This window comes from Haematobia irritans, chromosome 4, assembly GCF_050003625.1.
Source record: "Haematobia irritans isolate KBUSLIRL chromosome 4, ASM5000362v1, whole genome shotgun sequence".
NCBI lineage: Eukaryota > Metazoa > Arthropoda > Insecta > Diptera > Muscidae > Haematobia > Haematobia irritans.
This window is the reverse complement of record NC_134400.1, coordinates 183,353,029-183,929,744: the sequence shown is the minus strand read 5'-3', so window position 1 is coordinate 183,929,744 and position 576,716 is coordinate 183,353,029. Positions and strand designations below refer to the sequence as shown.

Genomic DNA, 576,716 nt, shown 5'->3' with positions numbered 1-576,716 from the left:
TTCAAGTTCCATCCATAGTTAATATGAAAATTGTTTTAGTTAGTAAACAATAGAGATTCTTATGGATTTTTAACCTTTCAACGAGTTTTGTTGGTTTTTTTCATAGAATGTTTGTATAACAATTCTGAAAATCTCTGCACTCCTGTTCATACATACAATGACAATGTTTTTTGCTCGAGATACAATAGCAGTGTATTATGATAGCTACTACAAGAAATATAAATTAATTTAACATTTAAGAATATTGCTAATAAAAATAAGATTTTACTTCCTCACTGTTGCTGCTTGTGGTGAGAATACACAAATTTTAATTTTCATTAATAATTTTTTGCAAAGAAAAACGAAATTTTAGAAAAACAAATATCGTTTACCATCTGCTTTTCGCTGTAAAGAAGTTAGTTCGGAAGGAACATAACGGTTGGCTGATAAGTCCCCGGTCTGACACATAGATGTCGTCGTTAGTATTAAATGCATATTATTTTTATATAGTACCAACCTTCAAATGATTCGTGTCAAAATTTGACATCTGTAAGTCAATTAGTTTGTGACATAGAGCGTCTTTTGTGAAGCAACTTTTGTTATTGGGAAAAAAGGAATTCGTGTTTTGATGAAATACTGTTTTCCGAAGGGAAACAAGTGTATACGGCCGTAAGTTCGGCCAGGCCGAATCTTATGTACCCTCCACCATGAATTGCGTAGAAACTTCTACGAAAGACTGTCATTCACAATCGAATTACTTGGGTTGTGGTATCTTAAAACTTTTTAACATCGTTTTCTAAATTGTGAGTTAGTCTATACGTGGTATATTTTAGACAAAAAAGGTATGTGTAGGTAAGTCTACAAATAATTACGAATCGATATGGACTTTTTGCACGGTACGTAGAGAGCCATAATTGAAATATGGGGGTCGCTTATATGGGGGCTATATACAATTATGAACTTGATATGGACCAATGTTTGTGTGATTGGGGATTTCAACTCACTCGTATGATATTTGCTCCTCCAAGAGACTCCAAAACTAAATCTCCGGATCGGTTTATATGGAGGCTATATATGATTAGTGACTGATATGGACCTCTTTTGGCATGTTTGTTAAATATCATATACTACCACCTCGTACCAAATTTCAACCAGATCGGATGAATATTGTTTCTCCAAAAGGCGCCGGAGGTCAAATCTGGGGATCGGTTTATATGGGACCTATATATAATTATGGACCGATATCGAGCAATCTTTGCATGGGATTTTGAGGCCATATATTAACACCACGTACCAAATTTCAACTGAATCAGATGCATTTTGGTCTTCCCAGAGGCTCCGGAGGTCAAATCTGGTGATCGGTTTATATGGGGGCTACATATAATTATGGACCGATGTGTACCAAGTTTTGCAGGGTTGTTAGAGACCATATACTAACACCAAGTACCAAATTTCAGCCGGATCGGATGAAATTTGTTTCTCGTAGAGGCTCTGAAAGCCAAATCGGAGGATCGGTTTATATGGGGGCTATATATAATTATGCACCGATGTGGACCAATTTTTGTATGGTTGTTAGAGACCATATACCAACATCAAGTACCAAATTTCAGCCGGATCGGATGAAATTTGCTTCTCTTAGAGGCTCCGCAAGCCAAATCGGGGGATCGGTTTATATGGGGGCTATATATAATTATGAACTGATGCCACCCAATTTTGGCATGGTTGTTAGAGACCGTATACTAACACCATGTACTAAATTTCAGCCGGATCGGATGAAATTTGCTTCTCTTAGAGGCCTCGCAAGCCAAATTTGGGTCCGTTTATATGGGGGCTATACGTAAAAGTGGACCGATATGGCCTATTTGCAATACCATCCGACCTACATCAATAACAACCACTTGTGCCAAGTTTCAAGTCGATAGCTTGTTTCGTTCGGAAGTTAGCGTGATTTCAACAGACGGACATGCTCAGATCGACTCAGAATTTCACCACGACCCAGAATATATATATATATATATATATATATATATATATATATATATATATATATATATATATATATATATATATATATATATATATATATATATATATATATATATATATATATATATATATATATATATATATATATATATATATATATATATATATATATATATATATATATATATATATATATATATATATATATATATATATATATATATATATATATAACTTGGCTTGATAATGAGTTTCCCGACTCTGTCCCAGGGAAATCAACAATAATTGATTCGTATGCAAAATGCAAGCGTGGTGAAATGAGCACGGAGGACGGTGAACGCAGTGCACGCCCGAAGAAGGTGGTTACCGACGAAAACATCAAAAAAAATCCACAAAATGATTTTGAATGATCGTAAAATGAAGTTGATCGAGATAGCAGAGGCCTTAAAGATATCAAAGGAACATGTTGGTCATATCATTCATCAATATTTGGATATGCGGAAACTCTGTGCAAAATGGGTGCCGCGCGAGCTCACATTTGACCAAAAACAACAACGTGTTGATGATTCTGAGCGGTGTTTGCAGCTGTTAACTCGTAATACACCCGAGTTTTTCCGTCGGTATGTGACATGTGGATGAAACATGGCTCCATCACTACACTCCTGAGTCCAATCGACAGTCGGCTGAGTGGACAGCGACCGGTGAACCGTCTACGAAGCGTGGAAAGACTCAAAAGTCCGCTGGCAAAGTAATGGCCTCTGTTTTTTGGAATGAGCATGGAATAATTTTTATCGATTATCTTGAGAATGGAAAAACCATCAACAGTGACTATTATATGAAGTTATTGGAGCGTTTGAAGGTCGAAATCGCGGCAAAACGGCCCCATATGAAGAAGAAAAAAGTGTTGTTCCACCAAGACAACGCACCGTGCCACAAGTCATTGAGAACGATGGCAAAAATTCATGAATTGGGCTTCGAATTGCTTTCCCACCCACCGTATTCTCCAGATCTGGCGCCCAGCGACTTTTTCTTGTTCGCAGACCTCAAAAGGATGCTTGCAGGGAAAAAAGTTGCCTGCACTGAGGCCTATTTTGAGGCAAAACCGAAAGAGTACTACCAAATGGTATCAAAAAATTGGAATTGGATAATCGTTGTATCGCTCTTGAAGGGAACTATGTTGAATAATAAAAACGAATTTTGACAAAAAAATGTGTTTTTCTTTGTTAGACCGGGGACTTATCAGCCAACCTGTTATAGACTTTTTGTGATAAATGTTGAATCTTTTACAGAATGTGAAAACTATTTAACAAATATTTGATATTATTATTATTATTTTTTTTTGAAATTTTCTGGCTACTTTACTACTCAGCAATTTTTTCCCCTAATACCATCAATGTAGAAATTATTTATTGGGAGCCAATTTACCAATTTTTCACACTTTGTATCGGTTATTTCAGTGGTTAAATATTCCTCTTTGATGTCATTATATGGATTTGGTCTTATGAAATTATTAACTAGTCGCCAAACTGATTTATAGCTATCTACGAGGGCGGTTCGAAAACTTCTTAGCCTATCAATGAAAGAGAATAGTTAGTTTCTCAAAAATATTTTTATTTATTTCTCCTGAAACTTCAATACACTTAGTCCAACGTATTTCTAGCAATTCTATCCCTTGATTAAAATAGTTTTCCTCAAGGTCATCAAATAATGGTTTACAACTGTAATTGTATCTTCATTTGAGGTAAAACGCTTGCCTTCAAGGATTTTTTATACCCTTCACCACTACTGTGGTACAGGGTATAAGTTTGTGCATTTGTATGTAACACCAAGAAGGAGTAATCATAGACCAACCTTTTAGTATACGGATCGGCTTAGAATTAAATTCTGAGTCGATTTAGCGATGTCCGTCTGTCTGTCTGTTGATGTATTTTTGTGTGCAAAGTACAGCTCGCAGTTTTAGTCCGATTGTCCTAAAATTTGGTATAGGGTCCTGTTTCGGCTCAAAGACGATCCTTATTGATTTTGGAAAAAATCGGTTCAGATTTAGATATAGCTGCCATATATATTTTTCACCGATCTGGTCATAATTGGCGTGTATATCAACCGATCTTCCTCAAATTCCGTACATCCGAAAATTTTAAAAACTTGCAAAATATCAGCCAAATCGGTTCAGATTTAGATATAGCTCCCATATTTAGCTTTCGCCCGATTTACACTCATTTGCCCACAGAGGCCAATTTTTTGCTCCGATTTAGTTGAAATTTTGCATAGGGAGTAGAATTAGCATTGTAACTATGCGTGCCAAATTTGGTTGAAATCGGTTCAGATTTGGATATATCTCCAATATATAGCTTTCGCCCGATTTACACTCATATGACCACAGAGGCCAATTTTTAACTCCGATTTAGTTGAAATTTTGCACAGGGAGTAGAATTAGCATTGTAGCTATGCGTGCCAAATTTGGTTGACATGGGTTCAGATTTAGATATAGCTCCCATATATATGTTTTTCTGATTTCGACAAAAATGGTCAAAATACCAACATTTTCCTTGTTAAATCGCCACTGCTTAGTCGAGAAGTTGTAAAAATGACTCAAATTTTCCTAAACTTCTAACACATATATATCGAGCGATAAATCATAAATAAACTTTTGCGAAGTTTCCTTAAAATTGCTTCATATGTAAATGTTTCCCATATTTATACCCTTCACCACTACTGTGGTACAGGGTATAATAAGTTTGTGCATTTGTATGTAACGCCAAGAAATAATTGTCATAGACCCATCTTTTAATATTCCGATCGGCTTAGAATTAAATTCTGAGTCGATTTAGCGATGTCCGTCTGTCTGTCCGTCCGTCTGTCGGTTCAGATTTAGATATATATGTAATTTTGTGCACAAAGTACAGGTCGCAGTTTAAGTCCGATCGTCCTCAAATTTGACATAACCTGTTTCTTCGGGTAGAAGACAATCGCTACTGACAAAATCGGTTCAGATTTAGATATAGCTGCCATATATAGTTATCACCGATTTGATCATAATTCACTTATTTATGAGCCGACGTTCTTCAAATTTTGTACATCTGAATATTTTGTCAGTCCCGTCAAAACTGCCAAATATCAGCTAAATCGGTTCAGATTTATATATAGCTCCCATATATATCTTTCGTCCGATTTGGACTTATATGGCCCCAAAAGCGAGAGTTTTGCCCTGATTTGCTTCAAATTTTGCACAACGAGTACGTTTAATAGTATCGTTAATTGTGTCAAATTTAGTTGAAATCGGTTCAGATTTAGATATAGCTCCCCTATATATCTTTCATCCTATTTTGACTTATATGGCTTCAAAAGCCAGAGTTTTGCCCTGATTAGATTAAAATTTTGTACAAGGAGTACGTTTAATAATATTGTTAATTGTGCCAAATTTAGTTGAAATCGGTTCAGATTTGGATATAGCTCCCATATATATCTTTCGACCGATTTGGACTTATATAGCCCCAAAAGCCAGAGTTTTGCCCTGATTTGCTTCAAATTTTGCACAACAAGTACGTTTAATAGTATCGTTAAGTGTGCTTAATTTGGTTAAAATCGGTTCCGATTTAAATATAGCTCCCCTATATATCTTTCATCCTATTTTGACTTATATGGCTTCAAAAGCCAGAGTTTTTCCCTGATTTGATTAAAATTTTGTACAAGGAGTACGTTTAATAGTATTGTTAATTGTGCCAAATTTAGTTGAAATCGGTTCAGATTTAGATATAGCTCCCATATATATCTTTCGACCGATTTGGACTTATATAGCCCCAAAAGCCAGAGTTTTGCCCTGATTTGCTTCAAATTTTGCACAACAAGTACGTTTAATAGTATCGTTAAGTGTGCTTAATTTGGTTAAAATCGGTTCCGATTTAAATATAGCTCCCATATATATCTTTCGTCCGATTTGGATTTATATGGCCTCAAAAGCCAGAGTTTTGCCCTGAGTTGCTTAAAATTTTGCACAAGGAGTACGTTTTATAGTATTATTAATTGTGCAAAATTTAGTTGAAGTCGGTTCAGATTTAGATATAGCTCCCATATATATCATTCGCCCGATTTGGACTAATATGCAAAAGTGCTACTCTGATTTACGTGAAATTTTGCAGAGGAAGTAGAATTGAACTTGAAACTTTGCACAGGCAGTAGAATTAAGGTTCTGCATATGCGTGTTTATTTTGGTTGAAATCGGTTCAGATTTTGATATAGCTCCCATATATATCTTTCGCCCAATTTTCCGTCATATGACCACAGAGGTCAAAGTTGTTATCCGATTTACGTGAAATTTTGCACAGGGAGTAGATTCAACATAGTAACTATGCATGTGAAATTTGATTGCAATCGGTTCAGATTTCGATATAGATTCCATATATATGCTTTTCCTATCGACCGATAAATCATAAATACACTTTTGCGAAGTTGCCTCATATTTATTGGTTCATATTTAAATGTTTCCTATATTTTTTTACTAACATTGTGTTCCACCTCAGCGCATTAGCCGACTTAAATGTAAAATCTATAAGTATTGCAGAACTCTGTACAGATCTGCTCAGATATACAGAATATATGTGTATGGATTCATATAGCATCCAACACATTGGACGGATTTGATATGGTATCGAAAATATGGACTTACAAAGTGGTGAAGGGTATAAAATAGTTGGCCCCGCCCGACTTTAGACTTTCCTTACTTGTTTTTTACTAAAATTGTGTTCCACCCTAGTGCATTAGCCAACTTAAATTTTGAGTCTATAGATTTTGTAAAAGTCTATCAAATTCTGTCCAAATCGAGTGATATTTAAATGTATGTATTTGGGACAAACCTTTATATATAGCCCCCAATACATTTGACGGATGTGATATGCTATCGAAAATTTAGATGTACAAAGTGGTGCAGGGTATAATATAGTCGACCCCGCCCGACTTTAGACTTTCCTTACTTGTTTTTAAATTAATTTTTTAAATTGAACAATGGTAAATTTTAAATTGATTAATGGTAAATTTTGTGCACTAAATGAAAAATTACATTTTGTCACTTATTCCAAGTTATTTGCAACTCTTAATTTCTTTTTATTATTTGTATTTTAATGTATCGAACCAAACGCGTAAACGACATATAGGGACCTAGCGCCGTCAATGGTTTGATGTTTTCAGCAACCAATTTCTCATCTTCTTTCCTTTTATTGTCTTTGATATCTATATATGAAACGGTTTGTTGTTTTTGCTTTCATTTTATGAGTGCTCTGCAAAACAAAAACAAAACATCAATACAAGGAACCGTTACATGTGCACAAGGAAAACAGTGCTGCCGCTAGTGAAAAATTGAGTGAAGTAGATTTTGGAAAAAAGTGGAGTAGATTGAATAAAATTGAAGTAGCATACATTTTTGAAAACAAAACAATAGAATTCATTTTATTATACCCTCCACCATAGTATAGGGGTATATTAACTTTGTCATTCCGTTTGTAACACATGGAAATATTGCTCTAAGATCCCATAAAGTATATACAGTATGTCAAGAAAGTCTTTTGACATTGCCAAATATTTCAAATTCTAGAAATAATTGAAATATTAAATATTTTATTAAATTTTTAATTCTGTGTATACTTTGCAAAATACATAATAAAATATTTTTTTAAAATTTCATTATATTTAATTTTGGAACAAAACATAATTTTTATCCCATTGTCAAAACACTTTCTTGACAAACTGTACATTCTGGGTCGTGGTGAAATTCTGAGTCGATCTGAGCATGTCGGTTGAAATCACGCTAACTTCCGATCGAAAGAAGCTATCGACTTGAAACTTGGCACAAGTAGTTGTTATTGATGTAGGTCGGGTATTCCAAATGGGCCATATCGGTCCACTTTTACGTATAGCCCCCATATAAACGGACCCCCAAATTTGGCTTACGGGGACTCTAAGAGAAGCAAATTTCATCCGATCCAGCTGAAATTTGGTACTTGGTTTCAGTATGTGATCTATAACAAACATGCAAAAATTGGTCCACATCGGTCCATAATTATATATAGCCCCCATATAAACTGAGAACCAAATTTCATCCGATCCGGCTGAAATTTGGTACATGGTGTAAGTATATGGTCTCTAACAACTATGCAAAAATTGGTCCACATCGGTTAACAATTCAATGATTAAAACCGCTATGTTCATCGTAATTAAAGGAATAGGAAAAACAACTATGCAAAAATTGGTCCACATCGGTTAACAATTCAATGATTAAAACCGCTATGTTCATCGTAATTAAAGGAATAGGAAAAACAATTAGGTAATATGGGTAAAATTTTTAAAATTTGAAGCAGAACAAAAAGTGAAGCAGATTTTTGGAAGTAGGAGTGACGAAGTAAATTTTGTGAAAATGAAGCAAAATACTTCGATTGAAGTAGTAGCGGCAGCACTGAAGGAAAACCAAAAAACCTCCTGTTTGATGATTTAATTTCAGTTGCTTACTGAAGTTTTAAGCTTATATGTTTTGATTGATATAAGTGTGTATTATTTAACGCTGTATATCACCTTTGCTGGTATCATTAAAACAAAAATATCAACATTTAGTTTTTCTTATTTTTATTTCATTGACTGAATTAAAATTTATTTTGTTGATTTCATTCGTTTTTTAAATGACAATGTTTGAGGAATAGTAGTTTGAGGAATAGAAGATATATTATTTTCCCTTTAAAAGGAATGATAGTTTCGGAATAGTGGTTTGTATATATTTACTAGTGGGTACTACAATTAAACCATGCAGATCAGCCTTGGTCACAGTTTATATGATCTGGTTTTATAACTCTTTGGTTTCCAGTTTCATTTGATAAATTTGAACAACCAGTTTATGAACTGGTCCAAAGCTATCTATATGGGGGTAAATTTACCTTTCTTATGACAATCCTATGTTAAGATCATCAGTTGTTTTACTAATAAAAGAGACAGTTCTATCCCTTTATGATTAATGAAACAACCAGTTTGGGACCGGATCGCCCAACTGAAAAGTATAAATATGTATATTTTTTATATCACACAAAAATCTAAGCTCTTGAACTTTACTCTTAAAACTTAACTAAACTGAAAATCATCAAAAAGTTGTTTTTTGTTTTTTTTTTTTTTTTGAGCACATGTAACGGTTCCTTGTTTTGATGTTTTTTTTTTTGCATAACACTCATCAACTCATCAAATGAAAACAAAAACAACTAGAAAATGCTTCCTATATAGATATGTAACATTTTTTGTAGAAAAACAAATATGAACTCTCCCCGCAACAGATAAAAAATGATCACATAAGTGTGAATTGACATCAAGATGGAGATCTTTGAATCAGTTTGGCGAAGTTGATGCAGTAAGTACACCCAGAAAAAAGTGACCCCTTCTTTAAGTTAAAATGAACTCATTGTGAAGAAAGTTGAACTTCGTATAGCGCCAAAGACATTTTTATTTGTTTGAACGATGTGATTTTCGTAGAAATTAGGAATAATGCATTCCATATATTAGTTAACATTTTCCTATATTTATATACCACTATACTACAGAATGAAAAAATTTAACTAATTTGAATTCATATATGGAATGATTTTATTGAAATTTTTTCATTCATTTCGACAAATCTTACACATTTGTGGTAAAACTTTTACTTCATAATTAGAACTGCTTACCTTCGTTTTTAAATACAATTTTATTTTTTTCTATAAGCAATTTTATCTTCAATAAAAGACATGTTTTATTAATATATTGAATATATTTATTAAGAATCAACAGCATCGAATCTCTTTGAAATATTAATTTATTATTCCACTATTTCCAATTTCCGTGTGATATTATCAACTGTAAAACGCACTTTTCCTTCTTCTTGTACTTTTCACTTTTAATAAGTTGCTGCCTATCGATTTTGTCCTCCTTTTACAATTTCAATACCTACAAATATAAAAAATCATAAAACATTTTTGTTGCAAAAGGTTAGCGTCACTGAATATTACCTGATAATTGAAGATTCCAAAATGAAGACAAATGAAAGGATTGTTATTCTGCTGGTGTTTTCTTTCTTTATACACTATCACGAACATTGATAGATTTATTTAAAAAAACGAAAAATTTTCTCACTAATTTAAAATAACAAATATTTTATATATTTTATTTGTTATTTATTATATTATTTTACCATATTATTTTTTAACAATCTCTCCGTATACCAAAACAACGCGATTCCAACTAAAAAAACAACCGACGCGCAAATATATCGATTACACCCACGCGCAAACACATCGATTACGATGACAGGTATCGATTACAGGTAGACAATAGAAATGTAGGAAAATTTCCTATATTCTAACAAGTGTGTTTCCTTAAGTTTTGAAAGGATTGCATACTTCTTAGTACGAATGAACTAAAATATTTTTCTATGCCAAGTGTTGTTCGTATGTATGAAAAACTTTCTATTATAAAGGAAGTCGCAATTATCATTTTATAAGAAATTTTACTAATTTTGAGGAAACTTGGTTTTAGTTCGGTTTTTGTTTATTTTTACGAATGCTTTGTTATCGGTGAATACAATTTTCTTTTTCAGTAGTAAATTCTTATACCCAGCGAAGAAAATAGTATGAGTAAAATTCCATGCCTTATTCTAGTTAACGAACTAATCCTAACTGCTTACAGTTTAGGATTTTTTTACTGAAACGAGTAAATTTTATTATTTTTCACAAAAATTTACTTTAATGGAAATAAAATGGATAAACTATATTGATGAAAATTTTTTCCTTTAGTTTCGAAGGCACTTTTTTCTGGGTGTAACGGATGTCAGAAAGTCAGAAAAAAACTCAAATTAAAAACATGGTCTATATATAGAACTTTATTTAAAGAAAACAAATCTAACCTAAAGACTATAGAAACTTGCATTAGGCAGCAAAGAAACATGTCTAGTTAGGCTTGTGAGATTGGTATCTGGCGTTTTCTTTTCAATTCCTTAATCTTCATGCCCAAAAAGCTCATATTAAAATTGTAATAATATATGTATAAAGAAAACAAACAACGAAACTCAAAATAATTTTATTATACCCTCCACCATAGGATGGGGGGTATATTAACTTTGTCATTCCGTTTGTAACACATCGAAATATTGCTCTAAGACCCCATAAAGTATATATATTCTGGGTCGTGGTGAAATTCTGAGTCGATCTGAGCATGTCCGTCCGTCTGTTGAAATCACGCTAACTTCCGAACGAAACAAGCTATCGACTTGAAACTTGGCACAAGTAGTTGTTATTGATGTAGGTCGGTTGGTATTGCAAATGGGCCATATCGGTCCACTTTTACGTATAGCCCCCATATAAACCGATCCTCCGATTTGGCTTGCGGAGCCTCTAAGAGAAGCAAATTTCATCCGATCCGGCTGAAATTTGCTATATATGGTGTTAGTATATGGTCTCTAATAACCATGCAAAAATTGGCTCACATCAGTCCATAATTATATATAGCCCCCATATAAACCTATCCCCCGATTTGGCTTGCGGAGCCTCTAAGAGAATCAAATTTCATCCGATCCGGCTGAAATTTCGTACATGGTGTTAGTATATGGTCTCTAACAACCATTCAAAAATTGGTTCATATCGGTCCATAATTATATATAGCCCCCATATAAACCGATCACCAGATTTGACCTCCGGAGCCTCTTAGAAGACCAAAATTCATCTGATTCAGTTGAAATTTGGTACGTGATGTTAATATACGGCTTCAAACACCCATGCAAAAATTGGTCGATATCGGTCCGTAATTATATATAGGCCCATATAAACCGATCCCCAGATTTGACCTCCGGAGCACCTTGGAAGAGCAAAATTCTTCCTATTCGGTTGAAATTTGGTACGTGATGTTAGTATAAGGTATCCAACAACCATGCAGGATATATATAAACCGATCCCCAGATTTGACCTCCGGTGCCTTTTGGAGAAGCAAAATTCATACGATCTGGTTGAAATTTGGTATGTGGTAGTAGCATATGATATTTAACAACCATGTGAGTTGAAATTTGTGGATGACAGTCTTTCGTAGAAGTTTCTACGCAATCCATGGTGGAGGGTACATAAGATTCGGCCTGGCCGACCTTACAGCCGTATATACTTGTTTTTCCATTATTCCTTCTTCAATTCTAAATAAAACAACAAAAAGTAAAGAATTCAGAGAGATAAATAAACATAACAAAAAAAAACTCGGAAGTACTAAATTTTGCACTTTTTGATGTACTCAGCATAAAACCAATATATACCGTTAGTTATTTATTTTTTTTATACCCACCACCATAGGATGGGGGGTATATTAACTTTGTCATTCCGTTTGTAACACATCGAAATATTGCTCTAAGACCCCATAAAGTATATATATTCTGGGTCGTGGTGAAATTCTGAGTCGATCTGAGCATGTCCGTCCGTCCGTCCGTCCGTCCGTCCGTCTGTTGAAATCACGCTAACTTCCGAACGAAACAAGCTATCGACTTGAAACTTGGCACAAGTAGTTGTTATTGATGTAGGTCGGATGGTATTGCAAATGCGCCATATCGGTCCACTTTTACGTATAGCCCCCATATAAACGTACCTCAAAATTTGGCTTACGAGGCCTCTAAGAGAAGCAAATTTCATCCGATCCGGCTGAAATTTGGTACATGGTGTCAGTATATGGTCTCTAACAACCGTGCAAAAACTGGTCCACATCGGTCCATAATTATATATAGCCCCCATATAAACCGATCCCCCGATTTGGCTTGCGAGGCCTCTAAGAGAAGCAAATTTCATCCGATCCGGCTGAAATTTGGTACATGGTGTTAGTATATGGTCTCTAACAACCACGCAAAAATTGGTCCACATCGGTCCATAATTATATATAGCCCCCATATAAACCGATCCCCCGATTTGGTTTGCGAGGCCCCTAAGAGAAGCAAATGTCATCCGATCCGGCTGAAATTTGGTACATGGTGTCAGTATATGGTATCTAACAACCATGCAAAAACTGGTCCACATCGGTCCATAATTATATATAGCCCCCATATAAACCGATCCCCCGATTTGGCTTGCGAGGCCTCTAAGAGAAGCAAATTTCATCCGATCCGGCTGAAATTTGGTACATGGTGTTAGTATATGGTCTCTAACAACCATGCAAAAATTGGTCCACATCGGTCCATAATTATATATAGCCCCCATATAAACCGATCCTCCGATTTGGCTTGCGAGGCCTCTAAGAGAAGCAAATTTCATCCGATCCGGCTGAAATTTGGTACGTAATGTTAGTATATGGTCTCTAACAACCATGCAAAAATTGGTCCACATCGGTTCATAATTATATAGCCCCCATATAAACCGATCACCAGATTTGACCTCCGGAACCCCTTGGAAGACCAAAATTCATCTGATTCAGTTGAAATTTGGTACGTGGTGTTAATATATGGCCTCAAACTCCCATGCAAAAATTGGTCGATATCGGTCCATAATTATATATAGGCCTCATATAAACCGATCCCCAGATTTGACCCCCAGAGCCCCTTGGAAGGGCAAAGTTCTTCCCATTCGGTTGGAATTTGGTACGTGATGTTGGTATATGGTATCCAACAACCATGCAGGAATTGGTTCATATCAGTCCATAATTATATATAGCTCCCATATAAACCGATCCCCAGATTTGACCTGCGGTGCCTTTTGGAGAAGCAAAATTCATCCGATCTGCTTGAAATTTGGTACGTGGTGGTAGTATATGATATTTAACAACCATTCCAAAAATGGTCCATATCAGTCCATAATCGTGCATAGCCCCATATAAACCGATCCCGAGATTTGGTTTTGGAACCTCTTGGAGGAGCAAATTTAATCCGAGTGAGTTGAAATTTGGTACATTGTGCTAGTATATAGTCGTTAACAACCATGCCTAACTAGGTTCATATCGGTCTATAGTTATATATGGCCCTCAGATAAATCGATCCCCAATCACACAAAAAATGGTCCATATCAAGTTCATAATTGTATATAGCCCCCATATAAGCGACCCCCATATTTCAATTCTGGCTCTCTACGTACAAAAAGTCCATATCGATTCGTAATTATTTGTAGACTAAACTATACATAACTTTTTTGTCTAATATATACCATGTATGGACTAAATCACAATTTAGAAAACGATGTTAAGAAGTTTTAAGATACCACAACCCAAGTAATTCGATTGTGGATGATAGTCTTTCGTAGAAGTTTCTACGCAATCCATGGTGGTGGGTACATAAGATTCGGCCTGGCCGAACTTGCGGCCTTATATACTTGTTTTCTTTCATTATGAACAGTAATACAACTTTGTGTTTAGAAACGTGTTTGCTAGTAAGAGTTAAAGCTTTATCCGAAGTGTACTGCAATAATATCAAGTAAAAAATTAAAATGAAAAAGTTATCGCGCGATGTGGAGGACAATATAGTTTCCTTAACTAATAATGGCTATTTTCATCGCGGAAAATAGCCAAGGAACTAAATATAAGTCAGTCTGTGGTCCAAAAAAGACGAAATGCTACTCACAAAGAGCAAACAAGAGGCCACCAGAAACTGTTGGCCAAAGCGGACGCTCGCCTTATGATGGCAGAACAAGACCAAAAAATACTACTGTTGCCAAAAAAAAGGCAAGTTTGTAAATGGACAGAAAGACGAGCGCTCCACAACATTGGTTATGTTTCAGCTGTAAAAAAAATTAACTTGCATTATCCGAAAAGAATCAAAAGGCGCGAATGAAGTTTGCGAGAGAGCATACAAATTGGACGACAGATGACTGGAAACGTGTTATCTGGTCAGATGAATCAACATTTAACCGTTTCCAGTGGGACGGTAAACAATATTGCTGGCGCCGTCCCGGTGATACCCTTCAACGCCACCATGTTAAACAAACTGTGAAGCATGGTGGTGGAAGCATCATGGTTTGGGGCTGATTCACTTGGTGGCACATTGGGCCATTGTAGAAAATTGAAGAAGGAAGGCTACCTTGCCATTTTGCAGACTCATCTTCCCGAGTTTGTTTTTGCTCTTAGTGAGCAAAAATTTCAAGTGATGAATTGGCCAGCACAAAGCCCCGACCTCAACCCGATTGAGAATTTATAGTCAATCGTGGGAAGACGGCTGCGATTGTACAAATCAGCTCCACCTATGGGAACGAGTACAGCTTGAGTGGCAGAATATACCAGATGAAATTCTACAGGAATTGGTTGAAAGTATGCCAAAACGTATAAATATGGTATTAAAAAATAAAGGGTTATGGACCAAGTTCCAGAATATGTTCCAACTAACACCGGAATGCAAAAGTGCAAAATTGAGTACATGCGAGTATTTTTTGTTATATTTATTTATCTCTCTAAATTCTTTACTTTTTGTTTTGAGTTTTTGTTGTTGTTTTATTTAGAATTGAAGAAGGAATAAAGGAAAAATAAAATTATTTTGAGTTTCTTTATTACTGCTTATTTTATTCGTTTAGAAATGAAAAAAAAAAATAATTATATTTTTACCACGGAACCTAAAAATGGGCTATTTAAGCCATTAGGTCAGAAAAGAAGAGAACATAGACTCCACATTGTTTTCCAACTCCGAATTACTTATATCCAACATCCCTTTTCTGCTCCTACGAAAGAACTTTTTATATCCTCGTCCATAGCATTGGGGTATACTAACTTTGTAATTCCCTTTGTAACACATCGGAATATTGGTATCAGACCCCATAAAGTATATATTCTGGGTCGAGGTGAAACTCTGATTCTATCTAGCTGTGTCCATCCGTCTGTTTAAATCATGCTAATTTCCGAGCAAAACAAGCTATCGACTTTAAACTTGGTATAAGCAGTTATTATTGACGTAGGATGGTGTCTCAGATGGTATTGAAAATGGGCCGATCGGATGGGCTATATCGACCCCCAAAGATTTGACTTCTGAAGGCTCATCGAGAAACTAATTTAAACTGTGACAGTTGAAATTTGGACCTCTAATTACAATTGTTTACAAAATAAAATTTTTTTCATGTACATTTGATGAGATGTGACTTTTCTTATATATTTTGATCTGCTGAATTCGAAAAAAATTAATTCTTTATGGAACAGTTTTTGAGATATCCTGTTATTTTTATTTTTTCGCTCCTTTTTCACTAGACAAATTATATCTCGAGTTAGAAATGTCCGATTATATCGTTGTTGATACTTAAATGAAAGGTATTGAGAGGATGAACAACCGTTTATTATTAGATCTGTAATAGGTTAAATGGATCAAAAAATATCGATTGCAAACCTTGTATGCAATCTATGGTGGAGGGTGCATAAAATTCGGCCTGGCCATATCCAAATTTCAGCCGGATCGGATAAATTTTGCTCCTCCAAGAGGCTCCGGAGGACAAATCTGGGGATCGATTTATATGGGGGCTATATATAATTATGGACCGATATGGACCAATTCTTGCATGGTTGTTAAAGACCATATACTAACACCACGTACCAAATTTCAAGCGGATCGGATGAATTTTGCTCCTCTAAGAGGCTCCGGAGGTCAAATCTGGGGATCGGCTTATATGGGGTCTATATATAATTATGGGTCGATGTGGACCAATTTTTGCATGGTCATTAGAGAACATATACCAACACCATGTACCAAATTTCAGCCGGATCGGATGAAATTTGCTTCTCTTAGAGGCCCCGCAAGCCAAATCGGGGGATCGGTTTATATGGGGGCTATATATAATTATAGACCGATGTGGACCAATTTTTGCAGGGTCATTAAAGACTCTATACTAACACCGTGTACCAAATTTCAACCGGATCGGATGAAATTTGCTTCTCTTAGAGGCTCCGCAAGCCAAATCGGGGGATCGTTTTATATGGGGACTATATGTAATTATGGACCGATGTGGATTAATTTTCGCACGGTTGTTAGGGACCATATACTAACACCATGTACCAAATTTCAGCCGGATCGGATGAAACTTGCTTCTCTTAGAGCAATCGCAAGCCAAATTTGGGGGTCCGTTTATATGGGGGCTATACGTAAAAGTGGACCGATATGGACCAATTTTTGCATGGTTGTTAGAGACCATATACTAACACCATGTACCAAATTTCAGCCGGATAGGATGAAATTTGCTTCTCTTAGAGCAATCGCAAGCCAAATTTGGGGGTCCGTTTATATGGGGGCTATACGTAAAAGTGGGCCGATATGGACCAATTTTTGCATGGTTGTTAGGGACTATATACTAACACCATAACAACTACTTGTGCCAAGTTTCAAGTCGATAGCTTGTTTCGTTCGGAAGTTAGCGGACATGCTCAGATCGACTCAACATTTCATCACGACCCAGAATATATATACTTTATGGGGTCTTAGAGCAATATTTCGATGTGTTACAAACGGAATGACAAAGTTAATATATCCCCCATCCTATGGTGGAGGGTATAAAAAAAAGAACAGAGAAATTTCGTTATATGTATGAGTAGCCACCGTATGGCGTGTTCTAAAACTTCTCTAAGAAATTTTATCGCAATGTATATCGATAAACATGGAATCGGATAGTGCTCAGTGATAAGTGAGCCTGAAATTACGGACTGCCACTATGACAAAACCATAGATTGATTATAGACTCAGTTAGATGAGCCATTTCTCTCCGCAAAAAAACTGTCAGTTCCAAAAATTAATTTTCTGACATTTCGTTTTGATTTTTTTGTAAAGCGTTAATCTCCCAAACACTAGTTTTCCAGCATTTGCTTTTGTGTTGTTCGTGAAGAGCAATGCTGCTTTAAATTAAATTTCGTATTTTCAATTCAGACTAAAAGTCACAATTTTTTGTTCAAATATGAACGTTCTAATTTTATGCAAAATTGGGGCAAACTACAAAAAGAAAAACGAAAGAGAATGTAAGCGTGCTCTTATTTTCTTCGTTTATTCTCAATCTTCGAAACTGTCAAACATCGTTTGACACCGATGGATCATCTAACCATATTTTATATCTTATTAAGATTTCGTATATTCGAAAACACGTAAAAATGATCAGGAAAGTGTATATGAAATAAGAATATATATACGTATATGATTGAAAATAGGGTTCTAAATCCATACAATTAAATATTTACCGAAAATTAAGTTATCGGACAAAAACTTCTTTTGCATTATCCTTATAAAACTAAACGAAGTAGAATTAAGTTTTTATTTCCGGATTCGAAACTAATTCCCATTGTAGGTTTTATTATTAATGTCATCCTTTGATAATGTTCAATACATCACATTCAGCTGAATGTGTTCTTAATACGTCGGTTTGATTTCGAGACGAGTAAAATGTTTTGAAAAAACAATACTCTACTACGTAGTATTAACGGGTCAAGATCATCATAGATGATTGATCTCATATAGAAATCAAAAATATGATAAGGCCTTTACGTACCTATTTTATGGCATATATGGTATGTATCAATGTATATTTAGAATTTAACAAGAATATACCGCTGAGAAAGTTCGGCCAAGCCGAATCTTATGTACCCTTTCCCATGGATTCAATACAAAGTTCAACTAAAGCTTGTCATCCACAATCAAACTACTTGGGGTCAAAGTTCCCGATGACAAGGTACACCCAGAAGAAAAAAGTGACCACTTCTTTAAGTTAAAAAAATGAACTCATTGTGAAGAAAGTTGAACTTCGTATAGCGCCAAAGACATTTGTTTGAACGATGTGTTTTTCGTAGAATTTAGGTAGAATGCATTCCATATATTAGTTAACATTTCCCCATATTTGTGTACCACTATACTACAGAATGAAACAAGTAAGTAAGTAGATCTAAATTTTCGATACCATATCACATCCGTCAAATGTGTTGGGGACTATATATAAAGGTTTGTCCCAAATACATACATTTAAATATCACTCGATCTGGACAGAATTTAATAGACTTCTACAAAATCTATAGACTCAAAATTTAAGTCGGCTAATGCACTAGGGTGGACCACAATGTTAGTAAAAAACAAGTAAGGAAAGTCTAAAGTCGGGCGGGGCCGACTATATTATACCCTGCACCACTTTGTAGATCTAAATTTTCGATACCATATCACATCCGTCACATGTGTTGGGGACTATATATAAAGGTTTATCCCAAATACATACATTTAAATATCACTCGATCTGGACAGAATTTAATAGACTTCTACAAAATCTATACACGCAAAAAAATAATTCTTTCCTCCCAAACGAAATTTTAGACAAACAAAGTTCGTTTCTCATTTGCTTTTCGCTGTAAGGAAGTGTATTTGGAAGAAAAGTATATACTTTTTGTGATAAACGTTTATTCTTTTCCAGGATGTAAAAACAATTTCATAAAGACTAACTCAAAAAAAAATTTTTCTGGCTAATTGCATTTTCCCTCACATCTTTTTCACTTCCACGAAGATTTTTAGTTCTTAACACCTTTTTCTGTAATACAAACAATGTAGAAGAAATTATACGATTTTATAAATTTTTAAAATTTTTTTACCTTTCGCCTGGACGGAGAATCGAACCGCGGACCATGCACTTTGTAAGCCAACACACTAACCACTGAGCTATGTACCTGTTATGGTCATCAATAGATAAATATCCATATAAGTTATATTTATATAGCATAGCTTGCGGCGCCCACGAACCGAATAAACAAAGTTTATTTAACAGAAACAAACATTTAGTTTGGCACCGTGGAGCAGTGGTTGCTACGTCTGACTCTCATGCCAAGGGTCGTGGGTTCGATCCCTGCTTCGACCAAAGTTTTTTTTTTTTTTTTTTTTTACATACATTCTACATATGTTCGGAAGATTCCGAAAAAAATTTTCAACATTACATTGTACTATATTAAATTTTGAACTGTAAAATGTGTTTTATTAAAGACCAAAAGTCAGAAAAGAACAGTGTTTGATATAAACGAAATGGACTCTGTTGTTGTTTCAAAAATAATTTTTTTATTGAAAAAATAAAAACTTTGTAACAAACGAATTTTTTTGGTGATAAAAGTTTAAAATTTTCGAAGCAATTCAAAAAACTCTAACAAAAGAAAAACGTTTTCGGTACACGTTTTCCAAACGTTTTTTTTCTTTGCGTGTAGACTCAAAATTTAATTCGGCTAATGCACTAGGGTGGAACACAATGTTAGTAAAAAAATATGGGAAACATTTAAATCTGAAGCAATTTTAAGGAAACTTTGCAAAAGTTTATTTATGATTTATCGCTCGATATATATGTATTAGAAGTTTAGGAAAATTAGAGTCATTTGTACAACTTTTCGACTAAGCAGTGGCGATTTTACAAGGAAAATGTTGGTATTTTGACCATTTTTGTCGAAATCAGAAAAACATATATATGGGAGCTATATCTAAATCTGAACCGATTTCAATCAAATTTGGCACACATGACTATATTACTAATTGTACTCCTAGTGCAAAATTTCTACCAAATTGGGCCAAAACTCTGGCTTCTGGGGCCATATAAGTCCATATCTTGCGAAAAATATATATGGAAGCTATATCTAAATCTGAACCGATTTCAATCAAATTTGGCACACATGACTATACTACCAATTGTACTCCTTGTCAAGCTAATCGGGATAAAACTCTGGCTTCTGGGTCCATATAAGTGCATATCGGGCGAAAGATATATATGGGAGCTATATCTAAATCTGAATCGATTTCAACCAAATTTGGCACGCATAGCAACAATGCTAATTCTACTCTCTGTGCAAAATTTCAACTAAATCGGAGCAAAATATTAGCCTCTGTGGTCATATGAGTGTAAATCGGGCGAAAGCTATATATGGGAGATATATCTAAATCTGAACCGATTTCAACCAAATTTGGCACGCATAGCTACAATGCTAATTCTACTCTCTGTGCAAAATGTCAACTAAATCGGAGCAAAAAATTGGCCTCTGTGGTCATATGAGTGTAAATCGGCCGAAAACTGTATATTGGAGCTATATCTAAATCTGAACCGATTTCAACCAAATTTGGCACGCATAGCTACAATGCTAGTTCTACTCCCTGTGCAAAATTTCAACCAAATTGGGGTAAAACTCTGGCTTCTGGGACCGTATTAGTCCATATCGGGCGAAAGATATATGTATATGGGAGCTATATCTAAATCTGAACCGATTTCAATAAAATCTGGCACATTGACTGTAGTACTAATTGTTCTTCTTGTGCAAAATTTTAAGCAAATTAGGGTAAAACTCTGGCTTCTGGGGCTATATAAGTCCATATCGGGCGAAATATATATATGGGAGCTATATCTAAATCTGAACCGATTTCTTCCAAAATCAATAGGGATCTATTCTGTGCCAAAAAACATACTTGTGCCAAATTTGAAGTCGATTGGACTAAAACTGCGACCTAGACTTTGATTACAAAAATGTGTTCACGGACAGACGGACATGGCTATATCGACTCAGGAGCCCACCCTGAGTATTTTAGCCAAAGACACCATGTGTCTATCTCGTCTCCTTCTGGGTGTTGCAAACATATGCACTAACTTATAATACCCTGTTCCACAGTGTGGAGCAGGGTATAAAAATTTAACTGAATTGAATTCATATATGGAATGATTTCATTGAACTTTTTTCATTCATTTGGACAAATCTTACATATTTGTGGTAAACCTTTTACTTCAAAATTAGAACTGCTTACCTTCGTTTTTAAATACAATGTTATTTATTTACGTTGGCAATTTTTTCTTCAATAAAAGACATGTTTTATTAATATATTAAAAGTTATTTATTAAGAATCAACAGCATCGACTGGCCTTGAAATATTAGTTTATTCACCCAGAAAAAAGTGCCTTCGAAACTAAAGGAAAAAATGTTAATAAATTTAGTTTAGCCATTTTATTTCCATTAAGTTAAATTTTTGTGTGAAATAATAAAATTTACTTGTTTCAGTAAAAAAAAATCCTAAACTGAAAGCAGTTTGGAATAGTTGTCTTCGCGGTGTATAAAAAATTTTACTAAATTTGAGGAAACTTGGTTTTAGTTCAGTGTTGCCAGGTTGGGGGTTTTCCCTCCAAATTTAGCGGTTTTTTACACGTTTAGGGGGATTTTTAGGGGTAACATTTATTTGGGGGATTTTTGGGGGTAAAAAAAAATATCTTAGATCTTATAAAGTGGAGCAATTCTCAACAAAATTTGGAACAATTCTGGCATGAATTTTGAGAAAAAAAATAATCGAAGTCAACCCAAATTCTTAAATACAAGCAAGTATGCAATGACATTCTTTTTTAAACGCATCTGTTGAAGGGGCATTTTTAATATTTGATACAATTAAAAATAAAGTTAGGTTAGGTGGCAGCCCGATGTATCAGGCTCACTTAGACTCACTTAGGGGCCTCCTTAGACTCACTTAGGGACCTCCTTTTTATAGCCGAGTACGAACGGCGTTCCACATTGCAGTGCAACCACTTAGGGAAGCTTTGAAACCCTCAGAAATGTCACCAGCATTACTGAGGTGTTACTTTTTGGTGTTCTGTCGAAGCAGTAATCGAACCCGAATTTGTGACAAGTGGTGTAATGAATTTATCTAATGATTTTTATTTACTTCAAAAGAACATTTTTATCATAAAAAAACTTATTTTGTCTAAAATTTTGTTCCTCAGAAAAAATATTCTTTCAGTTTATATATTTGTATTAAATTTAATTTTTAAAGTGTATCACTACAGGATTTTTTAACGAAATGGTGGGTCTCTTTTTGTACTATTTACATACTCAAAATTTTTGGGGGTTTTTGAAAAAAGTCTAGACCAATTTAGGGTTTTTTTTCTTAAGATTTGGGGGGGAAGAACCATAAATTACCTGGCAACACTGTTTTAGTTCGGTTTTTGTTTATTTTTACGAATGCCTTGTTATCAGTGAATATAATTTTCTTGTTCAGTAGTAAATTCTTATATCCCGCGAAGAAAACAGTATTAGTAAAATTGCATGCCTCATTCTAGTTAATGAATTCTTAATTCTTAACTGCTTTAAGTTTTTTACTGAAACAAGTAGCTGAAACAATTTTATTATTCCACACAAAAATTTAACTTAATGGAAATAAAATGGCTAAACTAAATTTATGAACATTTTTTCCTTTAGTTTCCAAGGCACTTTTTTCTGGGTATACTAATTCTTGTTGTGTTTTTAACATATTAAAACAAACGGAATTTCAAATTTTTTGTGCAGTGCATATTTTCCAAAACGAGGCCATGTAGTTATTTTTAATGAGAAGTTCAAATTGAAATTCTATTGTAGCGAGAATATCTATATTTTAAAAAATTGCAAATCGCAATGTTGATAACTAAATACAAAACGTCTAAATAATCGATATGTAGAATCATTCAATCATCTACTATCTTTGTATGAATCCGTGTGTTTATTCTCTATATAGTGCTTGTACACAGTGTTTGTGTGTACGAACGTGCGCAAGCATTAACAATCAGTAGCAAGTGTTAGTGTATGCGCTCGCATATTTGCTCAACAACACCAATTAACTATGACCCCTAACTGATAGCACACGTTTTAATAAATATAACAAACAAAATAGCCATCGTCTTATTTGTTTTCCCTTCTAGTTGCTACCACCCTTCGCCTTTTAATTCTGCCTGCTATTCGTTGTTGTTGTTGCTTCGCTGTGGTCTGGTAAATCACATTACTTAGGACAAACTTGATGATGACGATAGCTGGGCGACAAGCTACATACCACCATGAGTTGTTGGTGAGTTTGTTGGGTATATAACAAGTATTTACGTAGCTCCTCAAGAGCAACAGGAATAATGTGTTACTTGTTGTAGTTATATACAAATAACGGACACAAGCAACCGCTAACACAACATGATACCATACATACGCACACAGTGGTTTCAAACAATCAGGACCTATACCAGCAATTACAACGACGAAAAAATTAAGCCCAGGTGAAAGTAAAGAACGAATATATGTATGTATTAATGGGTATACAATAATTGCTTAGGCAATTCATTGGGTTAACACAAGATATTTGTATGTAAACCTATGTAAGACATGTAGACATAGAATAATATTTAATTCAAAGCTTCCGGGACCGGTATTAAGTTCTTTCACTGTGATAGGTTACACAAAAGTATTTCGTCACATATTTGTTTTAACCGGACCACAACAGAAACGAATAGTGGTTTTCGATTATAATACAAAAAGTAATTCATAAAATTCGTATCTTCGAATAAAGAAAATATCATTGGGCTGGGTACACATAAAAATTTTTTTTCTGATTCAATCACGAAATTAATTGATCCAATTAATTTTTAATTGAAATGTCTTCAATCACAGAAATGATAGTATCAATTAAAAAATTAATTGAAGATCAATTAAAAAGTTAATCGATCCAATTAACAAATTAATTGATACTATTATTTTTGTGATTGATTTTTGTTTCAATTACAAAATTTGTTGAATCAATTAAATTTTTAATTGAATATATTTTAAAACTCAATTAAAATTTTCGTGAAATTTTTTTGTGTGTAGGTTAGGTATATTGGCCGCCCTATATTTAAGGCTCACTCAGGCTATTCAGTCCATTGTGATACCACAGTGGCGAACTTCTACCTTATCACTGAGTGCTGCCCGATTCTATGTTAAGGTGGGTATTAAGTTCGAGTTTAGCCGCTAAAATCGCAATTTTTTCACGATTACTTTTCTTAATTAATCCACTTCAAGAAATACAAACTTTGTGAAAATTTGCTTTGGGCTATTCCCCATCAAGTTATAATAAAATTTGCAACAAATATGTATAATTTTATGCCTTTTTATACCCTGCGCTACACTGTAGAACAGGGTATTATAAGTTAGTGCATACACCGAAAGAATTCTCTTCGTTAATTTTACGAAGAATTCTTCATTAACTATTCTTCCTGAATTCTTAATTAAAATAACGAAATTTTCATTCATTTTCGTAAATTTTACGAAGAACATTTTACGAATATACGAAACTTCTACGAAAAATTCTACATAAACTTTTCTTCATACAAAGTTCGTACTTTTAACGAAACTTTCTTCATATTTCATGAATTTTGAGAAGAAGTTTTTACGAATATTTTACGAAACATTCTGCGTTAAAATTTCTTCATAAAAAGTACGAAACATTTTCTTTGAAACAACGAAGAAGTTTCATTGAAGTTGTAAAATTTCCGTTCGCGGCATTAAATTGTCTTTTATAATGTGCTTGAGTGTATTCCTTTATTCTATTTTTTATGCAAGTCTATGCTACTTCTCATTTGGGTGATAGCGCGCTATGAATAAAAGTGAAGCAATAAAACTAAAAATTATTCAAAAACTTAAGATGTAAAGTAGTGATGTCATTTTTCACACTTGCAACTACAACCAAATGCACTTTCGACTATAATTTTTTTTTTCTACAAGTTCGAACATTTTTCGGAAAAAAGTACTAAAGTTTTTCATAAAAAGTATGAACATTTTTCATAAAACCTACGAAAATTTTTCATAAAAAGTACGAAACATTTTCATAAAAAGAACGAAATTGTTTCATAAAAAGTACGAAGATTTTTCATAAAAAGTACGAAGATTCTTCATAAAAAGTACGAATTTTTTTCTTAAAAACTACGAAAATTTTTGGAAGAACTTTTCTTCGTAAAAAGTACGAAATATTTCGTACTTTTAATGAAAAGTTTCTTTGGTTGTAAAACAATGACAAATTTCGTACTTTTAACGAAATTTTTCGTTCTTTTTACGAAGAAAATTCTTTCGGTGTATGTTTGCAAGACCCAGAAGGAGACGAGATAGACACATGGTGTCTTTGGCAATAATGCTCTCTCTTATCACTGAGTGCTGCCCAATTCCATGTTAAGCTCAATGACAAGGGACCTCCTTTTTATAGCCGAGTCCGAACGGCGTTCCACATTGCAGTGAAACCACTTAGAGAAGCTTTGAAACCCTCAGCATTACTGAGTCACCAGCATTACTGAGGTGGGATAATCCACCGCTGAACAACCTTTTGGTGTTCGGTCGAAGCAGGAATCGAACCCACGACCTTGTGTATGCAAGGCGGGCATGCTAACCATTGCACCACGGTGGCTCCCAAAACATCTAGGTCAAGTATAGGTCGCATTTTAAGTCCAATCGCCTTCAAATTTGGCACAAGTTCCTGTTTTGGGTCAGAATAGAACCCTATTGATTTTGGGTTCAGATTTACATATAGCTCCCATATATATCTTTCGCCCGATACGCACTTATATGGACCCAGAAGCCAGAGTTTTAGCCCAATTTGGTTGAAATTTTGCACCAGGAGAACGATAAGTACTATAATCAGGTGTGCCAAATTTGATTGAAATCGGTTCAGATTTAGATATAGCTCCCATATATATCTTTCGTCCGATATTCACTTATATGGACCCAGAAGCCAGAGTTTTACCCTAATTTGCTTGAAATTTTGCACTAGGAGTACAATTAGTAGTGTAGTCAAGTGTGCTAAATTTTATTGAAATAGGTTCAGATTTAGATATAGCTCCCATATATATCTTTCTCCCGATTTTCCGTCATATGACCACAGAGTTCAAATTTGTAGTCCGATTTACGTGAAATTTTGCACAGGGAGTAGAATTAAAATACTAAGTATGCATGTCAAATTTGGTTGAAATCGGTTCAGCTTCCATATATATGCTTTTCCGATTTGGGCAAAAATGACCAAAATACCCACATTTTCCTTATAAAATTGCCACTGCTAAGTCAAAAACTTGTAAATGTGACTCAAATATTCCTTTATTTCTAATACATATCTATCGACCGATAAATCATAAATACACTTTTGCGAAGTTGTCTCAAAATTGGTTCAGATTAAAATAACATAGTGTACCATCCCAGAGCATTAGCTGACTTACATTTTAAGTCTATAGATTATAAATTTTGTTCAGATGGAGTGAGATTTAAATGTATGTATTTGGGACAAAAACCTTTATATATAGGACCCAACACATTTGACGGATTTGATATAGTATCGAAAATGTGGATTTACAAAGTGGTGCAGGGTATAATATAGTCGGTCCCGCCCTACTTTAGACTTTCCTTACTTGTTTTTTACTGATTTAGTTTTCACTTTAGCGATTTTAGCAGCTAAACTCGAACTTAATACTCACCTTTAAGCTCAATGACAAGGGACCTCCTTTTTATAGCCGAGTCCGAACGGCGTTCCACATTGCAGTGAAACCACTTAGAGAAGCTTTGAAACACTCAGAAATGTCACCAGCATTACTGAGTTGGGATAATCCACCACTGAAAAACTTTTTGGTGTTTGGTCGAAACTGGGTTTGAACCCGCGACGCTTTGTATGCAAGGCTGGCATGCTAACCATTGCACCATGGTGGGCTGGGCAAATTTTCTTAATTTTTTTTTAAGTAAACTAAAAGTTTAAACATTGCAATAAACATACCCAGCAAAACCTGGGAAGGTAGTTGAGATGAAAAACTAATTACCAAGATTTGTGTCATATCCTCAGCATTACCGCAAGGTTGACAATAATGACTTACCATCACTGGATAGTTTCGGGTACCATACATCAGATATTTATGAGTACTACAAAATTTCGATTTAATAGTAACTTCTTACCAATTTTGTACTAGGTTACCTCCAGATTATTTGGTAATGAAAGGTTTTGATGGGATAAGTTAATTTTAGCATTTAACTTAGAGGGTTTTTTTCTGTGAATTCAAGCAACTATACCTATATATCTTACCAACTATATATCTTACCATTGGCAACTCTATAACTTACCCAAAAACTGAAAAAAAAAATCCTTGGTTCTTTGTGTAATGTAATTTTTATTAATTTTTTTATTTTCTTCGTCTTAATTTTTTTGCTAGTGGTTGGCTTTTGGTCTATTATACTCAAAATTCTTGTCGGCAATATCCATTTAGTTGATTATCTTAATAGGATTTAAAAACATGTCATATTTGTTTACCATTATCTTCCATATGTATTTATCAATCAGTTTTATTTGATTAGTAAGGTTTTATTTTATTGGAGATACTATTTTTCGTTTCCTTAATAAATATGCGCAAAGTGTAACATTGAAATATTTGGGTTGTATTTTATTTGTAATAAATTTTCTTGATTCCGTTTAATATTGACCTTATATGTATATATTTTAAATTTTAAACCTTTTTTAGTGTTTCTCGTTAAAAATAGAAATAATATGTTAATGAGTCTAGAAGGATTACGAGAGTCGTTCTATTTGTTTTTTGTTTTGTTTCGGTTTTCATAAGATTATAAAACTTTTATTTTTTTTATATTTCAATATGTTGTTTCAAATTTGGTATGGAAATCCTTTTACTGCGTCAATCAATATAGACGCACCACATAAGAAAAATATAAAAGAAAACAATATGTTCTTTTAAATGGGAGTTTTAGAAAATATCATACTTTATGCACAGAAAAAGAGGTTTTTTCTTCAATTACGAATTTAATTGATCCAATAAAATTTTAATTGAAAATTCTTCAATCAAAGAAACGATAGTTTTAATAACCAACGTATATTAAAAATGTTATTAATGCAATTAATTTTTGTGATTGATTTTGATTTTAATTAAAAGTTAATTGAATTAATTAAATTTTGAATATTTTTAAAAATTCAAGTCAAATTTTTATATTCTTTTCTGTGTGTGTACATAAAATAGATTTTGGTGAAATCAAATCCAAACAACTAAGTTATTCAGGTATAACAATATACATGGTTTTTTAATACTCCATAGTTCAAGCAGATCATCTTCATACATTTGAAAAACTGGCATCAGATATTGATATACAAACAAAGATAACACCCGTAAGATCCTATTTGGAAACATGCAAATGGAAAGTCCTACCCCACTCGCCGTATAGCCCACCCACTGATTACCAATGGATCCGATCAATGACGTTAGTCAGCATTTTCGCTCTTATGAGGAAGCCACAAATTAGGACGATTTTCAAACATTTGAAAAAATCCCCAATTATTAAATAATTATTAATATTAATTAAAGCCAAGCATATATTTTTTCTGCATAAGTAGTGTGCAGCATATAACAGGTTGGCTGATAAGTCCCCGGTCTGACACATAGATGGCGTCGCTAGTATTAAATGCTTATTATTTTTATATAGTACCAACCTTCAAATGATTCGTGTCAAAATTTGACGTCTGTAAGTCAATTAGTTTGTGACATAGAGCGTCTTTTGTGAAGCAACTTTTGTTATTGTGAAAAAAATGGAAAAAAAGGAATTTCGTGTTTTGATAAAATACTGTTTTCTGAAGGAAATACGGTGGAAGCAAAAACTTGGCTTGATAATGAGTTTCCGGACTCTGCCGCAGGGAAATCAACAATAATTGATTGGTATGCAAAATTCAAGCGTGGTGAAATGAGCACGGAGGACGGTGAACGCAGTGGACGCCAGAAAGAGGTGGTTACCGACGAAAACATCAAAAAAATTCACAAAATGATTTTCAATGACCATAAAATGAAGTTGATCGAGATAGCAGAGGCCTTAAAGATATAAAAGGAACGTGTTGGTCATATCATTTGACCAAAAACAACAACGTCTTGATGATTCTGAGCGGTGTTTGCAACTGTTAACTCTTAATACACCCGAGTTTTTCCGTCGATATGTGACAATGGATGAAACATGGCTCCATCACTACACTCCTGAGTCCAATCGACAGTCGGCTGAGTGGACAGCGACCGGTGAACCGTCTCCGAAGCGTGGAAAGACTCAAAAGTACGCTGGCAAAGTAATGGCCTCTGTTTTTTGGGATGCGCATGGAATAATTTTTATCGATTATCTTGAGAAGGGAAGAACCATCAACAGTGACTATTATATGGCGTTATTGGAGCGTTTGAATGTCGAAATCGCGGCAAAACGGTCCCATATAAAGAAGAAAAAAGTGTTGTTCCGTTAAGACAACGCATCGTGCCACAAGTCATTGATAACGATGTCAAAAATTCATGAATTGGGCTTCGAATTGCTTCCCCACCCACAGTATTCTCCAGATCTGGTCCCCAGTGACTTTTTCTTGTTCTCAGACCTCAAAAGGATGCTCGAAGGAAAAAAAATTGGCTGCAATGAAGAGGTGATCGCCGAAACTGATGCCTATTTTGAGGCAAAACCGAAGGAGTACTGCCAAAATGGTATCAAAAAGGTCGTTATAATCGTTGTATCGCTCTTGAAACGAATTTATATATATATAATATTTTTATTTGGCGGAGGGATGGATTATTTTATATATATCCACAAATATATATATATATATATATATATATATATATATATATATATATATATATATATATATATATATATATATATATATATATATATATATATATATTATTGTAAAATTATTTTTAAAAACAACTTTAAAAAATAATTATAAAAACAAAAAATAATACATTTTCCTACGATTATTTCAACAAATTCTTTTATAAAATTCATAAATATAAATATTAAACGTTTTATGTTTGTGGGCTCAATTTGTTGGGATCGTTTTTCTATTGCTATTTATTGTATTGAGAATATTGCTTTCTTTGCTGCCATTAATAAACAAATTACAAATTTATTTTTGATTGGAACAAAAATAGAAAACACAACAAATTATTTCTAATTGGTTTGTTTAGTTTAACAGATTCTGCTCTTCTACAAAAAACGAAGACTATTATTTTTAGTTTGTTTTTCTTCCTGTGGAAATGTTTATTTATTGCGTAGTAATTGTATACAATTATACTAATTCGGTAAGACAGAGAATATTTGCCTTTTTGGCTCAGTACTAAAATATAAACATTAGGTATATAGTAGTATTAATAGTGTTTTGTATATTTAGTATATCCGGAGGAGAGTGGTTTTCCAATGTTGGTATATTTAATAATGTACTTACTAAAAAATTATATATGTTATGCAGAAAATCCTAAGTAGACCTTATGTATAGAAATTAAATTATTTATGTCTCAAGAGCAAAATGGTACTTTTTGACGGAAATAACTATGTAACTAAAATAACGCAAAAATATTGTTCAGGTAACCTTCTTCACCTCAAGTTTATCCAATAAACAAGCGAGTTCCCTTCATGGACGTCCATCATCAAAAATTGGTTCATCAATGGCGATTTAAGAAATGGTGGCTTTGGGGAATGTTTAAAATGAAGGCACCTTTTTCACTTTTTTGGGATGCACTAACAAATAGATTTTTCAAAGAGTCAAAATAGATCGAGTTTCACTTTCGATTTTTTTTTTTCTTTTGAAAATTTTAAGTGAAATATTTTATTAAGTGCAACTTGGTACAAATAAATTATATATTTTTCTTTCAAATTAAAGAAATTTTATTAAAAAATTGGAGTTAAAAATTGCTAAAGATAGCGCTTTATGAAATTCCAATACCAATGCTTATGTTTACTAATTCAGTAGGGGTGGTTTAGGGTATGATATAGTCGGCCCCGCCCGACTTTCTACTTTACTTACTTGTTTTTTTTTTCTCATTTTTAGTCGCCGCCATTAAGTAAGTAAAAACGAAAAAGAAATGTTTTCACATTTGGCGAAATTTAACTAAAATCAACTAATTTTCATGAACTAAAATAAACTTAAATTTGCTACAAAAAATTTCTGGTAGTGGAAACCAAATTTAAAAGTGCAAATTAAGAATATACACGCAAAGAAAAAAAACGTTTGGAAAACGTGTACCGAAAACGTTTTTCTTTTGTTAGAGTTTTTTGAATTGCTTCGAAAAGTATACACTTTTATCACCAAAAAAATTCCTTTGTTACAAAATGTTAATTTTTTTAATAAAAAAAGTTATTTTTGAACCAACAACACAGTTCATTTCGTTTATATCAAACACAGTTCTTTTCTGACTTTAGGTCTTTAATAAGACACATTTTACAGTTCAAAATGTAATATACTACAATGTAATGTTGAACATTTTTTCGGAATCTTCCTAACATATCTGGAATATAAGTAAAAAAAACTTTGGTCGAAGCAGGGATCGAACCCACGACCCTTGGCATGCAAGTCAGACGTAGCAACCACTGCTCCATGGTGCCCAATTAAATGTATTTTTCTGTGAAATAAACTTTGTTTAATCGGCTCGTGGGCGCCGCATGCTATGCTATATAAATATAACTTATATGGGTAATTGTCTATTGATGACAATAACGGCTACATAGCTCAGTGGATAGTGTGTTGGCTTACAAATTGCATGGTCCGCGGTTCGATTCTCCGTCCAGGCGAAAGGTAAAAAAAATTTACAAATTTATAAAATCGTATTATTTCTTCTACATTGTTTGTATTACAGAAAAAGGTGCTAAAGAACTAAAAAACTTCGTGGAAGTGAGAAAGATGTGAGGGAAAATGCAATTAGCCACAAAAAATTTTTTTTCAGTTAGTCTTTATGAAATTGTTTTTATATCCTGGAAAAGAATAAACGTTTATCACAAAAAGTATATACTTTTCTTCCAAATACACTTCCTTTCAACGAAAAGCAAATGAGAAACGAACTTTGTTTGTCTAAAATTTCGTTTGGGAGGAAAGAATTATTTTTTTGCGTGTAGTTACGGCTATTCTTTGCAAAACTTGACATAACTTAGAGGGAGTGGTTAAAAACATAATTATACCCTGCGCCACACTGTGGAACAGGGTATTATAAGTTAGTGCATATGTTTGCAATACCCAGAAGGAGACGAGATAGACACATGGTGTCTTTGGCAAAAATGCTCAGGGTGGGCTCCTGAGTCGATGTAGCCATGTCCGTCTGTCCGTGAACATATTTTTGTAATCAAAGTCTAGGTCGCAGTTTAAGTCCAATCGACTTCAAATTTGGCACAAGTGTGTGTTTTTGGGCTCAGAATAGAACCCTATTCATTTTGGAAGAAATCGGTTCAGATTTAGATATAGCTCCCATATATATTTCGCCCGATATGGATGTATATGGCCCCAGAAGCCAGAGTTTTACCCTAATTTGCTTAAAATTTTGCACCAGGAGAACAATTAGTACTATAGTCAAGTGTGCCAAATTTTATTGAAATCGGTTCAGATTTAGATATAGCTCCTATATATATCGTTCGCCTGATTTACACTCATATGGCCACAGTGGCCAATATTTTACTCCGATTTAATTGAAATTTTGAACAGGGAGCAGAATTAGCATTGTAGTTATGCGTGCTAAATTTGGTTGTAATCGGTTCAGATTTAGATATAGCTCCCATATATAGCTTTCGCCCGATTTACACTCATATGACCACAGAGGCCAATTTTTTGCTCCGATTTAGTTGAAATTTTGCACAGGGAGTAGAATTAGCATTGTAAAGGGTGATTTGTTAAGAGCTTGATAACTTTTTTTTTTAAAAAAAACGCATAAAATTTGCAAAATCTCATCGGTTCTTTATTTGAAACGTTAGATTGGTCCATGACATTTACTTTTTGAAGATAATTTCATTTAAATGTTGACCGCGGCTGCGTCTTAGGTGGTCCATTCGGAAAGTCCAATTTTGGGCAACTTTTTCGAGCATTTCGGCCGGAATAGCCCGAATTTCTTCGGAAATGTTGTCTTCCAAAGCTGGAATAGTTGCTGGCTTATTTCTGTAGACTTTAGACTTGACGTAGCCCCACAAAAAATAGTCTAAAGGCGTCAAATCGCATGATCTTGGTGGCCAACTTACCGGTCCATTTCTTGAGATGAATTGTTCTCCGAAGTTTTCCCTCAAAATGGCCGTAGAATCGCGAGCTGTGTGGCATGTAGCGCCATCTTGTTGAAACCACATGTCAACCAAGTTCAGTTCTTCCATTTTTGGCAACAAAAAGTTTGTTAGCATCGAACGATAGCGATCGCCATTCACCGTAACGTTGCGTCCAACAGCATCTTTGAAAAAATACGGTCCAATGATTCCACCAGCGTACAAACCACACCAAACAGTGCATTTTTCGGGATGCATGGGCAGTTCTTGAACGGCTTCTGGTTGCTCTTCACTCCAAATGCGGCAATTTTGCTTATTTACGTAGCCATTCAACCAGAAATGAGCCTCATCGCTGAACAAAATTTGTCGATAAAAAAGCGGATTTTCTGCCAACTTTTCTAGGGCCCATTCACTGAAAATTCGACGTTGTGGCAGATCGTAAGTCTATTCATGATGAAATGTCAAAGCATACTGAGCATCTTTCTCTTTGACACCATGTCTGAAATCCCACGTGATCTGTCAAATACTAATGCATGAAAATCCTAACCTCAAAAGAATCACCCTTTAGCTATGCGTGCCAAATTTGGTTGAAATCGGTTCAGATTTAGATATAGATCCTATATATATGTTTTTTCTGTTTCGACAAAAATGGTCAAAATACCAACATTTTCCTTGTAAAATCGCCACGGCTTAGTCGAACAGTTGTAAAAACGGCTCTAATTTTCCTAAACTTCTAATACGTATATATCGAGCGATAAATCATAAATAAACTTTTGCGTAGTTTCCTTAAAATTGCTTCAGATTTAAATGTTTCCCATATTTTTTTTTACTAACATTGTGTTCCACCCTAGTGCATTAGCCGACAAAATCTATAGACTTGAGTCTATAGATTTTGTAGAAGTCTACCAAATTCTGTCCAGATCGAGTGATATTTAAATGTATGTATTTAGGACAAACCTTTATACACTGAAAAAACAGTGAACCCTTTTCCATTGCAAAATGAACTAAACTGTAGTAATATTGACCATGATTTAGCCCTTAAGATTTTTTTCAACTTGTCTAGTTTATAATTCTCTTAAATTTTAGTTAATCTATAACATTGTATTTTAGTTCATTTTTACAACACCATAAGATTTATATACCCCTACCAAGTTAAAAAGTCACTATTATTTTGGTTTACCTGCTTATTTTTTGGGAAACCCGATAGTAAAAAGTGGTTAACAGTCTCCTTAAAATGTCGACGACTAAACTATTTTTAAATCAATCATTCCACAGTACAGAGAAATTAAATAATTAAAGGAACAACAACCCGTTTTACTATTATGAAAATTTTCATACATTAAAATTCAACTTTCTTTAAGCAAAAGTAATTTATTATAAAAACTTATGATGAGAGTTCTTAATACAATGTTTTTGTGAATAAAAATTATGACCACGTGGAACAAGAAAGTAATTTATTTTAACTCGCTATTTGGACATTTTGAATTTTCCTTAGTTTTTTATTCATCGTATATTCACATATCTTGCTGAAAAAAAATGGAAGGAATAATGAAAATTGTTAAAAATTAACATGTAATAAAATATAATTTTTAATCTCTTTAAATTAGCTTGTAACTTACCATATTTGGGGGCATTTTATTAAATGGTGTAAGGAATTCAACTTTTCTTAGATAAACGTACTTCATAAAGTTTGTACCTGAAACAATTAGAGAAATAATGAATTAAGTAATATATTAACTCATAAAACTGTGTTGTTATCGATGTGAAGGACATAATACAATAAATATTCTTGTCAAAAGAAAGCCAAAGTTTTAATATAAAACTTACCAATTCTCTATTAAATTGTACGCTGAGGTTAAAAAGCTATCGAAATTCATTTGGGGATACTCTGAAATTAAATATTTATTTTTTACATTAAATAGAAAACATAAATTGGTTTCCAAAAAATCTAATTAAAGAAATAATATGCATAAAAAAAACTAAATATTCTGGTTAAAAGAATGTTAAAGAAAGCTTACCAATTCATAAAAATGTTTCCCAATTGATATTCTGAAATTAAATATTTGTTTTTTACAATAAAAATATTAAATTTGTTTCCAAAAATATTTGATTATTGTAATACTAAAATAAGGTATTAAAAACATGTAATTTTGATAATAAAAAGGTCATAAAAATTTAAATATTCTAGTGAAAAGAAAGCCAAATTTTAAAAGAAAACTTACCACTTCTCTATTAAAGTATACGCTGAGGAGGAATATAAAAATATGCCTGAATCCATCTTGGGGTTGCTCTGAAATTAAATATTTTTTTACAACAAAGAAAAACATTAAACTAGTTTCAAAAAAAAAAAAATAATAATAATAATTAGCAAATAATGATATAAATAAAAAATATCCTTTTTAAAAGAAAACCACTTTTTAAAAAGAATACTTACCAATTTATGATTAAACTATATGCTGAGGTGTAATAAAAATTTTCCAAAAATATTTGATTAAAGTAATACTAAAATAAGGTATTAAAACCTGTAATTTTTGACAATAAAAATGTCATTAAAACGTAAATATTCTAGTGAGAACAAAGCCAATTTTTAAAAGAAAACTTACCACTTCTCTATTAAATTATACGCTGAGGAGATAATAAAGAAAAACATGAAACTTGTTAAAAAAAAATAATGATAATTAGCAAATAATAATATACATAAAGAATATTATTTTTTAAAAGAAAGCCACATTGAAAAAGAACTCTTACCTATTTATCATTAAACTATACGCTGAGGTGTAACAAACAATTTTCCAAATTCATCTGGAGTTACTCTGAAATTGAATATTTATTTTTTACATTGAATAATAAAAATTAAATTAGATAAAACAATTTCAATATACTTTCCATTTCAGCATTTTTTCCTAAATATTGAACATTCTTAATAACTTTTTTCTAAGCTACCGATCATCACTTCGCCATCGTACATCTCATCGCTAAAATATTAATAACTTTCATTTCAAAGTTTTAATAAACAAACACCAATATATGTCTAAAAAAACCAAAATATTCCATACCTTTATATTCCCTTGTTACATACTTGCTAAAAAGATGCAACAGCCCACGCCAGCGCCAACTATATAACTGAAGCATGCCAAACAAAACCAAGCAAAACCAGAACATTCCTACAACAACAAAAACACATGTGCCTTCATTGAAAACAACACCTCATCCAGACAAATAAACCATTTGCCAATAATAAACACACACACAAACCACTGAAAGAACAAAAACAACCCCACGCTCAGATATACACAACATCCCCATCACTCGCTACCCTTTCTCATTATTGCATTGCATGCTCTCACTCTCAAAAAAATTCAAGTAGCATCATCTTTACATTAAACATATTCCACTTTGACGAGAAAGATCTCTGTACTATGTATTAGTTCATCGCATCTGTCCACAATTTACTCTAAAAACAATACTCTTAAATGCATATCAGTATAAGAACGATGAAACGTTTAACTTAAAATTAGCAAAAACTTCATGAAATGATATCTACACATTTTTGACGAAAATGTCTATAAATTTAATTACATGTGAACTAAAAATATTTCATTGGGAAATTTTTTACCAACAATTATTAACCATAGGAATTGTCAGTAAGAAATTGCTATCCACTTTCAAGTTCATTTTTCGTAAAAAAATATTTTCTCATACAAAAAAATCTTATGGTAAATTGCACTTATTATTTAGAAAATACTTTACATTTCACAAGTAGTTTTATAGCATGACAAACGAATTTTTAACTACCAGTTAAGAAATTTTTTAAGGAAATTTCCATCGTATTTTGTAGGCCATGAACTAAACGATTGCTACTTAGAATTTGTAAAATGTCCTTTCGAGTAGTTAATTTTCGTTGAAGATACGAAAAATGAACTAAAATTCTGGAAAATTCTTGTAATAAATTATTGTAAAAATCTTCTTAAATTTACGAGACACTTTTTTTTCTGTGTATATAACCCCCAACATGGTATCGAAAATTTAGATCTACAAAGTGGTGCAGGGTATAATATAGTCGGCCCCGCCCGACTTTAGAATTTCCTTACTTGTTCTAATAAGTTTTCATCCTTCAAAAAATATAGTAAAGAAAAGTAACAGTGACAAATTTTTGATTTTCACACGTGAAACCCCAACTTAGTACCGACCTTAAAATAGTAACTGGATGTTTCAAAACAGGGTTGTAGTCTAAAACATTATGTTCTCGAAGAAAATATGTTTCCCGTGTTAAAAGCACTGCCTGAAAATCCTTTTCAAGTAAAACAATTTATAATCATGGAGAAAATAATTATGGTACCGACTGTTATGATCCGATGGAGACAAGTTTTTAAAAACAATTTAAAGAACCGAATATTTGTATACATTCATGCCAAACGTATGTCTGTACATTTTTTTTAAATAAATGGTGTCTGTACATTTTTAAATAAATGGCGACCAACATCAAATATCGATTTACAAAAATATCAAGAGTCGATTATTTGAATACGAAGTCTACTTCGATTTTTTTTTTGACAAAAAGTCGTATACTCGAAAAAACGATTTTCGATTAAAGGGTGATACGGTCAAAATTTGGTCAATATAAACTTGACGTATTTCTTTCAATTTTGAATTTAAAAAAAACCTGAACACCCCCCATTTTGAAGATGTGTGCTAGGTCGAAAACCTTAGTTATTAGTACCTTCATTTTTTTGTATTTATTTTCATAATTTATTATGATTTTAAATAAACTAATAATAATAATAATAATTGAAGATGTGTGTGTGTAGAATGTTGCTCCTATTTTGATTTTGGAATTCACTCTTCAGTTGTCAAAATGCCGTCCAACCAAGAAGAGCAGCGTATCAAAATTTTGCTAGCGCATCGCGAAAATCCGAGCTACTCGCACGCAAAGCTGGCAAAATCGCTAAAAGTTGTCAAATCAACCGTTACAAATGTAATTAAAGTGTTTGGGGAACGTTTGTCGACAGCCAGGAAGTCTGGATCGGGGGAAATCGGAAACCGGAAGCCGCTGAGACGACAAAGAGAGTTGCCGGTAGTTTCAAGCGAAACTCTAACCTCTCTCTCCGAGATGCCGCAAATAAGCTGGGTGTATCGTCTACAACCGTGCATCGAGCCAAAAAACGAGCCGGCCTATCGACTTACAAGACTCCAAATCGCGATGATAAACAAAATACGACGGCCAAAGCGCGATCCCGGAGGCTGTACGCGACGATGCTGACGAAGTTTGACTGCGTGGTAATGGACGACGAAACCTACGTCAAAGCCGACTACAAGCAGCTTCCGGGACAGGAGTTTTATACGGCAAAAGGAAGGGGAAAGGTAGCAGATATTTTCAAGCACATAAAACTGTCAAAGTGGTTTGGCAAGCCATCTGTACCTGTGGCTTGAAAAGCAGCATTTTCATAGCTTCCGGGACTGTCAACCAAGAAATTTACGTGAAAGAGTGTTTGAATAAACGTCTGCTGCCTTTCCTGAAGAAACACGGTTGTTCCGTACTGTTTTGGCCGGATTTGGCATCTTGCCATTACGGTAAAAAGGCCATGGAGTGGTACGCCGCCAACAATGTGCAGGTGGTTCCCAAGGATAAGAACCCTCCCAACACGCCAGAGATCCGCCCAATTGAGAAATACTGGGCTATTGTCAAGCGGAACCTAAAGAAGACCAAAGAAACTGCTAAGGACGAGCAGCAGTTCACGGCAAACTGACTTTCTGCGGCGAAGAAGTTGGACAAGGTGGCTGTACAAAATCTGATGGCAGGTGTCAAGCGTGAGGCCCGGCAATTCGGATTTGGAAAAGCGAAAGCCTAACTGAATATTTTTCCTGAATTTTATACTAATTGAACTTGAAAAAGAAATTTAATTTGATTTTTTAAATAAACGATTGCACCGATTTACACGCGTTTTCCCTTGACCAAATTTTGACCGTATCAACCTTTATTGCATCCTGTTTCTAACACCTTTTATGTCACGTTCGGGTTTTGAACCGAAGGCTAGCATATTATCACAGCTAATTTTTTTATCAAAATATGAAATTTTATGCAATATTTACAATCCATGATTTGGCAAAATTTCGTATAAATATAATCATCGTCATATAGCTTTGTGTTAAATTAGAAATTTAATAAATGAGAAGAAGTCACTTACCATTTAAATTAAGATCCAATTCATATATGTTTAAATCTAAGTAGAGTATAATTTCTTAGAAAAAAATGAACTAATAAGAATCCAATATTTGTAATACATTTACACATGTTTACAATATGATCAATAAAACTATGAGTAGTCGTTAGTAGTTGTAACAATATGATGCAAAAGTTACGTTGCAAGATTGAACTTTGAACGTCTCATTAAAATCAATGATTTGGTATTTCCCTTAGTTTCACAAGATTTAACAAACAAAAGCTAAAATGTTAACAAAAAAAGCTAAGAAGGCATGGTTCCGAGAGATAAGATAGACAATTGTCTTATTATTTTAAATCAAAGCGTATTCTTAATGCAACGATTAAAGACAATGTATATATTGATACGAAATATCGCCGGAGAATCAAGGCAAATAAAACTCATAGCAGTCAATTGTTGCCACATTGAACAAATTATTATATATAAAATTAATTACACAGCATATTTGTTTGTTTTTCACTCTCTGCTGCTATTCTCCCATCTTCCTCTTCAATTGTTATATACAAATTTTCTATCGGTTTTGGAGACACTTTAAAAATTATATCAGTTATTAATATCAGTTAATTTCTCTGGGTCTACATAAGTTTGAGAAAACGTGCTTCCTCTCTCATAAAACCATCTTCACTCAATTTTGGACATAAGCTCATTTTACTTCCACTGAAGTAATTTTCTTCACCAATAGTTAAATGTAACTAACTTGAACTAATCAAAATTATGGAATTTACTCCTATATACGATATGCAATTTTCTCAATGCAGTTTGGCGATAACCTTCAATAATTGAGCCATCGTTCTGAAATTTAACCCATAGTGTGTAAATATAACCATAGCGATAGGCGAACACTTACGTGTATTTCTTAAGGGAAATCCAAAATCCGCCAAATTAAAATCTGTTCTAATTCATTGGTGGAAAATGATATAGTATTGCCAAAATGGCAATACTATCAAATTGTTGAACTCACCACTACACTTATTGAAAAAAGTCTGCTAAAAATAGCAGTCGATGTCTGCTGTTATATTTTGGTACTTCAGGGTCTAACGAAGAACACATTATAAAATTTTTAGGTTATAGATTTTTCCCCAAAGCATATTTAAGAACCAAAAGTAGTTTTTGGCATATTTTTGCACTGTAATATACTTACAAGCTCCTAAATACGATCAGCAAACATTTTGTTTGCTGTTATGTCTCAATTTGAAAAATATTCTGATTTTTGGAAAAAAAAATATAGATATTCATAAAATATTGTTTTCATTGTGTTAGGATAGCACCTAAGTTGACTTTTTTATTTGTTTCAGCTAAACGAAAACATGTTTTAGTGTAATATTTCTGCTGTTTCAGCAGACTTTTCTGCTGTCCCTACACCCAAAGAAATTTGTTAGTAGGGATAGCAGAAAAGTCTGATAAAACAGCAGAAAGTCTGCTGAAAAAGGGACAGCAGTCACTGTTTGCTGAAATAGTAAACATTTCCTGCTATTTTTTAAGCTCGATTACACTAAAATCTCTTTTTTTTGGCTAAAACAAATAAACATGTCAACTTAGGAGCTATTCTAACATAATTAAAACAATATTTTATGAATATCTATAGTATTTGACCAAAAATCTTAATATTTATCGAATTGAGACATAACAGCATACAAAATGTTGATCGTATTTAGGAGCTTGTAAGTATATTACAGTGGAAAAACATACCAAAAACTACTTTTGATTCTTAAATATGCTTTGGGGAAAAATTTATAACCAAAAAATTTTATAAATTGTTGTTCATTAGGCCCTGAAGTACAAAAATATAACAGCAGACATCGACTGCTGTTTTTAGCAGACTTTTTTCTATGAGTGAACCAATAAATTTCTTGGGGTGCAGGATTTGTAGTTGCCTGGCCACGTGGATATTCTTTTATCTTAAAATAACTCAACAAATAGCAAGATATTACATGTTTTTATCCAACTCCAATATTAAATATTGAAAAATTTAAGATACGTGGGTTTACGAATCGAAACATCCAGATTACATATATGCATTAAATATTATCCGACGAAAACTGTAAAAATTTCTATGTATGAAGCTTAACCCTTTCGACCCCGAATTTTTATAGATATCGCTAAAAAATTTTTATGCTCTTAATCATGTTTAAGTCATTTAAGAAGCTTCTAACCAAAATTTCGGGTCGCCATACCCATTCTTTTAGGCGGTAGAGAATGTTGCCTGTGGGCAACTTTGGGCAATTGTGGCTATAAAATGGTGTGTTTTGTAATTATACACGTATTACGTTTTATTGGATTTTTTTTACATATTTTGTTGTTATTATTATAGTAAATATATACTTAGATGTGGGCGTGTGTGAAAACTCACTTACACTCACGCGCATTCACTAAGAAATATTTGTACTTATGACCGCAATGTGGGTAGGAATTCAAGTTCACTCAAATTCACGAAATGAAAAGTTATACTCACGCACGCTCACGCACGAACAAAGTCTTTGCCTCACGTTCCTGCACAGAGAATACAGATTGGTTGTGACAATCGAATTTATTGCCAACTTCCTTTTGGCAGTTGTAGCAACTATTAGTTGGCAGTTGTGTCACCCGACTGATTCGGTCGACACAACTAATACCTCAAATGGTGTTGGTTGGGTCTGCCAACGACATCGGTTGTAGCTTCCTTCATCATTCGGTTGTGCTGCCCAACCTTAATAATACTCATGCCCAAATTAAAAACCAATTCCTTCCCAAATAAATATTATATTTTATTTAAATATATGTATAATGATGCATATAAACCTAAATACAATGTATTTCATATTAATTGATGCAAATTGCACTTTATGATTTTTTTACTACAAACAAAATAAAAATTTATTCATATATATATTCATATTAAAAACAACTAAATATGACAGAAAAGTCGGCCAGGCCGAATATCACATAACATATGACATGAATATATGCACGTATTTAGCTGATATGGACGTAAAATTGTGAAAATCGGTACTATTGGGACTGTAGCAGATTATAAATAATTACGAACCACCCCATTTGTGGACATGTCATGTTGATGCTTACTATAATCTTAACGCAGAAAGGTCGGTTGAAACGGTTTAGAAGTAAATCTGAAATACATTCATCAGAGTATAGAATCTTTTGTATAAACATATATATGAACGTCAATAAATAGTCCAAAATACCTCAAAACATTTTGCCGACTTCGCCAGATATCGAGAAAGTTCATATGGATTTCAGTTATCAACATCTCTGGTCAGTATTTTAAAAATTAAAAGAAACAGATTTTGATTTATTGATCAAATCATAGGCTGGATGCTAGGGATAAATACCTGCTAGGAATAAATCCGTTTTCATCCGTTTTATCATGCAAAGGAATTTAAAAATTAAACATATAGAATTAGAAATTGGAGTGTATCCCAATCCGGTTTGGAGCATATAATGTAATCTGGACCTACCTGGTGTAGAATCATTGAAGTACATTCTGCACAGCTGATGTTTCAATTTGTCATGTTATTTTGACATATAACCTGGCTTCCCTGCATATTTGACTCACTGACCATTGAGGGGGTGTTTTTCTATTTCCTATCTGTTACATATCTCCAGATAATTTGGTACATGCTTAGATGATTAAAAAATTACCTCAGCAGAAAATTCAAATGACATTCGGTTGTGAAAACCATCCGTAAGTGGTGATAACTAAGTGACAGTTACGACAATTAATTTCGGCAGGTCGTGTTATCCGAATTCATGCAAAATTTTTCAAAGTAGAGATATTCAGTTCCTACAACTGTCTTTCGTCTATCACAAACGTAAATCCATTGAAATTGTAGTAACATTATAGTAAAGGCCAACGTATGATTGTAAATATAGTACATAGATTGGGGCAATTGATATTTAATTATAAATGTAGAATTTTCATTACTTCAACCGATTTCCAACCAACCTCTTCTCTGTGCACAGAGAATACAGATAGGTTGTGACAACCGAATTTATTGCCAACCTCTTTTTGGCAGTTACAGCTACTATCAGTTGGCAGTTGTGCCACCCGACTGATTCGGTCGACATAACTAATACGACATATGTGTTGGTTGGGTCTGCCGACGATATCGGTTATGGCTACCTTCATCATTCGGTTGTGTTGCCCAACATTAATTGCCGAATTTAAAATTTCCTTCCCAGTTATATATTATATTTAATTTTATTTAAATATATGTATATTAGTACATGTTATTCTAAGTACAAAATATTTGAGTATTAATTTTTGCTATTGATTAAAATAGGGACTTACATCAAAATCTAGATATTTTCAAAGAAGAATACCAACTAAATGTAAGTACTATGTTCGCTTTTCGAGATGAAATTTTCGCGGTTACTTTACAGTTCCATATAAAGCACATAAATTAACTCAATTGATGTCCTGTGTCTTATTCCTCTAGATTTCGGCCTGACTTTACGGGAATATGTTTGTTTTCATATATAATCTTGATTAATTCAGGAAAAGAATCGCGAAAATAAAGTGATTTTCAACTCGAAAACCGAACATAGTACTCACCTTAATGTTGAAAATGTCTCATATCTTTAAAATTTAAGCACATATATATATATATATATATAATTTTGCGAGGTTTCGATGCGGAAGCATTTACGCATACTCGTAGAATTATTATAAAACTTTTGTTCCTTTTCTTTGGTGGTGCACAATGTTGTATTCCTTATTTATTACGTATGAGTTTTGGGCACATTCCCCGGAACTAGTAAAATAAAGATATATTGAATGACAATATTAAGAAAAATTGTTTGCTCAAACTGTCTTACCATTTGTATTTGTTTTCAATTCAATTTCCTTATTTCCTGACAAATATATCCTGTTCTTCAAAATTAAAATAAAATGTTCAATTTAACTGGTGAATACTTTTGACATTTGATAGATTTTCAAATAATATTCGGGCTTCATAACCGAATGTTGAAAATGTCTTATAAATTCTATTTCCATCATCAATAGTCGGTGCTCATTACCGAATATTGGTTTTAAATAACTACTTCATGCCAGTTGTGATAATCATTGGGGAAATGATTTATTGTAGACCAATAGTGTTGGTTGACACAACCATATACTTTGACTCGGAACTATCTTACCGTACAAAGCACTTTCATTCTTTCTAAGGAAAAGCATACTTATTGCAAATACCGAATATTTAGGGACTCAATTGAAAATGTGTTATAAGAACGAAGATTTTGCAGCTATAATGGAATTTCAACCAAACTGTTTTCTGTGTGTGTGTGCATGATTCACCACAATTCACGTAATTCACAACAAATCTCGTGACTCAGTAAAATATTCGGAACTCGACAAATCTCATGACTCGCTGCAGTTACTGATCAGTAAGTAACATTCATAACTCACGATGGAACCATTAGCAAAATTCAAATATGTTTCACAATCAAACAACGGACGCTATTGAAATCTTATGCGTGATAAAATTCATGAAGGTGATTAAAATCGGTGAGCTTGAATCGTGAACGTGAATTTGTTCGTGAGTGTGATTTTTTTTCTGTCTCTGTCTTAACGTTAATGTGAATTTTATCGTGAACGTCAATTTTAATCATGAGCATGATTACGGAGAAATTTTACTCACGCAAATCACGAACGCAATTTGATTTTTGCTCACGCACGACAAATTTTTGTTTAGTCCCGTTCACGCACATTCACGAGATTTAGTTTAAATTTCATTCACGGCTTCGCGCGAATCATGCGTGATTCACGAAAATGTTTTGTTTTTGTTTTTTTGTTCTGAACCCATACCAGTTTAACTGGCGGTCTAAAAAACCTAAATATAGTAAATCGCCAATATTCGTGCTAATCCACCAGTATGTTGCCACAAGAAGGCTGATATCTATGGATTCTTCCCTGTTTACGATTCCTTTCAAATTCCTCCTCAGCACTGCAGATATCTCTTCCACATCATTGCCGCATTCCTCGTCACTGGGACATGCCAATCGAAGTTCAAAATTTGTTTAATATCATTGTTTTTCAAATCTTTTTTTCTTTAGGTCCCATGTCCAAAAATATGTAATGTTACTACCACAATTGCCCAAAGTTGCCCACAGGCAACTTTTCAATTTTAAAAATTTCTCACTTGTTGTTTTTTTTGCAATTTTAAGATTTGACTTCCACAAATACTTTATTTGATATGTACTACAACAGATTTAATAAAAACTTTCAATACTTTTGTTGTAATTTTTAAAAAAAAAAACTCATATATAAAAACCGTTTTCCAAATTCGCATATATTTCTTCCTTGTGGCGACCTACTAACTAAATGACAACCAAATTAGCGGTTTTTTAATTCAACTTAAGCCTCCGATGAGTGAGAAGGCCCCTAGGGACCTTTTTGCCTTTTCAAACTGAAATTACTCCTACTTCGGCCACTACAACCCACCCCAAAGTTACTCTGTATTCCAAGAGTATTTGTTGCATCTCTTTTGGAAAAAAATCAAGCCGATCGGATCATTACTTTAGGAGTTATTGACGTTTTAGTGAGAATAGTACGCGGACGTGTAAATAGATCCGTATGGACCTTGTACTGAATTTCACTAATAAATGCATGTTTTTGGGCTTTATTATAATTTTTTTGTGTTTCAACACATAATTTACTTGTTCTGAACACAAAGACCTAAACTCAAAGACATTAGGGATGATGATAAAAACAAAAAATTCTAAGAACAAAAATACACATTCGAATTTCGAAGAACAGCTGCATGGAATTTGGCGAATCCCACGAAGAAAAAGGAGTGGAAGCCAGTGGCAGTGAAAGAGTTTGACGCCTTTGTAGCTATTGTTTTGTATGGTGGATTCACAAGATCAAACCATGAACCAGCTATGGAATTATGGGACGCGACGCGTTGTCCAATATACAAAGCTGCGTTGTCATACGATCGCTTCATGTGTATAAAGCAATTTATTCGATTCGATTATTTCGATTCGACTCGACACCAGCGACTCATCAATAGCAAAACTGCGGCTATTGACGGCATTTGGGAAATGCTGCAACATAACTTGGCAGCAGCTTACACTCCTCATGAAGCACTAACAGTTGATGAGCAGTTGTTCCCTTACAGAGGCCGCACCCGCTTCACACAATATATTCCGTCAAAGCCAGCTAAGTATGGTGGTTATGCGACTCACAGAGTTATTATCCTGTGAAGGGAATGATATATTCTGGAAAACTGCCAAACCAACAACGGGAGATAAACCAAGGGCAGAATGTAGTGCTGGATCTTGTGGAAAAATATGTAGATGCTGGCCGTACTATATACGCGGATAACTTCTTTACCACTCTTGACTTGGCGCGTATTTTGTTGAGCAGGAAGACCGCATATGTTGGTACTACAGTGCGATACATTAAAACATTGATTCCACAGGAGTTCAAGAAGAACCCGAAGCGCACCATCAATAGTACATTATTTGGGTTCAACGAGGGGGATATATCGTTATGCTCATACGTGCCGAAAAAAAAAAAATAAAGTGGTGAACGTGCTCTCCACAATGCACTACACCTGCTTCGTTGACGAGCAAACCGAGAAGCGGAAGCCCTATGACATATTAGATTACAACGCCAACAAATGCGGCGTTGATACCATGGATCAAATGCTAGGCACTTACAGCTGCAAAAGAGCAACACAACGATGGCCGTTGGCTATGTTTTATAATATGCTGGATGTCACTGCATTGGCTGCTTTTACGATTTACAACGAAATGAAGCCTATAAAAAGGAGTGACAGACGGCGGTTGTTCTTGTTACTGCTAACGAAACAATTGGCCACACCAAATATCGAAGAACGTGCCCTGAACAATCATATAACCTAATATCCAAGGATACGCAATGCGATGGAAGCATTCGATGTCAGGGTAAGAAAAACATCTTCAAATTCAAGAATAGAATATATATTTATTTGTTATTATACCCTCCACCATAGGATGGGGGGTATATTAACTTTGTCATTCCGTTTGTAACACATCGAAATATTGATCTAAGAACCCATAAAGTAAAGGGTGATTCTTTTGAGGTTAGGATTTTCATGCATTAGTATTTGACAGATCACGTGGGATTTCAGACATGGTGTCAAAGAGAAAGATGCTCAGTATGCTTTGACATTTCATCATGAATAGACTTACGATCTGCCACAACGTCGAATTTTCAGTGAATGGGCCCTAGAAAAGTTGGCAGAAAATCCGCTTTTTTATCGACAAATTTTGTTCAGCGATGAGGCTCATTTCTGGTTGAATGGCTACGTAAATAAGCAAAATTGCCGCATTTGGAGTGAAGAGCAACCAGAAGCCGTTCAAGAACTGCCCATGCATCCCGAAAAATGCACTGTTTGGTGTGGTTTGTACGCTGGTGGAATCATTGGACCGTATTTTTTCAAAGATGCTGTTGGACGCAACGTTACGGTGAATGGCGATCGCTATCGTTCGATGCTAACAAACTTTTTGTTGCCAAAAATGGAAGAACTGAACTTGGTTGACATGTGGTTTCAACAAGATGGCGCTACATGCCACACAGCTCGCGATTCTATGGCCATTTTGAGGGAAAACTTCGGAGAACAATTCATCTCAAGAAATGGACCGGTAAGTTGGCCACCAAGATCATGCGATTTGACGCCTTTAGACTATTTTTTGTGGGGCTACGTCAAGTCTAAAGTCTACAGAAATAAGCCAGCAACTATTCCAGCTTTGGAAGACAACATTTCCGAAGAAATTCGGGCTATTCCGGCCGAAATGCTCGAAAAAGTTGCCCAAAATTGGACTTTCCGAATGGACCACCTAAGACGCAGCCGCGGTCAACATTTAAATGAAATTATCTTCAAAAAGTAAATGTCATGGACCAATCTAACGTTTCAAATAAAGAACCGATGAGATTTTGCAAATTTTATGCGTTTTTTAAAAAAAAAAAGTTATCAAGCTCTTAACAAATCACCCTTTATATATATTCTGGGTCGTGGTGAAATTCTGAGTCGATCTGAGCATGTCCGTCCGTCTGTTGAAATCACGCTAACTTCCGAACGAAACAAGCTATCGACTTGAAACTTGGCACAAGTAGTTGTTATTGATCTAGGTCGGATGGTATTGCAAATGGGCCATATCGGTCTACTTTTACGTATAGCCCCCATATAAACGGACCCCCAAATTTGGCTTGCGAGGCCTCTAATAGAAGCAAATTTCATCCGATCCGATTTGGCTTGCAGAGCCTCTAAGAGAAACAAATTTCATCCGATCCGGCTGAAATTTGGTACATGATGTTAGTATATGGTCTCTAATGACCATGCAAAAATTGGTCCATATCGGTCCATAATTATATATAGCCCCCATATAAACCGATCACCAGATTTGACCTCCGGAGCCTCTTGGAAGACCAAAATTCATCTGATTCAGTTGAAATTTGGTACGTGATGTTAATATATGTCCTCAAACACCCATGCAAAAATTGGTCCATATCGGTCCATCGGTTGAAATTTGGTACGTGGTGGTAGTATATTATATTTAACAACCATGCCAAAAGTGGTCCATATCAGTCCATAATGAATTATAGCCCCCTTATAAACCGATCCCGAGATTTGGTTTTGGAGCCTCTTGGAGGAGCAAATTTCATCCGAGTGAGTTGAAATTTGTGGATGACAGTCTTTCGTAAAAGATTCTACGCAATCCATGGTGGAGGGTACATAAGATTCGGCCTGGCCGAACTTACGGCCGTATATACTTGTTTATTTTTCTTTTCATTTCAGGTATTACCAAGACCGATGGAAGGCAATGTACCGTCGTTTGGGGCTAGGTCAAGTAGACCGTCAAGTAGGCTTTGCCGTTCTGAGTACGGGCGGCAGCGGAAAACGCGGGCACACTGCACACTTTTACATCGCTGCAACACTTGCGCACAGGGCAGGGGACAAGAAATACACGCTCAACAACAATAATTTTTAAATTTTTTTATAATAGTCTTAAGAAAATTCAAGCAAAAAAAATTAAAAAAATTGAAAAAAATATTTTTGTATGTAGAATTTAGTTATAAACATTAAAACCAAAACAAAAATTCAGAAAAAAATGTATATGAAAAAAAAAACATGATTTAGAAAAAAGGTCCGTAGGGACCTTTTCACACGGCCGTGAAATTCAGAACTGTCACTCATCGGAGGATTAAAGAGCCCACTTGTAGCTTTCAAACAAACACAAAAACAACGCTGACAGTTAGTCTCAAAATACAAAAAGTTGCCCACAGGCAACTTTAGGGTCAAAGGGTTAAAGGACATCAGGCGAAATGATTAAAAAATAAAATTATGTCTTCATTTGAAACATGTTTTAGTCTTGTGGTCGGTATTAAGTTAGCTGTATGGGGCGAAAATAGTAATTTGTTATTTTCTAGGAAATCACGTATCGGCATGCGAGAAACAATATTTTTGTGAGAAGAATGTTCCATGATCTCCTCGAAAAAGCAACATTATGTTCTTGAGACATATTTGCACATAAAATATAGACTTTTTAATATTTGTAAAAGCGGAGCGGTGCTTTAAAAAAATCGAAAGTTGCCTTAGTCAAACTTTAAAAAGTCGACTTTGCCAAATTTGGAGACAGGCGACCTTTTTAAAAGTCGATGTTGATATTTGTTTTAGTTAAATTTTGAACTTATTTTGTTCGTTCTTTAATTGGTAATTTTTAAAATTGAAGGGCATAAACCATGGAGGAGGAATTACGTTATTGTTTTTAGGTTGCCTCTAGCACTTAAAGAAAACAGGGCTAATTTAAATTGTTGCAATCTCTAAAATTATATTAACATACTGAAAAAAATGGGGAAAATCCAATATTTTATGATTTGAATGTTTGTTTTATTTATATTTGCAAATACTCACAATTTGTTTAAATAACGATTAAAAAATATAAAACAAAAAAAAAAATATGTTTATCACGACAAGATTTTTTTTAATGAAATCAGCTGCTTTTAATTTGTCTATAGTTTATACAAATATTTATCACTGCTGTTTCTGAGTTTTATTTTCATATGATTAATAACAACAAAGTATAAAATTATAAAACAAAAAAAAAAACAATAATATGTATAGATGTAGTAAATGGTACATTTAATAATTCCGTTTCTTATTTAGATTTTCTTTTGTTTTTATAAATATAAGTACAATATTTAAGTTTTTCATATTTTGTTTAGAGAGCATAGTTGTAGAGTTATAAAGAGAGCGGATTTAATTTATCCTATAAATAGATTTATATATAGCTAATTAGAGTAGATAAAGTAGAGTTTGCGTTTTTTTTTTTCATTTTTGAAGTTTGCTAGAGCTTAGCTTGTGTTAATTTTTTTCTTTCTTTCTTTTGGTTCTTTTAATATTACAAAAAATATAATAAAGTATGCACAATGTATATTTAGATATTTATAAGTAATTTTTTTGTGTAATAATTTAAAACTTATGAGATTTGTAGTTACCATTTTCATCATAGACAGTTTGTTTCAGTAATTGTATTATACTTTTTGTTTGTATATATTTTTTCTTTAGTTTTTTTTTTGGATTTAAGCAGAGTTATAAAAAAGTTTAATTTTATGATTACATATTTCGAAATATCAATATTATATACCGTTTTGTTTTTTCTTGATTACTATTTATTGCAATTGTATATTTTATTATTCTTTTTTTTATAATTCATTTATATAGCGTATATATGTTTTAAGTTCAAGTTTTTCCATGGCAAATGCGTTTAAAGAAATATCGATAATTATATGGTATGTTGCAATGTTTTTGAATTTTTAATATTTTTAATCGTTAGCATTCGAAAATAATCGCATTTGTGTTCTGTATACACGCACAGAAAAAACATGTTTGGACATGGTTGCCGCATCCATTTAATGCTTATTTAGAGTATTTAATTGTCGCGAAAACCATGTATTTTGTCTTTGTAAAAATAATTTTCGAGCGGAGAAAAATATATGTTGGCAATAAGCATTTAAATGGTTCTCAAATGCCGCAAACATGTTCTATTATTTAAATGATAGAATTTGAGACCATTATATGGTCAGGAAAATCATGTACCTGACCATTCAATTTTTTTACTTTTTTGCAAAGAAAAAAGTATTTTTATAGTTTACGTATAGATATGTCTACAAGCATTACATGGCCATAAAGATCATGTACATTGTTTTCGTGACCATTTAATTTTTTAATTTTTTTGCAGCGACAAGAATTTTATAAAAACATTGAGCAGGTACACACGATTTTCATTTTGCGCGTCAGTCGTGTGTTGATTGTTTCTTGGAATGGACGGAGAATACGGAATTATTGTGTTTTGTGTTAATTTATTTATTCAGAAATGGCACGTGGTTTTATGTGAATACAAAAAAGGAAAGTGTAATTGAAACAAATGTACCTGGTTTTTGTTCTGAATTTTGACATATGGTATAATTTATTTTTATTTGCAGTTATATGATGTCTGTGTTTGTACATTTGATGGGCACGAAGTAAATATGGAATGATTTCTTATTGTTGAAATTGAACCAAACTAGAGTGTGTAAAAATATGTGATGTTTGCTTGCACGACATTATAAATACAAATAAACAATGAATTAGTTTATAAATAAATAAAAACAAATAAATAAAGTTGATTTTGTGTTTTCTTTTCTCAAGTGGCGTCCTTTTTCCGACGACGAAAAAAGTTTTTTCATAAAAATCAAAACATTTTAGGTTGTGACCATGTTCTTTTAACTAGAAGAAAAACATTTTTGACGAATAACATAACATTTTAGATCGTGACCATTGTCTTTTAATGGAAACAAAAGTCTTTTTATCAATATAATAACATTTTAGATGAGGACAATTGTATTTTTCTTAGAACCATGTTCACTGAGCCAACATGGTTGCAGGTTAAAATGTTACATGGTCGCCGCAAAAATAGCTGCTATCATATTATTTTGCTCTTCGAATATGATTGTGGCAATCATGTTTCTTCTCTGCGTGTAGACAAGCAGGTGCAAATTATGGTATGAAGTGATTTTATGATTTTTCTTTCTTGTCAATATTTTTTTTTTATTTTCCATGTATCTGCTTCGATTCACGAACTCTCAAATTTGTGAATATTGTTTTTTATTTTTTTTTTTTTGCAATTTTAGAACTATTATTTTTTACGAGTGTATATATATTTGTTTTCTTATATGTTAAATATTTTTTTGCATATTAATTTAGTACTGATCGTTTAAGTTATGTTAGTAATTATTGAAAATCAGGGTTGGAAAAGCCATAACGAACAACATTTTACAAAACAGTCTCTATATATCATAGTAAGGTAAACGTTTTAATATTCAAAAAGCCTAATGATTTTAAGTTATACACTGAGAATATAATATTGACAAATAGCAGGCGATATAGCCATTGTTTTTACACGCAGAGAAGGAATATGATCACCTCAAACATGTTTCAAGAGCAAAATGTTATTTTTGTATGGTGACCATGTAACATGTTTGTCACTAAAATGTTATTTTCTCGTCAAATATAACCTGCTTGCCGAAATCAGATACATGATTTCCGAGAAAATAACATGGTTGCGAAAACCATGTTACATGGTCACCACCCAAAAATAACATTTTGCTCTTAAAACATATTTGAGGTGATCATATTCCTTCTCTGGGTGTATTAAATTACTACCATCAAAATAAAACTATTAATACCTATTTTCATAAAGTTCCGTTAGTCAATTACACGCTCACAAAAAATCGCTTCTGTAACATATACTCCCAAACATATTTTGCTTCAAGCATATACATTTTTGGGTATTGCCCAAACATTTATATGTTTGATCTCTTCCAATGTATAATATGTTTGAAAGCATATTGGTCTAAACAATATATGTTTGGGTAGTCTAAGTTCCAAACATTTTGTATTTTTGTATCCAAATTCAATAATGTTGTCTTCCAAAAAACAATATGTTATTATGTGAACATATAATATGTTTTGAAGCATTTTGCACCCAAAAATATTATATGCTTAAAAAAAATCTCCCAAACAATATTGTGCTCAAAATTTTATTTATTTATTTATATATTTACAATCATAATGAATTATGAAAATAAACAGGTAATATAGGTGCTAACAACATAGGTTTTCGACCTGAATGCTCAAAATTTTGTTTCTGCCCAATTGTATATTCCCCCACATCTTTCTCACTTCCACGAGATTTTTTAGTTCTTAGCACCTTTTTCTGTTATACAAACATTGTAGAAGAAATTATTCAATTGTATGATTTTTTTTATTTTAATTTTACCTTTTGCCGGACGGGGATTCGAACAGCGGACCACACAGTTTGTAAGGATCAAAGAAGTAGCTGATCAATTGCCCAAGGAAAAATAAAATGTTAATTTTGTAATAACAAGCAACAACCACCAACTTAATTCAATATCGCTCCCTGTTAAATAGCGCTCCAAGCTACTAAACACATATATGTTTATAGGCTATTTCTAAATTAATATATGTTTGCATCCAAGCATATTATATTTACAAACATTTTATGTCCCAAACATAATATGTTCTAACATATTAACATATATGTCCCAAACATGTTATGCTAGTTTATGAACATTATATGCTTGCACTCAAAAATATTGTGTTTAAAAATTTGTGTTCCAAACATATAATGTTTGTAGCCAAAAATATGAAAAACAGTCTTTTTCATCCGTGTAAAGTTAACCGGAGAGAAGATATTTGCAATTTACTTTCTGTTAACTGGCAGTTAAATCTTAACGGAGCTACATGAAAATGGTCGTAAGAAAATAAAAGTTCCTTCTTTCTTTATTTGTATTTTTTTTAATTCAATTAGAATTGCAAATGGCAAAACTTTTCCAAATAATTAATTTTGATTTTAATTATTTTTTTAACCCTTAAATGCGCACTGTAACTTTTAAAAAACAACCAAAAAATTACGTCTTAAAATTTTGATCGAATTCTACGAAATTAAGTTTGTTGCAAATAAAATAGCATAACGCAGTTTTAAAAAAATATGTTCTCTCGAGAAATCTATCAAATTTTATCCGAAAAATTAAAAAACCTACAAGTTCGAAGATAAATAATATTTGCCAGAGATTAAAGTAATGTTCCTATCAAAGACAATCCCCCATGTTCCGATATTCGGAATCGCAAAAATTTATTTTTCTTGTAACGACAAAATAGAGATACCCTCGGGCTCTAAAACTATTTTAATTCGTACTTATCATAAAAGATAACAATATTAGAAAGATTTAAGTTTAAAAGTATCAGGGTTAAGAAATTATGGCCAAAAGAAAATGTTGCGATTTTCGATTCCGAATTTCGGAACATGGGGGAATATACTTAGGAAGATGGGAAATTGGCTGCTGAGAACATCAAACCATTGACGGCACTAGGTCCCTACTTGTCGTTTACGCGTTTGATTCGACACATTAAAATGTAAAGAAAAAGAAATTATATTAAGAGTTGGAAATGTTTTGGAACAAACTAAAAATTTAACATTGTTCAATTTAAAAAATTAAGTTTTTCATTTTAAAAAATCCAAATAAAAAAATTACAAACATGTATGCAAAGATTATAGATTTGAGGAAGATAGGAAATTGGCTTGCGTCATACCAAATATTGCATTTACCAGATTAGTTTAATATATGTTTGTAATCTTTTAATTGTTTTTCATTTTTATTTTTTAAATGAAAAATGTAATTTTCTTAATGAAACAATGTTAAATTTTAGGCAACAACAACAAAAAAATTACATTTTCCCCTGTATGTAAAATTTATTTCGTGCTCTTAATTTCTTTTTATTTGCATTTTAATGCTATGTCAATACTTGTCGTATACGCGTTTGGTTCGAGTATTAAACTAATGTGGTAAATGGTTTGATGTGCTCAGTAGCCAATCTCCCATCTTCTGTAATCTATAATCTTTGCATGTATGGACCTAGCGCCGTCAATGCAACATTTGGTATGACGCAAACCAATTTCCAATCTTCTAAAGTATCCCAGCAAAAAAAGCGTCGCCAAAAAAGTAATGAAAATGTTCTTTTTGGATCCGGAAGTGGTGCAAAATTGACGCAGAAGCGATGAATTTAACATGGGCTTGTCATAGGACGGAAGCCCTTCATTTCAACAGCCGTTGCACTGAATTTGCATCACTGCTTTAGGTGTGATCCGAATTCAATGTTTTGGATGTAAATTAAAAAATTTTGTGATATTTTGTCAAGTAAATAATTTTTATAATTTTTTATAATTTTTAATGGATTCCAACGCTTGTCGGAAACGTTTGACCTCAAAAATTGAAAAAATTCACAATTTTTTCAGATTGGATTTAGCATTTTTTGTGACAAAATTTAAATGATTTTAAATCATTTTATGAATTCCTACTCTGTTTTTAACCTATTTGAAGCAAAAAAGTTTAAATTACCCATTCAAATTATTGAAAAACCAAGTTATAAAAAAATTGAATTAAAAGAACTTCCTGGGTAGTTAAAATAAAGAACATAATTGGGAGTGCATCTTCTGGAAGTGCTTTTAAAGTTGTGGCTTTAGAAGAAGTTCCAAATTTTTTTGCTGGGATGTTATATTGCCTTTGGTTTCTATTCTCTACTAAACTCAAATCGTTTATTTGTAAACAAAAACTTATTGACTGTTCGTGGAATTTTTGTTCGCCTCGAGACGAACGAAACACAAAGAAAAAAAAACTTTGGTGGATATCTCGAGAACTAGAGTCTGTCGAATCACAATTATTTCGGTATTCGATAGTAAATCATAAAGGATGAGTTCATGAGCAAAGTTGGGGGTTTTGTAGCGAATATATCTAAAGTTTGGACCATCGAGACGAATTTGGGTACGATTTGGATACAGCCACTATTTTTGCAAAAAAAAAAAAACAACAACAAAAATTTGAAAAAATGGGCTATATCTGCATAGCATAGTTCTTCTTTATCATTTTGCATATTATATATTTTTCGGAAGAATGGTTGTTCATGTGCATTTAAGGCTTAATTTTATTAAAGACAGATACGAATAACTTTAAACTCAATTAGAGACCAAACATTCGAAACAACATATTGAATTATTAAAATTATTTTTTTATTCTTAAAATTTACTCGGATGTGGAAATCTCCAATGCTTGAATACAAAGCATTTAAATTTGGTAATAAACTTAGGTAAACTTCAGTTTATATGAATTTTCTCAGTGTATATCTTATATATAGTATACTAATTTATCTTAATAAATAAGTACAGATGTCATGGCTTTAAATATATCCAGTCCGTTTACTATCATAAAATTGCATATACATCATCAAATAATATTTATCATAATATTTATATAGATATATCGCCTACAATAATCTATTCGAAAGCGGTTATTATACAAATAAATTTTGGAAAATATACAATTATCTAAGTAAGTTTATAGTACGTTTGTGGCAAATTATATGTAAAAAATAATAATAATAATAACATTTAAATAGTTAAGGTAACACCTAATATCAATGAAAAGAAAACAGCAAATTGAAAAAATATTAAAAGAAAGGCAGACATTTAACAATGAACAAAACAGAAAACGATTTAAAATCAATTGTTTTGGTTTTTAATAAAGGCACAAAAGCAAATGTTATAAAATCACGAGCTTAATCTGACTGTTTTAACGTCTCTAGAATTGGAATTTAATTATACTTGTATGCGTCTAGAGTTCGAGGGGAGAGTTAGTTGGAAACGTGTTCGTAAATTCGTAATTAAATTCTTTTGCAAGTTTGTTAAAATGTCTATGCAATAAAAACAACAAAATAAAGTGTTTAAACTAAATTCAAAACACACCACAACAATAAGTAATTGATTATTACATAATAATGACAATAATAATAGTAATATTAATTAGTAACAAAATATATAAATTCATGTTAAAATCTGTTTTTGAATGTCAATAGCAATATATAAATAATGTGTATGTATATATTTAAAATAATAAAACTATCATGTATAAATGATTTTTCCTCTTTTTGTTTTTATTATTTTCATATGTATGTATAACCGATATGGAATCTAATTAAAATTCGATGTTAACAATCCTTGATAATAAATCTTTTTTGTTTTTTTTTTTTGTTTGGTTTTTTGTTCATATACAAAGTGAAAATTTTCTTTAATTCAAACGCTTAGAAAACTAATGGTCCTAAATTTTATTACGAAATAGCCAGACATCGAAAGGCATAAAAAAGCGTACAGCTAAAGCAATTTTGTAGAGAGCTTGTTTTTTTTTTTTTTTTGTTATTTAATGTAATATTTTTTATTATAATATTTATGTTACGGCAAGAAAATAAAAACTGTGTTTTTTTTTAATATATATTGCACATAGTTAAGGAATTGTAAAAGTGTATATACTAATTTATAGTGAAATCTTAAATATTCTTAAAGAACTTTCTATAGTTAGGTAGTAAATACTATAAAATTGCTGGATTCGGAATGATTACACTCGAAAAACTCAGTAGTTTTTTATTTCAGCAAGACGTCTTCTGTGCTGGATTCGGAATGATTACACTCGAAAAACTCAGTAGTTTTTTATTTCAGCAAGACGTCTTCTGTGCTAAATCGAAAAACTCTCTATTAATGTTTCGTATAAAAATTGGGGGATGCTGTATGAAAAATAGATTCATTGGAATGATTTTGCAATCACAACTGCTTCATTAAAAGATTATACTCCCTGCAGAGTTTTTTATGAGTGTATACCCAGAGAAGGAATATGATCACCTCAAACATGTTTTAAGAGCAAAATGTTATTTTTGGGCGGTGACCATGTAGCATGGTTTTCGCAACCATGTTATTTTCTCGGAAATCATGTATCTGATTTCGGCAAGCAGGTTATATTTGACGAGAAAATAACATTTTAGCGACAAACATGTTACATGGTCACCATACAATAATAACATTTTGCTCTTGAAACATGTTTGAGGTGATCATATTCCTTCTCTGCGTGTATATACCCAAAAAGCAAGTTTTCAATCACGAAACTACAAACAAACACTTATAAAATAGAAAATAATAGCAAAGACTCAGGAAGTGCTGAAGATACCTGGAATAAAGGATTCCTAAGATGAATAATTTCTTAAATATTTATTGTGATGTTAGGATAGATTATTTAGACGAGCTATCTGTTGTTACGGACTCACTGAGCAGGGCTGCCAATTTTTGGCATTTTTACGATTTTTGCCTCAAAAAATAGCAGTTTCCGATTTTTGCCTCGAAAATTACGATTTTTACTCCGTTCAAAAATTTGGGAAAATCAAGCGAATTCGCTATCTGAACCGATTTCGATTAAATTTTGCTTAATTACCTTATATAAAATTTGAAGACGATCAGCCAGTAAATAGGCTCAAAACGACCCAATTTTTTTTTTAAATCGGGCGATACATATAAATGGGGGCTATATCTAAATTTGATGCGTTTTTTTTCAAATTTAATAGCGTTCGTCCTTGTGCCGAACAAATTATTATATCAAAACCACTATATGTGTTAGGATATAAAATCTGGATGTATTTATTGTTTTTAATGTTTAGAAGCTGAGATTTAGCATATGCAAATAGTTACTGCACAAAAAAAATTCTGATTCAATCACGAAATTAATTGATCCAATTAATTTTTAATTGAAATGTCTTCAATCACAGAAATGATAGTATCAATTAAAAAATTAATTGAAGGCCAATTAAAAAGTTAATTGATCCAATTAAAAAATTAATTGATACTATTATTTTTGTGATTGATTTTTGTTTCAATTAAAAAATTTGTTGAATCAATTAAATTTTTAATTGAATATTTTTTAAAACTCAATTAAAATTTTAATTGGAAAAATTTTCGTGAAATTTTTTTGTGTGTGGATGGCGTTTGCAAACTTTTCGGCTACGACTTACTCAGAATGCGTAATACAAACATGTACTAATTATAATAGAATTGTGTGTTTTATATGAAATGAATACCTTCGTTTTATTTTTAACCAAAACATGTGTTTTATTAATGGCACGACCGCGAGCCATTTGGTACTTTTTCAATTACGCTATATAGAGCTATTCTGGACTAAATGTGAACGTTTGTCAGATATCAACTTAACTCTAAAAATTATAAATAGTAGACATTGAAGAAATAAAGTTATTCCAAAATGAGGATATTTTAGTTTTTATTATAGGATCTAAACATTTTTGAGAGAAGTATTGTCTATACCACATTCGTGAATGTGAAACGTGAAATGTGATTTTTTTCCGCCACACCGAGGAACAGAGTATTAAAAGATAGTGTATATATTTAAAAGGTCCAGAAGTAGACGAAATACACACATGGTGTCTTTAGCAATAATTCTTAGAGCCGTCCTCTGAGCCGGCTGCCACAGTTGGTAGAATTCTACAAAAAATGGTAAATTTTTAAATGTTTTGTAGATGGGTAGAATTTTTGGTTTTGGTACATTTTTCAGAGCTACTTCTTCATAAATTTTCTATTGAAATAAACTTTTGACAAAATTTTCTATACACTGAAAAAAATATTAAAGATTATGCAACTTAAATTTTAGGACTCGAAATTTACCTAATGTTAAGGACAAAATTCTTTAAAATAATGACATTTTAATTAAAAGAAACTTTATAATCCTTGCTTCAAAAATTTTTTTCATTAAATTTAGGACACAAATCTTGAAATTTTGCCTGACTCTGTTGAAGTTGTAGATCTTCGAAGTAAGGCAAATGTTCCTTAAAATAAAGAAAACCATTTTTAATTTAAAGAAATCGTCTTTAACTCAACTGACATATTGAATTTTTAAATTTAAGATAAAAATGCTTCAAATATAGGCTAAGACTTATTTTAAAGATTTACATCTTTGGTTTAAAGTTTATTTTTTTAGCATTAAGAAAACAATTTTTACTTTGAAGTACTTGGTATAATTTGGATTTTAACCCTTTCACTACCGATGTCCACTTAGAAGGACATTCGAAAAAGACACCAAATTCAATTTTCCCACTTAGTTTCGATTTTTTTTCTCGATGTTATTTTAAAGTAGAGGCTTTAATCTAAATAAGCTATAAATATTTTCCATATTGGTGAGCACTAAAATATATTTTTTATAAACTGTTTTAACAATAAACGAAAAATACGAAAATTTGAGACAATTTTTCTTTTGTATGTTTCTAGTAAATGGACATTTATACAAAAACTATAGATGATACTTTTACGGTTTCTTTTCTGTATTTTTTCTCACACTGTTAAAGATATTATAGGCCAAATAGGGCTTATTTTCGTAAGGCTATTTGGTCACAATTCAAGAATCAAGTTTTCAGAAAAAGCTCATATAGCTCTTGAAGTAATTGAGGTAGGTTCTCAAAATGACAATTTTTGTTCTACATGCTGTTAGTACAAGTAAAAACAGAAGAAAAATTAAAGTTTTTAATATTAGGTTTATTTCGGTAGTGAAAGGGTTAAAACTGGAATTTGTTTGTACATTAATATCTTTATTAATATATCGCAAACAGAGAATAAAAATTCGATGAAAGAGATCTGTATCCAATTTTAATTTTATCGATCCTAGATTTAAAGCCAGGGAGGTCCCTAAAAAATGTCTTTATTTTAAAGAAGCCGCATCTTTGGCTCGGAATCAATACCAAAATCCTTAAAGGAAGGTCAAAATCTTTGGATCCAAGTAAACTTTTTTTGAGCGTATAAAAAAATATTGTGTACAAATGTTCAATAGAAATAATTTTTTGTAAAAATTTTCTATAGAAATAAAATGTTGACCAAATCTTCTATGGGAATAAAATTTTAACAAAATTTCCTATTGAAATAAAATTTTGACAAAATTTTTCTATAGAAATAAAATTTTTACAAAATTTTCTATAGAAATAAAATTTTTATAAAATGTTGAAAAAATTTTTTTTAATACATTTGTAGTACTTTTTCGTTAACATCATTTATCATCCCTGACTCCTACTATTTAAATTTATGTAAATATGTTTTTGTTTCTCTAAATAATGATTTCAGAAAATATGACTTCGACTTGAATAGTAAAGAATTAAATATGTATATCTTATGACTGAAATAGCGGAAGATTTTAAAAGTTTGACTTTTTCAGCCAGTTGCTCTTTCACATAATTTGTTCCGCAAGAAGATAGAATAAAGAATATAAATTAAAGAATATAAATTAATAGCAGCAATAGGAAATATGTCGTAGCATTCAAAGTTATTCTACAATAATAATATAGCCCAATAGAGTGATATTTCTAAATTTTTAGAACGAGAAGTAAGAACTGAAAATAATTAATTAACATGCCATTCTTATTTGGAGTATTTTAATATGGGCAGGGGTTTTCTCTCCGCCATGTTTCGGCATTCGGAATTGTAAAATTTTCAGGATTATTATAAGAAAAATAAATTCTTGCGATTTGCAATTCCGAATATTGAATTATGGGGTATATACGTTTTTCTATTGTCTTCTTAAAGACAAATGATTATTATTAATATTTCTAGCTCCTACAGACAGGTAGACAATTTCGATGTCGCAGGTGAACCTCCTTGATGTCAAAGAAGTCTCCCAGTGTTCTTTTAAGACTCCATTTCTGTTTCACATATTTTCCGAGGAACAAGCTATTTCAAAGGGATCAAAATAATAAAATTACGTTTGCATGATCTGTGTTACCGTTGGGAAATTTGATAAAGTCGCAAAAAGTGGAATTTTCAAAACAAGTCGCATATCGAAAAAAGTCGCTCATATTTGTGAAGTCCTTTTAAAATCTCTTCATTACATAAAACATCCCAGCAAAAACTCCTATTATCAGGTATGAGTACAAGTATGCCTGCGCCAAATTAGGTAACAATTTCTTCGTACATATATCAGCTGTAATACTTTTACACGGGCATGACAGTGGAGGAAAGTACTTCGTCACAAGCATACCAGTCGCATATCGAAAAAAGTCGCTCATATTTGTGAAGTCCTTTTAAAATCTCTTCATTACATAAAACATTCCAGCAAAAACTCCTACTATCAGGTATGAGTACAAGTATGCCTGCGCCAAATTAGGTAACAACTTCTTCGTACATATATCAGCTGTAATACTTTTACACGGGCAAGACGGTGGAGGAAAGTACTTCGTCGCAAGCATACCAGCTCTCCAAAAATAATCGATTTACCATTAATATACTCAAAAAGTGCGAGTGAGTTTACTGCTCTCATATCTATTTATAGATTTTATTCAGTGTTGCCAATTTGGTGCTTTTAGCACCAAATTTAGTGCTTTTTGATTTCTAAAAAGCACCAAATTGCCTTTTTAGTGCCTTTTCAAAAAAAGCACCAACTTGGTGCTTTCTGGCATTTTCATTTAGTGCTTTTGGTGTTTCTTTTATTTTGAACAGTATTAAGTTTAATTGATACAAGAGTTGGTATTGATTATTTTTTAATTAATATTGTTATTTAGGGTATTCTGTAGGAAAGTCGAGCGATGGGTGTCGAATTTTTGAATTTGGTAGAGATGTCAGACTCCTTCCATATATTAATATTTTGAAAGTTGAAAAACATCACTGATCAAAATGTTCGAGTTTTGCCGCTAAAGTGAAAACTATATCAGTAAAAAAGGCATAAAATTATGCATATTTGCTGCAAATTTTATTATAACTTAATGGGGAATAGCCAAAAGCAAATTTTCACAAAGTTTGTATTCCTTAAAATGAATTATTAAAGAAAAGTAATTGTGAAAATATGACTATTTTAGCAGCTAACATCGATCTTAATACCCTCCTAAACTTCTTACAATTCAATTCCCAAAAGTTCTATAATACACCTTCGGAAGTTTTTTTTTTTTTTTAGTAGAGCATTTAATTTTCGATTTTGTGGAGGAAGGTGGTAGAATTTATAATATATGGAATTTATAATATATTTTTGGTGCTTTTTGGCCTTGGGGAGTTGGCAACACTGATTTTATTCTCTCTCTTATTCTCGATCTCTTTCTACCCATTTCTCTCCCTCTGTTTATACAATTTGTACTTTGAAAATCTCTATGACGCCAGGAGGAATCGAACTCAGACCTGTTGTAATCAAACACACTATACTCCACGACATGGATTTATTCAATGATATAATTTTGCAATATAAATGATGTACTTATTGCAATATTAAATTAAAACGTACACCCAAAGAAAAAATACGTTCCCTCCCAACGAAATTCGTTATAAAGTATTTTCTTTAAAAACGAATTTATGATGTAGGATAGGTTAGGTATATAGTGGCAACCCGATATTTCAGGCTCACTTAGACTATTCAGTCCATTGTGATACCACAGTGGTGAACTTCTCTCTAATCACTGAGTGCTGCCCGATTCTATGTTAAGCTCAATGACAAGGGACCTCCTTTTTATAGCCGAGTCCGAACGGCTTTCCACATTGCAGTGAAAACTCGTAGAGAAGTTTTGAAACACTCAGAAATGTCACCAGCATTACTGAGATGAGATAATCCACCGCTGAAAAACTTTTTGGTGTTTGGTCGAAACCGGGTTTGAACCCACGACTCTGTGTAAGCAAGGCGGGAATGCTGATCATTGCTCCACGGTGACACCCAATTTATGATTTACGTTACCACTAGAGCTCGACCGAAGCATCGGCTTCGGTATTCGGCCAAAAGTCGATAATCGGCCACGAATCGGCCTTCGGCGCCAAGAGACCGATTAACCGAAGCCGAAACCTTTTGAATAATTTATTTCATATTGAATTGTCCAAGTGTTGAATTTGTCTAAGTCAAAACACCAGTACAAATAAAACGTAAAAAAATTATAAAAAATCCTTTTTTGTTATAATAATGTCAAACTACTGGACTGAATTTTATTATTGTATTTATGCATTTGTTGAAAAAAAATCTTATATTGAACTAAAACACATCAAATTACTTTAAATACAAATTTGAGGAAAATAATCGGCTTCGCCTTCGCCCGATTATTGCTTTTTTTGATGAACATCGCTTCGGTCGAGCTCTAGTTTCCACGGTGGCATCACATCTTTGTAAAGAAATATTTGTAGTGTTAAAAGAAACATCGTTTGTCTTAAATTTTGTTCCGGTATTTTTTTTTTCTTCGATGTAAACTTACATGTTTCAACTTTCGATCTATTCGTAAATTTCTTTTTCATCAAACCAAATTTGACATTATACCAATTGTGTGTCCGAAACGCTAAACGTTTTAAAGTGAAATGCTTGTATTTGTGGCTGCTTTACTTTTCGGCACACTTTATGCTATTTTAGCAGATTTTTGCTTCAGTATCTTCTGACGAATTTCTTTGAGTGTACTGTAGATCAACAGGGATTGTTTGTTAATAACAGTAGAGTTTTCTTTTTATGAGTATGGTTAATTGAATAAATGAAATAAAACATTAAAAATGTATAAGTTGCAAACATTTGATTTTTTAAGGGCATCTTTTTTTGAGTGTAAATGGAATGGTTGGTGATTAGAAGATTTTTTTTTATTATTTTAGAAAAGACAGGTTGATCTATTCAATAATTGCATGGTATTTGCATCTGCATTTTTGTTTTATAATATCAACCAAATATGACCCATTTCGAAATCGAAAAATAGGTGATTTAATTCCTTAGTTTAAATTGTTTTCCTTTATGCTCCGTCCATCTCAAAATGTATCTATCCAATTTTAAAGACCGTTTTGTTTTTTTTTTTTAATAGCGAACCTAAAATGGGAATTGTAGCGACATGTGCGTAATTTCCCAATCAAGGTAACCTATAAAACAAGCGGGCAGAGGTTTTGATATGCTCCATTTGTTCTACAAAATATATAATGAATTGATTTCTTTTTCAAATATACAGAGGGGGGTTGCCTTGGAAAATAATACAATACATTGCCAATTCCTATCGATTCATCATTTTTTTTTGTAGTGTATAACACTTTAAAAACTAAAAAATAAACACAGAGATAAATTTGTTGCTCTATATTATGTATAGACATATCCTTTTTTATTTGTCTTTTTGATATCTTCTAAACTAGCAATTTACTAACATATGTATTAACTCCCTAGTGATTCAAGAAAAATTAGGTCATTACCATTGCTGATTAGGGATTGTACAAAGTTCTTCAATGTTATAAAAATATATGCGTTGTTTTTTTTTTCTTATCATTTTCTTTGACGTGTTTTTGAATTAAACCCCAATGTCTACGATTTCGTTATTAAAACAAACAAAAAAATAGGACGAATTTAAATAAAATTGCTATTGATAGTGATTTCAATTAAATAATGCAAATTATATACAATGTGATATGATCTTCCATTTTAAGGAATGTAGTAAAGAAAATAGCACGAAATAATGTAATAAAAAGAAAAATGAATATTTAATTATGTTTAACGACACAAGTGTTCAAACAAATGTTTTATGGTCTAAAAACAAAAATGTCTTAAACCAAAATATTGGGAGAAATCCAATAGCTAAATAACACTATTAAATATTGCTTGTCTGTCTAATCCTATAAAAAGAGCTCGGAATAGTCAAAAATAGATTACATTCATAGAAAAAAAATAGATTACATTCAAACCACCAGCCAAATTAGGGTTTGTAATTAGAACTAAAAAGTCGACCTTTGACATTTTTCAAAATTTGGAAGTCGACTTTTTCAAAGTTGGAAAACTCGGTTTTTTAAATAAGTTTACACTTTCTTTTCGACTTTAAGACTTTTTTAACATTTGGAAAACTTTTGGTTAAAACGGATAATTACACATATTATTCTTTGACATTTAAAATATTTTAAAATAAAATATATCGCCTACACCAATGCTATCGTTGTGCAACTTTGTTTTTGTTGTTGTAACAGTTTATTGTGATTTCATCCATGTTTCTGTTGTACGCTTCAGCACTTCAGCTTGTATTCAGATCAGGGAACTCTGCGACTAAGGTGGAATGTGTCCAGAGTGATTTGGTGGTGAGGCGTGTGAGGATTAGCTGGGCAAGAGAAAAGATGATGCATGTCATGTGTCCCCCTTCCTATCTATCAATCATTGATAGATACGAATTGAGGCGTCTGCTCTTGTCTGATCTTAATTGGGCCAAAACTAACCAAGTCTGGGAGGTCTCTTGTTGCCTTTTGCAAACTATCTGGTGCCATGCGACATTTTTTAAAATATCCGAAATGAGCGAATATAGTCGCAAGCATGCGACTAAAGTCGCACACAAGGAAGGTGTACAAAACTGATTATTTTTTTTACAAAATTGACTATCCCCTCTCTGTAATGCTGGTGACATTTCTGAGTATTTCAAAGTGAGTTCAAAATAGCGCAGCACTAATTTATAAGAAAGAAGTTCACCACTTGTAGCTGTACGGGCTGCTAAAATATATGCGATTGGTATGAGACTTGTCTGAGCGACTTTTTTTCTCAAAATTCTCAATGGTTACACTGGCCTACACATACTCTCAGAGTAACCATAGAAATATATGCACCATATTGCCCTTTTAATGCAATATCGACTTTCGAATTTTTCGTTAAAAGCCTATTAATCAATTTTGGCCCACATGAACAGCCTATTTTAGACGATTTTTTTTTTAAATATCAACAGTCGATTTTTAGAAATATCAACAGTTGATTAATCGAATTTGAGATTCGACTTCCACAATTCGACATTTTTTGGCAAAAAGACGAAAAACCGAATTTCGACTCTTGTATACCTAAGTCTAATGTTAAAAATTTGTAATTATTGTTTTAGAGAACAATAATTGATTAAGTTTTTAGACTTTAAAATTAATTAATTTTCCAGGATCAAAAGTAGTTCCAGCGGTCCGATATTCTCTATGTCTAAATTTAAAAAAATACTATTTTTCTTGCAAACCCAACAATGGCAAATTCATAGACTGATAAGGTAAAAAAATATTTCGCGGATTGCTCTGTCTATCGATTCTGTGTTGAACGTTCTGGCTGTTCTTATCATTCTTGGTCTAGCGAAAAAGAATGTGTAAAATATATAGGTTTTAAAATGTTGTTTCAAAAAACAAAAAAAAAACAATATTTTTTTTTGAGAAAAATTCATAAAAATTAGATAAAAATTCAGATCTTTCAGAGAAGTGAGTTTAGAATCGTTGTCTTGTTGAAACACCCACCCTAAATGTATGTTTTCTTCTGCGTACAATAGCATTGTTTTCTCCAATATATTTGTATATTCGAACAGGGTCATTTTATAAGTAATGCGATAAATTCGACATAGGTCATACCAGAAAAAACAGCCCCATACCACTATGTTCCCGCTCCCATGCTTGACCTCGTTTTTATGAAGCGCATATGAAATTCTTTCCCTTGGGGTCGACGAACATTACGACTACAATCATTTCGGAATATTGTTTTTTTAGTGTCATCGCTCCACAGGATATTGCGCCGTTTTCTCTCACCTACCGTGTTTTCTGATAAGGCATAGTCTCATCTTACAAATTTTTTTCCGTAGTATAGGAACTTTTCTGATTGTTCGGCCGGGTAATTTGGCATGTACTAATCGCTGCCAAATAGATCGTGCAGATATCACATTGCCTATTTCAGCAGAAACTTGTCTGGATGATTTGAAAGGGTCTTTTTTTGGAAGAGTGACAAAAAGATTATCTGTTTTTCGAAGTGTCTTGCTTGGTTTTCCACGTATTTTCGCAGAACTTCTTTTCTGTAGGGCTTTTTGAACACAAAGTAACGATCTCTTAAAAGATTTTACGGTCGTTCAAAGAGATTATCCCTCAATTCTTAGAGCTAAAACCAGTCTTTTCTTTTCTACTACAATGACTTTTTCGGTGGTTTATCTAGCAACTAATTTTTATTATTTTTTATTATTTGCATTCAATTCATCGCCACTAAAAACACAATAACAAACTTTTTGCAAAATTTAAACATTTTCATATAACGCATAATGTACTTATTTTTTTGACCAACCAAATAAAGCGCTTCATCACAAAGATAACACAGGAAACAAAAATAATGAAATTTTTGCGTTTTTTTTTCTTATTGAATCAGTGCTGCCAATATTGAACTTTACTTACTTACAACACCAAATTAAAAAATATGTTAGAGTTACGACAAAAAAGAAAAAATGCCGACGTGTACTTATTATTTTGACCACATGTGTATATCTTGTATTTGCTGCAATATTCAAGAAATATATTTTCGTTTCTTGAAAAAATTTTGGGATACAATTGCAAAGCTAAAACATTTACTAACTGTTATCCACTAGACGAGTACAACAGACACCGATGGCTGTTTTTAGAAGAATTTGTTCTATGTATGTCCCATTATCTGGATAGAGTTCTCATTACCCCAATGATAAACTACATCAACCAAGTAGTTAGTAATTACACTATTCGAATTGTGCAATATTAAAATCAAAGGCCAATGAACATTTTACTACCTACGTGAGATTCCTTAGATTGAACCATCCAAAGATGGTTCCTCTTCAACAACAAAATGAATAAAGTTAACTTTTGTAATTTACACCATAATTGTATACTTCCAAACCGCAACAATGAAACTCCTTTTAAGTAAATGTAATGCGAAATCTCCTCGGGCCAAGATAAAAGGGTACATTTGATACGACTTAAGTCGAAGGCAAAACAACGAAAAAAACTGCGTACGACCATGCAATAAATAATATTTGTTGTAGCATTGAAAATATACGCCACCAATCAACACAGTCAGTAATAAAGTATAATGGGCCACTGGCACCATAAGTACGACAGCAGAAAATTACTCTCGTTATAATCATCGTTTTCTATTTCGATGAATAAAATGAACGCTCAAAAAAAGAAAATAAACAAACACGGCAACTACACTGATGAGGTAGACTCCTCTTGGTAGAAAATATAACTGTTGGATTTACTTCTATGGATAAATCAATAGTGTAGCAGAAGATACTACACCACTCATGCTTCCATTTGGTTTTTAAAGTTTGATTTCTACCACTTCAAAGTTTTGTCAGTTGACTTGACAGTATGTACCGCCGGCAAACAGTCAGGCCATGCCACAACAAACAACAAGTGCCCAAAAGGCGTTTAGTGTTATTGTCTAAGCATTTTTTCACATTAGCTTTGCAAAACTACCATTGCCATTACAACAAGTACAACAAAACATCCCATACCATACCAATATTGAACATTATTTTCACATGACTTCATACTTTATTGTTTCATTTGATGATTTGAGACACATAAAATACACCACCTCGAGAGGCGTCATTCAGCTTTGCCAGAAAAACAGAAGACTACCGCCAATCGACCGGCTTAATTTTCAAACCATTCATTTGAAAGTGAAGGGGTAGTACCTATTTGATTGACTTTTGTTGGTTGGTTGGTGGTATTGTTGGTCTTGGTGGTTCTATTACTACAACTGGTTGTGTGTTTGGCTTTATATCAAAAGAAGTTTTTTTTTTTTGAATATCCAACACGTGGAAATTTTATGGACAAGCACTTTGAAAAGTATTTATTAAGGCTCAAAGGATGGATTTTTTCCGTTTAGCAAAATTTCCGTTGCAATGGTGGACATTACTGGCATTACGTTGTAATAAAATGTGACAGTGCCATTTTTGAATCCCAGCCAATTTGAGTTTAATTCCGTTGGACATTTGGTCTCCATTTAGAATTTCAGTGAAAGTGGTCATGCAATACGTTATAATGAATGCTTCTGCCAACTCAAGTTGTAATGATTTTACACGAGGTTGGAATTTGCTAGATAGTCAAATTTTGGCAAATATTTTTGGATTTTTTTTTGTCTTCGACTTGCATTCAACTTGCTATCAAATATGGGGGGAATTTTTTTCTTCTGAAGAATTCTAATGGAAATTTAAGACGATAAAACAAAAGGTTTTTAAGTTTTAATTTATTCATTATTACCATGGTCTCTTTGGAAACCTTAAGCTATTTAAGATTTAAGGGGCCGTAAATAAAAATGAACCCAAAGCGGTTTATTTTTGTTCAAAAATAAGATATTAAAAATCGATGTAGACTTTCTCTCGTTTTTGTTTATTTGTTAAACAATTTTAAGGTCCCCAGTTGAAGACTGACGAAATTGTATAAACGATTTGTTATTGAAAAGGACCTCAAGCCTAAATAAGAAGAAAATAAATTAGAACAATAGGTAGACTAAGATAAGGTCATGGTAAGGAAAACCTTCTTCGATGGAGTTTTTTTTTCATCTAACATAAGAATTTTCTTTCCTGTAAATATGCAGATATTCAATTATTATTTTTTACCTGTGTGTCTACATTTTTATTACGAGTATCACTTGATGATGTTCAGATCTAATTTGACAAGACCGTATCTGACTAGATCCGATACGGTTTGGATCTGATTGGATATGAGACATATATAATGATATAGCAACATACTCGTATATCATCAGATATTATTGCCCATGTTCCCAAATCCACTTCCAGGTGAATTTGAATCAATTCCACGATTTTTGTGTCCTACAATCCACTTTCACCGGAATTTTCGTGAAATCAATTCACTTGCAAAAGTCGTGGTGAAAGTTGAATTATGTCCAAGATGGGTGTATTTCCGGTTAAAAAACGTACTCGCGTAAAAAATTTGAAATGTTTTATATTTAATACATGATTTTTATTAAAACTGCGTCATTTTTAGTTAAAAAAATAATCAATTATAATAAGTCTATTGATTCCACTTATTTTGATTTCCGCCTTAGTGAATTTTTGGGTGATTTGTGCAACCCAGCTGGTTACAGAAAAGTTAAAAAAAAAACGTGGAATTAAGAATTTTCACGTTCGTGGATTTGACGTGAATAGGGGAAGTGGAATTGAAGTGGATATCGGAACATGGGTGTATATATGTATTTTCATATTTAGCGTCATGCTCAATATTTTTTTACAAAATTTTTCGAATCGAGAATAATATACATATATGAAAAAAAATATTACTGAAAAAGCTAAGGTAAACGTTTTTTTTACACTTTCATATCAAGGTTGTCTTCATACAAAAATAATGTCTCATTTTTGAGATTGTAACAAATCTAATCCTTCATTTTTTACTCGGGGATAAAATTATGATGACTATATCCGAAACATGAAAAGATCTAATCATATCTAATTACTATTACTATCATTCCGAATATTGGTGAGATATGATTATATCTAATTTCTGGAGTAGGTCTAGGTCTAATGCCTTAGATATAATTATATATAGCGTAAGTTCTGATTAGAGTGATCAAAACCGAAGGATAAAACCCTTAAGGTTGAGTTACCATACCATGCGTTAATGCGTCCGTTGATTGAAGAGTAGCATTTTCTCTTTGAAAGCAACAGTTTTGTGCTTCAAACTGAAAAATATCAACCCTTGCATAAACAACCTTTGCAACCTTTACACCGATTGTCGGTTTTGGTGAAAATTGCATTTTCGAAGTTCCTTTCGGTTTCCATATTTTAATATTGTCAATGTAATGCTAAATTTGGTTATGTCAAAAAAAACTGCAATGCAAACTCATCATAATAAGTGCATTTTTTACAATGAAATTAGTTTTTCCTTGCAAAATTATTTTTTAAGAAATCCGGCTGTACCGGTTATGCCGGTTATTTGTTTTAAAAGAGACAGTGTAACGGTTTTGGAAAAAGCCCGTTTTTTAGATCCGAGAAAACCCGAGTTTCAAAAAACACCAGTTTTTTAACCCTTTCACTACCGAATTAAATCTAATGTTAAAAACTTTCATTTTTCCTATGTTTCTACTTGTACTAACATCATGTAGAAAAAATATTGCAATTTGGATGAACTACCTCAATTATTTATAAAGTTATGTGTGTTTGTTCTGAAAACTTAGTTCTTGAATTGTGACTAAATGGTCATACGAAACTAAACGCTCTTTGACTTGTAATATCTGTTGAAGTGTTGGGAAAAAAAATCAAAAGAGAATCTGGAATAATATAGGCTATAAATCAATGTTTCTTCAAGCTCGAGGTCTTTTTAAATATTTTATTTATTGTTCCCAATATTTCGCGATTACGATATTGAGTCGCTTCCTCAGGTGTATGTATAGTATCGACAACACAAAAATACTTAAAGCTACTGTAGATTCACTACACTCGTCAGCTGTCTGTAATGAGGAAGCGATTCAATATCATAATCGCGAAATATTGGGAACAATAAATAAAATATTTAAAAAGACCTCGAGCTTGAAGAAACATTAATTTATAATTGTAACAAAAAGTCGACCAAAAATCAAATAAAAAACGAATAATATAGGCTATAGTTTTTATATGAATATCCATTTACGTACTCGTACAGTAGAAAAATTGTCTCAAAATTTTGTATTTTTCGTTTATTGTCAAGAAATATTATGAAAATACATTTTAGTGCCCAGCAATAATGAATATATTTATAGCTTATTTAGATAAGCTATCAACGAGAAAATATCAACGAGAAATATATAGAAAGTAAATGGGGAGTTAGAGTTTGGAGTCGTTTTCGAATGTCCTCTGTATTGGACATCGGTAGTGAAAGGGTTAACACTCGAATTGTGTTGATAGAGCTTGCAATATATGACATTATATCTAATTATATTTCATCCCAGTCAGAAAACCAAACAATCGGTAACGCGTTTTAAAAGCATTGTGACCGGTTCACACATAATGGGAAAAGCGTTCTTACAAACCCAAAATAATAACATCATTCTTGGGTGTATCGATTGTACTTAACAGCGTTTCCAATGTGGTATGGAAACAATATTTTATACACTTTTCCGATTGTTTAACGAACGTGTTGACAATCCCAACATGAAATAACCCTTATACAATATTGTTTTTTCAGCTTTTGAATTAAATCAACAAAAGCTGCAAGTATTTCACAACGATAATCTTCCTAGCCATATGTCTTTATTATTTCGTATAAGTAGTAGTTCAAAATTCATTCTTGGAAAAGTTTTAAAATATTATGGCAACAATGTACAGTTTTAACATAAAACGTCATCTGTAATGTATGCCTTCTAATAAAAAGGAAACTATCCGAACACGCATGGAAAAATGTATTTTTTAAAGGCAATGATATGCAGAATTTCTTTAATTATCCAACTGCTTCAAGTACCCAGCAAAAACTAGGTAACCACATCTCATTACAATTGGCATTACCAGGAGTACCAGGAGCTGTCATTACACGTTGCATTACATTGCGTTGAGTTATAATGACTAACTTGTAATGACAAAAATAAATACTTCTCGGTAATTTTCGAATTGTTATTCTCAATTTTTTATGCAGTTGGTTGTTAATGACTTAATAAAATAGAATAAATGTTGGTACCATTACACTTCCAATATGCACTTAAACTAGATTTCAAATGCCATTTGCCTTATAAAAAGGGACTTAAAATCTACTTTTAGTAGATTTCGAACCTAATGTGAATTGACTATTGGATATATTATAACGTAATTCACGAATCCAACTCCCTTAAACAACCTACATTTATTTCTATTTTAAGTGTGAAATTAATTTGCGTGTAATCTTATTTCGATGATTTATTAATTTTTTTGTTTATTTATACAATATTCGTTTCTATTCAAGTAGTGCTCCTATTATAGCATTGCTCGCCATATTTTGATCCATTGTAATCGGCGATAGAAACCAATATTTTCGAGATTTGGTTGTCTGAGACAATAAATGGCTATTTTGCAAACTTTGGTGTATATACGAATAAGTGATTACATATTAGGTGATTATATGCTCTAAAAGCACTACTTATTTCATGGCCGAAAGTATGCCTGGGGAGAAGTACTTTCCTCCTAGGACATGCGTATGTAAATGTAATCCGGAGCGATGCCAATTAATGAGTGGTTATTAATTTTTAAATAGGCTTACATACAAGATTACCGGGTAATGAGCGTTTTTGCTGGGTAATATTGTCGTAAAATTTAAACCCCCGCGAAAAAATGTAAACACCTTAGTAAAAATTGATAGATCTCATTTGATACAATTAGATATGAGTAGATCCGAAAAATGATAAGGTCTTATCATCTCTAATTACTATGGAAATATATCTGATCAGATCGCAACATTGGCCCAGATCTAACGTCTTAGATATAATTATATATACCCACATACGATGAGATATAATTAGATATAAATGTGTATAATTCCCTATATGACCAGATCTAGCATCAGATCCAATTATATATAGGGATATAATTGGATCTGATGCTAGATCTGGTCATATAGGGAATTATACACATTTATATCTAATTCTATGTCATCATATGTGGGTATATCTGTTTATATCTAAAGGGATCAATTTTGAGATCTAATCATATCAAATCCTTTTTTGTCACCATTATCCTTAGATTATCCAGCCAAAAACGTAATGAAAATGTTCTTTTTGGATCCGGAAGTGGTGCAAAATTGACGCAGAAGCGATGAATTTAACCCTCTAATGCCCCAATTTTTTTGCCAGCTGATTACATTTTCAATGTTAACGACACGAAAGTAAGAAAAGTAAATAAGAAAAATTTATACGGTAAAATGCAGTATATGCTCCAACGCCTCTTGAACAGTTTCAACAAAGTTTTCTTTTTATTATACCCATTTTTGTTGTCTTAAGGTGTGTTTTACTAAAAGCTTCCTTATCAAATGAATCCCGCCTAAAGGCGGGCTTGGGCATTAGAGGGTTAACATGGGCTTGTCATTGGACGGAAGTCCTCCAACAGCCGGTGCACCGTATTCAATGTTTTGGATGTAAATTAAAAAATTCTGTGATATTTTGGTAAATAAATAATTTTTATAATTTTTAAAGGATTCTAACTCTTGCCTTAAATGTTTGAACTCAAATAAAGGTTAAATTGTAAGGGCCGATGTTGAATGTGAACCACACCTAAACGCCTACTTTTTTTACGAATTTTATTTGACATTTCTCTATTTCAGACTTACTCTATTTGAATCATGGACGTCGTGAATGGGCAGAATGGTTCCAAGAAATGGCAACAGACTGAGTCTGGCAACGTCTAATTCAATTGAAAGCAGATCAGATTTTAAAAATTTTCGGATCTGTCTAGACATATATAATCAGATATTGTGCTAGATCTAACGATATCTGGTGAGATGCACAAAGTTTTGAACGGGATGGTAGATCAAAAAGGATAAATAGAAATGGCTTAGAAAGCTATATAGAATGCCCAAGATCTAACAATATCTACGATAGTACGAGGAATACCATAGATGTAATGAAAATGAGAAAATACTTCTCATGACTTATTTTTCTCTAGAAGATAATAAGCTAAAGTTTATGGAATATGCAATACCGTATTCAAAATCAATTATTTCTATAATGGAATTTTTAATTAATTTATTCTGAATCCAGCAGATAAGTACTATAAATAAAATATAAAACAATTTAGAGAATAGATTTAATAATAATTCTAACGAAGAAACTAGACGGAATTGAAGTATTTTTAAAATCATTTACGCTAGAATTTAAACTTAAATATAATTGTTTAGAAAAATGCAATAATAATAAATCCTCACCCTGATTTTCAATGCAATATGTTTTTTATGGAATTCATTCTTTTTTTTTTGTTCTTTTCAATAAAGTTGAATTTCTGATTTTTAGCCCTTAATATAAGAATTTGATTTTTGTTTTTGTAGTTGTTAAAAAATTAGATGTTTCTTTAGAATTCCAAAATATTTAAGTATGCATGTGTGTGTATATAAGTGCAGTTACGAATTCGATTTCACTTTTTTTTCTATTCCTAAAATAATAATAATAGTAATTATAGTAGTTGGCTATAGTATGTATGTACGCATGTTTGTTTGGTAAGTATGTATGTGTTTATATATATCATGTAATATAATTTTTCTTTTTTTGTTTTGTTTTAGTTTTTTTTTTTTTTGTTGACATCACCTTTTAGTTTTACTTAAATTGGTTTCTTAAATGTGCTTGTAGTTTAACGGCTTAATATGGGATTGGTTTTGCTTCAATTTTATGAATGAGATTTACTTGTTTGATTGTTTATTGCCATTGTGGCAAGAGATGGCTGCATTTGACGATGAGGACGACGATGAGATTCTTTGGTTTTGAAAATCCACATTCGATGACAGTGTTGTATTGGGGGGTGGTGTCTTGCCTAGAAGACTCCCGGAACTACTTGCATTATGAGACATTTCAACATCACTGCTGCTGCTTGCTTCTCCACCTCCACCACTACCGCCACTTAGTCCCAAATTGTCTTGTGACAATTTTGTATCCTTCAGTAAATTTGATTTACTTTCGCCGGAACTGCTGTTTAAGGCCATACGTTGCATTTGCCGTATAACTGTGGCCGCCAAATAGGCTTGCTTCCATCGTGATTTGGCAAAATTCTTTTTGAGTTGTTCTGAAACCGTGGCATGAATATTCTTATTGCCTTGAGAACTGCCCGAAATCCAGGGATGGGCCAAGGCTTGTTTGCAGGTGAAACGTTTCTCAACTGACACACACATAAGATGACGTATGAAATCTTTGGCAGATTCGCTGATGTCATCCCAATAGGGTGAATCAAATTCAAATTCACCCTTTAATATTTGGGCAAAGAGATTGGCATCATTCTCATCATAGAATGGAGGATATCCACACAAGAGGATGTATGAGATTACACCTATACTCCAAATATCCACAGCTTTGCCATACGGCCGTTGGGCCAATACCTCAGGCGCCACATAGCCTGGTGTTCCACATGCGGTGGCCATTATTCCTGAATCTTCCATTTTGGAAAGGCCAAAATCACTTATCATTATTTTGGCATCATCATCGGGACTATAGAAGAGTAAATTCTCAGGCTTCAGATCTCGATGCACTACTCCTTGTTCATGCATATAATCGACAGCCTCCAATATCTGTCTGATCAAATCTGAAGCATCCTTTTCTGTGTATGAACCTTTTTCGACAATGCGATCAAAGAGCTCACCACCTGTTACCAATTCCATGACCAAATAGATTTTTGATTTATCCTCATAGGTCTCATATAACTGGACAATATTGGGATGTGTCAAACGTTCGCCCGTACGTGATTCGGCCGCTGTATCATTGTTATGATGATTGGCACTGAAACGCCTTAGTACACGGATTTCATTTTCCAATGACTCTTCTTTGCCCTTCAGGGCCTTTTTATCGATAATCTTCACTGCGTAATGTTGACCCGGATTATCCTTGCTCTCGGCAAGGCGAACCTCTGAAAAGGCCCCAGTACCCAAGAGGCCATGGAGATTATATTTGTCCTCTATGGGCACTGTTTTATTTAGTTCCTTGCAGAAATCCTTGGATTTGGGTTTCTTAGCCGAATCCTTTTTGCCAAACAATGGCATTTTGACCGTGTATCTGTTTGCTTCTATTAGCCCGTTTTGCCCCTTTGGCTATATCCCTTCTTCAATAGTCGTCTTGACAGACGATACAATATTGTAGTTAGTTAAGAAATCACTTTACGCGTACAATCTTATTAGATATTCCTTAATTCCCACTGGTCCGTTGCTGCTATGGTGTTTGATGTATGTTGGCCTTTTATATTGTGCAGCCACCAACTAACCCACTACCATTGATGTTGAAGCGACAATAATTGTGTATGTTTTATTGTTTTTGCTGCTGCTGCTGTTGTTGTAGTTTTGCTTCAGAATTTTCCTTCCTATTTAGCCTTTTTAACACTTTTCGCATTTTTTTCTCTTGTGTATTTCGCGTTTACGTCTTTTTTTATCGATTTAATTTACATTCGTGCTCCCCCGTTACTTCATTTACCCATTTCTGGGATATATTTTTTTGTATTCGTTGCGATACTTTAATGGATTTATTTTTAACTTTTCTTCTCACGGAAACCCACTTTGATGTTATATTCGAGTTATTGGTTTCTATTAAATGTAACAGTAATTTTTCATATGACCATTCGCTTTTTCTTATTGGAAGATGGATTTTTCTTCCTTTTTTTACACCGAGGACGCGATTTCACACTTTACCGTCACGGAATCTAAACTTCAACTGTTAGAGGAGGGTGGGTTGTAGTGTTGGGAAAGTAACGAGTATTTGATTGCAAGTACTCGTTACTGACTAATCTTTTGAGTACTCGTTACAGTTAAATGAGTACTCAATATCTACAATACAATCCCAATAAACACAAACGTTTGAAAAATGCTAAAATTCAACTGTTTTTCAAACAATTAGGGAATATTTATAATATTCGATCATTACAGAACTTACTGGAATTTTCGTTCGCCTCGAGACGAACGAAACGTCAAAAATCACTCGTTGATATCTCGAGAACTAGAGTCTGTTGAATCACAATTGTTTCGGTGGTCGATAGTAAATCATAAAGGATGAGTCCATGGCAAAGTTGGAGGATTTGTAGCAAATATATATGAAGTTACGATAACCAATGCCGATAAATTTGGTTTTATGTCGTATAAAATTGTTGAGCTAACCACCAGCATGGGAATCAACAAATGGTTGGTACAACCAAAAGTTGAGTAAACTAATAGAATCTTAGTCAAATTATGGGACGCGCTTAAGGCAGTTGTTGCAAACAAATAACTATTAATATCAACATCGACATGTTAGATGATATGACGCTACATAATTTTCAAAACGGGGAAAAGCGTCACTAAATGTACTTAATAATAGTCCGCAATAAATTGAATAGTTTATCCCATAGAATAGAATTTGGCTTAAGGTAAGTATCGCACCGATTTATAAAAAAGGAATATTACAAAAGTTTCCATAAAGTTTGCAGGCTTCATACACCAACCAACACAAATACTTTTATTGTATTAAGCACATAAAATTCTAGAACTACTTCAGAGATCTGTATTTATATCTAGAGACTTAAGGAGGACATTTCTGGTAAGTATAAGTCTATTGGCCAGTTTCTTATCCTCCGATTAATTTTAACCGGTGGATAGACCTCCGGTTAGTAAATTTTTTGTATGGGATCAGATGTTTTATCGACACGATAAATAATAACAAGACATTGAGAAACTGGCCCTATGAATTATAATTTTATATTTATAAAAACTGTAATATGTACGTACATGCATAATATATGAAAATTGAATTATATAATCTCAATATAATCTGCCCTTTTCATTTAATATTGGAATTTGGTAAGTATATCTAACAATTGGTCAGGGTAACAATAAATAACATCGTGGGAGGTTGCACCAACAAACCATATAAATAACAACCAATTTCTCATATCCGAAACGAATGCTTTCGTTCGACTAGGATTCCCAAAACAGCTGAATAATAATAAAATAATTATCCCAAAACAGCTGGCAAATAATTCGGTTGAGGCAACGAATTTGTTTTCTAGGTGTAGTTAGTAGATATGGAAAAGGATAGATCATCCATCCATTGGTTGGTTGCACTTTGAAAGATTTGTGGAAAATTTCACTTGTCGATGAGACACCATATTTTCTCATCGATCAGCTTCTGAATGCTTCCAAAAATGTGTCATCCAAAGATATTAGTTTTCTGCAAATAAATATGCGTTTAGAGACTTCTTTAACTTTTCATTCCATTTTAACTTACCAAATAATTTCAAATAATTTCCAAACAATTTCCGTATTTTTATATTTCTACGCGGCATAAAGATGTTTTGAAAACCACAAAATTCGAGTCGTAGCCATCAAATTGTGATCGAAATGAAGGATCAGTGTTTGCCCTACCTATAGCGTCGTCGAATGGTTCCATAACATAGATCAGCAAATAAAATGGGATAAATGCCGTAAGTTTAAATGTTACCGCTTTCAAGGTACCACATTTAGGATTTATACAGGATCATATATCCGTTCAGATTTAGAAATAGTTTCTAAGTTTCTTCCTGCCACAAATGATGAATGATGATAAAAACAAAGACGATGATGATCAATTCAATGATGTTATTTCCGCTCTGAAAAGATGTTCCACATCCAGATATTTTTAATTTGATATTTATATTTAAGCCATTTACGCCCATTTTCATGAAGCTCCGTTAACTAACGAACTTTTAAACCGTATTATGGGCATATCTGCCATCTTGCGTATATATTCCATATGCCAGTTAGAAACTTAACTGCTGAAAATTTTTCAGTTAAAGTTAACCGGAAAAAAGATTTTTCCATTTTTCTTTCTGTTAACTGGCAGTTAAAGCCTAACGGAGCTACATGAAAATGGCCGTTAAAATTGTTCATTAATATGCAGGCAATTTGAAATAAAATACTCTGAGAAAATACTCATTTTACTCATACATATAAAATAGATACACATACATAATACATGTAAGTAAACAAAAATGGAAATGTCAAGATATTAACGCCGTTGGATACTTTTGACTTTGGAATGTACTTTGTTGAATTCAGTGATGACAATACACTTGAATAAAACGACATAATCGAGATGACGGTATCAAAAATTTGTAAAAAAAAATGTGAATATAGTGCGATGTAGGATTAATGCGTTTTACAGACTATAAGTTATTCCGGACGGAATGTCGGTGTTTGTAAAGAATCTTATGCGCTTTACAGACTATCAGTTATTCCGGACGGAATGTCGGTGTTTGTAAAGAATTTTACAGTGTGTCGGATAGATACGACTTGTCGGCGATGACTAAATAATCGGTAAATGTGTTATCGATCCCATAAACATGCAGCCGTATCGATTATACATTCGGACTTAACTTCTAAAGGTAAGTACTATGTTCGCTTTTCGCGTTGAAATTTTCGCGGTTACTTTATTAAAACAGTTCAATATAAAGCAGATAAATTAACTAAATTGATGTGCAATTTCTTGTTCCTCTAGATTTCGGATAGACTTTACAGAAATATGTCTGTTTTCATTTATAATTTTGATTATTTCAGGAAAAGTAATCGCGAAAATAAAGTGATTTTCAACTCGAAAACCGAACATAGTACACACCTTAATGTGCACAATGTATGGGATATGTTCGACTCGAGCACTGTCATCCGGAATAACTGATAGTCTGTAAAGCGCATTACAGTGTGTCGGATCGATACGACTTGTCGGCGATGACTAAATAATCGGTAAATGTGTTATCGATCCCATAAACATGCAGCAGTATCGATTATGCCTTCGGACTTAACTTATAATGTGCACAATATATGGGATATGTTCGACACGAGCACTGTCGTCCGGAATAACTGATAGTCTGTAAAGCGCATAACAGCCTGTTTCTGTATGTCGAACGAGCTCTTTGTTGAATCGAATTTTGTCGTTAATGAATATAAACTTGGTGGTGTTCAAAGTAAATATGAACGTCATTTGTATATCATCAAAGTCATAAATGTTTTTAATTTTAAAGGTCGCGTATTTTTTTGCAGGTTATATTTTACGAAAGCTAATGATAACTACAACCAGAAAACAAATTCGTTGCATCAGCAGAGAATGAAGCCGCCGAGTTGCGCCGCTAACCATTTTTTGCCAGTCGACGCCGCCGCCGGATATGTCGACTCATCTCGACTCAAATTTAGCAGCCAATTAATAGAAAATATCGATTTAAATCAGAAAAATGTAGTAATTACCGTCATATTTTGTGCTAAAAATTTTGAACCTTCCACCCGAAATCTACCAATTTCAAGCTGCTATTATAATTTCGCAAAAGTTTAGCTCAGAAAATTTTAACAAAATGTAAATTTGATTGTAAGATTGGTTGTACAACTAATCTCATTACCATTCGAATAACTTTTCATCGATTTTATAATGAATAATTGTCCGCCGCCGAATTGACAAATTTATATCGGCTTACTATCAAAGAGTTCTGTTGGCACAACTAACATTTAGCAGTTGTAACCGCATGGTAGTATGTTGAACATACCTTGCATTGGTTGTCGTAATCGAATCTTTATTTGGTTTGTTGTTGCAACCGCCCATGATGTTATTTATTGTTACCCTGACCAATTGTTAGATATACTTACCAAATTCCAATATTAAACGAAAATGGCAGATTATATTGAGATTATATAATTCAATTTTCATATATTATGCATGTACGTACATATTACAGTTTTTATGAACATAAAAGTATAATTCATAGACATTTGTAGAAATATGTATATTATAACAAATTATCTCCAGAAGGGGATACAGAAATTTTTAAACATGAATATATTGTAATTGTATTCAACTCAAGTACATTTATTTCTTTATTTATCCACAAAGTAATACAAAAGCCCTATGGCCAAAAAACGTATTACATAGCAAAACAAAACTTAAAATATTCCTGCCAGCATTTCAAAGTTCCATTTCAACCTCATCGTTACCACAGACTAGTAAATGTCACTTCAACCATCATGAAAAGGTACATCAAAAAGTACATGCAAGTAATTTGCCATCCCTACTGTTAAAAAAGCCATTTTTTTTGTGAAACGCCAAGCGCAACCAGCTTGTTATACTTTAATTAAATAAAAACGAAAATAATGTTCTGAAAACATAGATTATACGCTTAAAATTGTGAAAGGTATATTGGTGAACAATTTGGTGATTTTCCAAATGGAATAAAGTGATTGTTTTTCAGATATTTTACAGACACGCTGCCTCCATGGAATAAAAACACTGGTTGATAGATGCAGCAACATGTAACTCGCTACTTGTAACTCAACATCATCATTAATGCCAAAAATTATGTTAAATGTAATGTGATAGTGGTATAAACGTTATATTTTTAAGAATTTGTAAATGTTTAATCAAATTAATAAATATCTAAACAAACGTGTTTTACTCGACCACAATGATTCTTATACAACTATCTTAAAATGCACTTTTTCTGATTGTTTGGAGGGTCCCTTATTGGCGTCGTTCTAAATTGATCTATAAAGGCACCTAATAATTGCACTCATGCGAAACATTTTTGTAGTAACTTGGCGTGGTACAACTTCTCAATAGTGACGGCGCTTTTCCGACGAGTTTTTGATGTCGTATATGATTGTTTTCGACGTAGTGGGGATTCTCAAAAGAGTCCCCAAATTCAAAAAATGTTGGCAGGGATATATTACCTAAATTACAAAAAATTTACTTAACCATAGTATATTTGGCTCCCCAGCCATTTATAAATACATTTAAAAAATTATCACTAAAATATGCCCAATTATCCAAGTTAAAGCAACACAAAAACAGACAATCATTCAGTATCATCCGAAAAATGTTCCAAAAGCATACGCCTAAAAGCATGATTAGAGTGTGAAAAAAGTCTGTAATTCAACAGACAAACAATTCCAACAACAAGCCACACGGATCAGAAAAGATCTATCAAAGGTACTACACCTACTCAGAGGAATATCAATATGATTAACGCTTGCAGACCGAATAAAAGAAAACGCATTACACAGCGTCCTATAGAAAAGATACACTGTACGAATCTTAACGAAATCTCTGAAAGAACATCCTAACAATTCTCTAACATAACCCGATATATGCTCTCTTCTCCTAACGCCAAAGACAAATCATGCCACAGAATTAACAATACGTCCAAGTAAGTCAATATTGTTAGATGTAGTGCCCGAATAGACCACGAGTCCATGTAGTACCTGCGGCATGAGTAGCGAGCAGAGAATGAAGCCGCCGAGTCGCGCCGCCGATTTTAGCCGTCGCCGACCCGTTTTTAGCAGTCGACGCCGCCGCCGAATATGTCGACTCATCTCGACTCAAATTTAGCCGCCAATTAATCTAAAATATTGATTTATATCAGAAAAATTTAATAATATTTGTTATAGTTTTTGCCAAAATTTTGAACTTTCCACTTTCAATCAATTAGTATCAAGTTGCTATAATAGTTTTACAAAAATGTAGCTCAAAAAATTTGAATGAAATGTAAATTTGATTGTAAGATTGGTTGTACAACTAATCTCATTACAATTCGGAAAACTTAAAATTGATTTTATAATAGATAATTTTGCGCCGCCGAACAGACAATTTTTTATCGGCTTAGCCGTCAAGCCGCCGCCGCCGTAGGCAAAAATTTAGTGTTAGCCGCCGCCGACAAAAATGGGTCGGCTTCATTCTCTGGTAGCGAGACCAAGCTATACGATACTTAGTACCAAGTGGCAAACAAATGTTAGTAGAATAAATCCTTCGTAGAATACTCAAGACCTTAAGCTGGACAGATTCTATGTGGGACAAAAAGCGTAGCTGCTCATGTAGAATAACTCCAAGACAATTAAATTGACTAACAAATTCGATAGCGTGCCATCAATAAATAATTCATAATTGAAATAACGACTCGAAGAGCAAAATGCGATAGCTTTGGATTTGACCGGATTAATGGCTAACGTATTCACTGCCGACCATTGGGAAATCCGATCGGGGCAAAATTGTATATTATCACGCAATAAATCATTGTAGATCTTTATACCCTTCACCACTACTGTGGTACAGGGTATAATAAGTTTGTGCATTTGTATGTAACGCCAAGAAGAAGTAATCATAGACCAACCTTTTAGTATACGGATCGGCTTAGAATTAAATTCTGAGTCGATTTAGCGATGTCCGTCTGTCTGTCTGTCTGTCTGTTGATGTATTTTTGTGTGCAAAGTACAGCTCGCAGTTTTAGTCCGATTGTCCTAAAATTTGGTATAGGGTCCTGTTTCGGCTCAAAGACGATCCCTATTGATTTTGGAAAAAATCGGTTCAGATTGAGATATAGCTGCCATATATATTTTTCACCGATCTGGTCATAATTGGCGTGTATATCAACCGATCTTCCTCAAATTCCGTACATCCGAATATTTTATGAGTCTCGATAAACTTGCATAATATCAGCAAAATCGGTTCAGATTTAGATATAGCTCCCATATATAGCTTTCGCCCGATTTACACTCATATGACCACAGAGGCCAATTTTTAACTCCGATTTAGTTGAAATTTTGCACAGGGAGTAGAATTAGCATTGTTGCTATGCGTGCCAAATTTGGTTGAAATCGGTTCAGATTTAGATATATCTCCCATATATAGCTTTCGCCCGATTTACACTCATATGTCCACAGAGGCCAATTTTTAACTCCGATTTAGTTGAAATTTTGTACAGGGAGTAGAATTAGCATTGTTGCTATGCGTGCCAAATTTGGTTGAAATCGGTTCAGATTTAGATATATCTCCCATATATAGCTTTCGCCCGATTTACACTCATTTGCCCACAGAGGCCAATTTTTTGCTCCGATTTAGTTGAAATTTTGCATAGGGAGTAGAATTAGCGTTGTAACTATGCGTGCCAAATTTGCTTGAAATCGGTTCAGATTTGGATATATCTCCCATATAAAGCTTTCGCCCGATTTACACTCATATGACCACAGAGGCCAATTTTTAACTCCGATTTAGTTGAAATTTTGCACAGGGAGTAGAATTAGCATTGTAGCTATGCGTGAAATCGGTTTAGATTTAGATATAGCTCCCATATATATATGTTTTTCTGATTTCGACAAAAATGGTCAAAATACCAACATTTTCCTTGTAAAATCGCCACTGCTTAGTCGAAAAGTTGTAAAAATGACTCTAATTTTTCTAAACTTCTAATGCATGTATATCGAGCGATAAATCATAAATAAATTTTTCGAAGTTTCCTTAAAATTGCTTCAGATTTAAACGTTTCCCATATTTTTTTTTTACTAACATTGTGTTCCACCCTAGTGCATTAGCCGACTTAAATTTTGAGTTTATAGATTTGTAGAAGTCTATCAAATTCTTCCAGATCGAGTGATATTTAAATGTATGTATTTGGGACAAAACTTTATATATAGCCCCCAACACATTTGACGGATGTGATATGGTATCGAAAATTTAGATCTACAAAGTGGTGCAGGGTATAATATAGTCGGCCCCGCCCGACTTTAGCCTTTCCTTACTGGTTTTTATTTGAATCGATTCTATATGCCTAGTAATGGTTGTCAAAATATATATTTTTAGTTTTATATATAGTAAAATCTTGATATCGTGGTAAAATTGTTTAAGTTAGGAAAACCTTCCCTTTATGATGTTTATTAATGTGTATATCTCTATGTCACTAATGATTAAAGAAATAACAAACTATATGCTTTGATAAGAAACAAGCAAACAATATGTTAAGTTTTTCATTTAAGTTGAGTCCTATGATCGGGCTTCGAACCATCTTTATTAATGCATATATTTTTAACTATGGTAAACAGATTCCACTACAATTACGATAAATAAGTACGACTGCAATAAAAATTAACAAAGTACAAATTTGTTCATAATACTGGAGTAGCTTAAATATTTTCTATGATATTTATCTCATTGAAAATCACTTACTGGCTTTGTAAATAGCATAGCGTCAGGCTCAAAGCTCCGCATTTTATTGGAACGATGTCCTTCTTGTTTTTGTATAAGACGTTTACGAACACCGCCATTTCAATTATTTTCCAAAAATATTATGGTAAAAAATAAGTAGTTAAACCATCTTTGAACTTTCCGGCTTAACCAATATTTTTAAATTATATGGAAATTGTTGAAAATAATCACTGTATTTTTCAGCTATACGCGCCAAACTAAAGGTTGAATTACACACCATGTGTCAATCTGTGCTTTGATGGAAGGGTTGATTTGTTTCTGTTTGTGGCAGACTATTCGAGCTTTTGATTTCAAAAGGCCGGTACTATGTTCATTCTTGCGAAAAATTTTTATGGAAACCATTATTTCGCACATAGAAAGCGGCGTTTTTTTAGGTAGCTTGGAGCGCTATTTTAGAGGGAGCGATATTGGATTAAGTTGGTGGTGTTGCTTGTTTTTACAAAATAACATTTTATTTTTCCTTGGGCAATTGATCTGCTATTCCTTTGATCCTTTGTATAGTTTCGGAACAAAAATATGATCCGTGTTTGATTTATAAACCCGCACAAACAGTTTTTAATAAATAAATTATTTCTTAATTCACATTGCAAATGGCGCCGTGCTATAAACGTCAGTTTTTCAACACGAAAAAACAAAGTATCACAAATGGAAAAAATTTCGCAAATTTTTCGCATTTTTTGGTTTTGTATGGAGTTTCAACGCGAAAACCGAACAGAGTACCGGCCTAAAAGAGAAATTTCAACTCTTAAATCATCGGACGCATTGAACACATCGTATGTAATTCTACCTTAAAGTTTGAGTTATATACCATGCGTTAATGCGTCCGTTGATTGAAGAGTTGAATTTTATTTTTGAAAGCAACAGTTTTGTTATAGTGCTTCAAACTGAAAAATATCAACCCTCCCATCAACGCACGGATTAACGCATGATATTTAACTCAACCTTAAAAGAAAACGATCAGATGTTTATATAAGCCGTAAATGTTTACCAATTTTAAAAGCGTGTGGTGCTAGTGAAACAAAGTGAAAATAGTCTTATACCAGTCAGTTCTAAATCTAATAAATTGTTCGTTGTAATGTTTGTACTTTCGTCGTTTTTCTTATTCTCCTATTAATACTAAACCGGTGGATAGATTACCGGTTAAGGCCGGTATGCACCTCTAGCGAAATTTTCGGTAGCAAAAATTTATTTAAGTCTACAACAAAAAAACAGGGCTGTGTACACAAATTTTAAACCAGCTAATCGCTTTAAAAATTGTTAATATATGTTCCAAATATTCCTCAAATAAATTGTTTATTATTTACAGACCTTTTAAAACTTTTACGCACACAATGATTGTAATAAATTAAATGTTTGCTGCCAAAATATGCTTTTGACAACCCTGTTATTTTCATTAGAGGTGCGTACCAGCTTACGAAATTGAACGCTACCGAAAATTTCGTTAGCATAAATAGCAATGCATTTCTTATGGGAATGAAATTTTTCGCTAGAGGTGCATACCGGCCTTAAAGTAGCTGATCTCATCCAAAATTTGTACTAAAGGCCGGTATGCACCTCTAGCGAAAAATTTCATTCCCATAAGAAATGCATTGCTATTTATGCTAACGAAATTTTCGGTAGCGTTCAATTTCATAAGCTGGTACGCACTTCTAATGAAAATAACAGGGTTGTCAAAAGCATATTTTGGCAGCAAACATTTGATTTATTACAATCATTGTGTGCGTAAAAGTTTTAAAAAGTCTGTAAATAATAAACAATTTATTTGAGGAATATTTGGAACATATATTAACAATTTTTAAAAGCAATTAGCTGGTTTAAAATTTGTGTACACAGCCCTGTTTTTTTTTGTTGTAGACTTAAATAAATTTTTGCTACCGAAAATTTCGCTAGAGGTGCATACCGGCCTTTACCGACACGATAAAGAATAACAATTCATTGGGAAACCCCATTAAGAACCGACCAATATTATTCGAAAATACTAGATTTGAGAAATGTGTTTGATTCCATATGTTTTCAAACACGAATTATTCAAACTTATATTAACACGCTTTTCAATAATGTTGTGCTTAATGACGATCCTGTATTTTATGTGAATCTCATTCTTGACATGTAAACAAACATTCCACAATAATAACAAATTGTGCAAATCAGAACTCCTTTACGTCGGAAGCATATAGAAAATGAGATACTTTCATAAATTAATATCTTAATAATGCTGCAAAAAAGCGTCGCCAAAAAAGAAGTGAAAATGTTTTTTTTTTTTGGGGTCTGGAAGTGGTACAAAATTGGCGGAGAAGCGATGAATGTAATATGAACTTGTCATAGAACGAATGTCCACGGTTTCAACCACCGTTGCAATGAATTTGCATCACTTCTTAAGGTGTGATCCGAATTCAGTGTTTTGAATGTGAATTACAAATTTTGTGATATTTTCCCAAATAAATAATTTTTATACTTTTTATAATTTTTAATGCATTCTAACGCTTGTTTGAAACGTTTTTACAAATATTATCGATTTTTCTATAATGGATTTAGCATTTTTGTGGCAAAATTTGAATAATTTGTACCATTTTATTTATTCTTACTCTTTTTTTAAACTATTTAAAAAAAGAAAACAAAAAATTACGCATTAAAATATAAAAAAAATAATTAAAAAAACTTCCTGTGTAGTTAAAATAGTTAACTTCTTTGTAAAGACATTTTTGGAAGTGCTTTTAAAGTTGTGCCTTTGTGCCCTGGTGTGTAAGGACCAGTCCCAGTTCTGATCAAAACGTATGGAAGGGACCGTCCACTTTAACATGGGTTTGTCATTGACGGAGTAAACTTACATTTTAGGACGCGTCTTGGACTCATCCCAAAGGACACGTATTGGGACAATTTAGCAGCAGCAACCCATAAACAGGTCCTCAGGAACCAGTCTCGGACAAACTCTTAGAAATCTCTTTCAATTTGGGCTCCTAATCGAACCCGAAATGAAAATAAAACTTGAAATATGTCGAACAATAGGTTATTCTGATAATTTTATTTCACTAAATGTGAAAATTGCAACTGTGATTTATTATAAATTGATTGTCGAGCTATTTTGATGTCTATTTTTTTATTCAATTTTATGAAATAAAACATTAGTTGAACCTATAAGTTCAGTCTATAAAGTTTTAGCTAGGGGGGCTATAGCCCCCCCTAGGAAATTGTCTAGCTCCGCTAATGCGTGTGGGGGGTGTAATGCGCTATACAGACTATCAGTTTTATTCCGGACGGAATGTCGGTGTTTGTAAAGAATCTTAAGGGCACCTTATACGGTCTTCATGTTGTTAACATAATTGTTCGTGCAGTGTGAGGGTAAATAAAACTTGAACGAACACACAACAAATAGGCGAACCCCTGTCGTAGTGTTTATCCGACCGTCTAAGGTCCGCTTTACAGTATGTCGGATCGATACGACATGTCGGCGATGACTAAATAATCGGTAAATGTGTTATCGATCCCATAAACATTCAGCAGTATCGATTATGCCTTCGGACTTTACTTATATTGTGCACAATATATGGGATATGTTCGACACGAGCGCTGTTGTCCGCAATAACTGATATTCTGTAAAGCGCATAAGTTGTGTGATTGGAGCGCTTTTATTGTACCGGCGTTTCTTTTTCGAGCAAAAGGACGACGTCAAATTTGCTCGGCCTCGACCTCTGCATTTATCAGCTGATAGTGTGGCCAATCTCAACAAAAAATATAACAAAACATCAACTATCTCAAGAGCCTTCAGGAAAGGAAGACATTGTTCAAGAGTTTAATGCAATCAGTAACTTATTAACTCAAACAGTACACGTTTAGCAGGGCAAAGGTCATTGCCAAACTATTTTATCCATACTAGTCTCAATAGTTAAGGTATACTAACCGAGTAGCATTTGTTGTACATATTCATCTAAATTTCACGGAATCATGTTATTAGTCACAGCAATAAACTAATCTTGTAAGATATGGATGGTAATGATGTGTGAAAAGTGATTGTATGGCTATTGAGAAGACAAGATTAGTGGTGTTAGTTAACTACTGATATCATCATAATATAGTTTTAGTCATCGTGGGTGAATAGATGGATTATTCTCGATTCACTACAATTAAGGGGATGTAAAAACTCAATAACTAATGGTTTAAAGGGATGTCGTAATAAACATCGATGCATCTTTTCTCAAGTGTAACATAAGTACTTATCATGCTCGTGCCTCTTGCAAAAATGCATCTAAATTCCCTTTTCTATCAGCAAACTTTAAAGCCTTTGACATTCCAAAATCTGCTGGTTTTAACCAATTTATTTTTATCTATCGCTTTAAATTGAAAGTTCAGTTAGATGATACTAACTTTTATGTTTCACACTTGTGGGAGCGAGTTTTTCGCTACGGACCACCATTCTAAGTAACCCCGAAAATATCTGAAGCTGGAATTTAACATTATGTCCTTAAGGGATATCTGGTCATTTCTAAGTCACCTGTACCTTATGAAGTGAAGTGATTAAACCCCCGATTCAATAGTGAAGAACTGTTACATGAACCACAATCTACCAAATAGTATATTTTTTATTTTATCATGTCTTCGTACAAGCTTAGAATTTAAGTGTTGGTTCTTGTTCGAAATCTGTAATGGCACATTACAATGTGCCTGTGCCAATCTGATTCCGATTAAACCTTTCATTTAATAAACACTATTCTTTTTTTTTGTAGTTTAAATGGCTGTATTTCACCGGACGAAATTTCAATTTCTTATAAAATCGTTTAATAAGCAATTACGAAGAAATTCCTTTATATCCATGAACAATGAACCCAGAAAAATCCAATACGCCAAAAGAGATGTAAGTAAATAATTCAATAACATTTCTATGCAATGTTTTACCAAAATCCTTTTTGCTATTACAGTATGAAGAAATACAAATTCCTGTTCCTTGGGGACACATAGCGGGCAAATGGTATGGTCCCAAACATGAAAGACCTCTAGTCGGTTTACATGGCTGGCAAGATAATGCCGGCACATTTGATACATTGGCCCCTCTACTTAATCGCGATATGTCATTTTTGGCTCTTGATATGCCGGGGCATGGTTTATCGTCCTGGCTACCGGATGGTTTGCTCTATCACTCCCTGGATTATGTGGCATTAATAAATCGCATAATGGATGAATTTAAATGGGATACAATTTCTATTATAGGCCATTCGATGAGCTCTATAAATAGCTTTGTGTACGCAGCCTTATTTCCTGCCAAAGTGGATTTATTGATTGGACTTGACGTTCTAAAACCATTGACGAGATCAGCTGATAAGATTATAGATAACTATAGTGAACGCTTGGAGAATGCTTCAAAAATAGATAGAAGAATGCGTAATAAGAGTGAACCTCCAGCATACGAATGGGATCAATTGGTGGAAAGATTACATGTGGGAACTAGTAAATCTGTTGATATAGAAGCCTGCAAGTTCCTGTTGAAACGTAATATAAAACCATCAATACATGAGCCTCATAAATACTACTTTTCACGTGATAGTCGCCTGAAGGCATCCCTGTTCTATGCCTTTTCCCAAGAGGTTCCAGTCGCAATGGCTCGAAGAATTACTTGTCCACATTTATTCATCAAAGCCTTACAAGCTCCTTATTATGAAAACAAGGAATATTATGATGAAGTAATGTCAATATTACAACAGAAATCTAATTTCGAATATCATGAAGTGGAGGGGACCCATCATGTACACTTGAATGAACCTGAAAAAGTTGCCAGATTAGTGAATCCATTTTTAGAAAAGTGGAAAAGCAGATAAATGTTAAACTTCGAACTTACAAAAGGAGCGGAATGAGGCAGGGACTCTTTGTTATTTTTAATATAAAGTCAAGTGATACTATCGATCTGTCTATCTGTCTCTAGTATAGCGAATATTTAAATGTTACGCATGCGTTGTTGGTACAAACTATTATTTGAATAATATCTTAAGAAATTAGACGAAAATATTTAATATAAAAAGAAGCCAAATCAATTTGGTTAAAGTTTCATTTCAAATATCTTGGCTAAATCTGACTAAAAAGGCCAGACTAAAAAAATCTTATTGTGAATTTGAGTTAAAAAAAAAAAACGTAGACAATGTTTGCTATTTCAGCTAACAGCGGTGCCCTTTTCAGCAGACTTATTTTTGTTTTAGCAGATTCTTTTACTAAAAAATTTCTTTGGATGTAGTTTATTGACTTGGATCCGGCAGGGAAAGATATATATACAATCATTCATTTTTAATCTGAAATCTCTTGCCTAGGCATAATGAAATGAAATATTTTCGTTAAATTTAAAAATTCAATTTTATTAGATTGTGTTTTTTGTTATTGTTTAACATACATTTACAAATAATGTATTTTATATTTTCTTATTTCTCTTTATAATATCCTTGTTATTCTTGCATAGCTTCTGGTTGGCCACCGTTCTTCTTCTCTGTGTCCTCGCAACTTATCAAACAATCGTCATATGTCCATTTAGGATATACGCGCTTGAATAGATACATAAAGGCAGTGTCATATGATTTAAGCTGGCCATCAAAGTAGCATTTCATATGGCCATGAGTACCCAAAGATTCTTTGATATGACCCAAACGACCGCATTTGGTACGTAGTTTGACGGGTTTAAAGTATTCAACATCTTCCTTATTGAAGAACATGTAACGAATTGTAGCCGATTTGCGATTGATCCGCATGGGATGTCCACTGAGAACAACACGCTTCAAGATAATACGATCGGGATTGCAGGATAGTAAACAACCACGGGCCACCAAAGCCAATGTTGAATCAGGATTTGTTTTGAAAGCCAAAATGGGTGCAGGAGGGAATTGTATGGGAGCATAAAATGTGGCACACACCGTTGTGTGGGGTCTAAAATAACGTTCAAACTAAAAATACGCAAAAACGCATTAATCAAAGTCTTGTCGGAAATACAAAAATAAATGACCATTACCTTATGTTTGTCTCCATTGGTGTGTTGACTGAATATTGGATTCACCACAAACCTGCGGTAGCCGCATTGTATTATAAGTCTTTCCTTAGACTTTATGGGGACCTCGGAGTCGGGCAATCTCTTCAGTACAACATTCATAACTGACATTTGGTGTTCATGAGGCAATAAACCATAGAGGACAACATTGTCCGTTGATTGCGCCGATTTATAGGCATTCCATTTTGTAGCAGGTACATTTGCAACATATACGGTTATATACCAACCAGGCTGTAAAAAAAACATGGGTGATATAATATGAGAAAATCGCTTTGAGAAGAGCATATTTACCACAGCTCCATCGACTTCTTTAGCTTCATTGATGATGCGTCTTTTAGTACGATCGAAATTCTGGAATTGATATATACGAGCATAGTCACTAGGAAGGTTTTCTTTCGGATCCCAAGGAGATGTTCTGAAATATAAAGTGAGAATATAAGTTGTTATGGACTAGAGGTAATAATAGCTATTTAAGGATGGACGGTAAGAAAGACAGAAAACACGGCAATTCTCGTGGGCAATACCAGGCAATAAATAATTTCTGTGGACTTATACCACCAACCATATTGCTAATCAATGGCCGAATTTGTCGAGGTTAAATCGATAATCGAAATTAATTGCAACATACTCACAGAAAAGGGGCGATATTATTGAATTTTTTATAAATCGGAAAGGAGTCTATGTCGGGACAATGAAGGAATCCAATGCAGGAAGGAAAGCAATCTCTGCAACCATGAATTCCGCAAATGACACTAAATTTCCCATTAGAAGTAAAGGAATCCCCGGACCTGATTGGTGAAATTTGTCGAATTAATCATGCCGATGACGGAAACAAGGAACGTAACCTACAGATAGTCTATTGGAATGCTTGGTTGGAAGATTTAAGTATTTTAACCTTCCTCACTGCAAAAACCCTCTATCACCCAAAGATGTGCGCAAAGTTCCTCAAGAAGAAAATATGATAAGAATTCGTCGTTTAAGAGTGCAGTGTCTGGAGTTAGGTATTTGTCCCTGGACATCTTCATGATAACCAATATTGGGAAAATGGGTAGAGTGATTTAGCTGCAGTAGCCAAGACACTTGAGGCACTACTCCTACTGAGTTTAATGGAACATTTTCTGTTGGCTGTTGACATCAACATGACTACTGCAAAACAAACAAAAAAAATAGGCGGATTTTGAATGTAACTCTGAATAATAATTTAGTGTACATCCGAAGAAGCTGCGAACTTGTGTTTGCCGCATTATGAAAATAGGAAAAAAATAGCATAGCCTCTTTCAACGAGATATTTTTCTGTCTTTCAATATGGCCTTACAATATCTCACCTGAAAGATTCTAAACCTCGGAATTTTTGGAATCTTGTGCGTGCTGGCACATCCAGAGGCGTGTCGATTTCATCAGGCCACATTTCATCTACGCGTGCCTCCTTAATTTTCTTCATTGTTTCACGTTCTTCATGGAAGTCCATTTGTTGATCATATTTTTCATCATTTATGGCAGAATCGGATACAGAAGCTGAATCCTCATATTCTTCAGTATCCGATTCAGGACGTTCACATTCGCCATCAAATGATTTATTTTCACAGGACATAAATTCATCATCATCATCTGCTTCTCCATCGCTTCCTTCACTCTCATCATCATCATCATTGTCGTCAGCATCCATATCTTCATCATTTTCATCGGCTTCCACTTCTTCAATGTCGGGAATCCAGGCTGCCTGGTAGGCACTATAACCTTTGGGCACGCGTTTAATTAATTTCATTTTCTTTGTTTCTTTTTGAGACTCGACAATTTCTTCTTCGGTCGGCCATGTTTGCTCAGCATCCATGGGGTCAGGTATATTTTCGGTTTGCAATGAAGTTTGACGTGTTGGTTCTGCCTTAGCAACTAATCGTATATCGGGTAACATGTTTGGATTATTATTACGAGATTTATCAAGGCGATATGGATCCTGAGGGGCATGGATTTCTGACATTTGAAAATCTCCTAAGCCCGTTATATGAACCAGACCATTAACATCTAAGGGTGTGCCGCGCAGAAACCCAGTTACTTTTAGGGTTCCCTCATCTTCTGAAGGATTTGGATTGGGTATAAATTCAACGTGATCACCAAAGATATGGGGGCGATTGTTACGATTCAAGATGACATTTTTCTTTTGACCACCAATACGACGCATAACATTAAGGCCTGCAAACAGGAAATTATACAAATGAATAAAATGGTTATAAGGGTAAATTTTAAAGATTCATTATTTGGATTTAAATGTATTAAGATTCCGACTGAGTGTTAAAAATAGGCTATTATTTAAATGTATCTACCTTCTGGGTTTGTATCCAACTGCATAACTTTTTCCTTGGGTAAAAGTTTTGAAATAAATTTCTGTACAGCTGCCTTGGCGCCACTCCTTCTCTTAGGATTCAGCGACTCCAAATCCATAAGTGCTACTATGGGTGTAGGTATACCTTGGGCAGAGATCATATTGAAGATGCGATGGCCCCATTTATCGAAGACATCATCCTCGCCCATGGCAGCCGATGTCACCATCAATGTTGTATCACACACTTTAAGGTAATCTAAAACAGCTACCTCATTTCCCCGGCCCACAGGCGGTATAATAAAGGCAAACCTTTGCTTGAAACGTGGTATATTGATGTATGTTACCCCGGACGGTGTCCGCTCCACAATAGCTTCTTCATCACAGCTTTCCAAAATAGCTAAAGCAGACCGGGGATCAACTTGTAAATGCATGGGAAGGATACACACTAAAAAGGGTGCTGAATTTTGGCCTCCCAATTGCCTTTTCAAAGTTAAGGCTTCTTCACGTTTATTTTTACGAATCTAGAAAAGAAAAAAACAAGCAATGATCATACAACACATGCATTAAAGTGCCATCAAAATTACCTGATTCATTTGATTTCGCCTTTGCTCCCTTCGTTGAATTTGCTTATGCTTGTGGGAGATGACCGTGTTGGAAACCTTTCCTGTAAATTATTAAAATAATGGTATATTTGTTTTTATATTCTTGGTTTGTTGTTCTCACCTTTCAAGGCATTATCAATAGCTCCTTTACTTCGATGTCTACCAGTTTTATGACTTTTATTGGCTTGTTTTAAAGGCCCTGGCCTATGAAATACATGGTCCGCCATTTTTTATTGCAATTTAACTTTAGAGCTTTACAAAATTTAAAATTCTTTTAATTTTAATAGAATAATTCCGTATCAGCAATGGAAGCACATGTTATTTTTTCAATCAAAACTTAAGAAGAACAAGAAAGGACAAGTTGTTGACAGCAAAGTACATGGAGCGGATTTGTTATCAGCTGTTGAAACAGGGTGATTCATAAAGCTTTTATTTAGTCAGTTCGTTAGCGCCGACATAATTTTGTCACCCGGCCTTTATTTTCGTGTTAAACGCCGTCATTAAATAACGGTACTATAATGCGCTTTACAGACTATCAGTTATTCCGAACGACAGTGCTCGTGTCGAATATATCCCATATATTGTGCACATTATAAGTTAAGTCCGAAGGCATAATCGATACTGCTGCATGTTTATGGGATCGATAACACATTTACCGATTATTTAGTCATCGCGGACAAGTCGTATCGATCCGACACACTGTAAGATTCTTTACAAACACCGACATTCCGTCCGGAATAACTGATAGTCTGTAAAGCGCATAAAGCGCTCCAATCGTACAACTTACACCCCTCCCCAACCAGCGGTGCCAATTCTGACGATTTTTCGTCAATTTGACGATTATTGATGGTACATTTTGCCTTTGACGATTTGACGACGATTTTAAATAACGTAGGTATGAGTTGACGATTTTTAAAATGCTCAACACAAGTGTTTCTTTTTAACGTTTTTTATGACGATTTTTCAAAGTGATGTAGTTATAAGTTGACGTATTTCATAAGGTGTAATGTAAACAAGCTTTTTTAATTTCAAAATATAAAATTTATATGTAGCTTGCTCCCAACCGTCTCCAATGTAGAAAGAAATTTCAAAGCAATCAATATAAATAAACCTAAATTGCGGAATTCCTTTGAAACTTAAACATTGCAAGGTATTATTTTGTCTTGGTTTAGTTAAATTCACTTTACCGGTAATAGAAATAATAAAAAATATACACGAGCCAGTAATAAGGATTTAAATTCGCTTGGAGAATAGGACATTTTTCTGTCAAGAAAATTTTGTTAAACAATGTAGTTCATGTAGTCACAATCAGAAATATTACTTTTACGGCCATTTTCATGTAGCTCCGTTAGGCTTTAACTGCCAGTTAACAGAAAATAAATTGCAATTATCTTCTCTCCGGTTAACTTTAACTGAAAAATGTTCGTCAGTTAAGTTCCTAACTGGCCTATGGAATATAAAGGCAAGATGACAGCTTCGTCCTTAATACGGTTTAAAAGTTGGTTAGTTAACGGAACACTAACGGAGCTTTATGAAAATAGGGGTTAATTAATTAAAAATTTAATTTAATTAATCTTCTTTGAAAAAACTGGAAACTAGATGACTTAATTAGAGGGTTAAACGGAATTATTAATGTTTTTTTAATAAAACTTTTAATTTGTTCCTTTTTCAGCTATTTTATGGGTGACGATTTTTTGACGATTTTTTTGGGACAAATTGACGATTTTGACGAAAAATATTTTAAAAATTGACGATTTTCAGCCCAAAACAGTTGGCACCACTGTCCCCAACATGTCTTACTAAAGACAATCATCGGCCCTTGGCTGACGATGATCTTTGCCTTGGCCAGACGTATTCGTGATTGTTGATGGGGCCGATGGAACGCTTTTGAATTAGGATAATCTAATTTTAACCGTTGACTACAAGCGCTGTTAAATAATAAATAATCCAAACCTTACGTCGTAGATAAAGAAATACATTAAAAATAAAACTCTATCCCAGGTTTATTTCCCAGGTTTATTATTTAATCACTTTAAATGTTCCAAATAAAGATCATGGATTTTGCGTTTCATTTAATTCATTTAATTAAATGAAACGCATGATTTTTCATTTAATTAAATGAAAAAAATCATGGAAGTGGTGTGTAAAAGGTGTGTGCAAGCTAAAAATAAAAACCAAAATAAAGTGAGAATTAGAGAACAACATTGAGGAAGTTATGTTCAATCTACGATCAAACTACGCCCTTACCAATAGTGTCCAAAGGTAAGTGATGTCAATAATAACTTCTGGACTTCTTATGGCTAACATTCTTTAGATAGGATTCAGATTTCTTGGTTTTAGTATCCATTTTTGGACAAAAACAACAGATAAGAAAATAATATCTGATCCACAATGTACATTGAAACCTCTCAAACTTGGAAACTCTCAAAAGCGGACATCTCAAAACGTTTGCTATATTATAACATTAAAAGTAACCTCTGATAAGTGGACACCACCCAAATATGGACAAAATTTAAGTGACCGTGGGTGTCCTCTTTTGGGAGGTTTCACTATAAATGGTTTCAGTCTAACTTTATAGAAATTTTCGTCCGACTTAATTTGTGCCTTATGGTTGAGTTACATATCATGCGTTAATCCGTGCGTTGATGGAAGGGTTGTTTTTTTTTTCAGTTTGAAGCACTCTAACAAAGCTGTTGCTTTCAAAGAGAAAATTCAACTCTTCAATCAACTGACGCATTATGTAACTCAACCTTTATACACTCCAATAAGAAAGTTGTAACCGATTTGTCTGTTGAAGCCCTTTAATAAATCGATCTTGATATCTCAAACTTTTAGGCGGCTTTGTTTAACCAATTTCACTAGAAATGTAGCAGACACATTTTGTGTAAGCTAAAGAAATATCAGGTTCCGCCCGATTGACATCGATCAACAACTTTTTGAGGGAGATATTAAAAATACTTAAACACGTCTTGTGGTGGCTGATTTATTGAATATTTAATATGAATATGGAGGTTGGTCTTATTGTGGAGCCACCGTGGGGCAATGGTTAGCATGCCCGCCTTGCATACACAAGGTCATGGGTTCGATTCCTGCTACGACCGAACACCAAAAAGTTTTTCAGCGGTGGATTATCACACCTCAGTAATGCTGGTGACATTTCTGAGGGTTTCAAAGCTTCTCTAAGTGGTTTCACTGGAATGTGGAACGCCGTTCGGACTCTGGTATAAAAAGGAGGCCCCTTGTCATTGAGCTTAACATGAAATCGGGCAGCACTCAGTGATAAGAGAGAAGTTCACCACTATGGTATCACAATGGACTGAATAGCCTAAGTGAGCCTGATACATCGGGCTGCCACATAACCTAACCTATTGTGGAAACTGGGTGGCTCTTTAAAGGGCGGACGGTATATGCGCCGCGCCTTCCATTTTTTTAATTAGCGTAACTAAACCCCTTGATATTTTGAAGGTGAAGAGAGCATTCCATGTGTATTTTTTTAGGTTAGCGGATTTACTATTTTAATGGGATTTCCCTGACTCTGAGATCTGGAAATTCGAATAGCGAAAAGATTACCTAATCACTGTAGTGTTTTTCAGGCTGAAATATTAGCAATAAGAGAGGTGGTGAATTGGCTGAGAAGTAATGTTCCAATAAATATTGGCATTAATATATACTCAGACAGTCAACCTGCAATAAAATCCTTGGACTCTGTGTTTCTTAACTCGAAAACGACTGCCGCAAATTCAAACATCACCTGGAAACACTGCCACAATGTCGCATTTCTCCTGGCATTGTGTGCATTTCTCCATCAACTTGTGGTCCAATTGTACCGATTTGCAAATAGAAACATATTAAAAAACAAAGAGCAAATTTTTCTAAAAAGCTTGTCTTTTTTAGGGCTACATATATGTCGGACACCCAGAAAAAAGTGTCTTCGAAACTAAAGGCAAAAAAAGTTCATCGATTTAGTTCAGTCATTTTATTTCCATTAAGTTACATTTTTGTGTGAAATAATGAAATTTACTTGTTTCAGTAAAAAACTAAAAAAATTAAACTGAAAGCAGTTAGGAATAGTTCATTAACTAGAATAAGGCACGGTATTTTACTAATACTGTTTTCTTCGCGAAATATAAGAATTTACTACTGAACAAGAAAATTTTATTCACTGAAAACGAAGCATTCGTAAAAGTAAACAAAACCCGAACTAAGACCAAGTTTCCTCAAATTTAGTAAAATTTCTTATAAAATGATAATTCTGAATAACACTTAGCATAGAAAAATATTTGAGTGCATTCGAACTAAGAAGTATTCGATCCTTTCAAAACTTAAGGAAACACACTTGTTAGAATATAGGAAATTTTCCTATATTTCTTTTATCTACCTATAATAGTCATCGATGTAATCGATATGTTAGCGCGTGGGTTATTTTTATACCCTGCGCCACACTGTGGAACAGGGTATTATAAGTTAGTGCATATGTTTGTAACACCCAGAAGGAGACGAGATAGACACATGGTGTCTTTGGCAATAATGCTCAGGGTGGGTCCCTGAGTCGATATAACCATGTCCGTCTGTCCATCCATCTGTCCATCCGTCCATCCGTCCATCCGTCCGTCTGTCTGTGAACACATTTTTGTGATCAAAGTCTAGGTCGCAATTTAAGTCCAATCGCCTTCAAATTTGGCACATGTTCCTAATTTGGGTCAGAATAGAACCCTATTGATTTTGGAAGAAATCGGTTCAGATTTAGATATAGCTCCCATATATATCTTTCGCCCGATATGCACTTATATGGACCCAGAAGCCAGAGTTTTATCCCGATTAGCTTGAAATTTTGCACAAGGAGTACAATTGGTAGTATAGTCATGTGTGCCAAATTTGATTGAAATCGGTTCAGATTTAGATATAGCTTCCATATATATTTTTCGCCCGATTTACACTCATATGACCACAGTGGCCAATCTTTTACTCCGATTTAATTGAAATTTTGCACACACACTTATTAAAAGTGAAAGGTACAAGAAGAAGGAAAAATGCGTTTTACAGTTGATGACATTACATGGAAATTGGAAATAGTGGAATAATAAACTAATATTTCAAGGCCAGTCGATGCTGTTGATTCTTAATAAATATATTTAATATATTAATAAACCGTGTATTTTATTGAAGAACAAATTGCCTATATAAATAAATAAAATTGTATTTAAAAATGAAGGTAAGCAGTTCTAAGATTGAAGTAAAAAGGTTTACAACAAATATGTAAGATTTGTCCCAATGAATGAAACAAGTTCAATAAAATCATTCCATATATGAATTCAATTCAGTTAATTTTTTTCATTCTGTAGTATAGTGGTACATATATATAGGAAAATGTTAACTAATATATGGAATGCATTCTACCTAATTTCGAAAATCACATTGTTCAAACAAATAAAAATGTCTTTGGCGCTATACGAAGTTCAACTTTCTTCACAATGAGTTCATTTTTTTAACTTAAGGAAGGGGTCACTTTTTTCTGGGTGTATAATCAACTTTAACGGATAACGGATTTTCCTCAATTAATTGAAATGTCTACGTCGAACATTACCCCTTCTAACAATATTCATTAAAAAAAAAGATATTCATTGTTCGTTTCTTTGTTCAGAAATATATTTCTTGGAATTTAATTCCATGATGAATTTCATTTCAATTCAAAAATAAATAGCAACTTAAATTAAAAAATTATAAAGAAACTGAAATTTGCATAATTGGCAAACATATTTACACTAATGTATTATTTAATTTAAAATAGTGTAAGTATAAATATACCACAAGCCATGAAGGCTCTACATTGAACCATCTTAAAATCAAAAGAAGAAAAACTCATATGCGTAAATAATAAACTTAATTCACATGCCTAGGAGATGAATTGCTTCGATTTATTATGTTCTTAAATGGTATTAAGTAATTACGGAAGTCTTAGATAAAAAAATTCTTTTAATAAGATTTCATGCATCAGGTCACTTTTAAGGCTATCATGTTTGGGGAAATAGGTATATTTTCCATAAGTTTATTCCAAAAGTGTTTTCAATATCGTGATATAATACCAAGTGGAATTGTGTACGAGCAAATGTTACTTCCTCAATGGAAGAAGTATACGCATGCGTATATAGATAATATCTAAGCAACAATAGAATTATTTAGTTTTTATTAATGGAGATTTTCATGTCATTCACTATTATGGTAATGTTAAGGTTCACTACAACATAATTAAACGCTTAATGTGCATTAAACATGCGGTAGAGATAAATAAATAACTAAGTTTTTTTGTTATTCTAAATCTTGTTGGTTTAATGATTTACGTTACGATTCGATTTTTTTCTCTCAAAGTTCTTAGTGTCGCGCCACGATCATTCAGATGCTGAGAAGGCCTGAAGCAATATTTCAAATAGTTAAGATTTGAATTATTTATTATGCTTGCGAAATAAATAAATAAACAGAAGTGCGAAATGCTATTGCTACTGTTCTAGTATTTTGCAGTATCATTCATTCAGTTATTCAGAAATTATACGCTCGTTTGCCTGTAAAGGCGTGAATAACTAAAAAATAAATAAATTATTTGTTTGCAACCTTTTTTCTCTTGATTCTCATCGTCACTATGAATCAGAATTTATGCAATGGAATCAATCGTTGTTGTGAGTCATAAGATGCGTTTTGGGGAATGGAAGATGGTTTCCAATTTCAGAGAAGTTTTATTGAGTTGTTAACTCAAATTTGTTTGTGTCTTAAGTCTTTTGTTTTTGTAGTAGTCATCTTAACGTAGATTAACAGCCTGTTTCTGTATGTCGAACGATCTCTATCGATCGACTGAAATGCATAGAAACAGCTGATTTTTATACCCTCCACCATAGGATGGGGGTATATTAACTTTGCCATTCCGTTTGTAACACATCGAAAAATTGCTCTAAGACCCCATAAAGTACATATATATTCTGGGTCGTGGTAAAATTCTGAGCCGATCTAAGCATGTCCGTCCGTCTGTTGCAATCACGCTAACTTTCGAACGAAACAAGCTATCGACTTGAATCTTGGCACAAGTAGTTGTTATTGATGTAGGTCGGATGGTATTGCAAATGGGACATATCGGTCCACTTTTACGTATAGCCCCCATATAAACGGACCCCCAAATTTGGCTTGCGAATCCTCTAAGAGAAGCAAATTTCATTCGATCCTGGTGAAATTTTGTACATGGTGTTAGTATACGGTCTCTAACAACCATGCAAAAATTGGTCCAGATCGGTCCATAATTATATATAGCCCCCATATAAACCGTTCTCCTGATTTGACCTCGGGATCCTAATGGAAGAGCAAAATTCATCCGATTCGGTTGAAATTTGGTACGTGGTGTTAGCATATGGTCTCTAACAACCATGCAAAAATTGGTCCACATCGGTCTATAATTATATATAAGCCCCCATATAAACCAATCCCCAGATTTGACCTCCGGAGCCTCATGGAAGAGCAAAATTCATCCGATTCGGTTGAAATATGGTACGTGGTGTTAGTATATGGCCTCTAACAACCATGCAGGAATTGGTCTATATCGGTCTATAGTTATATGTAGCCGCCATATAAATCGATCCCCAGATTTTACCTCCGGAGCCCTTGGAAGAGCAAAATTCATCCGATCCGGCTGAAATTTGGTACATGGTGAAATTTGGTATATTGCACTAGTATATGGCCGCTAACAACCATGTCAAAATTGGTCAGTATCGGTCTATAGTTATATATAGCCGATCCCCAAAAATAATCTTCTAAAATGTTATTCCTATAGAAAATGTTGTCAAAATTTTACTGCTATAAAAAATTTTGTCAAAATTTTATTACATAGAAAATGTTGTCAACTTTTTATTACTATACAAAATTTTGTCAACATTTTATTTCTATAGAAAATTTTGTCAAAATTTTATTTGTATAGAAAATTTTGTCAAAATTGTATTACTATAAAACATTTTGTCAAGATTTTATTTCTATAGAACATTTTTTCAATTTTTTCTATAGAAAATTTTGTCAAACTGAATTATATACGTATTTAATCGGCCTTTTTTATCCTCCACCATAGGATGGGGGGTATATTAACTTTGTCATTCAGTTTGTAACACATCGATTGCTCTAAGACCCCATAAAGTATATATATTCTGGGTAGTGATGAAATTCTGAGTCGATCTGTACATGTCTGTCCGTCCGTCCGTCTGTTGAAATCACGCTAACTTCCGAACGAAACAAGCTATTGACTTGAAACTTGGCACAAGTAGTTGTTATTGATGTAGGTCGGATGGTATTGCAAATGAGCCATATCGGTCCACTTTTACGTATAGCCCCCATATAAACGGACCCCCAAATTTGGCTTGCTAGGCCTCTAAGAGAAGCAAATTTCATCCGAACCGGCTGAAAATTGGTACATGGTGTTAGTATATGGTCTCTAACAACCATGCAAAAATTGGTTCACATCGGTCCAATTATATATAGCCCCCATATAAACCGATCCCCCGATTTGACCTCCGGAGCCTCTAAGAGAAGCAAATTTCATCCGATCCGGCTGCAATTTGGTACATGATGTTAGTATATGGTCTCTAATGACCATGCAAAAATTGGTCCATATCGGACCATAATTATATATAGCCCCCATATAAACCGATCACCAGATTTGACCTCCGGTGCCTTTTGGAGAAGCAAAATTCATCCGATCTGGTTGAAATTTTGTACGTGGTGGTATTATATGATATTTAACAACCATTCCAAAAGTGGTCCATATCAGTCCATAATCATATTTAGCCCCCATATAAACCGATCACGAGATTTGGTTTTGGAGCCTCTTGGAGGAGCAAATTTCATCCGAGTCAGTTGAAATTTGGTACATTGTGCTAGTATATGGCCGTTAACAACCACGCCTAACTAGGTCCATATCTGTATAGTTATATATAGCCCTCAGATAAATCGATCCACAATCACACAAAAATTGGTCCATATCAAGTTCATAATTGTATATAGCCCCCAGATAAGCGACACCCATATTTCTATTCTGGCCCTCTACGTATCGTGCAAAAAGTCCATATCGATTCGTAATTATTTGCAGACTTACCTATTCATAACTTTTAACATAATATATATCACGTATGGACTAACTCACAATTTAGAAAACGATGTTAAGAAGTTTTAAGATACCACAACCCAAGTAATTCGATTGTGGATGACAGTCTTTCGTATAAGTTTCTACACAATCCATGGTGGAGGGTACATAAGATTCGACCTAACCGAACTTACGTCCGTATATACTTGTTTTTATACCCTGCGCCACACTGTGGAACAGGGTATTATAAGTTAGTGCATATGTTTGTAACACCCAGAAGGAGACGAGGTAGACGTATGGTGTCTTTTGCAATAATGTTCAGGGTGGATCCCTGAGTCGATATAACCATGTCCGTATTTCCATCCGTCCGTCCGTCTGTCTGTGAACACATTTTTGTGATCAAAGTCTAGGTCGCAATATAAGTCCAATCGCAAATTTGGCACGAGTTCCGTTTTTGGGTAAGAATAGAACCCTATTGATTGTGGAAGAAATCAGTTCAGATTTAGATATAGCTCCTACATATATATATATATATATATATATATATATATATATATATATATATATATATATATATATATATATATATATATATATATATATATATATATATATATATATATATATATATATATATATATATATATATATATATATATATATATATATATATATATATATATATATATATATATATATATATATATATATATATATATATATATATATATATATATATATATATATATATATATATATATATATATATATATATATATATATATCGAGCGATAAATCTTAAATACAATTTGGTGAAGTTTCCCTACAATTGCTTCCGATTTAAATCTTTCCCATATTTTTATACACACCACCATAGAATGGTGACGGAGGTATAAGTTTGTCATTCCGTTTGTAACACATCGAAATATCGATTTCCGACTATATAAAGTATATATATTCTTGATCAGGGAGAAATTCTAAGACGATATAACGATGTCCGTCTGTTTGTCTGTCTGTCTGTTGTAATCACGCTACAGTCTTCACTAATGAAGCAATCGTGCTGAAATTGTGAACAAACTCGTCTTTTGTCTGCAGGTCAAGTTCAAAGATGGGCTATATCGGTCCAGGTTTCTATATAGTCCCCATATAAACCGACCTCCCGATTTGGGGTCTTGGGCTTATAGAAATCGTAGTTTTTATCCAAGGTATTTTATGACAATAAAGAGGTGTGCCAAAAATGGTGAGTATCGGTCCATGTTTTGGTATAGCCCCCTTATAGACCGATCTCCCGATTTTACTTCTTGGGCTTACAGAAACCGCAGTTTTTATTCAATTTACCTGAAATTGGAAACCTAGAGGTATTGTAGGACCACAAATACGTGTGTCAAAAATTGTGAGTATCGGTCCATTTTTTGGTATAGCCCCCATATAGACCGATCTCCCGATTTTACTTCTTGGGCTTATAGAAACCGAAGTTTTTATTCAATTTACCTGAAATTGGAAATCTAGAGGTATTGTAGGACCACAAATACGTGTGCCAAAAATTGTGAGTATCGGTCCATGTTTTGGTATGGTCCCCATATAAAACGACCTCCCGATTTGGGGTCTTGTGCTTATAGAAACCGTAGTTTTTATCCAATTTGTCTGAAATTGGAAATCTAGAGGTATTTTAGGACCATAAAGAGGTGTGCGGAAAATGGTGAGTATCGGTCCATATTTTGGTATAGCCCCCATATAGACCGATTTCCCGATTTTACTTCTTGGGCTTCTAGAATCCGATGTTTTTATCCTATTTGCCTGAAATTGGAAATCTAGAGGTATTTTCGGGTCATAAAGAGGTGTGCCGAAAACGGTGAGTATCGGTCCATATTTTAGTATAGCCCCCATAAGAACGATCTCCCGATTTAACTCCTTGGGTTTCAAAAAACCGTAGTTTTTATCTGATTCGCCTGAAATTGTAAATATTCTGGTATTTTAGGCTCACGAAAACGTGTATCGGATTAAGTTTTTATCGGTCCATTTGGTAATGCCTCCATATAGACCGATTTCACTTCTTGAGGGTGTAGAAGGCGCACTGATCATGAAAATTGCTTGAAACTCAATGCAAAATTTCGAGATTTTACTTCTACAGATTTAAGATTTCAAATCAAGACGTTATTTTATAATTTTCTTGCACACTTACAAGAGATGTTAACCCTTTCACTACCGATGTCCACTTAGAAGGACATTCGAAAAAGACACCAAATTCTATTTTCCCACTTAGTTTCGATTTTCTTGATGTTATTTTAAAGTAGAGACTTTAATCTAAATTAGCTATAAATATTTTCTATATTGGTGAGGTTTAAAATACATTTTTATAAACTTCTTTAGCAATAAACGAAAAATATGAAAATTTGAGACAATTTTTCTTTTGTATGTTTCTAGTAAATGAACATTTATACAAAAACTATAGCTGATACTTTTTCGGATTCTTTTTTGTATTTTTTCTCATACTTCGAAGAATATTATAGGCCAAATAGCGTTTATTTTCGTAAGGCCATTTGGTCACAATTCAAGAATCAAGTTTTCAGAACAAGCTCATATAGCTCTTGAAGTAATTGAGGTAGGTTTTCAAAGTGGCAGTTTTTGTTCTACGTGCTGTTAGTAGAAGTAAAAACAGAAGAAAAATTAAAGTTTTTAACATTAGGTTTATTTCGGTAGTGAAAGGGTTAATGATTCCTCTAAAACTCAAACAAAAATGGTTCTTATAAATCCAGAATCTGATATAGTCCTCATAGGTGAAATCTTTAAATTTATCTTCGGGAAGTGTCCTCAAGTCCTCAAGCCCTCCTGAAATTTCAAAGGAAATCCTAATATTTGTTTCATGGTGGTGGGTATTTAAGATTCGGCCCGTCCGAATTTAGTGCTGTATATACTTGTTTTTTTTTTTTTTTAGTGTAGGTGAAAAAACATTTCCATTTTTATACCCGCCACTATAGAATGGTGACAGGGGTATAATAAGTTTGTCATTCCGTTTGTAACACATTGAAATATCGATTTCCGACTATATAAAGTATATATATTCTTGATCAGGGAGAAATTCTAAGACGATATAAAAACTATTTAGTGGTGTGTAGAGTGACTTTTTAAAATCTCTGTAACTTTTTTGTTTATGAATATAAGTAAATACTTCAAAAGCAAAAGTTTCATATTTTGTTAAGATCTTTGACGTCCGAGTTAAAAATGCACGAAATATACCACGAACAACGCTATGTGTTTTTTTCGATCGGACTTCAAATGACGACACAGCACAATAAATTGTATTTCGGGGGGTCGTAGGGTGCACGAAAAAAAGTTTTGGTGTTCTGCAATTGTCTTCGGATATGCTACAAAAATGGGGGGTGACCGCATCAACGTTTTTTTCGTGACCCTATCTAATAAGCATGTCCTTCTGTCTGTTGTAATCACGCTACAGCCTTCCATAATGGCGCTATCGTCCTGAAATTTGGCACAGATTCGTCTTTTGTTTGCAGGCAGGTCAAGTTCGAAGATGGGCTATATCGGTCCAGGTTTTGATATAGCCCCCATATAGACCGATCTCCCGATTTTACTTCTTGGGTTTCTAGAATCCGTAGTTTTAATCCAATTTACCTGAAATTTGAAATCTAGAGGTACTCTAGGACCCTAAAGACGTGTGCCGAAAATGGTGAGTACCCGTCCATGTTTTGATATAGCCCCCATATAGACCGATCTCCCGATTTTACTTCTTGGACTTCTAGAATCAGTAGTTTTTATCCATGAAAATGGAAATCTAGAGGTATTCTAGGAAAATAAATTCAGAATCTGATGTAGTCTTCATAGGTAAAATCTTTACATTTATCTGTGGGAAGCGTACTGGTGGAACTGATCTGCTTGGGAAAATATCTGTCATCAAACCCCCCTGAAATTTTCAAAGGAAACTATTATATTTGATTCATGGTGGTGGGTATTTAAGATTCGGCCCGGCCGAAATTACTACTGTATATACTTGTTTATTTTAGATTTTCATCTTAAGAATGTATACGAGTATACATACCTTCTTTGGAGTATTTCTTATGGTATCGAAATTTCTTGCAGTGATATCTTTGTGATTTATATGGTCCATTTAATTGACTACTATCGATTTCGAGATTATCTTTGAACAAAAGAACAAAGCGCGTATGAATGAAATGGAAAATTCCACTTAACGAGATCGAACAATATAATTAACAAATTAACTAAAATTTATTTAATAGCAACACATCGTTATAATGAACAACAACTACTAAAAATAGTCACAATTAGTAGTCGAAATAAAGAAAATCTATATTCCGCATAGAAGCTAACATTTTTGTAGATTTAATCTCAAATTCATGTTCATAATTAATTTATTTTTTTCTTACACTTTGTTTTGTTTTTACACGTGTAGTGTTTGAGCAACTATACTAAATGACCAGATTAAATATTTTTTTAATGAAAATAATTCAGACTTAGACTAGACAATAATAGGAAGTTAGTGTATAGAAAGGACGAAAATGATTCATATTGGTTATGAGATGCATTGTGGCTTTAAATAAATAAGGGAAGTAAGATCTATGATTGCTGTTGTTTGTGCACTGGAAAAAAAGTAAATATTGATATACTTAGAAACATTAAAAAACATTTACTATTGGTTTCAAAGATTTGAACCTTCCCTTAAGGATTTTGGTATTGATTGGATATTTGGATATTTTAGTTAAAATGCATAATGTTAATGTTTTTGGTATTGATTTCGAGCCTAAGAAGCAGAGAATTGAACTAAGGATACTTTTAAGACACAATTCCCTTTTAAATTTGAGCTTAATATTAACTCTTTGTCCTCAAAATTGCCTCAAAAGTAATGCATTTTAAAGGGTGATACGATATTTGGTCAATATAAACTTGACGTATTTCTTTCAATATTGCATTTAAAAAAACCTGAACACCCCTCATTTTGAAGGTGTGTGTGTGTAGAATGTTGCTCCTATTTTGATTTTGGAATTCACTCTTCAGTTGTCAAAATGCCGTCCAAGCAAGAAGAGCAGTGTATCAAAATTTTGCTCGCGCATCGCGAAAATCCGAGCTACTCGCACGCAAAGCTGGCAAAATCGTTGCCAAAGTTGCCAAATCAACCGTTACAAATGTAATTAAAGTGTTTGAGCAACGTTTGTTGACAGCCAGGAAGTCTGGATCGGGAGGAAATCGAAAACCGGAAGCCGCTGATACGACAAAGAGAATTGCCGGTAGTTTCAAGCGAAACCCTAACAAAATACGACGGCCAAAGCGCGATCCCGGAGGCTGTACACGACGATGCTGACGAAGTTTGACTGCGTGGTAATGGACGACGAAACCTACGTCAAAGCCGACAACAAGCAGCTTCCGGGACAGGAGTTTTATACGGCAAAAGGAAGGGGAAAGTAGCAGATATTTTCAATCACATAAAACTGTCAAAGTTCGCAAAGAAATATCTGGTTTGGCAAGCCATCTGTACCTGTGGCTTGAAAAGCAGCATTTTCATAGCTTCCGGGACTGTCAACCAAGAAATTTACGTGAAAGAGTGTTTGAATAAACGTCTGCCGCCTTTCCTAAAGAAACACGGTTGTTCCGTACTGTTTTGGCCGGATTTGGCATCTTGCCATTACGGTAAAAAGGCCATGGAGTGGTACGCCGCCAACAACGTGCAGGTGGTTCCCAAGGACAAGAACCCTCCCAACACGCCAGAGCTCCACCCAATTGAGACATACTGGGCTATTGTCAAGCGGAACCTAAAGACGACCAAAAAAACTGCTAAGGACGAGCAGCAGTTCAAGGCAAACTGGCTTTCTGCGGCGAAGAAGGTGGACAAGGTGGCTGTACAAAATCTGATGGCAGGTGTCAAGCGTGAGTCCCGGCAATTCGGATTTGGAAAAGCGAAAGCCTAACTGAATATTTTTCCTGAATTTTATACTAATTGAACTTGAAAAAGAAATTTAATTTGATTTTTTAAATAAACGATTTCACCGATTACACGCGTTTTCCCTTGACCAAATTTTGACCGTATCACCCTTTACATGGGCTTTAAAGGAAAAACTTAATAAAATATTTTTATACCCTCCACCATAGGATTGGGGGGTATATTAACTTTGTCATTCCGTTTGTAACACATCGAAATATTGCTCTAAGACCCCATAAAGTATATTTTCTGGGTCGTGGTGAAATTCTGAGTCGATTTAAGCATGTCCGTCCGTTGCGGCTGAAATTTTGTACATACTGTTAGTATATGGTCTCTAACAACCAAGCAATAATTGGTCCACATCGGTCCATAATTATATATAGCCCCCATATAAACCGATCCCCAGATTTGACCTCCGGAGCCTCTTGGAGGAACAAATTTCATCTGATCCGGTAGAAATTTGGTACGTGGTGTTAGTATATGGTCTTTAACAACCATGCCATAATTGGTACATATCGGTCCATAATCGTTTATAGCCCCCATATAAACCGATCCCCTGATTTGGTTTTGTTGCAGCAAATTTTATGGGATTCAGTTGAAATTTGGCACATTGTGCTAGTATATGGCCGCTAACAACCATGCCAAACTAGGTCCATATCGGTCTATAGTTATATATAGCACTCAGATAAATCGATGCCCAATCACACAAAAGCCCCCCCCATATCTTAATTCTGGCTCTCTAATAACCGCGCAAAAGTCCATATCGGTTCGTAATTATTTGTAGTTTCACCTATATACCTTGCAATCGGTAAGTATTACCACAACCCAAGTATTCGATTGTGGATGACAGCCTTTAGTAGAAGTTTCTATGTAATCCATGGTGGAGGGTACATTAGATTCGGCCTGGCCGAACTGACGGTCGTATATACTTGTTTGTTTTTTTTTTATTTTGTATACCCTTCACCACTACTGTGGTACAGGGTATAATAAGTTTGTGCATTTGTATGTAACGCCAAGGAGGAGCAATCATAGACCAACCTTTTAGTATACGGATCGGTTTAGAATTAAATTCTGAGTCGATTTAGCGATGTCCGTCTGTCTGTCTGTTGATGTATTTTTGTGTTCAAAGTACAGCTCGCAGTTTTAGACCTATTGTCCTAAAATTTGGTATAGGGTCCTGTTTCGGCTCAAAGACGATCCCTATTGATTTTGGAAAAAATCGGTTCAGATTTAGATATAGCTGCCATATATATTTTTCACCGATCTGGTCATAATTGGCGTGTATATCAACCGATCTTCCTCAAATTCCGTACATTCGAATATTTTATGAGTCTCGAAAAACTTGCAAAATATCAGCAAAATCGGTTCAGATTTAGATATAGCTTTCATATATAGCTTTCGCCCGATTTACACTCATTTGCCCACAGAGGCCAATTTTTTGCTCCGATTTAGTTGAAATTTTGCATAGGGAGTAGAATTAGCGTTGTAACTTTGCGTGCCAAATTTGCTTGAGATCGGTTCAGATTTGGATATATCTCCCATATAAAGCTTTCGCCCGATTTACACTCATATGACCACAGAGGCCAAATTTTAACTCCGATTTAGTTGAAATTTTGCACAGGGAGTAGAATTAGCATTGTAGTTATGCGTGCCAAATTTGGTTGAAATCGGTTTAGATTTAGATATAGCTCCAATATATATGTTTTTCTGATTTCGACAAAAATGGTGAAAATACCAACATTTTCCTTGTTAAATCGCCACTGCTTAGTCGAAAAGTTGTAAAAATTACTCTAATTTTCCTAAAGTTCTAATACATATATATCGAGCGATAAATCATAAATAAACTTTTGCGAAGTTTCCTTAAAATTGTTTAAGATTTAAATGTTTCCCATATTTTTTTACTAAAATTGTGTTCCTCTCTAGTGCATTAGACTTAAATTTTGAGCCTATAGATTTTGTAGAAGTCTATCAAATTCTGTCCAAATCGAGTGATATTTAAATTTATGTATTTGGGACAAACCTTTATATATAGCACCCAACACATTTGACGGATGTGATATGGTATCGAAAATTTAGATCTACAAAGTGGGTAGGGTATAATACAGTCGGCCCCGCCCGACTTTAGACTTTCTTTACTTTTTTAACTTTATCTCTGAATAAAGATGTTTTGAATAATACTAGCAAACATTTTAGCGGAAATTCCGCGTCTGCCACCCCCATATAGTTGAGAATGAAATCAGCCGACTTTATAGAAATTGTTTGGGAATTTTCATTATATTATTTGTGTTTATTTTATTTTATGCAGGCTAAAATTCAGAAAATTTGTATGTGCTGCGAAAACTGCGTAAAACGAAATGTTTTTATTTCACCTTAGAAAAACTTCTTGTGAAGTGAAAATTAGGTCCAACTCTAGATGTACATTCGAAGTAATGACTTAAGAAGAGCTTCCAAATTTTTTTGCTGGGCTATATATGAGGTTTTTTGTTCTAAGATTTAATATTTCTGTTAATTTAAAGATTATTTCTTTAAATCTAAAATGATTTTCATTACTTTAAGGAAAATTTACCATATTTACTTTAACGGAAATTTCTGTTCTAAATTTAATTTAATAAAATTTTTATAAATTTTCATTTAATCTTCCTTATTTTAAAGAAATTATGCTGGATAATCCTACATTATATTCACTGGATAATCCTACATTATATTCACTTTGCTTAATAATTGAAGGTATAATGCGTATGAGCCTCCACCCCGGAAACCGGCTTGAGAAGAGTTTATTATATTCTGAGGGGAGCTTATTATAATCTGGTTAACCCTTGTGTATGTGATAACACTGGAAGCGATACCAGCGTGATGAGGTCCCGTGGGACCTACAATAAAAAAAGGATAGTAGAGAGGTTATCCCTACGATATTTTTCGATCATTTACTGTAGGTGGACTCTTCTATAATGCACAAATTGCATATATAAACATTTGGTTGTAAATATAGAGTTTTATTTAATTTCTAATAGGATACAGATAATGTTAAAATTTTTGATTAGTATACTAGTGGCCCTGATGTTTGACGCAGGCGTGGTACCTATAATTATCCTTATACGTACCAAGCAACAATATATTGTTTTTGTAGTTGAATGTTCTTAACAAACTGGATTTTTGAAGGAAAAACAATACGATTTTTTTTTAGTGGCGTTCGTTTTGCTCGCAGTATTATGTGCACAGTGGTTGTTTCAAACTTGGTCCAAATTGAGGCACATCTTGCCAAATTCCAGGAGCCGATAGGTCTGGAAAATGTATAGAAATATAAAAACTTATTTCGACCACGATTTCCATGAAGTTCAAATAACTTTTTTTGCACTTTTACTCTCACTATATTGGAAGTCATAAACCATCAAGCTGAAATTCATATAAAAGATAAAGTTATGTATGAATAAAAATCAAAAAGGTCCAGCGGGACCTCATCACGCACAGAAGGGTTAAAATTGTCGTAAAATTTGGTTTTGCTAATGTGTCAGTTTTGTAGTGCATATTCCTCCACTTAAGTAAATTGCTGGTGGTGATTTTTTTGTAATTCTAGGCATAATTCTGAATTTCTTCAGGTCAGTGCTATTTGAGTGGAGAATGACAGTAACGACTAAAAGTCTTTTACGTTAACATTTTTGCAGTGTATACTACACTTATATGTTTTATGTATACAACTGGAAATATCATTAATCTTGCAGATGGTTATTATTATAATTATGTATTTAGTTTTAGGGAAAGCAGCCAAAAAAATATATTAATTGTGGTCTAAGCCACAACTTCCGCGTTAATTTGTGAATTCATCATCATAAACACGTCTTTAGTTAGAAAATAAATGTAAAAATGTTTTTTGTTTTTCGAAGATTAACGTGTTAACGCTTTTCAATTAGTGAAAAATACTCATGTGTAATTCATTCAAGTAGATAATATAAATCTTTTGTTATATTCTTTATAGAATTGTTGGACATAAATCATTTTCTTATTAAAATAAGTAAGTGAAGGCGATGGTATGATAGCCTAAATCAATTCTACCACACTCTCACTTGTTTAGTGGGATATTGAAATCACTGTGGCAACATGTTTAGTACATCCGCCCTCTAGTTAAAGGTTCTTAAGTTCATTCCCAGACACTGAGAGATAACATGGGCAATATTAAGGACAAATTTCTTTTAAATAATGATTTTTTAATTAAAACAAAGTTTATAATCTTTACTTCAAACATTTTTTTCATTAAATTTAGGACACAAATTTTGTAAATTTGCGTACCTCCGTTAAAAACGCATGTCTTTGAACTAAGGAAAATCTTCCTTAAAATAAAGAAACACATTTTTTATTTAAAGAAATCGTCCTTAAATTAACTGAAATGTTGAATCTTTATATTTATGATAAAAAAGCTTCAAGCTTATTTTGATAATTGAGCATATTTAGTTTAAGGTTTTTTTTTTGGAATTAAGAAAACATATTCCCTATAATTTGGAACTGACATTTGTTTGTACGTGAATAGTTTTATTAATATACCGCGAAAAGAAAATGCAAATTCGATAAATGAGATCTGAATCCTAATTTTAATTTTATTGATCGTAGGTTTAAGGCAAGTTAGGTCACTAAAAAATGTCTTTATTTTAAAGAAGCAATACCAAAATTCTTAAGGGAAAGTCAAAATTTTTGGATATAAGTAAACTTATTTTTGAGTGTAAGTATAAAAAATTTCATGTCCTTAAAATATGAATGCAATTTTTGCGTAGCATAGAAGATTTCTTTATTTTAAAGAAATGTGTCCTTAATATTGCGTAAATTACGTATCCTAACATTTGCACACTTAAAAAAATATTTACCTAATTTTAATTTTAGGACTCAAAATTTACGCAATGCTAAGGACAAAATTCTTTAAAACAATGACATTTTAATTAAAAAGAATGTTTATAATCCTTGCTTCAAAATTTTTTTTCATTAAATTTAGGACACAAATCTTGAAATTTTGCGTCTCTCTGCTGAAGTTATAGATCTTTGAAGTAAGGCAAAAGAAAAACATTTTAATTGACATATTGAATTTTTAAATTTAAGATAAAAACGCTTCAAATATAGGCTAAGACTTATTTTAAGGATTTGCATCTTTGGTTTAAAGTTTTTTTTTAGCATCAAGAAAATTGTTTTTACTTTGAGTATCTGGCATAATTTGGATTTTGAAATTGGTATTTGTTTGTACATAAATACCTTTATTAATATGTCGCAAAAAGAAAATAAAAACTCGATGAATGAGATCTGTGTCCAATTTTAATTTATTTGATCCTAGATTTAAAGCAAGGAGGTCCGTAAAAAATGTCTTTATTTTAAAGAAGCCGCATCTTTGGCTCGGAATCAATACCAAAATTCTTAAGGGAAGGTCAAAATCTTTGGATTCAAGTAAACTTTTATTTGGAGTGCACTCTCAAAAAATCGTTTCTGTAACATATACTCTCCGTAGTCAAAATTTTTGGATATAGGTAAACTTTTTTTGAGTGTAAGTAAAAAAAATTTCATGTCCTTAAAATATGAATGCAATTTTTGCGTAGCATAGAAGAATTTATATATATATATATATATATATATATATATATATATATATATATATATATATATATATATATATATATATATATATATATATATATATATATATATATATATATATATATATATATATATATATATATATATATATATATATATATATATATATATATATATATATATATATATATATATATATATATATATATATATATATATATATATATATATATATATATATATATATATATATATATATATATATATATATATATATATATATATATATATATATATATATATATATATATATATATATATATATATATATATATATATATATATATATATATATATATATATATATATATATATATATATATATATATATATATATATATATATATAAATATATATATATATATATATATATATATATATATATATATATATATATATATATATATATATATATATATATATATATATATATATATATATATATATATATATATATATATATATATATATATATATATATATATATATATATATATATATATATATATATATATATATATATATATATATATATATATATATATATATATATATATATATATATATATATATATATATATATATATATATATATATATATATATATATATATATATATATATATATATATATATATATATATATATATATATATATATATATATATATATATATATATATATATATATATATATATATATATATATATATATATATATACAACTCTTACAGGTATATATATATGTCCGTCTGTTGAAATCACGCTAACTTCCGAACGGAACAAGCTAGCGACTTCACTTTTACGTATAGCCCCCATATAAACTGATCCCCAGATTTGGCTTGTGGAGCCTCTAAGAGTAGCATATTTCATCCGATCTGGCTGAAATTTGGTACAGGATGTAAATATTTAGTCTCTAGCAACCATGCAAAAATTGGTCCATATCGGTCTATAGTTATATATAGCCGATTTTATTTCTATAGAAAATTTTGTCCAAATTTTATTTCTATAGAAAATTTTGTCAACATTTTATTTCTATAGAAAATTTTGTCAAAATTTTACGACTATAGAAAATTTTGTCAAAATTTTATTTCTACACAGAAAAAAATTTCACAAAAATTTTTCCAATTACAATTTTAATTGAGTTTTAAAAAATATTCAATTAAAAATTTAATTAATTCAACAAATTTTTTAATTGAAACAAAAATCAATCACAAAATTTAATAGTATCAATAAATTTTTTAATTGAATCAATTAATTTTTTAATTGATACTATCATTTCTGTGATTGGAGACATTTCAATTAAAAAGTTAATTGGATCAATTAATTTCGTGATTGAACCAGTAAGAAAAATTTTGCGTATATAGAAAATTTTGTCCAAATTTTATTTCTATAGAAAATTTTGTCCAAATATTACTTCTATAGAAAATGTTGTCAGAATTTTGTTCCTATTATTAATTGATCCAATTATTTTTTTAATTGAAATGTCTTCAATCACGAAAATGATAGTATCAATCACAGTTTTAATTGGGCATAGAAAAAATTCTTGATTAAAAAATTAATTGATTTTTTTTCAGCAAATTTCAATTAATTTGTTAATTGATTCAATTAAAAATTTAATTGATGTTGATTGCAAAACTCAATTAATTTATTAATTAGAAAAGGTAACTATTTTTAATTACTTTCTGAATTGGCTTAGAGTTTTTATTTGGATTAACAAATTATTGTTTGAAATATATTTTTAATTAAAAATTAAAAAAAAAAATCAGCACTTTTTTTAACTGAATTAGTCTTCCGTTTTAGATATAGCTCACATATATATCTTTCGCCCGATATGGTCTCAAAAGCCAGAGTTTTGCCCTGGCTTACTTCAAATTTTGCACAAGCGGTACTTTTAACGATATTATTGTATGTGCCAAATATGGTCAACATCGATTCAGATTTAGATATAGCTCCCATATATCTCTTTCGTCCGATTTGAACTTATATGGCCTCAAAATGCAGGGTTTTGCCGTGATTTGCTTCAAATTTCGCGCAAGGAGTACGTTTAGTAGTATCGGTAATTGTGCCAAATTTGGTTGAAATCGGTTCAGATTTAGATATGGCTCCCATATATATCTTCCGTCCGATTTGCACTCATATGACCAGGGGGTCAAAGTTATACTCCCATTTACGTGAAATTTCGCATAGATAGCAGAATTATTATTGTAACTATACATGCCAAATTTAGTCAAAATCGGTTCTGATTATATATAGCTCCCATATATACGTACACCAGAGTTGGGGAAATATGGTAGACTGTTACACATTTTAGACCCATTTTCAATGGAAGTTTCCTCCAATTAACTGGATAGCGTTAGCCGATTTAAATTTTAATTCTAGAGATTTTGTAGAAGTAAAAAAAAATGTCTCCTTATATAGCTTCCAGCAAATGTGAAGTAGTTGAGATGGTAACACAAATTTTGGCTTGCATAGGGGTGAAGGGTATAATATAGTCGGCCCCGCTTGACTTTAGACTTTACTTACTTGTTCTGTAATACAAACAATGTAGAAGAAATTGTTCGATTTTATAAATTTTTTAAATTTTACCTTTCGCCTGGACGAAGAATCGAACCGCGGACCATGCAATTTGTAAGCCAACACACTATCCACTGGGCTACGTAGCTGTTATTGTCACCAATAGACATAGCTTGCGGCGCCCACGAACCGATTAAACAAACTTTATTTGACAATAACATACATTTAGTTGGGCACCGTGGAGCATTGGGTGCTACGTCCGCCTTGAATACCAAGGGTACTGAGCCCTGCTTCGACCGAACACCAAAAAGGTTTTTTTTTATATTTTTTTACATATTTTCCAGATATGTTCGGAAGATTTCGAAAAGTTGTTCAATATTACATTCTACTATATTAAATTTATTCTATCAAAAACTGTAAAATGTGTCTTATTAAAGACTTAAAGTCAGAAAAAACAGTGCCTGATATAAACGAAATGGATTGTGTTTGAACCAACAACACAATCCATTTCGTTTATATAAATAATTTTTTTTATTGAAAAAATAAAAATTTTGTAACAAACGAATTTTTTGGTGATAAAAGTTTAAAATTTTCCAATAAATTCAAAAAACTCTAACAAAAGAAAAACATTTTCGGTACACGTTTTCCAAACGTTTTTTTTCTTTGCGTGTATGTCCCAAACATGTTATGCTAGTTTATGAACATTATATGCTTGCACTTAAAAATAATGTAAATAAAAAATTTGAGTTCCGAACATATATTTTTTTACACTCAAACATATGAAAAACAGTCTTTTTTGTCCGTGTGGGTTGCATACTATTTCATATTAGGTCAATTATATCATTACAGGCAGCTTTCATCGGTTTGAGAGAATTTTCACCTTGTCCTGATTGACTGCAGCCTTTTTTAATTTGTTTTGTTTTCGATTTGTTTCGATAATAAAATAATTATTGAAGTAGCTAAACCACTTGAAAATTGAATTGAATATTTTGCAAAGCTTCCGATATTGTGAGAATGTTTTTGTCATGCATGACAAATGACTAGTGATTTGACAAAATTGTTTCATATTTTTTTTTGTTTCACATTTTACTTCCTGACTTTTTTGCTTTTCAAAATAGCTTAAAAAGCTTACTGTGCAAAATATCCATTTATTGGGCCCTATATTACAATGCAAATATTTTTGGGTATTGTCAGCTTTTCATAAAAAAAATATGCCACAATCCAGATGTTTTATCTACCTTTATTGAGAGATTTTTTGCTCATTAATTGAATTAAGCACATAAATAACGAATAACACTCACAGATCATGCCTTTGACAATTAAAATTCTTTTTTCTATTGTAGTTTTAGTTTTTTGTGACCACAACTAATGTTTCATTTGGCAAATTCACCCTCAGGGACTATTGGACAACAACACTTGATATGATTAATGACTTTCCTATGGTTTTGAATGATTTAAAAAAATATCACATCCTTCTTATGATAATTAATATTATTTTCTCATATCATTGGTTGCTATTTAGATTCTTATGGCGTTTTCTTTTCTTGACAAAAATGCGCACTTTTTTTGCATTTTGCCCAGAAAATGTACTTTTTAGGGTCTTTTCTAAAAAACAACAGGCAAAAGTGCGAAAAGCCTTCAAATTCTGTTGTGAAAATATCGCCACGCATAGAGGCAAATTGGGGGCATTTTCAGCACTGCCAACAAACGAGAGTGTTGCGGTTGCCCTGTTTCCTTCTTTGAATTCATTTCTGCCAGCTGAAATTATATAATTTTTTAGGGTGCTGGTAACATTTTAAAAATGCGCATTCTGTATTACAGACAAAATGAAGGCAAAGCACTTTTTTCAGAAAAGAAAACACCATTAGTCAATATTTTTTTATATATAGAATATCTCTCTTGTACATGGACCCTGTAGAACATCTCCTGTTCACTGTACACTGAAAAAAATATTGTCGTGAGGTCAAAGATTTCATGTCTTTAAAATACGAATGCAAATTTTGCTTAGCATAAAAGACGCATTTCTTTAGTATAAAGTTTTTTTCCTTGTCTAAAAGTCGATAAACTTTTCAATGAAGTCGTATTGTCCTTATAATTAAGTGACTTCACTTTAAAATGGGTATCATAACATGAAAAAAAAAAATTTTGGTGTAAGGTCATCTTGACTTTAATAATTCAGAAAAAATCTTTAAATTTAATGAAATTGTCTTTAAATTTGTTGTCTTTTTGAATCTTGACTACAAAGCAAAAAATCGTTCAAATATAGGACATGTTTTTCAACACTTTATTTTAAAGGCGTTTTTTACTTGAAACACAGCATAATTTCTACTGGAAGTCGAGTCTTAATTTGGAAAATAAAGTTGTCGTTATTTCGTTTTTAAAGGACTTTGATAGCATATGAAGAAAAAAAGCTGAAAAAGCGAAAAATTAAAATTTGCTTCATAGAAGCAAGTACACAAAACCCGAATTTAAAAGACAATTGTGTCTTAAAAGTATCCTTACTTGTATTCTCCGCTTCTTTGGCTCGGAATCAATACCAAAATTTTTAAAGTAAAGACAAAATCTTTGGAACCGGTTATGCTTTTTTTCAGTGTAGGGATTATAATAAGAATCTAATGGACTTTTCCCTTGCTCTCCCCGTTATAGGTTTTGCTTTATTTTTCATTCTCTCTTTTCCTCTCTCTCTCTCTCCCTGACTAACATTTCTAAATACATTATACATTCCTACGAAATTTCGAAATATAAATATTTTATATTCAAATCTATTTATGTTTAGAAGAATACTCCAAATACAAGGGTTGACTTTTATTTGCCGTGATTGAACAACTCTAGTATTGCAATCTGCCAACTGACAGTATTGTAAAGCTTCACAATTTTGGGGTTATACGTACACAGAACGTTTTGTCTACGAGCGTTAATTGTGTTTTTACAACAACTTTATCTCGCCAAAAATGGAATTATTATTTTTCACAACTTGCGACGTGCATTAACTCAACACCAGTGCATCGATGAACTAAATTCAATTTTTGGCGATGAAGCTCCGTCAGGGGTTAATATGGTAAATTCAACCGAGGTAGTTCACTCCATGTCGAATTTCGTTATTTTTCCAATTTTCCACTGCCCGATCCAATTTTCCTTTTGTTAAGTATGTGTCAAACATTTTATGAACTCAACGTGGGTATAAAGTTCAATAACCGTAACAGGTTGGTTGATAAGTCCCCGGTCTGACACATAGATGGCGTCGCTAGTATTAAATGCATAATATTTTTATATAGTACCAACCTTCAAATGATTCGAGTCAAAATTTGACGTCTGTAAGTCAATTAGTTTTTGAGCTAGAGCGTCTTTTGTGAAACAACTTTTGTTATTGTGAAAAAAAAAATGGAAAAAAGGAAGGAAAATGAGTTTCCGGACTCTGCCCCAGGGAAATCAACAATAATGGATTGGTATGCAAACTTCAAGCGTGGTGAAATGAGCACGGAGGACGGTGAACGCAGTGGACGCCCGAAAGAGGTGGTCACCGAAGAAAACATCAAAAAAATCCACGAAATGATTTTGAATGACCGTTAGGTTAGGTTAGGTGGCAGCCCGAAGTATCAGGCTCACTTAGACTATTCAGTCCATTGTGATACCACATTCGTGAACTTCTCTCTTATCACTGAGTGCTGCCCGATTCGATGTTAAGCTCACTGACAAGGGACCTCCTTTTTATAGCCGAGTCCGAACGGCGTTCCACATTGCAGTGAAACCACTTAGAGAAGCTTTGAAACCCTCAGAAATGTCACCAGCATTACTGAGGTGGGATAATCCACCGCTGAAAAACTTTTTGGTGTTCGGTCGAAGCAGGAATCGAACCCACGACCTTGTGTATGCAAGGCGGGCATGCTAACCATTGCACCACGGTGGCTCCGTAAAATGAAGTTGATCGAGATAGCAGAGGCCTTAAAGATATCAAAGGAATGTGCTGGTCATATCATTCATCAATATTTGGATATGGGGAAGCTCTGTGCAAAATGGGTGCCGCGCGAGCTCACATTTGACCAAAAACAACAACGTATTGATGATTCTGAGCGGTGTTTGTAGCTGTTAACTCGTAATACACCCGAGTTTTTCCGTCGATATGTGACAATGGATGAAACATGGCTCCATCACTACACTCCTGAGTCCAATCGACAGTCGGCTGAGTGGACACCGACCGGTGAACCGTCTCCGAAGCGTGGAAAGACTCAAAAGTCCGCTGGCAAAGTAATGGCCTCTGTTTTTTGGGATGCGCATGGAATAATTTTTATCGATTATCTTGAGAAGGGAAAAACCATCAACAGTGACTATTATATGGCGTTATTGGAGCGTTTGAAGGTCGAAATCGCGGCAAAACGGTCCCATATGAAGAAGAAAAAAGTGTTGTTTCACCAAGACAACGCACCGTGCCACAAGTTATTGAGAACGATGGCAAAAATTCATGAATTGGGCTTCGAATTGCTTCCCCACCCACCGTATTCTCCAGATCTGTCCCCCAGCGACTTTTTCTTGTTCTCAGACCTCAAAATGATGCTCGCAGGGAAAAAATTTGGCTGCAATGAAGAGGTGATCGCCGAAACTGAGGCCTATTTTGTAGACTTACCTATACATAACTTGTTTGTCTAATATATACATACGCGGGTATGGAATAACTCACAATTTAGAAAACGATGTTAAGAAGTTTTAAGATACCACAACCCAAGTAATTCAATTGTGGATGACAGTCTTTCGTAAAAGTTTCTACGCCATCCATGGCGGAGGGTACATAAAATTCGGCCTGGCCGAACTTACGGCCGTATATACTTGTTTTGTTTTCATATTCATATTCTAAACTTCATCGCTGTTGGTGGGTTAACTTTTTTGACGCTAGCGAAAAAGTAAAAACTTATTTCTTCATAGTTTTTAATGGCCTATTGGACTATAGTATGCCAATTTCGAAATTCGCAAAAATTGTTAAGAAGTTATAGCCCTACTCATCATGTGTTTATTGGGAACAGTCAATTCTAAGTGCTATACAAACATTGCTTTGCCTGTTGTGGTCCCAGAAATCAGAAAGACGTGAAATATAAAATGAGAGATGAAAAAACGGACCTCGACAATTGGTTAAAAGCATGCAAAAGTGTGTAGAACTTAATGGGTAATATTTGGAAAAACAATAAGGCGATTTTGGTTTTTTACACCACTATTACTTTTTTACACCATGCGTGGTAATGGACGACGAAACCTACGTCAAAGCCGACTACAAGCAGCTTCCGGGACAGGAGTTTTATACGACAAAAGGAAGGGGAAAAGTAGCAGATATTTTCAAGCACATAAAACTGTCAAAGTTCGCAAAGAAATAACTGGTTTGGCAAGCCATCTGTACCTGTGGCTTGAAAAGCAGCATTTTCATAGCTTCCGGGACTGTCATCCAAGAAATTTACGTGAAAGAGTGTTTGAATAAAGGTCTGCTGCCTTTCCTGAATAAACACGGTTGTCCCGTACTGTTTTGGCCGGATTTGGCATCTTGCAATTACGGTAAAAAGGCCATGGAGTGGTACGCCGCCAACAACGTGCAGGTGGTTCCCAAGGACAAGAACCCTCCCAACTCCCAATTGAGAAATACTGGGCTATTGTCAAGCGGAACCTAAAGAAGACCAAAAAAACTGCTAAGGACGAGCAGCAGTTCAAGGCAAACTGGCTTTCTGCGGCGAAGAAGGTGGACAAGGTGGCTGTACAAAATCTGATGGCAGGTGTCAAGCATGAGGCTCGGCAATTCGGATTTGGAAAATCGAAAGCCTAACTGAATATTTTTCCTGAATTTTATACTAATTGAACTTGAAAAAGAAATTTAATTTGATTTTTTAAATAAACGATTTCGCCGATTTACACGCGTTTTCCCTTGACCAAATTTTGACCGTATCACCCTTTATATACACTTTTTTTCTATTTATCATTCGAGAGTCGGGGTTCTAGTTCAAGTCTTTTCAAAAGTTGGCTGTAATTGAATTAACTATTTGCTGGCTCTTTGGGTTTCTAATAGATCTAAAATAATTTGTGTTGTTAGTAATTGCCGTTGTTTTCGCTGTTTTTTTTCGGTAAATGATGACCTTAACTTTTTGTCGGTAGGTTTGTAGAAAAACACAAACGATTTAAATTAAACAAATTACAAAAGCATTATGTAATAATGATTCTAAATTTTGTTTTATTTTCAAATTACCAGAGGCTATGATGCCTTTACATGAACACAAAATGAAGAAATCGACTGAGCAAAAACAATATGGGCATATGCAAACCCCATCATTAAAGTTTGGCTTATATGAAGGACATCGAAACTGGGGGAACACAGAAACCGAAAGTGATGTAGGAAACATAAAACTGACAGTTATATTTGTTTTTCTAACACGAAAAGACGTTGTGGTGGCATATTCCTCACCTTAGCGCCTTTGTTAATTTGGAATAATTTGACGACCAATGGCCCTTTGAATTGATTGTTAATATATTTTTTTTTATATGTGGAATAAATTACAGAGTAATTTTTGTTAATTATTCTTCTTAATCTTTAGAATGCCCAGTTCTTTTTGTATGGAAAAAATCTTTATTGTATAGGCCTACATCACTATGGCCAAATAATTAATGTTCTCATGGCTTGAGCTTATTCGTATTATTATTGCGTAACATCTGCTTTTATATAATGAAACGCTCACATTAGCATTGTAACCCAATGGCCAATATTGTGACCCTGAGAAGTTTTTACCAAGGCGTTGAAAATCACTGCCAACAGCTGCCAGTTGGCCGCTGTTAAGTCGTCTTTCTATTCCATTTGATTTTTATGGTCATTACATATAATTGCTAGATCTAACCACTTAACTATTAGCCATTTATGTGGTTAGCCTATGCCACTATTCTATTCTAAGTGTTTGTGTGAGCCCTTTTGAAATGGAAAGTGCCAATGTTAGTGGCAGGTTCAATACGAGTATAGTTGCTTATACTGTAGTCGTTGCCATGAAGGTTTCACAAAGTAAGACAAAGGAAATTTACATACCTGTTAAACATGCAACCGCAAATGAATTGTTAATATTATTTGCATATTTTGAATATACGGTTATTTGAATTTAGACTAATATATAACAAGGGATATACAAGTCGACAATCGAATTAGGGAATAATTGATTTTTTTGCAAAAATGGAAAAACCAACATAGATTTTTATGCTGATACTTATATCTTAACAAGTAAGGAAAGTCTAAAGTCGGGCAGGGTCGACTATATTATACCCTGCACCACTTTGTAGATCTAAATATTCGATACCATGTCACATCCGTCAAATGTGTTGGGGGGCTATATATAAAGGTTTGTCCCAAATACATACATTTAAATATCACTCGATCTGGACAGAATTTGATAGACTTCTACAAAATCTGTAGACTCAAAATGTAAGCCGGCTAATACACTAGGGTGGAACACAATGTTAGTAAAAAATATGGGCAACATTTAAATCTGAAGCAATTTTAAGGAAACTTCGCAAAAGTCTCTAAGAGAAGCAAATTTCACCCGATCCGGCTGAAATTTGGTACATGTTGTTAGTATATGGTCTCTAATGACCATGCAAAAATTGGTCCATATCGGTCCATAATTATATATAGCACCCATATAAACCGATCACCAGATTTGACCTCCGGAGCCTCTTGGAAGACCAAAATTCATCTGATTCAGTTGAAATTTGGTACGTGATGTTAATATATGGCCTCAAACACCCATGCAAAAATTGGTCGATATCGGTCCATAATTATATATAGGCCCCATATAAACCGATCCCCAGATTTGACCTCCGGAGCACCTTGGAAGAGCAAAATTCTTCCCATTCGGTTGAAATTTGGTACGTGATGTTAGTACAGGGTATCCAACAACCATGCAGGAATTGGTTCCTATCAGTCCATAAAAATATATAGCTCCCATATAAACCGATCCCCAGATTTGACCTCCGGTGCCTTTTCGAGAAGCAAAATTCATCCGATCTGGTTGAAATTTGGTACGTGGTGGTAGTATATGATATTTAACAACCATGTGAGTTGAAATTTGTGGATGAAAGTCTTTCGTAGAAGTTTCTACGCAATCCATGGTGGAGGGTACATAAGATTCGGCCTGGCCGAACTTACGGCCGTATATACTTGTTTAATTTACACATTTATATTTATACTATATTAAATTTTTATAATGAAACTTCGAAATGTGGGTTATTAAAGATTTATAGTCAGTAACAGTGCTTGACATAAACGAAATTGACTAATTTTTGGATAAAATATTATTTTTTTTATTGCAAAAATAACAATTTTGTAACAAAAAACTGTTACAAAACTTTAAAATTTTCCACAGTGTGGCGCAGGGTATAAAAATCGTCTGTTCATGCACATAAAGAACCTTTAATTGAAATTGAATAAAAATGTTCACTAATAGTATGAAACATTTCGTAATAAAATCAGAAATGCATGATATTTACAACCAAATATTATAAAGCTTTTTCTGCTAAAGGTCAGTACTATGATTATTTAAGGAAATTTTGATTATTTGAGGAGAAGTAATTGCGAAAATAAAGTGATTTTCAACTTGAAAACAGAACATTGTACCTACCTTAATGTATAATCCCACAAAAAGTCAAAGAATAGCGGATGTTGACTTTTCTAAAAGAGTAATAGTCAACTTGCCGATGATGTTTTTCAAAATTGCTGATACTGGTCAAATTCGACTTTTGATATTGACCCATATATTTCAAAAAATCCAATAATGGATGTTTATTTTTCATCCTTATATTTATATCAAAAGTCGAAGAATAGCTTACACCGACTTTTCAAAAATCGCAAAAATCGCACTGAAAAAATATCATGTCCAGCCAAAACAGCGGAGAATTGAAGTAAGGACAAATTTAAGACACAATTCTCTTGTAGATTTAAGTTTTTATTCGTTCTTTTCAACTTTTTTCTTCATGTGCTAACAACAACTTAAATTTCGAAACAGACTCGACTAAAACTAAAATTTTTTGTTCATTTATTGTATTTATATGGCTAATAGCTGCCGAGACATTACAAAATATAACTTTTTATTTCAATTAAATACAATTCTATATTCCAAATGGGCCAGAAGGGATCCTTTAGGTCAGCATATATTCCAAATAGGCCAAAGGGTCGCTATAGGTCAGTAAGGACCACAGCGTGTCAGAAGGGACTCCCAAGCTAGGTATTTGAGATGGGTCAGTAAAGGGTGATACGGTCAAAATTTGGTCAAGGGAAAACGCGTGTAAATCGGTGAAATCGTTCATTTAAAAAATCAAATTAAATTTCGTTTTCAAGTTCAATTAGTATAAAATTCAGGAAAAATATTCAGTTAGGCTTTCGCTTTTCCAAATCCGAATTGCCGGGCCTCACGCTTGACATCTGCCATCAGATTTTGTCCAGCCACCTTGTCCACCTTCGCCGCAGAAAGCCAGATTGCCTTGAACTGCTGCTCGTCCTTAGCAGTTTTTTTGGTCTTCTTTAGGTTCCGCTTGACAATAGCCCAGTATTTCTCAATTGGGCGGAGCTCTGGTGTGTTGGGAGGGTTCTTGTCCTTGGGAACCACCTGCACGTTGTTGGCGGCGTACCACTCCATGGCCTTTTTACCGTAATGGCAAGATGCCAAATCCGGCCAAAACAGTACGGAACAACCGTGTTTCTTCAGGAAAGGCAGCAGACCTTTATTCAAACACTCTTTCACGTAAATTTCTTGGTTGACAGTCCCGGAAGCTATGAAAATGCTGCTTTTCAAGCCACAGGTACAGATGGCTTGCCAAACCAGATATTTCTTTGCGAACTTTGACAGTTTTATGTGCTTGAAAATATGTGCTACATTTCCCCTTCCTTTTGCCGTATAAAACTCCTGTCCCGGAAGCTGCTTGTAGTCGACTTTGACGTAGGTTTCGTCGTCCATTACCACGCAGTCAAACTTCGTCAGCATCGTCGTGTACAGCCTCCGGGATCGCGCTTTGGCCGTTGTATTTTGTTTATCATCGCGATTTGGAGTCACTACCTTCTTGTAAGTCGATAGTTCGGCTCGTTTTTTGGCTCGATGCACGGTTGTAGACGATACACCCAGCTTATTTGCGGCATCTCGGAGAGAGAGGTTAGGGTTTCGCTTGAAACTACCGGCAACTCTCTTTCTCGTCTCAGCGGCTTCCGGTTTTCGATTTCCCCCCGATCCAGACTTCCTGGCTGTCGACAAACGTTCCCCAAACACTTTAATTACATTTGTAACGGTTAATTTGGCAACTTTTAGCGATTTTGCCAGCTTTGCGTGCGAGTAGCTCGGATTTTCGCGATGCGCGAGCAAAATTTTGATACGCTGCTCTTCTTGCTTGGACGGCATTTTGACAACTGAAGAGTGAATTCCAAAATCAAAATAGGAGCAACATTTTACACACACACACACACACCTTCAAAATGAGGGGTATTCAGGTTTTTTAAATGCAAAATTGAAAGAAATACGTCAAGTTTATATTGACCAAATTTTGACCGTATCACCCTTTAGGGACCCCGTTGAGTCAATAAGGGCTCCGCGGTACTCAACAAGGTTCAACATATATAAACAGATGGGTCAGAAGGGACTCCATTGAACCAGACAAAGTTTAAAAAGTTCCATCATAGACGATAAGGGCGAGGAAAACAGGATCATAGAAACAGCAATTGGATGAGCAGGATCAAAACCACCCTTGGCTCAGAACCTCTGCTTATACCCTGCGCCACACTGTGGGATTTTGATGTCAATAAATCAATTTTTCAACTACTGAATTTCAAAAATTTAAAGATGTATAGAACTGTTTAAATATGAAATGTGCATTTACGGTTCTTTTTTTTTCGAAAAATTGTATTCTATTTGTGAAAAATTGAGGGAAAGTCCCTGCAAGAGTGCTAAGCAAGAATTGACTTATATTTTCATGCAATGCAGTGGTCCATATATGTAAAATTTTCTTGATAATACCATTTGACTTTAATATATTTTAAAAATATAGTATTTCTCTATAAATAAAAAAAATCATGGGGATACCATAAACCGTTGGGAAGATATGTCCAAATCTGTAAGCCGCTAAATTTTTTTTTTTGATTTTCAATGGACATAAAAAAATGTAGCTCCACTCTCCTCCAAGCCGTTCTTCTAATAAAACAAGTAAGGAAAGTCTAAAGTCGGGCGGAGCCGACTATATTATACCCTGCACCACTTTGTAGATCTAAATTTTCGATACCATATCACATCCGTCAAATGTGTTTGGGGCTATATATAAAGGTTTGTCCCAAATACATACATTTAAATATCACTCGATTTGGACAGAATTTAATAGACTTTTACAAAATCTATAGACTCAAAATTTAAATTAGCTAATGCACTAGGGTGGAACACAATGACAAAATTTCAACCAAATTGGGCCAAAACTCTGGCTTTTGGGGCCATATAAGTCCATATCGAGCGAAAAATATATATGGAATCTATATCTAAATCTGAACCTATTTCAATTGTACTCCTAGTGCAAAATTTCAACCAAATTCGGCCAAAAATCTGGCTTCTGGGGCCATATAAGTCCATATCGGGAGCTATATCTAAATCTGAACCGATTTCAATCAAATTTTTCACACTTGACTATACGACTAAGTGTTATGTTTGTACAAAATTTCAAGCAAATCGGTATAAAACTCTGGCTGTTGGGTCCATATTAGTGCATATCGGGCGAAAGATATATATGGGAGCTATATCTAAATCTGAACCGATTTCAACCAAATTTGGCACACATAGCAACAATGCTTATTCTACTCCCTGTACAAAATTTCAACTAAATCGGAGTTAAAAATTGGCCTCTGTGATCATATGAGTGTAAATCGGGCGAACGATATATATGGGAGCTATATCTAAATCTGAACCGATTTCAACCAAATTTGACACGCATAGCAATAATGCTAATTCTACTCCCTGTGCAAAATTTCAACTAAATCGGAGTTAAAAATTGGCCTCTGTGGTCATATGAGTGTAAATCGGGCGAAAGCTATATATGGGAGATATATCTAAATCTGAACCGATTTCAACCAAATTTGACACGCATAGCAATAATGCTAATTCTACTCCCAGTGCAAAATTTCAACCAAATTGGGGTAAAACTCTGGCTTCTGGGACCGTATTAGTCCATATCGGGCGAAAGATATATATGGGAGCTATATCCAAATCTGAACCGATTTCAATAAAATTTGGCACACTTGACTACAGTACTAATTGTTCTTCTTGTGAAAAATTTTAAGCAAATTAGGTTAAAACTCTGGCTTCTGTGGTCATATAAGTCCATATCGGGCGAAATATATATATGGGAGCTATATCTAAATCTGAACCGATTTCTTTCAAAATCAATAGGGATCTATTCTGAGCCAAAACACATACTTGTGCCAAATTTGAAGTCGATTGGACTAAAACTGCGACCTAGACTTTGATTACAAAAATGTGTTCACGGACAGACGGACAGACGGACATCGCTATATCGACTCAGGAGCCCACCCTGAGCATTTTTGCCAAAGACACCCTGTGTCTATCTCTTCTCCTTCTGGGTTTTGCAAACATATGCACTAACTTATAATACCCTGTTCCACAGTGTGGAGCAGGGTACAATGAAAGGTGGGAATGTCTTCTTTCGATTAAACCAAAAAATATTTTTAGGAAACTTCCGGAAGTGGAAGAAATTAGAAATTTCTGGTAAAAGTCATGAAAATTTTCATAAAATTTTTGCAAAAAAAAGTATTGCATAATTTTAGGCCAGCTATTTATTGAATATTGTAAAGGGTGATTCTTTTGAGGTTAGGATTTTCATGCATTAGTATTTGACAGATCACGTGGGATTTCAGACATGGTGTCAAAGAGAAAGATGCTCAGTATGCTTTGACATTTCATCATGAATAGACTTACTAACGAGCAACGCTTGCAAATCATTGAATTTTATTACCAAAATCAGTGGCAGAAAATCCGCTTTTTTATCGACAAATTTTGTTCAGCGATGAGGCTCATTTCTGGTTGAATGGCTACGTAAATAAGCAAAATTGCCGCATTTGGAGTGAAGAGCAACCAGAAGCCGTTCAAGAACTGCCCATGCATCCCGAAAAATGCACTGTTTGGTGTGGTTTGTACGCTGGTGGAATCATTGGACCGTATTTTTTCAAAGATGCTGTTGGACGCAACGTTACGGTGAATGGCGATCGCTATCGTTCGATGCTAACAAACTTTTTGTTGCCAAAAATGGAAGAACTGAACTTGGTTGACATGTGGTTTCAACAAGATGGCGCTACATGTCACACAGCTCGCGATTCTATGGCCATTTTGAGGGAAAACTTCGGAGAACAATTCATCTCAAGAAATGGACCGGTAAGTTGGCCACCAAGATCATGCGATTTGACGCCTTTAGACTATTTTTTGTGGGGCTACGTCAAGTCTAAAGTCTACAGAAATAAGCCAGCAACTATTCCAGCTTTGGAAGACAACATTTCCGAAGAAATTCGGCCTATTCCGGCCGAAATGCTCGAAAAAGTTGCCCAAAATTGGACTTTCCGAATGGACCACCTAAGACGCAGCCGCGGTCAACATTTAAATGAAATTATCTTCAAAAAGTAAATGTCATGGACCAATCTAACGTTTCAAATAAAGAACCGATGAGATTTTGCAAATTTTATGCGTTTTTTTTTTAAAAAAAGTTATCAAGCTCTTAACAAATCACCCTAGACAAAAAAACTTGCTGAAAAAACGCAATTAATTATAATATTTTTTTTTTTTGCATTTGGCATTTCAAGTGTTACATTCGATAACAAAAAACTTATGGTTTGGTCTGATTCAATTTTGTCTTAAAAATATAACCAGGTCCATAACATATAACTACATACGAAAAAAATGAAATATTATTTAATATGGCAGAAAATCAATACAACAAAGATTGATTTACTTTGGGTTGTGAGAATGATTGACGCTTACGTGAGCCATAAATTGAAATCGAATTTGAAATCGTGTTAAATTGTTTCGTTTTTTTTCTTGCCTGGAATTTTTTCTATTTGCTATGGCTCCTTAAGAGTGCACAATTGTTAATAATTTATTGGATAATTGAATTAAATCATATATTTTTATATAAGTAATATCAATTAGGTAAGTTTACCGTCATCAATTAATCAGATGTAAGAGCAAAAAATAAATATAAATTTTTTTTTTTGCTAAGTCTAACCAATTGGATGGTTACGGTCCACATAAATATGTAATTTTAATAAAATAATAAAATTGATTTTAATAATGTTTATTAATTGATGTTAATTAATATTTAAAAGAAATTTTAATACAAAAGAAAAAAATAAATGTAATAAAGGAAATGGAACAAATAACATTACATATGTGGACTTAATTATACACTGAAAACAAGTTACCCAGTTTTAAGTTGAATCACTTTACTATAAGAACAAAACTACTTCTAACTACTACTTATCGACGTTTGGAAAAGGAACAAACTTTACATCTATATATATATATATATATATATATATATATATATATATATATATATATATATATATATATACTCAGAAAAAAATCTTAAAATTCTATTAAACTTATTTTTATTGCCAAAAATATTTTTTTTACTTAAATTTTATTTTTATACTCTTCACTACTACTGTATAATAAGTTTGTGCATGTGTATGTAACGCCAAGAAGGAAAAGTCTGAGACCCATCGTTTAGTATATTTACCGATCGGCTTAGAATTTAATTCTCAGTTGATTTTGCGATGTCCGTCTTTCTGTATATGTAATTTTGTGTGCAAAGTACAGATCGCAGTTTAAGTCCGATCGTCCTGAAATTTGGCACAGAGTTTTACATGGGCTCAAAGACAATCGCTATTGATTTTGAACAAAATCAGTTCAGATTTAGATATAGCTGCCATATATATTTATCACCGATCTGGTCATAATTAACGTATTTATCAACGTATTTTCTCAAAATTTCGGGCAGCGAAATATTTTGGGTTTTTCGTAAGATATGCAAAATATCAGGCAAATCGGTTCAGATTTAGATATAGCTCCCATATATATATTTCGATATGGACTTATATGGCCCCAGAAGCCTGAGTTTTACCCTAAAAAAAAATTTGCACAAGAAGAACAATTAGTACTATAGTCAAGTGTGCCAAATTTTATTTGAAATCGGGTCATATTTAGATATAGCTCCCATATATAGCTTTCGCCCGATTTACACTCATATGACCACAGAGGCAAATTTTTTGCTCCGATTTAGTTGAAATTTTGCACAGGGAGTAGAATTAGATATGTGTGCCAAATTTGGTTGAAATCGGTTCTGATTTAGATATATCTCCCATATATAGCTTTCGCCCGATTTACACTCATATGACCACAGAGGCCAATTTTTTGCTCCGATTTAGTTAAAATTTTGCACAGGGAGTCGAATTAGCATTGTAGCTATGCGTGCCAAATTTGGTTGACATCGGTTCAGATTTAGATATAGCTCCCATATATACACGCAAAAAAATTATTCTTTCCTCCCAAACGAATTTTTAGACAAACAAAGTTCGTTTCTCATTTGCTTTTCGCTGTAAGGAAGTGTATTTGGGAGAAAAGTATATACTTTTTGTGATAAACGTTTATTCTTTTCCAGGATGTAAAACAATTTCATAAGGACAAACTCAAAAAAAAAACATTGTTTTCTTGCTAATTGCATTTTCCCTCACATCTTTCTCACATCCACGATGTTTTTTAGTTCTTAACACCTTTTCCTGTAATACCAACAATGTAGAAGAAATTATACGATTTTATAAATTTTTAAAAATTTTTTACCTTTCGTCTGGACGGAGAATCGAACCGCGGACCATGCACTTTGTAAGCCAACACACTAACCACTGAGCTATGTGCCTGTTGTGGTCATCAATAGATAAATATCCATATAAGTTATATTTATATAGCATAGCTTGCGGCGCCCACGAACCGAATAAACAAAGTTTATTTTACAGAAACAAACATTTAGTTTGGCACGGTGGAGCAGTGGTTGCTACGTCCGACTTGCATGCCAAGGGTTGTGGGTTCGATCCCTGCTTCGACCAAAGTTTTTTTTTTACATATATTCCATATATGTTCGGAAGATTCCGAAGATCCTTTTTTTTATTGAAAAAATAAAAATTTTGTAACAAACGAATTTTTTTGGTGATAAAAGTTTAAAATTTTCGAAGCAATTCAAAAAACTCTAACAAAAGAAAAACGTTTTCGGTACACGTTTTCCAAACGTTTTTTTTGCGTGTATGTTTTTCTGATTTCGACAAAAATGGTCAAAATACCAACATTTTCCTTGTAAAATTGCCACTGCTTAGTCGAAAAGTTGTAAAAATTACTGTAATTTTCCTATACTTCTAATACATATATATCCAGCGATAAATCATAAATAAACTTTTGCCAAGTTTCCTTAAAACTTCTTCAGATTTAAATGTTTCCCATATTTATACCCTGCGCCACACTGTGGAACAGGGTATTATAAGTTAGTGCATATGTTTGTAACACCCAGAAGGAGACGAGATAGACACATGGTGTCTTTGGCAATAATGCTCAGGGTGGGTCCCTGAGTCGATATAACCATGTCCGTCCGTCCGTCCGTCCGTCCGTTCGTCTGTCTGTGAACACATTTTTGTGATCAAAGTCTAGGTCGCAATTTAAGTCCAATCGCCTTCAAATTTGGCACATGTTCTTAATTTGGGTCAGAATAGAACCCTATTGATTTTGGAAGAAATCGGTTCAGATTTAGATATAGCTCCCATATATATCTTTCGCCCGATATGGACTAATATGGTCCTAAAAGCCAGATTTGTGGCCCAATTTGGTTGGTATTTTGCACAGGGAGTAGATTTAGCATTGTAGCTATGCGTGCCAAATTTGGTTGAAATCGATTCAGATTTAGATATAGCTCCCATATAAATCTTTCGCCCGATATGCACTTATATGGACCCAGAAGCCAGAGTTTTATCCCGATTAGCTTTTGCACAAGGAGTACAATTGGTAGTATAGTCATGTGTGCCAAATTTGATTGAAATCGGTTCATATTTAAATATAGCTTCCATATATATTTTTCGCCCGATGTGGACTTTAATGGCCCCAGAAGCCAGAGTTTTGGCCTAATTTGGTTGAAATTTTGCACAAGGAGTACAATTAGTAATATTGTCATGTGTGCCAAATTTGATTGAAATCGGTTCAGATTTAGATATAGCTCCCATATATATGTTTTTCTGATTTCGACACAAATGGTCAAAATACCAACATTTTCCTTGTTAAATCGCCACTGCTTAGTCGAAAAGTTGTAAAAATGACTCTAATTTTCCTAAACTTCTAATACATATATATCGAGCGATAAATCATAAATAAACTTTTGCGAAGTTTCCTTAAAACTGCTTCAGATTTAAATGTTTTCCATATTGTATACTAACATTGTGTTCCACCCTAGTGCATTAGCCGACTTAAATTTTGAGTCTATAGATTTTGTAGAAGTCTATCAAATTCTGTCCAGATCGAGTGATATTTAAGTATGTATTTGGGACAAACCTTTATATATAGCTCCCAACACATTTGACGGATGTGATATGGTTTCGAAAATTTAGATCTACGAAGTGATGCAGGGTATAATATAGTCGGCCCGCCCGATTCAGACTTTCCTTACTTCTTCATATTATGTCAATATTTGTTCAATGCATATATGTGTGACAAAATCCTAAACGTACCACCTTGCATTGTCTGATTTATTAGTAATGCTCTAGTTAAAAAAAAAATATATTCTCTTAACATGCACTGAAAAAAAAGCATACTCGAATCCAAAGATTTTGTCTTTACTTTAAAAAATTTGGTATTGATTCCGAGCCAAAGAAGCGGAGAATACAAGTAAGGATACTTTTAAGGCACAATTCTCTTTTAAATTTAGGTTTTGTGTACTTTCTTCTAGGAAGCAAATTTTAATTTTTCGCTTTCTCAGCTCTTTTTCTTCATATGCTATCAAAGTCCTTTAAAAACGAGTTAACGGCAACTTTATTTTCCAAATTAGGACTCGACTTCCAGTAGAAATTATGCTATGTTTGAAGTAAAAAACATCTTTAAAATAGAGTTTTGAAAAACATGTCCTATATTTGAACGATTTTTTGCTTTGTAGTCAAGATGCAAAAAGACAACAAATTTAAAGACAATTTCATTAAATTTAAAGAATTTTTCTGAATTATTAAAGTCAAGTTGACCTTAGCCTATAAATTTTTTCTTTCATGTTAAGATACCCATTTTTAAGTCAAATCACTTAATTATAAGGACAATACGACTTCATTGAAAAGTTTATCGACTTTTGGACAAGGAAAATAACTTTATTTTGGAGAAATGCGTCTTCTATGCTAAGCAAAATTTGTATTCGTATTTCAAAGACATGAAATCTTTGACCTCACGACAATATTTTTTTCAGTGTGCGAACAATTATTGAAAGTGAAAATCCCATTGCGTCATTCATAACCCATCCAACTTCAATATCAGAACAATATGTAAGAAAACAAAACACGCATACTGATTAACAGTTTTATCATCTAGAAGCACATTCCTCCGTATTGCTTCGAAACTCCCTGGAAGTACTAACATAAAACCGAAAATCATATACATACAAATGAAATTTGTGTGGAAGCGTTCAATAAACTTCTCGATGCCAAAAATACATCATTCGAACACTAAAAATATGCTTAGAATATTTAATTATTTATTATGGCTAGTAATAATGAACCGCATTATTGTAGCCGTTGAAGTTTTCACGGTGTTCTTTGGATACAGTGTTAGTTTCGAGATAATGCCGCTGTACAACCAACTGCGATTCTCATAATATGTGGAGATCATGATGTTAAAAAAAAGTAGGAAAAAGTGTAAATAGGGCATCCACAAATTTTTCGTAAAGTCAACAGTACACTTTCTGTTTCAGATTATGGACCTACATAGAAAAAAATATCACGAAAATATTTCCAATTAAAAAATTGTTTGAAAAATTGTTCACTTAATAACCCAGCAAAAAATTTTGGAAGTTCTTCTACAGACACAAGTTTAAAAGCACATCCAAAAATGACACCGCAAAGATGTTCTTTATTTTAACTGCACAGTAAGTTCATTCACCCAGAAAAAAGTGCCTTCGAAACTAAAGGAAAAAATTTTCATCAATATAGTTTATCCATTTTATTTCCATCAAGGTAAATTTTTGTGAAAAATAATAAAATTTACTCGTTTCAGTAAAAAAATCCTAAACTGTAAGCAGTTAGGAATAGTTCATTAACTAGAATAAGGCATGGAATTTTACTCATACTATTTTCTTCGCTGGGTATAAGAATTTACTACTGAAAAAGAAAATTTTATTCACCGATAACAAAGCATTCGTAAAAATAAACAAAAACCGAACTAAAACCAAGTTTCCTCAAAATTAGTAAAATTTCTTATAAAATGATAATTGCGAATTCCTTTATAATAGAAAGTTTTTCATACATACGAACAACACTTGGCATAGAAAAATATTTTAGTTCATTCGTACTAAGAAGTATGCAATCCTTTCAAAACTTAAGGAAACACACTTGTTAGAATATAGGAAATTTTCCTAAATTTCTATTGTCTACCTGTAATCGATACCTGTCATCGTAATCGATGTGTTTGCGCGTGGGTGTAATCGATATGTTTGCGCGTCGGTTGTTTTTTTAGTTGGAATCGCGTTGTTTTGGTATACGGAGAGATTGTTAAAAAATAATATGGTAAAATAATATAATAAATAAATAAAATATATAAAATATTTGTTATTTTAAGTTAGTGAGAAAAATTTTCGTTTTTAAAAATAAATCTATCAATGTTCGTGATAGTGTATAAAGGAAGAAAACACCAGCAGAATAGCAACCCTTTCATTTGTCTTCATTTTGGAATCTTCAATTATCAGGTAATATTCAGTGACGCTAACCTTTTGGAACAAAAATGTTTTATGATTTTTTATATTTTTAGGTATTGAAATTGTAAAAAGAGGACAAAATCGTTAGGCAGCAACTTATTAAAAGTGAAAAGTACAAGAAGAAGAAAAAGTGCGTTTTACAGTTGATAATATCACACGGAAATTGGAAATAGTGGAATAATAAACTAATATTTCAAAGAGATTCGATGCTGTTGATTCTTAATAAATATATTCAATATATTAATAAAACATGTCTTTTATTGAAGATAAAGTTGCTTATAGAAATAAATAAAATTGTATTTAAAAACGAAGGTAAGCAGTTCTAATTATGAAGTAAAAGTTTTACCACAAATGTGTAAGATTTGTCCAAATGAATGAAAAAATTTCAATAAAATCATTCCATATATGAATTCAAATTAGTTAAATTTTTTCATTCTGTAGTATAGTGGTACATAAATATAGGAAAATGTTAACTAATATATGGAATACATTATTCCTAATTTCTACGAAAATCACATCGTTCAAACAAATAAAAATGGCTTTGGCGCTATACGAAGTTCAACTTTCTTCACAATGAGTTCATTTTAACTTAAAGAAGGGGTCACTTTTTTCTGGGTGTTTGATTCAATTTTTTTATAACTCGCTTTTTCCATATTTTTAATGGAAAATTTCTTCATTTCAAATAGGTTAAAAACAGGTTAAAAATTAATAAAAGGGTAAAAATTATTTAAATTTTGCAGATAAGCGTTAGAATGCATTAAAAATCATACAAGTTTGTAAAAATTATTTGTTTGTCAAATTATAACAAAATTTCTTAATTCACATCCAAAACACTGAATTCGCATCACACCTTAAGAAGTGATGCGAATTGAGTGCAACGGTTGTTAAAATGGTGGACATTCTTCCCATGACAAACCCATGTTACATTCATTCTGCACCATTTTCTGTTCTGATCTGAGAACATTTTCACTACTTTTTTGGCGACGCATTTTCTGGTGGGATCAAATGCAATGTAACTGACAGAAAATTTTACCAATTCTAACTATTTGTGTGAAAATAGTTTTTTATCGACTCATATGACAAATATAGTTTACACAAACAAAAAAAAACTGAAGCCACCATGAAAGAAAATGTAGAAATGCACAGAAAAAATTGAGTTTAAAATATTCAATTAAAAATTTAATTAAAAAAAAAAAATTTTAATTGAAAAAAAAAATCAATCTCAAAAATGTATAGTATCAATTAATTTTTTAATTGACTTTCAATTAATGTTTTAATTGATACTATAATTTTTGCGATTGAAGACATTTCAATTAAAACAAGTATATACGGCCGTAAGTTCGGCCAGGCCGAAGCTTATGTACCCTCCACCAAGGATTGTGTAGAAACTTCTACTGAAGCCGATGACAAGGTATCTTAAAATTTCCTAACACCGTAATAAATACAACATAGTCCATACATATATTAAACCAAAAAAGGCCGATTAAATACGTATATAATTAAGTTTAAAGTTTCTATAGAAATAAAATTTTGACAAAATAAAATTTTGACAACATTTTCTATAGACGTAAAATTTTGACAAAATTTTCTATAGAAATAAAATTTTGTCAAAATTTTCTATTGAAATAAAATTTTGTCAAAATTTTCTATAGAAATGAAATTTTGACAAAATTTTCTATAGAAATAAAATTTTGACAAAATTTTCTATAGAAATAACATTTTGACAATGTTTTCTATAAAAAAAAAATTTGGTAGATTACTTTTGGCCACGGTTATGAACCGATATGGACCAATTTTTGTGAGATTGGGGATCGGCTATATATAACTATAGACCGATATGGACCAATTTTGGCCGGATCGGATGAATTTTGCTCCTCCAAGAGGCTCCGGAGATCAAATCTGGGGATCGATTTATATGGGGGCTATATATAATTATGGACCAATGTGGACCAATTTTTGCATGGTTTTTTTTGCATGGACCATATACTAACATCATGTACCAAATTTCATCCGGATCGGATGAAATTTGCTTCTCTTAGAGCAATCGCAAGCCAAATTTGGGGGTCCGTTTATATGGGGGCTATACGTAAAAGTGGACCGATATGGACCAATTTTTGCATGGTTGTTAGAGACCATATACTAACACCATGTACCAAATTTCAGCCGGATCGGACGAAAGTTGCTTCTTTTACAGCAATCGCAAGCCAAATTTGGGGGTCCGTTTATATGGGGGCTATACGTAAAAGTGGACCGATATGGCCCATTTGCAATACCATCCGACCTACATCAATAACAACTACTTGTGCCAAGTTTCAAGTCGATAGCTTGTTTCGTTCGGAAGTTAGCGTGATTTCAACAGACGGACGGACGGACGGACATGCTCAGATCGACTCAGAATTTCACCACGACCCAGAATATATATACTTTATGGGGTCTTAGAGCAATATTTCGATGTGTTACAAACGGAATGACAAAGTTAATATACCCCCATCCTATGGTGGAGGGTATAAAAATTAATTGGATCAATTAAATTCGTGATTGAATAAGAAAACAATTTTTTGTGTGTGTATATCAGACAATTTTATTTAAAATATTTTACCAGTTGCAATTATATTTGAACCTTTTACTTTTGCATATACATTTTAAAAATTAATTTATGATACTTCATGTTATTATTAGCAGGGACAAATTTCTATATCAATTAAACAAAAAATATGCCCACAAAATTTTTTTCTCATAACCTTGCTCGAATGCCAAAAGAATTAATAAAAACTTTCAATGCCATCTACCGGAGTTGTATATGTAGAAATTTTCAGCATATATATTTCGTGTGGTTTGGAAGAGATATCCGCGCGTATTTAAAATTCTAACATTAGACGGGGGTTTCTTTCTGGCTCTTGTGATTGCCGTAATAAGCCTGTGTTGCTACCTCAAATTGTTAATACCTTAAATGAATTTTAATTTTTTCTTTTCACAGTAGTTGATTGTTGGCTCTTTGGTTTCGGTCTAGGTCTTAAACGAAACGATGTATCATTAAATTCTCATTTTTTCCTTTGTAAATATTCTTGATTTTTCCCTCGAAGTTAACCCTGAATAACACACATCACATTGTCACACATAGTACAGTAGTTAGGAGTTGTTTGCATGATTAGAAATTAGCCAACATACTCGTAGTCAACCTGTCCAATGGCCATTGAAACAATTGACATGTGTTATCATTAAATTCATCATCATTGCCATTGGTTGAGGGGGCAGCAAAAGCAGCAGCAATAATTGTGGTGAAGTTATTGCCAGTAATGATGACCATGATCATTACCATCATTTGATTTGTGTAATCATTGCTACATGCTCATCAATGATTTGAGGTTCATATTTAGGTAATATTAATGGAAGGCAACGACCTTCCACACCCAAAGAAACAATATTTTCCTCTGGAAAATTGTTAGATAAACGATGTTTCCCTTTGTTACAAAATATTTTCCTTACGAGCAAATAATATAAATTATTTCTATTGTATTTTTTATTTGTTTTGCAAGATCAGTTTTACGCTAAAAGAAAACATCGTATGTCTAAAATTTCGATAATTATAAGACTTTTCAAAGAAACGATCTTTTATTTTCAATTTCTTAACACAAATTAAAATTTTATTTTTCTCTCTCCCATACATATTTCAAAAGGGTTCCTTTTCTATTTTTCATTTCAAATTTGAATTCTTTAATCTCCAAAGTTTATTTTTCAGCAGTGCTTACAACTCGGCCACGCTCCACTACTCACGTCCTCGTGAGGAATCTGAAAAACAAATGCGATTAGATTTGTACATAATAAGGATTAGTTTATTCAGAGTTGTGATTGTCACATTCAAATAGCTTCATTTTATCTGCGGATGCGACACCTTCGTATGGTTTGCGGGATCTTTTAGATCCAGGCATATCTTTTATAATATATCTGTCGTTACCTAAATATTTGTAAATCTGATATGGCCCAGAGTATTTGGGACTCAACTTACGTTTCCCTCCCGTGGCTTTTGTGTTCCTAATTAACACTAGCTGCCCGGACTTAAACTCTCTGCATTTCTTTTTCTTTTGGTCATATTTATATTTTTGATAGTTCTGGCTTCTTTCAATGGCTGCTTTTGCCTCATTCCTATGTAAAGAAACATCATGTAATTCCCCATTGGAAATTTCGCAACTTAGAAAGGAATCATGTTTTCCTCTTGGAAGATATCCAAATAAAAGTTCGTTAGGTGTCTTTCCAGTTGCCTTGTTAACAGTTGAATTTAAACCCCACTGAATATCAGTAATACACTCATCCCATTTCATCTCGTCAGTAGTAGAAGAACTCAGTGCCGACAGTATCGTTCTGTTATATCTTTCTGCTTGCCCATTTGCTCTGGGCGTTGCAGTAGCATTATGTACAACTTTTATTCCGTACTTATGTGAGAAATTTTTAAATTTGTGACTAGTGAAAGTACTTGCTCTGTCACAAACAATTCTTCGTGGTGTACCAAATATACCCATGAATTCATTTAAAAATGTTATAAATGGATCAACTTTTGTACTTTGGACCGGTCTAAGGAAAACAAATTTGGTAAATCCATCGACTAGCACAATAATATACATATTCCTATGGATACTCCTTGCAAAAGGGCCAATATGGTCGACGTGGACTGTATCAAATGGCACATTTATCTTCTCTATTGGATGTAGTTGCCCTGCTTGTTTTCCTGGTGGAACCTTATTGTAGGCACACGGAAGGCAACATGAAATGTAGCGGTTAACGTAACGCTTCATATCCGGAAACCAGTATTTGCTTTGAATACCGGACAAAGTTTTATCAAGTGAGAAATGGCCGTTTTTATCGTGATGGTTAAACACAATTTCCCGCCTATAACTTTGTGGGACTACCCACTTACATCCCGTATTTGTTCTCCTGTACAATCTTCCCTTCTTCAACTCATACTCCTTGTGAATTTGTTCACTTTCTTTATCCTTTGGAATATTTCCGAGTGTTTCGATTAGAAACTTACAACGATCATCCTTAAGTTGCACAGCCAAAACCCAATCCACATCTGAAATATCTATTTGTAATACCTCTAATGGACTAGACTCGATGGGATTTCTACTCAGTGCGTCTACGTGAGCCATGTGGTTACCAGGACGATATTCGACCGTAAAACTATATTCCTGCAATGTAAGCCACCATCTACCTATTCTTGGTACTAAATCTCGCTTTGAAAATGCAGTTCTTAAAGCAGAGCAGTCCGTTAATATCTTAAATTCAATACCAAGTAAATATATCCTAAAGTGTCTCACCGCATAAACTACAGCTAATGTTTCTAATTCATAAGAATGATAGCGTTGCTCTTCTTTTGATGTGGAATGACTGAAATACGATACGGGTTTTAAATTACCGTCTGTCTGTTTTTGAAGCAATACCGCTCCAACGCCCCATTTACATGCATCGGTGTGCAGCTCGGTATACAACTTACTATCATATAAAACTAATATTGGTCGCTTTGTCAATTTTTGTTTTAGCTCTATAAATGCTTTATTCTGTTCGCTACCCCAAACGAAATCCACCCCTTTTCTAATTAAATTTTGAATTGGCCTTGCAATAAGTGCGAACTGCCCTATGAATTTGCGAAAGTAATTGGCCAACCCCAAAAACTGACGTACTTCATGTACATTTGTAGGCGTAGGAAACTCAGATACCGCCTTTATTTTCTCCAATCCTGGTTTAATCCCACCTGCATTAATATCAAAGCCTAAATATTTGATGGACTCTTGTAAAAAGAAGCACTTCTTCAGTTTAAGTGTCACTCCGTTATCACCCAACCGTTTTAATATAATTTCTAAATTACGAAAACCCGTTTCAATTGTATCAGTTGGAATTAAAATGTCGTCCATATAAACCATTGCTGTTGTAAATCTTAATTCCCCTAAAACCTTATTCATGGTTCTCTGAAAAACAGCCGGCGCATTTACTAAACCAAATGGCATCCTTAGAAATTCATAATGTCCATCTGGTGTAATAAAAGCAGTCTTCTGAGAGGAGTCCTTATCCATCGAGATTTGATAGTAACCACTTGCACAATCTAGGCTAGTGAAATATCTACCACCTCTTAATCTATCAATTTCATCATCCATCCTGGGCATTGGAAACATTTCTTTTATAGTTTTCCGATTCAGAGCTCTGAAATCAATGCACATTCTGTATTCCCCCGTTTTCTTTTTGACTAAAAGAATAGGGCTAGAATACGATGATGATGAGTCCTGAATGAGGTGAGCATCTTTTAACTCTTTGATCATTTCTCGAACGACTTCCCTCTCAGACCAAGACATCCGATATGGTTTATATGATACTGGAGTATCATCAGTTAGTGTTATTTTCATTTCTGAATGTTTTATGTTTCCCAATTCCGATAACTGCTCAGCAAAGCAGTGCCTGTACTTATTTAATAATGACACTAAACGTGTAACATGAGCCTCATCCAAGCCTATTGCCTGTTTAGCTATTTCAGGTTCAGTGAAATTTCTAAATTTTCCAGGTTCGTCTATAATATCCAAAGAATAACAGGGGTACGTCTCCGTGTCGTCCAATTTACAAACATATACTCGGCTGATAAGCGACCCTTTCTTAAGGTGGAGGTCTGTGTTGGATAGATTACACACAAAAATGATCCCTTCTTTACCTAAGACACACCCCATTGCCCAAAACTGTGCATTAGGTTTATCGACAAGTAGATCATCCATATAAAAGCTTGTATTTGCATTTTCTTCCGTTACAACGTCAATAAAATATGAATGATTCTTAGGTATTGTCACATCTTCATTCACAAACAACGAATATTTTATCTTAGGGTATTCGATTTCGGGTAATTCTGGACTAAACCTTGTCGTTATTATCACAACGTTATTTTTCACCGTCATAACAATATTTGGATGATTAATGAAAGCTCTCCCGATTAAAACATCGAAAGTCTGTGCCCAATCTGGAACAATGAATAATTCAACAAAAATAGAGGCCTTGTCTACCTCGACATCACAAGACGTTTTGGATAATATGTGTACCACTGATCCTCCGTAACCAGTAACCTGTACATTACACTCAGTAAGTTCCACGTCTAATAGACGGGCACACGATTTCTTGATTAAGATAAGTGAGCTACCGGTATCAATAAATCCATTAAATTCGATATGATTAATTTTACATTTTACAAAATAACAATTACATGCAGCTGTCCCCTTGCTTTCATTTTGAACAGCGAATATAGAAGACTTACCATTTTTCTTTAAACAATCTCGCGATAAATGGCCCCATTTCTTACATTGATCACATTTCTTCGTTGGAAGTTTGCATTTGCTGGCGTAATGGCCTTTGGTTTTGCAGTTGTAACAGATAATTTCTTTTGCATCACCTACTATTGTGATCGAACGTCCCTCAATTTTGCGAGCCTTTGAAGGGGGTTCGCTAGTGCTTGGAAAAGTCGATAAATAATGTCCAAATAGATCTTCTGGAGAAACGAAACGACCAGCTCTTGCACCAATTTGTAGACTTCCTTTTGGAAGTCCATCGATAATGCAAGAAACAGCATCACTTCCAGAGATCTTGCACACATCTGCTAGCATTTTCTTTTCGAAGTAATAGTTTGCCATAGTTTCATCTGGTTGTTTTACTCGATTTACAAACCGTTTGAGGTTCTCAGCAAAGTCTCGATAATCAGGAAATGATTGAATAACCAAATTTTTCCATTCAGTCCATGTGGATACATATGATTGCAAGTTTTCAAACCAAGATCGAGCTAAACCTTTTAGCTTATTTTGCAATGCAAAGATTTTACTTCTTTCATCCCAACCATTCAATTCCCCAATCTGGTCAATTTTTTGTATCCACATTGTGGCGGACATATTTACCATTCCCGGCTCGAAGTAAGGGATACAATCTATATTCATATGGCTATGATTCGTTGCTCGTGTTGGTGTTCGCTCACTCAATGTTCTAACTAGGCTTTCAAGCGACTGCATCCGCAAAAAGATTTCCGATTGAGATATTCCTGCATCTCCATGATCTGTACTACTTAAATAGCAGCGTTCTCTTTCGTTGTCTTGATCTGCTGTGCTTCGTCCTATTTCGGGACGTTGTGCATTCATATTCGCCCTTCGATTTCTATTGGACATCCCACCGCTGTCACCAATTATAAGACTTTTCAAAGAAACGATCTTTTATTTTCAATTTCTTAACACAAATTAAAATTTTATTTTTCTCTCTCCCATACATATTTCAAAAGGGTTCCTTTTCTATTTTTCATTTCAAATTTGAATTCTTTAATCTCCAAAGTTTATTTTTCAGCAGTGCTTACAATAATATTTTCTGTCAGTGCAATTCAAATTATAATAGATACTTCGAAGTAATAAAAGGTTTTTTAATTAAAAAAAACAAGGATGTAAAATCCTCATAATAAATCTTACCTATATTTTAAGTTTTCTACCTTTAATCCCAAGACTAAAAGATTATTTCTTTAATTCAAAACATGTTTTTCTTATAAAATTTGCCTTACTTCGAAGACATGCGACTTTAACGGAGGGTCGAAAATGTCACGGATTCTTGTCCTACATATAATGAAACAACTTTTAAGATCAATATTATGAACTTTAGTTTAACGAACCTTTCTTTGTTTTATAGAAATGTTTGCTTAATACAGTGTTTTTAAATATTACGTATCCTAAAGTTCAGGTTGCCTAATCTATGAAATTCGGACAATATTTTTTCAGTGTGAGGTTTTTGGTTAAAGAAAAATGAACGCTGTTCATGAAATGGGTCACTGAATGGGTCTGTGGATCAAACCGTGAACATTCTGTTTCGATTATACGTAAACACATTTGTTTCGCTTCGTTACTGTCTGTTCACAATTTTGAAAATTAATTTTTCTATTAGGGAATTTCCCTACATACGACATAAAATTTTACCGATTCAAAAGAAACTATTTTTCTAGACTAAATTTTTTTATTCCATTAATAAAAATGTGTGTAAGTTGAATTAACACAAGTTTGCTCGATATGATCCCTTTTTGCCTTGCCTATAACCCGCAGTGTAGATACTTCCATGTTTGCCGTCTTTATTGCAAAACAAAAAATATTTTTTTTTAGGAAACATTCTCCAGTCTAATGAAATTTTCTTTTTTCAGAGTATGACCCAAAAACGTTATGAACTACACAGAAAAAATTTGATTCAATCGCAAAATTAATTGATCCATCTAATTTTTTGAAATGAAATTGCTTCAATTATGAAAACTCAATTAAATCTTTAATTCATGTAATCAATTATTTAATTCATTATTTAGTAATTAATAAATATTTTAAAATAATTAAATAATTTGTAAAATAATTTTCTTGTAATTTTCATACGATTACAATTATTGTTAAATTTTTCCTTGAATTTGAGCTATAATTTAATGACCGTAGTTTGTATATAGAAACTATTTTTTTCGGACCAAATTTTCTATTATGTTAATTATGTTATGTTAATTGATATTTTTTATTAAAAACCAAATGTACATACAATTTTCTTAACTGACTTTATTTTTTAATTTGATTAAAAAGTTAGTTGTCTCAGTTCAATTTTTAATTGATAATATTTTCAACGTCAATCAAATTTTTAATCGGAAATATCTTTCTGTGTAAGCGTGGATATAAATTTCAATGACTATACAAATGCGTTCAATGCAAATTAAAGCAGCGTGGTTAATATTATAATGATTTGGCGATAATGATTTTTCTTTACTTTTAGTTCATTTTGGTTTTATAAGAATGATGAAGAGATCCGGTAAATTGTCTTTATTTTAGAAACGCATTATGGAAATCTCAAGAAATTAAATGCAATTTAGTTCAAATTCCCCACAATATAGTTAATTTTTCATATTTTTCATTTTGCTTTTTCCGTGTGAATGGATTCTGAAATTTTGGTTACTTCTACTCTTTTTTATACCCTCCATCATAGGATGGGGGTATATTAACTTTGTCATTCCGTTTGTAACACATCGAAATATTGCTTTAAGACTCCATAAAGTATATATATTTTGGGTCGTGGTGGAATTCTGAGTCGATCTGAGCATGTCCGTCCGTCCGTCTGTTGAAATCACGCTAACTTCCGAACGAAACAAGCTATCGACTTGAAACTTGGCACAAATAGTTGTTATTGATGTAGGTCGGATGGTATTGCAAATGGGCCATATCGGTCCACTTTTACGTATAGTCCCCTTATAAACGGACCCCCAAATTTGGCTTGCGATTGCTCTAAGAGAAGCAAATTTCATCCGATCCGGCTGAAATTTGGTTCATGGTGTTAGAATGTGGTCTCTAACAACTATGCAAAAATTGGTCCATATCGGTCTATAAATACATATAGCTCCCATATAAACCGATCCCCCGATTTGGCTTGCGGAGCCTCTAAGAGAACCAAATTTCATCCGATCCGGCTGAAATTTGGTACATGGTGTTAGAATATGGTCTCTAACAACCATGCAAAAATTGGTCCACATCGGTCCATAGCCCCCATATAAACCGTTCCCAGATTTGATCTCCGGAGCCTCTTGGAGGAGCAAAATTCATCCGATCCGGTTGAAATTTGCAACGTGGTGTTAGTATAAGGCCGCTTATATCCATGCCAAAATTGGTCCATATCGGTCTATAGTTATATATAGCCGATCCCCAATCACACAAAAATTGGTCCATATCAGTTCATATTCATGGTTGCCACTCGAGCCAAAAATAATCTACCAAAATTTTATTTTTATAGAAAACATTGTCAAAATGTTATTTCTATAGAAAATTTTGTCAACATTTTATTTCTATAGAAAATTTTTTCCAAATTTTATTTCTATAGAAAATTTTTTCCAAATTTTATTTCTATAGAAAATTTTTTCCAAATTTTACTGCTATAGAAAATGTTGTCAACATTTTATTTCTATAGAAACTTTAAACTTAAATATATACGTATTTAATCGGCCTTTTATAGTTTAATATATACCACGTATGGACTATGTGGTATATATTACGGTGTTAGGAAGTTTTAAGATACCATGCCATCGGCAAGTCTTACCGCAACCCAAGTAATTCGATTGTGGATGACAGTCTTCAGTAGAAGTTTCTACGCAATCCATGGTGGAGGGTACATAAGCTTCGGCCTGGCCGAACTTACGGCCGTATATAATTGTTATTATTTGAAATCTTCCAAATTTTTTGTCAGCCACCCTGCAAATAATTGTTGCATTTTCTATCTGTTGAAACCACAAAAATCTAAAAAAATATAAATATCTACACAAGCAAATCAAATATATTCAATAAACAAGTAAGGAAAGTCTAAAGTCGGGCGGGGCCGACTATATTATACCCTGCAACACTATGTAGATCTAAATTTTCGATACCATATCACATCCGTTAAATGTGTTGGGGGTTATATATAAAGGTTTGTCCCAAATACATACATTTAAATATCACTCGATCTGGACAGTATTTGATAGACTTCTACAAAATCCATAGACTCAAAATTTAAGTCGGCTAATGCACTAGGGTGGAACACAATGTTAGTAAAAAGATATGGGAAACATTTAAATCTAAAGCAATTTTAAGGAAACTTCACAAAAGTTTATTTATGATTTATCGCTCGATATATATGTAAAGGGTGATTCTTTTGAGGTTAGGATTTTCATGCATTAGTATTTGACAGATCACGTGGGATTTCAGACATGGTGTCAAAGAGAAAGATGCTCAGTATGCTTTGACATTTCATCATGAATAGACTTACTAACGAGCAACGCTTGCAAATCATTGAATTTTATTACCAAAATCAGTGTTCGGTTCGAAATGTGTTTCGCGCTTTACGTCCGAGGCTCATTTCTGGTTGAATGGCTACGTAAATAAGCAAAATTGCCGCATTTGGAGTGAAGAGCAACCAGAAGCCGTTCAAGAACTGCCCATGCATCCCGAAAAATGCTCTGTTTGGTGTGGTTTGTACGCTGGTGGAATCATTGGACCGTATTTTTTCAAAGATGCTGTTGGACGCAACGTTACGGTGAATGGCGATCGCTATCGTTCGATGCTAACAAACTTTTTGTTGCCAAAAATGGAAGAACTGAACTTGGTTGACATGTGGTTTCAACAAGATGGCGCTACATGCCACACAGCTCGCGATTCTATGGCCATTTTGAGGGAAAACTTCGGAGAACAATTCATCTCAAGAAATGGACCGGTAAGTTGGCCACCAAGATCATGCGATTTGACGCCTTTAGACTATTTTTTGTGGGGTACGTCAGGTCTAAAGTCTACAGAAATAAGCCAGCAACTATTCCAGCTTTGGAAGACAACATTTCCGAAGAAATTCGGGCTATTCCGGCCGAAATGCTCGAAAAAGTTGCCCAAAATTGGACTTTCCGAATGGACCACCTAAGACGCAGCCGCGGTCAACATTTAAATGAAATTATCTTCAAAAAGTAAATGTCATGGACCAATCTAACGTTTCAAATAAAGAACCGATGAGATTTTGCAAATTTTATGCGTTTTTTTTTTTTAAAAAAGTTATCAAGCTCTTAACAAATCACCCTTTATTAGAAGTTTAGGAAAATTAGAGTCATTTTTACAACTTTTCGACTAATCAGTGGCGATTTTACAATGAAAATGTATTTTGACCATTTTTGTCCAAATCAATAAAACATATATATTGGAGCTATATCTAAATCTGAACCGATTTTAACAAAATTTGGCACGGATAGTTACAATGCTAATTCTACTCCCTGTGCAAAATATCAACTAAATCGGAGTTAAAAATTGGCCTCTGTGGTCATATCAGTGTAACTCGGGCGAAAGCTATATATGGGAGCTATATCTAAATCTGAACCGATTTCAACCAAATTTGGCACACATAGCTACAATGCCAATTCTACTCCCTGTGCAAAATGTCAATTAAATCGGAGTAAAAGATTGACCACTGTGGTCATATGATTGTAAATCGGGCGAACGATATATATGGAAGCTATATCTAAATCTGAACCGATTTCAATCAAATTTGGCACACTTGACTACACTACTAATTGTACTCCTAGTGCAAATTTTCAACCAAATTGGGGTAAAATTCTGGCTTCTGGGACCGTATTAGTCTATGTCGGGCGAAAGATATATATGGGAGCTATATCTAAATCTGAACCGATTTCAATAAAATTTGGAACACTTGACTATAGTACAAATTGTACTTCTTGTGCAAAATTTTAAGCAAATTAGTGTAAAACTCTGGCTTCTGGGGCCATATAAGTCCATATCGGGCGAAATATATATGGGAGCTATATCTAAATCTGGACCGATTTCTTCCAAAATCAATAGGGTTCTATTCTGAGCCAAAACACATACTTGTGCCAAATTTGAAGTTGATTGGACTAAAACTGCGACCTAGACTTTGAACAAAATGTGTTCACGGACAGACGGACATGGCTATATCGACTCAGGAGCCCACCCTGAGCATTTTTGCCAAAGACGCCATGTGTCTATCTCGTCTCCTGCTGGGTGTTGCAAAAATATGCACTAACTTATAATACCCTGTTCCGCAGTGTGGCGCAGGGTATAATAACAAGTAAGGAAAGTCTGAAGTCGGGCTCTGCCGACAATATTATACCCTTCACCACTATGTATACCAACATTTTTGACACCATTTTAACACCATCAAATTTGTTAGGAGCCATATAAAGGTTAATATTCTTATATACAAATATTTAAATATGAACCGATATGGACAAAACTTTTCAAACTTTCACAACTTTTCAAACTTTCAATGTATAAATTGGTTAATGATCGGTCTGACCACAATGTGCCACCCTGTTCCACAGTGTGGCACAGGGTATAAATATTGGAAATATTCATGTTTAATTGCATAAAATTTCGCAAATCTGCATTTATGATTTATAGGTCAATATATACGTATTAGAGTAAAGGTAAATTTGAATCATTTTTCCGCGTTTTTAACTTAACAGTGACGATTTTACAAGGAAAATGTGTGTATTTTGGCCCTATTTGCTAAAATCGGAAAAACAAATATATGGGGTCATTGTCTAATTCTGAGCCGATTTTGATAAAATTGGGCACATATTGCTAAAATTTGCAGTGAAAAACTTCAAAATTTTTGAAATGAAACTTTGGCTTCGTGGTCATATGAATCTAAATCGGGCGAAATATATATGGAAGTTATATCTAAATCTGAACCGATTTTGACCAAATTTGGCATGTGTATGTTAGTCTCACTCTCTTTGCAACACTTTAAGTAAATTGGAGTGAAATTTTGTCCTCTGCAGCTACATTTAAATCTGGACCAATTTCAACTAAATTTGGCATGCATAGTAAAAATGTTATTTCCATTCCCTGTGCACAATTTTAAGTAAATCGGAGGGAAATTTTAATCTAAGGTGGTCATATGACTGCAAATCGGATGACAGATAAATATGGGAGCTATATCTAAATCAGAAACGATTTCAACCAAATTCTTTGGCTTCTGGGGCCTAGGAGTGTAAATCGGGCGTAAAGCTATATATGTGAGCTGAACCGATTTCAACCAAATTCGGTGTACATATTTATAATGTTAATTCTACTCTCTGTGCAAAATTTCACGTAAATCGGAATAAAATATTGGCCTCTTGGGCCATAGGAGTGTAAATCGGGCGATAGCTATATCTAAATCTGAACCGATTTCAACCAAATTCTGTGTTCATATTTATAATGTTTTGTAATGTAAATCGTGCAAAAGCTATATATGAGAGCTATATCTGAATCTGAACCGATTTGATCGATATTCTGCAAAATTTACGAGACTCACAAAATATTCGATTATACGAAATTGAAAGAAGATCGGCTGATAAGTACGTCATTTATAACCAGATCGGTTCTGAACCGATTTTTTCCAAAATCAATAGGGATCGTCTTTGAGCCGAAAAATGGCTCTTTGCCAAATTTGAGGACGATCGGACTTAAACTGCAAGCTGGACTTTGTACACAAAAATACATCAACAGACAGACGGACATCGCTAAATCGACTCAGAAAAATTAAATCTAAGCCGATCGGTATACTAAAAGATGGGTCTTTGACTACTCCTTCTCGGCGTTACATACAAATGCACAAACTTATTTACCCTGTACCACAGTAGTGATAAAGGGTATAAATAGTTGGCATCTACGCATTGAATTCAAATTCATTGAACCCAAAACCGATAATCCAGTTAATCGATACTACTCACTATTATTTTATACTAATGTTCTCATAAAAATATCCCATGAATTTTTGTGAATCATTCAAAAAATCCATAACAAAGTTCAACCTGTTTCAATGTTGTTTTATGCGCGTTCTTTTTATTTTCTTCTACAACCATAATTTGGATACGTGTTTGTTTACTTTAACTTAAAACGCAACCAAATAAGTCATGTATGCCGAACTAACGAATGTCATCAATCCGCATAAATTCACGAATTTTTATTATTCATTCAATATAATATTTTGGCTTCTGGCCGGTAAGCGTGACAAGACCAAGACCAAACACAAAAAAAAAACAAAACACATGATTCTTATCACAAAACAAATAGCCACTGTCGTCAGTGTTGACGATTTGGTTGTTATGTGCTTTAATGTTCTGTCAGCTACTGTTTTTCAAGTTTTTTTTAGTTTTGGCTGAGAAGAGGAAGCTTCTGCCTCCCTCTTGTCACCACTGATCATTTTTGAAATTTTTGAAATTTCTTAAGGCTGCGTTATGTTGTCAACATAGTTTGTCTATGAGCAACTGGTCTGGTACAATTGAATTAGCGGACTTGGTAGTCACACATAGCATGTATATGGCATCGCATTCTATTTTGTTCTTCTTCAACAAAAAAAAAAAAAAACATGATTCAAATTGACAGCTATCAGATGTGTCAATGAACGCATATTAGTTACCCATTCATTTGTTATTTTCTTGGACAAAGAGCGGTTAAATCTATGTCTAATATGGTCTTTAAGTCGTTAGACGATAAAATATTTATCACAAATAGTTAATTGCTGTAGATGTCATATTCCCAAACCCCTGTTCAAAGACATTCAAAGTTTGTTTCTTAAGTCTTTTGTTTTAATGCCTACATTTTGTATTAGCTAGATGTCTACACATCGATAGATCATTCAGTTCTCATATTCAGTCATAAATATTATAAGTTTTCGTGTGCCGATAATTAGCATTGAATTTTTGATGTTCGTTAAATGCAAGTTCCTAATATGCAAGCATCTTTTATTTACTCTGGGCCATAACCTTGTCTTCTGGTCTTTGGCGGGTTCATTTATGAGTTTGCATAAAATTCCTATTGGAAATGTTTGTGATCTGTACGTATATGAATATCTCATTAATTATAGTTATTTGGGTTGGGAATATCAAAAGCGTGATAATTATACTACAGATTTATTGTTTGTTTATTTAAATATATTTTTCTCTAAGCTATGTAAATACTTATGCAAATATTTATATATTTGTATAAAAATGCCCGATGCCATATAAAATATTTATGTTAAAGGTTATAACTGCATGAAATTGTTGACATATTTTGATGTGAGCGCAAATGTGCTTTAATTTTAATATTAGAGCAAATTTGTGAGAAATTCTACAAGGTACACCCAAAAGAAAGGGAACACAAAAACTAATTTAATGATTAAACTGCGAAATGCAGTTAAATCGCAAGTTGATCCATTTCTCAAGCAATTGATGACTTGCGGTGAAAAGTGGATGGCTTAAGACGAGTGAGTCATTGAGTCACTAAAAAGTTTACTTGGATATTTTTTTGGGACCTATCTAGCTTTAAATCTAGGATCACTAAAATTAAAATATCTCATTCATCGAATTTTCATTCTATTTTTGCGTTATATTAATAAAGCTATTCATGTACAAATGCCAGTTTAAAATTTCACATTATTACAGATACTTCAAAGAAAAATGTTTTCTTAATTCCAAACCAAAAAAAAAAAAACTTTATACCAAAGATAAAAAATCCTCAAAATACGTCTTACCCCAATTTTCATGAAGCTACGTTAGTTAAGGAACTTTTGAACTGTACTGTGAACATATCTCTCATCCTGATTAACGGCTGTTAAAATGGTGGACATCCGTCCTATGACAACCCAGCAAAAAAAATTTGGAAGTTCTTCCAAAGACACAACTTTAAAAGTACTTCCAGAAGATGTACTCCCAATGATGTTCTTTATTTTTACTACACAGGAAGTTCTTTTCATTCAATTTTTTATAACATGCTTTTTTCATATTTTTGATGGGTAATTTTAACTTTTTATACCCTCCACCATAGGATGGGGGTATATTATCTTTGTCATTCCGTTTGTAACACATCGAAATATTGCTCTAAGACCCCATAAAGTATATATATTCTGGGTCGTGGTGAAATTCTGAGTCGATCTGAGCATGTCCGTCCGTCCGTCTGTTGAAATCACGCTAACTTCCGAACGAAACAAGCTATCGACTTGAAACTTGGCACAAGTAGTTGTTATTGATATAGGCCGGATGGTATTGCAAATGGGCCATATTGGTCCACTTTTACGTATAGCCCCCATATAAACGGACCCCCAAATTTGGCTTGCAGACCGTCTAAGAGGAGCAAATTTCATCCGATCCGGCTGAAATTTGGTACATGGTGTTAGTATAGGGTCTCTAACAACCATGCAAAAATTGGTCCACATCAATCCATAATTATATATAGCCCCATATAAACCGATCCCACGATTTGGCTTTCGGAGCCTCTAAGAGAAGCAAATTTCATCCGATCCGGCTGAAATTCGGTACATGGTGTTAGTATATGGTCTTTAACATTCATACAAAAATTGGTCCACATCGGTCCATAATTATATATAGCCTCCATATAAACCGTTCCCGCGATTTGGCTTGCGGAGCCTCTAAGAGAAGCAAATTTCATCCGATCCGGCTGAAATTTGGTACATGGTGTTGGTATATGTTCTCTAACAACCATACAAAAATTGGTCCATATCGGTCCACTTTTACGTATAGCCCCCATATAAACGGACCCCTAAATTTGGCTTGCGATTTCTCTAAGAGATGCAAATTTCATCCGATCCGGCTGAAATTTGGTACATGGTGTTAGTATATGTTCTCTAATGACCATGCAAAAATTGGTCCACATCGGCCTATAATTATATATAGCCACCATATAAACCGATCCCCAGATTTGAACTCCGGAGCCTCTTAGAGGAGCAAAATTCACCCGATCCCGTTGAAATTTGGTACGTGGTGTTAGTATATGGTATCCAACAACCATGCAGGAATTGGTCCATATCGGTCCATAATTATATATAGCCCCCATATAAATCGATCCCCAGATTTGGCTTGCGGAGCCTCTAAGAGAAGCAAATTTCATCCGGTTGAAATTTGGTACATGGTGTCAGCATAAGATATCGGTTCATAATCATGGTTGCCACTCGAGCCAAAAATAATCTACCAAAATTTTGTTTTTATAGAAAACATTGTCAAAATGTTATTTCTATAGAAAATGTTGTTAAAATTTTATTTCAAAGAAACTTTTGTCAAAATTTTATTTCTATAGAAAATTTTGTCAAAATTTTATTTCTATAGAAAATTTTGTCAAAATTTTATTTCTATAGAAAATTTTGTCAAAATTTTATTTCTATAGAAAATTTTGTCAAAATTTTATTTCTATAGAAAATTTTGCCAAAATTGTATTTCTATAGAAAATTTTTTCCAAATTTTACTTCTATGGAAAATGTCAAAATTTTATTTTTATTCTACGCAATCCATGGTGGAGGGTACATAAGCTTCGGCCTGGCCGAACTTACGGCCGTATATACTTGTTTTGTTTCAAATAGGTTAAAAACAGAGTAAGATTTCATAAAATGGTACAAATTATTTAAATTTTGTCGAAAAAATGTTAAATCCAATCTGAAAAAATTGTGAATTTTTGAAAATATTTGAGATCAAACGTGTAAAACAAGAGATAGAATCCATTAAAAATTATAAAAATTATTTATTTGCCATAATGTCACAGAATTTTTTAATTTACATCCAAAACATTGAATTCGGATCCCACCTAAAGAAGTGATGCAAATTTAGTGCACCGTCTGTTGAAATGGAGGACTTCCGTCCTATGACAAGCCCATGTTAAATTCTTTGCTTCTGCGTCAGTTTTGCACCACTTCCGGATTCAAAAGGAACATTTTCATTACTTTTTTGGCGACGTTTTTTTTTGCTGGGAAGTTAAGCGCAGAGAAGATATTTGTAATATACTTGGAGATAAAACCTAACGAAGCTACACGCTCACAAAAAATCGCTTCTGTAACATATACTCCCAAACATATTTTGCTTCAAGCATATAAATTTTTGGGTATTGCCCAAACATTTATATGTTTGATCTCTTCCAATATATAATATGTTTGAAAGCATATTGGTCTAAACAATATATGTTTGGGTAGTCTAAGTTCCAAACATTTTGTATTTTTGCATCCAAATTTAATAATGTTGTCTTCCAAAAAACAATATGTTATTATGTGAACATATAATATGTTTGGAAGCATTTTGCACCCAAAAATATTATATGCTTAAAAAAAATTCTCCCAAACAATATTGTGCTCAAAATTTTATTTATTTATATATTTACAATCATAATGAATTATGAAAATAAACAAGTAATATAGGTGCTAACAACATAGGTTTTCGACCTGAATGCTCAAAATTTTGTTTCCGCCCAATTGTATATTCCCCCACATCTTTCTCACTTCCACGAGATTTTTTAGTTCTTAGCACCTTTTTCTGTAATACAAACATTGTAGAAGAAATTATTCAATTGTATGATTTTTTTATTTTAATTTTACCTTTTGCCGGACGGGGATTCGAACAGCGGACCACACAGTTTGTAAGGATCAAAGAAGTAGCTGATCAATTGCCCAAGGAAAAATAAAATGTTAATTTTTTAATAACAAGCAACAACCACCAACTTAATTCAATATCGCTCCCTGTTAAATAGCGCTCCAAGCTACTAAACACATATATGTTTATAGGCTATTTCTAAATTAATATATATTTGCATCCAAGCATATTATATTTACAAACATTTTATGTCCCAAACATAATATGTTCTAACATATTAACATATATGTCCCAAACATGTTATGCTAGTTTATGAACATTATATGCTTGCACTCAAAAATATTGTGTTTAAAAATTTGTGTTCCAAACATATAATGTTTATAGCCAAACATATGAAAAACAGTCTTTTTCAACCGTGTACATGCAAATGGCTGTCAGCCTATATTTGAAGAGTTTTATCTTAAATCTAAAGATATATCAGTTAACTTAACATGCATACGTTCAAAGACAATTTTAATCGAGGGACACCAATTTCTAAAAAAATTAAGCAAAAATTACAAACTTTCTTATATTTAAAATTTCATTATTTTGAAGAAAATTGTCCTGAATGTTGTGTAGATTGCGGGTTCTAAAATGTAGGTTTCATATTAGGTCAATCACAAAACTGACTGGCTGGTACTATCATAATTTTAAATCTAATCGGATTAATTGGTACACTCAAAAAATAGTAAATGCACCAGGAAGGAAATTTTGTTGGGCACACATCATCTTTAGTACATCTTTTTGCTTCATTTGTGTATAATTTTCCCCAATTTTAAATTTCATTGAACTAAAATACACACAAAATTATTAAAGTCAAGAAAACTTTCTCAAAATATAATAATTTCATAAACTACAACATAATTAAATTGGCTTTAGTGCCATAAAGGGTCCACTTCTTTTTAGTGTAATGCTCCGTGTCGTGAAATATGATTTCGAAAAGCAAATATAAAATGACCTTGAATTGCAATGCTATATATATTCATAAAAAATACTTAAATTAATGAACATTGGTTCTCATCAATAGAAAATAATAATAATGAATAAAAAAATATATATTACTAAAACATTGCAAGTATCTGTCATCACTTGTCGTTTGAAGAAATTAAGAAAAAATTATACTCGTACATATACCCAGCTTAGATATAGTAAACAAACAAAAAACATAGGCGACAAACTTAATTAAACGATACCTATTAGAACTAAGACTGCTTACCTCTCTCTCTCTCTCTCTTTTTCTCATCGTCTTCTTCGGTTTCTCTTAGCTTCAGGGCACACTTCCTCTATTTCAAAATTAAAATCCAAAAAATAAACAAATATGGAAGTATTCACAAATTCCTATCTATCATTGCGCTGTTAATAAACCATTTGTCAAAATACAAATTAAAATAATTAACAAAAAAGATCTTGAGTAACTGACACCATACCATATTTATTGTTAAGAACTTAATTGCATATTATCTACTTGTTTTGGGTGACAATCGCCGATGTCGTATTTAGGGAAAGACTTAAAAAAAAACTGACAGTAATAAAACCTGATATTATGGCAATAATCCTGAAAGAAAACAAATTGAACAAAAGTTTAGTGATACATTTTGTTTAGTTTGCACCCAATCTCCTTATAACTTCCATTTTGATATGGCAGGGTATTGATGTTTACTTGGTATAAAGTGTAACATACAATAAGAACGTAGTGAGTCAGACAACCTAATTGACTACAACCTAATTGACATGAAAACGTATACAAATATATAATGAGCTCTTAAATTTATTTTACTTAAAATACATGACCAATTAATTTAAATTTAGAACTAAACCATAAAAGCCAAGGTCCTTAATCTTCTAACTTGGTTGTTTGTAAAATTCTCATTAAAGTAAATGATCATGAGTAGACTCATGCATAATCAAGTATGAATATACACGCAGAGAAGGAATATGATCACCTCAAACATGTTTCAAGAGCAAAATGTTATTTTTGTATGGTGACCATGTAACATGTTTGTCACTAAAATGTTATTTTCTCGTCAAATATAACCTGCTTGCCGAAATCACATACATGATTTCCGAGAAAATAACATGGTTGCGAAAACCATGTTACAGGGTCACCACACAAAAATAACATTTTGTTCTTAAAACATGTTTGACGTGATCATATTCCTTCTCTGGGTGTAGGGAACGAATTATACAAGACTACAGACAGTTTTATAACATCTCTTGTGATGTGAACAAAATCTACTTGTGAAAATTAAGATTAAAATAATTAAAACAAGAATTGACACCATATTTATTGTTAAGAACCTAATTGCATATTTTATATATTTTTCTTTTGGTTGTCGATCACGATGTTGTTTTTAGGGAAATACTGAATGTAAACAAGTATATACGGCCGTAAGTTCGGCCAGGCCGAATCTTATGTACCCTCCACCATGGATTGCGTAGAAACTTCTACGAAAGACTGTCATCCACAAATTTCAACTCACTCCAAGAGGCTCCAAAACCAAATCTCGGGATCGGTTTATATGGGGGCTATAAATGATTATGGACTGATATGGACCACTTTTGACATGGTTGTTAAATATCATATACTACCACCACGTACCAAATTTCAACCAGATCGGATGAATTTTGCTTCTCCAAAAGGCACCTGAGGCCAAATCTGGCGATCGGTTTATATGGAAGCTATATATAATTATGGACTGATAGGAACCAATTCCTGCATGGTTGTTGGATACCATATACTAACATCTCGTACCAAATTTCAACCGAATGGGAAGAATTTTGCTCTTCCAAGATGCTCCGGAGGTCAAATCTGGGCATCGGTTTATATGGGGCCTATATATAATTATGGACCGATATCGACCAATTTATGCATGGGTGTTTGAGGCCATATATTAACATCACGTACCAAATTTCAACTGAATCAAATGAATTTTGGTCTTCCAAGAGGCTCCGGAGGTCAAATCTGGTGATCGGTTTATATGGGGGCTATATATAATTATGGACCGATGTGGACTAATTTTTGCATGGTTGTTAGAGACCATATACTAACACCATGTACCAAATTTCAGCCGGATCGGATGAAATTTGCTTCTCTTAGAGGCCTCGCAAGCCAAATTTGGGGGTCCATTTATATGGGGGCTATACATAAAAGTGGACCGATATGGCCCATTTGCAATACCATCCGACCTACATCAATAATAACTACTTGTGCTAAGTAAGTCGATAGCTTGTTTCGTTCCGAAGTTAGCGTGATTTCAACAGACGGACGGACGGACATGCTCAGATCGACTCAGAATTTCACCACGACCCAGAATATATATACTTTATGGGGTCTTAGATCAATATTTCGATGTGTTACAAACGGAATGACAAAGTTAATATACCCCCTATCCTATGGTGGAGGGTATAACAAATTGGTTTTTGTTTAGTAGTTTTGTGACACATTTTTTTATACCCTAAACCACATAGTGGTCAGGGTATTATAATTTTGTGCATATGTTTGAAACACCCAGAAGGAGACGAGATAGACACATGGTGTCTTTGGCAATAATGCTCAGGGTGGGTCCCTGAGTCGATATAACCATGTCCGGACAGTTAGTCAAGTGTGCAAAATTTGATTTAAATCGGTTCAGATTTAGATATAGCTCCCATATATATCTTTCGCCCGATATGGACTAATATGGTCCTAAAAGCCAGAGTTTTGGCCCAATTTGGTTGAAATTTTGCACAGGGAGTAGATTTAGCATTGTTGCTATGCGTGCCAAATTTGGTTGAAATCGATCCAGATTTAGATATAGCTCCCATATATATCTTTCGCCCGATATGCACTTATATGGACCCAGAAGCCAGAGTTTTATCCCGATTAGCTTGAAATTTTGCACAAGGAGTACAATTGGTAGTATAGTCATGTGTGCCAAATTTGATTGAAATCAGTGCAGATTTAGATATAGCTCCCATATATATATTTTTTTCTGATTTCGACAAAAATGGTCAAAATACCAACATTTTCCTTGTTAAATCACCACTGCGTAGTCGAAAAGTTGTAAAAATGACTCTAATTTTCCTAAACTTCTAATACATATATATCGACCGATAAATCATAAATAAACTTTTGCGAAGTTTCCTTAAAATTGCTTCAGATTTAAATGTTTCCCATATTTTTTTATACCCTTCACCACTACTGTGGTACAGGTTATAATAAGTTTGTGCATTTGTATGTAACGCCAAGAAGGAAAAGTCTGAGACCCATCGTTTAGTATACCGATCGTCTTAGAATTAAATTCTGAGTCGATTTAGCGATGTCCATCTGTCTGTCTGTCTGTCTGTCTGTCTGTCTGTCTGTCTGTCTGTCTGTCTGTCTGTCCGTCTGTCTGTCGATGTATTTTTGTGTGCAAAGTACAGCTCGCAGTTTTAGTCCGATTGTCTTAAAATTTGGTATACGGTCCTGTTTCGGCTCAAAGACAATCCCTATTGATCTGAAAATCGGTTCAGATTTAGATATAGCTCCCATATATATTTTTCACCGTATATATTTTTCCCATATATATTTTTCACCGATCTGGTCATAATTGGCGTGTGTATCAACCGATCTTCCTCAAATTCCGTACATCCGAATATTTTATGAGTCTCGAAAAACTTGCAAAATATCATCCAAATCGGTTCAGATTTAGATATAGCTCCCATATATAGCTTTGGCCCGATTTACACTCATTTGCTCACAGAGGCCAATTTTTTGCTCCGATTTAGTTGATATTTTGCACAGGGAGTAGAATTAGTATTATAGCTAGGCGTGTCAAATTTGGTGGAAATCGGTTCAGATTTAGATATAGCTCCCATATATAGCTTTCGCCCGATTTACACTCAAATGACCACAGAGGCCAATTTTTAACTCCGATTTAGTTGAAATTTTGCACAGGGAGTAGAATTAGCATTGTAGCTGTGTGTGCCAAATTTAGTTGAAATCGGTTCAGATTTAGATATAGCTCCCATATATAGCTTTCGCCCGATTTACACTCATATGACCACAGAGGCCAATCTTTTACTCCGATTTAATTGAAATTTTGCACAGGGAGTAGAATTAGCATTGTAGCTATGCGTGTCAAATTTGGTTGAAATCGGTTCAGATTTAGATATATCTCCCATATATAGCTTTCCCCCGATTTACACTCATATGACCACAGAGGCCAAATTTTTGCTCCGATTTAGTTGAAATTTTGCACATGAAGTAAATTTAGCATTGTTGCTATGCGTGCCAAATTAGGTTGAAATCGGTTCAGATTTAGATATAGCTCCCATATATATGTTTTTCTGATTTGGACAAAAATTGTCAAAATACCAAAATTTTCCTTATAAAATCGCCACTGCTTAGTCGAAAAGTTGTAAAAATGACTCTAATTTTCCTAAACTTCTAATACATATATATCGAGCAATAAATCATAAATAAACTTTTGCGAAGTTTCCTTAAAATTGCTTCAGATTTCAATGTTCCCCATATTTTTTTTTACTAACATTGTGTTCCACCCTAGTCCATTAGCCGACTTAAATTTTGAGTCTATAGATTTTGTAGAAGTCTATCAAATTCTGTCCAGATCGAGTGATATTTAAATGTATGTATTTGGGACAAACCTTTATATATAGCCCCCAACACATTTGACGGATGTGATATGGTATCGAAAATTTAGATCTACAAAGTGGTGCAGGGTATAATATAGTCGGCCCCGCCCGACTTTAGACTTTCCTTACTTGTTTTTACTAAAATTGTGTTCAACCCTAGTGCATTAGCCAACTTAAATTTTGAGTCTATAGATTTTGTAAAAGTCTATCAAATTCTGTCCAAATCGAGTGATATTTAAATGTATGTATTTGGGACAAACCTTTATATATTGCCCCCAACACATTTGACGGATGTGATATGGTATCGAAAATTTAGATCTACAAAGTGGTGCAGGGTATAATATAGTCGGCCCGCCCGACTTTAGACTTTCCTTACTTGTTTTTAGTTCGAAACTATTCTTATGACTTCCATTAATTTAATACCGTATGAATTTAATTATGCAATTGATGTTTCCTTGGAGTATAAAATATTGTGAGTTAGACAACCTCATTGGCAATGATCAAATAAGATTATTAAATCACGTACATACACAAAAATATGTAATGAGTTCTTTAATTTATTTTACTTAAAGTACATGACCATTTAATATAAATTTAGAACTAAACCACAAGAACCAAGGTCCTTATTCTTCCATTTTGTTTGTTTGTAAAATTCTCATTGAATTAAATGATCATGATCATACACTCATATATGTATATACCTTCACGACATGATTTTACACCATGTATTATCAAATGTAAGCGGTGAATGAATTACACAAGACTACAGATTAATAAATCTGTGATATGAACAAAAAGTTTAACATCCATAATGAGTGTCTGGAGACACCATATATTTTCATAAGAAATTCGATTTATTTATAAAGCGTATAAAAGTATTGAAAACAGTTTGGTGTGATTTATGGGCTTGTTTATAATTGGACCGTACTTTTTCCAAAATGATACGAATCGTAACGTAACTGTGATTGGGTATGCAATAGTTCTTGCCCAAAATGCAAGAGCATGACTTACATGTCACGTGCTACACAGCACGCTTAACAATGGAGTTATTGAGAGGTGAGTTCGGTGAAAATTTTATTTTATGTTCGGGATCGATCATTTGGCCGCCTAGATCGTGCAATTTTACGTCTTTATTCTATTTTGTGTGGATCGATGAATGCTTATGCCTATACAGACAAGCTCGCTTCAATTGATGCATTTGAAGACAACATTGAATCATTTATTCGTGAGAAATGCCGAAATGTTGGAAAGAGTATGCCAATGTATTGTTTATTGAAAAATTTGCATATAACTCATAAAAAAAACACCCTTAGAAAGTATCACAGGAGAACTGTCGAAATTTCAGCCAAATAGGATCCGCGTATTTTAGAAAAAAGTAAAAATGACAATATGGATCGGTGATTAGATTTTTTGTTTCGATTTACATGAAATTTTGCTCAGGGAGTAGAATTAACATTATAAATATGCACACCGAATTTGGTTGAAATCGGTCCAGATTTAGATATAGCTCCCATATATAGCTTTCGCCCGATTTACACTCCTAGGCCCCAGAGGCCAAAGAATTTGGTTGAAATCTGTCATCCGATTTACAGTCATATGACCACCTTAGATTAAAATTTCCCTCCGATTTACTTAAAATTGTGCACAGGGAATGGAAATAACATTTTTACTATGCATGCCAAATTTAGTTGTAATTGGTCCAGATTTAAATATAGCTGCAGAGGTCAAAATTTCACTCCGATTTACTCAAAGTGTTGCAAAGAGAGTAAGACTAACATACACATGCCAAATTTGGTCAAAATCAGTTCAGATTTAAATATAACTACCATATATTTTTCGCCCGATTTAGATTCATATGACCCCGAAGCCAAAGTTTCATTTCGAAAATTTTGAAGTTTTGCACTGAGAGTTCAATTAAAATTTTAGCAATGTGTGCTAAATTAGATCAAAATCGGCTCAGAATTAGACAAATTCCCCATATATATGTTCTTCCGATTTTAGCAGATATGGCCAAAATACACACATGTTCCTTGTAAAATCGTCACTGTTAAGTCGAAAACTCGCAAAAATGATTCAAATTTACCTAACAGGTTGGCTGATAAGTCCCGGTCTGACACATAGATGGCGTCGCTAGTATTAAATGCATATTATTTTTATATAGTGCCAACCTTCAAATGATTCGTGTCAAAATTTGACGTCTGTAAGTCAATTAGTTTGTGAGATAGAGCGTCTTTTGTGAAGCAACTTTTGTTATTGTGAAAAAAATGGAAAATGTTTTGATAAAATACTGCTTTCTGAAGGGAAAAATACGGTGGAAGCAAAAACTTGGCTTGATAATGAGTTTCCGAACTCTGCCCCAGGGAAATCAAGAATAATTGATTGGCATGCAAAATTCAAGCGTGGTGAAATGAGCACGGAGGACGGTGAACGTAGTGGACGCCCGAAAGAGGTGGTTACCGACGAAAACATCAAAAAAAATCCACAAAATGATTTTGAATGAAGTTGATCGAGATAGCAGAGGCCTTAAAGATATCAAAGGAACGTGTTGGTCATATCCTTCCTCAAAATTTGGATATGCGGAAGCGCTGTTCAAAATGGGTGCCACGCGAGTTCACCTTTGACCAAAAACAACAACGTGTTGATGATTCTGAGCGGTGCTTGCAGCTGTTAACTAGTAATACACCCGAGTTTTTCCGTCGATATGTGACAATGGATGAAACATGGCTCCATCACTACACTCCTGAGTCCAATCGACAGTCGGCTGAGTGGACAGAGACCGTTGAACCGTCTCCGAAGCGTGGAAAGACTCAAAAGTGAATAATTTTTATCGATTATCTTGAGAAGGGAAAAACCATCAACAGTGACTATTATATGGCGTTATTAGAGCGTTTGAAGGTCGAAATCGCTGCAAAACGGACCCAAATTAAAAAAAGTGTTGTTCCACCAAGACAACGCACCGTGCCACAAGTCATTGAGAACGATGGCAAAAATTCATGAATTGGGCTTCGAATTGCTTCCCCACCCACCGTATTCTCCAGATCTGGCCCCAGCGACTTTTTCTTGTTCTCAGACCTCAAAAGGATGCTCGCAGGGAAAAAATATTTCTGCAATGAAGAGGTGATCGCCGAAACTGAGGCCTATTTTGAGGCAAAACCGAAGGAGTACTACCAAAATGGTATCAAACAAAGTATATACAGCACTTTATCTGAAAAAACGAATAAATTCAAATTTGACTCGGAATCAATACCAAAATCATTAGTGTACAAAGTCTTTGGAACCGAACATAGAAATAATTAAGGAAATAAAGTTTTGAATGTGGTCTTATTTTTTTTAATAATCGAAAAATGCAATAAAAAAATTCGTAGTGATAGGATTAGATTTGTTCGGGAAATTTTCGAATAAAAGTTATTCAGTATAAACTTGCAAGAATGTTAGAATGAGTTTTATTCTCTTGGGTAATATTAGGAGAAGTGTACACGTTCACGTTCATTAATTCAGTTAAAACGAAATATATTGATATTTTCTAATGCAGTTATATGTGACATTGTGCAATATATCGCACATTGGACTTGTTGATGATTAACCTGCTGATAATTGCAAGTTTATTGGGAAAAATATTTTTACTAGGAAATATAAACGAAGGACTTCCAGTAAAAATTTGTGATAGTAAACAAAATGTATCGAGTTAGCAAACAGAGCTAATATGACTTAGATTTTCTTACAGTCTCACAGAAATGGAATTAAAATGAATACAATTAAAATTATATGCATTTTAAGTGAAATAAAGCCTTTAAGTTTGTTAAATTTCAATCAAAAATGTGACTTTTGATACAAAAAAATTTAGCTTTTTTTCTAGCTATTTTTTTATTTTTTTTAGCTTTTTTTGGCTCGTTTTTTTGACAAATCTAGCGGTTTTTGGTGAAACAATTCTGGCAACGCTGACCACCATGAACCAAATATTAGGGTTTCCTTTGAAATTTCAGGAGGGCTTGAGAACACTTCCCGAAGATAAATTTAAAGATTTCACCTATGAGGACTATATCAGATTCTGGATTTATAAGAACCATTTTTGTTTGAGTTTTAGAGGAATCATTAACATCTATTGTAAGTGTGCAAGAAAATTATAAAATAACGTCTTGATTTGAAATCTTAAATCTGTAGAAGTAAAATCTGGAAATTTTACATTGAGTTTCAAGCAATTTTCATGATCAGTGCGCCTTCTACACCCTCAAGAAGTGAAGTCGGTCTATATGGAGGCATTACCAAATGGACCGATAAAAACTTAATCCGAAACACGATTTTGTGAGCCTAATACCAGAATATTTACAATTTCAGGCAAATCAGATAAAAACTACGGTTTCTAGAAACCCAAGGAGTTAAATCGGGAGATCGTTTTTATGGGGGCTATACCAAAACATGGACCGATACTCACCATTTTTGGCACACCTCTTTATGGTCATAAAATACCTCTAGATTTCAAATTTCAGGCAAATTGGATAAAAACTACGATTTGTATAAGCCCAAGACCCCAAATCGGGAGGTCGGTTTATATGGGGACTATATCAAAACCTGGACCGATATAGCCCATCTTCGAACTTGACCTGCCTGCGGACAAAATACGAGTTTGTGCAAAATTTCAGCACGATTGCTTCATTATTGAAGACTGTAGCGTGATTACAACAGACAGACAGACAGACAGACGGGCAGACGGACATCGTTATATCCGCTTAGAATTTTTCCCTGATCAAGAATATATATACTTTATATAGTCGGAAATCGATATTTCGATGTGTTACAAACGGAATGACAAACTTATTATACCCCCGTCACCATTCTGTGGTGGTGGGTATAAAAATTGGAAGGTCGTTATAATCGTTGTATCGCTCTTGAAGGGAACTATGTTGAATAATAATTTTGACAAAATATGTGTTTTTATTTGTTAACCGGGGACTTATCAGCCAACTTGTTATACTTATAAATCATAAATGCAGAATTGCGAAATTTTATGCAATTTAAATATTTTTAATATTTATTGTGGTCCGTCACGGTTATTAACCAATTTAAATTTTGAGTCTAGACATTTTGTGAAAGTTTAAAAAGTTTTGTCCATATCGTTTCATATTTAAATATTTGTATATGAGAATATTAACCTTTATATGGCTCCTATCAAATTTGAAGTTGTTCAAATGGTATTAAAAATGTTGGTATACATATTGGTGAAGCGTATAATATAGTCGGCCACGCTCGAACAGCAACGTATACTTTTAAAATGTTTTTATAAAACAGAAGAAAGGAAGAATCAAGCCACCACTAAAAGATTATGGAGACGATGATGTATCAGTTCGGCCTTAACATCGTCAAAATGTCAGACAGTTTTGAACCCTTTAATAAAGGTTTGCTACCAAAAGAAGCTCGAAAGTAGTTGAAGGCTGAATAGAAATACGATAAGAATTTTTCGACTGCGCAATAGTTTCCCTAAAATGTTATGGTATAGTAGTGTAGTGATGACTAGTGTTCTTTAGAAAGGATTACAAAAACCATACAATTTTCTTCAAATCAGGTTTGGGATATTTTCATGTACTTTGATTGTATTTTTCTGAAATTTAATGGGAATTTCATTAATGTTAATTTGATATGGTCTTGCATACAAATATCATCCAGTAACAAACTCAAGGCATTTGAAGGCATTTATGATGGACATATCTACGAAGAGTGGGGGTGACTTCACATGACACTACTAACACATTAAACAAACGGCGGCAAAATATACAATGATAGTGGAGATACTTATACAGTTCACAAAAAACAAAAGAATTTGGATATTTTTTAACAGATTGAACATGTAGTTCTAGCTTCGATCATTGCTGCTCGTCTTATAGGTAGTTAACTATCATATTTCGATTAGAATAATAGGGGTGTTTTTTTTTTTAAGTTAAATAAGCAATATGATCACCCCAACCATGTTCTAAGAGCAAAATCTTACTTTTTCACGGAAAACATGTAGCATGTTTGTCGAAACGATGTTCTTTTCTCGGAAATTATGTATCTGATTTCTGAAAACATGTTATGTTTGACGAGAAAAGAATACTTTTGCGACAAAGTTGCTACATGGTCGCTGTGAAAAAATAACATGGTGCTCTTGAAACATGTTTGAGGTGATCATATTCCTTCTCTGGGTGCAAATGTAACAAATAGGCAATTTGCTAATAAGTTCATTATTATACCCTTCACCACTACTGTGGTACAGGGTATAATAAGTTTGTGCATTTGTATGTAACGCCAAGAAGGAGTAATCATAGACCGACCTTTTAGTATCGGATCGGCTCAGAATTAAATTCTGAGTCGATTTAGCGATGTCCGTCTGTCTGTCTGTCTGTCCGTCTGTCTGTTGATGTATTTTTGTGTGCAAAGTACAGCTCGCAGTTTTAGTCCGATTGTCCTAAAACTTGGTATAGGGTCCTGTTTCGGCTCAAAGACGATCCCTATTGATTTTGGAAAAAATCGGTTCAGATTTAGATATAGCTGCCATATATATTTTTCACCGATTTGGTCATAATTGGCGTGTTTATCAACCGATCTTCCTCAAATTCCGTACATCCGAATATTTTATGGGTCTCGAAAAACTTGCAAAATATCAGCCAAATCGGTTCAGATTTAGATATAGCTCCCATATATAGCTTTCGCCCGATTTACACTCATTTGCCCACAGAGGCCAATTTTTTGCTCCGATTTAGTTGAAATTTTGCATAGGGAGTAGAATTAGCATTGTAACTATGCGTGCCAAATTTGGTTGAAATCGGTTCAGATTTAGATATAGCTCCCATATATAGCTTTCGCCCGATTTACACTCATATGACCACAGAGGCCAATTTTTAACTCCGATTTAGTTGAAATTTTGCACAGGAAATTTTAGATATAGCTCCCATATATATGTTTTTCTGATTTCGACAAAAATGGTCAAAATACCAACATTTTCCTTGTAAAATCGCCACTGCTTAGTCGAAAAGTTGTAAAAATGACTCTAATTTTCCTAAACTTCTAATACATATATATCGAGTGATAAATCATAAATAAACTTTTGCGAAGTTTCCTTAAAATTGATTAAGATTTAAATGTTTCCCATATTTTTTTACAAAAATTGTGTTCCACCCTAGTGCATTAGCCGACATAAATTTTGAGTCTATAGATTTTGTAGAAGTCTATCAAATTCTGTCCAGATCGAGTGATATTTAAATGTATTTGGGACAAACCTTTATATAGCCCCCAACACGTTTGACGAATGTGATATAGTATCGAAAATTTAGATCTACAAAGTGGTGCAGGGTATAATATAGTCGGCCCCGCCCGACTTTAGACTTTCCTTACTTGGTTTTTTTACTAATATTGTGTTCCACCCTAATGCATTAGCCGACTTAAATTTTGAGTCTATAGATTTGTAGAAGTCTATCAAATTCTGTCCAGATCGAGTGATATTTAAATGTATGTATATGGGACAAACCGTTATATATAGCCCCAATACATTTGACGGGTGTGATATGGTATCGAAAATTTAGATCTGCAAAGTGGTGCAGGGTATAATATAGTCGGCCCCGCCCGACTTTAGACTTTCCTTACTTGTTTTTTAAATGATGACATATATTTTAAATAATTAAACATTTAATGAAATTTGATAAAACATTCAATTGAACACTTAATTAATGTCATAATAAAATTGAATAGTTTTCGACATTGGATTCATGACAAACAAAAAAACAAATTTTCATTTATCTATGACAATATCACAAACTGACATTTTACGATTTGGAAAAAAAAAAAACACATCTAATATTTGTTTTTTATTTGTATGTAAAACTATGTGATGCATGTCTTCAAGTCCAAAGTCATTAATTGTTTTTATTTGTAGATGGTATGGGTTTGGGCTTCAGTAATGTTTTGTCCAATTTTTGTGTAAATATTCGACCATCTGTCAACTCAGTTGCTCATCGTTGTTACGCGCGCAATGTTCACAAAGGCTGGAATTCCTTGCCATTGACCAGATTTCTTTTATTTGGCTTCAATTCAATTTATATCTATTCGTCCATTGCAACTAAAACAATAGTTGAAAAAAAAAAAAACAAATATATAAAATCAAAAAAAAAAAAAAAAAAAAACGATATTATCTAAAACGGTCAAGTGCATGAAATTATCCAACTTTTGCAGTTGCTTGGTCAAGTTTGATGCCAAAATTGTTTTTTGTTTAAAAATCAAAATTGAAAAAAGTGAATTATGAATGATAAAGTGTAAATTTGATATAACCAATTAAGGAAAATTTTATTCTTTTGCACAAACAATTGATAATTGTGATAGTAAAGGTGTATAAACATATTTACGATTGATCCAAAACAAGTTAGAACACTCCAAAAAGAAGTTCATTTTAAAATTGGTTTCATTAAATCCTTTTACTACTTTCTCTAGGATTTCAAAAATTAAAGGTAAGTGGGAACATGATTAAAAAACACAAATAATGTATATTATAATACTTGTGTAGCACGCCTGTCTTCTGTCTTCCTTTAGAGAAAAAATTTTTTTTGGATTTAATCGCGAGATTCATAGATTGTAATAATTATAATTATACCCTGCGCCGCACTGTGGAACAGGGTATTATAAGTTAGTGCATATGTTTGCAACACCCAGAAGGAGATGAGATAGACACATGGTGTCTTTGGCAAAAAAAAAAATTAAACCAAATTGCTGTAAAACTCTGGCTTCTGGGACCGTATTAGTCCATATCGGGCGAAAGATATATATGGGAGCTATATCTAAATCTGAACCGATTTCAATTTTTAGCACACTTGACTATAATACTAATTATTCTTCTTGTGCAAAATTTTAAGCAAATTAGGGTAAAACTCTGGCTTCTGGGGCCTTATAAGTCGATATTGGGCGAAATATATATATATATATATATATATATATATATATATATATATATATATATATATATATATATATATATATATATATATATATATATATATATATATATATATATATATATATATATATATATATATATATATATATATATATATATATATATATATATATATATATATATATATATATATATATATATATATATATTTATATATATATATATTGCACAAGAAGAATAATTAGTCTATAGTCAAGTGTGCCAAAAATTGAAATCGGTTCAGATTTAGATATAGCTTCCATATATATCTTTCGCCCGATATGGACTAATACGGTCCCAGAAGCCAGAGTTTTACCCCAATTTGGTTGAAATTTTGCACTAGGAGTACAAATAGTAGTGTAGCCAAGTGTGGCAAATTTTATGAAATCGCTCCATATTTATCGTTCGCCCGATTTACACTCATATGACCACAGTGGCCAATCTTTTACTCCGATTTAATTGACATTTTGTACAAGGAGTACAATTAGCATTGTAGCTATGCGTCCCAAATTTGGTTTAAATCGGTTCAGATTTAGATATAGCTCCCATATATATCGTTCACCCGATTTACACTCATATGACCACAGTGACCAATCTTTTACTCAGGTTTAATTGAAATTTTGCACAGGGAGTAGAATTAGCATTGTAGCTATGCGTGCCAAATTTGGTTGAAATCGGTTCAGATTTAGATATATCTCCCATATATAGCTTTCGCCCGATTTACACTCATATGACCACAGAGGCCAATTTTTTGTTCAGATTTAGTAGAAATTTTGCACAGGGAGTAGAATTAGCATTGTAGCTATGCGTGACAAATTTGGTTTGAATCGGTTCAGATTTAGATATAGCTCCCATATATAGCTTTCGCCCGATTTACACTCATATGCCCATAGAGGCCAATCTTTTACTCCGATTTAATTGTCATTGAGCTTAACATGGAATCGGGCAGCACTCAGTGATAAGAGAGAAGTTCACCAATGTGGTATCACAATGGACTGAATAGTCTAAGTGAGCCTGATACTTCGGGCTGCCACCTAACCTAACCTAACCTAACCTCCGATTTAATTGAAATTTTGCACAGGGAGTAGAATTAGCATTGTAGCTATGCGTGCCTAATTTGGTTGATGTCGGTTAAGATTTAGATATAGCTCCCATATATAGCTTTCGCCCGATATAGCTTTCACCACAGAGGCCAATTTTTAACTCCGATTTAGTTGAAATTTTGCACAGGGAGTAGAATTAGCATTTTAGCTATGCATGCCAAATTTGGTTGAAATCGATTCAGATTTAGATATAGCTCCCATATATATGTTTTTCTGATTTCGACAAAAATGGTCAAAATACCAAAATTTTCCTTGTAAAATCGCCACTGCTTAGTCGAAAAGTTGTAAAAATGACTCTAATTTTCCTAAACTTTTAATACATATATATCGAGCGATAAATCATAAATAAACTTTTGCGAAGTTTCCTTAAAATTGCTTCAGATTTAAATGTTTCCCATATTTTTAAACCCTGCGCCACACTGTGGAACAGGGTATTATAAGTTAGTGCATATGTTTGTAACACCCAGAAGGAGACGAGATAGACACATGGTGTCTGTGGCAATAATGCTCAGGGTGGGTCTCTGAGTCGATACAACCATGTCCGTCTGTCCGTCCGTCCGTCCGTCTGTGAACACATTTTTGTGATCAAAGACTAGGTCGCAATTTAAGTCCAATCGCCTTCAAATTTGGCACATGTTCTTAATTTGATTCAGAATAGAACCCTATTTTGGAAGAAATCGGTTCAGATTTAGATATAGCTCCTATATATATCTTTCGCCCGATATGCACTAATATGGACCCAGAAGCCAGAGTTTTATACCGATTTGCTTGAAATTTTGTACAAACATAACACATAGTCGTATAGTCAAGTGTGCAAAATTCAATTGAAATCGGTTCAGATTTAGATATAGCTCCCATATATATCTTTCGCCCGATATGGACTTATATGGCCCCAGAAGCCAGATTTTTGGCCGAATTTGGTTGAAATTTTGCACTATGAGTACAATTAGTAGTATAGTCAAGTGTGCAAAATTTGATTGAAATCGGTTGAGATTTAGATATAGCTCCCATATATATCTTTCGCCCGATATGGACTAATATGGTTCTAAAAGCCAGAGTTTTGGCCCAATTTGGTTGAAATTTTGCACAGGCAGTAGATTAGCATTGTAGCTATGCGTGCCAAATTTGGTTGAAATCAATTCAGATTTAGATATAGCTCCCATATATATCTTTCGCCCCATATGCGCTTATATGGACCCAGAAGCCAGAGTTTTATCCCGATTAGCTTGAAAGTTTGCACAAGCAGTACAATTGGTAGTATAGTCATGTGTGCCAAATTTGATTGAAATCGGTTCAGATTTAGATATAGCTTCCATATATATTTTTCGCCCGATATGGACATATATGGCCCCAGAAGCCAGAGTTTTGGCCCAATATGATTGAAATTTTGCACTAGGAGTACAATTAGTAATATAGTCATGTGTGCCAAATTTGATTGAAATCGGTTCAGATTTAGATATAGCTCCCATATATATGTTTTTCTGATTTCGACAAAAATGGTCAAAATACCAACATTTTCCTTGTTAAATCGCCACTGCTTAGTCGAAAAGTTATAAAAATGTCTCTAATTTTCCTAAACTTCTAATACATATATATCGAGCGATAAATCATAAATAAACTTTTGCGAAGTTTCCTTAAAATTGCTTCAGATTTAAATATTTCCTATATTTTTTTACTAACATTGTGTTCCACGCTAGTGCCTTAGCCGGCTTAAATTTTTAGTCTACAGATTTTGTAAAAGTCTATCAAATTCTGTCCAGATCGAGTGATATTTAAATGTATGTGTTTGGGACAAACCTTTATATATAGCCCCCATCACATTTGACGGATGTGATATGGTATCGAAAATTTAGATAATATAGTCGGCCCCGCCCGACTTTAGACTTTCCTTACTTGTTTTTACTAACATTGTGTTCCACCCTAGTGCATTAGCCGACTTAAATTGTGAGTCTATAGATTTTGTAGAAGTCTATCAAATTCTGCCCAGATCCTTACTTGTTTTTAATTGACAATGCTTCAATTATTTATTGTATCAATCACAGCCTTCAATCGAATATTTAATTTTTTGTTCTGATTATGAAATTAAGTTTTTAATGGAATGTAATTCAATTGAAAATTTAATTGAAAATATATTCGTGATATTTTTTCTAAGTAAATTATTAAATTTACCTAAGGAATTAATCAAAATACAAAAATTCTTCGCTATTTAAATATGGTTAAACATTTTTCTCTTCTGATTTGTTTTCATTTTTATGGAATAAAAGTAAAAATTTGTGCGCACCTCTTTATCGGATCGTGGCAGTATAAATAGCGTAGATTATGTCATGTTACAAGTATGTAAATTAAATACTTCTAGTTTTGAATACGTTTTAACCTTATGCTCAAAACCCCAAAAAAGTATCGAATTTAGAGTCGATCTCAATTATTTTGAAGATTTGTTTCCGAATTTTTAGGAGAAATTAATTTCAGTTCAAATTAATTTCCTTTAATATAAAAATACTCACTTTAATGTCTAATTCCCGGACTCTGTGGATGAAAAGCTTTCATTGAAAATTTGTTTGACTTATGTGTCAGAGATATGTATCTTTTATTTTAAACAAAATTAGCATTCAGCTTAGGACATAAGCATCCCATTGCCAAGGCCGATCAATGTGGAGCATATTTGATTCAATAATGTGCAATATAAAAACAACAAGAAGGATTGAAGTTTGATATGAAATACGAAGAGACTTTTCGAATACCTAACATTATTCATGTATGTCCGTTACGAGGTGGGGTATTCAAGTAAATTTTTTTGTATGAGTCCCTTTTTAATTGTTTCTTGTTTTTTTTTGCAAAATGCAACTTATAATGACTTGTGCTCCATACTAATAAATTAAAATTGCATTTTCGAATAATCACACGATGCTTTCATTTAAATGATGCAATTAATTAAAATTAGCATACCTATAAAAAATTGAGGGTAACTGCTTATACAGAATTAATAAACGGAAAATTAAATGTAAACTATTTGTGGTTGTTCTCACTTCTAGCGGTAATTGCACGATTTTTGTGTCATCCATCTGGTCGAGGTGTTAACGAGACATTCAAATGCAGCTCATGCTTTTGAATGTTCATGACAATCGCTAAGTTAAGGGTCAGTCACTTGATATATTTGATATATGCTATAACATCAACTATTATAAGTTAAATGAAAAATATTTGCTATATCAGATATGATGCGATATAAGTCATTCATGTCATTTTCTGGTTTTATTGTGTAATGGAAAAATATATCGTTCTTTATGAGTTATCCATAAATAATTGCAAAGAGTTCAAGTCCAATGACTTTCTTGGACATAAAAACACTTAAATATTCACAAATACAACAAAAATTTTTGTGGGTTACTAATGTTATAAAAGAACCAGAAACTGATATTTTGTTTTATTTTTATGTGCAAAATTTTCGAAAATATGTCACATCATTCATTTCGTAAAACATGAGCTGTTTAATAAATTTCATGATTAATAAATGTTTATGAATAAGTTTTGTTTTGTAATATCACGACAATTTTGTATTTTACATTTCACAAAAACGAATTCTAGAATTCTACTTAAAAATTCTCTCTTAGCAAATTAAACTAATAAATAATACATTCATGTGTGTTTTCTCAATCATATGAGCATATAGAATTTTGCAACAGAAGTTTGTTGCTTAAGTCTTTCGTTTTTATGTCAAACGAGATATTTGCATGTCACGTACTCATAATTCATACCATCTGTTTTGAATCTCAGAACTTCAGATTGATGCAAAAAGGGCAAGAAAAATCGGGACATCTTCAATCGGATCGACTCATTCGATGACTAATTTTAACTTAAACATAAAAAAATGTTTTTGACGTGAAATGTCGATAATGTATAAGAAATTCCTTTGGTCTGTACGGGGAAGTGGACATGGCATTTACCGTTGACTTCTTCTTGACTTATTTCAAATTTTGAGGGAACCAAAATGTAGTTCTAGAGGTAATATTGGGTATTTCATGTTTCAATGTATGTATTTATACCCTGCGCCACACTGTGGAACAGGGTATTATAAGTTAGTGCATATGTTTGCAACACCCAGAAGGAGACGATATAGACACATGGTGTCTTTGGCAAAAATGCTCAGGGTGGGCTCCTTAGTCGATATAGCCATGTCCGTCTGTCCGTGAACACATTTTTGTAATCAAAGTCTAGGTCGCAGTTTTAGTTTTAGTCCACTCAACTTCAAATTTGGCACAAGTATGTGTTTTGGCTCAGAATAGAACCCTATTTTGGAAGAAATCGGTTCAGATTTAGATATAGCTCTCATATATATATTTCGCCCGATATGGACTTATATGTCCCCAGAAGCCAGAGTTTTACCCTAATTTGCTTAACATTTTGCACAAGAAAAACAATTAGTACTATAGTTAAGTGTGCCAATTTTTATTGAAATCGGCTCAGATTTAGATATAGCTCTCATATATGTATTTCGCCCGATATGGACTAGTACGGTCCCAGAAGCCAGAGTTTTACCCCAATTTGGTTGAAATTTTGCACTAGGAGTACAAATAGTAGTGTAGTCAAGAGTGCCAAATTTGATTGAAATCGGTTCAGATTTAGATATAGCTCCCAAAATATATCGTTCGCCCGATTTACACTCATATGACAACAGAGGCCAATCTTTTACTCCGATTTAATTGTCATTGAGCTTAACATGGAATCGGGCAGCACTCAGTGATAAGAGAGAAGTTCACCAATGTGGTATCACAATGGACTGAATAGTCTAAGTGAGCCTGATACTTCGGGCTGCCACCTAACCTAACCTCCGATTTAATTGAAATTTTGCACATGGAGTAGAATTAGCATTGTAGTTATGCGTGCCAAATTTGGTTGAAATCGGTTCAGATTTAGATATAGCTCCCATATATAGCTTTCGCCCGATTTACACTCATATGACCACACTGTTAGAAAAATATGTTTTTCATATGTTCCGATATAAACAAAATGTGTTTCGGGCACGATTTTAAACCACAATATATTTAAGTGCGAACATGTAATTTTCCTAAACTAACACTAAATGTTTGGGACATCTATGTTAATATGTTAGAATATATTATGTTTGGGGCATGAATGTTTCATAAAAATCATATGTGTGAATACAAACATATATAAATTTACAAATTTCAACTAAACATACATATGTTGTGATATTTTATTCAAAGCGACAGAGAGAGTATAGAGAGAAATAGAGATGGAAACCGGGAGAGTTGACGAAAGATATCAATATAACACAGCAAAAGAGTCAAAAGAGAACAATTTCTGTGAAACCGCTTGTATGTTGTTTCGGAAAACTGTTTTATGATAAGGCCAAAAATTTGATATGTTTAAGTCTAAATATTATTTAATTTGAATAAAGAGAATATACATTCTGAACCAAGAGAATAGACATTTGAAAAACAAACAGCTTATGTTTTCGCCTTGAGAGCAGCATTTTATGTATGTGTGGACATGTGTTTTGTTTATCATTTTGGCATTATTTTTTTCTTGGTTCGTTGAAAGAAATCAGGGGTCTTCATAAAAATAACGAAAGGGCACTATACTCTTTTTAGAGTTGGGACGGTAAAATGAAATAAGGAGGAAATAGTGAAAAATTACACAGTAAAATGTAAAAAAACAAAGTTTAGTTTCTCTTTATTAAAAAGTAGTCCACGAGGAGTTGACGGACACCATCAAATATAAAAGCGGGCATTAAGTTCGACTTTTACAGCTAAAACAATTTAAAAAGTTTATTTTCTTTAAAATGAATTATTAAAGAAAAATAAAAGGAATTTTAGAGCGATGGTGTTAAATGCTAGTAAAAAACTGTTCACTCCTAAATAAATTTATGTTTATATTATAAAATTATGTATGTATGTTTATACTCGACTCCACGTTCTTCTTTTGTTAGTTTTTGAATTCCTTCCAAATTTTAAAGTTTTGTACGAAAACAGTTTTTTATTACAAGATTGTTATTTTTGCAATAAAAAATAATATTTTATCCAAAAATCATTCAATTTCGTTTATATCAAGCACTGTTACTGACTATAAATCTTTAATAACGCACATTTCGATGTTTCATTTAAAAAAAATAATATAGTATAAATATAAATGTGTAAATTAAAAAAAAAAAAAAAAAACAAAAAAAAATGTTCGGTCGGAGCAGGGATTGAACCCACGACCCTTTGCATGCAAGGCAGACATGCTAACCACTGCTCCACGTGGCAAACAAATGTATGTTTCTGTTAAATAATGTTATGTTTGCATGGGCTCGTGGGCGCTGCAAACTATGCTATATAAATGTAACTTAAAACGATAATTATCTACTGGTGACTATAACAGCTACGTAGCCCAGTGGATAGTGTGTTGGCTTACAAACTGTATGGTCCTCGGTTCGATTCTCCGTGCAGGCGAAAGGTAAAATTTAAAAAATTTATAAAAGTGAATAATTTCTTCAACATTATTTGTATTACAGAGAAAGGTGCCAATAACTAAAAAATTTCGTGGAAGTGAAAATTACGAGTATGTTAGGGAATGAGCACAATCGTGTTTGGGAAAAATTCTTCCAAGCATATAATATTTTTGGCTCAAAATGCTTCCAAACATATAATATGTTCACATAAAACAAACATATTAATGTTTCGGCAGTATGCAATAATATATGTGCTTCCTGCAAAATATGTTTGGAACATATGTTAAAGAAGCGATTTTTTTTGAGGGTGCATAGAGGCCAATTTTTAACTCCGACTTAGTTGAAATTTTGCACAGGGAGTAGAATTAGCATTTTAGCTATGCGTGCTAAATTTGGTTGAAATCGGTTCAGATTTAGATATAGCTCCCATATATATGTTTTTGTGATTTCGACAAAAATGGTCAAAATACCAAAATTTTCCTTGTAAAATCGCCACTGCTTAGTCGAAAAGTTGTAAAAATGACTCTAATTTTCCTAAATTTCTAATACATATATATCGAGCGATAAATCATAAATAAACTTTTATGAAGTTTCCTTAAATTGGCTTCAGATTTAAATGTTTCCCATATTTATACCCACCACCATAAAATGGTGACGGGGGTATAATAAGTTTGTCATTCCGTTTGTAACACATCGAAATATCGATTTCCGACTATATAAAGTATATATATTCTTGATCAGTGAGAAATTCTAAGACGATATAAGCATGTCCGTCTGTCCGTCTGTCTGTCTGTCTGTCTGTCTGTCTGTCTGTCTGTCTGTTGTAATCACGCTACAGCCTTCAATAATGGCGCTATCGTCCCCAAATTTGGCACAGATTAGTTTTTTGTTTGCAGGCAGGTCAAGTTCGAAGATGGGCTATATCGGTCCAAGTTTTGATATAGTCCCCATATAAAACGACCTCCCGATTTGGGGTCTTGGGCCTATAAAAACCGTAGTTTTTATCAGATTTGCCTGAAATTGGAAATCCAGAGGTATTTTTGGACCATGAAGAGGTGTGTCGAAAATGGTCCGTATCGGTCCATGTTTTGGTATAGCCCCCATATAGACCGATCTCCCGATTTTGCTTCTTAGGCGTCTAGAAACAGTATTTTCTATCCGATTTGTCTGAAATTGAAAATCTAGAGGTATTTTAGGACCATAAGAAGGTGTGTCGAAAATGGTCCGTATCGGTCCATGTTTTGATATAGCCCCCATATAAACCGATCTCCCGATTTTGCTTCTTGGGCGTCTAGAAACTATATTTACCATCCCATTTACCTCAAATTGGAAATCTAGAGGTATTTTGGGACCATGGAGAGGTGTGTCGAAAATGGTCCGTATCGGTCCATGTTTTGGTATAGCCCCAATATAGACCGATCTCCCGATTTTGCTTCTTAGGGGTCTAGAAACAGTATTTTCTAGCCGATTTGTCTGAAATTGAAAATCTAGAGGTATTTTAGGACCATAAGGAGGTGTGTTGAAGATGGTCCGTATCGGTCCATGTTTTGGTATAGCCCCCATATAGACCAACCTTCCGATTTGGAGTCTTGGGCCTATAAAAACCGTAGTTTTTATCCAATTTGCCTGAAATTGGAAATATAGAGGTATTTGAGGACCATAAAAAGGTGTGCCGAAAATGGTGCCCATCGGTCCATGTTTTGGTATAGCCCCCATATAGACCGATATCCCGATTTTGCTTCTAGGGCTTCTAGAAACTATATTTACCATCCGATTTGCCTGAAATTGGAAATCTAGAGGTATTTGAGGACCATAAAAAGGTGTGCCGAAAATGGTGCTCATCGGTCCATGTTTTAATATAGCCCCCATAGAGACTGATCTCCCGATTTTGCTTCTTGGGCTTCTAGAAACTATATTTTCTATCCTATTTTCCTGAAATTGAAAATCTACAGTTCTTTTGGGACCATAAAAAGGTGTGCCGAAAATGGTGCCCATTGGTCAATTTTTTGGTATAGCCCCCATATAGACCGATCTCCCGATTTTGCTTCTCGGGCTTCTAGAAACTATATTTACCATCCGCTTTGCCTGAATTTCTTGAGCTTCTATAAACTGTATTTATTACCCGATTTGCCTGAAATTCGAAATTTAGGTATATCGGTCCATTTTTTGGTATAACCCTCATATAAACTGATCTCTCGATTTTTACTTCTTGGGCGTCTAGAGACTATGTTTTCTAGCCGATTTGTTGGAAATTCTGGAGGTATTTTAAGATAACAAATACGTGAGTAGCAAATGGTACCCACTACGACGAAGAGTTTTCAAAGAAAACTATCATATTTGATTCATGGTGGTGGGTATTTAAAATTCGGCCCGGCCGAATTTACTGCTGTATATACTTGTTTTTTACTAACGTTGTGTTCCACCCTAGTGCATTAGCCGACTTAAATTTTGAGTCTATAGATTTTGTAGAAGTCTATCAAATTCTGTCCAGATCGAGTGATATTTAAATATATGTATTTGGGACAAACCTTTATATATAGTCCCCAACACATTTGACGGATGTGATATGGTATGGAAAATTTAGTTCTACAAAGTGGTGTAGAGTATAATATAGTTGGACCCGCCCGACTTAAGCCTTTCCTTACTTGTTTCCTCTATTTTAGTTATTTTAACTAATGTATGCAAAAATTTATTATAGTCATGGAAACTTTATTAAAATGTAATAATTCCATGAACTAAAATATAATTAAATCAGCTTTAGTGAAATATAGGGTTAATTTTTTTTTTTGAGTGTAAGTCCAGTTTTGATGTCGTGATAGGAAAGCTCCCCATTCACGATACTAGCAAAGAATCTTAAGGTTAACCGAAATACTGTTTCAAAAGACATTAATGAATGTCGGAAAAACCTGACCATAAATAGAAAAGCTGCGTCTGAGAAGGCAAAGCAAATTCTGGAACTGTTGGGAAGATCTCCTGCCTGAAATGCAAAATTTTCTCTTTGGTGAGCAGTGCGAAGTTTAGTGGCAAACGAATAAATTAAGATAGTATGAATGAAGTACGCAATAGTAAGAAAGTTGATTTGCTCGAAATTGTTGAACTGTAGACTATAGATATAGTGATCACGTTGATATAGCCATTGGTGTGCGTCCGTCTGTCCATCTTTTTGGTGGTCACAAGATATACAGTATGGATGATATGTATTGCAACTAACTTCAGGTTGCTATCATTTCTAAACCGTTCATCTGATAGGTGACATATTTATTCCAGTGGCCGTTCATTTTATTATTTTGATCTATTGCATTTTGATCTATTGTATTGAGGAACAAAGTTATTCGTGATGGAATTCAAGCGTGATAGTGTGGACGATAAAAAAAGGCAACAACACCAACAATGTTCCGAAAATGAAGGCCAGATTTGTTCGAAATCCACGCCGCAGTGGTACAAAACTAATCATTGATCACATATTTAAAATGAGTTTGGACTAAAGCCATTGCGCTTCCAAAAAGTACAAGAGCTCCACAATGTATAACAAAATTAGCGTGGAAAGAGCCAAGGATATGCCAGTTTTCGCCGATGAAAAGCCATTCCAAAGTGAGCAGTTTGTGAACAAACAAAATGATTGGGTTTACTTGCCAAAAAAGGCAGCTGAAAAATTACTTTTTTGATTGACCACCGAACTCAAGCGCCGCCGATGGTAATGATGTGGTCTGCCAGAAATTCCAACAGGAGTCAGCATCATTGCTCTCAGCAGGCAAGATTGGCATAATTTATACAGCACAAAAATCTCGATCATCTTAAGATGGTACTTAGCGGGAATCTCTATGTCGAACGAGCTCTATCGATCGACTGAAATGTACACAAACAACTGATTTTTGGTAATAAATTCAGCTGTTTGTTTCCATTTCAGTCGATCGATAAAGCCCGTTCGACATACAGAAACAAGCTGTTACTTTATTGCACATCAACCATCTTATACCGGTTTTAAGTGATTGACGCCCCTGATTTAGTATCCTGTCACAATGAAAAAGTGACCCTGAATGGTATGCCTAAATCGACATACATTTTGTACCGTCCGAGGCAAATACCCAAAACTTTCCAGAACAGCGATCGAAGAAAAGGTATTGATCTATGAATAAAATATGAAGAATATAGGGTTAAGTGGATGCCTATGCTCCAGGAAGATCACGGAAACAAAAATGAAAACCTTATTGGACGGAATCTTGGAAAGAAGTCAAAAGTTCATATAGTGATGTTTCAAAATGGGAAACATCGAGGTAAAATGGTTAGCATGCCTGTCTTGTATACAAAGGTGTGGTCGACTTTCGATCGACCACAAAAAAATTGTTCAGCGGAGGTTTATCCCCTCTCCTCAAAGCGGTTTCACCTTAATGTGAAATGCTCGGTTATAAGAAGGAGGTACATTGTCAGTGAGCTGAATATAGAATCGGGCAGCACTTATTGATAAGAGAGAAGTTAACCATCTGTGTTATAACAATAGACTGAATACATAGAAAAAATTCCGTGGTTAAACTACCGCTAAATTGAACTTATTTATATTAAAAACAAATATTTGCTAGTACACTCAAAAAAAGTGAACTCTATATTACACTAAAGCCAATATAACTTTATTTTAGTTCATGGAATTATTATGTTTGGAGAAAGTTTCCTTTACTCTAATAATTTTTTGCGTACGTTAGTTAAATTAACTAAAAAACGGGAAAAATTATACATAAACAAGTAAGGAAAGTCTAAAGTCGGGCGGGGCCGACTATATTATACCCTGCACCACTATAGATCTCAATTTTCGATGCCATATCACATCCGTCAAATGTGTTGGGTGCTATATATAAAGGTTTGTCCCAAATACATACATTTAAATATCACTCGATTTGGACATAATTTGATAGGCTTTTACAAAATCTATAGACTCAAAATTTAAGTTGGCTAATGCACTGGGGTGGAACACAATTTTAGTAAAAAATATGGGAAACATTTAAATCTGAAGCAATTTTAAGGAAACTTCGCAAAAGTTTATTTATGATTTGTCGCTCGATATATATGTATTAGAAGTTTAAGAAAATTTTAACCAAATTGGGCCAAAATTCTGGCTTCTGGGGCCATATAAGTCCATATCGGGCGAAAAATATCTATGGAAGCTATATCTAAATCTGAACCGATTTCAATCAAATTTGGCACACATGACTATACTACCAATTATACTCCTTGTGCAAAATTTCAAGCTAATCGGGATAAAACTCTGGCTTCTGGGTCCATATAAGTGCATATCGGGCGAAAGATATATGTGGGAGCTATATCTAAATCTGAATCGATTTCAACCAAATTTATCACGCATAGCTACAATGCTAAATTTACTCCCTGTGCAAAACTTCAACCAAATTGGGCTAAAACTCTGGCTTTTAGGACCATATTAGTCCATATCGGGCGAAAGATATATATGGGAGCTATATCTAAATCTGAACCGATTTCAACCAAATTTTGCACACTATACGACTAAGTGTTATGTTTGTACAAAATTTCAAGCAAATCGGTATAAAACTCTGGCTGCTGGATCCATATTAGTGCATATCGGGCGAAAGATATATATGGAGCTATATCTAAATATGAACCGATTTCTTCTAAAATCAATAGGGTTCTATTCTGACCCAAATTAGGAACATGTGCCAAATTTGAAGGCGATTGGACTTAAATTGCGACCTAGACTTTGATCACAAAAATGTGTTCACAGACAGACGGACGGACGGACGGACAGACGGACATGGTTATATCGACTCAGGAACCCACCCTGAGCATTATTGCCAAAGACACCATGTGTCTATCTCGTCTCCTTCTGGGTGTTACAAACATATGCACTAACTTATAATACCCTGTTCCACAGTGCGGCGCAGGGTATAACAAGTATATACGGCCGTAAGTTCGGCCAGGCCGAATCTTATGTACCCTCCACCATGGATTGCGTAGAAACTTCTACGAAATACTGTCATCCACAAATTTCAACTCACTCGGATGAAATTTGCTCCTCCAAGAGGCTCCAAAGCCAAATATCGGGATCGGTTTATATGGGTCTATAAGTGATTATGGACTGATATGGACCACTTTTGGCATGGTTGTTAAATATCATATACTACCACCACGTACCAAATTCCAACCAGATCGGATGAATTTTGCTTCTCCAAAAGGCACCGGAGGTCAAATCTGGCGATCGGTTTATATGGGAACTATATATAATTATGGATTGATAGGAACCAATTCCTGCATGGTAGTTGGATACTACCTTGGATATACTAACATCACGTACCAAATTTCAACCGAATAGGAAGAATTTTGCTCTTCCAAGGTGCTCCTGAGGTCAAATCTGGGGATCGGTTTATATGGGGCCTATATATAATTATGAACCGATATCGACCCATTTTTGCATGGGTGTTTGAGGACATATATTAACATCACGTACCAAATTTCAACTGAATCAGATGAATTTTGGTCTTCCAAGAGGCTCCGGAGGTAAAAGTGGACCGATATGGCGGAGGTAAAAGTGGACCGATATGGCCCATTTGCAATACCATCCGACCTACATCAATAACAACTACTTGTGCCAAGTTTCAAGTCGATACCTTATTTCGTTCGGAAGTTAGCGTGATTTCAACAGACGGACAGACATGCTCAGGTCGACTCAGAATTTCACCACGACCCAGAATATATATACTTTGTGGGGTCTTAGATCAATATTTCGATATGTTACAAACGGAATGACAATGTTAATATACCCCCCATCCTATGGTGGAGGGTATAATTAAGCATAATGATTTACTAAATTCGTATTTCTCACAGATCTTTAACCAGTGAAAAAACTTAATTATGTCTAATAAATTTTCTTGAATTTGTCGAAAAATATTTACATATTTTTATGATATTGGCGTGATGCCAGCGTTTGTAATAGTGTTTAGTTAAAATTTTCTAAAAATATTCAAAATTTTCCAAAATAAACCGAAAGTTTTCTCCCTGGTTGATTCACTGTTTTTTCAGTGTAGTTAAATTTTATTATTTTTTTCGAAATTTTCCAAAATTTAATGAAACCTTACTTTTTAAAGTATGTCTCATGCATTTTATGAACTAAACGTGGGTATAAAGTTTAGTGACCGTACACATAACATAAGTTCAATATGAACTAAAGCAAAAGAAATTTTTCCTAAAATAGTAAGAATGAACTACTGTATGGTTAAAATGGTCATGATATGGCGATAATGATTTTCTTCTTTAATTTTAGTTAATTTTTTCTTCTATGAGTGTGTGTAATTTCGTGAACTGCAGTTAAAAAGTACAATTGAATGCCCTCAATTTTCCTGGTTTTGACAACGATTTGTGAAAATCGTAAAATGTAGAGTACTATTTAGTTCAATTTTCGCGCGAGGTAGTTCATTCTTCCTATAAAACAGTTCACTTTTTTCGGTTTAGTCTAATTGAGCCTGAAATATGCCTTCATTTGAGTCTTCAAATGTTGCTGGTATATTGTTCGGCATAATATTTAAATATATTTGCAAAGTTCTTATAATTTTAAATCTATCCAATTCTTAATTTTTTTAATAGACGAGGGAGACAATAATTGGTGACGCTTTGCCTCGTCCCTTGCCAAACTTTCCATGGAACATTAGTTTTAGTTGGATTATTAATCCATAGTTATTGGCTCTAGAATATTCCCTTTTTACCTATTCGGTAATGAAGGGTATACGTGATTCGTCTCTGCTGAACTCATGCCCCTTCATTAATCACCAACCATATTTTACATATTTTTGTATTTATGTTAATTTTAGTGACTGAGTGAGTGATTGACTTACTGACCATTTACACGTATGACATATACCCAATGAAAATCATTGTGAGCCATCTAGCATGGGACTGTTCCGATGACATTGAAAAATATTCAAGAGGAAGCAAAATAAAAATGCCGGTTTTGAATGTCACTTGATGTTTTGCAATATTTTCACATTTTCTGGTTATCTTACGAAATTCGTTAATCGGAAGATTTTTTTTGGATGGTTGGAAAACGAAAGATGTTATTTGATGATAAAGTACCCACTTTTTTGCAGCCCAAAACATGTGGCTACCCTGCTACTATGGTATCATAAACTGGCTTTATTTCTTTTTAAACGAGCCCATTATTGATTTTCATTTCACAGCTTCATCACAAGAGGGAAGGGGTTGTGTTATTTGGTCTTTTCTGTTTTTTTTTTTTGTAATATGGAAGTCACGTGAATTTGGGCGCATACATGAGGTCTGTGGTCTATGTCAAGTCAATGAATCAAATCGTGCTCTTTTTCAGACAAGTTAAAAGTAGTAACGAATGGCCATTGATGAATTTGTGCGTTTGCCTTGTGCTTTGGCGTAAAAGTCGCTACAGTTCATGACTGATGAAAAAATAAGGAAAATTATGAAATTCCAATTTTAACACTATAATCAATAAACTGTGACTCGATACAACCTTCCTCTATCTATTGAATTTTTTCACTTGCATTTAATAACAATTATTTCAAATTATTATTAATACAGAACAACGAAGTAATTTTTAATGAAAAAAATCCACATTCCACTTTATTTTTCTCAATATAATTTTCTTTTAATATCGCCTGAGATAAAAAGGAAGCCGTAATTTAAGTGTTAACACTTCATAATATCAAAGTAAATTGCATTCATGTCGTTTTCCTCCCGATAAAGTTCAACTTCTTTTAACTTTCGTTGCCAGCTACCGTATTTGAAGTGTCATTTTATGTTATTGTTTTTTTCAAATTCGTTGTGGTTTTTTCACTTCTAACAATAAATTATTATCGACAAGTGGTTATTTTGAGGTTTTGATTTTTACTACTTTCTGCCTTATTGAAGGGTTAATTAATCGTTAATAGTTGTTAGTTTAATTTTAATGATCGAAATCAATCATATAAATAATAGCATGCACCGACCATAACATAATTGTTTGTATGAGTATTTAAATGGACAGAATGTTAGACAATGCGAAATTTGACAGTGGTTTGGACAGAAAAAACAAAAACGAAAACAATAAAATTTGTTTCCTAGAATCAAGTACGCAAAACTCAAATTTAAAAGAGAAGACAAAGAAATGAATGGATCGCCTGTAGTGGTTTGTTATCGTTAAAGGAAATTTCTTTAAATCAGCTTTTGTGCGTCAAACTATCTGGTCTATAAATAGAACTGCTTCATACATTGCTTGTGTGTTACTAATATACATGGCATAGTGGATATATACACGCAAAAAAATAATTCTTTCCTCCCTAACGAAATTTTAGACAAACAAAGTTCGTTTCTCATTTGCTTTTCGCTGAAAGGAAGTGTATTTGGAAGAAAAGTATATACTTTTTGTGATAAACGTTTATTCTTTTCCAGGATGTAAAAACAATTTCATAAAGACTAACTAAAAAAATTTAATTCTGTAATACAAACAATGTAGAAGAAATTATACGATTTTATAATTTTTAAAATTTTTTTTAACTTTCGCCTGGACGGAGAATCGAACCACGGACCATGCAATTTGTAAGCCAACACACTATCCACTGAGCTATGTAGCCGTTATTGTCATCAATAGACAATTACCCATATAAGTTATATTTATATAGCATAGCTTGCGGCGCCCACGAGCCGATTAAACAAACTTTATTTAACAGAAAAATATATTTAGTTGGGCATCGTGGAGCAGTGGTTGCTACGTCCGACTCGCATGCCAAGGGTCGTGGGTTCGATCCCTGCTTCGACCAAAGTTTTTTTTTTTTTACATATATTCCAAATAGGGTCGGAAGATTCCGAAAAAATGTTCAACATTACATTCTACTATATTAAATTTTTACTATGAACTGTAAAATGTGTCTTATTAAAGACCTAAAGTCAGAAAAGCACAGTGTTTGATATAAACGAAATGGACTATGTTGTTGGTTCAAAAATAACTTTTTTATTGAAAAAATAAAAATTTTGTAACAAACGAATTTTTTTTTGGTGATAAAAGTGTATAATTTTCGAAGCAACTTAAAAAACTCTAACAAAAGAAAAACGTTTTCGGTACACGTTTTCCAAACGTTTTTTTTTCTTTGCGTGTAGTGTGTTTTCTTACAAACTGTATGATTTATGGTTCGATTCTCCATCTGGACGAAAGTAAAATTTAAAAAAATTTTGTGAAATCGAATTTTTGCTTCTACATGTGATAATAATGACAATAACTCAAAAAATTAATACCAAAAATTAAAACAAAATCTGAACTATTTTGTGGGAGATACGAATTTTAAATCTTTAGCATCATTTGTGTATATTTTTATACCCTCCACGTCAAAATATTGCTCTAAGACCCCACAAAGTATATATATATTCTAGATCGTGATGAAATTCTGACTCGATCTAAGCATGTCCGCCCGTCCGTCTTTTGAAATCACGCTAACTTCCGAACGAAACAAGCTATCGACTTGAATCTTGGCACAAGTAGTTGTTATTGATGTAGGTCGGATGGTATTGCAATTGGTCCATATCGGTCCATTATTATATGTAGCCCCCATATAAACCGATCCCCAGAATTGGTTTTGCGGATCCTCTATGTTAAGAGAAGCAAATTTCATCCGATCCGGATGATATTTAGTACATGGTATTAGTATACGATCTCTAACAACCATGCAAAAATTGGTCCATATCGGTCCATAATTATATATAGCCCCCATATAAATCGATGCCCAGATTTGATCTCCGGAGCCTCTTAGAGGAGCAAAATTCATCCTATCCGGATGATATTTAGTACATGGTATTAGTATACGGTCTGTAACAACCATGCAAAAATTGGTCCATATCGGTCCATAATTATATATAGCCCCCATATACACCGATCCCCAGATTTGACCTCCGGAGCCTCTTAGAGGAGCAAAATTCATCCGATCCGGATGATATTTAGTACGTGGTGTTAGAATGTGGTCTCTAACAACCATTCAAAAATTGGTCCATATCGGTCCATAATTATATATAGCCCCCATTAGAATGTTGTCTCTAACAACCATGCCATAATTAGTCCATATCGGTCTATAGTTATATATAGCCGATCCCCAATCACACCAAAAATTGGTCCGTATCGGTTCATAATCATGGTTGTAACCAGGGCTGTGGAGTCGAGCCAATTTTGCTCTACTCCGACTCCAGCATTTTTCATCAGCTCGACTCCGACTTCGACTCCGGAATTTGTGGTTCTATTGTGGGGGTACCGTAAGTGGATCGATATAAAGTGTCGTATTTATTTATGTGTGCAAAAAAAAGGTCTTAATTTCACATTAGATGCCAATTAAACTCTATATTTCAAATTTAGGGCAATGTTTAATAAATAAAATAATGTTATAAATACACATCATAATATGAGAAGATACCAACAGCATATGTATTTGTGGACCAAAATTATTGATTCTATCTCAAATCCTTTAAATTTGTTGCGAGCTATATAAAGGTTTATATTCCCATATGCATGAATTTGAATCTGAATCGATTTAGACAAAATTGTATATACTTCTACAAAATCTATGTACTTCAAATTTAAATCTGACGTTGTGGGACGTAACACAATTTTAACAAAAAATAAAAATGCAAGGAAAGTCTAAAGTCGGGCGGGCCGATTATAATATACTCTGCACAACTTTGTATTTAGATCTACATTTTGATAAAATCTCAAATCAGAATTCTACAAAATCTCGTGCAATATTTGGGAAATATTTATTATTGTTTAGACAATTTCGCAAAAATGCGTTTATGATTCATTCATTGAAAAATTTGAAAATTTGAGTCATTTCTACAAGTTTTCGACTTAGCAGTGAGTATCAGTGAGCATATAATTTTGGAAAAATTTGTGTCTAGTAAATAAAATTTTGCAGAATTTTATATAGAAATAAAATTTTGCAAAATTTTCAACAGAAACAAAATTTTGACTAAATTTTCTATAGAAATAAAATTTTGGCAAAATTTTTTATAGAAATCAAATTTTGACCAAATATATAGAAATAAAATTTTGAATAAAATTTTTATAGAAATAAAATTTGGCAAAAATTTTTATAGAAATAAAAGTTTGAAAAAGTTATCAATAGAAATACAATTAAAAAAAATGTGTAGCAAACAAAATTTTGCAAAATTTTCTATAGAAATAAAATTTTGCAAAATAACATATTCTATAGAAACAAAATTTTGAATAAATTTTCTATAGAAATAAAATATTAACTAAATTTTATGTAGAAAAAAAATATTTCTATAGTAATAAAATTTCGAATACATTTTTTATAGCAGTGAGCATCAGTAAGAAGAAGAATTTTGAGAAAATTTGCTATAGAAATAAAATTTGACAATTTTTTCTTATAGAAATAAAATTTTGAAACAATTTTCAATAAAAATACAATTTTAGAAAAATTTTTGTGTAGTAAATAAAATTCTACAAAATATTCTACAGAAACAAAATTTTGACTAAATTTTCTATAGAAATTAAATTTTGACAAAATTTTCTAATAAAAAATCTATTACTATAAAATTTTGGCAAAATTTTCTATAGATATTAAATTTTGACTTAAATTTTTATAGAAATAAAATTAAAAAAAAAATTTTGTAACAAACAAACTTTTGCAAAATTTTCTATAGAAATAAAATTTTGCAAAATATTCTATAGAAACAAAATTTTGACTCAATTTTCTATAGAAATAAAATTTTGACTAAATTTTCTATAGAAAAAAATATTTCTATAGTAATAAAATTTTGATTAAATTTTTTATAGAAATAAAATTTTGACAAAATTTGCTATAGAAATAAAATGTTGACCAAACTTTTTATAGAAATAACATTTTGACAAAATTTTCTATAAAAAACAACTTTGAAACATTTTTCTGTCAATATTCCACATATGTATATGGCCTTAAAATAAAATTAAAAAAAAAAATTATTTCGGGTATTAAAATGGATCGATCCAGCCCATCTGCTAGTCTAACATTCTAGGAAACATCAAAAGATAGCCGTAATTGGAAGTTGATTTTCATTTACAATCATGCTGTACATTGATCGAATGAATAACGCAATGAAAAATAATTTGCGTAAAAACTTGCTTAGTTACAAAAATGTGAAGTGTTTTAAAAAATTTGGTTTAGCCGGAGCCGGAGTCGAGCAAAATTTTTACGACTCCGACTCCAAGACTCCGACTCCGGCTCCACAGCCCTGGTTGTAACTCGAGCCAAAAATAATCTACCAAAATTTTATTTCTATAGAAAATAGTGTATTGAACTTAAACTGCAGCCTAGACGTTGACCATTAAAATATGTCTGCAGACAGATCTATATTGTTAAGTCGACTCAGGACATCGCCTTGAGTATTTTTGCAAAGAACACCAGACACATGGTTACTTGCTTCCTTTATATAAAATATATGCATTAAATAAAAATACTACAATAATATTTAACCATTTTACTACAGTACTATAATTTATAAGATATTATATTGTTGTACTGGAAATACTATTGAATAAATAAATAAAATAAGCAAATAAATACCATATTCCACAGTATTAGTACAAGGTATAACAATAAAAAAAAAACTACTAATAAAACATAATATTCTTTGTATGCTATATAGCTACCACTGTTTGAAAAGTGGCTACAAAATAGCAACAGAGTTCTTTTGTTTTGTATCTTCACATAAAATAAACTTCAAAATTAACTTAAATTAATATTTATTTAAAATCATTTAGTAGCAATTTATTAATAATAAATAATTTTATTTGTTTTTCATCAGCTGTTTTGTATGATGATGATATGTATGATCGCGTTTTACTGGTATGCTCTTTTTCTAACTCTTGTAGTCTAGACAATACGTCCATTTATTCGACTGGTCAATGACCGATAACTATGAATGACATTGATTTTTACCATTGGGGTGTTTTGTTTTTCGCAGACTATCCAGGCGGCTGGTTAACTTTAACATCAAAAATACCATGAAATACTGGTGGTAAATTAAAGAATCTTTGTATGTGAAGAATTGATAAATCGTTCAATCGATTGTATGATAGTTAAATAAATTAGTGATTTATGATAGTTTAATTGATAAATCATCAAAAACAAGTTAAGTTTTAGTATTAAACTATATTAAAAACAAAATAGCTACTAATATGGTAAGAAAAAAGGGGGCTTATGGAGTTTTGAGAGATCCTAAAGTATATGATCAAACAAAAATACATTTTTCCCACAAGAGATTCCATTAAAATGAAGAAAAATAAAATATATACATTTGCTTCTTTTCACAGAATTAAAAAATATTTTTATTAAGTTACATTAAATTTAACCTTGGACAGAAATTATGACTTGCCTTCATTATCATCATCAGAGTCGATTATTTGGGAATTGTTTTCTCATATAAAACAATTATGGTCAATATATTTTTGTTTTTTTTTTTCTTTTTTTTATTTGATAATAGTCGTGGTCGTGGTGGTGGTCCCTCTTCTCTAAATTCTGTTTTTTTTTTGTGCTTTGCAATTTCGATGTGGCGCTGTTACCATTAAATTTGATTTTCATCATTAATTCAGCCCACGTTAACTATGCGGAATTGAATTTGTTAAGTGTATTCGTATTAGAATTGTTAATTGTTCGAAATAACACAACAACACTTGTCGATTATTACAAAAAAAAAATTGACAAAAAATCCATTAACGATTAATTGATTCGATCATTTTTTCTTTCTTTTCTTTTATAAATATTTTTTCTATTCGAAATGATTTCGAAATGCTATAAAAAAATCAAAACTTCTGTTACATTTTAATGTTAAAATTCACTTGTTCAAGCAATATGAACATTTGAATACTTTTGGTTTTAATACAAATTCACCTATTCGATTTATTTTCTAAATGATTATGGGTTAATTTCAAGTTAACAGTCATTCATTTTCGCTCTTGCTTTTATGTTCTGACAGTATTACATAGAGTAGGAAGTAAAAATGTATATTTTTTGTTATAGATTTAGGTTTACATTGTTTTCGTTCTTAATTATTGGTGTTTAATTAATGTAACAACGACTCATTAAATTAATGTGTTTTTCAGTTGATTCTGTTTTTGTTTTTATAAGAATCGCAAAAACTTGCTCCAAAAAATGTGGTTTTTAGTCTCAATTCCTTTGTGTTAGGGTGAAAAAGTAAGAAAATGTACGCATTTGAAAATAAAAGAGTTAGGACGCAAACATTTTTCAATGAATACGATAACAATCAACTGAGCGCTGGAGAAGAATGATAAAATTGATATGATAACAGGTTGGTTGATAAGTCCCCGGTCTAACAAAGAAAAACACAATTTTTTGTCAAAATTCGTTGTTATTATTCAACATAGTTCCCTTCAAGAGCGATACAACGATTATAACGACCTTCCAATTTTTTGATATCATTTTGGTAGTACTCCTTCGGTTTTGCCTCAAAATAGGCCTCAGTTTCGGCAATCACCTCTTAATTGCAGCCAAATTTTTCCCTGCGAGCATCCTTTTGAGGTCTGAGAACAAGAAAAAGTCGCTGGGGGCCAGATCTGGAGAATACGGTGGGTGGGGAAGCAATTCGAAGCCCAATTCATGAATTTTTGCCATCGTTCTCAATGACTTGTGGCACGGTGCGTTGTCTTGGTGGAACAACACTTTTTTCTTCTTCATATGGGGCCGTTTTGCAGCGATTTCGACCTTCAAACGCTCCAATAACGCCATATATTAATCACTGTTGATGGTTTTTCCCTTCTCAAGATAATCGATAAAAATTATTCCATGCACATCCCAAAAAACAGAGGCCATTACTTTGCCAGCGGACTTTTGAGTCTTTCCACGCTTCGGAGACGGTTCACCGGTGGCTTCCACTCAGCCGACTGTCGATTGGACTCAGGAGTGTAGTGATGGAGCCATGTTTCACCCATTGTCACATATCGACGGAAAAACTCGGGTGTATTACGAGTTAACAGCTGCAAACACCGCTCAGAATCATCAACACGTTGTTGTTTTTGGTCAAATATGAGCTCGCGCGGCACTCATTTTGCATAGAGCTTCCGCATATCCAAATATTGATTAATGATATGACCAACACGTTCCTTTCATATCTTTAAGGCCTCTGCTATTTCGATCAACTTCATTTTACGGTCATTCAAAATCATTTCGTGGATTTTTTCGTCGGTAACCACCTCTTTCGGGCGTCCACTGCGTTCACCGTCCTCCGTGCTCATTTCACCACGCTTGAAGTTTGCATACCAATCAATTATTGTTGATTTCCCTGGGACAGAGTCCGGAAACTCATTATTAGAGGTCTGCATCGAATAACTTTTCACTACATGTATGCAATTCGCTGTCGAATATAGTACATACACTGTCTTTCTCTCAGAGCGCAAGTAGTGAAGTGAAGAGAACACTTGCTTGTCAAATACCACCAAGTACTTATCCGAAACAATATGTGTTCCGAAAAAAAGGAACAATAAAAATGTAAGTACTTGAGAAAAAGTACAACATGGATTCTCTTCACTTCACGTGGTACCACAAGTATTTCTCAGTTATGTGCGAAGCAAAACTTTCCATTATTATTATTAATCATAGATATGTATGTATATCGCATATTTCATATATTTATGTATGTCACACACTTACCATAACGTTTGCCGTTCCTTATAACAAACCAAAACATATGTTATGGAGAGTAACTGTTTTTTTTGTATTTCTGAAACTGCACGTGGTACATGGAGTACTCTATGAAGTTTTGTTCTCGCAGCATACTCGACGTGATCACTCTGAGTACACTTCTATAAGAGAGAAAGAGGAATATGTGTTTGTTGGTAGTGACGACATCAGAGTAGCAACAAGAAGTTGCTCGTGGCTTTTGGTGTTCATCAAAATGTGTACCAAAAGTTTTGCGACTCTCTCAAAATTTACAAATGGAATTGTGCAGACCTCTACTCATTATCAAGCCAAGTTTTTGCTTCCACCGTATTTTTTCCCTTCAGAAAACTGTATTTTATCAAAACACGAAATTCCTTTTTTCCATTTTTTCACAATAACAAAAGTTGCTTCACAAAAGACGCTCTATCTCACAAACTAATTGACTTAATATGTTATGATATGATATGATATATGATATGATATGATATGATATGATATGATATGATATGATATGATATGATATGATATGATATGATATGATATGATATGATATGATATGATATGATATGATATGATATGATATGATATGATATGATATGATATGATATGATATGATATGATATGATATGATATGATATGATATGATATGATATGATATGATATGATATGATATGATATGATATGATATGATATGATATGATATGATATGATATGATATGATATGATATGATATGATATGATATGATATGATATGATATGATATGATATGATATGATATGATATGATATGATATGATATGATATGATATGATATGATATGATATGATATGATATGATATGATATGATATGATATGATATGATATGATATGATATGATATGATATGATATGATATGATATGATATGATATGATATGATATGATATGATATGATATGATATGATATGATATGATATGATATGATATGATATGATATGATATGATATGATATGATATGATATGATATGATATGATATGATATGATATGATATGATATGATATGATATGATATGATATGATATGATATGATATGATATGATATGATATGATATGATATGATATGATATGATATGATATGATATGATATGATATGATATGATATGATATGATATGATATGATATGATATGATATATGATATGATATGATATATGATATGATATGATATATGATATGATATGATATGATATATGATATGATATGATATATGATATGATATGATATATGATATGATATGATATATGATATGATATGATATGATATGATATGATATGATATGATATGATATGATATGATATGATATGATATGATATGATATGATATGATATGATATGATATGATATGATATGATATGATATGATATGATATGATATGATATGATATGATATGATATGATATGATATGATATGATATGATATGATATGATATGATATGATATGATATGATATGATATGATATGATATGATATGATATGATATGATATGATATGATATGATATGATATGATATGATATGATATGATATGATATGATATGATATGATATGATATGATATGATATGATATGATATGATATGATATGATATGATATGATATGATATGATATGATATGATATGATATGATATGATATGATATGATATGATATGATATGATAATATGATATGATATGATATGATATGATATGATATGATATGATATGATATGATATGATATGATATGATATGATATGATATGATATGATATGATATGATATGATATGATATGATATGATATGATATGATATGATATGATATGATATGATATGATATGATATGATATGATATGATATGATATGATATGATATGATATGATATGATATGATATGATATGATATGATATGATATGATATGATATGATATGATATGATATGATATGATATGATATGATATGATATGATATGATATGATATGATATGATATGATATGATATGATATGATATGATATGATATGATATGATATGATATGATATATTTTATTTAGTCCTTTCGGGTAATGTCACGTGCACATCTCTACTCCCCATGACCTAACATCAAAAAAAAAAAAAAAAAAACAATTTTATAAGGCTATTATTTGTACCATGTCCCTTTAATTCTTATTACTGTCTCATCCACTGGCGCCTATGTATTCATAAACGTTTAGAGAAACGCTTGAAATTCTTTAATTAAAATTTTGAAATAAACATTTTATAAATGTTGCTTTAAGAAAAATTGCATGACACCTATTCCTTGACAATGACTGGCTCTTAAATATTATCGCAATCACAACCATAGCGTCATATTGTTGTCGCGAGCGTTAATTACAAATAACACCAATCGAATTTCATTATGTTAAAGATGGATGCGATACGCGATATTCAACACTTGGCGTTTGGTAATTGCTAGTGGCTTTTGAAAATGAGCTGAATAATCCCCCAATTAAATCCTCTTCAAGCATAATCGCATCATCGCCTCAAAAAAGACAATAGGATGTTGTTATGTGACACCTTAAATCACTTGGAAATAGAGGGCTCTTCAAGTGAGCCCGATGGTAAGTGACTATGACAATCAGTGTAACCCCACTCCCCCCTTATGTTGGTATGTTGTTAAGTAAATCCACTAGATCCCTCATAGAAAACGTCGGTCACCAAAAAAACGCTCGAGCAAGTAATAAATAATACAAAAATATTAATTGCACAATTTCAATTGTGGAAATAATAAATATTTAAAAAAATAAATTTTCTATATCGGTGCTCGTATAGTGTAAGTACACAGAGAGAAATCATTAATATGAAGTTATATCAAGGGTTTGATTTTATGTGGGCAACATAAAAAAAGAACGAAAATAAACTGTCTTCCGGAAATGTTAAAATTTTATATTTGAGAATTACTTTAGATCAACCCTAGCAAATACATAAGCTCGACTTAATCTAGACTATGCTTCCTATCAGAAGGAGGATCTTTAAGGCAACACTTGAAGTCTTAGGTTAGAATATTTAGTGCATTGTGGTACCACATGTGGTGGTGTGGTGAAAATCTCTCCTTTCTATGGTTTGCGCAATGATAATGGACCCCTTTTTATAGCCGAGTCCGAACGGCATTTCACATTACGTTGAAACCGCTTTGGATCTCATACTTACTGAGAGCGGGGATAATGCACCATTGAGAATCTTGTTGGTGTGTGATCAAACCTGGGACATCCCTTAAAGATGTTGGTATTGATTCCGTGCCAAAGATGTGTCTTCTTTAAAATAAAGAAATTTTCTGGGGACTTATTTCGCTTTAACTGTATGATGAATAAAATTAAAATTAAGATATTTTAATAAAACTATTCACGTACAAACAAGTGCCAGTTTAATAATCCAAATTATTACTGATACTCAAAAGTAAAAATATTTTCTTAATTAAAAAAAAAATCTTTAAACCAAAGATAAAAAATCAAAATAAGTATTAAATTATAATTGAAGCGTTTTTGTCTTAAATCTAAAGATTCAATGTATCAGTTTATTTAAAGACAATTTCTTTAAATCAAAAAGGGTTTTCTTTACTTAAAGGAAATTTTGCCTTAGTTCAAATACATACGACTTTACAGAGCGATGCAAATTTCCAAGATTCGTGTACTAAATTTCAATGAAAAAAATTTTTGAAGTAAAGATTATAAAATTTCTTTTTATAAAAATTTCATTTATTTAAAGAAATTTGCCCTGGCTTCAACGATTTTGACCAGCATCAAAAATCTATTAGTCGATTTGATTCGATTTTCAAAGTTTTCAAAATACACACTCAAAAAACAGTTTACATATATCCGAAGATTTTGACCTTCGCTTAAGAATTTTGATATTGCGGCTTGGTTAAAATAAAGACATTTGTAGGGAATTAACATATATAGCTTTAAATATAGGCTCTACGACATTTAAATTAGTATACAAATCTCATTTACCTAATGTTCATACTCTTTTTGCGATATATTGACAAAGCAATTCACGTACACTGAAAAAATATCACCAAAATATTTCCAATTAAAAAGTTAATTAAAGTTAAAACTTGTTTCAATTATTTGATAAATTAACTTTTAATTAAGATAGAACCATTAAGTTAATGAAGTCAATGAGTGAAAATTTTTAAATTTTTAATTACAAAATTAATTGTTACAATTAACTTTTTAATTAAGCTCGGAAGACTAAGTGAGTTAAAAAAGTAATGGATTTTTTTTTTAAATATTAGTCAAACTAAAAACACTATGCCAGTTAAAAAAGTAATTAAAAATAGGTTCGTTTTTAATTAAAAGATTAATTGAGTTGTGTAATCAACCTCAATTAAATTTTTAATAGAATCAATTACAAAATTTGAAATTTGCTAATGAAATCAATTAATTTTTTTAATCAAGTATTTTTTGTGCCCAATTAAAACTGTGATGGATAGATGCTATCATTTTCTTGATTGAAGATATTGTAATTAAGAAATTAATTGGATCAATTAATTTCGTGATTGAATCAGTTTTTTTTTACAAATATGTGCCAGTTTAAAAGTTCAAAGTATAACAGATACTTCAATGTAGAGATGTGTATGTGAGTAATGTTTTACTCACGTTCACGCACACTCACGACGGAAAATCCTAATCACGCAAGATATTGTTTGGTAGGACTCACGCACACTCACGAAAGGAAAATTTGTATTCACACACACTCACGTACGAAAATACCGTGACTCACGAAAATATCGTGACTCACGAATATTTTTATGAGTAATTTACTTTAGAGACGTGTCTGAAAACATGAGCATGATTAAAATCGAGAGCATTATTAAACTCTTACCATCCCAGATTCCACTAAACTTGTAAATGAATTCAACTCATAAGCGTTTTATGTCCGTGGGCGGGATTATTTTCGTGAGCGTATTTTTCCGAAATTGCTTACTCACGCACACTCGCGAAGAAATTATTTTCGTGACTCACGCTCACGCACGACATTTGGTTTGTTAATCACGCTCATGCACACTCACGCCGTTGCCATCAGCGTGACTCAATAATCACGCGTGAGTCACGACAATTTCGTGTCACGTGCACATCTATACTTTAATGTAAACAAGATTTTCTTAATTTAAAAAATACTTTAAACCAAAGATGCAATTTCTTCAAATTATGTCTATGAAGCCTATATTTATACCCTGCGCCGAAGTTCCCTTAAAATTGGTACAGATTAAAATGTTTCCCATATTTTTTTTTACTAACATAGTGCACCATCTTAGGGCATTAGCCGACTTAAATTTTAAGTCTATAGATTATAAATTTTGTTCAGATGGAGTCAGATTTAAATGTATGTATTTGGGACAAAAACCTCTATGTGGATTTACAAAGTGGTGCAGGGTATAATATAGTCGGCCCCGCCCCACTTTAGACTTCCCTTACTTGTTGAAACTTTAATTCAAAGATTGAATATCATAGTCAATTTAAAAATTATTTCTCAAAAATAACTCAAAACTGTGGTTTTTAACTTTAAGGAAAATTTGCTTTGTTGTGATGATATACAATTTTATCGACGCAAATTTCAAAGAATTTATGAAGAATATGTTAATGTAAATATTATGAACTTCCTTTTAATTAAGATCTCTTTACCTTGAAGAAATGTGTCTTTAATTTACACAACAATTGCATATTGTAAAATATGGGTTGTATAATCTTTCATATTAGGTCTATACTGGTTTCAGTGCGAATATTGAGAAAAATTGTCATATTGGCAATTTAGTTTTTCCCTGTGTACATGTCTCATTGCTTTTCATATGTTTGATGAACTTATGTTCGTCATCGACAAACACCAGCTAGATCATGATCATGGCAGATGTAATCACGGCAAGCACATGTCTGTTGTAAGATTTAAATTCCTTTTTTTTCTCAAATAAAAATTAAAAATATTTCAAGGTTGCTGCAATTAGCACTAATAATTGTAAAAAAACACGTGCATCAGCCATATTAAAAACTGACTTTTTAGCTGATATTCTAGGTTGATATTTTGCAAATAAAAAACTAAAATCATCTAAATTTGTAATATCCGTCTGTCAGCAAAACGGATGAACGAACGTATCTTAGTTCTGATTTTCTTAAAATAAAAAAGACCCACATTGATGATTTACAATCTCTGGGGGTAGATAACCTGTCAGTTACATCACAAAACAATTAGAAACATTTCCTGTATAACTACTAACCATGGCAACTGATCACTGCCATTGAAATATGACGAAGAGCGACCCAATGACATGGCATTGCTTTTTTTGCAATACTACAAAGAGACAATTAAGCTAAAGTGCTGGTGATATAGAACGAATGGTAGAACAAATTATATAAAGCCGGATAATGACATCTATGAATGTAACATTACGAGCTGAATATGTTGTGTAATGAGATTATTATGGCCTACTAAGGATATTGAAGATCTATGGTTATATGACTTGCAATGAGAGATTGATTTGTTCATCTAATGAATTCTCATGCAGGTTTTTATGTAATTTAATAGATCTTAGTTTAGTTCAATTCAATTTGATTGAAATTATACACTGAAAAAAAGCTTGTCTGTTTCCAAAGATTTAGTCTTTAATGATTTTGGTATTGATTGGGAGCCAAGGAAGCGGAAAATTGAAGTAAGGATACTTTAGGGACACAATTTTGTAAATTTGAGTTTTGCTTACTTGATTCTGGGAAACAATTTTTAACTTATTCATTTTTTTAGGGTTTTTCCTTATGTGCTATTAAAATTTTTGAAATTCAGACTATAAAAAATATGCTATGTTTCAGGTAAAAAAAGTTTTTAAACTAACGTATTGCAAAACATCTCATATTTTTAAACGTTTCTTTGTTATATGTTATCAAGATAAAAAACAACAATTTTAAAACGATTTCTTTAACTGCGAAGAAATTTTCAGAATTATTAAAGTTAACCCTCTAATGCCCCAATTTTTTGCCAGCTGATTAAATTTTCAATGTTAACGACAAAAAAGCAAGAGAACTAAGCAAGAAAAATTTATACCGTAAAATGCAGCATATGCTGCAAAGCCTCTTGAATAGTTTCAAATAAGTTTTCTTTTTATTTCGCCCATTTTTGTTGTCTTAAGGTGTGTTGTACTGAAAGTTTCCTTATTAAATGAAGACCGCCTAAAGGCGGGCTTGGGCATTAGAGGGTTAAGTTGACCTATGTCAAACAAAATTTTCTGTCATTTAAAGATACCCATTTTTAATTCGAATCACCTAACTATAAGGACAAGGCAAATTTATTGAAAAGTTTATCGACTTTGAACAAGGAAAAAACTTTATATCATAGAAATGTGTCTTCTATGCTAAGCCAAACTCGTATTCGTATTTTAACGTCATGAAATCTTTGGCCTCATTACAATATTTTTTCAGTGTAACTAGGTTAGGTTAGGTTAGGTGGCAGCCCGATGTATTAGGCTCACTTAGACTATTCAATCCATTGTGATACCACATTGGTGAACTTCTCTCTTATCACTGAGTGCTGCCCGATTCCACGTTAAGCTCAATGACAAGGGACCTCCTTTTTATAGCCGAGTCCGAACGGCGTTCCACAGTGCAGTGAAACCACTTATAAAGGGTGATTCTTTTGAGGTTAGGATTTTCATGCATTAGTATTTGACAGATCACGTGGGATTTCAGACATGGTGTCAAAGAGAAAGATGCTCAGTATGCTTTGACATTTCATCATGAATAGACTTACTAACGAGCCACAACGTCGAATTTTCAGTGAATGGGCCCTAGAAAAGTTGGCAGAAAATCCGCTTTTTTATCGACAAATTTTGTTCAGCGATGAGGCTCATTTCTGGTTGAATGGCTACGTAAATAAGCAAAATTGCCGCATTTGGAGTGAAGAGCAACCAGAAGCCGTTCAAGAATTGCCCATGCATCCCGAAAAATGCACTGTTTGGTGTGGTTTGTACGCTGGTGGAATCATTGGACCGTATTTTTTCAAAGATGCTGTTGGACGCAACGTTACGGTGAATGGCGATCGCTATCGTTCGATGCTAACAAACTTTTTGTTGCCAAAAATGGAAGAACTGAACTTGGTTGACATGTGGTTTCAACAAGATGGCGCTACATTCCACACAGCTCGCGATTCTATGGCCATTTTGAGGGAAAACTTCGGAGAACAATTCATCTCAAGAAATGGACCGGTAAGTTGGCCACCAAGATCATGCGATTTGACGCCTTTAGACTATTTTTTGTGGGGCTACGTAAAGTCTAAAGTCTACAGAAATAAGCCAGCAACTATTCCAGCTTTGGAAGACAACATTTCCGAAGAAATTCGGGCTATTCCGGCCGAAATGCTCGAAAAAGTTGCCCAAAATTGGACTTTCCGAATGGACCACCTAAGACGCAGCCGCGGTCAACATTTAAATGAAATTATCTTCAAAAAGTAAATGTCATGGACCAATCTAACGTTTCAAATAAAGAACCGATGAGATTTTGCAAATTTTATGCGTTTTTTTTTTTTTAAAAAGTTATCAAGCTCTTAACAAATCACCCTTTAGAAGCTTTGAAACCATCAGAAATGTCACCAGCATTACTGGGGTGGGATAATCCACCGCTGAAAAACTTTTTGGTGTTCGGTCGAAGCAGGAATCGAACCCACGACCTTGTGTATGCAAGGCGGGTATGCTAGCCATTGCACCACCAAATAAATTTATATATTTTGTTAAAGCCACAATAAAGATTCTTTCTATATACGATTTAACTTCCTTTTAGTTCATGAAAAGTAGTAGAAGAATTTGCTAGAGTTTTGTCAAATGTGAGAATTCTTATTCTAATTTTTTTAATGACATGAACTACAAATGAGAACAAGTATATATGGCCGTAAGTTCGGCCAGGCCGAATCTTATGTACCCTCCACCATGGATTACGTAGACACTTCTACGAAAGACTGTCATCCACAATCGAATTACTTGGGTTGTGGTATCTTAAATCGTTTTCATTTAGCTGATAGCCTTTGTAGCTAATGCTATTTCTTCTTTTCTTTATACTTGCCTTATATTTATATAAGCTAAGTTAAATTTAATAAATAATAAATAAATCGTTTTCTAAATTGTGAGTTAGTCCATACGTGGTATATATTAGACAAAAAAGTTATGTATATGTAAGTCTGCAAATAATTACGAATCGATATGGACTTTTGCACGGTACGTAGGGAGACAGAGTTGAAATATGGGGGACGCTTATATGGGGGCTATATACAATTATGAACTTAATATGGACCAATTTTTGTGTGATTGGGGATCGATTTATCTGATGGCTATATATAACTATAGACCGATATGGATCTAGTTAGACTTGGTTGTTAACTGCCATATACTAGCACAATGTACCAAATTTCAACAGACTCGGATGAAATTTGCTCCTCCACACGCAGAGAAGAAACATGATTGCCACAATCATATTCGAAGAGCAAAATAATATGATAGCAGCTATTTTTGCGGCGACCATGTAACATTTTAACCTGCAACCATGTTGGCTCAGTGGACATGGTTGTAAGAAAAATACAATTGTCCTCATCTAAAATGTTATTATATTGATAAAAAGAATTTTGTTTCCATTAAAAGACAATGGTCACGATCTAAAATGTTATGTTATTCGTCAAAAATATTTTTCTTCTAGTTAAAAGAACATGGTCACAACCTAAAATGTTTTGATTTTTATGAAAAAACTTTTTTCGTCGTCGAAAAAAGGACGCCACTTGAGAAAAGAAAACACAAAATCAACTTTATTTATTTGTTTTTATTTATTTATAAACTAGTTCATTGTTTATTTGTATTTATAATGTCGTGCAAGCAAACTTCACATATTTTTACACACTCTAGTTTGGTTCAATTTCAACAATAAGTAATCATTCCATATTTACTTCGTGCCCATCAAATGTACAAACGCAGACATCATGTAACTGCAAATAAAAATAAATTATACCATATATCAAAATGCAGAACAAAAACCAGGTATATTTTTTTCAATTACACTTTCCTTTTTTGTATTCACATAAAACCACGTGCCATTTCTGAATAAATAAATTAACACAAAACACAATAATTCCGTATTCTCCGTCCATTCCAAGAAACAATCAACACACGACTGACGCGCAAAATGAAAATCGTGTGTACCTGCTCAATGTTTTTATAAAATTCTTGTCGCTGCAAAAAAATTAAAAAATTAAATGGTCACGAAAACAATGTACATGGTCTTTATGGCCATGTAATGGTTGTAGACATGTCTATACGTAAACTATAAAAATATTTTTTTCTCTGCAAAAAAGTAAAAAAATTGAATGGTCAGATACATGATTTTCCTGACCATATAATGGTCTCAAATTCTATCATTTAAATAATAGAACATGTTTGCGGCATTTGAGAACCATTTAAATGCTTATTGCCAACATATATTTTTCTCCGCTCGAAAATTATTTTTACAAAGACAAAATACATGGTTTTCACGACAATTACATACTCTAAATAAGCATTAAATGGATGTGGCAACCATGTCCAAACATGTTTTTTCTGTGCGTGCAAGAGGCTCCAAAACCAAATCTTGGGATCGGTTTATATGGAGGCTATATATGATTATGGACTGATATGGACCACTTTTGGCATGGTTGTTAAATATCATATACTACCGCCACGTACCAAATTTCAACCGAATCGGATGAATTTTGCTCTTCCAAGGGGCTCCGGAGGTCAAATCTGGGGATCGGTTTATATGGGGGCTATATATAATTATGGACCGATTTCGACCAATGTTTGCAAGGGTGTTTGAGGCCATATATTAACACCTCGTACCAAATATCAACTGAATCAGATGAATTTTGGTCTTCCAAGAGGCTCCGGAGGTCAAATCTGGTGATCGGTTTATATGGGGGCTATATATAATTATGGACCGATGTAGAATAATTTTTGCATGGTTGTTAAAGACCATATACTAACACCATGCACCAAATTTCAGCCGGATCGGATGAAATTTGCTTCACTAAGAGGGTCAAATTTGGGTCACCGATATGACCCATTTGCAAAACCATCCGACCTACATCAATAACAACTACTTGTGCCAAGTTTCAAGTCGATAGCTTGTTTCGTTCGGAAGTTAGCGTGATTTCAGCAGATGGACGGACGACGGACGGACATGCTCAGATCGACTCAGAATTTCACCACGACCCAGAATATATATACTTTATGAGGTCTTAGAGCAATATTTCGATGTGTTACAAACGGAATGCCAAAGTTAATATACCCCCCATCCTATGGTGGAGGGTATAAAAAAAAGTTGTATACAAATTAAGTACACCATTTTTCAAACTTTGAAATTCGCATCACCACTCACAAAAAAAACAGTTTACTTGGATCCAAAGATTTTGACCTTCCCTTAAGGATTTTGGTATTGATTCCGAGCCAAAGATGCGGCTTCTTTAAAATAACGACATTTTTAGCGACCTATGTTGCTTTAAATCTAGGATCAATAAAATTACAATTAGGATACAGATCTCATTTATCGAATTTTCATTCTCTTTTTGCGGTATATTCATAAACCCAGCAAAAAAAGCGTCGCCAAAAAAGTAGTGAAAATATTCTTTTTGGATTCAGAAGTGGTGCCAAATTGACGCAGAAGCGATGAATTTAACAAGGATGGATGTCCATCATTTCAACAGCAGCTGCACTGAATTTACATCACTGTGAATTAAGAAATTTTGTGATATTTTGACAAATAAATAATTTTTAAAATTTTTTATTTTTTTTAATGCATTATAAAGCTTGTCTGGAACTTTTGTGATCAAATTTTTTGAAAAATTTGAAATTTTTCTACAAAGCATTTAGCATTTTTTTTTCGTCTAAATTTAAATAATTTGTATCATTTTATTAAATCTTAATCTGCTTTTAAGCTATTTAAACACAAAAAAAAAAAAAAAAATTCCCATTAAAAATATGAAAAAAGTGAGTTATAAAGAAATTGACTCAAATGAACTTTCTGTGCAGTTAAAATAAAGAACATCTTTGGGAGAGCATGTTTGGAAGTTCTTTTAAAGTTGAGCCTTGAGAAGAACTTCCGAATTTTTTTGCTGGGAAGCTATTCACATACAAACAAATGTCTTTAAATATCCAAATTATAACGGATACATCAACAAAATGTTTTCTTAATTCCAAAAAAAAATTTTAAACCAAAGATGCAAAATCTTCAAAATAAGTCTTAACCTATATTTGAAGCGCTTTTATCTTAAATTTAAAAATGAAATATTATTATGAATATGAATATTATGAATATATGAAATACTAAATTTAAAAATGAAATAAGAACGATTTCTTTAAATACAAAATGTGTTTCTTTTCTTTAAGGAAAATTGATCTTAGTTCAAAGACATACGATTTTAACCGAGGGACGAAAATTTCCAAAATTTGTGTCCTAAATATAATAAATTTTTTTTTAACTTTATCTTAATTAAAACTTTATCTTAATTAAAATTTCATTATTTTAAAGAAATTTGTCCTTAATTTATTTTTAAATGGCACATCCTAAAATTAGGTTGCGTAATCTTTAATATAACGTAAATATTTTTTTCTGTGAAATAGTTCATATTTTTCTAAAATGAGTAAATTTTACCTAAATTGTGTTTTTTTATTTTCTAAAATTAGTAATTTTAGTTCAATTATATTTGTCTTGAGCTTTATATAGCGACAAAAACATTTTAACTGGATTTTTTTTTCAATAAGAAGTTTTTTTAAACAACAGAAAAAAATGGTAATTTTTTTAAATTTGACAAAAAGTATTAATTTATTTGAAAGATGGTTCGTGCAATTAGTAAAATATTTTAGTTCAAAGTTAGTAAAAAATTTGTGAGCACAATTCTTATGCTTATTCTAAATACTCATCTACACACCAGATGAACTTCTTCATATCAAATTATGCTGACCTATTCAGTTTATAGGTGAAGTTCGAACGATATGCTGCTGTGTATATATACTACAACTTGGTGATGTTGTCGGTTATTTATAAATGTCATAAGATTCACTTGGTCCCTATGTCCCCCTTACATTGTAGTTACATTAACTAAAGGTGACTACTCCTTAAGTAAATCAACCAGCATTTTTACGAATTGAATCATCATCTTCATAGGCCATTACCCATGACCAATGGATGCATTTACACCACAAGCTATATGTCAACAACATTGGAATAGCATTTTTTATGCTAAATTATGCCAAGAGAAATCAATTATGAACACAATTCAATTTTGCTATCGAACAGGCGTTCCATTTGGGTGATAGAATGATGCCGTTGCTTCTGGTCTTGCTAGTAGCTGTGAACATTGATGGACAATCTCATTAAGCCACTTTGGCTAATTGCATTTGTGTTCTATGGCTACTATATAGGTAAGCAGGCAATTCATTGGAAATGCATTGTCTCACCGGTTAATTTATGTTACGCCAAACCATAGCCATTAAACAAGAATTTATAATTTATTTAAATTCAATGGAATAAAAAAACAGCAAATTCAAACTGAGTATGCCCACTAGCCAGCAGCAGCCATCATGGATGAATTGCTAGAACAAATCACTTAAGTTAGTTTGTCAGTTTGAAGTGACTAACTAGTACGTCCATCTGTGGCATATAGACGACTATCACTAGAACATCTGGCACAATTTGGAGATTGAATTAAAATCCTCGCATTAGTCGATCGATCAATTGACAGATAAGTAGGTAGTAGTTATCTATATGGATACCACCATCGTTTTCCATGATTAACTAATGGGAATTGTCATCTCTTGTTTTTATAACCTCCACCATAGGATGGAGGTATACTAACCTTGTCGTTCTTTGTGTAACGTATCGAAGTAATGGTCGCAGACGCGGAGATATTCTGTGTCGATGTAACCTATTGAAATCAAAGCTATCGGCTTGAAAACTAGTTCTAAGACGGATAATATTGCAATTGGGTCACTTTCAGGTATAGCCCTCATACACAGAAAAAATTTTCACGAAAATTTTTCCAATTAAAATCTTAATTGAGTTTTAAAAAATATTCAATTAAAAATTTAATTGATTCAACAAATTTTTTAATTGAAATAAAAATCAATCACACAAATTAATAGTATCAATTAAATATTTAATTGGATCAATTAATTTTTTAATTGACTGTCAATTAATTTTTTAATTGATACTATCATTTCTGTGATTGAAGACATTTCAATTAAAAAATTAATTGGATCAATTAATTTCGTGATTGAATCAAAAAAAAAATTTTTTTTGTGTGTATCAACCGATTGGATGTGATATTAGTGTATGTCCTCTAACTACACTCAAAAAAAATTTACTTGGTTTTTTATTTTTAAACCTTGTTTTTTCCTTTCTTGATTATTTATACCCTCCACCATAGTATGGGGGGTATATTAACTTTGTCATTCCGTTCGTAACACATCGAAATATTGCTCTAAGACCCCATAAAGTATATATATTCTGGGTCGTGGTGAAATTCTGTGTCGATCTAAACATGCCCGTCCGTCTGTTGAAATCACGCTAACTTCCGAACGAGACAAGCTATCGACTTGAAACTTGACACAAGTAGTTGTTATTGATGTAGGCCGGATGGTGTTGCAAATGGGTTATATCGGTCCATTTTTACGTATAGCCCCCATATAAACGAACCCCCAGATTTGACTTGCGGATCCTCTAAGATAAGCAAATTTCATCCGATCCGGCTGAAATTTTGGTATATGGTATCTAACAACCATGCAAAAATTTGTCCACATCGGTCCATAATTATATATAGCCCCCATAGGAACTAATCCCCAGATTTGGCTTGCGGAGTCTCTAAGAGAAGCAAATTTCATCCGATCCGGCTGAAATTTGGTACATGGTGGTAGTATATTGTCTCTAAAGCCCCTTGGCAGAGCAAAATTCATCCGATTCGGTTGAAATTTGGTACGTGATGTTAGTATATGGTCTCTAACAACCATGTAGGAATTGGTCCATACCGGTCCATAAGTATATATAGCCCCGATCCGGCTGAAATTTGGTACATAGTTTCAGCATATGATCTCTAACAACCATGCACAAAATTGGTCCACATCGGTTCATAATTATATATAGCCCCCATATAAACCGATCCCCCGATTTGGCTTGCGGAGCCTCTAAGAGAAGCAAATTTCATCCGATCTGGCTGAAATTTGGTACACGGTATTAGTATATGGTCTCTACTGAAGAAATTGGTCCACATCGGTCCATAATTATATATAGCCCCCATATAAACCGATCACAAGATTTGACCTCCGGAGCCTCTTGGAAGACCAAAATTCATCTGATTCAGTTGAAATTTGGTACGTGGTGTTAGTATATAGTATTCAACAACCTTGCAGGAATTGGTTCATATCAGTCCATAATTATATATAGCCCCCATATAAACCGATCCCCTGATTTGACCTCCGGTGCCTTTTAGAGAAGCAAAATTCATCCGATCTGGTTGAAATTTGGTACGTGGTGGTAGTATATGATATTTAACAACTATGCCAAAAGTGGTCCATATCAGTCCATAATCATATATAGCCCCCATATAAACCGATCCCGAGATTTGGTTTTGGAGCCTCTTGGAGGAGCAAATTTCATCCGAGTCAGTTGTGGTAGTATATGGCCGTTAGCAACCATGTCTAACTAGATCCATATCGGTATAGTTATATATAGCCCCCAGATAAATCGATCCCAAATCACACAAAAATTTGTCCATATCAAGTTCATAATTGTATATAGCCCCCATATAAGCGACCCCCATATTTCAATTCTGGCTCTCTATGTACCGTGCAAAAGTCCATATCGTCCATATACCTTTTTTTGTGTAATATAATATAATAATTTTGTTTAACGTGTGGACTAACTCACAATTTAGAAAACGATGTTAAGAAGTTTTAAGATACCTTGCCATCGGTAAGTATTACCACAACCCAAGTAATTCGATTGTGGATGACAGTCTTTCGTAGAAGTTTCTACGCAATCCATGGAGGAGGGTACATAAGATTCGGCCCGGCCGAACTTTCGGCCGTATATACTTGTTTTTACACTACTTTTTTGCTCATTTGAATTGTAATACCAGATAACCTCAAACAAAGCCTAAAGGGCGCTGAGATACAAAATATTGTAATATTTCATAACTAATGTTAACTACTAAATAACTAAAAAAAGACTTTGACCTTCTTTATATCTAGGATCTGTAAAATTAGGATACAGATATATAGTCGAAGCTCTGTTTAACGAATACCCCATTTAGCGAAAATCAATTTAACGAACGACCAAATTTTTGACATTGAGTATTCTAAATAACGAACGGTTGAACAAAATTTACGTTCGATTTAACGAAAATGCTTCTAATCTTAAGAAAATAAACAACAAAAAATCAGCAATTTTGACGACTGTGAGAATGGTTTAAGTCCTTCGGAAACGTCCACAAAATACGGCATTCCTAAGATGTTTAGATCGAATCAGCTCCGCTACGGGAAATCGATCTACCCCAGATCCGGCACAGGACTACTGTGTGAATGGACCAGAACCAGAAGGGAACGACCACTGTAACACAGTTTGCCATTGACGAGGTAAATTTACACTGCAAGATACGGCTTGAACTCATTTCGAAGAAGATGACCTAAATTTAGTAGCCCAATTCCAATCGCATCAGAAAGGAAAAACTTTTTGAATGTGTTGATCTAACATAATAAAATTTTAAAATCAGGAGAGTATAGAAATCAATAAATAATATTAAATTTTAAAAATTTGCCACAAACTGGAGTACTGTTACTAGTCCTGTGACAGGTCCGTCAGAGACAGTATGCACCAAGTTTCCTTTGGATCGCTGTTTGGATCCTAAGTAAGGAGCTACTCAGTCTGTTGTGATACCACAGGTGGTGAACTTCTCTCTTATTAATGAGAGCTACGCGATTCTATATTTAGCTCAATGACATGGAACCTCGTTCTCTTAGCAGAAGAGAAACTATGAAATACACAGGAATGTCAGTATCATTACTGAGAGGGATAAACTACCGTTGAAAGCCTTTTTTAGTGCTCGATCGAAACGGGAATCTAGCGTTGAGAGTACATATATGCCGAACAGGAATCAGTGAACAATGGTGTATGTAGGACGTGTTAGGATGTTACTATGAACTCTAGATATGCTTGGCCTAGCTTGAAACCGGGCACACATCAAGGCGAATATTGACATGGGTGTATATAGCCCCTTATGAGACAGCGAAACTTGCATCGTATTTTCAACCTATCCTAGACATATCAAATTCAACATTCTATTTTTTGAGTGCCTCTGTAGTACTTTAATTTTGCCAAATACTTATGCATTTTTTTCTCATATGGTAAAAAACTACGATTTTCAATGAAAGGTAACATTTTAAATTCCCGTTCGATTTAACGAATTTTTCTAAATAACGAAAGGGCCTGACAATATATCGTTCGTAAAATCGAGCTTCGACTGTATTAATAAAGCTATTCACGTACAAACAAATGCCAGTTTAAAAATCCAAATTATGACGGATACTTCGAAGTAAAAAATATTTTCTTGATTCCAAAAAAATTGTAAACCAAAGATACTAAATCCTCAAAATATGTCTTAGCCTATATTTGAAGCGTATTTATCTTAAATCTAAAGATGCAATATTTCAGTTCATTTAAGCACGATTTCTTTAAATCAAAAATGTGTTTCTTTACTTTAAGGACAATTTGCCTTAGTTTAAAGACATTCAACTTTGACGAAGGGATGCATATTTTCAAAATGTGTGTCTTAAATTTAAAGAAAAAAAAATTTGAAGCAAAGATTATAAACTTTCTTTTAATTAAAGTGTCATTATTTTAAAGAAATTTGTCCTTAAAAGTGTGTAAATTGCGAATCCTACAATTGAAGTTGCGTAATCTTTAATATCACGTAAATATTTTTTTTTTTCAATGTAGCATGCAAAACCTGGTCCATATTGACTAATAATTATATACATGTCCCACATAAACGATACCCAGATTTCATTTGGCCCGGTTGAAATTTGGCACGTGAAGTATATTCCCTCTAATAACCATGTAAAAATTGGTTCATATTCATCCATAATTATATACAGTGTAGCTGATATGTTTTGCAACCAACTTTAGGTTGCTATCATTTCTAAAATATTTGCTTACAAAAGCATTCAGTATATTGCAGTCAGAAATAAAGTTATTCGTGTTGGAATTCAAGCGTAGTAGTGTAATTGATTTATATTTAGCTGGAAAACCACAAGTGATTATCATTAGAGGCATCTAGGAATGTACATAAATAATTTGTTTGTAGTAAAATTTACAAATTTAAAGAAATAATGAACTATTTTGTGAGATGTACGAGTTTAGTATATCTTTATGCTTCATTTGTGTTTAATTTTTTCCGATTATTAGTTCATTTAACTAACAAACGCAAAAAATTTTTAGAGTAAAGGAAGCTTTCTCCAAACTTCATAATTCCATGAACTAAAATAAAATTAAATTGGCTTTAGTGAAATAGAGGGTTCACTTTTTTTGTGTGCAAAGGTGGGGGAAAAAACCACCAGTAAAGGGCAGATTTGGTCGATATCCACGCTGCAGTGTTAGGTTAGGTGGCAGCCCGATGTATCAGGCTCACTTAGACTATTCAGTCCATTGTGATACCACATTGGTGAACTTCTCTCTTATCACTGAGTGCTGCCCGAGTCCATGTTAAGCTCAATGACAAGGGACCTCCTTTTTATAGCCGAGTCCGAACGGCGTTCCACATTGCACTGAAACCACTTAGAGAAGCTTTGAAACCCTCAGAAATGTCACCAGCATTACTGAGGTGGGATAATCCACCGCTGAAAAACTTTTTTTTTTTGGTGTTCGGTCGAAGCAGGAATTGAACCCACGACCTTGTGTATGCAAGGCGGGCATGCTAAACATTGCACCACGGTGGCTCCCACGCCGCAGTGGTAGAAAACTTGCTCGTGAGCTGAACATAACGCCAGCACAAAAAGTTAGATTGGAAATAGTCGAGGAGTTGCTGCGCGTGCACGGAAGGTTCCAGTTACTGATTCTGATTTTCTCCGATGAGAAGATATTCCCAATTGCGTAGTTCGTGCACAAATAAAACGATCAAGTTTATTTGCCAAAGAGGTGAGCTGAAAATGTTTACCTTCAATTCGCCACCATAATCCATGCGCTACCGATGGAAATGGTGTGGCTGCCGTTACGACCGATGGTCATTGACCGTGGGGTCAAAGTAAATGTTGACTAATATCAGGCAAAATATTGAAGCCCTAAAGATTCTACATTCTTTGTATTACAGAAGAGAAAGTGGTGAGAGCTAAAAAACACCATGTGAGAGAGACGTAGGGAAGATAAAAACATTTTTAAACTAGTATTTATTGAATTCTTCTTACATTTTGTAAAAGACGTCCATGTTTATCACAAAACTAATATATTATTCCTCCAAACAAACTTTTTACCGTGATAAGAATTTTTTAAATCTATGTTCATTGGTCTGAAATTTCGTTTGGAAGGAATGTATTTTTTGCGTGTATCACTTAAGTGCAACTGTCATCCAAATAAGCCTTATTTTAAAATTGTTAATTGCAAATTTTTAATAATAATATGTCCCGTATTATTCCCACCACTTCTCATACAATTAAACCCATGATAGTCACTGAGACTAAATGCCATTTCCCTCACAAAACAGATAATAATTTATTCGCCCATAGTAAAATGATAAAACATCAATATAAACTCTTAATTTGAATGTGACATATATAGTCAGTGTAAATGGGTTATATTTAAATAACTAGTTGAGATTAACAGCTGATTTGTTAAAATATTTTTTACATTAATTCCAATTTAATAGTTGTGTTTAAAATTTATATGAAAACTGATCTGGTCACCGGGACGGTTTTATTTATTAGCCCACAACAGAAAGGCAAATACTACCATGGCCTTAATAATTGATGTATTCGACAGGTGTCATAGCAACCAATATTGAAGAAAAATTATAATGCCTGATTTACTTACATGAAACAGAAGTAAGCAAAAGAATAAAAAAGTAATATAATTGCAACTAATGGAACCAATATAATGAAATGCAAATTTTTATACCCTGCGCCACACTGTGGAACAGTGTATTATAAGTTAGTGCATATGTTTGCAACACCCAGAAGGAGACGAGATAGACACATGGTGTCTTTGACAAAAATGCTCAGGGTGGGCTCCTGAGTCTGTATAGCCATGTCCGTCTGTCCGTGAACACATTTTTGTAATCAAAGTCTAGGTCGCATTTTTAGTCCAATCGACTTCCAATTTGGCACAAGTAAGTGTTTTGGCTCAGAATAGAACCCTATTGATTTTGGAAGAAATCGGTTCAGATTTAGATATAGCTCCCATATATATATTTCGCCCGATATGGATTAATACAGTCCCAGAAGCCAGAGTTTTACCCCAATTTGCTTAAAATTTTTAGATATAGCTCCCATATATATATTTCGCCCGATATGGATTAATACAGTCCCAGAAGCCAGAGTTTTACCCCAATTTGCTTAAAATTTTGCACAAGAAAAACAATTAGTACTATAGTGAAGTGTGCTAAATTTTATTGAAATCGGTTCAGATTTAGATATAGCTCCCATATATATCGTTCGCCCGATTTACACTCATATGCCCACAGAGGCCAATTTTTTGCTCTGATTTAATTGAAATTATGCACAGGGAGTAGAATTAGCATTGTAGCTATGCGTGCCAAATTTGGTTGGAATCGGTTCAGATTTAGATATAGCTCCCATATATAGCTTTCGTCCGATTTACACTCATATAACCACAGAGGCCAATTTTTTGCTCCGATTTAAGTGAAATTTTGCACAGGGAGTAGAATTAGCATTTTAGCTATGCGTGCCAAATTTGGTTGAAATCAGTTCCGATTTAGATATAGCTCCCATATATAGCTTTCGCCCGATTTACACTCATATGACCACTGAGGCCAATTTTTAACTCCGATTTAGTTGAAATTTTGCACAGGGAGTAGAATTAGCATTATAGCTATGCGTGCCAAATTTGGTTGAAATCGGTTCAGATTTAGATATATTTCCCATATATAGCATTCGCCCGATATGGACTTATATGGCCCCAGAAACCAGATTTTTGGCCGAATTTGGTTGAAATTTTGCACTAGGAGTACAATTAGTAGTATAGTCAAGTGTGCAAAATTTGATTGAAATCGGTTCAGATTTAGATATAGCTCCCATATATATCTTTCGCCCGATATGGACTAATATGGTCCTAAAAGCCAGAGTTTTGGCCCAATTTGGCTGAAATTTTGCACAGGGAGTAGATTTAGCATTGTAGCTATGCGTGCCAAATTTGGTTGAAATCGATTCAGATTTAGATATAGCTCCCATATATATCTTTCGCCCGACATGCACTTATATGGACCCAGAAGCCAGAGTTTTATCCCGATTAGCTTGAAATTTTGCACAAGGAGTACAATTGATAGTATGGTCATGTGCGCCAAATTTGATTGAAATCGGTTTAGATTTAGATATAGCTTCCATATATATTTTTCGCCCGATATGGACTTATATGGCCCCAGAAGCCAGAGTTTTGGCCCAATTTGGTTGAAATTTTGCACTAGGAGTACAATTAGTACTATAGTCATGTGTGCCAAATTTGATTGAAATCGGTTCAGATTTAGATATAGCTCCCATATATATGTTTTTCTGATTTCGACAAAAATGGTCAAAATGCCAACATTTTCCTTGTTAAATCGCCACTGCTTAGTCGAAAAGTTGTAAAAATGACTCTAATTTTCCTAAACTTCTAATACATATATATCGAGCGATAAATCATAAATAAACTTTTGCGAAGTTTCCTTAAAATTGCTTCAGATTTAAATGTTTCCCATATTTTTTACTAAAATTGTGTTCCACTCCAGTGATTAGCCAACTTAAATTTTGAGTCTATAGATTTTGTAAAAGTCTATCACATTCTGTCCAAATCGAGTGATATTTAAATGTATGTATTTGGGACAACCCTTTTTTTATAGTCCCCAACACATTTGACGGATGTGATATGGTATCGAAAATTTAGATCTACAAAGTGGTGTAGGGTATAATATAGTCGGCCCCGCCCGACTTTAGACTTTCCTTACTTGTTTTTCATTAAATTTAGGACAAATATTTTGTAAATTTGCGTCCCTCCTTAAAGGTGCATGGCTTTGCACTAAAGCTAATTTTCCTTAAAGTAAAGAAACACATTTTTGATTTACATAAATTGTCTTTACAATAACTGAAATATTGAAACTTTAGATTTAAGATAAAAACGCTTCAAATATTGGCTGAGATTTATTTTGAGGATTTAGCGTTTTTGGTTTAAGTTTTTTTTTCAGAATGAAAAAAAAACATTTTTTACTTTGAAGTATCCGTTATAATTTGGATTTTTAAACTAGTATTTGTTTGTACGCGAGTAACTTTATTAATAAACCGCGAAAAGAGAATGAAAATTTGATAAATGAGATCTGTATCCTAATTTTAATTGTATTGGTCCTAGATTTAAAGCCAGATAGATCGCTATAAAATTTCTTTATTTTAAAGAAGCCGCATCTTTGGCTCGGAATTAATACCAAAATCCTTAAGTGAAGGTCAAAATCTTTGGATCCAAGTAAACTTTGTTTTGAGTGTAGGGTTCACTTTTTTTTGAGTGCATTAACAATTTCCCAATTTTTCTATCATTTTCAATTACCATAATTCTTATTTAGGAATCTAATGGCTTCTAGCATTCATAGCCAATGAATTAGAATCTATTAACAAATACTTTAGTCAATTCTATTCATCTTTTCAGTTCTATACAAATGTCTGAGGCGTTTTCGGTGTAGACATTCAATGATGAAGATTTATTGATAGACATCCAAAACAATCATCAATTTTTCTATGGTTTTAAGGGCATCTAGATGAAGTCTTTGGCGAAAAAAATGTTTTAATCACAAGCCTTTTATTTAAACCAAGCAAATGAAGTATTTAGAATAGATTTTTTTCGGGGCTTTTCCATTGTCGGGATTTGTGTCTTAAGTCTTTTGTTTAAAGTTTCTTGTTCGGTACTCTCCCATAACGTGATATTTAGTTAAAAGATCAAACAGTAGGTAAAATACTACATAGGAAAATTTGTATTCAAGCAACACAAATTGCCTTGGCAAAAAAGTCATAGAGATAAATGTTTAGTAAAACCTCCGTTAAAACCATGAACTATAGGTAATCCTCTGTTAAGCTTGGAAAGACCAGAGGCCTTAAGCTATTCAGGCGCATCGAAATAAATGAGATATTTGCCTATTGAAATAAAGTTTAAAATTTAAAGGCAAAAACCAAAGGTAGATGGATCTTCCTAACTTTACTAATGGTTATATACACAGAAAAAAATGGTTGCAATCTTCGAATGATTCCATGATTCCGAGCCAAAGAAGGGCGAAATTGGAGTAAGGATTCATTTAAGAAACAATTCTTAATTTAAAGCATAAAGTATGCAATCTTTCAAGTTAAAACGTTCTTAAAAAGTCAATAAATTTGAAGACAAAATTTTCAATTTGAAAATTTTGTTGGTTCAGAACTACTAAAGCCAAGTTGACCTTAGTCTAACACAATTTTCTTTTAAGTCGAATAATATAACTAACAGGTTGGCTGATAAGTCCCCGGTCTAACAAAGAAAAACACATTTTTTGTCAAAATTCGTTTTTATTATTCAACATAGTTCCCTTCAAGAGTGATACAACGATTATAACGACCTTCCAATTTTTTGATACCATTTTGGTAGTACTCCTTCGGTTTTGCCTCAAAATAGGCCTCAGTTTCGGCGATCACCTCTTCATTGCAGCCAAATTTTTTCCCTGCGAGCATCCTTTTGAGGTCTGAGAACAAGAAAAAGTCGCTAGGGGCCAGATCTGGAGAATACGGTGGGTGGGGAAGCAATTCGAAGCCCAATTCATGAATTTTTGCCATCGTTCTCAATGACTTGTGGCACGGTGCGTTGTCTTGGTGGAACAACACTTTTTTCTAACTTCATATGGGGCGGTTTTGCCGCGATTTCGACCATCAAACGCGCCAATAAGACCATATAATAGTCACTGTTGATGGTTGTTCCCTTCTCAAGATAATCGATAAAAATTATTCCATGCGCATCCCAAAAAATTGAGGCCATCACTTTGCCAAATGTGAGCTCGTGCGGCACCCATTTTGTACAGAGCTTCCGCATATCCAAATATTGATGAATGATATGACCAACACGTTCCTTTGATATCTTTAAGGCCTCTGCTATCTCGATCAACTTCATTTTACGGTCATTCAAAATCATTTTGTGGATTTTTTTGATGTTTTCGTCGGTAACCACCTCTTTCGGGCGTCCACTGCGTTCACCGTCCTCCCTGCTGATTTCTCCACGCTTGAATTTTGCATACCAATCAATTATTGTTGATTTCCCTGGGGCAGAGTCCGGAAACTCATTATCAAGCCAAGTTTTTGCTTCCACCGTATTTTTTCCCTTCAGAAAACAGTATTTTATCAAAACACGAAATTCCTTTTTTTCACAATAACAAAAGTTGCTTCACAAAAGACGCTCTATCGCACAAACTAATTGACTTACAGGCGTCAAATTTTGACACGAATCATTTGAGGGTTGGTACTATATAAAATTAATATGCATTTAATACTAGCGACGCCAACTATGTGTCAGAACGGGGACTTATCAGCCAACCTGTTATAAGGACAAAACGACTTCGTTGAAAAGTTTATCGCATTTTTTGGACAACAGTAAAAGGATTTTATATCAGAGAAATACGTCTTCTATGGTGAGGGAGCCACCGTGGTGCAATGGTTAGCATGCCCGCCTTGCATATACAAGGTCGTGAGTTCGATTCCTGCTTCGACCGAACCCCAAAAAGTTTTTCAGCGATTGATTATGCCACCTCAGTAATGCTGGTGACATTTCTGAGGATTTCAAAGCTTCTCTAGGTGGTTTCACTTCAATGTGGAACGCCGTTCGGACTGGGCTATAAAAAGGAAGTCCCTTGTCATTGAGCTTAACATGGAATCGGGCAACACTCAATGATAAGAGAGAAGTTCAACAATGTGGTATCACAATGGACTGAATAGTCTAAGTGAGCCCGAATCTTAATCGGGCTGCCACTTTAACCTAGCCTACACCCTATTTTAAAGACGTTTTTTACTTGATACATAGTATAATTTCTACTTTAAGTAGAGTTTGAATTTGGAAATGCTTTTAAATGCTTGGATTCTATATTGCTCAGCCATTAGAAACGGTCATAGAGTGTCTCTAATCACTTAATATTTTTTCGCTTTTTATTGATTGCGTATTTTATATTTTATTGTTTCTCCTTAGGTAAGTTATGATCACCCTGAATAAAATTTCCCCCCCGGAAGGAAATAAACGTCCTAAGTCGGAAGTTTTTAAGGCAACATAAGCCTTGTGTATTCTTTCTATGATGGATGAGACAAAGAATTCAAGTAAAGGCCAGGTATGAATCTAAGCTAGGGTTGGACTTACAGACCAGGTAGTTAGTAAGTAGCTGTCATCACTTTGGAGTACCAGATATTGGAGACAAAGAATACTTCCATTGTATGGCAGTAAGAAAAAAACACACACACTACCAATACTAGTACATCACACTTATAGCAAATACTCCAACGAAAACAAACCAAATCTGCTACAATAATAACAACAATGTACAGCTGTATGGATGGTGGATGAATGAACGAATGGGGGGGGGGGGCTATATGCGACTATGTAAGCTGGGCTGGGGATGGCTTATTTGCTGTCTGGCTAGCTGCACTACGACGAGCAGCATTAACAGAAAAACCTACCAAAATAACGAAAAAAAAATAATCAAAACAATTTTTGTGTATAATTTTTTTTTGTTTAATACTTGAACCGGCATTGATCGAAGACTGAAGTTAGTTTAAGCGCAGCCGTATAGGAGTGTGCACGCGAAAATTTTTACTAGCCCGTTTGTAAAACTCGTAATCAGTTAATTTTGAATTTCTTAATTTTTGTCCACACAAAAAAAAAATATCAAGAAGTTAACTAAGTGTAAGAGCTGGAAAAACGTCATTAGTGCTTAAATCATGAAGAAAAACCTAGAGCTGGCTCTTTTGAATAAGGCTTAGTGTTATGGTAAAGAGACGATGATATGATAATCAGAAAACCAGCTGGAGTTTAAAAGCAAGCCAAAAACAAACATAGAAATTTTCATTTAATAACAACAAGAAATTATAAAAACAGAAACAAGATTGGTATAAAACAACTTAAGAATTGCAAAAACCTTCCCAAAAATGCATACCAGTTTTTTACCAACATTGCTAAAAACTTAAACAAATTATACTTACCTTCATATTCAAATACGAAAAACAAATCGAAAATTCTCAAACAAAAATCCATTGTCGTTCTTGCAAAACAAAAAAAAAATTCTCTAAAGTATTCTTAATATTTTCCCAAACCAAAGAGTCGCAATAGTGAGGATCGAGTATTGTGTGAAATTTTATCAAATCTGCCAGTGCTGAATTTTCATTTTGTTGTCTTATTAAATTGTGGGTCAATAAATTTTTTTTATAGACACCTTATCTTATGCTATGGCCTAAATCACCTAAGCCAAGCATTACAATATGCCCTTCAAAATCAAAATTGCCTTAATTTAATGTTACCCCATTTTTGTCTTTGTGTGTTTGTGGAAGATTTACCGGCATTTGACGAGTGTGTTTATGTAGCTGATCTCAACAATTTGGCATAATTTTAGCTGTGAAGTTGTTTCTGGCTTGATGTGAGCAAAAGAAAAAAGTGTTTGAGACAAAATTTTGTCATAGTTTAATTGAGTTTTTATGTTATGGTACGAATGTGGCAGTGGGGCAAAGTCATACGAACTTTAAGTGTTAAAAAAAAATCAACAGCCTGAAATTGAGGGGAATATAATAAACTCATGCATCTCCACGCCCGGTGATTTGCCAGATTGTATTTACTAAACAAAAAAACAACGAATATTGTCAATAGCCTCAACAACATCAGTGCGTCAGCAACATTGTCTACACCATGGATTCCCCCAAGCATAGTCAACTACAACAACAGCAGCTGATACAACCGCTACAGCTTTATAATAAGGTAAACAATTTATTATTATTAAAAAAACTGTATAAAAAATCTACTAAAAAAATTGGGTAAAATGATGTATGTTGACAACAAAAAACGGAGACCTTCTTTTTTTTTACACAAAAGATAATAATCATTACAAATATTTGTTTTGACGTCAACACATTTTTTTTTTCGCTTAACCCTGAAATATGTTTTCAAATGCAATGTAGCGTTACATGGTATAATAACCCTTTCCTCGTGCCATATTTTCCAATTAAGTGATATGAGTTTGTCTTCCTCCAGCAAATTATAAATAAATAAAAAAACACATAATTTATTTGTTACCCAAAGCATTTACATGGTCAAGTTTAACAAAATATTTGCAAAAAAAAAAAATAATAATAAAAGTACACATTACATGCATTTATTAAATATTTTTGGTGGAAACTTCATGGGAATTTGCTTGGTACCATTCCCCGGCTTTATGTGTACAAAGTATGTGTCTTAAGTCTTTTGTATATAAAATATCTTTCACTATAGATAAGAGTGTAATAACTATGTAAGTTTTTCAGTATCAGTTTCCCCCGATTGCCCCTCGTCGTAGCTGCTTACTTGAAAATATATAGAATTGCCATGGACTGATATACGCCATATTCTGTATAGCTATTTGTGGTCCTCAGATCCTCTAGATTTCCATTTTCAAGGAGAGTCGATAAATTCTGCGCCTTCTTGAAGCTTCAGAAGTTAAATTGGAAGATCATTCTATATATTGTGCACACCAAAATTACTTCTATTTAGATATCAATTTTCAGGAAAATCGGTTGCAATATGCGGCTTCTAGAAGTCCAAGAAATCATATTGGGAGATCGGACTATATGGGGGCTATACCAAAATATGGACCGATACCCATAATATTCGGCACACCTATTTATGGTCCTAAGCACCCCTATATAACATGTCTGGAAAATCTGATTAAAATTGCGTCTTTTAAAAGCACAAGAAATCAAGAGCGGTCTAGGGGACTATACCAGAATATGGACTGATACACACCATATTCTGAACCCCTATTTGCTGTCCTAAAATACTACAAAAAATTATCGATAATAGGACATATATCTAGTCCTATTAGCGACAACTTTTTGAGTGTATAAATATCCCTTGACTTGTAAATGTGTCGAAATTTAAATGCTTTAACGGTTTTAGCTTGCAGCAATAAGGGAAAGTTACTACTTCCACAAAAAGGGAGACCTTATCACAATGAACTTTGATCGTATGAAATAATACGAAAATTAAAATGTTTAAATAAATTGAATTTTTAGAAAATTTTATTTAATTATTTTTTTTAAGTTATTAATTTATTTTATTTCTATCGAAAATTGTGTCAAAATTTTATTTCGATGAAAATTTTTATCAACATTTTATTTTCATAGAAAATTTTGTCAAGTTTTTTTTCTGTAGAAATGTTTATCGAACTTTTATTTTTATAGTGGCAACCGTTTCCGTAAGAGGCTATACTCTAACATGGACCGATATACACCATATTTGGAACAAGTATTTGTGGTTTTAAAATAGCTCTAGATATCCAATTTAATTCAAATCCGATAAAAATTACGGTTTCTCGAAGACCAAGACTCCAAATCGGGGGGGTTGGCTTAGCACAACCTGGACCGATACATACCATGTTCGACACACCTATTTATGGTGTAAAAATACCTTGTCTAAAAGTCGATGAACTCACAATGAAGTCGTTTTGTCCTTATCACTAAGAGATTTGAGGTAGAAATGGGTATCTTAACATGAAATAAGTTTTTGTTTGACTAAGGTCAACGTGGGTTTCATAATTCTGAAAAATTATTTAAAATTAAAGACATTTTCTTTAAATTTGTTGTATTTTCGCATCTTGACTACAAAACAAAAAAGCGTTCAAAATAGGAGATGTTTTTCAACACTTTATTATAAAAACGTTTTTTTTACTTGGAACATAGCATAATTTCTACTTGAAGTCGAGTCTAAATGTGGAAATTTAAGTTGTCGTTAACACGATTTCACAGGAATTTGATAGCACATGCAGAAAAAAGCATTAAAACGAATGAATCCAAATTTGACATATCTTGGTCTATATATAGGCTATATGAGATGGATGGAAAAGCTATAGATTCAAAAAGTCGAAAATTTGCAGCTTCCATGCTCTCAAGAAGTGAAATCGACATATTGGTCTATGTGGGGGTTATATCAAAACATGTACCGAATTTGGCATACTTCCTTATGGACCTAAAATACCTCTAGTATAATTTTTGAAAGCTGTGCCGTGGCTACAAACAGGGCTGTGGAGTAGAGTCAATTTTGCTCGACTCCGACTCCAGGTGCTGGACCTAAATCTCATTTTAACAGTATTCCAATTGTAATTTTAAAGGTGTAGTGTTCCAAAAATAGACCGATATAAGTATTCTATTTTGCCATATGTGTTTATATGTCCTAAAGAACCCTAGTTTTAAATTTTGATAGGACTCGACGACAAATCTCAGCATTTTAGGGATGTAAAGAACTCTACATTTTAATGGCAGGCCAATAAATTAAAATACGACACAAGACTATATAGAGACCACATCAAAATATGGGTAGATAACAACAATCTCAAGAATATGTATTAATAAAAACAAAAAATGTCAAAAAATAATTAGGCCTCCAGAAGTTTAAGAAGTAAAATCCTGTTATTAATCTATATAGGCATTTTATAAAAAATAAATCTATATAAAAAAGAATAATACACAAAAATCAAAATGTCCGGCTAATCAGATAGAAAGTTTAGAATTTAAAAAAAAAAACACTACCATAAAATAAATATATAAAATGTTTAAACATCGATTTATAAATGGTCTATCAGTTATGGGCATTAGAGGCTATTAATTTAATGTAAAGAATTTCGATGGGTTTGATGAAACAAACATTCTCCCAAAAGACCGGCTTAGATGGCACGTTGGCAGAGGTTTAATTTAATTAAAATTACAGCTTCCAAGGACATCGGGTGTATATGGAGATTTCTCAAGTAATTATATCCATATACAAAATCTGAGACGATGGGAAATTTCCACATTTATTTATAGATCTCAAATAACTCTAAATTCAAAATTTCTGACAAATCTTATGAACATTTTAGACTGGGAAAAACGTCTTAAAACAAATCGGAAGATGGGTTTTTATGTAAGTGCTATATCACAAAATTTGTCCGGTATGACCCATCATCGAACTCGACAAAAAATTTAGAACGTTAGGTTCTACTGCTATATCGCCTTAAAATTGTACCTTTATCAAGAGTATATACGGTCAAAAAAATCGGTATTTTAATATGTTAAAAAGGACAATACAATTGATCAATTCAGTCCATATTCTAGTAAATCCTACTTTTTATATCGCCGTGAAATTTCACCCATATAAATACACTTTGAATGGCCTGAAATCCATTACTTCGTTTTTCGTTGTTCGATACACACAAAATTTTTTTTTCTAATTCAATCACGAAATTAATTGATCCAATTAATTTTTTAATTGAAATGTCTTCAATCACAGAAATTATAGTATCAATTAAAAAAATTAATTGGCAGTCAATTAAAAAATTAATAGATCCAATTAAAAAATTAATTGATACTATTAATTTGTGTGATTGATTTTTATTTCAATTAAAAAATTTGTTGATTCAATTAAATTTTTAATTGAAAATTTTTTAAAACTCAATTAAGATTTTAATTGGAAAAATGTTCGTGAATTTTTTTCTGTGTAGGATTGGATAGAAAGTGTTTTTCAAAGTTTGTTTCGCCGGAGTCGGAGTCGAGCAAAATTTCTACGACTCCGGCTCCGACTCCAGCAAAATCTTTAGACTCCGCTTCCGGCTCCGACTCCACAGCCCTGATTAAAACCCTGATTAATAATATATACCTTATAAAATAAATAAATAAATAAATGTCACCTTCATATGCCCAGCAAAAAAGAGTCGCCAAAAAAGTAATTAAAATGTTCTTTTTGTATCCGGAAGTGGTGCAAAATTGACGCAAAAGCGATGAATTTAACATGGGCTTATCATAGGGCGAAGACATCAATTTCAACAGCCGATGCATTGAATTTGCATCACTTCTTTAGGTTTGATCCGAATTCAATGTTTTGGATGTGAATTAAAAAATTCTGTGATATTTTGTCAAATAAATAATTTTTATAATTTTTTATAATTCTTAATTGATTCTAACGCTTGTCGCAAACGTTTGACCTCAAATATTTTCAAAACTTCACAATTTTTTCAGATTGGATTTAGCATTTTTGTCGACAAAATTTAAGTGATTTGTACCATTTTATGAATTCTTACTATGTTTTTAACCTATTTGAAACAAAAAAGTTAAAATTATCCATTAAAAAACCAAGTTATAAAAAATTGAATTAAAAGAACTTCCTGGGTAGTTAAAATAATGAACATCATTGGGAGTGCATCTTCTGGAAGTGCTTTTAAAGTTGTGCCTTTGGAAGAACTTCCAAATTTTTTTGCTGGGTGGTGGTGGGTATAAAAACTATTGTCGTTTGAACATGTTATAACATTTCGTGTGAGCTATCCTATACATTATATGGTACGAAAACAATAATCGTACAACGCAAATATAATATATATGAATACAGTCTTTGTCATTCGTCGAGTAGTATATTCAGTGTGGGGTCTAGGACAAAATTTTTTGGTACCCGCTTTATACGCGAAATGTGTCCATATCGTAATAACTTATTCAAATTTTCTTTACTACCATAGACTAAAATATATGATTACTCTTTTATAGTTTATAACGTCCCATAATTCACATTTGGATGGTTTTGGAAAAAAAAATTAAGCCATTTAAGATATTTAAAAAATTTTCTTTGTCTTATTTGATATATTCAGATGTTGGAGTCTACTTTATGAGTCAACAAATCAAAAGACTTAAGACACATACTTGCCTACATCCATTCAGAGCACATAATTCAGTTCGAATTTTTTTTGTTATTGTCATGCAATGTTTTGTTCGTTTTGTTCAGACAAAAGAGATTTTTTTAAATTGTGTTGTAAATTTTCAAATGGATATTTAAATTTTAGAATGTTTCTGCTTTTTTGGGAATTAGGTTTTTTTTGTAGTTGAATTTTTGTTTTGTTTTAGTTCTCCTTTTTTCTTTTGTGAGCAATAACCATTATGTAACGCCAAACCATTACATCGGCGAGGTACACTGAAAGAAATATTGTCGTGAGTCTAAAGATTTCATGTTCTTAAAAAACGAATGAGAATTTTGCTTAGCATAGAAGACGCATTTCTCTAATATAAAGTTTTTTTCCTTGTCCAAAAGTCGATAAACTTTTCAATGAAGTCGTATTGTCCTAACAACTAAATGATTTGACTTAAAAATGGGTATCATAACATGAAATAAAATTTTTTTGGGGTAAGGTCAACTTGACTTTAATAATTCAGAAAAAATTAATGAAATTGTCTTTAAATTTGTTGTCTTTTTGCATTTTGACTACAAAGCAAACAATCATTCAAAAATAGGACATCTTTTTCCACACTTTATTTTAAAGACGTTTTTACTTGAAACATAGCATAAATTCTACCGGAAGTCGAGTCTGAGTGTGAAAAATAAAGTTGTCGTTAACTCGTTTCTAAGGGACTTTGATGGCATATGAAGAAAAAAAGTTGAAAAAACGAAAAATTAAAATTTGCTTCCCAGAAGCAAGTACACAAAACCCAAGTTTAAAAGAGAATTGTGTCTTAAAAGTATCCTTACTTGTATTCTCCGCTTCTTTGGCTCGGAATCAATACCAAAATTTTTAAAGTAAAGGCAAAATCTTTGGAACCAGACATGTTTTTTTTTCCGTGTAGTTGCAGCAGCAACAACACGTGTCGATATGATTTTCATGCTTGTTTTTTTATTCTTATTTTTTTTTTCAGAGTTCTATAATTTTTCTTATTCTTGGATATGTTTAATGGTGATATTGACACTTGTAAAACAACTTTCAGTTTTTTTTATTTGTTTTTTACATAAATGTCAAAAGATATAATCACCATTAGGCATCCATTAAGAATCCACTCTATTTTTTTGTGAAAATAATGTTTAGATCGAATGAAGAAAGAAATATAATTAAACAAAATAGGAAATGAAGTGTATTCACAGAAGTGTTGACAGGCCGATTTTGATGGATGACAATGATACATAATTATTTTGTATATAACATTTATATAGAGATGAGACGAAATATAGTTAAGTATTGAGTGGGGAAATAATGCCATTATATATAACATACACCTTGCGCTAATTATTTGTAATACCCTGACAAATTTGTTTTGTTTCAGATATTTGTAAAGCGTCGAGATATTGATGATAGAGCTCACAGTATATAAACCCAGCTGGTGTCGATAGAATAATTAAAAATTCTTTTATTTCACATAGCTACGATTAAACTGTATGATATTCGCAAAAGTATGTTTCTTAGGTCCATTAAATTAACCAAGAGCGGCCCTATACAGTTTCTGTAACCTAGCCTAGCTACACTAATAGAAAAATTGTGTTCCACAATCGTGAATGGACGGTGACAAAATGAAACGGAAACGTTCACAAAAAATCAAAACGAAATGTTCACGATTTTGTCCACGGGCGTTCACAATTTCATGAACGGCATTCGTTTTTCTTTTTCCATGAAAATTCTTAAAATAATCGTTAGACGTTGTTATGGCAACTCCGCCGGTGGTGCAATGAGCTAAAGCGACTGTTAACGCGTATGGTGCACACAACACAGGTTCGAGTCACGGTAGCGGAAATCTTTTTTTTTTTTTAATTTTGTTTATAAATTCGTAACCATTACGTTTTCAGATCATGAACACTCGTTATTGTTTTGACAACGGATGGTGTCATTTTAACGTTGTCAGATTGACCCCGTCTGTTCTCAGTTTGACAACACATGTGTGTTGATTCACATTCATGAACGAAACGTTTTGAAATGACAACGCCGTTCATTATTTTTTCTATGGGTGTAGGCTTAATTGTCTCCAGTAATTAGTCTCCTATAAAATCCTCGATATTTAGAAAATCGGAAGACAGGAAATTCATCGATGCGAATATATTTGGGAATTGAGAAGAATTGATAACGACAATTCTTAGAAACATTAAAACTAAAAGAGATTTTTTGCACTATAGGTATGGTCACACTACACAGAAAAATTGTTCACCATAATATTTTCAATTACTTCAATTTTCAAAAATCTCCAATTGAAAGTTTAATTGATTCAACAATTTTTTAATTAAAACAAAAATCAATCACAATAAATAATAGTATCAATTAACTTTTTAATTGGATCAATTAATTTTTTAATTGACTACATACAAAAAAATTTCACGAACATTTTTCCAATTAAAATTTTAATTGAGTTTTAAAAAATATTCAATTAAAAATTTAATTGATTCAACAAATTTTTTAATTGAAACATAAATCAATCACAAAAATAATAGTATTAATTAATTTTTTAATTGGATCAATTAACTTTGTAATTGACCTTCAATAAATTTTTTAATTGATACTATCATTTCTGTGATTGAAGACATTTCAATTAAAAATTAATTGGATCAATTAATTTCGTGATTGAATCAGAAAAAAAATTGTTTTGTGTGTATGATGATTGATACTACCATTTCTGTGATTGAAGACATCTCAATTAAAAATTAATTGGATCAATTAAATTCGTGATTGGATCCAAAATAAATAAATAAATAAATATTTGACCAAAATGAATGTTAATCTTTTTCGAAATTAGAGTATTTTCGAAATTAGAGGTGTGCGCGAGACTGAAATTGTACTCCCACTGACGCACATTCACGAAGCAAATTCACGAGCCTCACGACATTTTCCAAACGGAAATCAACAAAGGTAACAAACTTCAAAAATAGAATATAGTTCGAGAGCTAAATTAATTTCAGTTAACATATGATTATGAATTAAATCTTGATTTTTGTCGTGAGCGTGACTTTGCAGAAATTTTATTCACGCACATTCACGAACCGATTTTATTTCTCACGCACGCTCACGCACGACATATTTATTTTAGTTCCATTCACGAGACTTGCTTTGGATTTTGTTCACGACTCACGTGATTCACGTGTGAATCACGCGTGTCACGAGAGTTTCGTGTCACGCGCACACCTCTATTCGAAATATCTTGGTGCCATTTTGGAAACACTCTTATCATAATGTTAAATATTCAATATGAGCTAAAACTGCTGGTTTCCAGTAGCAACAAATTCCATTTGATTTCTGTCAAATATCTGTTCAGTGTAGCCGAACTATAAGGCTACGTTAGGTTAGGTGGCAGCCCGATGTATCAGGCTCATTTAGGCTATTCAGTCCATTGTGATACCACATTGGTGAACTTCTCTCTTATTACTGAGTGCTGCCCGATTCCATGTTAAGCTCAATGATAAGGGACCTCCTTTTTATAGCCGAGTCCGAACGGCGTTCCACATTGCAGTGAAACCACTTAGAGAAGCTTTGAAACCGTCAGAAATGTCACCAGCATAACTGAGGTGGGATAATCCACCGCTGAAAAACTTGTTGGTGTTCGGTCGAAGCAGGAATCGAACCCACGACCTTGTGTATGCAAGGCGGGCATGCAAACCATTGCACCACGGTGGCTCCCAACTATAAGACTAACTTTTTAACGATTTTTTCTGCAATACCCACAAATGACGATTGTAGATGTCTGTGAACGGATAACCATATCGACTGCAAATATAATTCTTTCTGATGAAAAATTCCGACTCGTATATAATCGAGACCGCGTGTATTCGTCGATTGCAGATAATTGAGAATTAGGACACAACTATTGTAGATATGCGGAGACGGATTATAGTTGGTCAGTTCCCAGATAGCGGTCACCCTCGATTTTGATGTCGATATTGAATTGATGAAGCCGGCTTCAGCCAACACACAAACTTCTTTAAAGATTTAACGTTTATATACACAGGAAAAAAGCTTGTCCCGTTTATTTATTTATTTCGGGGAACATTCCTTACAGACTAAAGAATGTTATCTACCCATATTTTGATGTGGTCTCTATATAGTCTTGTGTCGTGGTTGTCGTCGAGTCGTATCAAAAATTAAAATTAGAGTTCTTTTGGACATATAAACACATATGGCAAAATAGAATACTTATATCGGTCTATTTTTGGAACACTACACCTTAAAATTACAATTGGAATACTGTTATGAGATTTAGGTACACCACCTGGAGTCGACCCCGGGTCGGAATCGGAGTCGAGGCTAATAAGAAATGCTGGTGTCGGAGCCGGAGTCGAGCAAAATTTATACGACTCCGGCTCCGACTCCAGAAAAATCTTCATATATACTTTATGGGGTCTTAGAGCAATATTTCAATGTGTTCCGACCACGGGTCGGAATCGTAGTCGAAGCTAATAAGAAATGCTGGTGTCGGAGCCGGAGTCGAGCAAAATTTATACGACTCCGGCTCCGACTCCATCAAAATCTTCAGACTCCGACTCCACAGCCCTGCTTAAAACTAGGACACAGATCTTGATGTATTCATATTTTTGTATGATTTCCTTAAGCAATATAAATTTTTATACCCTTCACCAAAGAATGGGGGTATACTAACTTTTGTAACACGTCGAATCCGTTTGTAACACATCGAAATATTGGTCTTAGACACACAAATACTGTTAATTAGGAATGGAATTAACCCCAACAGTGGTATTCACAAAGCATGTGGAACAGAGAACTACATTTGACAAAAATACAATAACTATACTACCGAAATGTTTTTAGCAGTCAGTAGGTCAGTCCAAACATATGCGGGCCAAATATGGAGATTCGCACACTTCGATGAAGTGGACAAGATACAACACTACTTTTTAAAGAAAATCCCACGACCACCATCATGTACACTATGATATGCATAACTATCTGAAACTGACATTGAACGTGTACATATATTAACGCTGGATCTTCATTTGAGGTACACTATGAGGGTAATGTTTGAATATCATGAAAATCTCTTACTCCGGTAACAGACTGCGTTGCCAATCGAGCAAAACCTCTTATGGGTAAAAGAATTAAGACAGCTGGGATCTCAATTAGGAATTGTTTGGACGATGGAGAATGTGAATACTCGTGATTGGAACTACGCATTTGGCCTTTCTTTGAATCTTTTAAAAGCAAAACCCACTGACAAAGTATTGCGAAAAATGTCTGAAACAATCCGAATTATAGAATTATAGAGAATTTAGAGTATGATTTTTTGGAAAACTAGGACTTAATGAAGAAGAAATTGTAGATGCCTTAAACGGTTTTGCTCTTAACTTGAATCTTTTGACAAATTGTATAAAAACATTCGTCCAATACAGACAATTTTTGTTAATTGAATTATAAACCTATTCTATTTTTTTGTAAATATGTCGATGTATTGCGAAAAATAAATACTACAACTACTATTGGTCTCACAGCCTATAAAAATATTTATTCTAGGTCGTGATGAAATTCTGAATCGATTCAGCGATGTCCGTCCGCCTGTCTGTTGAAGTCACGCTAACTTTTGAACGAAAAATTGTCCGACTTGTCTGTCTTATAGTAAGAATGAACTACCACGCACGAAAATTGAACTAAATTCTACTCCACATTTTGAGATTTCCACAAAGCGTTGTTCAAACCAGGAAATTTTAATGCCCTGTTGTACTTTTTAACTTCAGTTCACGAAATTACATCATCTCATTGAAGAAAAAATTAACTAAAAGTAAAGAAGAAAATCATTGGCGCCAAATCATGACCATTTTAAACATACAGTAGTCCATTCTTACTATTTTTGTGAATCGTACGAAAATTTTCATTTGTTTTAGTTCATATTGAACTTATGTGTACGGTCATTGAACTTTATACTCACGTTTAGTTCATAACATTTTTGATATATACTTAAAAAGTAAGATTTCATTAAGCTGTGGAAAATAAAAATTATAAAATTTAACTACAAGAAAATAATTTTTATACCCTCCACCATAGGGTGGGGTATATTATTATACCCTCAACCATAGGATGGGGGTATATTAACTTTGTCATTCCGTTTGTAACACATCGAAATATTGCTCTAAGACCCCATGAAGTATATATTCTGGGTCGTGGTGAAATTCTGAGTCGATCTGAACATGTACGTCCTTCCGTCCGTCTGTTGAAATCACGCTAAATTCCGAACGAAACAAGCTATCGACTTGAAACTTGGCACAAGTAGTTGTTATTGGTGTAGCTCGGATGGTATTGCAAATGGGCCATATCGGTCCACTTTTACGTATATCCCCCATTAAACCGATCACCAGATTTGGCTTGCGGAGCCTCTAAGAGAGGAAAATTTTGTCCGATCCGGCTGAAATATGGTACATGGTGTTAGTATATGCTCTCAATAACTCTGCAAAAATTGGCCCACATCGGTCCATAATTATATATAGCCCCCATATAAACCGATCCCCAGATTTGGCTTTCGGAGCCTCTAAGAGAAGAAAATTTCGTCCGATCCGGCTGAAATTTGGTACATGGTGTTAGTATATGGTCTCTAACAACTATGCAAAAATTGGTCCACATCGGTCAATAATTATATATAGCCCCCATATAAACCGATCCCCCGATTTGGTTTTCGGAGTCTCTAAGAGAATCAAATTTAATCCGATCCGGCTGAAATTTGGTACATGGTGTTAGTATATGGTCTCTAATGGCAATGAAAAATTGGTCGAAATCGGTCCATAATTATTATAGCCCCCATATAAACCGATCCCCAGATTTGACCCCCAGAGCCCCTGTGAAGAGCAAAATTCATTCGCTTAGGTTGAAATTTGGTACGTGATGTTAGTATATGGTATCCAACAACCATGCAGGAATTGGTTCATACAGTCCATAATTATATATAGCCCCCATATAAACCGATCCCCAGATTTGACCTCCGATGCCTTTTGGAGAAGCAAAATTCATACGATCTGGTTGAAATTTGGTACGTGGTGGTACACTCAGAAAATTTAACGTCGTAACTACAAGTAAATTCCATAATATTGAGTAGTTCAAAATTTTACTCATAGTTAGTTAAATGTAACTATTGATGAGCAAAATTAACTCAATGGAAGTAAATTGAACTTACGGTCATTATCAGCAAAATGGTTAAGAACTCCCAATGAGTTCGTAAATGGACTGAAGCAAATATAATAATAGGGAATATGTATTTTCTCGAACGTACGAAGAAGTTTCTCAGCGTTACTGAACTTTTACTGTGCAATACTACGAAGTCTAGTTGGACACCAAATTTCCATTTTTAGTATAAATAAACTAACGATGAATGTCAATTCTAACTACCGTTGAGTGAATCTACTTCTAGACAATAGTTCGCCTCCGAAACATGTGCTCGTGTGGTGTTTCTAAAAATAGACACTCTTGACTGTATGTGTTAATGAATACATGCAGCCAAGCAAGAAAAGAATAAACAATGTCACATTTGGTTGTTGATGAGTGTAAGAGCTAAGTGGCCCAGTGGATAGTGTGTTTAGTTAGAAAACTGATGGTACGCGGTTCGATCCTCCGTCCGGACAAAAGGTAAAATTTTATAAAATGATAAAAATAAAATCTAATAAATGATTTTAAAGGATTTGTACTACAGAACAGTATGTGATTTGTACTAAATATAATATGACATGTAGAAATTGGGATCCTCACCCTTGAGGTCTCCTTGCTCCAAGTCGTTTTCAAAAAAATTATTATTTAGTTAATTTTTTACTTCTGAACAGTTAAATTTGAACTTGACAAAAGTTAAAACAAATTACTAACCTATAGGAAAATGTTGAACTTACTATGGGTACATGCTTCTTTAGCGACATACGAAGATCAATATTAACACTGGTTAGTTAAAAATAACTCGCTAATGGGTTCACTCTTCTCTGAGTGTAGTATATGATATTTAACAACCATGCCAAAAGTGGTCCATATCAGTCCATAATCATATATAGCCCCCATATAAACCGATCCCGAGATGCGAGTCAGTTGAAATTTGGTACATTGTGCTAGTATGTGGCGGTTAACAACTAGAGGTGTGCACGTGACACGAAAGCGTTAGTCCTACCAAACAATATCGTGCGTAAGTGTGCGTGAGTAAGATTTTTCCGTCGTGAGTGTGCGTGAGCAAAATATTACTCACGTGCACACCTCTATTAACAACCATGCCTAACTAGGTCCATATCGGTTTATAGTTATATATAGCCCTCAGATAAATCGATCCCCAATCACACAAAAATTGGTCCATATCAATAATTGTGTATAGCCCCCATATAAGTGACCCCCATATTTCAATTCTGGCTCCCTACGTACCGTGCAGAAGTCCATATCGATTCATAATTATTTGTAGACTTACCTACATATACCTGTTTTGTCTAATATATATCACGTATGGACTAACTCACAACTTAGAAAAGATACCACAGCCCAAGTAATTCGATTGTGGATGACAGTCTTTCGTAGAAGTTTCTACGCAACCCATGGTGGAGGGTACATAAGATTCGGCCTGGCCGAACTTACGGCCGTTTATACTTGTTTTCCAATAAAAATAAGTTAAATTTAGCGTTAGTTTAACTATGGAAATTTTTTTCTGTGTAGTAGTTCTGATGGTAATGAAAATGGGCCATACCAGACCACTTTTAGGAATGGCCCCATATAAATCGACCTCTAGATTTGGCTTGTGAAGCCTCTTGGGGGGGGAGGAAGTTTCACCCGTACTTTTTTTTACTTTGCGTGTAAGATTCTTCAAATTTTGTAAACCATTAAGTACATTTAATATATCTCAACATATTACGATGCGCAAATATATTTTTTATTACAATTTTTTTTAATCCAATTAAATGCATCGATATAAATATTATATACTAAATATTCGAATTTCAATTGAATTATATATATTTTCTTTGTATCTGAATAAATAAAAAACGTTCATATTCCGTCTATATTGGTGACTCTACAAACTCAAAATCTTCTTAAAAGATATTGGAAGTTGCTTCTTATTGTCTTCTTGTCACAGAATATTATTGAACTGTTTGTAGCAGTTTGGTTTTTTGCTAATTATTTATGTGGAATGATGCCATCATAATGCTGACAATTGACAAATCGATCATGAAATATGAAGGCATAAAGACATTTCGACAACAAGAAACTAATGTGAAATATTGTCTCGTTGTCATTAAAGTTTTTTCCTTATATTTTTGCTTATTTTTTTAATTCTTATTATTGTTTTTTTTTTTTTTTTTTTTTGCGTAAGGAGCTTAAAACTAAAATAACAAAGGAATTACCTAAGTAAACTATTTTGAATTTCTCTAAAGATTCTGGACAATATTATCCAACGCTGGTTGGCGCGTTGCTTGAGGCTGAAGTGTATGAAGTGAGTGTTTTCTTTTTATTATACCCACTCTATAGAACAAGGTATTAAAAGTTTGCAATATACAGAAGGTGACGAGATAAACACATGTATTTGGCTCTTAATGCTCAGAGCCACGTCCTGAGTTGGTATATCGATGTGCGTCTGTACACGGCCGAAAAGACGAAAAAAGGGTGTAAAAATTATATGTTTGGAACTCAAATTTTTTAACACAATATTTTTAAGTTAAAGCATACAATTTTCATAAACTAGCATAACATGTCTGAGACATATATGTTAATATGTTACAACATATTATGTTTGTAAATATAATATGCTTAGATGCAAACATATATTAATTTGGAAATAGCCTATAAACATATATGTGTTTAGAAAGTGAGACCTAGAGAGTATGCTGCAAGTAAAATAATGAAAGTAACCAATTGGCGCCTTAAAAATATATCCACACAAAGAAATTTCATTAAAATTTTAGTCTACCAGTGTATGCCCTAAGGTGAAACATAATATGTTTCAATAATACAAACAATATTTTGTTTGCACCAATCCTGAAAATATATATGCTTTAAGCAAAATGTGTTTGGGATATATGTTACAGAAGCGATTTTTTGAGGTTGTACTTTTACCATATAAATTCCTTCGATAAACCGTCAATAAATTGTTTTGCATATGGGCAAAAATATGTAAGTCGATAAGCAATCATGAACGTTTACTCGGCAACCTGATCTTTTATTTGTTGTTTCTGCAGTTTTACATATCATTAGACGTCTTTGGTTATCTTTCGCCGTAGCCATCTTTATATTTTTCATGTATTCTCTTTAGCACTCTCTCTCTCTCTCTGACGTTTCTACACATAACAGGTTGGCTGATAAGTCCCCGGTCTGACACATAGATGGCGTCGCTAGTATTAAATGCATATTGTTTTTATATAGTACCAACCTTCGTGATTCGAGTCAAAATTTGACGTCTGTAAGTCAATTAGTTTGTGAGATAGAGCGTCTTTTGTGCAACTTTTGTTATTGTGAAAAAAAGTGGAAAAAAAGGAATTTCGTGTTTTTTTGATAAAATACTGTTTTCTGAAGGGGGAAAAAACGGTGGAATCAAAAAATTGACAACTTTTGTTATTGTGAAAAAAAGTGAAAAAAAAGGAATTTCGTGTTTTTTTGATAAAATACTGTTTTCTGAAGGGAAAAAGTACGGTGGAATCAAAAAATTGGCTTGATAATGAGTTTCCGGAATCTGCCCCAGGGAAATCAACAATAATTGATTGGTATGCAAAATTGAAGCGTGGTGAAATGAGCACGGAGGACGGTGAAAGCAGTGGACGCTCGAAAGATGTGGTTACCGACGAAAACATCAAAAAAATCCACAAAATGATTTTGAATGACCGTAAAATGAAGTTGATCGAGATAGCAGAGGCTTTAAAGATATCAAAGGAACGTGTTGGCCATATCATTCATCAATATTTGGATATGCGGAAGCTCTGTGCAAAATGGGTGCCGCGTGAGCTCACATTTGACCAAAAACAACAACGTGTTGATGATTCTGAGCGGTGTTTGCAGCTGTTAACTCGCAATACACCCGAGTTTTTCCGTCGATATGTGACAATGGATGAAACATGGCTCCATCACTACACTCCTGAGTCCAATCGACAGTCGGCTGAGTGGACAGCGACCGGTGAACCGTCTCCGAAGTGTGGAAAGACTCAAAAGTCCGCTGGCAAAGTAATGGCCTCTGTTTTTTGGGATGCGCATGAAATAATTTTTATCGATTATCTTGATAAGGGAAAAACCATCAACAGTGACTATTATATGGCGTTATTGGAGCGTTTGAAAGTCGAAATCGCGGCAAAACGGCCCCATATGAAGAAGAAAAAAGTGTTGTTTCACCAAGACAACGCACCGTGCCACAAGTCATTGAGAACGATGGCAAAAATTCATGAATTGGGCTTCGAATTGCTTCCCCACCCACCGTATTCTCCAGATCTGCCCCCAGAGACTTTTTCTTGTTCTCAGACCTAAAAAGGATGCTCGCAGGGAAAAAATTTGGCTGCAATGAAGAGGTGATCGCCAAAACTGAGGCCTATTTTGAGGCAAAACCGAAGGAGTACTACCGAAATGGTATCAAAAAATTGGAAGGTCGTTATAATCGTTGTATCGCTCTTGAAGGAAACTATGTTGAATAATAAAAACGAATTTTGACATAAAAAATTGTTTTTCTTTGTTAGATCGGGGTCTTATCAGCCAACCTGTTATATATGTTTATACGAAATTTCTAAAGTAATATATGGTATGTTTGCTTCGCGAGACATTACTGTTTTATGAACGTTATATGCGTGCATTTAAAAATAACGTGCTAAAAATTTGATTTCCAAACATATAATTTATGCATATGGCTATTTCCAGAAAAAGGTCCACCAGGACGAAAAAATTAAAATTGGTTAAACCGCCATTTTTGTCATTTATATTGTTAAAGAACTATTTGAATTTAAGGAATATAATGCGTTTAAAGCATATTTTTGTTTTTGTTGTGAAAAATTTACACAAAAACTTATAATATTTTATTTTTTTTTTTTGTGACTCTTTCCTCTGGTTTTTCTTTTCGTTGTTATTTATTATATATATGTTTTATTATTGCAATCTTGTTTCAACAATTTTGTTCCAACGATAAACTAATAAGAAAATATAAATAGACACAAAGTATTCTTTGACAAACCGTATATTTTTGCCTTTTTTTGTCCTGCTATTTCTGTGTCACGTTATCGATGCCAAAACACTGTTTTTTCTCAGTACTGTTCATCCCGTCGAAGAAAGAAGCTGACAAATTATTATTTAAATAAAGTTAATCGTGCTTAACATAAATAAAACAAAAAATAGTCCGCTTTTGATATGGAAGAAGGTTTAATCTCAATCAAATGTTTGTCACGTTACTCATCGTAAGTGGGAAACATTATAACAAAAATATTGGTTTTCATATATGTACATACGTATTATGCTTACTTTTTATGCAGATGGCTAAAAATAATAAATATCTAAAAAAAATTAAGTCGGACCCCGTCAAGCGCCAGAAGTACCTACAAAATGTTGCAATGAAAATGAAAATACATCGGGCAAAGTTGAAGGAACTGGAGAACAAAAACAATAACCTTCTGGAAAGTAAGCGGGAAAAGGATCGTCTAAGGCAGAGAAAGCACAGTGAAAATCTTCAGAACAATGCAAAACAACAAGAACACGTCGTTAATCCTTATAACAGTAAGCAGGCGTTTGGAAAAGCTTTAAAAAAGGTTGAAAGGTCCTTACCTCAAAAAACAAAATTGTTATACCCTGCGCCACATTGTGGAACAGGGTATTATAAGTTAGTGCATATGTTTGCAACACCCAGAAGGAGACGAGATAGACACATGGTGTCTTTGGCAAAAATGCTCAGGGTGGGCTACTGAGTCGATATAGCCATGTCCGTCTGTCTGTGAACACATTTTTGTAATAAAAGTCTAGTTCGCAGTTTTAGTCCAATCGATTGTTTTGGCTCAGAATAGAACCCTATTGAGTTTGGAAGAAATCGGTTCAGATTTAGATATAGCTCCCATATATAGCTTTCGCCCGATTTACACTCATAAGACCAAAGAGGCCAAGTTTATACTCCAATTTAGTTGAAATTTTGCACAGAGAGTAGAATTAGCATTGTAGTATGCGTGCCAAATTCTGATTTCGACAAAAATGGTCAAAATACCAAAATTTTCCTTGTAAAATCGCCACTGCTTAGTCGAAAGGTTGTAAAAATGGTTCTAATTTTCCGATATTTCCAATACATATATATCGAGCGATAAATCGTAAATAATCTTTTGCGAAGTTTCCTTAAAATTGCTTCAGATTTAAATATTTCCCATTTTTTACTAACATTGTATTCCACCCTAGTGCATTAGCCGACTTAAATTTTTAGTCTATAGATTTTGTAGAAGTCTATCAAATTCTGTCCAGATCGAGTGATATTTAAATGTATGTATTTGGGACAAACCTTTATATATAGCCCCCAACACATTTGACGGATGTGATATGGTATCGAAAATTTAGATCTACAAAGTGGTGCAGGGTATAATATAGTCGGCCCCGCCCGACTTTAGACTTTCTTTACTTGTTATTTCTTAATCTGTTTTAGATTCTTATACATGTATTCTTAATTTTTATTATTATTTATACATTTAAAACATTAGAATTACTATTTTTTGATTTTCCAAATAAAATTTGGTGAGAAAAATTCTATGTGGAAATTTTGTCACGTTACCGATGTCACGTTACGAATCACTAAAAAACATTATAAATATATAAAGCAATAGTTTTAGACAAAAATAACTCTTATAAATGGAAAACTACATTTCTTTATTATGCTTTAAGAGTATTTATTTACAAATTAATGGCCACATTTCGCAGAATTTAGATTTTTTCAATATCAAGTCACAAATGACTTCCATTTTTTGTCACGTTATCTATCCAATGTTTTCCAAAAATGCTTTAATAACGACAAGTTCCCAATGCTTGTCTTTTGTAACGAAAATAGTGTTGATGAAATGCTGCATTCACGTAAAAAAACATTTGTGGAAATATTGATTTTTACCATGTTTTTTTACATTTAAAAGCGTACGAATGTCACGTTATCGATCCTGGAAATACCCATATGTAAAAAAAAAATTTCCGTACATGCGCTTGTGCGATAATGGCTATAGCGATGAAATTAAGAGCTATGTTGATGACAGTAGGAACTACAAGGCTCAGTGGATAGTGGTGGTTTTGCTTAAAAATTGTATGGTCCGTGGTCCAATTCGTTTGGAAAAAAAAGAATTATTTGTTTGCATGTGCATCGTGTTAAAAGAAGACTACTACTGTGAGCAATAAATATTAAAACTGTTCAAAGTTTTAAACCTTTTTATTTTATACTGGCAAATGTTTTTCGCTTCTCTCGACCGATATACATTTGTGACAAAGTTTTTCTAATTTTCGTAACGGTTGTAGACAGCAATAACCTTCAGTGCAAGTAGCTACACCCAGAGAAGGAATATGATCACCTCAAACATATTTTAAGAGCAAAATGTTATTTTTGGGTGGTGACCATGTAACATGGTTTTCGCAACCATGTTATTTTCTCGGAAATCATGTATCTGATTTCGGCAAGCACGTTATATTTGACGAGAAAATAACATTTTAGTGACAAACATGTTACATGGTCACCATACAAAAATAACATTTTGCTCTTAAAATATGTTTGAGGTGATCATATTCCTTCTCTGCGTGTACTCAATTGGCCCAACACGGGGTTTCCGGAGCGGAGTATGGTTTAACTCAAATGCGAAGTTAAACAAGGCAAATGCTGTGCTTGCTCATATACTATATTATGTTATTATTTTTATTGGAAAAAATTGATTTGCTTGTAATTAAATTTTATTATTTTTATCGAAATTTTCTACAGCTTAATGAAATCTTACTTTTTTTTAAGTATGTCTCAATGACCGTACACATAAGTTCAATATGAACTAAAGCAAAAGAAGATTTTCGTACGATTCCCAAAAATAGTAAGAATGAACTACTGTATGGTTAAAATGGTCATGATTTGGTGCCAATGATCTTCTTCTTTACTTTTAGTTAATTTTTTCTTCTATGAGATGATGTAATTTCGTGAACTGTAGTTAAAAAGTACAACAGGGCATTAAAATTTCCTGGTTTTAACAACGCTTTGTAGAAATCTCAATATGTGGAATAAAATTTAGTTAAATTTTCGTGCGAGATAGTTCATTCTTCCTATAAAACAGTTCACTTTTTTTTCGGAGTAGGGCTTTAGGTTATAAAAAGACTTAGGGGGGCTATTTGGTGATTTTCCAAAAGGGCAATTTCCGCTCACATTTGTCATGTAGACCGACTCAATTTCACGATAAATTTAACATGGAATTGATTAACATGGAATTGATCTCATATCTTTTCCGGATTGTAAAATTATGGGTCATACAATTTTTGAGTTTATATTAACCTCATTTAATGCAAAGCAAGTGAAATTTATTTAATGGTGATCAAACATCTGTTACGAAGTAAAAATTAATGGATTTTCTGGACAGAAAATCTTTGATATAAGACCAGTTTTTATATTCGGAACTTTTGAATAATGAACGATGTCAAACAAATAACAAAATCGTAATAATGATAAAATAAAATTTATTTTTAACACCTGACAATTGTATTATCTGTGACAAAAGATCTAATCCAATTAAGTTATAAAGTGATTATTAAACAATTATGGGTTTTAATTGAAATTTTAAACGGTGCCGAAAATGGTATACATTTTCACATTCCATGTAAACCTGATATCGAAACAAGCAATTAACGTCCAAATGTATGATTTTATTTTTTATACTTAATTTATTATTCGAGCTTTATTGACAAAGAAGATTAAGAAACTATACGAATTAACTCATTGAAAAGAAACGCCAGATATAAATCTATATAGGCTTGACCATACATGTTTCGCGTCAGGGCGAATAGATTTTTCCAATTCTTCAGTATAGATCTGGCTGGCGTAGATGACTCAATTTTGGACCCCATATATTATCTTCTAATTGAGAAAGCATGTCTTTTATATTTCGGAATTGGCTCTATTGTAAATCTTGCAGTTATTGAGGTTATACGTACTCGGAACGTTGTCTAATACAAGCGTTATTTGTGTTGTTTACAGCAACTTAAAAAAATCATCACGCTCAAAAAATGGAATTTAATCGCGAATATTTTGGGGTCTATCGTGAGATTGAGGCTACCTTAGGTATTATTTGGACCAGCATACATTCAATACTGAATGACGCTCAAAAAAGGCTCGTGTTGATTGGTCAAAAAATGCTCCAAAAATATGAAACACTTCTATGACAGGTGATGAATCCCAAACAGTCGACTTTATGGGTGTTTCAAGATGAACCAAATCCCAGAAAAGTTGTTCGCGCATGAAGCACTTCTAAGTAAATAATCGCCAGATTTATCGGAAAAATTGGACTTGTCGCAATCTTTCCACAGAACAACACAGAACAGTCAATTCTGAGTAGTACATATATATGGTCTCTAACAACCATGCAAAAATTGGTCCACATCGGTCCATAATTATATATAGCCCCCATATAAACCGATCCCCCGATTTGGCTTGCGAGGCCTCTAAGAGAAGCAAATTTAATCCGATCCGGCTGAAATTTGGTACATGGTGTTGGTATATGGTCTCTAACAACCATGCAAAAATTGGTTCACATCGGTCCATAATTATATATAGCCCCCATATAAACCGATCCCCAGATTTGGCTTGCGGAGCCTCAAAGAGAAGAAAATTTCATCCGATCCGGCTGAAATTTGGTACATGATGTTGGTATATGGTCTCTAACAACCATGCAGCAATGGGTCCTTATCGGTCCTTAATTATATATAGCCCCCATATAAACCGATCCCCAGATTTGACTTGTGGAGCCTCTAACAGAAGCATATTTCATCCGATCCGGCTGAAATTTGGTACATAGTGTTGGTATATGGTCTCTAACAATCATGCGAAATCTGGTCCACATCGGTCCATAATTATATATAGCCCCCATATAAACCGATCCCCAGATTTGGCTTGCGGAGCCTCAAAGAGAAGCAAATTTCATCCGATCCGGCTGAAATTTGGTACATGGTGTTGGTATATGGTCTCTAATAACTATGCAAAAATTGGTCCACATCGGTCCAAAATTATATATATAAACCGATCCCCATATTTGGCTTGCGAAGTCTCCAAGAGAAGCAAATTTCATCCAATCCGGTTGTAATTTGGAACATGGTGTTAGTATATGATCTTTAACAACCGTGCCAGAATTGGTCCATATCGGTCCATAATTATATATAGCCCCCATATAAAACATTCTCCAGATTTGGCGTCCGGAGCCTCTTGGAGGAGCAAAATTCATCCGATCCGGTTCAAATTAGGCACGTGGTCTTAGTATATGGTCGCTAACAACCATACCAAAATTGGTCCAATCACACAAAAATTGGTCCATATCGGTTCATAATCATGGTTGCCACTGGAGCCAAAAATAATCTACCAAAATTTTATTTCTATAGAAAATTTTGTCAAAATTTTATTTCTATAGAAAATTTTGTTCAAATTTTATTCGGTTCATAATCATGGTTGCCACTCGAGCCAAAAATAATCTACCAAGATTTTATTTCTATAGAAAATTTTGTCAAAAGTTTATTTCTATAGAAAATTTGGTTAAAATTTTATTTCTGTAGAAATTTTTGTCAAAATTTTCATTCTATAGAAAATTTTGTCAAAGTTTTTATTTCTATAGAAATTTTTGTTAAAATTTTATTTCTGTAGAAAATTTTGTCAAAATTTTATGTCTACTTTGTCAAACTGAATTATATACGCATTGGATCGATCTTTTTTGATTTAATATATACAACGTATGGACTTACAATCAATTTAGAAGACGGTGTTAGGAGTTTTTAAGATAGCGTGACATCGGCAAGCGTTACCGCAACTTAAGTAATTCGATTGTGGATGGCAGTGTTTAGATGCAGTTTCTACGCAATCCATGATGGAGGGTACATAAGCTTCGGCCTGGCCGAACTTACGGCCGTATATACTTGTTTTTTTAATTGAAATGTATTCAATCACAGAGATGATAGTATAAATTTAAAAATTAATTGAAAGTTAATTAAAAAATTATTTGAAAGTTAATTAAAAAATTACTTGATAAAGGGTGATACGGTCAAAATTTGGTCAAAGGAAAACGCGTGTAAATCGGTGAAATCGTTTATTTAAAAAATCAAATTAAATTTCTTTTTCAAGTTCAATTAGTATAAAATTCAGGAAAAATATTCAGTTAGGCTTTCGCTTTTCCAAATCCGAATTGCCGGGCCTCACGCTTGACATCTGCCATCAGATTTTGTACAGCCACCTTGTCCACCTTCTTCGCCGCAGTAAGCCAGTTTGCCTTGAACTGCTGCTCGTCCTTAGCAGTTGTTTTGGTCTTCTTTAGGTTCCGCTTGACAATAGCCCGGTATTTCTCAATTGGGCGGAGCTCTAGCGTGTTGGGAGGGTTCTTGTCCTTGGGAACCACCTACACGTTGTTGGCGGCGTACCACTCCATGGCCTTTTTACCGTAATGGCAAGATGCCAAATCCGGCCAAAACAGTACGGAACAACCGTGTTTCTTCAGGAAAGGCAGCAGACGTTTATTCAAACACTCTTTCACGTAAATTTCTTGGTTGACAGTCCCGGAAGCTATGAAAATGCTGCTTTTCAAGCCACAGGTACAGATGACTTGCCAAACCAGATATTTCTTTGCGAACTTTGACAGTTTTATGTGCTTGAAAATATCTGCTACCTTTCCCCTTCCTTTTGCCGTATAAAACTCCTGTCCCGGAAGCTGCTTGTAGTCGGCTTTGACGTAGGTTTCGTCGTCCATTACCACGCAGTCAAACTTCGTCAGCATCGTCGTGTACAGCCTCCCGGATCGCGCTTTGGCCGTCGTATTTTGTTTATCATCGCGATTTGGAGTCACTACCTTCTTGTAAGTCGATAGTCCGGCTCGTTTTTTGGCTCGATGCACGGTTGTAGACGATACACCCAGCTTATTTGCGGCATCTCGGAGAGAGAGGTTAGGGTTTCGCTTGAAACTACCGGCAACTCAGTGGCCATTTGCACCAATTTCCCGTAGGGTCTGCTTTTTAATTTCCTATAATGACCATATTGTGCAGGAACCCAGTGTAAACCGTAAGCTCTCTATGACAGTGGCAATACAAACAGAAGGTCACTTTGCCTTACTTCAAAGACATATGACTTTAACGGAGGGGCGTAAATTTCAAAGATTCCTGAACTAAGTATAATGAACACATTTCAAGTTAAGGTATGAACTTTTAATTAAAATTTATTTATTTTTAGGAAATTTAAGTTGCACAATCTTCAAATATTTTTTTTCAGTGTAGCGGACTACAACGCCAGTTTGGCTATTAAGTTCATTTGAAATCAATTTAATATAAGTTTGTTTCTTAAGTTTTTTGATTTATTATTAACAATAATTTTGTCTCTTTATCCATTTACACTTTTACATAGTTTTGGAATCCCGAACAGCTTGCAGGCAGTGGTAAAAATTCAAATTTTTTCGAAATAATTCTCTAATACCCATAGAAAAAATACCTAAAAACAACAAAAATGGGCAAAATAAAAACAAAACTTAGTTAAAACCTACAAAAGGTTTCGCGGCATATACTGGATAGGAGCCACCTTGGCGCAATGTTTATCAAGCCCGTCTTGGGTGCATTCCTAGTTTCGACTTAACAAACAAAATTCAGCTGTGGATTATCCCCTCTCAGTACATTTGTATTATTTATTTAATGAAATACATGTTTGATGCTTAACTTATACTAGAGGTGTGCACGTGACACGAAATTGTCGTGACTCACGAAAATCATCGTGAGTCACGCTGATGCCAACGTCGTGAGTGTGCGTGAGCGTGATTAACAAACCAAATGTCGTGCGTGAGCGTGAATCACGAAAATAATTTCTTCGTGAGTGTGCGTGAGTAACGAATTTCATAAAAACACGCTCACGAAAATAATCCCTCCCACGGACATAACATAAAAGCCTTACGAGTTAAATTCATTTACATTTTTAGTGACACCTGGGATATTAAGAGTTTAATAACTCTCTCGATTTTATTACTAATAAAATTATTCGTGAGTCACGACATGTTTCGTGAGTCACGATATTTTTCGTGACTCACGGTATTTTCCGTGAGTCGCGACATTTTCATGCGTGAGTGTGCGTGAGTACAAATTTTCTTTTCGTGAGTGTGCGTGAGTAAGATTTTTCCGTCGTGAGTGTGCGTGAGCGTAAGTAAAATATTACTCACGTGCACACCTCTAACTTATACTACAACTAGCTTCTATTATGAAAAAGTGTTTATTGCCATCAGTAGATTTATAGAAGACTCCTGTAGATGAACTAGGACAATTATTGTGAAATTAGTACTTCTCAGTATTGATGATGGCATTTCTGAGTGTTTCAAATCGTCTCTAAGTGGTTTCACCACAATGTGGACTCCGCTATAAAAAAGAGGTCGCTTGTCATTGTGATAAACATAGAATCGGGCAGTAATAAGAAAGAAGTTAAACACTGTGGTATCACAATGTACTGAATAGTCTATGTGAGCCCGAAATATCAGGCTACCACTATAACCGTAACCCTAATAGATTTTTCTTGTTTTGTTTTCTTGATTTTACAATAAAACGAAACAAAACAAGTATATACAGCACTAAGTTCGGCCGGGCCGAATCTTAAATACCCACCACCATGAACCAAATATTAGGGTTTCCTTTGAAATTTTAGAAGGGCTTGAGGACACTTCCCGAAGATAAATTTAAAGATTTCACCTATGAGGACTATATCAGATTCTGGATTTATAAGAACCATTTTTGTTTGAGTTTTAGAGGAATCATTAACATCTCTTATAAGTGTGCAAGAAAATTATAAAATAACGTCTTGATTTGAAATCTTAAATCTGTAGAAGTAATATCTGGAAATTTTACATTGAGTTTCAAGCAATTTTCATGATCAGTGCGCCTTCTACACCCTCAAGAAGTGAAGTCGGTCTATATGGAGGCATTACCAAATGGACCGATAAAAACTTAATCCGATACACGTTTTTGTGAGCCTAAAATCACAGAATATTTACTATTTCAGGCAAATCAGATATAAACTACGGTTTCTAGAAACCCAAGGAGTTAAACCGGGAGATCTTTCTTATGTGGGCTATACTAAAATATGGACCGATACTCAGCGTTTTCGGCACACCTCTTTATGACCCGAAAATACCTCTAGATTTCCAATTTCAGGCAAATAGGATAAAAACTTCGGATTCTAGAAGCCCAAGAAGTAAAATCGGGAAATCGGTCTATATGGGGGCTATACCAAAATATGGACCGATACTCACAATTTTTGGCACACGTATTTGTGGTCCTACAATACCTCTAGGTTTCCAATTTCAGGTAAATTGAATAAAAACTGCGGTTTCTATAAGCCCAAGAAGTAAAATCGGGAGATCGGTCTATATAAAACGAAACGCACCATTTTTGGCACACACGAGTTTGTGCAAAATTTCAGCACGATTGCTTCATTATTGAAGACTGTAGCGTGATTACAACAGTCAGACAGACAGACAGACGGACAGACGGACATCGTTATATCGTCTTAGAATTTCTCCCTGATCAAGAATATATTTACTTTATATAGTCGGAAATCGATGTGTTACAAACGGAATGACAAACTTATTATACCCCCGTCACCATTCTATGGTGGTGGGTATAAAAAGTGGCAATAGAGGGTTGATGTTAGGCCTTATGTATCAAATTAGTTTTAGTGTTCACTTGTGCTGCAAATGTTGGAAATGTTAAGTGAGCTCTATCGAAATTCCCTTTTAAAAAATAAAATCCTAAAACAAACAAGTAAGTAAAGTCTAAAGTCGGGCGGAGCCGACTATATTATACCCTTCACCACTATGTAGACAAACATTTGTGTTACCATCTCAACTACTTAAAATTTGCTGGGAGCTATATAAAAGTTTGCATTTTCAGATACAAATACTTTTAATGGAAACAATTTTTTGTACTTCTACAAAAACTCTAGAATTAAAATTTAAATCGGTTAACGCCCTGGGATGAAACACAATGTTAGTTAAAAATATGGGAAATATGAAGCGAGAGAAATTTTAATGCAATTGTACAAAAGAGATTTATGATTTTTCAGGCGATACATATGTATTCGAGATATAGGACAAGTAGAGTAATATTTACAATTTTTGCTACTCAGCAGTGGCAATTTTACAAGGATATTGGTTAGATCTCGCCACGATATGTGGTCAAGTGTGGGTTGTGATATATTATTTGGTCTAGTCGGGCGACTTGGAGCCTTATTTAAAACTTATCCGTTCTGTGGAAATTTTGGCATTGCAGTGTGGCTAAGATATGGGGAAATCATCACAGAATTTTGTGTAAAGTGTGAGAATTTTGGCAATATTTGTATTCTCTGAGGAAACTATCCAGTCAATTGGAGGAAAATCCCATTGAAAATGGGTCTAAAATATGAAACAGTCTACCATATTTCCCCAACTCTGGTGTACGTATATATGGGATCTATATACAATCTGAACCAATTTTGACTAAATTTGACATGCAAAGTTAGAATAATAATTCTGCTATCTATGCGAAATTTCACGTAAATGGGAGTATAACTTTGGCCCCCCTGGTCATATGAGTGCAAATCGGACGAAATATATATATATATATATATATATATATATATATATATATATATATATATATATATATATATATATATATATATATATATATATATATATATATATATATATATATATATATATATATATATATATATATATATATATATATATATATATATATATATGGGAGCTATATCTAAATCTGAATCGATTTTGACCATATTTGGCATATACAATAGTATCGTTAAAAGTACCGCTTGTGCAAAATTTGAAGTAAGTCAAGCAAAACTCTGGCTTTTGAGACCATATAACTCCAAATCGGGCGAAAGATATATATGGCACAAACTTATTATACCCTGTACCACAGTAGTGGTGAAAGGTATAAAAATCAAAATCGTAGGTACACAGAAAAAATATCACCAAAATATTTCCAATTAAACAGTTGATTGAAGTTGTAAAATTTTTCAATTTATAAATTAATTGATACAATTACAATTAAAAAATTAATTGAAATTTTCAATTAAAATCAATTAATTTTTTAATCCAATATTTTTTATGCCCAATTTATTTATACTATTTATACTATCATTTTCGTGATTGAAGGCATTTCAATTAAAAAATTAATTGGATCAATTAATTTCGTGATTGAATAAAAAACATTTTTTATGTGTAGTGCTTAGCTGCTTAGCTAAAACTTAAAAATCCAGTTTTATTTTCACTTTGATTGATATCGATGGGTGGCGTGGTGTATAATGTCGGGCACCACATGGAAACTTGTTAAAAACATGTTGTAGCAAATTCTTTCATTGAATTCAAGTAATATGAAAAGCCTCTCGATGTGTTGCAATTAATAACGTACAATATAGTCCAACGAAACATATGGCGGTTAGTAGAACAACTTATAAAAGCCGGTAGACATTGATAAAACAAACAAACGAAAAAAAAAAAACAGACACACATTAACTCACATCCACACGCACATGTTCACATGTCAATAAAATATGCAAACTTAACTTTACTGCGAAAAAAAAAAACAATAACAACACTTGTTTGTAAACTGTAAAATCCAAATATATTTGCATTTATCGGCTAACGCTCCTCTCACTCCCATCTAGTGGTCATTCGATATAGATTTTGAACTCTCTTCCTCTCAGAGTTAACAACAGAATATTAGAGTTTTTGTTGTAGATATTGTTGCTTTTTACAATGGACATGGTTTTATGACAAACTACTACGGCGACAGAGAACTAAAAAATAAAAAAATTTAAAAAACGAAAAACAAACAAAGCCCCAGAAAAAGTGGCGCACTCTCTCTCCCCCAATATATTTGATTAGGTCGGTGTGAATCTGTTGTGGGGCTTTGTTGTGAGCTCTGCTGTTGTTAACATTAACATGTTCATGCAAATTTGACCTTGACATCATTTTCCAATTGTATAATAATAAATTTAAACAAAAAACGCTACAAAAACTATATAGAATTGATATGCATGCATATACAGTATGATGGGACAGCAACAAACAAATGCAAAGTGAATAGCATTTGTAAAAGCGTCGGTGGCGTTGCCGGTGTCGAGAATTGCGGACAGCAGAAAAAAAAAAAACAAATAAGCGACACCTAAAATAATCTAAAGTACAATGAAAACGATAACAACAACAATGTCGACAATTACTCAAAATTCAGACACAAGTCTCACGATTATCTCTAATTCCCTCCCGGATTGTTTCGGTTTGTTGATTTGTTTCTTTATCAGAAGTTTTTTCCCTCTGATATTCTCCGTTTATTATTATTATTAATGTTGAATTAACAAAGTCATTTCATTTTGTATCGGTTTTTATATTTTATAAGGTTTTAATATTGAGTAATTAAAATCAATGTTAAAACTAAAGGAAACCTAATGGATCAATTGTTGTCAAGTTCAAATATCCAATTATTCATTATGGATTACCTAATTGCTTTTATATATCTCAGATAGATCTATAAGGATTGTATTATGGAATCCATATTAACAGAGGTGTAGACATTATGGACTTATGGAATGAACTTAAAAAACGAGGCCCTCCAAAAACCTGATGAAATAGAGCCAAAAATATGGAAAATAACAAGAACAGTTTTTTATGTTTTTCGGTGAGAAACTTAATTTAATTTTTTGGGGCCCGTTTTCATTATTAAAAGTAACCCCCAATATGTCAAATGAAAATGAGTAACAATTTTCTTTTTGGGATGGTGTTCCAATTTCAAGAGGAGTTTGTTTTCGCTATACACTATTTCTTGTTACAAATGACATTGTATTGCAAATTTGTTTGTAGTTTAGATGACCTTCGGCCGGAGATTCAGACCATGAACAAAGTCTTAAATGAGCTATCGCAAAAGTTATATGGATGGCGAGGTTTACGACTTTTTTCTATAGATAGACGGCGAAGTGCGGTATGCGATGAGTGTCGATTGTCCGGCGTTAGGAATATGGGCCTCATAAAAATTATCCTCAAGCCCTTAATGAAGTCGAACCTCAAAAAATTATATGAAAAATGAAATTATATGAAAAACAACAACAACGAATTTTGATATTTTTATACCCTCCACCATAGGATGGGGGGTATATTAACTTTGTCATTCCGTTTGTAACACATCGAAATATTGCTTTAAGACCCCATAAAGAATATATATTCTGGGTCGTGGTGAAATTCAGCGTCTATCTGAGCATGTCCGTCCGCTAACTTCCGAACGAAACAAGCTATCGACTTGAAACTTGGCACAAGTAGTTGTTATTGATGTAGGTCAGATAGTATTGCAAATGGGCCATATCGGTCCACTTTTACGTATAGCCCCCATATAAATGGACCCCCAAATTTGGCTTGCGGGGCCTCTAGGTTAAAGTGGCAGCCCGATTAAGATTCAGGCTCACTTAGCCTATTCAGTCCATTGGGGCCTCTAAGAAAAGCAAACTTCATCCGATACGGCTGAAATTTGGTGTCAGCATATGATCTCTAACAACCATGCAAAAATTGGTCCACATCGGTCCATAATTATATATAGCCCCCATATAAACTGATCCCCCGATTTGGCTTGCGGAGCCTCTAAGAGAAGCAAATTTCATCCGAACCGGCTGAAATTTGGTACATGGTGTTAGTATATGGTCTCTACTGGCCATGCAAAAAATAGTCCACATCGGTCCAGAATTATATATAGCCCCCATATCAACCGATCACTAGATTCGACCTCCGGAGCCCCTTGGAAGAGCAAAATTCATCCGATTCGGTTGAAATTTGGTACGTGGTGTTAATATATGGCCTGAAACACCCATGCAAAAATTGGTCAAAATCGGTCCATAATTATATATAGCCCCCATATAAACCGATCCACAGATTTGACCTCCGGTGCCTTTTGGAGAAGCAAAATTCATCCGATCTGGTTGAAATTTAGTACGTGGTGATAGTATATGATATTTAACAGCCATGCCAAATGTGGTCCATATCAGTCCATAATCATATATTGCACCCATATAAACCGATCCCGCGATTTGGTTTTGGAGCCTCTTTGAAGAGCAAATTTCATCAGAGTCAGTTGAAATTTGGTACATTGTGCTAGTATATGGCCGTTAACAACCATGCCTAACTAGGTCCACATCGGTCTATAGTTATATATAGCCCTCAGATAAATCGATCCCCAATCACACAAAAATTGGTCCATATAAAGTTCATTTTTGTATATAGGCCCCATATAAGCGACCCCCATATTTCAATTCTGGCCCTCTACCACGTATGGACTAACTCACAATTTAGAAAACGATGTTAAGAAGTTTTAAGATACCACAACCCAAGTAAGTCGATTGTGGATGACAGTCCTTCGTAGAAGTTTCTACGCAATCCATGGTGGAGGGTACATAAGATTCGGCCTGGCCGAACTTACGGCCGTATACACTTGTGTTTTATTGTAACTTTAATTTTATTTCTGGGGCCCGCTTGCATTGTGAACATAAACCCCAATATTTCAAATGAAAATGAACCCCAATTTACTTTTTGGGATTGTGATTCGTTTTTAAGTGGGGCCTATTTTTATACCCTCCACCATAGGATGGGGGTATATTAACTTTGTCATTCCGTTTGTAACACATCGAAATATTGCTCTAAGACCCCATAAAGTATATATATTCTGGGTCGTGGTGAAATTCTGAGTCGATCTAAGCATGTCCGTCCGTCCGTCCGTCTGTCCGTCCGTCCGTCTGTCCGTCTGTCCGGCTGTCCGTCCGTCTGTGGAAATCACGCTAACTTCCGAACGAAACAAGCTATCGACTTGAAACTTGGCACAAGTAGTTGTTATTGATGTAGGTCGGATGGTATTGAAAATGGGCCATATCGGACCACGTTTACGAATAGCCCCCATATAAACCGATCCCCAAATTTGGCTTGGGGAGCCTCCCGGAGCAGCAAAATTCATCCGATCCGGTTGAAATTTGGTACGTGGTCTTAGTATACGGTCTCTAACAACCATGCAAAAATTGGTCCATATCGGTCCATAAATATATATATAGCCCCCATATAAACCGATCCCCAGATTTGACCTCCGGAGACTTTTGGAGGGGCAAAATTCATCCGATCCGGTTGAAATTTGGTACCTGATGTTAGTATACGGCCTCTAACAACCATGCAAAAATTGGTCCATATCGGTCCATAATTATATATAGCTCCCATATAAACCGATCCCCAGATTTGACCACCGGAGCCCCTTGGAGGAGCAAAATTCATCCGATCCGGTTGAAATTTAGTACGTGGTCTTAGTATACGGTTTTTAACAACCATGCAAAAATTGGTCCATATCGGTCCATAATTATATATAGCCCCCATATAAACCGATCCCCAGAGTTGACCTCCGGAGCCTCTTGGAGGGGCAAAATTCATCCGATCCGGTTGAAATTTGGTACCTGATGTTAGTTTACGGCCTCTAATAACCATGCAAAAATTGGTCCATATCGGTCCATAATTATATATAGCCCCCATATAAACCGATCCCCAGATTTGACCTCCGGAGCCTCTTGGAAGAGCAAAATTCATCCGATCCAGTTGAAATTTGGTACATGGTGTTAGTATATGGTCTCTAACAACCATGCAAAAATTGGTCCATATCGGTCCATAATTATATATAGTTCCCATATAAACCGTCCCCAGATTTGACGTCCGGAACCTCTTGGAGGAGCAAAAGTCATCCGATACGGTTGAAATTTGGTACATTTTGTCAATATATGGCCTCTAACAGCCATGTAAAAATTGGTCCATATCGGTCTTTAGTTATATATAGCCGATGACTTATTACACAAAAATTGGTCCATATCGCCAAAAACAATCTACCAAAACTTTATTTCCATAGAAAATTTTGTCAAATTTTATTACTATAGAAAGTTTTGTCAAAATTTCATTTCTATAGAAAGTTTTGTTAAAAGTTTATTTCTATACAAATGTTTGTCAAAATTTTATTTCCATAGAAAATTTTATCAAAATTTTATTTCTATAGAAAATTTTGTAATCTACCAAAACTTTATTTCCATAGAACATTTTGTCAAATTTTATTACTATAGAAAGTTTTGTTAAAATTTCATTTCTATAGAAAGTTTTATCAAAAGTTTATTTCTATAGAAATGTTTGTCAAAATTTTATTTCTATAGAAAATTTTGTAAAAAATTTATTTCTGTAGAAAATTTTGTCAACATTTTATTTCTATACAAAATTTTGTCAAAATTTCATTTCTATAAAAAATTTTGTCAACATTGTATTTCTATAGAAATTTTTGTCAAAATTGTATTGCTATAGAAAATTTTGTCAACATTTTACTTCCATAGAAAATTTTGTCAACATTTTATTTCTATAGAAAATTTTGTCAAGTTTTTATTTCTATAGAAAATTTTGTCAAATTTTTATTTCTATAGAAAATTTTGTCAAAATTTTATTTCTATAGAAAATTTTGTCAAGGTTTCATTTCTATAGAAAATTTTGTCAAAATTTTATTTCTATAGAAAATTTTGTCAAACTAGATTATATACGTATTTAATCGGCCTTTTTTTGTTTAATATATACCCCGTATGGGCTAACTTACAATTTAGAAGACAGTGTTAAAAATTTATTTATTTTTTTATTTATTTATTTTTTTTTTTTAATTTATCGCAGTTGCTTTTGTTATAAAATAATTTTATTTTTTCACATGGAAAATGTTCGGAGAACGTAGTGTAATCATGTGGTTAAAATAGGGTACCTCATTTTTTGATATCTGGTGAGGGAGAGGGACATCCCCCTTGCCCGACTTTTTCAAAATTGGGCCAAAATTCTCCGATTTGGGTGAAATTTCCAAGGAAGGTTAGGGGTGATGTCTAGGCAAAGACCCACTATTTTACTTTTCGATATTTGGTCGTGGAGGTGGACCACCCCTTTATACGATTTTTGTTTAAAGTACAGTAAAAAAAAAACAAAAATTCTCTGATTCACTTGAGATTTACAGAGAACACGCCGTGAGGTTATGAATTTTTATGGGGTACCTGATTTTTTAATATTTGGACAGGAAGGGGGACCTCCCCCTTACCCGACTTTTTGAAAATTAAAACAAAATTATCCGATTTGCTTAAAATTTTCAGGGGAGGTTGATATTTGGTCGATGAGGGGGTCTCCCCTTTGTTCGACTTTTTTTAAAGTACAGTGAAAAAACTAAAATTTGTCGACTTACTGAAAGTGGTGCAGGGTATAATATAGTCGGCCCGCCCAACTTTAGACTTTCCTTACTTGTTTTTTAATTAAAAAAGGTAATTATTTTCAATTACTTTCTAAATTGGCTTAGAGTTTTTTTTTTGATTTTATTAAAACGTTATAAATTTACAAATTCCTTAGTATGGCCTCAGCGCCATTAAGGCATTTTAGAGGCTCGTTGGCAACATATTATATAAACTTTATTTCTTAACTTTTAATTCCAATGTATTAATAATAAAAATAAAATAAAAATAAAAAAAACCTCAAGGATAGAACTACAATTATATTAGGAGCTCATCAATTTTGGTTTTTAAAAATTCCTTTATTCTCGTCTTGAAACAGACTTGATTTCACTGGGCAAATTATTATATCTTAAACTGCCAGAATATTCAATTCTTTGCTTAGTTGTCTCACTTCTGCATAAAACAACATTTAGCAGATTATTATTACGTGTGTTAATGTTATGACTATTGCACAAGAAAGAAATTGTATGATGTCCTATTTGATGCAAACATTTGAATACATATAACAATATTTGAAGGTTATAAGTTCCATGAATTGGTAAAATATGAGGAAAAATATCCATATACAGGTTTAGCGTTGGGTATCCTATTGGCAAGTTTGCCATCGCTTTCAACGCCTTATTTTGTATTATTTGCAGAGTCTTTAACTCCGCACTTTTATTATTATTTTTTTTATTTGGATTAACAATTGATTGTTTGAAATACATTTTTAATCTAATATATAAAAATTAGTCGAGTTTTCCTTCCTGACGCAATAACTCCAGAACGTACGAACCGATTTCTACGGTTTTGCATTCATTGGAATGGTCTCGGGCTCCGTAAGGTTTAGAATTTAAGAAAATTGAATAAAAGTTTCAACGGAAAGGCGGGAAAATCTTTTTTATATACAGCGCCATCTCGGGTGCAACTCCAGAACGCACTCTCTGTAGTTTATATTTAGCAAAGAAAATTCAAGAAAAAGTTTCAACGGAAAAGCGGGCGAAACTTTTTTTACATACAGCGCACATTACAATTTTTATACCCTTCATCACTACTGTGGTACAGGGTATAATAAGTTTGTGCATTTGTATGTAACGCCAAGAAGGAAAAGTCTGAGACCCATCGTTTAGTATACCGATCGTCTTAGAATTAAATTCTGAGTCGATTTAGCGATGTCCGTCTGTCTGTCTGTCCGTCCGTCAGTCTGTATATGTAATTTTGTGTGCAAAGTACAGCTCGCAGGACTCGTCCTCAAATTTGGCATAAGGTCGTTTTTTGGGACAAAGACAATCGCTATTGATTTTGAAAAAAATCGGTTCAGATTTCGATATAGCTGCCATATATATTTATTCCCGATCTGGTCATAATTGGCGTGTTTATCAACCGATGTTCTTCAAATTCAGTACATCCGAATATTTTGATAGTCTCGCAAAACTTGCAAAATATCAGCCAAATCGGTTCAGATTAAGATATAGCTCCCATATATATTTTTCATCCGATTTGGACTTATATGGCCTCAGAAGCCATAGTTTTGCAGTGATTTGCTTCAAATTTTGCACAAAGGGCACGTTTAATGGTACGGTTATATGTGCCAAATTTGGTTAAAATCGGTTCAGATTTAGATATATCTCCCATATATATCTTTCGTCCAATTTGAACTTATATGGCCTCAAATGCCAGAGTTTTACCCTGACTTGCTTCAAATTTTGCACAAGGAGTACGTTTCATCGGTAAGCGTACCAAATTTGGTTGACATCGGTTCAGATTTACATATAGCTCCCATATATATCTTTCGCGCGATTTAGACTTATGTGGCCTCAAAAGCCAGAGTTTTACAGTGAATTGCTTCAAATTTTGCACAAACTGTACGTTTAATGATACTGTTATGTGTGCCAAATTTGGTTAAAATCGGTTCAGATTTACATATAGCTCCCATATATATCTTTCGACCGATTTGAACTTATATGCCCTCAAAGCCAGAGTTTTGCCGTGACTTGCTTCAAATATTGCATATGGAGTACGTTTAATAGTATCGGTAAGTTTGCCAAATTTTGGTTGAAATCGGTTCAGATTTAGATATAGCTCCCATATATATTTCGCCCAACTCATATGACCACGGAGGCCAAAGTTATACTCCCATTTTCGTGAAATTTTGCAGAGATAGCAGAATTATTATTCTAACTATGCATGTCAAATTTAGTCAAAATCGGTTCAGATTATATATAGCTCCCATATGAACGTACACCAGAGTTGGGGAAATATGATAGACTGTTTCATATTTTATACACATTTTCTATGGGATTTTCCTCCAATTAACTAGCCAATTTAAATTTTAATTCTGGAGATTTTCTAGAAGTACAAAAAATTGTCTCCATTTTGTGTATTTGTATCTGAAAATGCAAACCTTTATATAGCTCCCATCAAATTTGAAGTAGTTGATATGATAACACAAATGTTTGTCTACATAGTGGTGATGGGTATAATATAGTCGGCCCGTCCGACTTTAGACTACTTACTTGTTTTTTATACCCTCCACCATAGGATGGGGGTATATTAACTTTGTCATTCCGTTTGTAACACATCGAAATATTGCTCTAAGACCCCATAAAGTATATATATTCTGGGTCGTGGCGAAATTCTTAGTCGATCTAAGCATGTCCGTCCGTCCGTCCGTCTGTCCGTCTGTCCGTCTGTCCGGCTGTCCGTCCGTCTGTGGAAATCACGCTAACTTCCGAACGAAACAAGCTATCGACTTGAAACTTGGCATAAGTAGTTGTTATTGATGTAGGTCGGATGGTATTGAAAATGGGCCATATCGGACCACGTTTACGTATAGCCCCCATATAAACCGATCCCCAAATTTGGCTTGGGGAGCCTCCCGGAGCAGCAAAATTCATCCGATCCGGTTGAAATTTGGTACGTGGTCTTAGTATACGGTCTCTAACAACCATGCAAAAATTGGTCCATATCGGTCCATAATTATATATAGCCCCCATATAAACCGATCCCCAGATTTGACCTCCGGAGCCTCTTGGAGGGGCAAAATTCATCCGATCCGATTGATATTTGGTACCTGATGTTAGTATATGGTCTCTAACAACCATGCAAAAATTGGTCCATATCGGTTCATAATTATATATAGCCCCCATATAAACCGATCCCCAGATTTGACCTCCGGAGACTTTTGGAGGGGCAAAATTCATCCGATCCGGTTGAAATTTGGTACCTGATGTTAGTATACGGCCTCTAACAACCATGCAAAAATTGGTCCATATCGGTCCATAATTATATATAGCCCCCATATAAACCGATCCCCAGATTTGACCTCCGGAGCCTCTTGGAGGGGCAAAATTCATCCGATCCGGTTGAAATTTGGTACCTGATGTTAGTTTACGGCCTCTCATAACCATGCAAAAATTGGTCCATATCGGTCCATAATTATATATAGCCCCCATATAAACCGATCCCCAGATTTGAACTCCGGAGCCTCTTGGAAGAGCAAAATTCATCCGATCCAGTTGAAATTTGGTACATGGTGTTAGTATATGGTCTCTAACAACCATGCAAAAATTGGTCCATATCGGTCCATAATTATATATAGTTCCCATATAAACCGTCCCCAGATTTGACGTCCGGAACCTCTTGGAGGAGCAAAAGTCATCCGATACGGTTGAAATTTGGTACATTTTGTCAATATATGGCCTCTGACAGCCATGTAAAAATTGGTCCATATCGGTCTTTAGTTATATATAGCCGATGACTTATTACACAAAAATTGGTCCATATCGCCAAAAATAATCTACCAAAACTTTAGTTCCATAGAAAATTTTGTCAAATTTTATTACTATAGAAAGTCGTGTCAAAATTTCATTTCTATAGAAAGTTTTGTCAAACGTTTATTTCTATAGAAATGTTTGTCAAAATTTTATTTCCATAGAAAGTTTTGTCAATATTTTATTTTTATAGAAAATTTTGTAAAAAATTTATTTCTGTAGAAAATTTTGTCAACATTTTATTTCTATACAAAATTTTGTCAACATTTTACTTCCATAGAAAATTTTGTCAACATTTTATTTCTATAGAAAATTTTGTCAAGTTTTTATTTCTATAGAAAATTTTGTCAAAATTTTATTTCTATAGAAAATTTTGTCAAAATTTTATTTCTATAGAAAATTTTGTCAAGTTTTCATTTCTATAGAAAATTTTGTCAAGTTTTCATTTCTATAGAAAATTTTGTCAAACTATATTATATATGTATTTAATCGGCCTTTTTTTGTTTAATATATACCCCGTATGGGCTAACTTACAATTTAGAAGACAGTGTTAAAAAGTTTTGCGATACCTTGCCATCGGCAAGTGTTATCGCAACCCAAGTAATTCGATTGTGGATGACAGCCTTTAGTAGAAGTTCCTACGCAATCCATGGTGGAGGGTACATAAGATTCGGCCTGGCCGAACTTACGGCCGTATATACTTGTTTTGTTTTGAGATCGATTTTCAGGCGGCGCTACGAATATGGGCCCCATGAAAATGAGCCCCACTGTGTCTAATGAAAATGAGCCCCAATAATTACGTGCGATACAACAACACGAAATTTGGTTAATTTTTAGGGTCGTATTTCATATATTTTTTGGGGTTCTATTTCATAATGAAAATGGACCCTAAAATGTCATAATGAAAATGGGCCCTAAAATTTATTTGGGGCCTGTTTTCATTTAATGTGGGGCCAATTTTCAATTCTTAAGCTTAACATATGCCTAGTTTTTTTTAATGTTAAAGATTAAACTTAAATGAAATCCGGTTTTATCGTTTTATTATATTTAATAGAAATATAATGATCAAAATTAAAAAAAAGTAATTCATTAATGAAATAAATCGCTTTCTGCGTTACCAATTTGCATTACATCCCACTATCGGACAACATTTGAAAAGAGCGGCTCTTAAAATATTTCTCTTTTCGAATGGCTTCGACGAATTTAAAAAAGTTCCCTTTTTTTCTATAAGCTTCTCTTTCATTTACTGTTTGGGGCTTATTTTCCTGGGTCCCATATTCGTAGCGCCTTTTCAGGCATCAGCTACAGTTTTTGGGGCGCATTTTCATACCGCCGTTTTGGGCTCTATGAACATGGGCCCCACGAAACCTATGTGTATGGACCCCATGAAAATAAGCCCCAAACCGCAAATGAAACAGGGCCATAAATGAATATGAGCCCTATGAAAATGAGCCCCAAAAAATGTAACTGAAGCATGAAAATTGCCTCCAATAAAAATGTGAATGGACCCCATGAAACTAACCCCAAACCCCAAATGAAACAGGGCCATAAATGAATATGAGCCTTATAAAAATGAGCCCCAACAAAATGTAACTGAAGCATGAAAACCGACCCCAATAAAAACTTCGGGCTCATTTTCAATTTTGATTTAAAAGACTGTGTGAAAATGAACCTTAATTGATGGGAAAATATGAAGTTATAAGAAAAAGAACATTTTTTTTATTGATTGTCATTAAACTTCACTACAATGCTTAGTATGCCTTAGCGTCAAATTTGGCCTTGTAGAAGCTAGCTGGAAATTAAAAACTTGCAAAAAATTCATATTTCAAACAGTTTTCAAAATTCTGCAGTTACATTGACTTATGAGCCATGGTTATTTCTAGTTGTTAAGAATGAAAGTATCCCCATATTCTAAAGTCCACCCATCATAATTTGATTTCTTCTTATTCCAAGTCCATTTGATTGATTTGTTTTTATTTTCTTTTCTTAATATGCAAATGGTTATTGCTTTTAGTATCTTAAATATTTATTTTGTAACCAAAAATTATTTGTTATTTTTACTTTATTTTCTTATGGCTGGCTATAGAAAACAAAGATCCAAATTGAAGTAGGAAAAAATACCCAAATTGAATCACATCCAATGAATCGAGCAGTGTGTGAATATTTCGTTTATTTTATTCTCATCATTAAGAATATCACAGATTTTTTTGTTTTTAGTTTTAGTACGTTCACATATGAATTTATGTGTTGGGAATGGGCACATTGCATGTTTGCTTTAATATTACAAATAAACATATAGCAAATGACTGACAGATGGATACAACCTATAAGAATTTTTTATATGTATAACAGAAAACAAAACAAAAAACAAAAACGTCAAATGTCAAGTATATCATCTTCTAAGTATATAATTAAATTGTAATAAAATATATATATACACGAAAAATTTTTACCCTCAAAAAAATCCTATGAAATTTTCTATATCCGATTTAATTTTATTTCAGTCAATTAATTAAACGGATTGCAAATTGTTTCAATTAGGTCTTAAATTAAAATAATAGTTATCCCTATTAACATTTTAATTAAATAAAAAATATTATAGACAATTTTACTGGTAAATAGACATGGTTATTATTTGCAATACTTGTCTTATGTGACTTAATTTTTATACCCTGCGCCACACTGTGGAACAGGGTATTATAAGTTAGTGCATATGTTTGTAACACCCAGAAGGAGTCGAGATAGACACATGGTGTCTTTGGCAATAATGCTCAGGGTGGGGCCCAGAGTCGATATAACCATGTCCGTCTGTCCGTCTGTCCGTCCGTCCGTCTATCTGTGAACACATTTTTGTGATCAAAGTCTAGGTCGCAATTTAAGTTCAATCGCCTTCAAATTTGGCACATGTTCCTAATTTGGGTCGGAATAGAACCCTATTGATTTTGGAAGAAATCGGTTCAGATTTAGATATAGCTCCCATATATATCTTTCGCCCGATATGCACCAATATGGACCCAGCAGCCAGAGTTTTATACCGATTTGCTTGAAATTTTGCACATGGAGTACAATTGGTAGTATAGTCATGTGTGCCAAATTTTATTGAAATCGGTTCATATTTAGATATAGATTTCATATATATTTTTCGCCCGATATGGACTTATATGGCCCCAGAAGCCAGAGTTTTGGCCCAATTTGGTTGAAATTTTGCACTAAGAGTACAATTAGTAATGTAGTCATGTGTGGCAAATTTGATTGAAATCGGTTCAGATTTAGATATAGCTCCCATATATATGTTTTTCTGATTTCGACAAAAATGGTCAAAATACCAAAATTTTCCTTGTTAAATCGCCACTGCTTAGTCGAAAAGTTGTAAAAATGACTAATTTTCCTAAACTTCTAAGGGCCAGTTTCTCATTGTCTTGTTATTATTTATCGTGTCGATAAAACAGCTGATCCCATACAAAAATTTTACTAACCGGAGGTCTATCCTCCGGTTAAAATTAATCGAAGGATGAGAAACTGGCCATAATACATATATATCGAGCGATAAATCATAAATAAACATTTGCGAAGTTTCCTTAAAATTACTTCATATTTAAATGTTTCCCATATTTTTTTTACTAAAATTGTGTTCCACCCTAGTGCATTATCCAACTTAAATTTTGAGTCTATAGATTTTGTAAAAGTCTATCAAATTCTGTCCAAATCGAGTGATATTTAAATGTATGTATTTGGGACAAACCTTTATATATAGCACCCAACACATTTGACGGATGTGATATGGTATCGAAAATTTAGATCTACAAAGTGGTGCAGGGTATAATATAGTCGGCCCCGCCCGACTTTAGATTTTCCTTACTTGTTTTAATTTGCTATTTCTCCCATTTGCCAAAAGATAACTTAGATTTACTAATTTTGATGGCTTTATTCTGAGGCTTCTCACTCGTTTCTTCTAACTTTTCCTTCACTGTAACAATTGCTACAGGTCATTTATTTTTTGCTTTCATTGTATTAGCGCATCTCATTAATCAGTTGTAGAATTACATAGCAGATAATCCATAATTAATTTTTTCGTTTCTTTTTTCTACGGCATAACGAAGCAATTGTATTTCATGGGCTTGCTGCACTCACAAACTAAAGACTTAAGAAACAAACTCTTTGGTGCAAAGTTTCACCCACAAGATTGCATGCAATCATGCTCACATCAACAACATGTATTGGCTGTTCACAACAACAACACAACACTAAATTAATAACAATTAAAACACAATAAACATTTTTAACAAACCAAAACAAAAAGTACAAAAAACCAAGTTGTAAAATAATTTAAGTAATTGAATGAGGATGAATAGATGTGAGGTAAGGTGATTTGTTTCTTGGCTATATGACAAAGGTGGCTCTACACTAGCACCGAACTCAAAAAAGTACTGTAACACACAAAAGTGAGGTGAAGGTCAACAGTGCTGTCATGCTCTCAAAACATGTTTAATTGCCTATAAAAAGTAAACGGACAGAGAGACCGAGAGAGAGGAAGGAACAAATGGATTTAACAGAATCTTAATAACTCGGTGGGTTGGTTGTATTCGTCTATGTTAAGAGTTGGAGGAAAGGTGGGGTTTAGGCTACTTATTCCAAATCACTGCTGCATTTTTTACAGATACTTATTCCAAATCACTGCTGCATTTTTTACAGATACTATACTTTTAATTATAACTGTAAAAATATATACAGTCATAGAGTCAATCACTCATTCAGTATACTGGCCTTAAAATTCACGCGACTTATGAAGTTATACGAATATCTCCTCCAGCTTGTGAACAAGTTATAAACAATAATTGCACTGGACGCTAAGCGGAATAAAGAAGTGGTTTTGGTGATGACGATGGTAGATAAGTAACTGTAATACATGCTTTTTTCACTATGTAATGTCTTAACATGAAGTTCTATTTTCTTTGGGAGTGGATATGTAAAATGTTCACATCGTTTCGTTGGAAACTATAAATTATGTACGTTTTATATGGTTGTGAAAATCTTAGTAGGTTCCCAGGTAGGTTTGAAGGTAACTTAGTTCAAAATTGGTACGTAATTTCTATTAAATGGAAATCTTGTTTACTTTGCCATGGACATGCGCTAGGAGGTCAGTACTTCTCTGCAGAATTACTAGAAACTAAATTGTAAGCTCTGACGAGATAGGAGCAAACCATGTAGTTTGCGTGAAATAAACAAAAAATATACAGGATACGTGGTTGTACTCATAGAAATCTATGGCATAATTTTTTTTGATAAAAATTTTTTACCTCAGCTGCTTACCCAGAGTTTGCTAGGAGGTTTAGGAGCAGTCCTTTATTTGAAGCTCACTTAACTCACCAACGTGTGAGAAAGTCGCTGGGTACCTTTTTAATTTCCAAATTGAAATTACGCCTTGATAGTCCAAGGGAACACCCGACCCCCATATGTATTCCAAGGAAATTTTATCTGGAATCGTTTAAAAACAGTTTCAAAACGATCCGACCAATAATTTAGTTTCTATTGAACTTTGAATGTTTTAGTGCGGGAATGTGTGAAAAGGTTTTCTGGGACCTTGTACTGAAATTCCAAGACGACGATGGTGAAGACGAAGAAACAACCGATATGAAATTGGAGGCTTAAAAAGTCAAAAGGCGGTCGATTTATATGGGGGCTATATATAATTATGGTCCGATATGGATCAAATTTTGCATTGTTCTTACAGAGCATATACTGACATCACTTACCAAATTTCAACGAGATCGTATGAAATTTGCTCTTCTGAGAGGCTTCGAAGGGCCAAAATTTGCTCTTCTGAGAGGCTCCGGAGGGCCAATCTGGAGATCGGAGATTTTATGCTGTTTTGAGCTTTTTCGAACACATAGAGATGCAACTCTGAAGTTTTCGTACGGAAAAATGGATAGGCACATTATTTCGCACAAATAAGCCAATAACCCTGTGTTTGAGACCCTATTCAATGGGATAAATGCTGGCTTTCGCTTTTCTCAGAAACTGGCTTACTATTAAGCATTAGGAAAGTTTTCGTCTTACAGCATGATACGGCAAGCATATTAATGGTGTGCGAGAAAAATATTTTTGTGACAAAACTGATCCAAATATTATATTAAGCTCTTGAAACATGTCTGAAGTGATCATATTCCTTCTATGCGTGTAGTATGTCTTTGTAAAGCTTGTTCGCATTTCACTTATGGATCAACTTTGATCGAATTCTTGGCCATCATTTAGGTTGTCGTGCTGAAAAAAATATTGGCTTAAATAAATTTTAAGCAACCTAAATTTTAGGACACGTTTTTTAAGGACAAATTTCTTTATAATAAAAAATAATTAAAAGTAAATCTTTATGAATTTAAGAAAACAATTTTTTTTTAATCTCAATGAATGAGATATCTTCCCAAATTTTAATTTTATGTAGGCTAGATTTAAATCTAGATAGGTCCCTGAAGAATGTATTTAATTTAAACTAGCGGCATCTTTTGCTCCGAATTAATACTGTGTAATGGCATGGGATCTGAGATACATTTATATCTCCGTTTTTATGTATAGTGTCCTCGATAACATTCAAATTTTCTATCGAATTCATGTGGAGGGTCGAGTGACCTTCGCAATGTCTATTGTCGTTGAGCATAGCTCCTCTACTCCGTTTGTTGCATCTAACTGCTTCGCCAATATGTATAAAGACAGTAGGCCGTAGTAATATGACATTAAAGGAGTCTCTACCAGATTTTTGGCAACTCCATGAAAACTCGAGATTGGCTTTCAATATTGTAACAAAAATCAGTTCAAGAGTTGTATTGAGCCATTCTCAGTTCTTGCTTATATCGTCTAATTGCTCTTGGCACAGTTCCAACCTTTCGAAGATCTAGTGTGTATTTCTTCCTCATACACTAAAAAAAAATTTACTTGGATCCAAAGATTTTGGCCTTCCCTTAAGGATTTTGGTATTGATTCCGTGCCAAAGATGCGACTTCTTTAAAATAAAGAAATTTTTTAGCGACCTATCTGGCTTTAAATCTAGGATCAATAAAATTAAAATTAGGGTATATACCTTAATTATCGAATTTTTATTCTCTTTTTCACGGTTTATTAATAAATTATTTTCGTACAAACAAATGCCAGTTTAAAAATCCAAATTATAACGAATACTTCAAAGTAAAAAATGTTTTCTTAATTCCACAAAAAAAAAAATTTAAACCAAAGACGATAAATCCTCAAAATAAGTCTTAGCCTATATTTGAAGCGTTTTTATCTTAAATCTAAAGTTTCAATATTTCAGTTAATTTAAGGACAATATCTTTAAATCAAAAATGTGTTTCTTTACTTTAAGGAAAATTAGCCTTAGTTCAAAGACATGGGACTTTAACGGAGCGACGCAAATTTATAAAATGTGTGTCCTAAATTCAATGAAAACAATTTTTGAAGCAAAGATTATAAAATTTATTTTGATTAAAATTTCATTATTTTAAAGAAATTTGTCCTTAATATTTTGTAAATTTCGCATCCTAAAATGTGTATTGCATAATCTTTAATATCACGTAAATATTTTTTAAGTGTATGTTATAACGGGCATTATATTGGAATTGGATTTTTTTAGAGAAAAAACTGAACAGTGAGTGCAATAAAGGACTGCTTTGCTTTAATCCCAGCATTGCTGTGATTTAATTCCAGAAATATTTTAACTCTCAACACATGCCTGCTAAAAAAATCCTCATAAAACCACAACCTTAAATTGCTGTTATGTGAAACAATTAACTCTCAATAAATTAAGAATTCCTTAGTTGTTCAAACCTTTAAGTCTGACTCTCACATAAAATATAACTTTGGGAAAATTCTTTGTCTATGGTACATAAGATCATAAGCGTAGGAAGGCCTCTGGGGAGGGGGCTTAGACCCCCCCCAGAAAAAATTTAGCCCCCCAGAATTTGAAAACATATTTACGATTTTACATTTTTATAAAAATTAAACAAGTATATACAACCGCACCAAGTTCCGCTAAAGACTTTCATGCACAATCGAATTACTTGGGTTGTGGTAGCAGTTGCCGATGGCAATGTTTGAAGTCTGATATTTATGAAATAGAGCTGTGATTGAACTTATGGTTTAGTTGAATAACTAACAGCCTGTTTCTGTATGTCGAACGAGTTCAATCGATCGACTGAAATGCATAGAAACAGCTGTTTTTTGGTTATAAATTCTGCTGTTTGTTTCCATTTTAGTCGATCCACAGAGCTTCTTCGACATACATAAACAGGCTGTAAAGCTCCTTTATTATATTGTTTAGTCTGGTTTAGTCATCTTAATTAAAAAATAGTAATTGGTATTAAAACTATTCTTTCATAAATTAATATCTTAATAATGCTGCAAAAAAGCGTCGCCAAAAAAGAAGTGAAAATGTTCTTTTTGGGTCCGGAAGTGGTGCAAAATTGGCGGAGAAGCGATGAATGTAATAGGAACTCGTCATAGAACGAATGTCCACCGTTTCAACAGCCGTTGCAATAAATTTGCATCACTTCGTATGGTGTGATCCATATCGTTGTGTGATATTTTCCCAAATAAATAATTTTTATTTATTCGTTTTTTATGGTTTTTGGTCGAACTTTTGTTAGAATTATATAAATATTTATAAAGACCTCGAGTTTCAAGAAACATTAATTTATAATAATTTTTATATTTTTTTATAATTTTTAATGCATTCTAACGCTTGTTTCAATATTTTCTAAAATTATCGATTTTTCTATAATGGATTTAGCATTTTTATGGCAAAATTTGAATAATTTTTACCATTTTATTTATTCTTACTCTTTTTTTAAACTATTTGAAAAAAGAAAACAAAAATTGCGCATTAAAATATGATAAAAACTGAACTAAAAAACTTCCTGTGCAGTTAATATAATTAACTTCTTTGTGAGGACATTTTTGGAAGTGCTTTTAAAGTTGTGCCTTTAAGCAAATCCCAATTTTTTTGCTGGGAAAAGTGTGGAACTACTTTTAGTTGCTTTATTATATATAATTTTGATGTCTATTTTTGTATTCTTTTTTATGAAATAAAACAATAATTGAACCTATAAGTTCAGCCTATAAATGTTTAACTAGGGGGGCTATAGCCCCCCCTAGGAAAATTGTCTAGCTACGCTAATGCATAAGATGTGTGTAGAGCAGAAGCGAGGACCAAGTAACAATTGGAAGAGCTAACGCAACAGTCAATCGCCTCGAATCATCACATTCCAGTTATAACAACCCAAGAAACGTTTATGATCAATTGATATTTTAAGGGTGCCACTGTGGTGCAATGGTTAGCATGGAAGCCTTGCATACACAAGGTCGTGGGTTCGATTCCTGCTGCGACCGAACACCAAAAAGTTTTTCTGCGGTGGATTATCCCACCTCAGTAACGCTGGTGACATTTCTGAGGGTTTCAAAGCTTCTCTAAGTGGTTTCACTGTAATGTGGAACGCCGTTCGAACTCGGCTATAAAAAGGAGGTCTCTTATCATTGAGCTTAACATGGAAGCGGGCAGCACTCAGTGATAAGAGAAAAGTTCACCAATGTGGTATCACAATGGACTGAATAGTCTAAGTAAGCCTGATACATCGGGCTGCCACCTCGTACCACCATGGTACATAAAGTACGGTTCAAAAGTACACTGAAAAAAAGTATGCTCGGTTCCAAAGATTTTTGTCTTTACTTTAACAATTTTGGTATTGATTCGGAGCCAAAGAAGTGGAGAAATCATGTAAGGATACTTTTAAGATGCAATTTTCTTTTAAATTTGGGTTTTGTGTACTTGACTCTAGGAAGCAAATTTTATTTATTTATTTTATTTATTTACAAAATTAGACTTATAGTATAATATAAGAATAATATTACAATAGTAGCATTGGGTACAGAGGCCATCAGCTAAAGCAAATTTTTTTTAGCTTTTTTTCTTCATATTTTTTTTAGTTTTTTTTTTTAAAGCAAATTTTAATTTTTTGCTTTTTGAGCTTTTTTTCTTCATATGCCATCAAAGTCCCTTAAAAACGAGTTAACGAAAACTTTATTTTCCACATTCAGATTCGACTTCCGGTAGAATTTACGCTATGTTTCAAGTAAAAACGTCAATAAAATAAAGTGTTGAAAAACATGTCCTATTTTTGAAAGATTTTTTGCTTTGTAGTCAAGATGCAAAAAGACAACAAATTTAAAGACAATTTCATTAATTTTAAAGAATTTTTCTGAATTATTAAAGTCAAGTTGATCTTAGCCCAAAAAATTTTTCTTTCATGTTATGATACCCATTTTTAAGTCAAATCACTTAATTATAAGGACAATACGACTTCATTGAAAAGTTTATCGACTTTTGGATAAGAAAAAAACTCTATATTAGAGAAATGTGTCTTCTACGCTAAGCAAAATTTGCATTCGTATTTTAAGGACATGAAATCTTTGGCCTCATGACAATATTTTTTTCAGTGTATATACTTACATATTTCTTATTCGTCTAGCTTGTTTTGAGAAACTTATATTGAGTTCATCTTAATGTTGCTATCGTGTAAGTTGTTGTCTTTACATGTTTAGAGAAGTGTTAAACACTTGATTATGTTCAAGTTATATTCTTTTGAGAAAAGATCATGGCTTTTGTTCCTAAAACCCTGTGGTGTCATGTGACATTTTTATATGTTGCTTTTGTTTTTTGTTGATTACCAAATGTCAATCTCCATATGCAACATGTGGGTGGATGTGACATTTTAGTCAGATAAAAAACTTAATTTGCCATTGAAAAAAACATTGGAATAAGCGCAATACGAAATTATTTCACTTCATCGATAGTTTATAAAAATGGAGTTATTCGAATCGACCTGGAAATGGGTATCGTTGCCAACAGGAAACCTTGTTGAGCAGGAAAATGAACTATTCTTGCCAGAATTCAACTAAATTGTACAGCACTTTTCGAGGTTTCTAAATTGCGTTGTTAAACAAAAATTACATTTAATTTATTTGTAAGGCCATTGAATTATACACCCAAGTTTAGTTCATACAATTATTTAGACATACTTGGAATAAAAAACTTCCTAGGTAAGTTTCGAAAAAATAATACAATTTAATAAAAATCACAATTTTTTTGTTTGCAATAAAAAATTAGTAACATTTCGCATCAAACATGATATATGAAGAAAACATCGCTAAATGTAAGCATTTTTGCGAAGACAAGTTAAAGTAGAATGTTTTGTATACATTTCGTTTGCAAATTTTATGAAAATCAGCGAAAATGAAGAATTCTTTATCCTTCAGACAAGAACAAGCTACTTTGTCGGTTTTCTACGTTTTAACTGGAGGCCAAAACGTCTTAATATAGGAATTGTAGCCCCGAAGCTCTTATTCTGGGAACTATTGATCCGAAAGCCTTAGTTTGGGAACTTTCAATCCGAAGGGTTTAGTATGAAAACTGTAGGCCTAAAAGTCTCAATATGGTAGATCTAAAAGTCGTTCCATGAGAATTGTGGACCCAAAGGTATAGAAGGAATAGAAAATATTACGTTCCAAAGTAGTGAAAAAACAGTGACAAAATGAAACCGAAACGTTCACGAAAAATCAAAACGGAATGTTCACGTTTTCATTCCAAATTCGGAATTGACTTCAAGTAGAAATTATGCTGTTTCAAGTAAAAAACGTCTTTAAAATAAAGTATTGAAAAACATCTCTTATATGCTCTTTTAAATGCTTTGTAGTCAAGAAACAAAAATTCAATAAATTTAAAGAATTGAATTGAATTGATTAATTCTGAAGAATTTTCCAAATTATTATTAAAGTCAAGTTAAACTTTTCTTTCATATAAAGACACCCATGTTTTAGTCGAATCACCTAACTGTAAGGACAAAACAATTTTTTTGAAAATGTATCGACTTTTCGATAAAGAAAATAACTTTGGCCTCACGCAGGAAGGAATTATAGACCTGAAAATTTACGGAATCTATAGCCTAAAACTTTGCAAAAGTGTTCTATAGTATTGAAGGTCTAAGTAGGGGGAGTGCAACAGTTTGGCTGATAAGTCTCCGGTCTAACAAAGAAAAACACATTTTTTTTGTCAAAATTCGTTTTTATTATTCAACATAGTTCCCTTCAAAAGCGATACAACGATTATAACGACCTTCCAATTTTTTGATACCATTTTGGTAGTACTCCTTCGGTTTTGCCTCAAAATAGGCCTCAGTTTCGGCGATCACCTCTTCATTGCAGCCAAATTTTTTCCCTGCGAGCATCCTTTTGAGGTCTGAGAACAAGAAAAAGTCGATGGGGCCAGATCTGGAGAATACGGTGGGGAACCAATTCGAAGCCCAATTCATGAATTTTTGCCATCGTTCTCAATGACTTGTGGCACGGTGCGTTGTCTTGGTGCAACAACACTTTTTTCTTCTTCACATGGGGCCGTTTTGCAGCGATTTCGACCTTCAAACGCTCCAATAACGACGCCATATAATAGTCACTATTTATGGTTTTTTCCCTTCTCAAAATAATCGATAAAAATTATTCCATGCGCATCCCAAAAACAGAGGCCATTACTTTGTCAGCGGAGTTTTGAGTCTTTCCACGCTTCGGAAACGGCTCACCGGTCGCTGTCCACTCAGCCGACTGTCGATTGGACACAGGAGTGTAGTGATGGAGCCATGTGTCATCCATTGTCACATATCGACGGAAAAATTCGGGTGTATTACGAGTTAACAGCTGCAAACACTGCTCAGAATCATCAACACGTTGTTGTTTTTGGTCAAATGTGAGCTCGCGCGGCACCCATTTTGCACAGAGCTTCCGCATATCCAAATATTGATGAATGATATGACCAACACGCTCCTTTGATATCTTTAAGGCCTCTGCTAACTCGATCAACTTCATTTTACGGTCATTCAAAATCATTTTGTGGATTTTTTTTAATGTTTTCGTCGGTAACCACCTCTTTCGGGCATCCACTGCGTTCACCGTCCTCCGTGCTCATTTCACCACGCTTGAATTTCGCATACCAATCAATTATTGTTGATTTCCCTGGGACAGAGTCCGGAAACTCATTATCAAGCCAAGTTTTTGCTTCCACCGTATTTTTTCCCTTCAGAAAACAGTATTTTATCAAAACACCAAATTCCTTTTTTTCCATTTTTTTTCACAATAACAAAAGTTACTTCCCAAAAGACGCTCTATCTCACAAACTAATTGACATACAGACGTCAAATTTTGGCCCGAATCATTCGAAGGTTGGTACTATATAAAAATAATATGCATTTAATACTAGCGACGCCATCTATGTGTCAGACCGGGGACTTATCAGCCAACCTGTTAGACCCGAAAGTCTCAGTATGGAAATCGTAGGCCCAAGGATCTCAGTATGGAAACTGTAGACCTGAAGGTATCAGTTGGGGAATTGTAAAGCCAAAAGTCTCAGTAGCGTAACTGTAGTTCCCAAGCCTCAGCCCAGCTGTGTATTACATACATAGGGTTGAATCTCTTACAGCGTTGCCACAACGAAATTTTATTTTGGACAAAATTTTTTCCAAAATCGGACCAAAATTCCCTCCAACGAACCAAATTTCCAATTTCGAAGAAAAATGCTTTAAAACTTATTTTATTGTTGTACATAGTACTTTTATTAAAAAAAGTAAAGTAAACCAGAAAGCACTAATATGATTTAGCGGCTGACATAGTAATCAAAACGTCGACTTATCAACGTTTTTTAAAATTTGAGAAAATAGACTTTTTGAAAAGGTCAATTTTAGTAGACATCAACTTAGAGGAAATTAAAGACGCATTTGGTTTATATTGCCTTTGCCCCATGAAGACCCTACTTGAGAGAATACAATAGATTTCCGTAGTGTTGCTTCGCACCCATAATTTTGTGCGGCAAATGTGGTCCATATCGGCCCATATTCTTATATAGCTCAATCCTAATATACCACTTCTTGTGCACATTCGAGTATTGGGGTTAAAATTGTCCAAAAAATATAAAACCTGACCCAAGACCTAAAACGCGAGATTTTCTGTGATTGAAATAGTATCTAATCCCAAACTGAAAAAAAAACATTCACGGTTCCATAGATTTTGTCTTTGCTCTTGTAGACTACAAGGGAAAATTATTTTATGTTTCAAATAAAAAACGACTTTAAAATATTTTAACACTTTATTTTAAAGTCCCTCATATGCAAAAAAGTTAAAGAAAACTTCTAGCAATAATAAATAAATTATTTTGTATATGGTGATATATTTTTAAACGCTTTTTAGTTTTATACTCAAGATGCAAAAAATCAACAATACTACGAGGGCGGTTCGGAAACTGCTTAGCCTATCAATGAAAGAGAATAGTTAGTTTTTCAAAAATATTTTTATTTTTCAATATAATCTCCTGAAACTTCAATACAATTAGTCCAACGCTTTTCTAGCAATTCTATCCCTTGTGCGCTGGTGCATTGTCTTGATGAAAAATTATTTTTTGTGTTGTAAGCCAGGTCGTTTTTCTCGAATTTGTACATTTAATTGATCCGAAAGGTTGCAATAGTACTCTGAATTTATTGTTTTGCCCTTTTGCAGATAGTCAATTAATAAAATAACTTTGAAGTCCCAAAAAACCGTTGCCATAACCTTACCAGCCGATTGAATTGTTTTTGCCTTCTTTGGGGACTTTCTCCAGCTTCAGTTCATTGTTTGGATTGTACTGTTAACAAATGCGGCACCCATTTTGCAGAAAGCTTTTTCATATTTTTCAAATTAAATGGACTCGATCATTTGAGATGCCCATGATATTAACAATTTCACGCAATTTTATTCGTCGATCATTTAATACCATATCATGCACTTTGGCTACAATTTCTGTTGTTGTTGCTGTTTTTGGACGTCCACTACGTGGTTCATCTTCAATACTTGTACGACCACGTTTAAATTCAATTTTTTACTGCTGCATATGAAGGAGCACTTTCACCTAAAACATTCACCATATCATTATGAATTTTTTGTCCCGATAAACCTTTTTTATGTAAATATTTAATGACAGCACGCATTTCTAATTTTTCCATTGTAAAAAAAATTGTGGATGCGTCTCTTTTGAACACCTGTTTCTATATGAAGGAGTTGCCAAATCGAAACAAAATTTAACATGTGTTCATAACACTTAACTTTTTTCTGTTTATACCGCGCTTTTTGTGCTAGGCTAAGAAGTTTCCGAACTGCCCTCGTATAGATGATTTCATTGATTTTGCAGATTTTTATCAGAAGTATTAAAGCCAAGTTGACTTAAGTAAAACGAAATTTTCTTTCATGTTAGGTTAGGTTAGGTTAGGTTATGTGGCAGCCCGATGTATCAGGCTTACTTAGACTATTCAGTCCATTGTGATACCACAGTGGTGAACTTCTCTCTTATCACTGAGTGCTGCCCGATTCCATGTTAAGCTCAATGACAAGGGACTTCCTTTTTATAGCCGAGTCCGAACGGCGTTCCACATTCCAGTGAAACCACTTAGAGAAGCTTTGAAACCCTCAGAAATGTCACCAGCATTACTTAGGTGGGATAATCCACCGCTGAAAAACTTTTTGGTGTTCGGTCGTAGCAGGAATCGAACCCACGACCTTGTGTATGCAAGGCGGGCATGTTAACCATTGCACCACGGTGGCTCCCTTCTTTCATGTTAGGATAGCCAATTTTAAGTCGAATCGTTTAACTATAAAGACAAAACGACTTCATTGAAAAGTTTATCGACTTTTGGACAAGGAAAAAACTTTATATCAGAGAAATGATTCTGTGCTAAGCAAACTTCGCATTCGTATTTAATAACATGAAATATTCGGCCTCACGACAATATTTTTTTCAGTGAATAGATACTATTGAATATGTGATGAAAAATTTTAAATACTAGAAAAAATGTATAATTTTGACCAAATTTATGAAAATCGACCAAAACGGACCAATTTCCGTTTGGTCCGACCATCGGACCAAATTTAGAAATTAGAAATCTTTTGGACCAATTTTGGTCCGATCGGACCAAAATGGCAACGCTGATCTCTTAGTCTGTGTTTGCTTAGCATAAAGGACGCATTTCTGTGACATATTTTTTTTTCCTTGTCCAAAAGTCGATAAATTTTTCGTTGAGGTCGTGTTGTTCTTATAATTAAGTGATTCGTCTTGAAGATGTATATCTTTATATGAAAGAAAATTTTGTTTGACTAATGTCAATTTTGCTTTAATAATTCTGAATTTTTGTTTTTAATTCGTTGACTTTTTGTATCTTGACTACAAACCAAAAAGCCTTAAGAAGGAGATGTCTTTCAACACTTTATTTTAAAGAAGTTTTTTACTTGAAACATAGAAAAAAATTTGAAGTGGAGTTTGAATTTGTAGCACATGAAGAAAAATCAGGAAAAGCGAATAAATTCAAATTGGTTTCCTAGTACCAAGTACGCAAAACTCAAATTTAAAAGAGAATTGTGTGTTAAATAAATGTATCCTAAATTGAATTCTCCGAAATCCAAAATCATTAGTGTAAAGACAAAATCTTAGGAAACGGCCAAGCTTTTAGTCAGTCGCGGAGATTCAAATTCACTGATAACCATTTTAAAGTCAATTCACCCATCTCAAAGGACAGTCTTCAATGAAAATTCATTGTCGTAAATAATCTTTGTATCAAGTAAATAATCTTTGTATCAGAGAAGTGCATCTTCTATGACATGCATCAATGGCATTTGTATTTTTGGACATACGATAATAATTTATTCACTATACACATCATTCCTTATGTCCGCTTAACCCTTTCACTACTCAATTAAATTTACTAAAATAAAACAGCATGTAGAAAAGGCTAAATAAGGAATTGCATACCAATGGCCTTCCCGCTGTTCGGAAGTCCATTTATTCGATACGATAAATAATATAGAATCAAATTTATGTTTTTTGATGGGTGGTATGTCCTAGGTAACGGATACGGATCCGTACTTAAAGCATTAATGGCATTAATCGAATTTAAATTTAAGTGACTCTCTATTTTGACAAAAAATATTTGCTACTCAGTTTTGTTTCTATTTCTTGAATTATGGTTAACAATGAAATGCGTTGTAGATTTATAATAAAAATATTCCAAATTCCTTTAATATTTTAGATTTTTTTTTGCACATTTTTTAATTAATTTTAATTTATTAGAGCATTTCAAGGGGTGTCGAAATTAATAAATAATAGATATTAGGGTGTGGTTTTTAGCTGTTCGTATTTCAAAAAACCAGAATATTTATTTCTTCCCAAAGACACAAAGAAAAAAAAAAGAGAAGTTAAATGTCGCAGACCATATTCGTTGTTCAGACACTTTGATGTCCAACTTGTATGTTGGTCGGAAGTGCTATAAATTATATTCAATATACACAATCTATATTCCATACAGACATTAAGCAAGGTCTCTTTGTTTTTTTTTTTTTTAATATTTTGCAAATTGGTTTTTACCATTGAATCAATGAAAGCCTCTGATTGATTATTTATATCCATTAGATATCGAAACAGTTTGCCTTTTTCAGCAGCCAATTTACGATATGGTACCGTTGTGAGATTTTATTAAATTCAGTTTGGCCAAGTAATAATATGATAGTTTTCTATATTGCCACAAAGAAACAAATATAACCAAACTATTTCCAATAAAAGACTTGATTGAAACTGAAATCGTAATCAATTAAAAAATTATCTGACACAATTAACGATTTTTATCAAATTAAAAAAAAAAATAAATCAGGTAGGAAAATGATTTAAAAATGTCTACGTGTTTAATTAAAGTACACTGTTAGAAAAATATGTTTTTCATATGTTCCGATATAAACAACATGTGTTTCGGGCACAATTTTTAAACACAATATATTTAAATGCAAACATGTAATGTTCCTAAACTAACACTAAATGTTTGGGACACATATGTTAATATGTTACAATATATTATGTTTGGGGCATGAATGTTTTATAAAAATAATATGTGTGAATGTAAACATATATAAATTTACAAATTTCGAGTAATCATATATATGTTGTGATATTTTATTCAGAGAGCGACAGAGAGAGAGAGAGAGAGTATAGAGAAAGAAATAGAGATGGAAACCGGGAGGGTTGACGAAAGATATCAACATAACACAGCAAGAGAATGAAAAGAGAGCAATTTCTGTGAAACCGCTTGTATGTTGTTTCGGAAAAATGTTTTATAAGGCCAAAAATTTGATATGCTTAAGTCTAAATATTATTTAATTTGAATATTAGAATGAGTATTCGGAGTAAAGAGAATAGACATTCGGAACCAAGAGAATGGACATTTGAAAAAGAAACAGCGTGTGTTTTCGTCTTGAGAGCAGCATTTTATGTATGTGTGGACATGTGTTTTGTTTATCATTTTGGCATTATGGGCACATTTTTTTCTTGGTTCGTTAAAAGAAATCGGAACGTATGCTAATAATATAATGTTAAATAATGTTATGTTTGCATGGGCTGGTGGGCGCTGCAAACTATCCCAGCAAAAAAATTTGGAAGTTCTTCTTAAGGCACAACTTTAAAAGCACTTCCAAAAATGTCCTCCCAAAGATGTTCTTTATTTTAACTGCACAGGAAGTTCATTTGAGTCACTTTTTTATAACTCGATTTTTTCATATTTTTAATGGGAAATTTAAAATTTTATTGTTTCAAATGGGTTAGAAACAGATTAAAAATTAATAAAATAGTGCATATTATTTAAATTTTGTCGAAAAAAATGCTAAATCCTTTCTAGAAAAATTGCGAATTTTTAAAAATATTTGATGTCAAACGTTCTAGACAAGCGTTATAATGCGTTAAAAATCATACAAAAATTGTAAAAATTATTTATTTGTCAAAATATCACAAAATTTCTTTATTCACATCCAAATCACTGGATGCGCATCACACCTTAGGAAGTGAGGCAAATTCAGTGCAACGGCAGTTGAAATGGAGGACTTCCATCCTATGACAAGCCCATTGTTAAAATCATCGCTTCTGCGCCAATTTTGCACCACTTCCGAATCCAAAAAGAAAATTTTCACTACTTTTCTGGCGACGCTTTTTTTGCTGGGATGCTATATAAATGTAACTTATAACAGCTACGTAGCCCAGTGGTAGTGTGTTGACTTACAAATTGCATGGTTCCCGGTTCGATTCTCCGTCCAGGCGAAAGGTAAAATTAAAAAAAAATTATAAAATTGAATAATTTCTTCAACATTATTTATATTACAGAAAAAGGTGCCAAGAACTAAAAATTTCGTGGAAGTGAAAATTAGGTGAGGGAATGAGCACAATCTTCTTGGGAGAAAATTCTTGCAAGCATATAATATTTTTGGGCTCAAAATGCTTCCAAACATATAATATGTTCACATAAAACAAACATAATAATGTTTCGGCAATATCCAATAATATATGTGCTTCCTGCAAAATATGTTTGGAACATATGTTAGAAAAGCGATTTTTTTGAGGGTGTATGAATTATACATGTTAACGTTTTAATTAAATAAAAAATATTCCCAATCAAAAATATAATTGAAGTTTTGTTCCGAAATATTTTTTTTAACTGCAGATCCGAGATCTAATATATTTTTTCTAAATGCGAATCCCATTTGTCCAATCATTAATAAAATTACCAGCTCTACAAATATTCTTCTAAAATAAAACAGGTCTATTAATAAAAAATCTATAAACGTATTTTAATAACTTTTATTTCTCTTTTCTTTGCAGGTATGTTCCCGTTTTATTTTCTGATGTATGTATAAATCCATGTACATGTCAATGTGAGTGTTATTGTATAATATTATTGCACAATATTTGGGTCATCTTGGCAATTCGAATCAGGCATCATTATCTACGGCTCAAAAATATATATGAATTTTAGAAATAAGTGTTCCTTTAGAACCACACGGAGACCGAGCACCGCAAATAGTTGATATTGGTCTATTTTATTTACTTGGAAACATCTCTCTATTTTAGTTTTTGAAAATGCTGAATTTCCGACCGATATTCCTAAAATTTGAAATTGGATGCTCTTGAATACTCATCAAACGACGACCAAATATTTTGGTATTAGACTTTCCTTCATTATCATGAGGCTTTATTATATAGAATTAAAAAAAATTCTATGGAATTTTGCGGGGGTTTTTGTCTTCCGATAATCCAAGTTTTAAACAATTTTCTGTTTCTCACATCAAAAGATTGAAGCCAGATATACGAGTAATACTAATAAAATTTTCATAAATGAGATTTGTATCAAAATTTTATTTTTATTGAGCCTATATGTTATTGGCTCATGAAAATGTTTTTATTTTAATAAAACAGTATCTATGGCTCGGAATCAACGCTAAAATCCTTAAGGGAAAGTGAAAATGTTGGGATCCCCGAAACACTTTTTATTTTTGAGTGTAGGGAAATTTGCCTGTATGTGTATTTTTCGACAGATTTGACTTCTTGAGAGTATAACATGGTTTTCACTCGAACCATTGGTGATTCGGTGTGATAAGTCAGTACTCACTCTCTACAAACCATACTGAAATTTCACTATTTCTGTTGACATTGTAGACCGATAAAGTCACGCCGATCTTCACAAAGGATTTATTGAGCTTCCTAAAGGCTTGTTTCTTGTTAGATCCGCTTGAAATTCTCTCGTTGAGCATCCGGGTAAAAATGGGTTCATGATTATAAAGGGTGATTCTTTTGAGGTTAGGATTTTCATGCATTAGTATTTGACAGATCACGTGGGATTTCAGACATGGTGTCAAAGAGGAAGATGCTCAGTATGCTTTGACATTTCATCATGAATAGACTTTCTAACGAGCCACAACGTCGAATTTTCAGTGAATGGGCCCTAGAAAAGTTGGCAGAAAATCCGCTTTTTATCGACAAATTTTGTTCAGCGATGAGGCTCATTTCTGGTTGAATGGCTACGTAAATAAGCAAAATTGCCGCATTTGGAGTGAAGAGCAACCAGAAGCCGTTCAAGAACTGCCCATGCATCCCGAAAAATGCACTGTTTGGTGTGGTTTGTACGCTGGTGGAATCATTGGACCGTATTTTTTCAAAGATGCTGTTGGACGCAACGTTACGGTGAATGGCGATCGCTATCGTTCGATGCTAACAAACTTTTTGTTGCCAAAAATGGAAGAACTGAACTTGGTTGACATGTGGTTTCAACAAGATGGCGCTACATGCCACACAGCTCGCGATTCTATGGCCATTTTGAGGGAAAACTTCGGAGAACAATTCATCTCAAGAAATGGACCGGTAAGTTGGCCACCAAGATCATGCGATTTGACGCCTTTAGACTATTTTTTGTGGGGCTACGTCAAGTCCAAAGTCTACAGAAATAAGCCAGCAACTATTCCAGCTTTGGAAGACAACATTTCCGAAGAAATTCGGGCTATTCCGGCCGAAATGCTCGAAAAAGTTGCCCAAAATTGGACTTTCCGAATGGACCACCTAAGACGCAGCCGCGGTCAACATTTAAATGAAATTATCTTCAAAAAGTAAATGTCATGGACCAATCTAACGTTTCAAATAAAGAACCGATGAGATTTTGCAAATTTTATGCGTTTTTTTTTTTTTTAAAAGTTATCAAGCTCTTAACAAATCACCCTTTATAAGGGCTTACTTTTCACCCGATCCACCTGATCCCATCGGTCCATAATTAGATATACACCCATGTTCCGATATCCACTTCAATTCCACTTCCACTATTCACGTCAAATTCACGAACGTGAAAATTTGGTGTTCTTAATTCCACGTTCTTTTTTGAACTTTTCTAAAACCAGCTGGGTTGCACAAATCACCCAAAAATTCACTAAGGCGGAAATAAAAATAAGTGGAATCAATAGACTTATTATAATTTATTATTTTTTTAATTAAAAACGACGCAGTTCTAATGAAACTCATGTATAAAATATAAAACATTTCAAATTTTTTACGCGAGTACTTTTTTTAACCGGAAATACACCCATTTTGGACATAATTCAACTTTCACCAAGACCTTTGCAAGTGAATTGATTTCACGAAAATTCCGGTGAAAGTGGATTGTAGGACACGAAAATCGTGGAATTGGGATGGGATTGGGATTCACCTGGAAGTGGATTTGGGAACATGGGCAATAGTGAGATTTTATTTTCATGAGTGTTATTTGGACTTATGTTTTACGATCGTATTGAATTTTGATACAAGACATGTCTCCATATTTTGATATAAGTCGAAATTCTTTTCCGATCATCAAGGAATTCGGTAGACACAGAACAATCGCTTTTGATTTTGGCAAAATCAGATCTAATTTAGATAGCTCTCATATTCACTGAAAAAAAATATAGTCGTGAGGCCAAAGATTTCATGTCCTTATAATACGAATGCAAATTTTGCTTAGCGTAGAAAACGCCTTTCTCTAATATATGTTAACGTTTTTTTCCTTATCCAAAAGTCGATAAACTTTTCAATGAAGTCTTGTTGTCCTTATAATAAAATGATTTGGCTTAAAAGTGGATATCATAAGATGAAAGTAAAATTTTTTCAGCTAAGGTCAACTTGACTTTAATAATTCAGAAAAATTCTTTAAAATTCATGAAATTGTCTTCAAATTTGTTGTCTTTGCATCTTGGCTACAAAGCTAAAAATCGTTCAAAAATAGGACATGTTTTTCAACACATTATTTGAAACGTAGCATTATATCTACTGAAACTCAAGTCTGAATTTGGAAAATAAAAGTGTCGTTAGCTTGTTTTTAAAGGACTTTTATAGCATATGAAGAAAAAAAGTTGAGAAAACGAAAAATTAAAATTTGCTTCCTAGAATCAAGTACACAAAACCCATATTTAAAAGAGATGTGTATCCTAAAAGAATCCTTACTTGAATTCTCCGCTTCTTTGGCTCAGAGTCAATACCAAAATTATTAAATTAGTAAATACAAAATCCAATTTCCGAAATTAAATTTTAGGCAAACTAAATTTTCCTTTCCTATACAATATTTCTTTTAAAGCAAATAAACCTGAATTTAAGATAAGCGATTCAACGATCATCTATAAACTTTTTGATTTACTTTTAAAGAAATTCTTTTTAGCCTCAAAAGCCTGTGTTCCTCAAAAAGAAAATTCTTCTTTCAGTGTACTCGTTGTTCTACAGAACTTTTCATCCAATTTTTTTTGTAATATCACGCTAATTTTGTCACAAAGACTTCTTCATGTGGTAGTTCCGGTTCATTTGTTGTACCATTCCATTAACCATTGGCGCTGTGTCAATTCTCTCCGCAATTTATAAGGAAAACTATACAACTCTTTTGTTTTTGTACCTATAGTAGTGCTTTAGTATTAAGTTTGTCTAAAATGGTGGTAAATCTATGTGATGTCTGACTGATATCGCGCCTGCTTGCCTATTAGGCCGATACTGCTAAGTGACTGCCTGTAGAGCCGTTTAAGGTCTATAATTAGATTGATTAAAGGCAAAGGAGAATTCGTAAATGATTGTATACAATAATCCTATTTGTTTTTTTATTCGCAACTTTGTTCCAGTTAAAGATCCCGGATCTTGGCAGTCTCTTTTGCTACCCTCGATTTTGGTATGATGTTGTTTTTTTTTGCAAGTTTCTTACAGACAGTATAATTCACTGTTGATTTAATCTTTATTGGTTTCTTGGTTACTGATGAGTTTTAATTTTCTTATATCCCCTATCAAGCGATGAGAAATGTACTATGTTTTTCAATGCGTTTGTAATATATAGCTTTTGTTTGCAAAATAATAAATGAACAGAATTATATGTTTTTATCAATTGAAGCGCCTTTTGTTGAATGTTTGTTTTCAACAAGTGTTAATTATTTATTTATTGGTATATTTCTACACAGCAAGACAATGTCTTATAATTATAGTGCAGATTTCAATAGTTGAAATAATATCCATCTTAACTAGGATTACAATAATTCATATAATGGGAAATTTTATAAAAAAATGAGGAAAACATTTCTTTTAAATAGTAATAATTTATAGAATTAATGATTTTTGAAAAGTAATATGTTAATAGTATTTATAATAATATCGTAGAAAATTTAACATTTAAATGCAAAGACGCGATAGTATGTAAAAAAGAAGTTTATGAAGGACAAGATAGATGTAAATTAATTCCGGTACAATTGAAGTATTCGCTTTTTAAAAATAAAGGGGTTGCTAATGCTTTGTATGTTGCTTGTTAATGTGTTCCAAAGACGTATTGTACTGATAAAGAAATGCCATTCGGAAACAAGACATCGACGCCTAAATGGTATTATTTTTCTTCCTCTGCTTGATATTGTGAATCTCAATTTGCAATACAAGTTATCCGGAGTCCGTTTTAATATCGGTTTCTGCAAAAATATCAAAGCCTTTGAATTGAGGAGAGTCTGAAAACTAAATCCATACAGAGAATTCGCTAGATGGGTGACATGTTGTCGCCTATTCAGTCCATACACATAACGGATGATGCTACATTTAACCTCCGTAGACTCCCCGAGTCACAATTGGCAAAAAGTTCACAACCATAAATCAGTCCTGGTACCAGTAAAGTTTTCGCCAAGAGAATTCGTATGTTCAGTGGCGTATAGGAATGGCTAAACCACAGCGCTCTTAATCTAGCATAAGTCTGGCCCGCAGCAGAATTGACATGATCTGTCCAACTAAGTGAACTATTGAAAATTACTCCTAAATTCTTCGCTCTGGTGACAACATCTACCTTCTGATCATTTATAATAATATAGACTGAAAAAAATATTGACCTAACGTGAAAGATGCAGTCTATATTTAAGGAAATACAATTTGCACAATATTATGGAGAAATTTTTAAATAGAAAAATTTTAATTTTAAAAATCAAAAAATTTTAATTTTTTATTAAATTTAGGACTTATTTTGTGAAATTTACGGAACTCCTTTAAAATCGTTTATCTTTATCGTCTGGCATATTATCCTTGTCCTTATAAATCTTGTTTAAAGAAATAATCTTTAAATTAAATGCGATATTGGATCTGTAGAATAAAGATAAACAAGTATATAAGGCCGTAAGTTCGGCCAGGCCACCATGGATTGCATAGAAACTTGTATTAAAGACAGTCATCCACAATCGAAGTGTCCGCTATACCATTTGGTGTAAGGAAGAAGATTGGGACTAGTTTGATTCTGCCGCATATTACGTATGGACTTTAGGTAGCCTTCATCATTTGAAAATGTGTTTTAATCGTATTGTTCGCTACATATATCACTTGGGTTATTATGATCATGTCACATCTCACTCAATTGAACATTCGATAACCTCATGAAGCTTAGAACCATGATGTTGTTTTACAAAGTACTTAAATTTAGGACACCGCCAAATCTGTCAGAAAGATTCCAGTTTGAAGGTTCGAGTAGAATGCATGCGTTGGTAATGCCCCGTTTACAGACGTTGGTCATGCAGCGATCGTTCCTAATTCGACTCACGCGGTTATGGAATACCTTAATACCTTACGAAAATAGAAATTTTAATTTGTTATGTTTTACGTTTAAGGAACTGGTTCTCGGTTATGAACTTCTACCATAGCTAACACTTAAATTTTTCGAACTGTGTTTACGCCATAAACATCTCTTTTTCCTTCCATTCATCCATGTTCGTGTTAGGTTCTTGATTCTTGATTAGTATATTAATAATATATTCAAAAATTATATATAGTATTGATATTAATGAGATTAAATTATATTTTATAATTAAGTGTCAAATCAATGTAAAACTTTTGTAATACATTTTAGCTTTATTTGATCTTCTGATTATAATTATAAATAAAGTGAAATGAAATGAATTACTTGGGTTGCGGCAACTCTTGCCGATGGCAAGGTATCTTAAAACTTCTTAACAACGTCTTCTCAATTGTAAGTTAGTCCATACGGGATATATACTAAAAAAAGGCGATTAAATACGTCAATAATTCAGTTTGACAAAATTTTCTATAGAAATAAAATTTTAACAAAATTTTCTATAGAAATAAAATTTTGACAAAATTTTCTATAGAAATAAAATTTTGACAAAATTTTCTATAGAAATAGAATTTTGACAAAATTTTCTATAGAAATAGAATTTTGACAAAATTTTCTATAGAAATAAAATTTTGACAAAATTTTCTATAGAAATAAAATTTTGACAAAATTTCTATATTGATAAAATGTTGGTCTATATAACTATAGACCGATATGGACCAATTTTGGCATGGTTGTTATACCAAATTTCACCACGTACCAAATTTCAACCGGATCGGGTGAATTTTGCTCTTTCAAGGGGCTCCGGAGGTTAAATCTGGGGATCGGTTTATATGGGGGCTACATATAATTATGTACCGATATGTACCAATTTTTAGCATAGTTGTTAGAGACCATATACTTATACCATGTACCAAATTTTAACCGAATCGGATGAATTTTGCTCATCCATGAGGATCTGGAGGTCAAATCTGGGGATCGGTTTATATGGGGGCTATATATACTTATACCATGTACCAAATTTCAGCCGGATCGGATGAAATTTAATTCTCTTAGAAGCTCCGGATGTCAAATCTGGGGATCGGTTTATACGGGGGCTATATATAATTATGGACCGATGTGGACCAATTTTTGCCTGGTTGTGATAGACCATATACTAACACCATGTACCAAATTTCAACCGGTTCGGATGAATTTTGCTCCTCCAAGAGGCTCCGCAAGCCAAATCTGAGCGTCGGTTTATATGGCGGCTATACGAAAATGTGGTCCATTATACAATACCTCCGACCTACATCAATAACAACTACTTCTGCTGCCAAGTTTCAAGTCGATAGCTTGTTTCCTTCGGAAGTTAGCGTGATTTCAACAGACGGACATTCTTAGATCGACTCAGAATTTCATCACGACCCATAATATATATACTTTATGGGATCTTAGAGCAATATTTCGATGTGTTACAAACGGAATGACAAAGTTAATATACCTATGGTGGAGGGTATAAAAAGTTTCAAATATATTTTAATTGAGTATTTAAAATTGATAAAGTCAACCATAGCCTTCTATTAATGAAACTTTCTAAAATTGGTTTTTGTCCATCTTTAATTAAATGGATAAAATCTTATTTAACAGGTTGGCTGATAAGTCCCCGGTCTGACACATAGATGGCGTCGCTAGAATTAAATGCATATTATTTTTATATAGTACCAACCTTCAAATGATTCGCGTCAAAATTTGTGAGATAGAGCGTCTTTTGTGAATCAACTTTTGTTATTGCGAAAAACTGGAAAAAATGAATTTCGTGTTTTGATAAAATACTGTTTTCTGAAGGGGAAAAATACGGTGGCAGCAAAAACTTGGCTTGATAATGAGTTTTCGGACTCTGTCCCAGGGAAATCAACAATAATTGATTGGTATGCAAAATTCAAGCGTGGTGAAATAAGCACGGAGGACGGTGAACGCCCGAAAGAGGTGGTTACCGACGAAAACATCAAAAAAAATCCACAAAATGATTTTGAATGACCGTAAAATTAAGTTGATCGAGATAGCAGAGGCCTTAAAGATATCAAAGGAACGTGTTGGTCATATCATTCATCAATATTTCGATATGCGGAAGCTCTGTGCAAAATGGGTGCCGCGCGAGCTCACATTTGACCAAAAACAACAACGTTTTGATGATTCTGAGCAGTGTTTGCAGCTGTTAATTCGTAATACAACCGAGTTTTTCCGTCGATATGTGACAATGGATGAAACATGGCTCCATCACTACACTCCTGAGTCCAATCGACAGTCGGCTGAGTGGACAGCGACCGGTGAACCGTCTCCGAAGCGTGGAAAAACTCAAAAGTCCGCTGGCAAAGTAATGGCCTCTGTTTGAAGGTCGAAATCTCGGCAAAACGGCCCTATATGAAGAAGAAAAAAGTGTTGTTCCACCAAGACAACGCACCGTGTCACAAGTCATTGAGAACGATGGCAAAAATTCATGAATTGGGCTTCGAATTGCTTCCCCACCCACCGTATTCTCTAGATCTGGCCCCCAGCGACTTTTTCTTGTTCTCAGACCTCAAAAGGATGTTCGCAGGGAAAAAATTTGGCTGCAATGAATAGGTGATCGCCGAAACTGAGGCCTATTTTGAGGCAAAACCGAATGAGAACTACCAAAATGGTATCAAAAAATTGGAAGGTCGTTATAATCGTTGTATCGCTCTTGAAGGGAACTATGTTGAATAATAAAAACGAATTTTGACAAAAAAATGTGTTTTTCTTTGTTAGACCGGGGACTTTATAGAAAAAGGAAAAAAAAACTCTATATTAGTGAAATATGTCTTCTATGCTAAGCAAAAAACGCATTCGTGTTTTAAGTACATGAAATCTTTGGCTGACAACAATATCTTTTTCACTGTTATGTATTTTTATTTATTTTTGGGTTGGCTTAAACTCATGATGGAGTGTATATAAATTTCGCCAGGCCAATTGTAGTATAGTTCTTCTTTTTTATCTCTTCCTAAAACAACGTTGTTTTTTTTTTTGCACTCTTGTTCTATTTTTGTACTTTGACTGACTGCCTAAGCTTAAGCTTTCAAACTTGGCTTGATCATCATTGCATGACGTTTTTATTTGCCATTTGTCGGTTTTATTGACTTTTAAAAATAATTCACACCTTTTTATGGATCGCTTTTGTTTTTTTGTTACTGTTGTTGGACTGTATTTTGTTTCACTGATTGTCTTTGATTGATTCCAATTTATTGTTGGCGTTTGTTTCTTTTGTGAACTGGTGGTCTTGTTGTTACACAAAAATTATTTTAGATGAGGTTTTTTCCCTTATACAATATGGCTCACCATCAGTTATTCATTCATACCATTCATTATGCTATTGATATGACGTCTGCAGATTTTGACGGGGAAATGCCCGAAAAAAGTGATTTCGCATCACGTAAATGTTAAGGAGAAATAAAACAAAATCAATCCTAAAGACTGCTCTGGGCCAAGGGAGACCATGATAAATTATTGATTAATTTTTGGGCAATTCCCAAAAATTTAGAAATTACTTTCGCCAAATTTTGTTGGAATAGGCCCTCTGAGACAATTAAGCGTACAAAAAAAAACGAGAATATTCAAAAATATATTTTTCATATCTTTTTCGATATAAATGTAAGCGATTCGTTGACAGGCGTTCGTCTACCCGTCTACAACAATCAATATCTGCTGTTTGTGTCTTAAGTCTTTTGTTTTGAAGGCCTTTGATCTTTCATTTTGTGAGTAGACGTTTTTATTTGCAAAATTACAAAAAAAACAACAAAATAACGCCTTTTGCATAGACATTTAATGCCAAAACAAATTACTTTTGGTTACATTTCTTTTGGAGGTCATTAGGGATATTGAAAAATTTCTGTATTTCCAAAGCACGAAATTTCAAAAAGCAAAAATATACATACCCACCTTATATTAATCAAAAATTTGTCTGGGTTATTGACACGATGTGAAATATGACAGAGATTACAAAATGTCTTATTATAGTATTAGAGTAAATAAACATTTAACGAAGACACAAATCAGTACCCAGCAAAAAAAAAATGGAAGTTCTTCAAAATTCACAACTTTAAAAGCACTTCCAAAAGTGTTCTCCCAAAGATGTTCTTTATTTTAACTACATATACCCCAACAAAAACGCTTCTGTAACATATACCCCAAACACATATTGCTTCAAGCATATATATTTTCAGAAGTGGTCCAAACAAAATATTGTTTGTATAGTTCAAACATATTATGTTTTACCTTAGGGCATACACTGGTAGAAAAAAAATTTTATGAAATTTTCTTTGTGTGGATATATTTTTAAGGCGCCAATGGAAGTAACCAATCCATTATTTTACTTGCAGCATACTCTCTAGGTCTCTCTTTCTAAACACATATATGTTTTAGGATATTTCTAAATTAATATATGTTTGCATCTAAGCATATTATATTTACAAACATTTTATGTCCCAAACATAATATGTACTAACATATTAACATATATGTTCCAAACATGTTATGCTAGTTTATGAAAATTATATGCTTGAACTTAAAAATATTGTGTTAAAAAATTTTAGTTCCAAACATATAATTTTTACACCCAAGCATATGAAAAACAGTCTTTTTCATCCGCGTAGGAAGTTATTTTAATTAATTTTTTATAACCAGATTTTTCATATTTTTAATTGGTTATTTGTTTGGTTTTAAGGTAGGTTAAGAACAGAGCAAGGATTAATAAAATGGTACACATTTTTTAAATTTTGTCGAAAAAAAAGATAAATCCATTCTAAAACAAGTAAGTAAAGTCTAAAGTCGGGCGGGGCCGACTATATTATACCCTTCACCACCATGTAGATCAACATTTGTGTTACCATCTCAACTACTTCAAATTTGCTGGGAGATATATAAAGGTTTGCATTTCCAGATACAAATACTTATAATGGAGACAATTTTTTCTACTTCTACAAAATCTCTAAAATTAAAATTGAAATCGGCTAACGCCCTGGTATGAAACACAATGTTAGTAAAAAATATGGGAAATATGAAGCGAGAGAAATTTTAATGCAATTGTACAAAGGAGCATTTATTATTTATCAGGTGATACATATGTATTCGAGATATAGGACAATTTTAGTAATATTTACAATTTTTGCTACTTATCAGTGGCGATTTTACAAGGATATTGGTTAGTTCTCGCCAAGATATGTGGTCAAGTGTGGGTTGTGATATATTATTTGGTCAAGTCGGCCGACTTGGAGCCTTATTTAAAACTCAACCGTTCTGTGGAAATTCTGGCATTACAGTGTGTGACTAAGATATGGGGAAATCATCACAGAATTTTGTGTAAAATGTGGGAATTTGGCCATATTTGTATAAACCAGAAGGACGAATATATGGAGGCTTTATCTAAAACTGAACCAAATTAGAACAAACTTGACACACTTAAATATCATATTAAATATATTCTCTGTGTAAACTATCCAGTCAATTGGAGGAAAATCCCATTGAAAATGGGTCTAAAATATGAAAAAGTCTACCATATTTCCCCAACTCTGGTGTACGTATATATGGGAGCTATATATAATCTGAACCGATTTTGACTAAATTTGTACTGCATACACGCAAAAAAATAATTCTTTCCTCCCAAACGAAATTTTAGACAAACAAAGTTCGTTTCTCATTTGCTTTTCGCTGTAAGGAAGTGTATTTGGAAGAAAAGTATATACTTTTTGTGATAAACGTTTATTCTTTTCCAGGATGTAAAAACAATTTCATAAAGACTAACTCAAAAAAAAATTTTTTTCTGGCTAATTGCATTTTCCCTCACATCTTTCTCACTTCCACGAAGATTTTTAGTTCTTAGCACCTTTTTCTGTAATACAAACAATGTAGAAGAAATTATACGATTTTATAAATTTTTAAAATGTTTTTACCTTTCGCCTGGACGGAGAATCGAACCGCGGACCATGCACTTTGTAAGCCAACACACTAACCACTGAGCTATGTACCTGTTATGGTCATCAAGAGATAAATATCCATATAAGTTATATTTATATAGCATAGCTTGCGGCGCCCACGAACCGAATAAACAAAGTTTATTTAACAGAAACAAACATTTAGTTTGGCACCGTGGAGCAGTGGTTGCTACGTCTGACTCTCATGCCAAGGGTCGTGGTTTCGATCCCTGCTTCGACCAACGTTTTTTTTTTTTTTTTTTTTTTTTACATACATTCTACATATGTTCGGAAGATTCCGAAAAAAATGTTCAACATTACATTGTACTATATTAAATTTTGAACTGTAAAATGTGTTTTATTAAAGACCAAAAGTCAGAAAAGAAGAGTGTTTGATATAAACGAAATGGACTCTGTTGTTGTTTCTAAAATAACTTTTTTTATTGCAAAAATAAAAACTTTGTAACAAACGAATTTTTTTGTTGATAAAAGTTTAAAATTTTCGAAGCAATTCAAAAAACTCTAACAAAAGAAAAACGTTTTCGGTACACGTTTTCCAAACGTTTTTTTTTCTTTGCGTGTAGTTAGAATAATAATTCTGCAATCTCTGCTAAATTTCACGTAAATGGGAGTATAACTTTAGCCCCCGTGGTCATATGGGTGTAAATCGGACGAAAGATATATATGGGAGCTATATCTAAATCTGAACCGATTTCAACCAAATTTAATACACTTACCGGTACTGTTAAACGTAATCCTTGTGCAAAATTTGAACCAATTCACAGCAAAATTCTAGCTTTTGAGGCCATATAAGTTCAAATCGGACGAAAGATATATATGGGAGCTATATCTAAATTTGAACCGATTTCAACCAAATTTGGTACACTTACCCATACTATTAAACGTACTCCTTGGGCAAAATTTGAACTAAATCACGGCAAAACTCTGGCTTTTGAGGCCATATAAGTGCAAATCGGACGAAAGATATATATGGGAGCTATATCTAAATCTGAACCGATTTCAATCAAATTTACCAAGCATTGGTAGAATGTCAATTCAACTCTCTGTGCAAAATTTCACGTAAATCGGTAGTAAACTTTGGCCTCTGTGGTCATATGAGTCTAAATCGGACGAGAGATATATATGGAAGCAATATCTAAATCTGAACCGATTTGGATAATATGTTGCAAGTTTTTCGAGACTCATAAAATATTTGGATGTACGGAATTTGATGAACATCGGTTGATAAACACGCCAATTACAACCAGATAGGGGATAAATATATATGACAGCTATATCTAAATCTGAACCGATTTTTTCAAAATCAATAGCGATCGTCTTTGTTCCCCAAAACGACCCTGTGCCAAATTTGAGGACGATCGGACTTAAACTGCGACCTGTACTTTGCGCACAAAAATACATGAACATACAGACAGACGGACGGACAGACAGACAGACAGACAGACAGACGGACATCGCTAAATCAACTCAGAATTTAATTCTAAGACGCTCGGTATACTAAACGATGGGTCTCAGACTTTTCCTTCTTGGCGTTACATACAAATGCACAAACTTATTATACCCTGTACCACAGTAGTGGTGAAGGGTATAAAAACAGGTGAGATTTTCTGAAAATATTGGATTCGGATCACACCTTAAGAAGTGATGCAAATTCAGTGCATCGGCTGTTGAAATGGTGGACATCCATGTTAAATTGATCGCTATGGAAATTATGAAAGTCATCCGATAAGTACTTAGCCTCACCGACTGATATATACAATAGTATCGACATATTAAATGATTATGGTGTCAAAGAGCGTTTGTGTGATGTCTTCTACTAAAGATAACGAAACCGACAGATGACTGCATTCGTCGAACGTGCTCCGACCAAGGCAAAGGCTGTTTCTTCGGTCGGGTAAGTTAGGTTACCTGATTCATCAAATACTTGATGAATTCGGCCCAACTTGATGAACTTTATCGGTCCAATTACTGTGGCATTTAATTGAACCGACACGACGCTGAATAAACAAGGTCTAACCTTACGAAGAAAAAACTGCTCATTCATCACAATCACACCTTCCACCTAGTCAGGCTTCGATTGACCTTTTGTTGTTTCCAAACTTGAAAAAGTCGCTGCTGGACAACGGGTCTGCGAAGACATATTTTGAAGATTTCGAGTTCAAAGTGCATATAATCAAAATGAGACTATTTAACAGATAAATCACAATTTGTCCAAAATATTTGTTCATGTTAGTATGCTAAGTACTTTTGCGGAATATAAAATATTCTCTAGAGCATAAAGCATCCGTAAACTTGAATACAATCTTAAAAAAAAATGCAATGTCGATTGGTAGAGAAAACGAAAACTTGAACTGAGTAGGCTAAATATAGCACAAAATAAAAAAAAGCGTGGGTATGGCGGCAATAATAATTGCTCAAAGTATTAGGGGGATGTATTCCAATGATCGAAGTTACATACATTCTTAGACATAACAGTATTTCATTAAGTTAAGGAGTAAATTTTTGAAAAAAAAGTCTGTTGTAAAACTGATGCTAAAATGAACTAATATTTATTGCAAAAAAAATTGATTTGCTTTAGTTTATTTTTAAAATTTTGTAAGAAATTTTCCCCAAGCCCAACGATTTTTTTTTTTATTTATTCCATGTATGTCTCAAAAATTTTATGAACTAATAGCAGTAAAATTTCAATGACAGACAAATTAGTTCAATTCTAACTAAAACAGAAGAAGTTTTTCGAACACTTCTCAAAAATAGTAAGAATGAACTACAGCGTGTTTAAAATGGGAATGATCTGGCGCCTATGATTTTTTCTTTATTTTTAGTTCATTTTTTTCTTTTCGAGAAAGATGCATATCGTAAATGTTAATTAAATATCTAAAAATGTCGAAACATTTTCCTTAATTTAATGAATCTCAAAATTTGGAATACAATTTAGTTCAAGTTTCGCACGAGATAGTTAATTTTTTACCAAAATGTAGTTTACTTTTTTCTGTGTATTTTATTTTACAGTTTAACCATCCGCTTAGACCAATTTTGGCATAATCTTTCCAACATTTTGACCGGTATTTCATGAATAAATGCTTCAATTTTGTCTTCCAATGCGTCAATTGAACACTGAAAAAAACATGCCCGGTTCCAAATATTTTGTCTTTACTTTAAAATTTTTGGCATTGATTCCGAGCCAAAGAAGCGGAGAATACAAGTAAGGATACTTTTAAGACACAATTCTCTTTTAAATTTGGGTTTTGTGTACTTGCTTCTAGGAAGCAAATTTTAATTTTTCGCTTTCTCAGTTTTTTTCTTCATATGCTATCCTTTAAAAACGAGTTAACAACAAATTTATTTTCCAAATTAAGACTCTACTTCCAGTAGAAATTATGCTATGTTTCAAGTAAAAAACGTCTTTAAAATAAAGTTTTGGAAAACATGTCCTATATTTGAACACTTTTTTGTAGTCAAGATGCAAAAAGACAACAAATTTAAAGACAATTTCATTACATTTAAATAATTTTTCTGAATTATTAAAGTCAAGTTGACCTTAGTCCAAACATTTTTTCTTTCATGTTATGATATTTTTAATTGTTATTATTAAGTCAAATCACTTAATTATAAGGACAATACGACTTCATTGAAAAATTGATCGACTTTTAGACAAGGAAAAAAAACTTTATATTAGAGAAATGCGTTATCTAGGCTAAGCAAAATTTGCATTCATATTTTAAAGACATGAAATCTTTGACCTCACGACAATATTTTTTTCAGTGAACCGGGCTTGTCTACTATATAGAGAAGAGGTGTAACATAGTCACACGAAAATAGTCTAAAGGGGTTAAGTCACACGATCTAGGCAGTTAATGGACCGATCTCGAACGTGAAATAACGGTTGGCTGATAAGTCCCCGATCTGACACATAGATGGCGTCGCTAGTATTAAATGCATATTATTTTTATGTAGTACCAACCTTCGAATGATTCGTGTCAAAATTTGACGTCTGTAAGTCAATTAGTTTGTGAGATAGAGCGTCTTTTGTGCAGCAACTTTTTCCTTTTTCTACATTTTTTTCACAATAAAATGGGAAAAAAGGAATTTCGTGTTTTGATAAAATACTATTTTCTGAAGGGGAAAAAAATACGGTGGAAGCAATAACTTGGCTTGATAATGAGTTTCCGGACTCTGCCCCAGGGAAATCAACAATAACTGATTGGTATGCAAAATTCAAGCGTGGTGAAATGAGCACGGAGGACGGTGAACGCAGTGGACGCCCGAAAGTGGTAGTTACCGACGAAAACATCAAAAAAATCCACAAAATGATTCTGAATGACCGTAAAATGAAGTTGATCGAGATAGCAGAGGCCTTAAAGATATCAAAGGAACGTGTTGGTCATATCATGGTCATATCAATATTTGGATATGCGGAAGCTCTGTGCAAAATGGGTGCCGCGCGAGCTCACATTTGACCAAGAACAACAACGTCTTGATGATTCTGAGCGGTGTTTGCAGCTGTTAACTCGTAATACACCCGAGTTTTTCCGTCGATATGTGACAATGGATGACACTTGGCTCCATCACTACACTCCTGAGTCCAATCGACAGTCGGCTGAGTGGACGGCGACCGGTGAACCGTCTCCGAAGCGTGGAAAGACTCAAAAGTCCGCTGGCAAAGTAATGGCCTCTGTTTTTTTGGGATGCGCATGGAATAATTTTTATCGATTATCTTGAGAAGGAAATAACCATCAGCAGTGACTATTATATGGCGTTATTGGAGCGTTTGAAGGTCGAAATCGCGGCAAAACGGCCCCATATGAAGAAGAAAAAAGTGTTCCACCAAGACAACGCACCGTCATTGAGAACGATGGCAAAAATTCATGAATTGGGCTTCGAATTGCTTCCCCACCCACCGTATTCTCCAGATCTGGCCCCCAGCGACTTTTTCTTGTTCTCAGACCTCAAAAGGATGCTCGCAGGGAAAAAATTTTTGCTACAATGAAGAGGTGATCGCCGAAACTGAGGCCTATTTTGAGGCAAAACCGAAGGAGTACTACCAAAATGGTATCAAAAAATTGGAAGGTCGTTACAATCGTTGTATCGCTCTTGAAGGGAACTATGTTGAATAATAAAAACGAATTTTGACAAAAAAATGTGTTTTTTTTTTTGTTGTTAAGCAAAATTGTGATTGATTTCCTAAACAAATCCTAGCTTCTTAATGAAAATAGAGAGCACTTCCAGTATCACTTCTACAAAATCAATGGGCTAATAAAATAAAGTGAATTTCACCAAAGTTATTGCATTAAAAATATGGCATCTTCCCTTTTGTAAAATGTTCTTGGCAGAGCTAATGGATTCTGTTGATTTGAGCCGTCGCTATCAAAAATTGTTTGCAAAATTATTGCAAATATTTTAGAAGTAAAACTGTCATTTTGATCATTACACTTAAATGTTCGGATACAAAAATCATGTTTAACAAAATAAAGAATGCAAAAAACTTTTCCGTCGTCAAAAATGAATGAACGGTACGGCGATTATTTCTTCAAGAGTGACTTGGGCCTCGATTGTAAAATCCAAGTCAAAACTACACGCAAAAAAATAATTCTTTCCTCCCAAACGAAATTTTAGACAAACAAAGTTCGTTTCTCATTTGCTTTTCGTTGAAAGGAAGTGTATTTGGAAGAAAATTATATTTTTTTTTTGTGATAAACGTTTATTCTTTTCCATGATGTAAAAACAATTTCATTAAGACTAACTCAAAAAAATTTTTTCTGGCTAATTGCATTTTCCCTCACATCTTTCCCACTTCCACGAAGTTTTTTAGTTCTTAGCACCTTTTTCTGTAACACAAACAATGTAGAAGAAATTATACGATTTTATAAATTTTTAAAATTTTTTTTTACCTTTCGCCTGGACGGAGAATCGAACCGCGGACCATGCAATTTGTAAGCCAACACACTATCCACTGAGCCATGTAGCCGTTATTGTCATCAATAGACAATTACCCATATAACTAAGTTATATTTATATAGCATAGCTTGCGGCGCCCACGAGCCGATTAAACAAAGTTTATTTAACAGAAAAATACATTTAGTTGGGCATCGTGGAGCAGTGGTTGTTACGTCTGACTTGCATGCCAAGGGTCGTGGGTTCGATCCCTGCTTCGACCAAAGTTTTTTTTGTTTTTTTTTTTTACATATATTCCAGATATGATCGGAAGATTACGAAAAAATTTTCAACATTACATTCTACTATATTACATTTTTACTATGAACTGTAAAATGTGTCTTATTAAAGACCTAAATTTAGAAAAGAACAGTATTTGATATAAACGAAATGGGCTGTGTTGTTGGTTCAAAAATAACTTTTTTTACTGAAAAAATAAAAATTTTGTAACAAACGAATTTTTTGGTGATAAAAGTGTATACTTTTCGAAGCAATTCAAAAAACTCTAACAAAAGAAAAACGTTTTCTGTACACGTTTTCCAAAGGTTTTTTTTCTTTGCGTGTAGCTTTTGAGATGTAAAATAAAATGCACTCTTCCTTATGGTATGAACTGATAACAAAAATCTGGCGGTTTTTTTACTTTCAATTCCACAGTCTAGTGAATTGTGTTATTATTTGTATAAATTATCAGCAAAATATTTTTAGTTTATAGTTTCTGTCTGCAAACAAAATAAATTGCAGAAAAAACCAGCTGTTTAAATTTTTCGATCAGAAGTTCGAAAACGATGTTCTCACGTTTGAACCAGAACTTTTTGTGTGGTGTACACTGCGGTGTAAAGAATTTTTTTTGTGGGTATATTTCCCCTATTACAAGAATAGAAATTTGAATGCAAATCACAAAAAAACAAACCTCCTACGGTGGGGGACACACAATCATTAGTCTATGTGACGCATTTGTTGCGTCACACCCGGATTCTTTTGCTGCGAATGTGTTCCACTCACTCATTCAGTCAGCCAACCTTTGTCTATGGTCACATACCCGCATTCCAATTTTCTAAGCCATGAGATGTGGTTTTCCCCCTATTTGAAAAAAAAACACACACACATACACAATAACTACAGGCAAACGGAATCGTGTGTATTACCCAGAATGGGTGCTACAACAATTAACGAGACCAAAAACAGCTGATCATAGTGTGCCAATAGTGACACCTAAGCCGGAACAATTCCTCTTACTTTTCCCCCAAAAACCATATCAGATCCAGTAAGCCAAGCAGGCCAACAAAATCAACAAGAGGCAACAATGTATTTAGCTTTTGGCTATTTGAATAGGATTTAGAATAGAAAACGGCTACGTAATCGAAAAACAGCAACAACAAGAAAAACACTTCAGTTTATTATTCGAATTACCCAGCGAATGTAGAAAGTGCCATTAACGGTTCCACATTAAACACTTGCTGCGATAAAAAGGCTGGTTACTGCCATATTATTGGATTTTACGCGGAATGCTCGAACTAAGGGAGAAATGTTTTTGTTTTTTTTCTCATTTCTATACCTTTTAATGCCAACAGCTAAATTAATAAAATTTGTATATTCCCATGCTGATTACATGGTTAGAATTGTTGGTGTTGGAATTGCTAGATTCTTTTAAATAATTATAAAATTGCTATTAACTCGAATGACAATTAATTAATTATAAATAAAACAACAAAAAGCCCAATTTAATTCAAAGACAAATTTGAATTTGTCAAATGAAAGGAACTGACAAAATGTTTAAACATTTGTCCAAACACCTTTCACCACCAAAAGTCGGTGAACAAAACCAGCCAGCTAGACAACAGTAATAATACTAATGATATAATAAAAAAAATAAAACTCAATTTAAAAAATAACTGGAAAGACATTAAAAAGATTTAAAAAAATAAGTAAATAAGTTCTAAAATATCTTCTTCTAAAAAATCGAAATAAAAGCTCAATATTTGAAAAATTCAACTCAATGCAAAGCAATTAATTGAGCTAAATAACATCCCGTAATTACCGTGTTGCCGTGATTTTTAAAGATGGATGGACATAAATACCCGACCCTTAGAAAAGTCGAGGTCTAAGTCACAATTTCGATAGCATATTTAATTTTATTTTAATTCATTAGCCCTTTAACCCTTTGGCGACGAATGGGACATTAATGTTTTAATTGAAATGTCTTCAATCACGAAAATTATAGTATCAATCACAGTTTTAGTTGGGCATAGAAAAAATTTATTGATTTCATTAGCAAATTTCAATTAATTTTTTAATTGATTCAATTAAAAATTTAATTGATGTTGATTGCAAAACTCAATTAATTATACCCTGCGCCACACTGTGGAACAGGGTATTATAAGTTAGTGCATATGTTTGCAACACCCAGAAGGAGACGAGATAGACAAATAGTGTCATTGGCAAAAATGCTCAGGGTGGGCTCCTGAGTCGATATAGCCATGTCCGTCTGTCCGTGAACACATTTTTGTAATCAAAGTCTAGGTCGCAGTTTTAGTCCAATCGACTTCAAATTTGGCTCAAGTATGTGTTTTGGCTCAGAAAAGAACCCTACTGATTTTGGAAGAAATCGGTTCAGATTTAGATATAGCTCCCATACATATATTTCGCCCGATATGGACTTATATGGCCCCAGAAGCCAGAATTTTACCCTAATTTGCTTAAAATTTTGCACTAGGAGTACAATTAGTAATGTAGTCAAGTGTGCCAAATTTTATTGAAATCGGTTCAGGTTTAGATATAGCTCCCATATATATCGTTCGCCCGATTTACACTCATATGACCACAGTGGCCAATGTTTTACTCCGATTTAATTGAAATTTTGCACAGGGAGTAGAATTAGCATTGTAGCTATGCGTGCCAAATTTGGTTGAAATCGGTTCAGATTTATGGCGATTTCGATTGGTAAAAAAAGTGCAGCATTCTCCAAATTGAAATTTGGATCCTGTATTCCTTTCAATATTATGAATTAACAATAACTTTGGATTGACACTATCATTTGGGCGAAAATAAAATGATGGAAAAAGTAGTGTAACACCAGGGCAACATATTTTTTGCGAAACGAAAACGCCCTTAGATATAGCTCCCATATAAAGGGTGATTTGTTAAGAGCTTGATAACTTTTTAAAAAAAAAAAAACGCATAAAATTTGCAAAATCTCATCGGTTCTTTATTTGAAACTTTAGATTGGTCCATGACATTTACTTTTTGAAGATAATTTCATTTAAATATTGACCGCGGCTGCGTCTTAGGTGGTCCATTCGGAAAGTCCAATTTTGGGCAACTTTTTCGAGCATTTCGGCCGGAATAGCCCGAATTTCTTCGGAAATGTTGTCTTCCAAAGCTGGAATAGTTGCTGGCTTATTTCTGTAGACTTTAGACTTGACGTAGCCCCACAAAAAATAGTCTAAAGGCGTCAAATCGCATGATCTTGGTGGCCAACTTACCGGTCCATTTCTTGAGATGAATTGTTCTCCGAAGTTTTCCCTCAAAATGGCCATAGAATCGCGAGCTGTGTGGCATGTAGCGCCATCTTGTTGAAACCACATGTCAACCAAGTTCAGTTCTTCCATTTTTGGCAACAAAAAGTTTGTTAGCATCGAACGATAGCGATCGCCATTCACCGTAACGTTGCGTCCAACAGCATCTTTGAAAAAATACGGTCCAATGATTCCACCAGCGTACAAACCACACCAAACAGTGCATTTTTCGGGATGCATGGGCAGTTCTTGAACGGCTTCTGGTTGCTCTTCACTCCAAATGCGGCAATTTTGCTTATTTACGTAGCCATTCAACCAGAAATGAGCCTCATCGCTGAACAAAATTTGTCGATAAAAAAGCGGATTTTCTGCCAACTTTTCTAGGGCCCATTCACTGAAAATTCGACGTTGTGGCAGATCGTTCGGCTATTCATGATGAAATGTCAAAGCATACTGAGCATCTTTCTCTTTGACACCATGTCTGAAATCCCACGTGATCTGTCAAATACTAATGCATGAAAATCCTAACCTCAAAAGAATCACCCTTTATATATGTTTTTCTGATTTCGACAAAAATGGTCAAAATACCAACATTTCCCTTGTAAAATCGCCATTGCTTAGTCGAAAAGTTGTAAAAATGACTCTAATTTTCCTAAACTTCTAATACATATATATCGAGCGATAAATCATAAATAAACTCTTGCGAAGTTTCCTTAAAATTGCTTCAGATTTAAATGTTTCCCATATTTATACTCTGCGCCACACTGTGGAACAGGGTATTATTTTTTACTAACATTGTGTTCCACCCTAGTGCATTAGCCGACTTAAATTTTGAGTCTATAGATTTTGTAGAAGTCTATCAAATTCTGTCCAGATCGAGTGATATTTAAATGTATGTAATTGGGACAAACCTTTATATATAGCCCCCAACACATTTGACGGATGTGATATGGTATCGAAAATTTAGGTCTACAAAGTGGTGCAGGGTATAATATAGTCGGCCCCGCCCAACTTTAGACTTTCCTTACTTGTTTTTTAATTAAAAAAGGTAATTATTTTCAATTACTTTCTAAATTGGCTTAGAGTTTTTTTTTTATTTTTTTTTTATTTTATTAAAACGTTATAAATTTACAAATTTCTTAGTATGGCCTCAGCGCCATTAAGGCATTTTAGAGGCTCGTTGGCAACATATTATATAAACTTTATTTTTTAACTTTTAATTCCAATGTATTAATAATAAAAATAAAAATAAAAAAACCTCAAGGATAGAACTACAATTATATTAGGAGCTCATCAATTTTGGTTTTTAAAAATTCCTTTATTCTCGTCTTAAAAACAGAAATACTTGAAACAGACTTGATTTCACTGGGCAAATTATTATATCTTAAACTGCCAGAATATTCAATTCTTTGCTTAGTTGTCTCACTTCTGCATAAAACAATATTTAGCAGATTATTATTACGTGTGTTAATGTTATGACTATTGCACAAGAAAGAAATTGTATGATGTCCTATTTGATGCAAACATTTGAATACAAATAACAATATTTGAAGGTTATAAGTTCCATGAATTGGTAAAATATGAGGAAAAATATCCATATACAGGTTTAGCGTTGGGTATCCTATTGGCAAGTTTGCCATCGCTTTCAACGCCTTATTTTGCATTATTTGCAGAGTCTTTAACTCCGCACTTTTATTATTATTTTTTTTATTTGGATTAACAATTGATTGTTTGAAATACATTTTTAATCTAATATATAAAAATTAGTCGAGTTTTCCTTCCTGACGCAATAACTCCAGAACGTACGAACCGATTTCTACGGTTTTGCATTCATTGGAATGGTCTCGGGCTCCGTAAGGTTTAGAATTTAAGAAAATTGAATAAAAGTTTCAACGGAATGGCGGGAAAATATTTTTTATATACAGCGCCATCTCGGGTGCAACTCCAGAACGCACGAACCGATTTCCACGATTTTGCATTCGTCGGAAAGGTATTGGGCTCTGTAGTTTATATTTAGCAAAGAAATTTCAAGAAAAAGTTTCAACGGAAAAGCGGGCGAAACTTTTTTTACATACAGCGCACATTACAATTGTTATACCCTTCACCACTACTGTGGTACAGGGTATAATAAGTTTGTGCATTTGTATGTAACGCCAAGAAGGAAAAGTCTGAGACCCATCGTTTAGTATACCGATCGTCTTAGAATTAAATTCTGAGTCGATTTAGCGATGTCCGTCTGTCTGTCTGTCCGTCCGTCAGTCTGTAATGTAATTTTGTGTGCAAAGTACAGCTCGCAGGATTCGTCCTCAAATTTGGCATAAGGTCGTTTTTTGGGACAAAGGCAATCGCTATTGATTTTGAAAAAAAATCGGTTCAGATTTAGATATAGCTGCCATATATATTTATTCCCGATCTGGTCATAATTGGCGTGTTTATCAACCTATGTTCTTCAAATTCAGTACATCCGAATATTTTGATAGTCTCGCAAAACTTGCAAAATATCAGCCAAATCTGTTCAGATTAAGATATAGCTCCCATATATATCTTTCGTCCGATTTGGACTTATACGGCCTCAGAAGCCATAGTTTTGCAGTGATTTGCTTCAAATTTTGCACAAAGGTCACTTTAATGGTACGGTTATATGTGTCAAATTTGGTTAAAATCGGTTCGGATTTAGATATAGCTCCCATATATATCTTTCGTCCAATTTGAACTTATATGGCCTCAAATGCCAGAGTTTTACCTTGACTTGCTTCAAATTTTGCACAAGCAGTACGTTTAATAGTATCGGTAAGCGTACCAAATTTGGTTGACATCGGTTCAGATTTACATATAGCTCCCATATATATCTTTCGCGCGGTTTAGACTTATATGGCCTCAAAAGCCAGAGATTTACAGTGAATTGCTTCAAATTTTGCACAAACTGTACGTTTAATGATACTGTTATGTGTGCCAAATTTGGTTAAAATCGGTTCAGATTTACATATAGCTCCCATATATATCTTTCGACCGACTTGAACTTATATGCCCTCAAAGCCAGAGTTTTGCCGTGACTTGCTTCAAATATTGCATATGGAGTACGTTTAATAGTATCGGTAAGTTTGCCAAATTTTGGTTGAAATCGGTTCAGATTTAGATATAGCTCCTATATATATTTCGCCCGACTCATATGACCACGGAGGCCAAAGTTATACTCCCATTTTCGTGAAATTTTGCAGAGATAGCAGAATTATTATTCTAACTATGCATGTCAAATTTAGTCAAAATCGGTTCAGATTATACATAACTCCCATATGAACGTACACCAGAGTTGGGGAAATATGATAGACTGTTTCATATTTTATACACATTTTCTATGGGATTTTCCTCCAATTAACTGGATAGCGTTAGCCAATTTAAATTTTAATTCTGGAGATTTTCTAGAATATGTATTTGTATCTGAAAATGCAAACCTTTATATAGCTCCCAGCAAATTTGAAGTAGTTGATATGATAACACAAATGTTTGTCTACATAGTGGTGATGGGTATAATATAGTCGGCCCGTCCGACTTTAGACTACTTACTTGTTTTTTTTTTTATTTACTTTTTTTTTAATTCATCGCATTGCTTTTGTTATAAAATAATTTTGTTTTTTCACATGGAAAATGTTCGGAGAACGTAGAGTAATCATGTAGTTAAAATAGGGTACCTCATTTTTTGATATCTGGTGAGGGAGAGGGACATCCCCCTTGCCCGACTTTTTCACAATTGGGCAAAAATTCTCCGATTTGGGTGAAATTTCCAAGGAAGGTTAGGGGCGATGTCTAGGCAAAGACCTACTACTTTACTTTTCGATATTTGGTCGTGGAGGTGGACCACCCCTTTATACGATTCTTATTTAAAGTACAGTAAAAAAACAAAAATTCTCTGATTCACTTGAGATTTACAGAGAACACGCCGTGAGGTTATGAATTTATTATGGGGTACCTGATTTTTTAATATTTGGACAGGAAGGGGGACCTCCCCCTTACCCGACTTTTTGAAAATTAAAACAATATTATCCGATTTGCTTGAAATTTTCAGGGGAGGTTGATATTTGGTCGATGAGGGGGGTCTCCCCTTTGTTCGACTTTTTTTTTTAAAGTACAGTGAAAAAACTACAATTTGTCGACTTACTGAAATTTTACGAAGAACTAAGTACATACCGTGAAACAATTACACTTTTCTAATTTACATGAAATTTGAAGAGGATGTGGGGTAGTAGGTTATATTGTTATATGGGATATCTGATTTTGTGATATTCGAAAGGAAAGAGGGGCCTCCTCTTGCCCTGCTGTTTATAAAATTGGCTTATAATTTGCTTGAGATTTTCTGGGACGACTACACAATATACGCTATATCATTTTTCAATATTTGGACGGGGAGGAAGACCTCCTCAAAAACAGAAATAGAATTCTCAAGTTTACTTGAAATTTACAAAGACCGTAGGAGTTGGTTATGAAATCAATATGGTGTACTTGAGTTTTGGGTATTTGGACGGGAAGCTTCTCCTTGCTCCACACTATGAAACTTGAAGGAAAGTTTACTAATTTTCTTGGAATTTGCAGAGAAAGTGACGTGCCTTTACAAAAAATAGAACAAAATCTAACCTTCTCCGATTTACTTGAAATTGAGAGAAGATAATTACATTTATACAGGCTACATGATTTTTCGGTGTCTGGTTGGGGAAGGAGAACAGTGAAGTTGGGTTGTTTGTGAAATGAATATAGGGTATAAGTAGGTGAATATAGGAGGAGCGAAGGAGGTGGGTTTCCTTTTGCCCGATTTTTTTGGAAATAGAAAGTAGAGGATTATCGATAAATGGTAACTCGGTACATAATTTTATGATTTTTCCACAGACTTCTGCCAGACTTTTTTAAGTAAAAAAGTAAAAGAGGGTGCTTAATTTTGCCGGTATATGCACGCAAAAAAATAATTCTTTCCTCCCAAACGAAATTTTAGACAAATAAAGTTCGTTTCTCATTTGCTTTTCGCTGTAAGGAAGTGTATTTGGAAGAAAAGTATATACTTTTTGTGATAAACGTTTATTCTTTTCCAGGATGTAAAAACAATTTCATAAAGACTAGCTCAAAAAAAAAACATTATTTTCTTGCTAATTGCATTGTCCCTCACATCTTTCTCACATCCACGAGGATTTTTAGTTCTTAACACCTTTTCCTGTAATACCAACAATGTAGAAGAAATTATACGATTTTATAAATTTTTATACTTTATTTTACCTTTCGCCTGGACGGAGAATCGAACCACGGACCATGCACATTGTAAGCCAACACACTAACCACTGAGCTATGTACCTGTTATGGTCATCAATAGATAAATATCCATATAAGTTATATTTATATAGCATAGCTTGCGGCGCCCACGAACCGAATAAACAAAGTTTATTTAACAGAAACAAACATTTAGTTTGGCACCGTGGAGCAGTGGTAGCTACGTCCGACTCTCATGCCAAGGGTCGTGGGTTCGAGCCCTGCTTCGGCCAAAGTTTTTTTTTTGCTTTTGTTTTTTTTTTACATACGTTCCAGATATATTCGGAAGATTCCGAAAAAATGTTTAACATTACATTGTACTATATTAAATTTTGAACTGTAAAATGTGTCTTATTAAAGACCTAAAGTCAGAAAAGAACAGTGTTTGATATAAACGAAATGGACTGTGTTGTTATTTCAAAAATAACTTTTTTTATTGAAAAAATAAAAATTTTGTAACAAACGAATTTTTTGGTAATAAAAGTTTAAAATTTTCGAAGCAATTCAAAAAACTCTAACAAAAGAAAAACGTTTTCGGTACACGTTTTCCAAACGTTTTTTTCTTTGCGTGTGTTTGGGAAAGACATGTTCTCCGTGTCCAACACATTAACAAATGTTAATATGGTCAATTTTAAGTACTTTTACATTTTCCGATTTATTGAACGGTATGTTGAGGAGAAGTATACCTCCCCTTGACAAACCACTCTTGAAATTCACAGGAAATGTAGAAGATTGTCCAACGATTTGAATACATAACAATTAAAAAATGAAAACATTGGTTAAAGGGAAACACCCCCTACCCGACGTTGGTCCGTTTTACATCTGCATATCCGCTCTATTTCTGTATATAAACGAAAAAGCAAGTAGTCGGATTTTTTTTAAATGTACTGGACACGTGTTTGGAAACCATGGAGTGATTAATCAGTAATTCACTTTTTGTGCCAAGCATCCCCTGACCCTGCCAAACATCCCGGAGCCACCGTGGTGCAATGGTTAGCATGCCCGCCTTGCATACACAAGGTCGTGGGTTCGATTCCTGCTTCGACCAAACACCAAAAAGTTTTTCAGCGGTGGATTATCCCACCTCAGTAATGCTGGTGACATTTCTGAGGGTTTCAAAGCTTCTCTAAGTGGTTTCACTGCAATGTGGAACGCCGTTCGGACTCGGCTATAAAAAGGAGGTCCCTTGTCATTGAGCTTAACATGGAATCGGGCAGCACTCAGTGATAAGAGAGAAGTTCACCAATGTGGTATCACAATGGACTGAATAGTCTAAGCGAGCCTGATACATCGGGCTGCCACCTAACCTAACCTATCCCCTGACTCTACTTTTTAAAAGAGTTCAAATCTTTTCGAATTTGTTTTCAGATCGAATGATGTGGTTGACTAAGTTAACGAAAATATGCTTCGTGAAGCGCAGCGAAGCAGGCCGGGTTACTCTAGTTACAAATAAAAAACATGTTCATTTTTTTTTAATTAACTTGGTCTTCCGAATTTGATTAAAAGGTTAACCCCTCACTTCTGCATAATTTTCTTGCCATGCGCTTTATTTACTTATTTCACTTAGTGACTTTAAATTAAATATATTTCAATTACAAGTAATGTCTATATTCATAAATTGATATATAGACATTTGTGTCATTGAACTTCTACCGTTCACTAAAATTATGTCTATTAAATCTAATTCCCAGCTTAATTTAAAGTTAATGGGTTTGAGAAAATAATTTACTAGCAAGTGATTTTTTTCTAAATGACTTTATTTGTAATAAAACAAAAAGCTCCATAAAGTTTAGTGACCCAAAAAAATTGCATTAGAATTACCACTATCAAGATTTATATTATTTTCTATGAGCTTATTGTACTAAATTCTTTGGTGAATTCCCAATCTTCCAAAATTTTTGAGAATTTCAAATTTTTTAAAGATTAAATCATTGCTGTTTATTGGTTTTAGTGGTTTAAAAAATTTCGCAGAATTACTCATCACACTGTAAGAGATCACAACAGAGACATTAATGGCTCCAGCTGCATATGTTTTTAGTGGGCATTCCTTTTGTTTTAGGATGTGTTGTTTTTTTAATATAAATGATTAAATAATATTAATCATTGGTTGCAGATACGAAAATACTAAAATATTGATTTGTTGTGTCAGTTGTTATTAATTTTAAACCTATCATTGTCATCAGTATTTTATATTTAATCAACAAAGACATATTTTATTCAATTTGTTTTGTTTTGAATTTGATCTTTTTTATATTGTATATTAAAAAAATAATATTATTGACTTTCACTATTAAATGTTTTTTTTTTAGTTTTAAAATTCAATCATAAAATAGAGATTTGTTGACAATGCTAAGATAGATTAAGATAAAGGTTGAATGCAAGACAAAGGTTTACTAATAACTTTGCAGATGACTTTGGGGGGAAATGTGTTAGTCATCACAAGGTGAAGAGTATATTTACGAATATCTATAATTAAAGGGTGATTTTTATACCCTCCATCATAGGATGGGGGGTATATTAACTTTGTCATTCCGTTTGTAACACATCGAAATATTGCTCTAAGACCCCATAAAGTATATATATTCTGGTCGTGGTGAAATTCTGAGTCGATCTGAGCATGTCCGTCCGTCCGTCTGTTGAAATCACGCTAACTTCCGAATGAAACAAGCTATCGACTTGAAACTTGGCACAAGTAGTTGTTATTGATGTAGGTCGGATGGTATTGTAAATGAGCCATATCGGTCCAATTTTACGTATAGCCCCTATATAAACGGACCCCCAAATTTGGCTTGCGAGGCCTCTAAAAGCAACAATTTTCATCCGATCCGGCTGAAAATTGGTACATGGTGTTAGTATATGGTCTCCAACAACCATACAAAAATTAGTCCATATCGGTCCATAATTATATATAGCCCCCATATAAACCGATCCCCCGATTTGGCTTGCGGAGCCTCTAAGAGAAGCAAATTTCATCCGATCCGGCTGAAATTTGGTACATGGTGTTAGTATATGGTCTCTAACAACCATGCAAAAATTGGTCCATATCGGTCCATAATTATATATAGCCCTGAGATAAACCGATCACCAGATTTGACCTCCGGAGCCTCTTGGAAGACCAAAATTCATCTGATTCAGTTGAAATTTGGTACGTGATGTTAATATATGGACTCAAACACCCATGCAAAAATTGGTCGATATCGGTCCATAATTACATATAGGCCCCATATAAACCGATCCCCAGATTTGACCTCCGGAGCACCTTGGAAGAGCAAAATTCTTCCCATTCGGTTGAAATTTGGTACATGATGTTAGTATAGGGTATCCAACAACCCTGCAGGAATTGGTTCCTATCAGTCCATAATAATATATAGCTCCCATATAAACCGATCCCCAGATTTGACCTCCGGTGCCTTTTGGAGAAGCAAAATTCATCCGATCTGGTTGAAATTTGGTACGTGGTGGTAGTATATGATATTTAACAACCATGTGAGTTGAAATTGGTGGATGACAGTCTTTCGTAGAAGTTTCTACGCAATCCATGGTGGAGGGTACATAAGATTCGGCCCGGCCGAACTTACGGCCGTATATACTTGTTTTAGGTATTATTGCCGTGGCAACACTGGTTTAAATAGCCGACTCACGTATCATGTTTAGTTTCACTATCAAACATCTGCAATTCCGTCTATAATTTAACCATGAATCGTCTTCAGGCCGATACTATGTTCATTCTTGCAAAACATTTTATAGAAACCATTATTTCGCACATAGAAAGCGGTGTTTATTTAGGTAACAAGGAGCGCTATTTGACTGTGAGCGATATTGAATTAATTAGGTGGTTGCTGCTTGCTATTATAAAATTAACATTTTATTTTTCCTTGGGCAATTAATCTGCTACTCCTTTGATCCTTTGTATATTTTCGGAACAAAAATATGATCCGTGTTTGCGTTATAAACCCACATAAATAGTTTTAATAAATAAATTATTTCTTAATTCACATTGCAAATGGCGCCATGGTATAAACGTTAGTACCACAAATGGAAAAAGTTTCGCTAGTTTTTCGCATTTTTTGGTTTTGTATAGAGTTTCAACGCGAAAACCGAACAGAGTACCGGCCTTTACAAACGAACACCACTCGCAGATTATTGAATTTTACTATCAAAATACGTTCACAGTACCAAATTCATCGCGCGCTTTTTATTGAAAAATTGTGTTCAGCGACGAAGCCCATTTTTGACTTAATGACTACATAAATAAGCAGAATTGTCAATTTTGGAATGAAGATCAAGCAAAAGCATTGCAAAAAAACTAACAATGGATCCACTAAAAGCCACAGTTTGGTGCGTTTTATTAGCTGGTGGCGAATCGTAACGTAACTGCGAAAGGTGGCACTACCGTGAACAGAGAATGAAGCCGACCCATTTTTGTCGGCGGCGGCTAACACAAAATTTTTGCCTCCGGCGGCGGCGGCTTGACGGCTAAGCCGATAAAAAGTTGTCTATTCGGCGGCGCAAAATTATCTATTATAAAATCAATTTGAAGTTTTCCGAATTGTAATGAGATTAGTTGTACAACCAATCTTACAATCAAATTTATATTTCATTCAAATTTTTTGAGCTAAATTTTTGTAAAACTATTATAGCAACTTGATACTAATTGATTGAAGGTGGGAAGTTCAAAATTTTTGCAAAAACTATAACAAATATTATTAATTTTTTCTGTATAAATCAATATTTTAGATTAATTGGCAGCTAAATTTGAGTCGAGATGAGTCGACATATTCGGCGGCGGCGTCGACTGCTAAAAACGGGTCGGCGACGGCTGAAATCGGCGGCGCGACTCGGCGGCTTCATTCTCTGACCGTGAAATGATATCCAACTTTTTTTGTCTGCAAATTCGGTGAACATTTTATTTCACGTTTGGGACTGGTCAATTAGCGGCCTAAATCGTGCGATTTGGTTCCTTAGCAACTTAAATGTTGGAAAGAATATATCAAAATTACAGTAAGTGGATGGATCATTTGCGGCGCAGTCGAGGTTTTTTTCCCGAATTTTATGCGTTTTTTCCTATAACCCTTAAAAAATCACCCTTTGTAATGTATGGCTAGAGCACCTGAAGCAATGGTACCTAACTATGTAAAGACTTTCGAAATCCGATAGTCAGATGTCGTAAACGGCTTGCCGTTTTAGTTAGCTACCGTCTTCTCTCATGTTCATGCTGGCGGCAGAAAGTCATAGGTAGGTTGTGGATAACTACTAAGGAACGCTCGAGCCAGACTCCATTATTCTCTCAAGTTACCAAACTTCCGATTTCAGAGCCTCCAAATCCCAAACAAAAATTAGTATGAAAAACCTCTCCAATCGCCAATTCAGTGAATTACATGGTCGCTCTCATGCTGCCGAATCAAAGTTTCACTACATCATCAATGACCAACTGCTTGAGTTACTAAGCATCGGGAACGCAGAGATTCGCCGATAATGAGCTTCGCCGAACTAACCTTGTTGGTCCAAGAATCGTAAGAGCCCTCTCGAACACCGCTACAACGAATGAAAATTATTCCATGCGCATCCCAAAAAACAGAGGCCACTACTTTGCCAGCGGACTTTTGAGTCTTTCCACGCTTCGGAGACGGTTCACTGGTCGCTGTCCACTCAGCCGACTGTCGATTGGACTCAGGAGTGTAGTGATGGAGCCATGTGTCATTCATTGTCACATATCGACGGAAAAACTCGGGTGTATTACGAGTTAACAGCTGCAAACACTGCTCAGAATCATCAACACGTTCTTGTTTTTGGTCAAATGTGAGCTCGCGCGGCACCCATTTTGCACAGAGCTTCCGCATATCCAAATATTGATGAATGATATGACCAACACGTTCCTTTGATATCTTTAAGGCCTCTGCTATCTCGATCAACTTCATTTTACGGTCATTACAAATCATTTTGTGGATTTTTTTGATGTTTTCGACGGTAACCACCTCTTTCGGGCGTCCACTGCGTTCACCATCCTCCGTGCTCATTTCACCACGCTTGAATTTTGCATACCAATCAATTATTGTTGATTTCCCTGGGGTAGAGTCCGGAAACTCATTACCAAGCCATGTTTTTGCTTCCACCGTATTTTTCCCTTCAGAAAACAGTATTTTATCAAAACACGAAATTCTTTTTTTTCCATTTTTTTTTCACAATAACAAAAGTTGCTTCACAAAAGACGCTCTATCTCACAAACTAATTGACTTACAGACGTCAAATTTTGACACGAATCATTTGAAGGTTGATACTATATAAAAATAATATGCATTTAATACTAGCGACTCCATCTATGTGTCAGACCGGGGACTTATCAGCCAACCTGTTATTAAGCATTCCCAGAACGATAGAGCGTAGAGGAGAGCCAGTCGCCGCATTCGTGGTCTCCGAACAAGAAAATTAACGATGACACAACACCCTCTTACAACAATAACAACTGCAATTGAAGATCAACACCACAACTCTCTCATCCTAGTAAGAAGGATACAAGGATCCTCTCAAAATGTAGACAAGCTGCATTCGTGGTCACCACAATTCACCTCAAAGTCTAAAAATTAAGTTCGAAAGGATGGATTTATCTGCGGCTTTGTTAGTTTATAGAACCCCTACGACATTGAAATTGTAACTTAGCGGGCGATTTGTAAAATTTAAATTAAATCTTACCTTTAAATGTCCGATCACAAGTTTTCTTATGAAATTGATATTCTGCATTCAAAATATTATATATTTTTAAGTAAATAATAATAATAATAAAAATTTGTTGTTGAGTATAAAGAAATGCTAAGGAATTTGTTATAACTAGAAATAAGCGTCTTCAAATCAACAGATGAAGAACTAAATGTTATTAAGAATAGTTTCGGTGGATAAAATATAAATCATAAAAGATGGCTTGAAATACATAAGAATACAAAGGTGAGAATATAATATCCCTAATTCGATTGTTATAATACAAACAATGTGGCTATAAGCGGTATCAATGATATTAAGGACATTGGATTGTATTTTTCTACTTCTCATTTGCTCAACGGAATTTTTAGTTAAATTTGCATTTCGAGAAATCCAATTCGGGATGTTGTTTTTTGAACCTGAAAAGAAATTTAAATTATAAATTAATATATAAATTAAAAAAGTAGTATAAATTGTTTTAAAATTTAAGTAATTAGACGTCCAATTAATAACACTAGTTTACACTGAAAATGTACATTTGATGAGTGGTATGTATTTTGATCTACTGAATTCGAAAAAATGTTAAAAAAATTATGGAAGTTTTTTTCACTAAACAAATTATACCTCGAGTTAGAAATGTCCGATCAGCAGATCAAAATACATAAGAAAAGTTATATCTCATCAAATGTACATGAAAAAAAATATTTTGTAAACTAGTGTAATTAGTCAATATAAGTAGATTATTGATCTAGTCCCCCCAATAAACCGACCTATCGAATAGGGGTCTTGAGCATCTTGACACTGAAACTTTTATCAGATTGGCCTGTAATTTGAAATGTAGAGGTAGTTAGGTCTATGAATGTAGTGTATCGGCCAATGTTTTGGTATAGACCCCATATAGACCGATCTCTCTTTTGAACCGACATGCTTGCGAGAGTATCCGTCATCACACCCACCTATATATTTTCAAGTAGACCACTACGACGAAAGGAAACTATTTTATTTGATCTGGGTGGTGGGTATTTAAGGTTAGGCCTGGCCGAACTTAAGGCCGTATTTACTTGTTTTGTCCACTTGGGTAAATATAGATGTGTGGATTAAACTCCCTAAGATATTTCATCCCACTAGTAACTCCTCATCTCCTTTAGCTCAAATACTCATTTGCTCTTGTGAGATTACAACATCTCTGTAGCATCGAAATACAATTCACAACACCAGACAATTGGATACATCGCTCCACTCATCCAACTCCAACATCGTCAGTAGTCAGTGTGTTAGGTTAGGATAGGTATAGTGACCCGATATTTTCAGACTATTAGACTATTCCGTTCATTGTGATGCCCAATTCTATGTTTAGTTCAATGACAAGGGACCTACTTTTTATTGCCGAGTCCGAACGGCGTTCCCCATTGCACTGAAACTACATAGAGAAGCTTTGAAACACTCAGGATTGTCACCAACATGACTGAAGGGGATAATCCACCGCTGAAAAACTTTTTGGTGTTCGGTCGAAAGTGGGGCTGAACCCACGACCCTATGCACGCAAGGCGGGCATGCTTACTATTGCACCACGATGGCTCCCAAATTAGGGACGTCATTCGGGATATTCCGAAATCCCGGGATTTTCGGGACGAGATTAATCCCAAATTAGGGATGTGATTCGTGATATTCCGAAATCACGGGATTTTCGGGACGGGATGAATCCCGCATCCCGGGATTTTGTATTTTGAAACCTAGTATTTTTCGGATCCAAAAAAAAAACATAATCCTAATTTCTAACATTTTTGGTTTGCTGGATTTTTATATCCACCACCACAGAATGGTTATTGGGGTATAATAAGTTTGTTATTCCGTTTGTGACACATCAAAATATTTCCGTCTATATAAAGTATATACAGTGAAACCTCTGAAAGGTGGACACCCACGGTCGCCTACATTTTGTCCACATTTGAGAGCTGTCCAAGTATGAGAGGTTAATTTTGGTTTGGGAGGTGTCCGGATTTCAGAGTGTCCAAGTTTCAGAGGTTTCACTGTATATAATCTTAATCCGTGAAAAATTCTAAGACGATACAACCACGTTCGTCTGTTGTCATCACGATGCAGTGTTCAATAATGGCGATATCGTTCTGAAATTTGGCACAGTTTCGATTTTTGTTTGCATGCAGGTCAAGTTCGAAGATGGGCTATATCGGTCCAGGTTTTGATATAGTCCCCATAACATATAAACCAACCTCCCGATTTGGGGTATAGGGCTTCTACAATTCAAAGTTTTTGGCCAATTTGCCTCAAATTAGAAAACTAAATGGTTTTTAGGACTACAAATAGGTGTGCCGAATATGGTGTGTATCGGGCTATGTTTTGGTATAGCCCCCATATAGACCGATATTACATCTGGAATCCGTCGTTTTTATCCGATTTGCCTGAAATTTTAAATCTAGAAGTATTTAACGACCAAGAATAGGTGTTCATCTATCCATCTTTTGGTATAGTCCCATATAAATCATTAATCTGTTCTAGTCTTCATAGGTAGAATCTTTAAATTTATCTTCGGGAGGCGTACTGGGTGATCTGATCTGATTCCATGTTTATCAAGTAACGACGAAGAAAAAAATACATCAAAATTCAAAGTACATAATCTGGTCCGCTTTTGAACAATGAGGTCATGTGATATGTTAGGTTAAAGGTTAAAGAGGCAGCCCGATTAAGATTCAGGCTCACTTAGACTATTCAGTCTATTGTGAAATAGAATTCGTGCTACATAAAATAAAAATCAATGATAAAAGTTCCGTGTGGCATTACTTGGTGGAATCAAGTGTAGGGACATAGGGAAGTTACCTATTGACAGTGTTGCCAGTATTGGGGATTTTTCCCCAAATTGGGGATATTTTTTCGTAAATGGGGACGGAATTTCTGAGTTGGGGACTTGGGGATTTTGTGGGAAATTTCCAAAAATTTGGGGATTTTTGTGGGAATTTATTTCTATCGGAAATTGTGTCAAAAATCTATTTCTATAGATAATTTTGCCAAAATTTTATTTCAATAGAAAATTTTGTCAAAATTTTGTTTCTATATAGAAAACTTTCTCAACTTTCTTTTTTTTCCACATAGAAAATTTTCTCAAAATTTTATTTCTATAGAAAATTTTGTTAACATTTTATTTCTAAAAAAATTTTTTAAAATTTTATTTCTATAGAATATTTTGCCTAAATTTTATTTCTATAGAATATTGTGTCAATATTTTATTTCTATAGAAAATTATCTCAAAATTTTGTTTCAATAGAAAATTTTTTTCAAAAATTTTTTTCTATAGAAAATTTTCTCAAAATTTTATTTCTATAGAAAAATTTGTCAGAATTTTATTTCTACAGAAATTTTTCTCAAAATTTTATTTCTATAGAAAATTTTGCCAGAATTTTATTTCTATAAAAAATTTTGTCAACATTTTATTTCTATAGAAAATTTTGTCAAAATATTATTTCTATAGAAAATTTTTTTAAAATTTTATTTCTAAGGAAATTTTGTCAAAATTTTTTTCTATATTGAACATTTTCTCAAAATTTTATTTCTTTCTATAGATTTTCTCAAATTTTTTTTTGTGTTAGAAAATTATCTCAAAAATGTTTTTTCTATATTGAAAATTTTCTCAAAATTTGATTTCTACCCATAAAATTTTATTTCTATAGAAAAGTTTTATTTCTATAGACAATTTTATTCCTGTATAGAAAGTTATCTCAAATTTTTTTCTATGCAAAAATTTTTGTCAACATTTTATTTCCATAGAAAATTTTGTCAATTTATTTCTATGTAGAAAATTTTCTCAAAATTTTATTTCTATATAGAAAATGTTGTCAGAAGATTATTTTTGTACAAAATTTATGGAGTACCTCCTTGTAAAATCTACCAAAACATCAAAAATTCTACCAATTTACCAAACAATAAAAAAATCTAACTTCTACCAACTTTGGCAACGTGTCTAAAGGTGGGTATTAAGTTCGAGTTTTTTCACTGAAGTGAAAACTAAATCAGTAAAAAAAGGTATAAAATTATACATATTTGTTGCAGATTTTATTATAACTTGATGGGGAATAGCCTATAGCAAGTTTTCGCAAAGTTTATATTCCTTAAAAAGTATTATTAAAGAAAAGTAATCGTGAAAGAATGGCGATTTTAGCCGCCAAACTCGAACTTAATACTCACCTTAACACATAATTTTACTAGAAAATTTTATATAGAAGTAAATTTTCGTTCATAAATACAAGGTGACCATTTTCACACCTCCAACATTTGGAAGACGATCACCAGTCTCTTGGTGTTGTGGTTCGAAATCTTGATCTTATTGCAGCTCTTTGGATGTGACAAAATTTTAATTTTTAAATTATTACTGATTTTCTACAGCAGAGCATTTTGCTTTATTTTCTTTCAAACGAAATTCTCAAAATTGTATTGGGGATTTTTGTGGGGAATTTATGTTTAAATTGGGGATTTTTGGGGACGCAAACATCATAATTTGGGGACAAAAACCAGAAAAATACTGGCAACACTGCCTATTGAAGTTAGCTATTGGACATAGTCACTTCATATTTTAAGTTTTTTTTTTTATGTTGTATCACCAAATCACATTGGAAAAGCGAGTAATTGGGACACCTACCATAAAGACTACAAAACAAATCAAATTTTGCTCTCCTGAACAAGAGGAATCTTTACGAGCTATTATAGGAAAACTTAGAGCTATTGATGGTATCCCGTTTTCCATCTTTATAACACATATTGCTTTTTATTTTACCCTTTCGATCTTTTGTTGTTTGGTTTTTTAATAAAATTGAATTAAAGCAAATTGGCTTTGTGTACTACAATTTTTAGGCGCTGTGGATTGTCAAATATTATAAAAATCCCCGAAATCCTATGGGATTCAATATTTTGAAATCCTAATCCCGGATTGTTTAATACTTAATCCGGAATGACATCACTACTTGGAATCCCCTTTTATATGTAGGATGACCAAGCTGCGTGTTTTACCCTCTTGCCTACTACAAAGTCCCAAATTATTCAATTCGGTCTTCAGAAATCAATTTTGTTTGTTATCTCTGTACTTCTTATATCTACTTTTTCGGGTTTTAAAGGTAGACAATATTTTTTTGTTTTATCATTAACAATACATGATATTTAGGTTGCTAATGGAGCTAATTGAGTTAGCAAGAACGTTATTGTTTTGTTTTATATACAATAACAAAAGGAATAAAAAAATTAACTTACTGTTCCATAATTTCCATTTTCTTGCGGTCATCGCTGGTAGGTAGACCCATTTCTTTTTGCCTTTGATCGTACATCATTTTCTCGACCAAGCTGCGTGTTTCACCCTCCAAATCCGAAAGTTTAGAAGGCTCTGGATTAATTTTACGTGTTGATATGGGTGGATCAGTCATTACCAAACGATCCCACCAATTCATTTTGTTAACCTAAAAAAGTTAAATGAAGAAAAATACATCAATAAATTTATTTCCCACTCTTTAGCCCTTAATTGATTAGTTTTATGGAAGCTTATAATGTACTCACCTTTTCCAAGGTTATCAGCACAGTTTTGCTATCTTGTAAAACCCAAACGGATTCTTCAACTTTAACTTCTGCACATAATTGACCATTGATAATAGGCTCATGACCTTTGAGACCCACCTTGAGGTTCTTCTTTTGGATATCCACAACTAAATCACGAGCTCTCAAATTAAAAGATACCGTAAATGGAATTTTAAGCTGTAAAATAAACAATTGGAATATAGAGACGAAAAATTAGTTTTCATTTAATCACACTATGCAGTAAGAATCTTTAAGTTTGAAGATTAATTTGTGAATTTGTGAACGAAGCTGAAGAGGAGCCACAAATGTACAATAGTATGAATTCAACATAGAAAAAATATTTCCAGCTATTTAAGCAGCCAACGTGGTGCTATAGTTACCATGCCCACCTTGCATAAAAGGTTGGCTGATAAGTCCCCGGTCTAACAAAGAAAAACACATTTTTTGTCAAAATTCATTTTTATTATTCAACATAGTTCCCTTCAAGAGCGATACAACGATTATAACGACCTTCCAATTTTTTGATACCATTTTGGTAGTACTCCTTCGGTTTTGCCTCAAAACATGCCTCAGTTTCGGCGATCACCTCTTCGTTGCAGCCAAATTTTTTCCCTGCGAGCATCCTTTTGAGGTCTGAGAACAAGAAAAAGTCGCTGGGGGCCAGATCTGGAGAATACGGTGGGTGGGGAAGCAATTCGAAGCCCAATTCATGAATTTTTGCCATCGTTCTCAATGACTTGCGGCACGGTGCGTTGTCTTGGTGGAACAACACTTTTTTCTTCTTCATATGAGGCCGTTTTGTCACGATTTCGACCTTCAAACGTTCCAATAACGCCATACAATAGTCACTGTTGATGGTTTTTCCCTTCTCAAGATAATCGATAAAAATTATTCCATGTGTATCCCAAAAAAACAAAGGCAAAAGACGCTCTATCTCACAAACTAATTGACTTACAGACGTCAAATTTTGACACGAATCATTTGAAGGTTGGTACTATATAAAAATAATATGCATTTAATACTAGCGACGCCATCTACACAGTCTTACACAAGTTTACATACGGTTTAAGAAATTGTATTTTCTTTAATTATTAAAATATAATAAAATATGCATATATATGCTTTAGATTTTGTAAATTAATTTGAAAAACAAAGTATTTGTCCATTTTCAAGAAGATGTTTTTAGTCTGGATTATAAACAACAACAAGAAACATGTTTAGTTATAAGGTAAAAACCTCAAGGGTATGTAAACTTATGTGAGACTGTGTATGTGTCAGACCGGGGACTTATCAGCCAACCTGTTACAAAGGTGGTGGTTTCAACCACGACCCTGCAAGTGATTTTACCTCTATCAATAATGCTGGTGACATTTCTGAGTTTCCCAACTTCTCTAAGTTGTTTCTGACTACCGTTCGGGCTCGACTATAAAATGTAGATCATTTGCCATTCAGACAAACCTACACTGAACATTTTTTACTTAATATGAAATGGATCATCCACAGGACCAGTAAATATACGACAAAGAGAGAATGAACATTTAATTTTATAGAGCCTAGATTTAATGATAAATGTTTCTCCAAAAATATCTTTATTTTAATGAAGCCGCATCTTCGTCGCAGCATCAATAGCGAAATCTTTAAGGGAATATTGTAAACTTTAGAACCAAGTAAACCGTTTTTGAGTGTAGAATCATTGATACGGTAGAAGCTCACCCCCTTTTTCAATCACAATGAACTGAATATTCTAAGTGGGCCCACAAAATCTGCCTGCCTAACCTAATCCAATTAATCAGACTTTCAATAGTTTTTAAGATGATTTCTCAATTATACTGTGTTTGTGTGTGTGTGTTTGGTACAAAAGCTATTAATAACTAAACCACTCTAATCCTAGTCATCATATTTTCATGCCAGTCCCATCGGATGTCATTATGTTCTGCAACATTGTTTGAATTTTAAACCTTGACAAGTGGAAATTGGAATGGATTTGGTTGTGTTCAACTGACTTGGTGCTTTAACACATTCTTGTCCATTATCTGTTGTGGTTTAGAAATCTCCCTGTCAGTGTGCATGCAATTAACTCGCAAAAATACTAAGAATGATGGAACGATCAACCATCATATGTTAAGCAAAGGTTCTATTTTGATAAGCTGTAGAATTTTCCCTTTATAATGATCTTAAAATGTGGTTTGTTAATGCAAGAAAATTGAATGGAAAACAGTATGGACCAAAGATAAGAGAATTTGCACTTAATTGCAGTTAAATACGTATTCGTTAAGGCTTGCAAAAAAAAAGCCTGCGTGGCAAAGGTTTCCACCCAACTATTGAGTTGTTTGGAAGTTTGGAAACAAACTTTAATCGGGGAAAAATTCTAAGACGATCTATCGATGCCTGTCGCCGTTGCCACCAGCGGGAGTCACGAGGTGTCAAGTACACACCTCTACTTTACATTTTCTTATATAATGTCTCTGGAAATTAACAACAAAATCGATACAGTTTTTGGGGGGCGCAAATTGGGTTGTGAAGCTCTGTTCTATATAAATAAATACCTTTGGTTTGGATTTATACTAAACGAAACTAATGTTTGAAGGTAGCTATTGAAAGAGAAGGATTACCGTACACAGATTCGCCCTTTTTAACGAAACTGTTACATTACAATGTTTCTAGAATCCGCGAACATTCTCGCTTCCACATGCGATGGCTACAGTTTTAATTAAATTCCACAATAATTTACTGCATACAATACTCTTGCATGGAGCATGGAACCTAAGTACTTATCTGACCATTCTTGTATAGCATTATAAAATCTATCACGCCACGAAGTCGAAAATTTGGATTTTAGTATGTATCTTCATTCATAGGCCTGACGTATCTGTATCTATTTGTTACTCATATTATTTACCCAACCTCGGTAACTATTAACTCACTCCTGATCTTCCTGGGAATTTTCCATTCCTTCATCCATAATGCGCATATTAGGTCCAAAACAAAAAAAAAAAAAAACATCCTACAAGTATATGTTCTATCCATTGCAATCATTTACTAGAGAGACTATGCCTTGGATGTTCTTTGTCTTTACCACAACATTAGCATCACGCCATGGATAATGACTTGGACTTCTTCTCAATCTGTAGTTTGTAACGATGGCCAAATGGAGTAAAGGATACATGTAATAATCTTATATCAACTAACATTACCAACCAACCATCACCAACTGTGAACATTATCAACAAAGAAACATAAGTAACGGCCATTGGACAAATGCGTGCTCGCATGGTAAACTTTGAAATGTGGCCTACCTCTTCTCTAAGTATTAACCTCCAGTAAAATTCCCTCTGTCAAGGTTATTGGGTTTCATGGTCTTTTTTCCACACATTTTCATGGTATCATCCCAAAGATACATATACAACGTTGTGGTCTGTATGCATCTGTCTGGATGTGTTTGTTGTTGTCTTGGCGTCATCGTTGGTAATTCTGATTGTAAGCGGCAGCAGTGTGAACAAACGGTATTTTTGTGGTTTAATTGGCCACATTGTTTCAAGGCCATTTCAATGGCTACAGGCAGTATCAGTTATTTTTTTAGGAAACTAACTTGTCCGATAGGGATGTCAATTTGGAATTTTTTACAGTTTTGCGCAGTAGCAATTTATTGTGTTTTTTAATAATCTATAACACGAGGCGACTACCATCTCTCGAATTCTGCAATTCCTAAATGTATGCCACTGTCTGTTCATTAGTTGTCATATACCACACAAATAGATATAAAATAGTATAAAATATAAAATCTTAATCGAAACATGTTAATGTGTTCTCACGGAGATACTGCAGACTTGTATGTTTGCTGGAGAGAAAACCACGTTGCAATCACGATAGTTGGTATAATTCTACCAAAAATTTTATATGTTTTATAGTTTAGTAGATTGGTAGAATTCTTCACGTTTTGATAGATTTTTCTAAATATTTTCCACCACCCAATTACTCGTCTACAACATCTATGCTTAATTAACGAGGGTTGCCTTTTATATTTCTGAATTGGGCAACGCTAGTGTTACAATCTGTCAACTGACAGCTCTATCGTAAAGCTTGACATTTTTGAAGTTATACCTACTCATCTCGCCCAAAAAAAAAAAAAATCAATAGTGAACATTTTCGTGCGAACTTTCAACGTGGATTAACTCAACAACAGTGCATCGACGAACTTCGAAGGCTCCATCAAGGTGCATTATGTTTATCGATGGTATGGTGAATTTAACTGAGGTCGTAGTTCACTCCTAAAAGAATTCCGTGAAGGTCGTGCATAATCAATTGTTGTTCCCCAAACCATTGATGCTGTGCGTTAACTGATATTGCAAGATCATGTGACCTATCCTGAGATTACATTTAATATTGCGTGAACATCTGACCGCAAAAAAAATTGTTCTCGTTCTATCCCACACAATTTGCGCTTTGGAGAATCCCCAACACGTCGAAAACAGTCGTATATGATATCCAAAATTCATCGCAAAAGTGCTGTCACTATTAAGAAGTTGTACGATGCCTAGTTACTACAAAAAAGCATCGCATGAGTGCAATTATTAGGTACATTTAGAACGACACCAAAAAGAGCCCCTTCAAACTGTTAGACAAAGTGCATTTTAAGATAGTTGTAAAAGAATCATTGTGGTCAAGTAAAATACGATTGAATAAAAATTTATAAATTATTCCAGGTATAACATTTATACGAGGAGTATAACATTTACAAGAGGAGCTATTTCCTTTTCCTATATCATTTATTCCTTTTTTACTTTTGTTCCCCATTTAAATGCAGCTCATTTTCTTCTCAGAGTTTGGTACAATACGTCATAATAAACAGAAGGAACAACAAATCAGCTGATAGTTCAATCCACAAAAGCAAGCGAAGAAGCTGGATATAGCATAAAAAAATTCTAAAGAGCAACAAGCAAATATCGCAATCATTTTGCAAGTTTACATTCCTCTTAGAATTCTTACGAGAGCACCGTATTACGCTTAAGAAGAAAAGGGACTAAAAAAATCGAAAATGTTGGGACTAGTTCCCGCAGATCCTAGTTCCATCAGAAACTACCCCAACTCCAATCATGACAGCTGTAACATCTCGTGGATTTACACGTATAAGCACGGGCCAAGTAAACAGCAGGCGACTGTATGGCTGTTCAAAGATGATACAAATCCAACAAAACTTGCTCGGGGACGAGGCACCTTCAAGCAAATGACCGTCAGTTTTTTTTCCTAGAAAAACTGGATATATCACAATCGGACCACTAGAACAACGCCGAACAGTCAAATCTGAGTGATACACAACCATTTGTTTGCCAGGAAAACAAGACGCCCAATACGGACCACTCTTCACCACGACAATGCGAGCTCTCACACAGGATCAAACAACTGCATTTTGAGCCCTCAAAACATCGATTTGACGGTTCATCCGCCGTGTAGTGGTGACTTGGCATCAAATGACGTCGTAAAAAAAATGTTCCCCCAAAATATCCGGATCCGTTGGTCTTTTGCGCCTAGGACATTTTGAAGAGTAAGGTTGGCACTAAAAGATAACAAAATGTGTCGATCGTCTCAAGACGGCGTTTCGCCGGGAATAAGGCCAAATTATCGCAGAGCCATTTTCATAGCTACGACGGCTATCAAAATATCAACTCTGTCGATTCAGAGTTTAATATACTGCCTACAACAATACCTTGTTTAAATATAGAAAATGCAACAGAACATAGGCATGATATTCGAAATTCCTACGTTATGTACGACTGTATTTGGCATTCCTAACTCTTATAAACGCAACGAAGAATTGTTTTTATTTTGCAGTTAACTTTCGATTTCGTCGTTCACTTGTCTTGTTGCCCTTTTAGCAAAGTTTTGTTTACAATATACATGGAATGGAACAACATGTCTTGATATTTGCAGGCTCTCTTTAGTTTAAGGAATGCAGTCTATCTTGTTCTTTCTCAACAACGATTTGAATGATAATCTTTCCTTTGTGGTTTGTTGTGGTTCACAGATTTCGTTACGCAAAGGATAATGCGTTTTGCGAACAGGTCTTGAAAGAAAAAACACAACAAAACAATGATCTTGACCCAGCTCAATTGTATACGTAGTAGGAAGGTAGCACGCAATACACATTAGGGTAAACAATTTTTTTTTGTGGAGGGGAATTTATTTTTAGAAATCACGGATCTGAACTGATGGGGCAAGGTTGTTGCAAATAATATTCTGTTGTAGCTTGCCACATTAGTGCCGCATTCCAAAGAAAAGTATGTGGAATAAAGTAAATCTGTAAGCTTTCCGAAGAGTACTAGAGTAACATAGTCAGTCACAATTCGTTGGACGTTCTATCTCGGAGAAAATTAAGAGTAGAGGTGTGCGTGTGACACGAAAGTGTGCGCGTGATGTCACGCTTGACCAGAGGGATCGTAAAGATCTATTCAGCAGCTGAGGGACATGATCAGGGCATGTGCAGTTGAGAGTCCTTCTCTAAGACAAAATTTGCTATCAACTAGGGTCGATATTCCGTCTATGGTCTGGTCTCTCTAACACCATGGAGACGATCGGCTACGTGTCTTTGAACCCCATCGGCTATCCCGCTTGCATCCTCGGTTACTAAGAGGGATACAAAAGTCGAAAATAGATATTTGGACTAATTAAAGTTGACGTTTTATAATCTTCCAAATCGACTTGTGATGTTAGTCAATGTTGGCTAAGGGTCCGTTTATGGTGACAAAAATCGATTAATGGAATTTCAACGAAAAAGTCGTAATGTAAAATAGTTCAAAAGTGGAAAGTTGAATTTTTCACACTTTGAAAAAGTCGGTAAGTGGAAAGTCGACTTTTATAAGTTTTTAAAAAACCAAAAAGGCTTGCTAATTAGACACACCTTTTAAGTTACATCGCGACTGTTAGCAGTGTGATCGAATTTTACTTTCACTTTAATTCCGCTAAGCCAGCTATATCGGAGCCCTAACCTAACGACAAATTTCGTTGACAGAGTCAATAGTGCTCCCTTGACAAAACTTTCAATATGAGGACAATCGGAAACTCGACTTTTGCAAATTTTAAAAAAATCGATTCGCGATTTCGATTCACATTACCATCTCTACTGCACAGCAGAAAATCACCTGAATTGGACTAACTGTACTGTCGCTTAACCACAGAGCCTGACTAATTTGATACACCTTTATGTTACACCGCGGCCGTTAGCAGTATGATCGAATTTTGACGTAGTTTTTCTTTTTACTTTCATTCATCTAAGCCAGCTATATTCGAGCCTTAAGCTATAGTATCCCAGCAAAAAAGTGTCGCCAAAAAAGTAATGAAAATATTCTTTTTGGATCCGGAAGTGGTGCAAAATTGGCGCAGAACGATGAATTTAACATGGGCTTGTCATAGGACGGAAGTCCTCCATTTCAAAAGCCGTTGCACTGAATTTGCATCATTTCTTTAGGTGTGATCCGAATTCAAAAAAATAAAAAATTCTGTGATATTTTGTTATAGTTTTTTATTCTTTTTAATGTATTCTAACGCTTGTCGCAAATGTTTGACCTCAAATATTTTCAAAAATTCACAATTTTTTCAGATTGGATTTAGCATGTTTTTCGACAAAATTTTAATGATTTGTACCATTTTATGAATTCTTACTCTGTTTTTAACCTATTTGAAACAAAAAAGTTGAAATTACCAATTAAAAGTATGAAAAAACCAAGTTATAAAAAATTTAATTAAAAGAACGTCCTGGGTAGTTAAAATAAAGAACATCATTGGGAGTGCATCTTCCGGAAGTGCTTTTAAAGTTGTGCCTGTGGAAGAACTTCCAAATTTTTTTGCTGGGATGTTACTTGCCCTGCCGAAAACTAACAACAAGTTTGGTTGGCAGAGTCAACAAACAGAGCCCTCACCCCCCTTAACATAACTTGCAAGAAAAGGAAATTCTCATTAGCACTTCCGCTTGAGCTCTGTCCTCTTTGAGAATTCGTTTTCAATACCAAAGCTGCTAACGAATATTATCTACACGCCGGCCCTCGCCCTACAGGAATATCATCCATTACGATGATGGTAATCATAGTAATGGATGCCAGTTTTCACTCTAACTGCAGTATTCACGAGCACTGGGTGTTTGTAAAACTTATGGAAACTATTTAAAATTTTAAAAAGAATTCCTACTTTGGGCAGTCTCACTGCAAAAATAAAACGTTTGGAAAACGGTTGTCCATTTATTACAAAAAAGATGTGTGTGTATTTGGTCTTAAATAAAAACATTGTTATTCTATGATTTCATTTATATCAAACGCTGTTTTCTGAAGAACGAATGGCTTCACGCCGCGAATATGGCAGACCTTGTGGTCTTTAGAACTTAAAACAAATATTTAAAATATATGTAAAACAAGTACATACGGACTTAAATACCACTCCGTCGGGTTACTTGAAAATATATAGAATCTCAGGTGGATTTGATGACAGATAGTCTGCGAAGCAAACATATATACCAACATGGAAATCGCGATACTTAACACATGGGGGCTGCTATACCAAAACATGGACCGATCTACACTATATCCGGCTGTATCAAAATGTGGACCGAATCATACCATATTCGGCACACTTATTTATACATCCAAAATACCTCCGGATTTGGAAATTCAGACAAAGCGGAAATTAGAGATCTTGAGCGTCTAGTCGCTCGGTTTGTATGGGAGCTATATTAAAATCTGGACCGATCCATCATCGAACTTGACCTGCCTGCAGACAAAAAACGAGTTTCAGTACTGTAGTTTCATTATTTAAGACTGTAGCATGACAACAGACATACAGACATCCAGACATGGTTATATGGTTTTAGAATTTCTCCCTTATCAAGAATATATATATACTTTATGTAGTCGGAAATCGATGTGTTTCAAACGGAATGACAATCTTATTATACCCCCTTCAACATTCTATGGTGGTGGGTATAATCATATATGTTCTACACGATAGTTTTATTTGGTTCATCGTTTGCAAGAAGGAGAACATCAGATGTTTGCAACTAAAGTTGTTTGTCTTCTGGAAGCAGAGTTTCTTTAACACCACTTGCGTGTGCATTACACACTAGTCTATCAAAAGACATAATTGGCTTTATGCTGATAACTATAACGATATTTGTGGGTTGAGCAATAAAGAGCTACATGGGTCAGTGCATGCTGTATTGGCTTACAAAACGCACAAAACTGCTTTGCAGCCACAAAAAACAAAGTGATCTATTACAAAAAATTACTCTCCATGGTTTCGCTATTAAAAAGTATTTACGAAAACCTGAGATAAGAACAATGAAGATTAAAGAAAAATGGTTCAATGATAAAGACAAGAACAATGCGTGTACAAAGTTTCTATTTGAAATTATTTTAATATTTTGTTCCGGGTATAATTTTGGAATTTCATGATATTTTGATGTTCTCCAATGCCAACCATAAATCAATTTGGGGAAAATTTACCATTACAGTATGATTTAAAAATAAACAATTGCTGCAAATGTATTTACCAAAATGCTTCTTGGGTTTTTTAAAGTGCAATGACATATTTTTTTATGCAATACTATACAATAAATCACACAAAAAGAGTTTGTTTCTTTTTTTTGTTTTTTTTTTTGTTACAAATTCTTCATTTAACAAATTATACTCAAATGCTGATTATTTATTCCAATACAAAAACAAAAAAAAAAATTCCAACTTTTTTGATTTATTTGAAGAGAATGGCCGGCAATGACCAAAATTCACTTAAGTGAACATTTATCAAACGAAAATAAATTTAATCATTTAGCACATCAACAACACTGGCTACTGCATTCAGAATGCAAGATAATCTTCGAGAGCAGCTAAATTTGTCGATTATCCAACCATCAATCCATGATTTGCTTTGACGTCATAATTCGATGGGGAGTAATCGAATTAATAGACAATAAACTGTGATTAGAGGTTTCGCCAACATTCAAAATGTTCCGAATGCAGAATTCAATTAGATGGTGTCTAGTTAAATTGGTCAATTTTATTCAATTGTTATAGAAATTAGTTGGCAAAGCCAATATTGAAAATCCAATTTTTTAGTGTTTATTCAAACATCAATTATAGTTGAGGTAAATATTATAAGTATTAAGCAAGTGTAACTTAATACGAGCATTTGTTCGTACCTTCGTTTTGTGTTTAGAACAATTAAAATTATATTATTAAATACAGTTTTTTTGTTTGTTAAGAAAGTGATAGTTTAATACTGAACTCAGAACATCATAGTTCTCACGTTGATTGACACTAGACTAGACGTTAAGGCTACAAGCTTTTTGTTTTAAGGGCCAGATGTTAATAAACAAAAAACAAAATAGCACGTGGACTTAACCAGATTTCTGTTCATTAACAAGGCATCAGCTGTAACATTCTTAACATTCATATTGATTACAGTGTAATTATACTTTTGAGAATTTATTTTTAGTGATTATTGCAAATTCATTTTGGCTCATTTTCTACTTTTTATGGCAACAAATAGCAAAACCTTAAATATGAAAAACATACAAGAAATTTCCTCCAATTCACATTAACAAATTATGTGAATACACAGAAAAAAATATCACCAAAATATTTCCAATTAAAAAGTTAATTGAAGTTGAAAAATTTTTCAATTAATAAATTAATTGATACAATTAACTTTTTAATCATGATAGAAACATTGAGTTAATTAAGTCAATGATTGAAAATTTTAAAATTTGTAATTAAAAAATTAATTGATACAATTAACTTTTTAATCAAATTCGGAAGACTAATTCAGTTAAAAAAAGTGCTGATTTGTTTTAAATTTTTAATTAAAAATGCATTTTAAACAATCATTTGTTAATCCAAATAAAAACTCTAAGCCAATTCAGAAAGTAATTATAAATACTTTCCTTTTTTAATTAATAAATTAATTGAGTTTTGCAATCAACATCAATTAAATTTTTAATTGGATCAATTAAAAAATTAATTGAAATTTGCTGACAAAAATCAATTAATTTTGTAATCAAGAATTTTTTCTATGCCCAATTAAAACTGTGATTGATACTATCATTTTCGTGATTGAAGACATTTCAATCAAAAAATTAATTGGATCAATTAATTTGGTGATTGAATCAGAAAAATTTTTTTTTTGTGTGTAGCTACACCTACAGGAAGGAAAACAAGTAAATACAGACTTAAGATCGACCAGGCCGAATCATAAATGCCCATCACCATGAATCAAATAATATAATTGTTTCCTTTGAAAACTCTTAGTCGGATTACTTGAAAATATATAGAATTTCAGATGGATTTGATGACAGATATTCTGCCAAGCAAACATAGATAACAACATGGAAATCGGGAGACTTAACACATGGGGGCTATACCAAAATATGGACCGATCGACATCCTATTCGCTACACCTATTTACGGAGCTAAAATATCTCTAGCCAAATCGGATAAAAATTTCGGTGTCTAGAAGCCCAAGAAATCAAATTGGGAGAGCGGTCTATATGTCATTGATGATGCATTTGAGAAGAAATTCTCTTTTAAATTTGAGTTTTTCATAACTGATAATTGGAAACAGATTTGAATGTATTTGTGTTTGCTACTTATTCATCAATGTCCCTTAAAAGGGTATTAAGCCCAATTTAAATTTCTAAATTCAGACTCAACTTCAAGGAAAAGATCATATTTGTTTCAGATTTTTAGAAGTTCAACACAAACGAAGGACAAAGCGCCTTTTTTGAAAAATTATCAGCTTTTAGTCAAGCAAAAACAAGTACATACGGCCGTAAGTTCGGCCAGACCGAATCTTATGTACCCTCCACCATGGATTGCGCAGGAACTTCTACTAAAGACGGTCATCCACAATTAAATTACTTGGGTTGCGGCCTATGGCAAGGCATCTTAAAACTTCTTAACATCATCTTCTAAATTGGAAGTTAGTCCCTGCGGGATATATAGTAGACAAAAAAAGGTCGATTAAATACATATATATTCAGTTCTTGACCGGTATATATAGAGAAGAAATAATTACGAACCGATATGAACTTTTGTGCTGTTATTATAGAGCCAGAATTTATATGGTGGCTATATACAATTATGAACACGAGTCTACCAAAAATTGCAGATTTTTTACTGTTTGGTAGATTGGTAGAATTCTTGATGTTTTGGAAGATTTTCCAAAGTATTCCTCTCCAACTATGAAATGCTTCATAAATTTTCTATAGAAATAACATTTTGACAAAATTTTCTACAGAAATAAAATTCTGACAAAATTTTCTGTAGAAATAAATTTTTGACAAAATTTTGTACAGAAATTATATTTTGACAAAATTTTCTGCAGAAATAAAATGCTGACAAAATTTTCTATAGAAATAAAATTTTGACAAAATTTTCTATAGAAATATAAAATTTTGACAAAATTTTCTATAGATATATAAAACTTTGACAAAATTTTCTATGGCAATAAAATTTTGGTAGATTATTTTTGGCTCGAGTGGCAATCGTGATTTTTCTGTGATTGGGGATCGGTTTCTTTGGAGGCTCTATATAATATAAATCGATACGGACCAATTTTGGCATGGTTGTTATCGGCCATACACTAGCGAAATAAACCACATTTCAACCGGATCGGATGAAATTTGCTTCTCTTTGAGGCTCCACAAGCCAAATCTGGGGATCGGTTTATATAGGGGCTATATATAATTATGGACCGATGTGGACCAATTTTTGCATGGTTGTTAGAGACCATATACCAACACCATGTACCAAATTTCAGCCAGATCGGATAAAATATGCTTCTCTTGGAGGCTCCGCAAACCAAATTTGGGGGGTCCGTTTACATGGGGACTATACGTAAAAGTGAACCGATATGGCCCATTTGAAATACCATGCGAACTACATCAATAACAACTACTTGTGCAAAGTTTCAAGTCGATAGATTGTTTCGTTCGGAAGTTAGCGTGATTTCAACAGACGTACGGACGGACGGACATGCTTAGACCGACTCAGAATTTCACCACGAACCAGCATATATATACTTTATGGGGTCCTAGAGCAATATTTCGATGTGTTACAAACGGAATGACAAAGTTAATATACCCCCATCCTATGGTGGAGGATATTCAAAAAAAAAGAAATGCGTCTTATATGCTAATCAAAACACGAATTAGTATTTTTAGGTCAAGAAACCTTTGAGCTCAAAAAACATGTTTTTCAGTGTATATATAACGCAATAAATACCAGATTTTTTTTTTAAATATAAATGAACAATGGTTAGGTTAGATAAGGTATATTGGCATACTATTAAGTCCATTGTGAATCACAGGTGGTGAACTTCTCTCTAATCAATGAGTGCTGCCCGATTCTATGTTTGGCTCTGTGGCAAGGTACCTCCGCTTTGAAACTCTCAGAAGCTCTGAAAACTGAATTCATGATCTTTTGTATGCATAATTTTTGTATGGAAATATTATTATAACAGGTTGGTTGATAAGTCCCCGGTCTGACACATAGATGGCGTCGCTAGTATTAAATGCATATTATTTTTATATAGTACAAACCTTCAAATGATTCGTGTCAAAATTTGATGTCTGTAAGTCAATTAGTTTGTGACATAGAGCGTCTTTTGTGAAGCAACTTTTGTTATTGTGAAAAAAAGGAATTTCGTGTTTTGATCAAATACTGTTTTCTGAAGGAAAAAAATACCGTGGAAGCAAAAACTTGGCTTGATAATGAGTTTCCGGACTCTGCCCCAGGGAAATCAACAATAATTTATTGGTGTGCAAAATTCAAGCGTAGTGAAATGAGCACGGAGGATAGTGAACGCAGTGGACGCCCGAAAGAGGTGGTTACCGACGAAAACATCAAAAAAATCCACAAAATGATTTTGAATAACCGTAAAACGAAGATGATCCAGATAGCAGAGGCCTTAAAGATCGAAGGAACGTGTTGGTCATATCATTCATCAATATTTGGATATGCGAAAGCTCTGTGCAAAATGGGTGCCGCGCGAGCTCACATTTGACCAAAAACAACAACGTGTTGATGATTCTGAGCGGTGTTTGGAGCTGTTAACTCGTAATACACCCCGAGTTTTTCCGTCGATATGTGACAATGGATGAAACATGGCTCCATCACTACACTCCTGAGTCGGCTGAGTGGACAGCGACCGGTGAACCGTCTCCGAAGCGTGGAAAGACTCAAAAGTCCGCTGGCAATGTCATGGCCTCTGTTTTTTGGGATGCGCATGGAATAATTTTTATCGATTATCTTGAGAAGGGAAAAACCATCAGCAGTGACTATTATATTGCGTTATTGGAGCGTTTGAAGGTCGAAATCGCGGCAAAACGGCCCCATATGAAGAAGAAAAAAGTGTTGTTCCACCAAGACAACGCACCGTACCACAAGTCATTGAGAACGATGGCAAAAATTCATGAATTGGGCTTCGAATTGCTTCTCCACCCACCGTATTCTCCAGATCTGGCCCCCAGCGACTTTTTCTTGTTCTCAGACCTCAAAAGGATGCTCGCAGGGAAAAAAATTAGCTGCAATGAAGAGGTGATCGCCGAAACTGAGGCCTATTTTGAGGCAAAACCGAAGGAGTACTACCAAAATGGTATCAAAAAATTGGAAGGTCGTTATAATCATTGTATCGCTATTGAAGGGAACTATGTTGAATAATAAAAACGAATTTTGACAAAAAAATGTGTTTTTCTTTGTTAGACCGGGGACTTATCAGCCAACCTGTTAACAACTGACAACGTTAATTCAAGGACAAGAAAAGTTTGTAGATATTTTTGTTTTGTAGTAACCAATATTCACATCTGTTACTACCTCCTCACTATATTCCACATATTTATTTAGTGTTACATAAGTTGCATTACAAAAATTTAATTGCTGTCCATAAAATATAAATACTTGTGAAATCATATTAAAAATCCATAAAAATAAGACATTTTTGGTTTATGCAAGCTAAAAGCTTCAGATATATGCATTTTCAGCACATTAAATAACCAATAACAATAACAAAATGTGGAGACATTCTATAATAAAAAAAATACTAGTGGCCATATGGAATATAATACAAGGCGTCAAAGTAAAACGGCAGCTGGCAAATGATGACGTTTGATCGGTTAATATTTGTGAATTTATTAGGACTGGTGTATTAACAAATTAATCGATGTTTGATAATTATAATAATTGCACTTCTGCCGTCCAGAGTCGATCGCAGTATAGCCACGTTTTCTTTGTAAAAAAAAAACTCCCACTTATAAGGTGTAATTATCATTGCTTGACTTTTTTTATTTTTACATAATTCCATAATTTATAGATGATAAGTGAGGAATTCTATCATATCTTATTTTGTTATAGATGAACGAATTAATAATAGTAATAATAATTCGCTTTAATGTATTTTATCTCATTGCAGGTAACGATCTCCGACTATCCCAAATATTTATATAAAGAATGCAGCACATTTATACTAATGGATATTAGGCAAATGATGATGACGTCGATATTGAATCTTAAGTTATATATCATCTTGTTAATGGCCTTCGTATTGTGATTGGTGTTGCCGACACTGGGAATGGTAAAATGACAAGTAAGAAACTTCTAAAAGGGGGAGGTGGAACAGACTATATGATACCCTACACTAAACACCAAAGGCTTTGATGAAATCTTTACAAACTGATTGACAAACATATCAATCTCCCCATTCTGTAGTAGAGGATATAAAAATGGCACAAAAGAACAAGTGTCATGAAAATCAAACAATGCAATTTGTAACTCATCTTCAAGAGGAATCATATAAATGAATATAATAATTATACTATTATGTATTAATGACAATTCGAATTACATCAAATGTGGATAGTCATCTTTCAACAGCGAAAGTAGATTAGTCATATGTCAGCTAATGTAACCACATAGAGATCAGGAAACTCAATTAATCATCTTAGAGGGTATTGTTTGAAATAATCACAATTTTCCGACATATGTATGATGAGTCGTACACAAATGTACTGACCTTTACTGAAGACATAACATATCGGTTATGTTTGGATTAAACATAAACACGAATCAAATACAGGCCAAGACTTAATTGGAGAATTTTGCATATTTGGTGTAGATTTTTTTTTTGAAATTGAGAGAACATTGTTTTACTTTAAAAAATCTGCTATAATTTTTGGTTTTTATTTGTACTTGAATAGCTTTGTTATCGCAAAAAAGGGAATGAAAACTGGATAAATGTGATCTGTATCCCAATTTTAAAGCATATCCTCAGAAAAGTCCATCTCAATTTCTATAGCCGATTTAACTTTATTTAAGTTTATGATAATTAATTAAATTTACCAAATATGAGAAAATTGTTTTTATTTTAATTATTATACTAACTTTGTGATACCTTTTGTAACACATCGAAATATAGGTCTTAGACCCCATGAAGTATATATATACATTCTGGGTCGTGATGAAATTCAGAGTCGATCGATGTCCGTCTGTTGAAATCACGCTAATTTCCAAAGCTATCGGTTTGAAACTTGGCACAAGTTGGACCACTTAGGACCGTCATATAAACCGATTTGTTTTCCGGAGCCTCTTGGAGGAGCAAATTTCATCCTATCCGGTTGATATTTAGTACGAGATGTTATCCTACGGGAAATTGGTGCAAATTTCCACTGAGGGACCTATCACAGAACTGGTACCTGTGCTCCAGTTAGTTGCAATTTTTAAATAGTCGTAATTTATTGATTTCTGAACTCGCTTGATATTAAAATATTATTGGATCTACACATTTAGTGAAATAAAATTATCAGAAGAACGTATTGTTCGATATATTTCAAAGTTTTCAAAAGTTCGAATGCGATTCGGATGCCCAAAATGAAACAGATTTCTAAGAGTTTGTTCGATAGTGGTTCCTGAGGACCTGTCTATGGGGTGCTTCTGCTAAATTGTCTCAGGACGTGTCCGTTGAAATGAGTCCAAGACGTGTTTGATCAGAACTGGGACTGGTCCATACACACCAGGGACTAGTCCTGTACCGGTCCTGTGGTTGTTCCATTTCCCGTAGGGAATCGATCAATAATCTCTAAGTTAAGCCAATTTTATAAGGCACATGCAAACGGGGGCAATAAGGAGTGTCGATAACAGCAAAGAAATATGATGATTGGTCAATTAATTGAATGGGACAATGATTCATTACCCCCATAAGGCTTCAGGCATATCTTCCTCTTTGATCAATCAATGAATCTTTGGGAAAAAAACAATGGACATTCATCGTCTTTGAAAATTAATCTGTAGAGAAAAAAACTTAACGACTGCTACACATTATTCATAACTTTTGTTTGGTTAATTTTAAAATATATTTAACGTTTTATATTTTTGTATTTTATTTTAATATTCTGTTGCAACTTTCCACTCAACATTCCTTTGAGTTGTTGTCATTCAATATTTTCAACAATATAAAGAATTTCATTTGTGTGATTTTGTTCCAAACACTATATATTGCGAATATATTTTAACTATTTTATATATTAGTGGTTATAGTAGAAAAAAACTTTTTAGTTGACAGACGAAGATGAAGCGTTTTATTGCTATTTTGTTTTGCTAAAGGTGTTTCAAATAACTTTTTAGGGTATTTTTTAGAGTTTTTAATAATATTGGTAAAGTGAATAGTTACCCAGCAAACAAAAATGATCTTCTGTTACAGTTTTTTTTTTTTTTTTTTTTTTGATTCAATCGCGAAATTAATTGGTTCTTGAAATTTCTTCAATCATGAAAATTATAGTATCAATCACATAATTAAAAATAAACAAGTATATACAGCACTAAGTTCGGCCGGGCCGAATCTTAAATACCCACCACCATGAACCAAATATTAGGGTTTCCTTTGAAATTTCAGGAGGGCTTGAGGACTTGAAGACACTTCCCGAAGATAAATTTAAAGATTTTACCTATGAGGACTATATCAGATTCTGGATTTATAAGAACCATTTTTGAGTTTTAGAGGAATCATTAACATCTCTTGTAAGTGTGCAAAACTTAATCCGATACACGTTTTTGTGAGCCTAAAATACCAGAATATTTACAATTTCAGGCAAATCAGATAAAAACTACGGTTTCTAGAAACCCAAGGAGTTAAATCGGGAGATCGTTCTTATGGGCTATACTAAAATGTGGACCGATACTCACCGTTTTCGGCACACCTCTTTATGACCCGAAAAAACCTCTAGATTTCCAATTTCAGGCAAATAGGATAAAAACTTCGGATTCTATAAGCCCAAGAAGTAAAATCGGGAAATCGGTCTATATGGGGACTATACAAAAATATGGACCGATACTCACCATTTTCGGCACACCTCTTTATGGTCCTAAAATACCTCTAGATTTCCAATTTCAGACAAATTGGATAAAAACTACGGTTTCTATAAGCCCAAGACCCCAAATCGGGAGGTCGGTTTATATGGGGACCATACCAAAACATGGACCGATACTCACAATGTTTGGCACACATATTTGTGGTCCTACAATACCTCTAGATTTCCAATTTCAGGTAAATTGAATAAAAACTGCGGTTTCTATAAGCCCAAGAACTAAAATCGGGAGGTCGGTTTATATGGGGGCTATACCAAAACATGGACCGATACTCACCATTTTTGGCACACCTCTTTATGGTCCTAAAATACCTCCAGATTTCAAATTTCAGGCAAATTGGATAAAAACTACGATTTCTATAAGCCCAAAACCCCAAATCGGGAGGTCGGTTTATATGGGGACTATATCCAAACCTGGACCGATATAGCCCATCTTCGAACTTGACCTGCCTGCAGACAAAAGACGAGTTTGTGCAAAATTTCAGCACGATTATTGAATACTGTAGCGTGATTACAACAGACAGACAGACGGACATCGTTATATCGTCTTAGAATTTCTCCCTGATCAAGAATATATATATTTTATATAGTCGGAAATCGATATTTCGATGTGTTACAAACGGAATGACAAACTTATTATACCCCCGTCACCATTCTAAGGTGGTGGGTATAGAAAGTATACTTGAATAATAAATTAATTGATTTCTTCCAGTACTTTCGTTTAATGTTTTAATTGGGTCTAATAAAAATTTAATTTTAGAAACTTATCAATACAATTTCTATACGAATCAACCATTTTAAGAAAATATGAACTAATTTGTGCGAATTTCGAAATTTTGCACAAAAATGTAAACCAAAGATGTCAAATCTTCAAAATAAGTCATATCCTAAATTTGAAGCATCTTTAATCATTCAGATATGTTAATTTAAAGATTATTTATTTAATTAAAAAATGTTTTTCTTTACTTTAAGGAAAATTTGTCATACTTTGTCAGACACACGACTTTATCATAAGGACGAAAATTTCAAAGATTAAAATTTCTTTATTTTAAAGAAATTTCTCCGTAATATTGTGAAAATTGCGTATCTTAATTAGGATGGACGGATTTGCAATCATTATCCCCTTAAGTTTGTCAACAATTGGTTTCTTTCTTCATTTCTTTGTTCCTCCTAAAATTATGCTAAAATGAAGATATCTTAACTATCTGCTATGAGATGCTTATTTAAAACTACTCTCCCAGTTTCGTATCTACGTTTTTGGGAGCCCATTTTAAATTGATTATTAAGTAGCAGCATTGACAAAAATATAGATACAGTCGACTCCGCTTTACTGAAACGTTAAAAATGCAGCCATTTAATTTCAGTTATCCGAAGTTTTTGCTAAAGCGGACTACGGATAACTGAAAAAAACTTCCAGTAATGCGAACTTCGGATAACTGAAAAAGTTTCAGTAAAGCGGACTCCGTATAACTGGAAAAAAATCCACTCAATTTCAGTTAACCGAACTTATGACCAATGCTATGTACATAAAATAATAAAAACAAGGTGTTTGATTCCGTGTGTGTGCCATCTACAATTTTACCTTTCAGTTGATTTTATTTACAGAGTGATTTAAACTGTTTTGAAAGTGCCATCTTCACTTGAAATAAAGCGTTCTCAATACGGAGAAGAAAATGTACTCTCTCTCAATAGCGAGAATGTGGCATTTTCAGTAAAGCGAAGTCATACTAATGTGACGAAACTCATTTGAACACAAAAAACTTTTCAGTAATCCGATTTTTTCAGTTAAGCGGAGTTTCACTAAAGCGGAGTAATTTAAATGAAATGGACAGAAAAAACAACTGGGGAATGCGATCGATTTCAGTTATCCGAGGTTTTTCAGTAAAGCGCATTGCGCTAAAGCGGAGTCGACTGTAATAGGTCTGCTGGAAGCAATAGTTACAGGGTTCGCCAAAATATGCTCGCTGAATATAAAGGTTACACTACAGTGAACTCAAATAGTTTTATATACTACACCGTAGCTGACACAAAGTGATGTCAATTCCAACGACCCTATTTTGGGTTTGAGAATATTTTTATTGATTCCAAAAAAATGTACATTTCAAACTACATTTACAAACTTTGTCGAAGGTGTTGCTCCACATTGGTCAAAAAGAACCAATTGCAAGCTGCACGAATGTCAATGTTAAATCATAAAAATCGCGGGACCTTTTTCCAAATAAAAGCGAACCAACCACAAATGAATATGTAGGTTTATTTTAAAATGTTTTAAATAGGCTAATTTAAAATATTTTTATAATTGCAGCATGATACAAATAAGTTAATACTTTTTTCTTAAATTTAAGGAAATTTATTAACAATAATACATTTGAAGAAAATGTCATATTTAAAAGGAAAAAGTGGAGTTAAAAATTGTTAAAATGCCTTTAACTCTATACAAAGTTTAAAACATACACAATAGCAAGCAAGCAAATTTTATTAATTTTAATTTAAACAAGATTCACCAATTTTCGAAAAATATAACCTATTTTGTACCGATATCAAAATTTATATAAAACTTGTGTTTAGTTCATATCAATGAAGTAAGCAAAATTTATAGAAAATCTATTAATTTTCATTAACTTAAATAAAATTAAATCGGTTAGAGAAAATTGATTTTTATTCCGCCAATACAACTAATAATTAGAAGCAATAAATTTCAATTAAAGTAATTTCGTAAAAAGTCAAATTAATACAAATTCTTAAAATAAGCAACGCTCTTAACAAATCCGAATAACTTTACGGATTTATTACGAGCCTGCACAAAAAAATATCATCACAATATTTCCTACTAAAAAGTTAATTGAAATTGAAAATTTGTTGTATTAATAAATTAATTGATACAATTAACTTTATATCAAGGTAGAAACATTCAGCTAATTAAGTCAATGATTGAAAATTGTAAAATATTTAATTAAAAAATTAATTGATACAATTAACATTTTAATCAAACATTTTTTGTAAAACTAACAACACTCGGAAGACTAAGTCAGTTTAAATAAGTAAGGAAAGCTAAAGTCGAGTGGGGCCGACTATTTTATACCCTGCACCACTTTGTGGATCTATATTTTCGATACCGTCTCAAATCCTTCCAGTTTGTTAGGTTCTATATATAAAGGTTTTATTCCCAACATTTTTTAGACTTCTATCTCTCTTGGCGTAAAATATAAATCGCCTAATGCCCTGGGGCGAAGCACATTGTTAGTAAAAACAAGTATATACGGCCGTAAGTTCGGCCAGGCCGAATCTTATGTACCCTCCACCATGGATTGCATAGAAACTTGTACTAAAGACTGTCATCCACAATCGAATTACTTGGGTTGCGGTAACACTTGCCGATGGCAAGGTATCTTAAAACTTCTTTACACCGTTTTCTCAATTGTAAGTTAAAAAAAAGGCCGATTAAATACGTATATAATTCAATGGGACAACATTTTCTATAGAAATAAAATTTTGACAAAATTTTCTATAGAAATAATATTTTGACAAAATTTTCAATGCCAATAAAATTTTTACAAACTTTTCTATAGAAATAAAATCTTGACAAAGTCTTGTATAGTAATAAAATTTTGACAAAATTTTCTATAGAAATAGAATTTTGGTAGATTGTTTTGGGGGATCGGCTATATATAACTATAGACCGATATGGACCAATTTTGGCATGGTTGTTAGCGGCCATATACTAGCCCAATGTACCAAATTTCACCACGTACCAAATTTCAACCGAATCGGATGAACTTTGCTCTTCCAAGGGGCTCCGGAGGTCAAATATGGGGATCGGTTTATATGGGGACTACATATAATTATGGACCGATATGGGCCAATTCCTGCATGGTTGTTAGAGACCATATACCAACACCACGTACCAAATTCCAACCGGATCGGGTGAACTTTGGTCTTCCAAGGGGCTCCGGAGGTCAAATCTGGGGATCGGTTTATATGGGGGCTACATATAATTATGGACCGATATGGACCAATTCCTGCATGGTTGTTAAAGACCATATACTAACACCACGTACCAAATTTCAACCGAATCCGATGAATTTTGCTCATCCATGAGGCTCCCGAGGTCAAATCTGGGGATCGGTTTATATGGGGGCTATATATAATTATGGACCTATGTGGACCAATTTTTGCGTGGTTGTTAGAGACCATATACTAACACCATGTATCAAATTTTAGCAGGATCGGATGAAATTTGCTTCTCTTAGAAGCTCCGCAAGCCAAATCGGGGGATCGGTTTATATGGGGGCTATATATAATTATGGACCGATGTGGACCAATTTTTGCATGGTTGTTAGGGACCATATACTAACACCATGTACCAAATTTCAACCGGATCGGATGAATTTTACTCCTCCAAGAGGATCTGCAAGCCAAATCTGAGCGTCGGTTTATATGGAGGCTATACGTAAAAGTGGTCCGATATGACCATTTGCAATACCATCCGACCTACATCAATAACAACTACGTGTGCCAAGTTTCAAGTCGATTAGCGTGATTTCAACAGACGGACGGACGGACGAACATGCTTAGATCGACTCAGAATTTCACCACGACCCAGAATATATATACTTTATGGGATCTTAGAGCAATATTTCGATGTGTTACAAACGTAATGACAAAGTTAATATACCCCCCATCCTATGGTGGAGGGTATAAAAATATGGAAAATTTTGAATCTATAGCAATTTTTATTTAATTTCCCACAAGTGCATTTATGATTTATCGGTCGATAGATATGTATCGATAGATATAGGTTCAAGCAAATCAGGGTAAAACTCTGGTTTCCGGGGTCATAGAAGTGAATTTCGGGCGAAAGATATATATGGCAGCTATATCTAAATCTGAACCAATTTCTTCCAAAATCAATAGGATTCTATTCTGGCCCAAAACGGAAACTTGTGTCAAATTTTAAGTCGATTGGACTAAAACTGCGACCTGAACTTTAATTATAAAAATGTGTTTACAGACAGACGGACATGGTTATATAGACTCAGGGAACGATCCTGGGCAATATTGCCAAAGACACCATGTGCCTATCTCGTCTCCTTCTGGGTGTTGCAAACATATGCACTAACTGTTCTACAGTGTGGCGCAGGATATAAAAAGTAATGGACATTTTTTTTTTTAATTTTTAATAAAAATTTTATTTCAAACAATTCGGAAAGTAATTGAAAATAATAAATTAATGATTTTTCAAGCTCGAGGTCTGAAAAATCATTAATTTATTATTATAACATAAAAAGGTCGAAGAAAATCAGAGAAAATAATGAGTAATTGAAAATAGTTACGTTTTTTAATTAAAAAAATAATTCATTTTTGCGACCAACATCAATTACATTACATTACATGCATTATGATTAAACATCGGATTTATTCACTGAATTGCTTATAACTTTGCCATTTTTCTGTCGATTTTCTTCTAGTTGGTCTTATTTCTTACGTTAAAGTTTCATCTTTACGAACATGAAGAGAAACCACACGTTTTTCAATTGTTTATATTTTCCGGTGGCACAGAGTCATTGTACAACACGATTTTTTTTTTGAAACTTCTTCCTATTTTCGTCTATATATTTTGAACCACTTAACTTATCAGAGATCCAATTCAAGTACAATAACAATATAATCGGACATTTCTGGCACGCGATATGATTTGTCTAGTGAAAAAACGACGAAAAACTAAAAATAACGGGTTATCTAAAAAACTGTTCCATAAAAAATTTTAACCTTCATTATCGAATTCAGCAGATGAAAATACATAAAAAGTCACCTCTCATCACATGTATATTTTCAATGTAAACTAGTGTAATTTGTGATTTAATCGAAATCAAAATTGACAGAATAATTTATGAGAATAAAAAAAATTGTCCACGTTCCCCGTTCAAATATAACATTATGCTCCTGAAACATATTTGAGGTGATTATATTGCCTCTTTTCATGTATTTAATTCGGCTTCAAATCCGTAAACAAAAATTTGGTATTTATTAAGACATCATGTGAAACCCATAATGATGCCGAATCGAAATGCGAAACTTGTTCAGATAAAATTGTTAAACCGATTATAAATGTAAAAAGTAAAAATAAATTTGTACACATTAGTTTAATTTGTCAAAAAATTTGATATTCAAGAAGACACGAAAATAAAAACGTTCGTTTTTTTACACGATATATAAACATCCCAGCAAAAAAAAATTGGAAGTTCTTCTAAAGGCACAACGTTAAAAGCACTTTTACGGCCATTTTCATGTAGCTCCGTTTGGCTTTAACTGCCAGTTAACAGAAAGTAAATTGCAAATATCTTCTCTCCAGTTAACTTTAACTGAAAAATTTTCGTCAGTTAAGTTCCTAACTGGCATATGGAATATATATGCAAGATGACAGCTTCGTCCATAATACGGTTCAAAAGTTGGTTAGTTAACAGAACACTAACGGAGCTTTATGAAAATGGGGGTTAAAGATGTTTTTTATTTTAACTGTAGGTTAGGTTAGGCTTTTTTCATATTTTTAATGGGAAATTTAAAATTTTATTGTTTCAAGTAAGTTAAAAACAGATTAAGAATTAATAAAATAACGCAAATTATTTAAATTTTGCCGAAAAAATGCTAAATACTTTTTAGAAAAACGTTCAAACGTTCCAGGCAAGCGTTATAATGCATTAAAAATCATAAAAAATTTAAAAATTATTTATTCGTAAAAAAAATCACAAAATTTCTTAATTCACATCCAAAACACTGGATTCACATCACACCTTAAGAAGTGATGCAAATTCAGTACAACGGATGTTGAAATGGTGGACATCCGTCCTATGACAAGCCAATGTTAAATTCATCGCTTCTGCGTCCATTTTGCACCACTTGATATGAAAACATAAATAAATTGTAATTCTACAAACTTTAAACTTTCCCTCTTCTACCTTTTTATACCCTGCGCCACACTGTGGAACAGAGTATTAAAAGTTAGTGCATATATTTGCAACACCCAGAAGGACACGAGATAGACACATGGTGTCTTTGGCAATAATGCTCAGGGTGGGTCCCTGAGTCGATCTAACCATGTCCGTGTGTCCGTCTGAAATTTTGCACCAGGAGAACAATAAGTACTATGGTGTGCCAAATTTGATTGAAATCGGTTCAGATTGAGATATAGCTCTCATATATGTACATCTTTCGCCCGATATAGACTTATATGGCCCCAGAAGCCAGAGTTTTAGCCCAATTTGGTTGAAATTTTACACTAGGAGTACAATTAGTAGTGTAGTCAAGTGTGCTAAATTGTATTGAAATCGATTCAGATTTAGATATAGCTCTCATATATATCTCTCGCCCGATTTTCCGTCATATGACCACAGAGTTCAAAGTTGTAGTCCGATTTACGTGAAATTTTGCACAGGGAATTAAAATACTAAGTATGCATGTCAAATTTGGTTAAAATTGGTTCAAATTTCTATATAGCTTCCATATATATGCTTTTCCGATTTGGACAAAAATTACCAAAATACCCACATTTTCCTTATAAAATCGCCACTGCTAAGTCGAAAACTTGGAAAAGTTACTCAAATTTTCCTTTATTTCTAATACATATCTATCGACCGATAAATCATAAATACACTTTTGCGAAGTTGCCTCAAAATTGGTTCAGATTAAAATGTTTCCCATATTTATTCCCACCACCATAGAATGGTGACGGGGGTATAATAAGTTTGTCATTCCGTTTGTAACACATCGAAATATCGATTTCCGACTATATAAAGTATATATATATATATATTCTTGATCAGGGAGAAATACTAAAACCGTAGAAACCGTAGTTTTTATCCAATTTGCCTTAAATTGAAAATCTAGAGGTACTTGAGGACCATCAAAAGGTGTGCCGAAAATGGTCCATTTGGTAATGCCTCCATATAGACCGCCCTCATTTCTTGAGGGTATAGAAGGCGCACTGATCACGAAAATTGCTTGAAACTCAATTTCCAGATTTTACTTCTCGGGTCAAAATATACAGATTTAAGATTTCAAATCAAGACGTTATTTTATAATTTTCTTGCACACTTACAAGAGATGTTAATGATTCCTCTAAAAAAATGGTTCTTATAAATCCAGAATCTGATATAGTCCTCATAGGTGAAATCTTTAAATTTATCTTCGGGAAGTGTCTTCAAGTCCCTAAGCCCTCCTGAAATTTCAAAGGAAACCCTAATATTTGGTTCATGGTGGTGGCTATTTAAGATTCGGCCCGGCCGAACTTACTTCTGTATATACTTGTTTTTTACTAACATTAAGTCTATAGATTATAAATTTTTTTCAGATGGAGTCAAATTTAAATGTATGTATTTGGGACAAAAACTTTTATATATAGCACCCAACACATTTGACGGATTTGATATACGAGTAGTATCGAAAATGTGGATTTACAAAGTGGTGCAGGGTATAATATAGTCGGCCCCGCCCGACTTTTTTCGCAAGAGCTTGTTTTTCTTTGGTGTAGGTCGTAACAAATACTTATTCTTACGGCCGCACATTCAAAAAATTATTTATTCGTATAATTTTATTATTAGTTTACTATTAAATTAAAATTTAAAAAAATTAACGAAATAACAGAACATTTTTTATTTTCCAATGAAAAATTTCAAAAAAAAAAAAAATATCAAATAACCCAAAATACGGACGTTTTTATTATCGCTATGTGTGAAAGTCTTCGGCAGTTAGATTTAATTTCTCATTGATGGGGTTTTTGGATTTAATTTACTGACGATTGATTTTTAATTTTTTCTGGTTCATCTAATAAATCTTTCATAAAGTTAATCTATTTTGTCAATATAATTGACTAACAAAATTAATTCAAATTTGTAGATACACTCAAAAAAAGTGTACCCAGCACATAAAGAATCTCGATCTTTCCCAAGGATAAGGGTATAATTTTGTGCATTTTGTATGTAACGCTAAGTAGGAGCAGTCGGAGACCCAGAAATTTGGCATAGTATTAATTAATAAAATATAAGCAAATACTAACAATCAAAGTTCTACTCAAATGAAAAAAATTGTAATCACCGGATAGCAAAAAAAAATGCCCTACTAAATATACCTTGATTATAACTTTAGATTAAAAAAAAAACTTTTTTAGTCTATGAATATACAAAGTGCATTCAAATTATATAGCTTATTGGATTTATTATAAAATATAAACTATTCTGTATTGATATTTTTCTTCTTTTCCATTTTTCTATCTGTTTTTTGTTTTAATATCTATTTTTCTTTCAATTTGAACCCACTGTACCTCATACGGACTTCAATGAGCTACGAGTATGCATATGTATTGGAATCAACAACATTTAAAACTCGAAGAATGGCAGCATCAGACACCGAATTTATAAGTAACAAAAAAAATGGCAATAGTCTTTGGATATAACTTTGTCAACTCATTTGGGTGAATGGTTGAAATCGTTTATGCCAATATCGAAAAAAATTTATTGTCCCTACTGGTTTCCATTCTTATTCTATACTAAATTCTGTAGATTTCAAATATAGTAGTACAAAAAAGCAAATATATTGTGTATAAATCTTCAATTATATATTTCGTAGTGGACGATTCAAACAAAATTAAGTTTATGTTTAGTTATCATTAAAATATGCATGAAGAAAAAATATGTCAAGTTTTTGAAGTTTTTTCATCAACATTTACACCTAACAAAGATTTGTAACCGAATTTCAAGGAAAATTTATTACGGACAAAAGAAAACTTTGTTTGTTTCGTTCTTGAGAAAAGAAATCTCTTCTTCGGTGTTGAACTGAGGGTTAAAGGATTTCCAGTTACATCTAGACTGAAAAAAAAAGCATGTCCGGTTCCAAAGATTTTGTCTTTACTTTAAAAATTTTGGTATTGATTCCGAGCCAAAGAAGCGGAGAATACAAGTAAGGATACTTTTAAGACACAATTCTCTTTTAAATTTGGGTTTTGTGTACTTGCTTCTAGGAAGCAAATTTTAGTACATGTAATGATATAATGGCATTATTTATTAGCCTATCATTACCGGTTATTTTTATGGTGTATGGAAACGTGAACATGTTGTCCAAAATGGTTGGGAAGACAGCTGTTTCGGATTTCCACATCCTGTCTTCCCAACCATTTTGGACAACATTTTCACGTTTCCATACACCATAAAAATAACCGGTAATGATAGGCTAATAAATAATGCCATTATATCATTACATGTACTACGGTACACTATGTGTACTTCGTACAGACAATCAGTCTAAATGCGCATCACAGATGATATATGCATTTAAAAACAAAACGACTGAACGAAAACAACAAAAACAATGCAATTTCATTAATTCTAAAAAAATTTTCTGAATAATTAAAGTAAAGTTGACCTTAGCCCAAACAATTTTTCTTTCATGTTATGATACCCATTTTTAAGTCAAATTGCTTAATTATAGGGATAATACGACTTCATTGAAAAATTTACTGACTATTTTGGACAAGGAAAAACTTTATATTAGAGAAATGCGTCTTCTGTATTTGTATTTTAAGGACATGAAATCTTTAGCCTCACGACAATATTTTTTTTTTTCAGTCCACACTCAAAAAATGTTTACTTAGATCCAAAGATTTTGACCTTCCCTTAAGGATTTTGGTATTGATTCCGAGCCAAAGATGAGGCTTCTTTAAAATAAAGAAATTTTTTAGCGACCTATCTGGCTTTAAATCTAAGACCAATAAAATTAAAATTAGGATACAGATCTCATTTATCAAATTTTCATTCTCTTTTGGCGGGTTTTTAATAAAGATACTCACGCACAAAGAAATGCCACTTAAAAAATCAAAATTTTAACGGATACTTCAAAGTAAAAAATATTTTCTTAATTCCACCAAAGGCGCTAAATCCTCAAAATAAGTTTTAGCCTATAGTTGAAGCGTTTTTATCTTAAATCTAAAGTTTCAATATTTCAGTTAATTTGAGGACAATTTCTTTTCATGAAAAATGTGTGTTCTTTACTTTAATGGAAATTAGCCTTAGTTCAAAGACATGGGACTCTAATTTACAAAATTTGTATCCTAAATTTAATGGAAAAAATTTTGAAGCAAAGATTATAAACTTTATTTTAATTAAAATTCTTAAAAGTCCTTAACATTTTGTAAATTTTGCATCCTAAAATTTAGGTTGCATAATCTTTAATATCACGTAAATATTTTTTTTAGTGCACCAGATCTAAACACTGAAAGAAAATTTTCTTTTGTGAGGAACGAAATTTAGGCAAACAAAGTTTGCTTTTGCCGCTAGAAAAAAATTAAATCTTTAGCAGTACATTAAAAAACCTTAGAGACAATCGTTGCATCGTTCGTCCTCAATTCGGGTTTATTTGCTTTTAAAGGAAATACTTTACATTAAAGGGAGATTTCGTATGTCTAAAATTTCCTTCCGGAGGAATGCAGTTTTTCTTTCGGTGCAGGTATAACTAGGCGTGTAGATATTTGAACCTTTTACTAACTTGAAACAATTTAATACCTTCATCATGCATTTTCTGTCCAATAAGTTATACTTTATATTAAAGGGAGATTTCGTTTGTCTAAAATTTCCTTTCGGAGGAATTTCGGTGCAGGTATAACTAGGCGTGTAGCTGAACCTTTCACGAACTTCACAATTAAACGCCTTCATCATTCATTTTCTGTCCAATGAGTTATACTTTACATTAAAGGGAGATTTCGTATGTCTAAAATTTCCTTCCGGAGGAATGTAGTTTTTCTTTCCGTGCAGGTATAACTAGGCGTGTAGCTATCTGAACCTTTCACTAACTTGAAACAATTTAATTCCTTAGTAAAATATAGAATTATTTTCAATATTTCTATTTATTTTATTTTCTAAGCATATCGAATAGAATATAGAATAATTTTATATGATTATTTAAATTTATTTTTTTTAGTGTAAAAGCTCTCACACTACTGCTTGAGTTTGGTCGATAAGCTTAATTGGTGGTACCAGTCACCGGTATCGATTTCAAATTATTTCATTGAGTTCATCTGCTGAATTTCTTTTATTTTCTGCATTTTAATTTGAAATCAGCGAATGTTTATATCGGGGATTTGCATTAATCTTTTCTTTACACCAAAACCAAGCAACCAATAGCAACAAAAAAAACAAAGGCCCTTCGAAATACGAAAAACATTCATCACTGAAACGTTTGGGAACACCAATAAATGTTTCATCTTTTTCTGTCTTCCCCCTAACTCATCACGAACGAGAAATATGTAATTTATTTTGTGTTGGACCTAACACAATTATGATTGGGAGTTAGCTTTATATGCATGGATTCGATTTTATTGTTATCCAATTTGATTTCATAGTTTCTTTTAGTTTGAAGTGGTGAAATGATGATCATTTTCAACTTTTTTTTTGCAAATTAATATAAAACGCGAACATGACCGCACACAAGCCTCTGCTCACACCCTCGAACCACTTTTGTTTTAAAGCTGAATGAATTGCAGAGCGGTAAGGCGCGTGTCTTCTTAAGCAAATTTTTACAAAAAAAAAAAAAAACAACAGGCTATAAATTTACAATATGCGAGTTTTTTGGTTAGATTTTGGTCAACGGGGGTAAAAAACCTGCTTTATTAGGAAGACATTTCGTTAATTTAAATAGTTTGAATGACCAATAATGAGTCATTTAGATGATAATTATCTGCCTATGCGCAATCTCTTTTAAACACTTTCTCTAAAAGGAATCAATAAAGTGCCGGTATATTATTATCGATATAATTATAACGGTTTAGAGTATGTAGCCCGTGGATATTTGGCCTAAGGAAGAAATTAGGCCAGGTGTTTGAAACTAATATCTATCTGGTAATAGGTTTGATGTCATTTAGCCAATAAATGTATTTGTTCAAAAAGAGGCTGAACTGAACCAAGTCATCACATGTTTTGATTTCTTTTAAAATATCAACAAACAATTTTCCACTTAAAACCTAAACATGAAATTTGTAAGGAACAGAAAAAGAAAAGGACAACCAATAGCAACAGATTTTCAATATAAAGGGTGATACGGTCAAAATTTGGTCCATATAAACATAACGTATTTCTTTCAATTTTGCATTTAAAAAACCTGAACACCCCTCATTTTGAAGGTGTGTGTGTGTAGAATGTTGTTCCTATTTTGATTTTGGAATTCACTCTTCAGTTGTCAAAATGCCGTCCAAACAAGAAGAGCAGCGTATCAAAATTTTGCTCGCGCATCGCGAAAGTCCGAGCTACTCGCACGCAAAGCTGGCAAAATCGCTAAAAGTTGCCAAATCAACCGTTACAAATGTAATTAAAGTGTTTGGGGAACGTTTGTCGACAGCCAGGAAGTCTGGATCGGGGGGAAACCGAAAACCGGAAGCCGCTGAGACGACAAAGAGAGTTGCCAGTAGTTTCAAGCGAAACCCTAACCTCTCTCTCCGAGATGCCGCAAATAAGCTGGGTGTATCGTCTACAATCGTGCATCGAGCCAAAAAACGAGCCGGACTATCGACTTACAAGAAGGTAGTGACTCCAAATCGCGATGATAAACAAAATACGACGGCCAAAGCGCGATCCCGGAGGCTGTACACGACGATGCTGACGAAGTTTGACTGCGTGGTAATGGACGACGAAACCTACGTCAAAGCCGACTACAAGCAGCTTCCGGGACAGGAGTTTTATACGGCAAAAGGAAGGGGAAAGGTAGCAGATATTTTCAAGCACATAAAACTGTCAAATTTCGCAAAGAAATATTTGGTTTGGCAAACCATCTGTACCTGTGGCTTGAAAAGCAGCATTTTCATAGCTTCCGGGACTGTCAACCAAGAAATTTACGTGAAAGAGTGTTTCAATAAACGTCTGCTGCCTTTCCTGAAGAAACACGGTTGTTCCGTACTGCCGGATTTGGCATCTTGCCATTACGGTAAAAAGGCCATGGAGTGGTACGCCGCCAACAACGTGCAGGTGGTTTCCAAGGACAAGAACCCTCCCAACACGCCAGAGCTCCGCCCAATTGAGAAATACTGGGCTATTGTCAAGCGGAACCTAAAGAAGACCAAAAAAGCTTTCTGCGGCGAAGAAGGTGGACAAGGTGGCTGTACAAAATCTGATGGCAGGTGTCAAGCGTGAGGCCCGGCAATTCGGATTTGGAAAAGCCTAACTGAATATTTTTCCTGAATTTTATACTAATTGAACTTGAAAAAGAAATTTAATTTGATTTTTTAAATAAACGATTTCACCGATTTACACGCGTTTTCCCTTGACCAAATTTTGACCGTATATATTTTTTTATATTTGAGAGGGGAGAGCCATTTTTGTGAAAATAAGTGGAGTCGGCTTTTCGAAAAATATGCAAACTTACGATTGGAATTGAAAGAGGTATGTGATATAGATGTTTTCACAATCTCTACACTAGAGGTGTGCACGTGAGTAACAGTTTACTCACGCACACTCACGACTGAAAAATTATACTCACGCACGATATTTTTTGGTAGGACTCACGCACACTCACGAAAAGAAAATTTGTACTCATGCACGAAAACGTCTTGACTCACGAAAAATACCGTGACTCACGAAAAATATTGTGACTCACGAATAATTTTATGATTAATTTACCTTACCGAAGTGTCTGAAAACATGAGCATTATTAAAATCGAGAGTGTTATTAAACTGTTAACATCCTAGGTGTCACTAAAATTGTAATTGAATTTAACTCTTAAGCGTTTTATGTTGGTGAGCAGGAATAATTTCGTGAGTGTAATTCGTCACACACACACACTCACGAAGATATTATTTTCGTGACTCACGCTCACGCACGACATTTTGGTTTGTTAATCACGCACGCTCACGCTGTTGTCATGAGCGTGACTCACCAGTCACGCACGAATCACGAATATTTTCGTGTCACGTGCACAACCCTACTCTACACCCATACGGACGAAAAAGCCTGTTTATACCCTGCGCCACACTGTGGAACAGGGTATTATAAGTTAGTGCATATGTTTGCAACACCCAGAAGGAGACGAGATAGACACATGGTGTCTTTGGCAAAAATGCTCAGAGTGGGCTCTTGAGTCGATATAGCGATGTCCGTCTGTACGTGAACACATTTTTGTAATCAAAGTTTAGGTCGCAGTTTTAGTCCAATCAACTTCAAATTTGACACAAGTATGTGTTTTGGCTCAAAATAGATCCCTATTGATTTTGGAAGAAATCGGTTCATATTTAGATATAGCTCCCATATATATAATTCGCCCGATATGGACTTATATGGCCCCAGAAGCCAGGGTTTTACCCTAATTTGCTTAAAATTTTGCACAAAAACAACAATTAGTACTATAGTCAAGTGTGCCAAATTTGGTTGAAATCGGTTGAGATTTAGATATAGCTCCCATATATATCTATCGCCCGATATGGACTAATACGGTCCCAGAAGCCAGAGTTTTACCCCAATTTGGTTGAAATTTTGCACTAGGAGTACAATTAGTAGTGTAGTCAAGTGTGCCAAATTTTATTGAAATCGGTTCAGATGTAGATATAGCTCCCATATATATCGTTCGCCCGATTTACACTCATATGATCACAGTGGCCAATCTTTTACTCCGATTTAAGTGAAATTTTGCACAGAGAGTAGGGATGGAAAATACAAAGTACAAAAAAGGTTTTTTTTGAGCGAAAAAGTACTTTTCACAAAATTTCACCAAAAATTCCATTAGAAGATTATTGTCAAGAGCACCTTTAGAGTGAATTTTTAAGAAAATAAAATTTTGTTTGTCGAATCCACATTTCTATTTTTTTTAGTTATATATCTACTTACTACAGTATTGTAATCACGGTTTGGTAGATTTGTAGAATTCATGGTATTTCATAAATTTTCTGTAAATAAATTTAAATAAATTTTTAACAAATTTTTCTATAGAAATAATATTTTCTATAGAAATAAAAATATTTTCTACCGAAATATAATTTTGAAAAAACTTTCTATGGATATACAATTTTGACAAAATTTTCTATAGAAATATAATTTTGACAAAATTTTCTATAGAAATAAAATTTTTACAAAATTTTCTATAGAAATCAAAATTTTAACAACATTTTCTATAGAAATAAAATTTTGACAAAATTTTCTATAAAAAAAATGTTGACAAAAATTTGTATAAAAATAAAATTTTGACAAAATTTTCTATAGAAATATAATTTTGACAAAATTTTCAATAGAAACAAACTTTTGACAAAATTTTCTATAGAAATATAATTTTGACAAAATTTTCAATAGAAATAAAATTTTCTATAGACATCAAAATTGTGACAAAATTTTCTACAGAAATAAAATTTTTACAAAATTTTCTATAGAAATCAAAAAATAAAATAAAATAAAATTTTCCAAAAGAAAAAAAATTACAAAATTTTCTGTAGAAATAAAATTTTGACAAGCGTTTTTGCAAAATAATATTTTTTTGGTAGTTTCTGGTAATATTTTCTCCAAATGTCGGTAGATTATTTTTGTCTCAAGTTTCGACCTTGAATGGTTCGCAGTTTTTTAGTACGCGATCAATAACTTCATATCTATAAAGTATTCGTGTGGAAGAGTAATATAGAATCACATGCTGTTTTCGACTAAAACATTATTGAAATTCAATAAAATCGTGTTTTTGGCTATGGCTTTTACAAAATCGAGATTTTCTTCCCGCATGAACTTGTCTGTTTTGCCAAAATTGTAAAAGACCACTAGCAAATAAGTTTCTTAAAAACTTTATCAAAATATTAACATATTTTGTCAAAACTAGTGTACCATAAATCTGATATCGGCTCAAAAATGTCTACACAAAAGTACTAAATCATTCGCGGGGGTACTACGGTACTGCCCAGGTTGAAAAAGTATTGAAAAAAGTACTATAGTACTGCATTTTCCATCCCTGGTTGCTATGCGTGCCAAATTTGGTTGAAATCGGTTCATTTAGATACAGCTCCCATATATATGTTTTTTGATTTCGACAAAAATGGTCAAAATACGAACATTTACCTTGCAAAATCGCCACTGCTTAGTCGAAAAGTTGTAAAAATGACTCTAATTTTCCTAATCTTCTAATACATATATATCGAGCGATATATAATAAATAAACTCTTACGAGGTTTCCTTAAAATTGCTTCAGATTTAAATGTTTCCCATATTTATTTTTTACTAAAATTGTGTTCCAACCTAGTGCATTAGCCAACTTAAATTTTGAGTCTATAGATTTTGTAAAAGTCTATCAAATTCTGTCCAAATCGAGTGATGTTTAAATGTATGTCTTTGGGACAAACCTTTATATATAGCACACAACACATTTGACGTATGTGATATGGTATCGAAAATTTAGATCTACAAAGTGGTGCAGGGTATAATATAGACTTTAGACTTTCCTTACTTGTTTTTTTTTTTGTATTTTTTCTCACACTGTGGAATATATTATAGGCTAAACATCGCTTATTTTCGTAAGGCCATTTGATCAAAATTGAAGAATAAAGTTTTCAGAATAAGCTCTTGATGTAATTGAGGTAGGTTCTCAAAATGATATTTTTTGTTCTGCATGCTGTTAGTACAAGTAAATACAGAAGAAAAATTAAAGTTTTTAATATTAGGTTTATTTCGGTAGTAGGGTTAATATGATTTAAATAAGTATTACGATCACCCCAAACATGTTTCAAGAGCAAAATTTTATTTTTGAACGGTGAACATGAAACTTTTTTGTAGCAAAACTGTTGTTTTCTCGGCATACATATACACTTAATAAATAGTGAACCCTCTATTAAACCCCTACGGGAAATGGAACAACCACAGGCCCGGTATAGGACTAGTCCCTGGTGTGTATGGACCAGTCCCAGTTCTGGTCAAAATGTATGGAAGGGACCGGTCACTATAACATGGGTTGGCATTGCCGGGGTAAATTTTCACTTTAGGGCACGTCTTGGACTAATTCCAAAGGACACGTCCTGGGACAATATAGCAGGAGCACCCCATAGACAGATCCTCAGGAACCACTCTCGAACAAACTCTTAGAAATCTTTTTCATTTTGGGCATCCGAATCGCATTCGAACTTTTGAAATATGTCGAACAATACGTTATTCTGATAATTTTATCTCACTAAATTTGTAGATCCAATAATATTTTAATATCAAGCGAGTTCAGAAATCAATAAATTACGACTATTTTAAAATTGCAACTAACTGGACCACCGGTACCAGTTCTGTGATGGGTCCGTCAGTGGCAATTTGCACCAATTTCCCGTACACCCAGAGAAGGATTATGATCACCTCAAACATGTTTTAAGAGCAAAAAGGTTTTCGCAACCATGTTATTTTCTCGGAAATCATGTATCTGATTTCGGCAAGCAGGTTATATTTGACGAGAGAATAACATTTTAGTGACAAACATGTTACCTAGTCACCATACAAAAATAACATTTTGCTCTTGAAACATGTTTGAGGTGATCATATTCCTTCTCTGCGTGTAGGGACTAAAGTCAATTTAAATTTATTTGAAGTCCATCGACTTATTATGTTTGGAGTAAGTTTCTATTACGCTAATAATTTTTGCGTACGATAGTTAAATGAACGAGGAAAAATTATACACAAATGAAGAATAAAGATTTACTAAATTCGTACTTCTCACAAAATAGTTAATTATTCTTCAAAATTTGTAAATTTTACTACAAATGCGTCCATCTTGAACTTCGTATGGCACTAAAGACATACTTGCAATTTTGAACTCCAAATTTTTCCTTCTGGGTGGGTTCACTGTTTTTTCAGTGTACATGGTTGCCGAAATCATATACATAATTTTCGAGAAAATAACATTGTTGCGACAAACATATTCCAAGTTCACCGTCTAAAAATAAAATTTTACTCTTGCACTACGTTTGGGGAGATCATATTCCTTCTCTGGGTGTAGCCAATATACATTAACTACAATAATAATGTTAAACTAGACCTGCCAGTCAACAATAAAAATACATTTGTAGAATCCAATAATTTCCAGGAGGTTTATCACGTTTATCGTACTTTAAAAATGTATTAAAATTTTTTGTTACTATTGTTGTAGGCTCTGCCCCTTTGAGCCGAAGACATGATGACAGCAGACCACATACAAGTGACAGTACTCGTTTGAGTGACTTACTGACTGATTATGAATGATTGAGCCTGTGACGGTGAGTGTCACGAGATTGACGTTTCAAAGGCATGCTTTTAAAATGGGGACCACCATCACTATAGCCCACCACTACAATAATGATCAATACTAAGTTGTCTAGAGAACTTTTGGGTGCCTGACACCAATTGTTACCAAACAACCGAAAAACAGCACAAAAAAAGCCAGCAGCCAAATTCATCGGAAGATTCAATAGCCCCTCTTCTTTTCGTCCTCTCTTGCTTAGAAAAGAAGTCAAGTGTCTAGCTAGCACCATAAAGCACACTATACACCTATAAATTAGACATCATCATCTATGAAGCGATGTGGACTCTAATGATGATTTCTTTTATTGTTTTTATTGTTGTTGGAATATTTGTTTAGACGTCATTACGACAATGACGAGGAGGCGACCACGCATGCTATTTTTATCACTTGTTTATATCGATAAATTCATGTAGGATTAAAATCAAACTATATTTTTGGCGCGTGCAGTATGATTGGTTGGGTAAAAAACGATAAGATGAAACATAAAATTTAGTTTGAAAAAAATTTATTAAAAAAATGTTTGATATTAAAAAAGTATATATGGCCGAAAGTTCGTCCCGTAGGGTAATTATGGACCAACATGAACCAATTATTGCACGGATGTTAGAGGGCCTATACCAAATTTCAACCGAGTAGCATCAAATTCGATGCTCTAGGAGCATCGATTTATATGGGATCTATATATAATTATGGATCAATAAGGACCAATTTTAGCATTGTAGTTAGATGACTCATAATGACATCGGACACGAACTTTCAACCGGATCGGATGAAATTTGCTGCCCCAGTTAATTTATATGGGGTTTATAATTATGAACCGATATGGTCCATAATTAACATACACAGAAAAAAATTTTACAAAAATCTTTCCAATTAAAATCTTAATTGAGTTTTAAAAAATATTCAATTAAAAATTTAATTGATTTAACAAATTTTTTAATTGAAACAAAAATCAATCACACAAATTAATAGTATTAATTAATTTTTTAATTGGATCAATTAATTTTTTAATTGACTGTCAATTAATTTTTTAATTGATACTATCATTTCTGTGATTGAAGACATTTCAATTAAAAAATTAATTGGATCAATTAATTTCGTGATTGAATCAGAAAAAAATTTTTTGTGTGTATATATAAACCCCAGAATGGATACTGACATCACATGTCGTATTGCAACGAAATGGGATGCAAATTGCGCCCTCAAGAGGCCTATACCTAAAAGTGATGCGATATGGGGTCATTTGCTATACCATCCGACGTTCATAAATATTAATCACTTGTGCCAAATTTGTTCGATTCAATCACGAAATTAATTGATCCAATTATGTTTTTAATTAAAATGTCTTCAATCACAGAAATGATAGTATCAATTTAAAGAAATTAATTGAAAGTCAATTGAAAAATTAATTGATACTATTAGTTTGTATGATTGATTTTTGTTTCTATTAAAAAATTTGTTGAATCAATTAAATTTTTAATTGAATATTTTTTAATATTCAATTAATACTTTAATTGGAAAAAATTTCGTGAAAATTTTTTTCTGTATAGTGAAGAGTACAAGTAGAAGTATACAAGTATTTTTTCAACAGATGACATTATTTATCTATATCTAGGGCTCCGCTAGATGGCGTTAGAAAGATGACATTTCGTACTAAAAAAACAGTTTGGTTGATTCTGTTTGCCGAAGATGGACACTAGCAAAGGGAAAGTACGCTATGTTTTAGAGTTTTTCTTCAACTATCGGATCAATGTAGATGAGTGATACAGAACCAAAATCAGACAAATTTTAGGAACAAATCCGTAATTAATCAGCATAAAGTATCTACATACTTTTAGCATAATGCAACTATAAACAAAAGAGCTCTTGAATGATTTTTCAATAACCCCAAAGAGATTGAAACCACCGAACGGTCCAGAACTCCGGCCCGATGGTAAGTAAAAAGGGATATAAAAATTATTAAAAAGAAGCTAACCAAAAAAATGACAGATTTGCAGAAGTGAAGAATATGATAAAAACTTAAAATTGAAATAATACGAGTGTTTGATTCTGTTTATACGTCCTGGTACCAAAGAACTTTGCAATACAACATTACATGAAAGTTCAAAGCAAAGTCTCTAAAAATAATAAATAAATAAAACAATGGACACTCAGGGGACCAAGGCCGACTCAGCTGTTAATTTTGGGTCGACCAAATCAGGAAAAGGGTAATAACATTGACATGTAGCCAATTTGGCATTGCACGATTTTTTTTTATTTCCATGAGACTTAAGGCAAAGCCATTAAATTTAAACATTTGTGTGATCCTACTAATTATATATTCTAAAGATTTATAAAGTTCACAGGAAAAAATATTTAATTACATCTTCTTCAGTCAATGAAACGATCACCAAAGCAAATTAAAAAAAATTGTTGTTCCAATAAAAAATTATATTTTTAATCGTTGATCTTTGTTTTTGCTTCTTGTTTCAATTTAAAAATTAATTATTTTATTAATTGAATGAATTTAATTGAAATTTTAATTGAAAAACAGATTTTTTTCGAGAATACTCACCTGTGGTTCTCATAATTTACAATGATAGATAGACTTACCTAAAAAGAGATAAAATGTATATTCAGTTAGTAAAACATTTATCAGTTTTAGAAAATTCAAAAAATGTTATTATATTTATTAATTTATTCTCCTCAAAAATTCATTCTATTTCTCAAATATCGGATATAAAACAAATAATTAATATATATTAAATTGTTGACAGAAAATCGGAAAATTTTGTCAAAATTTTGTTTCTATAGAAAATTTTGTCAAAATTTTATTTCTATAGAACATTTTGTAAAAATTTTGTTTCTATAGAAAAATTTGTCAAAATTTTGTTTCTATAGAATATTTTGTAAAAATTTTGTTTCTATAGAAAATTTTGTCAAAATTTTGTTTCTATAGAAAATTTTGTCAAAATGTTGTTTCTATAGAAAATTTTGTCAAATTTTTATTTCTATAGAAAATTTTGTCAACATTTTATTTCTATAGAAAATTTTGTCAAAATTTCATTTCTATAGAAAATTTTGTCAAAATTTTGTTTCTATAGAAAAATTTGTCAAAATTTTGTTTCTATAGAAAATTTTGTCAAAATTTTATCAAAATTTCATTTCTATAGAAAATTTTGTCAAAATTTTATTTCTATAGAAAATTTTTTCAAAATTTTATTTCTATAGAAAATTTTGTCAAAATTTTGTTTCTATAGAAAAATTTGTCAAAATTTTGTTTTTATAGAAAATTTTGTCAAAATTGTATTTCTATAGAAAATTTTGTCAAAATTGTATTTCTATAGAAAATTTTGTCAAAATTTCATTTCTATAGAAAACTTTGTCAAAATATTGATTCTATAGAGAAATTTGACAAAATTTTGTTTCTATAGAAAATTTTGTCAAAATTTTATTTCTATAGAAAATTTTGTCAAAATTTTATTTCTATAGAAAATTTTGTCAAAATTTTATTACTATAGAAAATTTTGTCAAAATTTTATTTCTATAGAAAATTTTGTCAAAATTGTATTTCTATAGAAAATTTTGTCAAAATTTCATTTCTAAAGAAAATTTTGTCAAAATTTCATTTCTATAGAAAATTTTGTCAAAATTTCATTTCTATAGAAAAATTTTGTCAAAATTTCATTTCTATAGAAAATTTTGTCAAAATTTCATTTCTATAGAAAATTTTGTCAAAATTTCATTTCTATAGAAAACTTTGTCAAAATATTGATTCTATAGAGAAATTTGACAAAATTTTGTTTCTATAGAAAATTTTGTCAAAATTTTATTTCTATAGAAAATTTTGTCAAAATTTTATTTCTATAGAAAATTTTGTCAAAATTTTATTACTATAGAAAATTTTGTCAAAATTTTATTTCTATAGAAAATTTTGTCAAAATTGTATTTCTATAGAAAATTTTGTCAAAATTTTGTTTCTAAAGAAATTTTGTCAAAATTTCATTTCTATAGAAAATTTTGTCAAAATTTTGTTTCTATAGAAAAATTTGTCAAAATTTTGTTTCTATAGAAAATTTTGTCAAAATTTTGTTTCTAAAGAAATTTTGTCAAAATTTCATTTCTATAGAAAATTTTGTCAAAATTTTATCAAAATTTCATTTCTATAGAAAATTTTGTCAAAATTTTATTTCAATAGAAAATTTTTTCAACATTTTATTTCTATAGAAAATTTTGTCAAAATTTTGTTTCTATAGAAAAATTTGTCAAAATTTTGTTTTTATAGAAAATTTTGTCAAAATTGTATTTCTATAGAAAATTTTGTCAAAATTTCATTTCTATAGAAAATTTTGTCAAAATTTCATTTCTATAGAAAACTTTGTCAAAATATTGATTCTATAGAGAAATTTGACAAAATTTTGTTTCTATAGAAAATTTTGTCAAAATGTTATTTCTATAGAAAATTTTGTCAAAATTTTATTTCTATAGAAAATTTTGTCAAAATTTTATTACTATAGAAAATTTTGTCAAAATTTTATTTCTATAGAAAATTTTGTCAAAATTGTATTTCTATAGAAAATTTTGTCAAAATTTCATTTCTACAGAAAATTTTGTCAAAATTTCATTTCTATAGAAAATTTTGTTAAAATTTTATTTCTATAGAAAATTTTGTTTCTCTAGAAAAATTTGTCAAAATTTCATTTCTATAGAAAATTTTGTCAAAATTTTATTTCTATAGAAAATTTTGTCAAAATTTTATTTCTATAGAAAATTTTGTCAAAATTTTATTTCTATAGAAAATTTAGTCAAAATTTCATTTCTATAGAAAATTTTGTCAAAATTTCATTTCTATAGAAAATTTTGTCAAAATTTTGTTTCTATAGAGAAATTTGTCAAAATTTTGTTTCTATAGAACATTTTGTCAAAATTTTGTTTCTATAGAAAATTTTGTCAAAATTTTATTTCTATAAAAAATTTTGTTAAAATTTTATTTCTATAGAAAATTTTGTCAAAATTTAATTTCTATAGAAAATTTTGTCAAAATTTAATTTCTATAGAAAATTTTGTCAAAATTTTGTTTCTATAGAAAATTTTATCAAAATTTTATTTCTATAGAAAATTTTGTCAAAATTTCATTTCTATACAAAATTTTTCAAAATTTTATTTCTATAGAAAATTTTCCAAAATTTTATTTCTATAGAAAATTTTGTCAAAATTTTATTTCTATAGAAAATTTTGTCAAAATTTATTTTTATAGAAAATTTTGTCAAAATTTTATTTCTACAGAAAATTTTGTCAAAATTTTATTTCTATGGCAAATGTTGTCCAAATTTTATTTCTATAGAAAATTTTGTCTAAATTTTATTTTCTACGTCTTATATTGCTTGTTGTGTTAGAAATTCATGTTGGAATTGTAGGAATACCGTACTTTATAGGAATACCGTACTTTATAGAAACGATTTTTATCTAAACAAAGTTTATTTCAACTTATTGTTTTTAATTCGCAGACGACCGCTAAATGACAAGCCGTATTTGTTGTTTATTTTCGTAAAATTGAACGTAAATTTTGCAAAACAGTTCGTTATTTAGAATACTCAATGTTAAAAATTTGGACGTTCGTTAAATTGGATTTTCGCTAGATAGGTTATTCGTTAAACAGAGCTTCGACTGTATTCTAATTAAGTCTGTGATTGATACTTTAATGTCCTTGATGGAATATATTTCAACAAAACAATGTTGGGCTCAATTAGTTTCGTGATTGATTCAATTTTTCCTTCTGGGTGTGAAAGTAAATTTTAGAGTCATATTGAAAAAAAAACTATAAACAAAAATATAATCAATTTACAATTTTTCTAAACTTTTCATCCGTCCTCGTTATCTGTTGATGTAGAAATTATAAAAAAAAACACAATATTAAGAAACACACAAAAAAAACAATAGATATTCTAGAAAACTATGTGGAATGTTAAACTACTTATGAGGAGAGATGAAGAAAAAGAAAACAATAAGTGGTCATTGGAATATGATATGACCATTGTGTACTGTGTACCAGTTGTAGTTGTCGAGATACAAAAAAGGCTATTGGCTTTTAATCCATTTATGAGAGCATTAAAAACATATATGGATTATTACTATTGGAACAGATAGTTGTTGGGAGTTATGCCACTGTAACACAACAATGTCACATGGACTAGGATGGGTCAAAATCATGAATGAACTAACGATTTATAAGAAAGAGTATTTGCTTCTTCTTTTTGTGTTTCTTTGCAAAGGTAACTAATCAAACCAACCCTTCCTTCAAAAATATGCAAATGATCCGGAATAATAATTATTGGTTGTGTTTTAGCTGTTTTTTTTTGCTATTTTGTATTGTATAGTTTACCATGAGTTTTGGAGAAGATATATTAAGCTTTGCCACACGAGATATTGCTTTGGGATTTAAAATTGGTGGTATCTTGTGCTGGTCACTCCATAACCAGTTTACATGACATTATCAGTGTCTTCGTTTTAAACTTAACTGCTTTCAACTTGAATTTTATGCAAATCTTCAACAACAAATACACACACAATCGCAAAGAAGAAAAAAGAAATGTATTTGTATGCACAGTAAGAAATATTTGCCAACCAAAAATGTTCTATTTAATTTTTACTTGAATATGAAAAACATTAAATTTAAAAGTGGATCAATTACGATAACGCACCCAGAGAACGATTATGATCGCCTCTAACATATTTCAAGAGCATACACAGAAAAACATTTCACGAAAATTTTTCCAATTAAAATCTTAATTGAGTTTTAAAAAAATAGTCAATTAAAAATTTAATTGATTCAACAAATTTTTTAATTGAAACAAAAATCAATCACACAAATTAATAGTACGAATTAATTTTTTAATTGGATTAATAATTTTTCACTGCCAATTATTTTTTTAATTGATACTATTATTTCTGTGATTGAAGACATTTCAATTAAAAAATTAATTGGATCAATTAATTTCGTGATTGAATCAGAAAAAATGTTATTTGTGTGTAATGTAACTTTTTCCAGAGGCAACATGTCACATGTTTGTGTAGTGAATATATTTCAAAATTATATTAAATATATTTTGCGGCCAAAGCTCAAAAATATTTTTGTACGTGTATGGGCCAAGTTAGCAAAAGAAATGGGAGATATCTCTCGGAAGTTAATATTTCTCATTTTTATCTTCGATTTTTTAGACATTTTATTCCGAGCTCTCTTCGAGTAAAGCTTGAAAGCATTTCTGGAACACCGGCTTGTTCAGCAACCGCTGCTTTATGCCATCCAATTAGTTTCGAAAACCAGGTTGTTTTTTTGTATTGCCAATCTGTGATTTTGGTTAACACTTCGTCTTAGTTGTCTTCGAATCTCATCTTCATTTCTAGCCCTCATTTAATTTGTCAAATGATTGCCGTTTTTGTTTTTTTTCGTTTATTTTTTCTGCCTCTCTCTGACTCTATTTACCTTCAGGGAAGTCCCACTCATAATTTTTCAATTTTGTCATAAACGTTTGGAAGTATTTCTGGCAGACTCGGCCTCTAAATTATTGTTGCTGCCGGCTTATTTGAAATAGCATCCAATTATTTATTTAGCATATTATCTACAATTTTTTTTTTCTTATTTTTTTACTAAAGATGCGCTTTTTCTGAAGACGGTGAAAAAAAACGAAACAGTGTCGTCCAATAGTCTGGTCTGTGTTTTGTTGGTCACCATACATCTTTAGCCTTTACATAATGTGACGAATCCATTTGGGATTTATCACTAGCAATCACTTAATGACTTTCTAAAGGAAATTTGATTGGTTTTGTTTGCAAGCTTAGCTTGGCTTAAAGTTGAGATTGAGTGAGTTTGGTATGCGAGAGGTATGTAACGAAAAGTTTGGGGAAACAAAGAAAGATAAACATTTTATCGGAAAATTATAAAATTAATTAAATTAAATAAAAAATTTCATACACATTTTGTTGAAATGTAAAGTGTGATTTTTTAGCTATTATCTTTTTGGCAATACTGGTTTAAACAACAGACGCGTGCAAAAAAGAAAATTATACACAAATTAACCATAAAGATTTACTAAATTCATACTTCTCACAAAATACTTCATTATTTCTTTGAATTTGTAAATTTTACTACTTGACCTTCATATGTCACTAAAGACATTCTTGCAATTTTGAACTCCTATTTTTCCTTTCTTCCCAAACTACAAAATTTTCTTTATCAAGTGAAACAAGTATATACGGCCGTAAGTTCGGCCAGGCCGAAGCTTATGTACCCTCCACCATGGATTGCGTAGAAACTTCTACGAAAGACTGTCATCCACAATCGAATTACTTGGGTTGTGGTATTTTAAAACTTCTTAACATCGTATGTATAGGTAAGTCTACAAATTATTACGAAACGATATGGACTTTTGCACGGTACGTAGAGACCCAGAATTGAAATATGGGGGTCGCTTATATTGGGGCTATATACAATTATGAACTTGATATGGACCAATTTTTGTGTGATTGGGGACCGATTTATCTGAGGGCTATATATAACTATAGACCGATATGGACCTAGTTAGGCATGGTTATTAACGGCCATATACTAGCACAATGTACCAAATTGACTCGGATGAAATTTGCTCCTCCAAGAGGCTCCAAATCTCGGGATCGGTTTATATGGGGGCTATATATGATTATGGACTGATATGGACCACTTTTGGCATGGTTGTTGGATACCATATACTAACATCACGTACCAAATTTCAACCGAATCGGATAAATTTTGCTCTTCCAAGGGGCTCCGTAAGAATAAAGTTATTAAGTGTCGATTTCGGTGAACATTTTATTGCACGTTCGGGACCGGTCAATTGTCCGCCTAGATCGTGCGATTTAACCCTATTGATTTTGGAAGAAGTCGGTTTAGTTTTAGATATAGCTCCCATATATATCTTTCGCCCGATGTATACTAACAGCTGATAAGTCCCCGGTCTAACAAAGAAAAACACATTTTTTGTCAAAATTCGGTTTATTATTTCAAGAGCGATACAACGATCATAACGACCTTCCAATTTCTTGATACCATTTTGGTAGTACTCCTTCGGTTTTGCCTCAAAATAGGCCTCAGTTTCGCCGATCACCTCTTCATTGCAGTCAAATTTTTTCCCTGTGAGCATCCTTTTGAGGTCTGAGAACAAGAAAAAGTCGCTGGGGCCAGATCTGGAGAATACGGTGGGTGGGGCAGCAATTCGAAGCCCAATTCATGCATTTTTGCCATCGTTCTCAATGACTTGTGGCACGGTGCGTTGTCTTGGTGGAACAACACTTTTTTCTTCTTCATATGGGGCCGTTTTACCGCGATTTCGACCTTCAAACGCTCCAATAACGCCATATAATAGTCACTGTTGATGGTTTTTCCCTTCTCAAGATAATCGATAAAAATTATTCCATGCACATCCCAAAAAACAGAGGCCATTACTTTGCCAGCGGACTTTTGAGTCTTTCCACGCTTCGGAGACGGTTCAACGGTCGCTGTCCACTCAGCCCACTGTCGATTGGACTCAGGAATGTAGTGATGGAGCCATGTTTCATCCATTATCACATATCAACGGAAAAACTCGGGTGTATTACGAGTTAACAGCTGCAAACACCGCTCAGAATCATCAACACGTTGTTGTTTTTGGTCAAATGTGAGCTCACGCGGCACCCATTTTGCACAGAGCTTCCGCATATCCAAATATTGATGAATGATATGACCAACACGTTCCTTTGATATCTTTAAGGCCTCTGCTATCTCGATCAACTTCATTTTACGGTCATTCAAAATCATTTTGTGGATTTTGTTGATGTTTTCGTCGGTAACCACCTCTTTCGGGCGTCCACTGCTTTCACCGTCCTCCGTGCTCATTTCACCACGCTTTTGCATACCAATCAATTATTGTTGATTTCCCTGGGGCAGAGTCCGGAAACTCATTATCAAGCCATGTTTTTGCTTCCACCGTATTTTTTCCCTTCAGAAAACAGTATTTTAACAAAAACACGAAATTCTTTTTTTCCATTTTTTTCACAATAACAAAAGTTGCTTCACAAAAGACGCTCTATCTCACAAACTAATTGACTTACAGACGTCAAATTTTGACACGAATCATTTGAAGGTTGGTACTATATAAAAATAATATGCATTTAATACTAGCGACGCCATCTATGTGTCAGATCGGGGACTTATCAGCCAACCTGTTATGGCCCCAGAAGCCAGAATTTCAGCCTGATTTGCTTTAAATTTTGCACAAAGAGTACAATCGATAGTGTCATAGTGTGCCGAAATTGGTTGAAATAGGTTAAGATTTAAATATAGCTCCCATATATATCTTTTATCACAATGGACTGAATACTCTAAGTGAGCCTGAAACTTAATCGGGCTGCCACTTTAACCTTTTTTTATATATATCTTTCACCCGACATGCACTTTTATGGCCCCAGAAGCCAGAGTTTTACCCTGATTTGCTTTCAATTTTGTACAATGAGTAGAATTCTCGATATACTTGCAAATTTTGGTTGAAATCGATTCAGATTTACATATAGCTCCCATATATATCTTTCGTCCGATTTACCACAGAAGTCAAAGTTGTAATTCGATTTACGTGAAATTATGCATTGGGGGTAGAATTAACATTGTTACTATGCATGCCATATTTGTTTGAAATCGCCTGAGATTTCGGTTAGTATTTGATATGGTAACGAAAATGTGGATCTACAAAGTAGTGCAGGGTATAATACAGTCGGCCCTTCCCGACTTTACACTTTCCTTACTTGTTTTGTTTTCATCAAGTGCTAAATAAAACAATACTCCCTCAAGACCCCTCGCATTACCAAATTTAGGGTTAACAAACCACCATTTGTTACTCACTTTGCTAACAGAAAATCATATAGCGAACTATGAGGAAACAATACACGATGGTAAGGTATGAATTTCGGAAATATTTTTGTGAACAACATAATCTGCATCCTCCATTGAGATGAAGACTGTAGACATTGTGTCGAGAAATAGATAAAAACATATTATGAAAAAATAATAATAAAACCTTTCAATAGAAAACTAAATCAAAATTTGCTAAGATTAATAGTTCGAATTAAAAAAAAAACTTTAAATATAAAAAATTGGAAAAAATCCTAAAAAATACATGAATCACTAAGAAAATTTGTTAAGATTAATAGTTCGAATTCAAAATTTGAATTAATATTTAAAAATAAAAAATAAAAAACAATTGAAAAAATTTAAAAAAAATTATGAATCACTATTCATAAAATTTAAGAAAATCCATAAAAAGAAATTATTAATTTGAGACAAAATGGAATTTCAATGGTAACGTGACTCATATTTTTCAGAAAACTGGCATTTTGCTCAAGACATTAAAATATAATATTACCCGGGATATGCAAATAGGTTTTAGTAATCCAATCATCATTGTCATATTTTAAAAATTTGGCGCCAGCAGAAGGTGTAATAATTTCCGATTTCGTGTTAAAATATTTTCAATACTAAACAAGTTGTTCCAATATAATTTTTTCTTTATCGAAAAACTCACAAGCAGAGAGAGAGCTAGAACCCAATCACATGCTTTAAAACTCACCATTGCAATACAACTTCTCTGCTTTGTTTCGCATCATAATTAATTCTAAGAACTTTTAGAGTTCTTTTTTTTTGTATCACAACTTAAGAATCTTACAATGAAATCCCTTCATCTTGAGTCATTCATTTTAAAGATTTTCCTTATAATTATAATAAATAAAACATTAACACAAAATATATTCACAAATTCTTTGGTATAGTTTTGCATAATTAGAGAAAAAAAACCGGCAGAGTTGTTAGTGGATTCACTATAGCCCCAGCTATAAGCACACGCATTTGATGAGTAACCCCTAATGTATGGCTGGGAGTAGATATTTCTTCCAGCATAACAAATACTAAAAAAAACAATTTTTTGAATATAAATTTTATACGAATTTTTCGACAAAAAAATTAACAGAAGAAGAAGAAATAGATATTTTTAAAAACTCATAAACCGGTTGTTCAGAAAAAACAACAACATCACCAGCACCATTAGCAAAACAAGTAAAGATCTCACTAAAAATACTTAAAAAATAAAGCCATAGAAAAATATACAAATAAAAGAAATCCCGTTCAAATTTATATTTCTAAAATTAAGTAATTTCGTTGCCCATAAAAAGAAAGCCAGTAGCTCCAAAAAGATGTGGTTTTCTAGACCACAACAAACGTTTTCCTTACTATTTCATACGAATTTCTTAGAATATGTAAATAATCTAACTGTGACTTGTGTAAATATTTACCCGAAAGACCCTTTCATAGCATGAATATATTTAATTACAACTTGAGAGAATTTAGTTTTATTGATACGTTTTTTATTACTGACCAATAAATATTCTAACTTACACTCTTCGATGACGTTGATATTTGTATATTTATTCAAAGCTACTTCATTTGAATTACAAATCAGAAATGGGGGTGGTGGTTGGGGAATTGTTACTATCCGGTGTTGTTTTCATCATGAAGAAATCTTAAATTGGAATTTAAATAAGAAAATAACCCCACAATGATACTGGTATGGTAATACATGTGGTGGGAAATACAGAAGGTTGTTCACTCGAGTTTAATGACCTTTTTTACAAAGCTTTAGAACATGTGAATATGCAATTTAAATTAATAATCAAAACGATGAAGCACCTATAACTTCAGTTTTATATGAAAAGCCTAAATTTTCTTGAAGTTTTTTATGTATATTTATGCATAAATCAAAAATAAATAAATAGAAACGAAAAAAAAATACAGAATAATTTCAAGAATAAACGATAGAAATTTTATATCTACAAGTAGCTGACTGGAAGTGTTACCAAATTCACACTGGTATATCTGTCAAAGTATTTATAGCTACATGATACTTGTTTCATTGGCAGCTTATTTTTTTTTTACTATTTCCGATTAGTACTGTATAGCATTGTTGGGGGGTTTCCCCCCTAATATAGGGATTTTTCACTTTTGGTGGGATTTTTAAGGGTAATAAATTAATTTCATTTTTCAAGTAGAAAGAATTAGAAATTGGAACTAATTTTTAGTAGACCATACTCATACTGAGTTATGTTATAATTAAGATCCAATAAATTAATCTCGATTTCATCCCCATCGCTGCCATAGACTCCGAAGTATGACTATAACAATAGCCAAGAGCCATATTGATATTTTGTGAAGCACCAACATAGCTTCTTATAAATTTTTAGAAGAAACGCAAGAAATCTGTACTGAAAACATTGTAATTATGCTCAATAGGTAATGAGGGTTACCTTGCCGTGATTAAACAACAAAAACGCATACTAATCTTCTAATATCACTTTATTGTTTTTCAAAATATTCCCCATTAAGACCTATACACTTTCGCATCCGTTTGAATTAATTGTCGAAGCACTTTTGCCACTCTGAGGTATCTCCACCAGGGATGGAAAATGAAATACTATAGTACTTTTTTCAATACTTTTTCACCCCGGTCAGTACCGTAGTACCCCCGCGAATGATTTAGTACCTTTTGTGTAGACATTTTTAAGTCGATATCAGATTTATGGTACAATAGCTTTGACAAAATATTTTAATATTTTGAGAAAGTCTTTATCAACCTTATTTGCTAATAGTCTTTTACAAATATGGCAAAACAAACATGTGGGAAGAAAATCTCGATTTTGTAAAAGACATAGTAAAAAACCGGATTTTATTGAACTTCAAGAATGTTTTAGTCGAAAAAAGAATGTGATTCTATATTATCGATTTTTTATTTCGGTAGAAAATGTTGTCAAAATTTTATTTCTATATAGAATTTTTGCAAAATTTTATTTTTATAGAAAATTTTGTCAAAAATTTATTTCAATTGAAAATTTTGTACAAATTTTATTTCTATAGGAAATTTTTGCAAAATTTTATTTCTATAGAAAAAAATTTGCAACATTTTTTTTCTACAGATTTTTTTTGCAAAATTTTATTTCTATAGAAAATTTTTGCAAAATTTTATTTATATAGAAAATTTTGTCAAAATTTTATTTTCTTTAAAATTTAGTCTCTTGACAATAATTTTCCAGTGAAATTTTTGTTGAAATTTAGTAAAAAGTACCTTTCCGCTCAAAAAATACCTTTTTTGTACTTTCTTAAAAATTGTATTTTCCATCCCTGATCTCCACACATGCATTCGGGTGACGAAAAACGCCGTGTAGTGTCAATTAGGACTATAACGCGGATACAGTGTTGCCAGTATTGGGGATTTTTTCCCCAAATTGGGATATTTTTTCGTGAATGGGGCCGAAAGTTTTGAGTTGGGGACTTGGGGGTTTTTATGGGAATTTTCTCGACATCAATTGAGTATAATAAATCAGGTTGTAATAATGATTTTCAAGATATTCTGTTTATTTATACATTATTAAAAAAATATATAAAATGGTGCAAATGAAAGATTTGGACTAGAAACGGACACAGGATCTTATTTTTGGGGCCCAAGCGCTCATTTATAATTTTACTCAGCCTAAGACATTTTTCTACAATTGCGAAATCAAGCGGGGCCCAAGCGCCAATTTATAATTTTACTCAGCTTAAGACATTTTTTACAATTGCGAAATCAATTTGTGAGAACTCGGGCCTAAATGTTGCCCTCTCATCAGTGTTCATCACTGATTTGGACAATATATCCCATAAATATTGAAATGATTAATATGGTTCATCTTATCTACCACCCAATTTTATTACTTAATTATGTAAAGGGTGATACGGTCAAAATTTGGTCAAGGGAAAACGCGTGTAAATCGGTGAAATCGTTTATTTCAAAAATCAAATTAAATTTCTTTTTCAAGTTCAATTAGTATAAAATTCAGGAAAAATATTCAGTTAGGCTTTCACTTTTCCAAATCCGAATTGCAGGGCCTCACGCTTGACACATGCCATCGGATTTTGTACAGCCACCTTGTCCACCTTCTTCGCCGCAGAAAGCCAGTTTGCCTTGAACTGCTGCTCGTCCTTAGCAGTTTTTTGGTCTTCTTTAGGTTCCGCTTGACAATAGCCCAGTATTTCTCAATTGGGCGGAGCTCTGGCGTGTTGGGAGGGTTCTTGTCCTTGGGAACCACCTGCACGTTGTTGGCGGCATACCACTCCATGGCCTTTTTACCGTAATGGCAAGATGCCAAATCCGGCCAAAACAGTACGGAACAACCGTGTTTCTTCAGGAAAGGCAGCAGACGTTTATTCAAACACTCTTTCACGTAAATTTCTTGGTTGACAGTCCCGGAAGCTATGAAAATGCTGCTTTTCAAGCCACAGGTACAGATGGCTTGCCAAACCAGATATTTCTTTGCGAACTTTGACAGTTTTATGTGCTTGAAAATATCTGCTACCTTTCCCCTTCCTTTTGCCGTATAAAACTCCTGTCCCGGAAGCTGCTTGTAGTCGGCTTTGACGTTGGTTTGGTTTCGTCGTCCATTACCACGCAGTCAAACTTCGTCAGCATCGTCGTGTACAGCCTCCGGGATCGCGCTTTGGCCGTCGTATTTTGTTTATCATCGCGATTTGGAGTCACTACCTTCTTGTAAGTCGATAGTCCGGCTCGTTTTTTGGCTCGATGCACGGTTGTATACGATACACCCAGCTTATTTGCGACATCTCGGAGAGAGAGGTTAGGGTTTCGCTTGAAACTACCGGCAACTCTCTTTGTGGTCTCAGCGGCTTCCGGTTTTCGATTTCCCCCCGATCCAGACTTCCTGGCTGTCGACAAACGTTCCCCAAACACTTTAGTTACATTTGTAACGGTTGATTTGGCAACTTTTAGCGATTTTGCCAGCTTTGCGTGGGAGTAGCTCGGATTTTCGCGATGCACGAGCAAAATTTTGATACGCTGCTCTTCTTGCTTGGACGGCATTTTGACAACTGAAGAGTGAAATCAAAATAGGAGCAACATTCTACACACACACACCTTCAAAGTGAGGGGTGTTCAGGTTTTTAAATGCAAAATTGAAAGAAATACGTCAAGTTTATATTGACCAAATTTTGACCGTATCACCCTTTAGTCTCCGTATGTCAAAACATTCTGAGTACATATAACCTCAAAAATGTCAAGTTTTACGCGGATTTCAGTTAGAGGATTTCACCATTATACCCATAGAAAACAACATGAACGGTGTGCTCATTTCAAAACGATCCGCGTGCTCATTTCAAAACGATCATGAAAGTGACTCAACACACATGTGGGTTCAAACGGAGAACTGACGGTGTCAACGATAAAATACCACCATGCTTTGCCAAAGCATCCGCGTTCATAATCTGAAAACGTAATGGTTACGATTTTATAAAAAAATAAAAAGATGATTCAATTTGTAAGAGGAAAATTCCCAAATGTTTTCTCCATAAGGAGTTAGCATAAAGAGCCCAAAATTGAGTTATCTCTCCCAGCCAGATCTATACTAAAGGCTGTGGAAAGATTCATTCGCCCGAATCGAAACATGTACAATCCAGGCGTGTATAGATTTGTATCTGGCGTTTTCTTTTCAATGAATCTATTAATCATGTTCCTTAACTAAATCTGTCCATAAAGCTCGATTAATAATTGTAAAATTAGATAAAAATAAAAAAACTCCACCACCGTGATTCGAACCTGGCCTTAGCGCATTGCACCACCGACAGAGTTGCCATGAGAACTTCTAACGAATATTTAAAGACATGGGCAAAGAAAAACGAAAGCCGTTCATGAAATCTTGAACGTCCGTGGACGAAACCTTGAACATTCCGTTTTGATTTTTCGTGAACATTTCCGTTTCATTTTGTTACCGTCCGTTCACGATTTTGGAACGTAACTTTATCTATTAGTGTTGGGTTGCCCAATGCCGAAATGCAAAAGGGTGAACATTTTTCGATATTCTAAAATGAAATAAAGTGATTTTTTCAGATATGCTTTTTGATCAAGGATAAACATACCGGCTGCCAGACACTGCCAGCATCACTAAGAAAACGAAATATTTGTGGCATGTGAAAATTAACATATCTAATTTTGAATTCATTCTTGCAATCTAGAACTCCAAGTTTGTCTTCCAAACAACAAAATGTTCTTTATCAAGTGAGAAAAGTAATGATGTCTAATAAAATTTCTTGAATTTGTAGAAAAATAATAATTTCATTTCGTGTTAGCAGCGTTCGTAACTTAAATTTTCTAAAATTAACCAAATTTTCCATCCTCCTGGTTCATTATTTTTTGAGTGTAATAAAATTTTTAACCGCCCGTCCGTCTGTTGAAATCACGAAACAAGATAACACTTTGAAACTTTGCACAAGTAGTTCTCATTGATGTAGGTCGGATGGTATTTCAAATGGGCCATATCGCACCACTTTAAGGTTTTTCCCATATATAAACTGATACCCAGATTGGACTTATGAAGCCTCCTAGAGGAGAACATTTCATATTGTAAGCCATATGAAACGTCAAATATCTATTTAACAGTGCGATTTCTATAAATAAAAAATATTAAATAAATAATAAGGCTAAGATGTGACGAGTCTGCAGTCATCATCACCTGATAAAATCTTCACGATTAAAAATCAATATTCATAAAGTAAAATAATCCAAAGCAAAAAACAAAACAAAATAAACATTCTTTACAAATGCCAGGAAAAAATAGAAATCGTCAAACAAATGCCGTTTCATTAAAAAAAACGGAAGATGTGACGAAAAATACCAGTGCAGATATAAAAAAACGACATTCACGACAATTTCAAAAGCCGCCTGAGAGTAACAAAAAACAAGCTACCTATTCAAACCGTAATAGCAAATATTTAAATTATTATTCCATAATAAAAAATAATATAAAAAAAAACTAAAATAATAAACGCCACGCACAGCAGCAAAATCGAAGATGAAAGAATGGAACATTTTTCATAGTCGTGCATGGCGTGCGTTGCTTAGCACATCATAAACAATTCATATTTTTCAACAACAAAACCCAGAGAATATTAAACTAAAATCTCCAACAACAATATTTGCTCAGTTATTCATTTCCAAAAAAAAAAAAAAAAACACAGAACATATGAATGATTGGAGCCCATAGATAGATGTGGAATTGATTGCTGCTATGGCTTTGTATGACATGGGGGTTGTGGTTGTCGTTTTTGCACACAAAAACAACAAAAGGGGGAAAATACTGAGTAGTAGGGACTAGGAACTCCACATCAAAATCCGGTACAACAAACCAAACGCATAAAATTGGAATTTAAAAGAGGAGATATACAGCTGTTAACACTGACATCGAAGACAATGACGACGACGTTGACGCTAACTCAGACTGCGATGGCAATGTCTGCAAAGACAACAACCTGTTGACAACAAGTTCACAACAACATGAATGACAACAATAGCAAATTCACTATCAACAGCAACTGCAGCAGCAGCAGAAACATCAGTGGCTGGTAAAACACCGGCGGCTAAGCAACAACAATCACCTTAACCACAAAAACGGTGTCTACGCCACCACCATCCACCATTATTTCAAACACCAACAACACCAGCACAAACGTCAATTTTCGATTTTGGATTTTTTGCTAATTCGAAACAAAAAAAAAAAAAAAACAGTTGGCAGCAAATGTAAAAAAAATGGCAGAATCTCTATCTCTCAGCGCTTTCAGAAAAACAATTGAGCAAATGTTTGTTGGCTATAGATTTCAGTTTGATTCTTGATGTCGGATAGATCGGTTCTACTATACTAACAAAGCGGGTTGTTGTGTTCCCACAGACAAATTATTGTCCCCACAGACACACACACATACACGCAAGCAGAAGGCAAAGAACACTACGAAAACGTTCGTCTCGCCTTTTCTTAAGGCGATAAAAAGTTGTGTAGTGTTGTTGTTACTTTTGTATAATAAATTAAATAAATGTTTTATTAAAAAAAAACATCATAATATAATTAATAAAAAAAAAATTATTCAGAAAAAGTGCAATAGCAACCGTTTAATTTCTAAAATCAAATCAACATTAAAAAAAAATTAAACATATAAAGAGTGCATTGTGATATTTTAAATAACAATATTGGAAAATATAAACAAATCTCTCTGAAAATTGTCACAGCCAAAACTAAGAAAAGTAAGTATAGAAGGGATTGATTTCATTAAAAGAAAATCATAAAGGTAAACAATTGTTTATAAAAAGTATTGAATATATAAATTAAATTGCATTAGACTAAATTAAATTTGGAAAAACTAAAAATTAGAAAAATTTAAAATTTAAAATTAAAAATTAAAAATTAAAAACTAAAAATAAAATCTAAATTTAAAATAAAATTAAGGATTAAAATTATTATTATAAATGCTATCAAATAATGCGATATTTCTTTAAAAAAAATAAGTTTCTCTACTCATTTGGTCGTTTTGGCATTTCTTATGGGTGTTACAATTTTTGGTCACAGTCAGTCTTTAAATTCTCAATTCACGGCTATATGACATTGTGTATTAATGTGTATCGATTTAGTCGCAACAAAAACTTCCGCTTTTATGCATTACATGTATTTTCTCACATTTTTTGTGGGCTGTGTGATACTAAACCGGTACGAACAAAACAAAAATTAATGCAGACCCATATATATCAACACAATGATTATAATTTTCAATGCAATCTTCTTCGAACCCCAAGCTGCTCCCTCCTCCTGCTCCATAACAATATCCGAAAACAGAACAAATGCCAAATATTTTAAACAATCGGAACAAAAATTATAATGAATTTTTTACACAAACAGTTAGCAAACAAATTTCAAGCGTTAACAGTGTTTTCTTTCTTATCGTAGTTTCCTAATTCATTTTACTCAAGAAAAAGAAGAAGAAAAAACTCATTTGTATTTTGTTACACATTGCAAATTATTATCATTAAATACAAAATTGGTTAAAAAATATTATAAAAAAAAGAGATACAAATCCAAGGTCTTTAAAGAAAAAGAGATAATAAAGACAATCTCAAATGATGATGGCTAATGGTGGAACAGTGAAAAGTGTGAAGGAAGTGTGACATGACCAGAAAACCAAACCAGCATCATTAATTTTTTTGAATAGTAAAAAAGTTTTAAAATTTTTTTTGTGTATTAAAGAAAAAATGAAAATCTTTCATAATGTTTAAAAGTCAAATAAAGTGAGTAAAATTTGGGCAGAGAATTAAGAAAATAATGCACCCCCCCCCAGAAAAAAAACTATTGGTCAAATTTAGGAAAATTGATTAAGAATAATAAAGTTTGTTCTGTTTTTAAAGAAAGTTTCATATATTGAAGGAAAAAATTGAAGTTAAAAATTGGTAAAATAGTTCAAGGCAAACACAGTTTAAGTATTTTTTTTTTCATTTAATTAATTTATTTTTATTTTATTTTAATAAATAAATAAATAATTTTTTCTCATTAACATTAAATATTAATTAATTTTATAATAATTTTTATTAATTAATTAATGGAATAGTAATTTAGTTAAGGAAACCTTTCTCACATTTGGCAAAATTTAATATTCATGAAGTAAAATCAAGTTAAATCGGCTAGAGAAATTATGGTTCACTTTTTCTTAAGGTGGCCAATATATTTTGTATCATTATCCTAGGAAAATATCCTAGGATAATAATTCCATCTAATATTTTTCTTCAAAAGGCTATAGAAAATTGACGAAATGTGAACACTAAGGCATTGAAAAATTAAAATTTTTGAGAAAAAAATTAACTTTGATAAATAAGTAAAACAAAAGACTTAAGACACAAACCAATTATATTAGAACGGCGAAATCAAACAACGTTTGCGGATTTTTATAAAGACTAAGTGAAGAGCTAAACTAAATAATCGTGTAAAAACAATACTTCAAAAAAATACTATTGTTAAACTGATACCAATGATAAATTGACTTTATTGTGAACAAAATATTTATTTTTCGTTGAATTTTATTATGTTCTTTTCGAACATTTCCACAGTCCAATACAATTTGCCATATTCCAAATATATTTCAAATATTTTATGAATTAAACGTGGCCCTACAAACAAGTACTACGTACACCGAAAAAAATCATGCCCGGTTCCAAAGATTTTGTTTTTACTTTATAAATTTTGGTATTGATTCCGAGCCAAAGAAGCGGAGAATACAAGTAAGGATACTTCTAAGACACAATTCTCTTTTAAATTTGGGTTTTGTGTACTTGCTTCTAGGAAGCAAATTTTAATTCTTCGCTTTTTCAGTATCTTTTCATATGCTATCAAAGTCTTTTAAAAACGAGTTAACGGCAACTTTATTTTCCAAATTAAGACTCGACTTCCAGTAGAAATTATGCTATGTTTCAAGTAAAAAACGTCTTTAAAACAAAGTGTTGAAAACATGTCGTTTTTTTAACACTCTTTTGCTTTGTAGTCAAGATGCAAAAGGGTAACAAATTTAAAGACAATTTCATTAATTTTAAAGAATTTTTCTGAATTATTAAAGTCAAGTTGACCTTGGCCCAAACACTTTTTTCTTTCATATTACGATACCCATTTTTAAGTGAAATCACTTAATTATAAGGACAATACGACTTTATTGAAAAGTTTATCGGCTTTTGGACAAGGAAATAACTTTTTATTAGAGAAATGCGTCTTCTATGGTAAGCAACATTTGCATTCGTGTTTTAAAGACATGAAATCTTTGACCTCACGACAATAATTTTTTCAGTGTAAACTAAAGCAAAAGAACCTTTTCATAAGATTCCCAAAAATATTAAGAACGAATTACGGCTACCTCTTTAATAGGGTCATGATTTGGGGCCAATATTTTATTTATTTATTTTTTTCTTTTGGGAGAAGATAAATGTTGTGAGGACAACGAACTCTTGTCCTTAAAATACAAATCCGAGTTTTGCTTAGCATAGAAGACACATCTAAAAATCGATAATCTTTTCATTTAAGGCGTTTTATTCTTTTGAATTAAAATATGTATATTTACGCGAAAGAAATTTTTCTTGGACTAAAGTCGACTTGGCTTTAATGATTCTGCAAAATAATTCACGATTAATGAAATCGTCTTTAAATTTGTTGAGTATCTTGTACCTTGAGCTAAACAGTGTTCAAAAAACAGAAGATGGCTTTCAACACTACTTGAAACATAGCATAATTTCTGCTGAATTAAGAAATTTAGGTTGTCGTTAAGATGATGTTTTTAAAAGACTCTAGCACATGAAGCAAATGAATAGAAAAATACGAACAAATTCAAGTTTTAAGACAAAAAGCAAAAACTTAAGTTTGGTGTAGGGAGCCACCGTGGTGCAATGGTTAGCATGCCCGCCTTGCATACACAAGGTCGTTGGTTCGATTCCTGCTTCGACCGAACACCAAAAAGTCTTTCAGCGGTGGATTATCCCACCTCAGTAATGCTGGTGACATTTCAAAGCTTCTCTAAGTGGCTTCACTGCAATGTGGAACGCCGTTCGGACTCGGCTAAAAAAAGGAGGTCCCTTGTCATTGAGCTTAATATGGAATCGGGCAGCACTCAGTGATAAGAGAGAAGTTCACCAATGTGGTATCACAATGGACTGAATAGTCTAAGTGAGCCTGATACATCGGGCTGCCGCCTAACCTAACCTAACCTTGGTGTATGCGAAGTGATCTTATGCAACTTGTGGTTCCAGCATTCACACGCATGCCGTTGCAATCCACGTCTGACCAAAATTTTACTTTTTTTTAGCAAAATTTAAGATTACAAAAAGTCAACTTTGACTTTTCGAAATTTTTGACCCATAACAAATTTCTTCACCCGCAATATGCAGGCGAAATGTGACAATTAAATTAGTTATGATATCTAACGCAAATTCTATACTATACTATTTCAAATTATATAATTAACAAATCTTAAATTTGCATATAAATCGGTTAATGCTGATGAAATATAAACCATAAACAAATCAATAATATTTCATTTGCAAAAACGTAATAAAATAAGTATCAAAATAAGTTTCTAACACGGTCTCATAAAATTATCTCAAATTCTATGAATAACTGAATATTAAAAGCAAAAAAAAAACCTTTCCAAAGGTCAACGGTTCAACAAAATTTATATTAATCTTTAGAAAAAGGAAGAAAATAACAAATAAAACTTCACTGGGTATAGTTGCAATTAAGCTGTGATATGTACATTAAAAACAATGAATCGAAAAAAATGCATATTAAAAACAATGAATTAAAAAAGAGCAATATTTGACGGTTGTGAAAATGGTTTAAGCCCTTCGGAAAACAATTTTGCCTTGAAGTCAAAGATTTCATGTCTTTAAAATATGAATGAAAATAATTTTGCTTAGCATAGAAGACGCATTTCTTTAATACACACGCAGAGAAGGAATATGATCACCTCAAACATGTTTCAAGAGCAAAATGTTATTTTTGTATGGTGATCATGTAACATGTTTGTCACTAAAATGTTATTTTCTCGTCAAATATAACCTGCTTGCCGAAATCAGATACATGATGGTCACCATACAAAAATAACATTTTGCTCTTGAAACATGTTTGAGGTGATCATATTCCTTCTCTGCTTGTACACTTTTTTTCTTTGTTCAAAAGCCGATAAACCTTTCAATGAAGTCGTTTTGTTTTTATAGTTAAGTAAAAATTTGTTGGACTAAGGTCAACTTGACTTTAACAATTCAGAAAAATTCTTGAAAATTAATGAAATTGTCTTTAAATTTGTCGACCTTTGCATCTTATTTTAAAGATGATTTTTACTTGAAACGTAGAACAATTTCTACTTGAAGTCAAGCCTGAATTTGAAAGATTAATTTGTCGTTAACACGTTTTTAAAAGACTCTAATAGCACATGAAGAAAAAATCAGAAGAAACGAATAAATTCAAATTTGTTTCCTAGTACTAAGTACGCAAAACTCAAATTAAAAGAGAATTGTGTCTTAAATGTATCCCTACTTCAATTTTCCGCTTCTTTTGGCTCGGAATCAATACTCAAAACATTAGTGTAAAGGCAAAATCTTTGGAACCGGGAATGCTGCACAAAAAAAGAAAACTGTTAAATGGGAAAATTGAACTACCTCGTGCGAAAATTGAATTAAATTGTAATTGTTACAACATGGAAAATTAATTACAATTTAGAAAATTACATCCTCTCATAGAAGAAAAAATTAACTACAATTAAAGAACAAAGATTTTATGAAAAAAGGTCAGTGAACTTTATATGCACGTTTAGTTTCTAAAATTTTGGAGACAGGCCCAGCAAAAAAATTTGGAAGTTCTTCCAAAGGCACAAATTTAAAAACTCTTCCATAGGATGCACTCCCAATGATGTTCTTTATTTTAACTACCCAGGAAGTTCTTTTCATGCAATTTTTTACAACATGCTTTTCACATACTTTTGATGGGTAATTTTAACTCATTTTGTTTCAAATAGGTTAAAAACAGAGTAAGAATTCATAAAATTCAAAAAAATCATTTAAATTTTGTTGAAAAAAATTCTAAATCCAATCTGAAAAAATTGTGAATTTTTGAAAATATTTGAAATCAAACGTTTCAGACAAGCGTTAACAGGTTGGCTGATAAGTCCCCGGTCTGACATAGATGGCGTCGCTAGTATTAAATGCATATTATTTTTATATAGTACCAACCTTCAAATGATTCGTGTCAAAATTTGGCGTCTGTAAGTCAATTAGTTTGTGAGATAGAGCGTCTTTTGTGAAGCAACTTTTGTTATTGTGAAAAAAATGGAAAAAAAAGGAATTTCGTGTTTTGATAAAATACTGTTTTCTGAAGGGAAAAAATACGGTGGAAGCAAAAACTAGTCTTGATAATGAATTTCCGGGCTCTGCCCCAGGGAAATCAACAATAATTGATTGGTATGCAAAATTCAAGCGTGGTGAACCACCCGAAAGAGGTGGTTACCGACGAAAACATCAAAAAAATCCACAAAATGATTTTGAATGACCGTAAAATGTTGATCGAGATAGCAGAGGCCTTAAAGATATCAAAGGAATGCGTTGGTCATATCATTCATCAATATTTGGATATGCGGAAGCTCTGTGCAAAATGGGTGCCGCGCGAGCTCACATTTGACCAAAAACAACAACGTGTTGATGATTCTGAGCGGTGTTTGCAGCTGTTAACTCGTAATACACCCGAGTTTTTCCGTCGATATGTGACAATGGATAAAACATGGCTCCATCGCTACCAAGGCCGTATTCAGGGGGGGGGATGAGGGGGATCAAACCCCCCCCGAAATGAATGAATATTTTTATATTAATAAAAATTTATTTTTAGCTGCATAGAAAAATCTTATAGAAGATGTTGAAGAAAAGCTGGAGGTTTTATTTTGAAAAACGCTTCCCAATAAAACTTGCACAAATCATAGAATACTAGTTGAAAAGCCCGTCAAACGACGGTCGAAAAAAAAAAACAAATTGTTTTTGTTCTCGCACCACAAATTTCATTTTTGGAAAATGTATTTCTGCTTTTTATTTGTGTTTGTTGTTCTTTTTGTGAACATGACTCGCTTTGTTTGGCCATAGCAACAACAACGAAACAGCCAAACACACATGTGTAAATGAAATGGCGCAAAACCTGCGAAAAGAACCTGCCTAATTCAGCGATGGAAGCAATAAAGAGATTTTTCCAAACGTGCATATTCTTTTAAAAATTTTGGTCACTTTGCCAGTTACTCAGGGATGGAAAATACAATTTTTAAGAAAGTACAAAAAAGGTATTTTTTGAGCGGAAAGGTATTTTTTACTAAATTTCAACAAAAATTTCACTGGAAGATTATTGTCAAGAGACTGAATTTTAAAGAAAATAAAATTTTGGCAAAATTTTCTATAGAAATAAAATTTTGCAAAAATTTCCTATAGAAATAAAATTTTTACAAAATTTTCAATTGAAATAAAATTTTGACAAAATTTTCTATAAAAATAAAATTTTGCAAAAATTCTATATAGAAATAAAATGTTGACAACTATTTCTAGCGAAATAAAAAATCGATAATATAGAATCGCATTCTTTTTTCGACTAAAACTTTCTTGAAGTTCAATAAAATCCTGTTTTTGACTATGTCTTTTACAAAATAGAGATTTTCTTCCCACATGAACATGTCTGTTTTGCCATATTTGTAAAATACTATTAGCAAATAAGGTTGATAAAGACTTTCTCAAAATATTAAAATATTTTGTCAAAGCTATTGTACCATAAATCTGATATCGACTCGCGGGGGTACTACGGTATTGACCGGGGTGAAAAAGGTTTGAAAAAGTACTATAGTACTGCATTTTCCATCCCTGCAGTTACTACGTGCTCATCCGAACGTTCATTTTCAACAATGAAGAGATTAAAAACGTATCTTAGAAATTCGACTAGCGAGAGTAGACTCAAAGAATTGGCATTAATGTCGGTTCATCGCCGAATAAATGTGTCGACTGAAGAAGTCATTGATTTATTTGCTGCCCAAAAAGCCCGTCGGCTCAATTTAATATTATAACAAGCATATACAGCACTAAGTTCGGCCGGGCCGAATCTTAAATACCCACCACCATGAACCAAATATTAGGGTTTCCTTTGAAATTTCAGGAGGACTTGAGGACTTGAGGATATTCCCGAAGATAAATTTAAAGATTTCACCTATGAGGACTATATCAGATTCTGGATTTATAAGAACCATTTTTGTTTGAGTTTTAAAGGAATCATTAACATCTCTTCTAAGTGTGCAAGAAAATTATAAAATAAAGTCTTGATTTGAAATCTTAAATCTGTAGAAGTAAAATCTGGAAATTTTACATTGAGTTTCAAGCAATTTTCATGATCAGTGCGCCTTCTACACCCTCAAGAAGTGAAGTCGGTCTATATGGAGGCATTACCAAATGGATCGATAAAAACTTAATCCGATACACGTTTTTGTGAGCCTAAAATACCAGAATATTTACAATTTCAGGCAAATCAGATAAAAACTACGGTTTCTAGAAACCCAAGGAGTTAAATCGGGAGATCGTTCTTATGGGGGCTATACTAAAATATGGACCGATACTCACCGTTTTCGGCACACCTCTTTATGACCCGAAAATACCTCTAGATTTCCAATTTAAGGCAAATAGGATAAAAACTTCGCATTCTAGAAGCCCAAGGAGTAAAATCTTGAAATCGGTCTATATGGGGGCTATACCAAAATATGGACCGATACTCACCATTTTCGGCACACCTCTTTATGGTCCTAAAATACCTCTAGATTTCCAATTTCAGACAAATTGGATAAAAACTACGGTTTCTATAAGCCCAAGACCCCAAATCGGGAGGTCGTTTTATATGGGGACCATACCAAAACATGGACCGATACTCACAATTTTTGGCACACGTATTTGTGGTCCTACAATACCTCTAAATTTCCAATTTCAGGTAAATTGAATAAAAACTGCGGTTTCTATAAGCCCAAGAAGTAAAATCGGGAGATCGGTCTATACGGGGGCTATACCAAAACATGGACCGATAATCACCATTTTTGGCACACCTCTTTATGGTCATAAAATACCTCTAGATTTCAAATTTCAGGCAAATTGAATAAAAACAACGATTTCTATAAGCCCAAGACCCCAAATCGGGAGGTCGGTTTATATGGGGACTATATCAAAACCTGGACCGATATAGCCCATCTTCGAACTTGACCTGCCTGCAGACAAAAGACGAGTTTGTGCAAAATTTCAGTACGATTGCTTCATTATTGAAGACTGTAGCGTGATTACAACAGACGGACAGACAGACGGACATCGTTATATCGTCTTAGAACTTCTCCCTGATCAAGAATATATATACATTATATAGTCGGAAATCGATATTTCGATGTGTTACAAACGGAATGACAAACTTATTATACCCCCGTCACCATTCTATGGTGGTGGGTATAAAAATATTGTATACATACCTATGCATAAATAAAATTTTCTACACATGAGATTATATGAATATTTTTTTTTTTAAAGTTGAACCCCCCCCGAATTAAAATCCTGGCTACGGCCTTGATCGCTACACTCCTGAGTCCAATCGACAGTCGGCTGAGTGGACAGCGACCGGTGAACCGTCTCCGAAGCGTGGAAAGACTCAAAAGTCCGCTGGCAAAGTAATGGCCTCTGTGTTTTGGGGTGCGCATGGAATAATTTTTATCGATTATCTTGAGAAAGGAAAAAACATCAACAGTGACTATTATATGGCGTTATTGGAGCGTTTGAAGGTCGAAATCGCGGAAAAACGGCCCCATATGAAGAACAAAAAAGTGTTGTTCCACCAAGACAACGCACCGTGCCACAAATCATTGAGAACGATGGCAAAAATTCATGAATTGGGCTTCGAATTGCTCCCCACCCACCGTATTCTCCAGATCTGGCCCGCAGCGACTTTTTCTTGTTCTCAGACCTCAAAAGGATGCTCGCAGGGAAAAAATTTGGCTGCAATGAAGAGGTGATCGCCGAAACTGAGGCCTATTTTGAGGCAAAACCAAAGGAGTACTACCAAAATGGTATAAAAAAAATTGGAAGGTCGTTATAATCGTTGTATCGCTCTTGAAGGGAACTATGTTGAATAATAAAAACGAAATTTGACAAAAAAATGTGTTTTTCTTTGTTAGAGCGGGGACTTATCAGCTAACCTGTTAAGGAGTCTTATTAGTAGTACAGTCAAGTGTGGAAAATTTGGTGAAAATCGGTTCAGATTTAGATACTCCCATATATATCTATTATCCGATATACACTTGCATGCACTGAAAAAACAGTGAACCCACCAGGGAGAAAATTTTAGAAAATGTTTAATATTTGTAGAAAATTTTAACTAAACAGTATTACAAAAGTTGGCATCAAGCCGATGTCATAAAAATAAGTAAATATTTTTCGACAAATTCAAAAAACTTTATTAGACATAACTAAGTTTTTTCACTTGTTAAAGAAAATGTTGCAGTTTGAAGGAAAAACTTGGAGTTCAAAATTGCAAGAATGTCTTTAGTGACATACGAAGTTCATGATGGACCCATTTTTGGTGAAATTTACCAATTTAAAGAAATGCTGAACTATTTTGTGGAAGACACGAATTTAGTTAATCTGTATTCTTCATTTGAGTATATTTTTTTCCTCGGTTTTAATTAATTTAACTAACGTACACAAAAAATTATTGAAGTAAAGGAAACTTTCTCCAAACATAATAATTCCAAGAACTAAAATAAAGTTAAATTGGCTTTAGTGAAATAGAGAGTTCACTTTTTTTTGAGTGCGACCAACAGAAACTAAATTTTTCACTCAGAGGCCACAGTTCTACTCCGATTTACTTAAAATTTTGCATAATTAACATTGAGCTACGCATGCCGAGTTTGGTTGAAATCGGTTCAGATTTAGATATAGCCCCCATATATATCTTACGCCCGATATGCACTTATATGGTTCTAGAAGCGAGTTTTTTCTCTGATTTTTTTTTTCAAATTTTGCACAAGAAGTATATTTGATAGTATCGTCAAGTATGCCGAGTTTGATTTAAATCAGTTCAGATTTAGGTATAGCCCCCATATATACGTACATTTGCAGAAATGCATTATTTTACCCGAGTTAGTGCCGTTTAGTGCAAGTTTTTGGCGCATTTGGCTAAGCACGGGTATAAATATAAGACATCGTTGCAAAGGTAGGTTGAGAGAGCTTTATTTCTATGCAATTGGAAAGACCAAAAAATACGAAACTTTGAAGTTTTTGGGGTTCGGAACAATTTTTTTCAAAACTTCCAATTTTTTGGGAAGTAAAAATATGAATTGGGAATTAAAAATATGAATTGAACTAATTGTGATAATCATTATGATTTTTATTGATTTTTGCAGGGAAAATTGTTTTAAGAAATATTGCTGAATATACCATGCCCAAAATTGGTATCAAAAATCCCCAAAGTGGGGACATATATTGAAAAATCAATTCCATGATTGAAGCAAAACACCGTCATGACGGCATCATGAAATGGGGAATCTTGATTCCTCTTTTCAACCTAAAGGAGTATCATATGATTTTCAATTAAAGTTAAAAGTTAAATTTCCGTTGTAGAACAATTTGTAGTGATATATGGTAAAATTCAGTTAATATGATACATGATAAGAGTTTAGAAATGTTTAAATTTCTATAAATACTCTATATTCTAAAATACTCTAAAAATACTATAATTATATTTTCAAAATGTTCAAAAATTTAAAATAGTATGTAAGGGAAAATGATTAATAACTTTTGTCCATTCATGAAGGTTAAAGGATTGTCACCATAAAAAGCGCTACATTATTTTCTCATTTCCATTCAAATACGACTCAACGATTTTCCTTGTAATTATTTACAATCATGCAGAAAAGGAATATGATCACCTCAAACCTGTTTCAAGAGCAAAATGTTATTTTTGTATGGTGACCATGTAACTTTCCACCTTTATATCCCTAATAGCCAGCTGACATAACAATATCCCACGTTTTGGGTTGGATTTAGTCCACTCGGACAACTCCAAACACTTCTGCCATCATCGCCGAACTACTTTGCACAGAGCTTTTTCATAAACAAATATTCGTTAGTGCGGCCAAAGAAGGAATAAAAAAATTACCCCTAGAGCAAAATGTTATTTTTGGACGGTGAACTGTAACATTTTATTTTAAGACAGAATGCAGGTATTAAACATTTGTTTAATAAATTTTTCTTTCAAAAATTTCAAATTTTTATAAAACATTTTCCTATTAGAATTTTCCAATATCTTATAAAAAAAAACAAAAAAACATTTCTTATAAACTATAATTCCTTATAAGAAAAAACACGCATTTAAGAAAACTTAATGATTTGCTTCAGACTTTCTTATATCCGTTTGTTTAGATGGTAAAGTCAACATGTTGGATCTACAACATGTAAAACAATTGGCAATGCCGGAAATAATATTGTCACCAAATATAATTCAAACAAAACTAATTGAAATAATTAAGAACTATGACAAATCCGTAAAAAAAACTTGTTGTAATACTGAAATGGTCAATTTTAGGTTTTTTCAAGTTTAACACACAAAACAAAAGACTTAAGCTACAAACTTCAAAACGAATGAATACCGATATTGGCCGATTTGTTCCAGCGCCAGATCAAATTATTAACAAGCATCAATCTAACAATGTTATCATGCACTAATTAAAGCATAACAAACTAGCTACTAAAGTTTCCATTGAAATTTCCAAAATGCTTAATTAAGTTAGAAAAGGCAACCCCCATCAATTAAGAAAACATTAATTTTCAATGATCGAATCTATGGACAAAGAATACTGTATAGCGCGTGAAAACAAAATTTAAATTAAAAACAGGGGTGAGGATAAAAACTTTAGTATATATATTTTTTGTTTTAGTTTTTGTTTGAAGAGAAAGGTATGGTGATTTTATTGTTGACCATCATCATCATCATCTAAATATCAAGCACAATAAAAACAGTTTAAAGTAAACAAATAAAATAAAACAGTAACTGGTAGATATTCCTCTTTTTTTAATTCGAAGAAGAAGACGACGAGACAAAGATTTATGTCCCCTCTCAAAAATGGAACTAGTTTTGGTATTGTCAATATTTTGTTTTTGCTTTTATTTTCTCAAGATATTCTGCAAAACTAAAATATTCGTTGTTTTTTTTTTTTTTTTTTAATTTATATTCTGCCAAACAACGAAAACAAACATTAGAAAAAAAACTAGAAAATGCTAGTAGTTTGGCTTGTGAGTCTAACTGGAACGTTTCACAAATGTCGTGTGGCTGGACGCGTGTGAGCTGCCGTGACGTTTTATGAAAACAAGAAAATTTTCGAGATAAAATATTCTGGCGATTTTTTTCGCAAAAAAAATTAACAATAAGACCTGATGTGAAACTCTCATTATGAAGATGGCGACAAAGAATAAAACAAAAAAAACCCAAAACTATTTGAATAAAAATTATACACACACAACAGAAGTCACCATTCCGCCGCCAAGAAATGTTCTAACGAGGGATAAAACAAAAATAGTGGTCTGACTTTAACTATGAAGCCAGACAAGAATTTTAAGGGAGGCTGAAATGAGGAAAGCCATGGTATAAATTAGAATAAAACAACCGGCAAAATTGGCAATTATTGGCAACAATAAAAATTTGCGTATTAATGATTAGCAATATTTATATATGGAAGTCTCATGGAAACGTGATTCGTAAAATTTTATTCATAAAATTTGCACACAACAAATATTTTCTTAATCATGTTTATTCCCTACACATTGAACATTGGGAAGTAGACTTTTTACCAAAACAAAATCGAAGTTGATTTTTTATAATTTTAAATACTAAGAAAAGTTTATGTCGGACAAAACTGACTATGTGTTTCCATCCCAAACACTCAAAGTTTTACCGGAAAATTTACTAGGAAATAGCTGAACCAAATTTTTCCAAAATCAGTAGCCGGTGTTTCTAAGGCAAAAATAGCAGATGCCAAAATTAAGGACCATTGGGCTTAAATTTCAAGATGTGTTTGAACACCAGGCTCACTTAGACTATTCAGTCCATTGTGAACAGTGGTGAACTTCTTTCTTATCACTGAGTGCTGCTCGATTCCATGTTAAGCTCAATGACAACAGACCTCCGAGTTCGAACGGCGTTCCACATTGCAGTGAAACCACTTAGAGAAGCTTTGAAACCCTCAGAAATGTCACCAGCATTACTGAGGTGGGATAATCCACCGCTGAAAAACTTTTTGGTGTTCGGTCGAAGCAGGAATCGAACCCCACGACCTTGTGTATGCAAGGCGGGCATGCTAACCATTGCACCACGGTGTTGCAATTTATTCATATTCATAAAACTCGAATTTGACCAACATCAAATGTCGATTAGTCGCCTTGAGTCGATTATCAAAAATATCAAAAGTCGGTTAGCCGAATTTAAAGATTAAAAGAAGACTTCGATTTATCGTGTTTTTCCTCCAAACCTCCAAAATAACAGCCAATATATAAACCGATCTTTCTTTCTATTTTACTACACGAACATTCGTATAATGCTATTTAATTCGTGTTAGTTAATTCATTATACAATTTTTGGTATATACGACGGTGGCCTTTTATATTTCGAGATTGGACAACCCCAGTGTTGCAATCTGTTGTATCGTAAAGTTTGACATTTTTGGGATTATACGTACTCAGAAAGTTTTGGCACACGAGCTCTATTTGTGTCGTTTACAGCAAACATGGAATTAAATCATGAACATTTTTGTACGATTTTTTTTACATGACATGGATTCTTTAGACATAATTAATTTTTTTCACTTGTTAAAGAAAATTTTGCAGTTTGAACGAAAAAATTGGAGTTCAACATTGCAAAAATGTCTTTCGTGCCATACGAAGTTCAAGATGGGTGCATTTGTAGTAAAATTTTCGAATTTAAAGAAATAATAAACTATTTTGTAAGAAGTACGAATTTAGTTCATTTAACTAACGTACACACAATTTTTTTTCTGGTTCAATCAATAAATTAATTTATCCAATTAATTTTTTAATTGAAATGTCTTCAATCACAGAAATTATAGTATCAATTAAAAAATTAATTGAAGGTCAATTAAAAAATTAATTGATCTAATGTAAAAAACAAGTAAGGAAAGTCTAAAGTCGGGCGGGGCCGACTATATTATACCCTGCACCACTTTGTATATCTAAATTTTCGATACCATTAAATTTCCGTTAAATGTGTTGGGGGCTACATATAAAGGTTTGTCCCAAATACATACATTTAAATATCACTCGATCTGGACAGAATTTGATAGACTTCTACAAAATCTATAGACTCAAAATTTAAGTCGGCTAATGCACTAGGGTGGAACACAATGTTAGTAAACAAATATGGGAAACGTTTAAATCTGAAGCAATTTTAAGGAAAGTTTATTTATGATTTATCGCTCGATATATATGTATTAGAAGTATAGGAAAATTAGAGTCTTTTTACAACTTTTCGACTAAGCAGTGGCGATTTTGCAAGGAAAATGTTCGTATTTTGACCATTTTTGTCGAAATCAAAAAAACATATATATGGGAGCTATATCCAAATTTGGCACACATAGCAACAATGCTAATTCTACTCCCTGTGCAAAATTTCAACTAAATAGGAGCAAAAAATTGGCCTCTGTGGTCATATGAGTGTAAATCGGCCGAAAGCTATATATTGGAGCTATATCTAAATCTGTACCGATTTCAACCAAATTTGGCACGCATAGCTACAATGCTAATTCTACTCCCTGTGCAAAATTTCAACTAAATCGGAGCAAAAATTGGCCTCTGTGGTCATATGAGTGTAAATCGGGTGAAAGCTATATATGGGAGCTATATCTAAATCTGAACCGATTTCAACCAAATTTGGCACGCATAGCTGCAATGCTAATTCTACTCCCTGTGCAAAATTTCAACCAAATTGGGGTAAAACTCTGGCTTCTGGGACCGTATTAGTCCATATCGGGCGAAAGATATATATGGGAGCTATATCTAAATCTGAACCGATTTCAATAAAATTTGGCACACTTGACTATAGTACTAATTGTTCTTCTTGTGCAAAATTTTAATCAAATTAGGGTAAAACTCTGGCTTCTGGGGCCATATAAGTCCATATCGGGCGAAATATATATATGGGAGCTATATCTAAATCTGAACCGATTTCTTCCAAAATCAATAGGGATCTATTCTGAGCCAAAACACATACTTGTGCCCAATTTGAAGTCGATTGGACTAAAACTGCGACCTAGACTTTGATTACAAAAATGTGTTCACGGACATACGGACAGACGGACATTGCTGTATAGACTTAGGAGCCCACCCTGAGCATTTTTGCCAATGACACCATGTGTCTATCTCGTCTCCTTCTGGGTGTTGCAAACATATGCACTAACTTATAATACCCTGTTCCACAGTGTGGCGCAGGGTATAATTAATTGATACTATTAATTTTTGTGATTGATTTTTGTTTCAATTAAAAAAATTGAATCATTTTTTTTTTGTGTAGGCAAAAAGTTATTAGAGTAAAGGAATATAATAATTCCACGATCGAAAATAAAATTAAATTAGCTTTTGTGAAATAGAGGGTTCACTTTTTTTGAGTGTGTATATATCTTAATGGCGATATTTTGAAAAACTATAAATCGATTTTCGATTATTGTTTTCGTTCTCTAATCCCAAAATATAAAAGGCAGTCCTTGTATAGCCCTTGCATAGGCTAAAGCCACATGTTATCTGCTGAAAGTCAATGCCTTGATTGTGGACAATGGTAGAAAATTACCAAATTCTGTGTTTGTTTTAAATTATGCTATATCGTTACCAATTACTGAAGGCAAAACAAAAGACTTAAGACACAAACGTTTATTCATTGCCAATAAAAAAGCCAAAACTTCGAAATTATTAAATTTCTTGCGGGTGTCAGACCACAATTGTTCGACAAAAACGGACAAAACAAATTCCATGCAATGACAAAGACACAGTTTGAAGTCCATAAACAGAATTCCATCACTTTTAAGTCAACAGTGAATGCGAAAGCAATACATTTAACAATTTGGAGCATTTCCTTCACACAACAAGTGTAAAGAAAACTTTTAAGTAACTGACATAACACATAAATGAAATTTTAAAGAAATGTTTAAACATTCAACAGTATATAAATAAGCTAAGTATTGTCTTCAAACTTTGATTTTATTTGCAAAGTTATTTCAATTAATCTATGCAGCGGGCGAAGCTCGAATTTAATAGAGTAGTATCCTGTTGTTGTTGTATTATTATTGTTAGTATATTAATGTTAGAATTAAGAAAATTGTTTTGAGTAGTTTTAAAATGTTGTTTTAAGCAACTCTATTAGGCCTTTGTAAGGCTTAGTTACATACGAAAATAAATTAAATTAAAATATGGTTCGTCACAGAAAGATTTTGTTGCACCCCTATCCACCGATGTTAAGGCATTATCGCCGCATATGTCATTGTGGACCTAATGTTCATATCGTATATGCAGTTTAATTTTTTTTTTTTTTTTTTTTCAATCGCCGTCTGTTTGTCTTCACCTCTCTTCTCCATGATGTGACACTTCCAATGAATTATAAATATTTTTGTTCAAAGATCTTTGAAAAATTATTCAGTGGAAATAATAAAGATCTTCTTCTGCACATGTAACCCAAATAATCGAAAACAAATACAAAACTGTAGTTTCACGCCAGCGAAAAGTAAACAAAAACAAAAGACTTAAGAAACATGTTTACAATACACCACACAAATATCGGCCTCTAGAACACCACATAGAAGTGAACACCTCTAGCAACTATCTAAACAAATATGTTATTATTTCAAATCTTATTACTGTTTTGAAAATAAACATAGTTTGTCTACCAAATAAAAAAAAGAGAATATAAATAAAGAACTAATAAAAAAGCCACTTCAAATATACATATAAAACACCCCAAGCAAATACAGAGATTCCTTTCACTCCAACACTTTATAAAAATTATTTTAAATTTTGCTTTGTTGTTATTTATTCGCATTATATATTTCCTTAATTAATTCCAATAAAAATGCCAACAATTTAAACACCACAGAAAAAGCAATATTTTATGTCAGAAACACTTTAAATGGAATAATTCATTCATGCTTTTCGATTTTTTGTTTTTTGCAGATGAATGATTACTGGCACATACCAAGAGCATCACTCTCATCATCCTCCGCATCATCGGCCGTGTCATCAGCTTCATCGACACAGAGAAGCCACAGATCGCACACAACCCCTTCAAAGCTAACGCCCACACATTATCGACAGCATCATCAGCAGCAACCGCAATTATCCGCGGCAGCAGCATCATTACCAGCACCACATAGGTCGCATCATCAACAGGGAGGACGTTCTTTTGGAGGCCCGGCCACCAGTAATAGCAGTAATGCTAGTAGTAGACGTGATAGTGGAATGAGTTCACCTCATCATAAATACAAACAGCATGCAATAAATACAGTGGCCAATAACAAAAGAGGTTCACGTTCCTCCCAGGGCAGTAATGATAGTACCAATAGTACAAGGGTAAGTGGAACCAATGAAGCCCAAAACATTCTATTCAACTTAGATTTCTTTTGATTTTTCTTCTCCCTAGAGTGCCGCCTCTGGTTCATTGCTGTTGACAGCAGCAAATTTAGAACGCATGACAGAGATTCATCGTCAACAACAGAAACATCATAGTCGCCAACAATATCACAATCAAATGCCCACCATTCCTGCTGCCATTGCCCCTGCATCTGTGTATAGTGCAAATTTGATTCATGCTACCACGCATGGTACTCATGACTATCAATTGGCCACAGTGGAATATGGCGTTGACAGTAGAAGAGCTACCTACCCCGGCGATTTGGCTGATAATGCTAAGGGCTTAGCCTCACAGAATGCCGTCATAGATATTGATCCCAATTTGAATTTTATTAAAACCAAAGATATGGACACAGTGTCCATAGCAAGTTCTATGCATTTTACCATGGTTAATGGAGAGGCTGGCGCAAATAAGAAGACCAAAAAAGGTCTATGTGATCGAGGACGCCAGGTGACGGTCCTTATCATTAGTATGAGCACAATATTTTTGTTGCTTATTATGGGCATGGTGTATGCGTTAGAAAGTGAGTATAAGAAAACCTAATCGATCATTAAATGCCATCAATTTAATGTGAACGAGAGCGAGGTAATTTAATGGATTTTGTACCTTCCTTAAGGACTTTACAGCTGATTTCGAGCACAGATGCGGGTTTTTGAAAAAAAAAAAAAACAAAACTTTGCTAGGAAACTTTCTAGCTTTCAATATAGGCTCTACAAATTTAAAATTAGGAAACAGACCTCACTCATCGAATTTTGACTCTCTTTTTGCGATATATTAACAAAGCTTTTATATAAATTTGTCAAATTTGAAAGTTTTTATCTTTAATTCAAACATCCAGTTAATTTAATTAGTATTTTTTAAATGCAAAAATGTTGTTCTTATGTTAAGGAAAAATTTCTTGACTTCAAAGTAGGGACGCAAATTTTAAAGATTCTTGTCTAAATTCAATGAAAAATTGCAAAGCAAAGTTTTTATTTTTCCTTTAATTAAAATTTATATAGTTTACAAAAATTTGTCCTTAATATTTCGTAAACTGATTGTATTAAAACTTAATTTGGATAATCTTTCAATAATTTTTTCCAGTACAATTTTATTTCTTCATTAGCCTAAGTAGCTAATGCTAAATTAATCTCTTATTATTATTTTCATATTTACTATAAGTTTAGTAAATACAAAATATAAGTAAATAATACATTTAATTAAATTGATCGAACATCAAATCAATTTTTTCTAAATCATTTAAATCATTCGAATATAATTTTTTCATTTGCAGTTGCTTTGGCTGTATCACTTAGTATACTCCCAATGAACAAATTATATATTTATAAATAAATTCAAATTAAAAACAATAAACATTATTTTTTTAAAATTAATCCTCTTCTCATTTCATTTATTTACAGTGCGTGCCCGTGAAATGCCTCAAAGTTAACCATAATTTTCTTAAAAATGTTTACTAGCCGAAAGAAGCTCTCAACCCAACAACAACAACACATACACACAATGTCAAAAGAGAAGAGAAATGTTCGAATCAACGACATTTTCAATTTTCATAACAAATCTGAGAGAGCCTCTAAGTTAAGAGAGATAATGTTATTATTTGCTTAACGCTACAAGAAGACAATACAACAACAAAAGAAAAAAGTAAGAAAAAATGAGAAAATTATAAAACAAGAGAAAAAAAGAGCTGATTATACAGCCGGAAAAAAAATCGAAATCAAAGGTCAGAAATGAAGTCTTTGGAATTTTAGAAGAAAAACAAAACTTATTTATATACAAACAATTGTTAATTAAATTTATGTTTAGCATTTAAGTTATTTATTTTTTTAATCATAAAACTATTGATCATTTTTTATTATTTAAAAATCGTAACGGCACAACACAACATTCTATGTCATCATATATACAAAATCACACATGAATTAGATAAGGTTAACAAAATTTAAACGAAATAAATCAAAATGATTGCTGACTAAGTCCACTTTTGGATATAAGATGAAATTTTGTTGTAAGCATTTTTTTTAAATATAAAAGAAAACATAGAACAAAGTGGGTATGAATGATACAAAAGTGAAACATATCACAATTTTTTTTTTATTTTTTGAAATATTAACATTTAACTTTAAACCCCTAAAGTTCTGTGACTCTTAGCAAATTAAATTATTAATATATATAATTGGAAAAGTAAAAGTGAAAATGCTTTAGAGTTACCAAACACACTTAGATAAAAAAAATATAAATCAATTTCTTGCAAAGGTTTTACAGATTTTTTTTTGTTTTGCACAGATTTTTATGCCCCCCTTTTTAACAAACAAAAAACTCTATTTTTTCTGTAATTTTCGATTTGAATAATTATTTTTCACATAATTTCAAATTAAGTATTTCAAGAAAGCACGATTCCAAAGCAGAAATATCTGATTTGTCCCTTTAGCTAGGCGCACATCTGAGTGTTTAAGATTTCAACCATTTCATTCGGATATTTAAAACAGTTGATTTACGGAATCAAAAAGTCTATTTTCGACTTTTGTTAAAAATTTCAATGAATGAATAAGAAACATCTTATTCGCTTGTACGATTATGATCATAGTTTTGCTAACAGGACACACTTGTTCCAATGATAAATGGTAGTAGCATGGAAACTCAGAAAAAAATGATAACCCAAATATTTCCAATTACCCGAGTAAAAATTGGGAGATCTATTTTGATGCTATTATATATGAGTGATCCCAAAAATGGTAAGATCTAATCATATCCAATTACTATGGAAATAGATCTGATCAGATCTCAATATTGGCACAGATCTATGTAGGGATAGATAGAATTATATCTATCCCTATATATAATTGTATCTGATGTTAGATCTGGTCATATATGGTATCATATACATTTATATCTAATTCTATCTCATCTCATATATGGGTATATCTGCTTATATCTAAAGGGGCGAATTTTGATATGTAATCATAGCTGATTAGATCCCCCAATTTTTACACAGGTAATGTGAAACCGAAAATTTAATAAATTAACTGGCACAATTAAATTTTTAATCAAATTAAAAAAAGTATTGCAAACGTTTCCCATTTATTTTTATTAATGCCCTGTTCCTGTATATCGAACGAAAACCCATTCGAAAGAAAGGGTTGTATGAGAAGACATTGAATATCAAAAATGAGTATTTTGAAATTTTTGGCCTGAAAATTCATTCAAATGTTAACAATGTTTTTACTTTTTTCTTGACTCTTATTGTATATGTTCGTTTATTGCTCGACAACAAAATATGAAGTGACTTGCCTTTCGAAATAGAAGAACAAAACTCAATTTTCTTTCGTTTGGAATACGAAAGAAAGCTTTCGTTCGATATACAGGAACAGGCCATAAAATATCAAGTATCTCAATTAATATTTTAATTAACCCTTTCACTACCAAACTAAACCTAATTTTAAAAACCTTAATTTTCTTCTTTTTTACTTGTACTAACAGCTTGTAGAAAAACACATCAGCATGTGCTAAACCATATGGATTTTTATTCACTCAAAAAAAGTGAACCCTATATTTCACTAAAGCTGATTTAATTCAATTTAAGTTCATGGAATTTTTACGTTTTAAGAAAGTTTCCATTACGTTAATAATTTTTTGCCTACGTTAGTTAAAATAACTAAAATAAAAAAAATAAATAAAAATTATACACAAATGAAGCATAAAGATTAACTAATTCGGGTTCCCAAAAAATAGTTCAGAATTTCTTAGAATTTCTAAATTTTACCAGTCATGAACTACGTATGGTACTAAAGACATTTTTGCAATATTTAACTCCAATTTATTCCTTCAAACTTCGAAATTTTCTTTAAAAAGTGAAAAAAATGAATTATGTCTAATAAATTTTCTTGAATTTATCGAAAATTATTTACTTAGTTTTGTGATATCGGGGTGACATCTGCGTTTCTAATACAGTTTGGTTAAAATTTTCTAAAATTAATATATTTTTTCTAAAACTAACTTAAATTTTCTTTCCTGGTGGGTTCAGTGTTGAATCAATTAACAAATTAATTTAAGAAATAATTTCTTATTTAGTTGAATTCAAAATTTAATAGAGTTTTGTGATCAAAATCAATGAAACTAACAATCACCAAACCAATGTGAATTAAAAAAATTAATAAATTAATTTTTGTAATTAATTTTTATACCCTTCACCACTACTGTGGTACAGGGTATAATAAGTTTGTACATTTGTATGTAACGCCAAGAAGGAAAAGTCTGAGACCCATCGTTTAGTATACCGATCGTCTTAGAATTAAATTCTGAGTCGATTTTGTGCGCAAAGTACAGGACGCAGTTTAAGTCCGATCGTCCTCATATATATCTTTCGTCCGATTTAGACCCATATGGAAACCGAGGCCAAAATTTACTACCGATTTTCGGGAAATTTTGCACAGAGAGTAGAGTTGGCATTCTACCAATGCTTGGTAAATTTGATTGAAATCGGTTCATATTTAGATATAGCTCCCATATATATCTTTCGTCCGATTTGCACTTATATGGCCTCAAAAGCCAGAGTTTTACCCTGAATTTTGCACGAGAGGTACGTTTAACGGTGTCGTTATGTGTGCCAAATTTGGTTAAAATCGGTTCAGATTTAGATATAGCTCCCATATATATGTTTCGTCCGATTTGGGCTTATATGGCCTCAAAAGCCAGAGTTTTGCCCTGAGTACGTTAATAGTATCGGTCAGTGTGCCAAATTTGGATGAAATCTGTTCAGATTTAGATATAGCTCCCATATATATCTTTCGCCTGATTTACACTCATATGACTACGGGTGCCAAAGTTATACTCCCATTTACGTGAAATTCTGTAGAGATTGCAGAATTATTATTCTAACTATGCATGTCAAATTTAGTCAAAATCGGTTCAGATTATATATAGCTCCCATATATACGTACACCAGAGTTGGGGAAATATGGTAGACTTTTTCATATTTTAGACCCATTTTCAATGGGATTTTCCTCCAATTGACTGGATAGTTTCCACAGAGAGTATATTTAATATGATATTTAGGTGTGTCAAGTTTGATCTAATTTGGTTCAGGTTTAGATAAAGTCTCCATATATTCGTTTTTACGGTTTGTACAAATATGGCCAAATTCTCTGACTTTAAACAAAAGTCTGTAATGATTTCCTCATATCTTAGTCATATCCTATACACTGTAATGCCAGAATTTCCACAGAACGGTTGAGTTTTAAATAAGGCTCCAAGTGGCCGACTTGACCAAATAATATATCACAACCCACACTTGTCCACATATCTTGGCGAGATCTAACCAATATCCTTGTAAAATCGCCACTGATGGGTTGCAAAAATTGTAAATATTACTAAAATTGTCCTATATCTCGAATACATATGAATCGCCTGATGAATCATAAAAGCTCTTTTGTACAATTGCATTAAAATTTCTCTAGCTTCATATGTCCCATATTTTTTTACTAACATTGTGTTTCGTCCCAGGGCGTTATCCGATTTAAATTTTAATTCTAGAGATTTTGTACAAATACAAAAAATTGTTCCCATTAAAAGTATTTGGAAACGCAAACATTTATACAGCCCCCAGCAAATTTGAAGTAATTGAGGTGGTAACACAAATGTTTGTCTACATAGTGGTGAAGGGTATAATATAGTCGGCCCCGCCCGACTTTAGACTTTACTTACTTGTTTTAATTAAAAAATTGGTTGAATCAACTACATTTTTAATTGATTTTTATTTTAAATCAATTAAAATTTTAATTGGAAAATTTTCAGTGTTTTTTCTGTGTAGCGAAAACTGCCAAAGTCATACTATCGTTATTGCAAAATGCTGTTTGACTTATATAAGTAACTTTGCCTATAATGGTGACCAACACAACGCTAGTGGCGACTTCTCATAAAAGGGACACGCAGTAGAATAACAAACAGTCCTGTTGGAATGATTTACTTAGAACTGCGATAGGATGATTCCGCAGCATTCAACTGTATCGTGTTTATGTGGAAACCAAGATCCTCCCTGTGCTGTTGTCACAGCACTAACCATCCAAATAACAATTAGTAGATAAACAACCACCAACCAGCAATGTCTGGACCGATCTTAATTTCAAAGATTCACAATTCAGAAGCGAGAAAATTGTTCTTGGAGCCCACTGACTGCCCATAGCACCGAAACAAAAAGGCCTACCTGGCAGACAAGGTTGTTTTAGCCCAACTTAGACAATGGCAAAAATCGTAGCCGACGTGTATCACACGCCCTTCTAAACGCACCCCTCCTTAATCGGAAACCACTAGTGAAAAAAAAACTTTTTGTTATCACAAGTATTTGGAATCAAAAGCTTTCAACGCTCTTTATTTTACAAAGCCACCGTTGTGCAATGGTTAGCACGCCCGCCTTGCATACAAAAAGTCGTAGGTTTGATCTCTGCTTCGACCAAAACACCGAAAAGCTTTTCAGCAGTGGATTATCCCCTCTCAGTAATGCTGATGACATTTCTGAGTGTTCCAAAGCTTCTCTAAGTGGTTTCACAGCAATGTGAAACGCCGTTCGGACTCGGCTATAAAAAGGAGGTCCCTTGTCATTGAGCTAACATCGAATCGGGCAGCACTCAGTGATAAGGGAGAAGTTCACCACTGTGGTATCACAATGGACTGAACTGTCTAAGTGAGCCTGATACATTGGGCTGCCACCTAACCTAACGTTCTTTATTATTGATTATAAAGTACAACTTTCTTGTCCATATACTACGTAGGACAAATGCTTTAGCTAAATTCAATGCATCCTATAGTGAGTTCTTTAATTTTGCGAATCAGTCAATTCCAGACTTCTAGGCCGGTTTCCGGCACCCATTACTTTTTTTCTTTCTCTATGGTCATATCTTCAAATTCCTTTTATAACTTCTAACTCTTTGCAAGAAAGTTGATTATTTGGATAAAACATAATAAACATTAGTGTCGTCTTAATTCTGTAAACAAATTCATATTAGGTCATATATTTTTATTTACAAAATTTATATGGAAGAATCCCTGTTTCCTCATTTCACAGATCATATTCCTATATATTATTAAGCCATTACATACGTCCATTTATAGATGTTAATTATTTTAATTTTAAAATTAATATTAATAATATACAATATATACACAATAGACAGTGAATCATACAAAAACTTTCCCATTCATCCATACAACAAATTGGAACATATAAACAAACAATGTATTCGCCCTAATTTCGTTAATGATTTCAGAAGAAAAATTTAGCTAAAAAACAAAAATCTCTCCCAGAGTCACGCATATAGATTTAAGTAGTATCTTTGATTTGATGGGAATTGAGAAAAAAAATATAATAATAAAAAAAATTGTTAATAATTAAATTTTATGGAAATTTAATTTTAACTCTTTTGATTGCTAATTTGTGTTAAAAATATGTTAATTTTGTTAAGTTAATGATTTCGTCTTTATAGCAAATACCTTAACTGGTTGTATCTCCATACTGTCATTGTAATTGAAATTTGAATGTATTATACACATATTTTTTTAATATTAAGTGAGAAATAACATTAGTTACAAAAGAATAATACTTGTTTATCCCTGTGATATGTTTAATAAAATAAATTTCATATATTGTATATATATATATTTCATTGAAGTTGTTTTTTTTATCTTAGGTAAGAACTAAGGTGGTCTCAATATCAGAGAGTATTAAGAAAACAAGAGAACGAAACTGTCAAGCGAAACTGCGACAGTAGGTGGCAGGTGTCATGCAGTTTTTGTCGGCGCTTAACAGGTTGGCTGATAAGTCCCCGGTCTAACAAAGAAAAACACATTTTTTTGTCAAAATTCGTTTTTATTATTCATATAGTGGCCTTCAAGAGCGATACAACGATTATATCGACCTTCCAATTTTTTGATACCATTTTGGAAGTACTCCTTCGGTTTTGCCTCAAAATAGGCCTCAGTTTCGGCGATCACTTCTTCATTGCAGCCAAAATTTTTCCCTGCGAGCATCCTTTTGAGGTCTGAGAACAAGAAAAAGTCGCTGGGGGCCAGATCTGGAGAATACGGTGGGTGGGGAAGCAATTCGAAGCCCAATTCATGAATTTTTGCCATCGTTCTCAATGACTTGTGGCACGGTGCGTTGTCTTGGTGGAATAATACTTTTTTCTTCTTCATATGGGGCCGTTTTACCGCGATTTCGACCTTCAAACGCTCCAATAATAGTCACTGTTGATGGTTTTTCCCTTCTCAAGATAATCGATACAAATTATTCCATGCGCATTCCAAAAAAAGAGGCCATTACTTTTGAGTCTTTCCACGTTTGGTAGACGGTTCAACGGTCGCTGTCCACTCAGCCGACTGTCGATTGGACTCAGGAGTGTAGTGATGGAGCCATGCTGCATCCATTGTCACATATCGACGGAAAAACTCGGGTGTATTACCAGTTAACAGCTGCAAACACTGCTCAGAATCATCAACACGTTGTAGTTTTTGGTCAAATATGAGCTCGCGCGGCACCCATTTTGCACAGAGCTTCCGCATATCCAAATATTGATGAATGATATGACCAACACGTTCCTTTGATATCTTTAAGGCCTCTGCCATCTCGATCAACTTCATTTTACGGTCATTCAAAATCATTTTGTGGATTTTTTTTGATGTTTTCGTCGGTAACCACCTCTTTCGGACGTCCACTGCGTTCACCGTCCTCCGTGCTCATTTCACCACGCTTGAATTTTGCATACCAATCAATTATTGTTGATTTCCCTGGGGCAGAGCCCGGAAACTCATTATCAAGCCCAGTTTTTGCTTCCACCGTATTTTTTTATCAAAACACGAAATTCCTTTTTTGCCATTTTTTTTCACAATAACAAAAGTTGCTTCACAAAAGACGCTCTATCTCACAAACTAATTGACTCAAATTTTGACACGAATCATTTGAAGGTTGGTACTATATAAAAATAATATGCATTTAATACTAGCGACGCCATCTATGTGTCAGACCGGGGACTTATCAGCCAACCTGTTATCTCAAATATCATACAGTTTACATCGGCGTCACCCAGTTCAGTTCTCTGCCGGCCTTATGAAACGTAAGAAAAATAGGATTTAGAACCTACTTTGTAGTAACACATGTTCTTTTATATACATCTTTTCATTCTATTAATTTTTTTGGCAGACAATTTGAAATTATAACTGACGATGCCTTAATAAAGAATTTATCAAAACAGCGCTTCGACCGCAACGTCGGTTATACCAAAGTTGCAGGCATTGTGCGACATCTAAAGGGTGATCAATTTCAATTTTGCATTTAAATAAACCTGAACACCCCTCATTTTGAAGGTGAGTGTGTGTAGAATGTTGCTCCTATTTTGATTTTGGAATTCACTCTTCAGTTGGTAAAATGCCGTCCAAGCAAGAAGAGCAGCGTATCAAAATTTTGCTCGCGCATCGCGAAAATCCGAGCTACTCGCAAGCAGCTGGCAAAATCGCTAAAAGTTGCCAAATCAACCGTTACAAATGTAATTAAAGTGTTTGGGGAACGTTTGTCGACAGCCAGGAAGTCTGGATCGGGGGGAAATAGAAAACCGGAAGCCGCTGAGACGACAAAGAGAGTTGCCGGTAGTTTCAAGCGAAACCCTAACCTCTCTCTCCGAGATGTCGCAAATAAGCTGGGTGTATCGTCTACAACCGTGCATCGAGCCAAAAAACGAGCCGGACTATCGACTTACAAGAAGGTAGTGACTCCAAATCGCGATGATAAACAAAATACGACGGGCAAAGCGCGATCCCGGAGGCTGTACACGGCGATGCTGACGAAGTTTGACTGCGTGGTAATGGACGACGAAACCTACGTCAAAGCCGACTACAAGCAGCTTCCGGGACAGGAGGTTTATACGGCAAAAGGAAAGGGGAAAGGTATTTTCAAGCACATAAAACTGTCAAAGTTCGCAAAGAAATATCTGGTTTGGCAAGCCATCTGTACCTGTGGCTTGAAAAGCAGCATTTTCATAGCTTCCGGGACTGTCAACCAAGAAATTTACGTGAAAGAGTGTTTGAATAAACGTCTGCAGCCTTTCCTGAAGAAACACGGTTGTTCCGTACTGTTTTGGCCGGATTTGGCATCTTGCCATTACGGTAAAAAGGCCATGGAGTGGTACGCCGCCAACAACGTGCAGGTGGTTCCCAAGGACGAGAACCCTCCCAACACGCCAGAGCTTCGCCCAATTGAGAAATACTGAAGAAGACGAGCAGCAGTTCAAGGCAAACTGGCTTTCTGCGGCGAAGAAGATGGACAAGGTGGCTGTACAAAATCTGATGGCAGGTGTCAAGCGTGAGGCCCGGCAATTCGGATTTGGAAAAGCGAAAGCCTAACTGAATATTTTTCCTGAATTTTATACTAATTGAACTTGAAAAAGAAATTTAATTTGATTTTTTAATAAACGATTTCACCGATTTAAACGCGTTTTCCCTTGACCAAATTTTGACCGTATCACCCTTTATACGGTTGACATTTCTTATTTTTGTAGAAGAGAAATTTTCGTCCTCTCTGTCAATATAACTAGGGGGTTTCAATATAACTAGGGTGTTTTTCGAATTTCCCTGGATTCCCTGGCTTAGATGTTGCATGCATTTAGACATTTGAATAAATTAGAAATCGCAAATTTGAAATTAAAGTAACTATCTTAATAAATGTTGGAATTTTCATATTTCATAAAAAAACATCATTGCAATAATTATGAAATTTTGAAATTATCCAATTGCAAACATGGTAAAATGTCCGTTGTTTATAAAGGTTTACTTAATCTATCGGAATGTCGGTTTACAGAAATATGACAATCATAATTTTGGAAGAGTAACCTTCTTTTTAACAATTGGGGGCGTGTAGGAATCTGGGCTAGAACCCACGAATATGCATGTCGCACAAGGCAACTACTACTAATTGGTACCATCCCAGCAAAAACTCTCATTACCCGGTAATCTTGTAGGTAAGCCTATTTAAAAATGAATAACCACTTATTAATTGGCATCGCTTCGGATTACATTTACATACGCATGTCCTAGGAGGAAAATACTTCACCTCAGGCATACCTTCGGCCATGAAATAAGTAGTGTATAAAGAGCATATGATCACCTAATATGTAATCAGTTGTTCGTAGTTTGTAAAATAACTACTTATTTCCTCAGGTAACCAAATCTCGAAAATAAATACTTCTGTCACCGATTCTAATGGACCAATGATGTAAAATGGACACTACTTGAATAGGAACTTAAAAAGTAAATTAAATTAAATTAAATGAACATTGTATACACATACGTACATACAAGGATAGTTTTTGAATAGTATAAAACGTAGTTCTCTACGCTGAAAAAAAGCTTTTCCGGTTCCAAGGATTTTGTCTTTACACTAATTAATTTGGTATTGATTACGAGCCAAAGAAACGGAGAATTGAAGAGATACTAGGAGACGAATTTGAATCTTTCGGATTTTTTTCAGCAAAATTATTTTTCATGTAATTATACCCATTTTTAAGTGGAATGAACTGTAAGTTTATCCACTCTTGGACAAGGCAAATAACGTTATGCGTATTCTATGCTAAGCAAAAACTCGCAAAAAAAACGTTAGCCTCACAATATTTTCTTTCAGTGTATGTTAAACCTTATGAAAATAATAAAAAGAATACAATGCATAATGCCGTTTATAACGAATCCATTAGGAGAGATATAAATTTGGATGTACATATAACTCAGGATGAATTGCAACATTAAACGCAAATTAATTCCATTATTAAACTAGAAAACTTACTAAATCACCATTATTATGAAATGCATGGAAAAATCTTCAGAATCAACTTTGGATTACATTTTTTTTAATTTTTTTAAGGAAATGCTCAATTCTATTGATGTTTATAGTTAATTATGCCATGATTTATTCCTTTTTATCAAGCCATTATCGGTCAACTGCATTACATTTGGAGAATAATCATCACAAATTACTGAGAAGTATTTAAAATTGTCATTATAAGTTAGTCATTATAATTCATCGCAATGTAATGCAACGTGTAATGAGAGTTTTACTGCTGGTAATGCAAATTGTAATGAGTTGTAGTTACCTAGTTTTTCCCTGGATAGTCATTCACATTGCACTTCCAAAATCCATTTTAACTAGATTTCAAATGTCATTTGCCATATAAAACCCTCTATAATATATAAAATATTGTAAAGAAAAATTCCCGGGAATTCTCGGGAAAGCGGGAGCGAAAACATAGCAAATTCTCGGGTTTTTCCCGTTCCCGGAAAAACCCTAAATATAACCCAACATTAAACTCATTTTTTTGCCAAATTCATGTTTTATATAAAACATAATTTACTTCAAGGCCTTAATCGATTTTTGTCAAAAAAGACGGTAAATGTAAAATTAGATCTGAAGAATTGTGCACATAACAAGAAATTGTCGTGATTTTCGAGTTCAATTTTTCAATTCAGTCAATTTCTGTGCGTTTCAACCAAATGGCAAACATTTATAACTATCGACCGATATGGACACATCAGGCACATTTATCGTTTATATGGGGCTAAACTAAAAGTTTAAATACCATTCGACCTTCCTCAACAATATTGCCAAGCTTCAAGTCGATAACTTGTTTCGATAGGAAGTAGGCGTATTTTCAACAGACGGACGTCGCTAGATCGGATATATATATATGTATGAGACCAATATTTCGATGCGTCCCATAAAAAAATAAAATTTTTCAAAATTTGGAAAGGTCTAAAAGGGAAAGCAAAAAACTGGAAAATTTCAGTTTTATTTTTTTTTTATTTATTTATTTAAAACGTGTGAATTAGTAACTTTTACCGATCGTGAATGAGCATAAGCAAAATTCCTTCACGCGTCAATTGAAAAATCGACATCGACAAAGCTTTTTTGTAGACTCTAATTTTGCGTTCTCAAATATTCAACGATCTGAAGTCCATATAACTCATGAATGAATGAAGGGAATTGAATTTGCAATAAATCCGATAAGTCGACTTTCCAAAAATTATAAAAAATATAAATTGATGAAATAGCCGCAAAGTCGACTTTTACACATTGGGTTCGACTTTTGCACTTAAGTCCTCTTGTTTTCATAATTTGCCCCAGGGGCTTTATACCCTAAACTCTGAAACTTGCATTATATTCCAATTTGCTTAGAAGTTTTCAATTATCATGTTTTGATTGTTTATTTGAGGCTGCTCAAAAGTTTCAGGAGACTGAGGCATTCTTCACATGCATTGGAACACAACAGCACATTAAATTAAGGATGATGGTACATTATCAGACGCAGTTCATAAAGAATTCTCATGAAGAATATTAGTATTCATATAATTTTTTAATGGAAAATCGAAATCAAATATGATTCTCTTTGAAAACCTCATCGACTCCTCGATATGCAAATGGCTGGAGATAAGGTAGGTGTTTAACAATTGGTTAACATTATACAAGAATGGGGTTGTTTTGATGACACTAGCCACAGAAGAATTATGTTGTTCCTTGTTACGGTCCTAAAATATAAACTTGCATAATCGAAGGTGCTATGACACATAAGATGATGACTCCAATTTTTGCGAAAAAGATGAGTCGGCTGATTAACTTGGACTATGATACTATCATCGCGGACGAGCGCGGCCTTTGTCCATTGTGGCATTTGCTTATCTATTTTCAGCTTTTATCTCTGTCGTCAAAATCTATATGCGATACAATATGAAACTGTTTTTTAAAGCTGTTTCCAACAACAACATGACATGAAAAGGAGACACACACAACATTGTCTAAAAACGGACTTCCATACCATTTAGACTTCGAAACACTTCAAATTAAATTTTGCATTCCAAAAGCTTCAGAGCAGAAAATAATATAAATATGAAGGTTAGGTTAGGTTAGGTGGCAGCCCGATGTATCAGGCTCACTTAGACTATTCAGTCCATTGTGATACCACAGTGGTGAACTTCTCTCTTATCACTGAGTGCTGCCCGATTCCATGTTAAGCTCAATGATAAGGGACCTCCTTTTTATAGCCGAATCCGAACGGAGTTCCACATTGCAGTGAAACCACTTGGAGAAGCTTTGAAACCCTCAGAAAAGTCACCAGCATTACTGAGGTGGGATAATCCACCGCTGAAATTTTTGTGGTGTTCGGTCGAAGCAGGAATCGAACCCACGACCTTGTGTATGCAAGGCGGGCATGCTAACCATTGCACCACGATGGCAATGGATGGAATCATTTCATATAAATATGAAATGATTCCATCAAATATTTCGTGAAATCGTATACACCGATTGGTCCATTTTAATAGAGGGTGTAAAAAAGAGGCAATTACGGAATTTAGGGCAGAAAGGATGGGAAATGTGTCCCATAAGCTCAAGAACCAAAGTCTTGTAATTTGTTTATTGGATAGCTATATTCTGTCGATTAGTATTACATAGAAACGTCGGTCTATTGTGGTAAGACTGATGGTGAAATTCTCTCTTAGCAATGAGGCCTTCCTGATTTGTATTAAACTTAAACATGCACTGAATTTCAATCGGATGCAATTATAAATTACCACAAGATGCTCAATTATATACCGGATTTAAACGGATTGGACTTAAAAAGTATGAGTGTTGACTTAGATGGGTTCTATAAATATATAAGGGGTATACATTTTTATTATCCAACGACCTGTTGTAGTAGACAATTTTTGTGTGTCAGACCAAATTTTTTTTTCAGAAATTGTTGTAGTTTTCATTGACGAAAAGAGAAACTAATAGATGGAATCCACTTATAATTTTACGGTAATCCAGAATCTATACTTTTTTGAGACTAGCATTTTGCGTTGTGTTTGCACTAAGTTATGATAATTATTTTTTCCTAATTAGAATCTAACTAACTGTGATAGGCTTGTATTGGATTATTTGGACTTATTATTTTTGCAAAAATGTTAATATATAATATCGAGTGTTACCATTCTTTACTTTTTTTCTTCTCATCCGAATCTATACTGCTCAAAATTTCTTAGAATAAATTCAAATATAAACGACCACTTACCTCAACTTCTGACAATGTTTGTGTCCACAGATATTTGTCTAGAGTGCAGCCATTACCAGAATTGGGTAATAATTTGCCAACTTCATCTTTTTCCGAATCATCTTCGGCCTTCTCGATTGGTTTGGATTTTTCTTCATCCACAGCAACGGGAACACTACCTTCTGTGGCAGCAGCTTCTTGTAATAGCTTTTGACGTTTTCTACATAGTTGATGTTAAATACAAAGGAATGAAAGCTACTAATTCTATTTGCTTTTAATGTATACAATTTACCTATCTTCCTCTTCTTTAATAATCTGGGCCGCCTCTTCGTCAGTAATATCACATATTTTACTTTCCGACATTTCTTTTTCCCGTGCCTGTCTCTGTTGACGTTCCTTTTCTTCCTTTTTCTTTGCTTCGGCCTCCTGTTTACGTAGTTTCTCTTTATGTTCAGCCATAGCAATATCGGCTTCTTTCCGAAGAATATCCATGATAAGCTTTTCCCAATCGCCTGTATAGAAATCACTACGGCGTCTTAGAAAACCGGCAAAGGTTCGAAGGAACTAAAAGGAATACATAAAGAGGTGAAGTCATTGAATATCGATGACCATGTTTCATACTTACATCCGGCATTCCTCCTGTATGCTTTTGGGCCATAGCCAACAAAATGTTATCATAGCTTTCTTCTTGGCTAGACATTGTAGATTTTTATACGTTTTTACGTTATTTCAAATGGCGTTTAGATGTTTCTGGAATAAATGTGGATAGTTTTGTTGATTCAACCGGCGCAGCAATGAGTTAACGTGCAAAAACAAATGTGATCATCTGTTCCAAAACAATTGTCATGACATCGGTCAAAATGCTAAGCAACCCTGCTAAAATTGCCAATACTATAACAGAGTTGTTAAAATACATGTGCATAGGAAGCAACACTGCTAGTACTTGATACAGTACTTGTACTGTTTAATATTAACGGACTGTACTGTAGTGTTAAAACTTTACGGACAGTTGTTTTTCATTTTTCTCAATTTATGGCGATAAGATTTTCGCATTGAAAATCTATTTATTTTAGGGGTTTTCTGTTTTTATTCAATATTTTGTATTTCGTTTGTGTCCCTATCATTGGAAATAAAAATCATAAAAGTAAGTAATACGACATTGGTATTACATTTCCACAATCCACTTTAATTAGATTTCCAATGTCCTTTGCCCTATAAAACGTTGACACTGCGAGAGCGAGATTGCCTTCTTTTTTCAGCAGACAATAACTACCGAAACATCTAATTTCCTATTGTTGTGATTGGCTTTTTCTTTTGGGTGCCGCACTGATCACTAAAGTGAAAACTAAATGAGTAAAAAACGTCATAAAATTATACATAGTTGTCGCAGATTTCATTATAACTTGATGGGGAATATCCCAAAGCAAATTTTCACAAAGTTTATATTCCTTAAAATGGATTATTAAAGATAAGTAATCGTGAAAAAATGACGATTTTAGCGGCTAAAGGTGGGTATTAAGTTCGAGTTTAAGGTGGGTATTAAGTTCGACTTTTTTCACTAAAGTGAAAACTAAAACAGTAAAAAAAGGCCTAAAATTATACATATTTGTTGCAGATTTTATTATAACTTGATGGGGAATAGCCCAAAGCAAGTTTTCAAAAAGTTTGTATTCCTTAAAAAGTATTATTAGAGAAAAGTAATCGTGAAAAAATGGCGATTTTAGCGGCTAAACTCGAACTTAATACTCACCTTTAGCCGCTAAAAACGTAATTTTTTCACGATTACTTTTCTTTAATAATCCATTTTAAGGAATAAAAACTTTGTGAAAATTTGCTTTGGGCTTTTCCCCATCAAGTTATAATAAAATTTGCAACAAATACGTGTAATTTCATGCTTTTTTCTTAAGGTGGGTATTAAGTTCGAGTTTAGCCGCTAAAATTGTCATTTTTTCACGATTACTTTTCTTTAATAATCCATTTTAAGGAATACAAACTTTGTGAAATTTTGCTTTGGGATATTCCCCATCAAGTTATAATGTAATCTGCAACAAATATGTATAATTTTATAACTTTTTTTACTGATTTAGTTTTCACTTTAGTGAAAATTAGCGGCTAAACTCAAACTTAATACTCACCTTTAAGGTGAGTATTAAGTTCGAGTTTAGCCGCTAAAATCGCCATTTTTTCACGATTACTTTTCTTTAATAAAACTTTTTAAGGAATACAAACTCTGTGAAAACTTGCTTTGGGCTATTCCCCATCAAGTTATAATAAAATCTGCAACAAATATGTATAATTTCATTCCTTTTTTTACTGATTTAGTTTTCACTTTAGTGAAAAAACTCGAACTTAATACCCACCTTTACTGATTTAGTTTTCACTTTAGCGATTTTTACGGCTAAAGGTAGGTACTATGTTCGGTTTCCGAAGCGAAATCCCATACAAAACCAAAAATGCGAAAAACTACCGAAATATTTTTTCATTTGTGGTACTTTGTTTTTTTTTCGAGTTGAAAAACTGACATAAAGTGCATAGTCCCTAATTAGTTCGGCTTTAAATTTTTCCATATGTTGAGATTAGTTAGTTTCAAAACATGGCGCCATTTGTAATGTGAATTAAGAAATAATTGATTTATTCAAATGATTTGTGTTAAATTAGAATACAAAAGTGGTTCGCGTTGTTATTTAAAAATGCAATTCGATTGACGAAATAAAAATAACGGAGTGCTATATGTATATAACATATATAACAGCATCTGGTTCTGTAGCCGTTTCTGCCACAGTAGCGTCTGCCCTCACATCCCTGACACCCACAATTGCAGCCACTACATCAGCTACAGTGAACAACTCCAACATAGCACCCTCAACGCCTGCCACGACCACAGTGGCTGTGACCGCAAATATTGTATTGCAACAACCAAATACAACGGCCGCCCAAGTAGTGAGTGGTCCCATTGGGGTGGCAGCAAATACTCCAACATTAGCCACTATTACTAATTCTTCAAATGCAATATCGACTGTTGCTGCCGTTAGTAATACAAATGCAATACTAATGCAATGGTGGTTTCACAATCATCCACAATAGTATCACCAGCAGCTGGATCGAATATTGTTGTTCCCACCACTACAATGGCTTTAGCAGGAGCTACCGTGGGACTTAAGTCTGGTCCAGATATTACAATGACATTGAACCGTATAAATACGGCAGAGAATGAAGTTGATGTGGAGGAATGTTTACCAGGTGATGTTGTTAAATTGGATTTTGCTGGCGAAGAAGTGGCTGGGTGAAATTTTACCCCTAAGGAATGTCTTCTAGGAGTTTCCAATCGGCGACCGGTGCCCGTTGGAAACTCCGCCTATTACAACAGTACCATCATCGCTTCAGCCATCAGCAACAATAGCATTCCATCAGCGTCATATTGTAGAGATACAACCAGGCCACCATTTATCATCATCCCCTGCTAATTTAGAATTGACTAATGTTATGCAACATAATGTTTGCACAGAACACGAAGAAGTAGAAGAAGCTAATTGTCATAATACTGCAGATGTAATCGATGAAGATTTCTTTTTTAAAATATGCTTAAAAACGATTTCGTCTTATCTCTGTAAACCCAGTGCTTCTACATTCAACACCCATTTTTTACAAAGAAATGAATTGTACTTTTTTTATTATTTTACCGCTCCTCGTAATTGCTCCCTTTTCTATTTGTTAAGCGAGCTCGTTTTTTGTGTGTAAGAGGCGTAAATGAATGAGAACTGAACAAAAGAAATGTTAATGCAATTGTAATTTTTAATGGAAACAACATGAAAGCTAAATATGAGAAATGATAATTAAAAATTTTTAAATATAACAATATTAATGAAAGAAAGCTGATAGTCCAGAAAAGAAAACATTGTGTTCTAGGGTCTTTAATTAGTGTATAAATGTACAAATTAATAAAAACTCATAATAAAATTATAATCGAACTTGTCTTATTTTTATATACCGGGGTATAGGTAATTGGGTGGTCTTATACGTTTTATACTTTTTAATATAAAATTAGTAAATTTTTCTGAACAAAGTTATATCCAAAATAAATGTTTATAGTAAATAATTAAATAATTTTTATTTAAATAGCAAAATAATTTTCTTGTATTCATCATTTGTCCAAAATGATTGCGATAGGCTGGAATGAAACGATTTAATTTCGTTGTGGCTTTTAAATTTCAGTTAGCGGCATTCTTGCATTTTATCAATTCAAAACACTGGTTGAATTTCATAACGTGACTGAAATAGTTATTGGAACTTATACATTGGGAGAGTATAACATCCTTCAGTAAACCAGCCAATTGCTTCTCAATGTATTAATTTCAGTCAATGAAGAGTCTGGTATAGAACACTAACATCCCTTTGTGACGAAATATAAGTCGGGAACAGTGACTTTGGCTTAGGAACTACCCTTGAACTTGAGTTATGGGCTTAAGTTGGTTGTTCCCCCCGATGTAACAATAGGTCTGTTCGCGTAATTTTCCAGTAAAAAATATCCAGTAAAAACTAACAAGAGAGTAAGAGTGTATTTTACACTCTTTGCTCAAAATTGCTGAAAAGTACACGAACGGTATCCAGTAACTATTTGCACATTGAAAATTTCAGCTGCTAAAACATTGAAAGCAAAAAACGAATCCTGTATATTTAACTTCCAATCGTAGTTGTCGAACATGTACATTGTATTGGTACTTTGTTTGTTATCAATAACCAGCTGGCAACGTACGCTATGGTTTGCAAGATTTTACTGGGAAAAAAATCTCTAGCAAAAACTTGCAATTTGTCTATCTCATAACTGTCAAATGTAGTCTCTCTCCGGCTCTCTTTTGCTGGCGTTTTGGTGTAAACGAACGACTTCCAGTAAAAATTTGTAATAATTATCAAAAATTATCGGGTTCTCGAACGGAGCTAATATTGGCAAATGAAATGGCGTTATTATCCTTTGTGGGAACTGTGGTGGTGACCACTGGAGTTGAAATTGCTAGTGAGGCGGCAACAGCATGTGCATAAGTACACTCTTGTCCACTGTTAATGCAATGCGATTATGTAGATATTGTGGACACCAACGAATTAAGTTTGTTGCTGAACGAATTATGAACCCATTGCTGCGGATGATGTAAAAGATTGCATAACACCGGAATTATATGTTTTTTTGATGTGCGTTACAAATTGACGGTATCCATTTGGAAAAGCTGAAGAAGACAATGTACCACATGTTGTAAAAGCTGTTGCAGAATGTGGTAAGACACCAGGAGTAGAGCGGCTGGAGCTTTATTCTTAACAATTATTAGTGTCCAGTGCTGTATGAGATTTTTTAGCAAAACAATCCAAAAACTGGTAGAAAAACACTTTTCAAAACAATTATCATGAATGCGTGTATGTAAACAATCAGCTGCTGCGTATGTATAAGTAAAAATAGTATGACATTTGGCGATGTTGTCAATTAAATTGCAGAGAAATAAACGCGGAATAGCTCCAAAATAGCTGTTTTCTTCGTTCGAAATGTATTGTCAACACTCTCATTTTTCAACGCGAAAGAATGGTTAAGTGAAGTTTTTTTCGTGCCAACAAACATAGTACCCACCTTAAACTCGAACTTAATACTCACCTTAAATATGTAAACACACATAAGGAAGAAATAAGGATAAACGGATCGCAACAACGCAGAGGTGTTAAAATATGATTTTCCACAATTATTTCCACAATTTTCATAAATAATAGGGTATATAGATCTCTTCAGATGCTATTGTTTTGTCCATACACGCGGCAGTGTATCCCTTGAAAAAGTCTGCTAAAAACAGTAGTCGGTATCTACTGTTATAGTTTTGTATTTCATGGAGTAGCGAACAAAAATCCTGAATATTTAAATACTCCTGAATGCTACCAGCAAAAGCATACTGCTATGCCTTAATTTGAAAAATATTCCAATTCCTGAGCATATTGTTTTTATTGCGTTACCCATTGTTTTTCTTTGTTCAGCTAAACTAAAACGTGTTTCTTTTGGATATTCTACCAAACGGTGATATTTTGACTTATTCAGCACACTTTTTACTTTGCAATTTCTTTTCTGCTGTCGGTACTAACAAATTTCTTTGGGTGTAGATCCTTATTTGTGTGAATCGAGAGGAGGGATAGATCATATAGGCATGTCAGTATCTGATAGTGTTAACCATCTAATGCCCCATCACGCCTTTAGACGGGCTTCATTAAATAAGGAAGCTTTTAGTAAAACACACATTAAGACAACAAAAATGAATTAAATTAAAAGAAAACTTAATTGAACCTGTTCAAGAGCCTTTGCAGCATATACTGAATTTTCCGTATAAATTGTTCTTGATTATTTTTCTTGCATTTGTGTCGTTAACATTGAATATTTAATCAGCTGACAAAAAAAATTGGGGCATTAGAGGGTTAAATACTAACTTGAGGTAACTTTAGACAAAAAAACTGAATTGGAAACCCTACAGAAATGAGAAAATTATAAAGAGTACTATCCCAATAAACACAGGATGAGCGTTTTTCAAATGCAACACCTCTTCAGTTTGAGGGTAAATATCATTTTCAACATAAATTCAACTTGACTTGAAAAAGCTCATCTTCAATTCATCTTCAAATTGTTTGCGAATTACAACCAATTTGTCAAAATGTTGACGAAAACTTTGAAAATGTGTTGAAGATAATTAGAGAAAACTTTGACAAAACACTACCCTGAAATGCAACGAAAAAACCACATGGTTTTCAATACTACTTTGGACAACAAAGTTCGTGGAAGAAATACAAAAATGTGGAAATTTTTTAATAAGCAATTGAAATTGCTTATAATAATTGGTAAGTAAAACTAAAACACGAAATGAAAACTTTAAGGAAGTCACTAAACTCAAATCTCTTTGCAGACAACTAAAATATTTGGATGCTGATTCTTGGACACATTAAGAGGCTGGCCGATGAAAAATGGTAGTGGCTTATCGAGAAGAGAAAGTTTCCATAAATCAAAGTGCAACCAAAAAAACTTGGTATTTATGCTTTTCCATATCAACAACTACTGGATGATAATTCGCATCACATCGATAGTTTAATTTATATCGCATCATCGGTTTAATTTGTTATTTTGTGAATTGAAATTGCTGGAAATTTATTCCAATTATCTGGCCATCAAGTTCCTGAAAATTGCCAGTATTTTAATAACAACAATTTTGTAATACCAACGTTCTTGAGGAAATCACGAAGTACTTGGTCAGTTGGAAGAAATACAAATTGGTAAGTCAAAATAAAAAGTGAAATGAAAACATAATGGAAATCACAAAACTCGATTGTTTTGCAGAAAACTAAAATCATTGAATGGTATATTCTTGGAAGATGTTGGCCGATGAAAAACCGATGAAGGAAACAACAAAGAAAAGTTTTCAGAAAACTTACAAAGTGCAACCAACTAAAAAAAAGTGCAACAATTCCTATATCAAGAACTTCTGGATGAAAATGTGCATCATCGGTTTAATTTGTTATTTTGTGAATTGAAATTGCTGGAAATTTATTCCAATTATCTGGTCATCAAGTTCCTGAAAATTGCCAGTATTTTAATAACAACAATTTTGTAACACCAACGTTCTTGAGGAAATCACGAAGTACGTGGTCAGTTGGAAGAAATACAAATTGGTAAGTCAAAATAAAAAGTGAAATGAAAACGTAATGGAAATCACAAAACTCGATTGTTTTGCAGAAAACTAAAATCATTGGATGTTATATTCTTGGAAGATGTTGACCGGTGAAAAAATGATGAAGGAAACAACAAAGAAAAGATTCCAGAAAACTTGCAAAGTGCAACCAATTAAAACAAAGTGCAACAGTTCCTAAATCAAGAACTTCTGGATGAAAATGTGCATAACATCAATTTACATTCCGTCATCAGTTTGATATTTTGTGAATTCCACTTGATGGAATCTATTCTAACACGCAGGCCAGCAAGTTCCTCGATAGTTATTATTTGAAATTGTCAGCATATTAATTAATAATTAATTAATTAATAGTTATGTGACACCAACATTATGGGGGAAATTATACATGAAAAATGTTTAAGTTATTTAAAGTTGTATTGATAGTTTTAGTTATTAATACCTTTAATAAGATAATTATGTTTTGATTGGTATTATAACATATTATTATTTTTATATATTGTTAATGTTATTTTTAATATTATTATATTTTTAACGAAAAAAATTAATAAAATGTACAAAATCACTAGAAATTTAGTATTGACTTTCAGTAAGAACTGGGATTGACTTTCATGCCAATTGTGGTTAGAAAATATTCGCAGCAATATTAATTTTTAATTTGTCTCACATTGAAAACTGTTTGAGGAATTATTGAGTAGCAATGCATTTCAATTTGAGGATTACAATTGAGAGATTATTGCTATTGTGTTGAATTTTACTGTTGAGGGTAATGTCTGTTTTTTGTTGAGAACGCGATTTTCTCAACAATTTCTCAACTTGAATATTACCCTAATCCTTTGAAAAAATGTTTGAAAAATTATTGCATTTTAGTATTTTTCAAACATTTGTGTTTATTGGGATGCTACAAAACCAGAATGATCAAAATGTCGCCCGAACCCCATGAAGTACAGTAGTTGTGCAGTGTGTCTAAATTACATTCCATAGCTTGGACTAATGAGTCCACGCTGGTCAAAATTAAAGATACATATAAAATCTCTGAGGCCACGACGGCAATTACACTCATAGAAAAAACTGTGTAAAATAACAGTCGATGTCTGCTGTTATATTTTTGTACTTCAGGGTCTAACGAAGAACACATTTTAAAACTTTTAGGTTATACATTTTCCCCAAAGCATATTTATGAACCAAAAGTAGTTTTTGATATATTTTTGCACTGTAATATACTTACAAGCTCCTAAATGCGATCAGCAAACATTTTGTTTGCTGTTATGCCTCAATTTGATAAATATTCAGATTTTTGGCAAATACTATAGATTTTCATAAAATATTGTTGTAATTTTGTTACGATAGCCCCTTAGTTGACATTTTTATTTGTTTCAGCCAAACTAAAACATGTGTTAGTGTAATCGAGCTTAAAAAATAGCAGAGCTTATTTAAGAAAACAGTGTCTATTTAAGAAAACAGTGTCTGTTTTACCCTTTTCAGCAGACTTTTTGCTGTTTTAGCACACTTTTCTTTCTACTAATAAATTTCTTTGGGTGTAGGTTTAGGTTGATGGGAGAATCGGCGGGAAAAGAAAAAGTGGGAAGAAATAGTTGAGACAAAAGTAATACATATCCAAAATACTAACAATGGTCAGGATGCCGTGCGTGAATTTCTAATATCATAGAGACAGTTTTAAGATATTAAGAAAGAAACCAGTAATAATTGTTACACCGATAAAGAATGAGCACGTGACGGCAACGACCTAAGACAATAGCTAATTTTTTGCATTTTTTGCACGTTGTACTCATAAAATGTCCACGATATTCAATTTGCATTTAAAACCACCCGAAATTATTTCGGAATTCACTGTGAAAAACTATTATATTACCTATGATAAAAATTAAATGTGTATCCACGATATTCAATTTGTATTTAAAACCACCCGAAATTATTTTAGAATTCACTGTGAAAAACTAATATATTACCTATGATAAAAATGAAATGTGTATAATACACAATGTGTTTATTTTAGTTTTAATCTCCTATTTTTTCAGTGAAGCCGGTTGTATTCGTTTTTAGTCCTTTCTTATTAGAGTGTTACATGAAACTGTTACATTCGCATGACAAATTAACATAGCTTACGCACAAATGTTAAGAGAGACAGATGTTAACATTTCCATTCAATATTATGGTCATGTTAACTAGTAAATGTTGACAAAGGGGAGGATTTAATACACAAAAGCTCTCCTTAAAACAGAATATATGAAGCAAAAGCAAACATACCGACTATGATGCATGTCTCTTATTCTCAAAAAGAGTTTGTTGGGATAAGAAACGGTGGGATTTTGCTCAATATGGTCAATGCAATTTTCATGTTTTGGTTGAAATACTTTGCTTTGACTCTGTTGGTTCTTTACTCTATCATCAGCAGATAACCACTCAGTTTTGTGCGGTCGTTTGAAGGAATCAGTCGTTCCAAAAATTCTTAACTCGAAGCTTAAAGCGGAATTTCAACACAACCAACTCAACGGAAGAAAAATCTGAAAATCCAACACAGTGTCTGTGTGTTAAGTGAATTGTAGTAAACCATCAAGAAGCCAAAGTGTCTGCTGGTGTCTTTTACATCAACGATAGCAATTATATTCAAGCGTAGAAAAAAAAATTGCAAAAAGAAAATTTGTTTTTTTGTGAAAACAAAAAAGAAAAAAATTTGCAAAAATTTAAAATATCGAAGCCGGCACATAATTTACCATAAAAAAATCTCTAAGATTTTTGCGTGATAGCTGCTAAAATTTTTTAGAGTTGAAGAAAAAACGTACCCACTGTGAAAAACGAAAAAAGTAAATAAGTTAATAAATATATTTCAAGTTGTGAAAATTTCAAAGAAAAAGAAAATCTTTTTCAAAATGCTTTTCCTCCAATTCCTTTTATGGTATAGAGACTTTTACAAAACGGCAAACATGTACACATACGTAGTCACTCGTCGTCGTCGTCTCCTTTGCACATAATCGTAGTCGTGGATGCCTTCGTTTATATTTAACACACACCATACAGAGTCAATTTACAGAATATTCTCGAATTTTAAGTAATACATTTCTCGGATTTAGTCAATATATTTAATCCGCCCATAAGGTGGATTATAACAGGATAGCTTAAATGAGAGTGTTATGTTGGTTTCTCTTTTTATTTTCCACCCCACCGATAAGTTACATTAAGTGCATTTACTCTCATAGCAAATGATAGGTCCTCCTCGTGGCTTCGTAATTTGCGATGCAAAGTAAAATCGATAAATTCTTGTCATTACTTTGCAAAGAACACATACATGCACACACACATACTTACATGTTGAGACACTGGGTGCTCTTTTTCTTTTTTGAGATTTTCTATACCCACCACATTAGAGTGGGTAGTATCATTACAAAAATGACTTAACATTTTTTTGGTACGAAATGTCGTCCTAACAGACTTACAGAATGTTAGATACAGATAAACAATGTCATATATTGGAAACATTATTGATTTCTTTTCACAACACCTGTGTATCCTAAAATGTTGGTTCACTTGTGTACCTTCATAAAAGGATCCAAAATTCTATTCCTAGTTGGTCGCAAAAGACAAATTTTGAAGAATAAAAAAAGTGCAAAATTCAATTTTTTAAAAATTCTTTATTTCAAAAATATTAAATACGAAATACCATGTTTTGGAATATAGAAGATATGAAAAGTCCACTCTATGATTTCTATTACAATTCCTACACTGATGCTGTCTTTACACAAATGATTTTATTAGAAAGACACAACACTATTTTAAAGTAGAGTTTTGCGTACTTGATTGTAGGAAACAGATTTTCGTTCCTATAGCTTTTTCGCCATATGCCCTCAAAGTTCAATAGGAACATGTTAACGACAACTTCAATTTCCAAAATTCAGACTAGACCAGAAGTAGAAATTATGTTTCAAGTAAAAAGGTAAATAAAGTATTAAAAACATATCCCACTTTTGAACGCCTTTTTGCTTTGTAGTCAAGATACAAAACGGCAAAAAATTTAAAGATGGTTTCATTAATTTTAAAGAATTTTTCTTAATTATTAAAGCCAAGTTGGCCTTAGTGAAACAAACTTTTCTTTCATGGTAGGATATCCAATTTTAAGTTGACTACACTGAAAAGATAATCGGCTTTTGGATATAAACTTTATATCAGAGAAATGTATTTCCTATGCTAAACAAAATTCGCATTCGTATTTTAAGGGTATGACACTTTTGACTTCACGACAATATTTTGAGATGAGATACATAAAAGGATATAAAACAAATACATGCTACTTTGGGTTTTACCCGCCCTAATGTACATGCATTGGTTCTTCTGCAATATACGTTTGTACTTGTAATGGAATTTTTACGTATAAAAGCTTGCATGGCTATGTATGTAAGGGGGTATGCAAGATAAACTACTAAAGGGTGATTCTTTTGAGGTTAGGATTTTCATGCATTAGTATTTGACAGATCACGTGGGATTTCAGACATGGTGTCAAAGAGAAAGATGCTCAGTATGCTTTGACATTTCATCATGAATAGACGAACGATCTGCCACAACGTCGAATTTTCAGTGAATGGGCCCTAGAAAAGTTGGCAGAAAATCCGCTTTTTTATCGACAAATTTTGTTCAGCGATGAGGCTCATTTCTGGTTGAATGGCTACGTAAATAAGCAAAATTGCCGCATTTGGAGTGAAGAGCAACCAGAAGCCGTTCAAGAACTGCCCATGCATCCCGAAAAATGCACTGTTTGGTGTGGTTTGTACGCTGGTGGAATCATTGGACCGTATTTTTTCAAAGATGCTGTTGGACGCAACGTTACGGTGAATGGCGATCGCTATCGTTCGATGCTAACAAACTTTTTGTTGCCAAAAATGGAAGAACTGAACTTGGTTGACATGTGGTTTCAACAAGATGGCGCTACATGCCACACAGCTCGCGATTCTATGGCCATTTTGAGGGAAAACTTCGGAGAACAATTCATCTCAAGAAATGGACCGGTAAGTTGGCCACCAAGATCATGCGATTTGACGCCTTTAGACTATTTTTTGTGGGGCTACGTCAAGTCTAAAGTCTACAGAAATAAGCCAGCAACTATTCCAGCTTTGGAAGACAACATTTCCGAAGAAATTCGGGCTATTCCGGCCGAAATGCTCGAAAAAGTTGCCCAAAATTGGACTTTCCGAATGGACCACCTAAGACGCAGCCGCGGTCAACATTTAAATGAAATTATCTTCAAAAAGTAAATGTCATGGACCAATCTAACGTTTCAAATAAAGAACCGATGAGATTTTGCAAATTTTATGCGTTTTTTTAAAAAAAAAAGTTATCAAGCTCTTAACAAATCACCCTTTATTAGTCCGTAGGAACACTGTTCATACAAACGAATGGATATGATACTAGCGGTGTGCACGTGACACGAAATTGTGGTTACTGGATGTCCATTGCGTGAGATTGGGTGAGAAAAGTAGGAGAAAGTCGCTCTTACTTAGACACTCATGGTCATGGGTGTCATAAATATCGTCCATTGAAAAACTGCAGTGCACACGCGGTAACGTAAACTAATAAAAACCAAGAGAGTTCACGTTAGCGAAAATGTTCACGTTACCCTCTAAAAAAACTGCAAGAAAACGAACCGCTGGCGAAGTCATTTTTTTCATACAAGATTTTGAAAACGTTCCGCTTCTGCGATACGTAATGGAACCGTAAACGTTAAGATCAGAATAAGATAACCAGACAAAAAACGTAGCCATTTGAATGTATTGGTAGTACGCCAAGGCTAAGCTAAAGTAGCATGATTTCGTAACACTAAAGCGGTCCGTTTGTGTAACGCAAAAGCGGTACGTATACGTATCGCTGAGGCAGTACGTTTTTGTTTCTCCACAACGTGCAGTTTCCGTACTAAATTTTCCTATTAAAATAATATAAGCTTTTTATACTGAATAAATATTGTTACATTTATTGTCAATGATTTCATATAACTCCGGAATCGTTCCACAAATTATGTGAGCAGTGCGGAAGCACAGTTGTTATTGGTGTGGCAGTCTTCTGGATGGCAAAGGATACGGACTGCACATACCAATAACAAAAAAATGAGAATATTACTCTTCATCCTAATAATCTTTGAGCGCCAATATACCTAAGAAATTATTTAAAGTTGATTAAAATTAGAATTTAAATAATTTTTGAATACAAAGTAGAATATATTTTCATACCTGTGTAACATAGGAACATTCTTAGCTCTGCTGCCTTCCAATGATCCATTTCTTGGAACGTTCTTTGCTTTCTTTGAAACTCAGATGGCAAACACTTCCTGATACAGCGCAATTTATTATTAGTACGTAGTATCCTTTCTTGCCATTTTTCAGTTAGAAATTATATTAATATGCACACGTTTTAAAAAAACTGATTTGCTGAAAACTAACACACTTCAATGTAATGAACAAAAACAATTCAAGTTTCTGTCATAATGGTGCCCAAAAACAGTTATAGCAGTCCGTACCCATTCAGAAAAGTCAGTTCGATTTCCTCACGCAAAAGCGGCACCCAAGCGGATTGTTTTTGGTACTTTTAGGTTGATATCAGTTCGTTTCCATTACGCAAATTCATTTCGCTTTCGTACCGCAAAAAAACGGCACGTTTGTGAAGAGTTTTGCATGTGTAAGTGAAATGGAGGTCCGTATGCGGTTCGTTTTCTCTTCGCAAAATGCGTTACCTTTTTTTTGTTAGAGGGTAGTGAACTTCAGCGAATTTCGAAAAACAAAACATCGCCATATTCTGGGGTTTTACACGTTCTAGCGTGATAGTCTTTTATTTTTGTTATTAATAATATTAAAAACTTAATTTAATTTCATGAAAAAATTAAAAAAGAGATCGGAAAAATATCAGTGGGTATGGAATTATAACGCAATTTAAATTAATAATTAAAATTCACGAACCAGACTAAATCACTAAAAAATTCCGTAGTTGTATTTGAAATTGTAAATTTGCCTTTAACGTCAAATTTCATGTTTTTCAGCGCCGCGGAGTAGTTTGTGTCCGAAAAGGCGTGTTCACGTTAGACGGTGTGCAAGTTACTGCGAGTGCACTGTATTCACTCAAACTCAAAGGGTACACTAAAGCCAATTTAACTTTAGTCACGGAAATTATAATTTTGCTTTTTTGAGCGCGCTTTTAGCTCAAATTCGGGTGCGAGTGGCAATAGGAACTCGTCAGCGTGCGTGATAATAAGAGGAATTCGTTGATCGCGTACACATCTCTAATAAGCACTGTGCCATCTTCATGTTAAGATGTAAGAGTTACTGCGCAAATGAAACACAACAACATTTATTTGTATGGGAGTACATCCATATATCATAAGTCATGTATTTAGTGGAGTAAACAAAAACAATTAGTCCTTGAAAATCTAAAGCAAACTGAAGGTCTCATTCACATATATGTGGGTATGAGAATGGTATGTAGCAATGGGGCCGGGTTAAATGAAAGTTTATAACTTTTCATTTAAACAATTTGTTCATTAAACTTAGATTACTCGTCTTAGAAATGTAAGTTTTACTTACATTTTCGAATGAAACTCAATATCTTTGGATTCTAGTCAACATTTTTGAGTGATGATGATAAAAATTAATTAGAATTATAATACAACTTGAAATACAAAAATCTTTCAATTGGAATTCTTTCTTCACTATTTCTGGCAAGCCTAACAGAGCATTGCCTTGTACATGTAGGTATTTATCTTTCGGGTTCTGTTGTTCCATTGTGTCCCCATGGTATGTTAGTATAGAACTTTGAAATGAGTTCTGTTAACTTCACTTACTCTCAGTTGAATTCCCCCAGTTTTTAGAATCATTAAATATGGGGAGAATAAGCTGAGAATTAACACATTAAACTCTATCTCTCGCGCTCTCTTCTTTTTTTAATTTAGTCTCTTTCCGAAAGTTGATGTGTGAGAGTGGCAGAAAGAGTTCTTTCTGTTTAACCCCAATGTCATCTCACTGACACTTTAGCGGTACATTTCTTTATTGTTGTTGTTATTATTACAACAGCTGCCTTTGGTTTGTTATTGTTATTATTATTATCTTTTTTTCATATTCGCCGGTTGAAGTAAAAACAAAAAAAATTGCGAATTTTCTCTCTACTCTGTGAAATATTTATTATAAACATACTAACATATTACTATACTACTTCCAACGACAACAACAAATACAAAAAAGTGGTTAACTATCATACCGAATCACATATTTAAATCTGGAGCACTTAGAACACATGTAGTAAACTCGAACGTACTTTTCTGAAAGGTCATTTCAAGGTTGGTCTATTCGTAACTAACACAAAAAACGAGCTGGACAATTTCACAATTGATGAGGAAGATATTTTTCATTGGAATTTATTTTGATTGAGGGTAATTCATAGATTTTTTATATAACTTTTTGTTTTGATTACCAATAAATTGATACACATGTCATGGTAATGTACAGTTAAACAAATATTGATTTAATAAAAAGTTTTTGTAACCTTAATTTGAGAATAAAAAATTTTTGAGAACAATATTCATTGATATAAAGATACTGAGTTTATCATCTTTTTCTTAACGTGGGGAGAAGTTGCACTGTTTCAACCATGGAGATAGTACACTTAAAAAAATTGACATATATGCAAGGAGTTTGACATTACTTCAAGGATTTTGGTATTGGTAAACCGAGCCAAAAAACGTAGATTCTGTAAAATTAATATAATTGATATGTTTAGGAAGTAATTCGACTTTGGTTCTGGGTTTCATATACTTGAAGCTAAAAACTAAAAGTCTATAGGATAGCGGACAACCGACAGTCTGTGATACCAACAGGAATTTTACTGTGATATTAATATACGTTAAATTATGTTATGTCTAATTTTCTTGAATTTGCCGAACAATATTTACTTTTTATACCCACCACCATAGAATGGTGACGAGGGTATAATAAGTTTGTCATTCCGTTTGTAACACATCGACATATCGATTTCCGACTATATAAAGTACATATATTCTTGATAAGGGAGAAATTCTAAGACGATATAACGATGTCCGTCTGTCTGTTGTAATCACGCTACAGTCTTCAATAATGAAGCAATCGTGCCGAAATTTTGCACGAACGAAGATGGGCTATATCGGTCCAGGTTTTGATATAGTCCCCATATAAACCTACCTCCCGATTTGGGGTCTTGGGCTTATAGAAATCGTAGTTTTTATCCAATTTGCCTGAAATTTGAAATCTAGAGGTATTTTATGACCATAAAGAGGTGTGCCAAATATGGTGAGTATCGGTCCATGTTTTGGTATAGCCCCCATATAGACCGATCTCCAGATTTTACTTCTTGGGCTTATAGAAACCACAGTTTTTATTCAATTTACCTGAAATTGGAAATCTAGAGGTATTGTAGGACCACAAATACGTGTGCCAAAAACTGTGAGTATCGGTCCATATTTTGGTATAGCTCCCATATAGACCGATCTCCCGATTTTACTTCTTGGGCTTATAGAAACCGCAGTTTTTATCCAATTTACTTGAAATTGGAAATCGAGAGGTACTTTAGAACCGTACAGAGGTGTGCCAAAAATGGCGGGCATCGGTCCATGTTTTGGCATGATCCCCATATAAACCGACCTCCCGATTTGGGGTCTTTGGCTTATAGAAATCGTAGTTTTTATCCAATTTGCCTGAAATTTAAAATCTAGAGGTATTTTATGACCATAAAGAGGTGTGCCAAAAATGGTGAGTATCGGTCCATATTTTGATATAGCCCCCATATAGACCGATCTCCCGATTTTACTTCTTGGGCTTATAGAAACAGCAGTTTTTATCCAATTTACTAAAAATTGGAAATCGAGAGGTACTTTAGAACCGTAAAGAGGTGTGCCAAAAATGGTGGGCATCGGTCCATGTTTTGGCATGATTCCCATATAAACCGACCTCCCGATTTGGGGTCTTGGGCTTATAGAAATCGTAGTTTTTATCCAATTTGCCTGAAATTCAAAATCTAGAGGTATTTTATGACCATAAAGAGGTGTGCCAAAAATGGTGAGTATCGGTCCATATTTTGATATGGACCATATAGACCGATCTCCCGATTTTACTTCTTGGGCTTATAGAAACCGCAGTTTTTATCCAATTTACTTGAAATTGGAAATCGAGAGGTACTTTAGAACCGTTAAGAGGTGTGCCAAAAATGGTGAGCATCGGTCCATGTTTTGGTATGATCCCCATATAAACCGACCTCCCGATTTGGGGTCTTGGGCTTATAGAAACCGTAGTTTTTATCCAATTTGCCTGAAATTGAAAATCTAGAGGAACTTGAGGACCATCAAAAGGTGTGCCGAAAATGGTCAGTATCGCTCCATGTTTTGGTATAGCCCCCATATAGACCGATCTCCCGATTTTACATCTTGGGTTTATAGAATCCGTAATTTATATACAATTTACCTGAAATTGGAAATGTATAGGTATTTTAGGACCATAAAGAGGTGTGCCACAAATGGTGAGTATCGGACCATGTTTTGGTATAGCCCCCATATAGACCGATATCCCGATTTTACTTCTTGGGCTTCTAGAATCCGAAGTTTTTATCCAATTTGCCTGAAATTGGAAATCTAGAGGTATTTTCGGGCCATAAAGAGGTGTGCCGAAAACGGTGAGTATCGGTCCATATTTTAGTATAGCCCCCATAAGAACGATCTCCCGAAACCGTAGTTTCTAGAAACCGTAGTTTTTATCCGATTTGCCTGAAATTGTAAATATTCTGGTATTTTGGGCTCACAAAAACGTGTATCGGATTAAGTTGTTATCGGTCCATTTGGTAATGTCTCCATACAGAACGACTTCACTTCTTGAGGGTATAGAAGGCGCACTGATCATGAAAATTGCTTGAAACTCAATGTAAAATTTCCAGATTTTACTTCCCGGGTGAAAATCTACAGATTTAAGATTTCAAATCAAGACGTTATTTTATAATTTTCTTGCACACTTACAAGAGATGTTAATGATTCCTCTAAAACTCAAACAAAAATGGTGATTATAAATCCAGAATCAGATATAGTCCTCATAGGTGAAATCTTTAAATTTATCTTCGGGAAGTATCCTCAAGCCCTCCTGAAATTTCAAAGGGAACCCTAATATTTGGTTCATGGTGGTGGGTATTTAAGATTCGGCCCGGTCGAACTTACTGCTGTATATGGTTAGGTTAGGTTAGGTTAGATGGCAGCCCGATGTATCAGGCTCACTTAGACTATTCAGTCCATTGTGATACCACATTGGTGAACTTCTCTCTTATCACTGAGTGCTGCCCGATTCCATGTTAAGCTCAATGACAAGGGACCTCCTTTTTATAGCCGAGTCCGAACGGCGTTCCACATTGCAGTGAAACCACTTAGAGAAGCTTTGAAACCCTCAGAAATGTCACCAGCATTACTGAAGTGGTATAATCCACCGCTGAAAAACTTTTTTTTGGTGTTCGGTCGAAGCAGGAATCGAACCCACGACCTTGTGTATGCAATGCGGGCATGCTAACCATTGCACCACGGTGGCTCCTGCTGTATATACTTGTTTTACTTATTTTTGTAACATCGGTAACATTTTCTTAAATTAACTAAATTTTTTCTTCATGGTGGATTGAGTGTAGATAGTTTTTCAAGAAATGCCTTTATTTTAAAGAAAAATCATTAAAGGAATGTCAAAAGTTTCGAATACTGGTAATCTTTTTGAGTGTATTTTTGAATACCTTTTAACCTTCTAGTCAAAATATAAGAAATCAGGATGACTTCAGTTTTTGATTCTCAGTTCAATGAAAGTTTATAAACCAATAACATTAGCCTTTTGGCAGATGCACCATCAATAATAAATTGAAAAACATTTATAATTTTCCACATTTCATAGATTAGGTTTCGTTTGTAGCATATTTTCAATTTGCTTGTTAATGATATGTAAACAGGTCGTTTATAATATAGGGGTGACGCTGTGTTAAAAATACACTGGACAAATTTACACTGCAAATACTTCTTGTACTTAAAATGTGAATGCACACTCAAAAAAAAAAAGTGAACTCTCTATTTCGCTAAAGCCAATTTAACTTTTTTAAGTTCTTGGAATTATTATGTTTTGAGAAAGTTTTCTAAAAAACGGGGAAAAACGGTTCATTATTTCTTTAAATTTGTAACTTTTACTAAAAATGCGTCCATCATGAACTTCCTATGTCACTAAAGGCATTCTTGCAATTTTGAACTCCAGCTCCAAATGAAAAAAAAATAATTATGACAAATAAAATTATTTTTTGAATTTGTCGAAATATATTTAATTATTTTTGTGATATCGGTGTGATGCCAGCGTTTGTAATAACAGGTTGGCTGATAAGTCCCCGGCCTAAAAAAGAAAAACACATTTTTTTGTCAAAATTCGTTTATATTATTCAACATAGTTCCCTTCAAGAGCGATACAACGATTATAACGACCTTCCAATTTTTTGATACCATTTTGGTAGTACTCCTTCGGCCTCAGTTTCGGCCATCACCTCTTCATTGCAGCCAAATTTTTTCCTTGCGAGCATCCTTTTGAGGTCTGAGAACAAGAAAAAGTCACTGGGGGCCAGATCTGGAGAATACATTGGGTGGGTGAATTTTTGCCTTCGCTCTCAATGACTTGTGGCACGGTGCGTTGTCTTGGTGGACCAACACTTTTTCTTCTTCATATGGGGCCGTTTTGCCGCGATTGCAACCGTCAAACGCTCCAATAACGCCATATATTAGTCACTGTTGATGGTTTTTCCCTTCTCAAGATAATCGATAAAAATTATTCCATGCGCATCCCACAAAACAGAGGCCATTACTTTGCCAGCAGACTTTTGAGTCTTTCCACGCTTCGGAGACGGTTCACCGGTCGCTGTCCACTCAGCCGACTGTCGATTGGACTCAGGAGAGTAGTGATGGAGCCATGTTTCATCCATTGTCACATATCGACGGAAAAACTCGGGTATATTACGAGTTAACAGCTGAAAACACCGCTCAGTCATCAACACGTTGTTGTTTTTGGTCAAATGTGAGCTCGCGCGGCACCCATTTTACACAGAGCCTCCGCATATCCAAATATTGATGAATGATATGACCAACTCGTTCCTTTGATATCTTTAAGGCCTCTGCTATCTCGATCAACTTCATTTTATTCAAAATCATTTTGTGGATTTTTTTGATGTTTTCGTCGGTAACCACCTCTTTCGGGCGTCCACTGCGTTCACCGTCCTCCGTGCTCATTTCACCACGCTTGAATTTTGCATACCAATCAATTATTGTTGATTTCCCTGGGGCAGAATCCGGAAACTCATTATCAAGCCAAGTTTTTGCTTCCACCGTATTTTTCCCCTTCAGAAAACAGTATTTTATTAAAGCACGAATTTCCTTTTTGTTCCATTTTTTTACAATAACAAAAGTTGCTTCACAAAAGACGCTCTATCTCACAAACTAATTGACTTACAGACGTCAAATTTTGACACGAATCATTTGAAGGTTGGTACTATATAAAAATAATATGCATTTAATACTAGCGATGCCATCTATGTGTCAGACCGGGGACTTATCAGCCAACCTGTTATGGTGGGTCTACTTAAAGCTGGGTTTCTTCCTAAAACTTTCTATATTTTAAAGAAACCGCGTCTTTGGCTCGGAATCAAAACGAAAATCCTTAAGCGATGGTAAAAATCTTTGGATCCGAATAAACTTTTTTGAGTGTATATGAAATATTTGGTTATTTGTAGTAACGGAATTCCCAGCAGAAGTTTCGATTTCATGTTTGCTACCCAAACTTTCGTTACGAAAGTTTCGATATTATCGAATGTTTACATTTACTACTATGCTATTAGTTGAAATAATTCAATTTATTTTGCTTCGCAGTTTCTGACAAGTGACAATCGAAATTTTGTAAATATGTCCCCTCACGAAATTTCGCCCTCCAACGTAGCGGAACTTCTGTTATTGACAAATTATGCAGAATATCCTCATCCCATAAAAATGGAAAATGAACTGTAACAATCTACACTTAAAATGTCAGCCTCTGAAGACATGTAATTAAATGTGTTCATCAATGGGAAACCCCTATCACGTCAAAGACCAGGGAACCCATGAAAAATCCACAGACTCATCCTACAAATACAAAATCCGTAAACGCCAAGGGTCACAATTCTGTTATAAGAGCAATAACAAACGCTAATGGAATAAAGTTGATGTATGTATGTATAATGGAATCCTTATATATTTATGTAACTAATATGTATGTCATTGAATGAAATAGATACACATATACATACATATGTACATACATATTTTCGAAATACATAGCCAAAAATGTATATACATACCACAACAGCACATCATCGTTATCGTTGTATTACTGGCGTGTTTCTTTTATTTTTTGTTTGTTATGTACCAGATCCTTGTACATAACAGATTCCAAAAACTCGGAGGACATTTCCGAAGGATATTTTTAGTTGTAAATGTTTTTGTTGTGATTCCGTTCACTATGAGTTTGTGACAAACAGTCACGTAGGCCATATGCTTGTTGGATGAATTCCAAAGTAGGTTTCATGTGAAGAGGAGTGTGGGATGCGTATTTGTTAATCGAGACAGCGTGGGAGTTGTGATATGTATGTATAAAACATTTAATCAACATTTGTACAAATTGGAGGTTAGGGTAGCTCTTTTTTGTGAATGGACGGTGCCTCCAATTATGTTGGCTCCTAGGGATTAAACAAGTATACGCTAATGCGTTATACCATAGGCATAGTCATTCAAAACTGGATAATTGTTTATAATGCTATTCATTTGAGTACTAACTCAAACAAAGTCTTTTAAATTAGTAGATATGTTTTCCTTTATCACGGGGAGCAACATTTTCATAGGCTATATTTACTTTTTGCAAATTAATATTTTCTCAATTCACAATAGGTGTTTATTGTGAATTACTATTAAGATAACCAATAAACACAAAAAATTCGGAGTAAAAATTGATAAAATACGAAGTTCAAGGTGGCGCCATTTAAGTAAAATTTACTCATTGTAGAAATTTATTTATGTATGAATTAATTTTCATTAACTAAAATAAAATTAAATCGGCTCTAGAATATTTTTGTTTTTTTTTCTGAGGGTATACATTTAAAATGGCATAAAACTTATGTTGATCTCCTGTCATCCTTTATTGCCTTGAGTACATTTCCTTTGTCCATTACTAAGGCTCAACTTTGCCTTCAGTTTGCACTACTACGTGAATAAATTGAATTAAAGATAGTTTGCACTAGGATTTTAAGTCTAACAGGTTGGCTGATAAGTCTACAAAGGTCTACAAGAAAAACACATTTTTTTTGTCAAAATTCGTTTTTATTATTCAACATAGTTCCCTTCAAGAGCGATACAACGATTATAACGACCTTGCAATTTTTTGATACCATTTTGGTAGTACTCCTTCGGTTTTGCCTTAAAATAGGCCTCAGTTTCTGCGATCACCTCTTCATTGCAGCCACATTTTTTCCCTGCGAGCATCCTTTTGAGGTCTGAGAACAAGAAAAAGTCGCTGGGGGCCAGATCTGGAGAATACGGTGGGTGGGGAAGCAATTCGAAGCCCAATTCATGAATTTTTGCCATCGTTCTCAATGACTTGTGGCACGGCGCGTTGTCTTGGTGGAACAACACTTTTTTCTTCTTCATATGGGGCCGTTTTGCCGCGATTTCGACCTTCAAACGCTCCAATAACGCCATATAATAGTCACTGTTGATGGTTTTTCCCTTCTCAAGATAATGGATAAAAATTATTCCATGCGCATCCCAAAAAACAGAGGCCATTACTTTGCCAGCGAACTTTTGAGTCTTTCCACGCTTCGGAGACTGTTCACCGGTCGCTGTCCACTCAGCCGACTGTCGATTGGACTCAGGAGTGTAGTGATGTGACATCCATTGTCACATATCGACGGAAAAACTCGGGTGTATTACGAGTTAACAGCTGCAAACACCGCTCAGAATCATCAACATGTTGCTGTTTTTGGTCAAAAGTGAGCTCGCGAGGCACCCATTTTGCACAGAGCTTCCGCATATCCAAATATTGATGAATGATAAGACCAACACGTTCCTTTGATATCTTTAAGGCCTCTGCTATCTCGATCAACTTCATTTTACGGTCATTCAAAATCATTTTGTGGATTTTTTTGATGTTTTCGTCGGTAACCACCTCTTTCGGGCGTCCACTGCGTTCACCGTCCTCCGTGCTTTTGCTTGCACCGAGTTTTTTCCCTTCAGAAAACAGTATTTTCTCAAAACACGAAATTCCTTTTTTTTTCATTTTTTTTTCACAATAACAAAAGTTGCTTCACAAAAGACGCTCTATCTCACAAACTAATTGATTTACAGACGTCAAATTTTGACACGAATCATTTGAAGGTTGGATATGCATTTAATACTAGCGACGCCATCTATGTGTCAGACCGGGGACTTATCAGCCAACCTGTTAATTTTGACATTTTCAAAATTTGAAGTCCACTTGACTTTTTTAAAAGGTTGAAGAAGTTTAATTTTCACCTTTCCGACTTTTTGAGCCGTACTATAACATATTAATATCCACGGTATATTTGTATATACCCTACGGGAAATGGGTCAACTCCAGGCCCGGAACAGAGCTAGTCCCAGTTCTGGTCAAAACTTATAGAAGGAACTGGTCACTTCAACATGGGTTTGTCATTGGCGGAATAAATTTACTCTTTAGGACAATGAGTTGAGTAAGGGAGCCACCGTGGTGCAATGGTTAGCAAGGCCGCCTTGCATACACAGGGTCGTGGGTTCAAACCCAGTTTTGATCAAACACCAAAAAATTTTTCAGCGGTGGATTATCGCACCTCAGTAATGCTGGTGACATTTCTGAGTGTTTCAAAGCTTCTCTAAGTGGTTTAACTGCAATGTGGACCGCCGTTCGGACTCGGCTATAAAAATAAGGTCCCTTGAGCTGAATATAGAATCGGGTAGCACTCAGTAATAAGAGAGAAGTTCACCACTGTGGTGTCACAATGGACTGAGTAGTCTAAGTGAGCCTGAAATATCGGTCTGCCACAATACCTAACCTAACCTAGGACAATGAGTTCAACTCGTGTACAATCGCTACAGAAAGGAATATTTTTTGAATATGTTAAGCAATAGATTCAAAAATTGGAGTACTGGTACCAGTTTTATGATAGGTGGCGAAATTACACCAATTTCTTGTAGGGTCGCAACAGACGCGTAGCCAAAAAAGTAACGAAACTTGTCTTTTTGAATTTCGAACTGGTGCAAAATTGTTTTAGAAGCAATGAATTTTACGCGAACGTGTCGTAGGTAGGAAGCCAACTTTTTAAGCATCCTCTGCAATGACAGCTCATTAATTCTTCAGGTATAATGCTATTTCAGTATTTCGGATTTCATTTTTAAAAAATATACGTAAAGACATTTTTATACTACTAACCCCCATTTTCATAAAGCTCCGTTAGTGTTCCGTTAAGTAACCAACTTTTAAACCGTATTATGAACGAAGCTGTCATCTTGCATATATATCCCATATGCTAGTTAGGAACTTAACTTACGAAAATTTTTCAGTTAAAGTTAACTGGAGAGAAGATATTTGCAATTTACTTTCTGTTAACTGGCAGTTAAAGCCTAACGGAGCTACATGAAAATGGCCGTAATAATACTAATACTTAAAAGTCGATTGGTTGAGATTTTCTGAATTTTCGTCCACACCTGATACACATCAGAAAAAAATATCCGTAGTTAAACTAACGCTAAATGTAACTTATTTTTATTGGAAAAAATTTATTTGCTTGAAGTTAAATTTGTGGAGTAAAATTTAGTTCAATTTTCGTGCGAGGTAGTTCTTTCTTCCTATAAAATAGTTCACTTTTTTTCGGTGTATGAACCAAGATCAGACTGTTCCGAATGCGTCCACCACTGCTAGATCTTAGCGTTGACTGGAATTTTTTCCGGATCTCAGTTCACCCTTTAAATCTGTAGCATGATCACTACACCCAGAAAAAAGTGACCCCTTCTTTAAGTTAAAATGAACTCATTGTGAAGAAAGTTGGACTTCGTATAGCGCCAAAGACATTTTTATTTGTTTGAACGATGTGATTTTCGTAGAAATTAGGTAGAATGCATTTCATATATTGGTTAACATTTTCCTATATTTATGTACCACTATACTACAGAATGAAAAAAATTAACTGAATTGAATTCATATATGGAATGATTTTATTGAACTTTTTTCATTCATTTGGACAAATCTTACATATTTGTGGTAAACCTTTTACTTCAAATTTAGAACTGCTTACCTTCGTTTTAAATACAATTTTATGTATTTATATACGCAATTTTTCTTCAATAAAAGACATGTTTTATTAATATATTAAATATATTTATTTAGAATCAACAGCATCGACTGGCCTTGAAATATTAAACACATTTTTTTCTTCTTCTAGTACCTTTCACTTTGAAAAAGTTGCTGCCTAGCAGTTTTGTCCACCTTTTACAATTTCAATACCAACAAATATAAACAACAAAAATCCTAAACCATTTTTTTCACAAAAGGTTAGCGTCACTGAATATTACCTGATAATTGAAGATTCCAAAATGAAGTCGAATGAAGGGGTTGTTATACTGCTGGTGTTTTCGTTTTTTATAAACCAATTTTCAAAAAACGAACATTTTTCTCACTAATTTGAAATAACAAACATTTTATATATTTTATTTGTTTTTTATTATATTAATTTACTATATTATTTTTAACAATCTCTCAGTATACCATAACAACGCGATTCCAACTAAAAAAACAACCCACGCGCAAACACATCGATTACATCGATGACAGGTATCGATTACAGGTAGATAAAAGAAATGTAGGAAATTTTCCTATGTGTTTCCTTAAGTTTTGAAAGGATTGAATACTTCTTAGTACGAGTGAACTAAAATATTTTTCTATGCCAAGTGTTATTCGTATGTATGATAAGCTTTCTATAATAAATGAAGTCAGAATTATCATTTTATAGGAAATTTTACTAAATTTGAAGAAACTTGGGTTTAGTTCGGTTTTTGTTTATTTTTACGAATGCTTTGTTATCAGTGAATAAAATTTTCTTTTTCAGTAGTAAATTCTTATACCCAGCGAAGAAAACAGTATTAGTAAAATGCCATGCCTTATTCTAGTTAATGAACTATTCCTAACTGCTTTCAGTTTAGGATTTTTTTACTGAAACAATTAAATTTTATTATTTCACACAAAAATTTAAGTGAATGGAAATAAAATGGCTAAACTAAATTGATGAACATTTTTTCCTTTAGTTTCGAAGACACTTTTTTCTGGGTGTAAAATTTCTAATTCCGGGAACTACTGGAAATCAATTCTATCAGCCTATGTTTGCTGTTCCATAGATTTCCATATTGATGTATATTTGATATTACTACTTTTTGTCAATATTCCATAAATATAATTGAATACAAATAAAAATCTAAACTTATTTATTAATAACCATTCGTATACTTACTTGATAAAGATACCTATCCAAAAACTTAAGTAGCAATTAATATTGATTCATTAAATAAACATGCTTCATATATCAAGCGCAAACAGATAAGTGTTTAAGCGGTAAATTAAATACATTTAGAGTGGACGTATTTCCATGATAAGTATGTGTATTTCACAATTGTAGACACATTTGGCTTGTATTGTTAATTCATTACGAAATCAATTTTTTTTACTTCACATTAATGTAATTATCTTAATTTTACTGTAAATGTTATAGAATAGAAAAATGTCACAAATATTTTAAAGATTTACCAATTTTTTTGTAAACAATTAATTCACAATAATTTACTATTGTGACCAAACGACGGCCGTTTTGGAAGTATTTTTCTTGAGTGTGCAAAGATTACACTGATTCATTCATACGCATTAATAAAACTGCAATTTATGGCATATTATCATGAATGTGAGACCATTTTGCGTCTATACTAATTCCAGTGTACATTTCAACGAGATAAGATTACCACAATTACATACTTTTCCATGTTATTGCCGGTGCTATAGTCTATTTATAAAATTACAAAAGTATATTACGCGAGAAAAAATTAAATCATGTGTAACAGTAGTTCGAGGTAAATAAAAAGTAATATCACCAAGCGCCAATTGATTTGATTATCGTAGTAAAAGTCACAATAAGTTTGTTGACTGACCATGGCTTCAAATTTTGTTCTGCGTAGAAAAAACTCAATCGGTAAATTAATATACAAAAGTATGTGCGCAATCTAATAGACAAATTTATTTAATTGAGTTTTACTATAAATTTAACTTAAAATCAATTTAATACTATTGTGTGGAACTTAATACGATAGAAGACAGGAGCAGCAATATTTTGGATGTATCTGCGTATTCCCAAACAAACATTCCTGAGAGGAAAATACAAGTCTTTTCAAAAAAGTTGAATACGTTTTTATATTTCAATAGCCGACTTAAAAATTTTATTAGAATTACCGAGGCACCAATCCCTCGGATTAGTGCTTTAAAGTGCAAAGTGGGAATTTATTAATCCTTACACATCATCAATTAAATCTCATCAGTATAGGTACATTGAAATTTGAAAATATGTATTTAATCCATTCACAATAGCATCATATTATAAAGTGTTGGGACAGAGTTGTATTCCAGTTCTTTATAGGTTGCTTTCGTGTGTATTGAAAAATTGCATAATATTTTTAAGAGATACAGATTTTACTTTACCAGTATAATCGAAATTTTGCATAAATTCACAATAAAACCTATTTTTAGTTTTTTTTTGTCGTTTGGATTAAACGGGACACACATCAATTACAAACCATACACATTTCACTTCACTATATACTACCAACCCCATTTAAAATATCAATTATAAGATCTACACATTACGCTCAAAATCCAGATTTTTCGATACTTCAAATCTCGAAATCTAGTTAAAGTGCATTTTGGAAGTAAACTGTGAATGTCATATTAAATATTATTTTAAATCAATTCCATTGCATTTTCATAAAATTCACACCCACTCGTTATCTTTGGCTTGCATTTTTCCGTTTGGACCATGACCGTAAATTTCATAAATAAAATGCTTCGAAAAAACATTGACGATAAATATTGCTAATTAATTTTTTTTTAAATATTTATTTTGATTCTTCTATCAATATATAAGGATTTACATATCTGCATCACTGACTTATGTATTTCAATAAATGTTCAACACTGATGACGTGTTTGTATCTGTGTGGCAAATTCAGAGACAATTTATAAGTTTGATGTACTTGGTATTACATGGTGATTTTCCCTCAATCTACGATCTCTCTAACCACAATAGCAAATTGTTCTAAATTATTAGCATAATTCAATAAGGCAGTCAAAATAGAACTCAACTGTACTCACTAATAAAATAGAAGTTCCAAATATTGGTTATCTTGTTTTCTGTCTAATTAAGTTTCTACGTGGAATAAATGTCTATCACAAATGATACACTATTAATATTTGCATTCAAATGGTCATTATTTAAATCTAGTAACAATTTATTGTGAATTACTATCTCAATAGAATATAACGAAAATGTAAACTATGTAAGCCCATTTTTATTTTAAATTCTAGTTTATTTAAATCAAATTTAAATGTCCATAATAAGAGGAGAAATACTTTAATCGAATCGACATAGTTAATCTCAAGTTTTAGAAAGAATAAAATAGACGGACTTTAGTTAATGAAACGAATTTGGTAAATCACAATAATCTGCTATTGTGAATTTAGGATACAACCATATGTAAATATTTAATTTAATTATTTCTGATTTTAATGTTATTTCTAATTAACTGTTGTGCTAAGTAACAATGAATCTGCAACCTTACTACAATGATTCTCGAGGAGCTGTAGTAATTCACAATTGGCAATAGAAATCAAAAACGAACTAATTGAATAAAGTTGAACACATACCCATTCAAACAAATAAAAATGTCTTTGGCGCTATACAAAGTTCAACTTTCTTCACAATGAGTTCATTTTAACTTAAAGAAGGGGTCACTTTTTTCTGGGTGTAGATCTATTGTGTATCCTTCTTCAATAAATAAAAATTGCTATTGTTCAAAATATTTGCTTTTCGTGATAATGCATTAGTGAATTTCCAGTTTATATGAAAGGCTCTGTTAATAATAGAATAATAATAGAAAGGACCCCATATAATATACATAATGCCATACATATAAATAAACACAGAACTCAGTATTCGTTCATTTGTCATACCACAGGTGGTGAATTTCTCTGTTGTAATATTACATATTTTGGATAAAGGAGTACTGTGTTTTCTTTTATTCCTATATTCATCGAATAAAATTTTATTCGTCTGAATCAATAAACTTCGCCGACCTTAACATCACAGTTATTAGATTGAAACACATGTTCAAATGACAAATAGTTACATTTTTTAAAGTAATACAATTTTTTAGCTTGAAATGTATTCTTATCAGTTCGTTAAAATGAAATGGACTTTCGGACCACATTTACAAAACCAAACGATAATAAAATATTGAATAGGTCATGATACCCTGCAAAACACCTGATTTATTTGCAATAACTGAAAAAGAAGTATAACAATAGTTTGTTAAAAATATTCCAATTGACTTTTTTGTAAAGGAAAAATCACATTTCATATTGATAACGAAAAATTTCCTCTGAAAATTATTTGCTATGTTTTTCATTGCACCTGCACTGAAAAAAATATTGTCGTGAAGCCAAACATAGCATAGAGGACGCATTTCTCTGATATACATTTGTTTTCCTTGTCCAAAAGACGATAAACTTTTCACTACAGTCGTTTTGTCCTTGTAGTTAAGTGATTGGACTAAAATTGGGTACCCTAACATGAAAATGAAAGGAAATTTCGTTTTGCTAAGGTTAACTTGGCTTTAAAAATTCTTAAAAATTAATTAAAACGTCTTTAAATTTGTTGACTTTTTGCATCTTGACTACAAAGCAAACAATGCGTTTAAAAATAGGAGACGTTTTTTACTTGAAACATAGCATAATTTCTACTTTAAAGAAAATAAACTTTTTCAACTGTTGCTTTTGATCACCAAGTTATAATAAAATTTGCCAAAAAAAAAGTTATAATGTTGTACTGCTTATACAGATTTTTTTTTATTTTAGCTGCTAACCTCAAACTTAATACCACCCTTAAACCCCGTTTATTTTGCTAAACTACATTTTTGCCATTTTCAGTTTTGTTTAGAATTAATTCACAATAATATGCTATTGTGAATTGATGAAAAGTAAATTGCATTATGACAATAGGGCTCTTTTCTTTTAGCACTGGATGCAACATTTGTATGGGCTATACAGAACATCGCTGCACTGGTGTTCTATCCAGAACATCTCATCAGTGCAAGTCGCGCTTATGTTGCCAGATTGTATTTTGATAAAGTGACGCTTCTTCGGTTCACAATAGCAATTTATTGTGACCATTTTATTGCAAAACATGAAATTCAAAGTGATACAGTGTCATGAATAATCGCAGCAGTAAATATGCTAATTGGAGCATTTCATACATTAACAAGTATATACGGCCGTAAGTTCGGCCAGGCCGAATCTTATGTACCCTCCACCATGGATTGCGTAGTAACTTCTACGTAAGAATGTCATCCACAATCAAATTACTTGGGTTGTGGTATCTTTCAACTTCTTAACATCGTTTTCTAAATTGTGAGTTAGTCCATACGTGGTATTATATATTAGACAAAAAAAGTTATGTAAAGGTAGGTCTACAAATAATTACGAATCGATATGGACTTTTTGCACGATATGTAGAGAGCCAAAATTGAAATATGGGGGTCGCTTATGTGGGGGCTAAAGACAATTATGAACTTGATATTGACCAATTTTTGTGTGATTGGGGATCGATTTATCAGAGGGCTATATATAACTATAGACCGATATGGACCTAGTTAGGCATGGTTGTTAACGGCCGTATACTAGCATAATGTACTAAATTTCAACTGACTCGGATGAAATTTGCTCCTCCAAGAGGCTCCAAAACCAAATCTCTGGATCGGTTTATATGGGGGCCATATATGATTATGGACTGATATGGACCACTTTTGGCATGGTTGTTAAATATCATATACTACCACCACGTACTAAATTTCAACCAGATCGGAAGAATTTTGCTTCTCCATAAGGCACCGGAGGTCAAATCTGGGGATCGGTTTATGTGGGGGCTATATATAATTATGGACTGATATGAACCAATTCCTTCATGGTTGTTGGATACAATATACTAACATCACGTACCAAATTTGAACTGAATCAGATTAATTTTGGTCTTCCAAGAGGCTCCGGAGGTCAAATCTGGTGATCGGTTTATATGGCGGCTATATATAATTATGGACCAATTTTTACATGGTTGTTAAATACCATATACTTATACCATGTACCAAATTTCAGCCGGATCGGATGAAATTTGCTTCTCTTAGAAGCTCCGCAAGCCAAATCGAGGGATCGGTTTAGATGGGGGCTATATATAATTATTGACCGATATCGACCAATTCTTGCATGGGAGTTTGAGGCCATATATTAACACCACGTACCAAATTTCAACTGAATCAGATCAATTTTGGTCTTCCAAGAGGCTCCGGAGGTCAAATCTGGTGATCGGTTTATATGGGGGCTACATATAATTATGGACCGATGTGGACCAATTTTTGCATGGTTGTTAGAGACCATATACTTACACCATGTACCAAATTTCAGCCGGATCGGATTAAATTTGCTTCTCTTAGAGGCCTCGCAAGCCAAATCGGGGGATCGGTTTATATGGGGGCTACATATAATTATGGACCGATGTGGACCAGTTTTAGCATGGTTGTTAGAGACCATATACTAACGCCATGTACCAAATTTCAGCCAGATCGGACGAAAGTTGCTTCTTTTAGAGCAATCGCAAGCCAAATTTGGGGGTCCGTTTATATGGGGGCTATACGTAAAAGTGGACCGATATGGCCCATTTGCAATACCATCCGACCTACATCAATAACAACTAATTGTGCCAAGTTTCAAGTCGATAGCTTGTTTCGTTCGGAAGTTAGCGTGATTTCAACAGACGGATGGACATGCTCAGATCGACTGAGAATTTCACCACGACCCAGAATATATATACTTTATGGGGTCTTAGAGCAATATTTTGATGTATTACAAACGGAATGACAAAGTTAATATACCCCCATCCTATGGTGGAGGGTATAAAAATGCAAGATTTCACTTCTTTTCTGTGATTGGTTTTAAACAGCCGATGACAGTTTTGCATATTTTTGGAGATGTCCTGGATAAACGAGTACTCTGTTTTCTTTTAGTCCGTCGCGGCTTAGGGTATTCAGTGCTAAAAGGAAACAGCCCTAATATTAACTACCTCTGGTTAGGCTCTTGAACATTGAGTATAAAGAAAACACCCCTATTATAGATTTGGATTGTTTGTCTTTCCTTTTGTAGTTATGGACAATAATGATAAGACAACACCTAGTCTTGTAAATAATTACAAAACTATTATTTGGAATAAATATAAAAAAAATAAATTATGATTAACTATCATTGATTCCTGATTTTAAATACGTTTTGCATTATCAACAACTGAATTGTGAAATTGATATTTTCCCTGTTTAAATTTGTAAAATGCTGTCTGGATGATTTGTGAAAAAATACGCAATAATGTTGACATTGACATGTGCTATCATTATACCCTGCACCACACTGTGGAACAGGGTATTATAAGTTAGTGCATATGTTTATAAAACCCAGAAGGAGACGAGATAGACATATGGTGTCTTTGGCAATAATGCTCAGGGTGGGTCCCTGAGTCGATATAACCATGTCCGTCTGTCCATCTGTCTGTCCGTCCGTCTGTCTGTGAACACATTTTTGTGATCAAAGTCTAGGTCGCAATTTAAGTCCAATCGCCTTCAAATTTTGCACATGTTCCTAATTTGGGTCAGAATAGAACCCTATTGATTTTGGAAGAAATCGGTTCAGATTTAGATATAGATAGCTCCCATATATATATCTTTCGCCCGATATGCACTAATATGGACCCAGCAGCCAGAGTTTTATCCCGATTAACTTGAAATTTTGCACAAGGAGTACAATTGGTAGTATAGTCATGTGTGCCAAATTTGATTGAAATCGGTTCAGATTTAGATATAGCTTCCATATATATTTTTCGCCCGATATGGACTTATATGGCCCCAGAAGCCAGATTTTTGGCCCAATTTGGTTGAAATTTTGCACTAGGAGTACAATTAGTAATATAGTCATGTGTGCCAAATTTGATTGAAATCGGTTCAGATTTAGATATAGCTCCCATATATATATGTTTTTCTGATTTCGACAAAAATAGTCAAAATACCAACATTTTCCTTGTTAAATCGCCACTGCTTAGTCGAAAAGTTGTAAAAATTACTCTAATTTTCCTAAATTTCTAATACATAGATATCGAGCGATAAATCATAAATAAACTTTTGCGAAGTTTCCTTAAAATTGCTTCAGATTTAAACGTTTCCCATATTTTTTTACTAAAATGGTGTTCCACCCTAGTACATTAGCCAACTTAAATTTTGAGTCTATAGGTTTTGTAAAAGTCTATCAAATTCTGTCCAAATCGAGTGATATTTAAATGTATGTATTTGGGACAAAACTTTATATATAGCACCCAACACATTTGAGGGATGTGATATGGTATCGAAAATTTAGATCTACAAAGTGGTGCAGGGTATAATATAGTCGGTCCCGCCCGACTTTAGACTCTCCTTGCTTGTTTTTTTTTATAGTTGACCAGAGCAAATATAAGTAGGTTATTAGAACGCTGTACACTGAAAAAACAGTGAAGCCACTAGGAAGAAAAGTTTCGGTTAATTTTAGAAAATTTTGAACATTTTTAGAAAATATTTTTTTTTTTTAGAAATTACACTTTTTCTTTTTTTACAAGCATTATTAAGTTCGTAAAAGATTTAAATATATGTTATGCGAATTTTTATAGAAATATCGTATTTATAGAAAATTGGAAAATAAGCGATTTTTTTAGAGAGTTTCAATTTATACTGATTTTAACTTTGTCCATTGCCACAAATTAATACATGAACTAGGCATGAAGGGAAAAGAAAACACGAAACGTGATCAGCTTGCTGTTAAAAGTCGTCTGTCAAAACGATTGAGTACCAATCAATTTGTGTTAATTTAGAAATTGATTACGAAAGCGATCCGAGATGAACTTTTTCAATAGCAAATCTGTAGATTAAATGCATATGCATTTTTAGCTCGTAATTGGATGATATTATTTTTCGATGAGGATGGGTAAATATGTGCACGTTGGAATCACATGGGCCTATTAATGTCATTGGCTTTATTAGACCGATTCAAGGTTTTAATCTTTTCTTTCCAATTTCGTTGCTTTTTCGATAATAGGTCACACCATTATTAGTCATTAACATGTTTCGTACCTTTTTTTGCATATGGGATTCGTATAAACAACGTCACTTCAATTCAATCAATTTTAAAAACAAATGGTAATCTCTTTATATTTAATTCTTAAAAGTCCATTAACTGCCTTTTTTGAATCGATGTGACTTGGTTTGATGATGGTGATAATAATGACTTGTCATTGGTCTTTGATCACCAGAAATTCTCTTGCAAATCCCTAATGATATCAATAACCTATGATGGGAGTCTTATCAAAATATTTGTTTATTTTGCAATTAATTCGTATCATTTTTTTTACAAATGATAATGATATTGTCATTACATTTTTGAGTAGATTTTATAAATAGATTAGCAGTATGCACTAGTCACAAAAATGGACATCGGTGTGGATTTAGAAAGAAATTGAGATAGTCTAAAAAGTAAGCCAACGAGATTTGTAAATTTCATAGAAATTTGAACAGTGAAGTGAAAACTGATTACCAGAAGAAAACAAATACCACATATTTGGTAATAATGACCTTCCATCAACGAACGGTTTTGTTATGCAGAACGAGATCATTAGTTCAATTCCTTCCGATTTCGGGAATCATTCATTTTCTAAGACAACACATTATCCACTGTTGCTCTTATACTCATCAACACACAAATATCGCTATAGTCATCAGCACACAAGTAACGCATACAGCCAAGCAGATTTATTTATAGACCTGTGTGTAATGCACGCACAAGGCGCATTTAAAGAAACTTCATTGAAAGAAAACAAAACAATTTTAGTTGCAAACTGTTGATGCTCCGTTTCTTACAAACGATAAAACTTTTGTGTAGAACAAAAATGGAAATAATGTAATGATATCTTTTAATATATTCCAAAAATGTTTGATATGCAAAATATGTTCCTACAAGAAATATTGCTATAAACTATATACTTATCGACTAAGAATCATCCTGCTGTCGGCAATTGTTATTCGCAGGATATCATCGAAATCGATTCATATTTTATAGATCCAAATCAGACCATATTTCCCTTATTTATTAACTGATCTTACTCAAAGTTGCCAAAATCTTCTTTAGACATAGAATATAAGTGTGAAGCAGCCACATAACCTAGAATTATTTTAATAATATCCATAAAATGCTTAGGTTTATTTTAACTCATTATTACTGGGGATAATCGAAAAATTTTAACCTGCAGCCAATAATTGAAGAATACTTTTTATTCACAATTTAGTAGATATACCCACGAAAAAAATACTTTCCTCCGGAAAGAAATTCCCCTTTCTTATTAACTATTGTTGTTGTTGGTGTTGTAACAGTTTTTAATGTAGTTTCATCCATTTTGTTCTATGCTTGTGTAGTTCAGCTGGTAGCCAGATCAAGGAACTCTGCGACAAGGATGGGGTGTGTCCAGAGTGATCTGGCAGTGAGACGGATAGGCTTAGCTGGGCAAGCAAAAATGTGACGAGTGTCATGTGGCCCTGATTACAGACGGGACACACGTCAACTACGCTGCTATCAATCACTGATAAGTATGAATTGAGGCGGCTGCACTTGCCTGATCTTACCTTGTCTGCCGTGGGAGGTCTCTCTCCTCCGGTGCTATGGGCGGCGGTCGGACTCCGAGAACAGGATTAACCTTGTAGCTTCTCACCGCTTCAGCTACAGTATCCTCATGAATCCTGTTCAGACCTGTCTGGTATGCTGCCTGATCTAGAGGCTCTCTTTTGTAACGCTGGATCTCGGGCTCTAGAAGGTGAAGATCAACCGTTACATTCCTGGGTGGAGGTTGTCTATCCACAAGATGGTGATTCGGATGACAACTTCGATGGCAACCCAAGAGGTACTGCTTTGACAACATGTAGTTCTGTCGACGCACTGGGATGATCTTGGTCTCTTGGCTGCGGAGACATCCTGTTACGGTTCTAAGGGCAGCGTTCTGACAGGTCTGTATGTTATTCCACTGCGTATAGCTCGTTTGAGGTGTCCACACTGGCGCTGCATAGTTTACCACTGACCGACCAATTGCCTAATATGTAGTTAACAAGGTCCGAATTGTTTCGCCATCGACTCTGACATTCAACTGCCTGCGTACTTCCGCCGTCCATGTAGTGAATAGTGTGGCTTAGGATTTGGTTTGAGATATTCTCAAATTTCTTGCAGTGAAATAACTGGTAAGATCAGCGAGGTAGGAATGCCATCATAAGTCCGCATAAGACACAATCTCGACGCCGTCAGGAGGGGGTGGAATCGAGGACAGGTAAAGGGTGGTTAAAATTGCAAGGGCCGATGTTGATTTTGAATAAAACACAAACTATTTAGGAAATTATTGTAATTTTATTTTATTATGATATATTGGTATTATTCAATTAGGTATGGAACAAAATATCGGCCAAATGGGCACCGCGACCTCGGTGGCACACCTTCATCCGATGATCCAAATTCGATGACGCTGAGACATAATGGAGGTTCTATGCCGTTAATGTGCCGAATTATCTCATCCTTTAGCTCTTGAATTGTTGCTGGCTTATCGACGTACACCTTTTCTTTCAAATAACCCCAAAGAAAAAAGTCCAACGGTGTCAAATCACATGATCTTGGCGGCCAATTGACATCGCAATTACGTGAGATAACACGGCCATTGAATTTGTTGCGCAAAAGATCCATTGTTTCGTTAGCTGTGTGGCAAGTGGCACCGTCCTGCTGAAACCACATATCGTCCACATCCATATCTTCCAATTCGGGCCATAAAAAGTTCGTTATCATCTCACGATAGCGAACACCATTCACAGTAACTGCCTGACCGGCCTCATTTTGGAAAAAAAACTCGATAATGCCGCCAGCCTATAAACCGCACCAAACAGTCACTCTTTGTGGGTGCATTGGTTTTTCGACAATCACTCTTGGATTCTCATTCCCCCAAATGCGGCAATCCTGTTTATTGACGAATCCACTGAGGTGAAAATGTGCCTCATCACTGAAGATGATTTTCTTCGAAAATTGGTCATCCACTGTTACCATTTCTTGGAACCATTTAACACGTTGTTGAATTGTGTATCTCTCCATGGTTCAAATTGAGCAAGTCTAAAATAGAGAAATGTCAAATAAAATTCGGCGTTTAGGTGTGGTTCACATACAACATCGGCCCTTACAATTTAACCACACTTTAGAAGTTAAGCAGTGGCGGAGATATCACCCCGCCCTGGGGAACTCCCTGTTTAACTCTACGGGGTTTTGACTTCTTGTCCCTGAATTCCACGTACGACTGACGTCCACACATATAATTCAGGACCCAACGCTTCGTTCCTGCCGGTAGGGCCGTATTCTCGATGTCCTCGAATAATGTGGCATTGTTGACCGTATCGAATGCTTTCGATAGGTCAAGCGTCTCTTTGAGAGGCATTAATTCCGAATTAGTGATAACGATTCAACAATTCTCTCTAAACTCTTGAAAGTTGTAGTTGCAAAGGTTTTTGAGGAACGAAATTTTAGAAAAACAAAGTTTTCTTTTAATGCTATAAAAAATTTCTTTAACAGTAACTGGAAAACATTAAAAAAATTGTTGCATGATTCGGTCTCAATTCGGGTTTATTTGCTGCTAAAGAAAATACTTTACATTAAAGGAAAATTTCGTTTGCCCAAAAATTTGGTTCCGGAGGAAAGTATTTTTTCTTAGGTTGTACGAGTACTACTACTAAAAATTATATTTATATCACTTCAATATTATACAATATTTTTTTATTGCCCAGTTAATTTAATATCTTATTGTACTCTCGCATACAAAAAATAAAATTTGTTATTCATTAATTGTGCACAAAGTCAGGGGTCCAATATATTAATGGACTTTGAACTAATCACAAAGTAGTAACATATTATGGCGTCACAGAAAAGACCACTCAAATATATATGTATGTTTGCTAAAAAAAGCCTCATACATACACAGATATATTTCTTAGTTTATATATAGAATGCTTGAATGCATATATCGTCTTGGTAAGAAATTCAAATAGAAAAAACGAAAAGTTCACAGACCTCGATAATCAATCTGAGAGCATGCGAAAGAAAAAATGCTGAATTGTACACTCAAAAAATTGACCTATATGCATTTTACAATAAAGCTTGTTTTGGTCCTAATATACCATTTTAATATATGTCCTATCTGCAGCATAGATGCTATTATATTCTATATAGAACCTGACACATACACACAAAAAAAGTTGTGATTCACGAAACAACAATCACGAAATTAATTAATCCAATTATTTTTTTAATTGAAATGTCTTCAATCAAAGAAATTATGGTATCAATTAAAAAATTAATTTATCACATTAAAAAATTAATTGATACTATTAATTTTTGTTTCAATTAAAAAATGTGTTGAATCAATTAAATTTTTAATTGAATATTTTTTAAAACTCAATTTCTTGATTTTTTTTCTGTGTAGCCAATTTCACCAGAACTGCCAGATTCAAACTTTTTGTCGTTTAACTAATTCACAATAGCATATTATTGTGAATAATGAATATGGTTTATACATGGTTTGAATACACAAATATAAAAAATAACTAACTTTGCACGGGAATTGGAGAGTGGAACAAAATTATTCTTAACTGTACACCAAAAAAAAACTTTTTTCGTTTTGTTGATAAAACACAACATGACAATGCTGCATATACAATTATGGGTTCATAACATTTTTTTCCTCGGGTTTATTCATAATATATTTCACATATGTTTATATTGTCCTCATGAAACATTATTCATTTAAATTCTTTGTTTTATTTGTTTTGTCTTCTGATTCACAAATTTTGGTTATATGATTGTAAAACTCCATCATTTCAGTGGTAGACAACCTTATCGGTCATATATTATCCAAGTTTGTCTGGCTAAGTTAAATGAGAATTGAACTCTCTTTTTTAAATGTGTGTTTTTTCTTTTGCTGTGATCACATTTGATTTATATGATAACCATTTAACCTAACATTTGATAATAAATCACCTAATCATATTACATTTTGTACCCATAATTTTCGTTTTGACTAATCAAACTTGATGGATATCTGGTATCAGATTGTCACGCATCTTTTTTTTTCAATCTTGAATATTAGTATATTTTACAATATTTAGCTGTATTTTATTTTGGCACTGGCTTTTTTTAACGAATACATATATGATGCTTAACTTATACTACAACTAGTCTCTATAATGAAGAAGTGATTGACCAGTAGTTTATTTATTAACAATCAATAGACTTATAGAAATTAAAATATCCTAAGACTAATATCCTAAGACTGATTGTAAAACTCCATCATTTCAGTGGTAGACAACCTTATCGGTCATATATTATCCAAGTTTGTCTGGCTAAGTTAAATGAGAATTGAACTCTCTTTTTTAAATGTGTGTTTTTTCTTTTGCTGTGATCACATTTGATTTATATGATAACCATTTAACCTAACATTTGATAATAAATCACCTAATCATATTACATTTTGTACCCATAATTTTCGTTTTGACTAATCAAACTTGATGGATATCTGGTATCAGATTGTCACGCATCTTTTTTTTTCAATCTTGAATATTAGTATATTTTACAATATTTAGCTGTATTTTATTTTGGCACTGGCTTTTTTTAACGAATACATATATGATGCTTAACTTATACTACAACTAGTCTCTATAATGAAGAAGTGATTGACCAGTAGTTTATTTATTAACAATCAATAGACTTATAGAAATTAAAATATCCTAAGACTAAACTAGGACAATTATTGTTGTAAAATTTTTAGTTTGAATTGAGGCTTTCATATATTAAAGCGAGTTAATAAATCATGGCGCAATCTTCTAGGTTGTTTGGAAGTTTGGAGTAAATTACGGGCTTCGCGATTTGTGTGGTTCTGTAGGCGGATAAGATGTTTTTCTGCAATTCTAAAGATTTCCTCTTTGATCGTAGACATTTTTAAGTGGAGGTCACTATTGCGGACATACCATAGATCACTTCTTTTCACTTTGTTTTAAAACCTTTATATTTTTTCGATAGAACTGTTTGCCGCACATCCCCATAGTTGAATGTCATACATATATCCACATTGGTTTTAATGCTTGTTTATATATTAAGAGTTTATTATCTGTGGAGAGGACTGATTTTTTTCCAATTAACCAGCTTAGGTTGCGGTATTTAATATTTAGTTCTTCGCACTTTTTATCAATATGAATTTTCCAATTTAATTTAGAATCCAGTGTAAAACCAAGATATTTTGGTCCACATTGGTCCATAATTATATATAGCCTCCATATAAACCGATCCCCCGATTTGGCTTGCGGAGCCTCTAAGAGAAGCAAATTTCATCCGATCCGGTACATAGTATAAGTATATGGTCTCTAATGACCATGCAAAAAATGGTCCATATCGGTCCATAATTATATATAGCCCCCATATAAACCGATCACCAGATTTGACCTCCGGAGCCTCTTGGAAGACCAAAATTCATCTGCTTCAGTTGAAATTTGGTACGTAGTGTTAATATATGGCCTCAAACACCCATGCAAAAATCGGTCGAAATCGGTCCATAATTATATATAGCCCCCATATAAACCGATCCCCAGATTTGACCTCCGGTGCCTTTTGGAGAAGCAAAATTCATCCGATCTGGTTGAAATTTGGTACGTGGTGGTAGTATATGATATTTAACAGTCATACCAAAAGTTGTCCATAATCATATGTAGCCCCCATATAAACCGATCCCGAGATTTGGTTTTGGAGCCTCTTGGAGGACCAAATTTCATCCGAGTCAGTTGAAATTTGGTACATTGTGCTAGTATATGGCCGTTAATAACCATGCCTAACTAGGTTCATATCGATCTATAGTTATATATAGCCCTCAGATAAATCGATCCCCAATCACAAAAAATTGGTCCATATCAAGTTCATAATTGTATATAGCCTCCATATAAGCGACCTCCATATTTCAATTCTGGCTCTCCACGTATGGACTAACTCACAATTTAGAAAACGATGTTAAGAAGTTTTAAGATACCACAACCCAAGTAATTCGATTGTGGATGACAGTCTTTCGTAGAAGTTTCTACGCAATCCATGGTGGAGGGTACTTAAGATTCGGCCTGGCCGAACTTACGGCCGTATAAAGGGTGATACGGTCAAAATTTGTTCAAGGGAAATACACGCGTGAAATCGGTTATTTAAAAAATCAAATTAAATTTCTTTTTCAAGTTCAATTAGTATAAAATTCAGAAAAAATATTCAGTTAGGCTTTCGCTTTTCCAAATCCGAATTGCCGGGCCTCACGCTTGACACCTGCCATCAGATTTTGTACAGCCACCTTGTCCACCTTCTTCGCCGCAGAAAGCCAGTTTGCCTTGAACTGCTGCTCGTCCTTAGCAGTTTTTTTGGTCTTCTTTAGGTTCCGCTTGACAATAGCCCAGTATTTCTCAATTGGGCGGAGCTCTGGCGTGTTGGGAGGGTTCTTGTTCTTGGGAACCACCTGCACGTGGGTGGCGGCGTACCACTCCATGGCCTTTTTACCCTAATGGCAAGATGCCAAATCCGGCCAAAACAGTACGGAACAACTGTGTTTCTTCAGGAAAGGCAGCAGACGTTTATTCAAACACTCTTTCACGTAAATTTCTTGGTTGACAGTCCCGGAAGCTATGAAAATGCTGCTTTTCAAGCCACAGGTATAGATGGCTTGCCAAACCAGATATTTCTTTGCGAACTTTGACAGTTTTATGTGCTTGAAAATATCTGCTACCTTTCCCCCTTCCTTTTGCCGTATAAAACTCCTGTCCCGGAAGCTGCTTGTAGTCGGCTTTGACGTAGGTTTCGTCGTCCATTACCACGCAGTCAAACTTCGTCAGCATCGTCGTGTACAGCCTCCGGGATCGCCGTCGTATTTTGTTTATCATCGCGATTTGGAGTCACTACCTTCTTCACCCAGAGAAGGAATATGATCACCTCAAACATGTTTTAAGAGCAAAATGTTATTTTTGGGTGGTGACCATGTAACATGGTTTTCGCAACCATGTTATTTCCTCGGAAATCATGTATCTGATTTCGGCAAGCAGGTTATATTTGACGAAAAAATAACATTTTAGTGACAAACATGTTACATGGTCACCATACAAAAATAACATTTTGCTCTTGAAACATGTTTGAGGTGATCATATTCCTTCTCTGGGTGTTGTAAGTCGATAGTCCGGCTCGTTTTTTGCTCGATGCACGGTTGTAGACGATACACCCAGCTTATTTGCGGCATCTCGGAGAGAGAGGTTAGGGTTTCGCTTGAAACTACCGGCAACTCTCTTTGTCGTCTCAGCGGCTTCCGGTTTTCGATTTCCCCCCGATCCAGACTTCCTGGCTGTCGACAAACGTTCCCCAAACACTTTAATTACATTTGTAACGGTTAATTTGGCAACTTTTAGCGATTTTGCCAGCTTTGCGTGCGAGTAGCTCGGATTTTCGCGATGCGCGAGCAAAATTTTGATACGCTGCTCTTCTTGCTTGGACGGCATTTTGACAACTGAAGAGTGAATTCGAAAATCAAAATAGGAGCAACATTCTACACACACACACCTTCAAAATGAGGGGTGTTCAGGTTTTTTAAATGCAAAATTGAAAGAATACCTCAAGTTTATATTGACCAAATTTTGACCGTATCACCCTTTATACTTGTTTTATTTTTCTTGAATTCCATAGTTCACAATAGTAGATTATTCTGAATTACTAGCAGAGTTAAAAACAAATTTTAAGGCAACTTTAATCTAGGAATTCACAATTTCAAGGTATATAGTATATAAGGTATTTATAAGTACATAGTAAATTGAATTAATTTAATTTGGTGTGATATAAATTGGCAATGCCAATAACATGTTGTTGTGGATAAATCTGTTTGGTGAGTTTTTTAGTCCTTCATAACATGTCTATGTAGTATTAAAAGGAAATAGACATACTAAGGTTCTATTTAATGTGGCATAGTCGTGTAAATTTGTTTATTACTGTCAGCTTAAATTTTGTTTAAATGTTAAGAGTTAAGATAATATTTTATTGTGCATCAGTTTTACAATTAAATTAAATCAGCCAATAACTTTTTGCAATGTTTTAAAACATTAAAAATTAATTTAAGCTAATTGAGGATGCTATATATAATATTAACAATTCTTTGCTTTAAGTGGGGTTTCTAGACAATGTGGAAATACAAAAGTACGTCATGACGCCACATGGGGAAATAAGTGATCCCAAACCATTCAAACTACATACGGCTGCAATTATTTTCAAATTTAAATTAAAGCATTTTGCAAAATAACAATGTCAGAAATTTGTTTAGACTTCATAGTACATATACAAATTTTAAATATACACGCATCACATATTCACACACATTGTCATTAAGCAAATTGCTCTTACTTTTTTTTTTAATTCGAAAAATATTATAACCTTCAGAGAAAGAGGTGCTTATCGTGCATTGGCACAATTTGGTTTTTATAAACACAAAGTCAATGCATGCAAAAATAATTTTATAATATTTTGCATCATTTCAATTCGGTGGATTTTGTTGCTATATTGTTTAATTTTTTAAGAAAAGGTATGAAAAGCAATAGACTACACCAAAAACAATACATTCGTAGAAAAGAGCTAAACAAAATTGATGTTCAAGGGTGTCATCCCTAAAAAATATTTGCACTTGAACCTTGTTGCTCTGCACGCAGAGAAGGAATATGATCACCCCAAACATGTTTCAAGAGCAAAATGTTATTTTTGTATGGTGATACATGATTTCCGAGAAAATAACATGGTAGCGAACTATGTTACATGGTCACCACCAACAAATAACATTTTGCTCTTAAAACATGTTTGAGGTGATCATATTCCTTCTCTGGGTGTGGATTCCAACAAATAGTTCACAGTCAAAAAAAGGGAACCATCTATTTCACTAAAGCCAATTTCATTTCAAGGAATTATTATATTTGAAGAATGTTTCGTTTACTCTAATAATTTTTTGCGTACGTCAGCACTAAAGACATTCTTGCAATTTTGAACTCCAATATTTTCCTACAAACTACAAAATTTTCTTTAACAGGTGAAAATAATTAATTATGTCTAATAAATTTTCTTCAATTTGTCGAAAAATATTTACTTATTTTTGTGATATCGGCATGATTTCAGCGTTTGTAATACACTTTTTTTTTTGAGTGTTTGATTTTCTGTGTGAGACTGATTGTAGGGTAGAATGCACTTCACGTGAATAATTATGTTTTATTTTGTCCTTTAGACCGTCATGCGTTGGCCATAACATACACAGAAAAAATATTTTTGTCTTCGAAATAAATTGATACAATTTATTTTTGTGATTGATTTTTGTTTCAAATAAAAAACTGTTTTGTTAAATTTTTTTTCTATGTCCTTAAAAAATAGGGTCCTATATTGTATTTGGTCATATTGATTTTCCTTTATGGGATATTATTGTGACTTGGGTATACAATAAAACTTTCCTTTATTCACAATAGCGTATTATAGTGAATTGGGTGTGCATTGTCAAAAATAGTTGAAGAAAAACGAAAACTTACTTGTTTGGTATGGCAAATTTTCACTGGAAAATGAAATTAAATTGAATTTAGCATTTATGAATTGCGCAAATTTTAATAAGCTACATAGAGAAGTTTACACATATTATTTATCAATCAAAACAAAAATGTTTGCAAAAAAAAATAACGATCCATTTTAAAGGCATTTTTATTGATCGCAAATGATTTTTGAAATTTAATTAACTTTAAATCTGCCCTTGCTGTGGTCTCATATTTCTAATGTACGTAATTGGAAGCATATTATTACTTATTCGATTCTGTCAATTATTTATTATTTATTCACTGTTTTTATATTTCTTATTCATTATTGTAAATAAACGACGATACGTACTTATTTGCCTTCTTCATACTTAATTGTTATTATTGTATATTGAGTGGATAAATGGATTGATTTCAGAGTGGTATAGTTTCTATTATCGGCTCATTACGTTTTGTTTACTTTTCTATATAAACTGAAAACATAGATAGGGTCCACCTAGAGTAATCTGTTTTTATGACGAAACGTTATTTCAATTGGATACGTTGAAACCCCTATTGAATTTCCTATACTCATAGAAAAAAATCTGCTAAAAACTGCAGTCAGTGTATTTTGATATATTTTTGTACTTCATGACCTAAAGAACAAAAAATCGAAAAATCAGGCTTTCATTTTTTTAATGCAATCAACAAACAAAAATTTCAACTCTCTATCCCACTAAAGCCAATTTAACTTTATTTTAGTTCATGGAAATATTATGTTTGGAGAAAGTTTCCTTTACTCCAAATAATTTTTTGCGTATGTTAGTCAAAAAATAGTTCATCATTTCTTTAAATTGTTGTTTTTTTTTATCTCAGCTTAAAACCATACATTGACTAAACTACAAGTGTAGCTTAACCAACAGAGGAAAAGAATGTTTGTCAAATTTATTTGAGCAAAGCCCTATAGACTGCAAGATGGTTGGATGGACGCACGTTTCGGAATTATCACATTCCTCATCAGCATCCTCTACTTGCAGCAAAACTATCAACCAATTATCAAAATAAATTCAGGCAGTTCATTAAACCCAACAATGAACCACACTTGAACCTTCCGACATGAACCTTCTTTAAATTTGTAAATTTTACTACAAATGCGACCATCGTGAACTTCGTCACTAAAGAAATTCTTGCAATTTTGAACTCCATTTTTTTCTTTCAAACTACAAAATTTACAAGTGAAAAAATTAATTATGTCTAATAGATTTTCTTGAATTTGTCGAAAAATATTTACTTATTTCTATGAAATCCGCTTGATGCCAGCATTTGTAACATTGTTTAGTTAAAACTTTCTACAAATATTTAAAATTTTCGAAAATTAAACAAAAGTTTTCTTCCTGGTGGGTTCAATGGGTTTTGAGTGTATGTTCCAATTGTTTAGTTAAAACTTTCTACAAATATTTAAAATTTTCGAAAATTAAACAAAAGTTTTCTTCCTGGTGGGTTCAATGGGTTTTGAGTGTATGTTCCAATTTGGGTAACATTCAGATCTTTTAGCAAATACTAGACGTATTACTAATACATTTGTCTTATTGTATTACGATCGCCAAAAGATTACCTATTTTTCCTTTTCAGCCAAATTATAACATGCTTAAGTTTAATCGAGTTGCATTTATGCTTTTTCCACTGTGCCTACTAACAAATTTCTTTCGGTGTAATAATAGATCATAATCACTTGTGATGATGTTCCAGGTAAAAACAATAATTAAGTTCAATTACTACAATTTTGAAAATGTAGCTTTAATTTCTTATAAATAATTTATTCTCTGTATTTAATTGAATCCATTTCTATTGCAATCGCAATGTGCTAAGTTTTTTACTCATTTGCAATGTTTTCCATATTTGCAAACTATTAAAAAATCCATTTTAATCTTGCATACAATTTATTAAACCACAAACATTTTTTTTAGTCAGGAATAAAAATACTAAAGCATAGCGAAATAAAAAAATAAACACTGTAATAATTTATGCCCATATTCAAAATTTCAATTTATTGACAGTTTACCAAAAGAATTTACATGGTAAAAGTAAGCTTAACGTTTTTTATAGCATTTTTGTATATGAAGGAATAAATTAGCGCCATTTCAAAAAATTTTGAAATATTGAAATTTAAAAATCAACAAAATTTACTATGCCATAGAAATAAGTAGAGATATTGAACTAATTTGGAAAAAGACTCAGATTTATTTTAATAAAATTTTGTACAGTTGAATACACTCAAAAAAAAGTGAACTCTCTATTTCACTAAAGCCAATTTAACTTTATTTGAGTTCATGGAATTATTATGTTTGGAGAAAGTTTCCTTTACTCTAATAATTTTTTGTGTACGCTAGTTAAATTAACTAAAACCGAGGAAAAAAATATACTCAAACGAAGCATAAAGATTAACTAAATTCGTGTCTTCCACAAAATAGTTCAGAATTTCTTTAAATTTGTAAATTTTACCAAAAATGCGTCCATCATGAACTTCGTATGTCACTAAAGACATTCTTGCAATTTTGAACTCCAAGTTTTTCCTTCAAACTACAAAATTTTCTTTAACAAGTGAAAAAACTTAGTTATGTCTAATAAGTTTTCTTGAATTTGTCGAAAAATATTTACTTATTTTTATGACATCGGCGTGATGCCAACGTGTGTAATACTGTTTAGTTAAAATTTTCTAAAAATATTCAAAATTTTCTAAAATTAACCGAAAGTTTTCTTCCTGGTGGGTTCACTGTTTTTTCAGTGTACGGTTAAAACGAACCGATAGGGACGGGCAATTTTAGGTCGTTACACCCAGAAAAAAGTGTCTTCGAAACTAAAGGAAAAAATGTTCATCAATTTAGTTTAGCCATTTTATTTCCATTCACTTAAATTTTTGTGTGAAATAATAAAATTTAATTGTTTCAGTAAAAAAAATCCTAAACTGAAAGCAGTTAGGAATAGTTCATTAACTAGAATAAGGCATGGCATTTTACTAATACTGTTTTCTTCGCTGGGTATAAGAACTTACTACTGAAAAAGAAAAATTTATTCACTGATAACAAAGCAATCGTAAAAATAAACAAAAACCGAACTAAAACCAAGTTTCCTCAAATTTAGAAAGATTTCTTATAAAATGATAATTCTGACTTCCTTTATTGTAGAAAGCTTATCATGCATACGAATAACACTTGGCATAGGAAAATATTTTAGTTCATTCGTACTAAGAAGTATTCAATCCTTTCAAAACTTAAGGAAACACACTTGTTAGAATATAGGAAAATTTCCTACATTTATTTTATCTACCTGTAATCGATACCTGTCTTCGATGTGTTTGCGCGTGGGTTGTTTTTTTAGTTGGAATCGCGTTGTTATGGTATACGGAGAGATTGTTAAAAAAGAATATTTTAAAATAATATAATAAAAAACAATTCAAATATATATAAAATATTTGTTATTTGAAATTAGTTCGTTTTTTGAAAATTGGTTTATAAAAAAGAAAACACCAGCGGAATAACAACCCCTTCATTCGACTTCATTTTGGTATCTTCAATTATGAGGTAATATTCAGTGACGCTAACCTTTTGTGAAAAAAATTGGTTTAGGATTTTTTTGTTTATATTTGTAGGTATTGAAATTGTAAAAGGTGGACAAAATTGCAACTTATTCAAAGTGAAAGGTACTAGAAGAAAAAAAATGTGTTTTAATATTTTTTGCAGAAAAAAAATGTGGAACAACTTTTAGTTGCCTTTTTCTAAATTAATTGTCTAGTAATGTTCAAGTTTGATTTTTTATTGATTTTTATAAAATAAAACATTAATTAAACCTATAACTTCAGTCTATTAATTTTTAATTTTTCTCTGATATAAAGTTTTTTTCCCTCTCCAAAAGTCGATAAACTTTTCATTGAAAATTTGTATCATAACATAAAAGAGAATGTTTTTGGACTAAGGTCAACATGACTATAATAATTCAGAAAAATTCTTTAAAATTAATGAAATTGTCTTTAAATTTGTTGCCTTTTTGCATCTTGACTACAAAGCAAATAAGTGTTAAAGCCCTCCACCATAGGATGGGGGTATATTAACTTTATCATTCCGTTTGTAACACATCGAAATATTGCTCTAAGACCCCATAAAGTATATATATTCTGGGTCGTGGTGAAATTCTGAGTCGATCTGAGCATGTCCGTCCGTCTGTTGAAATCACGCTAACTTCCAAACGAAACAAGCTATCGACTTGAAACTTGGTACAAGTAGTTGTTATTGATGTAGGTCGGATGGTATTGCAAATGGGCCATATCGATCCACTTTTACGTATAGCCCCCATATAAACCGATCCCCAGATTTGGCTTGCGGAGCCTCTAAGAGAAGCAAATTTCATCCGATCCAGCTGAAATTTGGTACATGGTGTTAGTATATGGTCTCTAATGACCATGCAAAAATTGGTCCACATCGGTCCATAATTATATATAGCCCCTATACAAACCGATCACCAGATTTGACCTCCGGAGCCTCTTGGAAGACCAAAATTCATCTGATTCAGTTGAAATTTGGTACGTGGTGTTAATATATGGCCTCAAACGCCAATACAAAAATTGGTCGTAATCGGTCCATTATTATATATAGCGCCCATATAAACCGATCCCCAGATTTGACCTCCGGAGCCCCTTGGAAGAGCAAAATTCATCCGATTCGGTTGAAATTTGGTACGTGATGTTAGTATATGGTATCCAACAACCATGCAGGAATTGGTTCATATCAGTCCACAATTATATATAGCACCCATATAAACCGATCCACAGATTTGACCTCCGGTGCCTTTTGGAGAAGCAAAATTCATCCGATCTGGTTGAAATTTGGTACGTTGTTGTAGTATATGATGCCAAAAGTGGTCCATATCAGTCCATAATCATATATAGGCCCCATATAAACCGATGCCGATATTTGGTTTTGGAGCCACTTGGAGGAGCAAATTTCATCCGAGTCAGTTGAAATTTGGTACATTGTGCTAGTATATGGCCGTTAACAACCATGCCTAACTAAGTCCATATCGGTCTATAGTTATATATAGCCCTCAGATAAATCGATCCCCAATCACACAAAAATTGGTCAATATCAAGTTCATAATTGTCTTTAGCCCCCACATAAGCGACCCCCATATTTCAATTCTGGCTCTCTACCTACCGTGCAAAAGTCCATATCGATTCGTAATTATTTGTAGACTTACCTATACATACCTTTTTTGTCTAATATATACCACGTATGGACTAACTCACAATTTAGGAAACAATGTTAAGAAGTTTTAAGATACCACAACCCAAGTAATTCGATTGTGGATGACAGTCTTACGTAGAAGTTTCTACGCAATCCATGGTGGAGGGTACATAAGATTCGGCCTGGCCGAACTTACGGCCGTATTTACTTGTTTTACTTGAAAAATAGCATAATTTCTACTGGAAGTCGAGTCTGCGTTTGAAAATTTATGTTGTTGTTAACACGCTTGTAAAAGACGTTGATAGCATATGAAGAAAACAACTTGAAAACACGAAAACTTAAATTTTGTTTCCTAGAATCAAGTACGCAAAACCAAAAATTAAAAGAGAATTCCGTCTTAAAAGTATCCTTACTTGAATTCTCCGATTCTTTGGCTCGGAATCAATACCAAAATCATTAGGGTAAAGACAAAATCTTTGGAACCGCGCATGCTATTTTTCAGTGTGTTGAAGTTTCAACCTAACTTTTATAATTATAGCAACCCCGCATCTGGGAAAATTGTCCACCAACACTAATGATTACACTAGGTCACAAATAACGAAATTTTCTCTGTGAATTGGTTCTAGCATAATTTTTCTCATTGATTTTGACTTACTAAACACGAAAATGAGTTTCAAAAAATTTTCTGTCGATTGGTTTTCGAGATACAAATTTTTGAACTTTTTTTTTTTTAATTTTTGGAGGTACACTTACAATTTTGAGCATATCTTTCGTCTTCTTTGACCTATTTGATCCTAGTGCTACTCAAATTAATGAAAATTAAGCCGTCTACAACTCATTCTGAGAAAATTTTCAAATCGGGTAAGTAGTTTGGATGTTGGCGGCTTAAAAAGGTTAAAAACGGCGTTTCTTAGTAAAAATGTGGCAGAAAAAACCATATAAAAATTCATATAAAATGTAAAACACGATGCTAACAGCAATTTTTTACGTATAGCTGAAATTTTTACAAATTTGAGTAGCACTAGGATCAAATAGGTCAAAGAAGACGAAAGATATGCTGAAAATTGTAAGTGTACCTCCAAAAATTAAAAAAAAAAGTTCAAAAATTTGTATCTCGAAAACCAATCGACAGAAAATTTTTTAAAACTCATTTTCGTGTTTAGTAGGTCAAAATCAATGAGAAAAATTATGCTAGAACCAATTCACAAAACGACTGTTGGCCAGTGTTATTAGTGAATGATTATTATTCGAAATTGTATGTGGTTGCAAAACACTGTGAAGACGTCCCGTCAATTCAATGTTTGAGTCCATTGCAAAGGCGCATTTTTATGGCAACAACACAAAAAAAATTCTGAAGCAAACCACAGACAAATAAAAATTATTTCGCACTTGCTCCTCGCAATCGTAGGCCAGGGGACAGAGACATTTACAACAAATATGAAATAGCGGTGCGATCGCTCAAAACTGACTAACGACGACCAGTACGCTTTTGGGGTATACACGAGTTCTTGAGAAGAAAATTCACTCATTCAACGGAATTCACTTGTCAAAGTCGGACGTACAACGGTTTACACAAAAACAATCAAACGTTACGTTTAAATACAAATAAAACGCAAAAATAACAACAACAGAAAGACATGTAAAGAAATACAAATACTTTTTGTGTAGAAAGTGTTGAAAATATATTTCACTGAAGTGCTCTATTTAAGAAAGTTATATATAATATCTAATGGAATGCAAATTTCCAAAAAATAAAAAAAAAAAATATTTGTGTCATTTCTTGGAAATTTAAAAATTATTAAAACAACAAAAATATTGAAATAATTAATAACGCAGTTGGAAAAAAGGCATTTTGAAGAAAAAAATCTTTTTAATAGTGATTTGAAAATTAATTGATATTTATTTTTAAAAATTTTCTCCTACTTTAGAGATACACAATAAAATATTGAAGAATCAATTTCAAAGAAATTGAAAGTGTATAAAAAATTGCAAACAAAAGTTTTAAACTTATCATAGTGAATTCCAAGACTAAAAACTAAAAGAAATACAACAATACAAAAATAAAAAATCTAATTAGAATCAAAAAGAAAAGATTTGAAAAAAAAGTTTCTTGAAAAGCATATAATGGCCCCAATAATTGCTGACAATACAATTGAATCAGGATGTGAATTTGTTGATAATTCCAACGATAACACCTCGAACAACACCAATTCAAATTATTCTAGTGAATCTAATGAAGAACTTTTCTCCAGCACATCCATTGAGAACGTTGCCTCCGTTGAAGAAGAAAATTCTGAAGAAGTGTCATTGAACGGTGGTGGTGTCCGGATTTGTGAAGAAGTAAAGACAGATAACGTTTGTGATCTCGATAGTAACGATGTTTCATCTACGGCTAGCAAACAACAAAAACAACAAATGCCATGGGAAGCTCCGGGAAAACAAGGACTCTATGATCCACAGAATGAGCATGAAGCCTGTGGCGTTGGCTTCATTGTGGCCATCGATGGCAAACGCTCTCACAAGGTAAGTGAAAATTGTACATTATATTTATGTTTCCCCTAGCATAGGACAAAAATATTACTCAAAGAAATTTGTAGTCACGAAAATAATCCGTCCCCCAATTTCATTAATTCGACACACACTCAAAACAAAGTTTCTTCACTTCAAAGATTTCAAAGATTTTGACCTTCCCTGAAGAATAATAGGATTGATTCCGAGCCAAAGACGATGGTTCTTTAGAAAGAAAAACACCTTTTGAAGCTATCAATACTCAAATCTAGGCTCTTTAAATTGAAAATTAGTATACAGATCTCATTTATCGAATCGTCGCTTATCCAAATCGTCGTAAAATCCATATTATAACAGTTATATACCCAGCAAAAAAGCGTCTCCAAAAAAGTAATGAAAATGTTCTTTTTGGATCCGGAAGTGGTTCAAAATTGACGCAGAAGCGATGAATTTAACATGGGCTTGTCATAGGACGGAAGTCCTCCATTTTAACAGCCGTTGCACCAAACTTACATCACTTCTTTAGGTGTGATCCGAATTCGATGTTTTGGATGTAAATTAAAAAATTCTGTGATATTTTGTCAAATAAATAATTTTTATAATTTTTTATAATTTTTAATGGATTCTAACGCTTGTCGGAAACGTTTGACTTCAAATATTTTCAAAAATTCACAATTTTTTCAAATTGAATTTAGCATTGTTTCGACAAAATTTAAATGATTTGTACCAAGTTATAAAAAACTGAATTAAGAGAACTTCCTGGGTAGTTAAAATAAAGAAAATCATTGGGAGTGCATCTTCTTGAAGTGCTTTTAAAGTTGTGCCTTTGGAAGAACTTCCAAATTTTTTTGCTGGGCATATATCAAAACAACAAATGTTTTCTTAAATTAAAACAAATATATACAGTAGCAAGTTCGTCCGGGCCGAATCTTAAATACCCAACACCATGAATCAAATATAATAGTTTCTTTTGAAATTTTCAGGGGGTTTCATGACAGATATTTTCCCAAGCAGATCAGTTCAACCAGTACGCTTCCCACAGATAAATGTAAAGATTTTACCTATGAAGACTAGATCAGATTCTGAATTTATAAGAACCATTCTTTATTTGAGTTTTAGAGGAATCAAAAAATCTCTTGTAAGTGCAAGAAAATGATGAAATAACGCCTTGATATGAAATCTAAAATCTGTGAATTTTCATCCCAATTATTTAAATGACTACGAGAAGTAAAATCTGGAAATTTCGCATTCAGTTTCAAGCAATTTTCATGATCAGTGCGCCTACTATACCCTCAATAAGTGAAATCGGTCTATATGGAGGCCTTACCAAATGGACCGATAAAACTAAATCATATACACTTTGTTATGGGTCTAAAATGCCAGTATATTTTCAATTCGTGGCAAATCGGATAAAAACTAAAAACTAGGAGTTAAATCGGGAGTTCGGTGTAATGGGGGCTATATCAAAACATGGACCGATGAAACTCCGTTTTCGCCACATCTCTTTAAGGTCCTAGAATATCTCTAGATTTCCGATTTGAGGCAAATTGGGTAAAAATTACGGATTCTAGAAGACCAAGAAGTAAAATCGGGAGATCGGTCCATATGGTGGCTATATCACAACATGAACCGGTACTCACCATTTTCGGTACACGTCTCTAGGGTCCTAGAATACCTATGGATTTCAAATTTCAGGTAAATTGGATTAAAACTACGGATTATAGAAGCCCAAGAAGTAAAATCGGGAGATCAGTCTATATGGGGGCTATATCAAAACATGGACCGATACACCCCATTTTCGGCACACCTCTTTATGGTCTAGAATACCTCTAGATTTTCGATTTCATGCAAATCGGATAGAAAATACACTTTCTAGACGCCCAAGAAGCAAAATCGGGAAATCGGTGCATATGGGCGCTATACCAAAACGTGGACGGCACCATTTTCGGTACACTTTTTGATGGTCCTAAAATACCTCTAGATTTCCGATATCAGGCAAATTGGATAAAAACTAAAGTTTTTATAAGCCCAAGATCCCAAATCGGGAGGTCGGTTTATATGGGAACTATATTAAAACTTGGACCGATGTAGACAATATCGCCATTATTGAAGGCTGTAGCGTGATTACAACAGACAGACAGACAGACAGACAGGCGGACATGCTTATATCGTCTTAGAATTTCTCCCTGATCAAGAATATATATACTTTATATAGTCGGAAATCGATATTTCGATGGAATGACAAACTTATTGTACCCCCGTCACCATTCTATGGTGGTGGGTATAAAAATCTTAAGCCAAAAATTCAAAATCCTCAAAATTAGTTTAAGCCAATTTTTATACCCACCACCATAGAATGGTGACGGGGGTATAATAAGTTTGTCATTCCGTTTGTAACACATCGAAATATCGATTTCCGACTATATAAAGTATATATATTCTTGATCAGGGAGAGATTCTAAGACGATATAACGATGTCCGTCTGTCTGTTGTAATCACGCTACAGTCTTCAATAATGAAGCAATCGTGCTGAAATTTTGCACAAACCCGTCTTTTGTCTGCAGGCAGGTTAAGTTCGAAGATGGGCTATATAGGTCCAGGTTTTGATATAGTCCCCATATAAACCGACCTCCCGATTTGGGGTCTTGGGCTTATAGAAATCGTAGTTTTTATCCAATTTGCCTAAAATTTGAAACCTAGATGTATTTTATGACCATAAAGAGGTGTGCCGAAAATGGTGAGTATCGGTCTATATTTTGGTATAGCCCCCATATAGACCGATTTCCCGATTTTACTTCTTGGTCTTTTAGAATCCTACATTTTTATCCTATTTGCCTGAAATTGGAAATCTAGAGGTATTTTCGGGTCAAAAAGAGGTGTGCCGAAAACGGTGAGTATCGGTCCATATTTTAGTATAGCCCCCATAAGAACGATCTCCCGATTTAACTCCTTGGGTTTCTAGAAACCGTAGTTTTTATCCGATTTGCCTGAAATTGTAAATATTCTGGTATTTTAGGCTCACAAAAACGTGTATCGGATTAAGTTTTTATCGGTCCATTTGATAATGCCTCCATATAGACCGACTTCACTTCTTGAGGGTGTAGAAGGCGCACTGATCATGAAAATTGTTTGAAACTCAATGTAAAACTTCCAGATTTTACTTCTACAGATTTAAGATTTCAAATCAAGACGTTATTTTATAATTTTCTTGCACATTTACAAGAGATGTTAATGATTCCTCTAAAACTCAAACAAAAATGGTTCTTATAAATCCAGAATCTGATATAGTCCTCATAGGTGAAATCTTTAAATTTATCTTCGGGAAGTGTCCTCAAGCCCTCCTGAAATTTCAAAGGAAACCCTAATATTTGGTTCATGGTGGTGGGTATTTAAGACACGACATTAACGGAGGGATGGAAATTTAAAAAAAAAATCTTGTACTAAGTATAAAGAAAAAATTCTTAAGTCAAAGATTATGAACATTCTTTCAATTAAAATTTCTTTATTTTAAAGAAAATTGTGCGTAATATTATGTAAATTGGGTATCCTAAAAATTAGGTTGCATAATCTTCCATTTTTTTTCCTCCAAATTAAATTTTTTTATAACAAATGAAAAAATTAGTTATGCCTAATAAATTTTCTTGAATTTGTCGAAAAATATTTACCAATTTTTCCTATATCCGCGTTTGTAATACAGTTCAGTTAAAATTTTCCAAAATTAATTTAAATTTGTTTTCCTTGTGGGTTCACTGTTTTTTTTTTAGTGTTTGAATGGGGGGTCGTGGTGAAATTGTGAATCGATCTAGCTATATCCGTCAATCCGTTTGTTGAAATCACGCTAATGAACGAAAGAACGATAGCTTCTTATCACAATTAGTTGCTATTGATGTGGGTCTGATGGTTATGCAAATGGGCCTTTAGGTATAGCCTTCATATAATCCGATCCCCAGATTTGATATACGGAACCTCTTGGAGGAGCAAAAGTTCGTCCCGATTTCTAACAATATATAATTATATACAGCCCCATATAAACCTATCATCTGATTTTCGGAGGAACACATTTTATACTATCCCTTTGAAAGTTGGTATATGATGTAAGTACATACTCTCTAATATTCATGCATTATTACATATTGGTCCCATATAAATAGATCCCGTAATTTGTCTTCCGGACCCTCCTGTATGAACAAATTTCATCCGATTCGGTTGAAATTTGGTACGTGATGTCAGTATAGGCTCTTTAGTTTTTAAAATAAATGTACCAATATTCATGTTTACCGTCCAAAAATAACATTTTGCTCTTGTAACATGTTTAGAGAAAATGATCATATTCCTTATTTGTGTGTATAACCGATTTCTAATCTATTTATGCTCTGTGTGTATTTAAGATTCGGCTCGGCCGATCTGTCTGCTTTTTGATGCTTCAGAGCTATATTTGGATGCACTGCACAGTGTCATGCCTTAGGATGGAGGCATACTAACACACAACTTTCTTTGGGTGTATTTTAACATTTTAGTATTTGTGTACAATCCTTATAAACTAATAACTAAATTTAAAATCCATTTATATCTCCAAACATTTTACAGATTCTTCGTGATGCCCAGACCTTGTCAGAACGGATGAATCATCGCGGTGCTTGCGCCTGTGACAATGACACCGGCGATGGCGCTGGTGTTATGGCTTCTATACCCCATGATTTATATGCCAAAGCATTGTAAGTAAATATATATACACACAGACTCTAGAATTAAATTTTTTCTTCAAGCGAATAATCTAAATTAAGTTATCGATCAAACTTGCGAAAAATAAGTTAGCCAAATCGTTTTCGTTTTTTTTTCTTATTTTAAATTAAACACGTCATACATGTTGGCAAAAAATTGATGTCATTATCTCTTGTGTAAAAGTTTAGTAGTCAAATTTTTGGAAGAAGTCCAAGATATTACAAATACAAAATGCAAAGAAATCCAAAGGATTTCGATGAAATTAAATGATTTTGCAATAAGAATATGAAATAAAATGAATCCATTACTAGCTCATTAATTGCAATGACATTTGCTTGAGTAAAAAGTATTTGCTTTGAGCTAAGAAGAAAATACGTGATGGAAGTTAGCGCCAACACCCATTAAAAGCAATTCTATTTTCTAGGAATGAAATGTCTTAAATCTGGTATTAAGTTCGTGTTTAACTACACCCAAAGAAATTTGTTAATAGAAACAGCAAAAAAGTCAGTTGAAAAAGGGAAAACAGCCTCACTTTGTGCTATTATTTAAACTCGTTGAAACAAACAAAAAAGTTTAACTAGTGATTATCGTAATAAAAGTAATAATTTGCCCAAAAATGTGAATATTTATAAAATTATGTTATGATGTATGACAAAATGTTTGCAGAAAAAACTATTTTTGGTAAAAATTTTACAATTTATTACTCGCTAGACCTTGACGTGTAAATATAACAGAAGACACCGACCGATGTTATTACTTTTTCTATGAGTGTAGTGGAAAATAACAATAAATTATGAGTATACTTTGCAAAACCTACAATCAAAAACAGTTTACTTGGATCCAAAGATTTTGATCTTCCCTTAAGGATTTTAGTATTAATTCCGAGCCAAAGAGGCGGCTATTTTAAAATAAAGACATTTTTAGGGACCTAAGTAGCTTTAATCATAGGATCAACAAAATTAAACTTAGGATACAGATCTCGTTTATCGAATTTTAATTCTTCTTTTGCGATATATTATTAAAACTATTCACGTACAAACAATTGTATGTTTAAAATTTCAAACTATAACGGATACATCAAATACATAATTCCAAAAAAAGAACTTTAAACAAAAGATAAAAAATCGTCAAAATAAGTCTTATCCTATATTTTAAGCGTTTTCATCTTAAATCTAAATATTCAATATTTCGGATAATTTAAAAACGATTTTTTTGAATCAAAAATGTTTTTCCTTACGTTAAGGAAAAATTGCCTTAGTTCAAAGACAAATTTTCCAAAATTTTCTTTTGATTAAAAATTCATTATTTTAAAGAAAATTGGTCTTAAGATTGTGCAAACTACGCATCCTAAAATGTAGATTGCATAATCTTTAATATCACGTGCATTTTTTCAGTGTAAGAAAAGAACGGTAAAAATTTTTGATTTTCATCTGTAAACCTCAAAATCATATAATTAGAATTGAAGTTGAATATTCATTGAACCCCCCTTTTCTTCATAAATCAATTCGATTTAGAATAATATTTTCCGCGTATTACACTGAAAAAAATATTTACGTGATATTAAAGATTATGCAACCTAAGTTTTAGGATGCGCAATTTACAAAATATTAAGGACAAATTTCTTTAAAATAATGACATTTTAATTAAAGCAAAGTTTATAATCTTTATTCCAAAAATTTTTTTCATTAAATTTAGGACACAAATTTTGTAAATTTACTAAATTTAACTAAGGAAAATTTTCCTTAAAATAAAGAAACGCCTTTTTCATTTAAAGAAATCGTCTTTAAATTAACTGAAATATTGAATCTTTAGATTTAAGATAAAAAAGCTTCAAATATAGGCTAATACTTATTTTGTGGATTTAGCATCTTTGGTTTAAAGTTTTTTTTTTTTGGAATTAAGAAAACATGTTTGCATTGAGGTATCCGCTATAATTTGGATTTTTAAACTGGCATTTGCTTGTACGTGAATAGATTTATTAACATACCGCGAAAAGAAAATGAAAATTCGATAAATGAATCCTAATTCTAATTTTATTGATCCTAGATTTAAGGCCAGATAGGTCGCTAAAAAGAGTCGTTATTTTAAAGCAGCCGCATCCTTGGCTCGGAATCAACACTAAAATCCTTAAGAGAAGGTCAAAATCTTTGGATCCAAGTAAACTTTTTTTTTTAGTGTACATTTCAGTGAAGTAGTACAAAACCACACAAAAGACCAGTTCTAACTTTTTGAACAAGGAAAAAATCGCTGTTCATTTCAGAGAAAACGACAACACACACTAATTAGGCTACTTACTTGTATAAATAAGATATTTTGACAAAAAAAAATACTATGTCGCCTAATTAGTATTTGGAATGTATTTCTCGTCTAGAAATTTCTTTCAATTCAAGTTCATTACAGGCATAAAGCAGCTGTCAGCATCTATCTGGTCACAGCTATAAATGCCTATATGCGTTTATAAATATAGATCACCAGTAACCTTGAAATATGTTATACATACACTGGATGTTGTGCAAATTTAAGTGTTTTTTTTTCTAAATGATATATTTTCCGTACCAATATGAGAAAGTGTGTGAAATGTAAATATTAGTACAAATATAATATTTGCATATAATAAATGTTGCGATAAAAATTCCCACCAAAAATATATATAAAATAAAAGAAGATTCCAAAAAAGCTCTAGTTGTAAAGTAAATGATAAGACGTCGACCTCCAATATTTCAAGATAAATTCCACATGTAGGGCCGACATTGACACAACTTGGCGGCTTCATTCTCCGTTTTGGACACAATATAAGATATTCTTCAGACACATATATTTTGTACGAGTATAATTATAGTGCGAACAGCACATAAAACTTTTCTGTATTCTCTTTTAGAACAGCAATAACTGATATTATTTGCTGTTACATTATACACTGATAAAAAAAAAAAAACATAATTTTACCTTTTGCCGGACGGGGATTCGAACAGCGGACCACACAGTTTGTAAGGATCAAAGAAGTAGCTGATCAATTGCCCAAGGAAACATAAAATGTTAATTTTGTAATAACAAGCAACAACCACCAACTTAATTCAATATCGCTCCCTGTTAAATAGCGCTCCAAGCTACTAAACACATATATGTTTATAGGCTATTTCTAAATTAATATATGTTTGCATCCAAGCATATTATATTTACAAACATTTTATGTCCCAAACATAATATGTTCTAACATATTAACATATATGTCCCAAACATGTTATGCTAGTTTATGAACATTATATGCTTGCACTCAAAAATATTGTGTTTAAAAATTTGTGTTCCAAACATATAATGTTTATAGCCAAACATATGAAAAACAGTCTTTTTCATCCGTGTGCTATCAAAGTCGTTTAACGATAAGTTTAATTGCCAAATTCACACTCGACTTCCATTAGTAATTAGGCTACGTTTCAAGTAAAAGTCTTTAAATTAAAGTGTTGAAAAACATGTCAAGATGCAAAAAGACAACAAATTTAAAGACAATTTCATTAGCCATAACATGTTATGTTATGATACCCATTTTGGGATCCACCGTGGTGCAATGGTTAGCATGCCCGCCTTGCATACACAAGGTCGTGGGTTCGATTTCTGCTTCGACTGAACACCAAAATGTTTCCTACCTCAGTAATGCTGGTGACATTTCTGAGGGTTTTAAAGCTTCTCTAAGTGGTTTCACTGCAATGTGGAACGCCGTTCGGACTCGGCTATAAAAAGGAGGTCCCTTGTCATTGAGCTTAACATGGAATCGGGCAGCACTCAGTGATAAGAGAGAAGTTCACCAATGTGGTATGACAATGGACTGAATAGTCTAAGTGAGCCTGATACATCGGGCTGCCACATAACCTAACCTAACCTATGATACCCATTTTAAATCGAATCTGTTAATAATACGACTTCATTGAAAAGTTTATCGACTTTTGAACAAGGAAAATACTTTATATTAGAGAAATGCATCTTCTATGCTAAGCAAAATTCGCATTCGTATTTTAAGGACATGAAATCTTTGGCCTCACGACAATATTTTTTTCAGTGTATATAAGTCTTTTTGATCGGAGTTTATAAATAATTAAGAACTAAATTTCAACCGGATCGAAAGAAATTTTCTCCAATAAGCTCCGGAAATCAAATCTGGGGATCGGTTTATATGAGGACTATATATAATTGTTAGAGAAAATATACTTACACTACGTACCAAATTTCAAGTGGTCAAATGAATTTTGTTCCTCCAAAGTGCTCCACAAGCCAAATCTGAGGGTCGGTTTATTCACTGAAAAAAAAAAAAAATATTTATGTGATATCAAAATAATGAATTTATAATTAAAATAAAGTTTATAATCTTTGCTTCAAATTTTTTTTCATTAAATTTATGACAAAAATTTTGTAAATTTGCGTTCCTCCGTTAAAGTCGCATGTCTTTGAACTAAGGCTAATTTTTCTTAAAGTAAAGAAACACTTTTTGATTTAAAGAAATTGTCCTTAAATTAACTCAATATTGAAACATTACGTTTAAGATAAAAACGCTTCAAATATAGGCTTAGAGTTATTGTGATGATTTAGCGTCTTTGGTTTAAAGTTTTTTTGGAATTAAGAAAACATTTTTTTACTTTGAAGTATCCGTTATAATTTGGATTTCTAAACTGGCATTGGTTTGTACCTGAGTACCTTTATTAATAAATCTCGAAAAGAGAATGAGATCTGTATCCTAGTTTTAATTTTATTGGTGCTAGATTTAAAGCTAGATATGTCTCTAAAAAATTCTTTTTTTTAAAGAAGTCCCATCTTTGACTCGGAATCAATACCAAAATCCTTAAGGGAAGGTCAAAATCTTTGGATCCAAGTAAACTTTTTTTGAGTGTATGGGGGCTGTAACAAAAAGTCGTCCGACCTACATCAATAACAACTACTTGTGCCAAATTTCATGTGGATAGCTTGTTTCCTTCGGAAGTCAGGGTGATTTCAACAGACAGACGGACGGACATCGCTAGATCCAATCATAATTTCACCATGATCCAGAATATATACTTTATGGGGGAATGATAAAGTTAATATACCCCCCATCCTAGGGAGCCACCGTAGTGCAATGGTTAGCATGCCCGCCTTGCATACACAAGGTCGTGGGTTCGATTCCTGCTTCGACCGAACACCAAAAAGTTTTTCAGCGGTGGATTATCCCACCTCAGTAATGCTGGTGACATTTCTGAGGGTTTCAAAGCTTCTCTAAGTGGTTTCACTGCAATGTGGAACGCCGTTCGGACTCGGCTATAAAAAAGGAGGTCCCTTGTCATTGAGCTTAACATGGAATCGGGCAGCACTCAGTGATAAGATAAGAAGTTCAACAATGTGGTATCACAATGGACTGAATAGTCTAAGTGAGCCTGATACATCGGGCTGCCACCTAACCTAACCTACCCCCCATCCTATGATGGATGGTTTAAAAATTAATTGTATCAATTCATTTTTTAATTGTATCAATTGATTTTTTAACTGACGTTGGTGATTGATATCATCATTGTGTGATTTAAGATTTCGTGATTTTCTATAAGATTTTTCACTATACGTGGTGAATAATATTTTTCAGTGTGTATATAAATGTTTCTGAGGTAGGTCATTTTTATGAAATGAAGCAGGTTCGTTTTAAGTAATGAATCATGTATTTATAACTCATAGGGCATAAAATTCATTCCATCAATGGAAATTTTGGAATATACGTAGAGTACAAAACATCTGCCATTGATCGATTTCTGCAATGACGCAAATTATGGCGATAATTCAAAAAAACAAAAAACAACTAGACGAGGATTTTTATTTACACAAATCTATTTCTCAAAAAGAAAAAAATATGTAATATTGATTGAATTGCATCGATTGGTGCATTTGCAAATAAAAGTACTGATGAATGTAATACAATTCTTGATAAGTTCATGCTCAAGTGAAAAAGAAACTGAACTGTGGAATAATTCAAAGTACTTCATGTGGGGTAAAAAAAAAAATACAGAGATATGGTTGACAGCTAATTACACCACAATTTGCTTACTCGGTTCGATTTATTGCAGTTAATTTCAAAAGTCCCAGAGTCCAGTAGAATGCAGGTCTTGAAACAAGTTTTATAGGTTCTTTGAACTGATGACTTTATAAAACCAAATTTGTTTTGTTTAACAATAATTGTACCCAATACTACCTGTAATGAATTTCTCAATGTTTTTCACATGGCGAAAGTTAACAGATGTTTAATTGGAAATTTGACTCATGTGCCAGATGTACATGCGTAAATTACCCATGAAATCAGTAGAGGAGATTTAGTTGATTATGGTTTTTTCATTTTTTTTTTTAATTTATTGTGCAAAACAAAAGTTTCGGAAATAACATCAAGCCGACAAAGCCATCACACGCGGTACGAAAATGGTCCTGTGGTATTTTGGCGCCGTCTTGGGATGGTCCACTGAAAAAAAAGCATGCCCGGTTCCAAAGATTTTGTCTTTACTTTAAAAATTTTGGTATTTATTCCGAGCCAAAGAAGCGGAGAATACAAGTAAGGATACTTTTAAGACACAATTCTCTTTTAAATTTGGGTTTTGTGTACTTGTTCCTAGGAAGCAAATTTTAATTTTTCGCTTTTTCAGCTTTTTTTCTTCATACGCTATCAAAGTCCTTTAAAAATGAGTTAACGACAACTTTATTTTCAAAAGTAGGACTCGACTTCCAGTAGAAATTATGATATGTTTCAAGTAAAAAACTTCTTTAAAATAAAGTGTTGAAAAACATGTCCTATATTTGAACGATTTTTTGCTTTGTAGTCAAGATGCAAAACGACAACAAATTTAAAGACAATTTCATTAACTTTAAAGAGTTTTTCTGAATTATTAAAGTCAAGTTGACCTTACCCCAAAAAATTTTTCTTTCATGTTATGATACCCATTTTTAAGGCAAATCACTTAATTATAAGGACAATACGACTTCATTGACTTTTGGACAAGGAAATAAACTTTATATTAGAGAAATGCGTCGTCTATGCTAAGCAAAATTTGCATTCGTATTTTAAGGACATGAAATCTTTGGTCTCACGACAATATTTTTTTCAGTGTCGACACCTTGGTGCCAACCTTACTCTCCATAATGTCGTACCCAAAAGTCCAAAGGATTGAGATCCGGAGATGTTAGTGGCCATTAGTTAGTAGAAATGAAACGAAAAACCTCCTTCTTAACCGATTCTTGGTTGGTGGTGCTGAATCCTGTTGGAATGTCCATGGTCTACTGCCGAAATGTTTGTCTGCCAGAGCTTCAATACTGTCTTTAGGACATAAGCTCAATGACAAGGGACCTCCTTTTTATAGCCGAGTCCGAACGGCGTTCCACATTGCAGTGAAACCACTTAGAGAAGCTTTGAAACCCTCAGAAATGTCACCAGCATTACTGAGGTGGGATAATCCACCGCTGAAAAACTTTTTGGTGTTCGGTCGAAGCAGGAATCGAAACCACCACCTTGTGTATGCAAGGCGGGCATGCTAACCATTGCACCACGGTGGCATAGATAAAATTGTACTACATCAGTTTCGAAAAAGTACTTTTCTAAGTAAAAAGGTACTTGTTCTTTTATATTCGTTCTACAGAAAGCTACCATAATAAAATTATAAATAGTATAAAAAACACCCAAATTCAAAGTCCAAAATTTTAACAAAATCCTTTTATTTCTCGCTCTTTTTCAGGTCTTCTGAAGGTATAAAACTACCAGATCTAGGCAATTATGCAACCGGTATTTTCTATTTGGATGAAAATACTCACAATGATGCCGAAAAAGAATTCAATGCATTGGCCAAGAATTTGGGATTAGAAGTGTTACTTTGGCGCAAAGTTCCTACAAATCAAGATGCCATTGGTACTGTGGCCCGTAAATCGGAACCACTTTCACGACAAGTATTTGTCATTCGTCCTTCCAGTATGGATGAGGATACATTCAAACGGCAGATTTTCGTTTTGCGCAAGCGTGCTAGCCACGAATTGGCTAAGGAAGGTCGTCGCTTTTATATATGTTCATTGTCTTCGAAGACTATTGTGTACAAGGGTCTATTTACTTCGGATCAACTTTGGAACTATTATACGGATCTCAAAGATCCACAATTTGAAACCTATTTGGCATTGGTACACACACGTTTCTCTACCAATACATTCCCATCGTGGGAGAGAGCCCACCCTTTGCGAGTTTTAGCTCACAACGGTGAGATCAATACATTGCGTGGCAATGTAAATCTAATGAAAGCTCGTGAGGGTGTCATGCGGAGTGAATTGTTTGGCGATGAATTGAAAAATTTATATCCCGTCGTTGAACCAAATCTCTCCGATTCGGGTTCATTTGATTGTGTATTGGAATTCTTGACAGCAGCCAGTGATCGTACGTTGCCCGAGTCGGTTATGACTATGGTACCCGAGGCGTGGCAAAACGACAAAACCATGCCACAAGAGAAACGCGATTTCTACCAATGGGCTTCATGCGTCATGGAACCTTGGGATGGTCCAGCTTTGATATCGTTTACCGATGGCCGTTACATTGGTGCCGTTTTAGATCGTAATGGCTTGAGACCATCCCGATTTTATATAACCAAAGAGAATATTTTGGTAATGGCCTCTGAAGTTGGTGTCTATGATGTGGATCCTTCGCAGGTGACTTTGAAATCACGCTTAAAACCCGGTCGTATGCTATTGGTCGATACACAAGAGAAGAAATTCATACAAGATATTGAATTGAAAACTAAGATTGCAAAATCACGTCCCCATTCAGAATGGCTACAACAAAAGGTGAGTAAAAATGTATGAGAATATAATTGAATATAATTTGAAGTATGTATTATTGTTGTTTCAAAAATAAACAAATATGTAACAAGATAATTGCATCTACATGGAAAGAATTCTCCTAGTAAAATTAACGAAATATGTCATTGTTTTCAAATTGAAGAAACTGTTCATTATAACTACGAAATTTTACATTATTTTAACGAAATTATTCATAGTTTAGCATTTGTATGTTCGTATTACCCTAGTCTAGGTCCACTTTCCCATAGGGTTTAATCTAGTCGACGCTATGGCCGCCTTCACATTAACCTGTTTTTTGAGAGTAAAGAAGGATTTTACTCTCTTTGCTAAAATTAGCAGAAATGTACACGAACGCAAACCAGTACCAACTCACCACGAACCAATTTACACTTTTAAATCAATTACAAAAAAAAAAAAACAAAGATATTCATATTTTTACTGCACTTCTATTTCACACTGTCTCATATTAGCTCCGTTCAGGTACGAACGAGTGATAATTATCACAAGTTTTTACGGTCGTTGGAGGTCGTTCGTTTACGCCAAAAAGCCAACAAAAGGGAGCTAGAGAGAGATCAAATTTGACATCGGGAGAAGTTGCTAGTTTTTGCTGGAGATTTTTTTTTTTCAAGTAAAAACTTTCAAGAGTTAGCACTTAATTATCAGCTGTTTTTTAGCCGAAAACACATCATACGTGTAATATATTTCAAAGTGTTAATTAGAAGTATAGTACAAAATATGCATATGTTTATTGTTTCAATTGGTAAATTGGTTCATTGTAACTATATTACTGCCTGTAAGCCTGATATCAATGCAGGTTGGTTCTTCGTCCGAATTAATTACCTTACATATTATTATTATAATTTTAATACGAACATGTCCACTAAGGACATGAAGATTAAGGAATTTATAAAGTTATTGAAAAAAAAAAACGCCAGATACCAATCTCCACAAGCCTAACTAGACATGTGTTTCTTTGCTGCACCCTCAAAAAAATCGCTTCTGTAACATATACTCCCAAGCCACAGTGGTGCAATGGTTAGCATGTCCACCTTGCATACACAGGGTCGTGGGTTCAAGCCCTGTTTCGACCAAACACCAAAAAGTTGTTCAGCGGTGGATTATCCCACCTCAGTAATGCTGGTGACATTTCTGAGTGTTTCAAAGCTTCTCTAAGTGGTTTAACTCCAATGTGGAACACCGTTTGAACTCGGCTATAAAAAGGAGGTTCCTTGTCATTGAGCTTAACCTAGAATCGGGCAGCACTCAGTATCACAATGGACTGAATAGTCTAGGTGAGCTAAGCGGGCTGCCACTATACCTAAAATATACTCCCAACCACACTGAAGAAAATATTGTCGTGAGGCCAAAGATTTCATGTCCTTAAAATACGAATCCAAACTTTGCTTAGCATAGAAGACGCACTTCTCTAATATAAAGTTTTTTACCTTGTCCAAAAGCCGATAAACTTTTCAATGAAGTCGTATTGTCCTTATAATTAAGTGATTTTACTTAAAAATGGGTATCATAACATGAAAGAAAATGTGTTAGGGTAAGGTCAACTTGACTTTAATAATTCAGAAAAATTTTTTAAAATTAATGAAATTGTCTTTAAATTTGTTGCAACTTGACTACAAAGCAAAAAATCGTAAAAAATAGGACATGTTTTCAACACTTTATTTTAAAGATGTTTTTTACTTGAAACATAGCATAATTTCTACTGGAAGTCGAGCCTGAATTTGGAAAATAAAGTTGTCGTTAACTCGTTTTGATAGCAGGACTTTGATAGCATATGAAGAAAAAATCTGAAAAATCGAAAAATCAAAATTTTAATTGTATCTTAAAAATATCCTTACTTGTGTTCTCCGCTTCTTTGGCTCGGAATCAATACTAAAATTCTTCAAGCATATATATTTTCAGGATTGGTCCAAACAAAATATTGTTTCTATTGTTCAAACATATTACGTTTCACCTTAGACATACACTGGTATAAAAAACGTGTAATGAAATATTCTTTATGTGTACACGCAAAAAAAATTCTTTCCTCCCAAACGAAATTTTAGACAAACAAAGTTCGCTTCTCATTTGCTTTTCGCTGTAAGGAAGTGTATTTGGAAGAAAAGTATATACTTTTTGTGATAAACGTTTATTCTTTTCCAGGATGTAAAAACAATTTCGTAAAGACTAACTCAAAAAAAACATTGTTTTCTTGCTAATTGCATTTTCCCTCACATCTTTCTCACATCCACGAGGTTTTTTTAGTTTTTAACACCTTTTCCTGTAATACCAACAATGTAGAAGAAATTATACGATTTTATAAATTTTTAGATTTTTTTTTACCTTTCGCCTGGACGGAGAATCGTACCGCGGACCATGCACTTTGTAAGCCAACACACTAACCACTGAGCTATGTACCTGTTATGGATAATAATGAATAATTATCAATAGATAATTATCCATATAAGTTATATTTATATAGCATAGCTTGCGGCGCCCACGAACCGAATAAATAAAGTTTATTTAACAGAAACAAACATTTAGTTTGGTACCGTGGAGCAGTGGTTGCTACGTCCGACTTGCGTGCCAAGGGTCGTGGGTTCGATCCCTGCTTCGACCAAAGTTTTTTTTTTACATATATTCCAGATATGTTCGGAAGATTCCGAAAAAATGTTCAACATTACATTGTACTAGTATATTAAATTTTGAACTGTAAAATGTGTCTTATTAAAGACCTAAAGCCAGAAAAGAACAGTGTTTGATATAAACGAAATGGGCTGTGTTGTTGTTTCAAAAATAACTTTTTTTATTGAAAAAATAAATATTTTGTAACAAACGATTTTTTTTTTTGGTGATAAAAGTTTAAAATTTTCGAAGCAATTCAAAAACTCTAACAAAGGAAAAACGTTTTCGGTACACGTTTTCCAAACGTTTTTTTTTTTTTTTGCGTGTACATATTTTTAAGGCGCCAATTAGTTGCTTCCAATTTTTACATGCAGCATACTGTCTCGGTCTCTCTTTCTAAACACATATATGTTTATAGACAATTTCCAAATTAATATATGTCCCAAAAATAATATGTTCTAACATATTAACATACATATATTAAAAATAATGTGCTAAACATATAATTTTTACACCGAAACATATGAAAGACAGTCTTTTTCGTCCATGTGACTAATGCAAGTTTCCATGGTCGTTAGTGTAGATCTTACGGGATGAGATAATTCAATTTGAGTCTTATATGTTTTTGTTTTTCCTAGGGAAAATTACATACGAGAATTATTCCTCCCAAATTTAATCATTTTTGACCACCACTGTACATCATCTTCTCACATAACTACAATTTGGGACAGGATGGCGTTCTAGTACATTTCTAATAATTTTATCAAAGAGCGTACAATCTCTCTGGCAAGTTTTTACTGGAAAGATACACAAAGAGACCTATTTATATGTACTAATTCTTGCAAGTGCTTACAGGGAAAAAAACTGCACTAAGTAAGACTATCCCATAGACAGGTCCTCATGAACTAATCAAAGACAAACTCTTAGGAATCTTTGTAGTTTTTGACCATCCGAATCGTCCCAGAATGGAAAAACTTTTGGAATATGAATAGATATTATTATTATTTTTATTATTTTATAATTGTATTTCAGTAAATCTGTAGATCCAATGATATTTTAATATAGAAAGAGTATAAAAATCAATTGTACGAACATTTAAAAATTGCGACAAACTGGAGCCCTAGTACCAGTACTGTGATAGGTTTATTCGTGTCAATTTGCATCCTAGGGGACGGTAATTATTAAAATCAGGAATATTAATGCCCTGGTGTACTTTTTAACTACAACTCATGAAATTACAACCTCTCACAGAAGAATAAATTAACAAAAAGTAAAGAAAAAAAGATTGGCGCCAAATCATGACCATTTTAACCATACTGTAGTTCATTTTTATACCCTCAACCATGGGATGGGGCTGAAATTTGGTACATGGTGTCAGCATATGATCTCTAACAACCAATCCAAATTCGCCCACATCGATCCATAATTATATATAGCGCCCATATAAACCGATCGCCAGATTTGGCTTGCAGAGCCTCTAAGAGAAGCAAATTTCATCCGATCCGGCTGATATTTTATACATAGTGTCAACATATGATCTCTAACAACCATGCAAAAATTGGTCCACATCGGTCCATAATTATATATAGACCCCATATAAACCGATCGCCCGATTTGGCTTGCGGAGCCTCTAAGAGAAGCAAATTTCATCCGATCGGGGTGAAATTTGGTACATGGTGTTAGTATATGGTCTCTAATGACCATGCAAAATTGGTCCACATCGGTCCATAATTATATATAGCCCTCATATAAACCGATCACCAGATTTGACCTCCGAAGCCTCTTGGAAGACCAAAATTCATCTGATTCAGCTGAAATTTGGTACGTGGTGTTAATATATGGCCTCAAACACCCATTCAAAAATTGATCTAAATCGGTCCATAATTATATATAGCCCCCATATAAACCTATCCCCACATTTGACATCCGGAGCCCCTTGGAAGAACAAAATTTATCCGATTCGGTTGAAATTTGGTACGTGGTGTTAAATATGGCCTCAAACACCCATGCAAAAATTGGTCGAAATCGGTCCATAATTATATATAGCCCCCATATAAACCTATCCCCACATTTGACCTCTGGAGCCCCTTGGAAGAACAAAATTTATCCGATTCGGTTGAAATTTAGTACGTGGTGTTAAATATGGCCTCAAACACCCATGCAAAAATTGGTCCATATCAGTTCATAATCATATATAGCCCCCATAAAAACCGATCCCGAGATTTAGTTTTGGAGCCTCTTGGAGGAGCAAATTTCATCCGAGTCAGTTGAAATTTGGTACATTGTGCTAGTATATGGCCGTTAATAACCATGTTTAACTAGGTCCATATCGGTCTATAGTTATATATATCCCTCAGATAAATCGATCCCCAATCACACAAAAATTGGTCCATATGAAGTTCATAATTGTACATAGCCCCAATATAAGCGACCCCCATATTTCAATTCTGGGTCTCTACGTGCCGTGCAAAAGTCCATATCGATTCGTAATTATTTGTAGACTTACCTATACATACCTTTTATGTCCAGTATATACTAAAGGTCTGCACAAGCATATTTGAATTTTCAAATTTCAAAATGTTCTGCAACATGAATAGAACTTTCAAAACATAGCTACAAGCAAAACATTCAAACATCAAATAAAACAAATATCAGAACATAACCTACCCATATTTGGTTGCAAACGAACGATGTTTTGAAGGTTCTATTCGAAACCAAGCATCAAAGTTGCAAGCATTATAGAACCTGTATGCATGTTCTGAAGTATTTGCAACATTTTGTTATGCTTGAAACATCTTCTAAAAGAGCTGAAAGCAAAAAATTAAATGCTGGGACAGTTGGTGCGTGCGTTTTGGTGAAGATTTAGCATTTTTGGTTTACATTATTTTTTTGGAATTAAGAAAACATCTTTACTTTGTAGTATACGCTATAATTTGAATTTTTAAACTGGCATTTATTTGTACGTGAAAAGCTTTATTAATCTACCGCGAAAATGAAATGAAAGATCTAAATCCTAATTTTAATTTTATTGATCCCAGATTTAAGGCCATATAGGTTTATTTTAAAGAAGCCGCATCTTTGGCTTGGAATCAATACCAAAATCCTTAAGGGAAGGTCAAAATCTTTGGATCCAAGTAAACTTTTTTTTGAATGTAAAATCCATGTGATTATTTTTTTATATTGTTATAAATAGACTAACAAAAGGTATAATTTTAGACATCCAATCAATCAGATTCTCAATATTCAGAAATTAAACAAATTTATTTCAAATCTAAAAAGACAAAACAATTGTCTTTTTTTAAGAATTGATAGTTTTATTAAATGAAACGGTATTGAAATGGTATTTTATTTTCCTTTATTTTAAATGAAATAACTATATTTTTTACTATAAACTTATAAATAAAATTAAAAATTATTTTATGTTAAAATTGAAAGTCAATGTAATTTATTTTCATTTTTAATCCTAAAAGTTCGACTCTAGAAATAAACAAAATTAAATCACACCAATGTGCTGTGCTGCTTGAGGTTCTGTAGAACATGCATAACCCAAGTAGCAACATGTTCTATGCTACATGTATTTGATATTTGTTATGCTTGCTTTTGTTTTGATTGCCTTTTGTTGTGCTTGTGTTTTCAAGCCATGCTGCCGTCGAACGATGTATTTGTTCGGTTTGTTTTGCGAAGCTCTGATGTTTTGAATGTTCTATAAAAATTCAAGCCATTTGAAATCGCTTTCAAGCATACTTGTGCAGACCTTTAGTATATACCACGTATGGACTAACTCACAATTTAGAAAACGATGTTAAGAAGTTTTAAGATACCACAACCCAAGTAATTCGATTGTGGATGACAGTCTTTCGTGGAAGTTTCTACGCAATCCATGGTAGAGGGTACATAAGCTTCGGCCTGGCCGAACTTACGGCCGTATATATTTGTTACTATTTTTGTGAATTATACGAAAATTTTCTTTTGCTTTCACATTGAACTTATGTATACGGTCATTGAACTTTATACCCACGCTTAGTTCATAAAATATTTGAGACAAAAGGAAAATTTCATTGGGCTGTGGAAAATTTCGAAAAAATAATAAATTGTAACTACAAACAAATATTTTATGTAATATCTTTAGAAACTCTTCCTACATTTTCTATATATATTTTAATAATCTCCCCAAAACTTTTTCTTGCTTCAATTAATACCATACAAAATTTTGGAAAATAACAGATGGTGAGTTATAAAAAAAATCGAAATCTATCCTTGGCAAAATTTGCAAATGCTTCATCCTTACTTCCTAGCATATGCTGCTTATGTTTTGTATGATTTCCTATTTTATTTTAAAATTTGTAGTTATAGGCTGTCAAAATGCTTAAGTTCTGAAAATATTCGACCTTGCAATTTCTTATATACCCTTTTATCTTTCTTGGTTCAATTCATAGATTACATTGGATGAAATCCGCAATGCTAACGTTTTTAATACGGACAATGCCAACGGCACTGTGGAAACTGTCAACAGTGACCCTTCCAAGCAAGGTGTTATGGATCCAAGACTTTCCCTGTATGGATATACTAATGAAACAGTAAATATGCTTTTGGTGCCAATGTTTAAGAACAGGTAATTACATCCATACTCTTAACCAAGAGGTCTCTCGTATTAAAAAAGTTATTTATTTAAATTTTAGAAAAGAAGCTTTGGGTTCCATGGGCAACGATGCTCCCTTAGCTTGTCTTTCTACATTCCAACCCCTACCATATGAGTATTTCAAACAATTATTTGCTCAAGTTACCAATCCCCCCATTGATCCATTCCGCGAGAAGGTTGTCATGTCCATGCAGTGTCCAATTGGTCCTGAGGGCAATATTTTGCAACCTTCTGCTGAGCAAGTCCATCGCATTTGGTTAAATAACCCAATATTGAGCATTCCAGATACGAATCTCTTGAAACGTAATACCCACCGCGGCTGGAAAACAAAGGTCTTGGATATTACATTCCAATTTCAAGATGGCGTCCAAGGTTATATTGATTGTTTGGATCGTATTTGTCGTGAAGGCGCCTCCGCCGCCTCTTCAGGCTATCAGCTTTTGATCATTTCTGATCGAAATGCTGGCCAAGAAGGTCGTGCTCCAGTGTCAGCCCTTTTGGCTTTGGGTGCTTTGCATCATCATTTGATTGATACCTATTTACGCATGAAAGTGGGTATTATTGTCGAAACTGCAGAAGCTCGAGAAGTCCATCATATCTGTGTACTCTTGGGCTATGGTGCAGATGCCATTTGTCCCTATTTAGCCTTCGAATTGGCCCAGGCCCTACGCAATGATGGTGTTATTAGCCCTGATGTTACGGACAAGCAGATCTATTCGGCCTATGCTCAGGCTATTGATACCGGTATAGCCAAAGTTATGGCTAAAATGGGCATAAGTACTCTCCAATCTTATAAGAGTGCCCAGATATTTGAAGCAGTTGGTATGGGCGAAGATGTCATTGATAAATGCTTCCGTGGAACGGCATCCCGCATAGGTGGCGTTACTTTGGAAATGCTAGCTCGCGAAGGTTTGGAGAGGTTCACAATGACATATAGCAAGGTTTCGACAGATACGCGTATACTGCGTAATCCTGGTCAATATCATTGGCGCCATGGTGGTGAAGCCCACATCAATGAGCCATCATCGATCGCTAGCCTCCAAGAAGCTGCAGTTGCTAACAATGCTAATGCTTTTGAAGCATTTAAGGCTTCAACCTTGGAAAGTGTTAAAAGATGTGCTTTGAGAGGTCAATTGGAGTTGGCTAACGATCGCCAAAAGATTGATATATCAGAGGTTGAACCAGCAAGTGAAATTGTTAAGAGGTAATTTCTACTTGTGGGATATTATGGAGTTTGTACATTTCATATGTCATATATTTCTTTGAAGATTTGCTACAGGTGCCATGAGTTTTGGTAGTATTTCCCTGGAGGCCCATCAAACATTGGCTATAACAATGAATCGCATTGGTGGCAAGAGTAACACTGGCGAAGGTGGTGAAGATGCTGATCGTTATCTCAGTAAGTACACAGAAAAAAAAATTCACGATGTTTTTTTTTTGCAATTAAAGACATAATTGAGTTTTAAAAATATTCAATTAAAAGTTTAATTCATTCAACAATATTTTTAATTGAAGCAAAACTCAACCACAAAAATTAATAGTATCAATTAATTTTTTAATTGTATTAATTTTAATTGTAATTATTTTTTAATTTACATTCAATTAATTTTTTAATTGATAATATCATTTCTGTGATTGAAGACATTTCAATCAAAAATTAATTGGATCAATTAATTTCGTGATTGAACACAAAACATATTTTTTGTGTGTATAGAAATATACAAACTATTGGTGTACGACTACCTTTGGTAGTGGAAGCACATGTTGCAGATGATGGAAAAACTCCTCTGATTGATTTCAAAAAGATTTTGCGTCGCCGACATACAAAACATTGCATCTATTGTGCAACTCTGAATTTGTTGCACAGATAGTGCCCAGCAAAAAAGTAATGAAAATGTTCTTTTTGGATCCGGAAGTGGTGCATAATTGACGCAGAAGCGATGAATTTAACATGGGCTTGTCATAGGACGGAAGTCCTCCATTTCAACAGCCGTTGCACTGAATTTGCATCACTTCTTTAGGTGTAATCCGAATTCAGTGTTTTGAATGTAAATTAAGAAAATTCTGTTATATTTTGTCAAATAAATAATTTTTATAATTTTTAATTGATTCTAACGCTTGTTGGAAACGTTTGACCTCAAATATTTTCAAAAATTCACAATTTTTACAGATTGAATTTAGCATTTTTTTCGACAAAATTTAAATGATTTGTACCATTTTATGAATTCTTACTCTGTTTTTAGCCTATTTGAAACAAAAAAAGTTAAAATTACCCATTAAAAGTATGAACAAATCAAGTGTTAAAAATTGAATTAAAAGAACTTCCTGGGTAGTTAAAATAAAGAACATCAATGGGAGTGCATCTTCTGGAAGTGCTTTTAAAGTTGTGCCTTTGGAAGAACTTCCAATTTTTTTGCTGGGTATGTTTACACAACATGTTTGATTGTTGCTTTTGAGGACATTTGACGCTTGCAGTATTACCGGAGGTTGAAACTACAAATGTGTACATGCAGTGTAGTCTTGGTAGTAGTTAACTAACAAAATACATGTGAGCATCACGATCGTTAGGCGGGAGACTCATGATCTAAACAAGGAAGGCCCTATCAAGAGAGCGCATCTGAAGAATGTACACCACACTGGAGCACACAGCTAACGTGTGCTCCAGTATGTCTTAGTACAAAACTCCGAAGAAACAAATCGTCCCACAGCGAAACAGTAGTACTACAACTGATTTTTTAGGAGGAACTCTGCGACTAATGCGGATGCATCCACGATCGTTAGGCGGGAGACTCATGATCTATACAAGGAAGGCCCTATCAAGAGAGCGCATCTGAAGAATGTACACCACACTGAAGCACACAGCTAACGTGTGCTCCAGTGTATCTTAGTACAAAACTTCTTAGTACAAAAGTTCGAAGAAACAAATCGTCCCACAACGAAACAGTAGTACTACAACTGATTTTTTAGGAGGAACTCTGCGACTAATGCGGGATGCATCCAAAGTGATCCGAATGTGAGTCGAGTAGGAGTGGAAGACAGGCAAAAATATGACGCGTGTCTGGTGGCCCTTGATTACAAATGGAACACATATCAGCTATGCTGCTACCAACCGCAGATAGATAGGAATTGAGGCGACTGCACTTGCCTGTGCCAAAACTAACCTAGTCTGCCGTTGCAGGTCTCTTTCTTCGGTTGCTATGGACGGCAGCCGGAACCCTAGAACAAGATTAACCATATAGCTTATTACCGCTTCAGCTACAGTATTTTCATGAATCCTGTTCAGACCTGCCTGGTATGCTGCCTGATTTAGAGCATCTCTTTTGTAACGCTGGATCTCGCACTCTAGAAGGTGAAGTCCAACCCCTATATCCCTGGGTGATGGTTGTCTATTCATAATATGGTGATTGATACTGCTATAACAATCCAGGAGATACTAGATTGTTATAGAAATAACCATCGACAACATGTAATTTTGTCCATGGACGGGGAGGATAAACAAATTTAGGACCTTGATTCTACCACGGAGCTTATCACAAAATGCAGAAGCGTTTGCCGGGGGGTCTGATGACCCACAGTTGTTGTCGTTGGCACAGCATCCTGAGACGTAGTCAGTATGACTACACTATCGCAGCGATATTAGTCCAGAACAGTTTCGGATGTGTCCCCTGCCAGGCACCGGTTACACCGAAACCGACCGGTTGTTTCGGCAGACTGATCAGTACAATTGTCCGGGGTTCTGCTCTATCCCGTTTCGGACCAGAAGCAAACGAAGCAGGTTCCACGGGATGGTCTCCTCCAACACAAAAAGACGGAAGAAACTACGCGCACACTGATGTGCCCTCTGTCCGATGATTTGTATCCATTGGGTCAATCTTGTGCTGTGAACCCGCCGTTTTTGTAGAACTGGCAATACTTTCTTTTTAAAAAATTCGCAATTATTATATTAACGACAAATTATAAGAAATGGGATGTTTTTATTAAATGGATTGTAACGATCAAAAACAATAGAAAAGGAAGATTGGAAAATGGGCGACGTCATACCAAAAGTTGCATTTACGGTGTTCGATACATACACGTTCGTTCATTTTTAATTTGCAATATTTTTTGTTAAAAACTCACAAATGATGTTAAATTTTGTGTAAATAATAATGAGAAACTTTTGACCGATTGTTCTACGTCATTCCCTGATATAAATTTCTTTTTATTCTTAGTTTAATTTGTGGAACAAAAAATCATAAACGACACGTTTGCATCGAACGCCGTCAATGGTTTGATACCCTCTGTTGCCATTTTCCCATCTTCATCTTCCATTGTTCTTGGTAACGATATTTCAAATAAAAATGAGAAGAGAAGAAATATTTGACTATCATTTCCACATAGTCTGATTGAATTATTTTTCTTTTTAGATCAAGATCCCCAAAATAGCCGTCGCTCTGCTATTAAGCAAGTGGCTTCTGGTCGCTTTGGTGTTACCGCCTCTTACCTTGCTAACGCCGATGACTTGCAAATCAAAATGGCTCAAGGTGCTAAACCAGGTGAAGGTGGTGAACTTCCTGGTTACAAGGTAACTAAAGATATCGCTAAAACACGTCACTCTGTTGCCGGAGTGGGTCTTATTTCTCCGCCACCCCATCACGATATCTACTCCATTGAGGATTTAGCTGAACTTATCTACGATTTGAAGTGCTCCAATCCTAATGCACGTATATCCGTGAAATTAGTGTCTGAAGTAGGTGTAGGTGTAGTAGCATCTGGTGTGGCAAAGGTAAGAGATGTGATCAAAATGATACTCGTACATTCAATAAAAATATACAATCTAATTATTCTTTCAGGGCAAAGCTGAACATATTGTAATCTCAGGTCATGATGGCGGCACTGGTGCCAGTTCCTGGACTGGCATTAAAAGTGCTGGTCTACCATGGGAATTGGGAGTAGCCGAGACTCACCAAGTACTGGTTTTGAATAATCTACGTTCAAGGTGAGTTGGCCCATGTTCTGATCTCAAGTTCTTTTGATCCAACACTAACTATTTAGAAAACAATGCAAAAACATATAAAATATAAATATACCTAACTTAAATTAACCTGGTTATCCAGATAACGAGCTTCTTCAACGGCCTTGTCGTCGGAGATGATTCAGTGAATAAACCAAAATGAGGTCAGGAATTTGCGCGTCGCGTTGCATACAAATTCAATGTTCACAATAGAACATGAAAGTCACGATCTTATTTGCACAGAGGTGATTTCCGAATACTGATGAAATTTCAAAAAGGAATTCCTCCACATTTTCGATAAAAACATAAACGCTTACAAAATAACACACACACGATCGAAGCAAATTTAAAGGAAGCCCAAAAGAGAACGAACACAATGCTGAACTCGACACCCAGAAGTCAATGGAAGGATGTTGTTGTCTTACTTTTTGGAGGATTAAGACACTGGAAATGCTGTTCCCAATGTTCAAGTGTGTGTGTCTATGGATGTGAGCGTTAAAGTTTGTAAACGAAATGTCGGCATGCCCATAATCGATATACGAAAATATCAAACAAATTCAAAACTCGCCAAAAACTTTTGAGGCTATTGTACAATTGTCAGTAGATACCCAAAAATCACGTACCACGCTCTAAACACACATTCAATCAAACAAATTGAATCAATCATCATCTCACTAGTTATTGCTACTTTAGAATATATCGTTCGTTCGCTTACTTGCGCATACCTACTCCTCCTCTAAACGTCCGTCCCCCGTCGTGTTCGATCGTTCTCATCAGCTGCTGCAGCGGGCGGCTCCATTAGTAATTCTATCTGAATCTTTACATTAAAATGTTTAGAAATTTTTCTAATGATTTTCCTTTTATTTTCTATGTTTTTGTGTTGCTATCCACTACCGAACTGGCCGATGCTGCAACATTGGTTACATCTGTTGTTGTTATTGTCTGTTCCATCAGAGTTGTCGTCCAGGCTGATGGCCAGCTACGTACAGGTTTTGATGTCGTCGTTGCTGCATGTTTGGGAGCCGATGAATTTGGTTTCAGTACAGCTCCATTGATTGTTATGGGTAAGTTGGAGAAAAAAAAACTAAAATTCTAAAATCAAGGCCTTGAAAAGCTTTAAACTTGGGGAGGGCTTAAAATTAGAATTCACCATGTAATTTAGAAAAACATTGAAAAATCACTAAAAATCCTTATCACAGTAAATTGTTGTTGACTAGAAACTAGGCATTGTGTGATCGTGAATTCAGCAATTTCGATATGTTGGTACATTAGTGGGAACCACCGTGGTGCAATGGTTAGCAGCCCAACTTGCATACAAAGGGTCATGAGTTCAATACCAGTTTCGACCAAATACCAAAACTGTTTTCAGCAGTGGATTACCTTTCTCAGTAGTGCTGGTGACTTTTCTAAATAATTTCACTGCAATGTAAATAGGCGTTCGGACTCGGCTATAAAAAGAAGGTCCCTTGGGCAGCATGTCTGGCCTAACAATGGTCTAAATAGTTTAAGTGAGCCAGAAATAACGGTCTGCCACTAGTGTAACATAGGTAATAAAAACCCGAAATAAAAAAATAAGATTAATGTGTATGAAAAGATGATATACAGTGATGATAGATTTGAGTTCAATTTGGGAAGATTAATTCTCGTATGTTATTTCCATTAGAAATTATCACATAAATCCCAAAATCAGTCATCTACCCCTGCCAGATCTATACTGAAGGCTATGGAAATTCGCTCTAGCCGGCGATTAAACACATTTAGCTAGGCTTGTGTAGTAGATTGATATCTGGCATTTTCTTTTAACTTAATAATTCCAATTATTTCATCGTCTTGTAAAAAAGAAGATCAACAGTTTTGAAACATTTTCAAATTTTCCCTCAAAAAAGTAACCGTGAAAACAACCTGGTTTTCAGTGGTGAAACTGAACGTTATACCGACCTTTATATGTAACTGAAATTTGTCGGTGGTGATCAGCCAATATCAGCAGAGAGAGACCTACTTTCTCAGCGTGTATACACAACTACAGCGGTAAGCGGTAGGCAAACACTTGGTCGCGTGTATTTTTTTATGAGTTAATGATTGCTTGCCATTCAAATTTATTAACATACCACTAGGGATTGATTTTGCCTGTCCACGTGGTAATCTAGTTATCTTCAAATAAATTAACAAATAAAAATGTTTCACCTATCGTCTCTGAACATGGTCTATTTTCAACCAACTTTTGCTACGGTCACACTGGGCAAATATTAGTTAAAAATCAAAAACTAATTCGTCACCACAGCGAAATCAAGGAATATTTGTGAGAATATTTTCCAAAACTGGTTATCATTTTTTAGTCCTTTTCTTTTGTCTCTAATTTTTTAGAGTTAAGAACTAATGAATTTTCTTTATTTCTCGTTACTAAATGCAGGTTGTACTATGATGCGTAAATGTCATCTCAATACTTGTCCCGTGGGTATCGCTACCCAAGATCCCGTATTGCGTAAAAAGTTCACCGGTAAACCAGAGCATGTTATCAATTTCTTCTTTATGTTGGCCGAAGATGTACGTTTATAAATTATAATTTATAAAAATATCCCTTTATTTTATTATTATAATTTTTTTAATGCAACAGATCCGAAAAATCATGGCCAATTTGGGCATACGCAAATTCCAAGATTTAATTGGACGCACCGATCTGTTACGTGTTGCTGAAAAACGGTCTGCCAAAGGCAATACTTTGAATTTATCAATGCTCTTGGAAAATGCATTGAATTTGCGTCCTGGAACAAATATTGTTGGTGGTTCGGTGAAACAAGATTTCCAACTGGAAAAACGTTCCGATAATGAATTGATTGCTAAAATACAATCGATATTCAATGGTACTGAAGACAATGTCACCGTAAAAATGCGCATACACAACGAGGAAAGAGCTTTCGGTTCAACACTTAGTTACCATATAGCTTGGTAAGTAGATCACTTCCAAAATACATATTAAACGCTTCAGCTTAAAACCTTATATTTGAAGTTGTAAAACTCTATAACAGTATAAACTGTTTGTTATTTTTGCAGCCAGTGACTGCATGCCCAATTTCTGTTGTTTTAACATATTTTTCTGCTGTTGAAATGAACTTCATATTATGGAAATGAACTTCATATTATGTTATGAATAACAGCAAAAATGTTGTTATTCATAACAGCAGAAATGTTTGCTAAAACAACAATTTTTGTTTGCTGAAAAACAGCTGTCAGTGTTTGCTATTAATAACAGTCTTTTTTCTATGAGTGTATACCTAATCTAGCAAACCTTCCACTAGCTTTAAGCAATTTATTAAAATGTTTATTCTTTTTTTTTCAAATTTTAGCAAATATGGTGAAGCTGGACTTCCCGAAGGTAAAAGCATGGATATATTCCTTGAAGGTTCTGCTGGTCAGAGCTTCTGTGCTTTCTTAGCTCGTGGTGTTAATGTCACCTTAAAGGGTGATGCCAACGATTATGTTGGCAAAGGTTTGTGTGGAGGTACTATTGTAATCACTCCACCGGAAACTTCACCATTTGAATCCCATCTTAATGTGATTGTGGGCAATGTGTGTTTGTATGGTGCCACCGAAGGGCGTGCCTATTTCCGTGGCATTGCAGCCGAACGTTTCTGTGTTCGTAATTCTGGAGTCACTGCTGTTGTTGAAGGTGTTGGAGATCATGGTTGCGAATACATGACTGGTGGTATCGTTGTTATCTTGGGTCTAACCGGTAGAAATTTTGCTGCTGGCATGTCTGGTGGTATTGCCTATGTTTACGATATTGATGGGTCCTTCAAGCCTAAAGTTAATCCCGAATTGGTGGAATTATTGCCTTTAGAACTACCCGGTGATGTTGCTCACGTTAAAGAACTTTTGCTAGATTTCATTGAGAAAACTGGTTCCAAGGTTGCCAAGGACATTATGGATAATTGGTCTCAAGAACAGGCCAAATTTGTCAAAGTCTTCCCTTACGATTATCAAAGAGCCCTTAAAGAATTGGAAGCCGAAAAAGAAGAACAGGAAACTAAATCCAACAATAAGGCCATTGAAAATGGTAAGGCTACCCATGAGCCCAGTGTCAAAGATATTGAGGAGGCTATCCAAGATGTGGCTTTGGATCAAAAGAGAGCTGATCGTATTTTGGATAAGACCCGAGGTTTTGTCAAATATAAGCGAGAATCCGCTCCCTACCGCGATGCTACGGAGCGTCAGAAAGATTGGGAAGAGGTCTATAATTTCCCTCATGTCCGCAAAAATCTTAAAATGCAAGCGGCCCGTTGTATGGAATGTGGCGTACCTTTCTGTCAGTCCAATACACATGGCTGTCCTTTGGGTAATATAATTCCCAAGTGGAATGATCTAGTATTCCACGATGACTGGAAAGAAGCTTTGCGCCAACTACTGCAAACAAACAATTTCCCCGAGTTCACAGGTCGTGTGTGTCCAGCCCCATGTGAGGGTTCATGCGTCTTGGGCATTTCAGAACCCGCTGTTACGATAAAAAATATCGAATGCGCCATTATTGATCACGCCTTTGAGCAGGGTTGGATTAAACCCGAAATACCTGAAGTAAGAACTGGAAAACGTGTAGCCATTGTAGGTTCGGGACCTTCAGGATTGGCTGCCGCTCAGCAGCTTAATAGAGCCGGCCACTTTGTTACTGTCTTTGAGCGTAACGATCGCGTTGGTGGTTTATTACAATATGGAATACCAACCATGAAACTGTCTAAGAATGTTGTGAAACGTCGAGTAGACTTGATGACCGACGAGGGTATTGAGTTTCGTACCAATGTACATGTCGGTAAAGACATAAAGGCAGAAGTTTTGATGAAGGAGTAAGTTGAACTATTCTTTAGTGCTTCAAGACATATATGTATTATGTAATAATCCAATTTTAGATACGATGCTGTTCTTTTAACCACTGGATCGACATGGCCTCGTGATTTGCCATTAGCAAATCGTGATCTTAAAGGTATACATTTTGCCATGGAATTCTTGGAAGCCCAGCAAAAGAAACAATTAGGTGGAAAGAATGAGGTTATCTCGGCTGAAGGAAAGGATGTTATTATCATTGGTGGTGGTGACACTGGTTGTGATTGTATAGCCACTTCATTGCGCCAAGGTGCTAAGAGTATTACAACTTTTGAAATTTTACCAGAACCACCAAAAGGCAGAGCCAATGATAATCCATGGCCACAATGGCCCAAAGTATTCCGGTGAGTTTTCTTTAAACTTATTACAGGCCGTTTAAATCATATGTCATTTGCATTGCATTTGAATTTTTTAGTGTCGACTATGGTCATGAGGAGGTCCGTGTTAAATGGGGTAAAGATCCTCGTCAATACTGTACAACTACCAAAGAATTCATTGGTGAAAATGGACATATCAAAGCTGTCAAGACTGTCGAAGTTGAATGGACAAAAACACCAACAGGAGCTTGGAGCATGAAAGAAGTTGCTGGCTCAGAGAAGCATTTCAATGCCGATTTGATACTTTTGGCTATGGGCTTTTTGGGTCCCGAAAAAACAGTACCCAATGAATTGGGTTTGGAATTAGATAATCGAGGAAACGTTAAAGCTTGCAATGGTCATTATGGTACTTCTAATCCTAAAGTATTTGCAGCAGGAGGTAAGAATTGGATATTTATTTTAGTAATTAATAAATAGAAATCCGGTAAGCGAATAAAATAATTATAAAATAAAGGACGCCAAACAATGAGAATATTATATTTGAAATACATTTAATATTCGAATATAGTTTCAATTATTAGTTCTGTTTTGTTATTCATGACTAACTTTTTTTCTATTACCTTTCCAGATTGCCGTCGTGGTCAATCCTTAGTTGTATGGGCCATAACCGAGGGTCGCCAAGCTGCTCGTCAAGTTGATAGCTATTTAACCGGCCGCCCAAGTGGTCTTCCTGGTCCTGGTGGTGTTGTAGATCCCACAAAAAAAGCATAAATCTCGTTAATTCTATAATAATTTAAACTCATTAAATAAATTAATGTATTATCTAATCTATTTATGTTGAAGTATCCTCACATACTTACATATACATTACATACAAAAAAAAACGATATAAAAGCTGTATTTAGTTATCGTTCTCACATTGCTTCGATAGTTTATAAGTTTTAAACTTGTTCGTAGTATTAAGCATTTATAGTATATTTCGTCAGAATACGAAAAACAGAAATGTATTTAAATTATTTTGCAAAACGGAATAATTGTTAAAGCCGTATTTACATATATAAATATTTCTTTAATATCTTTGCAAAATGTATATTTAATAAATCAAATATATTGAATTATAAAAAAATTAACGCTTACATACTCCAAAAGTGTGGGTACATTGAATAAATGGAAGCAGATTTAAATGGAATACAAACTTTGTAAACATTGTTAGGAATGTATAAATGCACAGTTAAGCGATTTCAAACATATTTTCTAAGATAACAATCCATGTACCTAGAGAAAATTTATTGATGTTTTCTCTGAGTGTATGAATTTCCATTCACATAATTTCTTTGTTGTCAGTATACCCATGCTATGGAAAATTAATGGCTTTTATGTTTAAAGTGTTATAAAATATATATATTATGGGTCAATTAACTCCACTACACTACATGTATTATTGGCAAACCGAGGCACACAATTATCACTCAAATATAAACAATCACAAAAACAAACTTTATCCAAGTAAAAACAAATCTTATTATTCTAAAATTTTAATGTGACTTTTATTAGTTTAAATCATAAAAATGAGGCAGTCAATATGCTCATAAGACAATAATTAGAAATAAAAAAAAGTTGAAATTTATGTATGTTAAAGAAATAAACAATTAATTGGAATGCTGATTTCATTCACTAATTATATAAATTATATAAAAATATTTTAAAGTTTATGTAGAAGTTGTTTGTATCATTGGAAGTTTGATGTCAATGAATATAGCCTTTTATATCGATTGGCAGTTACAAAATGAGTTTTCTTTAAAATCAAAAATTCGCATATATAATAAATCAAACAAAATATATACAGTTTTACTAGAAAGTTGCCCATGGCAAGATAAACTGTATGTTATTCCTTATGGAATCTATGTTTTAAAAAGGTAAGTTAAATACTTACGTAGCTATCTTTCGGTCTTGATCAGCTTTTATAGAGGTAATTAGATGGAGATGAACCGGAACTGATATAATTCGAAGTTTAAGAAGTTAAATTTGGAGATCGGTTTATATGGGGGCTATATATAATTATGGACCGATATGCGTTTTTCGAAAGACATTATTAAAAGACATATGTTAGGAGCGTTAGGTTAGGTGGCAGCCCGATAATTTAGGCTCACTTAGACCATATCTTACATCTGAGTGCTGCCCGATTCTATGTTCAGCTCAATGACAAGGCACCTCCTTTTTAATAATGTAATAACATCCGATCTACATCAATATTGTTCTGTAGTTGGCGTTATTTCACCAGACAGACGGACATAGCTAGATCGACCCAAAATTTCACCCCACCAAAAAAATACTATATATTTTATGATATCTGAGACTAGTATTTCGATGCGCTACAAACGAAATGACAAAGTTGTGTTGTTGGAGGATATCTCCCACCAAATCCTCAGCCACACTATTCACTACATGGACGGCGGAAGTACGCAGGCAGTTGAATGTCAGAGTCGATGGCGAAACAATTCCTACAACAAATTACCCTAAGATTCTCGGGGTCACATTCGACTGCCTTTTTAAGTCGTCGCCCATGCCACTGCAATTTGTGATAAGCTCTGCGGTAGAAACAAGGTCCTCAAGTCGCTTGCCGGCAGCACTTGGGGTGCGGACAAAGAAACCTTGTTAACTACATATAAGGCAATTGGCCGGTCAGTGGTAAACTATGCAGCGCCAGTGTGGACACCTCAAACGAGCGATGCGCAGTGGAATAACATACAGACCTGTCAGAACGCTGCCCTTAGAACCGCAACAGGATGTCTCCGCAATACACCCCTGGATCACCTTTATGCGGAGACTAAGATCATCCCAGTGCGTCGACACAACTACATGTTGTCAAAGCAGTACCTCTTGGATTGCCATCGAAGTTGTCGATGGCAATCCAAGTGATTCGGATCACCATCTTGTGGATAGACAACCTCCACCCAGGAATGTAACGGTTGATCTTCACCTTCTAGAGCCCGAGATCCAGCGTTACAAAAGAGAGCCTCTAGATCAGGCAGCGTACGAGACAGGTCTGAACAGGATTCATGAGGATGCTGTAGCTGAAGCGGTGAGAAGCTACAAGGTTAATCCTGTTCTCGGAGTTCGACCGCCGCCCATAGCACAGACAAGGTAAGATCTGGCAAGTGCAGCCGCCTCAATTCATACTTATCAGTGATTGATAGCAGCGTAGCTGACGTGTGTCCCGTCTGTAATCAGGGGCCACATGACACTCGTCACATTTTTGCTTGCCCAGCTAAGCCTACCCGTCTCACTACCAGATCACTCTGGACACACCCCATCCTTGTCGCAGAGTTCCTTGATCTGGCTACCAGCTGAACTACACAAGCATAGAACAAAATGGATGAAACTACATTAAAAACTGTTACAACAACAACAAAGTTGGTATGCCCCCTTCCTATGGTGAAGGGTATAAATATAAAGGGTGATTCTTTTGAGGTTAGGATTTTCATGCATTAGTATTTGACAGATCACGTGGGATTTCAGACATGGTGTCAAAGAGAAAGATGCTCAGTATGCTTTGACATTTCATCATGAATAGACTTACTAACGAGCAACGCTTGCAAATCATTGAATTTTATTACCAAAATCAGTGGCAGAAAATCCGCTTTTTTATCGACAAATTTTGTTCAGCGATGAGGCTCATTTCTGGTTGAATGGCTACGTAAATAAGCAAAATTGCCGCATTTGGAGTGAAGAGCAACCAGAAGCCGTTCAAGAACTGCCCATGCATCCCGAAAAATGCACTGTTTGGTGTGGTTTGTACGCTGGTGGAATCATTGGACCGTATTTTTTCAAAGATGCTGTTGGACGCAACGTTACGGTGAATGGCGATCGCTATCGTTCGATGCTAACAAACTTTTTGTTGCCAAAAATGGAAGAACTGAACTTGGTTGACATGTGGTTTCAACAAGATGGCGCTACATGCCACACAGCTCGCGATTCTATGGCCATTTTGAGGGAAAACTTCGGAGAACAATTCATCTCAAGAAATGGACCGGTAAGTTGGCCACCAAGATCATGCGATTTGACGCCTTTAGACTATTTTTTGTGGGGCTACGTCAAGTCTAAAGTCTACAGAAATAAGCCAGCAACTATTCCAGCTTTGGAAGACAACATTTCCGAAGAAATTCGGGCTATTCCGGCCGAAATGCTCGAAAAAGTTGCCCAAAATTGGACTTTCCGAATGGACCACCTAAGACGCAGCCGCGGCCAACATTTAAATGAAATTATCTTAAAAAAGTAAATGTCATGGACCAATCTAACGTTTCAAATAAAGAACCGATGAGATTTTGCAAATGTTATGCGTTTTTTTTTTAAAAAAAGTTATCAAGCTCTTAACAAATCACCCTTTACCAAATCTATGAGGAATCTATAAAAAATTATATACACCCGTCAAGGATTATATTAACTACTTTTTATTCTACTTTATCTAAAATGTTCAATGTGAGGAAAAACACTCCAACTTATAATAAAAAGGGAAATAATCTGTAGGAAGCCATCATACGAATCGGTAATGTCGTTAAGTTAATTTTTACTACAAAAATTTTTTTCCATACAAAATTTTTTCTTAGTAAATTGTCCACATTTCGTAGTAAGATTTTTATATTGTCTATGTATTTTTATAATAGAATCAACGATGCATTAACTACTGTGTTGGAAATTTATTTAAGGAAAAATCCTTCCCATTTCTTAGTTAGTGAACTAAAAAACATTTACTGAATTTTTATAAGTTTTCCTTTAGCTAAGTTAATTTTCGTTGTGGTTACATAATAAATCTTCTACGGCATTACATATTGATGTAGGTTTTTGTCAATTTCATACTTGGCCTAGTGTATAAAAGGGACTATGATATGTTGACTAATAATAGCCGACAGGAAATTCCTTTGGGGATTGTTGGATTGATTTGGAAATAAAAACACGGTAAGTTCGACACACATCAAGTTACTTACACAATAAGAAAATTGACTAACAACAGAAAAATAATAAATTTCAGCAGTTGTAGTCTGATAACGGCCATTTTCATGAAGCTCAGTTAGGCTTTAACTGCCAGTTAACAGAAAGTTTCCCAGAGGATCGAATGATGATATTTGTAGGTGGTGTCTGGACACTGAGATTACGGAAAATTAATTTCACTTTCTGTTCCAGTGCCAAGCGCTATCTTTCAGAAGAAGATACCGGGCTCTTATTTCTTTCAGACTATGACCGACTTGCGAGAATGCAGCCTGAGGAGTATTCTCCGCTTAGCACGGTTTCGTGTCATCCTCCATAACCTAACCTAACAGAAAGTAATTTGCAAATATCTTCTCTTCGGTTAACTTCGACTGAAAAATGTTCAGTAGTTAAGTTCCTAACTGTTAGATGGGATACATAGGTAAGACGACATATATGTCCATAGTACGGTTAAAAAGTTCGTTAGTTAAAGGTGAGTACAACGTTCGATTTTTTTCAACAAAAAATTAAATTAAAGTACAAATATATTTATGAAGACGATTAAATTTTGATCAAGTCTTTCCAAATAATGGATGGAAAAGATCCAAGCAATGGATTGCATATAATTTTATATTTCTAAATTAATTAAGAAAGTAACCGTGAAAACAAGCTGGTTTTCAGCTTGAAAACTGAACATAGTACTCAGATTTATGAAGCATTAACGGAGCTTCATGAAAATGGGGGTAAAACGGTTAACTAATACTGCTTTTGCAATACAATGGAAACTGCTGATGCAAAATTTTGTAATTGATCAAAATTTGAACTATTTCATTGAAAAAAATGTAGTGAATTCATTTTTAAGATGGTTATTAAGTTCGAGTTTAGCCGCTAAAATCGCAATTTTTCACGATTACTTTTCTCTAATAATCCAATTAAGAAAGAATATATATTTTGTGAAAAGTTGCTTTGGGATATTCCCCATTAAGTTTTAATAAAATTTGCATCAAAGAGGTACAATTGCACACTGTTTTTACTGATTTCGGTTTTAGCGACTAAACTCGAACATAATACCCACCTTTATTGATAAACTCATACGAAAAACGCTGGAGTTTATCGGATATTTTCTTGGTTTCACGGAATCTATTATCAAATAAATCTTTTGTTATCAAATTTTCATATAGTTTCTATTGGGTGATAAAATATATGAAAGTCCACTAAAAAGATTAAGAAACTTGATCTATTGAATCATTGAAAAGCCAAAAAAATCTATGCACGCCTGACAATACATGAGAGGGAACATTTCTATAGTGCGAGAGAACATTTCTTCTAATGGAGAAAACATACAGAAGTTATCTAATTGCAAATCTAATCGTCTCTACTCCCACTCCTTATGATAATGGACCCGTGAAAATTTTGGGTATCTTAACTAATGCCCCAAAATCGAATCGTTTTATATCAGAAAGGAAAGTATTACCCACAAGTTTTTTTTTTATTTTCCAGTCCTGTTGCGATCAGCAAACTTTTTGTTTGCTATTAAGGTGTGTAGTATCTTCGGGATTTCCACCAAAACAGTAACTTTAGAAGTGCAAAATTATGTATGAAAACGATTACATTTTATCAAATCTTTTCGTATCATGGATGGAAAAGTTTTAAAGCTAGTTCAAAAGAGTAACCACGGAAATAAGCTGGTTTTCATCGCGGAAGCGGTACATATCAAAGGATGGAACGATATGACATATTTATAAACTTATTTATATAAATATTATTGTATCTATAAGTAGGTGACGCCCTTTAGTTCCTGAAGTCCGTTGTGTAACATTTTGAATCTTAAGAATTCTAAGAATTCTTATTCGCTAGACCAAAAACTTTGAACAAAGTGTTATGGTTTAAAATCGATCTTTTAGCTTATATCTGTTTTTATAAATTCATAGCTAGAAGTGCATGAATGACTTGACATTATTGTATATAATTTTATTTCGTAATAATAGAATGAATCATACTTACTAGGAATATACGGTGTATAGATATATTACTATAAATGTATAACTAAACAACAAATAGAAAAAAATTGTTTGTCCAAAAGATATAAAAAACGTATACGTAGGTCATATCCAGAACGATTTAGCTTTCTGGATATTTACAGCATATCCTCCGGTGCAAACGAAGTCTAATGAAATTTTATAAAATTTTAGCAGATATTAATTTTATAGGCTTTTGCAAAGCCTGCAATGCTTCTTAGAATATCAATCCTTTAAAATTTACGTAATTATGATGATATAAAGCTTCACGGGATTTTCATTTGTTTTAAAAATGCTTGGAATTGGCTCCTTTAACTGGGTGATTACCCCACCCTTCGAAATTGTAGTTTTGGACGTCTAAAATTCTGTACCGCAATTAGAACAACGTTTATTTTTCATAGCCAAGCAACATAGGATTCCCACTGGAAAGAAAACAAGGGCACACAAAAGACCACACAGCGGATATGAGTCCTCCAATATGCCAATCCGACATGCTGGACAACCACCAACTACTATTATATTTGGTGTTTGTGTTATAGATGGCGGTTGAATAACTACGCTCACCGGAGTTGATTCAAAAGCCCCATAGGATTGATATCCAGTTTGAGACGCAGGGGCACTTGGATAAAAGGTTCCGGCAACATATGATTGGTTTGCATGTGGAGCATAGTATTGTTGTTGTGTTTGATTTGCTCCCTCCGTGACGCCAACATTTGGATTAGGATACTTGCCTTTTTTTGAAAGAAAATCAAATTAGTTTATATGTGTGTCCCCAATATCTGTTTCCTAATTACCCTGCTGTGTTGTTGGTGTTGTATCAGCAGATGTGTTCATTACCTCTTCGTATGAAGGAGGAAGCTCTTTGGGAGCATTTGGTTCAGACATGTTTATTGTTTTAAATTTGAAGAATAATAATAATAATAATTTGAAGAATAAATTAGTCTTTTGTATAACAGTTATTAATGCACCTAGTGATGACACTTTGATTAACCAAAGTCAAGTGTTGCCACAGTCCTGATCAAACGCTTTCCAAAACTGGTATAATAACCAGGAAAAAAATATTTGCAATTACCCTGCTAGCATTTCAAAGTTCCACTTCATCCTCATCGGTTCCACAGACTCGTAAAAGTCAATACATCAATCGCCAACTGTGATGGGAGAAGCATATCAAAAAGTACAAAATGTACATGAAAGTATTTTGCCATCATTACTGTTAGAAGAACCATTTTATATTTTGTGAAACACCAAACGAAAGTAGCTTGTGATAATATATTTAAATAAAACCGATAATGAAGTGCTGAAAACATAGTTATTTCGCTTAAAATTGTAGAAGTTATATTGGTGAACAATTTTTGACTTTCCAAATGGAATAAAGTGATTGTTTTTCAGATATTTTACAGACACGCTGCCTCCATCGAGAATAAAAACACTGGCTGATAGACGCTGCAACATGTAAATTTCCACTTGTAAATCAACATCATTCTATTATTAATGAAAAAATTATGTTAACTTTGTTGTGATAGTGGTATAAATGTTGTATTTATAAGATTTTTTAATGTCTAATCAAATTAATAAACATCTAAACAACGTGTTTTACTTGACCACAACGATTCTTTTACAACTATCTTAAAATGCACTTTTCTGATTGTTTGTAGGGGCTCTTATTTGCGTCGTTCTAAATTTATTAAAAAAGGCACCTAATTGCACTCATGCGATACTTTTTTGTAGTAACTTGGCGTGGTATAACTTCTCAATAGTGACGGGGCTTTTCCGACGAGTTTTGGATGTCGTATACGATTGTTTTCGACAAGGTGGGGATTCTCAGAAGCGCCGGCAAATCTAAAAAATGTTGGCAGGGTATGGCGATGGCGTTTGTCTTACGGGATGGTAACACTAAACGAATAAAATAGAGTACTAAAGGGTGATTTGTTAAGAGCTTGATAACTTTTTTTAAAAAAAAAACGCATAAAATTTGCAAAATCTCATATTTGAAACGTTAGATTGGTCCATGACATTTACTTTTTGAAGATAATTTCATTTAAATGTTGACCGCGGCTGCGTCTTAGGTGGTCCATTCGGAAAGTCCAATTTTGGGCAACTTTTTCGAGCATTTCGGCCGGAATAGCCCGAATTTCTTCGGAAATGTTGTCTTCCAAAGCTGGAATAGTTGCTGGCTTATTTCTGTAGACTTTAGACTTGACGTAGCCCCACAAAAAATAGTCTAAAGGCGTCAAATCGCATGATCTTGGTGGCCAACTTACCGGTCCATTTCTTGAGATGAATTGTTCTCCGAAGTTTTCCCTCAAAATGGCCATATAATCGCGAGCTGTGTGGCATGTAGCGCCATCTTGTTGAAACCACATGTCAACCAAGTTCAGTTCTTCCATTTTTGGCAACAAAAAGTTTGTTAGCATCGAACGATAGCGATCGCCATTCACCGTAACGTTGCGTCCAACAGCATCTTTGAAAAAATACGGTCCAATGATTCCACCAGCGTACAAACCACACCAAACAGTGAATTTTTCGGGATGCATGGGCAGTTCTTGAACGGCTTCTGGTTGCTCTTCACTCCAAATGCGGCAATTTTGCTTATTTACGTAGCCATTCAACCAGAAATGAGCCTCATCGCTGAACAAAATTTGTCGATAAAAAAGCGGATTTTCTGCCAACTTTTCTAGGGCCCATTCACTGAAAATTCGACGTTGTGGCAGATCGTAAGTCTATTCATGATAAAATGTCAAAGCATACTGAGCATCTTTCTCTTTGACACCATGTCTGAAATCCCACGTGATCTGTCAAATACTAATGCATGAAAATCCTAACCTCAAAAGAATCACCCTTTAGTACCCAATAAACACAAGCATTAGAGAAATGTTTATATTCAACACGCATTCAAATAATTTTTCAAAGAATTAGATTAGAATTCAATTTGAGAAATTATTGAGAATATCGCGTTCTCAACAAAAAACAGACATTTCCCTCAACAGTAGAATTCAACACGTTAGCAACAATTTCTCAACATATTAGCAACAACTTTTCAAACTAAATTTCATTTTAATGCTTCAACCCTTTAGGCCGGTATGCACCTCTAGCGAAAAATTTCATTCCCATAAGAAATGCATTGCTATTTATGCTAACGAAATTTTCGGTAGCGTTCAATTTCGTAAGCTGATACGCACCTCTAATGAAAATAACAGGGTTGTCAAAGTATATTTTGGCAGCAAACTTTTAATTTATTACAATCATTGTGTGCGTAAAAGTTTTAAAAGGTCTGTAAATAATAAACAATTTATTTAAGGAATATTTGGATCATATATTAACAATTTTTAAAAGCGATTAGCTGGTTTAAAATTTGTGTACACAGCCCTGTTTTTTTGTTGTAGACTTAAATAAATTTTTGCTACCGAAAATTTCGCTAGAGGTGCATACCGGCCTTTTAGGCCGGTACTATGTTCATTCTTAAGCCTAGTACTAAGATCATGTTTTCGCACGAAAAACTGTTACACTCCATATAAAAAAACGAAAAAATAGGCAGGCATATTATTTCGCATAAATATGTTAACACACCTGGGTTTGATGTCCTATTTACGGAGATAGATGAATATATTCGTTTTTCGCAGAAACGAACTTAGTACTAAGCATTACGAAAAAAATTTATAGAAACCATTATTTCGCACATAGAAAGCGGTGTTTATTTAGGTAACAGGGTGCGATATTGAATTATGTTGGTACTTGCTGCTTGATATTACAAAATTAACATTTTATTTTTCCTTGGGCAATTAATCTGCTACTCCTCTGATCCTTTGTATATTTTCGGAGTACCGGCCTTTTTTGGAAAATTTGTCGAAAGCAAGCAATTTGCAAGGCCATTTGAATTAATGTTGAAAATGGGATTCACTATCAAATTGATATGGCGTTACCTATGAAAAATGCTCATCCTTGTGTTTGTTGGGTACATTTATTATTTACATATTTAGAGCTTGGCAACACTGTTACTGAATGCGTGGCATAAAAGTAGAAAAGAAATAAAAAGGCACTGGTTTAGAATTTGAACCAAAATGTATGGGCTTTATTTAATAAATTATTGTTCGTCAAACAATATTTACCTTCGTAGAAGCGAGAGAGTCTCAAAAGAGAATGACAAAAAGCTTGGATGCCGAAAGGCGGGGGTTGATGACATTTGACGTTAGAAAATGTCCTTATTTTCGTACCGAAAGGCAGAAAAAGGCATAGACAAATCCTAACGGAGGGATTACACTTGAAAATGATTATATGACTGAACAAAGCTAAAAAAACGGCATTTGAACTTAAACATTGCCGCCCGCCTTGCAACATCCAGCCATGTTGCAAAATTTAAAAATAAGTTAAATAATATTTACATGTTACATAATGAAAGTATACAGGATGTACATTTCAGTTTACAAAAAAGAGCATTTTATTTTAGTTCAATTCTTTTTTTTTCTCTTGTTATGGTGTCCAATTCATGTTTCATTTTTTCCAAAACATATTATTTACAAATGTGCTCGTTAAGCACGCGATCGTAAATGGACTCGTCAAGCCCGATCGTTGTTATTAAAAATTTTTTTAAAAAATTTGACTCGGAAGAGCCGGGTGTCGAGGACTCGTAAAGTCAGAAGGCAGTTGAAGACTACCTTACACCCAAGTGTGATATGGGGTGGCGAAGCCACAAACAATTCTCCTGGAGGAACCCCAGAAGCCGTCGTGAACGGTTTTTTATTGGTTGCTGTTGCAACATTGTCGGCCAGAATGGCAGAATCAGTAGTCGTACTGATGGTATGTTCATCGGCAAGGGGTGCGATGCTAGAATTAATCTCCCGTTCCTCATCCAACATGGGGACGTCGTCCTCAGACTCTGGAAGGGTAGCAGCCATCTTTGCTATGTTTTCTATCTATGAAAATATAGAAAGATTTCGGAACGGAAAACCAAATTAACATAATGGTCAGGGTGACCAGAAACCGTAGGTCGCCTTACAACTTGTAGTCCGATCTATTGCGATTCGAACGCGGCCATCAACCCAAAGATTTTTCACGTAACAAAAACTAGGGAGGACGCGAGCATAACGCGACAGATAGACCTATATTAACTCCCTAAAAGACAAGGATGTAATCCATTTGAACAAACGACGACCGTTAGTACCCGGATGAACATCGCGAAGACGACATAATTTCCACGTAGTGGGGAGTAATAGTTCTCGTCGAGAATGTCGTGGACAAATCAAAAGTAGCATGTAAAGTTACCGCTTTCGTAGAAAAGCAGACAGTTTTGTAAATATAACCGTGGGTTATCATCAAGGCGTGACCTGTAAAGCATTCCACATAATCCCATTGTCAAAACCAGTAGTGGTAAAATAGCGTCGCGCTCTATGTGAGAAGACAGCTCAGAATTATGGTGTATATTGCCCCTTGAACCAGACGCATTATTCAAATTATGGTACCCCGTCAATACGTCGTCAACGTACATGCACCCCCGTAGGACGTATGCATAAAGAGGAAACTCATTCTCCGTGCCGTCAGCCAATGGTAAAATATGTCAAAGTCACTGTTTAATTAAATAAAAAGTCCTGGATAGTATTTGCAGAGAATATCGTAGTTGTATTCAATGATGAAAAATCTAGAACGGGTCAACATATATATGTCTGTATACATCTGTGTGATATCGCAATTGTATACGAATTTATACAACCTCCAACTCAAAACGAGGAGAAACAAGTCTGATTGTTGAGTCGGACCGACGTGTAAAAATGTCATTCAAGGCAGTGAAAACCAATCGAAGTTAAATTGTCTTCTCCTCATTCGTAGGCGTAACCTAAACTGGCCCCATATGGTATAACAATATATACCCCCGGACAAAGTCGTGGTGAATCGTCTTAATTCATGGTTTTCACAAGAAGAATGCCTCATTTCGAAGAAAGTGTGTCAGGCAACCCGTCCTTGATTTCTGATTTGTCCGGAGAAATAAGTTTTGAGATGAAGAGTATCTTCACTCAGAATCCCGTCGGTTTGTCTTTTCATAATTTTACCCGCAAAGCTTATCTGAATCAGATAAGAGAGGACGTCGGGGAAGTCCTTCTAGTTCCCAAAGTGCGGAGACGTGTCTCGTCAAGACTAGTCCCCTCGGAGAGGTCCACAGCAGTCGTGTAGACTGAAATATTCGAAGAAGGGATAGGACCCGTGACAACCCAGCCGAAGACTGTGTTTTGTGCTAGTAATGATCCCAAAATATTCGTTCGCGTACCCTCCAACACAATTTTCGGATAAAGATCCGCGCCCAAAAGCAGGTCAACAGGACGACAACAGGGGTCATCCAAACGTAGATTTGGCATACTAGACACAATGTCACGATCTAGAGAAAAGGATGGCAGGTTGCCGGAAATGTTCGGAAGAACATACGCTGTAGTCTCCAGTAGGAGCGACTCATCTAGTGGGGTACCAATGCAAAGTGAACAAAGTTCTCTCGACGTGATCGAAACACTTTGATTCACACCAGAAATTGTAGCCGAAGTCGAAGACGTACTCAGTCCAAGTCGGTTCCGCAATCCTTCCGTAATAAAGGATGATTCCGAAGCGGGATCTATTAAGGCCCTAGCAGGATACGTGATACCCTGGTGAACGATATTCACCATTGCAGTTCCTAATAATACATTTCCAGTACGCGAAGTGTGGAATACCTGTCTACTGGACGTCCCTGACACAATGCCTGTCGATGTAGAAGGTCCATTGGCATCCACTGGCACCGGTACGGGATTCCGTGAAACTGGTGCGGGAACGATAGGAGCAGTCCCGGGACCAGTCGATGTTTCCCTATGCAAAAGAGTGTGGTGTCTTCTACCACATTTACCGCAATCATATGCGCTGGGGCAATTAGCTGCAATATGTCTGCGGGACAGACAATTCATGCAGCACTGATGGCTCCTAATAATATTCATCCTCTCACGAACTGAAAGATTATGAAACCTAGAACACGTTCTGAGGTGATGATGTCGTCGACAGAGAACGCATAATCTGTCAGGAGAGGATTGGGAGGAAGGAGGCGTACTTGATGGGGAACGAGTCGTTTTCGCATTCGTGAAATGCGAGCGAATTCTTTTGTTGGCAGGAGGCCTGGCGTCAATGCCGCGGATATCGCGAAGACATGTCAATGTCTGGATTCTTTCCGTGAGAAAGAAGTCCAAATCTGACCAAGAAGACAAAGCAGACTTGTCCTTAATACTCTGTTCCCAAAGTGTAACAGTACATTTCGGCAACCTCTGAAGGCATAAAAAGACGAGAATGGGATCCCAATCGTCAGTGGCCACATCGTAGATGGACATTGTCGAAATGCATGTCGAGATACCACGTTGTAGTTTCTTCAGTCCTGAACTGGTCTCAGACTCCAAGACTGGTAAATTGAATAATAATTTGAGTTGGTGATTCACCAATAGGCGGGTATTATCATAAGTACCCTTTAGCGCCTTCCACGCAAGAGCGAAGCTTCTATGCGTGAGCGGAAACTTCGAAACCACATCGCGAGCTTCACCACTGGTTTTCTTGAGTAAATGACACAATTTTTCAATATCGCTAAGTCGGCTATTGTTAATGTATACCGCTGTGAAGAAATCTCTAAATGTCGGCCAATTGAGAAAATCGCCGTCAAAAACATCTATATCACAAGGCGGCAGATTGAGACTGTGGGAGGAACTATTGTCTCCCCTAGAGCTAACGGAAGAACTGTGTGAGTCATCGGACCTATGAGAAACATTCAAAAGTAATGTTTGGTCCTCCAACCGAGACGATTTAGCAGAATGCTTAGATGGTGCACGTAGTGCCTCCAATTTACGTTGAATTGACTCCATGACATTCAGATAACAATTATAAGCCACGTCATATTTGCTGTCAGCAGCGGCGACTGCCTCGGTTGCGTTGCTCTGTGTGGACACAAAGTCAAGACATTCGTCGAATAAGCTCTTAACTTTTTCCCACAACGACTTAGCCTCGGAACCATGACATTCTAGTCTATAGGCGGTTAAATCATCGTCTCGCAAACTGTGAAACTTCGTTTCAAATCGGACTACTGCGTCAGTTGCTCTAGTGAAAGCAGTCAGTGGTGTAGTAGTCATTATGATCAAGTACTGTCAAACTTAAAGGGCGAAAAAATTGACACGTGATGTCCAAAACTCTCGAAAAGAGTATAAATCGATCCAAACGCTACTTCGATTCGTCGTCGAACAAATGAAAATGCAGTTTTTTTTCCAGTGTATGCGAAATGTGTATCGTCAACACACAATATTTTTCGCAGTGTACCGAAAGTACCACAAATGTAAACAAGGTAACGTAATTACCACAAAAACACAAAAAATGAGATCAGAAAATTTCTCACAGTGTACGGAGTACAACCAATTTTTTACAGTGTATCGTCGATACACCAATTTCCTCACAGTGTATTGGAAATACCAGCTAAAATTAGCTCTATAAGGTAAATTATAAGTATTTTAACTTTTTGTAAAAATTGGCGAAAAATTTCTCCAAGTGTATGAAAACACGTAAAGTTTCTTCAAGTGTATCGTAAATACAAGAAACCCTTTTTCGCGTGGCGAAATATATGCAAAATCTTTATTTGGAAAATATTACAATATTTTTCCAGTGTACCCTGTGTTCCAAAAGATTTTTGCAAGTGTATCGTGAATACAAAAAATATTTTCAGTGTATCGTAGAATACAAAGAATAATTTTTGCGTGGCGAATTGTCGAAAAAATTGAAAACTTTATATATTACGAGAGAGTTTCTCTCAGTGTATATATTATCCAAAATTTCTCCCAGTGTACGTAGATACACAAAATTTGTGCAAGTGTATCGTGAATATCACTTGTCAAATGGAAAAATTACAAGACAATGAAAAGTCGTGAACTTTAAATTGTAAAATGTCAACTTGACCGATTGTAGGGTGCACGGACTGTAAGATGCACACTACGAAACAGTAAGGTCCAACAACAACAATAATATAAAAAATAAAAAAGTTTCGTGGAAACTCAAATATGTCAGTATTACGATAATATAATATATAATAAATACTGTTATTTTATTGTTTATATCGACCGACCGTAGGGTACACTACCACGTAACACGAACGATAATAGTAAACGACCGATATCCGTAGGAATCAACAATAAATACTTTTCTCAATTGAACTTGCAAAAAATTATTTTTATAATTTCGCGCCGTAAGCGACCCACGCTAATAAACCAACGTGTATGCAGTTCGAACGTATGTTGGATGTAACACCTGTGTGCGTACGTGTGTATAGCAAGTTGAACGGCAACTGTATAACACTTTACTATTGATGCCTATTGGCAAACCAATGCTTACAACCAATGCAATTGTTTTTGTTTTTTCTATGCCGATCGAAGATCAAAAAACCAAAAGAAAAAACACAACAATATGAATGTAATCAAATGGAAAAATACAGCGAAATTGAATTCAACTTTGACGTAGAATATTTGGACGAAAACAAAGTGGAATTAAACGCACTTTTCAACACTTTAATGACAATGTAACCGGGTATTAAAGACCGACGGATAATTTAATTTTTTCTCGTAGAGATTTAATGTACAACCGATATAAAATACGAGTTGTAAAGCGACCGTAGGCGAGTGTTTATTTCTGTTTTATTTATATTTACACCGAAGGATATGCTCACTTTTTAATTATCACTGAAAGTACATACCTTGGTTGTTGATAATAAAAATATTTGTGTAATAAATTGAAAATGCCTCGTAGAGGATGGTGATCGTCGATCGTTTCTTGTTGTTGTTGTTGATTGGAGTAGCCTTTGCCTTCGAGGAAGAAATAAAAAGAGCGAATTAATTCTTTCCAATTAATATCCGGCTCGAAGGACCAATGAATGCGTGGCATAAAAGTAGAAAAGAAATAAAAAGGCACTGGTTTAGAATTTGAACCAAAATGTATGGGCTTTATTTAATAAATTATTGTTCGTCAAACAATATTTACCTTCGTAGAAGCGAGAGAGTCTCAAAAGAGAATGACAAAAAGCTTGGATGCCGAAAGGCGGGGGTTGATGACATTTGACGTTAGAAAATGTCCTTATTTTCGTACCGAAAGGCAGAAAAAGGCATAGACAAATCCTAACGGAGGGATTACACTTGAAAATGATTATATGACTGAACAAAGCTAAAAAAACGGCATTTGAACTTAAACAGTTACTGTGGAAATCGTTTATCGATTACATAGATTTATTAATGTGTTTTACATTATTATCATCTCTATCGGCCATCTCTATTAAAACTTTCTAATAGTTTCAAGAAACACAATTTCAATTTCAAGAAAATATAATAAAACAGTAAAAAAATGGCGAAAATGGCATTTCAACATGAGGCCGGCACGGCCATGGAATGTTTAAGTGTGAGTTTTATTTAGAAGCCTAAATAAGTTGACAGTTGTTTATTTTCTGGTCTTGTCCAACTTTCAGATACCTATAACACTCCACAAAGAAACAGACTATGATCAAGAAGGAAGAGAAATTTTGAAGTGCGGTTTCAAAATTGGTGGTGGTATTGATCAAGATTACAAAAAGAGCCCTCAGGGATATACGGACTATGTAAGTTATGACAAATGGCTTGGTATTATGGTGGATGAAATTGAAAAACATGTGGGCGGAGCAACATTAATATATGGAAATGTAAAACATTTTCATGTAAAATAGTTTATGCGATTGTATTTTTATTTTGTTCTTTTTCATTATATATAAATATAATATAAGTTTTAGGGAAATCAGAAAAGTGAGCATGTTTTGTAATTCACATTGTTTCTTTTCCTCTTTGTTTTCAAGGGAATCTATGTGACTGAAGTTCACGATGGCAGTCCAGCAGCAAGGGCTGGTCTTCGTATTCATGATAAGATACTACAATGTAACGGCTATGATTTCACCATGGTCACGCATAAAAAGGCTGTAAGCTATATACGAAAACATCCTGTCCTCAACATGTTAGTGGCCCGTAAAGGAGTTACATCTACATAAAGCTACCATTCAAGTATTCTTTATATATATGCAATCATAAATATTGTGTATTTTTCTAAAACAATGAACGCTCCCCGATAGAATGTTGCGTTTGTTCACAAAATGGATAATATGCTTATAATACTGTCCGTATAAGTAATGATACCACCTATTACGAAGATTATTTATAGTATTTGCTCTCTCTCTATCTCGCTACAAGAAAAGATCTCTATTTTTATCACACTGCTTCCTCAATGAAATTTTACATTGTTTTAAAAATTCAACGTAATGAAGCTGTAACATATTTGGACATACATAAGGTTCAAATTTAAACTACTCAGGCGAAGAGCAAAATTTTTTATCAAGAGGTTATACTTACATTAGCTGTTTCCGAATGTAATTTTAGGCAAATTCAAAGATTATGACAAGATCGATCATTTTGATAAAAATGAATTGCTGAATTCATTTTTATCAAAATGAAATAGAACCTAATGCTGCATTAGTGTATGCTTCTCATAACAGGGAAAATTGTATCTAAAAATGTAATGCGTTATGGTGGGTTCGGGGTTTCCACCAAAACTCTAAATTAAAACATAAAAAATTGGATGGGAAAGATCTAAAGCATTTATTATGTACAATTTAATTTTAAAATTGATTCAAAAAAGTAAACGGAAAAAGCTGTTTTTCGCCTCGAAAACTGCACATAGTATCAACCTAGAGGAAACATACTTTGAAATAACAACAAAGAAAATCTGTAATATGAAATATTTTGTTCCAAACAAAAAGTAACAGATCGGTGTTGCAAAATACATTTGTTTTCTATGTACATCTTAACTGAAATGCTGCTTAGAATATAATTGGAAGTACTTGCAATTTTGAAGTATCTTTGATTTGAAAAATGAAAAAAAAAAACATTTAATGTCCTTGTATAATCGTAAATATTAAGCTCTTGTGAAATGCTCGTTGCTCTCAAGTTTTAGTTCGTAATACGTTTGTTCATACCCAGAATGTTTGGTATTATTTTTACTTTTATATCTATCTGTAAAGTACAGTTTATTTTTCATTATTTCGTATCTATAATTTTGTTATTCTTTTGATTATAAAGCCAATAAATAAGATACTAAGCCGTGGCCAAATTTTAATGCTATAGAAATATGTTTTTGAAAAATATAAATGAATCAAATATGAGAACCGATACTAATAGAGTTTAAGCCTGAAATGCATTTATCTACCGTAGTTATTCGTAAATATATTGTAATTGTTTTATACTTAAGATTCAAATTCAATATTAATGCATTCCATTGTCTGCTTATACGCTATGCTTACTGGTGATTTAAAACAAATTTAAATTTAAAAAATTACCACACCTAAAAGTTAGTGCTTATTAATTTATTGTTAATTATTTTGCACTAATTTGGAATAAAATGTTTGGTTGAGATATTTTTAATTATTCCCTTGAATATCTAATTTTTTATAACAAATAAACAAAAAATCGTTATATTTCTACGCGATCTGTCATGTACTTCTAAATATATATTTACAAACAACCTAATATAATTTTATGTGATACAGGATATGTTTTTAAAAGTATATAAAAAATATTATTAATTTTTAAGAATAATTTGTTCTGTGACTAGCTACAGTAAATGAGTTCAATAAACAGTGTATGTTTTTTTGCAAATGTTTGGTTTTATTAAACTATGGCGAGGGAAGAAATTCAAATTTGTTTTACCCTTTACCATAGGATAAGGCACATTCTAAGATAATCTGTCCATCTGTAAATTAAAAAGCTATCAATGCGTCCATATAACCCATTGTAACGAAATTTTACTGAGGTCCCTTTTTCGTAAGTCAGTTATTACAAAATGTTACATACATTGTACATCTATTTTTCCTAGATCATACCAATATAGTTTGATTACAAACTGCTATATGAAAAACACACATTTACATATATTTTTAATTTGTTTATTAGAAAAATCTCACATTGCATTACAAAATCGACACGCATGCACGCCATAAATAAAAATGTGTTCGTTATGTAAAAAGTGTCCATTCACTTCCATTAGGTCTTGTTGTCTGGACCTATTAAGATTACAAACGGTCGTCTTAAAAACAAAAATACATAAATTATGGATGTGTTTGTAAATCAAAGTTTGACTTCTTTCATTTTGATAAATCTAAAACGATTTCTTCAGGCTATAACTAATAAACATTCAATTCTCTCCTTTTATGAAATGTACTAACAAGGGATTCCTTCGCAGAAAGCGCACGAATAGGTTTCTACCAAAGAAATTTACTGCAGGAGGGAATTAAAGATATCGATGAAATGTTTTTTTTTGAAGAAAGATGGAATAACTTCTATTTAAGAAAGCATTTACTAAACATCACTTAATGTTTCTTGTTTTTGCCAGGACGTTCATATTTGCTTTTTGATGAGTGCCACAAAGCCAATGGAATAGCCAAGGAAGGCAAAGTCATGATGGCAAATGCAATCCAGTCGAAGAAGTGAGAAGAGAAACGTTTGTTGAATTCACCCAAATTGACAATACCGCCCTCACCGGGTTCGGAACTTACAGCCAATTGAATCTGAAAAAATAATAATTATCAATGCATCCATAGCGAAAGTTTTAAAGTATTAACTTACCTTTTCAGCTTCTTCAACAGGTTTGTATGACACTTCAGCAGCGGTGAAATTGAAATAGCCATGAGATTTTGGCCTCACAACAACAACGTGTGTATAGTTAGCTTGGGGAGCAAGACGTTCTACTGTGGCACTAGGTTTGCCTCCGACAATTTCAAAAGCTTCTGGGTGGAAGCCATTGTCAACCAATTTGATGTTGGTAGCGGCACCATTGCCAACGTTGTAAAGAGTATAACGCACCAACAAATCGCTCTTCTCCACCAAATACTTATTAAGAATTTGTTTTGAGACCAATAGGCGTGCAGATGTTTCAGATTCTTCGGCGAAAGTTAAATTGGCCACTGCCAACAGGGCAAAGGAAATCAGCAAAAATTTGAACATTCTGCGAAACAAGTAAAGATTATTTAGGAGGTTTTAAATTAGAGCGTAAGGAAAAGTAAAGTTGTTGACGTGGAGGAATTTTATTCTATGAGTTTTCATCCCAAAGTTGATTGCATTTAGAAACAATCGATGTTCAAAAACTTTTCATTTTCTTTACGGTTGAAAAATGTCTTTTAACTTACATTATAATTCGATTTTATTTAATAAATTCAACTATTAAGATCTATACAATTCTCCGGTGTCTACTATCCAACGTTTCACCACCTCTTCAATGCTAAACGATTGAGTGTTGTGACGTGTAACTTCGTGAGCACAACGAATTTTCACGATGGCTACAGATGTGAACTGTCAATTTTGACTTGTATGTGAGATTAAACACAATCGCTTAAGTTGCGACGATTTAACACTACATAATTGAGGTTACTTCTATTAAAAGAATTTAAAATATTCCTATTAATCTTGAATTCCATAAGTTTCGGATAGGGCTGTCACTCGGGATAAATCCCGTCCCGAAATCCCGGGATTTTCGGGACGGGATTTATCCCGAATCCCGGGATTTTTTATTTTGAATCCCGGGATTTTTCGGGATCCCGAAAAAATAATACCAATGTGATAAAATTGTGGTTTTTTAAGATTGTTTATTAATAAATTGAAGTCTTCACTCAGTGTAAACGGCCCTTAGATTTCATAACCGACAAATTGAGTTAATAAACATCTTGAGTAAGAATTTATTATACATGAGGTATACTAAAGAGCACAATTTCATCAAAAATCGAAATAAACGAGAAGGACCTTTGAATAATGAGTTCATGTGAAATGGAATTCGTGCCACATAAAATAAAAAGCAATGATAAAAGGTCCGTCGAAAATATGACAAGATCGCGATTATCTGACAAAAATTTGGATGCTGCGATATTTTTACTTAAATCGAAGTACAAAAGGATTATCACAATTATACGAAAATACGCCTAATCTAACTGTGATGAAAAGCCCTATTACAATTTATCGATCACTCATCCGCATCTCCGTTGTTCGATTATCATTGTCTCCTTACCGCAGTTCTTCATTCTCTCTTGTTCTTGCCTCACACTATTGCATATAAGCTGACTTGCATAAAAAGAATGGAGTAATTATTTGGCGCTTGAACTGAGAGGAGTAAAAAACTGCGGTAAGGCTTAATTTTGCATTCTAAATATTTTTCATACTTATGTAACTATTTTTTCCAATAGAAATAAATTCTGTCGACTTTAAATTCGCTACCCTCTTTTTATTTGCGCCAACATTGTTATTTCGCAAATTTGATTGCAATTTGTCGACATTAGTACCTTGCCGTGTGTCCATTGTAAAAAAGAAAATTTATGTGAAAATGTTACATTCTCCACGCCGGAGCCCCCGCCTGCAATCCGAAGCCGCTGGAACTGAAGTCCTAGCAACAGGTGAAGACAATCAGCCAGACAAACCGACTGTGGAGAAAGGAGTGCCACCAAGTTTGACACCAGCAAAAACAGTGAATGCCGGAATGGAAAAAGCGTCTGAAGTTGACGAATTGAAGAAACAAGTTGCAATCCTAAAACGTCAGCTAGTGGAAACTAAACAATATTTAGCAAAGAGCAGTACACAATGTCAAAGTTTGCAAAAAGCTCTACAAAACGCCACCGCAGGTCAAGGCCAAAATTCGGATAATATAGCAGCAAGGCCGAAGGAAAGTCTACTTTCATCATCCAACGGATTACTAAACCCTGCAGAAACCAGAGAACCGCCAGAGCCGCCATTGCCAATAAATCCCATGCCGCCATTGCCATCAAAGTCACATGTAAGTACAAATACAACCTTTAGTGCCCCAACAACAAACTTTGCCACTACGTCCACCATTTTTTCGACGCCGCAAACTAATATGGCGAGCACTATATTGCCATCATTTTCTGCCAATAATGCAGCCACCGCGAACACAACCGCTAACGTAGTCTTCGCTCCAAACACAATACAAACGTCAACGCAAACTTTCACTTATCCCCATATTCTGCCTAGCCTCACAACCTCTGCTCAAAACGTCCTCCCGCAAAACGTGATTTGTTATACACAGCCGAATTTAATGCTGCCCGCGAGTGTAGCCGCTGCAAGAGCAGTACCATTATTAACAAATACACCTTTAAGTGCAATCGGGACGTCAGCAGATAACGGAAATACCCAAGCGCAACAGAACATTGGCGCCACTTCGCAGTATCATGGTTCAGTGTATTCCCAGTTATCTTCGGCAGAACATAATTCTTCCGTTCCAAGAAAATTACAAGATTTGCCCCAGTTTAGTGGATTACCGGAGGACTGGCCAATATTTTACACCGCCTACGTGCAATCTACAGCAGCCTATAATTACACTAATTTGGAAAACAACCAGCGCTTGCTAAAATGTTTAAAAGGAGATGCACGTGAGACTGTGAAATGTTTATTAATTCATCCGGACAATGTTAACGAAGCCGTAGAACAACTTCGATGTAGGTATGGTAGACCGGAACAATTAATACAAAGCCAGTTACGAGGTGTCCGTGAATTGCCACAAATTTCGGAGCAAAATATGGGGAAGCTAGTGTTTTTCGCCACAAAGGTAAAAAATCTTGCCGTATTCTTACAATCAGCAAATGGGCAGCAGCACATCGCCAATCCAACGCTGCTTGAAGAATTAGTTCATAAATTACCCATGAGCAAAAAGATAGAATGGGCAAGAGTAGCAATCAAAATTCAGCCATACCCGACAATTATGGATTTCAGCAATTGGATTAACGATGTAGCCGTGATTATAAATAGTATACAAGACAGCGAGAAAGACGTCAAAAGGCGTGTTTTATTGAATACTTCAGAAAAAAGCCGGCTGCAACAACAAAAGCCATGTGTATTATGCAAAGAAGAGCACAAATTAAACGACTGTCCTAAATTTAAGAATCTTCAAATAAATGAACGTTGGAATGAAATAAAAAAGCATCATCTTTGTTTCTCGTGTCTAAATGGAGGACATGGTACACGCAACTGCCGTCGCAAAAAACCCTGCAACGAAGATGGATGTCAACGTTGCCACCACCCACTCCTACATGAATATGCCGTTGCTCAAAACACTACAACAGCCACCCAGTCATCACAAAACGTTTTAAGATGTTCTTCTTCGACTAATAGTAACAAACTCCTTTTCAGAATTCTCCCTGTTACTCTGATTGGAGAAAACTGTCAGCTGGACATATTTGCATTATTCGACGAAGGATCATCTTTAACAATGCTTGACAGAGGAGTTGCAGAAAAGCTTGGTGTGCGGGGAAAAGATGTTAATTTGAACGTGCAGTGGTTTGGTGGTAGGTCAGCCAGCGAAAAAGCCTTTACATTTAATACATTCATCCGTGGTCACAATAAAGGTAAGCGCCATCTATTGAGAAATGTTTATGCAGTATCGGATCTTAACTTACCACCACAAACATTAACCGAAGATGATATAAGTAGGATCAAAGGCATACACGGACAAATTAGGCCATACACCAATGTTGTGCCAAAGCTCTTAATTGGATTAGACCATGCTCATTTGGGGTTGCCTGTTGCTACACAAAATTCTAACCGATCTTTTCCAATAGCCTCCAACACAAAACTTGGCTGGGTGGTATTTGGCCCATGTAACAACACTGTTTTAAAAACACCGAATTCATGCCTATTCGTAGACGTGTGTAAAGACGACAGCCTTCACCAACTTGTTGTTGATTTTTTTAATGTCGAGAGCATTGGTGTGAGATCCACTCCCACAATTGTTAGCAACGATGACGCCAGAGCAACAAAAATACTTGAGAACACCACAAAACGAGTAGGTAACCACTTTCAAACCGGTCTTTTATGGAAAGGTGATGACGTCATTATGCCAAACAGTTATGATATGTCTCTAAAGAGACTGCAGAGCATGGAACGCAAAATGATAAGAGACTATAATTTCTCTGTTGCCTATAAAGAAATTATAGCCTCTTATATTAAAAAGGGATACGTGCGAAAACTTTCTAATGAAGAAAAATTAAAATCAGATCCGAAAAAGTGGTATCTTCCGCATTTTGCCGTCACCAATCCAAATAAGCCTGGAAAAATTAGACTCGTGTTTGATGCTGCCGCGCAAGTAGATGGAGTATCGTTAAATTCAAACCTTCTTAAGGGACCTCAAGACATCGAGTTATTGTCCAACATACTCTTTAATTTTCGAAGAGGTAAAATAGCAGTGTGTGCTGACATCAGGGAGATGTTTCATCAGGTGTTTGTGCAGCCTGAAGATCGCATCAGCCAACGTTTCTTGTGGCGAAACGGTGATCAAAACAAAACACCTGATGAGTACGAAATGGTAGTTATGACGTTTGGGGCTGCTTGCTCTCCTTGTTGTGCCAGATTTGTTTTGAAGAAGAATGCGTTCGAAAACACCCATTGCGACATAAGATCGATTGATGCCATTATAAAACACCACTACATTGACGACTATGTAGACAGCTTCGATTCGGAAGACGAAGCAATTCAAATATCAACCGAAGTACGGAATATACATGCAAGTGGTGGTTTTGAATTAAGAGGGTTTGCTTCTAATTCTGAAAATGTTTCAACAGCAATGGGTGGATATGTTGAAAATAAAGAAATGCTGTCTGATATAGTCTCTGAGAAAGTGTTGGGCGTTTTTTGGGAGTGTTCCTCCGACAATTTTCGTTTCAAAACAAAGTTTCACCGAATTGATGATGCAGTTATGTTGGGAAAAAGAATTCCGACGAAACGTGAACTTTTGAGCATAATAATGTCAACATTTGACCCAATAGGATTTTTAGCCTGTTTTATTGTAGGGGGCAAATTGATTCTTCGGGAAGTATGGCGTCGTGATTGTAAGTGGGACGAACAAATACCACAAGATGTGGCTAATTCCTGGGAATTATGGCGAAAACAACTTGTTGCAGTTGCAGATTTTATAATACCTCGCTGTTATTTTCCTTTGGGAATGCCATCAGAAATTACCCTCCACATTTTCGTCGATGCCAGCGAATACGCCTTTGCCGCCGTTGCTTACTGGCGGTACAAATTAAATGGAGAAACACACTTAAGTTTTATAACTTCTAAAACAAAATGTGCCCCTTTGAAAACTGTTTCTATACCGCGTCTTGAGTTACAAGCGGCAGTTCTGGGGACGCGTTTGCTTCAAATAATTTTGAGTGGTCACAGATTTTCTCCAAAGTCATTTACATTGTGGAGTGATTCGAAAACTGTAATTAAATGGATTGGAAGCCAACACCGGCGATACAAGCCCTACGTGGCACATCGAGTTTCCGAAATCTTATCGTCAACCGATATCACTCATTGGAAATGGGTTTCAACAGAAGAAAACGTAGCGGATGAGGCCACAAGATTTTCAGCAAATGTGGATTTATCTCCAGAATCTCGTTGGTTGTGTGGACCCGATTTTTTAAAAGTGGAAGAAAATAATTGGCCTCAATATGTGATCCCAGATAACTTAAAAGAAGGTGATGAGGAAGAAATAAAAACAAAATTTAGTCTTATGGTTGTAAAATCCGCTCTTATTGAGATAACCCGGTTCTCTTCTCTTTTAAAACTCTCCCGTTGTGTTGCATGGGTACTTCGCTTTGTAAACAAATGCCGAAAGAAAAACGATAATTCACTGGAACATGGTTTGACAGCAGACGAATTGGCTAAAGCAGAAAAATATTTAATAGCACAAGCACAACAAGAATGCTTTTCAACAGAAATAGTTTGCTTAAAAGAATCGAAGTCATTGCCAAAAGACAGCAGTTTAAAACAATTGACACCTTATGTGGACGATGATGGGTTGCTGCGTGTATATGGCCGTATTGATGGTGCAAGCTATTTACCATATAGTGCAAAGCGTCCCATTATTTTGCCTCAAAAGCACTTCTATACTACATTGGTTGTTCGTTTCTTTCATTGCAACATGAAACACCAAAACCATGAGGCCACTATTTGTGAGATTCGTAAAAAATATTGGGTGCCTCATATTCGTCGTGTGCTTAGAGCCGTTGTTTCGAGCTGCATGTTGTGCCGACTATTGAAGGCTGAGCCTAACGCGCCACTGATGGGTCAGCTCCCAAAAGACAGATTAGTGCCTTGTGATAGGCCATTTCAAAATACCGGCGTTGACTATTTCGGCCCGCTCGCAGTGACAATTGGGCGAAGAACAGGAAAACGGTGGGTGGCTCTTTTTACGTGTTTGTCCGTTCGTGCCATACATCTCGAGTTGGCTCATGATTTATCAACAGACTCGTTTATAATAGCCTTGAAAAATTTCATAAATCGGCGCGGTGTACCTCATATAATGCGGTCAGACAACGGAAAGAATTTTGTAGGGGCAAATGAGGAGGCAAAGCGGTTTGGCGAAGTGTTTGAGGTTGGTCGGATACAGGATGAGCTATCGGCGAAAGGCATTCAGTGGCTTTTTAACTGCCCCATAAATCCTTCAGAAGGTGGTGTGTGGGAGCGCATGGTTCAATGCGTGAAGAAAGTGCTACGAATCACCTTAAAAGAAAGTTCACCAAAAGAACACATCCTGCACTCGTTATTGATTGAAGCGGAGAACATCATTAACTCTCGCCCTCTCACACATTTGCCTGTGGACGTCGACAGTGAAGAGCCTTTGACACCAAATCATTTTTTAATAGGCTATGGCAATGTGGCACAAACTCCAACGATCGATGAACCAGATGGAAAGTTGTTTGCTCTTCGAAAGCAATGGCGGATTTTGAAATCTCTTCGTGATCGCTTCTGGAAGCGTTGGGTGTTAGAGTACCTACCTACACTTACAAGAAGGGTGAAGTGGTGCGAAAGGGCTACACCTATTAAGCAAAACGACGTTGTATTTGTGTGTGACCCAAGCTTACATAGGAGTCGATGGTGTCGTGGCATAGTGGCAAAGGTTTATACAGGTGCTGATGGCGTGGCAAGACGGGCGGATGTCAAAACGGCGAGTGGGTTACTTCAGCGTCCGGTCTCCAAGTTGGCGATTCTGGATCTGGTTGATGGTGAAGCGGAGCGCTCCACGGGGGAGGGGATGTGATGAAAAGCCCTATTACAATTTATCGATCACTCATCCGCATCTCCGTTGTTCGATTATCATTGTCTCCTTACCGCAGTTCTTCATTCTCTCTTGTTCTTGCCTCACACTATTGCATATAAGCTGACTTGCATAAAAAGAATGGAGTAATTATTTGGCGCTTGAACTGAGAGGAGTAAAAAACTGCGGTAAGGCTTAATTTTGCATTCTAAATATTTTTCATACTTATGTAACTATTTTTTCCAATAGAAATAAATTCTGTCGACTTTAAATTCGCTACCCTCTTTTTATTTGCGCCAACACTAACCTAATCCTTAAAATGTTTGCTGAGTAAGATTGCGATAAGAAATGGCTTTTTTCATTTATTTTTTTTTTTCGCTAAGTATGATAGCAATTTAAAATTGCTTTTAAATTTACTCTTATGTTCTTTTGTTGTTAATAAAATTGAATTAATTAAATAAATTGGTTTAATGTACAACAATTTTTTGGCGCTGTAAATTGTAATTAATTAAAATATTTAAAGAATCCCAAAAATTTCGGGATCCCGAAAAAAATCTCGAAAAATCCCGGGATCCCGGGATTCAATATTTTGAAATCCCGAATCCCGGGATTTTTAAAAATCGATCCCGAACGACAGCCCTAGTTTCGGACGATTGATCACTTTTATAATCGCGGTTACTTATTTTAAAATAAATAAAAATACCCTGCCAGCATTTCAAAGCTCCATTTCATCCTCATCGCTACCACAGACTCGTAAATGTCACTACAACAATCGCCAACTGTGATGGGGTGAAGCAAATCAAAAAGTACAGAATGTACATGAGAGTATTTTGCCATCACTATTGTTAGAAGAGCAATTTTATATTTTGTGAAACGCCAAGCGCAACTATCACATAATTTTTTTTTTTTATTTATTTATTCCTTTATTAGGGTTGTTTTCTTTTAACACTGGATGCAGCATTTGTATGGGCTATCCAGAACATCGTTGCACAGGTGTTCTATCCAGAACATCTCATCAGTGCAAGTCGAGTCGGTGTTACCAGATTGCATTTTGATAAAGTGACGCTTTTTAGATTCACAATAGCAGTTTATTGTGACTAATTTATCGAATATCATGAAATCCAAAGTGATACAGTGTCATGAATAATCGCAGCAGTACATATTTATAACTATTTGAGCATTTCATACATTAAAAATATAAGATTTCACTTGTTTTCTGTGATTGTTTTTAAACAGCTGATGACAGTGTTGCATATTTTTTGGAGATGTCCTGGATAAACGAGTACTCTGTTTTCTTTTAGTCCGTGACTACTTAGGGTATCCAGTGCAAAAAGAAAACAGCCCTATTGTAATATAAAGCCTTCATTTATTTAAATAAAAACGAAAATAAAGTGCTGAAAACATAGTTATTACGCTTAAAGGTGAGTACTATGTTCGTATTTTCACCAAAACATTAAATTCAAAGTACAAAAATCTATATGAAGACGATTATATTTTTATAAAGTCTTGTGAAATAATGAAAGGAAAAGATCTAAGGAATTGATTGTGAACCAATTTATTTTTATAGTTTAATTATTTTAAAAAAGTAACCGTGAAAACAAGCTAGTTTCCAGCTTGAAAACTGAACATAGTACTCAGCTTAATGCTTAGTACTAAGTTCGCTTCTGCGAAAAACGAATATCTTCTTCTATCTCTGTAAATAGGTTCTCAAACCCAGGGATGTTAACTTATTTATGCGAAATAATATGCCTGCCTATTTGTTCGTGCGAAAAATCCAGGGTAAAGTGCACTTTTTCTGATAGTTCGAAGGGGTTCTTATTGGCGTCGTTCTAAATTGATCTAAAAAGGCACATAATAATTGCACTGATGAGAAACTTTTTTATAGTAACTTGGCGTGGTACAACTTCTCAATAGTGACGGCGCTTGTCAGACGAGTTTTTGATGTCGTATACGATTGTTTTCGACGTGGTGGGGATTCTCAGTAGTGCCGTCAAATTCAAAAAATGTTGGCACGGTATGGACAGGGGCAAATCGTGGATAGGTTGCATGGATAGGTGGCACTGTATAGCAAATGCATCTAAAACCAACTCACGCATTCATAGCTGGAGAATTATTCGAAGATGACTTTAGTATCTAGATAACATATTCCAGTCCCAAAATACCACACACATCAGTTTTTAAACTGCATCATGAACTGTTTTTGTTAATAGCTGGCGAAGAACCATTTGACTGTCTTCCATTCTTAACTTTGTTGGGTATTATAGTCTTATTTGTCTCATATCGGCGATGTTCCTATTAATTGTCCACTTCACAATCACTCATAGGTGATGCAATTAAATTTGAACCTTCACTTTTCTCTGGATTTGAATTATTTTTTCGGGACAATTGAAAGAATAAATAATTGTCACTTTTACCAATGACATACGATTCTTTTATCAGCTGATTTTGACTTCTTAAAATTGGAAAAAAAACAACATATTGAAATTTTTGTTTTTGTAATCGTGATTCAACCTATTCAGCTATGCAATATTGGTTTTTATGTGTTCTTTACACCAAATGTATTGGCGTTCCATAAAATGTATGTTGCCAACCAATTTGTAAATTAGTATGCCATTTAGCCAACTGAATAAAAAGGCGGAAAGTTTTGCAAAATATGATTAAATTAAATTGCATTAAAATAAAAATATCGTTGGTGGGAGCAAATCAATCAAAATGCAAAATGGATTCGATGAATGGGTAAGGATATTTCCAATCTAAAGTTATTAATTATTCACACAAGCCTAATATATTCTCGTTCTCCCGTTGTCTTTTCTTGAAATGTCAAGTAAGGGGCAGGAGAAGTATTTCTGTATGATAATTAATATGATAGATGCAAACCAAGTTTATTATTTTTGTCTTTGATTTCTAAAGGTATATCACATTTTCCAGGCATTTCGGATGCAAGAATGTTACCTGTCATACATAACATACTTCAAACTCAAACTGAACTTGCACTAATTCCTACAGTTGCTATGTATGCACAATATTAATCAAATTTATTTTACAGGGTGGCTACATGGAAGCCAAAATTACCAAATTGGAGGAACAATTCAGTGCTGCTAGTGACCCGTTCCGTAAATCAAATCTATTTAATGGTGTCTCAATTTTTGTCAATGGCTTAACTAATCCTTCCTCTGACGAACTCAAACGTATTATGATGGTTCATGGAGGAACTTACCACCACTATCAAAGGTCACATACAACGTATATTATTGCTTCGAATTTGCCAGATGTAAAAGTTAGGAATATGGATACCAGCAAAATTATAAGTCCGCAGTGGGTCTTGGATTGCTTAAAGGAGCAAAAGCTTGTTGATTATACCAGGTATTTGTTATATACCAATCAGAAAACATCTCAACCATCAATCAGTTTTGCCATGAACAAGAAAGAGGAAGCTAATAAAAGTTTGTCAACGGTTGTGGCCATGAAACAGGATGTATCATTGAATTCCATGGAAATGAGTTTAAAGCAATTAAATGCTACAATGCGAAAATCATGTAACGAATCGGAAGAACCACACAACAATTCATCTGCTTTAAGCAGCATGAAAACTAAGTCACAAGCTGGAAATACCTCGGGCGTAGCCCTTACAGCAGTTGATCCAAAATTTTTGTCCGAATTTTTTAACAATTCCCGGCTACATCATATAGCAACTTTAGGCGCAGGTTTTAAGCAGTATATTAGCGATTTGCGAGAGGAACGCTTGCAGGCGAGAAACTATCCAGCACGGAAAGAACTGAAACTGAAATTGTTGAACAATAACATAGGGGAGGTGGCCGAAACGAAAAGAAAGACGAATTGCATTATGCATATTGATATGGACTGTTTTTTCGTATCGGTGGGCTTACGGAAAAATCCACATTTACGTGGACATCCTGTTGCAGTGACTCATTCCAAAGGCAACATAAATTTTATATGGGTCCTTTTATATGTTGTTTTGTGAAACTTGATCCGTATATTACAGGAGGTTCTTCGGCGTCAGAGGTTCCAGTCCATCCTAATGCCGATCGCCAAGTGGAAATGGAATTATTTGCGAAACGTTTCGAGCAACATTTACACAACAATGTACTCTCAGACAAAGTACGTGGGGGCTTTGAGAACAAAATGTCACTATCGGAAATAGCTTGTGCTTCATATGAAGCCAGGGCAAAGGGAATCCACAACGGAATGTTTGTTGGACAAGCTTTAAAGCTGTGTCCAGAATTAAAAACTATACAGTATGATTTCGAAGGCTATCGAGAAGTAGCTTTTACTCTTTACAATACAATTGCTCAATACACCTTAAATATAGAGGCAGTGAGTTGTGATGAGATGTTTGTTGACTTGACGGATGTTTTAGAAGAATTGCGAGTAGAGCCAATGGACTTTGTAAGAGCTATACGAGAAGAAATAAGAGATAAGACCCAATGTCCTTGTTCCGCAGGCGTGGGAGCAAACAAGTGAGTATTTCGCATAGTAACTTTAGATCAATTAAATTTCTTTTCTTTGCAGACTACAAGCTCGAATGGCTACGAAAAAAGCTAAACCTGATGGTCAATATCATCTCCAGACTGAAAATGTTGAATCCTATATGGCTGATATTCCAATTAAAGATCTTCCGGGTGTTGGAAGCAGTACAGCGTATACCTTGAATGATGCCAAATTAGTTACATGCGGAGATTTACAAAAGGTGTCACTGCCTCGTATCCAAATGTTGGTGGGGAAAAAATTTGGTGAAACATTATATCAATTTTGTAGAGGCCTTGATCACAGAAGCCTAACGTATGGCCAAATAAGAAAGTCTGTTTCAGCAGAGGTCAATTATGGCATTCGCTTCAAAGTCTATGCTGAACTAGAAACGTTTTTAAAACAGCTTTGTGAAGAGGTGCACAGACGTCTATTGAATATAAAAAGAAAAACGAAATGTGTTACTCTAAAATTAATGGTGCGTGCCGAAGAGGCTCCAGTTGAGACATCGAAATTTATGGGCCATGGTGTATGCGACCACATAACAAAATCAGTTTCATTGTCAGAATATACCAACGACTTTGAAACGATAACAAAAAATATTCTTACAACAATGAAAGCCTTAGAGCTACCCCCAAATGAATTGAGGGGAATAGGAATACAACTTTCAAAATTGGATGACCCATCGTCGGAGCCAGAAAAACCAAAAGAGAACATTATCAAAAATATGTTTTCAAAGGTAAAGGAAAGACAAAAAGAAAAACAAAAGGAAATAGCTCTTGAGGGCAAAGAGGGTGAAATAGTCATGTCGATTGCGAAAAGTGTCCCAACTGGTAGTGCAGCGAAATTAAACGAAAACAAAATCATGAATATGTTTTCGAAAGTGAAAGAAAAACAAAAGCCAGAATCGGTACAGACATCTGACAATAGCTCAAGACCCACAAGTCCAGAAAATGCAAAACCATTAGCACAAAGAAGAGGTCGGACGAAAGCTGCTGGCAGCTCTAATAACTCCAATAAACCGAAACAAAATGTTATGGGTATGTTACAGAATGCTGCTGCAAAGAGAAAAATCCAAGAAAATCTTGGTCCCACAGAGGTTTCTATACCATCAGATATTGATCCAGATGTATTTAATGCTTTACCTTTAGACATAAGAGAAGAAATCCTAAGGGAAAGAAGAATTCTAGCAAAATCGAATGAACAACCACCAACAAGGAAAGAGAAAACTGAAATAAAATCGAGCAATGTTAGTATGCTCAACGAAAGTGATTTTATGCCATCCACATCGAAAGCAGCACTACAAAAGAGAGAAGCAAAAAAACAAAAAAAGGCAATTAGTGAAGTTCCAGGAGCGACTGAGGTTGATCCTGAATTTTTAGCTGCTTTACCACCAGATTTAAGAATGGAAATCGAACAACAAATTAAAGACCAGAAACAAATTCAAGATCCTGATCAAAGCTATCGTCCTTTAACCCCACCTCCAGTGGGAAATACAAGAAATGTGTATCAAGACTCAAGTGACATAAGTCTCGATAACATATTTACACAGCCAAACTGTATAGAATTACTTTTGTTATGGGTTCAAAGTAGCAACATTCCTGAAAACTACGATGTTGACTTAATGGTTACCAATGCGCGTGAATTGGTTCGGGCCAAACATTTGAATAAACTTTACGAACCTCTCATATATTTAGGACGCATAATAAATCAAAAGATGCCCTCTGCGGAATATTGTTCATGGCATTTGGCTTTTAAATTGATAATCGAAGAGGTGCAAAATGAAATGTCTTTAGTTTATAATGGTAGGAAATTATATATGGGTGTGAAATTAACATGTGATAAATGTAGCATTAAAGCTATGATTAATTAATAAAAAAATGTATTGTAATCTTTATAGAAATTGTATGGTGTGATGATATAGATTTTGACCATTGTTTTCTAGCGGCAGGCACTGCTATCCAAGATATTAGTTTTGAAAATGGGTGGTTTAATTATGATCTCTGGATATATTATAGAATCAAGATAGTGGCGATTTGGACAGTTTAGATATGCAAGGATTTTACGAATCGATAACAAATAAATAGATCTAAAACGTTTTTAGCGAATTTGAATGCGACGATATACATTAGTATGTCAAGAAAGTGTTTTGACAATAGGATAAAAATTATGTTTTGTTCCAAAATTAAATATAATGAAATTTTAAAAAATATTTTGCAAAGTATACATACGTAAACAGCATTGCTGAAAAAAAAATAAAAAATACAATATTACAAATGCAATTATTTCTGGAAATTGAAATATTTGGCAATGTCAAAGGCTTTCTTGGAATACTGCATGGCTGAATAAAGAGGTTGAATCACGATTACAAAAACAAAAATTTCAATATGTTGTTTACAATTTTAAGAAGTCAAAATCTGATAAAAGAATCGTATGAAGATATTAAAAGTGGCAATTATTTATTCTTTCAATTGAAAAAAAAAAATTCAGAGAAAAGTGAAGGTTCAAATTTAATTGCGTTACCTATGAGTGATTGTGAAGTGGATTCTCCATAATCATATGGGCCTATGATTTAACCTTCTTGTTCAGCCATGAAATACTGTATTTCAATTCAATTAAGTTCAAAAAGTACTAACGTGCAGCGATAATCGTTTAATTCAGCAGCTTATTTTCGTTTGCTTCAGACCTTCAAATGGAATTTCGAATTTCTATAGATAGATAAAATATTACCGCTTTCGTGTATAGAGATAATGGCAACTCTGCTACAATCATCTGGTTTTGTTTACATTTACTTCATTTTTTTTTTAAGAAGAAGACTGTAACTTCACTTTCACTTTGTTTGAGGAAAAATTGGATTTTGTTCATTATAAAATTTAATAAATAAGTAGTACCGAAAGACTGATCCAGAATACCAATAGAAAGGAATTGAATTCAACTGGTAGGTGGTAGCAAAAGTAAGAGTAGCTAATGGAGGTTTAGGTGTTTAGGTCAATTTCAAATCAATTCCAATGTATTTCAGTCTATGGATATATAAAAATCCTTACATACTACTATGGCTTACATCTAAAAATATATTAAATATAATTTAAATATAAATTACGCAATGGAATCGAAAAATCTAAATCTGTACTAGAAATTCGATTGAATTCTATCAAAGCTCTTTCCACTGGCTCATTATTAGAATATTTACTTCGGTGTATAGCTATATAAAAACTTTTATGTTGACGTAGCACACGAGATGGTACATTAAAGTTTAAACTGTTCAATAAATTATTACAATTCACAAAGTTATTAACTATTTTAAAGATAAATACTTGAGATAAGTAAAGTCTTCTTTTCTCAAGAGTTTTTAGAGATATCAATATACATCTATCAAGCACTAAAATTAATTGACCGCAACATAACAAAACCTTTTTGAACACGCTCTATTCTATTTGTGTACTTTTCATAAAAAGGATTCCAAATTAAGCTAGCATATTCAAATTTTGATCTCACGATAGACATATAAACAAGTGTTACGGTATAAGGATCAGAGAATTCCTTACAATTCCTTTTGACAAAAGCTAACAATGCATGAGCCTTCGGAATTACAAAATCTAGATGTGGAGCAAAACCACACCATCAAGGTCTCTAACCTCATCTACCTTTCTCAGCCTCTTAGAATCCAAATAATAATCGAAACGCACTGAACTTTGACACTTACTATATGTAATATTAAAACATTTGAGTATCAAAATCAATATACCAATTTCAAAAATGATGTAGCACGGAAAAAGAAATATTTGAGATCTTCCTTTGCGCAAATGATGACCATGTCCGACTTGCATACAGAGCTCTGATTCTATCCCAGTTTCGTTCGTAGTTTTCCGTAGTTTTCCAATGGTTCTTTAAATTGTTTCCACATATAGTTTGACACGGTTCAAAAAGGGTGTCAGTTTGTCATAGAATCGCTGCTAAACAAAAGACGCAAACAATTTAGTGGAAGCGTAATTCCATTTTAAGGGATAAGCAGAGGTTGTGTCAAAGTTTAGATTAAATTCTAGATAATTTGTGGCATCATATAGTTCTGTATGTTTTTTGATTTTGAAATGTCTTCATACCACATTTTATTGTTGCCTCTGCTAAAGCTAGAACAACAATTATTCGATTTTGTCCAAACTCCTGATCTGGTTACAGAAATATCTTAAGGTGAGTTGAAACAAAAAATAAACAATTACTCCATAATATTTTGGGCAATCAATTTATCAGTAATAGGGCTATAACTTTTTAACAATTTTTGCCAATTTAAAAATTGGCATACTATAGTCCAATAGGCCATTAAAACCTATGAAGAAATACGTTTTTACTTTTTCGCTAGCGTCAAAAAAGTTCACCCACCAACAGCGATGAAGTTTGTTTTCATTATTTTAGTTTTAATTGAAATTTTAGCTTCTTCGACGCGTTTTCGAGTATAGCCACCTTTATTGTTAATAATTTGGCTTCGTGATTCATTGCATTTCAATATGTCTTATAAGAAAAGTGTAATAGTGGTTAAAAAAAATCCAAAATCTTGGAGAAACAATTAATCACATTTTTTTGTATTGATTTAGAAAATGCGTTTGGTGGGTGAAGTTTTTGTTTCTTAAAATGATGCAAGACAATGCTTTTCATTAATAAAACATCATGGCGCATCTCGTGGTACTATGCCAAAAAATTGGTTATAGCCCTAATCAGTAATAATAGAAGGGAACAATTGGTAGTCAGAAAACTAATTAATATATGAATAGTACACAAAAGAAAAGTATAAATATATTTTGTTTTGTTTTTTTTTTTTCTTGTTAAAAAAAAATTAAAGTTATGAATTTAATTGACGCCATGTTCTTCAATGTGTTATCGGCTATCGGCAAAATACCAAACGCATAGGAAAACAAAACAATTCTTTTCTAATTTATATCAAATAGTACAGAAAAACATAAAGAAACGTTAACAAAAGTTATCGACGGGCATCTTGTTAATAATATGCGCTTCGCTCTTTAGTTGATTGGTAGGTGGTAGCTATCACCATTGAAAGATACGTGAGTTGTACAATCGAAACAAACAACACACCTTCATGTCTAAAAATAATGTTGTTTATTTTTAAGCTTTGATTTTTCTTGACTGCTTTTTGTTGTTTCAGTCGTGTGCTAGCATTGTTTGCGGCCACCACGGGTTATTCCAGCCTTGTTTATGTGCCTGTCTACATCATCAACAACAACACTCAACGAGAAAACGGTGATATTTAAGGCTTCGTCCCATTCTACCATCCATCCATCTTTCACTCGCCTCGTGTACTTCTTACTTTAACCATGAAAGTATTTATAGCGCTTACGGCGCTGTTGGTGACACTAAATTTGGGAATAATAAATGGATCTCCAGAAGAGTAAGTAAAAATGAAATCTTTAAAATATTTCATACAAACAGCTTAATTTGGTGGAGATGTCTCAATTTAGGGAAAATTAAAAGTCGCGTCGACGTCATCGCACATCATTGAACTTTTAAATGTTGAATGTTTTCGTACTTGCTGGCCTTTCCTTGTCAATTTGTTCTTCATGTTGAATTAATAGTTAAGCTCTAAATCTACCTGTTTCGTATCGTCAGTTCATTTAGAGCTTAATAAAGTCTAAACATGAATGGAATTACTTATTCTCATGGTTAAATGTTCTTCATTTTCGGATTTTGTAGCAATTAAAAACACTCAAACATAACTGTATGAATCTTCATGTCTCAGCTCAAGTAAATGTCCACTGCAGTTTAGACTGTTAAAAACATATAAAATAGGTATTTGATACATATGAACGTACACTTTATTTTGTACACACTTTCACAAATGGAAAGCACTCAAGAAGTAACAATGATAGAAAAATATTTGTGCATATTTATTGTCCATAACATACACTGTGGGTTATTGACTTTATATTTTTCAATAAATTAATTGTCCGAAGAAGTGGCTTTAGCATAAAAACTTCTTGCAAATTCAATAAAATTTGACGATGGTTTTAAAATTTCCCAGAAATATATATATATATATATATATATATATATATATATATATATATATATATATATATATATATATATATATATATATATATATATATTTTTTTTTTTTTTTTTCTAAAATAAAGTTTGAAAGCAACTCGAAGTCGATTTTTGAAAACGCTATAATGGAAAAAACAATTCATACTAAGAATTGGTACTAAATCTAACAATAACACAACAAAAATTAAGTTAATTAAATATCAAAAAATGTATATTAACAAAATATTTACATATTATGCATAGATTGTATTTTTTAATTCCTTCTAGGAAATTTTTAATATTGTTTATTTGTTTGTAGAGAGATGGAGACATTAACACATTTAATTTAAAATCAAAAAACAATTTACACACATTATATTACGCCCTTTTTATTTCACACCCTTCACACGTCTACTGTCTTTCCTTCTCTTTTATATTGTATTTCAGTTGTTTTAATTATTTAATTTCAGCTTAATTTATGGGTATGCGTGCCAACAGGGTAAATGTGTTAAAGTTGAATTATCCGAAAAAAATTGGAACACAGCAATCAGTTTGCCTGTATGTCGAATGTTTTGTGGTGATACAATAGGTACATTATGGCCTAAACCTACTGGTTATGTTGAAGTCGATCACATGCTCTTGCATATCAATAAAGATAGCATAGAGTTTCATATGCCCTCAAATACAAAACAGGTGAAATTGTGGGATGCTAATCGTGATCGTTTTATGAATATACTCAACAACAAAATTCCAAATGCCGAAATCTTAAAAACCGAAGGGCATCCGTTAAGCATTAGTATTGAATTGGAAGGAAATGATAAAAACAGAAATGAAGTTCCACGTTTGACATTAGATACTCATGAAGGTTATCGCTTGGATATTAGCACCACCGCAGCCCATGAGGTTCATGTGAAAATCACTGCCAAATCATATTTTGGAGCTCGCCACGGCCTTGAAACATTGAGTCAATTAATTGTCTATGATGATTTAAGGCGCGAATTGCAAATTCTGTCGAAGGCTACTATAGAAGACGAGCCAGCATTTAAATGGCGTGGTGTACTGTTGGATACTTCAAGAAATTTTTATTCAACAAAAGCAATTAAAAGAACTTTGGGTAAGATGCCATATGATATTTTTTACCTCTTATTGTAATGTCTAATTTTATTATAGATGCAATGGCTATGGTCAAACTGAACACTTTCCACTGGCATATAACTGATTCACACAGCTTTCCCTTTGAAGTAAAATCTCAGCAAGAGTTATACAAATTAGGTGCATATTCACCTCGTAAGGTATATACTCATGAAGAAATAGCGGATATTGTCGAATACGGTCGTGTTAGAGGCATCCGAGTTATGCCCGAATTCGATGCTCCAGCTCATGTGGGTGAGGGATGGCAACATAAAAATATGACAGCTTGTTTCAATGCTCAACCTTGGAAGGATTATTGCGTTGAACCTCCGTGTGGTCAATTGGATCCTACTGTGGATGAAATGTATTCGGTTCTGCAAGATATTTATCAGGAAATGTTTGATCTTTTCAATCCGGACATATTTCATATGGGTGGCGATGAAGTGTCTGTAAGTTGTTGGAATAGCAGTGAGCGTATACGTAGTTGGATGACATCAAAACAAGGCTGGGGCTTACAAGAAAGTGATTTTATTCGCCTATGGGGTCATTTCCAAACAGAAGCTTTAAAGCGTGTCGATAAAGTTGCTGACCGAGATGAGAAAGTTCCTATTACTTTATGGACGAGTCGATTAACGGATGTTCCGTATTTGGATGATTACATTGATAAAGAACGTTATATTATACAAATATGGACAACAGGTATGGATCCAAAGGTTACGGATATTTTGAAACGAGGTTTCCGTGTTATTGTGTCAAACTATGATGCTCTCTACTTTGACTGTGGCGGTGCTGGTTGGGTTACGAATGGCAACAATTGGTGTTCTCCTTATATTGGCTGGCAAAAAGTCTATGAAAATAGAATGGAAACTATTGCCGGTGATTATGTGCCGCTTGTTCTGGGTGCCGAAGCCGCTATATGGTCCGAACAAATAGATGAACATTCACTTGATCAGCGTTTTTGGCCCCGCGCAAGTGCAATGGCTGAACGTTTATGGTCCAATCCTAAAGAATCCTGGCGTCAAGCCGAACCGCGTATATTGATTCATCGTGAGCGATTGGTGGAAAATGGCATAGCTGCTGAAGCCCTTCAACCCGAATGGTGTTTACAAAATCAAAACGAATGTCCAATTGATGCCTATACGTCCCAAAGAAAATCCTAAAACATCGATATACTCTACGAAAATATGCCTTGTTCATTGTACCATTTGCAATAGTAGTGATAATACTTTTAGTTTATACTAAATACTCAATGAAATCGACGATAGTTACGATAAATTTTGTCGAATTGAATCACATTACGGTCATTTAATCGGAATAAAGGAATATCTTTAACCCATATTCTGTTTTTTTTTATACACAAAGAGGAAAATTGGCTAAACTCAATTCTAAATAATCCTACCAGCCATGAGCTGGTTAGTTCCACTAATTTTAATTGAAATTCTATTTGTTCAAAGTATGATGTATTTGTAATAGTTATGGCTATTATAAGCTTCGTGCTTCACAATGAATTATTCACAATTAAATTTTTATCTTATCATAATAACGAGGCTTGGACAATTTTTACAAACGACCCCTAATTTTTTCAGTTCCATATTAGGACTGTGAATCCCTTAAAAGATATCCAATTAACAAGTTCATGTGTACAACACAAAATTCAATAACAATCGTAAATCAAATGACAACTATATTATTAAATTGTTCGTGTATAATAATAAAAAGGCGTTTGTTGTTCGATTTTCAACGAATATGTAAATTATTTTCTAAACTATAACTTAAAAATAGCCTAAAAGTTCGGGTGCCAATTCAGGTAAATAATGGAAGCAAGGTTGAATATATTGTCTGCTGTGGAATATCTTTCTCTGAATTTTTCGTACCCACTTCTTGCGCTGATACTAAGTTCGCGTTTCACGAGTGAAAATCAAAAATGTTCATTGATTCTTTTCTTTTTATACACACAAAAAAATATTTTTCTGATTCAATCACAAAATTAATTGATCCAATTAATTTTTTAATTGAAATGTCTTCAATCACGAAAATGATAGTATCAATCACAGTTTTAATTGGGCATAGAAAAAATCCTTGATTAAAAAATTAATTGATGTCATTAGCAATTTTCAATTAATTTTTTAATTGATTCAATTAAAAATTTAATTGATTTTGAATGCAAACCCCAATTAATTTTTTATTTAAAAAGGTAACTATTTTCAACTACTTTCTGAATTGGCTTAGAATTTTTATTTTGATTAAGAAATGTTCATCACTTTTTATACCCTGCGCCACACTGTGGAACAGGGTATTATAAGTTAGTGCATATGTTTGTAACACCCAGAAGGAGACGAGATAGACACATGGTGTCTTTGGCAATAATGCTCAGGGTGGGTTCCTGAGTCGATATAACCATGTCCGTCTGTCTGTCTGTCCGTCCGTCCGTCTGTCTGTGAACACATTTTTGTGATCAAAGTCTAGGTCGCAATTTAAGTCCAATCGCCTTCAAATTTGGCACATGTTCCTAATTTGGGTCAGAATAGAACCCTATTGATTTTGGAAGAAATCGGTTCAGATTTAGATATAGCTCCCATATATATCTTTTACCCGATATGCACTAATATGGATCCAGCAGCCCGAGTTTTGTACCGATTTGCTTGAAATTTTGTACAAACATAACACTTAGTCGTATAGTCAAGTGTGCAAAGTTTGATTGAAATCGGTTCAGAATTAGATATAGCTCCCATATATATCTTTCGCCCGATATGAACTTATATGGCCCCAGAAGCCAGATTTTTGGCCGAATTTGGTTGAAATTTTGCACTAGGAGTACAATTAGAAATATAGTCAAGTGTGCAAAATTTGATAGAAATCGGTTCAGATTTAGATATAGCTCCCATATATATCTTTCGCCCGATATGGACTAATATGGTCCTAAAAGCCAGAGTTTTGGCCCAATTTGGTTGAAATTTTGCACAGGGAGTAGATTTAGCATTGTAGCTATGCGTGCCAAATTTGGTTGAAATCGATTCAGATTTAGATATAGCTCCCATATATATCTTTCGCCCGATATGGACTTATATGGACCCAGACACCAGAGTTTTATCCCGATTAGCTTGAAATTTTGCACAAGGAGTACAATTGGTAGTATAGTCATGTGTGCCAAATTTGATTCAAATCGGTTCAGATTTAGATATAGCTTCCATATATATTTTTCGCCCGATATAGACTTATATGGCCCCAGAAGCCAGAGTTTTGGCCCAATTTGGTTGAAATTTTGCAAAAAGAGTACAATTGGTTGTATAGTCGTGTGTGTTTCGAATTTGATTGAAATCGGTTCAGATTTAGATATAGCTTCCATATATATTTTTCGCCCGATATGGACTTATATGGCCTCAGAAGCCAGAGTTTTGGCCCAATTTGGTTGAAATTTTGCACTAGAAGTACAATTAGTAATATAGTCATGTGTGCCAAATTTGATTGAAATCGGATCAGACTTAGATATAGCTCCCATATATAAGTTTTTCTGATTTCGACAAAAATGGTCAAAATACCAACATTTTCCTTGTAAAATCGCCACTGCTTAGTCGAAAAGTTGTAAAAATGACACTAATTTTCCTAAACTTCTAATACATATATATCGAGCGATAAATCATAAATAAAATTTTGCGAAGTTTCCTTAAAATTGCTTCAGATTTAAATGTTTCCCATATTTTTTACTAAAATTGTGTTCCACCCTAGTGCATTAGCCAACTTAAATTTTGAGTCTATAGATTTTGTAGAAGTCTATCAAATTCTATCCAGATCGAGTGATATTTAAATGTATGTATTTGGGACAAACCTTTATATATAGCTCCCAACACATTTGACGGAAGTGATATGGTATCGAAAATTTAGATCTAAAAAGTGGTGCAGGGTATAATATAGTCGGCCCCGCCCGACTTTAGACTTTTCTTACTTGTTTTAAATGACCTCGTCTTCTGAATTTGATTAAAAAGTTAATTCTATCAATTAATTTTTTAATTAAAAATTTTAAAATTTTCAATCATTGACTTAATTAACCTAATGTTTCTACCTTGATTAAAAAGTTAATTGTATCAATTAATTTATTAATTGAAAAAACATTCAACTTCAATTAACTTTTTAATTGGAAATATTCTGGTGATACTTTTTTCTGTGTACCCACCACCATAGAATGTTGATGGGGGTGTAATAAGTTTGTCATTACGTTTGTAACACATTGAAATTTGCGAGTATATAAATTATATATATTCTTGATCAGGGCGAAATTCTAAGACGATATAAAGATGCCCATCTGTCTGGATGTCTGTTGTAATTACGCAACAGCCTTCAATAATAAAGCTATCTTGCTTAATTTTTACACAAACTCGTTTTTTGTCTCCAAGCAGATCAAGTTCGAAGATGGGCTATATCGGTCCATGTTTTGGTATAGCCCCCATATAAACCGACGTCCCGATTTGGGGTCTTGGGCTTCTAGAAACCGTATTTCCTTTCCGATTTTCCTGAAATTGAAATTTTAGAGGTATTTTAGGACCACAAATATGTATACCGAATTGCCTATCGGTCCATGTTTTGGTATAGCCCCCATATAAACCGATCACCCGATTTGGGGTCTTGGGCTTCTACACTAGAACTAGAACCCTTATTTTCTATCCGATTTACCTGAAATTCGAAATCTAGAGGTATTTTATAACCACAAACAGGTATGTCGAACATGGGGTGTATCGGTCCATGTTTTGGTATAGCCCCCATATAGACCGATCTCCTGATTTTACTTCTTGGGCTTCTAGAGACCGTATTTTCAATCCGATTTTCCTGAAATTAGAAATCTAAGGGTATGTTAGGACTGCAAACAGGTATGCTGAATATGGCGTGTATCGCTCCATGTTTTGGTATAGGCCCCATATAGCCCGATCTCCCGATTTCACTTCTTGAGCTTCTAGAAACCGTAGTTTTTATTCAATTTGCTTGAAATTTGAAATCGAGAGGTTTTGGAAACCCATAAATAAGAGTCTCGAATAAATTGTGTATCGGTATAGATTTTGATATATCCCCCTTAAAAACCCTCCGATTTGGGGTATAAATTCTGTAGGTTTTCAGAACCACAACTAGGTGTGCTGAATTTAGTGTGTGTGCATATTTTTGGCATAGCACCCATATAGACTGATTTCCTGATTTGGCTAGAATTGGAAAAGAATTAGTTTTTATCGCTCCATTGGTAAGGCCTCCATGGAGATCGATTTCACTTTTTAAGGGTATAGAAGGCGCACTGATCATGAAAATTTCTTGAAAATGAAAGTAAAATTTCCATATCTATAGATTTTAGATTTCAAATCAAGGCGGTATTTAATTATTTCTATATATTGTTACGAATGTGATATTTCTAGATTTAAGTTTATTTAAATTAGTTTCCGTTAATTTAAATTTCAAATTGTAACGATAAAATTACGTCATAACTTGATAGAGTCATTTCTTTATTTTCTAGTACTTTCCTAAACATCTTTTGTGTTCTTAGTTTTCCAATCGTTCATTGTAAAAGTAACGCCTTTTGTTTTACTTATAATTGTAGTAATATGACCATAATCACTTATGTTATGCCTGCACGACATCTACCAGATAGTAGAATGCACTAGATTATTAGCATAAGCCTAAAAGTATGTGTGCCATATCACCTGTACAATAACGCCCGATAGAAAGTTCTAGATAGCCAAGACAATGAACATAAGCCGATAAATATGTGCGTACCAGATAGTAGCAGATTAATCTAGAAGGTTGTATGCCAATTAGCGAGAGCATTCGAAATCGTCAAATCTCGGTATATAAACCCCTAGCGGAGAGAGCTGTCAAGTCAGACGTAAGCTAAAGTTTATACAGTACACATCGTAGAGCAAATAAGTGAAACCTATAAGTTAAACAAATAAATTGTAGATTGTCGTTATTTGAAAAGAACTGTGTTTTAATTATCGGGTTATTAAACACGCCTCAATATAAAAACGTAACAATATTATCATTCTATCAAGCAACCCGCTATATATTATCTAAATTTCCTAATACCGGCATACCGGTATTTTGGGAGTGGTAACGTATTTACCACCACTGTAAATAAAAGTTCCAAGTACGGAATTTTTCAACCCTGTTTCCAAATCGTATGACCGTTTAAGGGAGGGGTTGTATGAGGGTATGCGGGGTATTCTTGTTTACTTCTTCTTCAGTGGCTGGTGCAAAATGCAGCCAAGTTAAAAATAATTTAAGGTAAGGTGATGAAACTGTTGTATTCACTACCTGTAAATATGTCTATCTCGACCGAACTGTCAAGTTAGCAACTGACATTGCAATTGCTGGTTTTCATACTTTAATGTATTGTTACGTTTTTATATTGAGGCGTGTTTAATAACCCGATAATTAAAACACGGTTCTTTTCAAATAACGACAATCTACAATTTATTTGCTTAGCGATAGGTTTCACTTATTTGCTCTACGATGTGTACTGTATGACTTTTAGCTTACGACTGACTTCACAGCTCCCTCTGTCAGCTCTTTTATAGTCGAAAATTCTCGTTAGTCTGGCCCAAAACATTCTAGACTATTCTACTACTATCTGGTAGATGTCGCACGGGCGATATCGGACATATTTATCTGCTTATGCTCATTGTCTTGGCTACATTCATGTAGAACATTCTACTATCTGGCAGATGTCGCTCGATATCGCACATATTTATCGGCTTAAGCTCATTGTCTTGGCTACAATTATCTAGAACATTCTACTACTATCCGGCAGATGTCGCACCGGCATAAATGATTATGGTCATATTACTACAACTATAACAATAAGCAATAAAGATAACAAAACACAAGGGGTTACTTTATTTTCTTTTTTAGTGTTTAAGTTGCCACCCATTCAGGTGAGACTACTTGGCCAGATTCCCTCAAAAAATGGGGAACCAAAAAAGGGGTTACTTTACAACCCAATAAACACAGGATGAGCGTTTTTCAAATGCAACAACTTTTCTGTTTGAGGGTAAATATAATTTTCAACATAAATTCAACTTGACTTGAAATAGCTCATCTTCAATACATCTTCAAATTGTTGGCGAATTACTTCCAATTTGCCAAAATGTTGACGAAATCTTTGAAAAGGTGTTGAAGATAATATGAGAAAACTTTGACAAAACACTACCCTAAAATGCAACGAAAAAACCATGTGGTTTTCAATACTTATTTGTGCAACGAAGTTCGTGGTCAATTGCAAGAAATAAAAAAATGGAAAATTTTAGACAAATAACCAAATAATAGTTTATAAAAATAGGTAAGTGAAAATAAAAAATGAAATAAAACTTTAAGGAAGTCACTAAATGTATATCTCTTTGCAGAAAACTAAAATTATGGATTCTACGTTCTTGAAAACATTAAAAAGCTGACCGATGAAAAAATGGTGGACAATTAACTGGAACTGCTTCAAATAGTTTATAATAATTAGTACGTCAATATGAAAAATTAAATCAACACTTTAGAGAAGTAACTAAATTTAAATCTCTTTGCAGAAAACTAAAATCTTTGGATGTTACATTCTTGCAAACATACCGACAAGAAAAATTTTCCAGAAACATTACAAGTGCAACCAATTAAAATTGTTAAGAACAACAAATTGTTGAAATCAACAACTTCTGGATGAAAATGTGCATCACATCGTCAGTTTAATTCATATGCTATTATCAGTTTAAAATGGATATTTTGTGAATTCGTTCTGCTGGAAATCAATTCTAACACGCGGTCCAGTACGTTCCTAATTTCAAATTGGCCGCATGTTAATAAATTTTAATGCTGTTTTATGACACCAACAGGAAGGAAATGGAATTATCAATGCAAAAGTGTTTACTAATAATGTTTAAGATATTTAAAGTTTTGTTGTTTGCTTTTTTTCTTATTTGTTGATATGTTTAATAAGATTATTATTTATCAATTGGTATTGTAGTGTATTATGTAGTGTAGTGTATTATTATATATTTTATTTTGATGAAAATGAATAAATTATACAAAATTCATAGAATTTTGGCTTTGACTTTCAATTTGAAGTGGGGATATCATTCATACAAATTTAGGTTGAAAAGTATTTGCAACGATGTTAAATTTTAATTTGACTCGCATCGAAAATTGTTTGACAAATTATTGAGTAGCGATGCATTTCAATTTGAGGATAACACTTGAGATATTATTGCTAATGTGTTGAATTTCACTGTTGAGGGTAATGTCTGTTTTTTGTTGAGAACGCGATTTTCTCAACAATTTCTCAACTTGAATATTACCCTAATCCTTTGAAAAAATGTTTGAAAAATTGTTGAAATTTAGCATTTTTCAAACGTTTGTGTTTATTGGGAATGAACGATTGGGAAACTAAGAACACAAAAGATGTTTAGGAAAGTACTAGAAAATAAAGAAATGATTTTGACAAGTGATAACGTAATTTGACCGTTACAATTTGAAATTTTAAATTAACGGAAACTAATTTGAATAAAGTTAAATCTAGAAATATCAATTCGTAACAGTATTGTTGGTTTTTTGATCCAAAAAGGTATTTTTGATTTTATGTTATTACATGTTGTTGATTTGAAAATTTTTATTTTTGTTGTTTTTTATTGCAGCTTAAAACCATACATTGACTAAACTACAAGTGTAGCTTAACCAACAGAGGAAAAGAATGTTTGTCAAATTTATTTGGGCAAACCCCTATAGACTGCAAGATGGTTGGATGGACGCACGTTTCGGAATTACCACATTCCTCATCAGCATCCTCGACTTGCAGCAAAACTATCAACCAATTATCAGAATAAATTCAGGCAGTTTCCCTGCCAGCATTTCAATGTTCCATTTCATCCTCATCGCTACCACAGAATCGTAAGTGACACTGCAACAATCGCCAACTGTGATAGTATTTTGCCATCACTATTCGCATGAAAGTATTTTGCCATCACTATTGTTACAAGAGCCATTTTATATTTTGTGAAACACCAAGCGCAACTGGCTTATTATAATTTATTTCAATGAAAACAAAAATAAAGTGCTGAAAACATAGTTATTACGCTTAAAATTGTGAAAAGTAAATTGGTGAACAATTTTTTACTTTCCAAATGGAATAAAGTGATAGTTTTTCAAATATTTTTCCAGACACGCTGCCTCCATTGGGAATAAAAGTACTGGCTGATAGACGCTACAACATTTAACTTACAACTTGTAACTCAACATCAATCTCTTATTAATGCATAAAAATGTGTTAAATGTGATGTGATAGCCGTATAAATGTTATATTTATGAGAATTTATAAATGTTTCATAAAATTAATAAACATCTAAACAATCGTGTTTTACTTGACCACAATGATTCTTTTACAACTATCTTAAAATGCACTTTGTCTGATTGTTTGAAGGGGCTCTTATTGGCGTCCTTCTAAATGTATCCAGAAGGGCTCCTAATAATTACACTCATGCGATACTTTTTTGTAGTAACTTGGCGTGGTACAACTTCTCAATAGTGACGGCGCTTTTCCGAGGAGTTTTGGATATCGTATACGACTGTTTTCGACGTAGTGGGGATTCTCTGAAGCGCCCCCAAATTCAAAAAATGTTGGCAGGGTTATTAAACCCAACAAAAACCACACTTGAACCCTCCGAAAAAAGGTTTTACATTGATAGCCGGCTTATGCCGAAATAAATTCGAAACAAACATATCTCTTTTCCTATGCCACTGTCAAATCATCGATTTGAATTCACATGGCTGGGTTTATTTTGAGCGTGCCTCCTCTTCTTTTTCCATTTGTTTTGTTATTGTTGGTTTTGTTCTTTAAGCATTGTTGTTGTTTTTTATTGCAGCTTAAAACCATACATTGTTTAAACTACAAGTGTAGCTTAACCAACAGAGGAAAATAATGTTTGTCAAATTTATTTGGGCAAAGCCCTATAGACTGCAAGATGGTTGGATGGACGCACGTTTCGGAATTACCACATTCCTCATCAGCATCCTCTACTTGCAGCACATTCATTTAAGAAGATATTTTTGTACATTCATTTAAGAAGGTAGGTGATTATTGATGAAGACATGATAACGACAATTGCTTATACTCTAAACACACAATTTTTTAATATCTCATATCAACTGAGTTGTCAAGTTAGTGACATTTTATAGCCAATCAGCTGTTCGTTGACAATCAATATTTGACAATTGCTTTGTGAAGAAAAATAAAAAAATATTATAAATAATTTGATTGGTGTTTCTCTTCAAAAAAATTTGATATGGATGGGCACACAATGCTTAGATACCCTATATACTATTTTGACGGCTACGGAAATGAAAGTTGGGACATTTCATCATCACTGTTTGAAATGGTTGACATAGAACTTGAAAGTTCTGATGATGACGATGATGATGCACTGTCACAATACGAAATAGTCCAAATTGATGAATATCTGGTTGACAGAAATGGTAATAGAAGCGATGAAAAGCTAACAGCTAATAAAGGAACCACAAACGAAAAATTAATTAAAAAACCAACAGAGGTTGAAGGATATAGCAGAAGCGATGTAGAACAAACCACTAATAACAACAATAATAAAAGGATAATATACAAACATGTAATTAAACCTTCAACTCGGCATGAAGGAAATGATAACAGAAACGATGGACAACTAACAACTATTGAGGGAATCACATGCAAAAAAGTAATTAAACAATCAACAATGGTTGAAGGAAATGATGACAAGAGCGATGAACCAACAACTAAAAAAAGGATCACATACAAAAAAATTATAATACTACCAAACCGGCCGGAAATCGTTGAAAATTTGCCCCAGGTTGATCCATTATCAGTTTCTCCAAATACAAATAGAGCCGAGCATAATGATGTTATCATAGCTAAGTGGAAACCACATCTACAATGTGTTTATTGTCAAGCCCTATGTGTAAATTTTGCCCTATTAGAATCGCACATATCATGTACCCATCCCAATAAAACTACTTATACCGTGTGTTCATGTTGCAATATAAAATTTTATGACACCTATAGTTTTGCGGATCACATAAAAACATGTCATTCAGACGATACTGTATCGGAACCACAGCCAACAGAAATTCCAGCGGAAGTAGTACCAGAGGAAAAAGATGAATTCATTCAACATTACATGCCACAAATGGTTTGTTTTTTATGCCAAAAGAACTGCGCCAATTTTTCTATGTTAATGGATCATTTCCGAAATGACCATCCTGGTCATTTATGCTATATAAAGTGTTGCGATCGTCAACTGCAATTGCCTCATTCAATTGTGGAACATATACGAGTACACATTGATCCACATACATTTAAGTGTGATTTGTGCGACAAGTTCAATTTCAGCAAGTATGTTTTGGACCAGCATCTACACAAACTTCATCGTGTTTCGTTGTGGCCAGCTTCCCAAGAATACGATTATGCTAAGGTCTCGGAAAAAAATAAATCTATTGCTCGCATACGATTTGAAGACCTTGATAACTTTATTGCCCAATGGAGACCCGCTTTGACATGCATGCTCTGCTCTTTAAGATTTTTAAAATTCACTTCCTTGAGCCGACACTACCGAGACAATCATCCAAATGATGAATGCTATGTTATGTGTTGTAATATAAAATTTAAAAGACGTAATGATCTGGAGGAGCACATACATATCCACAGAAATCCAAAAGGATTCAAATGTATAGAATGTAATGAGCATTTTGTTAAAAGATCTAATTTATATAGCCATATAATAGCACATCACCCCTTTCCCAAGGGTATAGGAAAATGTGGAAGCAAAAAATTTTTAAAAAATCACAACACCAATCATGGCACTTCAAATTTAGTGGCAGATAGGAAACCAACAAAACTCGATGCACTAATTGCATATTGCAAACTAAAAGTTGAATGCGGTGAATGTGGTCGAAAATTCTATACTTCCACACTTCTAAAGGAGCATTTCTTAACTGATCACGCTGAAAAACAATTGTACTTTTATTGTTGTGGCAAAAAGATAAAATTTATTACAGGATTTTCATATCATCTTAATCGCATTCATGTTACCAATACAACAGAACAGAAAATCTTACAATTTAGCCTCGTTACATGCTCCGATTATAATGAGTATATTGCTCAATGGAAACCCACATTGATATGTGAAAAGTGTGGTTCTTCGTTTGTAACATATTCTGGATTGGAAGATCATTTCATTCATAAACATTCAAATGTTGAGTGTTACATAACATGTTGTGGAAAGAAATTAACGTGCCGTCATACAATAGCAGAGCATGTGGAATATCATTTTAGTCAGAGATCTGAAACATTACAGAAAATACCAACATAAGAAGTATTGTTATATATGCAAATATAGACCTAGAAGTTAAGCGTTTTTGCATTTTTGACTTAAGTACATTTAAGAGTATCAAATTAATAAAATTATAAGTTTCGTAATGCCACAAAGACTGAATTTTTCAATTATAGAAAAAACACTGCTATTTAAAAGATTTTTCTGCTATTTTGTAATAGCAGACTTTCTGCTGTGTAATTTATAGAATATCTCTGCCTTTCCAAGTTTAATGAGATGTTGTAATCTAACAACATATCCGCTAATATTAATAATAAAATTTAAAAAATAATTATAAAATAACCTTACTTTTAAAAAGTAATAATAAAATATGTTAAAACATTACAAGAACATAAACAAAAAATAATAATAATTTTAAAATACGCAAAAATTATACCTTTTTTAAATTATAATTTAAATAGGTATATTCACCTATAATCTTTATAATTAAAGGTGGTTAATAAAATTAAAAAATTAATTATAAAATAACCTTACCTTACTTTTAAAAAGTAGTAATAAAATATGTAAAAACGTGGACATAAAACAAGAAAAAAAAATTTTAAAATTCGCAAAAATTACACCTTTTTTAAATTATCTCAAAAATGGGTATATTCACCTATAATCTTTATAGTTAAAGGTGGGTACTATGTTCGGTTTTCGAGTTGAAAATCACTTTATTTTCGTGATTACTTTTTCTAAAATAATCAAAATTATAAATGAAAACAGATATTTTCCTGTAAAGTCGTGCCGAAATCTAGAGGAACAAGAAACTGCACATCAATTTAGCTAATCTATCTGTTTTATATTGAACTGTTTTAATAAAGTAACCGCGAAAATTTCAACGCGAAAAGCGAACATAGTACTTACCTTTAAGGTGAGTACTATGTTCGGTTTTTCCACCAAAACACTAAATTAAAAGTACAAATATATTTATGAAGACGATTATATTTTGATCAAGTCTTGCCAAATAATGGATTGAAAAAGTCCAAGGAATTGATTGCAAATAATTTTATATTTCTAAATTAATTAATAAAAAAAAGTAACCTGAAAACAAGCTGGCTTGAAAACTGAACATAGTACTCAGCTTTAGTCGAAAAAATAATCAGAAATTGACTTTGACGGAAATCATAGTCAAATCAAAAAGTAATATACCAAATAGTCTATTTGTTTGAAAATTCATCATTTCATCAGGAAATTCATCAATTTACGCAAATGGTTCACACAAAAACTCCGAATGTGAAAAAAAACAAAATGTGAAAATGTTGAGCTCTCGATGACACTTGCCAAACATTTTTTTGAATCTTGCACCATTGCACTAAAAAAACAAATTTCAATACATATAACTTTAGTTCGTTTATTTAAAGAATTATTGATATATTAATTAACCTTAAGTCATTGAGGATGGTTTTCTTTTACGTGGCTGTATAAATCCGAGTTTTTGTATGCGATATATTTACATATATGACACCTGAATACAGGATGTCCTAATATATGTTTTTCTATCTCCACCCTTCCTTGTAACTTCTTTTGACAACACACTAGGTGACAATATTCTCCAGGGTGGAAGTCAGCAAAATGGTCTTTCAGTTGCCTGTAAAATTTGAAAGCCCTTTCACAAATCTCACATTCTAGAATGGGTCTCCAGATCGCTATGAACTCGTCAATCTCCATTTGAGTGTTTGCTGGAAGTATGTTTCGATTTTTCTCTTTTCTGTTTTGTTTTATGTGAACAAGTATGTGATGGGCAATTTTGAATGGATGCCGGAGATTTTGCAGGCAACAGTAGACATTTACACTTAGTTCGGGGTGACGAGCTTTGAAATGTTTTTCTAACAATGTAAATTTTCCGAAACCTTCCCTGCATTCACCGCATTGGATTTGTGATTTGCATACGTTCATAAGATTGTCAATTCTAATAGATGCGGTTCTAGTTGCAATGGGTTCTTCTCGTTTGATTTCCAAAGGATGTTGATTACGGTGGTGATCATATAGTTTCGACCTTCTGGGAAAGTAAATGGAGCATATTTCGCATTGAAATCTATCTTTGTGTAAGTGAATGTGTTCTTCTAGCTGATGCCGTTTCTTGAAACCTGTTCCACAACACGCCACCAAGAAGTGACTCCCAGGATGATTTTGGCTGAAGTGTATTTCCAAAGATGTAAATGTATTAAAAATTCCTTTGCATTTATAGCATTCTAGGTTTGGTTTCCACTTTGCTATGAAACAGTCGAGATCAGTATATGATGTTCTAGCTAGAGATGTATTGGATTTAGCTGCTAATTCTAAATTCAAATGTCTGGTTGTGGGATATAAATTGATATTATGATCCTGCATAGTGTGATAGTGTAAGTCGTTTCGAGAGAAATATAGTTTGGAACATTTATGACACTTATACGAAGATTTTGAAATATGAACCCTTATATGTTCGGCTATACTATACAGTCTAGTGAATTTATGTCCACAGCACAATATATGAAAATTGTCATATGGGTGATCTAAACGAAAATGTTTCTTTAGCCTTTCATAGCTTGTGCTGGTGAACGCGCATAAGTCACACTTCATATCACGCATATAATGATGAACAAAATCCATTATTTCCTGGGTGTTTATATTAACAGGTGTTCCCTTTGACGATATATCCTTGGGTAAACCGTCACAATGGGATTCAAGTATGTGTTCTACTATGGGCTGCCTGTGTGCAATTCTCCGGAAGCAGCAAAGAATGTAACAAGCCACATTTTTGTGGCACAATCGAAAATGCTCCTCTAACTGAGTGTAACTGGGGCACAAGAGCATACATTTTTCACATTTGAGCAGAGGTTTCCATTGTGCTATGGTTTCATCCAATTGCTTATTGAATTTTTGTAGGTTTTTCGTTGTAGGGTTTTCGTTGTCACGTTCAGACACATCTTCAATTTTGTTAGTTGCAATTGTGGAATATATTGTCATCTCGGCTTCCAGTATCAGATCACACTCGGGCAAAGATTGCTCTTCGTCAGAACTGTCCACTTCTATGTCAACGATTTCCGATTCCGAGAGTGATTTTTGAATTTCCTCTATTGTCATATTCACTGAGCCTGGTATCAAATATACTGGATATTCGACATTATCATTCTCGGACATATTAAGAGATTTATAATAAAAGCGGTTTTCAAAGCAGCAAATCAAATTTTCTCTGTCGCGAAAATACTAGCTGGAAAAGTAAACAAAAATACCAGCTGACAAAGAGGATTCCTAATAAGACGTATAGTTTTGTCGTTGCAAAACTAAAGCGAAAGATGTCACTGCCACCATAATGCCACAAAAAAATACAAGCAATGGAGAAATGCTCATATTCACACGCTTTCAAATGTCCCAATAAACACAGGATGAGCGTTTTTCAAATGCAACAACTTTTCAGTTTGAATGTAAATATAATTTTCAACATAAATTCAACTTGACTTGAAATAGCTCATCTTCAATACATCTTCAAATTGTTTGCGAATTACTTCCAATTTGCCAAAATGTTGACGAAATCTTTGAAAAGGTGTTGAAGATAATATGAGAAAACTTTGACAAAACACTACCCTAAAATTCAACGAAAAAACCATATGGTTTTCAATACTTATTTGTGCAACGAAGTTCGTGGTCAATTGCAAGAAATTAAAAAAATGGAAAATTTTAGACAAATAAACAAATAGTTTATAAAAATAGGTAAGTGAAAATAAAAAATGAAACAAAACTTTAAGGAAGTCACTAAATGTATATCTCTTTGCAGAAAACTAAAATTATGGATTCTACGTTCTTGAAAACATTAAAAAGCTGACCAATGAAAAATGGTGGACAATTAACTGGAACTGCTTCAAATAGTTTATAATAATTGGTACGTCAATATGAAAAATTAAATCAACACTTTAAAGAAGTCACTTAATTTAAATCTCTTTGCAGAAAACTAAAATCTTTGGATGCTACATTCTTGCAAACAATAAGAAGCTGACCAATGAAAAATGAGGCTTATCGACAAGAAAAAGTTTCCAGAAACATTACAAGTGCAACCAATTAAAATTGTTAAAAACAACAAATTGTTAAAATCAACAACTTCTGGATGAAAATGTGCATCATGCGCTTTACAGACTATCAGTTATTCCGGACGACAGTGCTCGTTTCGAACATATCCCATATATTGTACACAATATCAGTTAAGTCCGAAGGCATAATCGATACTGCTGCATGTTTATGGGATCGATAACACATTTACCGATTATTTAGTCATCGCCGACAAGTCGTATCGATCCGACACACTGTAAGATTCTTTACGAACACCGACATTCCGTCCGGAATAACTGATAGTCTGTAAAGCGCATCACATCGTCAGTTTAATTCGTATGCTATTATCAGTTTAAAATGGATATTTTGTGAATTCCTTCTGCTGGAAATCAATTCTAATACGCGGTCCAGTACGTTCCTAATTTCAAATTGCCCTCATGTTAATAAATTTTAATGCTGTTTTATGACACCAAAAGGAAGGAAATCGAATTATCAATGCAAAAGTGTTTACTAATAATGTTTAAGATATTTAAAGTTTTGTTGTTTGTTTTTTTTTCTTATTTGTTGATATGTTTAATAAGATTATTATTTATCAATTGGTATTGTAGTGTATTATGTAGTGTAGTGTATTATTATATATTTTATTTTGATAAAAATGAATAAATTATACAAAATTCATAGAATTTTGGCTTTGACTTTCAATTTGAAGTGGGGATATCATTCATACAAATTTAGGTTGAAAAGTATTTGCAACGATGTTAATTTTGAATTTCACTCGCATCGAAAATTGTTGGACAAATTATTGAGTAGCGATGCATTTCAATTTGAGGATAACACTTGAAATATTATGCTAATGTGTTGAATTTCACTGTTGAGGGTAATGTCTGTTTTTTGTTGAGAACGCGATTTTCTCAACAATTTCTCAACTTGAATATTACCCTAATCCTTTGAAAAAATGTTTAAAAAATTGTTGAAATTTAGCATTTTTCAAACGTTTGTGTTTATTGGGGTGGTTTTAAATTATTAAGTTGAATTCCAAGTTGATATGATCGTTTCCAGCTATCAGGTGATTACAATTTTTCCATTTGAGCAGAACATGAATTCTCGGTATTTGCTTAATGACATAAGGTGAGTACTATATTCGGCTTTTTCACCAAAAGGTGGGTATTAAGTTCGAGTTTAGCCGCTAAAAACGTCATTTTTTCACGATTATTTTTCTTTAATAATCCATTTTAAGGAATACAAACTTTGTGAAAATTTGCTTTGGGCTTTTCCCCATCAAGTTATAATAAAATTTGCAACAAATATGTATAATTTCATGCATTTTTCTTAATTATTTAGTTTTCACTTTCGCGATTTTAGCGGCTAAAGGTGGGTATTAAGTTCGAGTTTAGCCGCTAAAAACGTCATTTTTTCACGATTACTTTTCTTTAATAATCCATTTTAAGGAATACAAACTTTGTGAAAATTTGCTTTGGGCTTTTCCCCATCAAGTTATAATAAAATTTGCAACAAATACGTATAATTTCATGCATTTGTCTTACTGATTTAGTTTTCACTTTAGCGATTTTAGCGGCTAAGCTCGAACTTAATACTCACCTAAAACACTAAATTAAAAGTACAAATATATTTATGAACACGATTATATTTTGATCAAGTCTTGCCAAATATAGGATGGAAAAGATCTAAGGAATTGTTTGCAAATAATTTGATATTTCTAAATTAATTAATTAAAAAAGTAACCGTGAAAACAAGCTAGTTTTCAGCTTGAAAAGTGAACATAGTACTCAGCTATAGGCGTAGCTAAAGAGGTTTTATGGGTTTGTCATATCATCCTACCAAATACTATAGTATTTGGTAGGATGATATGCCAGCATTTCAAAGTTCCATTTCATCTTCATCGCTACCACAGACTCGTAAATGTCACTACAACCATCCTACTGTGATGGGGGGCAGCATATCATAAAGTACAAAATGTACTTCATACATGTATTTTGCCATCACTACTTTTACAAAAGCCATTTTATTTTTTGTGAAACGCCAAGCGCAACCAGCTTGTTATATTTTATTTAAATAAAAACGAAAATAAAGTTCTGAAAACATAGATTTTACGCTTAAAATTGTGAAAGGTATATTGGTGAACAATTTTTGATTTTCCAAATGGAATAAAGTGATTGTTTTTCAAATATTTTACAGACACGCTGCCTCCATCGTAACTCGCTACTTGTAACTCTACCTCATCATTAATGCAAAAAATTATGTTAAATGTGATGTGATAGTGGTATAAATGTTATATTTTTAAGAATTTGTAAATAATTAATCAAATTATTAAATATCTAAATAAACGTGTTTTACTCGACCACAATGATTCTTTTACCACTATCTTAAAATGTGCTTTTTCTGATTGTTTGGAGGGTCTCTTATTGGCGTCGTTCTAAATTGATCTATAAAGGCACCTAATAATTGCACTCATGCGAAACCTTTTTGTAGTAACTTGGCGTGGTACAACTTCTCAATAGTGACGGCGCTTTTCCGACGAGTTTTTGATATCGTATATGATTGTTTTCAACGTACTGGGGATTCTCAGAAGCGCCCCCAAATTCAAAAAATGTTGGCAGGGTATGTAATATTTTTCAAACTTTGATTATATATCATTTAATTATTCTGGTTTCTTCCCATCTAAAAGCATTTATTTTTTCTCTTTTTTAGGTATCTTCACAATGAGCACACAATGTAGCTTTTACCTTTACGAAAATGTTGCTAGCTACGCCAATGTTTTATTGACAACCCAATAAACACAGGATGAGCGTTTATCAAATGAAACAACTTTTCAGTTTGAGGGTAAATATAATTTTCAAGATAAATTCAACGTGACTTGAAACAGCTCATCTTCAATAGATCTTCAAATTGTTTGCGAATTTGAAAAGGTGTTGAAGATAATATGAGAAAACTTTGACAAAACACTACCCTAAAATGCAACGAAAAAACCATGTGGTTTTCAATACTTATTTGTGCAACGAAGTTCGCGGTCAATTGGAAGAAATAAAAAAATTGGAAAATTTTAGACAAATAACTGAATTTACTCCAAATAGATTATAATAATAGGTAAGTGAAAATATAAAATGAAATAAAACTTTAGGGAAGTCACTAAATGTATATCTCTTTGCAGAAAACTAATATTATGGATTCTACGTTCTTGAAAACATTAAAAAGCTGACCGATGAAAAAATGTTGGACAATTGACTGGAACTGCTTCAAATAGTTTATAATAATTGGTAAGTCTATATGAAAAATTAAATCAACACTTTAGAGAAGTCACTAAATTTAAATCTCTTTGCAGAAAACTAAAATCTTTGGATGCTACATTCTTGCAAACATTAAGAAGTTGACCAATGAAAAATGAGTGCCTTATCGACAAGAAAAACTTTCCACTAACATTTCAAAGTGCATCCAATTAAAATTGTTAAAAACAACAAATTGTTAAAATCAACAACTTCTGGATGAAAATGTGCATCACATCATCAGTTTAATTTACATCCTATTATCAGTTTAAAATTGATATTTTGTGAATTCCTTCTGCTGGAAGTCTATTCTAACACGCGGTCCAGCACGTTCTAATTTCAAAATGCCCGCATATTTATAAATGTTAATGCTGTTTTATGACACCAACAGGAAGTAAATCGAATTATCAATGCAAAAGTGTTTACAAATAATGTTTAAGATATTTAAAGTTTTGTTGTTTTGTTCTTATTTGTTGATATGTTTAATAAGACTATTATTTTTCAATTGGTATTGTAGTGTATTGTTCCGTTTTTATATTGAGGCGTGTTTAATAACCCGATAATTAAAACACAGTTCTTTTCAAATAACGACAATCTACCATTTATTTGTTTAACTGATAGGTTTCACTTATTTGCTCTACGATGTGTACTGTATAAACTTTAGCTTACGACTGACTTTACAGCTCCCTCCGCCAGGGGCTTTTATACCGTGATTTGACGATTTCGAAAATTCTGGATAGTCTGGCCTACAACCATCTAGAACTATCTAGATACAATTTATCTAACAGCACATATTCAACTGGTTATCTTCATTGCCTACAGCCATTTGGAATGTTCTATCGGGCTTTATTGTACAGGTGATATGGCACACATACTTTTAGGCTTATGCTAATAATCTAGTGCATTCTACTATCTGGTAGATGTCGTGCAGTCATAACATAAGTGATTATGGTCATATTACTACAATTATAACAATAAGTAAAACAAAAGGCGTTACTTTTACAATGAACGATTGGAAAACTAAGAACACAAAAGATGTTTAGGAAAGTACTAGAAAATAAAGAAATGACTCTAACAAGTTATGACGTAATTTTATCGTTACAATTTGAAATTTAAATTAACGGAAACTAATTTAAATAAACTTAAATCTAGAAATATCACATTCGTAAGAGTATTATGTAGTGTAGTGTATTATTATATATTTTATTTTGACGAAAATTAATAAATTATACAAAAATTCATAGAATTTTGGCTTTGACTTTCAATTTGAAATGGTGATATCATTCATAAAAATTTTGTTTGAAAAGTGTTTGCAACGATGTTAATTTTTAATTTGACTCGCATCGAAAATTGTTTGAGATATTATTGAGTAGCAATGCATTTCAATTTGAGGATAACACTTGAGAAATTATTGCTAATGTGTTGAATTTAACTGTTGAGGGTAATGTCTGTTTTTTGTTGAGAACGCGATTTTCTCAACAATTTCTCAACTTGTATATTACACTAATCATTTGAAAAAATGTTTGAAAAATTGTTGAAATTTAGCATTTTTCAAACGTTTGCGTTTATTGGGAATTATGACAAATAAAAATAAAAATTTAAAGTAAAATTATTTTATACCAAAAATGTTGATATATTCAATTTGTTTCAAATTTATAACTGAAAAGTATCGAAATAAATGGTCCTCATAATTGATGGTAAGAGTTACATCAAGTATTCTTTCGAACCGTCACACATTTTTTCATAATTCGAAGCATACATCGATACATTTCCAGATTTTCTCTATTTAAAATTTCCCATTTGTTGAACACATTGTTAAACAAGTGGAAAATTTAAATCAATGTGACTGACAATCAAAGTTTTAATATGGCGACTGACATTTTTGTTTTTGTAATACTAAAACTACCTTACTAAATAAGCCTTGATATGGTTGTATTATGTATACTCTACTTTTCCGATCAATTTTCTGTATTTATCGACCCACCCCCAAAAAATCGAAAATTATATCCAAATTGAAATTTTTATATGAAAAACTGCATATGTTTTAAACTAGGTGACGAAAGCAAAAGTCACCATCCCAAAAAATCGAAAATTATACCCAAATCCTAAAAAATTCAAAATTTTTATATGAAAATCTTCTTTAGCTCATATGTCCCAAACTAAGCGCCGTAGAGGGAAACGGACCATAATTCGTGACCACACCAAAAAAATGTAAAATTTCACCCAAATCCCACGCAGAGAAGAAACATGATTATCACAATCATATTCGAAGAGCAAAATAATATGATAGGAGCTATTTTTGCGGCGACCATGTAACATTTTCACCTGCCATCATGTTAGCTCAGTGAACATGGTTCTAAGAAAAATAAAATTGTCCTCATCTAAAATGTTATTATATTGATAAAAAGAATTTTGTTGGAATCAAAATACAATGGTCACGATCTAAAATGTTATGGTATTCATCAAAAATGTTTTTCTTCCGGTTAAAGGAACATGGTCACAACCTAAAATGTTTTGATCTTTATGAAAAAACTTTTTCGTCGTCGAAAAAAGGACGCCACTTGAGAAAAGAAAACACAAAATTAATTTATTTATTTGTTTTTATTTATTTAAAAACTAATTCATTGTTTATTTGTATTTATAATGTCGTGCAAGCAAACATCACATATTTTTAAACACTCTATTTTGGTTCAATTTCAACAATAAGTAATCATTCCATATTTACTTCGTGCCCATCAAATTTAAAAATACAGGCATCATGTAACTGCAAATAAAAATAAATTATATCATAAGCAAAATGCAGAACAAAAAGCAGGTAATTTTTTTTTTCAATTACATTGTCCTTTTTTGTGTTCACGTGCCTCTTCTGAAAAAATAAATTAACACAAAACACACTAATTCCGTATTCTCCGTCCATTCGAAGCAACAATCAACACGCGACTGACGCGCAAAATGAAAATCGTGTGTACTTACTCAATGTTTTTATAAAATCCTTTTCGCTGCAAAAAAAGTTAAAAAATTAAATGGTCACGAAAAAAATACATGGTCTTTATGACCATGTAACGTTTCTAGACATGCTTATTCCTAACCTATAAAAATAATTTTTTCTCTGCAAAAAAGTAATAAAATTGAATGGTCAGGTACACGATTTTCCCGACCATGTTATGGTCTCAAATTCTATCATTTAAATAATAGAACATGTTTGCGGCATTTGAGAACCATTTAAATGCTTATTGCCAACTTATATTTTTCTCCGCTCGAAAATTATTTTTACAAAGACAAAATACATGGTTTTCTCGACAATTACATACTCTAGATAAACATTAAATGTATGCGGCAACCATGTCCAAACATGTTTTTTTCTGTGCGTGATAGAGCGAAAAGAGGGTTCAAATACCAGAAATCGAAATCGTCTCAGAATAAAAATCGGAGCCTAATTTAAAATCAAACGTCTAAAAATTTGGCGTGGGGCCTACATGTGGGGGTAATATTACCCTCATTTATTAAACGCACCTCTTTAAATTTGGCAAAAGTAATTTATATCTATATTGGCATGGAGTGCAGTGAAGGGTATATCGGTCCCGCTCGACTTTCGGCGCTATTTAATTATTCAGATTTCTACTTCGCCATATAAATATGCGACATTAATGTATTCTACGGTGTTGGAAAATTTAGCAATTTAAAGTAATTTGATACACTTTTGTTATGCTCGTGTCCTGTCCAATTTTTTTTACTAAATTAAAGACAGTAGCAGAAGTTTAGTTTCATTAAAAAGTGAAGAATGACAGAAAAACAAAAACGAAAAATAATTGCGGTGTGGATGATGTCATTAACGAATATGAGATGATTTGCTCGCTGCTGTCCAAAAGTCTTCGATAAAATCACAAAATGTATTGAATAACCAAAACATGAACATTAGGTCGCTATAATATTTATTATAAAAACAAGTAAGGAAAGTCTACTTGTTTTACAATATACCCTTCATCACTGTGTAGACTAAAATATTTTCCACAATCTCAAATCCATCAAATTTATTGGGAGCTATATAAAGGTTTATATTCCCATACACATATACTTAAATCTGAACCGATCTGGACAACATTTTTACACTTCTATAAATTCCCTACAATTAAAATTTAAATCGGCTAACGCTCTGGGCATTTATGATTTTTCGAGCGATACATATCTATTAGAGGTATAGATGGCGTCGCTAGTATGCATATTATTTTTATATAGTACCAACCTTCAAATTATTCGAGTCAAAATTTGACGTCTGTAAGTCAATTAGTTTGTGAGATAGAGCGTCTTTTGTGAAGCAACTTTTGTTATTGTGAAAAAAAAATGGGAAAAGGGAATTTCGTGTTTTGATAAAATACTGTTTTCTGAAGGGAAGCAAAAACTTGGTTTGATAATGAGTTTCCGGACTCTGCCCCAGGGAAATCAACAATAATTGCTTGGTATGCAAAATTCAAGCGTTGTGAAATGAGCACGGTGAACGCAGTGGACGCCCGAAAGAGGTAGTTACCGACGAAAACATCAAAAAAATCCACAAAATGATTTTGAATGGCCGTAAAATGAAGTTGAACGTGTTGGTCATATCATTCATCAATATTTGCATATGCGGAAGCTCTGTGCAAAATGGGTGCCGCGCGAATTCACATTTGACCAAAAACAACAACGTGTTGATGATTCTGAGCGGTGTTTGCAGCTGTTAACTCGTAATACACCCGAGTTTTTCGGTCGATATGTGACAATGGATGAAACATGGCTCCATCACTACACTCCTGAGTCCAATCGACAGTCGGCTGAGTGGACAGCGACCGGTGAACCGTCTCCGAAGCGTGGAAAGACTCAAAAGTCCGCTGGCAAAGTAATGGCCTCTGTTTTTTGGGATGTGCATGGAATAATTTTTATCGATTATCTTGAGAAGGGAAAAACCATCAACAGTGACTATTATATGGCGTTATTGGAGCGTTAGAAGGTCGGAATCGCGGCAAAACGGCCCCTATTCTGATGCAAAACCGAAGGAGTATTACCAAAATGGTATCAAAAAATTGGAAGGTCGTTATAATCGTTGTATTGCTCTTGAAGGGAACTATGTTGAATAATAAAAACGAATTTTGACAAAAAAATGTGTTTTTCTTTGTTAGACCGGGGACTTATCAGCCAACCTGTTATATATACATTTAAGGCATTTTTACAATTTTGACTACTCAGTCGATTTTACAAGGATGTGTGCTAGATTTCCCCTAGATGTCCAATTGTGGATTTTAAGACAATATGTTGACAAATCGGGCGATATATTTAGTCGGATGCTTAACTTAATCTCAACCGATTATGTGGAAAGTACACGCACAGAAAAAATATGTTTGGACATGATTGCCGCATACAGAAAAAACATGTTTGGACATGGTTGCCGCATACATTTAATGCTTATCTAGAGGATGTAATTGTCGAGAAAACCATGTATTTTGTCTTTGTAAAAATAATTTTCGAGCGGAGAAAAATATATGTTGGCAATAAGCATTTAAATGGTTCTCAAATGTCGCAAACATGTTCTATTATTTAAATGATAGAATTTGAGACCATAACATGGTCGGGAAAATCATGTACTTGACCATTCAATTTTTTTACTTTTTTACAGAGAAAAAAGTATTTTTATAGGTTAAGAATAGACATGTCTAGAACCATTACATGGCCATAAAGACCATGTATATTTTTTCGTGACCATTTAATTTTTTTACTTTTTTTGCAGCGAAAAGAATTTTATAAAAACACTCGATTTTCATTTTGCGCATCAGTCGCGTGTTGATTGTTGCTTCGAATGGACGGAGAATACGGAATTAATGTGTTTTGTACTGCTTGTCTGAAATGTTTGACATCAAATATTTTCAAAAATTTGCAATTTTTCTAGAATGGATTTAGCATTTTTTTTCGAAAAAAAAGTTATTAATTTGTACCATTTTGTTAATACTTACTCTGTTTTTAACATATTTGAAACAAAAAAAGTTAAAATTTCCTTTCAATTAAATGAAAAAAGGGAATTACAAAAAATGTAACAAAAAGAACTTCGTGAGTAGTTAAAATAAAGACCATATTTGGGAGAACATTTTTGGAAGTGCTTTTGAAGTTTTGCCTTTAGAAGCACTTCCATTTTTTTTTGCTGGGAAGTAGCTAACTGATATTAACTGACTGTTCTCAATATCCTTTTTATACCCTCCACCATAGGATGGGGGTACATTAACTTTGTCATTCCGTTTGTAACACATCGAAATATTGCTCTAAGACCCCATAAAGTATATATATTCTGGGTCGTGGTGAAATTCTGAGTCGATCTGAGCATGTCCGTCCGTCCGTCTGTTGAAATCACGCTAACTTCCGAACGAAACAAGCTATCGACTTGAAACTTGGCACAAGTAGTTGTTATTGATGTAGGTCGGATGGTATTGCAAATGGGCCATATCGGTCCACTTTTACGTATAGCCCCCATATAAACGGACCCCCAAATTTGGCTTGCAATCGCTCTAAGAGAAGCAAATTTCATCCGATCCGGCTGAAATTTGGTACATGGTGTAAGTATATGGTCTCTAACAACCATGCAAAAATTGGTCCATATCGGTCCATAATTACATATAGCCCCCATATAAACGGACCCCCAAATTTGGTTTGCGATTGCTTTAAGAGAAGCAAATTTCATCCGATAGGGCTGAAATTTGGTAAATGGTATTAGTATATGGACTCTAACAACCATGCAAAAATTGGTCCATATCGGTCCATAATTATATATAGCCCCCATATAAACCGATCTCCAGATTTGAACTCCGTAGCCTCTTAGAGGAGCAAAATTCATCCGATCCGGTTGAAATTTGGTACGTGGTGTTAGTATATGGTCTCTAAGAACCATTCAAAAATTGGTCCATATCAGTCCATAATTATATATAGCCCCTATATAAAGCTATCCCCAGATTTGAACTCCGGAGCCACTTGGACGAGCAAAATTCATCCGATCCGTTTGAAATTTGCAACGTGGTGTTAATATATAGCCGCTAATAACCAAGCCAAAATTGGTCCATATCGGTCTATAGTTATATATAGCTGATCCCCAATCACACAAAAATTGGTCCATATCGGTTCAGAATCATGCTTGCCACTCGAGCAAAAATAATCTAGCAAAATTTTATTTCTATAGAAAATTTTGTCAAAATTTTATTTCGATAGAAAATTTTGTAGAAATTTTATTTCTATTGAAAACGTTGACAAAATTTTAATTCTATAGAGAATGTTGTCAACATTTTAAATCTTTTGAACATTTTGTAAAAATTTTATTTCTATAGAAAATTTTGTCAAAATGTTATTTCTATAGAAAATTTTGTTAAAATCGTATTTCTATAGAAAATTTTGTCCAAATTTTACTTCTATGGAAAATGTTGTCAAAATTTTATTTTGTCAAAATTTTATTTCTATAGAAAATTTTGTCAAACTTAATTATATACGTATTTAATGGGCCATTTTAAATTTAATATATACCACGTATGGACTACGTGGTATATATTAGAGGTCTGCATCGAATAACTTTTCACTACATGTATGCAATTCGCTGTCGAATATAGTACATACACTGTCTTTCTCTCAGAGCGCAAGTAGTGAAGTGAAGAGAACACTTGCTTGTCAAATACCACCAAATACTTATCCGAAACAATATGTGTTCCGAAAAAAAGGAACAATAGAAATGTAAGTACTTGAGAAAAAGTACAACATGGATTCTCTTCACTTCACGTGGTACCACAAGTATTTCTCAGTTATGTGCGAAGCAAACTTTCCATTATTATTAATCATAGATACACAGTCTCACATAAGTTTACATACCCTTGAGGTTTTTACCTTATAACTAAACATGTTTCTTGTTGTTGTTTATAATCCAGACTAAAAACATCTTCTTGAAAATGGACAAATACTTTGTTTTTCAAATTAATTTACAAAATCTAAAGCATATATATGCAAATTTTATTATATTTTAATAATTAAAGAAAATACAATTTCTTAAACCGTATGTAAACTTGTGTAAGACTGTGTATGTATGTATTTCACATATTTCATATATTTATGTATGTCACACACTTACCTTAACGTTTGCTGTTCTTTATAACAAACCAAAACATATATTATGGAGAGTAACTGTTTTTTTGTATTTCTGAAACTGCACGTGGTACATGGAGTACTCTATGAAGTTTTGTTGTTTGCAACATATTTGACGTGATCACTATGAGTACACTTCAATAAGAGAGAAAGAGGAATATGTGTTTGTTGGTAGTGAAGACATCAGAGTAGCAACAAGAAGTTACTCGTGGCTTTTGGTGTTCATCAAAATGTGTACCAATAGTTTTGAGACTCTCTCAAATAGATGTACTCATGTAGCAAGTACACGTGTACTCTGCATGCACAAATGGAATTGTGCAGACCTCTAGTATATATTACGGTATTAGGAAGTTTTAAGATACCTTCTCATCGGCAAAAGTTATCGCAACCCAAGTAATTCGATTGTGGATGACAGTCTTCAGTATAAGTTTTAACGCAATCCATGGTAGAGGGTACATAAGCTTCGGCCTGGCCGAACTTACGGCCGTATATACTTGTTATGTCTTGCCGATGTGTCGTTTGATATCTGTTAAGCCTCCATTCGCAATTGAGAATTTGTAGCCATAAACACACGATTAAATGTTTTCTCGTATTTAAAATGATTTTATGAAAAATTTGTCATTCCGTTTGTAACACATCGAAATATCAATTTCCGACTATATAAAGTATATATATTCTTGATCAGGGAGAAATTCTAAGACGATATAACGATGTCCGTCTGTCTGTCTGTTGTAATCACGCTACAGGCTTCAATAATGAAGCAATCGTGCTGAAATTTTGCACAAACTCGTCTTTTGTCTGCAGGCAGGTCAAGCTCGAAGATGGGCTATATCGGTCCAGGTTTTGATATAGTCCCCATATAAGCCGACCTTCCGATTTGGGGTCTTGGGCTTATAGAAATCGTAGTTTTTATCCAATTTGCCTGAAATTTGAAATCTAGAGGTATTTTATGACTATAAAGAGGAGTGCCAAAAATGGTGAGTATCGGTCTATGTTTTGGTATAGCCCCCATATAGACCGATCTCTCGATTTTACTTTTTGGGCTTATGAAACCGCAGTTTTTATTCAATTTACCTGAAATTGGAAATATAGAGGTATTGTAGGACCACAAATATGTGTACTAAAAATTGTGAGTATCGGTCCATGTTTTGGTATAGCCCCCATATGGACCGATCTCCCGATTTTACTTATTGGTCTTATAGAAACCGCAGTTTTTATTCAATTTACCTGAAATTGGAAATCTAGAGGTATTTTCGGGTCATAAAGAGGTGTGCCGAAAACGGTGAGTATCGGTCCATATTTTAGTATAGCCCCCATAAGAAGAATCTCCCGATTTAACTCCTTGGGTTTCTTGAAACCGTAGTTTTTATCTGATTTGCCTGAAATTGTAAATATTCTAGTATTTTAGGTTCACAAAAACGTGTATCGGATTAAGTTTTTATCGGTCCATTTGGTAATGCCTCCATATAGACCGACTTCACTTCTTGAGGGTGTAGAAGGCGCACTGATCATGAAAATTGCTTGAAACTCAATGTAAAAATTCCAGATTTTACTTCTACAGATTTAAGATTTCAAATCAGGCCGTTATTTTATAATTTTCTTGCATACTTACAAGAGATGTTAATGATTCCTCTAAAACTCAAACAAAAATGGTTCTTATAAATCCAGAATCTGATATAGTCCTCATAGGTGAAATCTTTAAATTTGTCTTCGGGAAGTGTCCGCAAGTCCTCAAGCCCTCCTGAAATTTCAAAGGAAACCCTAATATTTGGTTCATGGTGGTGGGTATTTAAGATTCGGCCCGACCGAACTTACTGCTGTATATACTTGTTTTTTCTATCAGCTCGATTTTTCGAGATATACTGTTATGTTCAAAATTAAGGCACTTCCGCTGCATATATTGAAATAACTTGAAAACGGTTCAACATATTAATTGTATTATTAATTGTAGTTTTAACGTTTAATTTTCATGCTTCCTGCAAAATATTTTAATACTAAGAAGATATGACCTAATGTTAATATGGACAAGAAGAGATCACCTTTATCATTTTAAATATGACTTAAGAACAAAAATAATATTTGCAGGTGCTAAGGAGAAAATTCCACTTTGAATGATGCAAGCGTATAACAAAGGCTTGGTTTCCAAAATTGAGTTTTTTTTTCACCGAAAATCAATCGAAAAGGCAACAGATTGCATGATGCCTTCATCAGATGATAATATCGAAAAGAAAAAATTAAGATATTTTCATACTTTCATTCTTTGATGCGTGTTTGCGCCTGATATTATTTTTAGTATTAAGCAAAAAAAAAAAAATAATAATAATAATAATTTTAATTACAATATAGATTTAATTGCATCTTTTGAACATAATTTTGGGCGCGGAATAAATTAATTGCTATCATGTTTAAGGACGTGATCATTCATGCACAAATTGTAGACCCAATAGACATCAGATGTTGGTATGTTAAGTTTTCTTTGTACACTTAAAACAATTTCTTTGTTTAAAGGAATTTTCTCGCTATTTCAATCACCGCGACAAAGATAGTTTGAAGAACGATTTTTTTTAGTTTGTTAAAATTTATTATTTTTAGAAATTTTCCAAAAAATGTATTAATCTTTAACTTCGCACTGAAAAAACAGTGAACCCTTTTCCATTGCAAAATGAACTAAACTGTAGTAATATTGACCTTGATTTAGCCCTTAACATTTTTTTTAACTTGTCTAGTTTATAATTCTCTTAAATTGTAGTTCATCTATAACATTGTATTTTAGTTCATTTTTACAACACCATAAGATTTATATACCCCTACCAAGTTAAGAAGTCAGTATTATTTTGGTTTACTTGCTTATTTTTAGGGAAACCTGATAATAAAAATTGGTTATCAGTCTCTTTAAAATCTCGACGACTAAACTATTTTTAAATCAATCATTCCACAGTACAGATAAATTAAATAATTAAAGGAACAACAAACCGTTTTACTATTATGAAAATTTTCATACATTAAAATTAAACTTTCTTTAAGCAAAAGTACTTTATTATAAAAACTTATGATGAAAGTTCTTAATACAATGTTTTCTGTGAATACAAATTATGACCACGTAGAACAAGAAAGTAGTTCGTTTGAACTCGCTGTTTGGACATTTTGACTTATCCGTTTTTTATTCATCGTAGGTAAAATTTTCACATATCTTGCTGAAAAAAATGGAAGCAATAATGGAAATTGTTAAAAATTAACACCATGAAATAAAATATAATTTTTTAATTCTTTATTTTAGCTTGTAACTTACCATATGTGGGGGCATTTTATCAAATGGTGTAAGGAATTCAACTTTTATTTGGAAAAGGTATCTCATAAAATTTGTACCTGCAACAATTAGAGAAATAATGAAGTATTCTATATAAACTCATAAAACTGTGTTGTTATCGATGTGAAGGATATAATAAAATAAATATTCTAGTTGAAAGAAAGCTAAAGTTTTAATATAAAACTTACCAATTCTCTATTAAATTGTACGCTGAGGGGAAATATAAAAAAAAAATATATATTTTTTACATTAAATAAAATTATTAAATAGGTTTCCAAAAAATCTAATGAAAAAAATAATAATATGCATAAAAAACCAAATATTCTTGATAACCCTAGACAGTCATCATTCGTCAAAATGACGACACGTAATTTCATTTTCGATTTAAAATGTATTTTAGTCTATTGGGAAATGGTAAATTTAAGTTATACTAATTCGACCGTTTTATGAATTTTTGTTTTATACTAATTAAAACCAAATTGAATAAGAAAATAAACTCAAGTTTGGTTCACTTTTTCGCTCACGATGAAAATTATAGCGTCTTGAAATGAGCCGTAGTCAAAATAAGGATGACTGTCCAGGGCTAAAAGGAAGTTAAAGAATCCTTACCAATTCACTATTAAATTACAGACAAAGGAGTACTAAAAATTTGTCCAAATTTTTAAGGGGTTATTCTGAAATTAAATATTTGTTTTTACATTAAAAATATTACATTGGTTTCCAAAAAATTTGATTAAAGAAATACTAAAATAAGGCATTAAAAAACTGTAATTTTGATGATAAAAAGGTCACAAAAACGTAAATATTCTAGTTGAAATAAAGCCAATTTTAAAAGAAAACTTACCAATTCTCTATTTTGTAAATTTGTTCGAATCCATCTGGAGTTGCTCTGAAATTGGGAGCCACCGTGGTGCAATGGTTAGCATGCCCGCCTTGCATACACAAGGTCGTGGGTTCGATTCCTGCTACGACCGAACACCAAAAAAAAAAAGTTTTTCAGCGGTGGATTATCCCACCTCAGTAATGCTGGTGACATTTCTGAGGGTTACAAAGCTTCTCTAAGTGGTTTCACTGCAATGTGGAACGCCGTTCGGACTCGGCTATAAAAAGGAGGTCCCTTGTCATTGAGCTTAACATGGAATCGGGCAGCACTCAGTGATAAGAGAGAAGTTCACCACTGTGGTATCACAATGGACTGAATAGTCTAAGTGAGCCTGATACATCGGGCTGCCACATAACCTAACCTAACCTAACCTGCTCTGAAATTAAATATTGTTTTTACAACAAAGAAGAACATTAAACTGGTTTCCAAAAAAAATAATTAACAAATAATAATATACATAAAAAATATTCTTTTTAAAAGAAAAGTCATATTAAAAAAATACTTACCAATTTATGAATAAACTATACGCTGATATATAACAAAAATTTTCCAAATTCATCTGGAATTGATATTAATTTTTTACATAGAATAATAAAAATTTCAATATACTTTCAATTTCAACATATTTTCCTAAATATTCGTAATAACTTTTTTCTAAACTACCGATAAAATATTAATAACTTTCATTTAAAAGGTTTAATAAACAAACACCAATATATGTCTCAAAAATCCAAAATATTCCATGCCTTTATATTCCCTTGTTGCATACCTACTTAAAAGATGCAACAGCCCACGCCAACGCCAACTATACAACTGAAGCATGCCAAACAAAACCAAGCATAGCCAAAACATTCCTACAACAACAAAAACACATGTGCCTTTATTGAAAACAACACCTCATCCGCGGATAACAAACACACACACAAACCACTAAATGAACAAAAATAAAAACAACCCCACGCTCATGTATACACAACAAAACTCAAGTAACATCATCTTTACATTAATCACATTCCACTATGCCGATAAAGATCTCTGTACTATGCATTAGTTCATCGCATCTGCTGACAATTTACTCTTTGAATAATATTCGTAAAGGCACACCAGTTTATGAACGATGAAACGTTTAACTTAAAATTTGCAAAAAATTCATGAAATGTTATCAACCATTTTTGACGAAAATGTCTATAAATTTAATTACATGTGAAGTAAAAATATTTCATTGGGTAATTTTTTACCAACAATTATTAACTATAAGAATTGGCAGTAAGAAATTGCTATCCACTTTCAAGTTCATTTTTCGTAAAAAAATATTTTCTCATACAAAAAAATCTTATAGTAAATGGCACTTATTATTTAGAAAATACTTTACATTTCACAAGTTCTTTTATAGCATGACAAACGAATTTTTAACTACCACTTAAGAAATTTTTTAAGGAAATTTCCATCGTATTTTGTAGGCCATGAACTAAACGATTGCTACTTAGAATTTGTAAAATTTCCTTTCGAGTAGTTAATTTTCGTTGAAGATACGAAAAATGAACTAAAATTCTGGAAAATTCTTGTAATAAATTATTGTAAAAATTTTCTTAAATTTACGAGACACTTTTTTTCTGTGCGTATAGTACTGAAGACATTTTTCAAATTATAACTCCAATTTTTTTTTAGAAAATAGAATAAATTTCGAAAGAACTTAATATTTTAAGTGTCTTCTCTTCTCCATAGATTTGAAAGCCTTTTGTAATTAAGAAGGATATAGTTTTAAATGTTTCACAACAATTTAGACATGAGAAAAATTATCTTCTTTTGTTTAATTTTAACGAGTAGCATTTACAAAAATATTAAACAAATCACACTTAATGGGTTTTCATGCTTGGATGGATTGTTGCAGGATGCTGAAGGTACTACTAAAACCTTTCTGCCATCAGATGTGTTTATCCCGCCATCAATTGTTAATGGGTTAGCATTTAGTTACAGTTGATTTCTGCGTGTTTTAAAGCCATTTATTAAACTGTAAAAAAAAGTTTCACTTGGGTCCAATGAGTTTTAAAAGCTTATTCTTTTTTTTTGGCTTTAATCATCAAGAAAAATATGTCAGAGAAAAATGGATTTTAATTAATTGTATTTGATGCCTGGGCTCTTTAGTGTTGTTCATTTCGCTTGCCATTAATTAAGAAACATAATTTGAAAAAGAAAAATTATGTTGTGGGATTTTATTAATAAAATTGGATTTTATGGATGAGAGAAAAAGTCTGCAGGTAGACCGACTTTAATGCACCCTTACTATCAATTTTTGTTAAAACTTATCGACTTTCGAAATTTTTGAAAATCGAGTCGAGTGGACTAATCCACTTTTGATGTTTCTTATAATGTACTGATCGACTTGCAATAGTAAACAAATCGAAAAAATTCTTTGTCAAAAAAAAAATCGAATATTGGTTATTTATTTCATAATAAAGAGGATAGTAAGTCGTTAATAATGAAAAGGAATGTAGACTAATGGCCACCACGATTACCTTTACGGGAACATATCGTTTTTATGAGCATTTGCATAAACCGTATAGGCAATGCCCTATGTTATTGAAAGCCTCACAAATTATTTCTTCGAGGTCTTTGATCTAAGCTGGATGTTGGCGTTGACCTTATCTTTTACGTGATCCTCAAGAAAAAAGGCGAAAGATGTTAATCAAAAGATCGAGCATGTCATCATGTGCGTCAATTGTCTGTCGTAATCACGTTACAGCTTTCAATAATGGCGCAATCATCCCGAAATTCGGCACAGATTCGTCGATTGGTCCATATTTTCCAGGTTTTTATATAGCCCCCATACAAACTGACCCGCCGATTTGGGCTCTTGAGCATTTAGATACCGCAATTTTTTATACCCTCCACCATAGGATGGGGTGTATATTAACTTTGTCATTCCGTTTGTAACACATCGAAATATTGCTCTAAGACCCCATAAAGTATATATATTCTGGGTCGTGGCGACATTCTGAGTCGATCTGAGCATGCCCGTCCGTCCGTCTGTTGAAATCCCGCTAACTTCCGAACGAAACAAGCTATTGACTTGAAACTTGGCACAAGTAGTTGTTATTGGTGTAGGTCGGAAGGTATTGCAAATGGGCCATATCGGTCCACTTTTACGTATAGCCCCCATATAAATGGATCCCCAAATTTCGCTTGCGGGGACTCTAAGAAAAGCAAATTTCATCCGATCCGGCTGAAATTTGGAACATGGTGTCAGCATATGATCTCTAACAACCATGCAAAAATTGGTCCACATCGGTCAATAATTATATATAGCCCCCATATAAACCGATCCCCCGATTTGGCTTGCGGAGCCCCTAAGAGAAGCAAATTTCATCCGAACCGGCTGAACATGGTGTTAGTATACGGTCTCTACTGACCATGCAAAAAATGGTCCACATCGGTGCAGAATTATATATAGCCCCCATATAAACCGATCACCAGATTTGACCTCCGGAGCCCCTTGGAAGAACAAAATTCATCCGATTCGGTTCAAATTTGGTACGTGATGTTAGTATATTGTATCCAACAACCATGCAGGAATTGGTTCATATCAGTCCATAATTATATATAGCCCCCATATAAACCGATCCCCAGATTTGACCTCCGGTGCCTTTTGGAGAAGCAAAATTCATCCGATCTGGTTGAAATTTAGTACGTGGTGGTAGTATGTGATATTTAACAACCATGCCAAAAGTGGTCGAACTCGGTCCATAATTATATATAGCCCCCATATAAACCGATCCCGTGATTTGGTTTTGGAGCCTCTTTGAAGAGCAAATTTCATCCGAGTCAGTTGAAATTTGGTACATTGTGCTAGTATATGGCCGTTGACAACCATGCCTAACCAGGTCTATAGTTATATATAGCCCTCAGATAAATCGATCCCCAATCACACAAAAATTGGTCCATATCAAGTTCATTTTTGTATATAGCCCCCATATAAGCGACCCCCATATAAGCGACCCCCATACTTCTGACTCTCTACCACGTATGGACTAACTCACAATTTAGAAAACGATGTTAAGAAGTTTTAAGATACTACAACCCAAGTAATTCGATTGTGGATGACAGTCCTTCGTAGAAGTTTCTACGCAATCCATGGTGGAGGGTACATAAGATTCGGCCTGGCCAAACTTACGGCCGTATACACGTGTGTTTATTATATGCAGGATATGTTGTGTATTGGTCCATGTCTTGGTATAGCCCCTATATAGACCGATCTCCTGATTTGACTTGTTGGAGTTCTAGACACCTCAATTTTTATCTAATTTGCCTGAAATTCAAAATTTAAAGATTTTTAGGCCCAAAAGTAGATGTGCCGAATATGAGGTGTATGGTTCCATGTTTTTTATTCCCTATATAGATCGATCACCCGATTTGACTTGTTGGGCTTCTAGACACCGCAATTTTTTCCCATTTGCCTGAAATTAGAAATATAAAGATATTTAAATCCACAAATAGATGTGCCTAATGTGGTGCGTATCGGTTCACGTTTTGGTATGCATTGATGAATTTGTATGCCATGGTTAATTAATATAATGATCATAATCGTTAGTAGTAGGAACATTTTGTTGTATAGTGTAGAACGAATGGGGATCATGCAATAACAGTGTTGGATTTTATTACAACATCTTTACGGCATGCAAGGAGCCGTAATGATAGGAGCTGCTGCATAATATGAATACATGACCATTACAGTGTTGGGGGGTGTCACCGCCATAAATATTAATTATTCCTTAAACAATCACGTTTACTTGTTTCCCTAATGTGTGGGGATTACCCTTTCGAATCATCTTCCAATTACTGATGAATTCTTTTTTAATCAATTGTTTTATACTGTAGCTAGTCCTCAAAAATCGTTTCTGTTAGATGGGCTCACTCATTGTTTTGGAGGCAATATTTGTACTTGCTTGTATTTCTCATAGCGATTGTTAAGATATTTTGTTAACGATTCGTGGTTGATCATGAAATTGGCTTTGTAAAGTACCGGCGGTTTTTCTTCCAGGTTCGATTACAACAGTAGCTTGCGAGCCGATATGCAATCGAATTGAAAACTTTTGTTAGCTGCCACTTAATGTGTCATTTCGAAATGTTTGTGAAGAACATTTGCCGGTTTCGTGCTTGTGATGCGATTGGGATTTTTATGTAAACATAGCTGTGAGTTATAATGGTTATAAGAATAGCATTTTTTTTTGAAATTGTTCACACAAAGAAAATTTCATTAAAAGTCAACCAACGAAAATTTTTTATTGATATAACGATACATTTTCATTAATACAATGAAAATATTCGTTAATAGTACGAAATGTTATGTTGATTGGTAGAAAATTCGTAATATTAACGTAAAAATTCGTTCTATTAACGAATTTGTTTCATTGGCTGACTTTTAACGAAACATTTCGTTAATATAACGAAACTTTTTCTATTGTTGTTCAATGAGGAAAAATGTTGCGAAAAATTTGAAGAAAATTAATTTAGTTTTTTGAGGCGAAGTTCCACTACAAAGGGAAATATCAAATTAATCTCTCTATTAGTACCTCGGAAATTTCAAATCTATTCTATCTATTCCCCTTTCATACACTGAAAGAAGAGTTTTCTTTTCTGAGGAAAGACCTAACTATATGCTCCATGTTCACCGTCAAAAAAAAAAAAATTGCTCTTAAAACATGTTTAGGGTGATCATATTCCTTCTCTGGGTGTAGTAAAAATAAAAAACCAGGAGTCTCATATTTAATACCGATATGGAAATCCAATCACACCAAAATAAAAACAAACTCTTTTTTTACCAAATAACTAAAGCACATTTAGTACTATATGCACTTAGTAATGTCAGTCGTTTGTAGTTGCATCGTGTAAGCTAATTTTTTTAACGAATTTTCTCTTGTGTCTTCTCGTTTTTACGTTTCTGTCGAATGTCATTCATGGCAAAAAGGCCATGAAAAACACCGCTAAAAGGAGATGTTGTTCCTTGTCAATGAAAAGAATAGCACTTAATTGATTTATTACAGTAGTCGGAAATAAAACAATATTCTCCTAATTAGATGCGATGTCCAAGAATTTTAAATGACAACAAGAATATCGCATTTCATTGTAGAAAGAGAAAAATTATTTTGATGGGTTAAACAAAAAGGGATTGTGTTGAAAAGAGGAATTTTTTTTAAATTTATTTAAACGGTTTTGTTGTAACTACAAATGTGTTTTGTTAACATGTACATAAAATGACTTACTTAACAATACTAAGATTTATTGTATGATGCTGGAATACTATGTCAGTAGTCATATAAAAATTATTCCATAAGTGCTTATTGGAATCCACAAAAATGGAATAAGAGCAAGATCCATTGTTTTTGGTGCACCGAAATCAAGAATCTTGTAAATGGTATGTATGACAATTCTTCTCCTTCTTGGCTACCTCCAACAATTTTTTTTATAATTTTTAATATGTTCACATATCTTTTTTTATGGACCATGTCTAAATACCCTGAAAACGGCTACTACACCCTCAAAAAATCGCTACCGTAACATATACTCCCAAAAACATTCTGCTTCAAGCATATATTTATATTTTCAGTATTGTTCCAATTGGCAGTGTTCAAACATACTATATTTCACCTTAGGTATATCCTGGTAATATATTAACATGTTCTAACATATGTGTCGCAAACATGTTAAGCTAGTTTATGAACACTATATGCTTGCACTTAAAAATATTTCTATAAATTTTCCAAAATTTTTATATTTTGCTGAGGCATGGATCAGACAGTATGTATATCAAAAGAATACAAAATTGAGTAAAACGTTCATAGAAGAAATAATGGCCTCACACATCCGCTCCTGCCTCCATTTCGCCATAGTCAAGGTTTTTTATTCCCAGACTTAAAAACAATATTATCTGGGCACAAATATCAATGGAAGGAATCATCGCCGTTATGAAGGTTTATTATGCAAGCTTCGAGAAAACTGCTTGAATAAGTGTAGTAAAAAATGTTTGAAAATTTTTTGTATACTTAGTACTTACACTAATACACTGAAAAAACAGTGAACCCACCAGGAAGAAAAGTTTCGGTTACTTTTAGAAAATTTTGAATATTTGTAGAAAATTTTAACTAAACAGTATTACAAACGTTGGCATCACGCCGATGTCATAAAAATAAGTAAATATTTTTCGACAAGTTCAAGAAAATTTATTAGACATAACTAAGTTTTTTCACTTGTTAAAGAAAATTTTGTAGTTTGAAGGAAAAACTTGGAGTTCAAAATTGCAAGAATGTCTTTAGTGACATACGAAGTTCATGATGAACGCATTTGTAGTAAAATTTACAAATTTAAAGATATTCTGGATTATTTTGTGGAAGGTACGAATTTAGTTAATCATTATTCAACCGTCGAACTGAACGGACGTGTTTTCTAATAGCGGAGTATTTCATCGTAATAAGTATTTATTACGAATTTCACGTGTGGTGGAAATAATAAACCACCATGCAGCGAAATTCAAAGTCATCCACTGGGTTGCTAACTTCAGGGCCCAGTGGACGGGTAACGACTGAAGTTATAAATTTGGGCAGCGACCAAGAGTCAGGCCCAATTAGTCGA

General features: G+C 33.6%; 14 protein-coding genes and 8 long non-coding RNA genes across 30 annotated transcripts; 13 read left to right on the top strand and 9 right to left on the bottom strand.

Moving 5' to 3' along the window:
- Positions 1 to 9,719: 9,719 nt before the first annotated feature.
- LOC142232793 (uncharacterized) lies at positions 9,720 to 10,196 on the bottom strand. The gene is made up of 2 exons (XR_012721214.1): positions 9,978 to 10,196; positions 9,720 to 9,915 (listed from the first exon to the last, which is right to left on the bottom strand). It is a non-coding gene; the product is annotated as an uncharacterized LOC142232793 (long non-coding RNA).
- Positions 10,197 to 75,753: 65,557 nt separating this feature from the next.
- Positions 75,754 to 78,862, bottom strand: CaMKI (Calcium/calmodulin-dependent protein kinase I). The gene has a single exon (XM_075308576.1). The coding sequence runs from the start codon at positions 78,216 to 78,218 to the stop codon at positions 76,872 to 76,874; it is 1,347 nt and encodes a 448-aa protein (XP_075164691.1). The 5' UTR covers positions 78,219 to 78,862; the 3' UTR covers positions 75,754 to 76,871.
- A 1,075-nt stretch (positions 78,863 to 79,937) lies between these two features.
- On the bottom strand, positions 79,938 to 81,000 carry LOC142237203 (uncharacterized). Its single transcript, XR_012722391.1, has 2 exons — positions 80,425 to 81,000; positions 79,938 to 80,367 (listed from the first exon to the last, which is right to left on the bottom strand). It is a non-coding gene; the product is annotated as an uncharacterized LOC142237203 (long non-coding RNA).
- A 2,145-nt stretch (positions 81,001 to 83,145) lies between these two features.
- Positions 83,146 to 83,618, top strand: LOC142237202 (uncharacterized). The gene is made up of 2 exons (XR_012722390.1): positions 83,146 to 83,347; positions 83,405 to 83,618. It is a non-coding gene; the product is annotated as an uncharacterized LOC142237202 (long non-coding RNA).
- A 7,288-nt stretch (positions 83,619 to 90,906) lies between these two features.
- LOC142237201 (putative serine hydrolase) lies at positions 90,907 to 93,206 on the top strand. Of its 4 annotated transcripts, none has more exons than XM_075308573.1 (3): positions 90,907 to 91,159; positions 91,908 to 92,035; positions 92,100 to 93,206. In XM_075308573.1, the coding sequence occupies exons 2-3, from the start codon at positions 91,913 to 91,915 to the stop codon at positions 92,991 to 92,993; spliced, it is 1,017 nt and encodes a 338-aa protein (XP_075164688.1). In that variant the 5' UTR covers positions 90,907 to 91,159; positions 91,908 to 91,912; the 3' UTR covers positions 92,994 to 93,206. The 4 variants fall into 4 exon arrangements, with proteins under 4 accessions (XP_075164688.1, XP_075164687.1, XP_075164689.1 ...); XM_075308572.1 differs by having other exon boundaries at positions 90,908 to 91,074; XM_075308574.1 differs by having other exon boundaries at positions 90,914 to 91,030.
- A 288-nt stretch (positions 93,207 to 93,494) lies between these two features.
- Tsr1 (Tsr1 ribosome assembly factor) lies at positions 93,495 to 97,469 on the bottom strand. The gene is made up of 7 exons (XM_075308571.1): positions 97,245 to 97,469; positions 97,106 to 97,185; positions 96,523 to 97,042; positions 95,527 to 96,391; positions 94,493 to 94,616; positions 94,166 to 94,432; positions 93,495 to 94,100 (listed from the first exon to the last, which is right to left on the bottom strand). Exons 1-7 carry the CDS (start codon positions 97,348 to 97,350, stop codon positions 93,609 to 93,611), a joined length of 2,454 nt encoding a protein of 817 aa, XP_075164686.1. The 5' UTR covers positions 97,351 to 97,469; the 3' UTR covers positions 93,495 to 93,608.
- A 1,731-nt stretch (positions 97,470 to 99,200) lies between these two features.
- On the top strand, positions 99,201 to 399,754 carry LOC142233020 (uncharacterized). 4 transcript variants are annotated; one of them, XM_075303789.1, is made up of 4 exons: positions 99,201 to 99,385; positions 397,300 to 397,695; positions 397,766 to 398,279; positions 399,157 to 399,754. In XM_075303789.1, the coding sequence occupies exons 2-4, from the start codon at positions 397,300 to 397,302 to the stop codon at positions 399,183 to 399,185; spliced, it is 939 nt and encodes a 312-aa protein (XP_075159904.1). In that variant the 5' UTR covers positions 99,201 to 99,385; the 3' UTR covers positions 399,186 to 399,754. The 4 variants fall into 4 exon arrangements, with proteins under 4 accessions (XP_075159904.1, XP_075159902.1, XP_075159903.1 ...); XM_075303787.1 differs by lacking the exon at positions 99,201 to 99,385 and adding an exon at positions 226,179 to 226,285; XM_075303788.1 differs by lacking the exon at positions 99,201 to 99,385 and adding an exon at positions 379,342 to 379,761.
- nudC (nuclear distribution C, dynein complex regulator) lies at positions 317,443 to 413,650 on the bottom strand. Its single transcript, XM_075303791.1, has 6 exons — positions 413,435 to 413,650; positions 413,102 to 413,373; positions 412,831 to 413,029; positions 322,959 to 323,153; positions 322,659 to 322,861; positions 317,443 to 317,824 (listed from the first exon to the last, which is right to left on the bottom strand). The coding sequence occupies exons 1-6, from the start codon at positions 413,507 to 413,509 to the stop codon at positions 317,773 to 317,775; spliced, it is 996 nt and encodes a 331-aa protein (XP_075159906.1). The 5' UTR covers positions 413,510 to 413,650; the 3' UTR covers positions 317,443 to 317,772.
- A 5,567-nt stretch (positions 413,651 to 419,217) lies between these two features.
- On the top strand, positions 419,218 to 421,078 carry LOC142236460 (uncharacterized). The gene is made up of 4 exons (XR_012722043.1): positions 419,218 to 419,664; positions 419,730 to 420,093; positions 420,158 to 420,489; positions 420,554 to 421,078. It is a non-coding gene; the product is annotated as an uncharacterized LOC142236460 (long non-coding RNA).
- Positions 421,079 to 422,943: 1,865 nt separating this feature from the next.
- Positions 422,944 to 498,479, top strand: LOC142234000 (uncharacterized). Of its 2 annotated transcripts, none has more exons than XM_075305060.1 (16): positions 422,944 to 423,331; positions 465,779 to 466,373; positions 470,946 to 471,073; positions 478,808 to 479,894; positions 486,965 to 487,140; positions 487,208 to 488,371; positions 488,436 to 488,566; positions 491,574 to 491,932; positions 492,000 to 492,145; positions 493,115 to 493,224; positions 494,571 to 494,704; positions 494,775 to 495,106; positions 495,505 to 496,995; positions 497,059 to 497,376; positions 497,448 to 497,788; positions 497,978 to 498,479. In XM_075305060.1, exons 2-16 carry the CDS (start codon positions 465,975 to 465,977, stop codon positions 498,118 to 498,120), a joined length of 6,459 nt encoding a protein of 2,152 aa, XP_075161175.1. In that variant the 5' UTR covers positions 422,944 to 423,331; positions 465,779 to 465,974; the 3' UTR covers positions 498,121 to 498,479. The 2 variants fall into 2 exon arrangements, with proteins under 2 accessions (XP_075161175.1, XP_075161174.1); XM_075305059.1 differs by lacking the exon at positions 422,944 to 423,331 and adding an exon at positions 465,339 to 465,489.
- A 5,781-nt stretch (positions 498,480 to 504,260) lies between these two features.
- On the bottom strand, positions 504,261 to 505,335 carry LOC142234268 (uncharacterized). The gene is made up of 2 exons (XM_075305361.1): positions 505,127 to 505,335; positions 504,261 to 505,063 (listed from the first exon to the last, which is right to left on the bottom strand). Exons 1-2 carry the CDS (start codon positions 505,215 to 505,217, stop codon positions 504,690 to 504,692), a joined length of 465 nt encoding a protein of 154 aa, XP_075161476.1. The 5' UTR covers positions 505,218 to 505,335; the 3' UTR covers positions 504,261 to 504,689.
- A 5,056-nt stretch (positions 505,336 to 510,391) lies between these two features.
- Positions 510,392 to 512,449, bottom strand: LOC142235892 (uncharacterized). The gene has a single exon (XM_075307144.1). It carries the CDS (start codon positions 512,447 to 512,449, stop codon positions 510,392 to 510,394), a length of 2,058 nt encoding a protein of 685 aa, XP_075163259.1.
- Positions 512,450 to 514,590: 2,141 nt separating this feature from the next.
- Positions 514,591 to 516,668, top strand: LOC142233086 (tax1-binding protein 3 homolog). Its single transcript, XM_075303866.1, has 3 exons — positions 514,591 to 514,748; positions 514,816 to 514,944; positions 515,176 to 516,668. The coding sequence occupies exons 1-3, from the start codon at positions 514,695 to 514,697 to the stop codon at positions 515,362 to 515,364; spliced, it is 372 nt and encodes a 123-aa protein (XP_075159981.1). The 5' UTR covers positions 514,591 to 514,694; the 3' UTR covers positions 515,365 to 516,668.
- Positions 516,669 to 517,295: 627 nt separating this feature from the next.
- Positions 517,296 to 518,709, bottom strand: SsRbeta (signal sequence receptor beta). Its single transcript, XM_075303865.1, has 3 exons — positions 518,551 to 518,709; positions 517,991 to 518,369; positions 517,296 to 517,932 (listed from the first exon to the last, which is right to left on the bottom strand). The coding sequence occupies exons 2-3, from the start codon at positions 518,366 to 518,368 to the stop codon at positions 517,735 to 517,737; spliced, it is 576 nt and encodes a 191-aa protein (XP_075159980.1). The 5' UTR covers position 518,369; positions 518,551 to 518,709; the 3' UTR covers positions 517,296 to 517,734.
- Positions 518,710 to 519,349: 640 nt separating this feature from the next.
- Positions 519,350 to 525,443, top strand: LOC142235891 (uncharacterized). The gene is made up of 2 exons (XM_075307143.1): positions 519,350 to 519,536; positions 519,598 to 525,443. The coding sequence occupies exon 2, from the start codon at positions 519,735 to 519,737 to the stop codon at positions 525,441 to 525,443; it is 5,709 nt and encodes a 1,902-aa protein (XP_075163258.1). The 5' UTR covers positions 519,350 to 519,536; positions 519,598 to 519,734.
- A 2,574-nt stretch (positions 525,444 to 528,017) lies between these two features.
- On the top strand, positions 528,018 to 531,828 carry Rev1 (Rev1 DNA directed polymerase). The gene is made up of 4 exons (XM_075308053.1): positions 528,018 to 528,176; positions 528,487 to 529,378; positions 529,444 to 529,918; positions 529,971 to 531,828. The coding sequence occupies exons 1-4, from the start codon at positions 528,153 to 528,155 to the stop codon at positions 531,796 to 531,798; spliced, it is 3,219 nt and encodes a 1,072-aa protein (XP_075164168.1). The 5' UTR covers positions 528,018 to 528,152; the 3' UTR covers positions 531,799 to 531,828.
- An 876-nt stretch (positions 531,829 to 532,704) lies between these two features.
- Positions 532,705 to 538,428, top strand: Hexo1 (beta-hexosaminidase 1). Of its 2 annotated transcripts, none has more exons than XM_075308054.1 (4): positions 532,705 to 532,863; positions 535,081 to 535,323; positions 536,432 to 537,075; positions 537,132 to 538,428. In XM_075308054.1, the coding sequence occupies exons 2-4, from the start codon at positions 535,250 to 535,252 to the stop codon at positions 538,250 to 538,252; spliced, it is 1,839 nt and encodes a 612-aa protein (XP_075164169.1). In that variant the 5' UTR covers positions 532,705 to 532,863; positions 535,081 to 535,249; the 3' UTR covers positions 538,253 to 538,428. The 2 variants fall into 2 exon arrangements, with proteins under 2 accessions (XP_075164169.1, XP_075164170.1); XM_075308055.1 differs by lacking the exon at positions 532,705 to 532,863 and adding an exon at positions 534,047 to 534,113.
- A 5,699-nt stretch (positions 538,429 to 544,127) lies between these two features.
- On the top strand, positions 544,128 to 544,924 carry LOC142233011 (uncharacterized). The gene is made up of 3 exons (XR_012721284.1): positions 544,128 to 544,404; positions 544,469 to 544,574; positions 544,640 to 544,924. It is a non-coding gene; the product is annotated as an uncharacterized LOC142233011 (long non-coding RNA).
- Positions 544,925 to 546,001: 1,077 nt separating this feature from the next.
- LOC142236544 (uncharacterized) lies at positions 546,002 to 546,470 on the top strand. The gene is made up of 2 exons (XR_012722082.1): positions 546,002 to 546,192; positions 546,261 to 546,470. It is a non-coding gene; the product is annotated as an uncharacterized LOC142236544 (long non-coding RNA).
- Positions 546,471 to 549,106: 2,636 nt separating this feature from the next.
- On the bottom strand, positions 549,107 to 552,678 carry LOC142233701 (zinc finger Y-chromosomal protein 2-like). Its single transcript, XM_075304703.1, has 2 exons — positions 550,844 to 552,678; positions 549,107 to 550,772 (listed from the first exon to the last, which is right to left on the bottom strand). The coding sequence occupies exon 1, from the start codon at positions 552,578 to 552,580 to the stop codon at positions 550,850 to 550,852; it is 1,731 nt and encodes a 576-aa protein (XP_075160818.1). The 5' UTR covers positions 552,581 to 552,678; the 3' UTR covers positions 549,107 to 550,772; positions 550,844 to 550,849.
- A 240-nt stretch (positions 552,679 to 552,918) lies between these two features.
- Positions 552,919 to 553,484, top strand: LOC142233232 (uncharacterized). Its single transcript, XR_012721364.1, has 3 exons — positions 552,919 to 553,150; positions 553,215 to 553,319; positions 553,385 to 553,484. It is a non-coding gene; the product is annotated as an uncharacterized LOC142233232 (long non-coding RNA).
- Positions 553,485 to 556,295: 2,811 nt separating this feature from the next.
- On the top strand, positions 556,296 to 557,352 carry LOC142235034 (uncharacterized). Its single transcript, XR_012721775.1, has 3 exons — positions 556,296 to 556,588; positions 556,653 to 556,758; positions 556,824 to 557,352. It is a non-coding gene; the product is annotated as an uncharacterized LOC142235034 (long non-coding RNA).
- The last annotated feature ends 19,364 nt before the right edge of the window (positions 557,353 to 576,716 follow it).

What these genes read in the sequence shown, in the direction of transcription:
- LOC142235891 (XM_075307143.1), top strand. Translation starts at nt 519,735, where the DNA reads ATGTTACATTCTCCACGCCGGAGCCCCCGCCTGCAATCCGAAGCCGCT.
- LOC142237201 (XM_075308573.1), top strand. Translation starts at nt 91,913, where the DNA reads ATGGCTGTATTTCACCGGACGAAATTTCAATTTCTTATAAAATCGTTT. An exon ending in TCCAATACGCCAAAAGAGAT is followed by an intron (nt 92,036 to 92,099) that starts GTAAGTAAATAA and finishes TTGCTATTACAG; the next exon opens with TATGAAGAAATACAAATTCC.
- SsRbeta (XM_075303865.1), bottom strand. Translation starts at nt 518,368, where the DNA reads ATGTTCAAATTTTTGCTGATTTCCTTTGCCCTGTTGGCAGTGGCCAAT. An exon ending in CTGTTGAAGAAGCTGAAAAG is followed by an intron (nt 517,933 to 517,990) that starts GTAAGTTAATAC and finishes TTATTTTTTCAG; the next exon opens with ATTCAATTGGCTGTAAGTTC.
- LOC142234268 (XM_075305361.1), bottom strand. Translation starts at nt 505,217, where the DNA reads ATGTCTGAACCAAATGCTCCCAAAGAGCTTCCTCCTTCATACGAAGAG. An exon ending in AACACCAACAACACAGCAGG is followed by an intron (nt 505,064 to 505,126) that starts GTAATTAGGAAA and finishes TTTCAAAAAAAG; the next exon opens with GCAAGTATCCTAATCCAAAT.
- Rev1 (XM_075308053.1), top strand. Translation starts at nt 528,153, where the DNA reads ATGCAAAATGGATTCGATGAATGG. An exon ending in AAAATGGATTCGATGAATGG is followed by an intron (nt 528,177 to 528,486) that starts GTAAGGATATTT and finishes TTTATTTTACAG; the next exon opens with GGTGGCTACATGGAAGCCAA. An exon ending in GCAGGCGTGGGAGCAAACAA is followed by an intron (nt 529,919 to 529,970) that starts GTGAGTATTTCG and finishes TTTTCTTTGCAG; the next exon opens with ACTACAAGCTCGAATGGCTA.
- CaMKI (XM_075308576.1), bottom strand. Translation starts at nt 78,218, where the DNA reads ATGCCATTGTTTGGCAAAAAGGATTCGGCTAAGAAACCCAAATCCAAG.
- Tsr1 (XM_075308571.1), bottom strand. Translation starts at nt 97,350, where the DNA reads ATGGCGGACCATGTATTTCATAGGCCAGGGCCTTTAAAACAAGCCAAT. An exon ending in GTTGGATACAAACCCAGAAG is followed by an intron (nt 96,392 to 96,522) that starts GTAGATACATTT and finishes TCCTGTTTGCAG; the next exon opens with GCCTTAATGTTATGCGTCGT. An exon ending in CCAATGGAGACAAACATAAG is followed by an intron (nt 94,101 to 94,165) that starts GTAATGGTCATT and finishes GCGTATTTTTAG; the next exon opens with TTTGAACGTTATTTTAGACC.
- LOC142234000 (XM_075305060.1), top strand. Translation starts at nt 465,975, where the DNA reads ATGGCCCCAATAATTGCTGACAATACAATTGAATCAGGATGTGAATTT. An exon ending in ATGGCAAACGCTCTCACAAG is followed by an intron (nt 466,374 to 470,945) that starts GTAAGTGAAAAT and finishes AACATTTTACAG; the next exon opens with ATTCTTCGTGATGCCCAGAC. An exon ending in CTTAGTTACCATATAGCTTG is followed by an intron (nt 495,107 to 495,504) that starts GTAAGTAGATCA and finishes TTCAAATTTTAG; the next exon opens with CAAATATGGTGAAGCTGGAC.
- LOC142235892 (XM_075307144.1), bottom strand. Translation starts at nt 512,449, where the DNA reads ATGACTACTACACCACTGACTGCTTTCACTAGAGCAACTGACGCAGTA.
- LOC142233020 (XM_075303787.1), top strand. Translation starts at nt 226,217, where the DNA reads ATGGATTCCCCCAAGCATAGTCAACTACAACAACAGCAGCTGATACAA. An exon ending in ATAGTACCAATAGTACAAGG is followed by an intron (nt 397,696 to 397,765) that starts GTAAGTGGAACC and finishes TCTTCTCCCTAG; the next exon opens with AGTGCCGCCTCTGGTTCATT. An exon ending in CATGGTGTATGCGTTAGAAA is followed by an intron (nt 398,280 to 399,156) that starts GTGAGTATAAGA and finishes ATTTATTTACAG; the next exon opens with TGCGTGCCCGTGAAATGCCT.
- Hexo1 (XM_075308054.1), top strand. Translation starts at nt 535,250, where the DNA reads ATGAAAGTATTTATAGCGCTTACGGCGCTGTTGGTGACACTAAATTTG. An exon ending in ATAAATGGATCTCCAGAAGA is followed by an intron (nt 535,324 to 536,431) that starts GTAAGTAAAAAT and finishes ATTTAATTTCAG; the next exon opens with CTTAATTTATGGGTATGCGT. An exon ending in AGCAATTAAAAGAACTTTGG is followed by an intron (nt 537,076 to 537,131) that starts GTAAGATGCCAT and finishes ATTTTATTATAG; the next exon opens with ATGCAATGGCTATGGTCAAA.
- LOC142233701 (XM_075304703.1), bottom strand. Translation starts at nt 552,580, where the DNA reads ATGTCCGAGAATGATAATGTCGAATATCCAGTATATTTGATACCAGGC.
- nudC (XM_075303791.1), bottom strand. Translation starts at nt 413,509, where the DNA reads ATGTCTAGCCAAGAAGAAAGCTATGATAACATTTTGTTGGCTATGGCC. An exon ending in ATTAAAGAAGAGGAAGATAG is followed by an intron (nt 413,030 to 413,101) that starts GTAAATTGTATA and finishes TCAACTATGTAG; the next exon opens with AAAACGTCAAAAGCTATTAC. An exon ending in AAACATTGTCAGAAGTTGAG is followed by an intron (nt 323,154 to 412,830) that starts GTAAGTGGTCGT and finishes TTTATTTTACAG; the next exon opens with CTTAAAATTCCATTTACGGT.
- LOC142233086 (XM_075303866.1), top strand. Translation starts at nt 514,695, where the DNA reads ATGGCGAAAATGGCATTTCAACATGAGGCCGGCACGGCCATGGAATGT. An exon ending in CGGCCATGGAATGTTTAAGT is followed by an intron (nt 514,749 to 514,815) that starts GTGAGTTTTATT and finishes TCCAACTTTCAG; the next exon opens with ATACCTATAACACTCCACAA. An exon ending in CTCAGGGATATACGGACTAT is followed by an intron (nt 514,945 to 515,175) that starts GTAAGTTATGAC and finishes TTTGTTTTCAAG; the next exon opens with GGAATCTATGTGACTGAAGT.